At 49.2% G+C, this 551,100-nt stretch overlaps 1 protein-coding gene and 1 long non-coding RNA gene across 13 annotated transcripts; one reads left to right on the top strand and one right to left on the bottom strand.

The window, feature by feature from the left end:
• Positions 1 to 77,905: 77,905 nt before the first annotated feature.
• Pnpla4 (patatin like phospholipase domain containing 4) lies at positions 77,906 to 112,247 on the bottom strand. 6 transcript variants are annotated; one of them, XM_047535579.1, is made up of 9 exons: positions 111,335 to 112,060; positions 110,888 to 111,072; positions 107,887 to 108,272; positions 106,853 to 106,947; positions 106,563 to 106,698; positions 93,287 to 93,352; positions 84,022 to 84,174; positions 83,104 to 83,271; positions 77,906 to 82,641 (listed from the first exon to the last, which is right to left on the bottom strand). In XM_047535579.1, the coding sequence occupies exons 4-8, from the start codon at positions 106,864 to 106,866 to the stop codon at positions 83,140 to 83,142; spliced, it is 501 nt and encodes a 166-aa protein (XP_047391535.1). In that variant the 5' UTR covers positions 106,867 to 106,947; positions 107,887 to 108,272; positions 110,888 to 111,072; positions 111,335 to 112,060; the 3' UTR covers positions 77,906 to 82,641; positions 83,104 to 83,139. The 6 variants fall into 6 exon arrangements, with proteins under 6 accessions (XP_047391535.1, XP_047391532.1, XP_047391529.1 ...); XM_047535576.1 differs by lacking the exons at positions 107,887 to 108,272; positions 111,335 to 112,060 and adding an exon at positions 112,103 to 112,247; XM_047535573.1 differs by lacking the exon at positions 107,887 to 108,272 and having other exon boundaries at positions 111,335 to 112,062.
• A 58-nt stretch (positions 112,248 to 112,305) lies between these two features.
• On the top strand, positions 112,306 to 404,004 carry LOC124971791 (uncharacterized). Of its 7 annotated transcripts, XR_007106365.1 has the most exons (7): positions 112,306 to 112,537; positions 114,293 to 114,461; positions 171,785 to 171,910; positions 318,838 to 318,893; positions 386,541 to 386,642; positions 398,352 to 398,504; positions 402,749 to 404,004. It is a non-coding gene; the product is annotated as an uncharacterized LOC124971791 (long non-coding RNA). The 7 variants fall into 7 exon arrangements; XR_007106367.1 differs by lacking the exon at positions 386,541 to 386,642; XR_007106364.1 differs by lacking the exon at positions 171,785 to 171,910.
• The last annotated feature ends 147,096 nt before the right edge of the window (positions 404,005 to 551,100 follow it).

The raw sequence follows: 551,100 nt of genomic DNA on the forward strand, positions 1-551,100 counted from the left end.
AACAGAGGTTCCTAGAGCTGGAGGAGCTGCCGGGTCATAAGGTGCAACAGGAAAGGCTCGGGGACGCGTTCAAAATCAAACAGAAACCCAGGAAGGTGTCTTCTCCACCCGAGCGACGGAACATCGGAACGGAACCGGGTTCTGCGGACCTCGGGCTCGGACTTCAGGGAGGAGGCAAAGCCTGGGAGTCAGGAAGCTTGAGGAAAGAAATGCACCGGGCTGGGTGGCGGTCACCGCAGGGAAAGTAGGTCACACCTTTGCTCACGGGGGAAGCAAGGCACCCGGGGGACTGGGGCTCACAGACACCAAACAGCAAGGTGTCTTTGGCTCGATGTCAGTCGGTTGAAGTTAGGATCAGACACAGGCACCAGGGCCCTGTGGACATTTTCTTTATTTCCCATTTGTGTGGAGCTCTTTGTGCAGGTGGGAACACACCTGGTCCTGGTAGAACTTCTTTTGCACCAGAGCCTGGACACGCACATTCACGAGGCCACAGCCACGGGAGGCTGGAGAGGCTGGGTATGAAGGTACTGAAGGATCTGAGAACTTTGATCTTGGAGAAGCAGCAGCCTGCGGGAGTTGGTCTTCCTTAGCCAAAGAGCCACCCTGCGTAAGCGCCTGGGACAGCCTGGTGAGCCGCAAGCCATATTCTCCATTGGGCTTTGAGATAACGGGGCAGCCTCCTGGAAGACAGGGCCTCTGTGCTCTTGGTTTTCTCTGCGATCTGATTTAGCTGGTGGAAACATTGGGATGTGCACGGGAAGGAACCGGGGGGCTTCCGTGTGACGGGAGGGAGCACTTGGGAGCTGGTGAGAAGCGACGTTTGAACAGCAGGAGCCTAGATTCAGAGGGCAACCACTGTGCATTCACCTGGGGGGGACTTTGAAGAAAATGATGGGCGTCTTTTGGGGGTGTATCTGGAAACCACTCTTGAGGAAGTCGCCGGAGATTCCAAGCAAGTCGCAGGCTGGGGTCTCTCCTTCATGGCACGAGGAAAGATAAAGATGCTCCTCAGATGGGATTTGGATCATCGGACAGCAAAGAGGAGATGCTAGAAACTTCCGTTTGTTCTTTCTATTGGTTCTCTTGTACCGGGATGAAGCGGAGACGTCTCGGTCCTCAGTCTCTTGGATTTGTTTTACGGAGAGAGGACTGAACGGTGATCAGAGAGAGAATCGAAGCTGCAGCCTTCTGGTCACAGGAGGAAGCAGACCCAGAGCCAGGTACGCCCCCCGTGGAAAATTCCAGTCAACTCCCAGGGTCAAAGCCACCTGCCGCTCACACGTGCAAAGGAACACTTTTCCACTGAACCCTGAAGTGGAATCCGCCTAGAATGTCAGTCGCAGCCCTTTGGTGGCATCGAAAAAGAAGGGAGAGTTTGATGGGGATCCGGGTGGCAGTCTCAGGAATTCAGCCACTGCCCCTTATCTCCCACGCAATTATTTTTATCCCCCACACAATTATTTTGGCCACTGTACCCTTCTGCTTTCCTGCAGACAGGAGCAAATTAGCTTCTTCCAAAACATTCAGCCCGGCAGGAAAATGACTCCGAGGTCAATCATCCGTCATCCTATCGACTGAAGGAACAGTGGACTTGCTCAAAGGGTGGATGCTGGTTTCCTACCCTTGACATGTTTATTAATAATTGAGGATATGGCGGGGGCAGGGGTGGGGAACGGGAAGCTTCTAGAACTGATGTTGGCCGTGGAGTGTCACATAGCACAGAGAAAAGAGGGATCAGAGGCCGGGGAGCAAGCTGGCGGGCTGGGACTCAGGCCGGCTCAGCCCTGGGGTGCGCAGGGATGCTGCTGGGGATTTTAAAGTGGCTTCCGTTTAGGGTTGTTTTACTGTGGTTTATGTTCTAATGACCTAAGGAGATGATGTCAGACCTCCCTTCTCTGAATGAACAGCAGCGTGCTGATTGTTTCTGAAAAGCAAGATCCGGTTTTGCACCCACGCTTGGCCCGGGAAGAAGAGAGCTCACCGCGTCTCCCTCCTCTGCCTCTGCCGGTGCCTCCTGTTCCCGGGGAGGGGGTGCTCGGCCTCTCACTCCGCAAGAGTGTCCTCTGTCCACACCCGGTCCTGCCCGATTGACACGGAGTCTGTCAATCTCCAGGTGGACCCTGCTGCAAGAAGCGGGTTTCTCCTGCCTCGCCTCCTCGGGATCCTTCATGGGCGAGGGAGTCGGATGCAGCCTTGGTTCCAGCCTCACCTAAACACTGCAGTCTGTAGGCGCTCTGCGCCATGATAGGAAGATCCCCTTAGAAATGAAATGTATGTGAGAGGCGGAAATAGGGTCTATGAGAGAAGCTCGGGGGCCAAGTCGGGTAGGTTATGTGGCCAAACGCTAGTCTAGGACTTGCTAGGAGGATACTTTGTAGGTGCGATTAACATCACCATCCCTGGACATTAGGAGAGGGTCCTTGATCAAATGAGTGGGCTTCATCCAATCCCCTGAACACCTTCGCAGCAAAAACCGAGGCTTCCTGGAGAGAGAGAAGCGCGCTCTCAAGACTGAAGCATTCAGATCCTACCTGAGTTTGCAGCCAGTCAACCGTCAACGGCTGATTTCAGACTCGTCAGTCTAATCATGGTGTAAGCCGGCTCCTTGCAAGTCCACGTAAATGCGTCTCACCCACCCCGGCTACCCGTCATCTCTCTATATATCATCTGTTATCTACCTACCTCTAAGACTTATCTACCTATCCATCTATCTCTATCAATGCATGTATCATCTACCTTTCAATTGCTTGTCAATCATATCTATTATCTACCTACATGTACAATTTTATCTATTTACTATCTTTCTATCTTCTTTCTCTATCAATGCATGTATATTATCTTTCAATCAACTGTCGATCATATCAATTATCTACCTACATCTACAACTTTATCTGTTTAACGTCTATCTTTCTCTATCAATGCATGTATATTATCTTTCAATCAACTGTCAATCATATCTATTATCTACCTATATCTGCAACTCATCTATCTTCTATTTATCTATCTATCTATCTATCTATACTGGTCTGCTGTCACCCTTAATATTGAATGGGTACGTCCATGTGCTTTCAATCACTGCATCAGGCGTGTCCAAATTTATACTCCCTCAAAGTTTCTCCTTCGACAGAGACACCACTGGCTCAGAAATACAACACTCCTACAAGAATCGCTTCCTTATGTCAATTAAGAAGCAATGTTTCCTGTGATCCAAAAGGTGAACAGGTTTTTGCTACGTGGGAAAACCATGCTCAGGATAGTGAAGCTAATTAATTCTGCTATTCATATCTGAATGTATGTGTCTGTCCAAGGGTCTCCCACTTACCTCTTGACCGTCTAGCGACATGAGAGCCACCGAGATCGCCTTATTTACCATAGGTATACCCCATGGTTGTGTTCTTCTAAATTTTCATTTGTACTTTCAGATGCCAACCCATTTGCTAACTTGGATTGTTTTTTACAAAAGCAGCATAGCTCTATTATTTTATCAAATGTTATTCAATAAAATTTGATAGAGATCTGGTACCAGAAAAGAAAATGTTTACACAAAGATCGCTCCTGCAACTTACAACTCAGAGCGATATTTGATTATTCATAATTGCACACAATAAACTGTTTCAGTGTCTACAAATGTCTTAGATGATTTCTAAGCAATGTTCCCCAGCTAAGAAAATCCTTTTCTTTTTCACTCTTTTCCTATCCTGTTAGTGCATCTACTTTAAGTATTAAATGGAAGAATTAGATTCCTAGGAGACAAGTAACACAGAGAAAAAGACATATGAATATTTAATCATCAAAGTAGGAAATATATCAAAAATAACGTGGGAAATTTTATTGCCTCCAAGAGTGTTCTTCTTTTTAAACCTCTTTTTTTTTTTTATAAATTATTTTTCTTGGTTCCTTGTGCTGCTTAAATTTTCTCTGATGCCTTTGCAATGATATTCCTCTGCAGACACCTGAGTTATGTCATATCTCCAGATCATATGAGTACGTAGCCATAGCAACGGGTAGTGCAGGTAATGGCCCTGATATTATATAGATTCATGAGCCCTTAAAGTTAGACCTTCCCATCTTAAACATCTCCACCCTTAAGAATTAGTTACACTGGATATTTTACATGTGACATTCACAGATTCTAAGTGATTTCCTTGAAATACGTATGAGGATACGTATCCAGACATCCCGGATAAAAACATAGATTCTATTTTGACACGGCAGGAGTGCAAACTGTAAGTTGAAAGAGAAACATCCATAAACCTCACCACTTGACATTGGTGGAAACTGAAGCCTGAATTAAATTGCAATTTGCAGGTTTGTGTGCATTTATTACCTTAGGAATTCGCAGGGTACAGAAAGAGCGAGCTTGGTTTTGCAGAGGTGATATCTTGCTGGGTGATGCGTAAGTCCTCGTGAATCCTCAATTAGTGAGATCAGCAATAAAGAAGCATTATTGTGGGCAGGAAATATCTAAAGGAGAGTGTCTTCATCTGCTATTTGCAGAAGGGACTTGTCATCAGGGGTAAATAGCGGTCTTTCATCTGTCCACACCGTACTTCCAACCATGCACCATATAATTCATGAAAATGATAAGCATCTCCTGCACCTCCTGGGGCTATAGAATATGATGCACGGTTTGCAAGGTAAGAATGAACACAAAAAGTTAACAGCAATAATCTCTATTCTTGTGGAGGTCACCTCATTTTCCTAAATAAATTTGATTAACCCCTCTCTTTGGGCATGCATTCATTTTGAGAATCAGTGTTCGATTCTCCCTGCTTACTGCTTGTGCTAGATATATGTTTTAGTCCATTTTTTTATCACTGCTGTGACCAAAAGACTGGACAAGACCAACACAGACGAGGAAAAGTTCACTTGGGGGCTCACAATTTCAGAGGTCTCAGTCCATAGACAGCCAGCTCTGTTCCTTGGAGCTGGAGGTGAGGCAGAACATCATGGCGGAAGGGTGTGGTGGAGGGAAGCAGGTCAAGACATCACGCTAGGAAGCAGAGAGAGACTAAGCTCAGCTCACAAAATATAACCCCCTAAAACAGCTCCCAGTCACCCCCTACCTGTCTAAAGTTATCATCCAGTTAATCCATTCAAGTGGATTAATCCCCTGATTAGGCTAAAGCTCTCCTAACTCAGTCATTTCACCTCTAAACCTTCTTGCACGGTCTCGCTTACATATGAGATTTGGGGGGACACCTAATTGCAAACCTTAACAATAGAGTATAAGGACAGCTCCCAATTCCTGTACCCCTATGTCTTCTCAAAGCAAATTGGAAAAGAAGCTCCATCAAACCTCTTTGCACAAAAAGAATCCTTGCTTCTTTCCTTTTGGCTTCTGTAGCTGTTACTGACGCCCCGACACCTGCTTAAGAGGAACTCACTGCAGCTCTGTTGTGGGAAGATCCAAGGTCTGTGTGTGTTTCTCCCTGATACATCCCTTTCTGTAAACTCCGTTCTGCGTTCCCATCTAATCTGACCTCTGGAAAGTGGTTAGACAGATCGCGTGTGTGTGTTGGGAATGTTCTGTGGCCCAGCCATTTGATCAGGTTCTTTGAGAGTGAGTTTCATCTGTTATAAACATAGTCAGGACAGTATTTCTCTTCCCACCTCCATTTTTTTTTTTTAAAGACCTGATGCAGCTGATGTTTCTTTGACTTACGTGACTAGAAATCCTCCCAGAGTAGATGAACCAGAGCCTTATTCTAGATAATGTCTTCAGAGTCTGGTGGTCACTACCCAAATTCTGCCCTGGAAATCAAGCAAAATGAATACCCACTAAAGAGTTGATGAAGAGTTTTTCTTGGTTGTAGAAAAGTCTGTGTTCTCAATGGACCTTCCGGACTGAGGAATCAAGTGAGTTTCCATGAAAGACATGAGAATCTTTGAAAATGTTGCCAGATTCTGTGATTTCTTCCCCACAAGGGTGCAAAGGGGTGGAAGTACCACCATTAAAGATAATGAACCTTAGATCATTACAATATTATGTGCTTGCGTGAATGGATCACAATGCATTCCACTTTTATGCAAAACTATATTGCACCAGTTAAATAAAAAATTTATAAATGAAAGACCTGTGGAGCAGGGGAAGAGTCTCAGGGTGGAAGTGGAGAGGGATAGAGGAAGTCCTGGGGATTGAAATGGAGCTAATGATGATGTTTTAGTCAGCTTTTTGGCTGCTGTGACTTAAAGACCCAGCCAGAACAATCGTAGAGGAGGAAGAGCTTATTTGAGGGCTCAGAGTTTGGGAGGTCTCAGTCGATAGAAGGCTGTCTCCACTCCTTGGGGCTCAAGGTGAGGCTGAACATCATGGTGGAAGGGTGTGGTCAGGAAGCAGAGAGAGTCCACTGGCCAGATACAAATCTACACCCCAAAGCCACACCCCAGTGCCCACCTCCTCCAGCCACACCCCACCTGCCTCCAGTTACCACCCAGTTAATCCCATCAGGGATTCACTCACTGATGAAGACTCTTGTAACCCAATCATTTCTCCTCCAAACCTTCTTGCGTTGTCTCACACATGAACTTTGGGGGGACACCGCACATCCGAACCCTAACAGATGTCGTACGTGCACATTTAAGAATACGTCAAAAAGATCCCCACTTTTATGGGTAACTGGAACGCGCTAATAAAAACGTTTAAAAGTAGGCATTTCCCCGTGGAAAGGCATGTCATTTTCATGAGAGGTTAACTGGGATACATTGAATAAAAGGGAAATTTGCTATCTATCAAACACACGTGAGACCAGGATTAATAAAACTTGGCAGGACTTTAGTTTTCTGTCGTTGATTGTGTGTGTGAGAGTGTGTGTCTGTGTGTGTGTATGTGTGTGTGTGCGTGTGTGTGTGAGCATGTGTGTCTGTGTGTGTGTGTGTGTGTGTGTGTCTGTGTGTGTGTGTGTGTGTGAGCATGTGTGTCTGTGTGTGTGTGTGTGTGTGTGTGTGTGTGTGTGTCTGTGTGTGTGTGTGTGTGTCTGTGTATTTGGGGTGACTCAATTCTGCTCTGGGAAGGGGACATAATATAAATAACATCCCTTAATTTATTGAGCTGTGGAATCTTGCTTTTCTCAACACAGCTGATACCTAGGGATAAATCTCAAAAGAATGTTCCTCCAAAGAACAGCTCTGTGAAGGCATTGCTTTGGGCCTTTTCCAAAGGCCCTGATTAAAGTGTAAGGACCCCACAAATGGCCACTGGAACAAACCGGGGCCACCTCGGAGCTCAGGGTTCCCTGCCTGCACCCTGGTATCGCTGCAGGGCAAGCTGTTGACATTCACCGAGGCCAGATTCTGGCTTACTTGGCACAGGGAGGCCGCGGAACTCTTGAAAGCTGCCCAGGTCCTTCTAACGGACAGTCAAGGTGGGCAGCGCCTGGCAGAGTCCTAGGCATGAAGGGGTTTCCTGGATGCTTCCCAGTAACGCTCCCAACTGCGGGCAGATCCCTGGAAGTTGAGCCGGGACCTTCTAAGGGGGTGGCGGAGGTTGTGTCCAGAGTCTGGAAACTCAGTCATCCAGGAGAACTTACAACCCGACTTGGCCTCTGGGGACACAGATGCGATTGAGGGTGGAAGCAGCCGTTTTGTAACAGAAAGACTTAAAAAAAAAAAAAGTCAGGAAAACGTGTTTCCTTCCTGCATTTGACAGCGTGGCTTTGGGCCGGTCCTGGCTTTGGGGCAGGTAGGAAGGTGTACATTCACCTTCAAGGAGCCCGACATGGTTCAGACCGTGCCTATCGCGTGGGTAGCAATCCCCACTCATCAAACACGCACCCAGTCCCCGGGTTTAAATTCTGCATGGACACTCGACACGAGAGGGCTTCATTAGGAATCAGCAGCCTGCTGGTGGCGGGAATTCTGAGGCCAGTTCCCAGGTACGGATTTGACGCTTATGGAACGGCATCTCCCAGGCCCGAGCGCCAGCCAGGGCTCCCTGGCTCTCCGATGGCCCCCGGGTGCTGTTTCCTTCATTAAAATGCATCCAATTCTCCTCTGGTTTGTAAACAGAAGCCAGCAGTCAATAAGGGTCCCTGGAACCCATCTATTCACTTGTGTCTGTGGCCGGTAGGCGATGTCACCTCTCGGCAGGAAACGGATGCTTCTTGCCCAGTCTTGAATAATTAAAAGCCTATTCGAAAGTGAGCATCCGTCTTGCTTTCTACTGTTTCATTTCCATTCTCTATTTCTTCCTAAGAAAATAAGGTCACAAGTTCAAATACATGGCAAAAAAAAATATATATATATATATATATATTATTATCATATATATAAAAATATATAAAAATATATATTTATATATAAATATATATATATAAAATATTATTATATATAAATATATATGAAATATTATAAATATATATATATATATATAGGGTAAGATTTATTTTTACATAAATACCTTGTCTACTTCCAGAGAAGCAGCTTCGGATCGTAGACTTGAGTGAGGGACAAACTGCAAAAATTGTTTTGTTTTGTTTTGTTTTCAAAATTTTGTCTTTGATCCCATCAAAAAGCCATTAAGTTCTTATTTTCTTCCTGAAAGTCTTTCTTTTCCAGGACTAAAATGCCCAAGCCTATCCAGGAATTTTAAGCAATAAAGGCTAAAAGGATTTCTGGGTTTCTGCAGCCCTCCCTCCCTTTTAAATACAAAATAATCCTGAGTGGAAAGCACAGCACGTTCACAGCGCGCAGTGTGGCTGTCGCACGTTGCCTGCGGGTTTTGAAAGGGACTCTTGGAAAACGGTGTTTGGCTCTGAGCTCTGCTTTTCCCGGGCTGCGTTTGCCTGGGGTCCCCGCCAGGTAGCGGGTGCCCACCCAGTGCCCACCCAGTGCACAGGGGGCCCCGACTTGAAGCTCCAGGTCACGCCGAGTCTGGGGACCTCCGAGGACTCTGCATCCTGCCCACCCCACACAAGGACCAGGGAAAGCGATGGCCGGAGGCAGGGCCGCCCAGCTCAGAGCAAAGGCAGAGGCGCAGGCCCCAGGAAGACAGGGAGCCAGCCGCTTGCGGGGGTCCGCGGGGCTGGCCCTTCTCCATCTCTTCCCTGCGCTGCCCAGGCTGGCGCCCCGGCTCCGGGCTCCTGGTGTCCCGGGATGGTGCCCGCTGCTCCGGGTGAGCCGCCCTTCCTGAGCAAACACCGCACCCGGCACATGCATTTCACCCCGGAATCTTCTCTCCCTCCTCTGCCACACCTCGCCGGCCTCCCCTGAGGCCGAACAGGGACACATTAAGCTGACTGAAATCACACACGTGAGAAAGCCTAGCTGGTTCCACAGGCCGGAACAGAGCCTTGCAGGGTAAACGCGAGTTTCATTTTTTGCACGTTTTCAGACCATATTCTGCGCTCGGATAGCGATTCCCCTCGGAAGCCCTGGTTCTCAGCAGGGCTGGAAGACGCCAGGGCCCCAAGCGCCCACTTTCTGTGCCCGGAGCCCCAGCCACCTGAAGGGACAACGTGCGCTCACGTTAAGAGAGAAGGCCTGGCCTGGATGTCCAGGCGGATGACCCTGGGGGACCCTGGCTTTTTCTTGCACACGCGGGGAACCGGGCAGGTCAGTCTTGCTCGTAGGAAGCTCCTACTTCCTGGGATGCCGCTGGGACAAGCCCAGAGCAGGCTGGTGCTGGTGAGGTCGCCACCTCCGTGGCCCCACCTAGGAGACTCCCTTCTCGGTGGCCACGTCGAGGAGCAGAGGGTGCTGAGGAATGGATACACGTCACCGCATGTCACTCAGCCACCCTGCCACCAGGGCACACACAATATGCCACGCAGGAGAAGACACTCTTCTTGGCACTGAGCCCCCTCCCCAGCCCTAATTTGCATTTTATTTATTGACAAGGTCTCACTGAGTTGCTTAGGGCCTCGCTTTGGTGGAGGCTGCCTTTGAACTCGCCATCCTCCTGCCTCAGCCTCCAGAGCCGCTGGGAATGACAGGCAGGTGCCACGGTGCCTGACGGCTTCAGCAGCACTTTTCAATAGTGGCTTGTACCCCCTCGGCCTCCGGGTATTTTCTTGGGTCTCTTGGCAACCTAGCCCACTGTCTTGGTACAATCGGGCTGTGGGCAGGACATCTAAGAAAGACACTTGAGTCCACTTTGCAAAATAAATAGACTGGAAAAAAGAAAAGTTGTCCTTCCTTAGTTAAAACGAGGATGTGCGTTCTTTTCAACGATGTGAATGGTTAGATCTTCCTCATTCCCTTGAATGACGGACCCCCTTTTCTATTTTGTGATGATGGTGAACGAAGTCATGTGGCTATTTCTAACTCCTTTTAAGTTTCTACAGAAACCCCGGAAGCTAGGCGAGCAAAGCAATGGATTCACGATGCCTCCGTTCCCAGAACACAGAAAGGTTTTCTGTAGAAGCTTCATTTGCAAAGCTCGATTTTTTTTTTTTTACGCCAAAAAGAGGCATTTCTCTGGAAAATGAGAACCCGATCACTTCTTTTCTCATTCGATGTCTGCAGAGTAAGAGTAAATATTTCTTCGTTTAGAGCAAGGTAAGGCCATTTTTCAAGCGAATCCACCAAATTTATCCACGGGAGGAGGTGCTGATCCTTTTAGGCCACGTCTGCCCTAAAGATGGGACCTGTACCGTCCACGCCCAGGCAAAAGTAGCTTCGGATTTAAATAGGTGATATTGTCTCGCGTACAGAAGGTAAGCCTTCCCATGAGACAGAAGCAGCTGCTGTTTTAATACTCAAGCGAGAGCCCGCGGCCTTATTTTTTCATACCTGTCCTCTATTTGGGACGTAATTAACAGCGAGGTTCAGCTTCGTCCTTCAAAAGATTTTTGCCTTTTCTAGTGGGATTGAGTCACTGGATCGCAATGAACTGGTGTTATATTTTTAGCCACTTATTCGTCTATTTAGTATCTCACGCATGTACTTACTGTCAGTCTTCTTCCGGAAGCTTCTAAGGTCTTCGCACTCATTAAGCAATGTTATGCTTGTGACATCAAACTCCGAATTTGCAGGCATCTGGACTCTGGCATGTGAAGCCGGAATGCTCTGGATGATTCCAGATGAGAAGGTTGATTCTGGTAGTGGATTCGACAAAATATCCAGTATTCGAAGTGGCTCAACTAAATCGACAAGTAATTATTATACAAGTAAATACACACACTAACCCTGGGTTTCCAGCCTAAATTGACTCACTCAGTTTACCGCACTCCCCCACCTGTGTGGTAAGACTATCGTGTCCCTATTGTCCCTTGCTGCCGGTGAAATTTTAAGCTCACACTTTCTAGAAATAAGAAAGAGTTGGAAGACTTCTGTTGACCACAGCAAGGAGCTGAGATTTCTATTAAGCTGGGATTCTAGGGAGGAAGAAAAAAAATCAAAGACAACTTTGGAATCAAGAACTGAATTAAGCACTCTGCAAATTCAATAAGCAGACTCATATCTCTCTGTCACATCTCTGGACAGAAGCTCTAGCCTGTGAATGTGTCGCAGTCCGATTTTTCTCTTGGCTATAACAAAACACCTGAGGTCAGGTTCTTTATAAAGCAAAAAAAGGCTTATCATTACTCATAGTTCTGGAGGCCCCAGGGCATGGTGACAATTTCTGCTTGGCTTTGACCTCCAGGCAGATGGCATGATAATGGTCAGAGCACGTGCAGAAAAGATCACATGTTGAGACAGGAAACCAGAGGTGGATTTAAAGGTTAGTCTTGCTCCTTGACAACAACACATTCTTGACGAACCATCCCAGTCCTGGAGACAAGCATTAATATCTTGTGAGAGCAATGGCCCCTGTGGTCTAGTTACCTTGTACTGAACGCTACTCTTAACGTTTCCAATCCTCAGAGCTATCACTCTGATGACAAACATCTCAGCACACGGACCTTTAGGGGACACACTCAAACCTTATCCACACCACAACAAACTTCAGTACAGAGTCTCTAACGTCTCAGGAGACTGCAAGGGAGAAGCAGAGAAATGCCTGGAAAGAAGGAAGAACAACCATAAAAGAACAGAAGTCATGAAACAGGAACAGGCAGAAACCACATAAGAACAGGTGGTTTAAAAAGTTGCAAAATTCAAACTATAAAAAGGGAAAAAGATAAAATAAAGTATAAACTCTTTACAACAAACAGAGCACTGGATAATAAAGAGTTCTAGGGAAGGACAGATAAATTAAGAAATAAAACACAAAGTTAAGTGATATATTTACCAACATAGGTTTTGAAAGGGAGATGAAAGGGAAGACCAAAGAAATCACTGGAAATGTTCTTAAAGAAAGAGTATGAGCTCTCAGATGGAAAGAACACACTTGTGGATCAAGCAGTTACCAAACATTCACATAAAACTAAAGAATATTAAGAATGGAGATAAAGCGAAGTACCTATACAAGAAAAATGGCTGATTATGAAAGAAAGATGACAAGATGTCTTGCAATAGATTCACATAAACATCAAGACCTGCAAGAAAGGTACTAGAGAAGTAGCTCATGAGTGCCGAGAAAAAATAACCATCAATCGAAAATCCAATACCCAGCAAGCCTTGACCAAGATGACGGACATAGAAACACGTTTCCAGATGTAGAAAGACTGGAATTTCAAGACCCACATATTCTCAATGAACAACTTGATGGGGAAATTCCATTATGACCTCATGTGCATGTGTGACTGCATGACCCATGTGATCCCACAACATGGACAATCAGAAACATGAGAGATGGCACTCCATTTATGTCTGATCTATCAAAATACATCCATGCCTTCTACTGTCATGTGCAACTCATTAGAGCGAACTTAAAACTTTTTTTAAAAAGTGGAGGGTGGTTTTCAAATAGTGTAATCATGCTCCTTTTTAAATAAGTAAACAGACTCTCCAGTCATGAACTTGTACCCACTCAACCCTTGGATCTCAACACTTGGAACTACCAGTTTCCTCTTCCCAAAAGGCGTTGGTCCTTTGGCTCTGTCCATCAACGTGGAGTCCGTAGGTGGAAATTCAGAACAAGCACCCAGATTCTCTCCTGTTTATAAAGACTGGCTTCTTCTAACGTCTAGGGTGGTGCTACCTCAGCTTAACGTGGACGTAAGTTCCCCAGGGACCCTGTTCCATGCAGACTCTGGTTCCATGAGTCTGCAGCAGGGCCTGAGCTTCTACAGTTCCAACCGGCCCCCAGGATATGCTGAGGCTAGAGGAGGAGAGGGCCCACCGTGAACGGTGATTGAGCTTCAGAAAACATACTAAGTACAACAAAAGCTATCATGAGAAGCCAGATGTCCTTCTGTCACACGTTTCCACATTCCCCCCTGACTGATATCTGACTACCTCTGACTTTGAAACAAAAGAAAATTCAGTCCCAGGAAGATTAAGCCAGCTACCCAAGCTCATAATCAGGATTAAAGGGTGATTTTTTTTTTTAAATAACAATACAATCTGCCCTTGCTAGGTCCGGTGGTGCACGCCTGTAATCCTGAGACTTGGGAGGCTGAGGTAGGAGGATGGAGAGTTCAAAGCCAGCCTCAGCCAAAGTGAGGCTCTAAGCAACTCAGAGAGACCCTGTTTCTAAATAGGGCTGGGAGGTGGCTCAGGGGTCGAGTGCCCCTCAGTTCAATCCCCAGTCCCTCCTCTGCCCCCCCAAAATCTGCCTTTGCTGGAAATCTCTCAGGTCTTTGCAACTCTGACTGCTGCTTTCAGGTGAGGAGATTCTGGTTCCCAGCTCTCCTGGATAATACAGGCAAGACTCTGAGAAGGCGCGGGAAACCCTTCTTGTTAGAATGGATTTAAAAAGCCTTCGCCAATAGAGAGATTGTGTTTTGTCATCCATGCTTCCCTGTCTGCAGCGATTTCTCTACGTGACCCCCTGTTCCGGGGACAGGCACCGTTATCTGTTTCCCGGCTGCGGTTCATGAACTGTCAGTCGGCACTGCTGATAAGGGACAGCAGTTCAGGTCATTTCATATTCTTTTTGCTGTGGCTCTCACCCAGATGCATCTTCTTCTTTTGGGTTTCTTTGTCCAGTTGCTCTGGAAGCAAGTATGCTGACCTTATGCTAAAATATTTAACTAGGGACTCTCAGAGCTGTTCAATGCTTAGAAATATATTATTCTAATTTTTCACAGAAGAATGCCACATCACGCAAGCAGCTCATGAATAAAACAACTGCACCACAGAAAAGTCAGCCAGGAAAGGCTTTTCTGCCTGAGAAAGGACAAGGAAATGCTCATTCTCCAAGGTGGAACTTAAAACCAGACATCGTGCTGGGCACAGTGACTCACACCTGTAATCCCAGAGACCCTGGAGGCTGAAGCAGGAGGATTGCAAGTTCGAGGCTGGCCTCAGCAACGTAGGGAGATCCTGTCTCAAAAAGAAAAATAAAAAGGACCTGGGAGGTGGCTCAGTGTTAGACCACCTCTGCTACCATAAAGAAAAAAGAAAAAGGGAGAAAAAGAGTTACAAGAATAAACTGCATTTATGACTGCATGACCCATGTGATCCTACAATGTGTACAATCAGGAAAATGGGAGATGACACTCCATTTATGCATGATCTACCAAAATGCATCAATGCCTTCTACTGTCATGTGCAACTCATTAAAACAAATTAAAAATTTAATAAAACAAAAAATAAAATAAATAAAAAGCACAGAGAGAGAAAATTTCCATCTCACTCTGCATTTTGAAAGCTGCTTCTACCTGTTAGTCAAGCCAAATAATATGCAAATTTTTACTTTTTTGATACTCGAGAGGAAAAATAAGCAGAATGATATTAGGAAGCAGGAATCTTGCCTTCCAGATATGCAAATCCACCTGTGTTCTTTTATCAGTCAGTCAGAACAACTTTGAATGGGAGACACCTGGACGGTTTCCTGCCAGGGGAGCTGTGATCTTGCAAGAGAGAGAGAGAGAGAGAGAGAGACTCTTCTGTCACAAAGGCACAGAGCTGGGAGTCAGCTTCCAAGCCAACGTGGAGAGGTCCATTCCCTGGCCATCTCTTGACTGTACCTTTCAGCCCACGCTCGCTTGAACGTGGAGTTGAAGAAATGCTCCTAAATCACAGTCTGACTCCGGGCTTCTGTGCAGACTGTGCATACAATGACTGATCTAGTGAACTCCTCTGGTCCTTCCAGGAAATGTAGTTACCTATGTCCCTTCCTTTGAAGCACCACACACAGAGGAAGTCAGCATAAAAGAACAAACGTCTCGGCCGGCAGTTTGCTGATTTGCACGTGCAGATGCACACTGCTCAAAATGTCATTCTACTACTGATCTGGGATCAGTGGAATGCTCACGTCTAGGAGCCAAGGGTGCTGGTGATGGCTCCAACGTTTGTCTGCTCCGCGTCTCCGGTTCTGGTTTTATTGCCACTGGGTTACAGTATTCACAGGGGGGAGCCCAAGGGAGGTGGATTTACCTTTTGCTATAGTTTGGATCTGAAATGTCCCCTAAGGGCTCCTGCATTGAAGTCTTAGGCACCAAACTGTGGCATTATTGGGAGGTGGTGGAGCCTTTAAGAGGCGGGGCCTAATGAAGGAAGTTAGGTCTTTGGGGGTGTGGCCTAAAGGGGTAATTGGACCCGGTCCTTCTCTTTGCTTCCTGGCTGTGAAGTGAGCAGTCTCCACCATGTGCTCCTGCTGTGAAATATTATGCTGCCACAGGCCCAAAGAAATGGCAAAGTGGCCATGGAATGTAACCACGAAACCAAGAGCAACCATAGACCTTTCTCTCTCTCTCTCTCCCTCCCTCTTTCTCTCTCTCTCTCTTAGAACTGGGAATTGAATCTAGAGATATTTTACCACCCAGTCTTTTTCATTTGTTTGTTGTGAGACAGAATCTCTCTAAGTTGCAGAGGGTCTGCTAAGTTGCTGAGGCTGGCCTCCAACTTCTGATCCTTCCCCCTCAACCTCCTGAGTCACTGAGATCACAGGCCTGCACCACCACACCTAACTAACAACCTTTCCTCCCTTCAAGTTGATTCTCTCAGGTATTTTGTCACAGTGACAGAAAACTGACGAACCCACTCTCTCGGGCTTGGATTTCTCCTTTGTGAAATGGGTGTATTGACACCTCATAGATCAGATGAAGACTTAGCAGAGGATGCTTGTAAAATGCTAAGGAGACTGTCTAGTCTTTAAAGGGTCTATATTTAGTCAGAAGTGCTCCTTCTCTTTGTATTTCCCCTTAGAGCACAGCCACCATGGCTCAGTGCCCAATACACAGGGACAGGATAAGTCAGCCTCCCCGGTCCCGAGACAGTCTGAATCAGCACTGCGTTGGCAAAGCAGAGATCAGCGGTGCTTGGTTCTGCATTTTATTGCACAGAGGAACCGGTAGATTTAACTTGTTTAAACCAGGAGGAGATATCTTTTCTATTGACAATAGTCCAAACCCACCTGAACAAATTCAATTTCATGAATTGCCAGGTAGGCCGATGATTACCGGTCTCTCCCCTCCTTCACCCCTGCAGCTTTCCTTGAAAGGAAAATCCTCCTGCAAAGGACTTGTACCTCCGGAGGAAAGAAATAAGAGCGGTGGCGTAAACCTGAATAAATATTAGAAGCGGCGGTGGCTCCTTGCTTCGCTAAGCCTGCGTGGGCCTGGGGATCTTCAGCGTCTTCCATTTTCATTACATGCTTATTCTTGGTTCAAAGTCCTACGGCTCCTGCAAGAGAAATCAGAGGTGGTATAAGCTTTTCAAACACCTGCTTATGGGAGGGTGCTTGACAAGAAAGTGGGGCTTCCAATTATCTCCTGTTCTGCCGGGAGGTGACTTCATTCTCGCCCGACGGCCTCATTGACATTTGCGGCCCCACGTGGTACCTGACGTGTGACCAGCATAAGCCGGCTGCTTTTTCCTAAAGAGAGCGACATGAGGCTGCTTTCCTTGGGAGAGGCGGGAAACAGGTCCGGGTCACGGTTCCCGGGAAAGCTGCTGCTTTCCAAACTTGAACCCCCTGGGGAGGTCTGTGGGGGTGCGGGCTGGGGACGCTGCTCAGCTGACTCGTCACGGGCTCTCCCGTCTCCTCTCCAACGACTAAAGCAAGAGTCCCGTGCCTGGGCAGCTGGAGGACATCAAATAAATAAGCCAACATAAATAAACAGCCTCAACCAGGCCAAGTGGCCCTGGCTGGGCTTTGAAAGGGAAGTGGGTTGCTCCTGGAAGGTCATCCGGGAACACGATTTAGATCTTCCTGGAACACAACCAGCCTTCCGAGGAACTGGGGTTATTTTGAAAGGACCCTACTGGGGTCGATTTCGTTCTTCTTTGTAAATACAAAGGAAGGCCAGAGAAGAGAACAGGACAAGATGAGCGTAGGCCCGACTCCACAAACCCAAGAAAGACATGGAAAACCGCGTGACGGGATTTAAATTTGCCTGGGAGTCCATCAAGATCGGGTCCCCCCAAAACAATCGATTCTCCAGCCTGCGGAAACATGGGACGTGTTCCCAGCCGGCAGGAAAACAGGACAAAGAGATGAAAATGGAAAGAGATTAAATCACAAAATGACAAAGAGGAGCCTCAACTGATAATTAATGCTCTCAAAGATGATTTGAAAGCCCAGGGAGCGGAAATAATAGCCAAGGATGTGAGAAAAGGAGACTTTTCTTTAAAGTGAGAAAACAACCCGATGGTGGAAGAGGTTTGCTTGGGTTTCCAGAAGTGTCCCTAAAAAAAATGGAAGGGAAGGGAGACGGGTGGTGCCATTGTTATTTAGATAAAAGGGAAGGAACACCTCTAAGTACCCCAACAAAGGATGCAGGTGACAGGATGGAAACGTGCCTGGCTGGATTCCTGCTCCTTTGTAATGCCAGACAATAAAAAATCAAGCAAAAATCCACACATGATTGACAGGTTGGTATTCAGGACCCCAGAGAGATTTTTCTCCAGTGTAAATTCCGTGCAGAGATCTTCTTTGTATGATGCAGAGTAGGCACCATACAAATAGCTTTTTCTGGAACTAAATAAAAAAAAAAAGAGTGGATGTATATTCCGGTTTAGCAAGATAGAGATTGAAATAAGGAACAGAAAATTCATCCTGATGACAGGCCCAGGGTTGATTTGTTTGGCTCTCAAAACTGATCCTGAAAATGTGATTGGGATTGAAAGATGAACTCAGCGGAATTGTTGGAAAGGGTTCAAGGGTAAAAACGGAATATTATTGTGGTTACCGCTGTCTTCCGAGCACCCACCCGGTGCCACTCACTGTATCCCAGAGTTGGCCTAAGTCTTCTCTTGCAAGTTACACGGTGAGCAGATAAGTAACGTATTATAGCCCAAATGCATTGAGGAATACAGATGGAACAACGTACCCAAGATGAGATGACATTTTCTAAGAAGTGGATTCAGGATTTCAAAGGGGATCCCTAATTATTGAGGCTACGTTAGCCTGTTAAGGTAGCAAAAATCCAGACCAGTCCTTTCAAGGATGTCTCCACGCTGGAATCACGAAGGAACTGTAAAAAACTAACAATGCCTATTTTTCTCAACACCCTGGATTCTGCTTTGATTTTTCTTGATGCTATCTGGTACTTGGAGATTTTATTTTTTCTTAATTGACCTGGAAAAGTTGCACAGGTTGATGGGGTACAGGGTGAAAATTGGATAAGGTATGCAATGCCTCATGACCAAATCAAGGTAATCGGCCTGGCCAGCTCCTTACACATTTAGTATTTTTATGTGTCGGGAGACTTCAGACTCTTCTAGTTATTTCAAAAGGCATCACAAGGTGTTGTAGACTTAGTCTCCCAACAGTGCTATGGAATACCAGCATTGATTCCTCCTGCAAAACTGTATTTTGGTACGCGTTTATCTGGCCTCTCTCTGACCCTTGCTTCTTCCTACTGATCGTGGGCTCTACGGACAACTAGTGTACTGTCTAATATGAGAGCGACATTTTCAACTTCCACCGACAACTGACAATAGGCGGTATCTGACGTTACGCACATGGCTTCTTTTGCATCCCTCCGTACAGTCCTTGACATAGCAAATGGGCTGTGTACGGGTGCCAGACTTTCTTCATCCATTCAGCTGCTAATGGGCTTCCTGGTTGATTCCAGGGCTTGGCCGTTGGGAAGAGTGTTGCAGTCACCTTGAGTGGGCGGGATCTCTTTGGCAAGCTGGCTTCATTTCCCTTGGATGTCCACTAAGAGCAAGGACCTGTGGATCATCTGGTGGGTCCATGCTCAGCTTTGTGAAGGGAACCCCATTCCATTTTCCGTAGTGGCTGTCCTAATTCACATTCCCACCAAAGCGTAGGAGAGCTTTCAAAAAATCCTCTGATGATTCTAACATGCAAAGTCGGGAACCACTAATTTTAAAAATTGTACCCAATTTCTTCACTAATTTTGAAACTTGTACCAGATTTCTTCTACAACACCTGAAAATTGTGTGTGAGGAACAGGAAATTTTCATCTGTCACTGTTTATGTGAGATCATCAGCAGTTACAGGTTGTTTTTTGTTTTGATAATTAGTTAAAGATTGGTTGATAAGCATTTCAGACATTTTGAGGATGTGCTGGTAGGAAATCCACTCAAGGGGATTGTTCCCAGTAAATGCAGCTGACCTAGACCAGTGGATCTCAGTGCCCCCAGGAGACACTTGGCAACATTTGGAGGTATTTATAGTTGTCATGAATAATGGGCTGGGGGGCTGTTGGCATCTAACGGGAGGAGGCCTGACCCATTGATAAGAATTTGGGGGAATGGCAAAGGTTTAATCATAGGGAGCATTTAATAAGCTCAATGATATAAGCTCAAAACATTTACTGGTGCTCTTTGCCTCATAAAAATCATCTATGGGTGCAATTGTGTGCATATATACATATATGTGCACATGTATAACCATTTTTCTAAATTAATTTTTTAATTTGTTTTAATTAGTTGCCCCTGACAGCAGAAGGCATGGATGCATTTTGACAGATCATCCATAAATGGAGGGTCACCTCTCATCTTTCTGATTGCACGTGTTGCAGGATCACATGGTCATGCAGTCACACATGCACATGAGTCATCACGTCTGTTCACTCTACTGTCCTTCCTGCCCCACACCCTTCCCTCCCTTCACTCCCCTCTACGTAATCTAAAATAATTCTATTCTTCCCTAGCCCCCGCTTATTGTGAATTAGCATCTGCATATCAGAGAAATGGTTTCTTTTTGGTTTCTCTTACCATGATAGTCTCCAGCTCCAACCATTTATCAGCAAATTCCATCATTTCAAGCTTCTTTAAGGCTGAGTAATATTCCATTGTGTATATATACCACATTTCTTTATCCATTCGTCTGTTGAAGGGCACCTAGGTGGGTTCCATAGTTCAGCTACTGTGAGTTGAGCTGCTATAAACATTGATGTGATTATTCTTTATTTGATTTTATGCCTTCAAGCTGGACTGGAAGACTCCACAACCAATAAGATGCTATCTTCCAAGAGAATCTGTTTCCCATTTCTTGATGATTGTTTGAACTTAGATCACATACCCATGCCGTTTGTTCAGCTCTAAAATTTGGGGTCATGTCTCACTTATATTCAGAGCTGTACTTTGAAAACATGCAGTCACATTTCCTCCCGTTTCCCAGAACTTTGCTGGACCTTGCGCTCTTTCAGCAGACACACACACGCGCACACACACACACACACACACACACACACGTGTCCTACCCGATGGGACATCTTGCTTGTGCTCACACTCGCCAACATTATTTCTGTATTCTCTTGGTTGTGGATCAGTCTTCCCAGACACATAGTCAGAGAAGAGACTCAAATGCCGGCAGGAGACGGGCAGCCGTCACATAGCCACACAGGTATGATTCGGGCGGAGTGTGAACAGCAGGAACAGGGTGTCTCCCTGGGAGAATGCATGGCCACTGGAAGAGGAAGGAGACAGAGAGGGGAGAGAGGAGGAGAGAGGAGGGAGCAGGAGGAACCGAAGGAGGAGAAGTACAAAGAGGAGACCAAGAACAAAGAGCAGGAGGAGGAGGAGGAGGGAGAAGATGAGGGAAGGAAGAAGACCAAGAAGAAGGAAGGACAGAAAGAGGAGAAGAGAGAGCACGCACCAACCCCGGGCGGGCACATGAAGCCCTTCTGCAGGTTCACGTGGTCTTTTTCTCTAACCCTTTGGTCCTGCTTTGAGGAGGAGAGGTTGGAATCACAGTCTTTCAAATTCCAAAAAGAGATTTAGACCTATCATTCTTTTTTGGTATGTATTTCTATAGGAAACAAGTATTACTGTATTGGTCAATTTTCAGAGCACGTACTGGATATGAGACAGGATCCTTTCCTTCTTATGCTAAAGACCACGCCCAGGAAATGCTAATGGGTGGAAATGTGGAGGGAGGCAAAAATTCATCGTGCCCCACCTGGAAGACCAGCCCACCCACGTGGACTACTGCTTGTCTTAAAGAAATAGCATCCTTACAACTCTCTTCAAAGAATCTTCCTGCAAATACATGATTTCACTCACAAGTAACTGAAGCCAAAAAGCCTACTCAAAATAATTGGACAAATGGGAAATCATTGGCTCATACAACTCCATTGCTGACCAGTAGCTGGAGACAGTAATGCCTTTTCTTGGAACGCTATTCTCTACCAAGAATTGTAAATAACATTCAACCGTGTCCGGCGGCCACCATGCAAGTTTCCATGTTGGAAATTGTAAGATCATTTATTCCAATGAAAGAAATCCGTAGGCATCATCTTTAGCATTGCCAGATCAACAGCTTGGCGGAATTCTTTCTTGAGACTCTTTTCCAAAACAATTAGTTGTTTTATACACTCCAGTAATGGATCTAAAAGAAAATAGTATCAGAGATCTTTCAGAGAATGTTTCCAAAGAAAAAATACGTTAAGAATACTCATTGGTTTTTCGAAAGAAATTTTCAGAATAAAACCTGAACCAGAGAGTGTGTTTAAATAGCAAAATTTTAGAAGCCCAGCCTTTGGGTTTGTATGATGTCATCCAGGTTCATCCAGATCACCACAGATATCAGGGTCTCCTTCTATTTTAAAGCCAAGTAATATTCCATTGTGTGTAGAGACCATGCCGTTTTAATCCGTCCCTCTGTTGATGGACACTTAGGTTGATTCCATATTTTAATTACAGTGAACTTGACAGTATGTGAGATCCTGATTTTATATCTTTTGGGGATATACTTGAGTGGAATTGCTAAGTTTTCTGGTAATTTCATTGCTAATTTCTTGAGGAACCTCCAACCATGAAGAAGGGCTTCTGTTTTCTCACCAACGCTAGCTATCTCCATTTACTTCATAATAACCATCTTAACAGGTGTGAAGTCATGTCACATTGTAGTTTTGATTTGCATTCCCATGGTGACTAATAACGAGCAACTTTTCATGTCCCTACTGGCCATTTGTCTCTGTTCTTTGGGGAAATGTTGATTCATTTGGAAAAAGTCAGGCATAGAAGGACAGATACTGCATGATTCCTCTTAGAGGCTACATCGACCAGTGTCAAAATCATGGAAACAGAGAAGCGAACAGAGATTGGCAGGAGCGGGTGGGGAGGTTGGAGTGGGGAGTTCGTCAATGGGCATGAAGTTTCAATATTATGGTCAATGAATAAATTCCGCAGATCTGTTATACAACAGCATGCTCAGATTTAACTCTGTGTATTTTGCACTTCAAAATTCAAGTGTGTCTTCTCTGGTTAAGTGTTCTTCCCACAAAATAAGTGAATGAATAAATAAAGGAACACAGAAAGCTTTTGGAAGTGTTGGATATGTCTATTATCTTTTTTCTTTTCTCTTCTTTGCATGCTGGGGATCAAACCTTGAGTCTCACACATGCTGAGCACACGTAACCCCGAGCCCTATGTCTATCATTGCAATTTCAGAGATGGTTGTGAAGCTGTTTGCCCATCAAGTTGTACTTATTGGATATGTACAGCTCTGTGTTTATCAATTATACTTCAATACAGCTGAGTAAAATATAAAAGCTAAAGTAAATAATACCATCCTCTGAAAAAAATTATAATATCAATGGTAGAATTAGGAAAAACATGATATCAAGTTCAAGGCAAAGAAGCTACCAATTTATTTGAAAATTGATAGTAGGGTTCATTTTTTTTTTTATTTCTGACATGGTATATCAAATATATACATATGTATATATGTATGTGTATATATTTGAGATTATTCATGGTATTCCAAGCTATAACATGGTCCATCAAGGGCAAACCAAGAAAAGTTCTTGAAAAAAACAAAGCATGTATATTTAAAAAGTCACAAGTAGATAATGGGAAAATTTTCCACTTAAAAATTGTTAATCTGTGTTAAAGGAGGCATGCCAAAAAGAACTGGGAATCTTTCATGAATTTATAGGCACTGTTTGCCAACCTGATCCAATTTTTCTCTTGTTGAAACTGCTTCATTAATTTAATGTGCAAGAAATAAATATTTGATGTGCAATTAGTTGGAGATTATTATGGCCATAATGGAACCTTTCCAAATAAACAGCTGTTCCAGCACTTTAAATGCATGAAAAGCAAGGAACGAAATGGAAAATATAATGAAACACCAGCTCTACAGAGGAAAAGTGTTAAAATATTCAATTAGTCAGTAGAATGGCTGCTCATTTAGAAGTTGTGTGGTGGTTTATCAAAGCATAACAGCACAAAAGCTGCTGCTCAACTTTAGCCAAATATCCATCTACCTGAATTTCCATGGAAACATTTACACAGACGTGCAATACGACCCTGCCCGAGAAGAACGTATTATGAAAATAGACATTCATCAACACTACTAATTCTTCCAGAATGTTCGTTGTATATATACAGATGTGCATCGACGTGTATTGGTAGCACATGGATTTAGGGACACACTCTGAGACTCTCTTCAGACAGCCACCTGCGAATCGCGATGATGTCACATAGGGAGTGGTGCCTGACTTTGAAGTTCCATGCCGGCCAGGTTCTTCCAAGTGTCGGTGCGTCCCTGGGATTTCAAAACACACGCACACGTGCCGTGAAGCTACTCATGCGTGAAAGCACAGAAACACCCAGTGAGCTCCGTGAAACCTCTCCTTCCCTTGGAGACGGGTCCTGAGACTTGGAGATGGTTCTCCTGCCTCACCGACGGCTCGGGCAACCTCTGGAGGTAGACGCGTGCCTGAGATCTTGGTATCTTCAGCGCCTGCCATGCTCCCTGATGTGGAAGGGTTCCATGTGTATTCCTGGCAAGGATGCCTGGGGCTATTTGCCACAGGGACAGGGTCAGCCTCTCAGGGTGAGCTTTCCGGGCTGCGCAGAGAATCATCTCCTCGAGACCAGGATGGGAGCAACGGGAAACATTTCTTTTACCATTGTCCTCCATTTGAGGCTCAATAGTCAAGGTGCAAAGGAGTTCTAGAATTGGTAAAAAAATAAATATACATATATGTATTTATATATATGGCTTGTAATTATCATTCACATCCAAACATCCAACTTGTTAGTGGAAAGTGCCAACAACAACCAGCAGTCTGGTGAGCACTTCTAGAAGGCAGATTTGAGGCAAATGCATTGCTTACTGGGGTTCTGACCCATATGGGCATTGGATTCTGCAATGGATGACAATCTATCTTTCCTCTCTGTTCTAAAAAAACCATTGTTCCAAGGAAGTTCAGATTTTGTATTTTTTCCGTGTTCCCTTCTCCTTGTGTAACAAGACCCCCCATATACACACACACAGTGAAGAAACCAGAGTAGAAGCAATTAGGTCAGCACCTTCTTGTCCCATTGAAGGACTCAGACAAATGTACCTGATGGAGAGGGCTGTTTTTCATACACCGAGGTGACTCGCTTGGGTGGTCCTCCCCTGAGCAGCCAGGGTCAACGTCCCTCTCCTGCGTTCTGGGCCCACTTGAGATCTGAGAAACCGGAACCAATGCTCCATGTCTCCCCACACGAGGTCCTAAGCTCAACACAGGTTCTTCTGAGTGCTGGGACCTTCTTGCCTTGGGATGTAAGGCCCTGAGCTTTGAGTTTGCCAAGGAGCCACCCAGAGAGGTCACACAACAGCACTCCAGATGACAGCCCCAGCTGAGGTCCCAGGCAAGAGGTCCCAGAAGTGGGAGTGACTTGGATTTCCCATGATTCATTCCCAGCTGGTCCTGCAGCCAGCCGGCTGTCACAAGGAATAGGGACCAGCTGTGCCCACCAAGACCTGCCCACGTTGCAGATCTGGGGCAGGGGGAGAGCCAATCGCTGTTGATTGCATCCCTTAAGAATCGGCGTGATTAGTTACGAAGCACGACATAACTGAAATACAGATGTATTTTTAGCTCACAACGCACAAAAGCTATTCAAACGTGGCATTGTGGCTCCTCGGGTCCTGCTAACCGCACGGGACGCTGTGAGGAAAGGAGGGTTAGTTAAAAATGTCCTCCTGTGAAACCAGAGCCTAAGTCATTTCTCCTGCCCAGGAGCTGACATTATGATGGAAGAAAGCAGAGAGAAAAATATAAATTAGCACCGGGTGTGCTTTGCAAGCTATGCTGCACATATAGAACGAACACTTCCCATATTTTTCCCGCCCTGGGATGTTGGAAACCGCTTTTCTTTACCCAGCCATTCCCAAACCATCCATCCTTGTTGTGGAAGGTCCTATAGAAGCCTGTCACCTGATCCAGGGCTCTGAGCTGTTTTCCCGTAGGTTTCTTCAGCATGCATTCATAGATGTGCTGGGCTCTTGTCAATCTGTCTTTTCTTACAGAGGTGCGTCCCCACGAAGAACTCATGGAGGTGAAGGAAAAAATTATATGTTCTCCCTGCCAACAGAATATCAGGGAATCCTCCGGAATCCAAAGGATTAAATTAACTGATACCAAATCCACCATTTAATGCTTAAATCTGGAATTTCATGGCTAAATTGAGGTGTTTCCAAAAACAAAACTGTCTTCACCATAGTTCATTTGAAAGCTTGCCATTTACATCAGTAAAGGCCAGCACGTCGTGGTCAAAGAATTTGAGAGTTTTCTGTTCTCTTAAAATTTAATTCACTTATTACACAGCAAACATCCTCTAGGGAAAGTATAATACTCCTTCGGTGAAATGTACAATGTTTAAAATCCAATAAGACTTAATAAGATAATATTTCGCCAACAAGAGAATTAATTTCTTCTAACTGTTTGTCTATTTGTGTAGTCCGCAGCTCATCATAAATCAAATAAAATCGTGATACCTCGGAGCAGAGGAGGACAAATAATATACCGGTCTTAACATGATTTTTATTACTTGCTTTTCCCTGTGGAGAAAGAGAGGGAGTGCCCTAATGAAATTGGCTTTTATTACTGATTCATTGCATTTAAAATGAAGAAGCAACTTTGGAAGTTCAAGAACTCACGTGGAAAGTAGACTAGGAATTCCCAGGTCAGTCTGTAAAGACAGAAGCGGGTGGAGACGGAGCTGAGGGTGGCTTGGGGCTCGGCAGGGACCATCAGGAGGCCAAGTACCTGAATCTAAGACACCTGGTGGGGAGGGCTGGTGGGTTACTAAGCATAAAACATCCAGTCTGATGAGTTTAGTATAAAGTCCAGGTGACTGCGGGAAAACCAAGCTGACTGAAAAATTGAAGGCTACTATAGACCCCAGGCTTGAGCTCCCGAGGGTGTCCAGCACATTGAGATATCCATTCAGACCCTGCTAGGGCGGCCACAGGGGTGGCAGCAAGATGGCGGCCTGTCAAATGGTTTTAGGTGAAAGTTATTTGTGGATATAATGTTTTTCTCTCTTGCCACCCAGTAAGCACTGGGAAAGCAGCATTGGGATGGCTTTTGCTCGTAGCATATCTGTCATTAAAAAGGTAATTGATTAATAATTGATTAATATTTGTTGAATAAATTAATGCAAGTGAATGAATCTATAAGATGGATACATGGATGGATGGGTGGGTGGATGGGAGGATCAATGGATGGAGAGACTGATGGATGAACCAATGGATGAATGGATGGTTGGAAGGATGAATAGACAGACAGATGGATGGATAGGTGGATGGGTGGGTCGATGAGTTGATGGTGTGTAAAGGAAAGAAGGTGAGAACAAATTTATTACATTATTTGAAGTTACTTTAAAAGCCAAATAAAATAGGGTATTCCCTTTAAAGAAAGATTGGATTGGACACAGTCTCTGGTAGCAGATCTGATTCTCCACGAACACTTGAATTCTGTGCTAGACAAGAATTTTCTACTTGAAACACAGAACATCACGCTTTAAGTGACTTAGCATCAATGTGATTGGAAGCTACCAAAATCCTTCCAGCCTAGTGCTTAGATCTTTCTCTCCCTTTCTCTCTTTCTCTCAATCTTCTCTCGTTTGAAATTTATCCATATCTTTCAATGTAGGCAACAATACTTAGTTCAAGTACAAATGTTACAAAACCTTGGCTTATGTGGGTTTTCTTTTTACTCCAAGACAGGAGGGGCATCTAGGACTGCTGAGAATCGATAATGGAATTCAACCAGAAAATCCTAAATGTTCATAGGGGGAAGGTCCTGGGATATTTGGATCTTTGTAAGATCATCAGAGAAACAGATCATTGGGTGGCAATTAAAAAGAAAAAAAGGACTGTAAGAGGTGATGGGGATTCTATAAAGTTTCCGCCTGTGTCCTTCTGCCTAAGATTTTCTGCAGAGATTGCATATCATAAAAGTTAATTAAATCTTTAACAAGAGGCACACGTACCGATGGCTAAGTGTGCTCCCCAGGTCCAAGTCTTCAAGGAGCTCTTTAGTTACTGAGATCAGAAAAAGAGCCATCAATGGAAGTGAAGGAGTGTGTCGAGAGATAAAAGAAGACTGTGAAGTGGGTGTCCAGCCAGGGGAAATCTCAAATGAAAGGGAGCCGGCATCGGTGGATGGACTGACAGGAAGCCAAGAACTTGAGGAGGCTGAGGATGGACGGAGGAGCTTCAAAGGCAGCTCAGGAGAGTTTTTCTGGAGCAGCTGAGATGGATATTTTCTAAGTGTCTGCTAAGATAGGCAGAGGAGGTCGACAGAGGATGTTATTTTGATGGGAGTGGGAATAAATGTTTCCACGCCATGCAGTCCCGTGAAGGTATCTTTGGCAACAATGATCAGAGGATTCTGGAACCACCTGCCATAAAAGGGTAGGGTCATTTCCTAACCTCAGATGCACATTAGGTGGCTTCTTGGTGGAACTCATTTCAAGCGGGCTGAAGTGGAGGGGCCCCGTAACGGTCACACCCACTGACAAGGCGGTTCCGGTGCATTCAATGGAAGCACCGTAAGACAGTCGTGCACTGACGTAGGACGTCAAGAGGCTCGTGTGAACGGAGTGCTGACAGCCAAGGTGCACACTGACTCCTTCATTTCCCCCAACATTCTGCTAGGCAGGTGCTAGCCTCATTCCAAACAAGAAAGTCAAGCACAGTAGGGCAGCAAGTACTTGGTTGAGAGCCGGGTAAGGAACATGCGAATCAATCACCACTCCCACGTGCAGAGGGAGGTGGGGCGTGCACGTTGGGATTAGCCCAAGAGAGCTGGTGGGAACCGAGCTGGGGCCAGGCTGCAGGACCAGGAGACTGGGCTGCGGAACACCCAGGCCACCTCCCGACGGCCTTTGACCTCACAGAGGAGGCCATGTCAGGAAGGCGTAGGTCACCCAGGAGAAACTTCTGGACATCAACTCCAAGGTCAAAGTCTGTGGGCCTTTCTTCTTCCCTGCTTCCTGAAGATACCAAGGAATGGATTCAAACATTGTTGTGGTTGGAATGTGGACTGTCCCCTAAGGACTCAGGAGTCCAAGGCTTGGTCCCCAGTGCAGCAGTGTTCAGAGGTGGGGTCTTGGGCAGTAGTTGGAGCGGGAAGGCTGTGACCTTGTGAGTGGCTTCGTCCATTGATGGATTCACGGCTGAATGGAGGTGGCGGTAACTGTCAGAGGTGGAACCTAGTTGGACGGAGTCCATCCTTGGGGACTAAACCTTGTCCCCAGAGGTCCCTCCTCTCTCTACTTCTGTGCTGCCAAGAGGTGAGCAGCTTCATTCTGCCACAAGCTCGGAACGGTGAGCCAAAACAAATCTTTGCTCCTCTGAGTTGATTTTCTCAGGTATTTTGTGCCAGTAATGAAAAGCTGACTAACACATTAACTCAATGAATACTTAAGCATACCGACTGCTAAGCGGCGTCAGGTGCTGGAAAGAGAAAAAATGGCCAAAAGTCACAAGGATCATTGTCTTCCAGAACTGACACAGGAGTAGGCACCAGACAGATAATGCTTAAAACCCAAACCAAATAATACTGGTTGAAATTAGGGACAATGAAAGGGAAGAGGGTTAGTGAATTGAGGGGAACAACGGAGGAGACCAGCAGCTGTGAAGAACGTGGAGGAGGAAAGGCAGGTGTGGCTGCTCTTCTTCGCGTGAACTGGGACTGAATGGGAAGAAGGAAGTGAGCTGAAAAAGAAACACACAGACCCTCCCTCTTGCAGGAGGGTCAAGAGGGGCCGAGGTACTGCGGTAAAGCGTTTATGGGGTCCCAGAAAGGTCCTCTGTGTTCAGGACACGTTGAACAGGAAGGCAACGTTGTAGAGCAATCAACTCAGACAGGCAGCGAGGGCCGCTTCGTGTGGGAAGTACCCTGGGTTTTATTGCGTTGGGGAGGAGAGTCACTGACCTGTTAGTAGCAGTCCAATAAAGCCACCTGATTTCTTGTCTATGGGACGGTTCTGGCTGTTGAGTGGGAAGTGGGTTGCAGCCGTGTGGGGGCGGCCTTGGAGGAGAGCAGAGGACATAACGGGTCAGTCACAATCACTGAAGGTGCTCGAGGTGCACGTGGCTGGGGCCTGCGTATCCATAATGCATCTGCAAGCTACCAGGGAGCACTTGATGTGGACCGGGAAACGGGGTGGAGGATGGGAGCAGATCATCTAGGGAATGCTCATGGAAAAAGTATTAAAGAAAAAAAAAAAACTAAGCGTTTCATAACACCCAATCCTAAATAATAGCGATTCCCACTGGAAGATCCTCCTCCCTCTCCCTGAGATCCATGCTATCTGAACTATGGCCACTGAACAGGATAAAGCCCGGGGCCCTCGCTCAAAAGAAGGACTCGTCCTGGCCCTGCTTTGCTAAAACTGCATCTCCATTTAAAATTTTTGAGACGACATTCCTAGAATTGAATGAAACCGGGCATCGTGACATTTGCTCGTGGCTGCTCTTGATTTTTATATTGCCAAGATTATCTTCTCTACTCCACTTCAGAAGAATGACTTCCCACGAGTGTACATCGCAAACCCTAGTCTTTTCTGCCTCTGCCCTTTCATTTTCAGCAACCTCTTACAGCCGTTTATCATCTCATTTCCTGTGGGGGGGTCTCAAGCCTGCGTTTTTTTTTCCAATTTGTGATTCGCAGCTCCAAACGTTATGGTATTGTACTCTGCACATTCACTTATTGTCAAATGATTTCCTACGGTCTAGTTTGGGGACATAGATTTGCAGCAATTTCGCCGTTTTCCCTTTTAAAAGTCCGTTCTTCTCAGAAGGCAGTTTTGCTGACATTTATGGAGTTTGGAGTGTAACGGACAGCAAGGCGACGTGCTCCGCATAAGGACGTTCCTATGGTTCTTGAAGTTAATGCTACAGAGGCTCCAGAGGTCTGGCCAAAATGGAGTGTGAGCTATGCATCATTTCCCCTTTAACGTTCTCAGTGTGTCAGGAAAGGACAGAATGTAGCACGGTGCTGCAGAGCATCAGGAAACCCCTTTTCTGATGATGGTGATGATGGTGATGGTGATGGTGATGGTGATGGTGGTAATGATGGTGGTGATGGTGGTGGTGGTGGTGTTGGTGGTGGTGGTGATGGTGATGGTGATGATGGTGATGGTGATGATGGTGATGGTGGTGATGGTGATGGTAATGATGGTGGTGATGGTGGTGGTGATGATGGTGATGGTGATGGTGATGATGGTGATGGTGGTGATGGTGATGGTGGTGATGGTGATGGTAATGATGGTGGTGATGGTGGTGGTGATGGTAATGATGGTGGTGATGGTGGTGATGGTGATGGTAATGGTCGTGGTGGTGATGGTGGTGGTGATGATGGTGATGATGATGGTGGTGATGGTGGTGATGGTGATGGTGATGGTGATGGTGGTAATGATGGTGGTGATGGTGGTGGTGATGGTAATGGTGGTGTTGGTGTTGGTGGTGGTGATGATGGTGATGGTGGTGGTGATGATGGTGATGGTAATGGTGGTGGTGATGGTGATGGTGATGGTAATGGTGGTGGTGATCGTGATGGTGATGGTGGTGGTGGTGATGGTGATGGTGATGGTGATGGTGGTGATGGTAGTGGTGATGGTGATGATGGTGGTGGTGATGGTGATGGTGGTGATGGTGATGGTGATGGTGGTGATGGTGATGGTGATGGTGATGGTGGTGGTGATGGTGGTGGTGATGGTGATGGTGGTGGTGATGGTGGTGACGATGACAGTGATGTCCTAGCTGTGTTCTGCTTTCAGAGAGAAGGGAAATTCCAGGTGCACATGATTAATGCTCCCTCACTAGCAGAGAACATCCAGGATGAGCCACGACGGCCTCCCAGGGAGAAGCCCTCCTGCCGTCACAGGCGGGTCGGGAGTGAGGGAGCTCTTCCTGTGCAGCCTCGCAGTAGGGGCAAGAAAACGGGGACAGACCTCACAGCCTACTCGCCATTCCCTTCCTCCCTCGCAAGCCGCCTCCTGAAGTGCCAGATGGACCAGCTCTGACAGCTGGCAGTGAGACCAAGCCCGACCGTGGCAGAGAGAGGTTGTTCTCCACTAGAGAAATGTCCAGACACCGGGAAAAAGGGACAGCGCTTCCCCCGTTTGTTGATGCTTGAGAGTCAACTGTGTGCGATTCGTTTGAGTCAACAAAGTTTCTCAGGACGTTACAGATAAATCCTTCCTGGACCTCGGAGGACGTGCTAATTGAGAGGCAGTTTGATCTGCCACTCCGTTTTCTCTAGAGAGTGAGGGGGAGATGCCTTTGTAATTTTGCAAATGAATTATTGAGCGTAGCCGATCCTGTCATTCACAAAAGCCCACACAATGAAGCCTCCCTTGAATTTTTAGTGGAGGACTAGGAGCAGCACAGAGGGAGAGAGCCATCCCTGCAAGAAATGCACGTGCTTTCTCTTACGACCAGAGCAAAGGACTGGACCAGCCAACTCTCCCTGGCTGGCTAGCAACACACGTGCCTGTCATTCCCGCCCTACGCTCCACGCTACTCTGTGTGTGCACCCGGGTGCGTCAGGGTTTTCTAGTGGACTCTGGGGTCTAGATGTTCTTTGATGTGTACTTGGTCTTCCTTTGAAAGGCGCCATACTGGTGCTCGGTTGTCATCAGATGCGAACCTTGTGTGAACGAATCTCACTGATATTAGTCAGAGCTGTTTATGTCTCACGTTTCTTGGGGCGTCCACACGTCCCGAGGTGGTCACCTTAAGGATGATTCCGACACCTAAGGTGGTCCAGCTGTCAAACTCATCTGTGGGCATCCTCCAAAGATCGTACTTTCATTCTAAATGATGCAGAAAATGGGGAACACCATCTATCTGCTGGAGCATCTTATGGATCAATGACACGTTGTATCTGCAAGGAAAGAGGTCACGGGAATAAAGACCATGAATGAATGCAAAAACGACACTCGCACCCCTCGGGTGGGCGAGTGATGATAATTAAAGGAGGAATAGCCAAAGGATCACCCGTGAGACAGAGGACTGGGAACGTGATTGAAAACAGCAGAGCAACAGGTTCCCCAACTAAATTTCCCATCTCCCAACTTGTGAACACGCCTCCGGATTTCTTCAGTCACCAAATCTTCTCCATGGACGAATCTCATCCTGATTGCCACCGGGCATAGAGTGAAGTAGGTTGATACGATGAGAGCTCCAGAAAGTTATTTTTCCAGAGTAAATATTGTGTTAAAACAATCATGGAAAGCCAGGCAGAGTTGTGCACACATGGAATCCCAGCAATTCGGGAGGCTGAGGCAGGAGGATCACAAGTCTGAGGCCAGCCTCCGCAACTTAGCAAGATCTTGTCTCAAAATTAAAGCTAAAAATGACTGGGGAGATAGCTCAGTGGTAGAGTACCCTGTGTTCAATCCACATCCCACAATAATGATCATGCAGACCTGTTAAAAACACATACTCGGAATGAAGTTAGTCAGCATAACCCACGTGACTTAGGCACCAGTCTTATTATTCACCCCTAGCCATGATAACAACAGTGATATTAATATTTCGTAGCTTTCTAGATATCTTCTTCCATGTGGACAGCTGGAGGTTAGTAGATTTATTCATTTTTCTTAATCATTGGTATTATGTGAACTATTGGTATTGCTATATTGGAGCCAATAACTTTTCTTTCAAAATCCCACGAGGGACGGGCAAACAGGGATGCAGGTTCACAGGCAGCCCAGAGAAGCATCTTCACTACGGTGTTGCTGTAATTTTGGAAAATAAAAATGAACAAAGTACCGTAGGTAGAAAAAGAGGTGCGTAGGCCGTCGGTCCTACATACAATGTAGGGCACACAGCAGTTAAGAGTCTTGCTTTCAGCTCATTTGAGCTCATGGGTCAAGACTCAAATGTGTAATATCAGAGAACATGCACAGGTATAACACCATCTATCTGGCATTACACTTATAAGGTGTGTGTGTGTGTTCATCTAGAGAGAGCTATAGATAGATAGATAGATAGATAGATAGATAGATAGATAGACAGAGTAACTAGGTAGATAGATGATAGATAGATTGATAGACAGATAACCTAGGAAGATAGATGATAGATAGATAGATAAACAGATAAGATGGATGGATGGATGGATAGATAGACAGGATAGATAGATGGATAGACAGAGTAACTAGGTAGATAGATGATAGATAGATAGGATATATTAGATAGATAGATAGATAGAGTAACTAGGTAGATAGATGATAGATAGATAAGCTAGGAAGATAGATGATAGATAGGATATATTAGATAGATAGGATGGATGGATGGATAGATAGAGTAACTAGGTAGATGATAGATAGATAGATAGGATGGATGGATGGATAGACAGGATAGATAGATGGGATAGATAGATAGATGGATAGATAGAGCAACTAGGTAGACAGATGATAGATAGATAGATAGATAGATAGATAGATAGAATGGATGGATAGATAGAATCGATGGATAGATAGACAGGATGTATAGATAGATAGACAGGATGGATGGATAGATAGATAGACAGGATGGATAAACAGGATGGATGAATGGATAGATAGATAGGATAGATGGATGGATAGATAGATAGATAGATAGATAGATAGATAGAGTAACTAGGTAGATAGATGATAGATAGAAAAGCTAGGAAGATAGATGATAGATAGGATATATTAGATAGATAGGATGGATGGATGGATAGATAGAGTAACTAGGTAGATGATAGATAGATAGATAGGATGGATGGATGGATAGACAGGATAGATAGATGGGATAGATAGATAGATGGATAGATAGAGCAACTAGGTAGACAGATGATAGATAGATAGATAGATAGATAGATAGATAGATAGATAGATAGAATGGATGGATAGATAGAATCGATGAATAGATAGACAGGATGGATAGATAGATAGACAGGATGGATGGATAGATAGATAGACAGAATGGATAAACAGGATGGATGAATGGATAGATAGGATAGATGGATGGATAGATAGATAGATAGATAGATAGAGTAGGTAGATAGATGATAGATAAGCTAGGAAGATAGATGATAGATAGGATATATTAGATAGGATGGATGCATGGATAGACAGGATAGATAGATAGGATAGATAGATGGACAGATAGAGTAACTAGGTAGATGATAGATAGATAGGTAGATAGGATGGATGGATAGATAGACAAGATGGATAGACAGGATGGATGGATGGATAGATAGGATAGATAGATGGGTAGATAGAAAGATAGATAAAATAGGTAGAGAGAGGGAGAGAGAAAGAAACATAGAAAGATAGATGATATATAGATATAGTTGCTGAGGCTGGCCTTGAACATGTGATCCTCCTGCCTCAGCCTCCTATATATATATATATATATATATATGCATATATATATCCCTATTTATATCGCTATATGTACACTTCCCACCATGCATATTAGAGTCATAAAAAGAGAAGAGGAAAGAATGAGAAAAAGGAGGAAGAAGAGAAGAAGGAGCCGAGGAGAGGAGAGGAGGAGGAGGAGGAGGAGAGGAAGGAGAAACAGAGGAGCAGAAAGAGCAGGAGGAGGAGGACAGGGGTAGAGAAGGAGGACTCAGAATCTTAAACCGAGGTTAACCAACGACCAGGAGGAAAGAGGAGGCAGCGGGCAGAGGAGGCAGAGGGCAGAGGCTCAGGGAGGCCGTGCCGGGCGTGTTCTGACCGATGTCCCCTGGACTGTGGATCAGGCTTGAGGCTCTGCCCTTGCTCCCACAGGAACAGAGGACAAGCAAATAGAAGCCTTCATTTCCGGCCACTCCCTGGGCCCTGCATGGCCTCTGCCTCCCCAGCAAGTTCACTTCTATCGTCTCCAGGAATCCGGGCATCCGGTTGCCAGGCAGCTCTAGCGAGGCATCCCTCTGAATCAGGTTGGAGCAGGACATCTTGTGTCCTCAAAGCTGGTGCCCAGCATCCGGAAGGTGACGTCCTGTGGACAGAGGCCACCGCGTTTGGCCACCTTTCCCCCAGGATTACCCTTGCTCTCTGGATTGGTGGGGAGAAGGGCAGTGTTGACTGAGTAAGCAAAATGCAAACCGCACCTGCGGCCACCCCAAGAAAGCCGCTTCCGCCCCCAACAGCTCCAGTAAGAAAAGCAGCTTCTAGAAGAACAGAGTGTCCTTGTCCCCAGGTGGCGTCTCCGCGGGAGACCCCGGGGGGATCTTGACGGCACCCGGGCCAAGGCCTCCGGCCTCTCTGTGTGCCGACAGCTGGCTGGGTGGCCACCCGGCATTCCGTTGAGACGGTCACCGGGGAGACCTGAATGGAGGCCAGGTGTCAGCGGGTCAGGTGACCAGGGAGCATCATTTATCAGGTGTCTGCCCCAGAGAAAGGTGAGTCCGAGAGACTCCTGCCCTGGGCCCAGTTCTGTCCACTCGAAGTAACAGGGAAACACATTTCGAACATGGACCAAGTATCAGGAGGGAAATGAGACTCGGTAGGCAGCACGGTCAGGATTGTTTTCATAAGCAGGTGGGACAACGGGGATTGCTCTCTCGGGCACCCTCTCACACACACACACGCACACGTGCACAAAGGCGAGGCTCAACTGCCCACAGAGGGAGTTAAACCTGGATGTTTTGTATTTGATTTGATTTGATTTTGATTCGTCGTACACAAAGGGGGTGCAACTTCCGTTTCTCTGGTGGTACGTGAAGTAGGCATTTAAGCACAGCAGCTGTTGTCCGTACTTTGAATACGCTTTCTGCAGTCAACGATTTCCCTTGCAAGTGCATTTTCTTATCCTCAGTGGGAGCGCACGCCGGGCTGGTATTCCTCATCTTCTTAGCTGTTTCCGCCTCCTGTCCGGCCTCCTAAGGTTGGACTCCCCTCCAGGCCTCCAGTCCTGACCCCCAATTTTCCGCTGGATGATGGTTTTCTACTCCTGGGATCCTGTGTCTTCTTCATAGCAGGCTCCAAACCTCTGACCTCCACCTCTGGCCTCCCTCCTCAAGCCCAGCTGCCCAAGCTGACGTGAATGGGAGGCCTTCAAGCGGGGTTGGTATTGACGCAGCCCGGTTCCTGCTCCCGTGCATGGCCCAGGCACGCTCCTCCTGACTTCCCCAGGTTCTCCGTCCCATGAACCCACTGCACGCTGACCTTTCCCATCACGGACGGACCCTCCTGGGCTCCGCTTCAGATGACATCCCACATCTGCCCGCCCGACTTTGATTTCCACCCGGGACCACTTGTTCTATGCTGAGTCTCATCTTTAGCCATCCCGAACCTCAAATCCTCACGTGTTGGTGATACAGTGTCACCTGCCTGATCAGAGCCCTCTGGCGTGTCCAAGAACAACCTTTTTAAAAAAATATATTTTAGAATTTGTTTTAGTTCTACGTGACGGTCGGACGCACTTTGACACTTCCTATATGATGGAGGGTAATTTCTCATTCTTCTGGTTATATACATGCTGTAGAGTCCCGCCGGCCCGATAGGCACATAGATCAATCGACGAAAATAGGAAAACGTGTTCAACATCTCTACCAAGTGGAGGAACGCAAATCGAAACGACTCTGAGATTCCAGCTCACTCCAGTCAGCATGGCAATGATCAAGAAAACCAGCAACAATAAGTGTTGGCGAGGACGTGGGGAAAAAGGTCCACTCACACGTGGCTGGTGGGAATGCAGATTGGTGCAGCCACTCTGGAAAGCAGGGTGGAGATTCTTCAGGAAACTTGGAATGGACCCACCATGCCACCTTTTTTTTTTTTTAATTTGGTGATGGACAAAGAATAACTGTACATGATTGTGGGACACACTGTGATCTGTTGCACCTTGTGGTGACCAAATCAACATTATCAGCACATCCATCACCTAAGCTAGTACCATTTCTTCACGGTGAGCCCACTGAACATCCTTTCTCCTGGCTTCTGTAAATGCACGCTACATGATAGATAGGGACTGTCCTCGTACTGTGCGACAGCTCACCAGAATTCTTACTTCTGTCTGACTAGAACACATGCCTAATGGCCTACTTTCTCCCTTCCTGTCCCCTCCGCTACTCTCCCCAGCTCTGGTGACCACTGGTCCCTTCTCGCCTTCTATGATATCGACTCTACTATGCAGTCATTCTGTGTCTGGGTTATCTCACCTAACAGTGCCCTCTGTGTCTATCCAGACAGAAGTTCATTCTTTTCAGAGCTGAATAGTACTCCATTCTGCACAGGGACCACATTTGAGTGGCCCACTCAGCGATCTCATTGCCAACCCCTCTCAAAGTGGAAGTGAAACGCACCTAAGCTTTTAAGAATTTCTTATTTCTTCTCCTTAGTCATACATGACAGTAGAATGCATTTTGACATATTATGGATACATGGAGTAAGACTTCCTATTCCTGTGGTTGTACAGGAAGTGGAATCACAGAGGTCGTGTATTCACAAATGAACATAGGAAAGCAAAGTCACATTCATTCTACTGCCTTTCCTATTCCCATCCCCGTCCCTTCCAATCACTCCCCTCTGTCTAATCCAAAGTACTTCTATTCTTTCCTACCCCATCCCCCTTATTGTAATTTAGCATCCACGTCAGAGAAAACATTTGACTTTTGATTTTTGGGGATTGCCTTACTTCACTTAGCATGATAGTCTCCAGATTCATCCATTTACCAGCAAATGTCATACTTTCCTTCTTCTTTAAGGCTGAGTAATATTCCATTCTGTATATAATTCACCTCTTCTTTATCCATTCATCTGTTGAAGGGCACCTAGGTTGTTTCCATACTTTAGCTATTGTGAATTGAGCTGCTATAAACATTGATGTGGCTGCGTCACTGTAGTGTGCTGATTTTAAGTCCTTTGGGTATAAACCAGAAGTGGGATAGCTGGGTCAGATGGTGGTTCCATTCCAAGTGTCCTGAGGAATCTCCACACTGCTTTCCAGAGTGGCTGCACCAATCTGCACTCCCACCAGTAATGTGTGAGTGGACCTTTTCCCCACGTCCTCACCAACACTTATTGTTGCTTGTGTTCCTGATCATTGCCCTTCTGACTGGGGTGAGATGGAATCCTATTTTGATCTGCATTTCTCTGATTGCTAGAGATGCTGAACGTGTTTTTCATACATTTGTTGATTGATTGCAGATCTTCTGAGAAGGGTCTGCTCAGTTCCTCAGCCCATTCGTTGGCGGGGTTATTCGTTTTTTCGGCGTGAGGTTTTTGGAGGTGGGTGCTCTCTGTGAGTAGCGTGTGCTGACCATCTGCTCCCATTCCGTGGGCTCTCTCTTCTCGCCTTTGCTTCCTGCGCTGTGAAGGAGCTTTTTCTCATTTGATTCCAGCCCATTTGCTTTACTCCTTGCGCTTTAGGAGTCTCGTGAAGGAAGTCGGTTCCTCAGCGGACATGACAGATTCGGGCCTCCTTGCTCTTCTGTTAGGCGCAGGGTCTCTGGCCGGACGCCTAAGTCCTTGATCCGCCCTGAGTTGAGTTTGGCGCGGGTCAGAGACAGGGGTTCCGTTTCATTTTGCTCCGGTTTTCCAGCCGCATTGTTGAAGAGGCTGAGATTTGTCTGTCATGAGACAACTGCAGGTATGGAGACTCACCCAACCTTGAGCCCCTTCCTTCCAGGGCTGGCCCTGGGGTACCTCTCCAAGCTCCTCCCGCTCTGTCTGCCCCAGTCACCTCCGCAGTGACGGCCACACTGCTCCACACCCGAGGCCAATCGCTGCCTCCGGCCCTGCTCAGGAGCTTCCTCTCCGGCCTGGAAAGCCCTCCCCAGCATCCTCATGTGTCTGAGCCTCTCCTGATGTTCGGCCTTCAGTTTCCACACTCACTCCTAAAAGTCCCGCCCTGCCACCTGCGGTATGGACCAGGCTGTCTCTCACGTCCCCCACGCATTCATTGCCAGCCCTCCCTCCTGATGTGACTTTGCACAAGCCGTCTTCTCATGCCTCCTATTCTTGGCTTTTTAAAAGAGCCCAGTAACATTTCGTAAAGGTGTTTTCGAGACGAAAGGTCTTGAGACGTGTCCAGGCCTGAGAGCAGTATTGCCACAAGCCATCAAGAAACTGGCTTTTGCACACGGCCCTCCATAGGTGCTGGCTGAGTCCTATCAACTATCATAAAATTGAGGATATGAGCTGATTTGTTTTCAATCACAAGTAATAAGTCATAATTTTGCCAAGGCCAGATCACCGCTGCTTTGCCACGCAAGAGGCAGAAGTGTCCGAGTCTTAATTCCTTTTTTCGTAGTCCAGAGCTTAAAACACCACACAGTGGCACTACCGCAGGCTCGCACACACCTTCAGCAAACACAGATACACGCTCAATATCAGTGTTTCCCAGGAGTGGAGATGCTGGGTCGGAAAGCACACACGTACGCAGCTTGCAGGTTTTGCCAAATCGTATTCCGGAGTTCTTTTTCCAAAACGCACGCTTCTCCTGTATTTCAGGTCTAGCGAAGCCGTTTTTAAATTAGCTATCATGAAAAATGATTCTCCCAGAATATAATCCATGTGACAAAACATATTAGCTCAAAGGATCATTACAATTAGAAAGAGATGTATCCGCAGACAGAGGATACAGGAATTACAAATTACAGATCAGTCCTCATTGGCAAAGCATGGATCGCTATTTGGAATATCTCATTATTTTCATCGCAATCAATTACTCCCGTTGGAATAGACGTCGCAGAGCCGTATTAGATATTTGGGGAATAAATCACACATATCATCCAAGGGCCCATCCCGACCGCCTACTTCTGCATTCACTGAAGAATGGAAGATTGCACTAATGCTCGTAGGAATTTTGATGGCACGTAGGTCGATCATTAGGCTGAAGAGGAGCCTCCTGCAAGTAGGTTTCCCGGCAGGTTGGAGAGTTGAAACCTTGCTCACATGCGTTTCTACTTTGACTTTATCAAAGGTGCTTCTGATGCTGTGGGATTATCGACCTATTGCACATCCGTACAGTTCCCAGGTAACTAACGTGAAGCCAGCGTTCTCTAATGGATGTGCCAGGTTTTCACCATGTGGGGATCCAGCAAGGGCTCTCTCTCGCTTTGGGTGGATTCCCTTGGTAAACGCTTTATTTTCCAGTTTCTTAAGGTGGACAGAGTATGTTTCGTCAAGAAGAGAAATGACTCTTCGGAAAACAATTCTGACAGATGATGGGGTGTTTGAGGACAGCATTTCAAACATGATGTTATCAAAATTGAATCTAATACACTGCTTTTCTTTGGGATTTTTCTGCTCCCTACCAAAATAAATGGGCTTGCAGTTCACGCTCTGGTTGGGAGCCAATATTATTATAAACTTTGTTACTTTTATTGCATTCCTCTGGCTTTTTTCCAACCTAACAGCGCAACACATTTAATCTGAATTATCGGGGACGTGTTCGGAAGTTAATTCTTTGCTCCAGTTCACGTAGAGGTGTGTTAATTATATTTAATTTGGCATTTCACCAGATTCTAACTACATAAATTGCCAACTTTAAGCTAAATTCCTTCTTTGTTTTCCAAATGTTTTCCCATCAGTCTCCTTCTTTCTTTGTATCATTTCTTGGGTATCCTACAAATTGCTTACACTAATTTATGTAGATTAGGAAATTAATCCTAGGAAAGTAAAAACAGAGTATAGGCTTCATGTTGGGGGGAACTAATCAATTCAGCTTCATTTTCTGGAATCCGTGCTTTTCTTGTTCAACGCAAAGTTAAATGTGGAGAGAAAAATTAACACGTTGTGGGGTTGCAGTAAGCCTCCTGTTGGTCTAAAATGTCTTCACACGCTACTTGCAATCTAAATTCAGCAAAAGCACAAACATATATTTTAACAACATAAAACAAAATTATGCAGGAATCAAAACACCAGGGATAAATGCATTTTCTCATAACAACATCATTTCTTGGATGGAGAAAACAATGTTAGTATTGAACGGCTCCGCCTATCAGAGATGAGAGGTCGAACGTCTAGACCTTGCCTGACAACATGGTCTCAGATCAGTGTCAACCAAACACAAACACTGTGCCATTATATAATTTGTATTTGTATCTTGGCTTTTTGGGGAGCAAGTTACAAAGGAAAGAACCTGGGCTTTCAAACCAAGCAAATATAAGTGGAAAAGCAAACTCTGATCTGTGGCTTTAAGTGGCTCCTATCTCTCTGTTATTCCATCTTCTGCAGAATGGAGATGATGATGCCTTTGAAAAATTAGCCGAAGGTACTCAGTAGAGTATAAGTTAATTGTTCTTGAAATGTGCTTTAGCACTTGACCACCTCCCAGCACCACGGGAGAATTCCATCAGGTTCTCTAGTTCATTGCCCGTATCCAATCGGCTAGCAACCTTTTCTCTATTTGACCTGGAATAGTTAAGAAATGGCTGTATGACGGCAGCAGAGGAAGCCCAGGTGGAAAGAGGTAGATGTATGGGTGTAGCAGTCAGTGTGGGCTGCTGTAACAAACACCCCTGCCCAGGGCTGATGGACCCCAGACCCGACCTCTCTCAGCTCCGCAGGCTGCAGCCCAGGTCCAGGCGGGGCAGACTCGGGGCTGCTGAGGCTGCTTCCTGCTCACAGATGGCGCTGCTCCTGGTCCTCACAGGGTGGACGGGCAGGGGGCTCTCTGGTCTCTGTAGAAGGACCCTGGTCCCCTTCCTGGGCTGCACCCATGAGCTCAGCCCCTCCCAGAGCCCCACCTCCCACACCAGCTCCTGGTGAGGACTCAGCACAGGAACCTGGGGACACACACTCAGGTCCCTGCCCTGCTCAGAGGGTTGGTGCATCACTGTGTGAGTCTCCTGGTCTGCTGTGACCAAACCCCCCAGCCCGGGGCTGATGGACCCCAGATCTGACCGCTCTCAGCTCTGCAGGCTGCAGCCCAGGTCCATGTGGGGCAGACTCGGGGCTGCTGAGGCTGCTTCCTGCTCACAGATGGCGCTGCTCCTGGTCCTCACAGGGTGGACGGGCAGGGGGCTCTCTGGTCTCTGTAGAAGGACCCTGGTCCCCTTCCTGGGCTGCACCTCCTGAGCTCAGCCCCTCCCAGAGCCCCACCTCCAAACCAGCACCTTGGGGTGAGGATTCACTATAGGCATGACCGGGGTATTAATGTTAAGCCTTTGCAGTGGCTCATGGGGAATGAGGCTGCAGGTCTGGCAGGATCCAGTTGGCCTTCACCCCAACAGGCAAAGGCCTTGGAGCCTGTTCTCCTCTTGGCCCGGTGGTCTTTTGCCCCATCTTTACCCACTTGCCCCTATTCTGCTCTGGTGCAGAGCCGACTGATGTTTCCATCCTGGTGTCAGATCATGTCCTCCAGCGTGGAACCTCCTCTTTCCATCCGCTGCACCTCCTCTGCCCCGGTTCAAGCCCCTGGCTCCTGGTGGATGCTGTGCGCTCCGGGAAGCTGGGCTTGTGTTGGACCTGGTTCTGTGTCAACACGCACAGACTGGAGTGTCCAAGTGTCGATTGCATGACAGTGTGACGGCTTTTGCACCTGTGTTTGTTTCCCCCCGTGAGGATAGGGTGGCTCTCTCCTGGACTCCGCCACGCCCCCAGCTCCCCCGTCCTCTCTCAATGACGTCTCCTCCTCTCCCACCTCCAGAACCCCTCCCACCAGCCGAGCGCTTTCCCTAGACGAGTCCCCTCTCCCTTCCGGGGACTCAAGGGTCATTCCCGACGGGAGCAAACCCAAGCAGACTGACCGAATGACACAAGAAAGAAAGGTATCGAGGATGCAGAGGGGAGTTGTGGCCCGGGTAGGAGCTGAGCTCCCGGCAGCCTCTGCAGCTTACAGGTCGCGTCCTTTTGCTTCCATTTCCTTCTGTGTGAGTTTTGCAGTTTCCTCCAAAGACTTCTTTAATCATAGACGACGAAGCACTTAATTAATTTCTATTGAGTATGGCCTGCAAATATCTAACACTTAAATGCAGGGTCCGCTGCTTCCCGTCAATGAATTCCCTCGCAGATATTGAGCTATTTACCCGCAGAGCAGGAAAGAGCCGCGGCCTCATTAATCTCCACTCCGCGCGCCCGAGCCCCCTCCCCACCTCCGCCACGTGGAGCAGACGGAGCAGCCGGGCCCATCTATTATTTAGAGAGTGCCATTGATTTATACAACTTTTCTTGGTCAGAAGTCCATGATTCATTGGCTGAGTACTTGGTTTGACGGCTCCAAGAGTTATGTTTGGGGACGACGGTCCAGGCCAGCGCCTGCTGCTGTGGGGTAGGCTTCCGCTGGTTTATCTAAACATGGATCTCTGCAGACGGGGCCACCCTAGACATTTTTGGGAATGCGTGTTCTAAGTATAGGGTCATTCACAAAAAAAGATATGGCCGATCACTCAACCACAAAGCTTACTGGGGTAAGAAGTTATCCTATGGCTCTGCATCTGTGCGGAGAGCTGCTGGAGATAGGGATCATAGTCCAGAAATCACATTCCAGATGTTGGGATAATAGTGATAGAGGAAGACATGGGATGTATCCTGTGTTAGTTTTGTGATTAAAAGATCCACAAGAATGATTTTAGGAGGAAGAGTTTATTTGGGGGGGGGTCACAGTTTCAGCGTCTCAGTTCCTAAAGAGGCAGCTCCATTCCTGTGGGTCAAGCTGAAGGCAGCAGAGCGTGGAGGAGGATACGGGGACCAGGGAGCAGAGAGCTCAGCTCCGCTCAGCAAACGCATACCCTACAGGCACACCCCAGGGACGCTCCTCCTTCGGACCCCACCTGCCTGCAGAGGATTCATGCACTGATTAAGTTCAACCTCTTGTGACCCACAATTGTCACCTGCAGACTTTCTCCCATCGTCAGCTTTTGAGGGACACCGCACATCGAAACCATAATACACCCGGAACCAAATCCCATTTTTTTAATGATTTCTGCATTATTCATTTCTTCCTCAGCGGCAGTCCCTGGGAAACTTCTCTTATTACTTTTTGTGCGTGTCTTAAAATAGTGACATTAGTTCGCCTAACTTCTAATTTTTTAAAAAGCCTGTGATTGACACATGATAATCCTAACTAGTTACGGGGTAGAATGTGATGTTTCAATGTAGGCATACATTGTCTAATGATCAAATCGTGGTAATTAGCATATCTATCACCTTAAAGTGCAGGTAGATAGGAAGGATAAGTTCTAGGGTTCTACAGCACAGTTGGAGAGTGATTAATCATAAGTTTGATAAAGAAGTAGAAGGAAGGAGTTCAAAGTTCCCAGCGTAAAGTAATGGCAAAGAAAGTGGAAGTGCTAATTATCCTGATTTGGTCTTTATACACTGTTTACCCACATCAAATTATCACATTGGTACCCCATACATATGTGTAGTTAAAAATTAAATTAAGCCAGGTGCAGTGGCTCACACCTATAATCCCAATGGCTTGGGAGGCTGAGGCAGGAGGATTGCAAGTTCAAAGTCAGCCTCAGCAAAAGCGAGGCCCTGAGCAACTCAGCGAGACCCTAAATAAAATACAGAATAGGGCTGGGGAGGTGGCTCAGTGGTCAACTGCCCCTGAGTTCAATCCCTGGTACCAAATTAGAAAAAAATAAAATAAAATAAACAACTAGATTTATAAGACAATAAAAAATAACTACTTTGCCTTGACAAAATTTCTTTGTGGCGAAAACAGTTAAATCCTCTCTTCTAGGAATTTTGAAATATATGATACTTTATTTTTAACTTCTTTACCTACTTTTTATCCATATTTTTATTAATATATGATAGTTGTGCATAATGGTGGAATTCCTCTCGCGAGGAATTTTGAAATGTATGCTACTTTATTTTTAACTACACCAACCAGAACTTACCCATTGTATCTAACTGCAGATCACTAACTTCTTTTTTCCCCCATCTTCTTAATCGGTACACGGTCATTGCGTGTGACCGTGGATTTGCCGTTACAGGTTTGTACAGGCACCCAGTGCGACAATGTACTTCGGCCACTCTCCTTCAATATTCCCTCTCTACTTTTTCAAATTATCTGCACATTTGAAATCTGTGCTCATGCTCTTTATCTTTTGACCTTCGAAAACCAATTAAATAGTGTAGAAAAGAAGTCGAATGCTGAAATCTTAATACCCTTGGGACAGAAGGGGTTAACCACCGTCCGGGAAGGTCTCTTGTTGACTTTCTTTTCATAGATGTTCCCCACGTGTATCCACGCACACCGTCTCCCCGTTCAGTACCTCTTAGTGATGTGCACTTAGTTCTGCTGTATCCGACTGCGACGAAGAAAGTCTCAAAATCAATGCACAAAGACTTCCACTTCATAGGGGAAAAAAGAGTACAGCAAAGAGAGTTTTCTTGAAGGATGTCGCCCTTTTTCTGAGTTTTTTATTTTTTTAATATATATAAATGTCCTTTTTGTTTTCCTTGGTCTATTGATCACGTTAAAAGGCGTGCCGTTTGGTCTTCCCGAGTCCCATTCTATTTCTGGGTGTGGGGAGGGGTGCTCTATCATGGGGCTGCACCCCAGCCCTTTTATTTTTATTTTGAGACAGGATCTCACTAAGTAGCCAAGACTGGCCTCCAATGTGCTGTCCTCCTGCCTCAGCCTCCCAGGCCTCTGGGACTACAGGCGTGAGTCACCGTGCCTAGCTCCATTTTAGTTTGAGAGTGACAGGATGAGATGCCAAGCAACTCTAGCTTCACCGAAAGACAGAATCGATAATTATGTCAACGTGGATTCGGTGAGAGAAATGCCTGAGCCCAGAAGCCAATAGAGCGGAGCTTCCTAAAATCCACCTGAGGTCCAACGCCAAATTCCCAGTGGAATGAACGTGACGTACACATCTTTCCAGATAGGGGAGGTACATCCGGTGCCTACAGGTGTATGAGGGGTTTTGTGTTTGCCTGCAAGTTGACGCACAGGTATGAACGGTAACTTTCTGCCTGGGCTCGCTCTCTCTCATTCGGATGGCTGGGAACTCAGAACAGAGGGAAAGATTTATCTTTAGACACTCTGCATGCGGAACACGACTTGCGTGCTGAGTTGCACTCCTGATTCTTGATTTCGTAATGAATGGATGTTCCAAGGAGTAATGTAACCTCTGCAGGTGAAGGAAATGGACGTACGCCCGCCGGGTTCAGCCGTGTAGACTGCACGCTGGGCCCCTCGAAAACTCATGATACTGAAGCCTTACACCCCAGTGGCGTGGTGTGAGGAGACAGAGGACTCGGGGGTGAGCCGGTCATGAGGGTGGGGTCCTCCTCATGGGATTAGTGCCCTGATAAGAAGAGACCTGACAGAGCTCGCTTCTGCTCTTTCTTCTCTCCAACACGTGAAGATGCACAGAGGAGACTGACGGCTTACAACCAGGAAGGGAGCATTCACCAAACGCCACCTCTGTGAACACCCTGGACTTGGGCTTCCCGGCCTCCGGAACTTGAGAATGATGCTTGTTGTTGAAATCCCCGAGTCTCTGGTAATTTGTTACAGCAGCCTGAGCTGACTAAGACAAATCCGTCAGTGATAAATTATGGATAGCGAGAACAGAGGGTGATTTATTTTTCTCTGGGTTCCTTTCCAGCATTTCTTCACATTACTAAAGGTCTAAAGAAATAAAAAAGTTCTCTAAGGACCCTGGACTGAAATCGTGGTTCACAGACTAGCTGCATCATCAGCACCATGTGGAAGCCTGTGAGAAATGCAAACCCTCTGTCCCTCGTCCAGGCCTGCCCAGTCTGTATGTTGGTCAGTTGGTCAGATCCCCAGGCATTCGATACACAGCTAAGTTTGAGAAGCACTAAGTTAAAAGATGGTGGCTTTAGTCAGTGTTTTCACTGCCGTGACCTCAAGAGCCAACAAGAATGATTGTAGGAGGAAAAGTTTATCTGGGGCTCATGGTGTCAGAGGCTCAGTCCATGGTGGGCCGACTCCATGGCTCTGGCCCAAGGTGAGGCAGAACAAAATGGCGGAAGGGCCTGGAGGAGGAGAGCAGCTCAGGATGTGGCACCAGGAAGCAGAGAGAGCTCTGCTCACCAGGGACAAGATATAAACCCCATGGAGCCAGGGACAGGACATAGTCCCCAAGGAGCCAGGGATAGGATATAGTCCCCAAGGAGCCAGGGACAGGATATAGTCCCCAAGGAGCCAGGGACAGGATATAGTCCCCAAGGAGCCAGGGACAGGATATAGTCCCCAAGGAGCCAGGGACAGGATATAGTCCCCAAGGAGCCAGAGACAGGATATAGTCCCCAAGGAGCCAGGGTCAGGATATAGTCCCCAAGGAGCCAGGGACAGGATATAGTCCCCAAGGAGCCAGGGACAGGATATAGTCCCCAAGGAGCCAGGGTCAGGATATAGTCCCCAAGGAGCCAGAGACAGGATATAGTCCCCAAGGAGCCAGGGACAGGATATAGTCCCCAAGGAGCCAGGGACAGGATATAGTCCCCAAGGAGCCAGGGTCAGGATATAGTCCCCAAGGAGCCAGGGACAGGATATAGTCTCCAAGGGATGTCCCCAGTGACCCAGCTCCTCCAGCCACACCCCACCTGCCTTGAGTTACCACCTGGTTTATGTTGACTCATTGTTTCAGAGGTTCAGTCCACGGTGGGTCAACTCCATGGCTCTGGCCCAAGGTGATGCAGAACAAAATGGCAGAAGGGGCTGCAGGAGGAGAGCAGCTCAGGACGTGGCACCAGGAAGCAGAGAGAGCTCTGCTTACCAGGGACAGGATATAAACCCCAAAGGCAGGTGCCCAGTGACCCAGCTCCTGTAGCCACACCCACCTGCCTACAGTCACCACCCAGTTGGTCCATACAAGTGGATTAATCCACTGATGAGGTTGAGACTCTCATAGCCTAGTCATTTCTCCTCTGAACCATCTCACATGGTCTCACACATGAGCTTTTGGGGGACACCTCCTATCCAAACCGTACAATGATGTCTTCACATCGTCTTCACATCTAGCAAAATGTAGATACTAAAAATATGTCAAGTATTAATAATCTGCTTGGTATTTCAGTAACATTTTTAGTTTTCTTAATATAAATACAAAAAAATATCAAGAACTCTTTGGTACAAAAGATTACTGCCTCCTGGGCTGTAATGGAGTTGGTCACATTTCAGAAAACCCTGACGGTGGAGGGACAAAGCAAGCCGCGTGGCTTTCAGCAGAGGGACGTGCTGGCGAGAAGAAACGAGCCCAGCCTGTGCCTTGGAGAGGCCCTCGGAACGTTCTCGGGTCAGCAAGGGGCTGACTGTGGTCGCAGGGGTGGGCAGAGAGCGGAGCGAGAGGAAGCTCTGGAAAGGTCCTGCAGGGCCCTGAGGTGTCTGCCAGGACGTCGACGGAGACGGGCGGGGAGTGGAACTGCTGCCGGCCTGGAGCAGGCTCACTGTCGTGCTGCGTGAGATGCACGCACGAGACCAGCGTCCAGGCGGCAGGCAGAAAACAAGCCCCAAGGGTCTCTGTCCGCCTCCTCTGTTCACCGGGGCGCACGGGAGGGGAACTGTGGGTCCCGAAACGCTGGTCGAAGGTGGCCGTGCTGCCCGCCTTCTCTCTCCCTGCCTCCATAACCTTTTGCAACCAGAGCGGCTCTCTCCGCACCCACTCCACACGTTAGCTTTCCGCAGAAGAGTCAGGAAGTTTCAGAGAGGTGCTCTGCCTCCCCTCCACCCCGCATTCACCAGAGTCTCCCCTCCGAGAGGCGCAAGGCTCTGACTCTACAAGAGGGAGTCGGCTTTCATCACTGTGACAAAATACCTGGGACCGTCGACTTACCAAGAGGGAAAGGTTCCTGGCGACTCACTGTTTGGGATGCTTCAGGCTATGTCAGTTGGACCCGCTGCTTTTGGGCTGGTGGTGAGGCTGCACATCAGGCAGGAAGCCATAGCAGAGCAAAGCTGCTCACCTCAAGGGCAGGAAGTCAGAGAGAGTGGGGAGGGGCTGTGTCTCACTCTCCCCTCCAAGGACACACCCCCCAGCAACCCGGAGACCCTTATTAGGCCCCCTCCCTGAAAGCCTCCACCTGCTTCAGAAGCACCACTTGGGGGGAGATGACTTTAACAGGCCTTTAGGACCTTTAGGATCCAAACTATCCTCAGGAAACCTGGAATGGAATCACCATGTGACCCAGTTATCCCACTCCTCGGCTTATACCCAAAGGACTTAAAATCAGCACACTACAGTGACGCAGCCACATCAATGTTTATAGCAGCTCAACTCACAATAGCTAAACTATGGGACCAACCTAGATTCCCTTCAATTGACAAATGGGTAAAGAAACTGTGGTATATATACACAATGGAATATTACTCAGCCATAAAGAAGAATAATATGGCATTTGCAGGAAAATGGATGGAACTGGAGAATGTCAAGCTAAGTGAAATAAGCCAATCCCAAAAAACCGAAGGCTGAACGTGTTCCCTGATAAGTGGATGATGATATATAATGGGGGTCAGGTGGTGGGGGTGAGAGAAGCATGGAGGAACTTTAGATTGTGTAGAGGGAAATGAGAGGGAGGGTATATAAAAGATGGTGGAATGAGACAGACTTCATCACCCTATGGACATGTATGATTACACAAATGGTGTGAATCTATATCGTGCACAACCATAGAAATGAAAAGATGTGTCCCATTTGTGTACAGTGAATCAAAATGCAGTCTATAGAAAAAAAATCCAAACTCTGTCAAACTATGTCCCGTTGGGTGTGTGTGCCATGGGGCTGACTCATTACTGCTATGGTCATTATTATTTGTGGTGGAGGGACTCATACCCAGGGAAGAGTACAAAATGGTATACTTTGGAAGACAGTTTGATCATTTTTAATTTTTTTTTTTTTTTTACAAAACTTTATATGCCTTTCCCATAAAATTCAGAAATCACCCACCTTGGAATTTACATGAATGACTGCAACTCTTACATCCACATACACAGAATAAAATGCATTCAACTATCACGTATAATTAATTAGAACAATTAAAAAAAAAAACCTGCACACAGACATTTATAGGAGCTTTGTTCAGAATATCCAAAGCGTGGGCAAAGCCAAGGTGTCCTTCACGGGTGAATGGACAGATCAGATTCCACACTAAAAGAAATGAGCTAGACTGGGCATTGCGGCCCACGCTGTAACACAGGGCTCAGGAGGCTGGGGCAGGAGGGTAGTGAGTTCAAAGCCAGCCTCAGCAACTCAGCGAGACTTGAGCAACTCAGCGAGACCTTGTGTCTAAATAAAATACAAAATAGGGCCGGAGAGGTGGTTCAGTGGTCAAGTGTCCCTGGGTTCAATCCCTGGTTAAAAAAGAAAGAAAAGAAAAAAAAAAAAAAAAAAGGAAATGAGCTCTCTGGCCATGAAAAGATACCTAGGAATTGTAAATGGATATTAAGGGGAAAAGCCGCACTCGTAAGTCAGTCCTGCAAAGGGTCCAGAGAGTGTGTCCTAACCCCAGCCCCTCCGCAAAGCCCCCAGGTGCAGAGGTGGCGGAAGGCTCCGCGGTTCCCGGAGGGGAGTGGGGAGTCAGGTTTGAGTGGGCAGAGCACAGAACATTTGGGGGCAGAGACCCTAGTATGGGGGACTCTCTGCCATTTCATGTATCAAAATCCTAGCCTGGAGGACACCAGAGTCACCCTAATATCGAGTTGGATGGGGTGGCAATCATGAGTCAAAGCCGGGAAGCTCTGTGGTTGTTTCAGGGCAGGAGAAATACGGAAGCGGTCTGATGTTTCTTGTTTTCTGTTCAGCTTTGGGGTGAACCTCTTAAAAAGCCAAATTTATTAAAGAAAAAAAAAAATACACAGAGAAGGGGTTTGAAGGAAATGCCTGAGTGTATACGTCAGGAAGTGAGTCTAAGGGGCCGCTTTTGACAGGGTACAGGAAACAAATTTGTTGATAATTTGCAACATACATATCTGTGTGCATTTGGCATTGATTATTAGCATTTTTTGAGGTACATGGCAATAGAAGGCATGGATGCATTTTGACAGATCAGACATAAGTGGAGGGTCATCTCTCATTTTTCTGATGGTCCATGTTGCAGGATCACGTGGTCATGCAGTCACACATGCACATGAGTCATCACGTCTGTTCACTCTACTGTCCTTCCTGCCCCACACCCTTCCCTCCCTTCACTCCCTCTACCTAATCTAAAGCACCTCTATTCTTCCCTATCCTCTCCGTTATTGGGAATTAGCTTCCACATATCAGAGAAAACATTCGGCCTTTGGTTTTCTACGTTATTTCTCTTAGCATAACACTCTCTAAAATGTTTTCATCACCAACTGTGAACCAAGTGAAAAATTCCGCAGAATGAAACTATTTCCAGCATAAATTGTTGAAAACACTGCATACAATCCTCAGGCGCCAGGTCTAAGGTGTATACCAAGATGGAGTGAATTTTACATGTAGACTGGGGTCCGAACCCCAAGGTAGCTCACTGATATATAGGCAAATATTCCAAAATCTGGGCAAACATCCAATATCCGAAGCAATCGTGCCCCAGGGTATTTTGGATCATTTGGACAGAGTGCTAGCAAAAACCAAAGGCTCTCTTCTGCCTTCCTGTCTCAATTTAACCTGCATCTATTAGCCAAGACACTGGGAGGGCGTCAAGTGCCTCCAACCACTGAGCAGCTTTGCATTTCCAAATGTATTTTGCTAAGTACATTTCGGATACATTTGAAAGCTTTGTCTTTAAACTCATACATATGCATAACTCTAATACCTTCATTGACATTTTATCTTAATTGAAGGAGTGCTTTCCAACTTTGTCCTTGACATAATTGAGTTTCAAATATTTGCTCGAGTCAAACTGTGTTCCATCTTGGAAGAATTTGGGGGGGTCTTATTTTTATCTTCTCTTATTACAGATGAATTGGGTGAAGACTTGAGTCAGGCATTCCTTAAAGTGGATTTTTAAAGATAAAACTCAAATGACTTAAAAATCAATTTCAGATTATTAAAAAAATTTTTTTTTAAAAAAGACATCTCATTAACCTTTCCTACAGTGATGAAAACAATTCAAAATCAACCAAAATATGAATTGCAGTTCTCATTCCATGAATATTAATTCTGAGAGGAAGCCATTAAGATGGTATAGCCCAAAGTGTAAAACAGAGAGGACTAAAGAAACGGAAGACGTGTTGGCACGCACGCTTCTCGGTGAAAGGAAGCCTCTTGTTTGGTGTTGAGAACGCCTTCAGAGTCCGTTCCAGCCACGGCTGCCAATCCACCACAGGAAGCAGCCACAGGAATCTCCACACCACGGTGTACCTAGTCACTTACATATTCTTAGCCAAAGTTGTTGACGTCGATATCCTGAGAGGCTTAAAAATAAGTGCATGAGACCTTAAAGCCTTAACATTTAGCTCATTTATGCAAAAGGCACATAGGTTCCATTTAACCACCATCTCCTTGTGCACACAAATTATCGTCACAATGGGAATACATATGAACATCACCAGAGGTGCTATTCAACGAGGAGGTCATCTGCCATCTACCCATGAGCACATCCCAAGCTGAAAATACCCTAAGTCAAAGATGCGTTGAATACCTCTGACCTACAGCACCTAGCTTAGCAGCACAGCATCCTGTCAGGTGTGGGTAGCGATTGCAGGGCTGATGGGGATCGGGGGCACACCGTGCTGGCCCAGGAAAAGATGAAAATCCAGCTTCAAACGAGAGCTTCTACTGAGGACGTAGTGATACCATGATAAAAGTTGGAAAACTGTAAGTTGCACCGTTGCAAGTCAGGGATCATACGTGTACGTATGGGCATATGTATAATGAATGTACGTGGGTACATACGTGTATCTTTAGAAGCACAGTTGCATCTATACACAAAACAGAAGGCAAGAGCATGGTTTGAGAACACTCAGGATTATGCCGTTTCAGGAATAAATTCCAAATTGTATCACTTAAACATCAGTTCTGGAAACTCAGTGTACTTTGGTTGCAGGTTTAAGAAATGAAAGGATTCAAGGATGATTAGTCCAGGAAAATGTTTCCTCCCGAAGATGTCCATGTCCTGATTCCTGGAACCAGAGGCTGTGGTACCTTAGGTGACAAACAGGAATTAAAATTCCAAATGGGATTAAGGATGATAATCAGCACAGCTTAAAAATAAGGAGATAGTACTGGATTTTTCCAGGTGAGAGAATGAGATGGCGAGCGTCGTTCGGTGTGGAAGAGGAAGTGAGGAGCCGGCTCTGGAGGTCACGTGAGGGGCTTGCTCACGCAGCCATTCCTGGCTTTGAAGGCGAACGGGCCAGCATCTAGGGAGGCCAACTACCTCTACGTGGAACACAAGGTGCGGAAACAGCCTGCGGAGTTCCTAGCTCACCCAACACCTGGTTTATTGGCCTGCAGAAACTCATTGTGGATTTCTGAACCCCACAACTCTGAGATCATCTGTAAACTTCTACTGGAAGATTCCATCTCACCCCAGTCAGAATGGCAATGATCAAGAACACAAGCAACAGTAAGTGTTGGCGAGGACGTGGGGAAAAGGTCCACTCACACGTGGCTGGTGGGAATGCAAAATGGTGCAGCCACTCTGGAAAGCAGTGTGGAGATTCCTCAAAAAACTTGGAATGGAACCTCCATTTGACCCAGTTAACCTGCTCCTTGATTTATACCCAAAGGACTTAAAATGAGCACACTAAAGTGACGAAGCCACATCATGTTTACAGCAGCTCAATTCACAATAGCTAAACTATGGAACCAACCTAGGTGCCCTTCAACAGATGAATGCATAAAGAAAATATGGTATATATACACAGTGGAATATTACTCAGCTTTGAAGAAGAATGAAATGATGGCATTTGTTGGTAAAGGGACAGAGTTAGAGAATATCATGCTTAGTGAAATAAGCCAAACCCCAAAAAACAAAAGCTGAATGTTTTCTCTGATATGCAGATGCTAAATCACAATAAGGGGGGGGCAACTAGGGAAGAATAGAGGTACTTTGGATTAGGTAGAGGAGAGTGAAGGGAGGACAGTAGAGTGAGCAGACATTATGACCTCATGCACATGTATGACCTTATGACCTATGTGATCCTGCAACATGTACAATCAGAAAATTGAGAGATGACACTCCATTTATGTATGATCTATCAAAATGCATCCATGCCTTCTACTGTTATGAATGACTCATTAGAACAAATAAAACTTTTTTTAAAAAACTTATATTGTGGGCTGGGGAGATAGCTTAGTCGGTAGAGTGCTTGCGTTGCAAGCACTAGTCCCTGGGTTCGATCCCCAGCACCGCAAAAAAAAAAAACAAAAAAACAACTTATATTGTTTAATTTGCCTATCAAACCGTGCTTGGTGGACTCACTTCAATCCAAACACTTGCACCAAAAGTCAGAAGACTTCCTGTTGCCAAAAGCCAACAGAGATCTGGCTACCTAGAAAAAGTTTAGAAAAAACCCAAAACAAAACAAACAAGATCCATCTAGGGAAGGTCAGTATTTGTACAATGTGACTTCCTGGGAACTTCTTTGAAATGCACCAGGCGCGGGTCAGAATCCATTTTTTTTTTTTTTAAAGTAAGTGCTTGTTCCGGTTTGCAAGCTCCAGTCTACAGAGGAATTGGAAATGGTTCCTCTTGTGCTCATTGCTGCTTTCAATCCACGCCACCCTGAGACTGAAGTAAAAGAGTGAGAACTTAATTCTGTTGCTGTTTATCTCATTATGCTGGTTGAGTTAGCAGTCGTGGAACGGAGCCCACGTCTGAAGTGAGCAGTCTCCTCGATAATGGCTCCCTCGAGGCATCATTGGATTTCCTCACTTAGTCAATAATTTCATTATTTGACGTGGTACTTGGTGATGCTTTCCCCTCTGGTGTGTTTGCACCCAGCTTGCAGGTTGGGAGTTCGAAAACATTTCTTCCTGTCCAGTGATTTAGATTATCTTAAAATATCATTTTTTATAAAAACGCCTGCCAGTTTGCTATCTCCATTATACTATGGAATATTGTTACCGGCATTTTCCACTGGAAATTTTACGGAAGCACAGATCCACATTTTAGGATCCCGGCAGCCAGGTCTGCCCTGCTTGGCGCATCTGGTTTGGAGAAGAGCCGGCGTGCGTTAATTTTCCAGGAGAGGAGATGGACATTTCTTTGCCAGCAACCATTCCCGCCACGTGCAATTCTCCTACCAACTTTGAAGTACGTCTTGCATTCACTGGACTGACAAAAACGCCGGGTTCAGGAGGTTAGAGGCTTGTAAGGGTAGAGAGAGAATTAGAATTTGGTTTTGTCTGTCTGCAAAGCCTGGTGTTTTCAAGTGCTCTCTCCCTTGGAGATTAAAAACTGCTCACCAAAGTCGGGAGCCTGTGATCCCAGCAGCTTGGGAGGCTGAGGCAGGAGGATCGCAAGATGGAGGCCAGGCTCAGCAAAAGTGAGGCCTTAAGCAACTCAGTGAGACCCTGTCTCTAAATAAAATACAAATTAGGGCAGGGGAGGTGACTCAGGGGTCGAGTGCCCCTGAGTTCAATCTCTGGTACCAAAACCACCCAAAACTACTAAGCAGGCAACTCCTCTCGCTGGCCTGTGTGTGGGAATCTGCAAACCATTAAGCGCCTCTCTTTCTCCAAGACAGCTAGAGAGGAAGGAGTTAAAGAGATTAAAAATAGCATCGTGGTTTTAGAAATCTAGATGTAAAAGAGGAATCGACGCAGGGGCAGAGATGAGGTTTGATTATGATATGTAATGGGTTCCTGAAACGCTTAAATGTAATTAAAGATATAAAAAGGAGAGGATGGAGGGTGGGAAAGTTATGAATATACAGCCCCATAATTAGCTGCTTTTTTGAGACATAGCACTAGTTGCAGACTCTTTTTGTCCACAAAAAAAGAAAGAGAGAAGGGAAAAGAGAGAAGACTGTAGGGGAAGAAGAAAAACGAGCTATCTATGGGTCTGTCCAGAGAGGGCCCAGGAAGGAGGAAGGAGGAGGAAGGAGAACGGAGGAGTAACAGCTGAGAGAGGGACCTAGGTCCATTCCATGTGGCCAGAAAACCCTCCCGAATGTACACTTTTTTTGAGGGGGAAAAAAGTGGTGATTTTGCAATCTTAACAACACTGGATTTAAATTTACTCTGGAACATATTAAATTATAAATTCTAAAATGTGTTTTCCTTTAACCTTGCCTATTAAACTTACAAATATCATTCTTATGCAGAAACCTGAAAGATCAAACAAAACAAGAGGAATTCTTTTCAAAGGATCCTTTGGATCGTCTGGGGTCAATTAAACGGTGTGCTTTCCAAATCAGAGAATATGCACCGTGGGTGTTGGTGGGAGGAAGTACCTTTAAAAAGCGATGGGCATGTACCCTGGTTCCCGCTTGAAAGCGAGGTTGTGCAACCTCAGCACCTCTGACTTCCTCTCTGCAGAATTCCTGGGGCAGGGCTGCCCTGTGCTTTGTAGGACATTCAGCAGCTTCTTCCTGGTCTCCACCTACTGGAAGCCAGGAGAAGGTCCCTGGCAGAACGAGAACAATAAACGACTCTAGACAGGACCAAATGTCCGTCCCAGTCGAAAACCACTGTTAGAAATGTTTCTTATACAGCAGCCCCCTCTATTCTTGGGGATCATGTTCCAAGGCCCCTCACCCCAAGTGTGCAACCCTAGAGAGTACTGGAACCTATAAATGCACGCCTATGAGAAAGCTTAGTTCATAAGGTAGGTACCTTGCACGCCTTCCTATGACAAAGCTTAGTTAGTAAGTTAGGCACCTTGCATGCATTCCTATGAGAAAGCTTAGTTAGTAAGTTAGGCACCTTGTACGCATTCCTATGAGAAAGCTCAGTTAATAAGTTAGGCATCTTGCATGCATTCCTATGAGAAAGCTCAGTTAATAAGTTAGGCACCTTGCATGCATTCCTATGAGAAAGTTCAGTTAATAAGTTAGGCACCTTGCACAAATTCCTATGAGAAAGCTTAGTTTATAAGTTAGGCACCTTGCATGCATTCCTATGAGAAAGTTTAGACAGTAAGTTAGGCACCTTGTACGCATTCCTATGAGAAAGCTCAGTTAATAAGTTAGGCATCTTGCATGCATTCCTATGAGAAAGCTCAGTTAATAAGTTAGGCACCTTGCATGCATTCCTATGAGAAAGTTCAGTTAATAAGTTAGGCACCTTGCACAAATTCCTATGAGAAAGCTTAGTTTATAAGTTAGGCACCTTGCATGCATTCCTATGAGAAAGTTTAGACAGTAAGTTAGGCACCTTGCATGCATTCCTATGAGAAAGCTTAGTTAATAAGTTAGGTACCTTGCATGCATTCCTATGAGAAAGCTTAGTTTATAAGTTAGGCACCTTGCACACATTCCTATGTGAAAGCTTAGTTTATAAGTTAGGCACCTTGCACGCACTCCTATGAGAAAGCTCAGTTAATAAGTTAGGTACCTTGCATGCATTCCTATGAGAAAGCTTAGTTAATAAGTTAGGCACCTTGCACACATTCCTATGTGAAAACTTAGTTTATAAGTTAGGCACCTTGCACGCACTCCTATGAGAAAGCTTAGTTAATACGTTAGATACCTTGCACGCATTCCTATGAGAAAGCTCAGTTAATAAGTTAGGCACAGCAAGAAATTAAAATGATAATAATAACAACAAAATAGAACAATTGCAACAATATGCCATAATAAAGTTACGGGACTGTGGTCTTCCTCTCAGAACCTCATTGTACCGTCCTTATCTGCACAATGAGGACTTGGGTAGGCAACCCGAACCTGCAGATAACAGAACTGCAGATAACAGGGGACTGTTGTATTTCTGTGGTGACAGATATTTTTTTCCTTTCCTTCTATTTTTTTGGCATCCTCATCTCCCAGAACCACTAAGCTCCGCAAGAAGCCTCCTCATCTTATTTACCTTCCTCAGACGCTCACAAAGCTAACGAGCACTTCTCAAATAGGTGAAGAGAAATACAATCAAAATGGATCTGCCCGTGCTGTATCTGAGAGAATTAAAGATGTGATTCCATTAATACTGCATCTACATTTCCACGAGTTCTCCGACAGTATATTAAATGGAATTTTATTGACTTTGGATAAGTGGATTTGACAAAACATACCCATCGTTCACTCTTGTCTCCTTACGGGGTTAGAAAGTCAACTAATGACCATTGTAGGCCAGGTTGTGAAGAAGTGAGACACGTGTTAGATATTGTGGTTGCCTTGTAGCTTATGAGCTGGGAAAGAACTCAATAGAATGATAAGATGTCCGTCAATCCTAAAAGCAAAAGCAATCCAGGTAGTTAAACTGGCTACGTGGCTTGGATAACTTCACTGGGATGTTCCAAAGTGGCTACTTGGCTTGGATGACTTCAATGGCATGTTCCAAAGTGGCTACTTGGCTTGGATGACTTCAATGGCATGTTCCAAAGTGGCTACGTGGCTTGGTGACTTCAATGGCATGTTCCAAAGTGGCTACTGGGCTTGGATGACTTCAATGGCATGTTCCAAAGTGGCTACGTGGCTTGGTGACTTCAATGGCATGTTCCAAAGTGGCTACTTGGCTTGGATGACTTCACTGGCATGTTCCAAAGTGGCTACTGGGCTTGGATGACTTCAATGGGATGTTCCAAAGTGGCTACTGGGCTTGGATAACTTCAGTGGCATGTTCCAAAGTGGCTACTGGGCTTGGATGACTTCAATGGCATGTTCCAAAGTGGCTACTTGGCTTGGATGACTTCAGTGGCATGTTCCAAAGTGGCTACTGGGCTTGGATGACTTCAATGGCATGTTCCAAAGTGGCTACTGGGCTTGGATGACTTCAGTGGCATGTTCCAAAGTGGCTACGTGGCTTGGTGACTTCAGTGGCATGTTCCAAAGTGGCTACTGGGCTTGGATGACTTCAATGGCATGTTCCAAAGTGGCTACTGGGCTTGGATGACTTCAGTGGCATGTTCCAAAGTGGCTACTTGGCTTGGATGACTTCAATGGCATGTTCCAAAGTGGCTACTGGGCTTGGATGACTTCAATGGCATGTTCCAAAGTGGCTACTTGGCTTGGATGACTTCAGTGGCATGTTCCAAAGTGGCTACGTGGCTTGGTGACTTCAATGGCATGTTCCAAAGTGGCTACTGGGCTTGGATGACTTCAGTGGCATGTTCCAAAGTGGCTACGTGGCTTGGTGACTTCAATGGCATGTTCCAAAGTGGCTACTTAGCTTGGATGACTTCACTGGCATGTTCCAAAGTGGCTACTGGGCTTGGATGACTTCAATGGCATGTTCCAAAGTGGCTACTGGGCTTGGATGACTTCAGTGGCATGTTCCAAAGTGGCTACGTGGCTTGGTGACTTCAATGGCATGTTCCAAAGTGGCTACTTGGCTTGGATGACTTCACTGGCATGTTCCAAAGTGGCTACTGGGCTTGGATGACTTCAATGGCATGTTCCAAAGTTGCTACTTGGCTTGGATGACTTCAGTGGCATGTTCCAAAGTGGCTACGTGGCTTGGTGACTTCAATGGCATGTTCCAAAGTGGCTACTGGGCTTGGATGACTTCAGTGGCATGTTCCAAAGTGGCTACGTGGCTTGGTGACTTCAATGGCATGTTCCAAAGTGGCTACTGGGCTTGGATGACTTCAATGGCATGTTCCAAAGTGGCTACTTGGCTTGGATGACTTCACTGGCATGTTCCAAAGTGGCTACTGGGCTTGGATGACTTCAATGGCATGTTCCAAAGTGGCTACTTGGCTTGGATGACTTCAATGGCATGTTCCAAAGTGGCTACTGGGCTTGGATGACTTCAATGGCATGTTCCAAAGTGGCTACTGGGCTTGGATGACTTCAATGGCATGTTCCAAAGTGGCTACTGGGCTTGGATGACTTCAGTGGCATGTTCCAAAGTGGCTTCTTGGCTTGGATGACTTCAATGGCATGTTCCAAAGTGGCTACTGGGCTTGGATGACTTCAATGGCATGTTCCAAAGTGGCTACTGGGCTTGGATGACTTCAATGGGATGTTCCAAAGTGGCTACTGGGCTTGGATGACTTCAGTGGCATGTTCCAAAGTGGCTACTTGGCTTGGATGACTTCACTGGCATGTTCCAAAGTGGCTACTGGGCTTGGATGACTTCAGTGGCATGTTCCAAAGTGGCTACTGGGCTTGGATGACTTCAATGGCATGTTCCAAAGTGGCTACTTGGCTTGGATGACTTCAATGGCATGTTCCAAAGTGGCTACTTGGCTTGGATGACTTCAGTGGCATGTTCCAAAGTGGCTACTGGGCTTGGATGACTTCAATGGGATGTTCCAAAGTGGCTACTGGGCTTGGATGACTTCAATGGCATGTTCCAAAGTGGCTACTGGGCTTGGATGACTTCAATGGCATGTTCCAAAGTGGCTACTGGGCTTGGATGACTTCAGTAGCATGTTCCAAAGTGGCTACTGGGCTTGGATGACTTCAGTGGCATGTTCCAAAGTGGCTACTGGGCTTGGATGACTTCAATGGCATGTTCCAAAGTGGCTACTTGGCTTGGATGACTTCAATGGCATGTTCCAAAGTGGCTACTGGGCTTGGATGACTTCAATGGCATGTTCCAAAGTGGCTACTGGGCTTGGATGACTTCAGTGGCATGTTCCAAAGTGGCTACTGGGCTTGGATGACTTCACTGGGATGTTCCAAAGTGGCTACTGGGCTTGGATGACTTCAGTGGCATGTTCCAAAGTGGCTACTGGGCTTGGATGACTTCAATGGCATGTTCCAAAGTGGCTACTTGGCTTGGATGACTTCAATGGCATGTTCCAAAGTGGCTACTGGGCTTGGATGACTTCAGTGGCATGTTCCAAAGTGGCTACTTGGCTTGGATGACTTCAATGGCATGTTCCAAAGTGGCTACTTGGCTTGGATGACTTCAATGGCATGTTCCAAAGTGGCTACTGGGCTTGGATGACTTCAGTGGCATGTTCCAAAGTGGCTACTGGGCTTGGATGACTTCAATGGCATGTTCCAAAGTGGCTACTGGGCTTGGATGACTTCAGTGGCATGTTCCAAAGTGGCTACTGGGCTTGGATGACTTCAATGGCATGTTCCAAAGTGGCTACTGGGCTTGGATGACTTCAATGGGATGTTCCAAAGTGGCTACTGGGCTTGGATGACTTCAGTGGCATGTTCCAAAGTGGCTACTGGGCTTGGATGACTTCACTGGCATGTTCCAAAGTGGCTACTGGGCTTGGATGACTTCAGTGGCATGTTCCAAAGTGGCTACTAGGCTTGGATGACTTCAATGGCATGTTCCAAAGTGGCTACTTGGCTTGGATGACTTCAATGGCATGTTCCAAAGTGGCTACTTGGCTTGGATGACTTCAATGGCATGTTCCAAAGTGGCTACTGGGCTTGGATGACTTCAGTGGCATGTTCCAAAGTGGCTACTGGGCTTGGATGACTTCAATGGCATGTTCCAAAGTGGCTACTGGGCTTGGATGACTTCAATGGCATGTTCCAAAGTGGCTACTGGGCTTGGATGACTTCAATGGGATGTTCCAAAGTGGCTACTGGGCTTGGATGACTTCAGTGGCATGTTCCAAAGTGGCTACTGGGCTTGGATGACTTCACTGGCATGTTCCAAAGTGGCTACTGGGCTTGGATGACTTCAATGGCATGTTCCAAAGTGGCTACTGGGCTTGGATGACTTCAATGGCATGTTCCAAAGTGGCTACTTGGCTTGGTGACTTCACTGGCATGTTCCAAAGTGGCTACTGGGCTTGGATAACTTCACTGGCATGTTCCAAAGTGGCTACTTGGCTTGGATGACTTCACTGGCATGTTCCAAAGTGGCTACTGGGCTTGGATGACTTCACTGGGATGTTCCAAAGTGGCTACTGGGCTTGGATGACTCACTGGCATGTTCCGAAGACGTGTCCATCTCCTGGGAAGAAATCGAAGGTGGACGAGTTTTCGAAGAACGCAAGGGAGATTCGTGATGGTACAAGAACGTGAACAGGTCAGGACAGGTTCTGCAAGGCAGACGTGGAAGCGTAAGAGGGATGCTTCATCTTGTCATCTAGCATGCACGAGGGTGTGAGGGTGGGGTCAGCAAGGCCACCCGGAAGCCAGGCGTGCGCACGGCCCAAGTCCAGAGCTAAAAACATCAACAGTACCTGCCATGCAAGGTGCTGTTCAAGAACGTCTGGTGAAGGGCCTGGCCGAGATGAAGACTCCAGAACACGGCCCAAACCAGAGGGTGGTGGGGAGGGAACAGCGAGGAACAGGGACCCACCCGCCATACTGGAGGCAGACGGGGGCAGGAAGCAAGCCTGCTCAGACGTCAGCGTGAGCTCCGATGCCCAGAGGCAGGCGCCCAGGGTCCAGATGATGCGGAAGGTGTCAGGCGCTGCTGCCGACGTCCGCCAAGTCCCTCGGGTGTCTACTTCACGCTCACTTCTTCTGAAGGCTTCACCCACTGCCGCGCTCTGCAGGAGACCTCCGGCCCCTGCAGCCTGGCCATCCGCCTTCCCTCTCGCTGTGGGTCAGGGAAGGCATTCTGTACGACAGGCTCAAGGGAAAGGCCCATAAGACTTACACGGCTGAAAACCCAAGGTGTGCGCCTAAGTCGCTTCCGGCGATTCTTGGGGATGCCTGACCTTCTGAAAGTGAAGAGCCCTTCCCTGTACTTGGACTTTCCTGGCGCAGGGAGCATGCTCCCCCGCCAGCTGCAGCCCGTCCTGAGTTCGGAGCACGGAGGAAACGTGGCAAGCCACACCACCGGTGGAAGGCCGGCTATTAACGATTATTTCCAGCCTGCCCGGGGTTAAGCCAGGAAAGCCATATGTTGGCATCCAAGTTATTTTCGGTCTTGCGTGATGGCGAACGTGTCCAGGTGTCTACTGGAAAGGACCATTCTTTGCAAAATATCTCCCCAAGACAGAACTCTGGGCCGCCATATTTCATGGCAAACAGGCTGGCTTTGTCCACTTTAGTCACTAGTAAGAGAGGGGGTAAGATCTGAGGAAAGGATGCGTACTGCGGCTCCTGGTTCTGGCCATGTCTGGTGACGGGCCTCTTGCCCGCAGAGCCTGGACAGGGTGGCGGGGGTCGCCACGTGGTGAGAGATGGAGCCTGAGGTTGGCAGTATGCCTCTGGTCTGTCTTCCTCTTCTTAGAGCCACCGGGATTCAGTCATGGGGGCTCCACCGTGATGCCCTTATCAAAGGTCCCTTCTCCAAATGCCATACTTGAGTCCCCTTCCTACCCTCTCAACACCTCCCAGGGTGAATTTCGGAGGGCCCACCATCGCCCGGCTGGGAGCTTTCCTTACAGTATCTCCTCTTCCTCCTTCACTCTTCTCCTTCTAAAACTCTCTTCATCTCCTGTTCCTGAACCTGCTCTCTCTGAGGTCACTGAAGATGTTCTGCTTGTCCATCCTCCTCGGAGGATTTACCACTCTGTTACTTCTGCCCTGGGACTTTCCTGCTACCTCCCTTATTTTGCAGTGGATGCCATTGATCTCACTGGCTCTCAGACCCCAGGCTCTTTTCCTGAGCCTCAGCTGCCACCGGGTTCCCCTAGAGAGGCCACTCACCCAGCAATTGCTTATCTCCCTCCTTCTCCGCTTCCCTCCGGCCCCTGAGAGTTTTTCATGAGCCTGTTTTCTTAACGCATTGCTTGCACTTGAATCCTTCGTGGGGAGTTAGCTCTGCAAGGATCCCAGACACTGCCTGCATAAATCCTGTCTTTCCACTCGTTCTCGCACCTTTCCGTCTGTTCCTTTCCTCCTGGACATTTGGTCCACTCACTCTCAGCTGTCACCGCCTGGATAGCAGCCCTCAGTGCTGACTTTCGATACCTACGATTCTCACATTTGTGCAAAACCAGATCCATCCTGTCTAGACCGCATTCTCTCAAGGACTTGGATGGGTGTCTTTTGTGGTCGGATATGAAGTGTCCCCTCAAAATTATGAGCTGCAGGCTTGGTCCCCAATGCGGCATGTTCAACAGTGGTGCTCTGCGGGGAGTGAGTGGATTGTGAGGACTCGGACCTCATCAGTGGATTCGTCCACTGGGGGATTCACAATTTAAATGGACTGTTGGGAGGCGGTGGAAACGGCAGCAAGTGGGACGTAGTGGAAGAGAGAGGGTCCTTGGGGACCCTCTCTGGTCCCTGTTCCTTTCCTCTCTTCTTCTCTCTCAGCTTCCCAGCTACAAGAGCTCACCAGTTTTGCTGGGCTCATGCTCTTCCGCCATGATGTTCTGCCTTGGAGTCAGCCGACTATGGACTGACACCTGTGTAACCAGGAGCCAGGACCAATCTCTCCTCCTCTTGGCTGTTGTGTCAGGTATGTTGGTCCCAGCCGTGAAGGGCAGACTGACGCAGCGCTGTCCATCATTTCCCTCCCCTTCTCTTCTGCTTGGGGCCAGGCAGCTTTCTCTGCGGTACTGAGATTGGGAATGAGGGGGTGGGATAGAGCTGGCTTCGTTCTGATTTTTATTTATGCGATGACCCTGGTTTAAGTTGGGAGTGTCTCTTGCAAGACCGGTGAGGCTGATTTGGGGGCTACCCAAATCTAAATCCATCCTTGAGATGTGAGCCAATTCCCTCTGAGCCAAAGGAGCTTGGAAGTTCCAATATTTACCTAACTTCTATTGGATTAGGTTTTCCTCCAAAACTACCAGGCTGGAAAGTCTCCAGAGTGTTTGAAACTCTTAAATCTTTTAAAGATATCTTTAAAAGATATCTTCTCCACATTTTCTTCTCGTTTGAATCTTTTAAGCTGGAGGGGGAATCTGTTTGAATGTCTGAGCTATAGCATTCCGGGAAAAGAAAATTCAATGATTTCTCTGCCATGACTTCAATTCGGAGTTCTCTAAGCCCTTCACAGAATGATAATCATCTCTAAAACTGGCTCCTTAAGTCTCTCCTGGTTCCCACTCAGTGATTTCAGATTTATCTTCCTGAAACACAGCTATGACACCTTCCCCCTTCCATGCTTGGAATCGATGGCGGCTCTTGTCTTTCCAGGGCCGCCCAACGGCACGTTCCTTCTGGAGGCCCGTGCTAGCCGGTGTCCAGGACGTACCCTGGTCTTCTCTCCCACTCTTCGCCACTGTGAGTTCAGCAGATGATTCAAATGATTTCATTCTAGCACAGAGCCTGCTTCCAAACATCTTCCTTCTGTCTTCAGTCCAGGGTGACCTTCTCTGTCTACTTCTTCCCAAGCCACGGTATTCCACAGAGCATATTTCTCTTCTCCCACGCAGGAACACTCTCTTCTCGTCTTGTCCCCAGATCCCTTTGTCTTCCATGATTCCTCTGCCTGTCACTCGGCATTCTGGGTTGTTTCTGGTGGAGAGCAACATCTTCAGTCCTGGAGCATCAGTATTTAATTAAGTAGTCTGCTCACTTCTCACACAGCCACACAGAGTACAGTGCCTATTACACTTACAGTGGTCCGTCTTTAACCTGAAACTTCTTTTACTTCTTTTAATCTTTTGCATTGCTGCAGAACGAACCCAGGGCTTTGCAAATGCTAAGCATGCTCCCTACCTCTGACTCACACCCCCAGTCTCTTCCACCTTTTGAATACACATATGCCTTTTTAGCAATGAGAATATCAATGCTTTGGGTACCATATTTATCAGAGCAAACTGGAAAGAGATGCCACCCAACAGGTGCTTGAGTATCATAAGGAAATGGAAAAGGGGTGAAAGAAAAACTCAAACACAAATGACCTTTGAGAGTCAACTTGGGAAGAACTAACAGATGCTAGCGGAAAGAAAATCCAGGTGAAAGCGGTCTTCCTGAAACTGCTAGAAGGGAGACAGCTCAGGTTCAAATTAGAGGGACTCAGTATCCGTGTTCAGTGCAAAATTAGCAGAGCTCATTGGGATTGTAGGCCCCGGAGGTTAAGCAGAGTTTGTGCTAGGCTGCTTGTCCATTTTGAGAATCTGCAAAACTCTGTGCTTCTGAGATGGTACTGGGAAATCTCCGACAGCCTTTAACAACTGGAAACAAAGTCAGAAGCACAGGGAAAATGGAAAAAAAAAGAAAAGTTATTCCTCACAATGAGCATCTTTCACCATAAAGGACACCAGCTTCCAACCATCAATTGAAAGCCCTTCAGAAGGAAAATCCTTAGATCTAGTGGGTGAGAGACGGCAATAGTAATCAACCAGAGAATATTCCTTAATTTCTAATTTAACATCATTAATGGAGTCTGAAGAAATCTTTTTTTTAATTTTTTAGTTGTTAATAGGCATTTATTAATTTATATGCGGTGCCGAGAATCTAACCCAGTGCCTCTCACGTGCTAGGCAAGCGCTCTACCACTGAGCCGCAACCCCGGTCCCCTCTGAAGAAACCTTTACATGAAAAGATAGTGTGTCATTATCAGAGATTTCATGGATAAACTAGTTTCTGTTGTCTCTCTGATTCCGTTTTCCTATCTGATCTTGAAATTTGGACCCAAAAATATTCCGCATGATTATTAACGATGGCGTCACTTGATTGACGTCTTCAGCCTACATGAACGAATGCAGGAAGGAATGACTGATGTTTGGAATGTTAGAAGAACACTTGTCTGATTTTCTCCGCCTTCAGATGCTAACTGCTCTTCATTCTAAGATTTAAATGAGCAGAGAAGATGGATTCATTGTCTTCTGGGATACAGCTTTGCTTTTCAATTCCGTTCATAATTTCCCTGTGTGAGTTGTTAAATGTAGAAGAACCCTAAACAAATATCATATCAGGAGTCTGATCATATATAATGTTGATTAATATCTAAGCACATATTGATAAGGTGTGCTTTGTGTGTAAATCTGGCAGACGGACATCGACTCCCTCTTGAATTAGGCTGTGGTATGAGGCAGAACGTTCAGCACACTTTCTGTGAGATCTGCCGGTTCCGTGAGAAACGTCTTTTATGTGGAGATTTCACACTCTCATCAAGGGCTTACCTCCAGATTTTATTAAAATTTAGGAAATGTTAGCAAATTTTCTTTTCTTTGTCATATAAAAAATCATCTGTGGTCTCCACTTAACAGAGCTCAAAATGGAAATGTGATACCCTGTGCCTAGTCACAGTGTGGAAGATATTCTCGGAAAGTGCTAACAGAGTGCACTGGGTACAACTTCTCAGAGGGCAGTTACCCTCTTATGCAGAATTTTAATCGCATATTCCACTTGTACCACCAGTGCTCTTCTAGAAAGGTACACCCTGTGGGAATATCTGCAATGTGCAGAGATAGATGCCCAAGCGTCCAGAGGAATCTAGGTGACCACATCTATAGGAAACGATCATGAGAGTTTTAATGCACCCGGAGAACTAATAAAAACAATAAATCAAAGAAAACGATGTCTGTGTAAGCTACTGAGTTGCGGGGAGAGGAAGAAAGATGCAGAACACTAGGTACCCCATAGGAAGTAGGAACCGATCTGTCTTTGCACTTAACAAAGATATACCTTTGCGTCTATATATCCACACACAGGAAGAAAGGAAGGAAGGAAGGAAGGAAGGAAGGAAGGAAGGAAGGAAGGAAGGAAGAAAGAAGAAAGAAAGGAAGGAAGGAAGGAAGGAAGAAGAAAGAAAGGAAGAAAGAAGAAAGATGAAAGAAAGAAGAAAGAAAGAAGGTAAGAAAGAAAGAAAGAAATTAATTCAAAATTACAAATTGCCTCTGCATCTTTGGTTTTCACCTCCATGAATTCAACAAACCATGCATTGAAAAGGTTTTTAAAATAGTGCATTTGTCCTGAACACGTACAGACTTTTATTCTTACCATTATTCCCTAACAATACAGCATAACAACTGTATATATGATGTTTATGTAGTATCGGGTATTATAAGTCATCTGGAGATGATTTAAAGTATCTGGGACCATGCGAATAGGTTCTGTGCCAACCCTGTGACATTTTATGTAAGGGGCTTGGGTACCCCTGGATTTTGGTATCTGTGGGGGTCCTGGAACCTCCCACAAAAGGATGCCTGTCCATTTCAAACAGAGAACAATGCAGACTGCTAACACAAATACTCCTGACACCTGATTATGCATGGATCTGAAGATGCGGTTTTTGAGAACATATATTTGCTTTTTGACAATAGGCATTGTTACCAGTTTGCACTGAAACACTGAACTGGGGCTATAGCTCAGTGGTAAGGTACTTGCCCAGCATGTGTGAGCAGACAGTGGGTTTGATCCCAGCATCACAAACCAACCAACAAATGAAAGAAAAAAAAAATACTCAAAATGTTTAAAATAACATTTGCTACCAGATGCAGATTTTCTAAAAACACTCAGTGTCCACATAGTAGAAGATAACTGGACATTTGACTATTGAAGATGTAAAGTCACAATGTGTGACTCAGTGTATATATATATGTATATACATATACACACACAGACATATATGTATATTCTAAACACAGATATTCAATATATACAGATATTCTATATATACAGACATTCCATATAGATGGAATATCATATACATTCTCTTTCCATATGTGTGTGTGTATAGATATGTATATACTCTGACTTGCTTAGAGGGTGCAAACCTCCCTAACAGTAACCTGTCAGATGGTATCAGGCTCAGGAACTCCTTCATCCTAAAATAACCCCCAGGCGAATCCACTTGCTTTCAAATCACAGTTTGGAAAATGCTTTGCATGTAAAAAGCTATGATAAAATTGACTTTACCCTCTATAAAATTCCAGGAATATAATATCTCTCTGAATGTGGTTGCAGTTTATCTAGTGTCGTGAAGAGAACAAGGCTCCTCATCCCAAAACAAAAACAAAAACACAGAATGCAAACCAACCGGGCTTTAAATTCCTCCTCGGGGGATGCGGATGTCATTCATACAAATGTTGTCATGATCGAAGACCATTAACGAGTCCAAAAACTAATTGTGATAGGAACCGTTAGTGGCTAGGTAGGGTAATTCGGCAGAGTGCCTTTGGTGGGCTTTGTGTTCCTCGATGCGCAACGTTTCACGATGAACCATAAATGAGAGGTTTCTCTTTTTCACTCCTTTGTGCCTGCTCTCCCATAAATAACCTTCTATACATAGTGGCAGATTATTCAGGAAGAAGCAGATAATGGGAACTGACTTCGGAGGATTTTTCTTTATTCTAAACATTCCATCTGTCTAGCTATATTTATGGTGGGTAAAACACCTGTTTTTATTTCCCAGGGACCAATCTGGTCCTAAACTCACAGCTGGTGACAGTCTTCGAGGGTGTTCACAAACTATTTCTCAAGCGAGGCAGATGGCTATCGAAAGTAACTTTGTTAATTTTATTTTTTATCATCATCAAAAAAAAAATGTGGACAAACTCACAGGGACAGAACTGACAGTATTTCAATATGAACCACTCGGGAGGTGAGCTCAGGGCTGTAGGTGGGACGCATAATTAAAATTATCTACTGGTGGATCAAACACTGGAGGTCAAAATCTCCCAGGAATAGTGACGGTCAAATCAATATTTAAAACCAGACAGTGGGTGGGCAATAACGGCAGATATGTCCACGAGCCAGACGGACCTGAATTGTTAGATGTCATTGGGTTTGACCAGGTCTCCTTTAGAGTAAGCGATGGAAGAGAAGGCTCCCTCCTTCAGTCTGTAGACCAGTGGTGGACTTGGTCTTCCCCGGGGCCATGTCTTAGTCAGCTCTTTCGCTGCTGTGACTACATTTATGACCAGCACAATTATAGAGGAGGAAAGGTTTATTAGAGGGCTCACGGTTTCAGAGGTCTTACTCCATAGAAGGCTGGCTCCATTCCTTGGGGCTCAAAGTGAGGCTGAACATCATGGCGGAGGAGCGTGGCAGAGGGAACCAGCTCACGTCATCAGGAAGCAGAGAGAGAGAGAGAGGGAGAGAGATGCTACTCTTCAGATACAAAATATATACCCTATAATAGCTACACCCCAATTCCCACCTCCTCCAGCCACACCCTACCACTTCAGTGAATCCCATCAGGGATTAATTCACTGATTAAGACTCTTACCACCCAGTCACTTCTCCGCTGAACCTTCCTGCTTTGTCTCACACGTGAGCTTTTGGGGGACACCTCACATCCAAACCATAACAGGCCATATGCTGGAGAAGGTTAGGCCAGACCCAGAACTTGAGAGTCATCAACTTATGGACTAGAGTTCAGTTTAGAATAAACCTTCCTACAACGAAGGGTCCAGAGAAAGAAACATTTGGTGGTAAAAGCTAAGGTTACCAAGAAATAGGATCGGCAAGCTCTTGGAGGCACTGATCTGGAAAATTCCCAGGGTAAAGGACAGAAGTTGACCATGAATGTGGAATCCCTGTTCTTGTATAACCAGCTCAAGGAAGATCAGTCTTCAAGGTGTAGGAAACTGTCACAAGGCATTCCAGGAATAAGCTGCTGGAGAGACGAGAGTCGTCAGCCTTGGGCATTTTGGATACTCTCTTTGTGTCTTTAGGCTCTGTGAGATTATTGAAATACATGTGTGCAATTGGTAAAATTGATGAAATACAAGAAAGGCGACAGTTAAAGTGAATTAGAGAGACAAACAATACAGGTAATGAAGACACACCAGGAAGGTTAAGGAATTAGCACTCTGGACCCGATTCATCTCAGTGAACCAATTCGATGTTTGACACTGGCAATACGGTTTCAGCTCTGTACGATGCTTAGAGCAACGGAGACAACAGACATAGGAGACTGTGCTTTTAATCAAATGATTAGAAGAATGTGACTAGGTGTGTGACCAATATTTACATGTCTATGGAAATCTAATTTGTTCAATTAATAAGCTTTTGCTTTATTGGCTACATAAATAAGATGTGGATATTCAGGAGAATGCTATGTAAATACAAATGGATTGCACATGGAAGTAAAAACGGTGGTGTTCTTCACGTGCATAAACCCTGGGGGATATTAAGAAATTTATCAACATTAAAGGAGGAAGATGCAGACATAAATTTCAAGTTGCCTGCAGCTAGTAGAAATTAAACCGTGGAATTACCTGTTGGTAGAGGAGAGATGAAACTGAAGCTCTAATACCCTCTGCAATGTGGCAAACAAGATCCTGTAAATGTAGAGGATAGAATCGCTAATTGAAAACATCTGCCTGAAGATACTTAAGAGGAAGCAGAGGAGATCGCTTCAAAAAAGTGCACGTTGGCCATCAGCAGATTTAATTCTTTGTTCAGATTTTGCCAGTGAAAGCGGAACATGCAACATAATCCGGCAGGTAAAATAATAAGAGGAGGGAATTAAAAGGAAACCGAAGGGTGCAACATAAAATGGACGGTTGCCTCCGCTTAATCCTACATCTAGATGGGACAGGCGAACATCGGAGAAAGAAGAAAGTAACCGAAGGGTTAGGAGGATGGAGGGGTGGTATCGGGAGGCTGGTTGAAGATACCTGAAGGGTCCTCTGGACAGCACTGGGTGCCCCATTAACCCACTCAGGGCAGTGAATGGGAAAGCAGAGGGCTCCTGAGGTGACCCGGGGGGTCCGACGTGCAGAGATGGTGCTGAAACAATCGATTGAAACCGCCCACTGAAGACATCAGAAACAACCAGGGACCTTGGAAGGGGAAGGTGAGCTTTGGTGGAGCTCGTCAAACACTGTCAGAACATCAAGTAAGAGAAGGACTGAAAGGTCCCCTGACCGGAGAGAACCCTTGCACACTGTTGGTGGCAATGTCCATTAGTATGGCCACTACGGAAGACAGAATGGAGGTTCCTCAAATGGAGCTACCAAGGAAACCCAAGGAAATGGAGTCAGTGTCCAACAGAACTATGGGCTTCTTGTGCCACAGATCATAATTAGCCAAGTTATCGATCCCAATGGGTGCCCATCAACAGACGAATGGATTAAAAAAAAGGTATGTATAGATAATGGGGTACTATTCAGCTATAAAGAGGAATGAAATCAAGTCATTTACAAGAAAATTAACGAACTGGAGGAGATCATGTTAAGAAAAATGAGCCAGACACAGAAAGACAAGTATCACATGTTGTCTCCTAGGTAGAAACCAACAAAAGAAGATTACCTGAAAATAGAAGAGGGACTTTTAGGAAGGGGAAGAGGACTGTAGGGCAACAGGGAGAGAGGGAAAGGCGAGTAAGGAGAGTAGGGAGGACGGATGTGATCAACACACAGAATGTGCATGTAGGGAACTGTCACAGTCAGACCTGTGAATTTGTACAAGGATTTGGATTTGTCTACTTATACCTCCTGGGATCTGATGTGGTTTGGATCTGGAATGTTCTTCCAGAAGCTCACGTGCTTCTGAAAGCATGGTCCCCAGTGTAGTAAGGTTCAGAGGGGGAGTTTTTAGGCACCAACTGGGTCATGAGGGCACTGACCCTTTGATTGATTAATCTAATCCAGTGATAAGTGAATGGCCTCCTGGAAGGTAGGACCTTGTTGGAGGAAATAGGTCCCTGGGGATGTGCCCTAAAGGGTTCATTATTACCTCAGCTTCTTCCCTCTCTCTCTCTCTCTCTCTCTCTCTCTCTCAGCTAAGCAGCTTTCCTCCACAGTTCCCTTCTGCCATGAAGTCTCTGCTTTGGAGTCCACCAACCACTAGACTGATCTTTCAAAACCATGAGTCCAAATAAATTTTTCCTCCTGTTTTATTCAGTTTTCTTTTTTTTCCCATCACTATGACCAAAAGACTTGACAACAATTAGAGGGGGAAAAGTTTATTTGGGGCTTATGGTTTCCATAGTCGGCCAACTCTATTCTTTGAGGCCCAAGGTGAGGCAGAACAAGATGGCGGAAGGGTGTGGAGGAGGAGAGCAGCTCAGGACATGGCGCCAGGAAGCAGAGAGAGCTCTGCTCACCAAGGACACTATATAAACCCCAAAGGCAGGTGCCCAGTGACCCAGCTCCTCCAGCCACACCCCACCTGCCCAGAGTCACCACCCAAGTAATGGCTACCATGAAGAGACGCAGATGCAGGCTGAGAGAGAGAAAGACACGTTCTCTCCATTTTAACAAGACAGCAAGGAATTACAGGAGAGGATGAAGGCACATCGCGGGATCCAATGTGTTTCCTCTGTGGCATGGAAAACCAGATCAGAGGCTGATTCTAAAGAGAAGTGGGGTAGCAGGGGACTTTAACAGGACAGGGATTTATCTCAAAATTCATCTCAGTGGGGAAAGCAGATGAGAGAATTTACCAGTGAACGTTGGCTACTGGCTCTTTTTAAATATTAAAATCCATTGAATACAATTTGAAAACGAAGGTCTTTGAAAGCTTTGGGTCTGAAAAAGAATACAGCAGACACACCGTGTCCTAGAACCTTCAATTATTAAGAAGGCTCCTCAAGTGATCCTGCTCCTCGAGGCGGAAAGACAGATACCGTCCTTCGCAATCACCCGCTTCGTTCCTGCTGAACGGCCTATCATTTATTAATAGCATTTTTTACCTCCATGGTTATGGGACCGGGACATTCATTTTCTATTAATGGCAAAAGTAAAGCAACTTTCTAAACTGACGCCTCGATGAAGCCGGCTCACCGGCAGGCTATTGAATAGCGGGAGAAAGTCACAGATACAATGATCAGGTTCACGAATGGTCCAAAGGAGTGACCGCGGCTTCTCACGAAATGCAGATTTTTTTTTTTTTTTTTTAAATAAAGCTGCTACAATTTAGATGTTTTGCCTTTTAGAATGGCTCCCTTATTTTGAAACCACAGATACTGGTTGTGAGAGCCAGCTTCTCTCTCCTCCTCAACTCAGGCTTCTCCAGTTTTCCACCCGAGCCTTTGATTTGACCTGGACCAGAAACTCCTGACCTGGTCTCCCTTTGGGGTTTTTTCCTTCTTCCATTCACTGGTTGTTTCTCATTTACCATCAGATATACCATCTCTTCTTTCCCACCTGCCTGCGGTTCCCAACCCCCAACCACATCTATCACGCATCCAGCTTTCAAGTCTATCATCCTCTCTCCGTCCCTTTAATATCAAACATCTAGGTGAAAGTCTGCCTATGAAATACGGCAATACTGTCTGTATCGTCTGTCACTTATTACCCTCCTGGAAACGTGTGTTCCCATCACTATAGCAACCAGAGTCTGGGCTGTGTTTCTCTAAACAGGATGTGCCTCTCGATCACCGGGGAACAGAATGAACTGCGGATGGTGTTCACTTGGTTAGGATGGAGCCCGAGATCCCATGTTCCCCACCAGCTCTCAAGGGATGCCCCGGGATGGGTCCACGGACCACGATTTTGAAATGAGAGAATCTAAGGCATCATTATTCAAAGTCTCAGTAGTTTTTTTTTTTTTTTTTTTCCCTTGAGCACATGGTCACTGGAAAACCAAAGGCTAACGTCCGTCTTCACATTTTCTTTCTTCGACTCATTGTTCCGAGCACATCACTCCAAAGCCTTGCTATCTCTACCGGTCACCTCTGCTTACATCCTACTCAGCTGGCTATTCCTATGGAGAAACTGGGACAACTCTGGATTCTGTGCGACCCAGACTCTCCTGACAGCATGACAGGATAACATCAAGGTTCTGCTTTAGAAAAAGCCAAGTCACCAAGAAATGGTTTCAGCAGCTCACTTTTTCCATGTTGTCTGAAGACATGAGAAAATGTAGCCTGGAGAAGCCAAGGTATGATCCAACTCCAGACTTCAGGAGGCTGAGGTAGGAGGATCGGGGCCAGCCTCAGCAAAAACAAGGTGCTAAGTAACTCCGTGACAACCTGCTTCTAAATCAGATGCAAAATAGGGCTGAGGAGGTGGCTCAGTGGTCGGGTGCCCCTGAGTTCATTCCCAGGCTCCAAAAAATAAATAAATAAAATGAAACCCCCAAACACCCACCATGCATTGTGCCTACTGACATGGAAGAGTGTGCATTTTGCTCAGAGAGCAGCTACCTGAATACCTGAGGATGACCTTTCCTAAAGAGAAGCCAAGATGAATTAATTCCCGCCGCACGTCCTGGTGTGCTGGGTACAGTCCTGCACGGCACCAGCACGGAGCCTAGTGATTCTGTCCTCTTTCCTTGACCTCTCTGGGTTTCATTCATATGCACAAAAATCTTTGGACAAGGAACTCTCCTATAAATGATCTCTTTACAGATTTTTTTTTTTTTTTAATGAGAAAGACTAGCTGAGAAAATGACCTGAGTCTGCAATTCAGATAGGAAGAAAAAAAAACTGAATATGGGTAATTTTAACAATTGTTTTGAGCTTTATAAATAACCAATTTGGGAAAATGATGAATTGGCCCCATTTTTTGATACCCACTATGTTCGCGAGCACTTGGCCTATATATAAGAGCTGATGTGTGGGAAAAAGTGAACCCTGCGCTGCTCTTTCTCAAAACATTTAAAGTGGTTTAAGAAACCCAACACAAAGAATGCTAAATGTTTAAGGACGTGGAAATGCAAAGTAACCTGATTTTATAGCTGCATATTATAGAGCTATATCAAATTATCAACACCGTACCCGTATATATATCCGATTAATAAATCCCAGTTTGGGGAGGGGAGTGTACCAGGGATTGAAATTAGGGGCACTCGACCACCAAGCCACCTCCCCAGCCCTATTTCATATATTATTTAGAGACAGGGTCTCACTGAGTTGCTTAGGGCCTCGCTTTTGCTGAGGCTGACTTTGAACTCTTGATCCTCCTGCCTCAGCCTCCTGAGTCGCTGGGATTACAGGCATGCACCACTGTGCTCAGTCATAAATCTCAATTTTTAAAATGTAAAGAGAGAAGAAGAAACATCTCTTTACCAAGCTTCCCTGAAGAAGGAAGTCCTGAACACCTCCACAGAAAAATAGACAAAAGCCCTGAGAGAAGAAACTCACTGTTAAAATTAAGGTTAAGAAATTATTTTGCCTTTCTTGTCTCTTATCGAGCATTTATTTTGTCAGATGAACTTTTACCTGCATTTGTTACATTTTCCAAAAATGGAAGTCTCAGCACAGGGCATGTGCAAAAATGGAGCTAAATCACCACGTAGCATTTAATCTTTCCACACAGGAGAAATCTACAGCTAATAAGAAGGTAGGCGTGGACGGCTTTTGTACGTCTTCCACAATTCCTAGGTGTTGTGCGTCTTTCTTGATACTGTGAATGAATTTCATCCCTGTCTGAATTTCCCCTGATATAAACACGCAGTTCATGTTCCTATGTGCTTGTAGACATCTGAACGAAAACTTCCTCAATATGTTGCTTCAGTTCACCGAATTGTTGTTCATTTATTTCTCAACTACTGAGTACCTGGGCAGAGTGCTAGAGAACATTTACAGGTGATAATGATTTAGCTATTTTCTCCATTTTCCGCCTTTATTAAATTGCCATATTTTCCAGCACTTTCGGAACAATTAGTGTAATGGTAGAGATGTCAAACACACAGCTTTATCCTTGAGAGAATGAAAGTACCTTCCGTGCTGTGTTATGAGGAATAAGATTTGCCATTGGACTGTGAATAATTTTTGAACGATAATTCATTGACACTTCTTTTACGTCTTAATCGAGTGCAGCTGTTTTATTAATCTAGCATGCATATTGAAATTCGTCAAATCACTGTTATCTGGTGAGAATTTTTTTACTTTCCTTTAGGCAATTCACACAGTGACCCAAATTTTGAATTTTTCTGTTGAACTATCAAAATCCAAATATTAAGAGGTGAACAGACCAACAGACATCAGAACCAAGGAGATAATTATTGATAGACGGAAAATTTTATGGAAATATTATATATAGTCTATGTATTCATATTACATGGAAAAATTATATATATGTAGCTTACATGTTACATATACATTCAGTTTATGTTTGTGCATATACATATATATGCTATAGATATACACACATGCATACATGTGTGTGTGTGTATATATATATATATATATATATATATGTATGATAAACACATACTCATTATTGTCTAAAACTCCAATGTAAGGAACTGAAAAAGTATTATGAAAAGTGAAAAAATTCATTAAAATATCTCTAGGCACATATGAAGTTTATATCAGGATACATTTTTATCGGAAAAAATTTTAAAACTGACAAAATTCATTCATAAAAGCAACAAAGAAGTACAATACCTAGAAATTGGGGTAGACATACAAAAATTAAACATTTACCTTCTCGTGTGGCATCAGATGGAGAACGATCCTGAATGGGAAGATTAATTTCTACATATACATAACGTATGCTTTAGTCAGTTTTTTCATTGCTGTGACCAAAAGACTGAACAAGAACAACTTAGAGAGGGAAAAGCTTATTTTGTCTCATGGTTTTGGAGATTTAGTTCATAAACAGCTCATTCCATAGCTCTGGGTCAGAGGTGAGGCAGAACATCATGGCGGAAGGGCCTGGAGGAGGAAAGCAGCTCAGGATGTGGCACCAGGAAGCAGGGAGAGCTCTGATCACCAGGGACCAGATATCAACCCCAAAGGCAGGTGCCCAGTGACCCAGCTCCTCCAGCCACACCCTACCTGCCTACAGTCACCACCCAGTTAGTCCATATCAGTGAATTAATTCACTATTAAGTTAAATTCTTAGAGCCTAATCATTTCACCTCTGAACATTCTTGCACTGTCTCACATTTGAGTCGTGCGGGGAATACCTCCTATCTAAACTATAACAAAACATATATGGAATATACATATGGATGCTATACATTGTAAATAATACACATTATATATGTACATATACAATATTTCTATGTGATCCATTGCATTTACAGAATAATGTATACATGCACAAATATGTATACAATGCAAATAATAATGCATAAAATGCAGATAATGCTGCATAAAATGCAAGGTGTATCTTTCATTCATTTTAAACCCATCACATGACCATTGAAACAACACATCATGTACAATCACAAGAATGGGATCCTAATTAGAATCAGTTCTATGCCATGTGTGTATAAGATGTCCAAATACATTCTACTGTCACGCATATCTAAAAAGAACAAGTTTAAAAAAAAATAAAAGATCCTGGAGAAACAATACTTCTAAATAAACTGGGAAAAGGATAAGCCTGTTAACTTGATAAAAGTTATTTAGCTGAAAGTAAACCTTTATTTTAAGTAAGAAACTTCCTTAATGCAAGAGCTTCCTTTAAAACAGAAACAAGACAATAATGATTGAACTGCTGCATCCGTATGACCCTGAAAGACAGGGTGGAGGGAAGCACTAATTAATTGTTGCAAACAAGCAAACAGAGCTCTTGCAATCACAGTCCTTATGATAGCCTAGACGGACTGCCCGGGAGAATCTGTTAATTACGACTGGAGACAGAATTGAGCAGTGTGAGCAGTACACAACTACCAGCAGCATTTCTATGCACCAAAAAATGTATTTTAGGAAAAAAGAACTTAGTTCAAAAGAAGTATGTGAATGAAGCAACCCAAGAATAAGTGTGATACAGATATGATGCAGGATGGAGGAAATATTGAGAAATGTCTGCAAGTGTAGAGGAATCACAGTCCAATTGAAAACCCAACCAAAGATGTAAAAATTAATTATTAGGAGGACACAGAAAAGACAAGTAAGCTTTCAAAGAATACCCACTGAGGAAAGCAATCCAGCCTGGGCAGTCCAAGTGCAGCTGAGAGATCACGGGGCCCCCAGGGGAGGGCTTGGTGGTAGAGATGGTGTCAGGGGACATGAGGGGCGAGGGGCACTGGTTGAAGAATAAATGTATTAAACATAACCAAAGACAGAATTCTTAGTGCCAGAGGAAGGAGTTCTAAGAACAGAAAAGGACAAAACTAGAATGAGCCATGGAACTGGACATGTCTGCTGGAACTCACGGGTTTTCATAGAAGGTGGATGGATGGATGGATGGATGCAAGAATGGATGGATTGATGGAAAGATAGATGAATGAAAGGATAGATGGATGGAGGGGAGGATGGATGGACTGATGGATAAATGGACTGATGGAAAGATAGATAAATGAAAGGATAGATGGATGGAGGGGAGGATGGATGGACTGATGGATAAATGGACTGATGGAAGGATGGATGGATGAATGGATGGAAGGATACATAGATAATGCCAAGTAACAATAGGTAGATAAAAGATAATGATTCTTAGATGATAGGTAGATATGTAGATAATGGTTGGTACTTGCAAGCTTCCACACATACATGCATATAAATCTTCTAGCTCTGTCCACCAAGATGGCCTGGTAGCAGCAACGCACCATTAACACGGTTATTTGTCTAATAAATTTAGATACCATAAATATAAAACCATTTCCACTGGAGAGAAGCAGCGCTGTTTGGAGAAAAGGCTGATTTCAAGGATGGGGTAAGGAAGAACAAGAGGAGCCTGGGATATTTTGTTGCTGAAAGTAAGAAAGAGCTTAACATTGGGGACCTGCCAACAAGAGTCAGCAGAATAGGTTCCCAACGATTAGCATCGGGACGATGTGAGTATCACTATAAGTGGGGATAGATTATAACAGACTATAACCCATCAAATGAACTGGGAACCATGGGGCCACAGAAATAAACACCATCTTTGTGAGGGCTTGATGAGGAGCAAGATTTTTATATGATCTGAAAATCTCTCTCCATGAGATGCTTGTTACAAAGGAAAGGAGTGTGGCAGGCATCCCTAAGCATGGGTAATCCTCTGCCAGAGATGCTTGGTCTGAATCAAATCCAGAGAAAACTTCAGATACACCCAAACTGGGAAACACTCTCATGTCACCGTGGTGATTTAAAGAGTGCCCCTGTGCCCTAGTTGAACATTTCGGAGTGGGGCGTCCTTTGGAAATAGGCCTTTGCAGATGGAATAAGGATCTCAAGAGGAGACCCTTCTAGATTTAGGGTCAGCCCTACATTGCATGACTGGTGTCCGTCTAAGAGCAAGACAGAACACAGATATACACACAGAAAACATGCTTTTGTGAAAATGGACACAGAGGTTGGATGGAGGCTACTTGGAGCTACGGGATGCTATGGATCGTAGGCGACCACCATCATTTGGGAGAGAGACCAAGGTGAGATCTTCCTTCAGAGTCTCCTGAAGGTACGAGCCCTGCTGAGGTCTTGACTTTTTGGACTTCTGGCTCCCAAACATCCAGAATAATTTTCTGCTGTTTTAAGACACTTGCTTTTCAAGATGGCGGCCCAAAGAGATGAACGGATTTTTAATCTCCAAATTTCCTGCACTATGAAGACGAGAAGAGTGACAACATGGTCCAGGCTGAACAGACAAGAGACAAAAGATACTCATGTGCAACATGTCACATTGGCCGGCATGCTTTTGTCAGAAAAGACATGATTGGAACAGATGGCCAAACTTGAATGAGGTCTGAGCTGAGGCAAAGTTGAGAACAGAGCTGACCGGTTACATGTTTCATTCATCCCAAGACAACTGTCAGCCCCCAAATAATCATCACCGTGGGGACGACAGACGGCCATGGTTCCTGAACCCCTGTCCTTGCTTCTCCTCCTACCTTGAGTTAGGCAGATCATTACTTCTGCTCTGAGTTTTGTTTTGCTATCCTGCAGCTACAGCTCAAGCAAGAAAATCCTCGACACACTGAACTTCTGGTAATTACTAGTTCCCCAGCTGTAGGAGTAACAGATGGAATCCAAAGAACTTTCTAGGATCAGTCCTGATAAACATAAAGGGGGAGTTTTTCTATAATGGAATTCATTTGTTTTGATCATTAGGAAAAAGAAATCAGCAGAGCAAATGAAATCTGTAAGTTTTGAGGGCTCGTGCTTGTTTGGAAGGATACTTCGATGCCAAGAGCTGCGAGTTTCTTTGCAAGCTGCCTGGGACTTTGCATCACTGACCTGATCTGGGAAACGGGAACCAACAGACGCTTGGCTTGCTTTGTTTAGTACACTGCTTGCTCCTCCAGAGCATCACTGGACTTCAAGACCAAATGCATTTTCCCTAATTGTCGATGGAGGCCGTGGGTTCCCATAGTTACAAAGAGCGTTCTTGAAAAGAAGAAAAGGAAGAACAATTAAATTTAAATGACAGGTCCAAAGATATTAGGAAATTGCCTTGATAGGAAACAGAGGACTCACCAAGCAGCCTGTCCCAGTAATTACCCTGCAAACATGTCTGTATTTGGGTTAGAAAAATCTCTTCTGAGTTTCTATCTACCAGTTCGAGCATGCTGCAAAATTTTGATCCCAACCGGCGGATCCTGTGGGAGATGGCTGTTTTCTCTTAGTCTAGATGCAAGGGGACACACTCCAGTGAAGGCTGACGGAGCGTGCTCTGTGGCTTGCCTCCCCTGAGGACTTGGTGCATCACCTTTAAGGAATGTCCGGGTGCACAGATCCTGCGCTCCACTACTTTGCAGGATGCTGCCTGAGAGAGTCGCTGCAGATTCATCTGTCAATGATCTTACAAGATTGTTTATTTTAAGGAAAGGACCATCCACCCACATGGTCAAGGACACAGCAGTGCTTACAATGAAATCTTCAAGAACAATCCAAGCGAGCAAGAGTTATTTTTGCATCAAGAAAGGAGTTGTGGAAAGATTGTACCCATAGAATATTTGCATGTAATTTGCATGTAAGGTGAAAAATCTTGGGCCAAGCTGAAAATCTACCTGGTGAATCAAGGGGTGCAAGAATGAACTGAGAATCCATTCTTCCTGTCACTTAATAAAGCGACTTGTTGAGATTTAACCGCGTTTGCTGGCATAGATAAAACACATGCCCTGAGGACCACCATTACTCTAGACCGGGTCTCTGCAGAACTCCTAAGAAAAGAGGCAATAATTGGTGTTTACGTGTAAAAATTGTGTATTTGGGGCTTTTGAGAACCATAAAATTGATTTAAAGAATGGTTTCATGGGGTAAAAAGAGGACAATTAAATCCATGCAATTAAATTGGTTTGTTTCTAACTGCCTCTTAGTAATTAAGAGTTCATGCTTGGCGAAACCCCGTAAAAACAGATTGAAGATTGAAGAAGGCGTAAGCAAATTGGCCCTCAAAGTGACAGGACGGCGGGACGCGAGCACCCACGGGCCGTGATTTAGAAATGGCACCGTGCGGGGTTACCTGGGATTTTCATTCTGGCCAGTCTCCCGGGCTTGCTCGGTCCTGGGTGCTCGGTAGCACTGCGTCCACTGAAGCTCCGGTGTAGTTCGATCCCGTGGAGGGGGCGGTCACGGGTCCCTGTGGGAAGCAGGCCTCTGTCGCTCGAGTTCCTGTGCACGGCCTTAAGGCGTGCTGCCTACCCTTGAAACGCTTCCCCTCCCGCCTGCCCTGTGGCTCAGACCAGCAGGGGAGCCGAGCGCCCTCAGTCCCCGGGATGCAGGACGAGGCCGAGTCGTGGAAACACCCATGATTCAGGTCCCAGTCTCGACACCCCTTTTCCCAAAGCACCTGCAGAGGGCCCTCCCTCCGTTTGGACCACGTCCACCCAGAGGGTCCGCCCTCCCCACTTTTCTTTCTGTGAACGTGCTTCCTCGTCACGCGAGCGCACTTTCTTCATGACGTTGCCCTTCTCCCTGCGCCCGGGAATAACTGAAGTATTGAAGATAAATACGTTGCAAAGGGCAGTAATCAAATTAACAGCGTCCAGACAGATTTTTTTTTTAAATAAGGGTTTAATTAGAAGGCTCCATCGAGAACCACCTGAAACCTGTTCTGCCTCGTCGCGTGGACGGCACTTCACTGGAACCAGCCTTCTTTGAGTAGGAACTTCACGGCGTCATCAAAACCACTCCGATACAGGGATTCCATTTTCCTTCTGTTTGGCGGGAAGAGGGCTTGGCTGAGTCTCACGAGGTTGGCCGGGGACAGCTAGGATAGAAAGATCAAAACTGAAGCTCTAGGTACAGAGGTGCTACTTTAGTCATCTCACAATTCAGGTCACGGATGCTACAACCCAGGGGTGGGAAGCAAATTCAAGCAGCTAACTCCACACTAGACAGAGGTTCTCGGTCTCAGCGTAACTGACATGTGTGGCCAGCTACCTCCTGGTTAGCAGGCTGTCCTGTGACCGGCATGACGTTGAAGGGCATCCTCCTCCTTCACCCACGAGACGCCAGTAGCGACCCTGAGAGGTGACAACCCAAACCGTCTCCAGACAGTGCCAAACCTTCCCTGGGTACCATAAGGCCCCAGGCCCAGACTTCGGGTTACATTAATGCCGTCCATGTTTTTAGGTCAGTTGCTCATTTGGGTCCCTAAGTTTCTCCCCAATATTCTGAAATATTGCATTACTTCCATCTTTGTAAATGAATAAAATGACGTGATCTAAAACGGCCCTGATGGGCTCTTAAAATAAATAAGACAACCCAGTTTATTGATGTGGAAAGGAACCGAAGAGAGAGGAAAGGCTACACCAAGGGACAGCTAGGCAGCAGCAGAGGGCTGCACCCAGCTCCCTGGGCCTCTGACGGGCTGCGGCGTCAGGAACTCACGCCGAGGATCCCAGCTGCAGCGTGAGGTGATCAGCCCGTGGCCAAGGCGGGACCGCAGGCTGGATCCCTTCTGTGGGGATCTCGGGCGGATGGGACACTTTGCATGTCACCGAAGGCAAGTACTCACCATGACGTCCTGATTGGTGACCTTGATGTACAGACTGAGTTGCCCTTTGTCTCGCGGGGAGATGTCCTGCCGTCCGCAGAACGGGGAGAGGGTCACTGTCCGTCCCCCAGGCAGGATGGGGAGGCTGTTGGTCAGGCCTCCGTCCACCCAGCTCTGTGGAAAGGAAGGCCCCGGTCAGCGCGCTCCAGGGGCCCGCCTCCCACGCAGAGGAAAGGGGTGTGGCCTTCTCCACTGGGACTGGCCTTCCCGGTCATACGGTCCAGCACGGGCGGCCTCCTAAGTTAGTGTCTGGGGCGCTCACCTGATTTTTTTAATTTTTTAAAATTTTTTTTGCGGTACTGGGGATGGAACTCAGTGCCTTGGGCTTGCAAGGCAAGCACTCTACCAGCTGAGCTATCTCCCCAGCCCTCACCTGATTGAGGATCTATTTGTCCATGTTGTACTGACAGAGCTCCTGAGAGCTCTGGACAGAATCGGAAGGTCTCTCCATAACTTTAAAAGCTGGCTTATTTTACTTAAGCTGTGCCTCGAATCGAACGGATTACTGTGCACGTCTGAGACTCCGTGGGCTGGTTACTAGGCTGGGGTTCATCACGTGCTCCAAGTGGAGAGTCAGGTTTGCTGCTGACACCCACGGTGGGAGGAGGCCCCCGTTTTTACTGTAAGAATTGGAAATGGGCATTTTCTGCAGCAAACCTAAAAATAAATGGGACAACCAGAAACCCTCTGTTTGCAAAGTGGTTCCTGTGTACAGGAAGCCAGGGGTAAGTTCTCAAGCTACGGAGAGCGGAGAGTGCTGGGTGAGTGTCACTCAAGGGCATCTGGAAGGAAAGGAAGCAGGAGCAGGGAGAGCTCAGCTGAGCGTGGCCTTGGTCCCTCCCTCTACGAAACTGGATTCTGGGAGAAACACAAGCCCTGCAGCCCTGACGCCAGCTATTCCAAGGCCGAGGCATCTCGGTGCCTCCAGGAACGTGCACGTTTATATAACCAGCTGCAGCAACGAATGCACACACCGAAATAAAGCCCAAGCTCTGCAAGTTGTACGTGTCGTTAGTTAGTTATCCTTCAGGTAATGAGCCAAAGGAAGAAGGCTGGAGACGGCTGAGAATCCCTGGCACAGAATGCTTAGTTGGGAGCACAATGCAGGTCAAGGAAGCTTGCTATTCAGCTCCCACACGGAGCCAGGGGGAAGAAAGAGGTCGCTGTAAAATGTCCTGAGCTCTGCTAACAGGATCGATTCATCTCCTCGAAGCTTTCCCTCTTTGATTCCTTCTTATTTGTTCTTATTTATAAAGCTGGTGAAGAAATGATTGACATTACGTAAGTGAGGCCTTGGCCAGAGCCCGACTCCTCTAAAGGGAAGAAAAGTCAATTAAAAAATAAAAACGGGTTCAGAATTTATGTTGAAGGAGGTGAATGTTGAGAGAAGAGAAAGCCTCGGTAATTTGATTAAAATGAGACTGACCTGAAGCGATTTGAGTATTGTCATTATTTGGAAAAGAACATAATGCACATGATTATATAATTACTCTCTATCAGGATATGAGTATGTGTATATACAGGAAAGTAGGTTATTTATATATAAATGTGTATAAATATGATTGCAGCATCTCTGTGTTATACACAGCAGGCGATCTAAATGAAATCTACAGAAGTGGGTTTGTAAAACCTAAGGCCCCAAGTATCTGACTGCACCCCAGAGCTCACTCCCCCCAAACACCAAGTTCCGGAAGAGAATAATACCGAAGAGAAAAAACACCTTGCAAAATGCTCTCATTTCACATTCTCAACAGAACCTGTCACCAGCGATGTCAAAATCCTTCAAGGAAAATTAAGGAAATGTCACAGAACCCGAAGAGCCAGCTCATCGGACTCGTTCAGCATAATGAAAGGAGGGTCAATCTGGCTCATTAAACTGAAGAGTGTTGTGATTGACGAGGGGTTAATGACTGCTGTTTCAGGCCATCGGAAATCCTTCTCCCGAATTCCGTCCGCTCCTTAGCTTGTTCTGATTGGATAGATGGCTAGGCAAGACGGAGAGTCCTCAGATGTCTTAATGAACAAATTTGCAGTGACTCCAGCTGCCCTGTCCCCCCCCCAAGGCTGCCACCCCACCAGCTCGGGTGCTCTCCACGGGGCACGCCTCACTCGGAACACGCGCACATGGGGATTGCATGCACGGCTCTGGAGACCGTCACCAGAGCAGCCAGTGACTCCTCGATTGATCTCCAAACTAGGAGTGGGAGCGTTTCCCATGCTGTGCTCCGCAGGGAGGGGAATCTTGCCCCTGAGTATTTCTGCCCGGGGATTCTCTTCCTGCTGGCCACGGATTCCTGCATGTCATTCCACATTCTTGCCCCGCAGGTAGCGGATGGTTCTGCCCCCAGCCGCTATCATTCCAGAATCCTCCTTAAGAAAAGTAACTGCTGTAATACGAGATGACTGTATTTGTACCGTGTCTCTGGGTCTGCTATTCTGCACCATTGGTCTGCGTGTCTGTTTTGGTGCCAATACCATGCTGTTTTTATTACTGTAGCTCTGTAGTATCATCTCAGGTCTGGTATTGTGCTGCCTCCTGCTTTGCTTTTCTCACTGAGGATTGCTTTGACTACTCAGGGCCTCTTATTTGTCAAAATGAATTTCATGAGTGCTTTTTTCTATTTCTATGAACAAGGCCACGGGAATTCTGATTAAATCTGTATTGTGCCTTTGGTAGTGTGGCCTTTTTGACAATATTAATTCTGCCTATCCAAGAACATGAGAGGGCTTTCCATCTTCTAAGGGTTTCTTCAATTTCTTTCTTTAGGGTTCTGTAGAGGCCTTTCACCTCTTTTGTTGGATTGATGCTCAAATATTTTATTTTCTTTTTTTGAGGGCAGGACTGCAAACTAGTGCAGCCACTCTGGAAAGCAGTGTGGAGATTCCTCAGAAAACCTGGAATGGACCCACCATGTGACCCAGCTATCCCACTCCTCAGTTTATACCCAAAGGACTTAGAATCAGCTCCCTACAGTGACACAGCCACATCCATGTTTATAGCAGCTCAACTCACAATAGCTAAACTATGGGACTAACCTAGATGCCCTTCAACAGATGAATGGATAAAGAAAATGTGGTGTATATACATAATGGAATATCAGTCAGTCATAAAGAAAACTGAAATTATGACTTTTGCAGATAAATGGATGGAACTGGAGAATATCATGCTAAGTGAAATAAGCCAATCCCCAAAAAACCAAAGGATGAGAATGTTCTCTCTGATATGTGGATGCTAACTCACAATAAGGGGCAGGGGGAAGGAAGAATAGAAGTTCCTTGGATTAGACAAAGGAAATGAAGGGAAGGGAGGGGGATGGGAATAGGAAACATGTGGAATGAACCGGACATCACTCTCCTATTTCACATATGAATACATGACAGGGAAACTCCACATCATGAACAACCACAAGAAGGGGATCCCAATTAGGAAAATATGTATAATATGTCATGCATGTATAATATGTCAGAACACGCTCTACTATCATGTATGTCTAAAAAGGAGAAGTAGAAAATTAAAATATTAATAGAAGAGAGAACTGCTGACCTTCCCTGTGCAGAGCTTTGCTGTGTTTTCCTGGTCATCACCATACACCATGCCACTGTCCTCAAAGGCAAGGGCAGGCTGAATACAGAGAACCTCCCTGGGGCAAGACGGGTTTCAAAATCAAGCTGGCTGCGGGGCCTTGAGTTCTGCACGCATTACCACTGCTCATCCAACCACCCCCTCTCCAATCTCTGGCCATATTCTAAGCACATTTCACAGTGAAGTCAACTGCCTGGGTCCACAGCGACGTAGCTGCCATGGGAGATATGTTCCAAGACCCCTGTGGATACCTAAATCTGCAGACAGCAGCAACCCCTATAAACAGTAGGTGCTTTCCTCTATGCCTCATGTCTCTACTGTATATTCAGTTCCCTCATTTTACAAGGGGAAATTGAATCGTGCGGACTGACTTGCTCTAGATCGGGGGCTGGTAAGCTTCGGCCCACCATTTGCTTCTTTAAATAAAGTTTTATTGGCACACAGCCATGTCCTTTGGTTTACAGATTGCCTGGGGTGGAATTCCCACTTTGAGAATATAGTTGGGTAGGTGTGCGGACAGAGATTATGGAGTACGTACTCTCTGACACTTTACAGAAAAATCGCAGGAAGAAATATCCACTGCTGTGCAGCCTACATGCAGAAAGGACTAGAGTTGGTCATTCTTCCTCACACACTATAAAACACAGTGATGCTCCATGAGGGCCGCAATGCTCTGTTCTGAGGGATGAGGGACAAAAAATGTGTGCAGTTTGAAAAAATTTACCTTCTATTTGGAAACCTATCGTTTTGCTTTCATAATAGCAGCTCCAAATAGTTAGGCCAAGCAGAACACTCCTGATTAATAATTCTCAAAAAAGAGGAGAAAGGGGGAGTGGGGTGGGTGTGGGGGAGGGGGACAGAGAGAAGATAGGGGAAGGAAGTGTTGTGGTTTAGATATGAGGTATCCCCCAGAGCTCATGTGTGAGATATGCAAGAATGTCCGGAGGTGAAATGATTAGATTATGAGAGGTGCAACCTAATCAGTAGATTGATCCACTGATACCGATTAGCTGGTAACCACAGGCAGGCAGGGTACGGCTGGAGGAGAGAGGTCGCTGGGGGCATGCCTTAGGGGTTTATATACATTGGTACCTCTCTATGTATCTATCCTGCCTAGCTTTTGGTTGCCATGTCCTGAGCTGCTTTCCTCCTCCAGGCCCTTCCGCCATTTTATTCTGCCTCACCTTGGGCCACAGCCATGGAGTCGGCCCACCATGGACTGAACCTCTGAAACCATGACTCGACATAAAGCATGTGGCAACTCAAGGCAGGTGGGATGTGGCTGGAGGAGGTGGGTCACTGGGGACATGCCTTGGGGACTATATCCTGTCCCTGGCTCCTTGGGGACTATATCCTGTCCCTGGCTCCATGGGGACTATATCCTGTCCCTGGCTCCCTGGGGACGATATCCTGTCCCTGGCTCCATGGGGACTATATCCTGTCCCTGGCTCCATGGGGTTTATATCTGGTCCCTGGTGAGCAGAGCTCTCTCTGCTTCCTGGTGCCACGTCCTGAGCTGCTCTCCTCCTCCAGGCCCTTCCGCCATTTTGTTCTGCCTCACCTTGGGCCAGAGCCATGGAGTCGGCCCACCATGGACTGAACCTCTGAAACCATGAGCCAGAATAAACTTTTCCTCCTCTAAGTTGTTTTTTTTTCAGGTACTTTGGTCACAGTGATGAAAAGCTAATTAAAACAGGGAGGGATCCATAAAGAGACCCACCTCTGAGGACACAGATGAGAATCTGCCATTTGGAGTGAAGAAAGAGTGCAGAGAAGAGGTAGGTAAGATTTTTGAATCAAAGAGAGACAAGTTAAAATAATATTACTAAAAAGGGGCGGGGAAACTGTTGTACTAACTTCTACTAAACACTGCTGACTTTGAGAATTTCCTAAAGTTGTTTAAAAATGGTGACTCCAAAAATCAAGTTCGCTTAGCAGTTGGCAGTGTATAATCATTAATAATAATATTCCCTGGAAGACAAACATGCTGTTTCAAAAATCCAATAGACCATGCAAATAAGTCTACAACATCACGGAAAAATACGGGTTTCCATTTCAGAGTAACTGAACATTGATCCTGAGATTTCCATCCAGCCAAATCCCGCCGGCCGAGAGGCCAGCCAGGGCCGTTTGCCCAGAGGGTGATTGAAGGACGCTGTTGCGAGGAATGCCTGAGTCAGGAGGAAACGGGGCCTCGGGACCACGGTGCTGATTTTATACACTGCACAGGAACAGAGAGCATTTCACAGGTCTCTTTCCCACGGATGTGTCCATGATGAAGGGATCCATCACCCACAACGCGGAGCCTCAGAGGAGGGATCCTCAGGTGACAAATTTTCAACACGTAGCACGGGGTCAAAATATTACTCGAAGTCTAACTCAGACCCAAGGGGGAAGGAAAACCCAGGGAATCCCGCAGTCTCTCCTCTCAGTGTAGAGAGATTCCTACTGTTATTTGCTGTGGTTTAAAACGATCCTTAGTCTTATTAATCTAAGAAACCCCAAAGTGATTGGGAAAAGAACTTTGGGCAGAAATGGTGTAGCCACAGCTTTGCCTTCATAAAATGCAGTGTTCAATACCTACTAATGGCAGACTGGGACTGAGCCGGGGGTGCCTTTAATGACCGGCCCGGCCCCCCGCTCTGCCTTCATGACTCTGGGCCACACGTACAAGTCACATCGCGTCTCTCTCAAACACTCCCTGCCCCCAAGCCTCCCGGCTGCAGGAACCCCCAAGCCAGCACACACACCACAGCCCGGCTGTAGGAACACGTTGAGATCCAGAAAGCGAGAGGTATTTTCAGCACGGATGAGATTATTATGTGATTTGGGTCGTATAAAAAGCTGACTCCCACAAACACAGTGTTCGCGATTCCCCGAAGACGGGAAGGAAAGGGGTAGAGAGTGGTTTGGCCGAGAAACGCTGTTAATGGCGGGGAGACGATCGGGCTCACAGCACGTCAGTAACAGGCCAGGAGGACTCCTGGTCACGGACCTTTTCCAGCAGGAACCATGCGCAGACTCTGCAGTGCTGTCTGCAACAGAGGACAGCCAAGAGCCAAGGCTCCCACGGGACGCAGGGCTCGGTCCAGCGGGTAATCGTAGAGGAGGAAACGCTAAAGATTGTTCTGGGGAAATTTCCCCCTTCTAGCGTAGTGACTTCAGTAGATTAGAACCTCTACATCTCCACTTCCTATAGCAGGTACTACGGGGTTCTGGTGCATGCAAAGAAAACAGCAGAAGCTTTACTTCTTCTCTGCTAACAAGAATACAGAGGACAGACTGGTAAAATAGCTCCTCCACTACCTGCTCCCCCCGTACCCACCCCCCCAAAAAAGATTCAGGAACCCAGCTCACTATTTGACATCTCCAGGGTGTGATTTTTGACCTCATGTTGCACAATGAATGCTGAAGCTGCGGTCATCACATCTAAGTTCCAGAAACAGGAAAAGAAGACAAGAACAACGGAAAAGGTGTATAATCTCCCTTCCTGAGTGTCTCACGGTAATTCGGCTTGCATCTCGTTGGCCTGTATACAACGTGCCTTGCTGTAAGTCTGATAGTAGTTCACTAGTTTACATCTCCTTGGCCCAGGTGGGCCCACTCTGTCTGGGACTTTTCGTCTCCAAAATGTGAGCTTAAAAACCTTTTTTGTGTATAAAGTACCAACCTTAGGTATTTTGTTATAGCAACAGAAAATGAACTAACATAACAATTTTGACAGTAATACAAAATCGCATGAAATGCCTTAGGATTTTTTTAACCATGTTCCCATTTTCATCACGAGTAGAGAATATTATAAAATGATACCTTCAAGTGAAAGCTATTTTAGATTTCAGATCATTGCGAAAGTAATATTCATAATATAAAGCTGATTTTTGATAGCAACTTTACCTCTATTTGAAATTTATATGTAGAAATAAATGCTGACTTTTGCTTATATGTCAAGAGGGAAGATAATACTTTATGCAGTTGGAGTGCAATATATCGCAAATAACTTTTTAAGTGACAAAATAGGTTATACTTTCCTTGCAGACAGAATATGATTTAGCTAGGACAGATAGTATCAAAAACAGGAAAAATAGGACAGCTTATCTAGTTTCTGTAAGTTGATATTTAAATTTTTTAAGCACCACCCTCCAAAAAAAAATCAATGGATACAGTGTTTCTAATGAGGATTCTGGATCGCTAAACATAGGTGCCTCCCTACACATAATGACTCGTAAGTACAGCTGAGACCTAATTTAGGGTTGCTCTGAGGTTCTCAGTCTTTCTATCTGTGAGGTCTTTCTGCAGCTCTTTAACCTCTCATTCCTTAGCCTTCTCTTGAGCCGTGGTCAGGGGATGCCTGCTGTAGGCCAAGAATCTGCTGGAATACCAAGGAGATGAGGCAGAACACCAGGAAAGCCCCAGGAATGGACAGGTCAGAGCGCGGACACCACCTCCAGCATGTGAGCCAGGAGACTTGTGGAACTCAGCTCCTGCCTTTGCTGCAAGATCACCATTCCTCACAGTGCTGGGCCCTCAAAGTAAGAGGAAGAGATGGACAGATGAGTGGCCAGGACTGCCCAGGCACCGGGGTGTGAAATAATGAACTCACGCACCTATAAAATAAACGGCTTTATTCATCTGGAAGGCGGTCTGATCTCTACTGTGCGCTGGACACTGTATTTGATTCTAAATGTCATATCTGGGGTCTATGCTAAAGAGAAAACGTACTGGATTATAAGCTCCATGTATCCCGTGTATGTTAAACACGAACCATGTTAGATTATGACACAGACATCGCAGGTATGTGTGCGCAGATGCTGCATTTGATGACAGAATGCACATTTCATATAAAGATACTGTATTTGATGACAGAATGCACATTTCATATAAAGATACTGCATTTGATGACAGAATGCATACTTCATATAGATACTGTATTGACGATAGATATATATTCCACAAGAAGAGACAGTGTATTTGGTGATAGAATGCGTATTTCATATGAAGAGGAACTGTATTTGATGACAGAATGCACACTGCATATGAAGAGACACTGTATTTGGTGACGTACTGTTTATCTTGTACGTGTTAAATAGATACCCTGATGATAAAGCACGTATCTCTGGTAGGGGTTAAATAGAAATGGTGTTTGGTTATAAAATGCCTACGTCTGCTGTGCGTTGAATGAAACGGTCCTGGATTATAACACGCAGGTGTTGAACCTGCGTCCCCGAGGTGGACGGGCGTGCAGAGTGAACAGGGCGTGGGGTGCAGAGGAGCTAACTGGGACATGGCCTGGTCGCCCTGAGTGTAGGCTTTACATGGAAGCTTTTCCCCCCAGGACCACCTGGCATTTATGGGAGGGGCTGTGACTAGGACTTAATTATGAAAAACAGAACTCTTTCACTTCTTGAAAAAAGTCTTTTTAAATTGGCAAAAATAAGAGCATCCCTGTCGATCATTCCTATACACAGATTTTGATAAGGTACCAAAGTCTCTCTTCCTCAGTTCTTTGTCTTCTTAGAAAAAAATGCTCTTTATACATATAATGCATACAATCGGATTTGGACCAGAATACATAAAAGTGCACTTGTCAAAGGACATGGATTTATGTGGCAATGACCGTTAACTCCCCAGTTAATGCGACATTACCTGCCCTTGGTATTCCACTGGCCTCAGTCCTGCATAGATGGGCACGAAACTGCTGGCTAAGAGAACCTAGGTGGACGAAAGAAAGAAACAGCCCATCAGGAGAGGCGTAACAGCCACGCAGAGAGCTCGCTACATCGTTCAGCACAAAACTCTCGCTAAGCGAACACATTCCACCTATTTCAGGCACACAATTGCTCATCCTTAAATAATCAAAAATAACACTTTTTTTTTAACATCTGAAAAGACCCCTAAAAAGACAGGTGCCAATCCAGGCTCTCCAAATGAGTGAAGTACACCTAAGTCAAAAGCAGTGGTTTAACTCTAGACCACCAAGCCTTTCTGAAATGGATGTCTCAATTCCTGAAACCATACAGGCTGCCGTCGCTAATGGATTATTCACAATGTTCTACCTTTGCTAGAAAAATGGCTGTAAAGTCGCACTGCTATTTTCTGAGGGAACAGTCTCTCTGATTATTACCGGGGAGATGATCCCCGTGGATCAGGATGCCCCAGGTTATGTCCCCGGGATGTGGCCAAGGGGACGGTGCGCTTGTGAGACACTCTACGTTCTAGCAAAGGAACTGGGGCAGGTAGGGATGGCAACGATACTCTATCTTCCATTTAAAAAGCGGGAAAAGATTGTCCTTTAGGATATTATCAGTTCTTCCAGGAGAAGCCACCGGGCTTTGATGGCTTTCCCTGAAATCTAAAAGTCCTATCTGGCGGGGTAGTTTTCAAATCACAGCCGGGTGTTCAGTTTGGAAACATTCAGTTTTAGACATTGAATATTTAAGCTGTAATCTTTCAACTGATAAGGGGAAGACTCTGTGGCTGTTTATTGTCAAAGATTTCAGGAGGCTTTTATTTTTTCAACAGATATTATTCAGAAATGAATTATAGCCCAAACACTGGTTTGCAAATCATCTGTTTAGAATTATTTAGAACTCGGAAGGCATTTTCCCCCAAAGAAATCATATTATGGGTATGATTTTTAGGTCAGCTCTCAAAAGCCTATTTATGCTGAACTGCCACTAAATTACAGATACAGTCGACAATGTAACGGGGTTTCTGTAAGGAAACTCCCCTGGGTGCAGCCGACGCAGCGGGAACCCTGCCTGCCCTGGGGATTTCTGCTCCGCACCCGCACCCGGGGCTTGGCCTGTGCCTTCTCACCAGACGGCTCTTCCTTGAACCTGTCTCATGACCCAAAGAAACCAAAGAAGAAAGGGTCTCCTGCCTCCTCCAAGGACACTTGGGCCTTCGCGAGGCTGACAGTGAATAGGTGCCTCTTGCCTCTGCTTTCCAGGACGTTAAACAGCAAGACCGACAAAGAGGGCCCAGGCTGCTGGTGGCCCTTTGGGGTCAAGGGCAGATAGAGGTCACGGCGATAACAGCTCCCACAGTAACAGGCTCCTGACGGGCAGCTCAGGAAGCTTCCGGGGCCCGCCGAGGTCTGACATCATATTAACAGTACGACACGGGACTCCAGCGGGAGAGGACATGGCAACAGCCCCAGGCCACACGGCCCTGTGACGTCAGGGTAGCTGTCTGTGCAGGAACCGGTCCTACAATTTGTCAGCCCCATGCAAAAAGCAAACACGGAGTCCCTCGTTCAGAAGGTGGGACCCCCCCACTCCCTCTCCAAGAGGTCGACAGCTGGGCGTTAGGTCAAGAGTGGTTAGGACTTTCCGGGAAGCAGGGCCCCGCGCCAAGGCACGCCACGCACACCGGGTAGCAGACCCCGCCACGCCGCCCCCACCCAGCGCCTCTTGACCGCTCTCGGAATTGCTTCTCAAAGAGACACAGGGCCCGCCCCAGGGTGCCTGAGCTGATGAGTGCTGCAGCCTGCACCGGGTTTGGGTTTCCTTCAACACAAACCCCGCCTTCCCTCCGATGCCTTCCAGGGCCGGGACGCACGTCAGGTCTTCGTCCTGTTTGTTTCTTGGCCGGTTTTGTGCATCTCCGTCTTCATCACTCGCTAGTGGAAATACCAAGTGCACACTCATTTGTAGTGCTGCTGCACAGAGGGAAGTACCCCTTTCATTCAGTTTGTATGTATTCGTTGATTTATTTATGGCAAGGCAGAATAACAGCCTCGCAGGAGATCTGTCCACAGTGCAGAGCTGCCTGTTCCAACTCGCTCAGCCCAGGCCTCGGTCTCCCTGGGCGGCACGACAGGACCCAGTGACATTACCGCCAACACCCCCCCCTCCTCCAGGAGGTAACGCAGGAGAGAGGATCGCCTTAGGGGCTTTGCTGCAGATCATTTAAGAAATCGGCAGGGAGACAGTATCTTCCCTTCCAACCCCCTCTGCCTCCCCGTGGCCGTGATAAAATCGGTCGTTGGCATTTACGGTTAAGATAATTGCATTCACCCCAACTACATTTGGCCTTATCATTAATTGGCTGCTCCTTTAAAAAGAAAAAAAAAAAAGTTATCAGAGTCCCTGGGTATGTTTCCAGGCACAATCCACCAAGGTAATAAGGTGAGCTGGCAAATCCAACATGGCGTTGAGGCAGGTACTGGACAATCTGTGCACAGTGACCAGGAGGCACGATTATTACAGTATTTGAAGGGCTCTCGAGGACCCAAGGTCAATCTCCTTGTGCTGCACAGACACGTGGGCCCTGCAAAAAGAACTCGCTACCCTCAGAACCAGGACGGCACCCTCCTCCACCAGCTCGGAGTAGAAGTGAGGATTTCACACCTGGCGCTGTCTGGAGGTGTGTGGATGGAAGAAGGGATCCGATCACCTCCCCGCAGATAATAACGGCGAGACGACTCCTGGACGATACGGCAGAGCGCGTGCCCCTCCCCCAGACCAACACCTTTCTCCTTGACGCTCTTTGCTCTCTGTTCACGGGGACTGGCGATCTGGGTATGGAGCCAACCTGAGTGAGGAAATGAGCTCTGGACAGTTAAGGGGGAAGCGGTCTTTCCTATTCGGAACCAGCTTCCTGCCATTCGATTGCAGGCAGACAGGATTTTGGAGGGAGGGAGGTAAAGATGGACATCCTAAGGTCACTTAATAGAACACTGGCCCCAACGTGGGCTTCTGGCCTGGGCGACCCCACTACTCCTGCTGACCCTGACCTCAGCTACGAAGGGCAAGACATCCAGAGCAGTGGTTCTCGACGGCTGGGTGTCTCTGCCTCTCCCCGTTGTGTGGCACCGTGTTTATCACAGTGGCGGGACGGGAGCGTGGGTGACGGGCATCCGCGGGGTGGAGACCAGGGGCAGCGCTGAACACCTGGGAAAGCTCAGGAGAGCCCCCGACAAGGGTTTCCAGGCTGAAGCCAGGGGAGAACCAAATGGACCCTCCACTCCTCACCGATTTTAGAGGTGACCTAGCTAAGTAAGGGACTCCCACTAACTTGGCTGTAGAAAACACCGCGGATGTGGGGGAAACGAGAGGAACAGATGCCTGAGTCGCTTTCAGGAAAATGGAGGCTGCTCTTGTCTGTCTCAAACTGGCTGAATCCAGCCACGCTGCTCTGGGGTCTGTGCAAGTGTCCTGTGGTAGCCTTTTGACATCAGAGGGTCAAAACTCCTCCGACAGAGCATGCTATCAGCCATTATGGAATGTGCCTCCCGTAACAGGCCATTAAGATGGGCTAATTATTTCACCGTTCATCACCTTTCCCAAAGCCTTAAGTCCCCCTGATTCTTTATCCCATAAACATCCTGCACCCCAGCCTCCAGGAGGCAGATTTGAGACTTGAACCTCCTACCTCCTGCTTGGCTGCCTTATGCATAAACCCTCTTTTGCAAAACTCATTGTTTCAGTGATTGGCAGACTATGCGGCAAGCAGGCAAAGCAGACCCGGGTCCGTAACAGGTCCCCAAATATCAAGAGCTCAGTGGTCGCCACACTGATGAAGAAAGGAAAGACTTACCTTTGGGCCCATCTCTTGGTATGGCGCTTTAAACAGCATATGCAACGTGAAACCACTGATTTTCGTTTTATTCTTTCTTAAATATACCAGGATAAAAATCAAAGCGAGTGACTTCCCAAAGCGGCAGCCTGGAACATTGCTGAGTGCGTATGCAGCGCACGTTCAGACTGGCTCTTCTCATTTTGCATTTTATAGAAAAGGGGTGTTTAGAAAATTATGTGGCTTAACTTCCTTAGAGTATAAATTCTCAACAAGTTTCATTTATGCCTGAAGTTTACGGTGAAGTGTAATGAGAATCTGGCTGTTTATACAGAGCCTACTGGTGTCGTTGAAATTCAAAGACAGATTCAAATTTATCTTCCTCCAGTCTTGCCAAGATAATGGCCAATCTGAAATTCAGTCCTGGTCTCACCTTTGCGAAGCTAAATGTGAGAAGATTTTGCTATAAAGGCACTCTCACCGTGTGCTAGGAAGTTCAGGAAGGGCAGCAATGGAGACAGCGTGCCTCCCTCCCAAGAGAGCCAGGGACAGTGTGACAGATGACACTCCTCCTGGTCACCCGAATGGCGGCGTATGCACATGTGTCAGAAGACCGTCTCAGGACGCGCGTGCGGGCCGGCTCTGCACACGAAGAGGCTGAGGATGGGCACCGTCCCAGGGAGCAGGAGGAGGCTGGGCTCATTTCAGATTCACTTCTCCTCTGTCCTGCAGCTGGCCGGGGACTTATCTCCCTCATTATGCTTTGCTGAAGGCCCATCTCACGATGTGCTTGGATTTTCTGGTTGTAAGTTTGCTTCTGAAGGAAAACCGACCAGAGGAGAATCTGGAACTGAAGAGGAATGAGTTCACAGGCAGGATGGATACAGGCGGTCACTCGGGAATCACCGAGGGGTCCCGCTGAAGAACGGAGGGTGGGAACAGAGGGCCCTGGAGGGTGGCCACAGCCACCGGTCCATGCTCGGAGGAGGAGGAAGCGTGTCCATACATCGGGTTTTAGGTGACCTGCACAGCAGTGTGGGGAGCAGGTGGGACTCTGGACGTCCCATTTCACAGACGGGCAAATATACCCTAGGCCTGTCGATGCTGGGGTTGCCAAGGACACCGGAGCCCACCCAGAGCAGTCAGGTGGTGCAGTGCACGAGCTGTTGTTCTCTCCATCCCCAAACTGTCATCAGCCTTTCCGGGACCGACGTCGACTTGGTATCCACCTAGGTGGTAAGAGACCCACAGACATAAAGAGCTGGGGGAACCTGTTCCTCAAGCAGCTGGAAGACACCTCTTGGGTCAGTGGAAATAAAGGTGAGCGACGGCTGGGGCTGTGGCCGAGCTGCACGCACCAGAGGAGGGCCCCCCAGGTCGACTCCAAGGAGTCAGCAGCAGTCAGTGACTGCGTCTCCCCGTCTTCACCTGCTCACCACGGGGAGCGGGGAGAGGCCGGCAAGCCAGTTCCATCACCATGGGGAGGGGGGACGGCCGGCAAGCCAGTTCCAGAGAGTGCCCGGAGGCCACGCCTGTGTCCTCTCATGCCTTATAAAGTAGAAAGAACCGAGTAAGCGAATCGCCGTGGAAGTAAGATTCAGCACACCGTGACGACCTCCGTGTTGGTCAGCTTGTCTTCACGGTGACCAGAACACCCGCCAAGATCAACAGAGGGGCAAGGCTTATTTGGCTGGTGGGTGCTGAGGTCTTAGTCTCCGGCTGGCTGGCTCCCTTGCTTTGGGTCCGAGGTGAGTCAGAACACCATGGCGGAGGAGGGCGGTAGAGGAGAGGTGCTCATCTCCTGACACCCGAGAAGGAGAGACGGAGAGAGAGGAAGAGAGTGACAGAGGCCAGGGCAAAACACAGAGCCCCAGTCGCAGCGCCAGCGACCCACCTCCGCCAGCCGGGCCCAGCTCCTGCTTCCCGCCTTCGCCCCGTAGGCCACTCCCTGGTAGGATCAGAGCCCCCACGACCCCGGCCTCCCTCAGCCCCGCTCCGGACGGTTCTGCAGCGGGAAGCAACCCTTCAGCGCTGCAGCTTTAGAGGGATGTTCGAGACCCAAACCACAGCAACCCCCTATAAAATGAATCTTTGGCCCCACGAACGGCAAGGTCGATGCGGGTTACTGGAAAACAATCGAAGCACCACGCCTGTCAAACGAAAGAAAGTTTCTCGTGTCGCTAAACGCAAGCTTCATACCACGTACGTAAGACTCGCCCCACGAAACCAATCTCAAGGGGCCCGTAAGATCCAAGGTGACAAACACCGAGTTACAACCCACTTCCTGAGGAGCGTGCGGACGCAGCTCACACACCATTCAGGAAGAGTGGCGAAGGGGAGGGCCCGGGAATGAAACAGATGGGAGGTGAGTCCCGCTCGGGAAGCGGGACGGTCACGTCACTTTAAAATTCCCCGAGAGACGCACGTGGAGCCAAGAACCAGCAGCGCGCTTGCCTTCTTACCTTAGGGGTCCCTTACTGACTAAGTACTGGCTTTTATCAATATGCAAATAGCTCGCATGCAGGAGGCCCTGGGTTCAAGTCCCGGTACCACCAATGAAGCAATCGACAAACAAAAACAAACATACACACACACACACACTTTTAAATGCTTGATCTTATTTATATACTCCCTACAGGAAGTAAAATAGAGAATAGTGTTATCGGGCTAGTTATTGACAGAAGAATCATTATTTTGCAATGAGCCAGGGAGCATGATCCCAGAGGGCATTCAAAGAGGCCTAGACCTCTGCACAAACACACACACACACACACACACACACACACACAGAGGTTTTAAGCTCCAGGTTTATAGCTGTATTTCAGGCACACAGTCACCCTGTCTGTAATAAAGAGTAGCAGTCAGCTGGCGCAGAGAGAAGCGCCAGGCATTTTTAAGGAATTCATCTCGTAAGGAGCAGAATAAATGAGCTCATGGTGACGGTGGCTATAAATTGCCACCTGCAGCACCACTATTTACTCCTCCTCCTTGTTCCTTCCCTCTAACTTGAGTTTGCATCAATCTCTCAATCTCTCCCTCTACTTCTGTCTCTCCCTGTCTCTGTCTGTCTCTCCCCTACACAATTTGCAGGTATTGCAAAGTAGTCCCAAGGCAGGGTGGTCAGAGTCAGGGACGCAAAGCTTCTGGGAGACCTGGAGTGGCACCTGACCAGGCTGCGTCCACCTGCTGCTGTCCTTGGAGACTGAGGACTTGCGGTCCCCAGGAGAAGAAGAATTTCCTTCTGGGGCCTGCCGCTCACCAGGCCCACACAAACGCTGACCGTCGGGGCAAGAAAAGGCACCCTGGTGTGGCACCTCTGAAACTGATCCCTTGCTTGTCGGGACACACCTACTACTGGGCATTTACTAAAACAAGAGCTTACAGCGACCTTTGGTAGTGCATGAGAAAAGCGACTTAAAGGAGCCCATGTTACTTTGGGCTCATGGTTTCTGAGGACCCAGGCTGCGGTCAGCCGGCTCCGGGTTGCTGGGCCAGGGGAGGCGAGCAGAACGGCAGAAGGCTGCGGCAGGGCAGATCCGCTCAGCTGACGGCAGCCAGGAAGCAGAGACGGGGAGGATGGGACCAGGGACCAGGGGCCCTTCCAGGCCCGTGTCCAGGGACTCCTTCGAACTAGGTTGCCCTTCCGACGTTCCCACCAATACCTAGTAACGCCCAAATTTTGAATCCACCCGTGGATGAGGCGAGAGTCCTCATGATCCGCTTGACTCCTCAAATTCCCACTCGGAACTCTTTTGCGTTGGAGACCAATCCATCAACAGGTGGACGTGTGGGGGAAACCCTAAAAGCAGCACTGCTGGAGGGCCCGAGAGCCATCAAGGGAAGACCCCGGCCTGCAAGACTCCGTGGGAGGACAAATCCTGACCCACACAAGCAGCCGACCGGTGTCACTTAGACAAAGCAACCCCGTTGCGTGCTTTTACTTCCCTGAGTCCCGTGGTCAATCTCCTTCACTTGCTTTCTGCTGGCTTTAAGAATCGCTGAGGCTGGAGGCCATGCAGCTGAGGTACCACCTTCCTTTAGCTTTGCTGCAGGTGACATCTCTGACGTACGGGCTAGGGTGACAGCGGTTGCCTGGGTTACATTTCAGGCACTCAGAGATCATTCTGTCCAAACCACAGAACCACGCTTGGACCCGTGCAGGTGTCGGGGAGGTGACCTCTGGGGATTAGGAAGCCAAACACCCACCCTCTGAGCATGCTGCCTCCAACAGAGAGCCATGAAACTGGGCGCCCAAGCACGGCCCACCCACTACCTCAAGTCCAATTGTCTTCTCCACCCCTTGAATCACCTGCTTCTTTATCTCATTAAAATCCCCAAACTCCGTCCTCCAGGAGGGCGATTTGATCCTCAGACCTTCCCTCCCCACACCTGGCTGCCTCTTGAACAGGATCATTGCACCAACTGGCTTCTGGTCCCTGGGCCCCACGGGCCTGCTCGGGTGACATATCTCAGTCGACCTTGTCCCACTATCTCAGTCGACCTTGTCCCCGGCCCTCCTTTCGTCAGAACTTTTAAAGGTGATACAGTGACTGCTGGCGAGTGGTTGGTTTCATTTCCCTCCACCCTGGTACCACCAGTATCGAGCTTCCAACAGGACACACCGCTGCTCATGGTGACGGAAGGTCCCAAACGTGCTACGGGCTGCACCAGGGCGACATGAAGTGGCAGGCCGGGCTCTGTGCCTCTCTGGAGGCTCCAGAGAAGAACATTTCCTTGCTAATCGGCGTATGGGCTGAAGTCAGTTGTACAGGGTTGCAAGGTGGAGGTTCCCCGTCAGCAGGGAGCTGCTCCCAGCAGCTGGACCTGATGTGGCTCTTACATCTCAGGATCGGCAATGGCACGTCGAGTCTAGGAAAGGGCTCCATTTTTCAAGACTCCTATGCTTAGTTTTGGGTCCGCTGGGATGATCCAGGCTTGTCCTCCCTTCTGAAGATGTTTGTCATGTCACGTTCCCGCAAATCTTTGGTACCACAAGTGTCCATGCCGCAGGCTCTGGGATTCAGGTATGCATGTCTTTGGGTGCTGGTATTCTGCCGACCAAACCCTCGTTCCCCAAAGGGACTGAGAGATGACCATTTTTATCGCGCTTGAGGTGTGACCAGAGCAGGTTGCCAGAGCATGCGCTGTGCAGCCAGCTGGGCCGCTAACTGGCTGCTTAATTTTGCACAGGTCATTGAGCCTGCGGTACCCGGCTTCCTTCCTTTAAAGTAGGCCACCGTGGCAGGCACCAGCTTAGCTTGTTGATTTATTCATTTATATTCATTCATTTCTCATGTGTGGCTGGAGCCCCTGCATCCTGGCAGGCAGCGACCCGGGCGATGGGGCCGCTCTGGGAAAAACAGCAATCCCTGCCCCCCTGGCGTGAGCACCACTGGAGGAAGACAGGCCGCGAAAGCTAGATGAGCCCCGCAGTGAGGTGTGTGGACGCAAGCCAGCAGGACACAGGAAGGCCAGGGGCCAGAGTTCAGCACTGCAGGTGCAGCAGCCGGACGCAGGCTCAAAGAGACGGAGAAAACCACGTGATCCAGCGACCCCTCTGCGGGGGATGGGCCCAGAGGAAAGGTCGCCAGGGCGTCAAAGAGGTGTGTGCACTCACTCTCCGGATCCCAGGATCACTGAGGTGCCACTCACAATGGCCAAGAAGGGGAATGAACAAAGAATGCAGAAAGAAGATGTGCCATGCGTGCACACACACACACACACACACAGAGACACACACAGACACACACAGACACACACACACACAGACACACACAGACACACACACACACAGACACACACAGACACACACAGACACAGACACACACACACAGACACACACAGACACACACACACACAGACACACACAGACACACACAGACACACACACAGAGAGACACACACACACACAGACACACACACACAGACACACACACAGACACACACACAGACACACATGCACACACAGACACACACACACAGAGACACACACAGAGACACACACAGACACACACAGACACACACACACAGACACACACACACACATGCACACAGACACACACACACGCACAGAGACACACACACACAGACACACGCACACAGACACACACACAGACACACACACAGACACAGACACACAGACACAGACACACGCACACAGACACACACACAGACACACACACAGACACAGACACACACACATGCACACACAGACACACACACACGCACAGAGACACACACACACAGACACACAGACACAGACATACGCACACAGACACACACACAGACACACACACATGCACACACACACACACACAGACACAGACACACGCACACAGACACACACACACAGAGACACACACACACACACAGACACACACACACAGATGCACACACAGACACACACAGAGAGAGACACACACGCACACACACACAGAGACACACACACAGACACACGCACACAGACACACACACAGAGACACACACACACACAGACACACACAGACACAGACACACACACATGCACACACAGACACACACGCACAGAGACACACACACACAGAGACACACACACAGACACACAGACACACACACACACATGCACACACATACACGCACACAGACACACACAGAGACACACACACAGAAACACACAGACACACACACACACAGACACACAGACACAGACACAGACATACACACACACACATGCACAGACACACACACACACAGACACACCCACAGAGACACACACCCGCACACAGACACACAAATACACACACACACACGCACACAGACACACAAATACACGAACACACACACAGACACACACATACACATGCACACACAGACACACACACAGAGACACACATGCACACAGACACACAAATAGACACACACACAGAGACACAGCACACACACAGACACACACAGACACACCCACACAGACACACAGACACAGACACACACAGGGAAACAGACACACAGACACACACACATGCACACACACACAGAGACACACACACGGACACACACGCACACACACACAGACACACACATGCACACACAGACACACACAGACACACACAGACACACACACACATGCACACACACACACACATGCACAGAGACACACACACACAGACACACAGACACAGACACACGCACACAGACACACACACAGACACACACACAGACACAGACACACATGCACACACAGACACAGACACACGCACACAGACACACACAAAGACACACACACACAGAGACACACAGACACACACACATGCACACACAGAGACACACACAGACACACACACACAGACACACAGAGACACACGCACACACACACAGACACACACAGAGACACACACAGAGACACACACACAGACACACACACACACAGACACACACAGACACACACACACAGACACACACACAGACACACATGCACACACACACACACAGACACACACACACATGCACACACAGAGACACACACAGAGACACACACACAGACACACACAGAGACACACGCACACACACACAGACACACACAGAGACACATGCACGCAGACACACAAATACACAGACACACACACAGAGACACACACACGCACACACACACACGCACACACAGACACACACAGACACATGCACACATACGCACACACAAATGCACACACAGACACACGCACACACACAGACACACAGACACACACACACACGATGGGATACTATTCAGACATGCAAAGATGAAATACTGCCACGCATGCCAACCCAGCGACGGGGTTTGTTCTGTGGAGTGAAATAGCCCAGGCACAGGGAGACGATCGCAGGACAGGCATAAACTCTCTCATTTATGGAGGCTTAGAAAGCTGAGTGTGTAGAAGGACAGAGGAGAGCCGTGGTCACCCCAGGCTGGGGAGAAGGTGGGGTAGACAGAAAGAGACAGAGTATATTCATACTGGTTATGAAAACACAGCTAGGCAAGAGGAGTAAGTCCTACTGTTCCGCTGCAGCGGCAAAAGTTCACCAAGATTTATTCTGTATTTCCGCACACCTCGAAGAACGGCTTCTTAATATTCCAAAGGAATGGTAACTGTTGGAAGTGGTGGGTCTGCTAATGGCCCTGATTTGATCATTTCGCCATTGTACACAAGTATCAAAAATCACATCGTACCACGTAGGTAGGTACCGCGGTCATATTTCAAGGAAAAAAATAATTTAAAGGAAGAAAAGACGACAGCTGAGGGACGTTTTCCCTTCTCCTTTTATGTTACAACAGCCCACACCTCTTCCTAGGCGAACCAGGAGAGAACTGCCAATCAACCGCAAGCCTTCTATGTCTGTAGTGGACATGGACGGCCCGTGACAACTCAGGCCCAGGCTGACCAGCTCTTCTCTTGATACTAAGTCTGCCGAATATTGATATAATAAGATTTGTGATAAGATTATAGAAAAAGAATTCTCTTTCTAAGATTCAAAGGCTTATAACTCATCGAGTGGTCTAATAGGAACACTGAGTAATGCTGCCTGTCAATTCAACATTTCATCAAGGATTCCAGACTGCAGCATCAAGATATTAAAAATCACCTGTTATCTAATTCAGCTGGAACCTGGGTCACTCGCTCTCAACCCGTTACCTTCTGCTGTATCAAAACATCATTTTCTGCATTACCCGGAGTGGCCATGATTCACACCAAAGGACAAAGAAAAATCTGCCCTGCTTTCCTAAGAATGTGCACCATTCCCAATACACTCGATGCATTGCTTTAGCAAGTGCATTGTTATTTGGAAATCAAGCATCTCCCAGAGATGATGAATTCTCCAGCAAGATGCATTCACACAGAAAGACATCAAAATGAGACGGAAGAAACAAACCCGAAGGTTAGATTGAAAAGTCGAGGCCCAGAAACCAGCGTCACGCAGGATAATCTTGGTATGTATACACATCACCCAAAATCTTTTCCAGGACTTCCTCAGTGTTGAGTCATAAAAGGGCCGTCCTAACACCTGTGTACCTGAGTCACAGGACTCTGGAATGAAGGAAGAAGAGAGAACATGTAAAAACTCCCCCACAAACTACCAAGTATTAGCCACCTAAATTTAAGGGTGTACCACTGCTACTAACCAGCACTGGCAACCTGCTTCCCGTAATAAGCGCTGAAGCCTGAAAACGAGGAGACAAATGCCCGCAAGCAGAGCAGGCGCCGGCATCGCGGCCTGGGGAGGGAGACGGGTGGATCCACTCATCAGACACATAATTGACTGCGCACCGATCATCCAGCAGCCCAGTGTGAGCCACGGGATCTCAGAGCCCGGCCACGCTCGTTATTTCCATGAAGCATCTGCATCAGCATTTGATTTTTGCAAATGGGAAATGCGGCGTCTGAGCTACCTGAATGAGGTCTTCCCTGGAGGGAAACCGTGAGACCAAGTAATTCTGTCTGCTCTTGGTGTTGGTGACAGACACATGCAGCCGACGGTGGGCCAGCTCGTGGGCGTCGGGAGGGAGAATGGACTCCATGCCGCTTCTAAAGAAGAAAAAGCAAGCTGCGTTACTCACCTTTAATCACCGAGCAACTGTAAATATTATAGAAGCGAGCGTGGCAGAGCTTGTCGGGAGAACGTTCGCCACTCTGTCTTCGTAGGAAGCTTTGGGGGGACAGGCACTAGACCAACACGTACCTCAGTCGGGCCATAAAGTCGTAACCTGGCGTCACTGCCCCGAAAGACTGGTTTCTCGTTTCTTCAGCCAGCTGATAGGTAAACTGGTTACACTCCTGAAAAAGAAAACCAACGCCTGACCTTCTGCACTGTGCAAATGAATCCATCCCAGTTCCAAAATTCTGTGCCCATCCCGCGGGATCCCACAGGCCCAGCCCGACACAGGATGCCATGCCTGCAAAGGTCGGCTTACGGATCTCCACCTGGCCCTCTCCCTATCCCCTCTAATTAGTCCCCAGGCAAATTACACGTTCAACAATGCGCTCTCTCTCTCTCTCTCTCTTTTAGTTTCTTTCTTTTTAAACCAACTCAAAGGGCCCCACTCCACAATTGAAAAGCCATGAGGACTCGATTGAAATTCTAATTGAGAACATTCCTCTACAGATTGCCACGCACAATTAACCTCCTCTCCCACCCCAATTCTGTGGCCTCGGAAGCATTTCAACTGCGGCCCCACAAGGGCCCCGATGACTAATGACAAGTAAGGAGAAAGCACACTGGTGACCACTGTGGCGTGCTCCGTACTGGGAGCACGGTCTCTGGGGATGCATCCCGAGCACCCAGGGCTGGGATCCGCGGAGGTCGCCTGTCAGTTCATGTTCACGTCACCCTGCCAGCTGGGTTTAACCCCCTGGGTTGGCGGGTAAGAAAACGGAGGCTTGAAGTCAGAGCCAGGATTTGAACCCAGGTCTGTAATCTGTGCAAGTGTCGTTCTCTGAAGGAGCCACACACACATTAAAGATCCTTTAGAGGCTTGACCCTGCCTTGTAGGACACTGTGATCACAGAGAAACGGAATGTTGGGGGCCCAGCGCCAAGATTATCTGAGCCCTTTAACGGCCGCCTATGTCAACTTTGGTGTCTGACCGAACACGCTCCTGACTAGGTCAGCTCAGAACACATGGCTAAGCTTAGACCTCTAGCGTCCACCAACCCTAAAGCCAAGAAGGCGATCACATTATATCTGAAACCTGTAGGAAATACTCCCCTGCCTACCTAAAGCCCCCACCAAGGGATTCAGTCAATGAAGTGATGGATGCGCATCTTTGTTCTGCTGCTCTGCAGGTTCATGCAGGTTCCCGGTGGGGGAACATGTCACTCACGCAGGATTACTTGAGTCTCTGTCCTGGGACAAGATCCTCACATCCGGCTCAGAAGGAGCTCTTCTCTTATTTCCTACATGTGGCCTTGTTATTGGATGTCCACACTTGGTTTATGATTTCCACCACAGGCCCCCACCATTGCCCTCTGACATTCCAATCAGAGCACCAAAGCCATGGTTCCGTCTGTGCTGGGACTGGACCCTCCAACGTCAGAGCCAAACAAACATTTTTCTCTTCCCAAGTTAACTCCTTCAGGCATTTTGTCATAGTAACTTGAAGCTGATGAACACATAAGAGAAAAGGGGAGGCAGAAGGGTCAGAGTTGAAAGGTTTGAAGAGGCTCTGCTTATGGCTCGAAAGATGGAAGAAGGGGTCAGGGGTCAAGGAATGTCAGCAACCACTGGAAACCAGAACAGGCAAGGAGAGACCCGCGGCGGGGGGGGGGGGGGAGCAAGCACTGTGCTGCTGACGCCTGGAGCCTAGTGAATCCGTGTCAGACTCAGAACTATAAGGTAATAAACTCCAGTATCCAAGGCACCACATTGGTGCCACTTGTTACAGCAGCACAGGAAGCCAATACAATGGGTATCAGCCTCCAACATCAGGGTGGGACACGCTTCTTTTCCATCTGACATCTGGGTTAGGACTTTATGAATGGGAGTTGGGCAGAGGACAGAGAGATAGGAGGAGGATAATAAAGAGAACAGGAAAAACAATCAAAGACAGGCACAGAGCGGATATAGGTCATCCTAAGAAGCCATGACAAGGGTCATGTGACATGGGACCTTGTGAGGTAGGCTGAGAAACCTGGACCAAACCCTAAATCCATGGGGAGCTCCAGGGGCAAAGAGATCATCAGATTTGCATTGGGGTAGAATCACTGTAAATGGTGAGAAGCAGGGGGATTGTAGACCCCTGCTGGGAAGCAGCTGGAGTTACCCAGGTGAGCAATGGTACAGACCCTTCCAGATGCCAACTCTTCTTGCTAAGCTACACTGCCCACCTGACCTCTTTCCTTGTAAGCATTTCAGTGACCCCGATGTCATCTCTGAGTTCCCTGGTGACTAATTCTATGCCTTCTTTGCCAATCCTGAGGGTTGGGGAAAGCTTTGCAGCCCTAGGCTCTTACCTATCAATGTCTAAATTTGCCTACCACCTAAAAGGCATCCAGCATCAGGTGTTCCTCTTAATTAGATATGCATAAGCTCAGAATAAGATTAATTACATATTTGTCACAAGAGTGAAAAGCTCCAGGAATTTACACCGCCAGCAAGAACTGAGCTAACCTGTAATTGGAGAAAACTGAAAAGAGTTTGCCAAAAAAAAAAAAAAAAAAAAAAAACCGCAAAGCTATTTTATCAACAAATTATTTCAAATTGCTAAAAGAGAAAAGAAATAACCTTACATCAAAAGGTTATTTTGGCAGAGGGCCTGGGATGTGGCTCAGTGGTAGAGCAGTTGCCTAAGTATGTATGAGCACCTGGGTTCTGCAAAACCAAACAAAAAGAAAAAAACCTATTTTGGCAGAAAAATTATTCTTCAAAGGAGGAAATGAGGATGTTCTGGGTCAACAAAGAGAATAATTTTCCACTTTCCCATATGAACACCCAAAAGACCTAGCCTTCAGTCGCAGCAACACAATTAGTCAATGCAACCCAGTTTCCAACTTAAGAAATAAACACAGGTAATCTGATCTGAAGACAAGCCAGGCAAATCTTAACATCACAGAATTCCAGCTGCATCAATGGCGACATTATTGTCTCATTTCCAAATCATGTAAAAAGTTCATCGCACCTCATTCATTTCTTAGTTCGCTGAGGACGAGAAATCAAATCTACTGAACTCCAAAGCTCAGGATTTGTGCCCCTTAAAGAAAAGACTGAATTAAGGAGGAGGGGAAGTACCCCTCCCCCTACTCTCCAAGTCACAGCTTGCTGCATCAAAAGGGAAACAGCTTTGGGAGCAGCTAGCTTGCAATTCAAAGCGCAGGATTTTGCAAGCTTGGGGGGTTTTCACGCCTTGTTTGTACTTTCCCTGACTCGAGGTTTTCATCCTGGGTAATCACTATGGTTTTTAGTTACTCTTCTAGTTCCCTGAACATCAACCATCTGAAAAACTTCCCCGAAATCCGGTTTCCCTTCCCTATAGGCAGCTCACAAACATCTGAGAACATTATTTGGCTGTTTAAAATTCTGTAGTCTTGGAACTCATTCTTGAGCATGAATGTGTTAAATCGTTATCTTCTTATTGTTCAAAGCCACTAGCCTGTGTAAGTAATTAACGAATATTTTCTCCACCCACAGAAACCAGCTCTCCCTTCGGTGAATGTTTGATCACAGTCCAGATAGCAGAAAACCGAATTTAAAAACATAGATTACATTAAAGAAAATACCTAATGATGGCTATTTTTATTACTTCTGGCTAAACTGCTTGGAATTCAGAGCTCCTACTTACCGTTAGAATTAAAAACAAATTAAATTCCCATATCATTCCACTTAATTGAAATTGTATGCCCAGTTTCATTGATGTGCCTGTTAGAAAATAGCCATGAGCAGAGAGGTACAGGCCACATGTCCAGTGCTTTGAAAATAGGCTCTGTGTTCTTGTCATGATCAGAGAAAGAAGAAAAATCCGTTGCCAAAAGAAACAGAGCTGGAATCTTAAGGCTAAATAAAAACTCAAGAGCATTTTATATCCTTGTCTTACTGTCACCCCAAATAATCTTCTTTTTCAAACCCAGGGCACAGATCCCTAAAGAGTCAATTTTAAAAGGAAAGTCTAAGCCTTTTGTTTCCCCGGCAAAGCATGATTTCTCTGTAAAGAGACGGCACTCATTTTCACCATTCCCTTTTAATTCCTTAATGAGGAACACAACCTAGTTACTACTTAATTACCTCTATTTTTTCTGGCGCTGTTAGCAAGACAGAAGCAACCAAGGATCCGGCGGAAGCCCCAGCAAAGGCCTTGACATCCTTCAGCAGCTTCTTGCCATGTCTGCAAAAGGCAGATGCTGCCCCCAAGTGGTAAATACCCAGAAACCCACAGGCTGCAAATGACAAGTTGATGTGCTTCATTCTAGCTGCAGAGTTGTCAAAGAAAAAAAATAAATAAATAAAATAAGAAGTTATACATTAGCATAGTTTAGTCCACGCACTGTGTAATTTTATGTCTGTTTTCGTGCTAGGGTTTTCTTTTAACGTATAATTCTCTGTGCATTTGTTTCAAAGAATTCTAATGAATCCCAAGTCTCAGATGGAACCATTTCTTTTGTGTTTACATTGATTCGATAGTCTCGTTAACCATAAAAACAAACAAAAAAAAAAACCAATAAAACTCCCAACCTTCCATATTTGCTCTATTTAATGTATAAATTCCAAATGGCAAGTCCTTTGAGCTTTTATCTCGAACTTGTGAAACTTCCTGCAGGGGGAGGGAAGGTTGCTTTTTGCCAAACGGGAAAATTATTAGAGACCGCATCAAGTGCCAAGCAAACAACAGATGTGCTCTTTGGAAGGGCATCAGTATATTTCAAAGATAGGATCTCAATCCCCTCCATTTCCATTTCCAGTAGCTCCCGACGAAGTGAGGTCATGGCTGACAAAAGCTACCGAAGTCTTCATAAAACGAATTCCCGGCACAATACACTTGCGAAACACCCAAATAGAAATGTACTGCACGTGCTTTCAAAGCCCCAGGGGGACCATATATCGACGTGAATGAAGCCTGTCCACACTCGCCTGCCCACCCTGGTTTCCTAGGGCGCCCAAGGGTCCTTATTCGGGGACACTGGCTGGACCAGAAATTGAGGGACAGCTTGTTATTGATGCCCCCGGAGGGGCCCTGTACAGGAAGGAGGCTCAGCCTCTGCAGGCTGCACAGAGAATCCAGGCCAGCGCTGCAGGCCCCGGACCGGGTTTTGAGTCCATTTCTGCAGGCGGGGGGTGGAGCGGGGAGCTGGGTGGTCTTTTTCCAGGTGGCCAGGTCCAGTAGGAGGGGACCCGGAGCCCTCCCGCGGCCTGGGGTTGGTGGGACGACTGCCACATTCCCCACCCTGGCAGCAGCCCACCCCGACCCTCCGCGCCTCCTTCGGCCCCTGCGCTCCGACCTACCAATGCAAGCCTGAGGCACTTCCGTGTCGATGGGGGAACCCGAAGGGGGCAACGGGACGTCACTCAGTGGGGCTCCACCTATCAGAACCGAGTTCCGCTCGTCGCGAACCCGCCCATGAAGGTCTGGCGTTAGAAGAGGCGGTACCTTCCCGGCTCACGTGTGTGACGTCATCACGTCGACGCCGAGGCCCGCCTGCTCTATTTAAACCGCGGCGCTCAACATGGCGGCGCCCGCGTGACCGCTCGACCGGGTGTTCTCTCGTGCGGACCAGGACAGGTCGTTTTCGTGTAGCGTCACGCTGCCTTCGATATCTAGAGATGCATTTAACCCCTGGGAGCCTTTTAGCGCGAGCCGGGAGTTGGCCGTGGCCTGCGAACCCGCTGACCTCTAATGACCCTCATCTGCCGTGCTCCGGAAGCGCTTCCGCCTCTCTGGTCTGTCCCCCGGAAACGGTTCTTCTCTTGCCCGCCCCCGCGCCCTCCAGGAAGGAAGGTCCCGCCTTTCCGCAGGACCGAGTCAGGGGCGGGGTGGGGGCCGTGCCCACCGCGGCTTTTCAAGGCCTTCTTGGTGTTTTTGAATTCCTAAGCACATTCTGGAAAGGCTGGACCGTGACTTGGGGGCAGCTTTTTTTTTTTTTTTTTTCCCATCCTCGGTTGCCTTTGGGCTGTGTGACCTTGGACAGGATGCGCGATCTCTCTGAGCTTTCTGGGTGTCTCCTCTGCAACAGGGGAGGAGACGAGTGGGAGTTAAAAGCTAACTTTTAAAGCTCGTGCTCACAGAGGCCCTTCAGGAGCTGGGGCCAGTGTCGCTACTGGCTGTGGGTCAGACTGAAGAAGCTGCTCTGGTGCCTGACGCCCCGACCCAGATTTGAAGGGCTCGGGCAGTTCCCAAGTCGTGCCTCCTCCTCATAATCCGGGCTGCAGGCTCCCCAGACTTTGCAGCTGCAGGTCCTGCGGTTCTCCTGCTTTAATGACTGGAGATTTTCTCTGACCAAATTACGCAGGAGAGTCTAGGAGCTGCTACAGTGCCTCTCAAGCCAACCAGAGAGCAAGCCTAGACCTTACCAGATGGCCTCTGCCTTGGTGCTTTGTTCTGCTTTCCCTTTCTCCCCCTTTTGGGCTGCCACCTGAGGTCCGGAACGCCTCCTGTCAACAGTGTTCCTGGAATTCAGGGATTTGGGGTTTCCTTGTGGAAGTCTGCTAAGGCCATTGAGCCTGAAAATTGATGCTTGGGCCTAGTATAACTGGATGACCCAAAATTCTTAAAAAAAAAAAGAAGATTTAAATTTGTTCTAATTACTTGTACACGACAGTAGAATGCATGTATGCATTCTGAGAAGTCGTGCAAAAAATGGAGTTGATTTCTCATTTTTCTGATTGTACATGTACAGTTTTTGAACAACTGGGCACAGTGGTCCATGCCCGTAATCCCAGAGGCTCAGGAGGCTGAGGCCGCAGATCACAAGTTCAAAGCCAGCCTCAGAAAAAAGGGAGGCATTAAGCAACTCAGTGAGACCCTGTTTCTAAATAAAATACAACATAGGACTGGGGAGGTGGCTCAGGGGTCAAGTCCATCTCTGGTTACCCACCCCCCACCCCCCGCGAAAAAAAAATCACTTTGAGAACGTAGTAAAGGGAAGGCAAAGAAAATACCAAGAAATAAGAGGACAAATCTCCGTCCTTCAGTGTTCTGCTGTGCTCTGATTGTGATCCTCCTGAGAATAGCATTCTCCAGAAAGCTGATAGGAAGAGAAGAGTCCTGCACCTCCAAAACAGTCTCCATTTTAACTATATCCTGGGTATTTATTCAGGTTGAAGTTGCTGCAGCCTGGGTGTTTCAATGCTTCCCCAAATCACTGTGTTTAAATCTTCACACTCAGTGTGATGGTGTTCGGAGGTGGGTCCTTGGGCTGGAGCCTTCCTGAGTGGGATCAGTGGTCCTAGAAAAGGGACTCCTCCAAAGCCCTCTTTCTACCACCTACAGGTACAGCTACACAGAAAGGCGGGGGTCCCCCGCCCCGGGAGCAGACCCCACCCCAGACTTGGCCTTCTGAGCTGTGGGAACTCACGTCGGCGTTGAACCACAGAGTCTCTGGTCCTCTTGGAGAGCAACCCGAGTGGACTAAGATCGTGGTCTAGGTTAAAGTGGTCTGGGGCCCGGAAAGACTGAGGGCAGCCTATCTTTTGCAGAAACAGAAGCTGGGTCGGTGTTGGCAGAGTGGCGGGCACTGATGGATTCAGAAAGCCGGCGAACACATCCGCTCTGCGCAGCCGGGATGGACAGCCCGGCCCGGGCACCCTTCACCTCAGGGGAACCGCTTCCTGCCACACCTGCTGGCCAGGTGTGACCCCACCAAGTGTAAGTCCCACTGGAGCTCCGCGATCTGACTCTTCACATGTTAGGCATGTTTCTTTTGCTGTCTGCTCCGTCCCCACTCCCGTTTCCACGTGGTGAGTTAAAAGGTCCAGCTCCCTCACGTTCGGAAGAGTTCCGTTCTCCTTTCCGTACCGCGCGTGGTGCCTGGTTTGGGATCAGTCAATACCTGTTTGAATGTTGGATTTAAAATGTGGTCTGAGAAGGTCGGGACGTCCTTGCCCTCTAAGACCCTTTCTTAAGTCGTGTGTTGGCTTAGTTTTGCTTTTCTGTTTCCCCCTAGTAATTTCATCTTGAACTGCTGTGTGTAGCCACTTAGCGTCTAATTACTGAGCGTCTGCCGTGTGGGAAGTTGGTGCTTGCACAGGGCGGACAGCTGACGGGAGTTCACCTTTATCTTCAAGGACGCAGGGCCAGGGGCCGGCAGCCTCTCTTGCGTCCTTGGAGCGGCCGATCTTGTGCTGCTGCACAGCCAGGCCTGGGTGCCCAGCGGGTACCACACTGAGCTAGACGGCAGGAGACCCTGGGCTCTGGGAGGCTCTGTCACCGTGCCCAGCACGTAAACAAAGCGCTCCAGACCCTCTCAGGAGACCGCATCCCGTGCGGCAGATGCCCCCCATCCTCACGCTGGCTCTCCACACCGCAGCTGCTCTCAGACACTGTCAGAAACTATTAAGCGGAAAACCCCAAAAGGAAATGCGTGGTGAGTTCCAAGTTGCTTCTCGTGCAGCGTCTCGTGCCCCTGCTCAGCAGGGGACTGGGCCCTCGGTCCAGGGTGTCCGCTCGGGGTCCCCTCCCTTCCCTTGAGCTGCCTGGTTGCCCTCTGGGGTCTCAATTCCGCTGCTGCTGTGCCGTGGCCGAGTTTGTCCTCAGCTCACAGCTCTTCCGCTTGGTAAGGGCCCCAGAGCAGAAGAGTAGCCATGCCAAGGAGGCACTGGGGGGAGGGTAGCCCGGGGAGCGGCCGGTTCGCCCCGACTGTGTGGCCGTGTGCAGGACACAGAGGAAGAGCGGTGCTGTACCCCGGGTCCAGTCCTGTCTGTGGCCTCAAGTATCCACCGAGGTCCTTGGGACACGCCACTGTGGAAAAGGGGGCTCCTGTGCTTCCGTCAGGGGTCAGGGAGGCAGAATTCCTGGGGCCAGTCTGCCCTTCCCGTCTGCTTTCCTCCCGGTGTTGCTCCATTTTTACGTCTGCAGACGCGTCAGTGCCTCTGTCAGGCGTGGGGTCGTCGCCTCTGTGCCCGCCCTCCTGGCTTCTGCTTGCTGACCCTTGGCCCCCGTCATCGCCTCTTAAAATCGGGCGCGCTGATGCCAACGCAGCGTCCAGACGGTCAGTTGCTGCTTTCATTCGGGGGCACGCTCCTGGCTCCTGGCGCGCACAGCCTGGGCGTGCGCAGTCTCTGTGCCTGGGGGAGGTAGGGTCCAGCATCGGCCCCGGGGGTTCTGAGAAAGGGACTTCGCCACAGGGTAGGGGTGGGATTCCCCCTCTGGAGCCACAGGGAGAGAGGCCGAAGCCCTTCCCACACGTCACCGTTTCCGAGGACGGAGGGTCACGTGGCGGAAGGAAGCAGGCTTCACGCTGCAGGGCTGAGGGAATTGGAGCGGAGAGGGCCCAGGCGAGGAGCAGGCTTGGGCTTGTGAACCTGTGAGCACACCCGCCATACCTGGATCTGAAGAGCGGACGGGCAAAGGCCACCCCCGCCCTTGTGTGGTATTGAAATCTCCTCCTCCTTTATCCAAACAAATTGAAATCAACATACCTAGCGACGCATGCATTTCAGTATCTATAGGGCCACAATTCTCTGTGGCTCAGTCGTGGGAGCAGCCTGGATGTCCATCAGCAGACGGTGGGTAGGGAAGAGGTGGGCCGTATGCACGGGGAGCTTCACTCAGCCATAAGGAAGAGTGACCTGATGACGTTCGCTGTACGTGGGGACCTGGATGGCGTCGTGCTAAGTGGAAGCAACCCGGCTCCGAAAGTCAAGTCTTCTGTTCTCTCTCTCATGCAGAAGCTCAGGAGAAAAAGGGAGTCAAAGATAAGAGGTTCTCATGGAAGTAGATGAGGGGTCAGGGAAGTGGAGGCCGAGGATGAGCGGAGAGAGGAGAGGCAGGAAAGGGGAAGAACTGGGGAGCAGACGGACACAGAGGTGCCAGGCGCCCGAGCGAGCGCGTCCTGAGGAACCCCCCCACGTAGCTCATAATATACCAGTGAAGAGTCCATCCGGAAGGTTCTCTGATCTGCAGATGCTAATTCACAATAAGGGGGCCTAGGGAGGAATAGAGGTACTTTAGGTAGAGGGAGTGAAGGGAGGGAAGGGTGTGGGGTAGGAAGGACAGTAGAGTGAGCAGATATGATGACTAATGTGCATGTGTGACTGCATGACCATGTGATCCTGCAACATGGACAGTCAGAAGAATGAGAGGTGACCCTCCATTTATGTGTGAACTATCAAAATGCAGAAATGCATTCTACTCTCATGGACAACTCATTAGAACAGATAAAAAAATAAAATTAAATAAAAAATAATAAAATAAAAAATTAAAAAAAATATATATCTGTGTGTAAATCAGCAGAAGGAAGACCAGAAAAGTAGAGGAAAGAGAATGGGGGAGGGGTGTGGAGGGAAAGGGGGGTGCTTGGCAATGAGAGCACGTTGTGCATCTATCAATAATGTCACGGTGAACCCCACTATTAGGTGAAATTACAATGCACTTTAAAAAATTCCTTAATTATAGTGCTTACAATGGATGCTTTAAGTAAGTAGAAAACAGAACAGTGTTTTAGTCAGCTTTTTTGGCACTCTGACCGAAAGACCTGACAAAAACAGTTTTAGAAGAGGGAATAGTTTATTTAGCATTCACGGTTTCAGTGCGCTGGATCCACAGATGGCTGACTCCAGAGCTCTGACCCAAGATGAGGCAGAACATCATGGCGGAAGGGCCCAGAGGAGGAGAGCAGCTCAGGACGTGGCACCAGGAAGCAAAGAGAGCTCTGCTCACCAGGACAAGATATAAACCCCAAAGACAGGTGCCCAGTGACCCAGCTCCTCCAATCACATATGGAAGAGGAAAAGTTTATCTGGGGCTCATGGTTTCAGAGGTTCAGTCCATGGTGGGCCGACTCCATGGCTCTGGCCCAAGGTGAGGTGGAACATCATGGCGGAAGGGCCTGGAGGAGGAGAGCAGCTCAGGACGTGGCACCAGGAAACAGGGAGAGCTCTGCTCACCAGGGACCAGATATAAACCCAAAGACAGGTGCCCAGTGACCCAGCTCCTCCAGCCACACCCCACCTGCCCACAGTCACCACCCAGTTAATCTATAGGAGGGATCACTACACTGATGAGGTTAAAGTTGTCAAAACACAATTGTTTCATCTCTGAACTTTCTTGCTTTGTCTTATACACGCACTTTTGGGTCATACCATGTAACCAAACTATAACAAGCAGGTAAACTTTCAAAGGTGCGTACCTCAAACAATATGTTACATAGACAGAGGGTTCAGATCCCTGGTGGCCAGGTGGTGAGGTGAAGTCCAAAAGGTTATTTCTTAAAATCTCAGAGAGAGCATCTGTATTCCACGCCTGTAGATGTTGTTGCACATGGTGTTTCTCTGGCCCTGACTGCTCTCGTCCACATACGCCCACACGCGTAGTCCCTGCTAGCCTTCAAAGACTTTTTTTTTTTCACAGTGGAGATCGTTGGAGAAATGATATCAGCCTCAAGTGATGTTGTGAGGTGAGGAACAGATGAACTGCTTTAGTGCCGGATGCTTCGTTAAATTTGCCCACATAGATTCATTCCGTGTACTGGATCCAATCATTACCTGAGCTCTTATCAAAAGAAACATCCGAAATGCCAAAACGTTCAGTGATTCAACTACCTCATTTCAAAGAGAGAAAGTAAGGCTCTGGGTGGACGGTTGTTCCTTGGTGTCCCCTGGAGATTGGTTCCAGGACGCTCTCAGTCGCCATAGTCCAATGCCTGGTTGAGTCATTGCGGTCGACCCTGATTATCTGTGGGTTCCACACACACAGATCAACCAGCCGCAGACAGAAAATATGTTGTAAAAATTTGACTCAGGTTAAGCGTGTACACCCTTCCTTTCTTGTCTTTGTTTCCTGCCGATGCAGTAGAATGGCGATTCGCACAGCATTTCTGTTGTATCGTGATGTAAGTCCAGCGCTCATTGACGTTCGTAGGCAGTGTCCATGTGGAAATGTCTTGCCTTTTTATATACGGGACTTGAGCTTCCACTCATTTTGGTAGCCTTGGGTGTTCCCAAGGTCTGGGTCCTAGATCCTAAGATGACAGCATGTTGTTTTGCAAAAGGCCTGGCTTTCCCGAATGTCCATCCCTGTTGATTGGAATCCTACCGTTGATGATCGCTGTATTTATTGCCTCCCTCCCGCACGCCAGCCCTTGATGCATTTTCTCAGGTAACTTATAACAGTGATGAGAGACCACAGACGCACAGCAGGCCTTCCCCGTTCCAAAGTCTGCACAGGGGCCTGCTTTCCTTACATCCTCCCCAGAGGGAGCGAGTGAAGCCGGGGCTCTTCCTGCGTGTCGCGCAGCGCCACTGGCTACCCCGCATCTCACGCTGCCTTCAATTCTCTCTCTGTCTCTATACTGGGTGTTCATATTTGCATATTTATAATTTTACTCAATAGTGGTAAGAGTTCTTAAGAGATGTGTGAACTTGTGTATATGTAGCTTGTAGAGAATTTGTCTAGGTCTTGGAAAAATTAAATAAAAGCAGGCCTACCAGTTAATGAAAGCTAGCTTTCCCCACGGATCAATGACAACACCAACTCTTTCTGATACCCTTGTCCCGGAAGCTGGGTCATAAAGCAGGTTATGGGACACAATTTGTACTAGCACAGTGTTATAAGAGGCGATGTGGTAATTGACCAAGGTCCTGAGTTGAAATGAATCACGAGGACGTGATTCCTACTTCTTGGTTCAGAGTCCATTTAGAGCAGGGTCAGTGTCTCTTGGTTCTTTGTCAGCATCTTAAAGTGAGCAAGAAACATTAGTAAGTGTGTCTTACGGTCAGGATTCTTCAACCTGCATGTTTCAGATGTCTAACTCGCATAGCAGAAGAAAAGATGTGGGTTCCGTTCAGTGAGAAGTTGGGAAGTTAGGGCTACCTATGGATGCGGCGGATCCAGGCCCTCAGCGAGTGCTGTCAGCTTTGGTCACATCTCTGTTTTTCTCCTCTTGCTTTTATTCTGAAGGCGGGACATCCCCGAGAGGCTGCGAGCCTTCCTGCATCTTCTCAGCTCATTAGTGGAAAAGTCCTCTTGTCACTGTTTCCCTCCAAAAGGTAGAAAAGACTCTGGCTAGCTTTGTGTTGCTGTAACAAAATACCCGAGGTGATCAGTTGGATAGAGACATTTATTCTGGCTCCCAGAGTTAGAGGTCAGTTCTCACTTGGCTGGTGAACATCCTGGAGGAGGGTGTGTGGTAGGGCAGCCTGCTCACCTCAGGTGCTCAGGAAGCGGAGAGGGGACGAGTAGGGGCTGCAGCTCCCACATCTCCTCCCACATCTCCTCCAGGGCCTGCCCACGTGGTGGGCCGGCTCCCAGCCTGGCCCTGCCTCTCAGAGGCTGCACCACCTCCACAGCACTGGGGCTGTGTACCTGGACCAGCTCACAGGCCTCCGGGCACTCACGTGAAGCACCGTCCTCTGCTGGTGTTAGCAGGTGACGCCCTTGGACCCTCAGTGTGAGCAGCCGGTCCACCCTGGGGTGATGGAGCCCGGGTGGGAAGCCCGCAGGCCTTGCAGACAGCGGGGGATCGCGCACGTTGGGTGGGTTCTGGTGGTCAGTCCGTGCTCCTTGGCATGAACGTTGCCCCGCGTGGAATCGGCGTTTGCGGGTGGGGCTTTGTGGCGTCTTCACGGGCCGTGCTGGATGAGAGGAGGTGCGAGGCGCGCTCACCCGGTCTGCGTGCGGAGGCACGTGGTCCCGGTGCGGTTCCCTGCGGGAAGCCGCGGCGCTTAGAATCCTCAGGGGGATCTCATCCTGCAGATAGAGCCTAGGAAGTAGCTACCTGGGGGGTGCGCGTGCTCGACGGCAGGACGGGAGACACCAGAAAGCACGTCCTGAGGAGGCGAGGCCCCAGATCCTCTCCTCCTCTCTTTCCTAGAGCCTCCACCCGAAGGGGTTTGCAGAAAGCACGTGGTCAGCGTTTGATGGACGTCCACGCAGGTTTTCTCGGGGATTTTTTTTTTTTTTTTAACCAACAGTGAATATATTGCTAACAGAAACTTCCAGTAGCACTCCTTGATCTTCGTCTTAACTGACAGCACAAACACACCGTCCTAGCCTGAGCTTGTAGACACGTTGCCTGTTGGACAAACCTCAGGAAGAACAGGCGGTCGGGACATCTGAAGTGGAAGTCATGGTGGAATTCCAGAGGGACCTAGGCTGGTGTGCACGGGAGGCTGTAACCTCCCGAAGACTCGGAAGCCTCCGTCAGCGCGGGGACCCTCAGGGAAGGTTTGTGCTCTGGGACAGTAGTTGCTGAACTGTACGGAAGGGTTCGGATTTTTTTTTTTTTCCTGGGGTTAAACTATTTCCCCAGTTCTGGTCCAGTGTAAAATAATGAAAACGTAGACTTCGCCCTCCGGCCCTCCGCGGATGAAGGTCGGCAGGGTCAAAGTTGCTGCAGCAGCATTCATTACGGGAGGCGCCCGTCTCCACGTAGTCCTGCCTCCTGTCCGCTCTGCATGTCTGGGTTCCCACACCGGAGCCAGCCAGAGCCACTGAGGTGGTTATTTTAAGCACCAACCTTTCCTTCCAGTATTTTTTTTTTTTTTTCTCTCTTCTCACCTTGACAGTGTGTGCTCGCTCGCGTTCTTGGCCTGCTTTACAAGTGCCCTGTTAAGAAGCAAACTTAGAGGAGCCACATAGAAAACTCACTTCCCACTTAGCAACTCCAGAAGCCAAAGGCACCCAGTGTACTGGAAGTTCAAGGTTCTTCAAAAAGCTTTTTGCAGGTAAATGAATGGAGCTGGAGACTTATCATGCTGAGTGAAATAAGCCAAACCCCCAAAAACTAAAGGCCGAATGTTTTCTCTGAAATGCAAATGCTAATTCACAATGGAGGCGGGCTAGGGAAGAATAGGGTTCCTTTAGATTAGGTAGAGGGAGTGAAGGGAGGGAAGGGTGTGGGGCAGGAAGGAGAGTAGAGTGAACAGACATGATGACTCATGTGCATGTGTGACTGCATGACCATGTGATCCTGCAACATGGACCATCAGAAAAATGAGAGATGACCCTCCATTTATGTGTGATCTGTCAAAATGCATCCATACCTTCTGCTGTCATGTGCAACTCATTAGAACAAATAAAAAAATTTAAAGAAAACGAAACTTCTGTGTTCACACGTATACACTCCAGATAGTTTTATCATAGAAAAAAGTCAGATTCTGTACAGTATGAGCTTGTTCACAGGAGAACTCTTGAACGGGAACCCGACTTGGTTTCACCATCCTTTGAACACAGGCAGGCAGACGTTCATGTTACTAATGTTAGAAAAGAAGCTAAAGTAGCATTTTTCTTAATTGTTGAGAGCAATACTTTCCAACGTCAGAGAGGAGCACAAAGGCTCAGTGGCCCCGGTTTTTAACAGGCAGACCAGCTGTATTTTCCTCAGCTGTTGCCTTGATCATGGCCATCACCGGTCATTTCTGTAGCCTGCACCCTTGCCCAGCGTTTGGCTCATGTCTGGTTTTTTTTTCTTTGCATTCTGTTCTAGAATGACAAATCATCGCGGTGTGCAGTGTCAACGCTCTCTGTATGTAGTTTGATTTGCTTCATATCTTATGCCGTTGAAAGAAGTGAAGCGTCACCTTTGTGTTGGTTTGGATGTTACACGTGCCTGGCGTTGACCGTGCGCTGCTCTTAACCACCTGTTTTCGTCAGCCTTTCCCCTGCTGTGGCTAAAAGATCGGACCAGAACAATTCTAGGGGGAAAAGTGCATCTGAGGGCTCGTGCTTTCAGAGGTCCAGTCCACAGACAGCTGGCTCCATTCCTCGGGACGCAAGGTGAGGCTGAGCCTCATGGCGGAAGAGCGTGGTGGAGGGCAGCAGGTCCCATGGTGGTCAGGAAGGAGGGAGGGACTCCACTGGCCCGATGCAGATGGAGACCCCTGACATCCACCTCCTGCAGCCACCACTCAGTCGGGTGAGTTCACCAGCTGGGTCACAACCCAGTCACCTCCCCTCTGAACCTTCTTGCATTGTCGTCTCACACGTGAGCTTTTGGGGGACACCTCACATCCACACCATGTCACCCCCTTACAGACGGGGTGCACTTAATCTTCCTGAGGACCCACGAGGGAACTGCCTGTCCGGCCGCCCTCCGTCAAGGGTGGCTACCGGAGCCGCACAGAGACCAGGCGGGTCCTCGTGGCCACAGAGCAGTTCTCCCCAGGACCCCGCCCCTGTCTCCCAGCCCCCGTGCATGTGCGAAGGTCTGGAATGTGCCAAGACAGGGAACCCGGCAGCGGGGAGCAGCGTCCAGAGCTTCTCCTTTCCTCTGGGGTCTGCCTCCCTCCACCTGCATAGATATTTGCATTGCCCTTTAGTTTCTCCCTAAGGGAAGAAAAACTGAGATCGTAAATGATTGGCATTTTCCCGTTTACGTGGCCTTGACGCTGGTTTAAAGACACGTCTCAGAGCGTGGAACTAGGACGTGGGATCCCTGCCGTGCAGCCCAACACGGAAGGGCATTTCCTTCTCACCGGACAGCGTGCGTGCAGAGGGAGCTGGCGGGCTTCAGTCACCTCTTGATCCAGCACCCTGAACCTGCCGCGTGAGGAAGGATGGAGAGGAAAAGGAGCTAGAGGGTTTCCTGGGGACCCCCACGTGTGAGTCGGAAAGGGTAGACGAGGCTTTCTTGGTCGCGTTGTTTCCTTGGAGTTCGGGGTGATGTGTTTCAGAATTGCTTGGAACCAGAGTGGTTCAGATTTCAGATCTGAAAAGTTTTGGGAACGTTTGCCCCTTCCTAATGAGGTACGGAATCATTAGATAGAGGTAGGTGCCTTGGTCTGTTGCACACTTTTCTTCTGGTACATTTTGAAGCTCGATTGACACACACGGTGAGCACCACAGCAGTGCTCTCCGCAGGTTGTCTGGGCAGCAGGGGTGCAGAGCCCAGAAGGATTTGCCGGCTCCAGGCAGAGCTCAGAGCCTGTCCTCTGATCTACTGCAGTAGCGAGAAGTGAACAGCCTGCTCCCATGACGTGCTCTGTGGGGAAACTTACCTGTGCCTTCCCTCTCGTTACCCACTGACTGTTCTCAAAGAGTTGAGAAAATCTCTGCTCCCTGAGTTTTTCCCCCAAGCAACTGGGTTATGAGAGTAGCAGGGAAGGGCAGCGGGGGCTCAGAAGTGTTTGCCCTTGTTAATGAGTGACATGGAGAAGAGTGGTAATGTGTCCTTCAAGGTGACGTGCATGACCCCACCAAAACTGACCCACAGGTGTCTGACCTGTGTGCGAAAATCGGTTGCCCGGGTCTTCAAGATGTTTGTTGAGCTCAGTGACGGTTTCCACTGGCAGGTCACCCACGGGGAGCTGGGATCCCCAGGCTGGGAAGAGCCCAGGAGTCTCAGGGTCAGGTGGGCCTACTCCTTCCAGAAAGCAGGACCCCCGGGCTTTCCCACCCGCCGGGTCGTCTCCTCGGAGAAGGCGGGGGATGGGGGGGGCTTCCAGATCATTTTACACGTGTTTCATCGGGTGCTTTGTGTCTGTGGTTCCTGATCAAAATGAAGCGTGGAGGCGTCAGACCAAAGCACATGGGCTCAGCACTGGTCTTCTTCTCCCTTTTCCCTCACGTCTGTTACCTTGACCCTGCGGAGTACTTACTGATTTCTAGGGTAGAAGCATTTGGTTCTGCGTAGGTAGCTACTTAGACCATTTTTAATGTTAACTTTTATTGACTGTGTTCACTGAATTACCTGATGGTAGTTACTCCATTCAGTCCACTTTGTGGACCCATCTTCTTAAAATGTTTTTTAGGTGAAGAAAATCAAATTAAAAATGAGAATGAACGTCATTAATGCTCACTGACGGGCGTCAGAGTCGCACAGTAACGAGCCTCAGTACCTGGGAGTTAGCTCTCCAGGTTAGAGTTCTTGCAGCTGGAATCTGCAGGTCAAGAACATAGGTGCTTGTATGTGTCGTAGGTCAGAATACACTCCACTGTCGTGTGTCTAAAAAGAACGAATAAGAAATAAAATGTAGATGAATCCTTATGAAAAAAGAATTTTTAAAAGAACATAGGTACTCCAACTCTACCTGTGCACACGCATATATACTCAAAGGGGGGCATTTACTTTATGAAAACAAGTGTAAGTTCTTTGTGTTCCTGTTGGAGGTTAAGCAGGGGGTTGGTTTGTTTTTTAAAGAAGCAAAATATTTCCCCTCAATTCCAAAGAAACATGTTCATCAGAGAAAATTTAAAAGACATAAATACAATGTTGATAACCCATGAAAACTGCACACGTATCTCCATGCATATGGGTAAGCATATTTTTAAATTCACTTTGTAGAAATTTCTTGCCCTAGAAACCTGAAGCAGTCCATAAGAAGTTGCCAATATAAGATGTAATCTAACCAGAGAAACACCAATAATTTGAGTGATTGTATGTTCAGTGATGTCCTAGTATTAATTCTGTGCAGCCCACTTTGCTTTTAGGCACCTTATCTATAACCCAGATTTACGGGTGTCATCCTGGGCGATGGTCGTGAATGAGAAGGGCCCGGTGGTTACGTTAGATGTTCTCGTTTGAGAATTTTCAATGTTGTCTCACCACCCAAAGGATTTCTTACCTCCGGCTAACAACCAGCGATGCCGGAATTGGTGTCTCCGTGAGTTACAGCTTCCCAGGAACCTTCGTGCTAGAAATGTTAGTTGTCTGAATGACAAGGCGGTCTGGAAAGGACTGTGTTTTCCAGCACGCCTGTCAGAACTTGCAGCAAGCGGGTTTGCAGCAGAGCCGGGCTGAGAGCTAAGAATTCTCTCCGTGATCCGTGAAGGCGTGTGTTCCATTGTGTTTACTGGGCACTGGTCGAAAGCGCTGGGCACGCTGGCATTTCCCTACACTGGGTATGGGTGGTGCTGAGTGTGTCCCAGAGAAGCGTATGTGATGAATGACCCCGGGGGGCCGCCGTCCATGGCGGGGGATAAGTGACAACGGCCCTGCAGTCCAGGCCTGTGAGTCTCAGGTGGGAGGCAGAACAGGACCGCGTGAGGTCCCACCCAGCCCAGGCCCTGGGGTCAGGTCCCACGTGGACACTGTGTGATTCTTTGGCCGAACCCTGGTCGGGGGAATTCCAGTGTGGAGGTGGGGGAAGAACTGAGCAGGTCCCTTAGCTGGGACTCTGTCACAGTCCCAGAAAAAGTGGAGGCTCTTTGGGAATTGCCTCCGTGGGTTTAGAGGTATTTTGTGGACTGTCCTACAGAGAGGAGAGTGGTGGACATTCGATGTCATGCGGGTCTTTCTCTCTAGACGAGGGTGAACCGGGCAAGGTCAGCCACCTGTTCCTTTCCCCAGGGTTTTGCCTAGAGGCAGGCATGCAGTAGATGCTCAATAAGTGCTTATGGTTGTCTGTCTGTAGGATCTCTGACAGAACCATGCATGCGTCACTGGGGATTTGTGGTTCTGCCCCAAATCCAGGTAGTTCTGGGTGCCCGGAGCAGGTTCTCCATGCAGCTTGCGAATTGGTCATGTCAGCCCCAGACCCTCTGCAGCCAGAGGCCCATCTGAGTCAGAGGGCTGATTGTGGCTGCATGTGCAAAGGCACTGCTCGGGCAAAAGCCATCCACAGTTAGACCTCAGAACTCAGATACGATTCTTGAAATCAGTTTGCTGTGCGTGTGTGTATGTGTGTGTGTGTGTGTGTGTGTGTGTGTGCCTTTTTAGTTCATTTTAAAATACTCAATTACCACGCCTATTGATAGTTGTCCATGTGTACACACACCTGGACCACAGGTTTCATTGACCTGTCTTAAGATAGGTCAGCCTCTGTTTTCCCTCGCTCATGCAGACTGCTGGTTTAAATTCAGGCCCTCCCTCCTTTGGCTGTGTGCCTTAGGAAATTTACCTAACCTCTCTGTGCCTCAGTGTCTTAATCTATATGTCATGGGTAATGATTCCGGTCAGATCATAGAAAGTTCATAAGGCTGAACAAGTTAACATATCTAACAAGCTTGGGATGCTATTCGTTTTAATTAATGCGTTATTATCCTAAACCATAGCAAGATGTTTATTAATATTCTATTATAATATTAATATTAATACAATATTAATTAATATTCAATATAATATAATAAAAACAGAGCAGGCTCATATCTTGTTTACTATTTAGCACGAAGCTCTTTGATTATCTTTAGTATATTAGACATATTGACAAATATCAACTACTAAAGGGAGAGTGAAATGAAAGGGCTGAGGTGGCAAGTTTGTAACTGAGCAGTGCTTTCCTTTCCTTGAGAGCGAGGTCCTCAAGAACTCCAGTTCCTCGGAACCGAATGCATTTTAGAATTGCAGTTCCCTTTTCCTGCAGTTTATGGATCTGGCCTTATTAAAATACTCGTATATTGGAGCTAATGTGGCATAACAGATTTCATTTGCACAACCAGGATGACACAGAGCGTGTGCTCTCTTCTCACTTTCTCTTGTCACACACCTGTGTCCGGCACCCTGATGGAGGGATGGACGAGCCAGGCAGGTCTCATGACTCCATAGAAGTTTGCAAATAAATAAACTCTTGGGAAATGAGGAAGTGATGCAGTTTGGGGACAGAGTGTTTCCTGAGAATTGATTTTTCTTAGCGTTTCCTAGAGTTGGACCCCTGCCCTCGGTGGGCATGTCTGAAGTGGGTGGCTGGTTTTGGACCTGGTGGCTTTGCCCGGGGTGCAGCCTGGTACCTGTGAGGGGGCACTGAGCGGAGGCAGAGGGGGTGGGAAAGCTCATCCTCTCCCTGGAGTCTGGTCCTGGGCCAGCCTGCCGGGGACTACCCGAGATGACCCCTCTGGGCGGTGTCTACCTCGTGCACTGCCTTATTTGAACTCTGTTCCCGTTTGGTTGATTCGAGAGGGAGCAAGGTAAAGATTAGTTCAAAGGGATTCCTGATAATTCAGCTTGTGTATTATCCTGCACAGAAAGTGTCTTAGTGCATTTGGGCTGTTATCAGAAAATGCTGTGACCTGGGTAGTTTGTAGACAGTAGAAATGTCTCACAGTACTGGAGGCTGGAAGTTCAAGGTCCAGGCAGGGCAGACTCGGGGCTGCTGAGGCTGCTTCCTGCTCACAGATGGCGCTGCTCCTGGTCCTCACAGGGTGGACGGGCAGGGGGCTCTCTGGTCTCTGTAGAAGGATCCTGGTCCCCTTCCTGGGCTGCACCCATGAGCTCAGCCCCTCCCAAAGCCCCACCTCCAACACCAGCTCCTGGTGAGGACTCAGCACAGGAACCTGGGGACACACACTCAGGTCCCTGCCCTGCTCAGAGGGCTGGTGCATCCCTGTGTGAGTCTCCAGCCCGGGACTGACCAGACCCCCCAGCCCGGGACTGATGGACCCCAGACCTGACCGCTCTCAGCTCCGCAGGCTGCAGCCCAGGTCCAGGCGGGGCAGACTCGGGGCTGCTGAGGCTGCTTCCTGCTCACAGATGGCGCTGCTCCTGGTCCTCACCCTGTGGGGGCCAGCACTTGAACATACGTGTTTTGGGGAGACCTTGGGGCTTATCGTTGTGGCCGTGGTAGTACTAGAGGGAGTATTGACGATGGTAGGAAGGGAGAGCAGGTGGAGGAGGAGCAGGGCAGTACTAAGAGGTGGTGGTAATGGTGCTTGTTGGGCACGTCTCGGAGCCCGTCCACGTAGATTTCTGGAAATCCAGTGAGGCGAGTATTAATATCATTCCCATCTTGGATTGGATGTTCTGAGAGTTTCCGTTACTTGTCCGTTGAGTCAGTGAGTGCTGGAGGTCACGTTCAACCCACGCAGCAGGAGGGCCCGACCTGCTCTTACCTGCCGCCCTTTAGGCTCAGGACGAGAGCGATGACTCTGTCGTCCTTGGTCTGACTTCACAGGATGCGGGGAGTCTTCCTAAGCAAGTTTCCCCGTGTCTAAAACACTGATCGTAACAGCCGACTCAGCTTCATCATTGGGTTGATGTGAGAATAATAAAGACCAAGGGCGATACTGTTGATAAAATACCGTGAACAAGTGACGGTCGTTATTGGTATTCAGTGTCTTGTGCTCCATGCGATAGTGGCGCTGGTCAGGTTTCTGGGTGATCAGCTGATAAGGCAGAAAGGTCACTGGCTCACGGTTGTAGAGGTTTCAGTCCTGGGTCTCTCTGTCCGTTGCTCTGGGTCTGAGGCAGCAGCTGGTGGGACAGACCTCCTCAGTTCACGGTGGCCGGGAAGCAAGGGCAGAGTGTAGGGGCTGGGGTCCCACCGTCTCGTTCAGGGGCACCCCCGGGGCCGAGGCCCTCCCGCTAAGCCCGCCTGTCGACAGCACCATGCCGAGGACCTTTAACAGGTGGACCCCTGGGGTCACTTCCCACCCAGAGTGTAGCAGCTGCAGCGGGCAGGCACAGAAATCCACCCTGGCCGGTGCCCCGAGTCCAGCCTCCGGAACCAGCTGGACAGGGTGGTTGCTCCCGACCCCGCTGTGTGTGGGTGTCTCTTGTGGGGAGCGTGCCAGAGATCCCCCCGTTCAGAGATCTCGTTCCCGTGATCTGGGGTCGCACCGGGACACACGCACGTGTACGTGGTGCATTTACGCGTGTGCGTGCGTGTCTGCAGGTGATGCGTGCGTGTGCTTTGCGTGTGGATGCCCGCCTTCTGACCGCATGATTTCAGCGTGTTGCCGGGGGTGACGGTGCTGGAATTGGACGGGCAACTGTTTTCTGATCCCGAGGGTGGCCGCAGTTTGGCTGGGCCCGTTCCAGCGGACGTCTGTCGTCAGCGTCCCGTCTGATAAGGGCACCCTGCCCCTTTCCTGTGGTGTCACAGTGCAGGTGATCAGTTGTGTGGTCCCCTCGCTGGTGAAGAGAATCTGGTTCCCGTCTGAAACGGAATCCAGTACAGCGTCTGACCTGGGCTTTCAGGGACTCGGCTTGGACCCCTGTCCAGCCCCCTACGGCCAGGCGGATGCTGTTAGAGACACTTCAGAGGACAGCTTTTGCACAGTAACGAGAACCTTCAGAACAGAAGGCTCTGTGTCCCCGTCTCGGCCGACTCAGCATTGCCACGTGGAGGTCCTGCGTCCGTCCTGCCGACGCACTCAGACGGGGAGCTTGTTGGGGATGAGCCAGTCAGAAAAGAAGGTCTCAGGAAGCCAGCCTTGCCTTCTGGGACTACGCAGTTCAGCCTGCAAACCAAGACGTCGCAGTTCAGCTCTGCAAACCAAGACGTCACAGTTCAGCTCTGCAAACCAAGACGTTGCAGTTCAGCTCTGCAAACCAAGACGTTGCAGTTCAGCTCTGCAAACCAAGACGTTGCAGTTCAGCTCTGCAAACCAAGACGTTGCAGTTCAGCTCTGCAAACCAAGACGTTGCAGTACAGCTCTGCAAACCAAGACGTTGCAGTTCAGCTCTGCAAACCAAGACGTTGCAGTTCAGCTCTGCAAACCAAGCGCCCACAAGGGGCCTTGCCTGTTGGGGGCTGTGCCAGCCAGAACGGCGCCTGATCACATCGGCAGTGAGGAGGTTAACTGACATACGCACACTCAGGTGATTTATCACTGGCCGTATTCAGTTAAGTCCATGTGCACAACGCGTGCACAGGTGTTCCCGAGCACGCCTGCTCGGGCCTGCTCGTTTTAACCTTTGCCGTGATGGGTCAGCTGGCTCCTCGTCTGATTGCAACTGGCGTGGCCCCGCCCTCCGCCTCCTGGAGGGAATATAAGCGGGCAGTGGGCGGGGGCACGAGAGTGAGTAAGTAAGGCACGAGAGTAAGGAGCGGCAGTAAGCAGAGAAGCCATTAGCAGAAAGGAAGAAGAAGAGGCAGCAAGCAGATAGAAGCAGCGAGTAGGGGCAGCGGCAGAAGGCAGATCGCAGAGCAGAGAACTGAGAACACATCTTTAGGTTGCAGATCACAGACCGCAGTACGCGGGACGCATCACTAAAGCACCTAGATAGAGGCACCCTTAGTTCACAGGATGCAGGACGCACCTTGAAGCAGAAGCAGCAGAACTAAGAAGACGTGGATTTCTGAAAGTGTAGTCTCTCTCCAATAAGCAAAGCCTCTTTCTCTCTCCTCTCAAAGCAAGTAAACCCTTGTTTCCTCTGTCCTCTATACCCGCGCAAATCGTTGCTGCAGGCGGTGACAAATACCCGCGGATTTGGCACCGCAAAGAGCCAGTGACACGTGCCTGCTTGTGGAGTCCAGGGTCCGCCTGGTCACCAGAAACCCCGTTCCCAGCCTTGCAGGAGACGGGAGCGTTGGCCGGTCTTGCTCGGGACTGTCCTGGGTGGACCTCACAGATGGACTCTGATGTGCTGGAGGGTGGACTGTGAAGTCGCACGAGAGCCTTCGCGAACCCTGCGGAGACTTTGCCCGTTCTCAGCACATTAGGGCTGTTGGGGGGACTCTCCTGGGCCTCCGGTGGCCCCTCCAAAACAGGGGAAGCTTGTTATTTGCAAAAAGACAGCTATGTTCTTATAATTTGCTGCTTGAAAAGAGGAAGGTCCATACGTTTCCCAGGACACTGAGGAAACAGGGCCGCTGAAAGAGACATGGAAGGCCGTTCCCCCTGTCCCCGATCCTGCGGGTCCTGCCGCATGCCCCTCTGCCTGCTCCCCGCAGCACACCGGTTCCTCGGTCACATCCGGGCCACGCTGTGCTGTTACGATTTGTTTGCAGTCCGTCTGTTACTAGACTGGAGAGCAGAAACCGGGTCAGACTTCTGTTTGCATTTTCTTCACTTAGCAAAGAAATGAACACACCTGGAGGTACCAGAGCCTTGGTTCAGTTAATGACTGTCGACAAGACAGGACGCTGCTCGCTGTCCAGTGCAGATCCGGGGCCCCAGGCCTGCTCGGTGGCCTTGGTCTTGGCCGACGGCAGAACGCTTGCGGCTGCTCCCTGTGAGGAAGACACGCAGGCGTTCAGCGGCTGGAGAGGATCAGCCCCTCTCGTGCCTCCCAGAAGGAGCGGCAGGGCTTACAGGATCTCCCTCAGGGCCATCAGCATGAGTTAATGACCCCGAGGACACCGAAGCCATCTGAGTTCAGGGACTTCCAGTGGGATGCCTTTGAACAGAAGTAAACGGAAGCCCACGGGCGCCCACCTTGGAGCAATGTGATCCTGAGGTCAACCCAGGATGACCTGCCAGGGAGATTTGAAGAAGTCCTGGAAAATGGTGACTCACGGAACCCGGAAAGGATTTCCCTGCGTCACACACGCAGTTGTCACCCGCCCCCCCACCCGGGTGAAAGCGCACCTCCCTGCGGTCAGCTGGCGGAGGGGAGCCCAGAGCCTGCCCGTCTGCCGGGCCTTCCGCACGTCTTGCTTCCCGGGATCCATTCCTGAGCCCGGGCTTCCCCTCCGTGGTAAAGGGAGGTGGGCATCGCAGCGCCGGACGCCGGAACAGAAAGGTGCTCCTGTTGAACTTTCCAGCAGCCGCCCCTCTCCAAGCGCGCATTGCAGGGAGCCTGAGCCTCCTGGCTGGGTTGGGTTGTGCCTGTCCATGAACTGCCAGATGGCCCTGGACGCCAGGGTGGCGCGTTGGTCCCGAGGGCTGTGGCCTGTGCACCCACACCCTGCTCCTGGTCACCGCAGGAGCAGGGAAGCTTTAGGACCACGCCGGCTTCTACGCCTTCGCAATTTGTAATGTTTACAGACGGCTTTGGGGATTTTTCTCCAAGGATAAATCAATCCCTTTAATCTCGTTACCATCTATACATCACGGAGCTGCTCGGCGCTGGCTTTTTGCCGGTTTACAAGATGACGGGAACTCTTCCTTTTGGAGGCCAAGCCGACACGTGATAGAGGAATCTGCCCGGAGCCTCGGGTTCCAGGAGCGTATCAGACACGCCACGCACGCTGCAGCCACAGCCCCAGCCCCAGCCCCACCCACCGTGTTGTTATTATTATTATTATTTTTAACATGAATAGGGCTTTGGGACTGTGTTGCTCTCCAGGAACAGGATTTTGGAGGGGTATTTGTTACAGCCACAGAGAGCTCACTGACACGGGTGTCTGGTTCCAGAAACACCCAATTAGAAAAGCAGATCTCAAAAAATGAAGGGTGAGCTTCGCCCTGGGAAGAGCCGGCAGAACAGCCCGATCCAGTCCCTATTCTCGGTCTGCCCTTTCTTTTTCACCTCTGCTTCAGGAAGGGCAGTGGATATTCAAAGCCCTCCGTCATCCCTTTTGGAGAAAATCCTGTGAACGTACATAGGTTACAACTTAGGGAGAAGTAATGCTACTTCCTGTGCCTTGGATAAAGGTGAGCGGGCTTGTGGTTTTCTAAGAAACAGGAGCGATGTTAACTCGTAATGATCTTGGACAGCAGCATTCGTTGTAACGGGAAGATATTCCATATAAGTGGCAGTGAAAGAATAATTACCTAATGCATCCATCCTGTTATTTCCAGTTCTTCTCAGCCATATTTTTAAATGTTAAAAAAAAAAGAAAAAAAACTCAGCCATATTTTAAAAGGAGGTGGTTCTGTCCTTGTTCTGTTTTCATTTTCAGGACAGATATTTCTGAGATGACAAAAAAAAAAGCAGCCTACATTCTGGCTTTTGCACAAGCATTTGAGTTACATGTGGCAGGCGTACACTGTTTTCTTCAGTCAAGTCTGCTCTGTGTGGCCACAATGGGATCCAGTCCAGGTTCGAGAACGACGAGGGAATCAGCTGTTGGGTTAGTTTCTCAAGGTGAGCCCGGTGGACCTTCCTGCCCTTCCTGCAGCCGGGAAGTCAGAGTCCGTTTTTAAAATGGCTTGACACGGAGTCCCAAGTCAGTGTCCCACTCGGAAATCCACATGTATTTCCAGCCCTTTGCTTTTTGGCAGAGACGTAACTTCCTGTCCCTAGGAAGCTAGTTGTAAGTGACCCAGCGTCCTCTGTCTGCTTTGTGCCTGATCCCACAACCATCGCCAGTACCCTTCCTGCCCTCTGCACGGGTGGTAGGTGGTGCAGTGGCTCACAGACTGAAGAAATCCCAGGTGAAGATGGAGTTGGCACGGCTCAGCTGCTGAACACCCCAACTGAGCAGCCTAGCGCACTGTGTCTCCCTTGGTGACATCTCGCTTGGTGACCTGGGAGGTGGAGGATGGAGCTACCTGTCACTCCACTCGCCTGGGAGGAGATCCAGATTCAAAACTACAGAGGTGGGGCCTCCGCTGAACGCGATGGCTTTTGCACTGTCATTGGGTCCAAACCCTGTAACTTGGATCCCCGTCTGTGTTCCGTAGACCTGTTTGCTCTGCTTAGTGGGAGATTCAAAGCTCGATCAAACGCACTGCAGAGCTTGGTGACTTGCTGGGGCTCCTGGTTTGTCTGTGCGGTAATTGGACAGGAATCGACATCCCTGCCTCTTCAGATCAGAGCCTGTGCCCACCCTCCATACACGGGGTGGCAGCTGCTGTCTGGGCTGGAGTCGACTCTTGCCTCCCTAGTGTGGGCACGAAACCCACCTGCTGTCAAATCTCGTTAAGCCCAGAGTCCTAAGCAGAGAAACATGTAACTGTGAACACAGGCCCTTTTCTCTCCCATGTGATATTTACGTTTAGCTGCACAGAATCTCCACCAACTGAAACTGGTAATCGCATTTTGATGAAACACAATGGATGATTTTATTTCTTTTATTTTTATTTTTATAGTTTACCAGGCATCGAATGCAGGGTGTTTGACCAATGGGCCACTTCCCCAACCCTTTTTTTGTATTTTATTTAGAGACAGGGTCTCGCTATGTTGCTTATGGCCTTGCTAAGTTGCTGAGGCTGGCCTCCAACTTGCGATCCTCCTGCCTCAGCCTCCCGTGCCACTAGGATTACAGACTTGTGCCACCGTGCCCAGCCAATGACCGAGGACCCTGCGTTCACTACCTTGACTTATCGATGGGTTCCCTTGCAGAAATTCTAGAGCCACGCCCTTCCCCCTTCCCGTGAGCTGACTTTGTGCAGCCACCAGTGTGTCCTAACTCCAGATCCCTCTGTGTCCTGCCAGGAGAGGGCGTGAGAGGCCCCCCCCACCTGGCCAGGTGCTCCTCAGTCGGCTGATATTCCAGGATGCAGGGGACCCGTCTTTCCCTCCTGTGTTTTCCCAGAACATTCCGTTTTGAGCGTCAGGACTGGCTTCTAAGGGTGCGCGGTGAGGCCGGTGGTCCACACAAGCCCAGACTGCACTTTATCCTTTCCTCTGCCCGGCAGCCTGGCTGAGAGCTGGGCAGACCCTTGTCCCCATCTTGAGGCCACGGAAATGCGGATGACTGACGTTAAATGGTGCTCCCACCGTCCCCCTAAGCCAGGCTGTGGCGCTGTGTGGCCGTCAGCCCAACCCTGGGCGTCCGCCATCCGGGCGGCTGGGAACCGGCGACCTCGCTGCCCTCGGCCAGGCCTGGGGGTCTCACCGCCTTGGCTCCTGGCCGCGTGCTCGGGGGGCAGCGCCCTCTGCCCAGCAGGCCAGCTCCCGTTCAGCTGGGGAACCGGCCGCAGGCGTGACCGCCCCCCTGTGGACGTTCCCGCCCCCCTGCGGACGTTCCCGCCCCCCTGCGGACGTTCCCGGACCCCTGCGGACGTTCCCCGACCCCTGCGGACGTTCCCCGCCCCCTGCGGACGTTCCCGCCCCCCTGCGGACGTTCCCGGACCCCTGCGGACGTTCCCCGACCCCTGTGGACGTTCCCGCCACCCTGTGGACGTTCCCCGACCCCTGCGGACGTTCCCGCCCCCCTGCGGACGTTCCCGGATCCCTGCGGACGTTCCCGCCCCCCTGTGGACGTTCCTGGACCCCTGTGGACGTTCCCGCCCCTCTGTGCGGACGTTCCCGAACCCCTGCGGACGTTCCCCGACCCCTGTGGACGTTCCCGCCCCCCTGTAGATGTTCCAGAACCCCTGCGGACGTTCCCCACCCCCCTGCGGACGTTCCCGCCCCCCTGTGGACGTTCCCCAACCCCTGTGGACGTTCCCGCGCCCCTGTGGACGTTCCCGCGCCCTGTGGACGTTCCCGCCACCCTGTGGACGTTCCCCACCCCCCTGCGGACGTTCCCGCCCCCCTGTGGACGTTCCCCAACCCCTGTGGACATTCCCCAACCCCTGTGGACGTTCCCGCGCCCCTGTGGACGTTCCCGCGCCCTGTGGACGTTCCCGCCCCCCTGTGGACGTTCCCCAACCCCTGTGGACATTCCCCAACCCCTGTGGACGTTCCCCACCCCCTGTGGACGTTCCCGCCCCCCTGTGGACGTTCCCTCCCCCCTGTGGACGTTCCGGCCGCCTCCCTCTGAGCTCTGCTGTCACCGCTGCAGTGGGCCCTCCTGGCTTTGGGGGTGCATCTCTGTCCTCCCCGGGATTCTTGAAGTCGGGGTCGTGTTCCATTCCACCTCCCCAGGACCTCTGGCCCTGCTCAGACTCGAGGCTGGCCGAGGTCACGGGCAGCCCAAGGCCTTCGAATCGCCTCTGCTGCCACGGGGCTCCCGCAGCCCGTCTGGGGCACTCAGGTCACAGTGTGGAAGAGTGTCTCGTGCTCCGTCCTCCGCATCTCCGCAGCTGGAGCCATCTGCAGCTGGCCAGGTCCGGGGTGGGTCGTGGGCGCCGGTGGTCAGTGTGTCCCCAGAGCCTCTGCCCAGCTGGGTTCCTCGTTAGAAACCTGGGCCTCCCAGCGCCGCCTCCATCAGGGTCCACCTGGCCCCCTCCTCCCTGTGTCCCCTGACACTGACCCTGGCCTCGCACACCCCAGGGTGGTCATCGGGGACCATCGTGACCCTGTGCTGTTGTTGACTCACACTGCCAGGCCTTTCTGTGCGTGGCCTCCTGAGATCAGAGGGCCGAGGAGCTTGGGAGCAGAAGTCCATCCCTCTGTCTGCCTGCCTCTCCTCCCTCCTCCTTCTGGAACTTCTCTCCCTCCTCCTCTGGAACTTCTCTCCCTCCTCCTCTGGAACTTCTCTCCCTCCTCCCCTGGAACTTCTCTCCCTCCTCCCCTGGAACTTCTCTCCCTCCTCCTGGAACTTCTCTTCCTCCCCTGGAACTTCTCTCCCTCCTCCCCTGGAACTTCTCTCCCTCCTCCTCTGGAACTTCTCTCCCTCCTCCCCTGGAACTTGTCTCCCTCCTCCCCTGGAACTTCTCTCCCTCCTCCCCTGGAACTTCTCTCCCTCCTCCTGGAACTTCTCTCCCTCCTCCCCTGGAACTTCTCTCCCTCCTCCTTCTGGAACTTCTCTCCCTCCTCCCCTGGAACTTCTCTCCCTCCTCCTCTGGAACTTCTCTCCCTCCTCCTGGAACTTCTCTCCCTCCTCCCCTGGAACTTCTCTCCCTCCTCCCCTGGAACTTCTCTCCCTCCTCCCCTGGAACTTCTCTCCCTCCTCCTGGAACTTCTCTTCCTCCCCTGGAACTTCTCTCCCTCCTTCCCTGGAACTTCTCTCCCTCCTCCTCTGGAACTTCTCTCCCTCCTCCCCTGGAACTTCTCTCCCTCCTCCCCTGGAACTTCTCTCCCTCCTCCTGGAACTTCTCTCCCTCCTCCCCTGGAACTTCTCTCCCTCCTCCCCTGGAACTTCTCTCCCTCCTCCTGGAACTTCTCTCCCTCCTCCCCTGGAACTTCTCTCCCTCCTCCTCTGGAACTTCTCTCCCTCCTCCCCTGGAACTTCTCTCCCTCCTCCTCTGGAACTTCTCTCCCTCCTCCCCTGGAACTTCTCTCCCTCCTCCCCTGGAACTTCTCTCCCTCCTCCCCTGGAACTTCTCTCCCTCCTCCTGGAACTTCTCTTCCTCCTCCTGGAACTTCTCTCCCTCCTCCCCTGGAACTTCTCTCCCTCCTCCCCTGGAACTTCTCTCCCTCCTCCCCTGGAACTTCTCTCCCTCCTCCCCTGGAACTTCTCTCCCTCCTCCTGGAACTTCTCTCCCTCCTCCCCTGGAACTTCTCTCCCTCCTCCTGGAACTTCTCTCCCTCCTCCCCTGGAACTTCTCTCCCTCCTCCTCTGGAACTTCTCTCTCTCCTCTTCCCCGCAACCTCTGCTCCTCTTTCTGCTCCTTCCGCTCTGCCTTTTCTCTATTTTTAAATGTCGATCCTAGATCTTCAACTGAGGAGACACGTGATGACGGTAATGAGGAGGAGCAGAAAGAGGAGGAGGGAACTGGGGCAGGGAAGGGGACTGGGGAGGCCCCGCTAGGCACCTGCGGGCAGAGCTGCGTAGCCAAGGCCCTCCCTGCGCGAGCGTCCTCCCGCCTCCCTCGCTGCTGCCCGCCCGGGTCAGCCTGAGTCCTCGCCTGGCAGCGCTGTCTTGTGCCTCTGCCTTCATGAGCCCCTGGAGCAAGCCCTCCTCTCTTCTGAATTTCCCTGCTAGTCCTCTGCACCAGTGTAGGGCTCCTTTCCTGGGGTGCACGTCTCAAAATACGCCCTTGGTGGGCGGGGGAGAAATGGCTGTTTTCTCCTCCTGTCTTTTGGGCAGAGTTGGTGGTGGGTTCATCCCTGGTGTTTACCTAAGCAGGATGCGGATGCAAATCCAGCCTCTGGACCCACCAAGACTGAAAGTCGTCTTGTTCTTCACGTCCTGGTACCGTTCAGCGTCCCCTGTACGGAGGACGCTTCCAGCAGCCCACCGACTGAGGACTTGACCACGAATCAGCCCTGGGCTCGCTTTTGATTGAAAGGAGGTGACTTTCCTTAGGAGCAATAAGCTCAGAGAGCTGCATCCATCATTTTTTATTTCAAGTATCGGATTACTTATTTTTAAAAGAAGCCCTTCCACTTTTATGAGCTTTTGAAATCTCATAAATGAGTTGGTGGCTCTCACCCAAGTTTAATGGGAGATCTGGCGGTATTCCTTAGGCGTTCTCCGGTAGCCCTGCCTTAGGAAGGCGATGGTCTATTAAAAGTGTCATCCTGTACAGCGCTGTGCAGAATCTGGCCTGAGCAGTGACAGAGCGCTGGGACCCAGTGGACAGGCCAGGCTGGCCCTTGGCCGCTGCAGCTGGTGTCCTGGCTTCGTCTTCAGTCGGAGCTGTGACTTGGTCCTGTCTCCTAAACGTGCCTTCCTTCATTTGTAAAACTTGATCCCATTCACAGTCTTACGAGATCACTGGACGCTGCTCTGTGAATAGAAAGTAGTGTAAAACATAAGGCTGCCCGGGGCAGCGGCCACGCCTGTGATCCCAGCGGCCGGGGCGGCTGAGGCCAGAGGATCTCAAGTTCAAAGCCAGCCGCAGCAACTTAGCAAGGCCCCCAGCACCTTGGCCAGGCCTTAAGCTCTAAATAAAAAATTCCAAGAGAAGGGCTAGGGATGTGACTGAGGGGTTAAGCAACCCGGGTTCCGTGCCTGGTACCAATAAAAAACAAACCACAAAAAGATGTAAAATGTTTAGCCATCTAAATATGTTTCCCTGCGTTGCACACATACATATAGATACACACACATATTACACGCGTGTTTTAGTACGTGTATATAGGTATATTTGTGCTGCTGATTATTGTCACTTCAACTTTCTTTTCATTTTCCTGTTCTTCCTTCCACCTTCCTCCTCCTTCCTTTCTTCTTTCTTCCTCCTCCTCCTCCTCTTCCTTCCCCTCCTCCTTTCCCCTCTTCCCCCTTCTTCAACTCCTCCTCCTGTTCCTTCTAGTTTTCCTTCCTCGTCCTCTTCCTCCTCCTCCTCTTCCTTCTCTCCCCCTCCCCGTCTGCCCCTCCCTCTCTCCCTCTCTCCCTCCGCCCTCTTTCTGTCATTTCATACAATGGAGCCTCCTCTTCTTTCTCTCTCCCTCCCCCGCCCCTTCTTTCTCCCTCCCCCTCCCCTTCCTTCTTTCTCCCTCCCTCTCCCCCTTTCCTTCTCTGCTCCTCCCCCTCTCCCTCTCTCTCCTACCTCCCTCTTCCTATCATTTCATACAGTGGAGCTTCCTCTTCCTTCTCTCCCCCTCCCCTTTCCTTCTCTCCCCCTCCCCCTTCCTTCTCTCCCCCCTCTCCCTCTCCCTCTCTCCCCCTCCCCCCTCTTCCTGTTATTTCATACAGTGGAGCTTCCTCGTCCTTCTCTCCCCCTCCCCCTTCCTTCTCTCCCCCTCCCCTTCCCTTCTCTCCCCCTCCCCCTCCCCACTCTTCCTGTCATTTCATACAGTGGAGCTTCCTCTTCCTTCTCTCCCCCTCCCCCTTCCTTCTCTCCCCCTCCCCTTCCCTTCTCTCCCCCTCCCCCCTCCACTCTTCCTGTTATTTCATACAGTGGAGCTTCCTCGTCCTTCTCTCCCCCTCCCCCTTCCTTCTCTCCCCCTCCCCTTCCCTTCTCTCCCCCTCCCCCTCCCCACTCTTCCTGTCATTTCATACATTGGAGCTTCCTCTTCCTTCTCTCCCCCTCCCCCTTCCTTCTCTCCCCCTCCCCTTCCCTTCTCTCCCCCTCCCCCCTCCACTCTTCCTGTTATTTCATACAGTGGAGCTTCCTCGTCCTTCTCTCCCCCTCCCCCTTCCTTCTCTCCCCCTCCCCTTCCCTTCTCTCCCCCTCCCCCCTCCACTCTTCCTGTTATTTCATACATTGGAGCTTCCTCTTCCTTCTCTCCCCCTCCCCCTTCCTTCTCTCCCCCTCCCCTTCCCTTCTCTCCCCCTCCCCCTCCCCACTCTTCCTGTCATTTCATACGGTGGGTGGAGCCATCTGAAGGGCTGTGCTCACCTGAGCTGGAGGTGTTTCTCCCACGTCTCATCAAGAGGCCTCAACAGCAGACAGCGTTGGGAGCATCTGCCTGAATATATATATAACATGTCCTAAAGGTGGACCGTGGAAGGCCCAGGACGCTGAGGGGCAGTCCGGGCCCCGGGCCTTTCTGCAGCTTCTCCCGCTCCGCTGCCTGGGTGCTCTGTTGGCCGCTAAGGGAGGCGAGCCAGCTGCCTCCTGCCTGCAGACGCCCCAGGCCTGTGCGAGGCCCAACGTGCTGATCCGCTGACCGCAGGGCCCTGTCCCCGAGGGAGCAGGCGGGGTCCTGGTGGAGAGGAGGGGACAAAACTCTCCCTGAATCTGCACTCACAGCTGGTGGCCGTGTGTCACCTGCTGCTCAGCAGAGCCGGCCGGCCGGGACTCTGGGTCCTGGTGGTGTGTCCTGGCGGCTGAGTCGTCGCCCTGGGCAGCGGAGGACCTCATGGTAGGTCAGCCGCAGAGCCGCTGCAGAGAGGGCTCCTGCTGGGTGCGCCAGTGCACGCTCTTCCCCTTCGCTCTTCGTCCTTGTTTTCTTTCGACATCGAGGATGTGAAATTTCCCCCGTCTCTGCGAGTACCTCTATCTGATTTCCTCACGGCAACAAATCAAGGCCCGGGTTTCTTTATAAGAAAGCAGTTTTCTCCGGGACCATTTCTGTTCTTTTACCGGCCGCTTTCCATTGTTCTCTGTGGTCGCTGCCCGGCCCTGTTCTGGCTTTCTTCTTCCTGCGGGTTTTTCTGTTTCTCCCCGTCGCCCGACTTCCCTGGGACAGGCGTGTCCTGCGTTCTTCCACACGTACCGCGTTGTTTTTCCATGACACTTCATAAACCACGGTGCCCGTCGCACTGAGCAGAATCCTGAGAGGACCTTTCTCGGTCTGCATCTGGGGTGCGTCCACCTGGACTTCTGCGGACTGTCCACACTGACTGGGTTGTTGGTTTTCACTTTTTTCTGAGTATTTCCAAGACTTCCAAAAAAAAAAAAAAAAAGTCACATGTGACCTGATTCATTTTTATTTATCTCCTTAAAAAAAAGAGTTCCTCTCGCCTGTTTGATAAAACCTGCTTTCTCTTACAAGTTTCCTGTAGTTTGGTCTTTCATAAGGCTTGTTTTGCAGACAAAATCTGTAGACTTTTAAAGACATGCGGTTGGAAAATAAAGCCTGTCATATAGCCGAAAGCACGTGAAAATGTGAGCCCTTACTGCTCTTGCTGGGCTCCGGCTGCAGAGAGCAGCCATTCCGGCTCCATGGGTCACCGATGACACGTTTTTCTCTGATGAGGCATTTGTGTGCTCAGCTGATCCTTGAGTGAGGGCAGTTGAGAAAAGACACAACTTTGAAGAATCACTTGCATCCTAACCGGGAGGTGGGAGATACACAGACACCAACACATGCCTGCAAACGTGCACACACAGAGTCATAGTCACGTAGACCTGCACATTCACATTTATACACACACGTACATGCAGATGCACATCTGCACACACGATGAACATACCCGATCACGTGTGTGCATTTACACACAGCATAGTTATGTTTATATGCTTATGTTTGTACATAGACATACGCCTGTACACACATGCACGTATTTTACACACATTCACGCCTGTGCGTGTGGAAGTGAACACAAACACACTCACACACCTGTACACACACACATGCATGTGTATCTGTGTAAACACGTATGCATACAGGTGCATTCATTCACGAGCATCCACCTGTACCTGTGTGCACACGAACACACATGCACGAGTGTGCAGACCCACATACTTGTTAAGGAAGTCTGGTCCTAAGCCGCCACGATGAAGATTTGGGCCTACTTTGTCTTCTGTTTTGTGCAGGGTCTCTGATCTAATTCCCAAGTCCTTGATCCATTCTGAGTTGAGTTTTGTGCAGGGGGAGAGAGAGAGGTTTATTTCCATTTTGCTGCATATGGATTTCCAGCTCTCCCAGCACCATTTGTTGCAGAGGCTATCTTTTCTCCATTGCATGTTTCGGGCACCTTGGTCTAGAATGAGATAACTGTATTCCTGTGGGTTCATCTCTGTGTCTTCTATTGTGCGCCATTGGTCTGCCTGTCTGTCTTGGTGCCAACACCGTGCCGTTTTTGTTACGGTTGCTCCGTAGTGTAGTCTGAGGTCTGGTGTTGTGTTGCCTCCTGCTTGGCTCTTCCTGCTCAGAACTGCTTTGGCGCTTCTGTGTCTCTCATCCTCCCAGATGAAGTTCAGGATTGAGAGAAACGTCATCACCCTACATCTACACGTACGATCACACAAACGGTGTGACTCCACATCGCGTACAACCAGAGAACGAAAAGTCGTACCCCGCTTGTGCACAAGGAGTCAAAAAAAATTTTGGAAAAATAAAATGTGTTTTCAAGGCCATGACTATTCTACAAGGAAAAAGCCCATTTTAAACCATGATAATGAAAACAAGCAACACTCAGGCGATCACCAGACTCGGGCTTCCGTTCGGCTTTGGTTGGAAGGTGGCAGCCTGTCCCCACGTCATCCTGGGTGCAGCCGTCCCTGCGTCAGGGTTGGTGCCCGGCAGAAGAGCTCCTGGCGCCTGGGCCGGGATGGAAGGAGACCCACCCGCGGGGCCAGCAGAACAGCCGGCAGAGCCTTGGGCCTGCGCTTGGGAGCAGCGGGGAGCCGTGTTCCTGGGTCGAGGAGGACGCAGACCTGGAGTGTGACTCAGTGGAGGGGTCGGAGTCTGCGTGAGCGGAACGGGCAGTGAGTGACCAGCCGGAGAGCGGACAGTTTGGGCCTGGACCGTGAAGAGCAGCTCAGCGGCAGAGGTGGGGGCAGAGACGGGAAGTATGTGGGAGTCCGCGGGCAGAGTGGCCGTGACGTGGCCTTGGAGGAGAGAGGGGAGAAGGCCAGGCACGGAGGGAGCCCGCGTTCCCGTGTGCCCGCGGCCAGGCAGGGGGAAGCCCAGAGGATCCTGGGGTGTGGCCGAGGACAGCCCTCGTGGACCTGGGTGCGTGGCATTCAGGACGCGGGAAGGGAGTGGCAGGGAGCAGCGCCCGGCTCAGGACGGCCCTTGGTCTTGGAAGTGGTTTCGGGGGGCACCACACCCTGGGTTCCCCGTGTCCACACCGCACTCTTCTTCCCTCAGGGCCTCCGTGATCAGAGCAGATGGGGGCTCTGTCCAGTGCGCAGGAGTCTCCTCGTGCGAGTTCCGTTACATCACGACGGACGGTGATGCCCAGCCAGCACCCAGCGCCTCCGTCCCGTCCTTGGCCCCAGGCCCTGCTCCCGTAGAGACGGGATCTCGGAGGAGCGCTTAACGTGCCCGGCGTGTAGCGCGGGATCGGAGGGCGGAGGAGCACGGGGGTGGCCGGTCCCGCGTGGCGTGTGTGGGTGTCGGGGTCTTAAGCCCCCTTGCCCTTCTTGACCAGCGACAAGGGAAGGGGACACTCCCCAACAAGGTAGACCGGGGTAGGTAGGGCCAACTGACCGCCCGCTCCCAGCCCTCCGAGCGGAGGACAGTCAGAGGCGTCAGGGAGACGAGTCACAGCAGGAATTCGTTCGTTGAGGAAGTCACACAGCTTTTATGGAGGGTGGGGCTGGGCGGGAACCAATCAGCCTAAAGGTCAGCAAGGCACGGGGTTCACGCAGGCCAGAGTCCCATAGGACTATATGGCGAGTATAAGCTGATCACGTTCCTGGAACTGTTGTTAACCAATCCCTGACGGTGGTCCGGTTTATCGTCATGAACCTTTGAAACCACCTTTGGGGCCCTGATCTTGCTCCCTCGCCAGGGAGTAAGGAGTCAGCCTGAGCTAGTTAACCTGTCATTAGTCCCAACACGTGGGTGCCCAGGTGCCCACAGGCTGTCCACGGTCGCCGCCGTGAGGGGAACAGGCAGCATCCGCCCGGATTCCTCAAGTCCTGGCGGACGGTAAGGATGCAGAACCGGCCACTGGTTATAGCGTAGATTGCTCCTGAAATCAAGGACGGAATTCTTCCACCAGCACATTTTGCCATGAGAATATAAGTGGACCGGCCTTCACTGTTTATCCTGCCCATAAGCCTTTCGTGAGCTTAAAGGCGATCCCGCAGCGTCGATGACAGAATCGGGTCTCACGGATTTTCTGCAAGAGAATGTCCTTGTGAATTAGTTCCACGACGCGTGTGAAGGGAGTGAGATTTGGAGGTCAGGTTCCTGCTTGCGGCCGGCACGTCCGTGTCCAGGCAGGGCCTTCAGCTGCAGAGCCGGAGCCCCGAGACGCCGTCCCGCAGGCTGCCGCAGGAGCTTCTGGGGCGCCGGGCCGTGTGGAAGGACGGTGAGCCGCGGAGCTCCAGGCAGATCTGCCGTTGCCATAAAAGTCTCTGGTCGTACATTAAATAGCAGGGTATGTACATTTTTCTTTTAAGACTTTATTCATAAGAAATCAAGTACTCCTTGAATAGTAATTCAGATTCCGCAAACAGTAAAACTAAATGTAATTTCTTTTCCTGTAATACTGCCATTTAGTAGCAAGACAATCATGTTTAAGGCCTTCATAGGTTTAATGGATAATGGAGATTAGAACTCCTTTTATGAAGGATCGTATTGTCCTTGAATGAAAAGACATGGCAGCCACCTCACTATTCCATTTGCTGGTCTTATCTGAACTTTCTGAGCTCTTTTCCCGAGGAGTCCTTGGGTATTGGCTCCCTCTTTGGAAATTCATGAAGTGATATTGAGGGAAGAAATCCGTTCTAGAGAGTTAGATGGTAGCAACAAGGGAACGTTCCTGCTGTGTCCGGAACGTGCAGAAGATGCCCCGGGAATTCCTGTGGGGCTTTGCCCTCCCCATCAGCGGACAGGGACTTACTTAGCAGCCCTGGGGACAGGGCAGGACGCATGAGCAGTTGCAGGACAGACTCAGGGGCAGCAGCGGGGAGAGAGGAGGCCGAGGAGGTTGGGATAATTTACAGGCCAGATCCCAGAAGTGGGAGGTCGTGACCTGGAGGGCACACGCTCCCTGGAGGGAGGAAGCAGTCACCGCATGGGACGTGCTGCAAGGAAGCAGTTCCCAGTGTCCCCCCCCCCCCCCGGTGACACAGGTGTGCGGGGAAGACCTGCCAGGAGACAGTGGTCCCTCTCCCTGGGGGATAGCCACTCTGCTGTCTGTGACCTGTGAACTGTGGTGGCCTGCCTGAGCCGCCAGGCAGAGGGGCGTCCCTGGGCGGCCGCCGTTCCTGGGGCCTCAGCCGGGCACTTTCCAGGGTGTGGAGTGATCAGCCTCCTAGAATGGAGCTTCCTGCTCGGTGCAGAACAGGCTGAAGGAGGAAGGTCTCCTGGGGAAGGAAGGAAGCAGGAGACCTAGGGAGGGCAGGAGGATCAGGTCACATGTCTCGGGTGCCTGCCACACCCTTCACCTCGGAGCCGGAGAGGAGGGCCGGGGAAGGAGGGAGGCTGCTCCTGGCCTCCTCTTGCTCAGCCCTGCCTCCTGCCTGCTGCTGGCTTGCCTGTTCCCAAGGCCAGAGGACTGGTACCGAGGAGAGTTGGCCCTGTCACAAGCCTTCGATCACGTGGGTGCGCAGAGAGCAGCCGCCGCGTGCCGTGAAACCCTGGGTCCCCAGCAGCCGTTAATGGGGTGTTAGGTGTGCTGCTTCCACCAGAGCGGTGGTCTGAATGGAAACGCGCTTCCTGACCGTCCAGTGATTTCAAAGATCCTGTCCAAGGGGTGGTAAACCCATTAACCACCCAAATTTCAATCCTGCAAATACCTCCATGCAATCAGCCCAGGTGTACTGAAATGGGCTGGAAATCACAGCCTTTATCAGAGCAGTGAAAACGGCTTGTCCTACCAAGAGGACACTGGAGCAGAACTCTGTCTTTTGCATACACAAAAGGGGACAGATGTGGTGTCCCATGGCTGGTACGTGGTCAGAGACGTGGCAGGAGATCTGGGAATCCCAGGAGAGGGCTGGATCACGCCTACATGACGCTAACCCTGCCTGCCAGCGCTTGATGCCCGTCCTATTAAAAATAAAGACTTTGCCTCAAACACACTGAAAACCGTGCCAGGCCTCCTGGGCCGTCTTAGAATGTCCACGTCCTGGAAAGTATTCCCTCGGGTCTCCATCCGACGCCAGGGACCTCTGGCCCTGGCACCTCTCGAGCTGAAACCCGGGGCGTTGGAGTGGAGCGCAGGGCTGTCACGTCGGCCTTCCAGGAAGTGCCTGGCACAGAGCCACTCTGGTTTGCTCTCAGAGTCGTCACTCGGCTAAGCTCTCAAAGTGTCCGTCAGGCAGAGAACGGGAACCCTAGGAAGGAACCACAACTGGAGCCCAGCGATCGAACCAAACTGAGCGGCCATTTCAAAAGACAGAGCAAGTTTGGCTCCGTCGTCTCAGGTACTCATGCAGAATCTGTGGGTTTTATCTTCTGTAACTCTTGGGTGTTAAACGGTAAGTGTGAGCTGAGGTAAGACAGCATGTGCTGGGCACACGGGAGTCACATGAAATAGCATCCACTCCTTCCTCCTCTCCTCTCCCTTTGCACGTACAGAAATAACTTGTGAGACATGGTTAATTAATATAAGCTGAGAAATTTATCAGCGCCAAATAGCACCCTTGTTTGTGAATAATAAAAGGAGAGTAAAATTAGAAGAGTGTAATAGACGATTCTCCAAAGATCAAAAGACAAATGTCTCACGGTCCATTTTCAAGGCGCCCTTGGCTGAGCGCTGCAAGATAATAATAGCGTTCTCGTTACGAGACGTACCATTTCATTAATTGCAGTGTGAATTACGCACACACTGGGGCCGTCTCATCCTCTCATAACTCATCTCTGATTTAAATATAGTTTAAGGATTAGCTTAGCATCCAAAGTGCATGGAGGATAAATGCGGAAACCAACTCGAGCCCCTCTGCGCTCCGCAGATCGCTGAGAACTTCTGGATTTGGGGTTGAGTGGCTGCCCCAATGCTTTGATCTTCCTCTCACCAGAGAGAATATCCGTCTTGTTGGGGATGTAGAGGGTGCCCTCGTGTCCGTGTGGAAGAAGAAATAGACACGTAAACAGCGTCCCCGACGTAGCCGATGGAGTCTGAGTGTGGAGCGCCGTGTAACTGTGGCCACGCTGGCGTTGACTCACCAGCTGGCAGTTTGGTCTGTCCGTCCGGCACAGCTTCAGGAGAATGTAACGGGCTTCGGCCTGTGTGCTCTGGGCTCTCCGTGGGACTTTGCTGGATCCAGAATTCTGTGATGGTTTTTCATAGCACAGTGAGACCGAGCTCTGTCCTTTGGCATGTGACAGAGTTGGAAGGAGCAGAGACAGTGTTCAAAGGGACACGCTGAGTTTCCCAAAGGTGTTGGAAGCTTGAAGACCTGTCCAGCTGCCGGCTGATGCACACCGCTTCTTCTTGGGCGAGTTGGATTCTGAGAGCACAGGAATGGGAGGTTTGCCTGGTGACCGCCAGCCCTGCTCATAGAAGGGTCTCCTCACCTGTGCATCAGCCAGACCAGTTAGCGCTGTGCAGCCGCAGTGGTCTTGGGGTGTCCTAGCTTCACAGCGCAGTCAGGGGACACGGACCGCAAACGTTAGAGGGGGGTTTTCAGGATGTAACTGAAGAGGCACATTCGTGAGATATTCCTGATTGTTTCAATGTAAAACTTATGGAAACAAAAGTATTGGAAGTCCATTTCTTACTGCTGGTTTGTGCCTGGTTTTGCCTGACCCACCCATTAAAATGCAGATCACGGAAGGTATTCTAAACTGGAAAGCTAGCCTCCTGAGAGAGGCTGGAGAGAGGACCGGATTCACCTTAAATCCCATGCAGATCTGGGGACAGGGAAACTGCAACAGCACTTTCTTACCACAGGGATACAGATTGTCGGGCGGGTGTGGCGAGGCTGGGACTGGTCTCTCCATTCCTGGTGCTCGCTTTTCCCGGAATCCCGCCGACGTTCCTTGGCACGATGTCGCGCACATATGGGAGAGACCCACACGTTGGAAAACCATTTAAGAATCAGATGAGGGAAGCATTTCTCAGACTCTGGAACTAGAAGGCCCCCCGGGTATCCTCCTCCCTCTGCAGAGGCCTTTCTCCAAAGACGAAGCACCGACACCCAGGCAGACGGGGCCAGCGCTCGGCTCCGGGCAGAACATTCCGCCAGGTGCGCCTCTTAGGTCCTGGGCCTCGCTTTGAATATCATCCGTTTTCATTAAGAAGATTCAGAGTGTTGCACTTAACTATTTAATAAGAAAAAAGGAACGTTTTCTTACGCTTCAATTTTGTTTGTTCGAATATATGAGAACCCACATGTGTTTTTCCAGGAGAGTCTGTAAAGACATTTCCTGCGAGTGACTTAAAATCCTACTTAGCTCTCAGCAGCACGGGAAGATACAGTGTTTATTATAAACTAAGTCAAACTGTATTTCACGGTTGTTCTTTTTCCCCGGCATATGACAGTCAGTTCTGCGCGTGGGCCGGTCGCTCTCCTCCTCCTGAGATGTCTTCTCGGGCATCGGGCGTGTTGGCGTGTTGGCGTGTTGGCGTGTTGGCTTCCGTGATGTCTAGTGAATGCCGCTTGCTGAGCAGTGGTGTTTGGCAGTACTGAGGTGAGCAAGGCTGTTAGGGGGACGCCCAGCGTCTGACTCGGCAGGAAGGCGCTCCCCTTTCCCGAGCTGTGAGCTCGCTGTCCTCCCGTGCACCTGTCTCCGGGCTTACCTGGGACGGGATGCAACTGTTTGCGCCCCTCTCTTTGGTTTTGCTCTCGTTTCGAGTCTGACCCCGGAAATGGAATCTGAGCATGCGGGTCGCCCTGTGCCGCCGAAGCCCTTCAGTAGTCACACGTTTGTGGATTCACTGCAACACTGGTTCTTCTGCTTCGAAGCAGGTGCACGCCACAGGGCCCAGAGGCCTGCGCAGAACTGGGGCGGCACGGGGAGCCCCGCTTCAAGCCCCGGTTCTGGCAGTCGGGCAAGAGAGATCCAGGCTTGGCGCTTCGAGGAGCAGGCAGGAGCTTATTGAAGGGACGGAGAGGGGAAGGGGCCACCCTCAAGGGAGGGAGGGGTCCTCTCAGAGAGGAGGGGACAGCAGGCCTCTCCTGCACTCCGGGGATCTCAGAGAAGGTTCCAGAGGGTCCCTCCCAGGTCCTCCTCCTGACCTGATGGTCAGCAGAGTGACAGCAGACTTCGCAGTCCCCAGGCCTTGGCCGCTCTGGGTCACCTTGGCCCAGGCTGACCGGTTCTCACTGGAAGCTTCTTGCAGGTTTTATGGTGGAGGAGTGACCCTCCTCTCCTTGAGTTCCTGGAGCCGGTCTGTGTCAGGGGCACAAAAGTCCCTCTCCGGGGACACTCGGGTTCCCGTTCCGGGTGATATCCAGGGCCTGCAGGTAGCAGGTGCTGTGCTGAGTGGCTGAGGAATGGAAGGCGTCCGGTCCCCTGAAGCCGGGCGGGGCTGCAGGTCCCCACTGCGCGTGGGGTCGCGGTGGGCCGGTTATAGAAGTGTGGCCCTCCCCTGGTTCCTGCCGTCCGTGCCTGTCCATCCCCTGTGGTGAAACGTCATGGCTTCTCTGTGGCGGGAGACTGCTCGCCTGGGACGTCAAGGAGAACTGCCCTGCTTGTCTCGTGGGTTTCCCGGCTCCGTTTGCCGGCGCCTCTGCTTCTGCCCTGGGCAGCTGCCAGCTCGCTCACCCCTGGCTCCCTGGCTCTCGTCCCCCACGCCCTGGGTCCTGCTGGCCTCTCCTCCCCGTCCTGACCTGCCGCCTCTCTGCAGGTGCGGCCACGCCTGCTTGCAGGATGGTGTGCTCCCTCCCGACCTGTGGCCTCTCCTTGTCCTTGGGCACAGCTCAGCCCTCTCCCCAGGTGAAGCGGAGTCATCCCGGACCCTCATGCAGCAAGCGTGGCCAAACCGGGGCCGGGAGAGGGAAGAGGCCATTTCGGGCTGTTCCCAGAGCAGAGCCTGCTGTTCACGAGCACCTCGGGGAAGCAGCGCCTCCTCAGCCTCAGGTTTTCCTGGAGAAGAGTCAGTTTTATTGGCAGAGGAGGATGGAAGGGCGGCTTTGCACACCCAAAGGCAAGCTGGGCACAGTCCCAGAACGGAGGGCGGGCTCAGGCCAGGAGGCAGACCTTGGCCCAGAGAAGAACCTTCCGGGCTTTGCCACAGGGCTCAGCTCAGCCTCCTCCTGGGAAAACAGGCCCAGAGGGCCGAGGGCTGCATTCCAGTTAGAGACGGCCGTTTCACATCCGGACACTGGAATTTCAGCGTTTCCCTGTCGTGAAATCTTTGGATTATTTGCTCAACCATTGAAAAAGGTTAAAAAAAAAAAAAAAAGTAAAAGCCACTCAAAGAGGGAAGAGAAGAAGCTGGTGGAGTTGATTTACAGGATGCAGTTTATGGTGTCTTCATTTAGAGGAAGAAGAAAACGTGGAAGAGGAGGAGGATGCGGAGGGAGGAGAGGAGGGGGAGGGGCGGAGAGGAAGGAGAGGAGGCTGAAGAGGAGGAGGGGAGGAGGAGGGAGGGGAAGAAGGAGAGGAGGAGGAGGAGGGGAGGCAGGAGGAGGGAGGGGAAGGAGAAGAGGAGGAGGAGGAGGGAGGGGGAGGAGGAGGAGGGAGGGGAAGGAGGAGAGGAGGAGGAGGAGGGAAGGGAAGGAGGATGAGGGGAGGAGGGGAGGAGGATGAGGGGAGGAGGGGAGGAGGAGAGGAGGAGGAGGGGAGGAGGGGGAGGAGGAGGAGGGAAGGGAAGGAGGAGAGGAGGAGGAGGAGGGAGGGGAAGGAGGAGAGGAGGAGGAGGGGAGGAGGAGGGAGGGGAAGAAGGAGAGGAGGAGGAGGAGGAGGGAGGGGAAGGAGGAGAGGAGGAGGAGGAGGGGAGGAGGAGAGGAGGATGAGGGGAGGAGGGGAGGAGGATGAGGGGAGGAGGAGAGGAGGATGAGGGGAGGAGGGGAGGAGGAGGAGGGGAGGAGGGGAGGAGGAGGAGGGGAGGAGGAGAGGAGGATGAGGGGAGGAGGGGAGGAGGAGGAGGGGAGGAGGAGAGGAGGATGAGGGGAGGAGGGGAGGAGGATGAGGGGAGGAGGGGAGGAGGAGGAGGGGAGGAGGGGAGGAAGGAAGAGAGGAGGAGGGGAGGAGGATGAGGGGAGGAGGGGAGGAGGAGGAGGGGAGGGAAGGAGGAGAGGAGGAGGAGGAGGGAGGGGAAGAAGGAGAGGAGGAGGAGGGGAGGAGGGGAGGAAGGAGGAGAGGAGGAGGAGGGAGGGGGAAGAGGAGGAGGGAGGGGAAGGAGGGGAGGAGGAGGGAGGGGAAGGAGGGGAGGAGGAGGGAGGGGAAGGAGGAGAAGAGGAGGAGAGGAGGAGGGAGGGGAAGGAGGAGAGGAGAAGGAGGAGGGAGGAGGGGAGGAGGATGAGGGGAGGAGGGGAGGAGGATGAGGGGAGGAGGGGAGGAAGGAAGAGAGGAGGAGGAGGGAGGGAGAGGGAGGGGAAGGAGGAGAGGAGGAGGAGGGGAGGTGGTCTTGGTTCCCATGATTCTGGGTTCAGAGGAAGAGCAGGAGGAGGAGGAGGGGAGGAGGAGAGGAGGAGGAGGGGAGGAGGGGAGGAGGAGGGGAGGAAGGAAGAGGGGAGGAGGAGGGGAGGAGGACGAGGAGGGAGGGGAAGGAGGAGAGGAGGAGGAGGGAGGTGGTCTTGGTTCCCATGATTCTGGGTTCAGAGGAAGAGCAGGAGGAGGAGGAGGAGGAGGAGGAGGAGGAGGAGGGAAGGAGGAGAGGAGGAGGAGGGGAGGTGATCTTGGTTTTCTCATGTAGTTAACAGGTCCTTGATTTGTAAGGAGATTCTCTCCCTAAAAACCTTCCCCTAGGTACCAGGGAGGGGCCAGAAAAGAGGTCTGCCTTTAATGGCGCTTTGGCAGCTGGGCTGCTCCCCCGCCCCCGCCAGGTGGACACTGAGGCCGTGGGTCTCCAGCCAGCTGCTGTGTGGACAGCACCACTTCCAGCCGGAGCCCAGGGACCCTGCTGGGACAGCACCTGCCCCTGAAAGGCAGCACACCTGGGATTCAGTTTTCCAGAGCATCGTGTTCAGGACAGGGCTGCCTGTTCCTGAGGTCGGGGCACTTTGGCAAGTGTGGATATTTGATGATCTTTCCGGAACTCCAGTGAAAACCTGCGGTGAACTGAAGGATTAGAAGCAACCTTCCCGGCCCCAGGGTGCCTTTAGTGAGATGCACGAAAGCATGTTAAGACCGTTTTCCACACTGATCTACTGGGTTGATGTCTTCCATTTTACTTCATGAAGAATAAACTGACCAACCTTGTATATAATGGCTGTACCATTTCTTGAAATATGCACATACACACACACCTCTTTCAGCCAGGAGATTGATTCAGGATGAATTGTATAAAAATCAGTGTGTGGAAATCCCAGTTCCCAGGACCCCAGAGTGTGACCGTATTTGTAGGTAGCATCTTTGAAGACACGGGTCTGTCATAATGAGGTGCTCAGGTTGTGCACTGACCCAGTAGGACTCGTGTCTTCGTGAGAAGGAGTTTGGACAGGCATATCCAGTGTCTGGCCTCTCTGTTCTGTGGTCCCCTGTTCCTGCAGTGCTAGCAAACTCTTGCAAAGGTCTCCTGAGATTTCCGGGTCCCAGCGTGTTGGCCTTGATGGTCTTCTGCTCTCCTTCCTCTCACTGAGTGACTTTTGGCTCATGCCTTTTTGAAACTAAAATCAGCAGAGAACTGGTTGCAGGCCAGGGGTCTAGAAGAGCAGGCTGAGCTGGGCTTGTCTGCACCATATTTGATGTCCAGATGTCCCTGGGGATGGCCAGCTGGCTGACCCCCAGAGCCCTCAGAGGTCACCCCGGACTTGGTGACCTCTGCAAGCCCAGGTCTCATCCTGCCTGTGCAGGTTTGGGAACTGGGTTGGTCAGCACCCAGTGGATGGCTTGACTTTAGTCTCGGCAGGTCCCTGTGGCTCACGTGGCTCCCTTGAGCATGTTCGTGTAAGCACCGCGTGTTGGTTGTGCGCACGGGCAGCACGGGCAGTGGGGTTCCAGAGCCCATGGGCTCGGGCCGCCCTGCCTGTGCTGACTGGCTACCTCAAAGAGTGTCAGTTTCCGTCACTGTTACTGGATGCCATTCATGGGGTTGTTATGGGGACAGACGGTCCCACTCACCCAAGTGCCTCTGAAGGGCCACTCTGACGGGTCCCCTTCCCAGTCTGCACACATCCCTGTAAACCCTAGTGCGTGTGGGTGGAGGAAGGAGCTGAGCTGCGTTCCTTTGACTTGAGAGCACCGCTGTTCTACTACGTGGTGAAGGAACTGTGTTCGGGTTTGACCGTCCTTCACCCGCACAGAATCACCAGTGCACGCTCCAGCCGGCCCCTGGAGCCAGGTGGTACCTGAGTCTTTTGTGCTGTTGTGGTCCCGGTCTTCAGTGTCCTGCCAACGCTGTGTGCTGAAGAATGGTCCCCTGCCTGTGGTGCTGTGGGGAGTGGTGCCGCCTTTAAGAGGCGGGGCCTGGGGGAGGAAGTTAGGCAGTGGTGCTGCCTTTAGGAGGCGGGGCCTGGGGGAGGAAGCTAGGCAGTGGTGCCACCTTTAGGAGGCGGGGCCTGCAGGAGGATGTTAGGCAGTGGTGCTGCCTTTAGGAGGCGGAGTCTGGGGAGAGGAAGTTAGGCAGTGGTGCCACCTTTAGGAGGCGGGACCTGGGGGAGGAAGTTAGGCAGTGGTGCCGCCTTTAGGAGGCGGGGCCTGGGGGAGGAAGCTAGGCAGTGGTGCCACCTTTAGGAGGCGGGGCCTAGGGGAGGAAGTTAGGCAGTGGTGCCACCTTTAGGAGGCGGGGCCTGGGGGAGGAAGCTAGGCAGTGGTGCCACCTTTAGGAGGCGGGGCCTGGGGGAGGAAGTTAGGCAGTGGTGCTGCCTTTAGGAGGCGGGGCCTGGGGGAGGAAGCTAGGCAGTGGTGCCACCTTTAGGAGGCGGGGCCTGCAGGAGGATGTTAGGCAGTGGTGCCACCTTTAGGAGGCGGGACCTGGGGGAGGAAGTTAGGCAGTGGTGCCGCCTTTAGGAGGTGGGGCCTGGGGGGAGGAAGCTAGGCAGTGGTGCCACCTTCAGGAGGCAGGGCCTGGGGAGAGGAAGTTAGGCAGTGGTGCCACCTTTAGGAGGCGGAGTCTGGGGAGAGGAAGTTAGGCAGTGGTGCCACCTTTAGGAGGCGGGACCTGGGGGAGGAAGTTAGGCAGTGGTGCCACCTTTAGGAGGTGGGGCCTGGGGGAGGAAGCTAGGCAGTGGTGCCACCTTTAGGAGGCGGGGCCTGGGGGAGGAAGTTAGGCAGTGGTGCCGCCTTTAGGAGGCGGGGCCTGGGGGAGGAAGCTAGGCAGTGGTGCCACCTTTAGGAGGCGGGGCCTGCAGGAGGATGTTAGGCAGTGGTGCCACCTTTAGGAGGCGGGACCTGGGGGAGGAAGTTAGGCAGTGGTGCCGCCTTTAGGAGGTGGGGCCTGGGGGGAGGAAGCTAGGCAGTGGTGCCACCTTCAGGAGGCAGGGCCTGGGGAGAGGAAGTTAGGCAGTGGTGCCACCTTTAGGAGGCGGAGTCTGGGGAGAGGAAGTTAGGCAGTGGTGCCACCTTTAGGAGGCGGGACCTGGGGAAGGAAGTTAGGCAGTGGTGCCACCTTTAGGAGGCGGGACCTGGGGGAGGAAGTTAGGCAGTGGTGCCACCTTTAGGAGGCGGGACCTGGGGGAGGAAGTTAGGCAGTGGTGCCGCCTTTGGGAGGCGGGACCTGGGGGAGGAAGTTAGGCAGTGGTGCCGCCTTTGGGAGGCGGAGTCTGGGGGAGGATGTTAGGCCATTGGGAGCTAGGACAGGGGGCAGCTTGAGATATTGGGCCCCAGTCCCTTTCTCTCTCGCCCTGCTTCCTGGCTGTCATGAGGTGACAGCTCTCTCTACCCTGTGTTCCCCACCATGATGTTCTGCCTTGCCCTAGGCACAAAGTGACCATGGATAGAAACCATGAAGCAAAATTAACCTTTCCTCCTCGTAGGTTGGTTACCTCAGGCCTTTTGTCACGGCAACAGAAAGAAGATTGACACAGCCGTGGAGAGGGGCTGGCGGGCATCCCATCCATGGGCTTATCACGCGTGGCCATTCAGAGCTCCTGAGAGTCGGGGAGAACCGCTAGGCTACTCAGAGGACTTCTCACCATTGCAACTTGACATGTGCACTCTGACCTGGAGCAGAGGGCGTGGCCACCGTTTTGTCACCGTTCCTGGGGTGCCCACCCGTCCCTGCACCCGTAACTCACAGGGTGCCAGCCCTTCTTCCTCCCTGGTGACCTTCCGTCATCTCTTCACCCTCCTGACCCAAAGGTCCCCGTGGCAGTTTTGCCAGTCAGAAGCAGACGCCCCCTAAGTCAGCTGTGTCAGGAGGACGAAGCACTCTCTGCACGCACCGTATCGAGGTCACGGAACTTAACGGGGACCTGGGAACGCTGTGGTTCTCTTACTCCGGGCCCTTCTCCTCAGCTCCTGATGGGCACTGTGGAGGACAGGAGTGGAAACAGGAAGGAGAGGATCTCTTGGCTGGGCTCAGAGAGGGTGGCGAAGAACAGGGAGCTGGCCCAGGGGCGGGCAGGTGCTGTGGCCTGCGTGTGGTTTGCTGTGCTCCCCAGAGGCCCATGGTTTAGAAGCTGGTCCCCAGGGTAAGGCTGTGGGAGCTCCCGGGTCCTCCCAGAGGTGAGGCCTACAGGGGAGTTCGTTTGTCATTTGGGGACAGGCCCTCAGAAGGGATCGCGGGACCCCATTCCCTCTCTGGCTTCCCGTTTGGCCCTGTGAGCTCCTTCTCCCCCACGCTCTCCCCCGTCATCCACTGGGGGTAACGCTGCCAAGCTCGTCCTCTCCAGAGCCTGCACCACGTTATTTGAACTTTCCAGCTTCCGAACGGTGAGCTAAACACACCTCTTTTCTTTTTCAAGTTAACCTGCCTCAGGTGTTTCATTATAGTAACAAAAAATGAGCTAATATAGGAAGGGAATAAAATGACTCACCAATTCAAGGTATTCACACACACCTATAGCAAAGGGATTCCTAAACCCCAGATTGATTGTGTCAAGAACACATCCTCCAATGGCAGAGCAAGCACAAGGGACTATGGATAGCTTCACGTGAATTAAGATATCCTCTGGGAATCGGGACAAGATCAGTGTTTCATATCAGGCAAATCTAAGGAGAAGGATCCTCAAGGGCGCGCAGTAGCTTCAACATGAAATGCTGGGCGAGGAGAATGGCAGTCGATTCTCTTCCGGTTTCAAGGGAAGCATGGTCGTTACCTTGATGAGAGGGGTGGACCCTGCTCACGGCAAGTCGTGACTCTGAGGCACACTGGAGGCGTGGGAATGAGGGGGAGGAAGGAGAGGACTCCCCTCCACAGACACCTCACACTGTCCCCACCCGTGAGTAGTGGGGAGGAGTGCACGGTGCCCAGGCTGCGTTCCCAAGGAGGGAGCCGAGGGACGGGGGAGAAAGCGTCCCGTTACGGGGAGAGATGCCTGTCACACCCAGGTGCCGCGGAAGGTCACCGTGGCTCAGCGGAGCTTTTCCGGGTTCCTCGGCCGTCTCTGGGAACCTAGGAGGGGGCGCAAGGCCGTTGACTCGGGAAGAACACCAGCGGGAACCGTGTCCCCACTCTCCCGACTTGTAGCCACCCCCCGCTGCGTTGAGCAAAGGTGCCCTCCGGAATCCCGTGTTGAGCTTAAACCCAACGTGACTGTATTCCCAGTGAGGCCCTTGGCAGGTCACGAAGCCTCTGCCCTCTTGGAGGGGTTAGTGACGTGATAGAAGGGCTCCAGGGAACTAGCTGGTCACTTTTGTCCTCCGACCCCATGAGGGAAGAGCCCCAAGGTGTCCCTGGGAAGCTGAATCTGCCACTGCCTTGGTCTTGGGTTTTCCAGCCCCTGGGACCCTGAGAAATACATTTCTTTCTTTACAAGTTATCCAACCTCAGGTTTTTTGTGATAGCAACCGCACACGAAGACGCCCCTGTCTACCGCTAGGCGTTCGCTCCCGAGTCTCTGGGATTACAGATGTGTATCCACTGTGCCCCACTGAGATTTTATTAATAAAATTTCTGTGAACACAAATTCCTACCGGTGAACACTTCGCTCCTTTGCGGAGGAGTGGAAACCGCTTTGAAGGTCGATTGTCTTGGTGGGTAGGTACAGAAGAGAGGGGAGAAATGCTTGTAGAAAATCACGTGCATAAGTGGAAGCCGAAACCAAGAGTTTTAGTCTACCTTGAAAAAAATAAGCGAGCCCATAGCTTTGGCCAGTGTCCCTCTTTGCTGTCACCACTGACGCCCGTCAAAGCTCTGTGAAAGGCAGCCACCCTGCCTGAGGAATTCCAGGACCCCCAGGATCTTCCAGGGTGTGTGGCTGGGCTCAGGGGGTCATAAGCTCCCAAGAAGTTCACGTGCCTGTTCACGGTTACATTTTCCTCTGGGAAAACACCTTGATATTTCAAGGTTCTTAAAAGTTTTCATGACCTTTATAAACCATCAGAGAGAAAATCCCGAGGAAGTGGAAATCGTGAAGGCCGTTAGCATTGTTTGTTTCGGAAAGGTACTGACGGCTCCCACAGGATGGACCTTCCGGAAAGCTCTTGTCCTCTCACACTCTGCCTATCAGTTTTTTATGATGGTAAGAGAGACGTGGGTGGTTAAAGGCGGTCGCGTTTCTTCAGTTGTGCGCAGATACGGTCTGTGAGTCGGGAGCACCGGTAACCCAGCTTCCCGGGTGAGAAATCTCCGCTCCTGTCTGACTCCCTGTGCAGACACCAGCTTCTCTGTGTGCAGAGGCATCCGCCGCCCTGGGACGGACCTGCAGGTCTCGTGGGCAGGATGGCCTCCTGGCGCTGTGACTAGCAAGGATGTCCCCTCCTCCTGCGGGGACTGCTCTGGAGAGCAGTCCTGTGCCACGTGCGCCCCCTGGTGGGCAGAGCCGGGAACTGCACCAGGGCCTGCCCCGCCTCCAACTCTGCAAAAAAATGGGAAGCATTTGTCCAGGCAGAGCTGGGGCGGGTCCTCCGACCGCAGGTCAGACAGACACTGGGCAGCAGGCAGCTGTCAGAGCACAGGGAACGAGGGAGGGACGCGTCAGGGAGTCCTGCAGAGGCCTGTGCAGATGGCCGGCTGTCCTTGGGCTACGTGGCCCAAACATCCAGGCCCAGGTTGAATGTGACCTTAGGACTCCGAGGAATCCCAGTGCCAAGGGCAGTAAGGTCCCCGCTCACTCCCGCCACCCACAGGGAGGGCTCCTGCCTCCTGCCCTTGACTCTGTAGGATCAGAGGCGCTGAGCTGGCCAGGAGGGTTGGGGGAAGCCCACTGGTGTAGAAGCCTCGCTGCTGCCTGAGCTCTTCAGGATTTTAGCCGGCAGTGCGCAACATGCACAGGCGTCACTGTCTGACCTTCCTGACAAGGAGAAATAGAGGAGCTGATGTGCACCAGGGCTTGCCCCGGTGCAGGGCTGGCAGGGACAGGCGTAGGTTCACTGTGACAAGATGGCTCGAGCCTCATTTCAGAGAGCATACCAACTGGGCGGAGACCCCACCGGGAGGAGGATTTGTCGCTTTAGTAAACCAAGACCGGTTGAGATGGCAGCCCCGTGGGGGACCCGGGAGGTTCACAGAGCCGGAAGGTGACTGCACTGTGGTCCCGGGTGAGGTTCACCCCTGGGGATTTCTGCACTGAGCTTCCCCAGGAGGAGAAGCCCCCGGGGATCTGGAATTGAGACCATCCCTGTTTGGTCACTGCTGTGACCAAAAGACCTGACAAGAACAATTGTAAGGATGGAATGTTGATCTGGGGCTCATGGTGTCAGAGGTTGAGTCCATGGTGGGCCGACTCCATGGCTCTGGCCCAAGGTGAGGCAGAACAAAATGGCGGAAGGGCCTGGAGGAGGAGAGCAGCTCAGGACATGGCGCCAGGAAGCAGAGAGAACTCTGCTCACCAGGGACCAGATGTAAACCCCAAAGGCAGGTGCCCAGTGACCCAGCTCCTCCAGCCACACCCACCTGCCTGCAGTCACCGCCCATGGGTGACCCTCAGGGATTAACACACGGATCGGGTCAAGTCCCTCATACCCAGTCATTTGTCTTCTAAGGCGCCTTGCGTTGTCTCACACATGAGCTTTTGGGGGACACCTGGTGTGTACATGGCACCTTAACAATCTCCAAGCAGGGAAGGATGCAGGGCGGTGGGTGGTGGGCACTGATATGCTACCCGCTGCCCTTCGAGGGCAGGGTCACTGCCCAGACTGGCCTGGTAAGAGGCAGCTGCTCTGGGGCTGCCACGGCAGCAGACTGGCCCTTTCCCCGAAGGCCCGTCTTCCCCAGGCTGACCGCAACCCGGTTGTCCCGCTCCAACACGGGGAACTCTAAGGGGCCTGTCCCCCCTGATGTCTAGCTCAGGGCCACCTCACCTTCAGCTCCTCCCTCTGTATTCTGTCCCCGCCCCGCCTCCTCTTCACGCATGCGAATTCAGAACAAATGCCTTCCCCCAGCAGCTTCCTCCTGGCTGTCCGCTTCCAGAGACCCCAATCTGCAGCTCCTAAGGTCTCCAGAAAATCTAGGGAGGAATAGCTCCGGTGAGTCTCTAACTTTCAGTTAGGTCAGCTTTTTTCTGAACACCCCTGCTTTCAGAAGTTCACTGCATGAGAACAGACTAGACTTGTTTAGACTACAAAGCATTGATGAATTTGTAGGGTTATTTTATCTACAGTACTTAAAAATACGGATATTTAATTGGTGACTTCTAAATCGAAGTGTTATTTTAAAGCAAAAAAAAAAAATACACTCTGATACATTTTACTCAGTTCTCTGAAGGTGAGATTCATTTGGCCTTTGTACTATGTGGAGAAATGTCAATCCTGCTTACTTCATTTTTTACTGCTTTAAAGGTTATTTTTTATTTTTATTTAGTTTCAGTGCTAGTCATTTGTTATTTATCGTTGGCCAACAGTGAGACCTTCAGTAGAAATATTGGTTTAGATTTTTTCTTAAGAAAGTCAAGATTTATTCTATTTTGCACAGTGACTGTCACGTGGATGTGTGGCACAGACGTAATATGGTTTAGCTGTGAAATCGCCTGGGAGACGTCTCACCTGTGCATTATCTTACTCATTAACCAGGTGGACTATGAGAAAATCAGAACCGTCGCTCTGAGGTGCAGAGCCGAGTGCTTCCTGCAGGGGTCAGTGTCCTACAGTATAAAAGGCAGGTCCCGTCCTGGCCTGGTTACCGCTCATCCCTGGGCTTCTTGATCTAGTGTTTAAACGATGCTGTTCCACAGTAGGATGATGAATTTGTTTGTTGGTGGCCATTTTTACTAGCCAACAGTATTATTGCATGATTTTTTAAAAAAATGTTCGCTATGAAGCCTTATGTTTACTCCTGTGTTTTTAAAGGACACTGAAATAGTACAAAAACGCCTCAGATTTGTGGAGTTTTTGATGGTATTAATAATGATAATAATTACTATTACAAAATGAAGAAGACAAAGCATGGCTTCATTCTCCTCCTGTGGGTGGAGACCCTGTGATTGACACCTGCCTATCCATGGACCACGCTGTGGGTCTGACCGAAGCAGGCCAACCCTCTTTTGACGGGTGTGGGTCCTTTCTTGGGTCAGGTCAGACAGGAAATGCCTTGGCGCTCGGTTTATTCTGCAGCACCTCACAGCGTTTAGGGGTTTGACTCTGTGCCTGACACCTTGGAGTCTGTCCCCATGGAAGTCCAAGGTCGTGGACTGTTGTACACTTTAAGCAAATTTCCACTTTAAGCAAAAACTACTGCTGGCCACTTTCTGTCTCCTTGTTTGAGACTGTCACTCAGACACGCTGATTAGAACCCAGAGACGCCCGGAGCTCGGCGGGAACCTCCATTCCATCTCTTCTCCGTCCAATTCCGTTTCCTCCCTCCGTGCAAAGATGTTTCATGCGCAGACTCGACAGAAACCAGCCCGAGGACCCAGCGACAGGTCCCGGGTGCTGCCTGCCTTGGTCCTGGACGTGTCTGTCCATTGCCAACCTTCCGCTAAGCCGCTGCACCTGAGCCGTGGAGGTGGCCACGTGCCCTTCCTGGACGGGGACAGTGCAGGGTACGTCACCCGCGTAGTAGGTGCGTGCCCGGGGGCTTCCTGCTCCACCCAGCCCCTGGACACTTCTGCGGTTCCTCTGAGGGTACCAGCTCAGCCCATCTAGAGCCTGCCACCCGAGCCCTGGGAAGACCTGCCTCTTCCGAGCACTGGACCCTGCTTCCGTGGCCAGGGAGGCAGGTCCACGGGTGACAGTCGAGAGAGGGTTTCCTTCTAAGGCACAGAGGTATGCCTGCACCCAGGCACTGCTGGACGGTGGGGCTGCGTCCCATGGGCCGTCTCACCAGGCCTTCCGTCGCCCTGTGAACAGTGGACGGCAGCTGTGGCAGGGACGCGAAGTGTCCCCAGGGCTCACGAGCTGAAGGCTCGATCCCCAGTCCAGTCGCATCCAGGGGTGGGCTTGTGGGACCACCAGGGCTGTGACCTCGGGAATGGATCCGTCCACTGAGGGACGGTTGGGAGGAGGGGCACCCTGCTTGCAGGGAGTGAGTCCTCAGGTGTGTGCCCTCGGGAACTGGCTCTTGTCCCTGGCCCTTCCTCCCGGTGTCTGCTTCCTGGCTGCCGTGACCTTCTGCCTTGGAAAAGGCCCAGAATCCAAGGAAGCTGCTGACCATCGACAGAGACCTCCGAGACGGTGACCCAAATAAGCGTAAGGTGTCTTCTCAGGTGTGTTTTCACGGCGGTGGAGGGTTGGTTAACACAAGAGGACTTACACCAACTAGGAGACCGTGGGCAGGACTCACACGCGTCTGTGCGTGACTGCATCACTGGTGTGGGGCACACGACGGTGCCAGAGTGTCCGAGCCCACACTCGGAGTAAGCTCCAGCTTGGTAGATGAACATCCAGACGTTCGAGCATATCGTACACACACACACACACACACACACACACACACGTCATATATGTGATGGATTCTATAACATCGTCACATACATGGTGTATATGTAAACACACACACACGCACGTACGATGAATTCCGTAAGATGGCTGGTGTTTAGTGTGAGGTCCGCGTTTTGCCCACCGTCGAGGGGGGCGGGTGCCGTGGAAGCCGCGCGGTGCTTTGTGCCCGGACGCCTGGCTGTTGGCTTGAGCTACTCGTGGAGCTCTTCTTCATGCTGCCTCGAGCCGTCTTCGGAAGTGCCTGTGAAACTCCTCCGGAAAGGACCTGTCTGACCCCTTGCTGTGCGTCCATGTGCACGTAGCATCCCGTGAGTCACGAAGGTGACGTGCAGCGTGTCCCCTGCAAACGCAGGTGTTGGAACCTGATCATCCCTGAGACGGTCGGTGTCAGCAGGTGGGGCCTGTGGCCGGCGATGAGGTCATCACCGTTGAACCCTCACGGATAGGCTTAGCGCCCTAGGGACCCAGAGAGCCGCTCGCCCTTTCCACCGCGCGAGAAGCCGCCGTCTATGAGCCAGCAAGCAGCCTCGCCAGACGCGGAGTGTGCTGGGCCTTGGTCGTTGACTTCCCAGTCTCCGGAACTCTGAGCAGGAAATGCCTGTTCCTCCGAAGCCCCCAGACCCTCACGGCTGTCTGTCATGGCAGCCCCAGCCGGCTCGCCAGGGGTGTACGCACTTGTCTTCTTCCGGGACAGGAGATAGGAGCGAGCCCCACGTCACTGGGAATCGCACCAGGGCAGAGACCGCCTGACCCCCCAGGAGGACCCCTCTCCCTGCCTGGCTTGCAGATCCCTGAGGCGCCTTGAGCTCCGTGGTGAACGCGGCCCTGACTTCTGTGCAGGTTCACGGACACCAAGCCCACGGGGGCCAGGGGACTTCTCCCTGTCCCAGTCGGGGCTGCGTGGAGGCTCAGCCCCGGAATCAGGGGGCGCTCTAAGTAGTTGACCACCTTCCCGTTGCTGTCCCTGAGACAGGGGCTGGTGAAGAGAGGAGGTTCGCTTTGGCTCACAGACTTGGAGAGGCCGGTCCGAGCTTGGTGGGGCCCGGGAGCTCTTGGGCCCGAGGCAGGGCTGCACGTCACGACAGCACGTCGTGCTCGATGGGCGGCCCAGGAGCAGAAGAGAAGGAAAAAGGAGACTGTGGTCCCAGTGTCCCTGTCGAGGGCGTTGCTTGAAGGGGCCCCACCCTTTAAAACGTGGTCCACCCTAGAGTTTGTGTCCCACCACGGTGGCCTCTGCCTTCCCCTGCAGGACGGCGAGCGGACGGGAGAGCTGGGTCTCCTCTCTCCCCTTGCTCGGTGAGATCTGCCCTGTGACTGTGGGATTTCTCACCAGCCACCCACGTGTCCCAGAGACGGACCACGAAGTCACCCAGGGTGCCCCGGTACCTCCCTGAGGTCCTGAGAGTGGAAGTCTCTCCGGGGCTCCAGCGCGAGCTGTGGCATCAGCGGGGATCCCGCGTAAGAAGGCAGGTGGTTTCTGCAGGAACCCGCCATCCGGGCCCGACCCCTCCAGCTGCCCACCCCGTCTGACGGCCCCCAGGGCTGACTGCCCGTCCCGCCCGCCCGCGGAGTCCCCGCCTCCGTTGACCTGGGGTGGAGACGCATAAGGTGCGTTTCTGCCAAACTTGGGGTTCGTGTTTTCTGTTGGGACCTGGGGACTGGATTTAGAGGCTACTAGTTTACGTCTTGGACCCGAAAAGAAAGGTGAGGCTGGCCTCTGTTCCTGGGATCTCTCATGTCCACCTCCCAAAGCACGGGTGTTGAAGACCCGGCCCCGGTCACGGCTCTGTTGGGAGGTGGTGGAACCTTCTGGAGGCCGGGCCTCGTGCGAGGGAGTGGGTTCGCTGGGGTCTGCCCTGGCGGGGGACGGTGGGACCCTGTCCCTCCCCTTTCTTTTTTCCCTTTTTGCTTCCCAGTGACCGCGGGGTGTCTCCTGCCACAGTGATGTGCGGCCTTACCACAGGTCCAAAGGCCCCGGGGTCCACCAGCCACGGAGGGGAACCGCGGACACCGAGAGCCGGAACAGACCTTTCCTCCTCTCAAGCCGGTGCCTCTCGGGGACGTGGAACAGCAGCAGAAAGCTGGCCAGCCCGCCGGCGTCCTCACGGAGCTAAACGAAACTTCCCTGAGGTCCGCGTTCCCGAGAGAAGCAGCAGCAAGTGCCGAAGGCGCTGCTTCCTTTATCCGTGGATCTGGAAAGTGGAAGGAAAGAGACACAGAAGGGAGTGTGCAGAAAGCACCCCGGCGACGGCGGCTTTTTGGAGACCGACCGTCACGGCCACGTGGTCTTGTGGCCCACCTGGGGCTTTGCAGGGCGACACTGAGCAGGTGCCCAGTGTTTCAGATTCTGCCAACGCACACCTGCCGAGGGGCTGCAGGATGGAGGCAGAGGTCGTGTAGGAGAGACTCAGGTCTCTGTCCGCAGCGGACCGAGAGCTGAGGCCGGGTGGCCTGGAGCCCGGCTGGCCCGGGCCACACCCGTGAACCTGGGGCGCGTGCGGAGCTGCGGGAGAGATGGACCCTGGCGGGGTGGCTACCTGGTAGCCGTCTGCCCGGTCCTTCCCCCTGGAGTGTGGGTGCGGCCACCCTCAGGACAGGTGCTTGTCCAGAAGAGCAGCAGGTGAGTGCCAGACGGACGTCGTGCACAGAGCCCGAGGCACCAGGGGAGGGAACGCCGGCCTCCGGACGCCTTCCGCTCCAGCACCGTGCGGGTCCCGCGTTAGAGGCGTTCGCTTATTTACACGTTGGTGTTTTGGAAGATGAATGCAAACTCTGCTGCACACAGTTCTGAAACTCTTTGGCCACCTGAAAAAATAAAATCTCCTTCCTTTCGTTATTTCCTCTGGTCTCAGCCGCCCTCAGCCCTGCCCAGCTGCCCCTGCTGCTGTTGAATCCCCCGTCCCAGACATTCCGTATGCACGGGATTGCGGGACCCGTGGTCTTTCGCTTCGTGGTCTGTTGTTGTTGTGGCGGCCGGGGACGCACCCAGGGCCTCGAGCACGCTGGACAAGCGCTCACCACTGAGCTGGACGCTCAGCCCAGGGACAGTCCTGAAGGGAACTTGCCCACCGGACGCCTCACGCAGCCTTCAAGAGGTGGTCTGCATTTGCTCTGAAGAAGGTTCTGGTACCCAGACACGGCTGTGTCGCTGCTGGCCGGTGGGCACACCCCGTTCACTTTCACCAGCTGGCCTAGTAACGTCCTTCGTAAAAGCAAAAGGAACCAGTTTGAATTCTGCACCCTCGGGGCCTTTCCTGTCCCTTACATAGGCTCCTTTGGTGGAGTGAATTTCCATGTGTCTTCAGTCTTTTCTTTCTTTCCTTCTTTCTTTCTTTCTTTCCTTCTTTCTTTCTTTCTTTCTTTCTTTCCTTCTTTCTTTCTTTCTTTCTTTCTTTCTTTTCTTTCTTTCTTTCTTTCCTTCTTTCTTTCCTTCCTTCCTTTCTTCCTTCCTTCCTTCCCTCCTTCCTTCCCTTTCTTTCTTTCTTTCTCTCTTTCTCTCTCTCTCTTCTTTCTTTCTTTCTCTCTTTCTCTCTTTCTTGAAATCTCTGCAAACTGAAATGCCTTTGTAAGAACGTTGTTAACAGGACCACTCCTCGGTTTATACTCAAAGGGCTTAAAATCAGCACACTACAGTGACGCAGCCACATCCATGTTTATAGCAGCTCAATTCACCATAGCTAAACTGTGGAACCAACCTAAGTGCCCTCCAACAGATGAATGGATAAAGAAAATGTGAGATAGATATATACACAATGGAATATTACTCAGCCATGAAGAAGAATGAAATGATGGCACTTGCTGGCAAATGGATGGAGCTGGAGAATATTATGTTCAGTAAAATAAACCAGTCCCCCAAAACCAAAGGTCAAATGTTTCCTCTGATGTGAGGATGCTAATTCACAATGGGGGATGGATAGGGAAGAATAGAGTTAGTTTAGATTAGGTAGAGGGGAGTGAAGGGAGGGGAGGGTGTGGGGTAGGAAGGACAGTAGAGTGAACAGACATGGTGACTCATGTGCATGTGTGACTGCATGACCATGTGATCCTGCAACATGGACAGTCAGAAAAATGACAGATGACCCTCCATTTATGTCTGATCCATCAAAATGCATCCATGCCTTCTGCTGTCATGGACGACTCATGAGAACAAAGAAAATGAAAAAATAAGCAAAAACAAAACCAAAAGTATCTTAAGGAAAATAGGAAGATACATTGCTCCAAGGACTATAAAGGATTTTACTTTCTAGAAGAGAGAATGCGTATGTTTATCTTCACATTCACAAACCCAACCAGGTTCAAAGCTGACTTAGTTTTCTGGCTGTTCCTAAGCCATATTTAGTTTGTTCATATTTATGTGGAACTTTTCAGAACCAGTGCTATATATTTTAAAGAATATATTTTGTGGGCTGGGGATGTGGCTCAGTTGGTAAGAGTGCCTGCCTTACAAGCCCAAGATCCTGGGATCAATCCCCAGCACTGCAAAAGAAAAAAATAAAAAATATATATAACATGGTGTTCCAGATTTGCTTTATCCAGGGATGAAGCCGCAGTAAATCGTGGCTTTTGACCCCAGCATCGTTGACGTGAGGAACTGGGTCCTTCTCTGCTGCTGGGGCTTTGCTCTGCATTGTAAGATATCTAGCACCCTCTCTGATCTCTGACCACTCAGGCAGTAGCTTCCTCGATCCTGTCAGCCTCAAAGGTCTCCAGTCATTGTCCGGTGTCCCTTCTTGAGGGCAGGGGGCGGGGTGTGTGTGTGCAGAATTGCCCCTGGCCAAGAACTGCTGCAGAGTACGGAAGTGACGTGATTTTAAAGGCTTTCCGCGTAGAGACTGTGAACGTGAGCCTAGATTACGACTGGGATCTCTCCGAGAGTAAAGTTCCAGCATCTGCGTGATTAGATGTCAGGCATCGAGAGGCAAGAAGCCCAGATACGGTGAAATTCTGAGTATTTGCAGGAGTATATTTTATCAATTCTACGTACATAGGTCTGTGTTTCCGTGCACACACGCACACACATGCACACACGTGCACACACAGAATACAGGCGTATTAGCGCTCAATTCACTCGTAGTTTGGACAAAACAATCTTGTCACGTCAGTCATTCACGTCACCTGTGGATGCACGTAATCAGATGAGCTTGGTATGACTGGCCAACCCCATTCCTGATAAGAACCCAGCTGGGAACGTTTTTCCCTGACGGTTTGCAATCAAACCAAGACCTACAGCTACTTTTCTTTGATGCCAAGTTCATATTTTCCTCAACCCCCTGCTCTCGGGCTTTCCCGGTGTGTATGAGATCGCACGCAGCTACAGATCATTGGAAACGGGTGCGTCCTAAACGCCAGTATCGGCAAACACCGTCTTCTCAGTGAATTTTCCATGGGTAGGAGGGCAGGTTGAGAAACAGAACCATTTCACCCGAGATCTGCTGGCTGCTTGGATAGGTAGAGAGTGTGGCCGGAACCGTTCGAGGGCGCAGCAAGAACTGCAAGCCACTTCCAAAGCCTTGTTTCTGCCTTGGGTGTTTCTGGTTTTAGAGGTGATTTTGAAATACCTTTAGAAATATTTTCTGGCAGAATCAATATTTATTTTGGAAACGTTTACTTGGCTTACGACGTTGCTTTTGATCAGTTGCTGACCTACCACAGGAAAAAATGTCTGGGACTCCAAGTCATGTGAGGGTCCTTTTATTTCCCTGTAAGAATGAACCTGTGGGGTTCTCAGGAGGTTTGGAGTCAAAGAATGGCCTGAGGGAGTCAGAATCCGCCACACCAATGGGGACCTCGCGATAACAGCTTCTGACAGGAGGGTCAGAACTGAGGAACGAGAAAGGGAGGAAAGAAAAGAAGGGGGTCAAAAAAAAAGAAAGAAGAGGCTGAGGCAGGAGGATTGCAAGTTCAAGCAATTCCAGCCTCCGCAACTTAGCGAGGCCCGGTCTCAAAATTAAAAAAATGAAAAGGGCCAGGGATGTGGCTGAGTGGCTCAGTGGTTAAGGGCCCCTGGGTTCAATCCCTAGTACCAAAAAAAAAAAAAAAAAGTCCTCTGTGTGTGTTCCTACTATTTTCTCTGCTCTTTACCCCTTTCTGGTTCTTGAGGTGCCTCTGATCCCAAGTTCATCCCTGTTTTCTTCCCGTCAAGCCGGCTGCCCTGCTTCCAGTTCCAGCTTTGCGGCCCTCTTATCTTTTTTCCGTGCTTGTAGTATTCCATGATCTGGGTCCACTTGCTCCCAGGATCCTTTTCTCTTCGTACCCGCCCCGTTGCCATTCTTCCCGATCCCCTTTCCTTTCCCCCACAGAACACCTGAGATGCCCAGCTGCGCACAGGGAGCCGTGCGGGAGGAAGAGGCATGAGAAGCCCTGTTCTGGTCCCCGGGGGAGGAGGATCCTTGCTGGGGTTCCCAGGTCAGGACGTGGAAGACTGGTGGTCCTTCACGTCGAGTGCTGGGGTTCACAGGCTGGGGTTCTTGGTGCCCGTGGCACCTCTGGCCCACGGCTTTGGTTGCTCCGTGGACTGGCACAGTTGGCACTCCGTGTGGCAAGACTTTAAGCCGATGCGAGTAATTCACGGTGCTTTTCTAGAAACACGAGGAGTCGCCTCCTGACACCCTCCTCTTCCTTTAGGCCCTCGATTCGGCAGCCTCCTCTGCAGCACGTGGAATTCTTCATTCTCTTATTTTTTCCCTTCCCCCACCCCTCCCACCCCTCTTTTCCTTCCTCCATTCTTGCCCCCCTCCCTAACCCTAACTCTAACCCTAACACTAACCCCTCCCACGCCCCATTATGTATCATCATCTGCTTATCAGCGAGATCATTTGTCCTTTGGTTTTTTGAGATTGGCTTATCTCACTTAGCATGATATTCTCCAATTTCATCCATTTGCCTGCAAATGTCATAATTTTATCATTCTTCATGGCTGAGTAATATTCCATTGTATATATATGCCATAGTTTCTTTATCCATTCATCAACTGAAGGGCATCTAGGTTGGTTCCACAATCTGGCTATTGTGAATTAAGCAGCTATGAACATTGATTTGGCTGTATCTCTGTAGTATGCTGATTTTAAGTCCTTCGGGTATAGGCCAAGGAGTGGGATAACTGGGTCTAATGGTGGTTCCATTCCAGGTTTTCTGAGGAATCTCCACACTGCCTTCCAGAGTGGCTGCACTAATTTGCAACCCCACCAGCAATGTATGAGTGTACCTTTCTCCCCACATCCTCGGCAACACCAGTTGTTGCTTGTATTCTTGATAATCGCCATTCTAATTGGGGTGAGATGGAATCTTAGAGTGGTTTTGATTTGCATTTCTCTTATTACTAGAGATGTTGAACATTTTTCCATATGTTTGTTGATTGCTTGTATATCTTCTTCTGTGAAGTGTCTATTCATTTCCTTAGCCCATTTGTCGAATGGATTATTTGCATTGTTGGTGTAGAGTTTTTTGAGTTCTTTATAGATTCTGGAGATTAGTGCTCTATCTGAAGTATGATTGGCAAAGATTTTCTCCCACTCTGTAGGCTCTTTCTTCGCATTGCTGATAGTTTCCTTTGCTGAGAGAAAGCTTTTTAGTTTGAATCTATCCCAGTTATTAATTCTTGCTTTTATTTCTTGTACTATGGGAGTCCTGTTGAGGAATTCTGGTCCTAAGCCAACATGTTGAAGCTCTGGACCTACTTTTTCTTCTATAAGATGCAAGGTCTCTGGTCTGATTCCGAGGTCCTTAATCCATTTTGAGTTTAGTTTCGTGCATGGTGAGAGATATGGGTTTAGTTTCATTCTGTTGCATATGGATTTCCAGTTCTCCCAGCACGTGCAATTCTTCTGCTTGCCGTCTATGTCAGTGTCTCGCTCTGTCAGGGACGTCCTTACGTGCCTGGGAGAAGACGCCAGTCAAGCGTGGACCCTGGTCGTTAGCAGAGAGTGGTGTCCTGTGGTTTGCCTGGTGTAACCCGGCAGAGGTAACAGGGGGAAGTCCTCTGCTTCCTTTCTGCCTGAGTGAAAGTACTTTTGTGGTGAGTGACCAAGGTGGCGTCTCATGATTAGCAACGTGCACAGCCATTTATGTACTTCCAGAGCCTGTGTGTGAGGTTTGCACGCGGATGGTGCTGGAAGAACACCGACTGAGTCGGACTGAGTCGGACGTGGAGACCACGGGCAACGTGGTCTCTGGGACACAGCCCAGAATTGGGGTTTGAGAGAATGGGTGGTGCCTGTCGTCACGCAGATAAGAATTTCTAATAAAGCCGGAACTCCTGAGGCATCCGTCTTCGTCCCCGCCTCCTGTTACGGCTCACCCGTGGGCTGGGCGAAGTCGACAGCTCAGGAGCGAGAACAGAGGAGGCTTCTTTCCACCCTGAAATGCTATCCGTGGGCACAACCATAATAAGGGGGTGGAGCTGCCTGGGAGCCTTTGAAACCCAGGCTGAGGAAGGAGCTGTGCCCGGCAGCACGGATACAATCAGCGTTTTAGTGCGGAATTTCCATCCTGGCAATTTCACCACCTCCAGCAAGAAGAGCAGCAGCAAACGATTTCTTGGATGAATGAGAACGAGTCCATTCATACGGATATCTCAGTGCTTTATGTCGGGGGGACCCAGCAACTGAGGCTGTGAATTAAGTTTAACTTTCGTGTTACGAGGACGGACTATCCTGGCCACTCTGATTTCTAGAATTATTAGATGACGCATTAGAACATTGACGACTCTTTCAGACTGTACTTGCTCTTCTACCATCTTTGCAATATACGGACACATAAAATACCTGCGCTGCTGGTATTTCTGTAATCGTATCTCTCGGCTGCATCTCTCTCATTCCTACTGCTGGGATCCCTCCACCTAAGCTTATTGTCACTTGGCTAAGAAGAACATCGCTGCTGTTTCTCGCGTAACAAAGTCTAGCGGCGTGCACGTTGCTGAATGGAGAGCTGATTTGCAGGTATCGATTCTTACGAAGCTCAGCACGAGCGTAGGTGGAGGGCGGGTGTGGGAGGGGACGAAGCTAGGAATCTGAGCAAGTCGGTTTCCCAGCGGCACCGGGAAGTGAGAAGATCAAAGAGATGGTGGCTGATCAGAGGCTGTGGTAGACACTGTGCCACTGCTTCCCGTGGGGGCCTTTGCAGAAGTGGGGAGGGAACGGGGCCTGGGTGCCACAGTCATCGGGATCGCAGGGCATTGCATGCACGGGGTGCGCCCCATGTCCCGTGCACCCCAGCCAATGGTCGCGTGGGAGTCTGCAGCTCTGAGTTCGTCACTGCCTGAGAAAGTCACACCCCGTGAGGAGCTGCCCTGCTCTCTGGGTGGTGGTCAGTCCTCGGGTGTCAGGCTGCCCATCAGGTTCGTGGACGGGTGGTAGATTGACAGCTGTACACAGTGCACGTGTGTCTGTCCTCAACATGCCAGGTTCTTAGAAAGCCCCACCGTGAGTCTTCCGCCGGGCGGAGGGTCGTCCCTGATAAGTAGGCGCCAGCACGTGCGGTAGGCCGGCCTCACCCCCGGGTGTGCTTTCCGTTCCAGCTACGCGGAGTCAACAGCTTGGGTTTCCTGGAAAATTCCAGAAATGAGTGATTGACAAGTCTCGAGTCGCGCACGGTTCTGAGCAGCATGGCGAAGCTCCGAGGCCCTGCTTTCTGCTGCTGGGAGGTAAGCGAACCCTCTCTGTGCAGCGTGACCACCTCCACACGCCACGACCACCTGAAGCAGCCGGCCCACCTCCAGGTGCCTCCAGGAGGTCAGAGCAGCCTCGGGTGACGGCCCAGTGCTGCCGTCACTCACCCGAGTTCATCCCGTCTCATGGGCCCGCGTCGCCGCCCGTGGCCGCCGGCGGGTGAGTGGCGTGCAGGGGGCTTGCGGGGACAGGAGACTGAGCGCCCTGCTTCGGTCGCAGCCTGCTCTCGGGCTTGTTCTGCTTTATTCCTCGTCGTGACCCCTCACCCTGCCTGACGGACATGCTCAGTTTTCTCATGGGCACGTTTATGTTGGACAAAGCAGGCTCTGCAGGCCGCAGGGTCCCCTGGGGCTTCCGGAATCCGGTCCGCGACTGGCGGTCTGACGGCCCAGTTCCCATCTGAGCGTCCGTCTGTCTGTCCGTCCGGGCATTTACATGTGCAAACCCCGATCAGACGGTCAGCCGGCCGCCGGCCTACGTTGGCACGGGAGATGGGGGTTTCCACAGCTGCCCGGATCGCCCACCGGCTCAGCCACGGCTCCCGTGTCTCCTGGCCAGGGTGGGCCCAGAGGGCCGCGAGGCGGGGTCGAGAAGAAGCGCGTGGGCATCGACGTGAGGAAAGATGGTCGGGTTGGAAGTTTAAGCGTGAGATTCAAATAAAAAAGCATAGGATGCGATTCAGGGGTCAGCGCGCAGCCTAGTGAGAGAGCTTGCCCGGCAGGCGGAGGCCCCAGCCCCGCAGAAAGGAGAGGAAAGGGACGGTTTCAGGGTCACCCTTCCTCTGTTAACGGTGTCGCTGCGTCTGTTCAGCAGTGTCGCGGTGGTTTTAACTGACAAACGCGAGTTACTGACGCTTGCGCGTAGCGTGGACAGCCTGTGGCGGGGCTCAGAGCTCACGAGCATGTGGTCGCCGACACACTCGGGTCCCGTCTGATGGAATCTCGGCCGCCGTCCTCGGGCTCTCTCAAGAGCACGCCGCCCCGTTACCCAGCGTCGCCACGCGATGGACCCGGCCCTCTGAACCCGCCTCCTCTCCCTGCCCCGAGCCTGCTCTCTGCCTCTGTGACGTCCACCAGGGCAGTGTCCACAGCTGAGCGGATCCCGCTGCAGGGGCCGCTCCGAGCCTGGCGTGTGTCACCCACGATGTCCTCCGGTTAGTTCCCGTTGGTCCAGAGGACAGGCATCTCTTCTTCTTGAGATGGGCTCGTGTTCCCTGGGGAGGTAGGCCGCGTGGACGCTCTGCATGTGTCCCTGGTGGACGCCACGTCTCGGGTATCATGCCTGGTGTCACAGTGAGCAGCAGGCGGAGGCGTGTGACAAGTGCCACGTCCTCTCTTGGCATCCACCCTCGGGGGGGATCGCTCCCTCCAAGTGTAGACTCGCAAGGATCAAAATAACCTTCCTGTGTTTCCACACCTCTCGTGTGAGCTGGTTCAGAACCTCAGGGAGACGTGGTTCCGTTAACTTCTCTAAACCCTGCGAGGTTAGAATTAGCGTTAAACTCTCCGTCCATCATGTCACCCGAGTTGGTAGCCCGCCGTCCCGGTGTTTGGACTAAGGCAGTTCTGCTATCAGCCCCACCTCTGATTGAGTTACGTCTGATAGGGATGAGCCGATTCCGTTCAGAACTCCGTGACTCGGAATCTCACGAGAGGTCTAACACAGCACCCGAGGAGGGTTTTTTCCACCGTCTCTCATATAGTTTAGTTTTTTCCTGTCTTCTGAATGCTTGCTGAGTTTGGTAGATGAGAACTATCTCGTTAGTTAATTAAGAATGTTGAGATTGAGTTATTGCAAACTAACATCGGCATCATTTTTGGAGTGCAGATTTTTAGAATATTCTGATGACTTTGGAGTATTTAAGACTTTTCCACATAGACTGCAGTCATTTCCACAAACATTCAATAAGCCATTTTCTGTTTTCCAGGTTTTTGCTAAAATGCAGAAAAAAGTCAGCATTCGAAGTTTTGTTTCTTTTCTGCTTTTGCACGGATGTTTGGAAGAGTCATTGTGTTTGGCAATACCAGACACATGCTTCACACAAAAGTGCTTGATTTCTTCAAATGGCATTTGTTCTTTACAGGAGCTAAAAATATGATTTTCCTGAGCAATTTTAATGAATAGTATAGTCTTACTTTAGTAACTAAAATGAAAGGCTTGAAACCCGATTCTCCAGGTGGGATTATTTGCCTATTGATACTCTTGATAACGTTGATATTGAAACCGTTCTCATGAATTGGTTGAACTAGATCCATGATCATCATCGTGGCATCTTTATCCTGCCCTTCCTGTATACCAATCCATGTTCCTTGCTGTTCTGTTTTTGTTTGTTGCGGGGATTGAACGCAGCAGGGCTCAACCACCGAGCCACATCCCCAACCGTTGTTATCCTTCATTTTGAGGCAGGTGCTTGGTAAGTGGCTCCGGGCCTCCCCAGGTTGCGGAGGCTGGCTTTGAACTCCAGCCTCCGGAGTCGCTGGGATCACAGACCCCTGTGTGACCGCACCGGCTCGGATTCACAGTTCTCCTTAACAATTCCATCACTATTTTCAGACATGTATCTTTCCATTTTTTTTTTTTTTGATTTCTAGTTCTTCCTAAATCATAGTCTTGATCTCTTTTTTTGGTGTGTTGTTCTTCTTCTGCTCTGTATTTCCTTGTGACGCGTTTTACCTTTTCCTGCCTGTGCGGTGGGACCCGTCCATATCTGAGGATGTGTTTTCAAGCCCCCGTCTTACCTGTGGCTTTGCAGGGGGTGTTTTGGAGCCGCCCGATGGCCGCGCCCCCAGAGTGTCCGACTTCTGGTTGGCTCACCTTAGTTCCTCGCCACGCGGAGGCCCGACTTCGCCCCGGGTCCCTGTACACACGGGGCCGCTGCACTTCCCTCCACAGCTCTGTGGCTGCGGGCGTGTTACTTTCTGAGGCCGGCCTCCTCGTGTGGAGCGAGGCCTGGCGGCCTCTGCCTCTGCAGTCCCGGCCCCGGTCAGGGGTCGGTGCGCGGCAGATGCGGTCAGCCTGCGGCGGAGCAGGGACCCACCCAGCAGGCACGCTCAGGGATGCCGAGAAGGGTGCAGCGGCCCAGCTCCTCTGCAGGAACGCCCCGTGCCTGGCACCAGTAGGGACTGAAGGTCGATGCGTGGGTGACGGGCGAGACGGAGCCTCCGCGGCCCCAGCGCCGTGTCCTCCTCCTGCCAGCGGTGAATTTCAGATGCTCCGTCTCTCTGAAAGCCGATCACCTGGCTCCTTCTTTCCCCCCACCGATTATTTTCCGCTCACCTTTCTCCACCAGGGATCTTGAGCCTCTGGCCAGAGTTCCCTGCCGTCAGCCTCCCGGGGGCCTTTGGGTCTGAAACCCTCGCATTGTTAGAGTCTGAATTCCAACCTCGGTTTCCCCTGAAGGCCTGGCTGGGCGGCACCCTGCTGGTCCTGCCTGACACGAAGCACAGCACACGCCTCGGCTGGAGTCTCCACATCCAGCTGTTTCAGGGCAACAGTGTTTCCAAGTCAGAGACCTTGGATTTCGGCATCTATGCTGTGATTTAATGCAGGATTTCTAATATTTCAAGAAATGAATTTGAAAGGTCAGACTGTGTGTCGACAACCTATGACTTCCCGTGTTTAAGATTGAAATAAATGCAGCCTAACGCATCATTTCAGATGGATGAAAACAGTCGGCATGGCCCGAGAATGAACACGTAATCTTTGCTCTTTACCAACGAAACAAAACAAATGCTAGTTTTGCTTACAAATTGCATTACCCGCAAATTAGACTGTGCATCCTGTGTCCTTCCTTCAAGTGGTCAGAACAGACCGCCTGCGTTCCCTGCACCTTCACGCAGTCACTGTGTGCTCAGGAATCTTACCTGGGCTGGGGCAGGAGCGTGACCAGGTCTCTTGCCCTCACGGGGTGCTGCCGGCGTTCGGGCCCCGTGCCTGGTGGGGAACCTCTCCCCGAGCTCACACGGGTGCCGTTTCTCTTGCTCGGTGGAGAAGTCCTGCAGGAGCTGCTCTGGGTACCGCCTCGGCTGTTGGCGCCCTGCCCCAAGCAGTGAAGGACTCGAAACTAAGGTGCCCAGGACTTGACGACCAGACCGGCTGAGCCAGGACCAGGAGCTGCGAGTGTCCAGCTGCAGGACTGCGTTCCGCACACAGCACACCCTTCTTCTAAAATTGGCCGAAGCGGACCAACAGGCTTGCTCTCCGTTTTCAATTCTTCTTCCTGTGCTGCAAATGGAACAGAGGGCCTCGCGCATGCTAAGTGCTCTACGCTGAGCGACCTCTGACTCGACACATAGCTGTGTGTCCTTGGCTTTTTAAAAAGCCATGTAAAAAATTAATGGCATTTTTCCTCCCCTCTAAGATAATCCTCCTTCATTCACTCTTCTTAGCAAAGCCAGACTCTGCGTAGCATCTTCATTTGACATAAGGCTCAGTTATTCCCCAGTTGTAATTGACAACGTGTGTTTTCGTGAATGTATTAGCAAAACATTTCCAACTACTCCAAGTAGTTGGAGGCCTTTAAAATTCTTTTAAAATTAATTTAAAAGAAAATGAACCTATTTTGTTTTTTTTTATTTTAAGATAAACTTGTTCAGTAGGTACAAAAAATCCTATGCCCTTCTGGCTTTGCTCGGCCGTTTGAAGGCAGCTGGAGGCAGGGTACACGAGCGCTTCGTTCTCTGGACCCAGGGAGACCGTCGACGTCAGGGACTCGGCCTCCGCAGAGACCGCAGTTCAGATTCTGACTTCCCTCCAACATCCCAGGCTGCAGGGTCAGTACTGAGTCCTGTGTGGCATGTGGTTTCGCGACTCCTCGGTCGCTTTGCATCTGCGCTAGTCCCTCGGATGGGGGGCGCCCGTTCTGCTCCCAGCCCCCCACTCTGCTCTGTGCCCGTGGCCACCGTATAGGAAGTCCACCCGCCATGCTACCTGCCTTCTGCCCTCGCCGTGGGGGCCTGGGGAACATCCGCAGAATATCTGCCACCTCAGGTCCACATGCTACCCGGACAGGTGCCCGCCCGGCTGCTGGGCAGGAGACAGCACTGAAGCCCGTGTTCCCCGGCTGGCTGGCCGCCGTCTGACCTCACCCGCCACCCCGGGAGATGGAGCGCACGCAGGTCTGCTCCTGTCCTCAGAGGCGCGGGGTCCCTCACCTGGTTGCTTCCCGCGAGTCAGAGGGTCCCGCGGCGCCTCCCGTGGATCCCGCCCAGCCGCTGCCAGAACTAAAGAGCATCCCTCATGTGCTGACTTCCCTGTCCCGGCGTGAATTCAAGCCCGTCACCCGACGTGTGTGAGTACGCCGCACGGAGAGGGCACCGGGTAGGCTCCTGCTGACTGGCAGCTACTTTGATTGAAGAAACGTTGGCCTAAAACATTCTTCTCTGGGGCAAAGCACGGCCTGTACAAGTGTCATCGAGAAGGAGCGAAAGTCCCCGACCGTACCAGCAGCTCAGTGCAAACTGGATTCCGCGGCACGTGGCCCTGGCCCCGAGTGTCGCAGCCATAGGCTAGCAGCCCATCCCTGCCCCAGGCCCGGCTCAGAAGGGCCAGGGAGCAGGACGTGCTCACGGGAGGGAAAGAGGGAGAGCGCGTTTGTGGAGTTTGCGGGAGGCCATCTTTGTAATGCCACTGTCCTCCACCCAGTGGCCCGTGAGGCACGCCTGGGTCAGGGCTGCAGTACCAGGTTCCACCCGCTGGCCCCTGAGTCCATCGGGTCCAGGGCACCTTATCTGAGCCTTGGAGTCCAGCCGTCGTGAAACGGAGCCCGAGGGAGGAGCAGAGCTGCTCGGGTGAACCTGGGCCCCACGTCTGTGGAAGGCACGCTGGCGGTCAGCAGGGGACGGGGCGCTACCAGGAGACTGGCGTGGCAGGGGCCTGGACCCGACCTCAGAGCCTGGGCGGCCTGCTGAGACCTGCAGAGCCGGCCTGCCCTTCCCCTCTGGACCCCTCGGCCGGGTGTCCTCCAGACCGCTGCACCTGCGGACGCCAGCTTCACACAGAGAGGGTGGGCCTGCTGCCGGGCACGGGCACCATGGTCTCCCGCTTCCTCTGCCGCCCTCCCGCTCCCTCCCCTGCTGGACGCACGTCCACCCCACTCTCTCCCCATCCCGCACCCTGCAGGACAAGCTGGGAGGGCTTCGGGGAGGCGTAGGGGCCAGCGTCCCTCATCAGAGGAGCAGCTGGCTAGCAATGTCGGCCAGAGCGGAAGCGCGTGCAGGCGCGTGTGCGCCGCGCCAGCCCCGGGCAGGGTGGCTCTGCGTGGGGACGAGGGAGTCCCCTTGCCGCTGCAGGGCTTCCGATGGGAGGTCGAACCGGGTGGGGCGCTGTCCTCCGCGGGCACTGAGCGGTGTGTGGAGACGGTTCTGTCCGTCTGTCACGGCTCCGAGGACGGGGTGCTCACCGCACGTGACGGGTGGCGTCCGGGACTGCAGCTCAGCCCAGCTGGACACGCGGATGCCAGAAGCCCCGCGGCACTGCTGTCTGGGGGCTTCCCGTCTCCCAGTCCTTTCTGTGTCTCCCGCGGCCTCTCAGAAGGGGGTCTTCCGGATTCGTGGCTCACCAAGCTTGCCTCTCCGACTTTCTCTGTGGCCTCTTTTTTTTCCTCTTCTCTGACTCTCGCCATTTATCTCCACCTAAGGGGACTGCGGTGCCGCAGAGCTCAGCACCCACCGTGGGTCACGGACCGCCCAGATAAAGGCTGCCGGGCCTGATCCTTGTCAGCCTGGGCTGCGAAACAACTCTGGAATGGACCCCGGCCGTGTTTACTGTGTTTAATTATCCTGGGATGCGTCCATATCATGCCGCTGATTTTCCCTCGCTTGTTGAAATGACTACTACGAGTCGGGATTTCAGCTTTCAGAGTGCCCCCCTCTTGGGTCAGCCGAGCCTCATAACGAATTCTGAAGAGCGACTGTCCTCCAAAGAAAAGGACGCGCTGAAATCGTGATTTTGTTTTTCAAGCTAGATAAGAAAGAGCATTTTAGGGTAGAATATTTTCCTGTTGCTCACTGTATTTTACAAGTCTTATCAGTGCATTGTGAAGAGAGATTCATCGTACCCTGGGTGCATTTTATGACTTCTTTTCTTATCCCAAGGAGATACCATCGTTCGACTCATTTCTGTTCGGTTGTGAACACAGTCGATATTTTAGGGCAGTGATTTAGCAGTAATGTGGGCAGCTCGGCTTCCAGAATATTCATTTGATACTTGCCAACGATAGGATCTCAGGAACCTTTGAAAATAAATACCGACGTGCGAATTTGAGAAAGAAGGGCCAATTGGAGGTCAAGCCACATTTAGGACTTTGCTAACAGGTCAGAACCTACTAATTTGATTTGTATAAGCACTCCGTTCAAGAATGGCAGTTCCTGTTTCCTGGCTTCTCACAGTGCACCAGTATAATAATCTGTAAGTTATCTGTAGGCAGCACAGATCTGTACTGATATGATGAGCTTCAGGAGCTTTTTCTCATGGTCTTGTTTAAACAGATGCCATGTATTATGGTTTAGATGAGGTGTTCCCCAAAACTCATGTGTGAGATAATGCAAGAATGTTCAGAAGCGAAATAAGGAGAGAAATAACCTAATCGGTGGATTAACCCACGGGTATGAATTAACTGGGTGGTAATTCTAAGTAGGTAGGGTGTAGCTGGAGGAGGTGGGTCCCTGGGTCCCTGCCTTTGGGGTATATATGTTGTTCCTGGTGAGCAGAGCTCTCTCTGCTTCCTGGTGCTGTGTCCTGAGCTGCTTTCCTCTTTCATGTCCTTCCGCCATGTTGTTCTGCCTCACTTTGGGCCAGAGCCATGGAGTCAGCCCACCACGGACTGAGCCTCTGGAACCATAAGCCTACATAAACCAGTTGATAACTCAAGGCAGGTGGGGTGTGGCTGGAGGAGGTAGGTCCCTGGGGACATCCCTTGGGGACTATATCCTGTTCCTGGCTCCTGGGGATGATATCCTGTCCCTGGCTCATGGGGTTTATATCTGGTCCCTGGTGAGCAGAGCTCTCTCTGCTTCCTGGTGCCATGTCCTGAGCTGCTTTCCTCCTCCAGGCCCTTCCGCCATGATGTTCTGCCTCACCTTGGGGCACAGCCATGGAGTTGGCCCACCATGGACTGAACCTCTGAAACCATGAGCCACATTAAACCAAGTGGTAACTCAAGGCAGGTGGGGTGTGGCTGAAGGAGCTGGGTCACTGGGGACCTGCCTTTGGGACTATATCCTGTTCCTGGCTCATGGGGTTTATATCTTATCCCTGGTGTGCAGAGCTCTCTCTGCTTCCTGGCGCCATGTCCTGAGCTGCTCTCCTCCTCCAGGCCCTTCTGCCATTTTGTTCTGCCTCACCTTGGGCCAGAGCCATGGAGCTTGCCAACCATGGACTGAACCTCTGAAACCATGAGCCTCAAATAAACTTTCCCCCATCTCCATTTGTTTTTGTCAGGTCTTTTGGTCACAGTGATGCAGAACTGACTAGAACACAATGATCAGGTCTTGATGATGTAAGCCTTCCGAAGGTCTGTCCTGCAGACATTGAGAACAAAAATCACGGTCAGACGTTTGTCGGCACCCTTGACCTTGCCAGTTTTGAACATCTCAGCCATTCTCGTGGGAAGCTCCTGGCTGAGTGAAGGTTTGAGATTCCAGTGAAAGCGTGTGACTGGAGTGACCGGAAAAGAGGAGGAGAAGCTTGGCCTGTGGAAGAAGTTGATAGTTCCAGTTTAATACCTCTGTCGGGTTTGGCAGAACATTTCTTTAGCTCCGTCTAGTGGGTGGTTGAGCTGGGCGTGGAGACTTTCAGACCTTTAACGTAAACTTTCGATGGAGTTGTGGCGAGTCCAGGAAGCCTGGATGAGAAACCAGCAGGCACTGAGGACAGCACGTCTGGGTGGGCACAACTGGAAGAACACACAGGCATGTCAGCTTCTTATTTGCTGTTTTCTTGGCCTGTGAGTAAAGAGAACCCGGAAGCTGTCAGGAACAATCTTGAGAGAGGTAACAAGCACTTCCTGGTTTCCAGCTGAGTGAATACCAACGTAGATTAGAGAGGGAGGAGGCTGGAACGTAGAAAAGGGTGTGGTGGACCAGAGGACATCCAATCCAGATGTCCTGCTCGGATATTTTAGTTCTACAGCTGGCCCCCCCGTCACCAAGTGTCACTGCGTCCATGTCTCTGTCGTCCAAGTTAGTGTCTTGACTTCCCGAGAGAGCCAGGACTTGCCTTTGGCCCCCTGAGTGTGCCAAGGATGCAATAAAGTCTGTTCCGCAATGTCATAAAGTCAGGCTCTGCTCAGCTCACAGGTGGCCATCGGTTGGATCACCTGTCAACATCAGATGTCACCCACGATGTTGCCTGGCTTCCTAGGGGTTCCTTCCAATACGGGTGTGGATTTACAGCTTGTATTGCACTCGTCTTCTTTCAGCCCTGGATCTCCTTAGGTGGCTTTGTTCTGCTACCATAACTCTTTTCTCACTTTACACCCACAGCTCTGAGTGTTCTGCTCCCATGATCTGCATTGTCTATTTAGCTTCTTAGAGTTTGCTGTGCATGACCTTATCATCTCAGGCCAGGGACATAGATACGAACACCCACTTGTATTCATTCACTCAGCCAGCCTGGAAGCCGAGCAGTTGACTTTCAGTAAAGAAGATGACCCTCCATCCTGTGGGCTGACCTCTCTTGTGCTGTGCTCTTCTGCTGCCCTGTCCCTTCCCAGGGTACTTATGGAACTTTCCATTACCTTTTGCTTTGAGAGACTATACTTGAGATTTATTCCATTCAGCAAATACTTGTCATCCATCCATCCATCCAATCATCCATCCATCCATCCAATCATCCATCCATCCACCCATCCAATCATCCATCCATCCACCTGTCCTATTCATCCAGCCATCCAGCCATCCACTCATCCATCCACTCAGCCAGCTACCCAGCCACCCACCTCTCCTCCTATCTTCTCATCCATCCACCCACCCATCCATCCACCTGTCCAGCCACCCACCCATCCATCCACCCATCCATCCACCCATCCATCCACCCATCCAGCCACCCACCCGTCCATCCAAGCACCCACCTATCCTCCTATCTCTCATCCATCCATTCATTCATCTACCCACCCACCCACCCATCCATTTATCCACCCACCCTTCCATTCACCCACCCATCCATCCACTACCAATCCATCCATCCATCTACCTACCCATCCACCCATCCATTATCCATCCATCCATCCACCCATCCACCCATCCATTATCCATCCATCCACCCACTCATCCATTCATTTAGCCATCCAACCAGCCAGCCAGCTACCCAACCACTCACCTATCCTCCTATCTTCTCATCCATCCACACATTCACCCATTCATCCATCCACCCATCCACCCATCCACCCACACATCCATCCATCCACCCACACATCCATCCATCCATCCATCCATCCAACCATTCACCCACCCATTAATCCACCCACCCATTCATCCACCCACCCATCCATCTAGCCGTCCATCCATCCACCCACCTGTCGTCCCTTCCGTACTCACCCTTCCTTCCATCCATCCATCCTTTCATTCACTCACTGAGTCTCTCGCTCCAGAGTGCATATTGATTACAGCACATAGTGACTTCCGGAGTTGTGTCGGGTTCTAGGAACAGAAAGGAAAGACGTTTTCAGATGAGCTGTTCTGAAGTGGCCCTCGGTTCCTACACACAGCATAGAGGGTTCCTCAGTGCACTCTTTGGGACTCGCCTGTAATTCCACAGAGAGGCATTTCCTAAACCTTCCTACAGTGTGGGGACTGCGAGGGTTAGCCCACTCCCTCACTTACGGGTGCAGCTGAGCGGATGGTAACTGGGAAAGGGATGAAAGCAGGCTTTTCACGTCCGACCCTAAGGACTTTCACTCCCAGGCAGAGCTCCTGAGAGGCACCTGCCCGGGGAAGCTGGGGTCCCCTCAGACACAGCTGGACTGATGTGTGAACAGCCCACATGAAAGACCCGCTCCCGAACCAGACACGGGGTAGGAGTGATGAGGTGTTCGACTTTGAAAGGGAGCACACAGCTGCTCAGGCCCGGGCGGGAGGAGCGGATTCCTCTGCTCAGGGGCTTCTCCGCGGAGGAAGGACTTGCCCGCCCGCGGAGCAGCAGGTGGGACAGGGCCCGCACGGGGTGGTGCAGAAGGAGGAGGGCGCACTGAGGGGACAGGGCCTGCCTGGAGCAGAGGCGAGTCAGCGGTCACGGGAGTCGCAGCGGTCGGAAAACCAGTGGGTCCGTCAGGCCCGCAGGTGTCAGCCAGGTACAGCAGGTGTGCTGCCCAGCACGCGCCTGCGCTCCGAGGTCGCACCTGTTCCTTGTAGAGCCTTCAGCAGGCGCTCTGGGCCCGTCTTCCACGCCGAGCTGCAGGCCCACCCGACAGGGTCGGGGACATTAGTGCTGGGGAGGTCGGGCCTTCAGTGACCTTTCCTGGGCTTGTGCGCAAGCCTTGCTGAGCAGCGGGGTTCCCCACGGGGCGGGAGCAGCCCCCGGGTGGGTCCCTGGAAGGGTTTGCAGACTCGCTGAGCAGCGGGGTTCCCCACAGGGCGGCAGCAGCCCCCGGGTGGGTCCCTGGAAGGGTTTGCAGGCTCGCTGAACAGCGGGGTTCCCCACGGGGCAGGAGCAGCCCCCGGGTGGGTCCTGGAAGCGTTTGCAGGCTCGCTGAGCAGCGGGGTTCCCCACGGGGCGGGAGCAGCCCCCGGGTGGGTCCCTGGAAGGGTTTGCAGACTCGCTGAGCAGCGGGGTTCCCCACAGGGCGGCAGCAGCCCCCGGGTGGGTCCCTGGAAGGGTTTGCAGGCTCGCTGAACAGCGGGGTTCCCCACGGGGCAGGAGCAGCCCCCGGGTGGGTCCTGGAAGCGTTTGCAGGCTCGCTGAGCAGCGGGGTTCCCCACGGGGCAGGAGCAGCCCCCGGGTGGGTCCCTGGAAGGGTTTGCAGGCTCGCTGAGCAGCGGGGTTCCCCACGGGGCAGGAGCAGCCCCCGGGTGGGTCCCGGAAGCGTTTGCAGACTCGCTGAGCAGCGGGGTTCCCCACGGGGCGGGATCAGCCCCCGGGTGGGTCCCGGGAAGGGTTTGCAGGCTCGCTGAGCAGCGGGGTTCCCCACGGGGCGGGATCAGCCCCCGGGTGGGTCCCGGGAAGGGTTTGCAGGCTCGCTGAGCAGCGGGGTTCCCCACAAGGCGGGATCAGCCCCCCGGTGGGTCCCAGGAAGGATTTGCAGGCTCGCTGAGCAGCGGGGTTCCCCACAAGGCGGGATCAGCCCCCTGGTGGGTCCCGGAAGCGTTTGCAGGCTCGCTGAGCAGCGGGGTTCCCCACGGGGCGGGAGCAGCCCCCGGGTGGGTCCCGGGAAGCGTTTGCAGGCTCGCTGAGCAGCGGGGTTCCCCACGGGGCGGGATCAGCCCCCCGGTGGGTCCCGGGAAGGGTTTGCAGGCTCGCTGAGCAGCGGGGTTCCCCACGGGGTAGGATCAGCCCCCAGTCCCTGGACCCTTTGCCGGCTGGCTGGGTGGGTCTGTCAGCTCCCCTGGCTCAGGCTGGGGATGGCCCCCGTGCTTGCTCCCCAAGGTTACCGCAAAGGAGCATTTTTATACTGAAAATGGAATCACCTGGTCAGTTCGCCGCAGCTGCCACCTTTTCTCCGCCAGGATGACCTGGGGCTGCCCGATAGAGACAGACGCTTCGTGGCAGGTAAAAGGACCTCCGCTGAGCGTGGGTGTGAAACAGAATGCGGCGGGGTCGTGAGGACGCTGGGAAGGAGGAGGTGCCGGGATGGTGGAGGGGCCTCGGCATTCCCGGGACGGGAACCTGGAGGCCGGCCTGCTGGGCGGGTGCGTCTGCTGAGTGGCCTCTGCTGCCCACAGGCGCCCGCCTCCCACCCTGGGCACCGCCTGAGTGCCCGGACTTGGCGCCAGGCTTTGGGCGTGAGCGACAGCTTTGCAGGGGCCTCGACCCTGCCGCCCACTCACCTCCAGTACGTTCTCCCCGGGTTTCTAGAAGAGCTCCGGTTGGCTGCCCGCCGTCCTGGGGCGATGACCCCGAGGGAGGTGATCCCGTGCTGTGCTTGAAGGAAGAGGATCGAAACGCGTCCTCAGGCTGGAGAGGGTCCCTCTGAGTGCTGAGGGACCCTGGCCGTGTTCTGGCCTCGCCGTGCTGACGGGCTCTACCCCACACGGCTCGGTGACCGCGATGGGGCCTTTAGCAGGTTCCCTTGGCTGCCGTGTTGAGCCCTGCGCTTGGTAGCAGGGCAGTGGGACTTTGTAGTCCTCCTTCCCGGAGGGCGTTTCCGGGGACGGTTCCCTGGTGTCGGTCGCCTCTTGCTCACAGTGTGGCTTCAGACTGCTGCGCTCGCTCGCTCGCTGGTCTTTAACGGGGAACCAGCTGCCAGTAGCTTCAGACTCGCTCTGTGTTCTGACAGTTCTTGGCTTCGGAGGTCCCAGCAGTGCCCAGCGGTGCAGAAAAGAAAGGCTTCGGTGAACGTCAGGCTGCGGCTGAGCCCAACGGTTCCCCTTCCTCGGGCTGGGGAGGGGTCTTGGGTTCTGGCAGAATTTAAGCGGAGTCCCAACGTCCGTTGATCGGTCTCTTTGTCCTCCCTCTGTGTCCAGAAAGGGGGGTGGTTCTGAAAGCGGAGGCCCTGGCTGGCTCTGCCCCTCGGAGGCCGGTGATAACCAGTTCTGGACCCACGAGGAGGAGCGTGGGCCTGTGACTCGGCCCCTTTTGTGGTAAAGGAAAGAAAACACCTGAGTCACCCACCTGAAGATGGAAGGTGTGCCGCCCCGGCCTCCGAGCTGCTGGCCCGCTGGCCCCGTGGCCTTGGGCCTGAGGCGGGCAGCTCACCAGAGGCCTGGCCGCTGGGGAAGCAGAGACAGAAAGAGGACGGCCAGGTCCCCAGACCGCCTTCAAGGTCACGGCCCCAAGGTCATGACTTCCCTCTGGGCCGCGCGTCCGAAGGGCCCCCACCCGGGGCTGCACCACACCAGCCGGGGTCGAGCTTCAGCACGCCGTCTTTGGGGACCACGGAGGACCCGGGCTCCAGTACCCGGCTTCCCGTGGCGCATTTGGCCATGGCCCTGGTTGCGCCGCTGGAGCGGAAGGGGTGAGAGGGGGGGAGAAGTAGCCCCGTCAGACCTCAGCTCTGGCCTTGGGAAGGGCGGCTTCGCAGACCAAGGAGGAGGCAGGCGCCTCTGGAGGACGGGGGCCCACGAGGGCGGGCACCACGCAGTGCTCCTGACGCTGGGGGCTCCAAGGAGGAGCCGCAGGGCAGACCCAGGCCTCGCAGTGCTTGGTCAACCTGGGGACGGCTCCTGTGCCGGGAAGAAGACCCCGAGAGAGGCACAGAGGGGTCGTCTCTGGACGAACTGTAACACAGCCCGACTTGGCAATTGAGGATTCGCGCTCTGCGATCCAAGGTTCAGAACCTTTGGCTTCACGGAAACAAAGGCCTGGACCTTTTTAAGACGGAATCTCATGGAGGTTTTAAAGAGCATCTTGGAGCCTCCTCTGGGCGCTTAACCACTGAGCCCCCTCCCAGCCCTTCTTTGTATTGTTTTTTAGAGACGGGTCTCACGGAGTTGCTGAGGCTGGCTTTGAACTCGCCATCACCCTGCCTCAGCCTCCTGAGCCGCCAGGATGACAGGCACGCACCACCGGGCCCGGCTCACTTCAACTTGAATGCCTTATTTCCCAGCCGCAATCCTGCATACATATAAAAGAAAACGTGATACTTTTCTTTCTGAGTTTGGCTTATTTTGCTAAACACAGTGCTCTTCATTCTTCTCTGTTCTGCAAATGATATGACTTTGTGCTTCTTCATGACTGTGTAATACTCCATTGTGTACGTACACCATATTTCTTTATCCGTCTGCCGATGGGCATGTAGGATGGTTCTGTAACTTAGCTGTTCACAATTATGCCAGATAAGCATGGGTGTGCTTGCGTTGCTGACCTCAGTTCGTTTGGGTATACACCGAGGATGGTGTACCTTCAGCATGTGGAAGTTCTACCTCTAGTCTGTTCAGGAACCTCCATGCTGGCTGCCATAGTGGCTGTACTTATTTAGAGTCCCACCATGAGTGTACAAGAGTTCCCTTTTCCCCACATCCTGGGCAGTCTTTACTGCTTTTTGTATTTCTGTCGATGAGCCTTCTGCTGGGTGTAAGATGGACTCTCTGCCTGGTTGGGTTTGCGTTTCCCTGATGGATGAAGGTGCTTGACGTTTTTCATCCGTTTATCGGCCGTTTGCATTTCTTCTTCTGAGGAGTGTCTGCTCAGTTCATTTGCCCGTTGAGTGGTGGTGGTATCTGTGTTTTTGGGGTTGTTTTTGAGTTGTCCTTCTGTTCTGGATAGGAATCAGCTATCAGAGAAGTAGCTGGCAGAGACATTTTTTTTAATAGGTACCAGGGATGGAACCCGGGGGTGCTTGGCCACTGAGCCCCTCCCCAGCCCTGTTTTGTGTTTTATTTAGAGACAGGGTCTCCCTGAGTTGCCCAGGGCCTCACCTCGCTGAGGCTGGCTTTGCACTTGGACTCCTCCTGCCTCAGCCTCCCGAGCTGCTGGGAGGACGGGCGCGTGCCTCTGTGCCCGGCCGCTGGCAGAGATTCTCCCCGCTTCTCGAGGACACACACCTCTTGCCTCTGTTCATTCCTTCCCTCGCTGTGCGGAGCCTTTTAACCTGATGCAGTTCCCTTTGTGGATCTTTGCTCTCCTCGCTGCCTTACTGGAGTCCCGCCCGGGAGGTTGTCTCCTGTGTCCGCGTCTTGACGTGTCCTCCTGTGCACTCTTACCGTGCTCCCTCCGTTTTGCAGGAGAGATGCCTGCTGTCCCCTGGACCCACAGGAGGCCGTGGAAGCCTTCCCGGGTGTGTTAGCTGACGGTCGAGGCTGACCACAGACCCGCGGTCCTCTTTCAGCCTCTGACGCCGAGGTCATTTTCGGGGGGATGTGGCCACAGCGGGCCTCACGGTAGGAGGCCACCTGGGCCTTACTTACTGAGGGGCCAGCTTCCTTTGGATCTCCTGCTTCACCTTCAGTCCAGCGCCGACGGGAGCTGCCAGCCCGGACACAGAGCTTCCCGCCGCTGCTCACCTGCTGCCCGGTTCAGGGGGCCGTCCTGCAGGGTTTCTGCGACCTTCACACCTTCTGTCTGAGAATCGTAGGAGGAAGGACTTTTCTTCTCCTGAGATCCCAAGGGAGACCGCAGGCAGCACAGGGCGCTGGAGGGTTCCTGAGAGTCCTGGCCTCGCACAGAAGCCAGGAGCGACTCCTCCGTTCCAGACGTGGTCCTGAGGACAGGGCTCTCTGAATATCCTTGGGGTGGGCCAGGTCCACTCCCAAAGCTGCTGTGCATGTTATCCCTGCGCTACCGAAAGATGAGCGTAGCGGCGTCCCGAAAAAGCTCCACAGACCGGAACTTCTGATGGTCCCCTCCCTCGTCCTGGGTTAGCTTCCACATATCAGAGAACATCTGGCCTTTGGTTTTTTGTGACTGGCTTATTCTCACCAGCATGATGTTCTCCAGTTCCACACATTTACTGGCAAGTGCCATCATTTCATTCTTCTTTATGGCTGTATGATATTCCATTGTGTTTATATACCACATTTTCTTTATCCATTCATCTGTTGAGGGCACCTCGGTTGGTTCCATAGCTTAGCTATGGTGAATTGAGCTGCTGTAAGCATTGATGTGGCTGCGTCACTGTAGGGTGCTGATTTTAAGTCCTTCAGGGGTAAACCAAGGAGTGGGGTAGCTGGGTCACATGGTGGCTCCATTCCAGGTTTTCTGAGACATCTCCGTACGGATTTCCAGTCTGCCGCCCCACCAGCCACGTGTGAGTGGACCTTTTTGCTCACATCCTCGTCAACACTTACTGTTGCTTGTATTCTTGCTCATTGCCATGATGTCAAAATACCCTCCACTACCATGCGTCAAGAGAAAGAACAATTGTTTAAAGAAAGACAAAGCTTCGCAGCGTGTGCAGGCCCCTGAGGGTTGGTGTGGTGGTTTCATAAAGTCACAAAGGAGCAGGCTTCTCCAGCTCTTGGCTCCACCGTGCCTCATGCACTAAAATGACTGCGGAGCTCCAGCCTGCACGTGCGCGTCTCAGAAAGTAAGAGGAGAAGGGACAAAAGGAAGGAGGAATGCTGTCCCTCCTAGTCCTCTAGAGCTGCTACCTAGAAGCACCACTTGGCTCCTACTCACCACCCAGAACCTAATCAGATGCTCCTGCAAACACACAGCTGCCTAGTTAGATGATGCCAATGAAGCTGGTCCACTCCTCCGCCCTCCTGACCGGGCGAGTCCAGACGTAGCTCTGCAGTGGAACCTCAGCTCTCCCCGCACGTCCAGGCCCAGGGGCTCAGTCAACAGTGAAGAGAAGAGCAGTCTCTCAGCTCCCTGTGTACATGCATCTCGGTTAAGGCGAGGGTCTCCGTCCTCAGACCCTGGACGCCCGGGGACTCTTCCCGGAAGTCCCTGCTCCTCCTGAAGTCTCCCAGGCGAAGGGCCGTCCGAGGAACGCGTGCTTTGACAGAATATGGGGTTTTACTATTTTAACATCTGTTCCTTGCAGAGGAAAACCTAAGATGTGTAAGGGATCGGTTGTCAAGGGTTGAAACCTGAACCTGATTTTTGTCCGGCACATGGATGGCTCAGGAACAAGTGAGATATCCTAAAGGAAGCATTTGGGAAAGGAAGACTCGGTTGAGGAGACTTTGACCCCTGGGAATCACACAGACTGTTTTGAAAGACTTGATGAAGGAAGAGGGAATCTTACTGAATTACGTTGACCGTAGACAACGGGAATCTCGAGCAAATGCCCCGGGGGTGCGTTCTGGGATTCGCCTAGTCCCTCGACGGATTCAGTCCGGGGCCGTCAGCGGGGAGGGCGAGACACGGCCCTCCGTCCCGGCTGCCCATCTCCCTCCTCCTCCTCCTCCTCCTCCTCCTCCCGGGACTGTAGGATTCTCAGCGGCCGAAACACTTGGGAAGTTTGTGGGTTCGCTTCTGAGGTTGAGATTCCATTTCGTTTACTCTGAAGAGGCCTCTGCCGTCCACGGGCCAAGGAGCACGGGGTGACTTGCGTCCAGCCTGCAGGCTTCCCCGTCTCCCCGTCAGCCAGGGGTCAGCCTTCTGTCGCTGTGACCGAAGACTTGAGTTGAACAGCTCCAGGAAGCACGGCCAGGTCTCGGGCTTCGGTCCTTGGCCCGTTCCTGGGGCCGGGGATGCGGCACCGCGAACGCACGGACTTGGCAACAGGACACGACTGTTTCGCGGCCGCCGTGCACCGTTGTCCTGCAGCGCCAACCATGGGCCCTGTGGGAGCAGCAGGCAGCAGACGCGGGGAGCCGCGCGTGAGGAGGAGGAGGAAGACCTTCCTCTCCCTGAGGGAGCTGGGGCGGGGCAGACTGCTTCGCAAAACCCAGGCCGTGACTTGGGGTCCGAGAGGGTCCCCGCTCTGCCCGTGGGAAGTCCTGTAGTGGCTGCTGCCAGGCTCAGGCGGGCAGGAAGGGCCCCCAGGCTGCGCCTCCTTCTCAGAACCCCCAGCGGCGGGGACGTTGGATGGTGGCCGTCTTCACCGGGCACGCTGCCGTCCTTGACCTCGACCTCGGGGTTCTCATGGTGACGGAGAAGGGCAGCTGGGTGCCGGGCAGGCCGCAGTGGGATGGGGTGACCCTGCCGTGTCCCAGCAGGGGTGACGGGACCGTCACACAGCCAGAGGAGGCGCCCACGTGAAGGAAGAGCTGCAAGGGCCCCAGGACAGGCAGACGGGGCAGGTGAGATGGCGGCAAGCGCGTCAGACAGGACGTCACCTTGTACCAAAGGCAGGGGCGACCCCACCCCCGGGGATGTCATGATAAGGAGCAGGCTGCACCCAGAGGGAGGGACTTGAAGGGACACGGGATCAGTAAAGGCCCGGGTGACAGGCCGGGGTCAGTCTGTGTTGGGACACGGGATCAGTAAAGGCCCGGGTGACAGGCAGGGGTCAGTCTGTGTTGGGACACGGGATCAGTAAAGGCCCGGGTGACAGGCCGGGGTCAGTCTGTGTTGGGACACGGGATCAGTGAAGGCCCGGGTGGACAGGCCGGGGTCAGTCTGTGTTGGGACACGGGATCAGTAAAGGCCCGGGTGGACAGGCCGGGGTCAGTCTGTGTTGGGACATGGGATCAGTAAAGGCCCGGGTGACAGGCCGGGGTCAGTCTGTGTTGGGACACGGGATCAGTAAAGGCCCGGGTGACAGGCCGGGGTCAGTCTGTGTTGGGACACGGGATCAGTAAAGGCCCGGGTGACAGGCCAGGGTCAGTCTGTGTTGGGACACGGGATCAGTAAAGGCCCGGGTGACAGGCCAGGGTCAGTCTGTGTTGGGACACGGGATCAGTAAAGGCCCGGGTGACAGGCAGGGGTCAGTCTGTGTTGGGACATGGGATCAGTAAAGGCCCGGGTGACAGGCCGGGGTCAGTCTGTGTTGGGACACGGGATCAGTAAAGGCCCGGGTGGACAGGCAAGGGTCAGTCTGTGTTGGGACACGGGATCAGTAAAGGCCCGGGTGACAGGCAGGGGTCAGTCTGTGTTGGGACACGGGATCAGTGAAGGCCCAGGTGACAGGCCGGGGTCAGTCTGTGTTGGGACACGGGATCAGTAAAGGCCCGGGTGGACAGGCCGGGGTCAGTCTGTTCTGTTGCTGTAACAAAACACCTGGGTGCGTCCTGCACAGCACACAGAGGCTCATTTTGGCTCCCAGTTTTGGAGGCTGAAAAGGCCGGCTCTGGGCAGCCACATCTGGCGAGGGCTTTGTGCAGAGGCACAGGACCACGGGGGTCGTCACGGGCCTGGGAAGTGCCAGTGGAAGCTTTCCGCGGCTGCGTTGGACAAGGCGACAGCCGTCCGATCAAGGGAGACGGACAGAATCCATCCCAGGGGTGTTGGAGCGCCTTCCTTGGGGCCTTGACAGGTGCACAGCAGATTCGTGCTGCGTGCGGGGATGACCAGGAACTGCCAGAGACAGCCGGGCGTTCCCAGCTCTAGCGGGAAGTGCCAGAGACAGCCGGGCGTTCCCAGCTCTAGTGGCCCAGCAGAGGCGGGAGAGACCGACCAGGGAGCTGAGAATCAGGCTGGAAAAGCAGCGGTCACGCAGGCTGCGTGCAGAGTGTCCGGGACGGGACAGCAGCCGTGGGGGCTGCAGGTATTCCTGGGCTTCTATGTCTTGGAGGCTCCGAGGGGGAACACGGGGTTTGGGTGCTAAAGAGGTGGAGAGAATGGTAGAGGAAATGAAATCAGAGGCTTGGAATAGTGTCAGGCAGAGGGTGGAGAAGACCCAGGGAGGAGGAGAGGGACCCATCAGGCAGAGGGTGGAGAAGACCCGGGGAGGAGGAGAGGGACCCATCAGGCAGAGGGTGGAGAAGACCCGGGGAGGAGGAGAGGGACCCATCAGGCAGAGGGTGCAGAAGACCCGGGGAGGAGGAGAGGGACCCATCAGGCAGAGGGTGCAGAAGACCCGGGGAGGAGGAGAGACACCCGTCAGGCAGAGGGTGCAGAAGACCAGGGAGGAGGAGAGGGACCCATCAGGCAGAGGGTGCAGAAGACCAGGGAGGAGGAGAGGGACCCGTCAGGCAGAGGGTGCAGAAGACCAGGGAGGAGGAGAGGGACCCATCAGGCAGAGGGTGCAGAAGACCCGGGGAGGAGGAGAGGGACCCATCAGGCAGAGGGTGGAGAAGACCCGGGGAGGAGGAGAGGGACCCATCAGGCAGAGGGTGCAGAAGACCCGGGGAGGAGGAGAGGGACCCATCAGGCAGAGGGTGCAGAAGACCCGGGGAGGAGGAGAGGGACCCATCAGGCAGAGGGTGGAGAAGACCAGGGAGGAGGAGAGGGACCCATCAGGCAGAGGGTGCAGAAGACCAGGGAGGAGGAGAGGGACCCGTCAGGCAGAGGGTGGAGAAGACCCGGGGAGGAGGAGAGGGACCCATCAGGCAGAGGGTGGAGAAGACCCAGGGAGGAGGAGAGGGACGGGTCAGGCAGAGGGTGGAGAAGACCAGGGAGGAGGAGAGGGACCCATCAGGCAGAGGGTGCAGAAGACCAGGGAGGAGGAGAGGGACCCATCAGGCAGAGGGTGCAGAAGACCAGGGAGGAGGAGAGGGACCCATCAGGCAGAGGGTGCAGAAGACCAGGGAGGAGGAGAGGGACCCATCAGGCAGAGGGTGCAGAAGACCCGGGGAGGAGGAGAGACACCCGTCAGGCAGAGGGTGCAGAAGACCAGGGAGGAGGAGAGGGACCCATCAGGCAGAGGGTGCAGAAGACCAGGGAGGAGGAGAGGGACCCGTCAGGCAGAGGGTGCAGAAGACCAGGGAGGAGGAGAGGGACCCATCAGGCAGAGGGTGCAGAAGACCCGGGGAGGAGGAGAGGGACCCATCAGGCAGAGGGTGGAGAAGACCCGGGGAGGAGGAGAGGGACCCATCAGGCAGAGGGTGCAGAAGACCCGGGGAGGAGGAGAGGGACCCATCAGGCAGAGGGTGCAGAAGACCCGGGGAGGAGGAGAGGGACCCATCAGGCAGAGGGTGGAGAAGACCAGGGAGGAGGAGAGGGACCCATCAGGCAGAGGGTGCAGAAGACCAGGGAGGAGGAGAGGGACCCGTCAGGCAGAGGGTGGAGAAGACCCGGGGAGGAGGAGAGGGACCCATCAGGCAGAGGGTGGAGAAGACCCAGGGAGGAGGAGAGGGACGGGTCAGGCAGAGGGTGGAGAAGACCAGGGAGGAGGAGAGGGACCCATCAGGCAGAGGGTGCAGAAGACCAGGGAGGAGGAGAGGGACCCATCAGGCAGAGGGTGCAGAAGACCAGGGAGGAGGAGAGGGACGGGTCAGGCAGAGGGTGCAGAAGACCAGGGAGGAGGAGAGGGACCCATCAGGCAGAGGGTGCAGAAGACCCAGGGAGGAGGAGAGGGACCCATCAGGCAGAGGGTGCAGAAGACCCGGGGAGGAGGAGAGGGACCCATCAGGCAGAGGGTGCAGAAGACCCGGGGAGGAGGAGAGGGACCCATCAGGCAGAGGGTGCAGAAGACCCAGGGAGGAGGAGAGGGACCGGTCAGGCAGAGGGTGCAGAAGACCCAGGGAGGAGGAGAGGGACCCATCAGGCAGAGGGGTTCAGAAGACCCAGGGAGGAGGAGAGGGACGGGTCAGGCAGAGGGGTTCAGAAGACCAGGGAGGAGGAGAGGGACCCATCAGGCAGAGGGTGCAGAAGACCAGGGAGGAGGAGAGGGACCCATCAGGCAGAGGGTGCAGAAGACCAGGGAGGAGGAGAGGGACCCATCAGGCAGAGGGGTTCAGAAGACCCAGGGAGGAGGAGAGGGACGGGTCAGGCAGAGGGGTTCAGAAGACCCAGGGAGGAGGAGAGGGACGGGTCAGGCAGTGGGTGCAGAAGACCTAAGGAGGAGCAGAGGTACCGATGCCCAGCAGTGGGGTCGCCAGCATCGTGGACGCAGGGCAGAGCAGCCGTGCAGGCCGGTAAGGCGGGAGGTCTGCAGAAGGAGCTGGGCCGGCCACTGCGTCCTAGCAGGGGCAGGCGATCTCGCTGGGAGATTGGCCCAGGGGACGAGAGGTAGGAAGCCGACTCAGGAGCCTGACTGGGAGGTGCGGGAGGAGCCCAGGCTTCCGGGCAGCACAGCTGGACGAGGTGGAGACGCGGCTCTTCTGTTTGCCCTTCCCTTCGGGTGGGGGTGCTCTGGGCTCCCTGAGATGGACAGCGAGGCCCGGGGAGCAGCAGCAGGCTCAGCGGGAGTTTCTCCGTGAGCTCCAACCGCTGTCACAGGGCCGCACACAGGTGGACTAGGGCACCAGCACTGGCTCCAGTGTTTTAGACGATGAAGATGATTTTTCCTCTGAAAGCTGTGCTTTCTGTTCAGAACTAGGTTCTGCTCCTCGGCAGTGTGGTCTGCACGCGGAGCGGACAGTCGTTCCTGCAGGAACCTGATAGGGTGTCATTTAAGCCGGGTGGGGTTCACGCTGAGCTCCTGAAGTAGCAGACGTCACGGCAAGCGCGGGAGCCCCCGCCGTTCCCCGGTGTGCGCGGCTGGTCACAGGCAGCTCGTCCCCCAGAGGGTGAAGGCAGGCAGGGAGATGCTGCCCGGTGCCGAGCGTGGGTCCCGCAGGGGTGGACTTGGGGGTCTTCAGCATGGGCACGTCCAGCTGGCAAGTTTCCGCAGACTCTTCGTTGCTGTGGAACAGAAGGCGGGTGCCTGGGTATTTTCAGAAGTTTCCTGAAGGCCAGGAAAATGCACACAGACGTTCCTGCTTTTCGCTGCTAATCACGCGTTCTGTGGTTCAGCGTCCTAGTTAGGTGGACAAGAGTACCTGAATCACTTAGGCCTCGTGACTTTTGTTTTTTTTTTGGTACTTGGGGTTGAACCCAGGGGTGCTTAACCACTGATCCACCTCGCCAGCCCCTTTTATGTTTTATTGGGACACAGGGTCTCCCTGAGTTGCTTAGGGCCTCGCTAAGTTGCTGAGGCTGGCCTTCAACTTGCGATCCTCCTGCCTCGGCCTCCCGAGCTGCTGGGATGACAGGCGTGCGCCACCACACCTGGCTACGCTTGGTAACTCTTGGGGCGAGCCGCACCTTGGGCCGATTCTTGTTGCCGAACCCTCCGAGACGTTGGCTTTGCAAGCCGCATATTTCTATCACAGAACGACATGGAGAAACTTTGTGGTGAATGTGGTGCAAGCGCAGGGGAGGATGCGGGACGGGCACAGGCCCACACTAAAACCCGGCGTGCGTTTAATCACAACGGAAGTGAGCAAGAGCTGGGGAGGGCCCACGGTCCCGCAGAACGAGGGTCAGGCAGCTGAAGCACGGGCCTGGGTTTCCAGCTCCTCCCCCAAGGAGCCCTGGACGTACAGTTCCACTCGCCGGCCGGAGTCCTCCGTTTAGTCCTCTGCAAACCGTTACGTGAGAGGGTCGTGCATACACCTCTCGCCTCCGCTGCAAGGTGCAGGGAGAGCGGGCCAGCCAGCTCTCTGCCCCTGTGCCCCTGTGACGCATCCCCCAGGCCGTCGACTTATCAAGACAGAAGGTTTGTTTGGGCTCCTGGTTTCGAAGCTTTCCGTCCATAATCGATTGAGCCTGTTCCCTTGGGGCTGCGGACAGGCAGCGTTTCCTGGTGGAGCAGACGCGCCCACTTGGTGGCTGGAGACCCACAGGGAGAGGAAGGAGCGAGGCTGGGCTCCTGTTCTGCCCTTGGGGGGCGTGTCCCCCGTCTCCAAGACCTCGCTTGAGACCCGGCTCTGAACGGCTGCCGCATCCCCGGTAGCGCCATGCACTCTGTCACGTGGACCTCTGGGGACATTCCTGATCCTCGGTGCAGCGGGGGGGTCGGGATCCAGGGCATGGGACTCCGCGGCACCCTGCCCCTTTGGTTGGAAGAGAGCGCCGTGTCCATTTCGACTGCAGCCGTTGACCCATTCGCACACCCAAGGGGCAGGGTGCCGCGGAGTCCCCTTGAAGGCGGCCACGGGGCCCAGAAAGGCGCTGGCTTGGGAAAACCTCAGAACCAGCCCCTGGTCCACATCCTGGCGAGTGGACGAGGCAGGGCCAGGCGCGAGGGCCCATGCCGACAGACAGACGCTGGGCAACGTCTCGCGGCTTCGCGTTTGGAAGGTCGGTGTGGTGCTGGTGCGCAGACTCTTAATTCCTGGCTCGTCCTGCACCGGGAGGAGCCTCAGACACTGACTTCTGGCGGCCGGGATCAAAGTCTTTGCAAAAACAAACGCGTCTCCGCGCGTCTAGGCGGACACACGCCAGGTGGTGTGATCTCGTCTTGTCTTCTCCACTTTCTTCCTCTGGACGTGAAGGCGTCCAGGCTGGGCAGTGTCTGGTAACCGCCCTTTCACCTTCCATCTCTGCCCGCCTCTCATCCGTGCCTGTCAGTCATCTCCACCAATCACCTGGATCTACGCGAGCATGTGGCATTTGGGAACGTGCCCCGGTTGTCAAGGCAAAGCCTCCGTCGTAGAGACGAGGACGTGTTTTAACGTCAGCTGGAACTTATCTATGGACCCGGCAATTGGCAAGGATCGACCTTTAGCTCACGGCGGAGGCTGCCAGGCGTTACCCCGGGTGATCACGTGATTCTAAGGTGCGTTTCCTGCAGCCGTGCCTCCAGAGAGCAAGCGGGCTCTGTCCTCGGTTCCCTCTGGCTCTCTCGACAGACCCACCTGCTTTGTTCACAAGCCGCCGGAGAAACTGAGCAGAGCTGGGGGAGCGGCCGGGGCGGAGGAGGCAGAGGACACTCTGAACCCGGCCCCAGACCCGAGGGTCAGCGAAGCGGCCGAGAGTGCGTTTTCTCGGTGGCCGTGTCTGCGATCCGTGTCGCGCCGGCCGAGCACTGTGCCCTGGCTCTCCTCCCGTGGCCTGTCCTCCCGCTGTCTGCGGAGGTGCCGAGAGCAGAACAGAGCCTTCAGCGCTTCTCTGCCAGATCAGTCCCTCCAAGGCCGCCCGGGAAGGCGCAGGGCCCTTTTAATCTCACTCCCGGAACTCGGCCAAGGACTTCTTTGTAACCATCAAGAGGGAGCGTAGCTTTCATTCCACCTCGGGGTCAAGACCGCGGGGCCAGAGACCCCAGGAGCCTTGCTTGTAGCGGCGGGAGGCGGGGGTCTCTGAGAGGCAGGGTCAAGGCGAGGGCCGTTTCCCGGCAGGGGCTCTCATGCCAGCGTCTAATCAACACCAGCGTCTAATCAGCGCGGCCGGGCGGGGAGGCAGCCCGTTCAGGTTGGAGCACCGCGTGGAAGAGTCACCACGTTCCCCAGGTGGCTCATAATTCAAGCCGGCTTCCTCCTCCAGAGCCTCGCGGGCTCTTTGATGGAGTTCCGAGAGGCCCCCCGCGGCGGGACGGGCCGTCAGCTTCGGAGCCGGCCTGCCTCACGCTCGGAGCTGGGCTGCCTCCGCTCCTGGGACTGCAACAGGGAAAACCAAGAATGATCAGCAGTACGTTAGCCTTCGCCAAAGGGGTCACGTTCTGGAAAGTACCGGGAGATAAAACCCGAATAAAAGCGGACTCCGTCGCAGCGCAGGGATTTTTCCTTTAGCAGAAAAGCGTCCTGAGGGGACATGAAAGCGTTTGCCCTCATTGCCACCCTACCCGTGCACCTGGACTGGTGCTGCTGGCCTGCTGTCCACACCTGCGAATAAAGTTTTATTGGAACATGGCCTGGGCCGTGCCTCCAGCCACACCTGTCGCCCTGAAACCGCGGAGTGGAAAGTGCAGCAGGTGCAGATCCCACACGTCCGTCACAGAAAAGTTGGCCGACTTCGGCAGAGCCCTCCGCTGGCCCCAGCCCTCCTGTTAAGCTGCCTCTCTGTGGGCTCCTTCCCAGGGACCTCACCCGGCTGTCCTGACCAAGCTGCCTCCCACCAGCCACGTGCGGCCAAAGAGTCCTCGAAGCCGGCGGCTGCTCGCCAAGACCCAAGACCCGAGGTTTGCCTTTGATTCAGTCTCCGTTAATTCAAACGGCCGCTTGCGACGCGTGTCTCCATGGGCGGTTCACGGATGTGTGCTGTGGTTGCTTTAGAAATCAAGAACGTAGAGGTCTGCAGCGTCAGGTGGGGTCCCGCCACCTCTACACCTCTCCTCCGTGTTTCCCTGTGACCGGGCACACGGTCCACGTGCTACGGTGCGCAGGAACATACTCATGCCTTTCCATTCGGGGTATGTGAGGGGATTTGGGATTCCATTGCTGTTTGAGTCTTTCTTTAATGGTTTTTAAGGAACAGGAGAAATCCCTCTCCGTGGCGAGTCCCGTAGCGTAATGACCTTGGGTGATTCTTGTCCTCCGTGTATGTGTTCAGGCTCAGCATTTCCATCCCTTCGTCTTTAGGCTCGGTTAACGTCTGTGTTCCCCGTGAGGCTGGTGGCTCTTCCCGGTTCCCAGGTCTCCTGTTTCGTCCACCTCCATGTTGTTCCTTTTACATCGCCACCTTCGCCGTCTCATTTTGCACATCTCCTTGTGTCTCCTTGATTCCTTTTGGACTTGGTCGTCCACATGGTCACCTGTCAGACCTCCCACGTCCCTGCAGCTCCCCGCCCTGGGGCCCGCGCTCCTGCTTCTGCATCTCTGCGTTATAAGTGGCGAGTCTGAGTCTGCCCGCGCGCCCTGCCCGGCTGTCCCCTCCGCGGCCTTTTCCTGGTGGTGGTCAGTTTGGAAGGTTCACGCGGGTACTCTCAGCAGTCTACCTGGTCTCTTCGCAGCCTAGCGCCTCACGCGTGTTTCAGATTCTCACTCGTTGAGACGTTTAATCATACTAAATTTATATTCTGTACGAATGTACCGTACATGAGGAAAGACCTGGGAATCACGATCTAAAGTCATAAAGTTCAAGTTGTAGACCAGTGTCTGTCTACTAGTTATGTACAGTGAAAAACGTGCAGTGTGGCAATTTTTAAAGAATTTATTTGTTCTAATGATTTGCACATCACAGCAGAAGGCATGGATGCATTTTGACAGATCAGACATAAATGGAGGGTCACCTCTCATTTTTCTGATTGCACACGTTGCAGGATCACATGGTCATGCAGTCACACATGCACATGAGTCATCACGTCTGTTCACTCTACTGTCCTTCCTGCCCCACACCCTTCCCTCCCTTCACTCCCTCTACCTAATCTAAGTACCTCTATTCTTCCCTAGCTGCCTTCTTATTGTGAATTAGCATCCGCAGATCAGAGAGAACATTCCCCCTTTGGTTTTTTGGTTTTGGCTTATTTTGCTTAGAATGATATTCTCCAGCCCCATCCATTTACTGGAGGAGTGGGATAACTGGGTTAAATGGTGGCCAGTGTGGAATTTGTGTTAGCTTTTTCACTGCTGTGAGCAAAAGACCCAACAGGAACAATTTTAGAGGAGGAAAAGTTGATTTATTTCATGGTTTCAGAGTTTTAGTCCATGCTAGTCTGACTCCATGGCTCTGGCCCAAGGTGAGGCAGAACATGATGGGGGAAGGGCCTGGAGGAGGAGAGCAGCTCAGGATGTGGCACCAGGAAGCAGAGAGAGCTCGGCTCACCAGGGACCAGATATAAACCCCATGGAGCCAGGGACAGGATATAGTCCCCAAGGAGCCAGGGACAGGATATAGTCCCCAAGGAGCCAGGGACAGGATACAGTCCCCAAGGAGCCAGGGACAGGATATAGTCCCCAAGGAGCCAGGGACAGGATATAGTCCCCAAGGAGCCAGGGACAGGATATAGTCCTCAAGGGATGTCCCCAGTGACCCAGCTCCTCCAGCCACACCCCACCTGCCTACAGTTACCACCTGGTTTATTGTGGCTCATGGTTTCAGAGGTTCAGTCCATGGCAGGCCAACTCCATGGATCTGGCCCAAGGTGAGGCAGAACAAAATGGCGGAAGGGCCTGGAGGAGGAAAGCAGCTCAGGATGTGGCACCAGGAAGCAGAGAGAGCTCTGCTCACCAGGGACCAGATATAAACCCCAAAGGCAGGTGCCCAGTGACCCACCTCCTCCAGCCACACCCCACCTGCCTGCATAGTCACCACTCAGTTAGTCCATTCAAGTGGATTAATCCACTTTTGGTTAAGGTCTTCATAACCCGATCATTTCACCTCTGAACTGTTTCCATCTCTCACACTGGAGCTTTTGAGGGACACCTCACATGAAAACCGTGACAATATTGTTCATGGTGATTATTGAGAGAACGTTACTTAAAAGCTCTCATTGGGCATGCCTTACATTTTTGAGAGTCCTGACAGCCAGAGAAAGTAATGAGCAGCAAGAAGTTATCACCCCTGAATTTGTTTGTAGAACGTTTCCTGCTATTTTTGTGTGCAAGAAAAAAGTGACCGTGCTGTTGTTAATTTCACGTGGCTTCACACAGCCCTGTGGCTGGCCGTGCTTAGACCGTGTGCTTCCTTTTATTGGGAATCTTACATCAAGCCTGCAGTAAACCGCATCCTTCCCAGAGCCTGGTGTCCCTTGGAGAACGGCGGCGTCATAATGAGAGGAAATGCTTTTCGTGTGCTCAGACACTTAGGCTTTGTTTTCTAGGTGACCTACAGGAGGTTAGTATCTGGTTATCGCGGGGAGATGCTCTCAGCTAATGACGTGGCGTAGGTGAGTTTCTTTCCTTACAGGCGTTGAACCTTCTGAAACCTCACAGCACGTCCCCCACAGCATGCGACACGGATGCTCTTTCTTGACTCCGGCAGCCCCCAGAGCTGCAGAGAGCCGCGGGCGTCTGCGTGGTGTGCTCCCTTCATTACGGCGCGCATTACGGTGACGACGAGGGCGCAGTCAGGAGAGAGCGGAGCCCCTGGGGGCGCAGCTAGCCCGCCCCCATTAACATCCCCTCAGGACTTCCACCAGGCAGAGGACAGCCTATTCCAAAGCAGAACGTCTCTTTCTCTAAATCATTCTGAGCAACAGGCCTCGAGGGTTAAGGAAGAAGGACTGACGTTCTGGAAACCTGTATAATGGAAATTTTAAACAGACAAAAAGCTGTTCACCGTCAAGTTTGTTGGGAGACGCAGTGGGCTTCCGTATGACTGGATCCCACGTCCGCAGATCCGTCCAGCCGCAGACGCAAATGTTGGAAAGGAGATCGCTTCTGGCAGAATACGTGCAGCGTGTCTTCCTTGTGGTCGCCTAAGCAATCCGGCGCCACACTGACTTACCTGTGATCCGCGTGGTGTCAGGTTCCATGTACAGAACACACACAGGCCATGTACACGCGCTGGACACCATTGTGTACAGGAGACGAGAGCAACGAGGGCTTCAGTATCCACGGGAGTCCTGCAACCCTCCTGCGCACGGAGGGACAGGTGGGTCACACGTTCTCTCACGATGGCCTCCTCATGCCCAGGACAGCTCCTTGTTTCTAGAGACCTCTTTTTATTAAGGAGTGATCCTCGTCCGAGCGCGGAGTCCAAGGTCGCTCCGCAGCTCGCACACGATGCCACTGCAGTCGGCGCCAACCCTGGGGCCACTTCATCTCCTGGGCGGCTGCTCCCGCACCTCCCGTCTGCCTAGAGAGACTCAGCCGACGATGTCCATTGGCTCACGGGTCACCTCCCTCTGCAGAGGCCCTTGCTGCACGGCACCCCAGTCACGGGGACCCCGCTCACTCCTACCACTGACTGCGGGAAGACCGAACTCGACACAGTGACCAGCCCTGGCAGGTGACCACCGTGCAGGGGAGGAGTGGGTAGCAGCGTGACGTTCAGTGTCCAGACGGGCAGCGGGTTCAAGTGGGGGGCCTCAGGACACAGAGGCACGGGTGACTTTGAGGATGGAAGCTGCAGACGCCGGTGTAAGGGATGGATTCACGTTTTCAAGATCACATTAGAGTGATGAAAATTTCAAACAGGAACAAATGTGAAAAAGTAGCCTGATAAACTGTCTGTTGCCTGGATTCAATAAAACACCCACCTGTGCTCGACTCAGTCCTGTCTGCTCCTCATGTGCCTCCCTGCCGTGGCCCACTGTGGTTTCCTTTCTGAATTCACATAACGAAACTTCACCAGCAAAGTCAGGTGGGGCCCTGGGAGGGGCTGAGCTCAGGAGGTGCAGCCCAGGAAGGGGACCAGGGTCCTTCTACAGAGACCAGAGAGCCCCCTGCCCGTCCACCCTGTGAGGACCAGGAGCAGCGCCATCTGTGAGCAGGAAGCAGCCTCAGCAGCCCCGAGTCTGCCCCGCCTGGACCTGGGCTGCAGCCTGCAGAGCTGAGAGCGGTCAGGTCTGGGGTCCATCAGCCCCGGGCTGGGGGTTTTGTCATAGCTTTCTGAATGGATTGAAATACCTTCCTCCCCTTTTTATAAGTTTAATGCCAACTGCAATTCACATTCTTTTCTCCATAGACATTTTGGGCTTCGGAATGTAGAAGTGCTTTGTTAAGAGCCATGTGAATGTATGACTAGGGACTCTGGAGCCTGATTTGGTGAAGGACAGAGCTCGGCGTGGTCAACAGACAATGCCCAGGGCCCTCGAAGACCAAGCGTGGCTCGAATGGGAAGATGGATCAGGGGAGAAAGTTCGTTAGTCAATCATGGAACATATCGCTTATTCCTCATTTCCATGGAAGCCTCTTTCTCTTCAGGAAATACGCTTCTTAGGAGCTCCAATTTTAGCTTATGGTCATAGCCTTTGTATTGAAATACTAATTTCCATGCACCACATCAAAATTATGCAAACCTCATTTTGTCATCTTCAAATCTCTAAAACCATGAGCACAAACAACCTTTTTTTCTTTTTAAGTGGATTATCTCAGTTTTTTGTTACAGCAACAGAAAACTGACAAACGCACCCAGGATATGAACTCTTGAGAAAGTGATAGATGGCGTGGTAAATGTGTGTGTCGGCTGACCAACGTCTAGAAGTTCAGGATCTCATTAGATGCCCGGATCGCCTTTCATTCTTTTGAGAAGCATTCAGTGTGCGGAGAGAAAATGTTTAATTTTACATTAATTATTAAAACTGCTTTATTCCCCAGGTTTTAATATGTGTTTGTTTCCTAATTAGCTGTTTTCACAAACAAGTTTTGTGGATATCGTGCATGAGGTGGAGAACTTGGCCTTGTGTGGCGTCCCAGTTATTCCGACGTCTCAATTACTGAAAGGTCTCTTTTCATACTGTAGGTTTAAAAAGTGTGAATGAAATGAGCAACTGGATCCAAGTGAAAAATCACTGTGGTTTCTTCTTCGACTCTTCAGTGAGTTTTTAAAACTGGTGCTCTGAGGCGTAGTGTGCGTTCAGTGAGCTTCGTGGGGAAACTTTCACCCCCAGTCCAGGTGACCTGCTTCCCAGTTGAAGTCAGTTCCTCTCTACCTCCTCCTGGCCCCAGGCCTGTTGATCGACTTTCATTACCCATAGTTCTGCCTCTTCTGAAGTTTCCTCTAAATGGGTCACAGACTTGGTCCTCTTTCCTCTCCTCCTCTTCCAGGTGGCTTGAGGCCCTAGAGATTCACCTCTCATTATGCACAGGAGGGGTTCTTTCATTTCCGGTCCTTAGTAATATTCCCCCGGCGTGACTTGGCCGTGTTTGTTGACCTTGAAGCCGTGGAAGAAGTGAACTTGGGTTAGGCCGTGTCTTAGTCAGCTGTTTCACTACTGTGAGTAAATGTTCTGACCAGCACAATTATAGAGAGGAAAGGTTTATTTGGGGATCACAGTTTCAGAAGTCTCAGTCCATAGAAGGCTGGCTCCATTCCTCGGGGCTCCAGGTGAGGCTGATATCATGGCAGAAGAAGCTGGCAGAGGGAGGCAGCTCACATCATCAGGAAGCAGAGAGACAGAGAGAGACTCCATCCTCCAGATACAAAATATGTACCCCAGGTCCACGCTCCAGTTCCCACCTCCTCCAGCCACACACTACCACTCCAATTAATCCCAGCAGGGATTAACGCGCTGGTTGGGTGAAGGACCCTCTGAACCTTCCTGCATTGCCTCACACGTGAACTTTTGGGGGACGCCCCACATCCAAACCATGACAGCAAAGTAGTTAGAGACGCCGCTGCCTCCCCTCACCACCCCATCCTGTTGTCCCAGGACTCGCCGTGCTTGGCGTGAGGTCACCGCATCCTGACCCCGCGCAGTGTTCCACACGCGTGTTCAGGTGGAAGCAGCGTCTGCAGCAGGTCTCCTCCGGCCTCTGCTGGGTTCTCTGTCCCCCTCTCTCTCCAGGGAGCGGGTCCACTTAGACGTTGTGTCTGGAGGCCCTAAGACATCCACCCGCCCCCCTGGTCTTACCTTCTCGGCCTTGTGCATCTGGCAGAAGGGATCCTGCGGCTGCTGTTCAGGACTCTTCCCCTTTGAACCTAAAGCAGGGACTCGATCGGGGTGGCCCTGCTCCAGCCAGAGGATCCGTCGCGGGACCGAGCGCAGAAGCGGAAGTCAGAAGATCCCAAAGGCGCAGCTGGAGCCAGAGAGACGGGATGTGCAGCGGGTCCTCTCTCGCTGACGGAGGTGCAGGGACCTGAGGGCAGCCTCCCGGAGCCCAGGGCGGCCCCAGTCAGTGACCTGCAAGACTGGGGGCCGCGGTCCCGCAGAGAACGGGCTCCTGCCCGCCATCTGAAGGCGCTGCACTGCCGTGGTCTCCAAGAGCCACCCCTCCGCACCTTCACTGGCGCTCTGGGAGGCTCCGAGCGAGGGACGCTGCGTCGCCCGTGGTCCCCTGTTACGGAGCACGGGGCAGGAGGACGCTCTATCCGAGGCTGCACCAGAGGAGGTACAGAAGTCGGGACGCAAAGCAGCCAATGGCCGCATCGCGGCTCCGGGGCTCCGTGAACAGAGGTTTCAAACCGGAAAAGCTCACGGAAGTCACACGAGAATCCAGGGGTCAGCCACGCTCCTGTCCCCACGGGACGGCCTCCCTTGTGAGTTCAGACGACGTATTTGTAGTTGCTGGTCCACCCAAAGGCGTGATGGGTGGGGGGAAGCCATGCTTGATCCTGGCGTGGGTGGTCCCAGGTGACAGTGGAAACCTACTCTCTGAACTGTCCTTGGCTTCGTCTGAAAGCATGGTTGGCTCTGAGCGGGTAGAATCCCCACAGGGGACGTCACGGTGTGGATGTGGGGTCTCCTCAAAACCTCACGTGTGAGACGACGAGAGGAGGTTGAGAGGGGAAGGGACTGGGTTGCGAGAGTCTTAACCCATCAGGCGAATCCCCTGGTGGGGAGCAGCTGAGTGCTCCCTGGAGGCAGGTGGGGGGTGGTGGAGGAGGCGAGGCCCGGGATGTGGCTTCGGGGTGTATACTTGCCTCTGGGGAGTGGCGACTCTCTCTGCAGCCCGATCGCCACATTGTGAGCTCCCTCGCCCCCCACGCTCTCCCGCCATGACTCTCAGCCTCACCTCCAGCCCCGAGGAACGGAGGCGGCCTTCGTGGACTGACCTCTGAGACCCCGAGCCTCTAATAAACCTTTCCCTCCTAAAATTGTTCTGGCAGATCTTTTAGTCACAGCAGAGAGACCTTGTGACGTTGACCTGCAGCGTTTCACCTCTGCCTCGGGTTGGGCACGTCCCCTCTGCCGTTGGACTGGACGAGTGGACTCGTTTTGGGCACGTCCCCTCTGCCGCTGGACTGGATGAGTGGACTCGGGTTGGGCACGTCCCCTCTGCCGCTGGACTGGACGAGTGGACTCGTTTTGGGCACGTTCGCTCTGCCGCTGGACTGGACGAGTGGACTCGTTTTGGGCACGTCCCCTCTGCCGCTGGACTGGACGAGTGGACTCGTTTTGGGCACGTTCGCTCTGCCACTGGACTGGACGAGTGGACTCGTTTTGGGCACGTCCCCTCTGCCGCTGGACTGGATGAGTGGACTCGTTTTGGGCACGTTCGCTCTGCCGCTGGACTGGACGAGTGGACTCGGGTCGGGCACGTCCCCTCTGCCGCTGGACTGGTCGAGTGGACTCGGGTCGGGCACGTCCCCTCTGCCGCTGGACTGGTCGAGTGGACTCGGGTTGGGCACGTCCCCTCTGCCGTTGGACTGGTCGAGTGGACTCGTGTTGGGCACGTCCCCTCTGCTGCTGGACTGGACGAGTGGACTCGGGTTGGGCACGTCCCCTCTGCTGCTGGACTGGACGAGTGGACTCAGGTTGGGCACGTCCCCTCTGCCGCTGGACTGGACGAGTGGACTCGGGTCGGGCACGTCCCCTCTGCCGCTGGACTGGTCGAGTGGACTCGGGTTGGGCACATTCCCTCTGCCGCTGGACTGGACGAGTGGACTCGGGTCGGGCACGTCCCCTCTGCCGCTGGACTGGTCGAGTGGACTCGGGTTGGGCACGTCCCCTCTGCTGCTGGACTGGTCGAGTGGACTCGGGTTGGGCACATTCCCTCTGCTATTGGACTGGACGAGTGGACTTGCTGCTCGGGGCTCCGCCAGATCCAAACCAGGTCCGCCGGGGGCTGGAAAGATGCGCCTCTTCCCTGCTTCTTCCTTTTGGGGTGGCTGGTGTCTCTTCCAGTCCTGCCCCTTGTCAACCCCCTCCTCTGGCTCCGTGCACCTGGGAAGGCCAGGGACGGCCAGCGGCTCTCTGCTTGGCCTGCTCCTCCTTTTCAAGTCTGAACGGACTCCTTCGCCGTTTGTCTTCGTCTCAGAAACCTCAGAAATATCTCAGCTCTCCTCTGCTTCCTCCTCTGTGCCTTCCAGTGGCAAAATTCTGCCCCTTGTCACTCTTAGATGTCACAGTGCACGCCCCTGCCTGTCCCTGTCCCGGCCGCTCTTCTGGTCTGTCTCTAGAAGGGTCACCTTTGCTCTCCAGCTGTTGTCTCCACCTCCAGTCTTCACCCCTGGGATCCACCTTGAATAAAACCCGGGGTTCCCTGTGGAGAGCTCCGCCCTTTCCTTCCTCACGCTCTACAGAGTGAGATTCCCAAATTCAGCTTCTCTCCCAGCCCACTCAGGCTGCCACCCTCCCGGAAACCTGTCCACCCTCCGGAGGCGCCAAGCAGATTCCCACTTACCAACCGTCTTCCAGCTGCGCGGCACATCTGAAAGGCCCTACTCAGCCCCCATTTCTATTTTAAATCCGATTTATTTTTAACGGATACAGAGAAGCATAAAAGTCACGCCGAGTAGATTACCCGTCCTCCCGGGCTGCTGCATTTTGATGCGAGTGTGAATTACATGAGGTTGAAATCAGGAGAACCCTAACCGTCCCTCAAACGTGTGACCCCTCCTTGTGGTGGAGACACGGTGACGTCCTTCCTTGCAGGTGGTTGGGGCACCCAGTGGTCCGTGGTCCCCTGCTGGGCACCAGGAGAGTCGGTGCCAAATCTCTGCTCTGCCTCATCGTTCGCTCCTGGCTGAACCGCGGCAGCCTCAGAGTCCACGCTGCGCTCTCCGGCACTGGGCACGTCTGTCCACCTGACCTGCTGCTGTGAGTCGTCACTGTCATCTGCGAGGCCCTTGGCAAGATGCCTGGTCGTGGGAGCTGCTCAGTTCAATATGGATGCCGTTTTCTCCTGAGTCAGAGACCAAGGCTTGTCCCAGAAAGCAAAGCTCCGTGTCTGATCCTCTCCTGCTTAAAAACGTCCCCCTGCCCAGTGTTCCCTTGGCCTTAACTAGTGACCAGTTCATTGTGGCATCAACTGGTGACCAGTCTAATTGGGGAAGAGTAGCTACTTGGAGAAATCAACTTATTTTTAATTCCATCTGATAATAAATTCATATGTTCTCTCCCAGATGGGTGAATTCTGTCTTCGTTTGACTCTTTACTGAATAAATTCCAACCGTTGCCAGTGAAACTGTCAACGCTGAGCCTGGGTGACGACTAGAAATTCTGGGTCTGGGGTACCTTGAGAAACCCCTGCGCCATATCCCGAGGGTGGTTTCCAGGTGCCCGGAGAGACTTCAGGGACGAGTCAGTCCAGTTTTCGTTGCTGTGACCAGAGGAACCTGCCAGAAACAACTTCGCGGAGGAAAGATTTGTTTTGGCTTGGTGGTTTGAGAGGATGCAGTCCATGGTGGGCTGGCTTATCATGGCGGAAGGGGGTGGCAAAGAGAAGGTTCTCGGCTGGTGGCAGCTGGAAGGCAGAGGGAGGGAGGCTGGGGAGAAGATTAAGCCCTCCAGAGCACGGCCCCCGGTGGCCGACCTAGTTCCCTCCCACGAGGTCTCGCCTCCCATGAGTCCATCTGGCTCTCAGAGGACGAACCCATTAAACAGATTATTCACTCAGCCGACAATGGATGAATCTACTACTGAGGCCAGAGCCCTCAAGACCCAGTCCTTGCCTCAAAGTCCCCCTCGAACCTTGCTCCCTGGAGACTGTGCCTGGCAGGAACCCACCCTACCATTTCTTTGAAATCGTGACAAATACCAAAAGCTCACAGTGCAATTAGACTTCCGTGATTGTGTCCACAGGGACATGGTGAGAGCCGTGTTCACCCCTGAGCAGAGGGACGTGCCGTGCTGACCCGCACTTCTCTGTGTCTCTGGGGACTTGTCCATCACTGTCCGTTATGCCAAGGGGCTTATTAATTCCAGCCTGAGGCTCGTCGGTGCCCCAGGGAGAGGCGGACAGTCGCCTCTGAGCCATTCATTCCAGTTGCCGCGCTGTTGAAGTTCGGGCCGTACTGCTGACCAGGCCTATGCTACCCTTCCAATTCTCCTCCAGGGACGAGCATCCTCTGCTTGGTGCGTCCGGCGTCCAGCTGGGGACAGACTGTTACGGACAGGGCCTGTCGTACGCATGTGCACCAGGTAGAAGCAGAGAAAGGAAGGGTTACGCAAAACGGCTTCAGATCTGAGAGTGGAAAGAAATCCTGCAGTGCATGGTGGTCCCGTCCGAGGGAAGTACCTTCTTTCCACGTACCCGGCTCTTCCTGGCCCCTGACTGTGTCTATGGAAGACGGGAAATAGATAACTGAAAAAATAGCTTGAAAAGATTGATATTGGTCGAACAGCACCCTACGTACACAGTGAGTGTGTGTATGAGAGAGTAAAATAACGAGCTTACGTCTGCTCTGACGAACACCATGGCAGTAAGTCAGCCATCCAAGAGCATTTCATTAGTGATTGTCTTTTAGGTTGAAGAAGTTGAACCGCAGAAAGTCAGCGTAATCAATTGGTGACTATAGTGAGATCTTGGTCCATGGATTTAACTCTCAAGTGCGGATTTGGGATGGCGGGTGGGGTAGCAGGCTGCTGTGACCGGCTGCAATCCGAGTCACGCCGGAGGCTGAGGCAGGAGGATTGGAAGTTTGAGGACAGCTTCAGTCATTTAGTGAGACACTGTCTCAAAGTAAAAAATAAAAAAGGACTGGGGATCAAGCTTAGAAAGCTGCTCCCGGGATTGATCCCCAGTTCTAGAGAAAGGAAGAAAAAAGAAAAAAAAATGTAGACTTGGGGACAGTCATTTAAACTCCACACAACTTCCCATCTGCAAACTTAGACTTCTCCCCTAGGAAAAAAAGAACTTGTGTTATGAAACCTTCTATTCATACAAATTAGAGCGAACTAGTTGATCATTAAATATCTTTGCCAAAACTGATTCTTTTCCCTTCATTAAAAAAAAAAAAGATGCTTTAATTCTAGAAATACCTTTTATTAGCTTTCCTGCGCCGTGGGACAAATCGTCACAAACTTATTGTTCAAAACAGAATACAGCTGGTGTCTCCGTGTCTGTGATTCTAGAACCTGGACCCAGCCCAGGGGGTCCTCTGCTCAGAGACCCCGTTAGGTGCAGTCGGTAGCACCTGGACCGTCCGCTCTCTCTCCATCTCCTTGTCTCTGTCTCTCTGCACACTCCAGGTCTCTCTTTCTGCCTTTGTCTCGTTTTCTCTTTCTGTCTCTTGGCTGTACTTTGGCCTCTGACTACCTGTGTGTGTGTGTGTGTGTGTGTGTGTATTTGTCTATGTATGTGCAATCCTTTCTAAAAACTGGTTTAAAAACTTGGGCGCGGCTTCCGGATTTTTTAGCGCACTGAACGTATTTCTCTCCACACATCTCTCGATGCCATATCCAACTCCAGTCTTTTTCCTCTTTGATTTCCACCCCGCCTTCTATTATTCCTGCTTCATTTTTGTTCGTTTCCTTTTTGGAGTGTGTGTGTGTGTGTGTGTGTGTGAACTGCATGTTAAAAAGAAAATTTTCGAATCGCCCGAAGGGTGATAGCAATGAATGCATGTAACAAAACAAAAATGACCCCCTCCTCCCCCCAAAGAATTGGTGACTCGAGTGAAAACTCAGGTTTCCTCGACAAGATGAAAGTTTCTGTAAGTCTTTGCATCCAGACTTTGCGCAGGAGCGAGCCGTACTGACCTGTGAAGCGGGAGGGGCGCTTCTGTGTTTGGAAGGTGGCTGCACCCAGCCATAACACACCGCGGAAAGCCCCGGCTCCTGTCTGCTGCTCTCTGTCTGATGCTCCGTTTATGGCCGGGGATTTTCCATGGGGCTCAGCGGCGGGGGGAGACGTGAGGGGAAGTCCGCATGTTCGCTCTGGAGGAGAGCATGTCTTGCAGTGCACACACACACGTGAGGGGAAGTCCGCGTGTTTGCAGTGCACACACACAAGGAGATAGCAACGGCCGCGTTCTTAGCTGGGACTCGCACCTCGGACACGTCGCCTCTGGGGTCTCCGAGCATCATCTTCAACACACAAGGAGTGTCTCAGCCTGAAGGAGGACCCACGGCTGGGGCCCTGCACCGCAGCCTACTGCTCTTTCTTTCTCCTGCCTCTTCCTTCCCCCCAAATGCTCTCTCTCTCTCTCTCTTTGCAGACTCCTCTTCCCCTCCACCCTAAACCTTCGGCTGCAAACCCCAGGCCTGATCCCCTCCTCCAGGGAACTCGCGGCTCGCTTTGGGACCTGCTGTGGGGTTTAAAATGCAGTGCCCGACCCCGCACAGACACAGCGAGCTCTGGCAGGCAGAGAGGGCCGTCCCCCCGGTCATTCCCGGAATCTGCGACTCTGCCCCTTTCCCTGCAGAGAGGAATGAAGGTCGCCAGCGTAGTTAAGACGCCCGTCCCCGCCAACCGCAGGAAAGGGAGCTCATTCCGATGAGTCTGGGGGGCCCAGCGGACGCGATAGATAGGAGACACAGTCACGTGGCATAGCTGACTTGGAAGGTGGAGGTCGGGGTCACGGGCCAAGGCACCTGGGCAGCCTGCAGGAGCCAGGAGATGCCAGGGGGTGGGCATCGCGGGGAGTCTCCAGAGGAGCTGGACCTGCCGACGCTCTGATGGTAGCCCCGGGGCCACCGTTCCCTCGCCCGTCCATCGCAAGGGCCTGTGTGGCCCACGGCCACAGCCAGTCATAGGTGGACAAGGGAAAGCAGAGCCAGGCTGTTGAACAAGGGTTTCACGACACCGGAGCCTCAGAAATGAGGACTCGGGATCCAGGGGAAACGCAGTGACTTCGTTGGGTTTTGTTGGGGGTTCGGATTTGGCGGAGTAGGGACAGCGGCGTAGAGATGAGATTGGGCCCAGGGGGCGGGATCTAAGGGTGAGTGGGCCACGTCAGAGAGAAGGCCCTGCTGTTTCCTGCAGCCCCAGGGTCCTCCTCCGGGGTATCTCGTCCTGAGCTCCCAACTTCTGCTGCGGAAGGTGCCGGGCCTCAAGGCTGCAGCTTGGCTCCCTGTGAAGCAGGGCCTCGGAGCTGAGTGGGGAATGCCCCAGGCCCCTTAGAAGTTAATTGTCTCAGGCGCTTCGTTACAGCAACGAAAAGCTACCTAGCACAGAGCCCAGGTTGATAGATCTGAGAAGAATCAAATCCTCAACGTGAAACAAATAGAAGCCAGATATTGGGGCACATAAGCAACTTTTTAGAAATTAAGTAGTCTGGGTTCATAGTTTGCTGTTGACCTTGTGCTTTTGTAGCTGTAAGTGTAGACAGTAGCCGCGTTGATGCTAGAGGACCCATAAGTGTGTTGAGGTGTGAATTCACTACGGTTCTACCTTCTCTCTCTGTGTGTGTGATCTGTAAGTGGAGGTGTCTTTCCACAGAGTTTCTGTGGATGCTAAATTAGTCTCTCATTTCTGCATATGAGCTTCCGTTTGGAAACACTCCCTGCAGGTCCCAACAGCCTCGTTTCTCATGGTTACTAACATTGCCGTGACTCCTGCATATTTTACTTTAGGCGACGTGAAGAATCAAATTTGCACATATATATTTCATGCAGCCAAATTAGCTCTCAACCCTAGACTCTCAGACTTTGGATTCAGAGGAAGAAAATTCAGTGCAGGAGAAAGAGGGGAGCAGAGAGAAGCCCTTTTAAGTTCCAGGCTGGGACCAGGTCCCGGCGTGCACCCTTCAGGGATCGCTGACCTCGGCTGCGAGTGGCTTCCTCCTGCTCCTCCGGATCAAATCGTCCACCGTGTCAGAAGCGTGAGCGGGCGGCGCTGCCCGCCCTTGCGTAGGGCGCCTCTGCTCCCCAGGTTCCCGGGGGCTGCTCGCCTCTTCTCAGGGTCTCCCGGCTCCCCTGAAAGCTTCCCCACGCCATCCCTGGGCTGGACTCGCCACCGCCAGCGTCTGCTCGGAGGCCCATGTCTTTGCTTTCAGGCTCTGTGCCTCGCTGCACGTGGAAAGGATTCTTCCTTGTGCAGGTCAAAGTCCCCGGCGTGACCCGCAGGTAGGAGGGACTTCTCAGATCCGAGCGTTTGCAGGTGGGCGCTGGCCCCCAGGCTCCGAGCGTGGCTGCTGGAAACAGCCCAGGGATTTCCAGAGCGGCCTCAGGGGTGCACACGCCCTCCATTCCTGCGGAAAGGATCCTTTCCCTGCCTCTGAGCCCTTCCGCCTGTGCCACGGGGGCTTTGGTTTCCATTTTAAGTTTTTCTTTAAGAGCTTCAGTGCCCACCACACACCAGGGTTGCTTGCTGTCTACCCTCCAAGGGACCTTTGGAGTGGAAAGGGTGGGAGGCCGAAGCTGCTACCCACGGTGGCCTTACCTAGGGCCTTCCTGTCCTTGCCAATAAAGGGCAGGATGGAGGCTGCCGCTCCCCTCGGGCTGTCCTCTGAGGCTTCCTGGGTGGGGGGACTGCTGCTCCTGAGGACCCCGGGCACAGCCGTGTCCATTGCTGCTCGCTGGGAAGAACAGGAGTCAAAGAAGGACCCCTGTTCAGCGTCCAGGCCAAGCTGGGTTGAGTGTGCATAACCCGTGGGACAAGGGACCCAGGCGGCCTCGTGAACACTGATCTGTGCAAAGGCGAGCGGTTCCTGTGTGACTCTGGTATGTCGAAGAATCGACCTAACAGAACGGAGAGCGTCCTTATGGATCCCGGCTGGTGGAACTCGGGTCTCCTTTGGAAGAAGAGGAGACGATTACTGATCACTGACTTTCAGAGCCAGCATTTGGACGTGAGCACGCTTTTGTGTGCTGCCGAAGTCTTGGAAAAGCTCCTGTGATGTGATCCCAGAGCAAGTGACTGCGAGACGGGACCTGTGCCGCTTTTCTCTCCCACATCCCAGATATTCCCAGTGAGCTCACCTTCCCCACTGGGGACCAAGAGTTTAACGATGCCCACAGGTGACTCGACACAGGGCGTCGGTGCAAAGGGGACTTGAAACGAAGCACAAAAGGGGAAACCGGGGATCCCCAAAAGACACACGGCCAGGGAGGCCCCAGGGTGGAGGAGGCCTCGGGTCCCTGCGCTTGCAGAGGCTATTTTTGTAAGAGCAGCCCGCCAGGCTCAGCAGGAATCCTACCCCTGAAAAATAATTACCAGCTTGTGAAAAATGATGGAACTCATTGAAATGATAAAATAGCATCTGTGAAGATAACTCTTGGCAAGGTTCCCAGCTTTTCGTTGCTTAAGAGAAATAACAATGCGTGAGTCACCGTGCAGAAAGAAAACTCGGAGCAGAGGTGGGTGACGAAGCCGGGACAGAGCCTTGTACGCGTCGGGGAAAATCCAGTGACAAATGTCTCTGGCCTCTATCAGCTATCTCTCAAACTTCTGAGGCACAATTTTGAACTGAAAAAACAAAATATATTTTTTTGTAAGTAGGTGGTTCACTGTCAGCCAGTTGTTCCCCTTGATGATGGGCTCCTCATCATGTCGGGTCACCACCCAGAGAGGGCAGTCAGCGGTCAGCATACAACCCAGCAGAGCCGTATGCTTCACAGCGTCCTGTGCACAGGGACACGGTGAAGGGGGAATCCGGGGACGGAGAAGGGGTAGCTTAGGTTCCCAGAAGGTCCCCCACGTGGGAATCTGCGGACGTCAACCCAAGACAGCGCGAGTTTTCATTCTCATGCGCCAACTGCCTGTAACTCTTGACCGTTTTCTTCTGGGGTCTCGAGAACTGCCAGGTACCATGCTGGGCGCCCAGTTAAACCTGAAGTCAGATAAGCAAGTTTCTTATTTAAGCTTCAGACACACGTCTGGTAAACAATGACTCATTGCTCAGCAACATTTCACATGAGTGTGACCTCCCGTGGTTTTATTTGGAAAGTCTGGTGTGTTTGTCGGCTTTGCGGCTCTGTGACCAGTAACTGAGAGAAACACCTACCTGCAAAGATACAGGTTTATTTTGGAGTCACTTGCAAGGTTTCGGTCCGTGGTTGGCTGTCTCCGTGGCTCTGGGCCTGAGATGAGGCAGAACTTCATGGTGACGGCGTGTGGCAATGGAATCAGGACGTGGCAGCCAGAAAGGGGAGAGAGAGAGAGAGCGGGGGAGAGAAGAAAGTCCAGTGATACCTCCTCCCACCTCCTCCCAGGCTGTGCCGCAGGGGCCTACAGATTCCACCACCCCGAGAGGCCCACCTAGCCATCCGTGGATTCATCCCCTGATGAGGTCCGGGCCCTCCTGGTCCAGGCCCTCCCCAAGTGGGAACCTCTGGACTCTGCTGTGTTTGGGGACTGTCTTTAACACTCGAGCCTTTGGGAGACGTTCGGATGGAGACCAGGACACCTGGAAACCCTAGAGAGAGTCCCTCTCTCACATCTACGCACTGACTTAGTGAAAGCAAAGGAAGTTGATTTGCCTCACAGCTTAGCAAGGGCCCAACATGCTGGGAAATGTAGAAGGTGATGTTTTGTAGGGAAACGTTCATACGCATCTGGGAAACAGTATATTCTGCTCTGGAATTCAGGTTTTGGGGGACTGGGGTGTGACTCAGTGGTCAAGCACGTGTTTAGTATGTGCAAGGCCCTGGGTTCACAAAACCAGGACCACAAAACCAAAACAAAGAAGCAAAATCCACCTCCGTGTATTCAAGTTTCTAAGAATTCTTTTTTTAAAAAATTTGTTCTAATGAGTTGTACGTGGCATTAGAATGCATTTATGCACTTGGATAAATCATACATAAATAATTTCTCAGTTTTCTGATTGTCCATGATGCAGGATGACATGGGTCATGCAGTCACACATGCACATGAGTCATCACGTCTGTTCACTCTACTGTCCTTCCTACCCCACACCCTTCCCTCCCTTCACTCCCCTCTACCTAAAGTAACTCTGTTCTTCCCTAGCCCCACCTTATTATGAATTAGCATCCACTTATCAGAGAAAACATTCAGCCTTTGATTTTCGGGGATTGACTTATTTCACTTAGCATAATATTCTCCTACTCCATCCATTTACCAGCAAATGCCGTAATTTCATTCTTCTTTAAGGCTGAGTAATATTCCATTGAGTATACATACCACATTTTCTTTATCCATTCATCTGTTGAAGGACACCTAGGTTGGTTCCATAGCTTAGCTATTGTGAATTGAGCTGCTATAAACATTGATGTGGCTACATCACTGTAATATGTTGATTTTAAGTCCTTTGGGTATAAACCGAGGAGTGGGATAGCTGGGTCAAATGGTGGTTCCATTGCAAGTTTTCTGAGGGATCTCCATACTGCTTTCCATAATGTAAGAATTCTTAAATGAGGAAAACTTTTAAAAATCATTTTCATCCCAGAATTGCATGTTGTTATTTTACCAGAGGATAGGGTTCCTTTGGGCATGTGATGCTTCGCTGGTTTGTGTGTTTGCATGAGATATCTCTGCAGAGAAATGAATAGGAGTGAACATGAGTTCTAAGGTTGTCATTTCCCCACACTTTATTCTAACACAGCATTGGAAAGTGGGGGCTGCTCGATTTCTACGTAAGCGGGTGACTCCTGAGACCTTGGCGTTAATTGTTGGCCAAAGCGGGTGGGACTTATTCATCTGCAGTTTCAGTTTACTGGAGATCTCGTCTAATAAGATGAACTTATTGTAAAGTCCTGTTCTGGTAAATACTGAGCCTGTAGAAGAGAAAAAGCACAAAGTCTAAAGTTAAAAAAAGTCACCATTGACAAAGTAGATTTCTAGATGTTCAGATTTGAAAGTGCTTCAAAGTAACAACCAGGTGTCAGCTTAAAGAGAAAGCAGTTCTTAGACTGGTAGCACCCTGAGATGTGTCCCTAAGCAGTCCACGTGCACACTGGCCGCAAGTGGTGTTCCAGCAATTTCTTGACAAAGAGTAGAATCTTCTAATTACACGGGTCCCTCCGGACCTAACCCGTGGGAAATTAAATTCCACCGTGACTTCCGCTGTACCTTGTGTGCCTTGTGCCATCGATCAGAATGCAGCCTTGAGAGAGTCGCAGGATCCAGAGGTCCTGTGGCTGCGTCTAAGGTGGGGTGTCCTCCAACAGAGAGAATCAGAGAAGACCTGAGAATGTTCTCGTTCTGTTCCACTCACAGCAGGAGCTGAATTCTCCCGAAGCAACCAGAGGGGGTGATGCACATTTAAGCAGGAATTGAGATGCAGTGAGACCGTGTGTGGATAAAGTAGCTTGCAGACTGTGTGACCACAAGATGTGGACCGTGTCCACTCCGCCTCTCACCACACGAGGATTAAAACGTGCGCTGGGAGAACGCTAGCTCTGTCTACTCCAGGCCTCGCGTGGAGCACCTGCTGGCTGAGGAGATTCCGCAGCTCGCTGAGGGAGGTGAGTGAATCGTCTGAGCAAGTCAATTCCTCTTAGGGTAGGTGTCCCTTACCCATAATAGCTGGATATCAAGTACTTACACGAGGATTTCTAAGCATCCATGGTACCCAGACTCAGTTTGTGTCCATTTCCCACTCAGAGAAATGTTCTAACACTGTGGTGCATAATGAAAAATTCACCAGGTCATCTCCGTAACTCCTGTGTCTGAGTCACAACTGGGCAGTGGATTGGGGATGGAAGATACAAAGAGTGCTTTACCACGTTCACAAAACCCATTGGAAAACCTGAGGTTTTGTACGTCTGTGAGCTCAGCGCACTGGATTTATGGCCCTCATTAAGACTCCCGGGGCCTCTTCCTTCCTTAGGATATCTGAGTGATCTCAAGATCACCACTGGTTGAGAGATGCTGGGGTTGCTCTGGGTGCTTCTGTGTGCAGGCCGCTGACCCCTGTGACCTCAGATGCGCATCAGCAGCCCATGCCGACCCTCCTCTTGTCTTCGGGGTTATCCAGGTCACCATCTTCACCGCCTAAAGCCAGGCCAGGAGAGGCCTTCTTGCTTGATTCTTTCTTCCTCTGTAGCCATGCCTGTCCCCGGTGCACAACCATCAATTACCCTTCATTGTCCAGCAGTAGCTTCTCGGGGATCTGCTCCCTGCTCCCTGCCCTTTCTAGACCTCGGAGAGCGTTACGGTCCGATAGCCAAGCTGGGACGCCAGGCGTGTCCCCCTTCCAACCCACTGGACAAGCAGAGGTAGGCGGTGTGGTCTGAAGGAAGACCGGGCAGGTCGGAGAGCCCTCCGGGCTTCCCAGGAGGAGTTCAGAGAAGCCCGGGCCTCCTGACGCCAACCCGGCCCTGCGGGCGTTGGGATTGGGGGCAGCGACATTTGCTGTCTTTCTCCTTTCTGCACCTGGCGTGCCGTTTGGATTGACTGCACTTTCTGCAGTGCCTGACACATGGAGTTGTGCTCAGCAAGCTTTGGACAAATTATCTAACTGATGGATAGTCGGTTAGCTTTTTAAATCACCCCAGTATCTGGGGACATTTGTGACTCTGTCAACTGGGAAGTGTAGCTAGCATTCTCTCTGCTGCCCGCAGTGCGCATGGCAGATCAACTCGGGATGAGTTCTTGCAGAGTGCTGATGCGGCTGGTGTCGAGAAACCCTTACGTAGACTAATTCTAGGACCAAAACTTACGTTGCATCTACTTGATCATGTTCCACTGGTATCCCCAATCAAATGGTTCCCTTTAGTCCCAGGTTAATGGAACTCTCTCCATATTTCATAAATAATTGGCCCGTCGAATTTTCAGTATATAAAGCATTTTTTATGCCCAGTGGTGAATGCAGAGAATTAATGTAAGTATGGTATCCACGTTCCAATCAGCTCCCGTTTCAACACGGAAAGGGTTGTGTTCTGTATTTCCAGGCTTCCAACCAAAATCCATCCGGGTTCTTTTTCATTTGAGAATGATGTTCAGAGTAAGGCTGTGCAGAAATATTGATCATCCTAAGAGATTTCCTCTTCGGGAAACTTACCGTATGCATTTGAGGCTTGTGACTTGGCTTATAAAGGTGGAGGTGCGTTCAGCAATGTGAAATAGCACCCTAAAACAAGTTTAAAGAAACGGTTGCCCTCACTTGGAATTTAGGACTGAGTGCGAGACCCCAAACCGGCCTGCTGGGTCCAGACCCCTGGTCTGCTCGCAGGAGTGGACTCAGTTGTGTCGACCCTCCTAGCTGGTGTGAGCCGTGGAGAAGGAGCACGTTGGAAGCAGACATGGGAGCGGATGGGAAATCGTGGCTGTCACCCAAGTGTGGATTGTATGTCACCCATTAATCCAAGTCGTGGGTCTTTGCGAACCAGGGACACCCGATAATCACGCGGTTGTGTTAGAAATCGGGGCATGTGTCCCAGGGGTCCTCCATTCAGACAGATGCTTTGGAACTCACTTCCTCCGAGAGCTAAACCGAACACAAGCACAGTATGGGGCGCAGATTCCAAGAAGTGCTTTCCGTCGTGGCCCCCAGTTCTCCAGGAAAATGGCAGTGTCCTGAGAACCACGGTGACCCCTCCCGCCAGCAGAGCGCGTACCTCCCGCCTGCTCTACTTAGGCCTCCCCACAAGTGAAAGGTGGAATCCTTTCCATCCCTTGAGCCGGGGCGAGGAGTGGACAGCTAGCTAGCTCCACAGAACCCTCTCCGGCTGCGTCCTGAGTTCTGCAGTGCGCGCCCCGGTCGGTAGGCAGACCAGCATATGTAGAAGGGACGGCCCTGCATTTCCTTCTCTTGCTGCCCTACGCTGAATGGGGGTTTTCCCCTGCACGTGGCGACAGAGTCCGGGGAGGCCTATTGACAGGGACGCGTTCCGAGAAATCCATCATTAGGTGCTTTGGTCACTGTGAGAACATGGGAGGACGTGCTTGCACAGGTCTGGGTGACACAGACTGGTCACTCTTGTGGCCTCTCAGTGGAGACGGCAGGCATGGGAGATTGCAGGCGTGTGGGACGGGTGCCCACCTACTACGCATACCGTCTTGTGATCTTTTAAAGCAGAAGTGTAGTGCATCCAGCAATAAAAACCACGGTGCACACGCACACATGTCTGGAAAGAGTGCTTCCTCCGTCTGCCCACAGAACAAAGCCCTTCCTGCTCCTGTCCTGGTCACTTACTCCGGTCACCGTTTGGAATATGCTTTGATAAGAGAAGTCTAGACAGAGCGCTGTTCCTCGCGTGCATCCCTGCAAGGGTAAAAGATGGTGTGCACCGGACGATGTGGATCACCGTGGGGTGACTGCGGGTGGTGGCTAATTAAAACTCTCCAGCGCTGCCCTGTTTGGGAAGTCATTAGACAAAACAGTATGTGGAGGAGATCTTGTCATCCCTAATTGCTACGCAGCTTTGATTTATTGGAGGAAACTCCGGCCCAACTTTATGAAAACAGGCAGAAAGAATTAAACTCTGGCCGGCAGTCCCCTGATCTAATTTATCTCCACATCTTTTAAATTGATACACACCCCGCTGCTTCCCAGATGGAGCAAGGACCCAAACAGGCAAACCTGAAAACACGGCTGCAGATTGTCCGACAAGACCTGGGTCCACATGAGTTCTTTGATGTCATCGTGCATTTTTAATTTTTTTTTTTTTTTTTTTTTGTGGAAGCATAAGTAAGTTTTGGGAGAAAAGTAACTACTGGCAGGTTTCAAAGACTGGATCCAGAGTAGAGACTCCATCCACTCTCCACTAAACTTGCACGGATCCGTGTGAAGTGAGAGTACTGCAAATAAAGGCAAGATCAAAGAGGACATTCACGTAGACAGACGGTGGAGATTCGGTGGCAGGAACTCAGTAACCGTTTACACAGTCGGACATTCCGTTAGCAATTGGAATGCCAAGACTTCCGAAGCTCGGCGGCCTCACGTTCTGGTTCGGATGTGAGGTGTCCCCCATGAGCTCACGTGTGAGAATGCAAGAAGGCTTAGAGGTGGAATGATTGGGATGCGAAGCCTTAACCCAAGCGGTGAGTCAGTCCCCTGACGGGCATTGGGCTACGTATTTGTATATGGTGAACGGAGTCTCTCTCTCTGCTGCCTGATGGCCATGTGAGCCGCTTCCCTCTAACACACTCTTCCGCCGTGATGTTCTGCCTCTCCTCGGGCCCTGAGGCGTGGAGCCTGCTGTCTGTGCCCCGAGACCTCTGAAACCGTGAACCCCAAAATAAACTTTCGCTCCTCTGCAGTTGCTCTTGCCAAGTCTTTTAGTCAGGGTGGTGAAAGACCCGGCTGGAACACCTTACTCTCTCTACGCAGTGAAGGAGGATGCGTCTGAGTGTCTTCCCCGGCAAAGCCCACATGTGTGACTCCTCTCTTTCTGACTTCTTTTTGTGGGATCTTTATGCCATGTTCATATGTGCACATAACATAATTCAGTTCTTCTCATTCTCCACTAGCTCCGCTCTCCTCCCGTCCTCCCTCCGCCTGGTCTGCTTTCTCTCCTCTACTGATTCCCATTCTGTCATCATCATCAACATCACCACCATCACCATCATCACCACCATCACCATCACCACCATCATTATCATCACCACCACTATCACCACCATCACCACCATCATCACCATCAGCATCATCATCATCACCATCATCATCATCATCACCATCACCATCTTCACCACCATCATCACCATCACCACCATCACCACTGTTATCACCATCATCACCACCATCATCACCACCATCACCATCATCATCACCATCACCATCATCATAATCATCACCACCATCACCATCACCATCACCATCACCACCATCATCACCATCATCACCACCATCATCACCATCACCACCATCACCACTGTTATCACCACCATCATCACTACCATCATCACCATCACCACCATCATTATCATCATCACCATCATTATCATCACCACCACTATCACCACCATCACCACCATCATCACCATCATCACCACCATCACCACCATCACCATCATCACCACCATCATCACAATCACCATCACCATCACCACCACCATCACCATCACCAACATCATCACCACCACCATCATCACCATCATCATCACCACCACCATCATCACCATCACCATCACCATCACCATCATCACCATCATCACCATCACCACCACCATCATCATCACCACCATCACCATCATCACCATCACCATCACCAACATCATCACTATCAGCATCATCATCATCACCACCACCACCATCACCAACATCATCACTATCAGCATCATCATCATCACCACCACCACCATCACCAACATCATCATCACCACCATCACCATCACCACCATCATCACCATCATCATCACCATTATCACCATCATCACCATCATCATCACCATTACCACCACCATCATCACCACCATCACCACCATCATCACCACCATCACCATAATCACTATCACCTTCATCACCATTACCATCACCATCATCATCACCATCACCATCATCATCACCATCACCATCATCACCACCATCATCACCATCATCACCACCATCATCACCACCATCACCATCATCACCATCACCAACATCATCACCACCATCATCACCACCATCACCACCATCATCACCACCATCACCACCACCACCATCACCAACATTATCATCACCATCACCACCACCACCACCACCACCATCACCACCACCACCATCACCAACATTATCATCACCATCACCATCACCACCACCATCACCACCATCATCGCCACCACCACCACCATCACCATCACCACCATCACCATCACTGCCATTGCCATGACCATAATCACTCCCACCATCACCACCACCACCACCACCCTTATCATCGTCACGATCACATCGTCAACACCGTTATCATCTTCACTTTATTCAGTGTGTTGTACATATGCACGTGTAGCTGAGACTTTGTGGAAGATCGCGTACATGGATGTAGCATAGTTTGGTAGATTCCGTTGCCCAGTTTGGAGTTTCTGTGTAAAGCCACTGATTTCCCTGCCAAGATCTTGGTTCACAAGCCACCTCTCTGTTCCTCTTGTGCTTCTCCACCTCTTATGGGTGTTCGCCTGTGGAGATGTTGTTAAGACTCAGAGGTCTGCTACATATATTCTGTATTTTAAGCAGATTTCCAAAGGTGCTGGTGGTGCTGACTTGTGACCACACTGCAGACAGGGGCCCTGTCCACCCTGCCCCCGGGCTCATATTTCAACCCCAAACCCTGTATCAAAGTGTCTATCATCGGCCCATGATTTCTGCTGCCTCACAATCATGTGCTAAATTTCTGTATGTGTATGAATTTATTTCTCCATGTTCAATTCTGATTCACAACTTCTGCTGTGTTTTCTTGCATTCCTAACGCGCTGCGTTTGTGGTAGATGCTTTGTTACGTGTCTGAAATCCGAAACAGCTTGACCCCTACCTGGGTCACCTGAACTTTGAGGTTTCCAGGTCTTCCCAAGATTTCTGATACCGTGCAAGTGTCCAGGGTTCCTGAAGTTATGCTTAAAGAGTCACAGAACTTACTCAAACTGGTTACAACCATGGTTTATGTAGTAAAGATGCAAATTGGGACCAGCCGAAGGATGAGACCCACTTGCAGAGTCTGGGTGTGGGGACCGTGGTTTCCCTGTTGGACCACCTGCGGCGTTCACGCCTCTGACCTCAGTGTGCTCCCACCCAGAACACTGCCTTCCAGGGTCTCCCACTCCAGCTTTGGTGGCCGGAGCTTTGACTAGGGCCGATTAATGAATGAGCCACGAGTGAGCTCAGTTTCCGCTTACCCCTCCTTGGAGGTCTGCCTGCTCACACACACAGCCCAGGGTCCGCCATGATGAACAGCGACCCTCCTATCTCTTGGGAAATCCCAAGGGCTTAGGAGGAGATCCCCAGGCACCAGGCCCACCCTTGGGGGAGGTCTTACAACACCCTAGCTGCCCACACCTCACCCCCTATGGTTTTCTATTGCTGTTTTTGCTTGTTGGTTATGTCGTGAGGAATCTCAGCAAGTGGTTTTGGGAATTTCTGTTGTGAACTAAAATGGTTAGAAGCCACGTCTCTGGGCTGCTGAGTCCTCTTGTTTAGGAACAGGGATGCTTTGTCATCTTGTTTCTTCTGGGGACAGCCTGAACTTCGACCTCGTCCAAATGCTGCACATTTCCTTTTGATTCCTAAGCATGCTGACCTCCTTTGGTGTTGTGGAAAGTAGAGTTTTCTCTAACATGATATGCTCAGAGTTGCTGCTGTAAGGTCGTATCCAGGCTGTGGATCTCTGTGTTTTGCTGAAATACTTCGTCACCTGAATTCACTGTCTCGTTCTCTAAGGTTGTATGCTTCTGTAACGTTCTCCAGGTTTCACCTGCAAAGTAACATGAGATATCTATGATTTACATGAATTATAAATGTGTATGAATTATAAATTCATGTAAATCATATGTGTATAAATTATGCATTTATATAAGTTATGTAATTTATATGCATTATAAATCATAAATGTGTTTTTTATCTACGATTGGCAAATGTTCGCTTTATCATTTCTTATTGTTTCTAGTTCACTTTGACAGTAATACGAAATCCTCGTGGAGAGATGATTCACTTTACACAAGACCCACCACTCGGCTCCCCGCCTTGGGCTGTGTTCAGCCTCCGTGGTCAGCAGGCAGTTCCTTTGGCTCGGGTAATGAAGAAGGGCAGAGACGGGTGGTACCCTGAGGTGCGCCCCTGGCATTACGAGCCAGAGGGCCTAGAAGCCAGGAAGAGTCAGAACAGCTCTAGGAACAGGACAACCTCTGGACCTGGTGTCTTCCTGTCCCTTCCTGTCCCTGCCGGCAAGAGGAGGGCGCTCAGCAGCTCCTGTGGGTGGGGTGGGCACGAGCTTACCGATGGCACGGAGTCTCCACAGAGAGTCCTCCCTGGGCACATGCAAGTCCTGGGACTTGCCTCTGCCACCTGGTAGCCCACCCGCTCCCCTTGTTCAGCCCCAGAGTGTCCACCAGCCGGGTTCTGGGTGTCCCTGGAGCGGCTCCTCAGACTGCCCAAGGCGTCTCTGTGAGGAAGATGGCCCTCCTCCCCTTCCCGGGCGGGTACCCAGCATGCCGCCTTCCTCCCAGTGGACTGAGTCAGAGTGGCCGCCGCACGGCCCGGCTGACCTTCCTCACCTGGGCAGTGCGGACACCTGAGCACAGGCCTGGTCGCAGGTCGAGGGCCCACTCAGCAGTCTGCTCCGACCTGCTGGCCGGGTCCACGTCCCGGGCTCGGCAGACCCGCTGCCCGGCATTGACCGGGATCTGGATCCCCGTGTCTTCAGCTGCCAAATGCGGTTGGGCGGTACCATCCTGCACAGCCGCACAGCAGCGAGCCGATGACCAGAGCAGGTTTGCTCATCTCCACGCAGCGTGAGACGCTGACCAGCCGCGTGCCGGAGTCCAGGAGAGCGCCACCTTTCCGGGTGTTTCTTCACTTGGAACAAAATGTGGGAACGGAGACGTAGCACAGGAGGTGCCCTTTCCGCCAGTGTTGGGGGAAGAGTTTGGTGGCACCCGGGACTTTTGTAAGGTAGCCATGAGCACCGGCCACCTCCAGAACGTGGTCCTCTTGTGACTCTGCAGTCAGGAAGCTCTGAACGGTGGGCTCCCCGACCCTCTGCTCCTGGGAGCGGCTGGCCTGCCTTCTGCTGTGCGGGCCTGCCTGCTGCAGGTGCCGGGGCTGCGGAGCCACAGGCTCTGACCTCGTGGGATGGCCTGATCCACTCTCCCTCTGCCTGTCCAGCGTGCAGTCCCGACGGAGGGAGTCTGTGAATCCCTGGTCCCCGGCCCTCCTTTATTACCTTTTGTTGGACGTTCCCGAGAAGGTGTGGCCAGAGGTCCTGAGCCCGGCCATCTGTGGGGACGGGCCAGGGAGTCCGCCATGATTCTGTCTAAGGTAGCAGTGGAGGTGGGTCAGCTTTCCTGTCCTCTGGTTGGTGGCTCAGGCCTTTTGGGGAGCCTGGCACCTGCACCCCGCTGCAGGCAGACTGTCCGCACCAGCTGCCAAGATGGGCGCTCCCTTGTGTGCTGGGCTCCTTAGCGACCCAGGGTGACGCTCTGCCAGGCCAGCGTGCTGACGGCCGGAGCCACCGGGGTCTGGCCTCCCGCTCCACCGACCTGTGTCACCAGTGCTGCTAACGGGGACCGATTGGCAGGAGCGGGTGACGTTCCCGGGAAGAGAAGGTGGGCGCCGGTCTCTCTCCCACCACGGACACCCGCCTTCCTCCTCTTAGGCTGCTGTCCCGGCAGGCGAGTCTGGGGCGCCTGTTGTATGCGAGGTAGGCCTGCCTTCCTGGCCCCGGCCCGTCTCTCCTCTCCTCTCGTCGCCTGGGGACATCACGGGGAAGTCCTGGTGCCCAGGCAGCCGTGAACACCCGGAGGGCCAGGTGCCAGGGGCTCCCCTTGGGTCTCGCCCACCGGTTGCTCCTCACCGAGCCTTAATTAAGATGGGAGAAGGAAGGCCACCCTGTGGGACGTTCTCCTCCTCCGATTTCCTTCCGCGAGCTCTCAGTCGCCCTTTACGTCCCAATTGTGTGGGTACACGCGTTTCAGCTGCTTTGACCTTTACCCCTTGACCTTTCGCCGGTGGTTCTTCACCGAGTCCTAGTGGGTCCTCCTGCTCAGGCCTCTCCGGCCTTGCATGTTGAATATCCCGTGTTTACATGGGGTTTAGGAGGTGCGCCCCATCGCCAGGAAAGAGAGACCCCAAAATATGGCTCTCCAACAAGATGGAGTGGACTTCCGATCTCCTCCTGCCGTCCACGCGCAGGCCGGGCTCCGCCATGCCCTGCTGAGAGCCCTCTGGGGCCGGGTGTCCTCTGCCACCAGCAGGTTCCTTGGTGCAAAGCGGGTGTTTTGTCCCTCATCAGCCCCCGTCACTGGTTGGTGTCCGTCCCTACCCAGGCCGCCTTCCATCTCCAGCTGGACATAACCTGCCCCCGCTGTCCAGGAGGAACCGCTGCCTCAGCCCTTGGCGGGGCCTCTGTTTGGAAGCTGGCCTCTGCTGACTTGGCCGAGACCGTCCCACCCGGCTTCCCGTCCCCTCTGACCTTCACCGCATCCGACGGCCTCTCCTGATGCTCTGTGTTCCCAGGGGGCCAGGTGCCTTCAGATGCCTCTCGGCCCCGATCGCTCAGGGGTGACCAGGGACTGCCCTGGCGGGCGGCGAGCACGGGGCGAGCACAGGCGTGGGTTCCTTCTCTGACATGCAGGTCACCTGGACCCTCCTGGGCATCCACCCGCACCTGGACCCTCCTGGGCGTCCACCCGCACCTGGACCCTCCTGGGCGTCCACCCACAACACCTCCACCTTCCTGAGTGTCCACCCGCACCTCGGCCCTCCTGGGCGTCCACCCGCACCTGGACCCTCCTGGGCGTCCACCCGCACCTGGACCCTCCTGGGCGTCCACCCGCACCTGGACCCTCCTGGGCGTGCACCCACACCTGGACCTCGGCCCTCCTGGGTGTCCACCTGCACCTGGACCCTCCTGGGCGTGCACCCACACCTGGACCTCGGCCCTCCTGGGTGTCCACCTGCACCTGGACCCTCCTGGGCGTCCACCCACAACACCTCCACCTTCCTGAGTGTCCACCCGCACCTCGGCCCTCCTGGGCGTCCACCCGCACCTGGACCCTCCTGGGCGTCCACCCACACCTGGACCCTCCTGGGCGTCCACCCACAACACCTCCACCTTCCTGAGTGTCCACCCGCACCTCGGCCCTCCTGGGTGTCCACCTGCACCTGGACCCTCCTGGGCGTCCACCTGCACCTGGACCCTCCTGGGCGTCCACCTGCACCTGGACCCTCCTGGACGTCCACCCGCACCTCGGCCCTCCTGGGCGTCCAGCTTGCAGATCTCCGACTTCTCAGCATCTGTAGCCGAATGAGCTGGGGCGGGAAGGGGCTTGATGGCCTGTCCAGGGAGTGTCCCGATTGACCTTTAAACCCCGCCGCCAGCGTTTTCCCACCCAGCGGTTGAGCCCACTTTAAATCCCGTGGCTGATGGAGTCCAGTTCCCCGGCGAGCGCCATGAGGAGATGAGGGAGGGCATCCGCCCCTAGTCAACGGCAGAGGCTGCAAGCCGGCGGATTCCGGGTGACCGTCTCCACCTCACGCTGACCTGCGGAGAGGGGGCCCGCGCGGCAGGGAACGGTGAACCCAGTGCGCACCTCCGACAGCCTTGGGTGTGCGTGTTGCACACCCAGCGCTGCTTCTCCTGAGCCCCTGTTGAGTCAGACCAGACGGTGAACCGAGGTCAGTGTTCTTGAGGCCGTGCCCGCCCTACGTCTCCTGCCAGAGGCAGCTTACGCTCTCCAGTGACTTCTTCACCCGTGAAACAAAGGGACTGAAAGACGCCTGTCACGGGAGGTCTTCCCGCAAGAGCGATGGATGAGCCGGGCGCAGCGGCCCACGCCTGTCATCCCAGCGGCTCAGGAGGTCGGGGCTGGAGGATCATGAGTTCAAAGCTGGACTTACCAACTCAGCGAGTCCTAAGCAACTCAGCAAGACCCTGACAGGTCTCTAAATAAAATACAAAAAGGGTGGGGGTGTGGCTTGGTGGTTAAGCGCCCCTGGTTTCAATCCCTGATCCCGTCCCCCCCCCCAAAAAGTGCTGGATGCCTGTTCTGGTGCCGGTTCCAGCCGCTCTGGTACCATAGCCCTGAGGTGTAAACTGAGGTCTGACATTGTGCTGCCTCCTGCTTCGCTGTTCGCACTAAGCATTGCTTTTGGCTATTCTAGGCCTCTAATTTGTCGACATGAATTTCACGATTGCTTTTTCTGTTTCTGTGGAGAACAGCACTGGAATTTGGGTGGGAATTGCATTGAATCTGTATGGCACTTTTGGTAGTACGGCCATTTTGGCATTAATTCTGCCTACCGAGAACGTGGGAGGGCTTTCCATCTCCTGAGGGTTTCTTCAGTGTCCTTCTGTACTTTTCACTGTGGAGGTCTTTTACCTTATAGCAGCACGATTCACAGTAGCTAAGCTGTGGAGCCAAACTTGGTGCCCTTTAACAGATGAATGGATAAAGAAAATGTGCTATATAGATACGATGGAGTATTACTCAGCCACGAAGAATGACTTTATGGCATTTGCTACATGGATGGAACTGGAGCCTATCTTGCTAAGTGAAACAAGCCAAGCCCCAAATGTCTGAGGTCAGATAGTTTCTCCGATATCCAAAAGCTAATCCAAAACAAGAACGGGAGAATAAGGAAAAAATAAAATAAAGTCCTTGCCTTCTCCCCAACTGCGACTTCCTCTTTTGTGCCTTGGTAAAAACAGGCAGGTAGATATAGCATCTAACCTTACAGGCTTATATTCAGGGTGATTAGGACTCAGAGTTCTAAAACAAAAACAAAAAGAAAAAAATCATTTTCCCGGAATAGGAATGGCAGGGCGTTTGCTGAGATTCATTTTCTCCTCTCTTCTTTAACAGAGAGAACCTCGCTTCTCATTTCTTGACTGCCCATTTCTCTGACTTCCCAGCTTACTTCTCCCATATAACGTACCATATCTCTTAAAATTGCCACTGTAATGTCAACACCCCACTAGGGGAGATGCTCAGAGGCCAAAGCCACAAGCCTCGCCCTGACGGCTGTCCTCGAACTCGGAGCGTTTCCCTGCTGAATCTGCCGCAGTCTGTTTCTGTGGGCTGAGGCCTGCCTCTCTTGCACGGTGCCGCTGTGGCCTTGGACTTGGGTTTTCAGTCTGCCACGTATGGACACGTGGAGAGTGGAGAAGTCGAGATAACTACCACAGGCGTAGGCAGAGAGCCCTTTCCTATTTGTGGTGACATGTCCGAGTGGCATTATCGATCGGCGAATGATTCCCAGTGGCTGCCAGATCTCGCAGGCAGGTTTGGTAACCTCGGGAAGCTTCTCTGGGCACTGAGTTTGCACGAAGGACGGCTCTGTGATCGACAGGAGCTTCGGGGCACAGGAAATCAGGAGGAATTTGGACCAGTACAAAGTGCCGCATCTATTTCCTACCACTCCCACTCTTGATGAGGTTCTGTGGAGTGGAGGATCCAACGCTTGACGGGGTTCTGTGGAGTAGAGGATCCAACGCTTGACGGGGTTCTGTGGAGTAGAGGATCCAACGCTTGATGAGGTTCTGTGGAGTAGAGGATCCAACGCTTGACGGGGTTCTGTGGAGTAGAGGATCCAACGCTTGATGAGGTTCTGTGGAGTGGAGGATCCAACACTTGACGGGGTTCTGTGGAGTAGAGGATCCAACGCTTGATGAGGTTCTGTGGAGTAGAGGATCCAACGCTTGACGGAGTTCTGTGGAGTGGAGGATCCAGCACTTGATGAGGTTCTGTGGAGTAGAGGATCCGACGCTTGATGCGGTTCTGTGGAGTGGAGGATCCAACGCTTGACGGGGTTCTGTGGAGTGGAGGATCCAACGCTTGACGGGGTTCTGTGGAGTAGAGGATCCAACGCTTGACGGGGTTCTGTGGAGTAGAGGATCCAATGCTTGACACGATTCTGTGGAGTAGAGGATCCAACGCTTGATGAGGTTCTGTGGAGTAGAGGATCCGACGCTTGACACGATTCTGTGGAGTAGAGGATCCAATGCTTGACACGATTCTGTGGAGTAGAGGATCCGACGCTTGACGCGGTTCTGTTGAAAGATCCTCCTCCTCTTGGGGGCCCTGGGGGTGGCATGTCTCCACGTGCAGTTACTTTTAATACTAAATATCAATAATCTTAGATTCAGGTTATAGAGACTACTGGGGAGACTTCATGATGCTGGGACACAAAATAACGTACAATAAAGTTTAACGTTAATACTTAGATGAAATCATACATAAGCAATTATGATTTGCTCAAATTTGTAAGGAGCCTGTGATTTCTTTAGTCTACAAATTCTCCAAAAGTCACGTATGGGTATATGAGAGTGAATTCCTCTGAGCTTTGATGTGGTGTTCGGTCTTCATTGCTTTCTTAGCGTTTATGATTAAGTTTAAGGATATTTTTCCCACTTAATAAAAAATAAATGGGTTAATCATAAGTACAATTGGTATTCTTCCTATGTCTAGTTAGAGTTTTATCTGCCATTGAGGACATGAAATTGAATAAATGTTAACTATAAGCTGATTCCTCTGTTCTCTGTTAGTAATAACAAAAACCTTCCACCGTTAAGAACTAACATTAGAGTTCTTGGAAGGGGTGACTTCTATAGAAACTTAATGACACATTCTTTCAGGGAAATTAAAACTAAAGGGAGCATGGTGCCCTCTACCTTGCTGGGTACTGGGTTTTTTTATTTAAGCTATCATACAGTAAACATCTTCTTGAATCAGATCATGAATTATACTCTTGAAGATTTTCTCCCTGACGTTTCCTTGTATCAACCATGAAATGATGTCATCAATACCAAAGAAAAAACATACAGAAAGACTCCGCAAACAGTAAAGACTCAGCCTCAGAATGCTTGGTGTCTCTGTGTGCTGTTTCTCCACCGTGCCGACGCCTCCCATCCACCCTGGATGGCCGTGCGTAGGGCCAGCATCATGCCTTTGTAATGTGGTCAGGGTCTGGAATGTCCACCACCCAAAGCTCACGTGTTGGAAGCATGGTCCTCAGGGCAGCAAGGTTCAGAGGCGGGGCATGCAGGCAGTGGATGCCCCACTGGATTAATCCATTTGCTGGATTTATAATTCGAATGGACCAGTGGGTAATAACTGTAAGCAGGCGGAAAGTGGTTGGAGGACATTTATCACTGGGGTTGTGCCTTTGGGGACTCTGTCACTGGTCCGATTCTCCTCCTCTGTACTTCCTGGCTGCCAGGAGCTCAGAAGTTGTGCTCCGGCTTTCCCTTCCGCCATGATGTTTTTGCCTTGGAGGCAACCAAGCCTAGCCTGACCCTTTGAAACCTGAAGCCAAAATGCGTTTTTCCTCCTCTGAGTTGTTCTTGTTCAGGTCTTTTGGTCCCTGTAAATGAAAAATTAACCAGTACACTCTGCAGTGGAATATTTTTAGTATGTCATACCATGAAGGTGACCCTTGTTTAATTCTTGAAATGAGGCTCCTTCTTGGTTTTGCCAGCTTCTCATAGAGTTATATCATAAATGCTCAATAAACACAGATACAGCTAAACACTTTTTAATAAAGTTCTCCTAAAATGCCAAATTGTTTCTTGGGGAACAGAAATAGGAAAGTTTTTGATCCCAGTAATTCTGGGACCTTTATCAAATAACTGGATCAGTGTATATTTGAAATAATATCCTGTCAATGTCGCTGAAAGTCTGTTGGAAAAATTCCGTACTTTGGGGAAAAGCGTCAGAGGACACACTAGGACGGCAGAAATGGAATCGGCAGCGGCGGAGTTCGTTCCAAATGGCCAGCAGCTGTGCCGTTATAATTGGAACGGCTATAAAATGGTGGCCAGGATGTCACGCTCTTCCTCTGAGGAACGGTTTAGTTGAGGAATAAATAAAATAAATGGTTTAATCGAAGCACAGGCACAGTTCATTTGGATTTGGGGACCATGGTGATAAAATTTCTGTATGCACATCATCTGTTCCCCCTGAAGCTCCTGAGATGACTTTGGTTTCCTTTCCATGGAAGGCCGTGGAGGGACGGCCTCTTCCTGGATAGGTCTGAGCCTCCGAAAGTCTCGTGGTGGAGACGCTGCAGATCACTCAGCTCTGGGTGGCGAAGTCGAAAGGAGTCAGAGAGACATGGGAGTCCCAATGCGCAGCTCAAGTCGTTTTAGAGATGAGTCATAAAAGCTGTTTTTTGGGTCATCGTATTACTCTGTGGTCAGCGGTGCTATCCAAGAACAGGCCGACATTTTCTAAATGAGTAATGCGTCTCTGCAGTTTTGCCAATGGGGATCATTTATTTATAAATAGGCAAAGATCTTACTTTTCTTCTTTTTAAGTCTTGCCGTTGGCCTGATTTCTTCTTCTTCCTCTTCCACATCCAGACCTCCTCTGAGTTGATGATAAGGTGCATTTCAAAGGCCCTTACGCTGGCCCTCCAGCCAGTTTGGCCGGTCTTCCTTCTTGTATGTCCCTGGTTGACTCTAGCATGTGAATTTACGGGTTATTTAGTTTGTTTGGGGCCTGCTTTTATAACAGCGGAGACTCCAGGTTATTTTTAACCGTGCTTTTTGATTCCGGAAATATCCCCTCCCCTCTTGACATTTTCTGATGGACTTTAATGACTTGCATATGTGAACAGCAGAAAACCTAACCCACCGACCAGCAGGCAATCCCGGACTCTGCGGGAGAATGGCGTCCCCTCTGCCCGGTCCTTGCTGTCTTTGCCCGTCCACGAGGAGAGGCATCGGTCAGCTCTCTTCCGATCCTCTGTGGTCACACTCTGGGGCCGGGGCACGTCGTCACATCCATGGGTCCTGGGGTTGTTTGGTGGCCCCTGTCCTCGCTGGGTGGGACGTGAAGTCCCTCCCTAGAAGTCCACCTTAGCCGTCCGTTAGTGGACATCACGCACCGTCTCCCGTGCAGGTTCACCCCCTCTCTGCCCCAGGCCTGGCAGAAACAGATGGGATCTGACCGGAGAAGGCCACCATGCCAACTTCCGGCACTTTGTGAATGTGAGGAACAGACACAGATCGGAATTTGGGGACCATCCAACAAGGAGGGACTGGGACACGGAGAAGGGTCCAGACTCTTGACTGCGGGTCTTCAGCGGCTTCGCCGCCGTCAGCAGTTTCTCTCTGGCGAGTTGCTCCGGTTTGGGACGTATCGACGATGCGCCAGGAAGTGTGTGCAGAGTGACAGGTCACCTTGGCGAGGGGAGACAGCCTGAGGAGGGACACCAGCCTGAGCAAGCCTGGGTGGGATCTAGCAATGACAGGGACCCTGGGGGAAGGTCCAGGAGGCCACACCTTGAGTCACACAGGTCCCGGACACGCAGACGTCACCTTGCTACTGGTGGCCGCAAGACCTCCAAGGCGGTAGGCAGGACAGAGGCCTCGTCTCCAGGAAAGCATGTCACGTTTGTACTCAGGATCTGCGGATACCACGGGGCTAGAAGTGGCAATCATTTTGCCGTTATTAACTGTCTTTAAATTGGGTATTTTATAGCCAGGATTTCCCGCCGGAACTTTAAATGGCAGCTGACTTCAACAGTTGGGCTTCACGTGTACGAAGGCGCCTATGTATGTGAGCCTCAGGTGTAAAGGAGCGTCAGCACCAGGGACGTCGGCCGAACAAAAAGTGGTTCCGGCCAGCCCTGTCACCCTGGAGGGCGAGGGGGGACGGCGATGTCTTTGGCACCTCGTGGGCTGGTGGGCCTTAGGTCTGGGTGGCAGAACCTCACTGAAGCTTCTCCTGTGGACAAAGGGGAGGAAAGAAGCGTTGATTCGGAAGAAACGATGATCGGGGAGGATAAATTAAATGTGCGTAAAATGAGCACCAAGGTCAGGAAGGTCACCATCACCAGGTGAAGTAGAAATGGGACCGAAAGAAACGAGGTCTGAAACCGGATGGCCGTACCTGTCCAGAAGCCCGGGGGCACCTCGTTCGGCCGCACTTAGGAATCAAACACTGGACCCACGTGCCAGGTGCTTAGAGCCATCTGGACGGCACTCGGAGGACAGAGCAGCCTGGACGGCCGCGGGCAGGGTTCTTCCGCACACCGGGTGGTCGAGCCTCGCGGGGCACGGAGCTGCGGGTGTTGCCTGAGTCCTAGGGAAACAGACTAAGAGAGGATCCGTTCAGGACTCCAAGGGAGGACTTGGCAGCCAGGACATCACATTACTGTGATGCAAATGATGGTCACAGGCGGACCCCAGAGATGGCAGGTTTTGCTCCACACCCCTGGAATAAAGAGAAGAGCCCAACAGAGACTCTCACAGACTTCGTTCATCTTCCGATGCACATAAAAGTTGCATTTAAGGGCCGAGGATGGAGCTCCGTCGGTAGAGTGTTTGCCTCGCAAGCACAAGGCCCTGGGTTCAAATCCCCAGCACCACATTTAGAGTGTGGTCCAGCAGTCTGTCCGTTAAGAGCGCCATAGCGTTGTGCATTGAAAACACCGTCCATACCTTCGTTTAAATAGACTTTATTGGCAAAAAATGATAACATCTGAGATGTTGGAAGAAGTGATGCCAATAGACACGCGTCGCGTACGGGACTGCCGCCAACGTTCAGTCTGTAAGAAATGCAGCATCTGTGAAATGCAATCAAACACAGCAGTGTAATTAGGCCTGCCTGTGCGAAACCTTATCAGTACGTCATACATTTACCGTAGGCATCATGAAGCACCAGTGATGGGCAGAGGCGGCCCAGGGCCGAGGTAGTCGACCCGGGGTTGGGCGGTGCATTCCAAGTGGGATCATCCAATGGAAGACAGCAAAGGGAAGCAAGAGCGGGATGAGCAGTGAGTAATTTTGGCAGCCTGACGTTGTGACTATCATAACTCGAAATCTCTCAAACTCAGAAACAAAATCGAGGACAACTGAGAAAAGTAAAGTCTCATTGATTCAGGAAGCAAAGGCACATGCCCATATTCATCTTCTTCTAAAAGCAACCCTGCCTTTCATGCTAGTGGAATTGACATGCATGAAGCTGGTTTTCCCGAGAGGTGTAAGAAGAGCAGAGGAAAATACAACGTCAGACACTCATCCTAATCATGGAGCAAAAGACCTGCTGCTCACTGTTTGGAACATTCAGAAGCCAAACGCAGAGAGTGAGTTAGGCGTGGCCCAAGACAGAGGATTTAACAGATGCCCAGAAACCATTAGCAGCGCAGCTCCAAATTCATGGTCGGTGGTTTCCAACTGGAATTCTGCTGAGGGTAAATATACGGCGTAAAAGACTCGAATCCAGGCCTGGGTGATCTAGACTCGTAAGATGTCGCCTGCAATAAGATATATTATAAACACAAACATACACAACAAGCTAAGAAAAATGCAACTGTTTAGATTGCGGAAAAGAAGCACAATGAAATGCCAGAGTTTAAAACCTGACAAATACCAGCAGTATCCACAACTCTGTAAAAAGGGGCCTGATAAGTTTTCTTTATTTTCTTCCTCTCTTTCTTTTCTTTCTTTCTTTTTTTTTTTATTTAAACTTGTGTTTTGTGCTAGGGATTGAACTCAGTACCTCATGCATTTTGTGCAAACACTCTGTCACTAAGATAAATTCCCAGCCCCTGATTTCTTAGGCAATGCCAACTATCCCTCCTTAAAATGTTTTTACCTACATCTCGTGACTTCTTTCCATGACACAATGCCATTTCCTAATGTCATTACCTATCTTGAGAATGGAACAAAAATTTAATTTTCTAGAATGGTTAGTTACATTTAAAAAATAATTGGCAGCCTTGAATAGTTTCTTTTATCTTCAAAAGCGATTAAGAGCAAAGTAATTTAAATTTCAGGGATCGTCAAATTTAGGAAAAGATCTAGTGGATTCCTTTCGTAGATATGATTTTGTTGGTGTGGTTGGGAGAAATTTCCACACACTAGCTTCTGCCTCTGCCCTCTTTCCAATCTTGTTTCTTTTGCACACCACACACAGTTGTTGGGAACCACAGGACATTTGCATATGGAGACACCTTCATGCCATGTCTTCAGCTGAGTCACCAAAGTGGTGATGAAAGCCGTTCACACACTAGGGTGTCGTCACGGGCAGAACAGAGTCTCCCAGCCAAGTACGTCCACGCGGCCTAGTCCTCCGAACCCGTGGATATGTTAAGCTCCACGGCAAAATAGGTTCTGCGGATGTGCCGATGAATCCTGAGGTGGAGAAATGGTCCTGGACTGTCCAGGGAGGCCCCGTGTCCTCACAAGGGTCCTCACACTGGGTCAGAGTCAGAGATGGAGACATAAGGATGGAAACAGAGCTTGGGACAATGTCAGACCTCAGGCCAGAGGACGTGGACAGCCTGCGGGAGCTGGATATACGGATCCTGCCCCAGGGCCCCAGAAAGGAGGTGGACCAGATGCCCGAGTTTGGACTCGGGGCTTCCAGCACAGCAAGAGAACAGGCGTGTTGTTCCCTGCATCGTTCTGGTGTCACAGGAGTGATGGGAGGACGCTAATAAATACAGCTGACACGCGTTTCTGAAGTGTAGAAAAAAAAAAATCACTGAGATCCAGGGTGGATGTTTCAGTAAGTGTCCCGTGAGCTCCTCTTCCACTATCGTGACCTCCAAAACGTGCTTGGGTTGTCCTGCCCTGCCTGATCAGGAGAGTAATAGGACGGCCAGGGGCAGGTTGGCAGCAAAGACACGTGGGGATCATAAATGATCGCAGAACAAGCGCCTTACTGTTGCCCATATCACGGCTGCAAATGGCTCGGTGAATCGCCCAAATCACCAGGGCCCGCGGGCAGGATTAGTGGAAGGTGTGTGTGATTCACTCAAGCCAGGCTGCATCCTGTCGGCGTGAACATTGTGGTATTTTGACCATTGCAAGCTTTTTTCCTTTGCATTTTTTTTTTTTTTTGTCATAAGGCCACCACTGTTATTACTTATATCTATAACACTTTTCTTTTTTTTTTAAAGTTTATTTATTTTTTTTTATATTTTATTGTAAACGAATGGGATACATGTTGTTTCTCTGTCTGTACATGGCGTAAAGGCATACCATTTGTGTAATCATAAATTTACATAGGGTAATGCTGTTTGATTCATTCTGTTATTTTTTTCCCTTCCCCCCCCACCCCCCCACCCCTCTTTTCCCTCTTACACAGTCCTTCCTTCCTCCATTCTTGCCCCCTTCCCTAACCCTAACTCTAACCCTAACACTAACCCCTCCCACCCCCCATTATGTGTCATCATCCACTGATCAGCGAGATCATTCTTCCTTTGGTTTTTTGAGATTGGCTTCTCTCACTTAGCATGATATTCTCCGATTTCATCCATTTGCTTGCAAATGCCATCATTTTATCATTCTTTATGGCTGAGTAATATTCCACTGTATATATAGACCACAGTTTCTTTATCCATTCATCAATTGAAGGACATCTAGGTTGGTTCCACAATCTGGCTATTGTGAACGGAGCAGCTATGAACATTGATGTGGCTGTATCTCTGTAATATGCTGATTTGAAGTCCTTTGGGTATAGACCAAGGAGTGGGATAGCTGGGTCAAATGGTGGTTCCATTCCAAGTTTTCTAAGGAGTCTCCACACTGCTTTCCAGAGTGGCTGCACTAATTTGCAGCCCCACCAGCAATGTATGAGTGTACCTTTTCCCCCACATCCTCACCAACACCTGTTGTTGCTTATATTCTTGATAATCGCCATTCTAATTGGGGTGAGATGGAATCTTAGGGTGGTTTTGATTTGCATTTCCGTTATTACTAGGGATGTTGAACATTTTTCCATATGTTTGTTGATTGCTTGTAGATCTTCTTCTGTGTGCATTTTAAATAATGCTTTAACATGTTCTTTAGGCAAATGAGTTACCTTTGAAGCACCCCCTTCAATTTTGAAGCGAGTAGTCATTTGCTTCAACCGTGGGTGTAAAGCCAGGGGTCCAGATTTCTCAACTTCACCCTAGATCTGCTTCCGTACCACTTACGTGACCGTGGGGATAAATCCCTTTGTAATAGGCAGCCTCTTATCCTCAGTGGAGGGACAGACTGCGAGCAGCTGGGGTGGACGCAAGACTCAAGAGATCAGCTTATTCCTTAGCCCTTCCTTTCTCCTCTCTAAATGCTCTGGCTAGAGTCTCCAGCACCATGTTGAATAGAAGTGTTCGTGAAGGACGGCCTCCCTGTCTCGTTCCAGGGTTTAGAGGGAACGTTTTCGATTTTTCTCCATTTAGAAGGATGTTGGCCATGGTTGTAGCACAGATAGCCTTTACAATGTGGAGGTCTGTTCCTACCATCCCTAGTTTTTCTAGTGTTCTGAGCATGAAGGGCGCTGTATCTTTTCAAATGCTTTTTCCGCATCTATTGAGTTGATCCCATGATTCTTGTTTGTAAGTCTGCTGATGTCATGAATCACACTTACTGATTTCTGGATGTTGAACCGGCTTTGCGTCCATGGGATGAACCCCACTGGATCACGGCGCACTGTCTTTTTAATATGTTTCTGTACGTGATTTGCCAGTGTTTTTCTTAAGAATGGTTGCATCTGTGTTCATCGAGGACATAGGCCTGAGGTTTTCTCTCCTTGACGTGTGTCTTTGTCTGGTATGAGTGTCAGGGTGGGACTAGTCGTAGAGTGAGTGTGGAAGGGTTCCCTCCTTTTCAATCTCATGGAATAATTTGAGGAATATTGCTGTTAGTTCTTCTTTGAAGGTCTGGTAGAACTCGGCTGAGATCGTCTATCTGGTCCTGGGCTTCTCTCGGTTGGTAGGCTTCTGGTGTTGTCTTCGGTTTCATTGCTCAAAATCGATGTGCTTAAATTCTCTAATGTCCTCCTGATTCAATGTGGGTAGGTCATCTGTCTCTAGAACTTTGTCAACATCTTCATGATTTCCAATTTTATTGGAATACAGATTTTCAAAGTCGTTCTGATTATCATCTGTATTTCAGGGATGTCTGTGGGGGTATTTCCTTTTTCGTCTTGGATTTTAGTGATCTGAGATTGCTCTCTTTCTCTTCATAAGCATTGCTCAGGGTTTGTCAATCTTAATTATTTGTTCAAAGAACCAACTTTTTGTTACATTGATTCTTGAGTTGTCTTTCTTTTGTTGTGGTTTGAATATCATTACTGTCAGCTCTGATTTTATTTCCTGTCTTCTGCTGCTTTGGGTGTTGATTTGGGAATCAGTCTAACAAAAGAGATGAAAGACCTTTACAGTGAAAATTACAGAACACTAAAGAAAAATATCGAAGAAGACCTTAGAAGGTGGAAAGATCTCCCATGTGCTTGGATAGGCAGAATTAATATTGCCAAAATGGCCCTTCTACCAAAAGCGCCATACAGATTTAATGCAATTCCTATGAGAATTCTAGTCACTTTCTTCATAGAAATAGAAAAAGTGGCCATGAAATTCATTTGGAAAAATAAGAGGCCCAGGGTAGTTAAAGCAATCCTCAGTGAGAAAAGGGAAGCCGGAGGCATCACAACACCAGGCTCAGATTATACTACAGAGCTACAGTTAGCAAAACAGTATGGTATGGGAACAAGTGCAGGCGTGAAGCCAATGGAACAGAGTGAAGACACAGAGTCATAGCAACATAAGTAGAGTTATTTTATACTAGACAAAGGCACCAAAAACCTACATGGGAAAAGAGAGCCTCTTCAATAAATGGTGCTGAGAAAACTGGAAATCTATTTGTAGTAGAATGAAATTGAGCCCCTCTCTCTCCCTCTACACAAAACTCCACTCTCAGTGGATCAAGAACCTAGGCATTCGACCAGAGACCCTGCGCCTATTGGAAGAAAAAGAAGGCCCAGCTCTCTACCATGTTGGTTTAGGAACCAACTTCCTGGATAATACTCCTAAAGCACAAGAAGTAGAATCAAGAATCAATTATGAGAAGTTGTACTCCATTTGTGTACAGTGAATCAAAATGAATGCATTCTCTCATGTGCGACTAAATAGAACAAACGATTAAAAAAATTGAAAAAAAATAAATAGGACTGTATCAAACTAAAAAGCTTCTTCTCAGCAAAGAAAACAACCAAGAAAGTGAACAGAGCCTACAGGATGGGAGAAAATCTTTACCATCAGCATCCCAGAGCCTTAATCTCCAGGCTACGCAAAGAACTCCGAAAACTTAACACACATGCACACGCACACACACAACCCACAGATAACCCAATCAATAAATGTGCAAAGGAACTGAACAGGCAGTTCACAGAAGAAGAATACAGTCAAAAAATATATGAAAAAATGTTCAACATCTCTAGCAATTAGAGAAATGCAACTCAAACTGATCTAAGATTTTATCTCACTCCAGTCAGAATGGCAGTTATTAAAAATGCAAGCAGCAATAAATGTTGGCAAGGATGTAGGGAGAAAGGTTCACTCCTACACTGCTGGAAAGCAGTATGGACATTCCTCCAAAAACTTGGAATGGAACCACCATCTGACCCAGCTATCCCACTCCTAGGTTTGTACCCAAAGGACTTAAAATCAGCACACTACAGTGACACAGCCACATCCATGTTTATAGCAGCTCAATTCACAATAGCTAAACTATGGAACCAACCTAGCTGCCCTTCAACAGATGAATGGATAAAGAAAATGTGGTATATATACACAAAGGAATATTACTCAGTCATAAAGAAGAATAAAGTGATGCCATTTGCCAGTAAATGGATGGAGCTGGAGACTATCACGCTAAGGGAAATAAGCCAGTCCCAAAACCAAAGGTCAAATATTTTCTCTGCTATGTGGATGGTAACTCACATTAAGGGAGGGAAAGGATAGAAGTTCCCTGGACTAGACAAAGGGGAATGAGAGAAGGGCGGGGGGGATGGATCTGACATCACTTGCCTCTGCTTACGTGTGACCGCGTGACCGTGTAACTCCCCACCACAGCTCTGGGATCCTAAGTGGAACGAGTTACCCTTAACCTGTGTGTGTATGAGATGCAACATACCCTCCGCTGCCGTGTGTATCTAGAAGGAAGAACCCAGGGGAAGTGACTCACCGTGAAGCGCAGCAGGGCCGCCCCTGTCCACAGCCCTCGGGGAGGGCAGCCTGTGCTCACATTGCAACAGGGACGTCCAGCCGGGGAACGCTGTGCAGGACAGGGCCGGCATGCTGGCCCCTGACGTCGCCGTAGGTCGGCAGACTTCACGGGTCGGAGACCTCCGGTCCGCGCCCTGGAGGAAGCAAGCACAGCATGGAGACCTCGTGGGGAGAGCGTTCTGCTGCGTAAATGAACAGCCTCGCTGCTACGGGTGACTGGCTTTTGTGCCTTCAGGTGGTTTAAGAAAATACGAGTCATTTACCCTCAACTCCTAAGGGGAGACTCGTAGGTAGCACTACCATCCGTAAGTTCATTTCACCTTCAAATTTGGTTGACCTTGTATTTTGGTAAATGGGATTAAACCCTCTCTACATCCTGTTTCTATTTTCTAAATGTTTTCAGTCATAGATGGACACATCGCCTGACTTGCTGTTTTTGACGTGGTGCTGAGGATCGAACCCAGCGCCTCACGCTTGCTAGGCGCGCTCTGCCCTTAAGCCGCAACCCCAGCCCCGTTTCTCTTTTTAACAAACGTGACTGTTTCGAGGCATTCGCGGATAATCCCCGTGGGCCTGGGCGCGGGTCGGGAGCGGGGAGAATTCAGTGTGCGTCTGTGCACGTGTGGCTGTAACGAAGGACTTTAGCCACGTGCTTTGTGGAGTTTGGAATTTGATGTCTTTTAAATTCACGGCAAAAAAAAAAAAAAAAATGAGTTTGACGTAGAAAGAGAACAGAAAGCGTTCTCCAAACCATCGGTTTTCAGGCACATCCTTCATCGCAGCACAGTCTCAGCACCAACGGTGGTTCAGGGGACCGGGCTCAGTGGACGGGTTTGGGTTTAGATTCCACCCGCCCGGTTTCCCAGCCTCGGTGCGCTCAGCTGGCCAGGCAGGCTGTGTGCCGAGGGGTCGGCGTATCAGACACTTTGCAACCAGAAATCTTCCGCATTGTCTGGTTCAATAGCCATCTCTAGTCCACGCAGCCGGGTTCAAAGTCCGTGGCTAACACTTGAACCCAGGACCCGAGTGCTCTTCATGAGTGCGTTTGTTTCCTATCCTGAAGGTTCTCTTCCAAGGCGGCCCTTGCTGCTCCGGCTCAGGATCCTTCCCCCAACCCTTGGCAAGGACCTGAGCGAACATCCTCTTGTGGTTCCCAGCTCCTCATCCTTGAGGGCTTTCGAGTCCCCAAGGAAAAGCCCTCCTCCTCTTCGGAGAACACTCAGAAGCTTTGAACAGGCTGCCCACCCTCTCGTAGCACCACAGTCCATTTTGAAAGCACAGACAAGCCTCAAACACTATCATCAGATTCTCGTGTGTGTTGACCGATGGATAAAGAGAAAAGATTGACACCGGATTCCTTGCCCTTCGGTGGGAATAAAAATGGAGTCACTGACGCCACCCCTGTCCAAACGAGAACTCAGTACCCCTGGTTGCTCTGCAGACGGGTTCCCCTGCATGATCGCCCGACACACTTGTTGGCACGGAAGACTCTTCCGGAAGCACAGGCTAACACAGAGGCTGCCCCAGCTCCTCGAGGAACCTTCCACAGGGACCGCTGCCCGGCCACTGTCCTTCAGCCTTGGACCGATACCACCCCTGCTGTTAGGCACTGTGACCAGGGATTGTGGTTTCCACATTTCTGATGTCACCTTCTCTGGGCCTCGACCTGGTCGAGTCAGCCCGGCGAGCGTGGTAGGCGGGTTCTCCCCGCCATGCTGCGCCGCTGCCGGGCCGCGTTAGTCCTGGGTGAGCCTCGGTGTTCCTCGAAGCGTCTGTCGGTCTTTAGATTTAGGCCGGCACAGTACACGTGCCCCGCATGCGCCCTGTTGTGGGACAGAGTTCCTGCCCCGTCCCCACCCGCCACGCTTCTCTGTGCCGTTCAGAACGGCTCCTCCACGGCCTTTGTCGGCTGGGGGATTCCACACCTTCCGGGAAACAGGCTAAAAATGGATGCATGTCCCCACACGATGATTAGGGTCAACAGCTGAAGACCGTGGAGAGCCACAGGGGGCTGCCGACCGTGGTAATGGAGTCCGTAGGGTGAACAGGAGAGCATCCAGCTCCTGCACCTGTGGGGTCTCTTCCTCTGGGCCTGGCCCTACTCTGTCGTGAAGGGGGCTTTCCTGAGCTCGTCCTGTGGCTTCTGTGCGTCTCTCAGAACTTCTGCCTCGGTCCTGGCTTTTCCTCAGCCGGTCAGGAAGCACATGGCGCACAGGACGTTAGAACCCTAACGTTCTCCGGCCGGAGCGAGGATTCGCTGCTGCCTCCGGATCGTCCTTCTACTGCTGGGGAAATGGAGGCAAGCAGAGCCTCTTCTCAGCGTGCGCAGCCCCTCCTGGGCCGGGGTCAGAGTTCGCCCCTGCAGAGCTGCCTCAGGAGGCGGGAGGCGGGCGCCGAGTGGGCTCTCTTATTTTCTGGCGCTCTGGGCAGCCCCGGGGGCCACCTTGCAGCTCTCCGAGTCCCCAGGTAGTGGGTTCCCTTAGACGCACGAGGCCCTAGCCTCTCCAGGGACTCCTGCTTCTGGCCGCCACACAGCCGCCCGCACCTGTTCCCAGAGCTCCGGCGCGTGAACATAGTGTCCTCCTGGGATGGAGTCTCCGCCCAGGACGTGGTGCGGCCGGAGAGGTCTGCACTGACCAGGTTTAGCACGGTGGGTGGCTTCTTGAAAAGTTAGGAGCATGTCCCGGAGGTGCCGTGGAAGGTGCCACACGACCGGCTGTTCCCTGTGTGTGTGAAACCTGGATTTACCGGGTGGTGAGCCCTCTCACTTGCTGAACCCGGCGGCCCTGCCGGGGTCGGAGTGCCAGGCGGCTCTTCTTGCTTCCAGGGTCCTTCCCCTCCGAGCGGCCGGTCTCTGTGGCAGGGACTGTGATCCTGCAGGCGCGTCTCCGGGGAGCGTGGGGTTCGGCGAGGGAGCATCAGTGGGCGGAACGTGGGGGCGCTCTGAGGGTGGCAGTGGACTCGTCCGGCTCTGCAGCAGGAATAATAGGCAGGAACTCGGGGCCCCGTCAGCTGGTGCCGGAGCCTCCTCCAGGGCCAGGGAGGTGCTCTGGGGGTGGCCACAGCAGCAGCAGCCCGAGGCTCACAGCAGGCGTGGACCTCTACCCGGCAGTGACAGTGAGGGACCCGGGCAGCTCAGCGTCCCGGGGTCCTGAGGCACCAGCCAGGCCTGCGCTCCTGGATTCCTGCACGGCGGTGCCAGACAGACGCTCCGGAGCCTCAGTGCTGGGAGATCTGGGGCTCCTGGTGAACCCCGTCCTCCCAGCCACCTTCAGCCACGGAGGGGGAGACTCTGCAGCTGCTCATGTCTGGGTGCCCCCTTCTCCTTCAGCTGCACCTGGGCCCCTGCCCCCTTCCCCTTCAGCTGCACCTGGGCCCCTGCCCCCTTCTCCTTCAGCTGCACCTGGGCCCCCCGCCCCCTTCTCCTTCAGCTGCACCTGGGCCCCTGCCCCCTTCTCCTTCAGCTGCACCTGGGCCCCCTGCCCCCTTCTCCTTTCAGCTGTACCTGGGCCCCCTGCCCCCTTCTCCTTTCAGCTGCACCTGGGCCCCCTGCCCCCTTCTCCTTTCAGCTGCACCTGGGCCCCCTGCCCCCTTCTCCTTTCAGCTGCACCTGGGCCCCTGCCCCCTTCTCCTTTCAGCTGCACCTGGGCCCCCTGCCCCCTTCTCCTTTCAGCTGCACCTGGGTCCCACCCCCTTCTCCTTTCAGCTGCACCTGGGTTCCACCCCCTTCTCCTTTCAGCTGCACCTGGGTCCCACCCCCTTCTCCTTTCAGCTGCACCTGGGCCCCCTGACCCCTATCCTTTCAGCTGCACCTGGGCCCCTGCCCCCTTCTCCTTCAGCTGCACCTGGGCCCCCACCCCTTCTCCTTTCAGCTGCACCTGGGCCCCCTGCCCCCTTCTCCTTTCAGCTGCACCTGGGCCCCCTACCCCCTTCTCCTTTCAGCTGCACCTGGGCCCCCTGCCCCTTCTCCTTTCAGCTGCACCTGGGCCCCCTGCCCCCTTCTTCTTTCAGCTGCACCTGGGCCCCCTGCCCCATATCCTTTCAGCTGCACCTGGGCCCCCTGCCCCCTTCTCCTTTCAGCTGCACCTGGGCCCCCTGCCCCCTTCTCCTTTTAGCTGCACCTGGGCCCCCTGCCCCCTTCTCCTTTCAGCTGCACCTGGGCCCCTGCCCCCTTCACCTTTCAGCTGCACTTGGGCCCCTGCCCCCTTCTCCTTTCAGCTGCACCTGGGCCCCCTGCCCCCTTCTCCTTTCAGTTGCACCTGGGATCCCTGCCCCCTTCTCCTTTCAGCTGCACCTGGGCCCCCTGCCCCCTTCTCCTTTCAGCTGCACCTGGGTCCCACCCCTTCTCCTTTCAGCTGCACCTGGGCCCCCTGCCCCCTTCTCCTTTCAGTTGCACCTGGGATCCCTGCCCCCTTCTCCTTTCAGCTGCACCTGGGCCCCCACCCCCTTCTCCTTTCAGCTGCACCTGGGTCCCACCCCCTTCTCCTTTCAGCTGCACCTGGGTCCCACCCCCTTCTCCTTTCAGCTGCACCTGGGCCCCCACCCCCTTCTCCTTTCAGCTGCCCCTGGGCCCCCTGCCCCCTTCTCCTTTCAGCTGCACCTGGGTCCCACCCCTTCTCCTTTCAGCTGCACCTGGGCCCCCTGCCCCCTTCTCCTTTCAGCTGCACCTGGGCCCCCTGCCCCCTTCTCCTTTCAGCAGCACCTGGGTTCCGCCCCCTTCTCCTTTCAGCTGCACCTGGGCCCCTGCCCCCTTCTCCTTTCAGCTGCACCTGGGCCCCCTGCTCCCTTCTCCTTTCAGCTGCACCTGGGCCCCCACCCCTTCTCCTTTCAGCTGCACCTGGGCCCCCTGACCCCTATCCTTTCAGCTGCACCTGGGCCCCTGCCCCCTTCTCCTTCAGCTGCACCTGGGCCCCCACCCCTTCTCCTTTCAGCTGCACCTGGGCCCCCTGCCCCCTTCTCCTTTCAGCTGCACCTGGGCCCCCTACCCCCTTCTCCTTTCAGCTACACCTGGGCCCCCTGCCCCTTCTCCTTTCAGCTGCACCTGGGCCCCCTGCCCCCTTCTCCTTTCAGCTGCACCTGGGCCCCCTGCCCCATATCCTTTCAGCTGCACCTGGGCCCCCTGCCCCCTTCTCCTTTCAGCTGCACCTGGGCCCCCTGCCCCCTTTTCCTTTTAGCTGCACCTGGGCCCCCTGCCCCCTTCTCCTTTCAGCTGCACCTGGGCCCCTGCCCCCTTCACCTTTCAGCTGCACTTGGGCCCCTGCCCCCTTCTCCTTTCAGCTGCACCTGGGCCCCCTGCCCCCTTCTCCTTTCAGTTGCACCTGGGATCCCTGCCCCCTTCTCCTTTCAGCTGCACCTGGGCCCCCTGCCCCCTTCTCCTTTCAGCTGCACCTGGGTCCCACCCCCTTCTCCTTTCAGCTGCACCTGGGTCCCACCCCCTTCTCCTTTCAGCTGCACCTGGGCCCCCTACACCCTTCTCCTTTCAGCTGCACCTGGGCCCCCACCCCCTTCTCCTTTCAGCTGCACCTGGGTCCCACCCCCTTCTCCTTTCAGCTGCACCTGGGTCCCACCCCCTTCTCCTTTCAGCTGCACCTGGGCCCCCACCCCCTTCTCCTTTCAGCTGCACCTGGGCCCCCTGCCCCCTTCTCCTTTCAGCTGCACCTGGGTCCCACCCCTTCTCCTTTCAGCTGCACCTGGGCCCCCTGCCCCCTTCTCCTTTCAGCTGCACCTGGACCCCCTGCCCCCTTATCCTTTCAGCTGCACCTGGGCCCCCTGCCCCCTTCTCCTTTCAGCTGCACCTGGGATCCCTGCCCCCTTCTCCTTTCAGCTGCACCTGGGCCCCTGCCCCCTTCTCCTTTCAGCTGTACCTGGGCCCCTGCCCCCTTCTCCTTTCAGCTGCACCTGGGCCCCCTGCCCCCTTCTCCTTTCAGCTGCACCTGGGTCCCACCCCCTTCTCCTTTCAGCTGCACCTGGGCCCCTGCCCCCTTCTCCTTTCAGCTGTACCTGGGCCCCTGCCCCCTTCTCCTTTCAGCTGCACCTGGGCCCCCTGCCCCCTTCTCCTTTCAGCTGCACCTGGGTCCCACCCCCTTCTCCTTTCAGCTGCACCTGGGTTCCGCCCCCTTCTCCTTTCAGCTGCACCTGGGCCCCTGCCCCCTTCTCCTTTCAGCTGCACCTGGGCCCCCTGCTCCCTTCTCCTTTCAGCTGCACCTGGGCCCCCACCCCTTCTCCTTTCAGCTGCACCTGGGCCCCCTGCCCCCTTCTCCTTTCAGCTGCACCTGGGCCCCCTGCCCCCTTCTCCTTTCAGCTGCACCTGGGTCCCACCCCTTCTCCTTTCAGCTGCACCTGGGCCCCCTGCCCCCTTCTCCTTTCAGTTGCACCTGGGATCCCTGCCCCCTTCTCCTTTCAGCTGCACCTGGGCCCCCCCCCCCCTTCTCCTTTCAGCTGCACCTGGGTCCCACCCCCTTCTCCTTTCAGCTGCACCTGGGTCCCACCCCCTTCTCCTTTCAGCTGCACCTGGGCCCCCACCCCCTTCTCCTTTCAGCTGCACCTGGGCCCCCTGCCCCCTTCTCCTTTCAGCTGCACCTGGGTCCCACCCCTTCTCCTTTCAGCTGCACCTGGGCCCCCTGCCCCCTTCTCCTTTCAGCTGCACCTGGGCCCCCTGCCCCCTTCTCCTTTCAGCAGCACCTGGGTTCCGCCCCCTTCTCCTTTCAGCTGCACCTGGGCCCCTGCCCCCTTCTCCTTTCAGCTGCACCTGGGCCCCCTGCTCCCTTCTCCTTTCAGCTGCACCTGGGCCCCCACCCCTTCTCCTTTCAGCTGCACCTGGGCCCCCTGACCCCTATCCTTTCAGCTGCACCTGGGCCCCTGCCCCCTTCTCCTTCAGCTGCACCTGGGCCCCCACCCCTTCTCCTTTCAGCTGCACCTGGGCCCCCTGCCCCCTTCTCCTTTCAGCTGCACCTGGGCCCCCTACCCCCTTCTCCTTTCAGCTACACCTGGGCCCCCTGCCCCTTCTCCTTTCAGCTGCACCTGGGCCCCCTGCCCCCTTCTCCTTTCAGCTGCACCTGGGCCCCCTGCCCCATATCCTTTCAGCTGCACCTGGGCCCCCTGCCCCCTTCTCCTTTCAGCTGCACCTGGGCCCCCTGCCCCCTTTTCCTTTTAGCTGCACCTGGGCCCCCTGCCCCCTTCTCCTTTCAGCTGCACCTGGGCCCCTGCCCCCTTCACCTTTCAGCTGCACTTGGGCCCCTGCCCCCTTCTCCTTTCAGCTGCACCTGGGCCCCCTGCCCCCTTCTCCTTTCAGTTGCACCTGGGATCCCTGCCCCCTTCTCCTTTCAGCTGCACCTGGGCCCCCTGCCCCCTTCTCCTTTCAGCTGCACCTGGGTCCCACCCCTTCTCCTTTCAGCTGCACCTGGGCCCCCTGCCCCCTTCTCCTTTCAGCTGCACCTGGGTCCCACCCCTTCTCCTTTCAGCTGCACCTGGGCCCCCTGCCCCCTTCTCCTTTCAGTTGCACCTGGGATCCCTGCCCCCTTCTCCTTTCAGCTGCACCTGGGCCCCCACCCCCTTCTCCTTTCAGCTGCACCTGGGTCCCACCCCCTTCTCCTTTCAGCTGCACCTGGGTCCCACCCCCTTCTCCTTTCAGCTGCACCTGGGCCCCCCCCCCCTTCTCCTTTCAGCTGCACCTGGGCCCCCTGCCCCCTTCTCCTTTCAGCTGCACCTGGGTCCCACCCCTTCTCCTTTCAGCTGCACCTGGGCCCCCTGCCCCCTTCTCCTTTCAGCTGCACCTGGGCCCCCTGCCCCCTTCTCCTTTCAGCTGCACCTGGGCCCCCTGCCCCCTTCTCCTTTCAGCTGCACCTGGGATCCCTGCCCCCTTCTCCTTTCAGCTGCACCTGGGCCCCTGCCCCCTTCTCCTTTCAGCTGTACCTGGGCCCCTGCCCCCTTCTCCTTTCAGCTGCACCTGGGCCCCCTGCCCCCTTCTCCTTTCAGCTGCACCTGGGCCCCCTGCCCCCTTCTCCTTTCAGTTGCACCTGGGTCCCACCCCCTTCTCCTTTCAGCTGCACCTGGGCCCCTGCCCCCTTCTCCTTTCAGCTGTACCTGGGCCCCTGCCCCCTTCTCCTTTCAGCTGCACCTGGGCCCCCTGCCCCCTTCTCCTTTCAGCTGCACCTGGGTCCCACCCCCTTCTCCTTTCAGCTGCACCTGGGTTCCGCCCCCTTCTCCTTTCAGCTGCACCTGGGCCCCTGCCCCCTTCTCCTTTCAGCTGCACCTGGGCCCCCTGCTCCCTTCTCCTTTCAGCTGCACCTGGGCCCCCACCCCTTCTCCTTTCAGCTGCACCTGGGCCCCCTGACCCCTATCCTTTCAGCTGCACCTGGGCCCCTGCCCCCTTCTCCTTCAGCTGCACCTGGGCCCCCACCCCTTCTCCTTTCAGCTGCACCTGGGCCCCCTGCCCCCTTCTCCTTTCAGCTGCACCTGGGCCCCCTACCCCCTTCTCCTTTCAGCTGCACCTGGGCCCCCTGCCCCTTCTCCTTTCAGCTGCACCTGGGCCCCCTGCCCCCTTCTCCTTTCAGCTGCACCTGGGCCCCCTGCCCCATATCCTTTCAGCTGCACCTGGGCCCCCTGCCCCCTTCTCCTTTCAGCTGCACCTGGGCCCCCTGCCCCCTTCTCCTTTTAGCTGCACCTGGGCCCCCTGCCCCCTTCACCTTTCAGCTGCACTTGGGCCCCTGCCCCCTTCTCCTTTCAGCTGCACCTGGGCCCCCTGCCCCCTTCTCCTTTCAGTTGCACCTGGGATCCCTGCCCCCTTCTCCTTTCAGCTGCACCTGGGCCCCCTGCCCCCTTCTCCTTTCAGCTGCACCTGGGTCCCACCCCCTTCTCCTTTCAGCTGCACCTGGGTCCCACCCCCTTCTCCTTTCAGCTGCACCTGGGCCCCCTACCCCCTTCTCCTTTCAGCTGCACCTGGGCCCCCTGCCCCCTTCTCCTTTCAGCTGCACCTGGGTCCCACCCCTTCTCCTTTCAGCTGCACCTGGGCCCCCTGCCCCCTTCTCCTTTCAGCTGCACCTGGGCCCCCTGCCCCCTTCTCCTTTCAGCTGCACCTGGGCCCCCTGCCCCCTTCTCCTTTCAGCTGCACCTGGGATCCCTGCCCCCTTCTCCTTTCAGCTGCACCTGGGCCCCTGCCCCCTTCTCCTTTCAGCTGTACCTGGGCCCCTGCCCCCTTCTCCTTTCAGCTGCACCTGGGCCCCCTGCCCCCTTCTCCTTTCAGCTGCACCTGGGTCCCACCCCCTTCTCCTTTCAGCTGCACCTGGGCCCCCTGCCCCCTTCTCCTTTCAGTTGCACCTGGGATCCCTGCCCCCTTCTCCTTTCAGCTGCACCTGGGCCCCCTGCCCCCTTCTCCTTTCAGCTGCACCTGGGTCCCACCCCTTCTCCTTTCAGCTGCACCTGGGCCCCCTGCCCCCTTCTCCTTTCAGTTGCACCTGGGATCCCTGCCCCCTTCTCCTTTCAGCTGCACCTGGGCCCCCACCCCCTTCTCCTTTCAGCTGCACCTGGGTCCCACCCCCTTCTCCTTTCAGCTGCACCTGGGTCCCACCCCCTTCTCCTTTCAGCTGCACCTGGGCCCCCACCCCCTTCTCCTTTCAGCTGCACCTGGGCCCCCTGCCCCCTTCTCCTTTCAGCTGCACCTGGGTCCCACCCCTTCTCCTTTCAGCTGCACCTGGGCCCCCTGCCCCCTTCTCCTTTCAGCTGCACCTGGACCCCCTGCCCCCTTATCCTTTCAGCTGCACCTGGGCCCCCTGCCCCCTTCTCCTTTCAGCTGCACCTGGGATCCCTGCCCCCTTCTCCTTTCAGCTGCACCTGGGCCCCTGCCCCCTTCTCCTTTCAGCTGTACCTGGGCCCCTGCCCCCTTCTCCTTTCAGCTGCACCTGGGCCCCCTGCCCCCTTCTCCTTTCAGCTGCACCTGGGTCCCACCCCCTTCTCCTTTCAGCTGCACCTGGGCCCCTGCCCCCTTCTCCTTTCAGCTGTACCTGGGCCCCTGCCCCCTTCTCCTTTCAGCTGCACCTGGGCCCCCTGCCCCCTTCTCCTTTCAGCTGCACCTGGGTCCCACCCCCTTCTCCTTTCAGCTGCACCTGGGTTCCGCCCCCTTCTCCTTTCAGCTGCACCTGGGCCCCTGCCCCCTTCTCCTTTCAGCTGCACCTGGGCCCCCTGCTCCCTTCTCCTTTCAGCTGCACCTGGGTCCCACCCCTTCTCCTTTCAGCTGCACCTGGGCCCCCTGCCCCCTTCTCCTTTCAACTGCACCTGGGATCCCTGCCCCCTATCCTTTCAGCTGCACCTGGGCCCCCACCCTCTTCTCCTTTCAGCTGCACCTGGGCCCCACCCCTTCTCCTTTCAGCTGCACCTGGGCCCCCTGCCCCCTTCTCCTTTCAGCTGCACCTGGGCCCCCTGCCCCCTTCTCCTTTCAGCTGCACCTGGGCCCCCTGCCCCCTTCTCCTTTCAGCTGCACCTGGGCCCCCTGCCCCCTTCTCCTTTCAGCTGCACCTGGGCCCCCTGCCCCCTTCTCCTTTCAGCTGCACCTGGGCCCCCACCCCCTTCTCCTTTCAGCTGCACCTGGACCCCTGCCCCCTTCTCCTTTCAGCTGCACCTGGGCCCCCTGCCCCCTTCTCCTTTCAGCTGCACCTGGGTCCCACCCCCTTCTCCTTTCAGCTGCACCTGGGTCCCACCCCCTTCTCCTTTCAGCTGCACCTGGGCCCCCTGCCCCCTTCTCCTTTCAGCTGCACCTGGGATCCCCCCCCTTCTCCTTTCAGCTGCACCTGGCTGTCCCTTGAGAGCTCTTCTGCTCCAGTCCATCCCTCTTGGCATGCAGGGGATGGAGCAAGGGGTGGTCCCTCGTCCCAGCAGACCAGCAGGTGTGGGAGGGTGCAGCCCAGTCATCTTGTCACCTGCAGTCCACAGGAGGCCCTCTCTCCTCCCTTCTGTTCCTTCTGTCACCTCCCCCTAAGGCAGCCACTAGGAGCCCACCTGGGAACCCAAGTTCTCAGGAAACCTTGTTTCCTGTGGTTTTAGGACCCATTTCTAGGACGTGAAGAAATCCTGCGCTCATCTTCTTCTTAGAAGTTCCCTAATCCAAACAGGAGGACGAGTAGAATCAGGTCTGTTTTAGTGACAGGCGTGTCCCTGGAATTTCTCACACTAAGGCGTTTGTTCTTAAGACTTTTTGGGTGCTAGCTGCTCCTTCCAACACCTCCGTGGACCGTGTCTATGCAGGAGATGCCCGGAACCCTCCAGGCTGTCTCGGGAAGAGACATCCCTGTGGAATGGGAGTGGCTGGCGGGATTGAGGAAGGCGGGAATGACGTTCAGCCTGGATCGCAGTTCGGGGTGTTTCTCCAGGACACCAGGCAACGTGAGCGCTAGTGGGGTGGGTGCGATGGTGGGATTTGACTTATGTCTTAAAACTCCAGTTCCTCTCCAAACAGCAGAGTCGCTCCGCAGCTGCGCACCTGGAGGTGACGGAGTGGTCAGTAAGCAACAGGAGTCACTCCCGGATCCGCGTCGAGCTCCTGGCCTTCCGTGCCGCAGTCAGCCTTGTGCTTCTGAGCTGCGGCCGGCGCTCAGGAGACCCACGGAGGAGTCCCGTCCCGCAGACGGCCGCACGCTGGCACAGCCCGTGTGGAAGTGCGTGTGGAGTCCTGGTGAGGGAGAGTGTGGAGGAGCAAAACCAAGGGGAGACGTCTCTAAAGCGTTTCTTCAGCCACGTGGGGCGTGACGTGGGCTTCGTAGAACCGTATTCAGCGTCAACCCCAACTGGCCAAAAAAGAGGGTGAAACATTGGGTCACGGGCGCTTTGGGAGAGAGCAGCTTCGGCGCCGTGCGCGCTGCCCGTCCGTTCCACGTCGTTTTCCAGCTCACACGTCATCCGGAAGGCGGAGCAGCGAATTCAGCTCCCGGTACCCGTGCAGAACGTGCCGAGGGCAGCGAGCTGCTCAGCTTGAGGGTCGCGTTTGAGTTAAGCCTGGAAGGAGAGGGGGGTGTGCAGGCCACTGGCTCAGCGCTCAGAGGAGGGTCCGTGACAAGAAGAGGCTGAGCTAGGAGGCTGAGGCAGAGACCCCCGTCCACCGTGGGCCAGCCCTGGGTGCGGCAGAGGCTGGACTCAAAGCTGCACCCCGCAACCTGCCTCCCGTCAAGCACTCCGCACTCTGCAGCCTCGGTGGGCCTCTGAATCAGCACTCTGCTCCCGTGCGGGCGGTAGAGGCTCATGCACTTGCGGCCCTGGTGGAAGCCTGCGCCCTCAGCTCCCTTTGACCTCTCGGGGCGGACAGAGTTGGAGAGACCCTTGTGAAGACCAGGGCCTGTGACATGCCCGCCGGGGTTCGTGTCTGACCCTCACAGCGCGGGGCAGCAGGGTGCATTTTCCACTGAGAAACTGACTGTTCAGAAGTCTGCTTTTGGTTTTCGGGGGGTACTGGGGATTGAACTCAGGGGCACTCGACCCCTGAGCCCCCTCCCCAGCCCTGTTTTGTATTTTATTTAGAGACAGGGTCTCCCTGAGTTGCTTAGGGCCTCACCATGGCTGAGGCTGGCTTTGAACTCGCGATCCTCCTGCCTCAGCCTCCCGAGCTGCTGGGATTGCTGGTGCGTGCCACTGTGCCCGGCCAGAAGTTTGTTTTGAGCAGATGTATCGGCTAACAGCATGGGGCTCGGTTCTGAGTACGTGATACACATATCTAGAAATGTGCGTTTAGCAAATACTCACCTTAGTGCTTAGATAGCTCCCCGTGACACACTCCATTCGAACATCCACGTCCGACCACGCTGACGACCAAACACAGTCACCAACTTCCAGACTCCTCTTGGAGCAAGACCGCTCTGAGTCAAGTTCCGTTTCCCCCAGTTACATTGCTTGATTCAAAATAAACCTTCCATCACTCAAGTGTCGTCACTGATTTTGATTAAAAAAAAAATTCTAAAATGGTTCACGAAAATCACAGCTTAATAAAACAATGCAAAACGTCTTCTGTCGACTTCCAAGGTTCCAAACTGAATCCTGTGGGTGTTTTTCTTGCTCGTCTGTTGGGCAGAGAGCTTGGATGTTGACGAGGGGAAGACAGAGGAAGTCCCAAGACAGAGAGCTGGGTAAACCTGTCCCCCTGCCTTAAGGAAGCCATTCGAGTGCTCCCCGGGCCTCGTGCATCCTACCGTCAGAGACCGACCTACCTGAGTGTGCACGCGGGGCCGGCTCCAGGGCCGTGTCCCGGCCACCTGTCCTCCCAGGGCCTCGGCCGGCCGTGCGCCCTTAAGAACGCGTCAGAGCCGCCATCGCCCGCTGCCTCCGAGGGATGAAGAGTCTCGTGCTGCTGTGTATGTTGTCCAGAGCCGTGTCCTGACCAAACTCGTCCATTCTCTCCTCCGGGCCCCACCCGACTCCCGCGCCTCCCAGTGACGAGACTGAGGCTCAAGAGCAGACCACGCACATCACAGTGTCCTGTTAGGTCACAATGGGGCCGACCTGTTCCTGCCACCGAGTGACCTCACAGTCATCAGGACGGGGCCACTCAGCACAGTACCCAGGCGCTCGCGGTGCTGCGAAGCAGCGTAGCACACGTAACGTGCGTGGCACAGAATCCGCGGCCGGGATGGTACGTGACTCTGTGACAGGCTCACGTCTTGGCTGGGGTGTGCAGCCAGCCACTTGAGAGATTTGACCTGCCGCTGAGGGATGCGTCCAGGCCCAGGAGGAACTCTTATTATGTTAGAGTGGATTTCTTTTTCGTTGTCAAAAATGCCTTTACGGTAAGCCGGGCGCGGTGGCTTGGAATCCCAGCAGCTCGGGAGGCTGAGGCAGGAGGATCGTGAGTTCAAAGCCAGCCTCAACCGAAGGGAGGCCCTAAGCAACTCAGGGAGACCCTGTCTCTAAATAAAGTACAAAATAGGGCTGGGGAGGTGGCTCAGGGGTCGAGTGCCCCTGAGGTCAATCCCTGGTACCTGTCCCCCTAAAAAATACCTTCAGTGTAAACCAGGGTGCTGCATTATGGCCTCATACATCTCGAGTTGACTCCGTCAGGCGTCCTCGTGGGCCAGTAGCCTGTACCACGTAGGTCTCGGCGAGTCCACCGCGTGCCAGCCGCACAAGGACAGACCTGGCCAAAGACGCAGCTCTCGGAGCTCATGCCCGTCCCTAAGCAGCACATGACGGTCTGTTAAAGGGATCATTGAAATCTGCGGCCGTCTGTGCCAACTCCCAAATTTCCTTCCTTCCCTTAAATCGATAAATACGGAAGCGACTAAACACAGGTAAAGCCCTTGTAATCAGGGCAGCGCCGCAGAAGTGAAGGTCAGGTTAGAAGGTCCATCTTCCGGGGCTGGGGCCCTGGCTCAGTGGCAGAGCGTTTGCCTGGCATGACTGAGGCCCTGGGTTCTGTCCTCGGTACCGCGTGGAAATAAATAAATAGATACATGAGGAAGATAAAGGTCCATTGTCAACTAAAAAAAAATGAAAGAAAACGCAGTCTTCCTAGGGAGGCTTTCCACGGCGAGGAAGAGCGAGTCCCCTTTGGTGCTCTGACCCTTGCTGATCTGCAGCTGGTGACGGTGGGCTGCTGTGGAGTCGATGATCCCCCGAGGTGCACAGCACGCTGTGCTTCTCTGAACGTGCGCAGCTGGGGAGAAAGTGAACTCTAACGAGTTCTGCTGAGGAAGACACCGGGGAACTCCAGCCTGAGAGCTTCCGTAAGGAGGCTTCTCTCTTCTGAGCGCGAGCTGCGGGAAGCCTCAGGGACTTTGCACAGGCCGTCGGAGACCACCGGCAGGCTCTGGGGAAGCCACGGCGTCTGTCACTGACCAGCAGCCAGGGGGCCTGAAAGGTGGGAAGGCCCAGCAGTTATGACTTGCGTCGCTCAGCCAGGGAAGCCCGTGCCGATTCAGATCACGCAGCCGGAGCTCATCGCCCTTGTGTTTTGCAGGCTGCGTTTTGATCCACTGTACACAAGTGGGGTCCGTCATTTCGTTTCTGGGTTGTGCACCACGTAGATTCACGCTGTTTGTGTAATCATGCATAGGCTCACGACGTCTGTCTCAGTCCACCATCTTCCATACCCCCTCCCTCTCATTTCCCTCTACGCAATCTAAAGTTCCTCCATTCTTCTCTGACTCCCCACCCCCCCAACCCCCATTGTAGATCATCATCCACTTATCAGGGTACACATTCGGCCATTGGTTTTTGGGGATTGGCTCCTCTCACTTAGCACGATATTCTCCAGCTCCATCCATTTTTCTGCGAATGCCATCATATTATTCTTCTTTATGGCTGAGTAATATTCCACTGTGTGTATGCACCACAGTTTCTTTATCCATTCATCTGTTGAAGAGCATCCAGGTTGGTTCATCTCCACTCTTGATAGAATTCCTCTGTTCAGATGCTGAGACATTCTGTGGACGTCACAAGTCTGTAACGGGCTCTGTGATGTCCCACCTGGGTGGCTCTGGCTGCGTTTGCTTCACTTTGGCTCCGAGAAGCACTTTAGTTATCTGCATTAGCTCCACCTGACCCCTTTTCCCTAAAGACCCCGAGGCTCCATCTGGAGCCCCCCCCCCCTTTGCTCTGACATGGACGCGTGGCCACCGCTGTCTCCTCTCTGCCTCAGCCTTCAGGACTTCCAGCCTGCGGTCTCCGCGCTGCCTCCTGAGCTTCCTTGCCTCTGGGCGCCTCTTCACCTCGGCCTCTTGTGTTCTTGCTCTTTTCTTTCCTTCTGTCTGCAGAGTCTTCCTCTCAGTGTCCTCTTTACCCGTCTGTCCACTTCCTCTCTCTCCATTTCCACCCTACGTGGAAAAGTTTTCCGTCCCCCGGGAAGTGTCTCTTTTCCCATTGCGCTTTCTGCTTTTCCCGGGCTCCGGGCCCGTTCTGTCCTCCTGAGCTCACCCTCCTCGCTGTAGAATTCTTTATGAAAGTGGCAGGTCTCTTTCCCAGGTGCTGCAGTTACAGGGCACCCTCTCTGCACGGGGAGTTGAGGTTTCTGTCACTGGCGTCTCTCAGGTGCCGACGAAGGACTGACGTCTCCCTCTCGTTCCCAAGATCCTGATTTCCAGTGGGAAACCAGGGACACAGAGGACTGAATTGTGCCCCCGTCCCCAGCTCCTGTGGGAGCCCTAACCCTCCACCTGGTGGTGTTTGGAGATGAGGGAAGTATTTGGATAGATACTTGCAAAGGTGTGGGTTCTCTCTCCCTCTCTCTCTCTATCTCCATCTCTATCTCTATCTCCATCTCTCTCTCTATCTCCATCTCTATCTCTATCTCCATCTCTATCTCCATCTCTATCTCTATCTCCATCTCTATCTCTATCTCCATCTCTCTCTCTCTCTCCATCTCTCTCTCTCTCTCTCTCTCTCTCTCTCTCTCTCTATCTATCTATCTCTCTCTCTCCAGGGAAAAGAAGGTACTGCAAGCCAGGAAGTGAGCCCTTACTGGGAATGAATTTAACCAACGCCTTGATACTGGACTTACGGCCTCCTGAACTGTTAGAAATAAATGCATGTTGCTTATGGCACCAGGTCCATGGTACTCTGCAGTAAGAACCCAGCACCACATCCGTGGTACTAGGCTAAAAACTCCAGCACCAGGTCCATGGTACTCTGCTATAAGAACCCAGCACCACATCCATGGCACTGTGCTAAAAACCCCAGCACCAGGTCCATGGTACTCTAAGAACCCCAGCACCAGGTCCATGGTACTCTGTTATAAGGACCCCAGCACCAGGTCCATGGTACTGTGCTATAAGGACCCCAGCACCAGGTCCATGGTACTGTGCTATAAGGACCCCAGCACCAGGTCCATGGTACTCTAAGAACCCCAGCACCATGTCCTTGGTACTGTTATAAGAACCCCAGCACCATGTCCTCGATACTGTGCTATAAGAACCCCAGCATTAGGTCCATGGTACTCTGTTATAAGAACCCCAGCACCACATCCATGGTACTGTGTTATAAGAACTCTAGCACCAGGTCCATGGTACTCTGTTATAAGAACCCCAGCACCACATCTGTGGTACTGTGCTTTAAGAACCCCAGCACCATGTCCATGATACTCTGTTACAAGAACCCTAGCACCATGTCCATGGTACTCTGTTATAAGAACCCCAGCACCAGGTCCATGGTACTGTGCTATAAGGACCCCAGCACCAGGTCCATGGTACTATACTATAAGGACCCCAGCACCAGGTCCATGGTACTCTGTTATAAGAACCCCAGCACCACATCTGTGGTACTGTGCTATAAGAACCCCAGCACCGTGTCCTTGGTACTCTGCTATAAGAACCCAGCACCATGCCCTTGGTACTCTGCTATAAGAACCCAGGACCATGTCCTTGGTATTATAAGAACCCAGCACCACATCCATGGTACTGTGCTATAAGAACCCAGGACCGTGTCCTTGGTACTCTGCTATAAGAACCCAGCACCAGGTCCATGGTACTGTGCTATAGGAACCCAGCACCAGGTCCATGGTACTCTGTTATAAGAACCCAGCACCAGGTCCATGGTACTGTGCTATAAGAACCCCAGCACCACATCCTTGGTACTCTGCTATAAGAACCCCAGCACCACGTCCTTGGTACTCTGCTGTAAGAACCCAGCACCATGTCCTTGGTACTCTGCTATAAGAACCCAGCACCATGTCCTTGGTACTCTGTTATAAGAACCCAGCACCTGGTCCATGGTACTGTGCTATAAGAACCCAGAACCATGTCCTTGGTACTCTGTTATAAGAACCCAGCACCACGTCCTTGGTACTGTGCTATAAGAACCCCAGCACCACGTCCTTGGTACTCTGTTATAAGAACCCAGCACCAGGTCCATGGTACTCTGTTATAAGAACCCAGCACCAGGTCCATGGTACTGTGCTATAAGAACCCCAGCACCACGTCCTTGGTACTCTGTTATAAGAACCCAGCACCAGGTCCATGGTACTCTGCTCTAAGAACCCAGCACCAGGTCCATGGTACTCTGTTATAAGAACCCAGCACCAGGTCCATGGTACTGTGCTATAAGAACCCCAGCACCACGTCCTTGGTACTCTGCTATAAGAACCCAGCACCATGTCCTTGGTACTCTGCTATAAGAACCCAGCACCATGTCCTTGGTACTCTGTTATAAGAACCCAGCACCTGGTCCATGGTACTGTGCTATAAGAACCCAGAACCATGTCCTTGGTACTTTGCTATAAAAACCCCAGCACCACGTCCTTGGTACTCTGCTATAAGAACCCAGCACCATGTCCTTGGTACTCTGTTGTAAGAACCCAGCACCTGGCCCATGGTACTGTGCTATAAGAACCCCAGCACCACGTCCTTGGTACTCTGCTATAAGAACCCAGCACCATGTCCTTGGTACTGTGCTGTAAGAACCCAGCATCATGTCCTTGGTACTCTGTTATAAGAACCCAGGACCATGTCCTTGGTACTCTGTTATAAGAACCCCAGCACCAGGTCCATGGTACTGTGGTATAAGAACCCAGCACCATGTCCTTGGTACTGTGCTATAAGAACCCAGCACCAGGTCCTTGGTACTCTGCTATAAGAACCCAGCACCAGGTCCTTGGTACTCTGTTATAAGAACCCAGCACCATGTCCTTGGTACTCTGTTATAAGAACCCAGCACCATGTCCTTGGTACTCTGCTATAAGAACCCAGCACCACGTCCTTGGTACTCTGCCATAAGAACCCCAGCACCAGGTCTATGGTACTGTGCTATAAGAACCCAGCAGACTAATGTTGAACTAGCACAAGGTCACTTTGTAAAACTTGGTGGTGGTGGTGGGGCTCACACGTCAGCCGAGCGTATCCTGGTGTCCTGGGCCAGAGCCCTCCCTCTCCCTCTCCGCTACGCCCCCAGCCCCCAGACAGACCCACACGGGTGCCTCGAGGCCCGACCCTGGACTCTGGCAGGGACACACAGCCTTCCGTGACGCAGTGTTCCGGGACTCGTCTCCGGTCCCCCGAGCCTGTGTTATGGACCCTCTGGGCCTTGCTGCGTTTCAGAATCTCCTACAGCCCCGCGCAGGTGTTCCCGGGTGATTTCTGGTCAAGGGGCAGGAAGAGGAGATGGTTTCTGTGGTGAGGCTTGACAGAGCTGCTCTCAAGGTGGCGGAGCGCCTGGCGTTTGCGAGGCTCCGGGGTTTCTGGGGATTTTGTGAAATTCAAAAGCCAATCAGACGTAAGAACTAGCGTGCCATCCTTAGTCAATCAAATCCCCTAGGCGATCGCAAAGTGATTCATGGTAGAACAGTGTTCCCCCGTCTTCCTGGTGTCTTAAAAGTGGCATACGCATATAGGATTTTATAAATAGCTTTCCCCCCGTAATGTCTACAGAGCAGAAATTTATTTCTGTAATTAGCTGTGTAGTTACATGATTAAGCAAAGCAGGCTTTAGGGCGGGTTCTACGGGGAAGCAGTAGAACTTGTTTGAGAAACTAAAATTTGCTTTTCATTAAACACACACACACACACACACACAGATAGCATTTCATGGTTTGGTTTTCTGGTTGATTGAAAGATCCTAAAAGGGGATTGTGGGGTCATTGCCTGGAATTTGCTTTAAATTAATTTTAATACTAGTTGCAAGTGTGATCAAAGAAAATGCGGCTTTTCTTCAAGCAGAACGGCTCTTTATCCTAATCCGTTTCAATCCACTCCAGCCAATTAAGCCTGGCGGAGGGACCAGGCCCGGGGGCATCCACCGGGGAGGGAGCCAGGAGCTGCCTCTGTGGCAGGCTCCGCGTTACAGTTGCCTCTGTGGCCCAAACTCAGAAGCTCAGAGGACATTCTGCCGTTTCACATGGTCGTCTTTGACGGTCGGGGACAGGGTCTTAAACCTCAGTCAAAATCCCAAGGCATCCTTCTTATTGCATTTAGAACAGCAAAACTGAACCTCAAAGTCCATGCCGGGTGTCAGTAATGATGGCCGTCTCTAAAAATCTAGAACTCTTGGCTTTTACTTCCTAAATCTGAGTGAAATGTACTTATGGCCAATTTTTTTTTATTTTAAGAGTTTGGCTCCGTTGGGGATAGACCCAGAAAATAATTATTTCTTGAAGTTGACAGAAGATGGACTGAGGCCACTTTGTTAAAACTTTGGCAAAAACTCTCAGACCTGAACAAGAACAGCCGCACAAACCTTCCTTGTGAACAGGAAATGAGAAAGATTCCAGAAAAGTCTTTCGGGTGCCGTGACTCATGCCGCGTGAATGCGGAGGGTGTCTAGGCGGATGGAAGGGAGGTCGGGGTGGTGTTTGAAGCCCGACCTGGTCAGCACCACACACGAAAGGGAACCTGCCAGCCGAGCCGGCCCTGGGTTCACAGCCAACGCCCAGGATAGCCGGGCAGGTCTTTCCAAAGCTGAGAAGCGCTCCTCGCTGCGGAGGATGCAGTTCCTGGTTGCAAATCGCCCTCGCCCACCATCGTTAAGGCTCTTGGTCCTTTCCAAACACCAGAATGGGGAGGAGAACAAAAATACAAGTTTCAGACAGTATTCGGGGCCCGTGAATGCTGTTCCGGGCAGCAGACTCGGGGCTGACTTCCTCCGGACGCTCTTCCGCTCTGGGCCGTGTGGCTCAGTGGTCAGAGTACACTGTCACCAGGGTCCTCGGTTCCCTCGGGTGTGACGGCACTGTCCTGGGAACTGCGGTCTCCCCGTGAGACGCTGGGAGGATGAGGGACAGAGGCCGCAAGGCAGGAGAGGCAGGAAGAGATGGGAAGCAGGGGTAGGTGGGCCGTGGCCCCATGGCCACCAGGGTTTTGGCAGACGCACAGCCCCCGGCCCAAGGTGAGTGGCCGAAGGTGGCAGAGACGTGGTCGTCCTCAGAGCACCCGCCTTCCAGGGAGGCGGGACCCCCGTAGAGAGACCGGGGGAACGGAGAGTCACAGCCCCAGGGCCGCAGGCTCTGTGTTCGGAGTCCGAATCCCAAGACTCCGGAGGCAGCCGGCTCCTGCTTGGCAGGATCGGGGCTCACGTGCTGATATTTGCTGAAACGAACCACAGGCCAGAATAAACCCTAGTTCCTCATGATTCGTTTAGCTCAGGTGCTTCGTCACAGTAACAGGAAGCTGCCTAGTAGCACCCTCTCCACGTTGCAGACTGTCAGATGAGTGATGGACGGTGCGGTAAGTCCAGACTCTCCTCTCTCCCGGGTCCTTTCTTCCTGCTACAGCAAACCAAGAAAATTGACCTTGTAACTTACACGTTTATCATCCTGTTAAGTCACGAAGGCGTCTGCGTTTGATGGCCGCCTTAACAGAGCACCACGCACTCCGTGACCTAATGAAGGCAGATGTGTCGTCCCACGCGGAGCCGGTTCCTTCCGAGGGCTCTGAGGGCGACTAGGCCTTGTGACTCTCTCCTCGCCTGGGGTGGCTTCTTGCCATCTTTGACATTCCTTGACAGGTAGGTACCTCTGGATGCCTCAGCCTGACCTCTGCCTTTATCCTCATGCGGTCTTCTCCTGTGTCCCTTCACGTCCCTTTGCACTGTCTCCAAATTCCCCCTTCTTATAAGGACACCACTCTTACGGGATTGGTGTGCACCCCTGAGACCTCTTTTCATCTGGATTATCTGTATAATGACCCCGTCTCCAAATAAGCTCCACCTTCCGAGGTAATGGGTGACAGGGCTCCAGCACATGAGATGTTGATATTGAAAATTCAGCTCCTAACGGTAGCCAAGAAACTCTATCTAGTGAAATAATTTTACAGAATGGGAAAACAGGAGGAGGGAAGTATTGTAATGTAAATATATTTCATGTGGGCTAAGAGCAGATCAATATATGCAGCTAATCATAGAAAATTCCAGTAGCAATGTCTCATTTAGTTGATGGAGTTAGCTTTTTCCATTGCTTTTGAGCAAAAGAACAGATAAGAACAATTTTAGAGGGGGGAAGTTTTTTGGGTACTCACCGTTGCATAGAGAGCTGGCCCCATTGCCAAGTTCAAGGTGAGGCAGAACATCATGGCGGATGGGTGTGGTGGAGGAAAACCATTGAGGACATGGCCCCAGGAAGCAGAGGGAGACTTCCCCTCTCACCGAGGACAACATGTAAACCCCAAAGGCTCACATGCCCCCCAGGACCTGCCTGCTCCAGCCACACCCTGCTCACCTGCAGTCAGCACCCAGCTAATCCCTATCAGGGGATCAATGCACTGATTAGGTTGGGGCTCCCATGAGCCCATCATTTCACCTCTGAACCTTCTTGCACGGTCTCACACGTGAGCTTTTGGGGAACTCCTCAGATCCAGACCATAAGAGTGACGTAGAGGCAGTGACTCAAAGAAATAAAACATTTAAAGTGGCAATGAGTTTTGGGACTTGAGAACTGTATTTAAAAACTGTTGGATCTGATTCTAAAATGTGGGTCTAGTGTTTATATTGAAAGAACTCGTAGTTCCTCTCAAACTCTACCTACCACCTCCTTCAGTGAGATTTAATTTTCAGCAAGAACTGAAGTCGATTCTTAATGAAATCAACCAGTGCATGCATAAGGACGGCCAGGAGCTTGCTATGAGAAGGAACACGTTGAACTCTCTCACTGTGCAAGGCCCAGCGTATTAGTTTCTTGTTGCTGCTGTAACAAGCATTGTAAAATGTATGGCTTAAAGCAGCAGCAGTATCTTACAGTGCTGGAGGTCAGGATTCCAATTGGGCCAGAACCTCCGTTCTGTTTTCTCTGGAGGCTGAAATGCCTTCCCTTGCCTGTTGCGTTGTCCAGGGGCTGCCCGCTGGCCGTGGCTTGTGGCCCCTTCCTTCTTGTTCAGCAGAATTTCTCTCTGGCTTTCACCCTATCCTGTATCCCTCTTTCATCTCTGTGGACACCCTGACATCGGCCGAATGGGATAATCCAGGAAAATGTCACATCTCAGGATCCTTAGCGTGATCACAGCCACCAAGTTTCTTTTGCTGTGTAAGGTCACACATTCACAGGACCTAGGATGGGGCGTCCTTGGGGGTCATTATTTTGCCCACCATACTCAGAAAAAGACAAAGCTCTCAAGCTGGGTATAGGGAGGACCCAATGGAGGACAGTAAACACCTTGGTTGAGAGGAATCAGTGGCCATAGCCGCCATCATTGTTAGCAATGTATTGAAGTCCTCTTCTGGGGTGTACCAGTCCTCAGGTCCCTTAGTAAAGTGAGTAGATGTGGTGACGCTGAACTTGAGAGCTGTCTGGCTTTGGAAACCCGCAGTGTTTCACCCAGGTGCATTACTTCAAGGTGGGTGCAGAATATTTACTCCCGGCTGAGAGATTGAATTACAATGGGTAAAATCCAAACAGACTGGGAGCTCGGGTAGTCTATCACCTTGCAAATCTTTACAAGGAAAATCTTTCAGCTTCAGCTCACAACCCTCCGAAAGTAGAACGATTTCACACGCAGACCTTGACAGAAAAATTAAAATGAGGGACGAAAAAAGAAAGAGAAATGTTAAAATCAAAATATAATAAAGTGATATAAAATTTATCTCAGAATTGGAGTAAAAGGAAGGAAGGAAATATTCGCGATGAGCTATCAAATGAGGAGACGCTAACGGGGCCCAGCGTGTTGGATACGGAAGGCTGAGATTAGATGCCGGTGCACCTGCCCTGCTGCTGGAGGGGGTGTTTATTTAGATGGAACGAAGACAGCAGTGAATTTTCTGCTACTTCCAATGCTGTCTTCAGGCTATAGATTCAACTCTGTGATAAGTTCAATTTAAAAGGAAACCTCTAGCACCTTCTAAAGTCAATTGTCTTTGTGTAGAGAGTCCTGCAAAGACATTTACAGGGACAATTACATGCAGTTCGATGTCAAAGCTTCGAAGTTGAAAGAGGCCTGTGGATCTTCATGTTTCTGAAGCCAGGTAGCAGGGCGTTTTTCCGTACTTGAGACTTAGATGGGAAAATCGTCTGTTGACTCACTGCTTTCGTGTTTATTTCTGCAGGCAGCGGAAACCTTAAGAGTCGTAATTAAAACCGTTATGGAGTTTTATGTCGGCAGTCGCCACCGAGGTCAGTTGCCCTATATTAACCAAAATGAGATCCGTGGGAAAAGTTCCGGCGCTTTCTGCGCTGATCACAACAGTGTAGGAAGAAGATTTCTTAACTTCCCCTGCAGGCCAGTGTTTTAGATGACAAGCCTTTAATCGTAAAAGGAAAGGGTGCTCTCTGGGGAGGGCTGATTGAACTTGGGAGCGGAGACTTTGGACACCTGGTTTCAGGGGAGGGGCTCCAAATCTGATCAAAGGCAAAGGAGCCCCTGATGGACAAGACAGGGAGAGGTGCCGGGAGACCCAGGAACCCGAGATCTCCTGAGCGGAGTCCGTCTCTCCACTGTGTAAATGAGCTGACAAGTCCAGACATTATGCCCTTGTTGTTTACACGGTGTGGAGACTTTATTCCTGAGCGCTCTGCCTCATATTTACGCCCTTGAGAGATGATCAACACCTCCAGACTAACTACCTCCCCGTTCCTCATGGTTTTAGTGCCTCATTACCCAGAATTATTGGGTGCAATCCGTCAACCTCGGAATGTTCAGGTGGCATCCACTTGGCGAGCTGTTTTGTTGGAACTTCATGATTAGAAAGAATCGTAAAGAAATGAAGACTTTAGAGAGGACATGCGCCAGTCTGTAGCAGCGGGATGCTTAGCGTTCTGTCCGTGCTGGGCAGCTCCGGAAACCAAATTGAAGCTGTCCACCTGGATCCTCGGCAGGGACAGCTGCCGTGGCACTTCCCTGGGTGCATAAGGAAGTCTGACCCGGATGTTTGTTTAATTAGAGTTCATTTTTCCTGTGCGATGGAACGAAGGCCTTCCCATTCTTTTCACAGCCGAGTTTTTCATTTATAACTGGACTCAAAATAAGGGGAACTTTTCAAGAGACTGTTTTAATATGTGCAGCCAATTCTCAGGATCCAGGGATTTACTCCTGGTCTCTCCTCAAAGGCTGGCGGTTCTTTGCCTGGATGTCTGACACCTACCAAAGCAATGAGCTGCAGCTCAGGTTCCACCCTCTGGGTCCAGAAGGCAGGTGAGCTCCACCCATCAGCGCAGATTCTGGGAGTCACATCAGCGTGGAATTTGGGGAGCTGTCGACTGAGCAGAGTAGAAAATCTACCCTGTCCTTGTTTTTCCAAGACCTGAGGGCACAGTTGGAATCGGAATCACCCCCTCGACAACATTACCGTCTCCCCCTTAGGTTCCTTGACCCAGGGAGGGACTTTTTACAGTGGTAAGAATTAAGTGGAATGACTGCCCTAATAAAAACAAATTTAATATTGCACTCCGGAGAGGGTAACAGAGACTACTGGTACCGTGCGTGCGTGGAAGCTTCCGGAGTCTTGTTTTCGGTCACAGACGTGCTCGACTGATGACTTTACCATGTGTCGTTGATGGTAGGATGGTTGGGTTAGGAAACAGCTGATTCTACCTGTAGTTCTTTACACCAGATGCTGTCTCACTATTTGAATAGATCACATACAGCTCCACATCAGTCGTTCAAAGACCCGGCCAGTGTTGACCAGTATTTATTCTCTCTCTCAGTGTCTCCTCTCTTGAGAGCAGGACACTCAGGTCCTAACTGGACTGTTGTATTTCAGGGGCTTTTTGTTATAGCAGCTCAATCTGCTTCGTAACAACTACAGATGTGACTGTCTCATTGCATCCCCTGTTCCAGACTGAACCTGTGATCCATCTTCAATCCCAAATCCTCTCTGTCGGTGGCCACCTCAAGTCTCACACATCTAAACCGCGACATTTTCCCACATTTACCTCTGTCATCTCCGCAGATACTCCTATCCCCAGTCTAATCATAAGAAAGACGTTGGGAAAACCCAAAGGGAAGAGTTTTCTAGCCACCCACTCTTTGATACTCTAAGTATCAAAAACAAGTCTAAATGCCACTAGAAAAACTTAAGCATTTGTCATGGGTGGGACTGTGGGGTAGTGAGCCAATGTTAGGAAGAAGTCAGTCCAAATGAGGTATGGATGTAGTTAACAGCGATGTGTCCTTACCAACTCATGATTCGTGATCCATGTGAACTGTTAAGATGAGGCTCGGTGTGCAGAACTCTAATGTTCTTGCAGATTTCCTGCAAATATTAAACGATTCTCTAGTAGCAGGGTAATTGAAGTATCTAAAAAGGCCCTTCAGCATTGGACGCCTCTCCTCTCACCCGGGTGAGGAAGTGGAGAAAGTGGACTTTGAGAACCCCAGGTGGAAGGAGGCTAAGCGTGAGGAGGAGCCGATCGCCATTTTTAAAGCAAGCGTGTCTCCGTGTAGCGGGATGGGAAGGCTGGCAGGGGAGGACAGAGATCTGGAAGGAGAGCAGAGAGCAGATCGAGAGGACGTCCTGCCTAGTCAGGCTCCGGGGGACCCAGAACCCAGCAGGGAGGCTTTGGGGAGTTTTGAGATTGCAGTAGCAGTTAAGGAAGAAAAGTTGGCCCTCCTTGAGGTGGACGCATAGGCTTCTTCCAAAGAAGTTCCGCTCAGAGTTCTTGTGTTCTCTCTCTCTCTTCAGTAAAGTGCGTAAGTTGACTGAGGAAGAGGGGAAGAGCCATGGGAATGGAAGGTTTAAGCATGAAAGAAAAAAAAAAATGGCAGCTGTCCAGACTCAAAAGCATATAGGAAATGCAAGATATGGAAGGTCTCCAAAAAGGAGTCCAACACCAGAGACTTGCTCCATCCTTGTTTTGTATTTTCTCTCTGGTTGCTGGTTAGATTTGATATATTGGCCATCGCACTGGCCAGCAGGGACCCTGGGCTCAACAGTGACCAGAGGAGGGGACTTGGCTCTCTCTGGACGTGCAGTGGGAGGGATGGGTTTCCTGTAAGGCGTGGGGCCAGACTCCTGGTTGGAGGCCTCCACGTGGCCGCAGGCAGGTAATAGTTCTCAGAGGTTCCGTTTTCCCACCTGTGATACGGAGATGGAAGACAGTCCCGAGAGCTGGGGTAACTACACGGTCTCTCAGATGTATGGCTTGCAGACATTGAGTGCCACGTGAATGCACCCACCTGGGTTCTGGGTGGCGGACACGGTCCTCGGACACATCTGGACACCTGAAGAAGGGGAGACGGGACTTGGAGGATATGAGGGGACATAAAGAGATGTCTGAAGATGTCACTTGAGGGCAGAAACCAGAGGGAATGGGGGCAGCAGCCAGAGACGCAAAGACCTGACAAAAGATGGCAGGGGCCAGCCAAGGAGGGGTCTGCCGCTGTCCCTGTGGGGGCCCCCGTGGGCAGAGGCCAGAACAGTGAGTCCCGGGTCTTGGTTCTGTGAAGCTCGTCAGGAGGCAGGAACCTGGAAAAAAAAGCCAGAGAGCAAGGACCACGGGTGGATGGGCAGATGGGAGGCGGGAAAGGGGCAGAGGAGAGCCGCTCTCACCGCGAAAGAGAAGAAACCCCAGGGCCCCCCCCGAGCAGAGCAATCCACGCGGCATGACCACAGTTCCAGGGCTGTGGAACTGCCTGACGGATGAAGTGACCGTCGCTTCACGCAGCTCCGTGATCCGAGAACGTAACTTCTTCTCGCCGGGTGTGGTTCCAGATGGTCAGGAAGCTGAGGCGCAGATGGACCTAGGATGCTAAGGCTCTCGTGGGACCTTGCATGTGGTTCTGGCTTGGCTTTGACTGAGAAGGAGTTGATGTGAACGGCGATTGCGGATCTGGAAGAACAGGCGCGTTGCGTGGGGAGGTAGCGTCCGAGAACAGGAGCGTTGCTTGGAGCGCGGTCGGATCGGGCTCCCTGCGCCCTGGGAGCTTGGTTTGGCCCTGCACCCCCGCGATTCAGGGTGACTCTTTCGTCCACACCCATTTCCTCGTCTCGGAGGATGTCAGCCATCAGAATAAGAGCGTGCTCCGGAGACAGGGCGTGGTTGCTGAATGAAAATCGTGATCATCGAATTCTGGTTCTTTGTCTTGTAACTTGAGTTGTGCCGTTCTGCGTTTAAAACGTGCTGCAATCTGAATGCTCTGTTAGGCAGTGACCACAGCAATCACACGTCACATGGCATTCTGTACCTCTCGGTATTTTCTCACTTCTTTCTTTTAGCTGTGACCCTAACCTCAAGCTTCCATATTTTCTCCCCTTTTTCTTCTGTTTATAGAGAACAACCAAATACGCTTCTCTTGTAAAGGAGAGATACGTGACTATTTTGAAGGATGCCAGCATAATTAACTTGCATGGCTCTGGAACTCAGTGAGCCTGCATTTTGGGGACTGGATGTGACATTCAAGGGAAGAAGGTCTCTGTATGGTCCCCATTTGCAAAGCTATTACACGTAGACTTGATTCACGATCACGTCTTTGAAAACGTACCTCCTTCCAGCTAGTGCGTTGATCTCAATAACCCTGGCTTCAACGAGAATAGAGTCATAGAAAACAGCCACTACCTGACTGCTAGAAGGTTCACTAGCATTTTAAGGTCATTTTACCCTTGTTGGGTTTTCTTGAAATTGTGAACAAACAGCACCTAGGTTTTGCTGAGAGCGCCAACTTTGCATCGGAATCGTCAGTCTCTTCGGAAGCCAGAGGATGGGACAGAGGAACCTAGCGTCGTTGGAAATATGTAGGTCTGCCAGGTGCTCAGGGGCCAGGCAACTCTTCAGAGGCTTCTGGTTATTTTTCTGTCACGGAGTTGAAGAATTCTGGAGAGACATCCCGTGAGCTGGAGATGCCTGTTGTCATGGAAGAAGCCCGGGCTGTCCGCTGTCCGCTGCTACTGCATCTATTTCAGGGCAAGTCCTTTGGCCTGGGATGAGACATACACCCCTCCCTGGTAAAGCCAAGGAGGTGGGGAAAGGGGACCAGCAGAGCCGAGGTTAAGAATAACGGGGATGGACAGGCACCGTGGAAGTCACTATGCAGCGAGGTGCGGGCCATTTGTGTGATTGTTACTTTGACAGAAGGAAATGACAGGGTGAGGGTGAATATTGTTTCTACCTTTACCAAACCTGTCATGACCTTACCTGGGGTCCTCAGAGTGCAGTCCTTGGACAGATGCTGACAGCATCCTTTGCAAATCCTTAGCCCCCACCCAGGGGCTACTGAGCCTACTGCTGGGGTCCAGGGGACTGGTGTCAAAGAACCGCCAGGTGGTAAACATCATGGGCTGTGCAGGCAGTGTGGCTTCCACCTCAACTGCTCAGCGGCACCGTGTCAGCCGGAACGTGGCCCCAGACAACCCACAAACAAGTGGCTCGGTGTGGCTGTTTTCCAGCCAAACTTTAATTTACCAAAAAAAAAATAATAATAATTAAAAAAATAAAATAAAATAAAATAAAACAGCTGGATTTGGTCATTGAAAAGGCTTTCTGACCCCTACTCTAAAAACCTGCTTCCTCATTGGAGACCAAGGGAGCTTTCTAAGTTTATCTGAAAGGGTTGATTTGATGGGCATATATATGAAGTTTCTCTTTATTTAAAATCATGTGTATTTTCTGGTACAAATTGGAAGTCTGAATTTTCATGATTTGAAGGTGTCAGGCTGTTATTTGTAAATAGAAAAAGAGAGGTTCTGGGCTGGGGTTGTGGCTCAGTGGTAAAGCGTGTGTGAGGCACTGGGTTTGAATCTCAGCCCCACATATAAATAAATAGATATGTATTGACAACTGAAAAATGTTTAAAAAGAAAGAGAGACTCATGATAAAATTAATTTAGGGAAGCTGCTTTCTCACTTTAACACAATCTTACTGTTCTTTTCAGATTCCATACCTAATGCATAAGGAGCAAACCTTGTCCTCGGGTTGTATTGCATGTTTTAGAACCGCGATTCCATGCTGTAATGCTGGTGTAATGTTTTAGAACCGCGATTTCATGCTGTAATGCTGGTGTAATGTTTTACAACCGCAATTCCATTGAATTTCGACGTCTCTCACAAGCGCAGGGGACTGTTGTATATATTATTGTCCTGGCCATACTGCTAATCCGTAAATGCAGTCCACCATTTGAGAAGTCGGGCATTTGGAACCGCTGGCCCTGATCAGATCAATACCCGCGTGGCATCTGGCGATCTGAACTCGGAACAGGTTGGTGGTTGCGATCCTTCCCTGTTGCACCCCGTGTTTAAACACGTCACTTCCCGTGGGCTGTGGGGTGTTTCTCAGACGATTATCCTCTCAGCTGTCGCTTGGAGCAGAGTCGTGACTTGGTGGCTCAGTCACCCTCTTCTCTGTCCATCTCACACACACAAGCTTATATCTAAGCCTCTTCTGCTGCCCTGAAGGACCAGAGAGCAGAATCTAAGTGACTCAGAGTGGCCTCTGGTCATTTCTTTTTTTTTTTTTTGCGGTGTTGGGATTTGAACCCAGGGCCTTGTGCTTGCAAGGCAAGCACTCTAGCAACTGAGCTATAACCCCAGCCCCTCGGGTCATTTCTTGATAGGCTCTGGAGTGATGTTGGATACCTTCTCCTGGCTTTTCCCGCCAGGCAATCAATAGCCAGGTTGAGTGGAACTGCCCTTCTCTCCAGCAGAGAAGCGCTCATGCAGGCAGCTAAAGGTTGTTGTTCAAGGAAGTTTCTTAAAAGGGATCATTTCCTTTTTTTAAATCCATAAACACGATTTAAGAACGTACCAAGTGTAAACTTTAATAGCATAGTCTAAATATTTGCATGTCATATATGGTAAATATGATCTGTTTTCTATTCTCCTCCATATCTTACAATTAAAGTGAATGAGAAACATTTTAAGGCAATATGATTTATTCATAAAGGTAAACGATTTCCTAATCCTCTCAACTGACAGAGCCCAAGGTTTTTATGAGATAAATTTTGAATATCTGATAACACTCTTATAATCCTTTACTAAGAATAAAGTCACTCTACATATTGGATGAGATATGGAGTGAATGAATGGATTAATGAATGAATTTATCATGGAAACAATGTCTCAGTTTAGGAGAAACTCTTACTTTAAGGAGCATAGGTTGAAATGCCCTTTTACAGAAAAGCTCAATGTAATTCCTTCAAAATGTGGATGATTAATTTTGCTATTGATGTATCTGAAAAAAGTTTATATATATATACATGGATATGAATATAGTTTCCTTGGTTGATAGATCCACTTTATAAATTTTTTCTGCAAAAATTCCTATAGAAGCATATTTGATTTTAGAAAAACTTTCTATAGGCGCTAAACTCCCCAAAGGAAATTACCTGCATTCCTATTTCCCCCATAATTAGAAAATGGTCATTCTTGGATCCTCCTGAATGACGTTCCTGTCATAGTCCCTGAATTTGGCTATCTTGTGCTTTTTTGTAAGAATGCATGCTTTTCCTCTCTTGCTTTCAATATAGTTTGCACTTGAAAATTGCATGGAAATGGTGTAATCCATAGAGAACTAGGCCAGCTTTCAGCCGTGCAGGTAACAAAGAGTCTGATAGCCTCCTGAAGGTCAAACGGGCAGGACTTGTATACAGGAGCTATAATATAATGATGGGGAATATTTTCTAAGAAGCAGTGGTGAGAGATGCATCATATATTATGCGAATTAGAGGGAACAGAAACCTTCATTTTTACTTGTAAAATGTAAAGGCAAATTTAAAGCGTGTAAATAACTTGGCAAAAGTGCTTGTCTCTGTGAGTGGTGTTGGTATTCGGGATTGGGTACTGGATTCTGGGTGAAGAATGCCGAGGGGACAGTGGGACAGTCAACTCAGGGGACTGACTCAGCCTCGAAGCTCCTCCATACACATCAGGTCATGGCCAGGTTTGGTTCACCACCACGTCTAACCACTTGCCTACTCCACACTAGACACACACCACCCCCCACACACATACACACACCCACACACACAACACACACACATCTTTCTTGCCCTGGCCTAGGACCCAGTCAGAATCTGTGCATAACAATTAGGGGTATCAATTTCCTTAAAACGTCCATTTAAACAAGTAAGATTTTAATACCTAAGTCTTCCAGACACCATTATATTTTCATTATGATTTTTCTTTTGATGCCCGAGGAGCTAAGAAGTGTGTATCTTTTTGAATGTTGAAATATAAGAGACCAGTTAAAGTTTTCTTTTGATGTTTGCTTCTTAATTTTTGCATGAGTTAGGAAAATTTCAGCTCCTTTGAAATTTGATGAGATGGATTTCTGCCAAATGTGTGACCAAACTTTAGAAGTTTTTCTGGAATGCTTGAAACGAAAGCATGCACTCTAATTATCTGATGAAGTGGTTATTAGGTTCATTACGTGAACCTTATTGACGAGCCTAATGAAATATTTTTGTTGCTATTTCCTTGTGGACTCTGTGCCGATCATAGAGCATCCTGTCAATCTGGAAGACGTGTACTCCGGTCTCCAGCACGCTGGTGAATTTGCTCATTTCTGCTTTTGCTCTGTCCAGTCTTCATCTGTTTGTAGATAACACTGAATTCAACGCACGTTGATTTCAAACTGTTGTAGCTCCTGAGAACTTCACATATTTTGCAGAGTGGATGAGCTTATCCTAAGAACGGCATGCATGCTAATATTTATCTGGCTTAGATTCGGTCTTGCCTCTTTGGGTTAATAAATAGTGGTATTTTGCTTTCTCTCTTTTTCCCTTACAAGTATTTTTTTTATAATAAGATACTAGCTTTATTATTGTGACAGACATTCTTTGAGCAACCCAGCATCCACATATACCCTTCTGCACATATTTGAACTCCTCTAGAGCAACAGTAACAGCTCTCTGCTTTTCCTGATGTCCTTCCTATAAATGAAGATACTCTCCTGAAAGAGGTGCCCATAGTCTTGGCGGTCACTGTATCCATCTGTGGGGTGTTAATTCTTCCTGGAATTCACTCATAGACTCGTGAACATTTTGTAACTAAAGAGCAAATGACAAAAGTATACACCACTGAAAAAGGTTTATATGCTAGATTTCACGTGATTTAACCAGTAATCAGTAATTTCCATCTAAAGCAATTATGATTAGTTTGGGGCAACAATTTGTGCCTGAGTAAACTTTGAACACTGGTTCTCCCCACAGCCTAAGTGCACTGAGGAATTGGAGATTCTTCACCTTAGTCCATCCTACGACTAACTGGGCTCAAATAAGAGCTAGGCTTGACGTCAAAGTTACAAAGTTCAACAGTGGAGTTGAAAATGTAACCTTTCCTAACCAAATGTTTCCAAACAAATGGATTTTTCCTTTTCTGTTTCTTTTCCTTGCAAGTGTTTTGAGTGGATCTGCTCTCGGTGGAGATTCGTCTGTTCGTATTGACAGGTTTCAGGCTCTTGGTGCAGCTGTGTCTGTATCAGTCGCCCCCGTGGGGTATGCATTGTCCCTCCAGCTCCTCTTGTTTTCTTTTGACTTGATTGACTGTTGCCATTCTGTTTTCTCCTCCCTTATTGGGTTAGAAGTTACCAACCTCAGTTTTATTCTTTTTTTGAATGTCCTAGAAATACCAACAGGAGTTTTTTTCCTGAACTGCGTAGAGATTTAAAGTGAAGGAATAACCCAGCTCTTCTCCAGAGCGCCATCCAGATGCACAGTGTAGACAGATGTCGAGGGGCTGACGTTATGATGGACGAGGTGATTGACGCGACTTGTCAACGGACCCCCTGAAGCCGTGGCCTCTGCAGCGGGGATACCTCTTGGTGAAGGTCGCCGTGCCCATGTTTATAGCAGCACAGCTCCCAAGAGCCGAGCTGCAGAACCAGGCTACGTGCTGAACGTCTAGATCCAGCCTTAAAGCTTCTGGTCAGTGTGGCGTGGAGGGATCAGTCCCCCGGAAGCAGGACTGCACAGGCATGCTCAGGGCGGGCTGCGGGCAGAGGATGCTTGAAGCAGCAGCATTGGGGCCGTGTGTGCGACAGCCAGGAAGGAACTGTGAAATGTCCACGGTCTAGCAGCTGAGAGAATGCACGTCGAGAGCCCAAGAAATCTCTGCATGAATACAGGATGGAGAGAGGTGGCGGAGATTGCTGTGGAGCCCCAAAGGAGTGTACACCCCCAAACGCAGGGCGGTGAGGGGGCAGACTTCTGAGGAGACCAGGCTGGTCCAGATTCCATTAGCCACACCCATATAAAAGTCTCACGAACTCGGTTTTTTAAAATGATTTTCTTAGTGCATTACAGTTACACGTAATAGCAGCATGTGGCATATTCATTGTGCACCTAACATTTATGCTCCAATTCCATTAATTCATTAGGTTTTTTTTGTTTTGTTTTTTTGATATCGGGGATTGAACTCAGGGGCACTCGACCCCTGAGCCACCTCCCCAGCCCTATTTTGTATTTACTTAGAGACAGAGTCTCACCGAGCTGCTCAGGGCCTCGCTTTGGCAGAGGCTGGCTTTGAACTCGCGATCCTCCAGCCTCAGCCTCCTGAGCCAATGGGAGAATTCCATTAATTCTTCAGTGAGGCGAGGTCGAAATTAAAATTGCTGCTCACTCAGTCACCGCTCAAGGCCAGTCTCTTGGCAAAGTTTATGTTATTCGATGAGTAGTCAAAGTTCAGTCGTTCTCAAATAACATATCATGTTCGCTTTTATAACTTATGAAGAAAAAAAGAGGCAGTTTTAAATATGAAAGATTGGGACCGAAAAGGTGAAGTCAATATTTCTGCAAGAGTTTGGCACCGAGCTTGGACTGACCAGATGCAGCTCTTTGCTCCTGGAAGTGGTTCTCAAGCATTAGTGTAGAGAACATTCTGGAAGGACTTTCTTGGCCTTTCTATGAAAGTTTCTGGCTCCCTAAACCACAGAGGAATGCAGTTGTCCCCACAGCATCGGGCGCCTGGAAGGCAGGCCTGGGTGTACCCGGTTGACCGTCGTTAGAGTACCCAAGCTGGCACAGACCGGGTAGGCTACTGAGAAGTCACAGCAGAGGACAGAGGTGACGTTGAAAACAACACCAAACTCAGTGACAACTAGCACGAGGAAAGCGTGTCTCTCGGATTCAGAAGTCATTTAAAAAATCTAAAATATAAACTTTATGCATCCTGACATATAATGTATCCTTCACGACATTTTTTTTTCATTTATTACAAAGGTACAGATACTCTTTATTAGGAAAAAAAAAAAAACCCTGCTGAAATGTTTATTGGGATGGAAATTTCAAATGCATCATAAAAATTAATTAGGGCCACCAGCCAGCTGTTCATCCATTTATAAGCCTACCTGTGAATAATGATGGTGTTATTTACAGTCTCTTCTTGATTGATTCTGCCCTTGCTTATTTAATGAACTGCTCTCACAGTGCACCCCGACTCCCCAAATACCTGAGGCTGGTTTCTGCCAAGTGGATTTTGGAGGTGCCTGGCACATGAAACGGCCGTCGACGTTCTGGAACCCGGGGTGACCACCTGGTACTATTTTAATTAGGCACCAGGCAAAGAGCTGAAGTCGGAGCGTGGAAGTCCCTTCCCTTTCTTGGGAAGCCTTCCTGAGCTCTGCGCGTGCTGCAGGAGACCCTTTGGGTTGAGAAGAAAGAGCAGGTGATGCAGCGAGAGAGTCGACCTCTTCCCAAGGGACCTTCCCTCCCCCTTCTCCCAGCACCCCCAGAAGGGCCGGGGGCCACTGCCCTGCCTGGGGCGCTTTGGCTTCACTCTGTACTTCCCAGGGCCCTTCAAGCCGGAGCAGAGCTCTGCTGCTTGGAAACTCTGGAGTATCTACGTTGCAGATGCCACACAGGTCTTGTGCTACCGGACAGGGGAGCTGCCGTGCTCATTCATGTCCCCAAAAGAAACCAAAGGATGAATGTAGCTCAAAACAATGTTCTAGAGGAACGCGGCATTTGCTTGATTCCCTCCTGGGCAGGAGACCTCCAAAGAGGCATTCACAAGGTCAGGAGTGAGTTTCAGGCCAGAGAGAGCACCAGACATCTTTCCAGGAGTCCTTGGTCAAGGTCGGCGTGAACGTGCGTGACAGCTAAAGACGAGGCATTGAACACTTTGGAATAGCCTTTCTGAAGGTGCCAAGAGAACCTCGGCCCTTCCAGCTTCATCTCCCTTGGAACACAATACGGAAATCTCAAGGGAAGAGATCAGTGCAAAAGACCGTAGAGACGATTCCTTCACCGTTCCCCTAATTTCAGTCCAAAGGTAGAGGCTGCACATACCTCTGGAAAAAGGTGACTTTTAATAATTAAAGTAGCCATAAATATTGAATAAAAGCAACCCCGTGCTAGCTGCTTTATGGACACATCAGCGTATGGCTACTTATTGGGTGTCCCTCGCAGCCAAGGGGCGGGTAGGGAAGAAGCAGTTTCTCCATATTGCTAGCAAAAAATAGAGCGTGATTCCATATTCCAAATACAGACAGTTGAATTCCAGGGGCTTAAGGAACTTTCTCAAAGTTACCAAGCAGTTAACGGACAAGTCGGACTCAATCTGCTTTGGACCTCTGCGATCCCTTCATGGGTTTATGAAAGTGTTCACATTCCAGGCGGGAGATGCTAAGAAGCGAACTTGGCCAACGGAAAGGAGCAGAGAGCGTGAGTGGACTTAGCCTCACAGGGTCTCCTCTTCCGCCATGTGATTTCCCGGCCTGGTATATCAACAAGGCCCACCTCGTCGGAGAAGTCTACTAGTCTGTAAGGAGATGGGGGCTCATTTTCGAGACCATTTTCATTCCACTGCTCATGCATGTAAGTGAAAAGACTCATTCACTTGCTTTTGGTGAATTTTTTTCAAATTAAAAAAAGTGATCGGGCCAGACGTAGAGTGAGGTTCTCGGCAAGGAGTTCTGTGTATTTAAGAGATGCGTGCACCTGGTGAGGTTGAAGCAAGGGCCCTATTGTGACACACAAAGTTCAGCAGGAACAACTGCCGTTTTCAGGTTCCAAGGATGATTTTCGTGGAGCACGTGAAATGATGGAAACGTGGTGAACACTTGGCCTTTCTCAATCCCAGGCATCCCAGTAGATGGCTGAATGAATTGATGGTGGCGATCAAGAACGGAGGGCACGCGGGAATTCACGGAGCATTGGAAGTCTTTGGCCACTGGGTGTCATGGTTTTCCCCTGTACTGACGAACCCTTCGACAACAGGGAACAGAACTACTCACTGTTACGTGGATTAGCACTGTGATGGAATTTTAAAAATATAGGCCACGATTCATTTACAGATTATTATGCTACCTTAAAAACCCTTCGTGGGTCTTGTTTTCTACCTGAAATTGGTAAACAGGTGTCGAAATTCAAATATTTAAATATCAAGGAAATCTATAATTGTATTGTCATTCTTAGGTTGGGTATGTGGTGTCCCCCAAAAGCTTGTGTGAAAAAGGCAAGAACATTCAGAGGTGGAATGAGTAGATTATGAGTTGTGACCGAGTCAATGGATTAATCCACTTGAATGGACTGACTGGGTGGTGACTGTAGGCAGGTGGGGTGTGGCTAAAGGAGGTGGGGCACTGGGATGTGCCTTTGGTCCCTGGTGAGCAGAGCTCTCTCTGCTTCCTGGTGCCACATCCTGAGCTGCTCTCCTCCTTTACGCCCTCCCACCATTTTGTTCTGCCTCACCTTGGGCCAGAGCCATGGAGTTAGCCAACTCCAGATTGAGACCTCTGAAACTCTGAGCACAAATAAACTTTTCCTCCTCTAGATGTTCTTGTCAGATCGTTTGGTCACAATGACCAAAAAAAAAAAAAAAAAAAAAAAACTGACTGAAACATAGATTTTGTTGCATCCAAGTGAGATTTGAAGAATTTGTAGTCTACATTTGTGCATGCTTTGTGGTGACATTCTTGAGGAACTCTGTTGTACAGATTCCCATAGTCCAGAAGTCAGCCTTAGGTGTAATTATTGCATCCTAATACAATCACTTTCACCCACGCCGTTTGTGCACACATGCAATGTCAGACCTATTACAAAACTGCATTTATTGGAACCAGACAACTCTGCTCCTGTTGCGCAAATGTGGTCCACTCTGCCAAGTTTGGTGGAAGTGGGTTTTTGTGACAATTAAGAACAGTTGTGCTTCTTGTGCAATCAAAGTGCTACTGAACTTGGAGAAGAGACCTATAAAGCTAGACGGAGAGGACTTAGCCGGGCCTCCAAGAACCACACTGAAAAATCCCTCGCTCTTTCTCTTCTTTATATTCGTGTTGAAGACTTGTTAATGCCTGAGCTGTAAAGATGAGTCTGATGAAGTGGCTGCCCAGTTTACAGCTGGCAGATAAACTCTGCCTGCATAGGTTGGAGGCAGGAGTTGGAAAAGATGAAATTGCATCACGAGCTTATTTTATTTTATTTTTATTTTGGTGATTTTTGTTTGAAACCAAGTCTGGAGCATATCCACGTTATGTTGTAGTGCCTAGCACTAGTCAATCTGTGTATCTTTAAGTGCCTATTTTTGCTAGTAAAAATTGTGGTGGGCATTTAATAAATTGCTTTCACTAGCCACGTGAACATCTTTTGCTTTTTAAATAAAGGGATTGACGGTGGCATCTTGATCTTCACTTGAGAACTACTGGGAAAGGGGCAGAAGAAGGAGTTAGCCAAAATGTAGAGTCAGAGAAAGCCTGCGTGCGTTCGAATGAGCAGATTTTTCATATGACCTGCAAAATCAGAGGAAACGTCTAATTATTTCAAATCCATGAGCAATTCACTTGTGAGGGATATAATGGAAGAAGAATCAGAGCAATATCAGAATCCAGAGACGCCATTTGTGGTTATGGTTGCTTTAATGAGATAAAAGCACAAAGAGAAAAAGCTCCTTCGAGGAACCTTTGTAGAGTCTATACGTCAGACCTGCCCTCAGGCTCCTGCAAGCCAGGGTGTAGGGGGGAAATTCAGAAGTGAGTCAGTTCGTGACAAAAGTCTGTTGTTATAAATGTGGCCCAGTCTGTGGGAAGACCCGCTCTCAGTCTTGGTGTTCAGAAAGCTCCCCACCTTGGTGTTTGGCAGCGAGGCCAGCGGACGTGGGGCTTGGGCGAGGACCGTGTGCGCTGTCCCTGTGGCGCTTCTGAGTTGAAGGCGTGAGGAGTGTTTGAGGGACTGAGAGAATGACTGGGCTAGAATTTAGAGGACGATAGTGAGGGTCCAGGTGGTGCCAGGCAGGTAGCACAAGGTAAATCTGGAGAGGAAAGGAGGGAGGGGTGTCTTGCATTTTTTATGGCACCCTGAGAATCTTGGTGAGTACACGCATATATAGGCACACATACATGTACATTCCCTAGAGAAACAACTAATTAGAATATTAGAATGTGTATATACTTATGTGTACATATGCATATTAACATATGCACATAGTAATATGTGTACATTAGAATATGCATGTACACACATGCTAATATATACATGTATGCCTATATGCATGATTATATGCACATATTGATATATGCATATATGTCCATGTAAACGTACACATGCATGCACGTAGATTCTGATGTTCTTATTGGTTCCATTTCTCTAGGGAACCCTGAGTAATACTAATGATGATCAAAGTATTGATGTCGTAGACAGAACTGAGCTCTTAGATAAAGAGTACGAAATGAGGGGACTGAAGACCGAGGTCAAGGACGGACCCTTGAGGAATTCCGCCACTTAAAGGCGCCTCAACCAAAGATCTGCTATTGTGCTTTCTCAGAGCTCAGCTCCGAGCCCTGCAGTGTAGACTTTCCGGTGCACACAGTCCTTCTTGGGAGTGGATTCACCCCTGTGGTTCTCTGGAGTCCTCTGCAGGCTCCTGGCCTGCACGGTTCATTCGCGGTGGATTGGCGCAGAGGTTCACCGTAACCCTCGTAGGCAATCTCCTGCAAGTTTCCCGTGGTGGCCGGGAGAGGGCTTTTGCTTCTGTCCCCGTCCCTAGCCTTGAAGGTGTGCGGGATGGGACCTTGAAGGTCGAGGCATCAGTGCGACAGGCTCTCCGGCTGCGTCTGTGCTCCCGAGAGAACAAGTCCAACATGGGGGGGAGCAGGCTCCGGCTCAGGAGGTGGGGATGGGGCAAGAGTGCAGCAGGGGACAGCACGCTGACCCCTGGCCACCCCTTCTCCTGCCCTGCCCAGCCCTCGTTCCCACCGTCCCCGCCTGGGCTTCACCTGCCCCTTTCTGCATGTGCTTCAGCTCGTGGCAGCTGGGCCTCGGTAAATAGAAAGCAGGAGAAGCTGGCTCGTAAGGCTGGGCGTAGACTGCCCGGCCTCCCGGAAAACCAGAGGGGACGTGCAGGTTCAGGGAAGCACAGCAGGATGGCTGGAGACCCTCATGTCAGGACGCTCAGACGGTGGATGCTGCGGGTAGATCGGAAAGGAAGGCCCGTGAATTCTTCAGGAGGGAGGCCATTGGGCGCCATTAGTTGGAATTGCCAGTCGGAAGACAAATTGGGGTGATCTGAGGAGCAAACTGGAATGAGCAAACAAAAAGGGAATTATCCCAGGAACTGATAGAGTGGTAGCTGGAGGAGGTCCGAGTCAAGATTTTCTTTCCTTATTTTTCTCTTTTGTGATTTCTTCTCTCTTCCCTTGGTTTCCTCCTCCTTCCCTCTGTCTTTCTTCCTTTCCTTTCCCTCCTTCCCTCCCTCTGTCTTTCCCCATCATCTCCACCTCCACCATCATTACCTCCATCATCTCCTCCTCCTCCTCCCCCTCCTCCATCTCCTCCTGCTTCTCTTCCTTCTTCTCCTTCTCCTCCTCCATCTCCTCCTGCTTTTCTTCCTTCTTCTCCTCCTCCATCTCCTCCTGCTTCTCCTCCTCCTCCTCCTTTTCCTCCTCTCCATCTCCTCCTCCTCCTCCTCCTCCTCCTCCTCTTCCTCCTCCTCTTCTTTCTGCTTTTCCTCCTTCTTCTCCTCCATCTCCTCCTCCTCCTACTTCTCCTTCTCCTCCTACTTCTCCTCCTCCTCCATCTCCTCCTGCTCCTCCCCCTGCTTGTCCTTCTCCTACTTCTCCTCCTCCATCTCCTCCTGCTTCTCCTCCTCCTCCTCCATCTCTTCCTGCTTCTCCTCCTTCTCCTTCTCCTCCTCCTCCTCCTGCTTCTCCATCTCCTCCTGCTTCTCCTCCTCCTCCATCTCCTCCTGCTCCTCCCCCTGCTTCTCCTCCTCCTCTTTTTCTTCTTCTTCTTTTCTCTCTCTTTCTCTCTCTCTCTCTCTCTCTCCCTCTCTCTCTCTCTCTCAGACTTGAAGGTGAAGTCTTGAAGGTAATTTGTTCCATGAACATTCTGGCAGGAAAGAAATGATTAAAGATTTAAAAGGTGTAGTAAAGGCCGTGATGTTCCAGACAAGGAGAATTATCCAGAAAACAACAGAACTGAACGAGGAGGGAAGGAACAGCAGTTTGGTGGCCATTGGGCCAGAGGCAGCGGGTTCCTCCTTCCATGACTTCTCTGTGATGGAGGAATCGTGTCTTCTTTTGAGACTAAGGAGCAAGGCAGTAGTGCATTGGAAAGGAGTGAAGTTTTGAAAGAGTAGATGTGAGAATTAGATAATGAGTTGAACCAAAAAATGCATTAGGGTTTTCTGGGTAATTTAAGGGACCTAAATGATTATAGTGATCAATAGTGCACAGGTACCCATCGTCATTTGGGTATGGCTTTCCCCGAACTGGACGAGAGAAACACCAACGGAGAAATGTGAGGCATGGAGGTCACGTTTGTTGAGAGTGATAAAATACAGGGCCAGAGTGTTGAGTTTATCGGCAAGAAAGCTTAGAGAGAAGGAGCCTTTCCCCTGACCCAAGTGCAGGTGCAAGCTAGGAGATATGAGGAGGGCGACGGATGACGACAGGTCACGTGGGATTGAACGCTGTTTCTCTAGTGGAAATCGTCAGTGCAGCACTCGGAGAGGCGGGTAGAAGACGCTGGTCTGAGGATGAGACCCTTTAGTTTGCTGCGATACATGTAGATAGGTAGGTAACCAAAAATAAAATTAAAAAATTGGTGAGCTTGGTTGAAGTCCAGGTGTGAACAGCGGCCTGGGGGAGGCAGGTCTGAAACGGAGCCTTGGCCATGGATGTGCGCTGGGTTACCTGGAGGCACTGCTTCTGAGCTGCGGTGTGGTGTGGCACCTGTGGCCATCTCTCAGCGTCAGGGACTTTCCTCCCATCGCCTTTGAGATTGACACGTTTTGGGGGGCAGGGAGCATGTGACCTTGATCTAAATTAATTGGAAACGAACTGAAAGAGCCACCGGAAGACAATGCAGACATCCACCATGGTGGAACTCGCCCAATCAGTCTTACTTGCCTAGGATTAAATTCCATGTGTGTCGAAGCTGCTTAGTTTGCCCCCCTCAAGGGTTCGTGCCTTGACCGGGCAGAACACTCATTGTGAAATCCCCACCTGATTCAGAAGCGTACGTTGGCAGACCTTTTGTTTCCTATTATCTATTTAGGCAGAACAGGGAGAAAACATGAAATACAACCGGACACTAATGGCATCTTGAATAATTAAGAGGTCCTCTGCACTGTTTGGGTTCACCAAGGGCATTGAAATGATTATCTGTCAAGTGCAGGGAAGACTTTGGCTAAATATAGACTCTGCACAAATCTAGAAAGGCATGCAGTGCCCTAGTGTTTGAAAGATAGGTGCGTTAGCTTTTCATCTCGGTGCTCAAGATACCTGGCAAGAATAACTTAGAGGAGGAAAGATGTATTTGGGCTCATGGTTTCAGAGGTCAGTCCATGGTGGGCCGACTCCATGACTCTGGGCCCAAGGTGAGGCAGAACAAAATGGCGGAAGGGCCTGGAGGAGGAGAGTAGCTCAGGATGTGGTACCAGAAAGCAGAGAGAGCTCTGCTCACCAGGGACCAGATATAAACCCCATGGAGCTAGGGACAGGGTATAGTCCCCAAGGAGCCAGGGATAGGATATAGTCCCCAAGGGATGTCCCCAGTGACCACCTCCTCCAGCCACACCCACCTACCTACAGTCACCACCCAGCTAGTCCATTCAAGTGGATTAATCCACTGGTTATGTGATACTTCTCAAAACTCAATCATTTCACCTCTAAACTTAGAGGAGGGGCAGTTCATTTGGGGCTCATGGTTTCAGAGGTTCAGTCCATGGTGGGTCGACTCCATGGCTCTGGCCCAAGTTGAGGCAGAACAAAATGGCGGAAGGGTCTGGAGGAGGAGAACAGCTCAGGATGTGGCACCAGGAAGCAGAGAGAGCTCTGCTCACCAGGGACCAAATACGAATCCCAAAGGCAGGTAGGTGCCCAGTGACCCAGCTCCTCCAGCCTCACCCTACCTGCCTACAGTCACCACCCAGTTAATCCATTCAAACTATTAATCCATGCAATGGATTAATTCACTGCTTAGGCCACACCTGTCTGTGTATTCATTTTGTTGCAGAATGTTCCTGCATTAGCAGGAGCCTTTGTGGGACACCTCATGTCCACAGCACAGCAGCAGATCACCGTGATGGTTGCCGGGTTCACGTCTCAGGAACATTTTCCCGCTCCCACCTGTAGGGTGAGTGCGTGTGTCCAGGCCAAGACCCACTTAGAAAGAAATCATCTTGATTGACCCTGTTTTTCTGCCTGTGTCTTTCCTCTCCCAACATAATCATAGCCCTACTGAGCAATTTGCCATGTAAAACTTACATGCTGAACACGTGACCTTCAAATCTTGTGCATGTGTGCTGCAAACCCTCAGACACACCTGCTGGTTCTTTGATTTTTAGGTGTGGTGCAGTTTTTAAGTTTCCGACATGATTTTATGGAGGGCGTGCATCTGCCTCGGGGTCTGGAAAGCAGTGACGTCCATTGTCCTCTTCTTTCGGAAGTCCATCTGCCCAGCTGCAATGGGCATGGGCACAGAAGGGTGAAGGGGTTTCGTTGCCCTGAGTCATAATAAATGGGTCTGCTCCCCCAGCCGGGAAGGCACCTCCTCAGACGGTCTCTCCAGGTGCCCAGCCTACATTTTCTCAATGCTGCACAATGTACCACAAGTAAAGACCCCCGAACCGCTGGCCCTTCCTTCCTAGGCCCCTCCACAGGGGCAGCTGAACTCTCTGCACAAGGCAGACCCTGCCCGTGTCCATTCCCGGGGCTGTGTCTCTGGTAGAAAGGCTAAGGTGTTTCACAGCCCAAAAATAAATTCTGATGACAGAGGGATTCGCGTCTTCCTTTGCACGCGTGTCTTGGTGACTTGAGACAAGCACCCTTTGACACAGTAGCGAGCGTGCTCTTTATCGGTGAGGGTCAGCTTGTGACTGACGCTCGCCTCTGCTGCACATCACTCTGAAAACCGGAGGTGGAAAGCGGTCTGCGTGACCCCTCCGTCAGTTCTGCTGCGTGCATCAGCAGCAGGAACCCCAAGGTGGCAGGTGACTCATGCTGTCCGTGTGCCGTTACAAATGTGTAAGTTGCAGGAGCGTCAGCTTTAGTTTTACATCATCACCAAAGGTTGTCGAGAGCTACGTGGATGTTATTTAACTGCACGGAATAATGATCAAGGCCCACCAGAAATTCCGAGCCTTCGCACTGACCCTGAGGTTTGGAAGAGCCATAAGAGACGGCCGTACTGACTGCCTACTGTCCTGGTCCCCGAATTTATCAGTTTTCTGTCCCAAGCTTCCTGGAGTTTAATCCTGGTGCACTCTGGCTGCTCCTGAATTCCTGGCCAGAGGCACCTTCTCTTCTCTCCCCATGTCCATCAAAATCCAACTCTGGACCTGAGCTGGGAAGAGCCAGTCTTCTAGCTCAGGTGCAGCCTACAGAGGCACCTTGGGAGCTCCAGCCATCCCTGAATGTCCAGAAGAAACAGCGCCCACAGGGCCCTGATGTGACTTTGCATTACAGTCAGGGAGGAGGGAGGGAGGCAGGCGCTCGCTCAGAAAATGCACAAAGATGTAAAAGAGGATTAAAGGAGAAAGGATGAAACTAGGGAGAGAAAGGGTAAAACAGAGCACAGCTTGAGAAGAAAACGGGGCTGAATAAAAGGACTTTGTGAGGAGAGAAGAACTGTAAAAGAAGAACAAAACAAAACAGAAATCAAGGATGCATAAGAGAGATAAGAAAGAATAAAGAAGAGGCCTAAGAGAAAATGAGCATGTGTGTGTGTGTGTGTATGTGTGTGTGTGTGTACGCAGATAGGGGAACAGAGATTTAAAGAAAAATTTATATATTATTTCAATTTTCCAGCCTTATTCCAAAACAGTCTTGACCCTTGCAATCACAGCGTTATTGGAAGATATTACCAAGTGGAACGTTCTATCCATTGTATGGGACCAGAACGGCATTCCGCTTTAGCATCTTAATCGTCGCTGTGTCTCACAATTCTCTCTCTAGCCTCATCCTGTGGAAGTTAAGGGTATGTAAAATGAATAGCTGTCTCGTTATTTACTTATTTTATCAGATGGTTCACAGTTTCGATCCATAAAATTCAGCCCTCATTTTTTCAATTCTCATGCTAACTGTGCAGACAGACCAAGTGATTTCAAAGAGTTATCTTGGTGCTTAAATTAAATCCTAATTCCAAATGCATCGGTTGAATGCTTAAAATGTGTCGGGCACGGAGAGAGGCTCAAGCCCGAGACTGGTGGGCAGCTATGAACTGTAATTGGACCTGTAAGGCCTGTCCACCAGTCTTTGAAGTGCCCAGCCACATTCCTGGAATGAATGCTTCCAGCGACTCAGGGCTTCAGTCCTGGGGACGGGGACATTAAGACCTCACTGCCTATATGCCGGACCCAGCTGCTCTCAAGACGGATAAATACTCTGCAAACAGAGGAGACAGCTAAAGTACCCAGGGAAGGAAGAATAGATTTTTTTTGTCCTGTTAGTAGCAGGATTGAAAACCAGGGAAACTCAAGTCATGTCTGGAAAATTTCGTGTGGCTGCCAAGGTGGACGGCGAGGGAAGGCAGATCCTGGAGGTGGGGCTTGGGAGCATCTAGGGAGGACTCCAAGTCAGAGTCGGGGGATGTTCAGGTCTTGGGTCATCAGGGGACCCCTGGATGCTTGAGGGCCAAAGAAGAATGCCGTGCCCGTGGTAGGAGAGTGGAAGTCGTGAGTCCTCGTCACAACACTTATCACTGACCATCAAGGCTCGTGCCGGACAGCAGAAGCTAAGCCCGCGGACGTATCCTCAGCATGCTGTGTACGAGTGCCGTGCAGCAGAGTGTTCCTGGGTCATGGAGTGCACATCCACACATCCAATATGGTAGCCGCAGGTGGATATTGACCACGTTGGACATGTGGCCCAGGGCACCGAGAGGTTAATTTTAGTTTTCCTTCATTTTGGCTCATTTGAGTGTTTGCATAATAGCCATCGCTAGCCACTGGCTACCCTACTAGACAACGCAGCTATTTTGGGGTACAAGATGAACGAAAATAAATAAATCAAACTTCTGAAGCAGAATTCTAAGACTTTGGCCCCTGGAGGTCCAGAACTTTCTCCCGTTCCCGTTTCCAGCCCCCTATCAGGTACGTCATCGCCAGGCTTCTGCCTCCGGAGGAGACCTGGTGTTGAGAACATTGTCAAGGACACCCTGGAGAGCGCAGTGGACTGGCGGTCTCAGGGCTGGCCTCATTCAGCAAATCCTCGGTTCCTGTTTTTCTATCAGTTACGGTCACTTGACCAATTTTAATTGAGCGTCTGGAGGCTGAGAGAAGGGCAGATCCAGAAACTCATTTCATGCTGACAGATTCGTGCTGCTGTGATTGACCCAGGCGTCGGGCAGAGCCAGCGAGGACAAGGAGGCACCTGTGCCCAGGACGGTCACCTCGGCCAGGGAGAAGGAAAGCGAGAAAACACGGGCAGAGGATGCTTCTTGGGAAAACCCAGCCAACCAGGGGATCCCAGGCAAAACTGGGCCCCCAGTAGTGATGGAAATGTGTTGACAAGCCCTGATTGAGAGGGAGGTCAGCGGCCCGTGCATCTGGAGGCACAGGCAGGACTCTCCACGGCCCCGGCCCCTACTCCACGTTGGCCTTGAGGTACCTCGAAGAACCCAGAGTCCAGAGAGAACAGAGCTGAAGAATCCACAGTGCCTTAAACAGGACGGAACAGCCTGTCCGTGCTGTGTGGGGACAAAGCAGCGACCCTCTTCTCCTCAGTTTCCCCGACAGAGCAGAGGCGGACCGGGACCGTTCAAAGACGTGGGGCAAACGGAAGAGCAGCAGCTGGCTCTCCGGTGGCAGCCCCAGAGAGTCTAACGGCAGTGTGAGCTCCTGAGGTTGTGGGTTGGCATTTGATAGATGAGAAAGTAGTTACTTCTGTGCGTGTGCCGCTTTTCCAGCCGAAGAACATCAGAGGACGAGCCGTTGAAGCGGGACTGTCTATCACAGTCACCTTGAGGTGTCGGCAAAAATATACACGCGTCCGTAACAAAGAATCACGAAGCAGAGAAGCGTGTGCCCCGTTTCCCGTTCTAATTCAGACCTGCAGGGATCACGGTGGGGACCCTGCGTTCGGTGTTCACTTGCACCTGGGGTGTGCGTTTAAGCTAATGAAAGAGACTCGATGGGTAAAAATTATGAACTTATTTATCTTTTTCTTTTTTCTTTCTTTTTTGTGGTGCTGGGGTTGAACCCAGGGCCTTGTGGGCGTAAGGCAAGCGTTCCACCACCTGAGCTGTAACCCCAGCCTGAACTCATTTATCTCAGGGCTTCCATCGGTGGCAACGCCTCCGCCTCTTCTCCCAGAAGCCTCTTAGGAAAGAAAGGAACACTCTAGAATGTTTGGGTATACTTGAAAGGAAGATTGCCTTTTATGATTTCCCCCCATTTGGTCTGGCTGTTGCGTGGTCGCCGGAGAAACATCTTTTGTGGGAAATGTTTGGAAAATGTGGACTTTTGTGGATGAGATTCTGAGAGCACCCTCCATGTGTGGAATATCCGGTGGAGAGATGGTGAGAAGGGCTTTCAGGGCTAAAGGCAGACACAGAGTTGGCAGAGGGGTCTCTCCTGCCTCCTGGTCCTGCCGAGGGAGGTAAGGAAGGCTTCTTAGAACACTTCATGTTCTCTCTGGTGGCCTGAGCCAGTTCTGCGGCACCTGAATGGTAACTGGAGGCAGGTGGGGTGTGGCTGGAGGAGGTGAAACTCAGTGGAGGTGAAATACATATATATATGGAGGATAGATATTTTGTGTCTGTTGAGTGGAGTCTCTCTCTCTGCTTCCTGATCACCGTGATGTGAGCTGCTTCCCTCCACCACCCTCTCCCGCCATGATGTTCAGCCTCACCTCGAGCCCTGAGGAATGGAGCCGGCTGTCTATGGACTAAGACCTCTGCAACCCCGAGCCCTCAAATAAACTTGCCCTCCTCTCTAAGTGTGCTGGTCCCATCATTTAGTCACAGCAGCAAAACTAGCAGACTCAGACAGGCAGTGTCTGCACATGGTCCCAACTCCCAGCCAACCAGCTCAATCATCTGGCGACCAGTTGATTTGTGGCCCATACGGGTCCTCATTCAAATTGCACACGTGGCGGAGCCGGAGAATTCGATGCTGGAGCAAGGGTTGATGAAGCTGAACAAGGAGGAAGACATGAAGTCAAGGTGTGTAGCTGTAGGTAGACTGTAGGTAGACTCAAGTGCCCCCGGAATTACTTCCCTTGGGGACACGTCCACCTGATTCCTTATTCCCCCACAAACACTCAGAATGCCATCTTTTCCTCACACAAAATCTAATGATGGTAACATAAACCCTTTTCAATATGATCTGCTCTAGGACTTATTAAAATTCAGAGGGCCATGAACAACCTGATTTTGCACACGCATTTCACGTCCTAAGAGAGCGCGAAGAGTTTGGAGACTGCTGCTTCACCGAAACGCGTTATTGCCATTCTGTGTAAGTGCCTGATGACCACAGGGCCTTGGAATCAAGGACGTTTCTTTTTAACTTCTTGAGGGAGCCTCAGACTTATCTTTGCCTGAAATCTTAAGGAATGCTCTGTAGTTTACAGAAGACACCACACCTCTGTAGTCCTCAGTGTTTCCTTAAGCCACTTGGGATAACAACAGGATGCTTCTACCTGGATACTGAATCACATCCGTGCACGTTATAAACAGACCCTTCTCTGGAAGTTTAAAAGCGCGGTCATGAACTTCAGTCCCCGACTCTGCTCACCAGAGACCAAAACTGCCTTCCTTCTTGAAATTCAGTAAAAATGCCCGTTCATGTGCTCAGAGAGTTATTTGTTCTAGATTTAATCTTAACAGCTACTTACCGAGAAAAAAGAAACTTTGAACTCAAAGGTAAAATGTCACTGACTGTATATTCTAGTCATTCCCAAAGCATGACTAATCTGTTTATGTTTAGTTATCTTGTGAACAAAGTTTTAATGCTAACCTCATGTTCCAGGAAATTCCCTGTGTATATTTTCAGAAATGAGTAACCTGAGAGACGAGGACTGTCCGTAATCTAGCTCGAAGGTTAGGAATAGCTGAAATCGAGGCAGACGCTCGGTCCCTTGGATATCTATTTACAACAGATGCATTACTAAAGGTAGTCCATCCAGACTGTATGTCACAATATTTGTCTCTGGCATGACCAAGAAAAGCCACAAAGAGGAAAAGCAGGCACACAGAATAACCAGTTGCACAAACACAACTAGCCTCATTTAGAGCCAAGAATGTAGCTAGAAGAAAAGAGGTACCAGATCCTTGGGGTACGAGCAGAGGAGACCAGGTGTTCATCCGTGAGGGTTTTGAGGGAGTTTGAAGGTACGATCTTCTCACCAACCTCTAAAGATGTATTTTGTAGTAGCCAACATGTACTGATTTTCCTGTTGAGTCGAATTGGATCCGTTCCTGTGCAGGAGTGATAAGATGGGCTGAAGCACAGTCTCTGCTCGTAAGGAGAGTGCAGGTGGAGAAGGGGGAAAGATATCCACATGGAACAGAAGAGGCGGGCGCTACTCAGCGTTGTGTTGCTAGTCACCAACACACTTGATGTAAACACCTTGAGGGAGGTAGACTTTATTTTAGCTCATGGTTTTCGAGGGTTCCGTCCAAGCTTGACTGACTCCATTGGCTTGAGCCTGAGATAAGGCAGAACATCATGGCGGCAGGGTATGGCAGAGGAGAGCTGCTCAGCTCACGCAGCTGGGAAGCAAGGGGAGAGAGAGAGGGAGAAGGGTCCAGAGTCACGCGACATCCTTCCAGGGTCGGCCCGCAGGGACCTGCAGTTTCTACCAAGGAAAGGTCCCTTCAGCCGTCACGGGGTTGATCCCCTGATGAGGTCAGAGCCCTTATGATCCGGTCCCTTTCCCAAAGCCCCATCTCTGGACTTTGCTGCCTTGGAGACCAGTCCTGCCACACTGGAGCTTTTGGGGGAACACACAGAATTCAGAACAAGGAGCCACAAGTGGAAGCTCCCCTTGAAAGGGGAGGTTGAGACCTGAAAAGGGCCAAAGAAAAATCAAGAAATAAGTGGCCCAAGTTCTGGGGGGGGGGGGGAGAGAAATTCAGGGTATTTGTTTTCAAAATCAATTGGAGGGTGCCGCAGTCTCAGCACCGCCTGACGGGGTGGGTGACATGTCACCCACTGAGCCCTCGGGAGACTGGTTCCCGGGGCGACCCGACTCCTGCTGATGAAAATGGCAAGAAGGGAGGGTCTGAGCGCCCAGGGGGTCAGGTCAGAGCAGCCGCGGAACGCGACCTTCGTCTCCACCGTGTGCTAATGGGATGTGCAGAGTTGGGTGCACGGCGGGGCAAACGCTCCGGTGGCTTTAAGGTTCCCCCGTCTGTTATCAGGTGTTCATCTCTGGTGGCAGGTCAGATGCTGAGGCCTGACTGGAGATAATGGGTTGGAGATAATGCTGGAGTTCACTCGGGAGGACAGGGAAGCAGCCCCGGGTTGCGGCTGCCCAGGGTTCCCCACCCCCCGGGGGGAGGGAAGGCATCTCCCAGCCCTTTGTTTACACAGTTAGTTCCCAAATATCAACTGAGTGTGACCCGATCAGCCCCAGACCATTTGAACGGGCACCTAAATGGGAACATATGGTAAAAACACAGAGACGAACCTGGGGCGCCCTCCCGCTTCCCTGCCTGAGTGAGTGGAGACCGGGGACGTGGCCACTACTGCAGGGAGGGCGTCCGGGAATCCGGAGCTCGGTCGGAAGCGCGACGACGTGGAGAGTGTACCTGAGACGTGGGATATCAGCCGTCACCTCCAGGTGAGGGACGTGCTGCTGCGGACGGCGTCAGGCAGCGGCCCTGTCTGCCCGGGTGCTGCTGGCCCTCAGGGGTGATCGCGTGTGGTGAGCAGAGGCCTGGGGGCTTTTTTTGGTTTGTTTTAATCTCTCCTAGACGTCCAGGTTCCCTGGGGCACTGGAGTGTAAGAGGCCCTCCTGGGAAAGCCGGAGGGACGTGAGTCACAGCGAGAACAGGCTGGTCGAGATGCAATAGAGACGCCCGTCCACGTGGCACAGTTTTCTAGAGGGCCCCGGAGGGCCTGAGAGTCTACCTGGAAACCCGCAGGTTACCTGGGAAGCAGCCATGCGGCCCTGCCCGGCACAGACCTCAGGACCAGCTGGGCTCTCAGCTCCCGAGACCCAAGCCATGGCCTCTGGGAAGCTTTAGGGCCGCCCTGGGTGTGGGCCACTTGTCAGAGAAGTGCGGGAGTCCACAGGGCAAGGGATGCCCACTTCAGAACAGGTGGGGGCTCCTTTATCCAGCACCGGGGACCAGAAGTGTGACCTGTGTGTTTTGTTTTCAAGATTTTTCTACACAAAATAATCTGTCTTGGGGAGGGGACACAAATTCAACCGTGGAACTCGTTTCTTGTGTTAAACACACCTCATAGGCAGAGCCTATGGTCATTTTATAATATTTGCCATGCCAACGCATTTTGGTTGGAACCGATCACCTGAAGTCAGGTGTGGAATTTTCTGCCTGTTCGCAGTTCAGATTTTCAGATTCGGCATGTTCACCCTCTGTAGGGACCATTCATTCCTTTGCAAAAAAACACACGCGTTGTTTTTTGGTTTTTTGTTTGTTTGTGTGTGTGTGTTGTTTTATCTTATTTTTCCAGCCAAGTTTAAGTTTCCAGATTTCTAAAAAAAAAAAAAAGGAAGTTCAACAAATTCTTACCTTTATATGCTGTTTCTGTTAAATGAACAGTGGTTTTTCTTGATATCTGCCTTAACATGCAGGGATAGTAAGATGATTCAGATCATCTGTACTCGGGAATCTAGTGCTTACAGAGAAATAGTCTCCTGATTACATTTCCTATCTCGTAGTTGGAAGGTTTCTGCAAAAACTTGACGAAGCCGTGCTTGAGATGATACTTGAAACTTTTTCTGTTTTTTCCAAGTTGTCTTTGAAAAGAATTATAATAGAAGCCAAAATCGGGGGTGTCAATGTAATTTTAAATGTTCTAGCAGCCTCATTGAGCAAGGGTTATTGAAATGATTTAATAGTATGTTGAATGTAACCCGACAGATCTGATTTATCAGCCAAAATCGTGAGTGACGCTTTACATCCCGCTTTTACTATTGAGACGGTTGTATACCCTGCCCTGGAATATGTCCCAGTTTGGAAATGACACATTCAAATGTCACACGGCTGTACGTGGCCGAGGGCGCTTGGTCTGCCTGGCTTTGATCGTGGTTGGTGTGGGGAAGCCCTGCGGGGAGCTGGACTTTCCCGGGCCTCACGTGCCCCAGGACCCCCACGGGGAGGGCTGTGTCCACACCCAAGGCCCTCAGATTCATCCCGCTGACCCTGTGCTGCAGGTGCCTCCCTGGAACATCCTGGACTTCCAGCTACGAGATCTGCACCCCGAGTTCCTCCCGTCGCCGGGCCTGCGTCTCAGAACTCTCTTGGGTGTCCAGGTTTTCAAGACGGATTGTGCACACCGGGGGCATTTAACCTGGGAGGTGAATGCTGTTGCTTGGGACGAGGTGACTGGAACCAGTCCACTCGGCCTGCATTAAGTGTGCAAAACCTCAAGTCCTCTGAGGACAAACTGCAATGTGGCTATTAAAGCGACTTCTGCGTCCATCTCATGGAAGTTGTGCGCACAGGGACCTGGTCTGGTTTTTCAAGAAGTCATCCTCTTGTAATAAATGAAGAAACCAAAACATGGGATAGTGGTCAAGTCAGGGTTTTGAAAACTATCCTTAGATTTTAAAAGATCAGCCCATCATTAGGAATATTCCTCATGAGATGAAGCAGAACGCTTGAGTGAATACGGCGCCATGTTTTATCCCGTCTTCCAAGGTCTCCTCAGGCATGCTTGTGGTATTACAGGCAGTTGTCAGAACGTTTCCTGTTGTGACTATAAACAGAGCGGTCGTCTCTTAGGACAGGGCCATGCCGGAGGTACTGATGCTGTGTTACCAACTCCAGAATCCCTCTGGGATCAGTCTGTCCCTCGAGAATCGCCAAATACCCTGAAATCGAGCAGAGTGAATGCCCTCCATTCTTCTCCATCGGTGTTTCAGTCAGCTTTTGCTTCACTGTGACCCCCAAAAATCCCATGAGAACTTCAAAAAGGAGGAAGAGATTCTGGCTCATGGCTTCAGAGGTTGAGTCCACCATTGGCTGACTCCATGGCTCTGGGCCTGAGATGATGCAGAACATCATGGCGGAAGGCGTGGGGGAGAGAAGCCACTCAGGACGTGGCGTCAGGGAGCCAAAAGAGAGTTCCAGGGACATTTGTAAACTCCACAGACAGATCCCCAAGGACCTCCTCCAGCTACACCCTGCCTGCCTACGGTTATCACCCAGCTAATCCATCAGTGGATTAATCCACCTACTCATAGTAATAATAATAGCTAATAATAATAATCCACTAATTTCACCTCCAAGTCTTCCTGAGTTCTCATGCACGAGCTTTCAGGGGACACCTGGTGTCTAAATCATAACACCTGGTCCGATTTTCCTTTCCGGAGGGAACAGCATCACCTGTTTGGCATATAACCTATGATTTTTTTTCGCCTATAAATACACACACACGCATATACACAACTTCTTTTTAAAAATTTTTGAATTTTCTTTGTTCTAATTGGCTGTCCATGACAGCAGAATGCATTTGCACATAAATGGAGTGTCTGCTCTCATTTTTCTGATTGTACATGTTGTAGGATCACATGGGTCATGGAGACACAACCTCTTATTGCAAATAAACTTGTTAGCAACATTTTAAGTTTTGCTGGACAATTGCGAATAGAATTCCCTCCTGTCTATGTATCCCTCACCCCCTTTCCACTCTTTAAAATATCTTACACTAACATAATACCTTTCTCATGCTGATAAACCAGTATTCCTGCATTCTGGAAATCCAGATCCAGATTCCCTTGCTGTTCACCCCATTCCCTCTTCCCTCCTAAACTAGCAGATTATTCTTAGGCACCAGGTCCTCCTAGCTCCCCTGGACTGTGCTGCTTCTCAGACTTTCTTTATATGGGTTCATCTTTGTAGTTTTGAGAGGCGGCGCTCAGGGGTTTTGTAAAATCCCCTTCTGTTTGTTGATGTTCTCCTGCCTGGGTGGGGTCGTGAGCTTAAGAGCCCTTCTTCCTCTGTGACTCTTTCCAAAACAGTGGAGCAGAAATTCAGAAATTGCCCTCCTCTAGAAAACTGACATCAACTCCAAGTGAAAACAAAGTTGTTTTTTGTTATTTTTTTCTTTCTGGCTGTAATTCTATTCAAATGTTTTCAATTGCAAAACTGGAAAGATCTTCTCAAAGAACGGGAGTTAATAAGTTGTCCCCCTCTTCTTACTGCTTCTGGGAATTTCTGAAACATTATCTTTCCACACGTCAGCCGTGCCCGTCGCCCCAGCGATGTCCAGGGAGCCTTTATTATGTGTTAAGCATGAATCAATATCAAGCTGTTTCTAGAAAATGAACGTGTCACCCCCGGCAGAATGGCGTTTGCACTTGGCTTTGAGTCTGCTTTCTGATTGACAGCTCAGCGGAGGACCGTGCTGCCAGCCGGTGCGGGTACAGACACCACGGAACCCACCAGAGCTCACACAATCCCGAGTCTCCTCTCCTCAGCTGCTCAGCACACACAGTCTGAGTTTGTGAACTGGGAAAAGAGACGTAGCAAAGGCTGGGAGACCTTTGGGGTAATGAACTTCAGAACAGAAGTCTGAGAATCAAAGGTAAATAGGTGATCGATCAGCTGCCTCACCTGGTGCTGTCTCCTGAAGGGAGGTAGCACCCAGTTCCATCCAATGGCACGTACCCAGAGCGGTGACCTTGGGGGAAGGCAGACCAGCCTAAGGTGTACACCAGGGTGGGAGAGCTGCTCTGCAAAAACCCACAGAGGAAGTCTTCTCCTCTGTGTGACCCATGTGGTCTCTTCTGCAGCCACCCGTCTCTGCCACTGTGCTGAGAAAACCACCAGAGGTGATATGCAAATGAAGGGGCATGGATGTGTTCTAATAAAACTTTATTTACACCGACAAGCAGCCAGCTGAATCTGGCCCACGAAGTTCCGCCCGGGACAAGCCTGCTAGACGAGAAAAGTTTTTCTGGTTCAAACAGGGAGAGGAGCAAAAGTTTAGCAACGGAATTGAAAGAGAAAAAGAACAAATGTTTCCTGAATCTCATTTTTTAAAATGTGTACAGCATTCGTTTTCTATTGCTATATAACGAATCACCTACAGAAATAGTTGCTTAAATGATAGTCAAGTGAACAGACAGGATGACCTCATGCACATGTGTGACTGCATGATCCATGTGATCCTGCAACACGGACAGTCAGAAAAATGAGAGAGGACACTCCATTTATGTACGATCTATCATTCTACGGTCATGCATAACTAATTAGAACATATAAAATTAAAAAATTAAAAAGCATAGTTGCTTGACTACATCACTTAAATCGGTCACACAGATCGATAGGTCAGAAGTCAGGCGGGCACCCTGGGCTGCTTGGGACAAGGTTTCCCAGGGGAGATAAGGTGTGGTTGGCTGGCCTCTTACGCAGAGTCTCCTGGAGGGTCCACTTCTGAGCTCACATGGGTGGTTGGTAGACCCCGTGGCCTTGTGGATTAGGACCCAGCTCTCCATTTCCTTCTGCCTGCCATGCCGGGCCTTCGCTCAATCCCTCCAGGATCTGGCATGGCCCGTTTTTTAATATTTTTTAGATGTTGATGGACGTTTGCTTTATTCATTTATTTATATGTGGTGCTGAGACTCGAACCCAGTGCCTCACCCATGCTAGGCAAGCGCTCTGCCGCTGAGCCACGACCCCAGCCCCCCTCCCTCTGCTTCTTAAAGCTACATAAACAGTCAAATCCTGCTCGTGGTAAAAGAGCTGCCGACCACATCTACCACACACGTGTGTTGTCTGGGTTAAATGAGCAGATATTACGTCCTCTCCACCATCTGCGAGGCAGAAAGGTCCCCGGAGGCAGCACGCCAAGTGTGTCTGTGGCTTTGCAGCATTTAGAATTTCCTTCTGTTGCTCTCTCCTCTCCTTTTATCTGATTCCTGCTCCTGCAGAATTCTGTGCATTTCACAGGAAGTAGTTACTGGGAACAGAGGAATCACCCCAAAGCATCGACCGCTCTTGGTTTCATTTTTATCATTAGTAACGAAATTAGAAAATCATACCCAGGCGGAAGTGATCGCGCCATCCCTCTGTGAAGGGCTTAAGGCTCCCTGTGCGCATTGCACAGGGACCTTCGCCGGAGTCTCCCTCGCGGCTTGTTGACATCCACACGTCCTCCTTTCTCTCCGATCCCATCTTGGACCAGTTTTAGAGAGCGTGGGGCGTCTGTCAGTCACACCACGCCATCCCAGGCGGGTGGCCCGAGCTCCACCCCGTCACTCATGCGTCTGAGGACTGCGACCCCGCTCTGCCGGCCTTCCAGTCAACAGAACTCCTTTTGCGAGCGGGACACCCAAGCTCTTCCTTGGATGAACTTGTCCTGGAAGGCACAATAGGATTGAAATGGCAGCCGATCGGGTTGATAAAGACAGCGTCCAGCGTGGAGGTCGTTTGGTGCCGTGAGCTCCGGAGTCCGTCTGGGGAACTCTGGAGGGAGGCTGAGGGTCTCCATCCATTCAGAGGAGAGGATCCAGCACCAGAGGGACCCTGGAGTGTGTCTCTCCCAGCGGACGTCAGGTCCCGTGGGTGACCATCATCTGGGCTCTGGGTGACTCGCTGGCAGAATTCATCGGCCTGCATGAATCTGGGGCTTCCGGATTCGCACCGGGTCCCCGAGCAGGGACTGTGTAAGCTGAACACAGCAAACTGAGATGGGAATCTTCCCTCCAGTTTCCTGGGCCGAGCAACTTACCACCCAGAAGTTAAGGCGCTCGGCCGACCAAAACAATACCCAGCGTTTTTTTAGACTTGGAACTTATGAACTTGCAGCCTGGTGTTGGCTCCGTGGGCCCGTGGGTGAGCGTCCCTGCCGGGCTGCACGGCGGTGTGAGGCGTTCCGTGTTGCCAGCTCTGTGAATCCCGCTGCCCTGCCCCACCGTCCCGCCTCTAGCCCCCGAGACGCCTGCCTCGCTAAGAGACCCAGGGAAGCTTCCCGGGTAGAGAAGTTTGAACCAGACTGTGGACGGGGACGGAGCTGGGACATACCCTGGTCACCAGAAAGGAAACTCCATTGGAAAAACAGATAAGTGAGAACAATTAGGAATGAAAATGGCGATTCCTGCCAAGAGAATAGCAGAGGAAGTGAGAATCCATCAGCAAAGACACGGGGAGGTGAGGATCCGAAAATGAAGACATGGGGATCCTACTGCACAGTAACGGCAATGGGATGGCAAGGGAGCCCGACACCACATGAAAGTGAAGATTAATTCGTCAGTTTAAAAATTCTTGATTTTTTTTCTTCTGATGAGTTAACAGTGGAATGCACTCTGACACATCACATGTAATGGAGTGTAACTTCTCATTCTTCTGATTGTGCCTGATGTGGGATCATTCAGTAGTGTAGTCGGGTATGCACATAGGGTAATAATGTCCAGTTCATTCTACTATCCTTCCTACCCCCTTTCTGTCCAATCCAAAGTACCTCTATTCTTCCCTAGCCCCACGCCCCCTTATTGTGAATTAGCATCTGCAGATCAGAGAAAACATTCAGCCTTTGGTTTTGGGGATTTACTTATTTCACTTAGCATGATAGTCTCCAACTCCATCCATTTACCAGCAAATGCCATCATTTTATTCTTCTTTAGGGCTGAGTAATATTCCATTGTGTATATATGCCACATTTTCTTTATCCATAGCAAAATCCTGGGTAAACTCAGTCGCTCCAGATGAAATCGATTCCTTTCCTCCTCCCCCTCTTCCCTGAGATGGCAGTTGAAATGCTGGGTCACGTGTGGCCATCGCATGGGGCAGAGCTTCACCTCACCTGTGGTCACTGACTCGTCCCTCTTCTTCAGTTCCCAGTCCTTAGGTCCCTGCTGTAATGCAGAAGGTGTTCCGTCCCATCTGAAGCTGGGACGGTGTCTGCCTGCCGGTGGCCTGCAGCTCTGCTGGGCTGACGTCTACACATTTGGTTTCATCACTGTGGACTGATTCCAGGGACGCTTTACCCCTAAGATACGCCTCCAGTCCTTATTTTTTATTTTGAGACAGGATCTTGCTCAGTTGCACAGCTTGGCCTTGAACTTGCAATCCTCCTGCCTCAGCCTCCTCGGTAGCTGGGATTACAGGTGCGCCCCACCATAATCAGACTGCATGACTGCTCCTGGCCTCTCGGAGGCCACAGGAAACTTCACGCATGTTCTGTGCTGATTTTTGCCTCACAGATTAAAGATCCCAAATCTGAAAATTCAAAATTCAGTGTGCACCCAAATGTCAGACTTCTGGAGTTCCAAGGTGACACAGGTGGACTAGTGCACAGCCAACCGTGATGTGATGGGTTCCGGCCCAAATGCATTTTATAAGTGAAAACCTTTGTGAATTTACCTTCATCAGGTCTGAAGGAAGCTTACGTGAAATTCGTGTTTGAACTTGGGTCCTGGCTCTGTGATTTTCTCCTTGCCTACATGGAAATATTCCAGAATCCCGATCAGAAGCACAGCTGTTGTCTCTCTCTCCACCCGAGACCCTCTCCTCACCGAGAGCAAGGTGACCATTTTGGTTATCGCCTTATCCCCAGGCTACTCCGGGTGTTTAGTGAATGAGTAAATCGCGCCGCCTGAGTTGATTTTGCCTATCCTGGCGTTTTTTATTAATTGGTAACTCACGACAGATATTCAGATAAGCAGCCGGCGTTGGGCGATGCGTGGTGTGGGTACAGCGATCGCGACCCTGGGACTCCCGTGGATGCTTTCCCGTCGGCCTCTGTTAAGAATTCCACACCAACACAAGTAGCCCCGTCAGTAAAGGGGTGAGGGGACCAGACTGAAGAAGAAACCCAGTCCACCACAGAGGTTTCCAGGGCCCCGCTGCAGTCTCCGCTCGGGAGCCCCGTTCCCGCGAGGTACTGGATGGACTGACCGACTCCTAGAAGGAAACCCGCAGGGAGGAGGAGACCAAGTGCCCTGGAGGAGACGGTGGCTGTTACCGTGGAGACGGAGGCAACTCCAACAGCAGGCGGAGCCCGAGGCCAGGGCCTCCCAGTGCCGGGGTGCGTGGGGGGCCGTCGAAGTCAAGAGGGAGGGATGCGGAGGGGCCCTTGAAGGATTTCCATGAAGCGTGGGGCCGGGAGCTGTATCCGAGGGCCTGGAAGCCATCGCCGGATGGGATGCGAGCGTGGGGAAGGATGTGGAGCCCCTGGATTCCCAGTTCAGAATGAGGACACTTCAGAACGGTGACGGCGTCAGACAGCAACGCGCAGCACCGCGGTCGGGGCGGTGACCTCGGCGACACGTGGTGGCCGGATGGACGTCTGCCTGCTGGGGTGTTAGTGAGGCCCGGGGGACCAGCGCGGGCAGCAGCAGAGGTCCTCGGAAAGGGGAAGGCCAGCTCGGGAGGGGACCCAGCTGGGGCAGGAACGGGCTGCTGGTGTCACCACACGTTTCTGGGATTCTCGTCCTGAAGGGAGCCGCTGACCGTTTCCAAGAGTCGAGTGAGTGAGAATCCAGGAGGAGGCTGGCCGTGTCCTGGAAGAGGCTTGGCTCAGGTCTGGGGGCGGCTCAGCGGGAGATGCCTGCCCGGCCTGCCCTGGGTCCAGTCCCCAGGAGGAGAACAGCAGGACGCGAGAAGTGTCCCTCTGTACTGGACACAGGTGCAGCGACGGGGGGCAGGGCACGTGGACTCACGGGGATCCGACCTTTGGCACGTGTGCGTGTGCGTCTGGACGGGTGGGTGGCCTGACTTCATTCGGAAGAGAGGAGTCTCTTCACAGTCTGGGGAGAAGTTTCTAGAAGTGAGAAGAAAGGGACGGTGTGCGAGACCGAGAGAGAGAAAAGCAGAGGTCAGCCTTGATCCAGAGAGCAGCCCGGGGCTCGCAGACAGTGCACAGAACCAGGTCTGCACACAGGTCCTCTTGAGGACTCAGGAGGTGCCGGCTTGCAGGAGCTGAGGTCCGTGGCGTCCCGCTTTCCAGCTGACCTTGGACGTGGGGCGTGGAGTTGAGAGCAGGTGGGGATGCTCGGGGCTGACTCGGGAGCCTGACGGACGGCCCCCCGGCCCTGAGCTGTCCTCAGCCTGAGGTGGGGAGAGGGGGACGCGCCTCCGTAAGCACAGCTCCGAGCTCCCCTGCAAAGTGCACGGATTCACCAGCAGAGTGAAGCCGGGATTGTCCTGCGCTGCCCCCAAACCCGGGTGGCGCTGGCTGGATGTCCCCCCTTGCCACAGAACCAGGGACTCCCACAAATCTGTGAAGTCGGAGCTCTTTGCAATTCATGTGCTCTTGCAAATCGGGAACAGATCGGGAGGAGGACGGCAGCTTTGCACATGGTCTTGGGGTCCTGGAAGACCGCGTAGCGCGGGCGCTTCTGCTTGTGAACTCAAGATGGTACTTCACACCCCCTGGGAAGGACTGTGGTTGATTCGGAGTTTCTCAGGGGTGGACCAACGGCGGCAGAAAGTCCATTTTTCTGTCACCGAAGACATTTCAGGTTAAGAATTCCGCTGATTGAAGATTTTCAATGAATAGACGTCTTAGGGTAGCCTTAGTTTCCAGATGGACTGAGCGGAAAGTAGGGGTTTTGTATCCTGCCAACCCTTCTCCCACCGTGTGCCCTGTCCTTAGCATCCTGCAGGGTCTGTGCGTTGGTCACGATTAATGAGCCACTGCCCAAGCTCTATGATCAACCAGAGGTCATGACGCTGTTTCCATGACGATCCGCTTTCTGGTGTGGTTGAATTCCTTTTTGGGTGGGGAGCGGGGATGTACCGGAGCTTGAAACCAGAGATAGAAACTTAACCACTGAGCCACCTCCCCAGTCCTTTTTTTAGATTATATCTTAAGACAGGGTCTCACCAAGTTGCTGAGGCCCTTGCTAAGTTGCTGAGGCTGGCCTTGACCCTAGGATCCTCCTGCCTCAGCCTCCCCAGCCTCTGGGCTTACAGGCGTGCGCCACCGGGCCCAACTCTGTGTTGGAAAGTTCTAGAGTTTGTCCAAATGCACAGGACCATGTGTCCATTGTTCTAATACCATGTACAATAGTTTCCCTGCCCTAAATATCCCCAGTGATTCACAGATTCACTCCCTGCCACCTTCCAGTTCCTGGAAGCTGCTGATGTGTCACTATCTGTATCGTGTCTAAAAATTTTAAATCCTACATTTATTTGCCACCAAATACCTTCTTACATCAAAGCGATTTCTCTTCCTCAAATCAACCGATGCCAAGAGATTGTGACCACAGCTTTAGATTCAAATCTTATATTTGGTTTTCCCGTGTAACAAAATCATATGAAAAGTCCACTTTCATCAAATATTAATGCCGCCCTTTGTTGGCTAATAACAAAAACCATTAGCTATACCTAGAAAAGCTGGGGAAAATTCTCGAGTAGTCTAGAAGTAAAATAGATGTCCTCAGGTCATTTGTGACTTAATCGCGGAGAACTATATTCAGAAGCACCTGGACAACAGTTTAAAATTTTTCCGCGCATGGGATCTTGTACAGGTGCCGTCAGGTTTAGCAAAAGGCACGGTTCTAATCCACCCAATACGGGATCAGAGGCCGATTTTTAAGGACATGTTTGCATACCCTGGCCTTGGCGGAGGCCACCGGTGGCCGATGGAGGAGGTGGACGGAGGCTCGGTGGGCCTGCGGGGAGCGAGGTCAGCCTCTCTCCATCTTGACCTCTCCTCCACGACCACACTGGACCTGGTCAGGCAGTGATGGACGGTCCCTGTGCTCCTCCTGGCCCCTGTCCTCCTCCCCGGCGTGTGCTCTTGGCAGGACAGGCATGTGGCAGGGGTGGAAGGCGGCTAACCCCCAGGAAGGGAACCCATATTACGCAGCCCTTGGAGAGACACTGCTGCCCGGCAGGGCCCACGTGGCTGCGGAGGAGCCGACTGATGTCCACCAGGCTCCCCGGGGCCTTCTTGGGCTCCCACCTCCCTGGGGAGCCTTGACTTGGACGGGCGCCCCAGACGCCCCTGGACGTAGGGTGGGATCGTTTGCTGTAAACCCATGGCGAGCTGAAGACAGGCGAGGGGAGGGTGCCCTTGGCACGCCTTGCCCACCAGGCGTCCCCTGGCACCGAGCGGTGCCAGGCGTTCTCCTAGCAGAGTGTCCTGCTCGCCAAGCGCTGCCCGGCCACGTGCCCTGTGTCCAGGAACAGTCTTTCCTTAGGCGCCTGGTGTTTCAGAGTCCGGAAGAGCATCTGCGTTGGGCAGTCTCCTTTCTTGGACCTCTGTGCTGACCCCACCCTGCCGGGGACAAGCTGTGCCCTCGAAGAGGACCCTGCGCCCGGTCCACCCTGCTGCTTCCATCCCGGAGCGTCCGTCGGACCTGTGCAGCTGGGCTCCAGCCCGCGGCCGAGTCTGAGCGATGGAGCGGCCGGGGCAGGGCCGCCCCGGAAGGGCATCCCGCGGAGCGCTCTGGATCTCCCTGCCCGTCTCCAGGGCCCTTCTGGACCCCGCGGGGTCCTCCTGGGCTGCGAGTGGGTCAGCCAGCTTCCCGTCACCGTGACAGAATGCTGGGGTCGCCCACCCACGGGGGACGCGGTCTGCTGACTCACGGTTTTGACGGTTCCACTCAAAGACAGCGAGGCTCACGGGTCCCGACTCCGGTGGCCGTGGCAGGTGGCGGAGGCCGGGAGGTGGTGCAGGAGGTGGCTCACTTCCAACCCAGGGAGCCAACCAGTGGAGAAGGGCCTGGGGCCTGGGGCACACCCCCGGGGACCCCCAGAAACCCCTCCCGAAGCAGAACCTCTGCCTGACCGTGGGGTCAGCAAGGGCTAGTCTACCTCGTGCCCGGCCACTGTGTGCCGACCCATCTTGGGATTTCACCTGGGAGGGTTTTCCTTGGGGACGTGGGTTTTCTGCAGAGCTGGCCAGGAAACCTGGTGCCGTCCAGGCCAGCAGGCTGCCCCTGTCCTGTTTCCCGTCCCTTCTCCCCTCTAAGTAGCTCCAAGATGGGATCTCGTGCTCGAGCAACTGGTGGGATGCTGGCTGCTTTTCCTGTGGGCAGGTCTCGGCCATCGTTAGAAACTCAACCTACCGAGGGACCAGCGGGGATCCAAGACCCAATACGCAGATGCTGGATCAGCTCGTACGCGCCATACGAGCGTCTCACAACGCAGGGGACCGGTACAAAGTGGTGTTATTTTACCGCGTAACAGCAGGTTTGATGCCGATTTTTTTTTTCTTTTGCAAAAAAGTCAGGCACAACTGTTACGTGAAAATGTTTTTTAAAAGAAGTTGTGCCTGTGTTGCTTTAAAATCCTTTATTATCAAATTGTCCTTGGTGCAAGATAAAGGTGCACAGGATATTCACGAGTACTCAAGAATATGCGTTCACAGGTGGCTACAGTGATGTGATGGGATAGTTCGTTTTTTGCATGCACGTGTGTGCGTGTGTGTGTATGTGTGTGTATGTGTGTGTGCGTGTGTGTGCACGTGTGTGCGTGTGTGTATGTGTGTGTGTATGTGTGTGCGTGTGTGCATGTGTGTGTGTGCACGTGTGTGCGTGTGCATGTGTGTGTGTATGTGTGCGTGTGTGTATGCATGTGTGTATGTGTGCGGTATTTGCTTATTCATTTATTTGCTTTTCCCTCTGAGCTTTTCAATTATTTATTTCTGGTTCATTAAGGCTCAGAGGGAATTTGACCAAATTTTAGATTAAGTTCCTGTCTTTACACAAACCATTTTAAGGGCAGTGGATTTTTACCAAAGTAACGAGAAGCAAATTGAAAACCGATCACCTTGGGCGTGGCAGTGTGGCCCGCGGCCTTGACGTTCACTTCGACCCAGATGAGATTTCGGACGGCGGCGAAAGGACGCTCCAAAGCAGGCTGTCCGTCGTGGGGTGGGATCACAGGAGGTTTGATCTTCGGAGGACGTTTACACTTTCGCATCACCTCTGTGAGGAGACGCTTGCTCTGCAGCATTGAAGTGACCACTCATTGTCCTTCCTGGGGACAGTGCAGGAGGGAGGTTCTGTGGGTGGACAGAAAGCCCAGCCCCGCTGAAGAACAGTCCACCATGACAGGGCTGGTCTCCTGTGTGAGGGGCATCAATGTTTGTAACTTGGCAAGGAGGAGAATGAGTGGTGGGATTGGACCTACCCCACATGACAACTGGCAGGGAGACAAAGGGATCAGACTTGTGACTGTGTGAATGGCAGCCGCCCATCAACTGCTGGGTGAAGAAGACTGGGGCACGTTGTCCAGGAAGCAGAGTCGAGGCAGGGTCCCAGTGCAGCCTCACTGTGCGCGTTCCGCATCGTGAACCAAGTCCAAACCAGGAAGACGAATGAGGACGTGCGCGGTGACAAATCTGAACATCCAAAATGGCCCCGTGGAATCTAAGGACCTTAGGACCTTAGTCGAGAGGACTCCCTAGAGAATCTAAAGGCAGTGATAAATCGTCTGCCAGACAGACGCACAGCAAGTCGATCCCGGGAGTATTCATGAAAACTAATGCAAAATATATTGGGGGGGTGCAGGAATTGATATGAAAATGACAGAAAAATAGAGATTGAAGCCAAGAGAGAAATTACAGATGTGTTTCCTCATCATGAGGAAAACCATCAGAACTACGGAGAAAGGGACCTTGGCTCGCCGCTTACGCCTCAGAGATCACGCAAAGTTAGGAACCTTTGAAGGAGGAGGGAATGACGTCATTACCAGAATTTAGCATGTCTGTCTGCTTACTTATTATATGTGAATGCATGGCCCAAAGCTAGACAGGACATGACTTCTTTTCCAGAGTCCACAGACCTTTTGAAAGTTTTGTCTTTCAAGTCAGTAATAAGGAAAACTAACAGTGAATAAAAAGAGCGCCGCAGTAGATGCCGCCTTCTAGTGAGGTAACAGGAAGGTTATAACTTAATAAGAAATGTAATAAAATCCTAAATGGGTGCTATTTTAGTGGGTTTTCTGTCATTGTGACCAAAAGACCTGACAAGAACAACATTGAGGAGGAAAAGTTTATCTGGGGCTCATGGTTTCAGAGATTCATTCCATGGTGGGCCGACTCCACGGCTCTGGCCCAAGGTGAGGCAGAACAAAATGGCGGAAGGGCCTGGAGGAGGAGAGCAGCTCAGGATGTGGTGCCAGGAAGCAGAGAGAGCTCTGCTCACCAGGGACCAGATATAAACCCCATGGAACCAGGGACAGGATATAGTCCCCAAGGAGCCAGGGATAGAATACAGTCCCCAAGGAGCCAGGGACAGGATATAGTCCCCAAGGAGCCAGAGACAGGATATAGTCCCCAAGGAGCCAGAGACAAGATATAGTCCCCAAGGAGCCAGGGACAGGATATAGTCCCCAAGGGATGGCCCCAGTGACCACCTCCTCCAGCCACACCCATCTACCTATAGTCACCACCCAGCTAGTCCATTCAAGTGGATTAATCCCCTGGTTATGTGATACTTCTTAAAACTCAATCATTTCACCTCTAAACTTAGAGGAGGGGCAGTTCATTTGGGGCTCATGGTTTCCATGCTGGGCCAACTCCATGGCTCTGGCCCAAGGTGAGGCCAAACAACATGGCAGAAGGGCCTGGAGGAGGAGAGCAGCTCAGGACGTGGCACCAGGAAGCAGAGAGAGCTCTGCTCACCAGGGACCAAAGACACATCCCAGTGACCCAGCTCCTCCAGTCACACCCCACCTGCTCACAGTCACCACCCTGTTAGTCCATTCAAGTGGATTAATCCACTGATTAAGTCACAGCTGTCATAATCTGATCATTGCACCTTTGATCGTTCTTGCATTGCCCCACACCTGAGTTTTGGGGGGACACTTCATAGCCACATGGACCTGAATCCTTCCCTGCCATTCTTAGTTCCAGGAGTGGGTACCCTGTTGATCCAGGGGCTCTGCAACAAACCTAGAGTCTCCCCACCCGAAGCCTCATTTCTACCATGGGTTTGTTGATCAGTATCCACAAACTTTCAAAGTAGATTGAGTGATAGTTTCACATTTTTCCTAGTATATTTCTTGGTGCAATTCACGATAAGCCCAAGATGAATAGGCAGTTACGGACGAGGACAAGAACCATATTTGCTGTCCTGAGAACTGGCCTTGCAGTTTAGAAACAAACATGGAATTTACTCCAGGACCCCGATTTCCTAAGTCAAGGGACTCCCCCCAAACTTGAAGAGAAAACTCCTACGTCACACTAACCTACGAGAGGAAAGAGAGGGGAAAGGGAGGGAATGGAAGATTGGCGTGCACAGGAAGAAACAGCTAATGAAGAGGAGGTGCAGCTCTTTCTTGGTGAAATTTTTAAACACCAATAGTCATAGGAGGAAAAAAAAAAAAAACTTCATGACTCCTTCCACCTCTCTACCCACCCTCAAGGTGACGGAAGAGGGTTATTTCATAGGCATTTTCCCATTATAGACGGAAATTGAAATTTCTGTGCTATTGAACTTTAAAGGAACGATTATCCCTATGGTATTAAGCTGACCAGGGCCTTATAAAAAGAAGGAATGCTTAATATCAAGTGTTATAAAGGTAGATTAACTCTGATATTAAAACCCGACAAGATCAGGAAGTAAGAAAATTACAGGCATTCAGATGTGCCGTCTCCTATATAAATATTAATGCAAACTCTTCCCTTAAGTGAACATTTAAACCCCACGGTAGATTAAGAATTTATATCCACTGATGAAATAATATCTATTTCAGAAAGACCAGAATGATCCAATATTAGGAAATGTATTAACGTAATTCAGAACATTATGATGTTAAATGAAAAGAAAATAACCTCACTATTTTAATAAGCACCGTGAAAGAGTTTTGTGAAATCCAACCATCACTTCTGAGTGAAATAGAAATGCAAGTAGCACTACTAAACTTCAACAAGTGGTCAACCGTGTGTTCATGGCGATGTACTGTGCACATCCCGACGCTGTCAATAAGGGGTGTCTGCCGTTACTCTGTTCCCGACACCAATGTGGACGTGCTACCTGAAGCAATCATTTAAAATTTTGGAAATGACTCAAAATTTTAAAGGCAAAATTCACATCACTTTAAAATGGGAAGCCACACGAATTCGTGATAATAGTAAACGGGTAGACCGCACATCCGTGTTCAAGAGGCCAGACAGGACAAGGTGAGCATGCACAAGTAAATAACTGCCCAGTAGCCACACCAGAGGGAACTCACAGCAGAATCTGTGATTCCGTTTAGAACAGCACCAGCTCTCTCTCTGCAACACTCAAGAGCTCAAGGAGCTTTATTCCCATCAGACTTCCCTGAGTTACGTGCTGTTGAACTATCTTTGGACAAAGCAGATTCCCAAAGACGTTGACCAGGAGTAGAGTCGGCCATTACATACGGAGTGACTTGTAAAGCTCAGGCGCTGAGTGGGTTAAAGGGAGAGGGAGGGAGTGCACTTGCCACGTCATCTGACACTGTGACACGTGCTGATTAAGATGTCGGAGGTGACAATATTAGATGCAAAGATTTCATGTGCACAAAAACACTCTTAGGCAATGACCATGTGTCTTAGTCCTACGGTGCTGGTGGTACTGCGTTCTTAATGAGCAGTAATATGCCTGAGTGAGCACGGGATACTTTACTTCTCTCATCCCCGTGTCCTTGACAAGGGACCTGATAGTGAAGAGGTTAAGTTGACATGGCACTCCATGCATTGGAACATTCGTACCGACTCTCAACTTTGATAGGCACTTGTCAATCAGATTGAGGGTTCTTGGAAAGCATGCAGCAGAGATGGCATCCCCAGTCCTGGGACCTTGATCTTGGTGTGTCTATTCTATTTCTAGAAGCCAAGTTTTCTTGAGGATCATTCCTGGTCAGGAGCAGGGTTTGTGTAACATGAGACTCTAATTCATCTGGGCCAATCAGAGCAAGAAAAATATCAGTGATTTCTAAAGTTGAGTCTAAAAGGACTCAGTATGTACGGAGTGATATCACTTTTCCCAAAGGACTTAAAATCAGCATACTATAGTGACACGGCCACATCAATGTTTATAGTAGCTCAGCTCATAATAGCCAAGTCATGGAACCAACCTAGATGCCCTTCAGCAGATGAATGGATAAAGAAAATGTGCTATATATACACAATGGAATATTACTCACCCATAAAGAAGAATGAGATTTTGGCATTTGCCAGTAAATGAATGGAACTGGAGACTCTCATGCTAAGTGAAATAAACTAGATCCAAAAAAACCAAAGGCCAGATGTTCTCTCTGATGTGTGGATGCTAATCACAATTAAGTGTGTTTGTGGGGGAGGGGGGTAGAAGTTCAGTGGATTAGACAAAGGGGGATGAAGGGATAGGAGAGGGAACAGGAGGAGGAGAGACAGAAGGATGAATCAGACATCGCTTTTCTATGTTCACATATGAAACACCACAACACATACAACCACGAGAATGGAATTCTGATTGGAATAAGTCATACTCCATGTATGTATGAAATGTCCAAATACACCCTACAGTCATGAATATCTAAAAAGAACAGATTTTTAAAAACAAAGAAAAAAAAAAGGACTCAGTAGCCAACTTGAAGATGTTCCCTTTGGTCAAAGCTAGAACAATGTACGCTTCAGCGTGGATGAGATCTGAAAAGGCGAAATCAACGTTACTCGAATGTCTAAATCCGTCAACTTATAAAATAATAGATCATAAAGTTATGAAATTATCGAGAACACTCAAACTAACTGGTAACATTGAAAAGATGACAGGCCATCTCTTTGTCGCCTTGAGAACCTAGCAGGTAGCTTCACTTTTCTATAAGGAAAACAGCAGTGGGTGAGAGGTGTACAGTTGTGCGTGCTGTGTAAATGAGCACGAGAGACCATCCACTTACAACACCTCCAGTCCGTAGCCCCCAGTGGATTAACGGATACAGGCACTCAGAGTCGGGATGGTAACCCAGACCTGGGTTATGAATCCAAACCGCGTTGGATGATTGGCAGCTGCCCTCCCTTGCAGGGTGCTGTTAGATAGACAGAGGACAAAGCCCAGCCTGGAGTTGGGGGATTTCCCAAACCAAGGAGCCCCTTTCTCAATACCATGTGCGGTCAGCTCACGAACGCAGCAGCAGAGCCCACAGGAAGAGGGGGAGATACACAGTTATATTCCTTTCCTTTTCCTTTCCTGCCTAAGTGTCAGGAGTTTGGAGAAAAGGAAGACTAAAGAGAAATCGAATCGTTCAGGAGCTCCCAGTGAGCGGGGCCACCCCCAGTGAGTCCCTCGCTGAGTGTTCTCCGCTCTTGGAATTGCAAAGCCGGAGCTAGGTACCAGTTCTCAGGTGCTGTCGGCTGCCTGGAAATGACCCGGGTCCACCAGCCGAACTTGTCCCACGGAGGACCGAAACTCACTCTGTGCTGGAGAGACGGTCAGATGCCTGCAAGAGCATCGCTACGGGGAGAAAGCGCCCCGGCCAGAGAAGCAGAGGTGCAGAGTTCTGCCCGGAAGGAGCAGCATGGGCCCGAGGAGCCTCCTTACATCTCCCAAGGGCTCGGCGGACCTTGGGACTGAATCTTCATTCCTTGGAAAACACAGGGGACAGGTGTCAGGAAAAGCTTTCGGGGCCCCGTCAGATGCAAGCCACTTCTCTGAACAGAGCCGCTGGGCAGCGTGCTCTAGATGGAGTGGTCACGGACCATGCACGTTAGGTGGCCGTCACGTAGTGTTGGCATGGAGCCGCCCTCTTTCCTGAAGACTTTTCAGCCATGTGCACTGTGGTGGTGTTGGGCGAGGAGCTTGGGACGTGTGACTCTTGTTCTGCGCACAGTGGATTTGCTCTTGGCGGGACCCGTCCATGCCTGTGACCGAGCACCCCCATCCGTGGGGGGAGAGGTGGCGGCGTCCATCAGCGTTCCCTGCGCCCTCTCTCGGGCCGTGCGTACTGCCCTCTCCTTCCCTCCGTCTCCACCGTCCCCTCTGCCTTTCCTCTGAGCACCCCTTACCTGGGCGTCTGCTTGGGGAAGTGGGCGTGGACGTTCCCATCGCCAAATGCCTCTCTGTTCCCAACCCCGCTTGAGACTCTGTGTGCAGGGCGGCTGCTCTGAGCTCCCTGCTCAGCCCAGCACGGGTGGGTGGTTCCATAAAGCTCAGGATGGGGGCTAGAGTGGCCCCCGCCCCTGTGTGGCTTCATTATCCTTACTGACTATTGATGGCAGCCCATGACATCCCTCCACGTCAATCAGCTTCGTCCTCTGGTCCCGGATGGGGACACTCGGCACTTTGCTCCAATGCTGGCTTGTCTAGCTTTGCGGACGCCATGCTCTTTCCCACTGATCTGCATGGAAAATGCTAGAAATCACTAGCGTGGCGAAGCCTCACCTGACCCCTCTGCAGAGCAATGGCTTCCTTGTGAGTCTTCACAAACTTCACGGTAGGCATGCAGCTAGAGAGACGGAGGACGGTAGACAGGCAGGTGGATGGATGGATGGATGGGCGAGAGAGAAGAGATGGAGCAGAGATGGGATGGTAGATGGATAATAGAGAACAGAGATAGAAGGATAGGGAGATGACAGATCATAGAGATGGACAGATGACAGATGATAGAAAAGATGGAGCAGAGGTTTGAGATGGATGGACAGATAAGTAGATGAGAAATGATATTAGGTGCAACGAAGACATAGCTGAGAGACGCACGCGTAGATGACAGTCAACGATTCAGAAACGACAGAGAGACAGAAATAAAGAAGAGCTACGTGCAGGTGGAGGTGGACAGGTGACTGACTGGTCTTCCTTGCAGACGGCAGAGAACTGTTATCAGCCTGCCCATTCATTTTGACGTCTGTCTCCACCGCTTGACACCTGCGAGGTGCTCAGCAGACTTTGTTGACTGAATGAATAAGCTCTCGCATTATTTCCAGAGGTGTTCAGGACCTTGCTGAGGAATTTTGTGAACAAGAAACATGGCGCCCGTATTTCCGAGACACTTGCCATGGACACAGGTTGTGCACCCCGGGTGGGTTCCAGGTGCCTGAGGAGCCCAGCGTGGAGGGCGGGCTCGGTGAGGAACTTGACTTCCAGTCCATCACCCGCTTTTATAACTGTACTTAGTTGTCAGGTGTGTTTTTTACCATCCCTTTTAGTTATTTTTGGAAGAACACACATGAGATTTTTTTTTTTCTGGGTACTAGGGATTGACCTCAGGGGCCCTCGACCACTGAGCCCCCTCCCCAGCCCTATTTTGCATTTCATTTAGAGACAGGGTCTCACTGAGTTGCTTAGGGCCTCACTTTGACTGAGGCTGGCTTTGAACTCAAGATCCTCCTGCCTCAGCCTCCCCAGCCGCTGGGATTACAAAGTGTGCACCACCATGTCTGGAAAACACAATGAGATTTTAAATTAAATTATTATAACAGCACAGAAGATGTGCATGTCCATGCATGCTGGTTCAGCCGTGATGTCAATAAATGTCACGATGACTCCAGTCCCCTCCCATCAAACGTGAGTGATAACGCAGTGTGACTTGGAAGGACACTTCCCTTTGTCTTTGTCTCTTCGTCTCTGTCTTTGCCTCTCACCTTCTTCCCTCTGTGTCTCACATCCTGTTTCTCTGTGACTCTGTCCTTCTGTCTCTCTGTCTTTGTCCCCTCTGCCTCTTCCATCATGACAATCAGGGAGGGAGAAACAGGAAGGCTTATTACCAAGTACCTGTTTCAAACACTTTGCTAAGGGTTCCAGCATCCTAGGTCCAAACCGTGATCCATTTGGAAGATACTACCTGTTGCTTTATTTAGAAATTCCTGTGCATTTTTGACCATTGGAACACATCTCTTTCTCCAGAGTCCTTTGGATTTTCTGAAATGTGGGAGACCACCAGTTCTCTGGGTTTATATCCTCGGAAGACTGACCGCAGACTTGTCTCGTTCTGTAGCCTGGCTCCCTAGATTTTATTGCACGAGAAATTTCAATAAGCTATTCTTAAGAAATTCAGGAGAAATATTCATGAGAAATAAATTTATTCTTTTGATGTTATATAAGAAATAATGAAATTATTTTAACAAAGAATGCCAGTTGTTTCTTACATAACGTGATGTGTTTCCATAAAAAAAAAATTAAGCAATAACTAAAAAGAGTGCTGAACATGATGTGCTTGCCCTCTGGTATCTGGAATAGAGAGTAAACAGAATTCTTACCTTTTCTACATAAGCAAGGCCATCACTAAAAAGAAACATAAACAACTAAGAAAACTATTGATCCTTTAAATAAGTCTGTTTGTGTAGGTGGACACTGATTATCCAGATTGAGTTCCATCCCAACCAAACTCCATCGGTCTGTGGGGTCAGTCTCCAGTGCTGATTCCATCCCTAAAGATAAAGCATTTCCCTCGCATTCTCCAGGGAAAACTCAAAATATAAACCACGTAAGAACACTGATCTTTAGAGTCACACAACCTTAGAATATGTCAGCCCTTGAAGGAAGTTGAAACCGTTGTAGACTAAATTCAAGCCCTCATTCGAAAGTTCCCCGTGACATCTTTGTGGCCCTGCTTTGTTCTGAATTGGTCTCGGAACTAGAATCTTCAAAGTCCTGCAGAATTATTTCTAAAGAGCTAAAGAATAAAGCTGCGTTTCAACACACGAGTAACTGGCATTTGAAAAAGAGTGCGCGGCTTTGTATTTTAGGCATGAACGTCAGAGAATAAATTACACGAGCTTCGTATCATTTCGAGTAAATTATTTTTTAAAATAGCTTATTTGATATCATGATGGCTACGAGGTCGGAATTAATCCAACACCAGTAGTAACGTATCTAAAAGTTCAAGAACACTCAGGCTGAAGTGATGGAGTGATGGATAATTTGGACTTTCAATCCTCTGTCAACAAGTCGGTTGAAAACCCCAGGAAGGATGGAGACTCTCAAGAGGCAAAGAAGGGAAGCCGTGGTTCTCAGAGAGAAGGTCACGCCTCCCTGAGTTAGGAAGAGATTGAGAAGTAGAGTTAAATCCCTGCGGAAGTGCGTTCAGTTAGTGGCTGCGGATGGTCTTGAGGCGCGACGCACACATCAGACAGGTGTCTACCTCGCTCTCTGAGAAGCTGAGAATCAATTCAATCTTTATGACCATCTTCACTCTCCCACCATGAAGTTCCGCCACATCTCGGGCACAGAGCAATGAATCTCTCCCGGGGACTGAATCTCTGAAACCATGAGCCCCAAGTAAACTCTCCCTCCTCCAAAATGGTGCTCGTCAGGTCTTTTGGTCACGGTGGGGAAAGGGCTCAGGCAACACCACACGCTCCAGGCGTATCTGTGGCCAGAGTGAACGATCGTGGGAATCCTCGTGGCCAACTGCAGCAAATGCCGTAAATATCTGAGTGGCCGGGGTGTAGCTCCCTGGCAGAGGGGTTGCCTCGCGTGAGCACAGAAGGTTCTAGGTTCGATTTCCACCGCCACGAAAATAGGAGTGAATAATTGAACTGACTTGAATATGCTAACCACCGTCGTCTGCAGTCTTCGAAGCAGGGGTCTTTGCTGGAAGAGGCTGCTTGTGACATACTCAGCGTCCCTAAGGAAGCACACAGAGCTGGGCGTGGCCCCAGGGGTAAAGTACCTGCCTGTCATGCGGGACGCCCTGGGTTCGAGGTCTCCGCTGGCTGCTCCTCAAATAGGGTGTTCAGATACCATTGAAGCTATTTCAAAATCACACTCTGCCCTTGCAACTGTCGATGTGAAACATAAATGTTATGTGAGTTCCCCCGTTGAGAACGTACTCCTCGGTCTCTGAGTTATTTCCTGTTATTTTTGGTCTTCAGACAAGCTGAAATCCAATCACTCAGAAAGACATTGACGGCCGGGCCATGACACAAACCCAAGATTCCGAGGCGACTTTTCAGAAGGTTGAGAATACTTTCCTTGGCGTCTGTGGGGGGAAATAAATGTGTCCACATGATTCTCTCAGGGAAGCCCAGCAGTGGGTACCATCAGGTAGCTGGGTTACTCTTCCTTGCCACCTCCTGGTATGAGCCTGCGCGGTTGGCCGCACGTGGGCTCCCAGGGGCTGCAGAAGCTGGAGCAGGGCCGCAGGAGCAGGAGAACCTGAGCAAGGCCCGGGCTGCCCGCAGCCTCTGGGGTGAGACCGGGCAGCTGTGCCTTCAGTGCATGCGATCACGCAGACACCTTCTGAGCACCTCTGTAGCTCGTGGCTGGAACCCAAGGCAGGAGACGCACAGGCGGCGGAGGAGAACGGTCCGGCACGCGGGCCAGCCCATCCCGCCAGGGGCCACAGCATGGACTTGGCTCGCAGACCTAGCTTATGAGCAACCTGAACACCGGCTCACAGGTCGTGCAATGGTCTCGTTCGTTTTTTTTTTAATCTCTCTGTAAGATTTAAATTTGATTTCTGATAAGAATAAATATCTGCTGATGAACTTAAAATCAGAGAAAAATAAAGATCATCTTTCAACATCCAGAAAACTTTTGTATTACCTAAAGACTGGCATATAAAGTCACACTTTCCTCTTCTTGTAATCTTTTAAAAAATTTTTTTATTTGTTCTAATGAGTTGTTCATGACAGTAGCATGCATTTAGACATTTTGATCAATCACACATAAATGGAGGGTCACCTCTCATTTTTCTGATGGTCCATGTTGCAGGATCACATGGTCATGCAGTCACACATGCATATGAGTCATCATGTCTGTTCACTCTACTGTCCTTCCTGCCCCACACCCTTCCCTCCCTTCACTCCCTCTACCTAATCTAAAGTACCTCTGTTCTTCCCTATCCCCCACCTTACTATGAATTAGCATCTGCATATGACAGAAAACATTTAGCCTTTAGTTTTGGGGGATTGGCTTATTTCACTAAGCATAATATTCTCTAACTCCATCCGTTTGCCAGCAAATGCCATCATTTCATTCTTCTTTAAGGCTGAGTAATATTCCATCACATATATATCACATTTTCTTTATCCATTCATCTGTTGAAGGGCATCTAGGTTGGTTCTGTAGTTTAGCTCTGGTGAATTGAGCTGCTATAAACAGCCTTTGAAAATGTAGCTCCTGACTGCAACATTGTCCTGTCTCTGGCAGTGGGTAATTACAGAGCAACAGAAAGAAGAGAACCGCTCAGAGGCACCCAGGATACGGATGCATTTTACCAGCCTGATCATGAGCCCAGGAGGAGGGCCGCAAACTAAGGGGTACAGGGTGATCCTGTTTACAATCCCTTCTACCTTTAAACACGGTCGAAGTTAAACATTGCCCACCCAGGAACCGTGTTGCTTATCCCACGCCCAGAGAAGCAAGCTGTCAAACACGCAGGACGCTATCGCCGTAGAAGTCAGGCAAGACCCCAGGATTACGATGAGGAGAGAGGAAGCGAGGACATCACGTGTGTGCATGTGTCCTCGGGTGTCCCACTTATTAAACCTGCAGGGATGATGTGACTGCAGATAGAAATCAGAAAACGGCAATCCATTTAACATATTCAATGTGCAAGGGAAGCTTCAAACGCTCGGGTCATTGCTAAGTAATGACATTTGTTAATTCCAGTGTAATTGAAAATATTCTTTGAAGGTAATTGACGTATTAACTGGCGTTCTACTTAAAATCCTTTTTATGAACCAAATTAAATGTCTAAGTTCACCGAAGGCAAATTGGGGTTTTTGGAACTTCTAACCATGATAAATTGAATGTTGATATTTGAACCCAAAGCTATGTTGAATAATGTGTGTACTCAACACTGGGCCACCAGAGGCTGCTTCTCCCTGTCCCTCTCGGTGCCTGAACCGAGGTTGCACAGGGCAGCGGATCCTGTGTCCTAGTTAAAGTCTCAAGGGAATGAATCGATGGCGACTCACTGATTCCGTGAGGTGACATTTCTATGGAGAAACCTCCACGTTCGTGAGAATTCATGAAGCTTAGGGGGATCTGTCCGCTGGAGTATAAAATGAATCTGGCAGTGGTACTTGTACGTGCAGAGCGAGGTCATTCTCTTGCCGTTGAGGTTTTACCGCGGGGTTACCGTATCCGGGGCAGGATTGTGAGAGAACGTGCCCTTTAACTTTCACGGAGCTGATCGCAAGCAGTTGGCGTGGTTCTTCATGAGGAATGAAGTGCTGCTGCTTTTCAGTTTCCCGACAAAGAAAATGACATTAAGCTCTTGCTCGTTTCCTGAGCAGAAAAATAAACTTGGAATCTAGAAATGCCTGCTGTCCCTTGGGGGTGTGGCCCCCTTCGGTCGCCGGAGCAGAGGCCTCTGGGTGGGGAGGATCTTCTCCCCATTTCACCTGGCCGCTCGGCAGGCAGGGAGCTGCTTGTCAGTGGACCCCGCCAGGAGCCAGGGTCGCCAAACCAGTGCTCAGACGGGCGGGAGCGTGGGGCCCGGGGTCAGAGTGGACCGCTCTCCAGGTCGGCTCTGCTGCAGGCTGAGCTGGGGCTCCGTCTCAGGACCCTGCTGTGCCCGAGCTTGGCGCTCTGTGACTCCAAAGCAGATTTCACACCGAGGCTCTGGGTCCACCTCCTTCCTGGTGTCCCCCTCCTGTCCGTGGACTCCAGGGAGGCTTGAGTCTCCACCGTGGGGCCTCCAGCAGCCCTTCCAGGGAAGAGGGTGGTGGGTTTCCTGGGTGGTGTGCACCTCGCCCATCCTGCTGTCTCATTTCAGCCGGGCTGCGACTTCAGGGACGTGATGCTGTCCCCCCACTTAGGGCTTCACTGGCCCTTCCTGCCCCTAGTCGCCTGCAGCAGGGGCTTCTTTAACTTCCCTTCTGCGTCCGTTCTCCCTCCAGCATCCAGTGACCAGCTCTCCAGTGCCCTGCGCACAGCGCGTGGCCCTCTCTTCCGCTCTCCTCGCAGCCCTGTCCCCACAGATTCATCGATGTCACTGCCTGCAGCTGGCCATGGGCATGAGCCTCGGGGAGCCCCAAGGCCGTCTGCAGCAGGACCCCTTACTGCCCCCAGGGGGTCCCCTCGAAAGTGAGCTCAGCATCACTCGGAGCTGAGGGCATTATCCTGATCCCTGATTTAACCTGCTGTATACCCTGAAGAGGGGCCGCGTGGCGGGCCCACCCCACCCTGAACCTATGTGGAGACTTGATTCCTGCTCAGCCCAGCCGTTCCCACTTCAATATGTTGGGTGATCCCGATTCTCGTTCCCAAACTGTCCTGGTGTGGTCGCGCCTGGTGCTCTGGCAACGAGCCTGATGTTTGCTTTCTTCCTAGGACTTCGAAGTCGACGGACAGGGACCACGGAAGGCGAGCTACAAGGCCATTCCCAGGTAAGGAGGCTGGGCTCCGAGAAGGAGCAGCCGGCGTCTGAAGCACCGAGGCGGTCGCTTCTCCCGGCTCCGCCAGGTGGAGCAAGGCACAGGATGACCTTGACCTTTCTGTTTTCCTGTTGTGAGACGGCAGACGGGACGGTCCTCCGTGTTTTCCGTCACGTGCGGATCGGATGCATCAAAGATTCTCATTAAGTTCAAATTGGACACAATTCACAGCAGGATTTCCAATGTCCAATTTGAAAACATCCTAGAATCACTTTTTTAATTGATTTTTAAACATTACCGCGGAGTTGGGCTTCACTTACAGAATTAAATTCTCCGTGAAATGTCACATATATATGTGTATTGTGTTCGCATACACGGACGTGTGAGCATTAACCACAAAAACCATAAATTCCAAGTCGGCTGTCTGTCCACCTACCCTGACCGGATCTGCTAATCCATTTTGTGGGACCTTCATGACGTTTACTGGCATAAATATGTCTATGCACACAGCTTTTGATTTGCTAAGGAAACGTCGTCTTAATAAAAGCTTAAGAAGTACCTTCTAGCAATTACTGTTTCACAGACACGGACAGAACTTGAACAGGAGAGAAAAGCCCACTTAAGCCGCTGGTGTGTGGTGACTTCACTGTGTCTCTGTCTCCCTGCCCCCGCGAATGACTTTGTAAGCTTTCAGGTGTCCATTTCTTTGTCATTAAAGTGGACACACACACACACACACACACACCTGTCTATCAAGAATGGTGTTAGCACAGGTCAGCAATAAAGTATCCTGTCCAGGGGTGAAATACGGCGGGTTTTCCGTGAGTGACGTTCACAGCTTCCTTTTTGGTTCTTGCAAAGAAAACTGCGTTCCAAGACTGAGCATAGCTTCCTTCTCCACTGTCTGCCTGGGTGCATCTCTTTTAAAAATGCTCAGCTCCTTGCTTGGATCTAAAACGACACCTTTACCTTGCTTTGCTTTTGAGTCCTCGAATGTCCCTTCTAAATGCATCTAGCCACTCTCCCGTCCGTCCCGGGTCGTAGTTTAAATGTCCAAAACTCCTCCCTGTGTCCTGTTGGGAACTGGAGCCTGGTCATTGGGCTTGGTGAGCTCTGGAGGCTGCTCCAGGTGGATTAGTGGCTTCCTGCGTGGTATTTCCTCCTGTCTCCTGTCTCCTAAGCTCCCAGAGGTGTTAACAGGTGAGCTCACCTTCTCCTGTGTGGTCCCAGTCATTTTCTAATCCCCAAAACAGCCGAAGAATGGCTTTCTCATAAACCACCCTTCAGTCCAATAATGTGTTTGCATTGAAAGTACAGTGGCAAGCAGTGCGATCGATTTTCTTTTTTGTTGTTATTATTACTTTATGTGTATTTATAGATATTTTCTATATTTTACACAGATTTTATATTTCTATATCTTGATATATATTTATATTTGGGGGTGCTGGAGCTGGAACACAGGTCCTTGTGCGGGTGAGTCAAGAGCTATAGCACTGAACTACGCGGCCCAGCCCGAGCTTTAGATTTTAATAGATTTTTTGCACGATGCCCTCTTAACGCAGAGGCTCGGTTTGTTTTAGAAAGACCCCCCAGAGTTCAGTGCTTCGTAATGAGCTAAAGTTTAAGAAGCAAGGCAGCAATCACACGAATCTGTACGTGGACTTTCCCTTGTCTTGAAATGTGCAGAAGTACCCAGAGATTACAAGTTCAGAGTCAGACCCTAAGCAACTCAGTGAGACCCTAAGCAACTCAGTGAGACCCTGTCTCAAAATAAAATATGGAGATCATACTCCATCTGTGTATGATCTATCAAAATGTATAGATGCATTTGACTGTCACCGACAACTAATTGGAACCCAAAAAAGTAAAAATTTCAAAGTAAAAAAAATATATATATATATAGGAAGGGTTGGGGATGTGACTCAGTGTTAAGTGCCCCTGGATTCAATGGTTGATATCAAAAAAGAAAAAGGAAAAGGGCCTGTTGATTTGGAAAATGAGTTTTAAAAGAGATGCAGAGAGTTTCACACGTTCTTTAAGTGAACAAAGTATTTTTAAACCCCTGTAACACAATTACATTTTAAGAACATTAATTCCTGTGCCAGGTTTTAGCCTGACTGTATTCTTAGGGAAGCTCAGTCTCGCCTTCTGTAAATCGGCTCAGAGATGCCCATTACGTCGGAATCAATTTCAAGGGTCTATTGTGGAGTAGGATTCAGCGGCGTCTGTGATAATGTTTATGAAGCGTGGGTCAGGTTAAAGGTCACACATGGAACATCAGGGACGGTCCTCAGCAGAAAGGGCTGAGCCAGAGGTGAGTGTGGCCAGATAATCCAGCACTTGCGGGGTAATACCTCACAGGTGTAGGATCGCAGTAGCTTCACTGGCTGCAATCACTTTTTCTTCCCTGGTTTGACATGAGAATGGTTCTTGGAAATGCGGTTGGTGGTCTTCCTGCTCAGAGAAGCTGGTGCTTCTCTACAGGCAGGGGTTGGGGGGTGGTTGGAGCAGATTTCTCTTTGCTTGAAGTCTCTCCATGGGGTTCGGGATACACCCTGCACTGAACCTGCTACCTGGGGTCATGTTCTGTGTATGTGTGTGTGCGCGCGCACGTGCATTATGTCTGTTTCCATGGGACTAGCAAGACCCAGTTTAAGCCCAGAGGTAGAGACAGGCAAGTCCTTTCCGATGCATTTAGGGAACTTCTTTGAGTACTGAGGTTTAATATCGTGGCACACACAGCACATTCTCCAGAGCCTTTTCCCTGGAAAGTGACCCACCATCCTGGCCTTAAAATGTTTCAGGCACCTCCTTTAAATGAATACAAGGTGGCCCATGAAACCCACCGCAGAAGAACCGGTATTGGCTCCGCACAGAGGATGTCGACTGGATAGTTCTCATTTCCCATAAAGGGGCCGGTGTGTGGTTTGGAAGTGGGGTTCAGGGAAATTCTGTTAATATTAAGGCAGCGTTCTCCAGCTCTGTAACGGGCCAGGAATGTGCGCGTGCTGAAGAGCCAAACAGAGTTTAATAAAATGTCAAAACAGAAATGCCAAAGCAGCTGCTTCTCCTGGTTGCCTTCAGCCACTTTTATTAAACACATGAACGTGCAGAAGAAGAGGGTTAGACACCAGGGGCCAGCTGAATACCAGTGAGGCCTGGAGAAGCAGGGGACTTGCGGAACACCCCTTCACAGTGGCCCTGGTGAGAGAGGACGCCGGCCTGTCTGCAGACGCCCTTGCAGTTAGGTCTGCGAATGCGCTCACCTTTCCATTCATGAATCCATGCGGACGGTCGCGTTAATTTCCTGCTGCTGCTGTAACACATAATCGCACACACAGGGCCCCATAAATAAAGCACCGCTGTCTCTGTGCTCTGCTTGTTTACCTCAATTTTTCTACCTTTGAGCCCACCCCTCACCACCTGCCTCTCACAAGGACTCCTGTGATTACAAGATTGTCTCCCATCGCGTCTCAAGATCCTTAAGCTGTGAAGTCCTAATTTCCATGCCAGGGATTGGAACATGGAGATACTGCATAATGGCAGGGCTGGGATTCTTCTCTCCCTATTTTCTGATAGACATTTCCCAAGCTCTTATGAGCTGCCAAGTAGAGTTGTTTCCATTGCCTTATTTTTATTTTTTTCCTAAGAACTTGGCAACATCATTATTTTCTACAACCCTGGTTACCCCTGAAACGTCTGAAACAAATCTCAGTCTCACTCATTCGGAGATAATCTATAATGACTTTTTGCGTCCACCATTTTGGTGGTTAATTTCATTCTTGATCGTTCTGAAATTTTGCACAGACGTGAAATCTTTTCCATTCCTCTTGACTTTGACCGAAAGTCACATATTTCTACGTTGACTTTTTTTTAAATTCAAGATCAGAAACTGCCGAATTCAAGACCACAGCATTCTATGATAATTTTGCTTTAAGCAAAAGAAAAGAAAGTTCCTCTCAGCCAGGATTCTTACAGTTCAGAGTTTGCATTCGCTTTACTTTCATCAGAGTTGTTTTTATTTGACCCCTACTGTTTGCCTAAATTAGATTGGAAATGAAAGAGCACACTCTGCCTTGTGGCAGTGAACACATTTTAGGGAACCTCAGAAAAAACAGCAGAGGACACATCAGTGGGTCATTTTGACCTAGGGCTCATTAAATCATCCTGCAGGTTGCTAATGCAAGTGGGTTGAGCATGTGAAACAATAAATCGACAATCTGCAAACTGTATGCCTTATACAAAAAAGACATCTTGTATTTCACATAATCCCACAAACAGGAAGTGTTCACTTGTAGCATTTGACATTTTTACACCACTTGAATCCAATCTTCCTGTATTTATTTTTTCTTTTCTTCTAAAAATGAATGAACGAATAAGCAGATAATGAGCATTAACAACTCGAATGCAAACCATCTCGGGGATGCTGTTTTGTCATATACGTTTTCTTCTCCTTGCATATTGTGTCTGCATTTTGCAGAGACCCCTATATTACTGAATATTCTTTGCTACTCGTACACATTGCTCCTTTGGAGGAATCTTTGTGAAACAAAAACAATGATCCTTGTGCCTTCAGGAATACAGTGAGGAACGTCATATGGATGTAACCCTGGAGGAGCTAATGGGGTCTATGAGGAGCGTATAAAGAGCTCAGTCCTGAGGCAAAGACATCCGAGTGTCATGGTCTTGGACCACATGGAAATTATAGGCAGAAAAAGGCCCCCATACCATGGGGAGGGTCTCACGTAGCTGCAACCGTCTGAACTAAGCTGTAGAGAGAGGGATCCCTGGGCGAACCTCTGCGAGGCCAGAGGTGTGGGTAGGACGTGCTGCAGAGAGCGCAAAGCCATCTATTGGAATGTGCTTCTGTCTTGACGCGCGTGATGTCAAGAGGTCAGCGGGGAGACAGGTGGACTGGGGAGCTGTTGGAGGACTGAGTTTGGTAGCCCATGAAGTCGAGAACGCTCATTGGCTCCTAATGTCTGGACACATGTGTGTCTGATTTTGATTGACGTGGTAACGTGCCTGTTAATGGTGTGTCATATGAGAATCCGATAGTACAGGCTGGTTGCAGCCGCGTTTCTGGAAGACAAAACTTGCAGCTGAAAGGACGGGTAAGAGGGTGGAGGAGAGATTGGAGGCAGAACAGGCCTGCAAAGTCTCCTGGGAAAGTTCAAATAAAGCCACTAAGCTGACAGGCTCCCGGGAAGGTTTAGGTGTAGATGACTTGCTGTCCTAAGAAGACAGAAAAGTCATTCCCAAATGGACAGGAAGAACCCGGATGGCGTGAAAAGAGCAGAGCCCAGCTCCTAAGAGAAGGCTTCCTTGATACTAGTTTTCTATTTATTGCTCTGAAGCAAATGACCAGAAACCTGAGGACTTAAGACAACCTGTGCATCTGAGCTCGCACTTCAGGACGTGTCTGACCTCTCTGCTTCGGGCCTCCCGGGCCAGAGGCAAGGCCCATTCCGTCTGCTGTCCCTTGGAGCCCTGGGGAGGGGTCTGTGCGCTAACTCGTGGAGGACTCCAGCTCTTTGCTGATGTGCAGTGGAGGTCCTGGGTAGTGGCCACTCGGCTGCTGGACGTCTTCCTCTAGTTCTCTAGAAGCCAGGAGTGGCCCTCTGGCTTCATCTCCCGCTTAGAACATTCTGAACATCTCCTTCCGCTAACAGCCATGAAACACTCGCCTCTTAAAGGACTTATTTGAAGGGATCAGAGTGGCCAGGATCATCTCCCTTGTAATCGACTCAAAATCAAGTCCTTAGCAAGGTCATTCACACCCTTGAAAACGCCCTTTGGCCTCATAAGGTAATAGGACCAAGACGTGGGATCTTGTATTCACAGTCTGGGGTCCGGGCAGGGCGGGAGAGGTTGGGACATTCTGGAATTCCTCCTCCAACCACAGCTCTTTAGGGCAGTGCATTAAGTCGGGGGCCCTGCAGCATTTCTGAGCTCCCTCCTGTCACTCCCTCTCTTTTACATTTAATTCCACAAACAAAGGCAGAGGAGACGCACAGTGAGGCGGGGAAGGGTTTCCAAGAAGCAAAGAGAACATCTCCAAAGAGTCCCCTTTGCAGAGTGTGGGGTGGGCGCATGGGCCCTGAGCGGGTGCCGGAGGAGCCTGTCCAGGCTGGGGCGATGGCGGAGACGCGGAAATCTGTCACCACTTGGCTCAGGCCAACACAAACTTCAGACCCCATCAGCGATGCGCGTGTGTGAGTGTGGAGGCAGTGACGCGGTGAAAATAGAGACTTACGAAGGAAGCAGGAGATTCCAAAACTGGCTCAGCCTGCCACCCGAGAATCAACGTGTCTGTGTGGTGGCTCCCAGACCAAAAGGACAGTCATCTGAAATTTGTAGCAGCAGCACATGCAGACTTATTATTTTTCTTTCCATTTGCTGCAGTAGATTTCTCTCTTCAGGAGATAAAACAGAGCCAGAGGCTGTCTAGCTCCGTCTGCCTGTGTCTGGGTTCGTTGTGCTTCAGATTCATTCTCTTCTATCCACTGGGTCCTCATTTTGTCGCTCTTACTGTTATGGTTTAGTGATTAGGTGTCCCCCAGAGCTCATTGTGTGTGACACAATGCAGGAACATTCAGAGGTGAAGCAATTCAGTTATGAGAGTTGTAATATAACCAGTGGATTAATCCACTTGAAGGGACTAACTGGGTGGTGACTGTAGGCAGGTGGGGTATGACTGGAGGAGGTGGGTCACTGGGCACCTGCCTTTGGGGTTTAGATCTGGTCCCTGGTGAGATGAGTTCTCTCTGCTTCCTGGTGCCACATCCTGAGCTGCTCTCCTCCTCCAAGCCCTTCCGCCATTTTGTTCTGCCTCACCTTGGGCCAAAGCCATGGAGTCGGCCCACCACGGACTGAACCTCTGAAACCAGGAACCCCAAATAAACTTCTCTTCCTCTAACTTGTTTTTGTCAGGTGTTTTGTGCACAGCCTCAAAAAAGTTGACTAAAACACTCACTTTCTTGACACTCACATTAGAAGAAATCGCTGAGCTGAATTCTATGATGGGAATCAACTGGGCTCCCCATTTAGAAAAGAAAAGGGATTGGGGAGTTGAAATGGAGTTTGTCTCGAGTGGGAAAAAGAATTGCGCATGGGATGTGTTCCCTGGGATTTTGTCCCTTCGCCGTTCCTTGGTGAGGTAAGACCAAGGTGCAGTTGTGAGGAGAAGGATCAGGATCGGAGACCATGGGGTCAGCACGGCTGTCTGGCAGGCCACCTGCAGGCCAGGCCAGGGCCCAGACCTTGCAGGGAAGTCAGGCACGTGCACTTAGCTTCTGCTCTGTCATTGGCTGTGTGTTGGGCTATTGTTGGTTTCCCTCTATCTTCTGATCCTTTAGATTTTCTTGCAATTTAAATAAAAATCTCTTGGAAATTTCAGCTTCTCTTTGTCAGAGAATCTCCCAGAAATTTCTTTGACCAACACAACTTTACTTTCACTCAGCCTGTTCCTCCTGGGCCTGGAGTCTCATGGCCAGCTACGCCTTTCAGGATGACAGGTTGCCAAACTTCCAACGATGTTGGGTCTCGACTCCTGCCGAGCCTCGAAGCAGCCCAAGTGTTCTCAAATCCCAGGCATGACTTTGAGAACAGATGATAATATCATATTATTGACAGATGTGATAGGTAGCATGAAAAGATTAATAGATGCAAGACGGTTTTGTATTCATTTCAGCTTGGTTTGCTGGAAACTAGGTGCAAAGACTGACACAGTAAAGCAATCAAGGTAACAACATCAAAGGGGCTGGAACTTTTCCTTGTGATTAAAAAAAACTTCACAGAACTTCACAACAGAGTCAGGTATTTTTAAGAGAAAATATAACCTTATGGTTCCGTCTCTTTCCTGAGAGAGTGTGGCACCGTTAGCAGAGTTATAGCACTTAGTGAATTTAAATCACATTTTTGTGTCCAGGAATATTTTTGGCATTAAATAGGCTATCAAATGAATAAGGAAGCGATGTTTTAAACTAGGGATACATTTCCTTTGACAGTTAGTGAACTTGGGGGACTCGGTGGAATGAATTCCATGTGACTCACCCAGGAAAGCATACCAGTGACATCCGTAGATATTTTAAATGTCTGCTGTATGGCCTTGGTCATGAGTTTGCATGTGGAAGAAAATCCCAACAAGAGTTGAAATCCCACAGTTTGCTGGCAGCCCGAGGGAGACATCCCATGGCGTGCGGCAGTGATTTTCCTTGTGGGAAGGAAGGATCCATAGAGGGCTGTTCGCCCACGTTTTCCCAAAGTAAACATCCAAACCGCCAAGGCCGCCTTCCGCTAAGGGCCAAGTCAGTTTTCTAGAACTGAATCGCCGATAAAGAAGGGTTTCTCCAGGCCCAGAAGGGAGCCGGCTGGAAGGCCGGGAGGGCCCTGGAATCCACCCGCAGATGCCTGTGGTTGGGAACAGGGAAAATTCCAGCCGGTGGAACAACCAGCACAGGAACAGTCAGCACTGTGTTTTGAGAAATGATCTGACCACACAGGAAAATGAACCTCCTCTGTCTCCACGCTCCACAGAGCGGCAGAGCCCTGGGTGCTCTCCTCCAGTTCCTGAGGCCGTCTTTTCTCCTAAAAAAAACAGCAAACAACAATGTCTTTGAACAGCTGCGACCTCGATTATCTTTCTTGCTACAGTGAGAGTAGCCTACGGGTAGCCTCCTGGCAAGCGGGCAAGCGGCCCTTGGAAACCAGAGAGGTGTGGGAGAAAGAAGGTCCTGGCACCAAAATCAGCACCACAGCCGGCTGGACAGAGCCCAGGATCTGCGGGCGGGTGTCCCCTGGAGGGGCGGCCCCCCCAGCCGTGAAGGAGGGATTCAGACGCCACACAACCAGCCAGGTCTGCTCTGCCACCGGAAACCGTGAGCTCGGATCCTCGGGCTTCCTCCAGCGACAGGCAGGATCAGCCACAGGCAGGGAGGCCCCGCGACACACAGGGGTTTGAAGTCGCATCTCCGTGATTGTGGATGGCAGGAACACGCCCCGCGATTGGTCAGTGTGGTTCTGAACATTTCAAAGAACCTCCCCCTTCAAGAGTGACAGGTGGGCAAGTGCCCCATAGTTAAGTTCCTGGGAATTATTAGCATGCATTGTAAGAATATTGTAAGTATATTTATTTATACACACACACATATGCATACACACATAAGTATATAAATGCAGGTATATATTTCTCTCAACTCCAGGGATCAAACCCAGACCCTCATGCATGCTAGGCAAACACTCTACCTTTGAGCTACAACCCGAGCCCTCTGTGTGATCACATTAAACAAAACTTTTGAAATGTACTTTACAATCAGAATATTTAGTAGTATACCCCTCATTATTTATCAGCTTCAATATATGCAAAATTAAGTAGCGAGTACTTTGGGAATATTTTGTACATTTCCTCAGTTCTTGAATCTGCACCTGGGCTGATAAATCCTCTGGTCGGCTTGGATATAAACAGAACATACTTTGTGTATTTTTTTTTTTTTTTACATTTCATATCTGTATGTATCAGATTCAGGGTTGTCTTTATCTTATATGAATATGTCAAGATGGCTAATCTATTGGTGACCTCTCTTACTGGTTTTTTGAAAGCTGCTCTATTGTTTCTTTGAAAATAACTGTTCCCCAAAATATGAATAACTCAAGTAAAATGTATGCAAGTGAATTAAACAGACATTTCTCAAAGTAGGAAATATCAATGGCCGTCAAATAGGAAAAAATGTTAAGCGTCACTAGCTGTTAGGGAAATGCAAATAAAAAGTACACTGAGTTTCATCTCTCACCTCACGGAAGGTTCAATACTGTTAATAAGGACAGTAGCCAAACCTGGTGGCACATGCCTGTAAATCCCAGCGGCTCGGGAGGCTGAGGCAGGAGGATTGCAAGTTCAAGGCCAGCCTAGCAACTGAGTGAGGCCCTAAGCAACTCAGTGAGACCCTGTCTCAAAATAAAAAATAAAAAACATCTGGCAATGTGGCTCAGTGGCTGAGTGTCTCTGGGTTCAATCCCTGGAACCAAAAAAGAAAATAAGAATTCAAATGACAATAAATGCTGGAGAGTATGTGGAGAAAAAGAAAAAAAAATTAGCATCATTGGTGGGATTGCAAAAACAACCACTATGGAAATGAGAATGCAGGTTCCTCACATGACTAGGCGTGGAACCACCATGTGACCCTAGTAGACCACTCGGTGTTTATGGTGAAGAATTGAAGGTGTCTTACTGCAGCGATCCGTGCACGTCCATGTTTATAGCAGCACGATCCACAACAGCCAAACTGTGGAACCAGCCTAGGTGGCCGTCGGCAGATGGATGGGTAAAGAAACTGTGGTCTGTGTACACCGTGGGGTTTATTCAGCCATAAGAAGAGTGAAATGATGGCATTTGCAGGAAAATGGAGGGAACGAGAGACCGGTATGTTAAGTGAATGAGCCAGACTCAGAAGGTCAAGGGTCAAGCACGTTTCCTCTCCTCGGTGGACGCTGGAGAGGAAAAAGGAAGAGAAAGGCGGGGGTGAGGATCTCATGAAGATTAAAGGGAGGTCAGTGGGCTGGAGGGAAGGGACCAGAGACTCGGGGAAGGGGTCGCGACGGGGAAGCGCTGCAGAACGACGTGGGGCACATTATAAGGTGTGCGTGGACGGGTAACAGAACAAGCCCCACCAGCACGCACCACCGTGGGCACCCACAGAAAATGCGGGAACAGGACCCTTCGGTGAGTTTTTACTGCCGTGACGTGGGCAGAAGGGTCCCTGGCACCCGTCCGTGAGGCTCCTTGTGGCTCAGTGGGCGGCTGTGGTCTCCTCAGGGAGACCTTCACCGTGCGAAAGCCGGACACTTGACCACACGGCCCACTTAGGACCGCCGTTTCCCGTGGGTCAGGAGCCGGGGCCCCTTGGTGTCAGGGTTCGCCGTGGGCGTCGGTCAAGGTGCTGGTCAGGACTCCCGGGCACAGGTGGGCACCGACAGAGCAGCCTCCCCAGGGCTTGGGATCCGAGCTCCGTTGGGTGCGCGATCTGATGGCCGATGCTCAGTGCCCAGTGCTGAAGGAGGCCCGCCCTCCGGGAACGCAGCTTACGGTGCCTGCCAGCAAGACGGAGGTTACCTGGTCCTGGGACCTGACCACGGAAGCCACGGGCCCTGCCCTGGCCACAGGCTGTTCCTCGGGATCCAGTCACTAGGTCAGACCCGCACTTCGGGGATCCCCCACCAAGGCCTGGGTGCCTGCAGGGAGACTCCTGGAGACCCACCCTTCCCACCGGACTTCCAGGCTTACGTCACGTCAGCCGCGCGGCTGCTGAGAAGCGGGTTTCCCACGTGTCCTAACAGCTCTAAGGAAATAAGGGCAGTGCCCAGTTTCCTTTGAAAAACGTTATTTTTCAAAGCCTAGTATTTGGCCACACTGAAGAGTGGGGAATGCCTTATAATCCAGATAGGGTTTTACCTACTTGTCTTTTTTTTTTTTTTTAAACAATTGTTAAACTTCATTGCTTTGGAAATAATGGTAAAGAAAAAATATGTACGTGTTCAGTACAGACCCAATTTTCTTTTAATATGCTCAATCCGTGGATGATCGAAGCCACCTCTCTACCTGTGGGTTCTGGTTCGTGCAGAACCCATGACGGAGGATGGCCAAAGATCTACACTACTGATTTTCTTTCCTTGGAGAACCTCACGTATTACATTCCTCTTTCCCTTAGGAAGCTTTTTTTTTCCACCCAGAATCTACTGCAGAGTCCATGGAAACAGCTTGGAACTGGTCCACACAGCTAGTTTGCCATACATACCAGATATGACCGTAGACATTCTCTGCTCAGAGTGAAATCCCTTAAACACAAAATACATACAGAAACTCTCAAAAGATTGTTCTTGACAGAATACACATCGTAATACCCAAAAAGTCCTTCTTGATAAACAGCGATTTCAGGTAAGCATTTCCTGAAACCTTTGGTGGGCCACCTATTCGGTAAAGATTGCAAAACCTCCAGGGATCCCACCAACCACGTCGAAGAGACAGATCTTCGTTTCCTGTTGTTTACCCAGTAAGTACAGAAAACCCGTCAAGTTGAATGCATTCTTATGGGACCCATGTTGTAAGAATCGTCAAGTTCAACTTGAACTTGTTCCAAGATACTGGAAAAAAAGAAAAAACAAAACAAAACTCAGGGTGAAGAAGAGTTGGCATAGTTTATATCAGGAAATTTGTTACAGATAAGCACATTCAATTAGAAAAGCAACCCTTAGGACACCTGCTGTATACACTGCATGAAGATTCCAAATAAAGAACATCTATGAGGACGGTGTGTCAGAGTGGGAGAGGGACGTGACTCAGATCGTTGCTCAGGTCTGCTGACAGCCACACGTCTGATATACGGAGGACCAGCTGTGCCCGGAACTGGGCCCGACCTACTGGGGAGAGAGGCCCTGACCTGGGACGTGAAGGACAGACAGGCACAGGTGTAGTAGGGAGGGGGACGTGGGCCCGAGGGAAGCCTTGTTGTCATTACTGGCTTTTTGGACTGGAACCAAACTGGCTGAGAGGGATCCATCACAGAGGAGAAGAAACAGGAGACAGAAATGGCCTCCCGGGTACTGGAGAAGGTTGGGGCCGCACTCCCCGGAAGCAATCGAGGAAGAGAAGAATGAGGAAGGTGTGATCTCAGATTTAGAGATGGAGAGATCGGGCAGACGTGTAACTCCACAGCGAAAGGATGGATGTGCCAAATGGGCCATATGCCAGAGGACAGGGACAGAGAGAAACAGGAGAGCAAATACTTCCGGGCTTTGGTGATCCACTGCAAACTTAGCAATCAAAAGGAAAGTTGGGCCGGGTACAGTGGTGCACATCTGTAATCCCAGCGACGGGGGAGGCCGAGGCAAGAAGATCCGAGTTCAAAGCCAGCCTCGGCCTTTTAGCCAGGCCCTAAGCAACTCAGCGAGACCCTGTCTCTAATAAAATACAAAATAGGGCTGGGGAGGTGGCTCAGTGGTTGAGTGTCCCTGGGTTCAATCCCCAAACCAAAAAATAATAATAATAAATATAAATAACATAATATAATATAAATATAAATAACAAAAAGGAAAGTTGAGCCTGTGAAATCCAAAGAAATACTGGGACCCACCAGAATCTTTTTTAAAAATTTTTACAAATGCTTTCCTTTGACTTTTGATTGGCAAACAAGATCTTTTTTTTTTTTTTTCCAGGTTACTGTCTTTAATAGATAATGAATTCAGGCAAACGTATCCGATCCCAGTAGGGAGAGCAAAGGACATTAACAACCCACAAGAGAGGAGATAGAGTTGCGTGTCGTGTAAAGATGTTCAGCTGAGCTGGAAATCAAAGAAACACAAACTAAATCACAATGCCGTTTTTTTTTTTTTTTTTATTATTATCAAATTAGCAAATATTAAGCCTGGTGACTCAATCTTGTTTCCTGTTGTTTGACTGTTGATTGCAAGCGTGCTTTGTCTTGAAAGGGGGCTGCCGATCTCCTCTTCCTAAGAGCCTGTAGGATTGCTAACCCTACCACGTGATGCAGCATCTTGTTTAAGTCCATGTCGATATCATGGGTCAATATTTGAGTATATTTCTACCTGTTCTATGTACTTTGCAATTTAAGTGAATTAATGTCAGGCAAATGAAGATGACAACTTTCCTGGTCCCATTGACCCTTTGTGAACATAGTGGAGATTCCTTTTTCGGAAACGGGATAAAAGCTGTACTCCATATACATCTGAAATTATTCCCGACTAACAGACAGGCACAAGATCCTCATTTAAGGTAATGTTCTGAAACACAAAACAGCCCGGAGAACCGGAATCGACCTCTAGAACTCCTTCCTCTTGAGGGACTTCCATCAACGGTCAGCTTAATTTTGATACATCTCCACTGGATTGTCACTACTCTGATTTTAAATTGCATTTCAGCTCTCTTGTATTTTAATTTTCTTTCTTTTCTGGTTTGAGCATTTGGTTTTAATTTGGAAAGGAAAATAAGAGGTGAGATCCAGAAAACCGTCTGTCCGGGGTGAGAGTCTTCAGGAAGCGATAGTCAGATGGGGAGAGTTGGGTGACCCCCAGCTGCATGGATAAGGGAGGCTTCTTCTGCACACTGGGTTCATCATGTGCACGTGCCTTGGGCTCCGTAATTCAGTGAGAACAAGCTGGCCTCGGAGTCTTTGTCACGGTTAGCCAGCACTCGTTACTGCATGAATCTGGGCATCTCTCTGTGCATGGAGGCTGTCGGCTATTTCTTGGTGTGCCAAATTCCCGGGCAGACAGCAGCCTCCCTGCAAACCCTTGTCAATCAAACGTGGTTACACAGAGACAAAGCTTAGCTCCAATTCACTGGAGACTCCTTGGAAACCTGGAAGAAAACCTCAAGATTCTAGCCCAACTCCAGGCGAGAACACAGATCCAGGATGATCCTGCCCCAGATGGTCCAAACTTTCAGGGAAGTCTCAGATATTTTTAATTGGCGGAACACCCTGTGGTAAATATGTGAGCATTCATTGATCTTTAGCTGAGATGATATTTCTTGCTCTCCTCTTGACTGACTCAGTTGGCCCCACAGAACACAGGAAAGAGCCAAGTTAAATAGGACCAAAGTTTGACTTGCAAACTTTTTAAATGAAAGAAACCACATTCACATCAGTGTTTCATATTAAATTAGGCCATGATTGCAAATATTACTTCAAATGGAAATTGTTTATTTATTTTTAGGTCTTTATCCTTTTAGGGCTTTTTTCTTTCTTTCTTTCAACGCCTTGGATGGAAATGTTGCTCTTTTACTGATTAAAAGGAGATGTTCTACCTTCTCCGATCTCTCCTGGGAAGAGAAAAAAGCTATTAAATTTTAAAATGTTCTCATGAATTGCTCGGTCATACATACTAGGTGGAATACATGTCTTTATTTGTCAAAGAGAAAATGAGCAAAATTATGCGTCTCCCATTATCCAAGTATGTCTTGAGAAAAGTTTTGCATTATAACATGAATGAGGTATGGTCGGAATAGATGGATGATTTTTAAGTCATGCAGGAGAAACTGAAGCAAAGAACAGAAACACCACCCACCCCACAGTACACCAAGGGCCTTATTCTGATTCTGACGCAGAGGAATCCCTGTGTTGAAACAGAAGCCCGCCTGCCTCCTCGTGGGGCAAAGGTAGGTGCTATTGGTGTGGTTTTGCAGTTCTCCAGGTACAGATAAAGAAACCATGTCAGACTCCATGCCTGCTTCAAGGTCACTTACATGGTTACCAAGCACCACACCAAGTTTAAGGCTCCGACTGTTTCCAGTCCTTGCAGCAAGATTCAATGAGCAAACACGACCAGCCATTCTGTGCACGACATTCTATGAATTGCTCTAAAGAATACGGAAACAATAAGGCTGCCTTCTGTTCTTACAACTCCACGGGGTAGCGAATGGGGCGGGCAGTTATGCAAAAGCTTGCGGTGAAAGTTATGATTAAGAAGATGTGAAGTTAAGACAAACCGTTCTGGGAGGGAGAGGAAGCAGAAAGTTTTCACAGGGGTGGAATCATGTCAATCTTTCTGAGAAGATGCATGAAGCTGAGTCTTAAAGCAGAAATTCAGGTGCCAACAGGACTAGGGAGGGACTAGGGAGAAGCTCGTTCATTTAGAGATGAAATTGGGAATTCTGGGAAATTGGAAGCAGCCTGGTCCATGCAGAGCTAAACAATATCCACCTTTACTTGGAATTATCACTGATGGCCACAACACTGGTGGTCTTCTCCAAGGTACAGAAGAGAGAACCGTGGGTGGAAAAGTCTCGGCAGACTCTGCTAGGAGACTGAAGCACAGCCCTGGGGAGGGAAGAGAGGGCAGAACCCGTGGAAATGGGTGAGGTTGGGTTGAAGACAGGACTTGGTGACTCTGGATTCATGAGGTGAGGGAAAGATGAAATACAAACCAAAACCCCCTTTCCATTTCCTTGGGTGGATATGTGTAAATCTAGGAAAAATCAGAAAGAACCCCAAGACTGATCATTTAAATATCCCTCATAAACATAGCTGAAGAGAGGCGATGGCTGCATCTCTTCACACCACCAGTTCCTTCCTGTTCGAATCCACCAAATGATCCAAACCAACCGGTCATAAATTTTCTAAGCACAGAAGCAGTATTTGTAAAGTGATGGGTGTGGTGTTGGTTTAAAATGTCACGAATCTGGGTAAACATCCAGGTAAATGTGGTAGAGCATGAGTTACGTGGATTACTTTGGACTAGAGGGAGGGTGTAAGAATCTGCTCTTCTTTTTAGGACCCTTGGGTAAGCTTAAGAAGCTTTGGATTTGTGCCTGGGCTGCCTATAGATATGAAGAGTACAGAACTGGAAAATTTTTTGGTACAAAAACGACCAAACCATTAGAAAAGGTCACACAGATGAATGGCATACACAGACAATGAGATGTCGGAATGGAGACTTGCCAGTGTCTCTTCTTTTAAAGGTCAGAACGGGGCTGTCCAAGATGGTAGCCACTACCACATGTGACTGACTGGGAATTTTCGAATGACTTTGGGTCTGATGATATTTAATAATCAGTTCCAAGTTGGACTAAACACACTTCAAAATGTGATGGCATCTTGGAAATTCCAATTATAGATGGCAGTAGACAATTCCCTTGGACGGCTCCTGGAAGGAGTCCAACCCATGTAGCCAGGGAGTTTGGAACTGATAGTCATAGAGCAATTACTTTTCCCTTTAACTCAATTTCCTCAACCTCGTGGTTCCTTTAAGGTCAGTTTCCTCTTTTTCTTTCTTCTGTTCTTTTATAAAAAGTTTTTTGATGAATCATTGGCCTGAGTTCTGTAAACTCTTATCCCTGTGGCAAGGAGACCCCATGTAACCCACCTGGAATCCACCATACCCTTGTTGTTGCAGGGGAAATAAGCTAAATATGTATAAGGCAGAAATCTTTTTCTTCAAAAAAGTTCTTCAATGTGCAATTGTGAAGTGAATTATTAATTGTGAATTTTGTCTAAAACATTTGCTAACATGCTAGGCCTCATTCAGAAATGTGAAAAGTACGATAATATCCACGAAAAGTATTTTTACAAAAAAATAACAAAAAAATTCGGGAGTTAGATAAGAAGCACATTTTATGTTACCAATTTCTACTTCATAAATCACACTATGTGCTGTGTGATAATGCACCTACCACTGATCATATTTTCATTCGCAGTGGGTCAACAGTGACTACAGTGGCTACCATATAATTATTATGGGAGCCTTTGGTCTCTTTGATAGCTTCATCAAAAATTATATAATATTCTTCAACCAATTATTTTTTGTTTTTCAAACAATGCTGTAGAGAAATTTCTACAGTCATGGAAAGGTGCACTAATTGGACTTAAGGTGCCATCACAAAAGATTTTGGGGTGTCAGAGAGGTAAAGGGGATTGAACTCAGGGATCCACAACCACTGAGCCACTCCCCAGCCCTATTTTGCATTTTATTTAGAGACAGGGTCTCACTGAGTTGCGTAGGGCCTCACTTTTGCTGAGGCTGGCTTTGAACTCGCGATCCTCCTGCCTCAGCCTCCCGAGCGGCTGGGATGACACAGGTGTGGGCCACCCCACCTAGCGGGTCTTCTATTTCATTGTTTGAAATTGATCTGTTTAAATTGATCCTGATTCCATTTGGGTAGGTCATATGTCTCTAGAAATTTGTCAACATCTTCAAGATTTTCTATTGTTTTGGAGCATAAATTTTCAAAATAGTGTCTGATTTTCTTCTGTATTTCAGTTGTGATATTTCCTTTGCCATCAAGAATTGTAGTAATTTGAGTTTTCTCTCCTTTCTCTTTGCCAGCATGGCTCAGGGTTTATCGATTTTATTTCTCTTTTCAAAGAACCAGCTTTTTGTTTTGTCCATTTCTGGAATTGTTTCTTTTGTTTTAATCTCATTGACGTCAGCTCTGAGTTTAATTACTTCCTGTCTCCCGTTGCTTTGGGGTGGGTTTGTTCTTCTTTTTCTAGGGCTCTGAGATGTTAGGTGGTCCATGCCTTGACTTCCTGTACTTTTTAAGGAAAGAGCTCAATGCAGTGAACTTCCATGCCAAGGGAAACATCCGTTATGAACTGCGCTGAGTGACACTAATGGTAGCAGAGTGAATACCAGTGCTGAGGGTGGACTCATCTGCCTCCCAACATTCAGGTCATGTTGATGCCCCATGAAAGCCAGGGAGGGTGGAAACACATGAGAATAGCCACACTCTGCTTTGGCCAGCTGCTTCCCTCTCCACTTCAGCATGCACGGGGGTTTCTTCCCAGGGTTTACCTACAACACCTTTTATGAATCAGGGTTCCCACTTTTCTCCTGTCACTTCAGGGCGGGGAAGAAGGACAGGAAAGGACGTGTATGGGGCTCCCCAAAGTCCCAGCGGGTGCAGTGACTTTTCCTCATGAGTTCAATTAGGCGTCGTGGGCTCACTTAATTCTCAATTACTGATGTGAATGTGAATTGTTGACTTGATTGAATTAAGAGATGCAGATGATTAAGAGGCTCTGGGTGTGCCCATGAGGGCGTGTCTAGGAATGATTGGCATGTGGGAGAGCCAACTGAAGTGGAGTCCCTCCCTATGGGGGTGGGGCAGCACCACCCAATAGGATGGAATAGAAGCTGGAAGAACAGGAAGCAGATGCAGATGCAGCTCGGCTCTTCCTGAACGGGTTCTTGGTCGCTGTTTCCATCCTCTGAGGACATTGGACTCTGGTTTCTTCACTCTTCCAAAGTGGACTCTGCCGGGGATTCTCCAGGGAGTTTCCAGAAGCCTTGGTCTGGGACTAGGTAGCACTGCTGATCCCTGTTGTTCTAGGGCTTCTGCCTCTTGGACTGAGCAGCTGCTGGTTCCTCCAGCTCTCCAGCTGCAGACGGCCATGTGGACTCTCCAGCTTCTGGTCGTGTGAGCCCATCTAATAAATCCCCTTTTACAGTCATACTTCCTGTGGACTCTTGCTCTAGGGAACCCTGACTCATACAAGTGGTAACTCATGGAAGCATCCACGATAATCTAGAGAAAGTAGATTGAGGGGAAGTGAGGTTGGGTTAATGAGCCCAGGAGTGGCTTGGAAGCCTCACTGCAAATCCCTTTTCTGCAAGTTGGAGCCCAGGATGGCTCTCATAGCCCGGGGTCGTGTGCTGGTCTCTCCGTAAAACCTACTTGAACGTTGACGTCCACAGCCTCACTTCAGTGAGAAAATTCCAGTCGCCAGGGGGGAGCATTGGCGCATTTTACTTTAATTCCTCAGTGACGTCATGTTGGTTAACGGAATTCTCATCTTCACCACCCAACTAACTGGACACTGAGGCCCAAGCTGCGCCACAGTTAGAGAACTTAGGGACGGAGTTGAGGCAACGTGAGTCTCCAAACAGGTGCCTCTCCCACCCTCAGCAGCCCACCAGAGTCCCTCCTGCCAGATCATCTTCGTAGGGTGACATGGGAGGGACCGTCATTTGTCACCAAATGATAGAACTTATTTCCCAGTTAGTAGAATCAACACTGTAGGTGAACTTGCCACTTCCTCCTTACATACGTAGGTAAATAATCATAGTTTTCCCTCTCTTCAGTACTCTGGTGCCCGAGAGCTGTGTTCAGAAACAGCGGGATTTCAAGGTGTACCCTGTAGCTATGGTGTCAACCACCCTCTTGGGGACCGAATCCAGCACCCTGACCTCGTCCACGCAGTGTCCTGGGTGACCTCCGTCAGCAGCCGCGGGCAGGAGAAGCCATGTGGTCCCGTCATTTGAGCCTGGACGGAACGTCTCTGCGCGCTTGCAAGCTGGACGGTGCCGCTTCTCTTTCTCACAGAGCGAGGACTTTGATCATACAGGTCCAAGTTTATTTTTCCTGCTAACCAGATCATTGCCTCCTTCTGTTAGGGGTCGGCTCTCGAGTGTAGATGCCGGACTCTAATCACAGACGGGCCTCGGACATGGAGCTGGGTGTCCAGGGGTCAGCAGGAGGCCACTGGGCTTAATTAAAGACAGGAACTCTGTTACTCCCTTTGCAGAATCTGAGGTGACAACTGGGGTCCATGAACTTACATCCAATATGGCTTTTTCACTCCCTGCAAATGTTCTAGCTTAAATTACAGGATCACGTGACTTAGAATTTAGAGACTTTTAACATCCCCGTACATGTCAGTTAGTTAAACTCGAGATTTCCTCTTAAGGCAGAGGAGCATTGAAGGGGCACAGAAGGCAGGCGTCATTGCTGCTCTGAGGCGTTGCTTTAAAGGGCATCCGAGAGGAAGTCTGGCTCGGAAGAACCCACAGCGAGCCTGGAGTTATCAAGGGTCATTTCAAGGGGTCAAGGATGTGAGCGGTGAGCCATGCACATCTTTCAAGCCGTAGCGATTGTGTCCTCGGGATGCCGAGGCCGGGACAAGCGTACCCTCTTTGCAGAGCCGCTGGGCATATCTTGATATTACAAAGCGCACGTAGCCTCTGACTAAGCAGAAAACAAATGAGTCAATAAAATCAAAATAAAATCATAGTGCCATACGGTGGTGTCTGTTTCCTCGTTGGCAGAAATAGGTATTTTGAAGATGGATTTTTTTTTTCTTTTTTAGTTTGGGGCTTCATTTCTTTATCGTATGAAGCAGAGCTTGTTAACCACTTGGGATCCTAAAATCATGTCATTTAGGGAGATTTACTTTCGCGACACCAGATGGAATCGGGAGCTTTGAAGACAGTTAGGAAGCCCCACAATTGAAGAATCGCAAAGGGGTCACTTGTGTTTTCCTAACCTGTCAGGTCCGGTGTGCCGGACTGATCTCGGTGCGTTTCGTCTGTTTAAATGACACAGTTTATTCTGCAGGCGAACGCAGGCTGGTGGGTGTCTGGAGACCATTTCCGCGGAGGCTGTCTTCTCTGAGCACCCAAGTCGCTCCCGTCATCTGAACTGAAGTAATTTCCACTTCTGTGCAGAAATGTGCGTCTGCTTTGCCACTTTTTGCTTCGTGACTCTGAGCGAATCGTAGGAGAGACTCTCAAGATCCCTTGACCCTTGCAGTTCCTGTGACCCTAAGTGGTGGTTGGAATTCCATTTTTGGCACCATTCCATGGCCGCTCAGACGCCGAAACTGGCAACAATGCCCCCAAATGAATCCCCTTGCTAAGTGCGAAGCGCTGCCCTACCTACTGCACAGCTTCCAGGGACCACCGGCCAATCCCCGCAGGCTGCCGGGGAGACCCGGCTCCCAGCCACGTGGGCCCCCCGTGGCGTTCTGGAAGAGGCGGGAAGCACGGGACCCGCGATGGGAAGTGTCGGGTGTCGGGTTCAGGGCTCTGGACCTCAGACCCTCCCCGTGAGTTCGGTAGCACCGTCTCCTGACCCGCGCGCTGGAATAGCAGGCAAAGCCCGGAGCTGCCGGGGAGGACGCACTGGAGCCACTTCCCTGACGCGGGGCTGAGACTGGTGGGAAAGCTTGGGATGGGTTTTTGTCATTATGGGGGACAAAGGATAGTGGCTGAGCCCTGAGGTGGAGCGTCTGTCCTGAAAGCTTCCAAAGCCACATGCGCGGCAGTGATTGACGCCTCCTACATCCCTCAGCTCCTCAGCACCCGGCCCTTGTAACACGTTTCCAGGGGCCACAGCAAGAGCCTCTTGAAGGAAGGTGCTGAATTGGGAGACATTTTCCCCTCCGGTCCTCACCTCCCTCCACACGTCTTTCTCTCCCCACTCAAACGCACCACCTTGCACGTAAGAGGAGAAGCCCAGGTCTTCCCTGCACCTCTGTCTTACTTTTACACTTCATAAGTGGACATTTAAGAGAGCCGACAGCTCACCTTGCCTAGGGTGCACAGGGACCCGGGTTCGAATCCCCAGCATCTCAGGAAAAAGTTTAAAAAAAAAAAAAAGGTGGACATGTAATGAGATACCAAGTCCTAAAGACTCAACCTGCTTACTCACCCACAAAGTCACCTCTTCATTCCACCTGCTTCTGATTTTTTTTAAAAAAAATGTTATTAGGACAAACTCCAAATTATGTCTCCCTCTGGCCTTAAACTTCCTCCACACCAAATGTGATGACCAACCACTTTCTGAGCGTGGAAATCGGGGCTATAAACCCACGTGCTAAATCCTTCCCGTGACGTCTGATGAACGTCGCATGAAATCCAGAGTCTATAGCTCCGTGGACAAGGCCTTTCTCAGCCTGGGGTCTCCCGGCCTCCAGTCCTCGCCGCTCCGCATTCCGACCTGTCCCGGCAAAGCTGCAGTCTCCCCTCTGGTCACTGTCCGTCACGGCCGCCGCTGAAGCTCAGTCCCTAAGCCGCTTCTTAGGGCTGGTGGAACAGCAGGGTGCCTGCCTGGTACGGGGCAGCCTCAGGTCAGCGGCAGGAGCTGAAGGCCTGTGGGAGAACAAGAAAGACTCTTCCTGCACCCTGCTGTCCTTGCCGTGGAGCAAGAGGACTGGGTGAGAAATCGGAGGGAAAGAAGGGGAACCTGGTGTTTCCTTTGTGGTTCAGCATCTCTTCACATTTTGGGTTGGTTAGCAAAGTGGGCCTGGAAACCGAGGAAGAGGGCGGGCGTCAGTCTCTAGACCCAGTGAAACTGGAGGATCCTGAGGGGAAGAATAATTTCATTCTTCTTTATAGCTGAATAATATTCCACTGTGTATATGAACCACATTTCCTTTATCCATTCATCTGTTGAAGGGCACCTAGGTTGGTTCCATAGTTTAGCTATTGTGAGTTGAGCTGCTATAACACTGATGTGACTGTGTCACTGTAGTGTGCTGATTTTAAGTTCTTTGGGTATAAACTGAGGAGTGGGATAGCTGGTCAGATGGTGGGTCCATTCCAAGTTTTCTGAGGAATCTCCACAGTGCTTTAAAAATCCAAAGGCCGAATGTTTTTCCTGATAAGTGGATGATGATATATAATGGGTTTGGGGATAGAATGGTGAGAGAAGAATGGAGAATGTAGAGGGAAATGAGAGGGAGGGAGGAATGAAAAATGGTGGAATGAGACCGACATGGTTACCTATGTACAGGTATGATCACATGAATGGTGTGAGTCTACGTCGTGCACAACCATCGCAACGAAATGATGTGCGCCGTTTGTGTGCAATGAATCAAAGTGCAGTCTATAAAAATAAATATATATATATGATTTTTTTTAAATAAGGAAGTTGGGGGGCGCCTACCTGCCTAGCCTAGGCGAGACCTGGGTTCAGTCCCTTCCTCCGTCAGTCAGTGGCTAACGCCATCTTCTTATTCACTTTTGCTGATTTGCAAAACTAACCCTGCACCACGACAGTGAGACTGACTGCTGTATCATAAAGGAAATCCGTAGCCTCCTATTCCATGTGGAAACCTAAGGTGGGAAAAGAAGTAACCGCACAGCCAGGCACAGGGTCAGGGAGGACAGGAGTGCGTGTTCCGGCTCTCCTGGGAGGAACAGCAATCAGGCTTCACAGCAGAGAGTTTACCATTGAAAATCAGAACTTCAGGCAGGCGCAGGGGTTTGTGCCTGTAATCGCAGCAGCTTGGAGGCTGAGGCAGGAGGATTGCAAGTTGGAGGCCGGCCTCCGCAACATAGTGAGGCCCCAAGCAACTTAGTGAGACCCTGTCTTAAAATAAAAAGGACTGAGGATGTAGCCCAGCTGGAACCCAGTTCAATCCCTGGTACCAAAAAAAAAAGAAAAAAGGCACCGTTCGTTTCACTTCACACCACAGTGACCTGCCACCAGTAACACGTTTACGAATTTCCACAAGAAATCCCAGGACAGTAAGTATGGGCCTTCTTGCTTGTACACAGGAAGCTACCAATTTCTCCACCCTGAAATTAAATGGACAAAAATTCTGAAACACGTGGAATAACGTTACTCATCTAAAATATTTTCTTCATAGTGACTGCGTTTCTGGAACTATTTTGGCGTGACATTCATTGCAAAATAAAACGTCAAACAGGTGTGCGCCTTCATTCGCAAGTGAAGAATTGTATTGTTTCCTTTTCCGAATCATCGACTCGAACTGGAGACTCCAAAAGAAATCTGGAAACCCGGATTCTGTTCAATTACATTAGAATTTAATATCCACATTTTAGAGATGAAGAAGCCGAGGCTCAGGCTGGGGGTGTAGCTCGGTGGGAGAGCACTGGCCTCGCAGGTGTGAGGGTCCCGGGTTCAGGTCCCGGGACTGCAAAAATAATAATAATAAAATAATATTGTATGAAAACGAAGTGCAGAAATGCATCCAGTGAAGATAAAAGACTTGAAAAGTCGTAATTCCCCAACCAAGCAGGGGTGGATTTCTTCCAGGGATCACGTCCTAGACAGAAGGACCCGAGCTACCTGGTGCACGACCCTGGACACCATGCTGAGCTTGGGACATCTGCCCCTTCCTTGATTCACAGGGACCTTGGGGTGTCTCCCTGCTCTGCGTGTGGCATTAGGTTCTCATGATCTCTAGCTGACAGGCCGGCAGGAAGGCGTCTTGGTATTGAGCGTCCCAAACTGGGGGCCCGTGACTCACTCCCTTAGGAACTCCACCTGCCTCGACTCTGGCAGGAAGAGAAAAGTCGCCGACGTTTATTGAGCACCTACAGTGTGCCTTGAAATCCCGTTCTAAATTACGCAATCAAGTATTGCTTTGGCTGGGAACCGGAATGTTCCCCCAAAGCCCACGTGGTGAACGCTTGATCCTCAGCTTGACGCCGCCAGAGGTGGTACAAACCTCGGAGAAGCGGGGCCCGCCCGAGCTCTAGGTTACTGAGACGTGCCCTGGAAGGGGATTTGGCAATGCCCATCTCTTTCATTCCCCTTCTGCCCACCGTGACGTGAGCCCTTTGCTCTCCCTCACCCACCCTGCCTGATGTTCTGCTTCACCAAAGACCCCAAACCAACAGGGCCAACTGTCCTTGGACGGGAACTTCTGAAATTTGGAGCCCCAATGAATCTTTCCTCTTTTTAAGTCGATTGTCCTCAGGTACTTTGTTCCAGTAATGTAAAGCCGATTACTCAGTATCACTCCCCAGTTTTACACCTCAAAAGATCAAGGTTGAAAGAAGGTACGTTATTTGCCAAAGTCTCTGCCAAGGAAAGATGCAGCTGGGAATGAAATAAGGACTGTCCGTTTTCACAGCCAATCTTCTGTCTACTACACTCTTCAGGTTATTTTAACTGTATGGAAGGACGAGAGCCTATGATATTAGAACAATCCAGATCAAGGAGGAGGAAGATGGTGTTTAACTCCAGGCCTCAATGAGATAGGCATGCAAGTTAAGTCCTGTTAAATAATCTCTGAATGCTGGGCATGGTGGCACGTACCTGTCATCCCAGTCACCTGGGAGGCTGAAGCAGGAGGATCACAAGTTCAAGGCCAGCCTCAGCAATTTGGCCGGTTCCTGAACAACTTAGCCAGACCCTGTCTCTAAATAAAAATGATAAAAATGACATAGCTCGGTGGTAAAGCACCCTGGGTTCACTTCCCAGTACTAAGATAAGTAAATCAATCACCACTGAAGTAGAATAAATACACTATAATTAAGTATCAGAAAAATCAAGACAAAGGAGAGTCAAGGATAACTCACCAATAATCGCATGATTTTAAGCCTATCGATAATATTGATCATTGATATGAATTATCAAAATGGATGCTTCTACACAGAGGAATGAAAACTCCGTAATGAAAACTCTGTAAACTGAACGAGCCACAAGCTCAGAGGAAATATCGGCCATTCCCATTGCCAGTGAGCACATGATTCTCCAAAAGCAAAGTCTGCACATCACTAAGGGAGACTCAGGCCAACCCAGTGAGGACACCAGAAAGTCCAGGAGAAAGAGTCACATAGAAAAAAAGCCAGCAAATATATGAAAAGAGACCCATTCTCATTAATAAGAAGAAAAATACAAGTGACATCATTAATGAGACCCCGGTTTGCATGCGTCTATTGGCAGAAAGTCTAGACATTAACTGAGTGTAGAGAGAGAGGACGCGGATGATAAGACTCCACTGTCGGGGGCAAACATTATTAACAGTGTCTTGCAAACAAAGGAAAAAGTTTGCATTATCTACTAAATTTGAACAGCGCATCCTGTCCCTCAAAATTTATTCTAACTACTTAACCGCTCTGCATGCACCAGAGACCTCTGAGCTCATTTAAACGTTATTTGTAATAGACAGAAATAAAGACCACGGATACCCAGGGGCAGAAAGAGCGTTCGGACGGTGGTCTCCCCATGCAAGTGGATGTTCTCCAGCCACGCGGATCAACACGGAGGGACCCCAGGACCATGACGTGCAAGGAAACAGCAAGTCAGGAGTGTGTTTTAATGGGTTCCACTGGTCTCAGTTCCCAAAACTTGCAGAACTGAATATTTTAGCCATCTGTGCATCCACCGTGAAATAAAAACAAATAGGTCGTGGAGACTGTGGGCAGAAAGCTTTTCAAGTCAGTTTAACGATGGCTCCTAAGGAGCAGGGAGAAGAAATGGGTGTTTTGTAGCCTGATAATTCTAACATTTGCTTCTGTGGAATGGATTCCTGCATGTGTGCGTGTGGGCACGCGCATGTGTGTAGTTATTCATATGCCAAAGTTAGGGACTTGACAGATGGGTCCAGTTTATGTTAGTTTGATAAATGTGTTTTTTTTTTCTTTGAAAGTATGCATTTAATGTAGAGCAACGGAGAGAACTCTCCTTTATTTAGAGGGCGGTTCTCCCTATGTTTACCCATAGCGATCACCTTGTTCCGTATTATGGACAATGTTACCTTAATTCAGTACATTCTTCCGTCGTTCCCTTTTCTCTCACTACGTCTTACGTCCTATGAGGACTCCCGTGTTTCTGGCTCCGATAACGTCCCTTTTCCCTACGCAAAAAGAAAAACAAATTTCATTGCCTGTAAAACAAATCCAGACCCCTTAACCAAACCGTGGCCCTATCGGGCTTTTCGGTCCGCACCTCCAAAGATGGATTTGGGATACTCTGGGTGGAACACCAGCCAAGGTGTTGCCTCAGACATACTTTTCAGATGTTTTTAAGTCAGGAGAGTTCGAGGACAGCGGATCCTTCTCCGTCACGTGGGTATGGGAAGGTCTTACAGGAAAACGCGGAGGTCTCCCAAGCGACAAGGAATTCCGCTGGCCGAGGGCCTTTGGAGACCAGACGAGGACATTGATTCTTCCGGGGTCTACAGCCTTGCTCGTTTTGCACACACACACATTGCTAGTTTTGCACACTCCTGACTTAGCACGCACACACACACACACACACACACACTCACACACACACACACACACACACACACACTTCCTACTGGCTCTCTGGTGAACCTGGGCTAAAGGAGAAGCCAAAGTCACTTTTCCCGCTGCTTCATTTGATTCACTCTTCCTCCCCCCACAGTGAACCCCTTGTCTTAAGTCCCAGGCTCCTTCCAGCTCTGGAGTCAGTGCCATTTGCTCCGGGGATGCTTCCCAGACCACGATTCCCAGACGATTCCGTTGTCTGCAGAGCATCTTGGACCTGCCCTGCACAGGGGCTGCATCGTGGTGATGATTCCGTCTGTGTAGGGTGGTTTTCAGGGAGCCCCCACCTCCTCTGTGTGGTGGGAGCCATGAGGCCACAGTCCGTCTCTGATTTGAGGACAGCCCGGGCCGCGTGGCCTCTGGAAGCTATGTTGGCATAGCAGAGGCTGCCTTATTGGCAGTTATATTTTATTCAATTATTTTTATTTGTTCTTTTGAGATATACCTGACTGGTAGAGTGTATGTTGGCATATGATGCATACATGCAGTGTAACTTACTCTAAGTAGGATCCTGTTCCTCTGGTTGTACGTGATGTGCAGTTACACTGGTCGTGTGTTCAAGGCTAGGAAACTTACATCCGATTAATTCCACTGCTCTCCCTCTTCCCCTTCTCTTTCCCTTCCTTTCTTTTCCCTTTCTCTAATCCAATGAACTTCTGTTCTTCCCTTCCCACCCTCCCTTGTTGTGGGTTACCATCACATGTCAGAGAAAACATTCAGCCTTTGGTTTTGGGGAACTGATTTATTTCACTTAGCATGTTCCATCCATTTACCAGCAAATGCCATCATTTTATTTCTCTTTATGGCTGAGTAATATTCCACTGTGTATATATACCATATTTTCTTTATCCATTCATCTGTTGAAGGGCACCTAGGTTGGTTCCATAGTTTAGCTATTGTGAGTTGGGCTGCTATAAACATGGATATGGGTGCGTCACTGTAGTGTGCTGACTTTAAGTCCTTTGGGTATAAACCGAGGAGTGGGATAGCTGGGTCACATGGTGGTTCCATTCCAAGTTTTCTAAGGAATCTCCACACTGCTTTCCAGAGTGGCTGCACCAATTTGCATTCCCACCAGCCACGTGTGAGTGGACCTTTCCCCGCATCCTTGCCAACACTTACTGTTACCTGTCTTCTTGATTATTGCCATTCTGACTGGAGTGAGGTGAGATGGAATCTTAGAGTGATTTCCATTTGCATTTCTCTAATTGCTAGAGATGTTGAATGTTTTTTCCATATGTTAGTTGATCAGTTGTATTTCTTCTTCTGTGAAGTGTCTATTCGGTTCATTAGCCCATTGGTTGATTGGGTTATTTATTTATGTATTTATTTGGTGTTAAGTTTTTCAAGTTCTTTATGTATCGTGGAGATTAATGCTCTATCTCAGGTGCAGGATGTGAAAAGTTTTCTCCATTTTCTCAGCTCTCCACGTTCTTGATCACTTCCTTGGCTGAGAAGAAGCTTTCTAGTTTGTTACCATCCCATTTACTGATTCTCGATTCTACTTCTTGAGCTTTAGGAGTCTTGTTGAGGAAGTCTGGTCCTAAGCCAACACGTTCGCGTTCATATTTTGTTGCCCTCATAAGACAACATGGCTTATGAGTTCAGTGTTCATCCCTTTTTGGTCTTGAGTTAATTTTTAACTGGTACGTGAAAGCACCGAAGTCGTACATACTACTGGGGTGCCATGTGTCATTTTGATACGTGAATATATTTCATAGTAGTTAAGTCAGTTTAACCACATCTATTGCCCCAAACATTTCTCATTTCTTCACGGTGCAGACTCTCAAGGTCCTTCCGTCCAGCTTTGGGTGCAGTGATACCTGCCGCCACAGTCACTGCTGGGCAGGAGCACACCACAGCTTCCGGCTCTGACCTGTGGTCACTTAGTGCCATTCATTAACCTTTCCACTCCCCTGCCCTGGGATGACACCACCCCACTCATGGCCACCAGTATGTGACCAATGCTCCCAGATGCTCATGTGGCGCTCCCACACGGTCCTGGTCTTTCTATGCCTGGCTTAGTTCACTCCGGTTCCTTCCCGTCTCACACCTGATTGATCCCTTGATCCCTGGTCACAAGGTGTCTTTCAACCCAGGAGGTTCTCTAACTAAGAAGGGTTGGCGTGATGGTTAATGTGAACTGTCAGCTTGATTGGATTAAGAGATGCAGATGAAGAGGCTCTGGGTGTGTCCATGAGGGCGTGTCTAGGAATGATTGGCATGTGGGAGAGCCAACTGAAGTGGAGCCCCTCCCTCAGCCTGGGAAGCTCCGCCCAATAGGATGGAATAGAAGCTGGAAGAACAGGAAGCAGGTGCAGATGCAGCTCGGCTCTTCCTGAACGGGTTCTTGATGGCTGCTTCCATCCTCTGAGGACATTGGACTCTGGCTTCTTCACTCTTCCAGAGTGGACTCTGCCAGGGATTCTCCAGGGAGTTTCCAGAAGCCTTGGTCTGGGACTAGGTAGCACTGCTGATCCCTCTTGTTCTGGGGCTTCTGCCTCTTGGACTGAGCAGCTGCTGGTTCCTCCAGCTCTCCAGCTGCAGACGGCCATGTGGACTCTCCAGCTTCTGGTCGTGTGAGCGAATCTAATAAATCCCCTTTTATAATCACACTTTCTGTGGACTGTTCCTCTGGAGAACCTGCCTCATACAGGTGGTAAAGTCACATGGTCATTACAAAGTGCCTGCTAGGTACCATGTACTGGGCTGGCTCTCGGGCTCTGACTTAACTTGGGGTCTGAAGCTGAGGGCAAGGTCGTGTGACCTGTGATGCTCATGGTGGATCCAGTACCGAGAATCAAAATGTGAGGAGCGCCTTTGGATCACTCAACAGTGAGAAGTTCGAGGGCAGTGCGTGCAGACAGCTGCTCCTGCTATGTCCCAGTTATCCATGAGGAGGAACAGAGTCTTCAGGAAGTTTGCCAAGGTGATGGATAGACAACTCAGGAAATGCACAGGAGGAGAACTGGAGACGCCCGAGACTCCAAGATGCTCACGAGCTCCGGGAGGCCCACCTCAGCCCACACCAGGTCCAGGCTCAGACTCAGCAGGCGCTGGCCGGAGACGTGTGCAGTCCTTCAAGTCACGACAGGGCGAAGGAGCAGAGCCTGTGTCAGTCAGAAGGAAAGGAAGCGGAGCGTGTGCTTCTGCGGGTGCTGTGGTTTCAGGTGGGAGAGCCTCAGAGGGCTGCTTGTCCCTGTGCCTTTGGGCGTGCGGAGGGCAGGCTCTGGCTGGGCACCCCCTTGTGATCCTGGGATAGCGAGATCAGCAGCTGGGAACGTGTGGCAGGAGCTGGGTGGAGGTCCAGCCGGGCAGGCGGTGACCTCACAGGAAGTCACCATTAGCCGCTTGCACAAAGAAGAAGAGACATTTTGAGAAACTGGGTGAATTCCTTGAGGTGTTGCTGCTTTGGTTTTTGCTCGCAATGCCCAGGTTGCAAGATAGAGCTGGTTTCTCGGTGACGGACACCAATATTTATTTAGCCTCAAAATGTTTGCAGAACATGTACCAAAATGTTTACGATGATCATAAGTGAGCAGTTCCCAGATAGCCAGGGGGTCAGCAGAAGCCGCAGGAACGCTACACTGGTCACTCTCACCCCGAAGCTGAACCCCGGACATCTCACGGTTGGCCACCCGAGCTAATGGGGTTGAATTCAAAAGGCAGAAATCTCAGCTGATGGGAGACTGTATTCTCACTTCGTGTCATTATTTGAATTTGTGTCTAAGATCGAGAGGTTTTAGTTTTGCTTCCAAGTATATAACAAATCATGCCACCCTGCAGCATGTCCAGTCAGAAAAATGCGAGATGACCCTCCATGTATGTATGACCTATCAAAATGTAGAAATGCATGCTACTGTCATGTGCAACTCATTAGAACAAATGAAAACATTTTAAAAATAGCATCTTCCTGTGCTTGCATGATACCGAGACTAAAGCTAGCCCGAGTGTACGGAACCTCAATGCAGAGGATGGACTCTGCTACCAATGGACTGCGTGAGGGAAAGCCAGTTACGGCCCAGGGGACGGTCCATCAAGCTGGAAGAGCGCCACTTTTGGGGGTTTTCAGTCTAAACCATTTGAAGAGTTGAGAGTCAGCCAGCTGAAAACCTGACAAAAACCAAGGAAGGAACAGCTATTTATCTTCTCTGATTCGTTCCAATCCCTTAGGATTAGTTATGTTCATTTGGATTTATTTTGAATCACGAGTGGTGCTTTAAAATCTTGAGCACTCACTTTGCAGAAATTCTGTTTACTCAAAAGGTTTACTAAATGGAAAGACTTTATGAGATCTTGAGCTTAGTCCAGTATAGTACTTGCATTCCAATTTAGAATCCAATTTTCCCCGACACTATGTATATTTTGCAATATGGGTTATGTGAAATAAGTGATTTTTTAGTAAATACTTTGTTTCCTTTCCAATCTGATGTTGTTTAAAAAAAAAAAAAAGGCTAAAAATAATCAGTGGTTTGTTTTTATCTGTGACTGAAAATTGATTGAAAAAAAAAAATAGAAAGCCAAGCAAACTTCTTTGTCTTAAACAGAAGGGTTTGGGGGATGATTACTCTTAAAGTGTTTATTCTGATTTACTTCTTCCTAACCATGGGGGAAGATGAGGTAGTTCACCTTCTGAAGTTATTTATATATTTGCATCATAACGGGGCATATGAAGTAACCAAATAGAATAACTTATACTCAAAACATGGGCTGGGGTTGTGGCTCAGTGGTAGAGTGCTTGCCTAGCACGCATGAGGCACTGGGTTCGAGTCTCGGCACCGCATGTAAAGAGATGAATACAATAAAAGTCCATCAACAACTAGTATATATTTAAAAAGCATTAGCCAGGCTGACTCGGCCAACTCCTGGGATCACCCCAGGTCCCTGCCCTGTGCCGCACACAGACGTGTTCTCTGCCTGGTTGTTCCGTCTAGGTGCTGTTAGGCAGGGACTTGGCAGATAGTGTCCAGGTCCCAAATCAGCCAACGTCACAATGGGGAAATCATGTGAAAACTTCATTTAATTACACAAAAGAGCCCGGACTGGACTCACTTCCTTTCATACCTTCAAACTCTCTCTGTTTGTTTTTTTTTTTAGCAGCAAACTTATTTTAAGCCACGAATACACTTTTTACCTTTACTTTGTTAGTTTATTTATTTAATGTGGTGCTGAGGATCGAACCCAGTGCCTCACACGTGCCAGGCAAACACTCTACCACTGAGCTATAATCACAGCCCCTATTTTAAAATTTTTGTGTTTGTTGTTTTTGGATATACATGGCAGTAGAGAATTTTGACATATCATTCATACATGGAGGATGACTTATTCTAATTAGGATCCCAGTCTTGCCCATGATGTGGAGTTTCACTGGTTGTGTATTCACATATGAGCATAGGAAAGTGATGTCCAGTGCATTCCTCTGTCTTTCCTATTCCCATCACCCCTTGCTTCCTTCACTCCCCTTTATCTAATCCAATAGAACTTCTGTTCTTCCCTCCCCACCCCTACCTCCCCTTGTGTTTTAGTATCCAGTTATCAGAGAGAACATTTGGCTTTTTGTTTTGGAGGATTGGCTCATTAGATCTAGTATGATAGTCTCTCCAAATCCTTCCATTTACCAGCAAATGCCATCATTTCATTCTTCTTTAAGGCTGAGTAATATTCCATTGTGTATATATGCTACAGTTTCTTTATCCATTCATCTGTTGAAGGGAACCTCGGTTGGTTCCATAGCTTGGTTCTTGTGAATTGAGCTGCTGTAAACATTGATGTGGCTACATGACTATGGTATACTGATTTTAAGTCCTTTGGGTATAAACCGAGGAGTGGGATAGCTGAGTCAATAGTGGGTCCATTCCAAACTTTCTGAGGACTCTCCACACTGCTTTCCAGAGTGGCTGCACCATTTTGCATTTCCACCAGCAGTGTATGAGTGGACCTTTTCCCCACATCCTCTCCAACACTTATTGTTGCTTGTATTCTTACTTTTTTTTTTTTTTTTTTTTTTTTTTGTGGTACTGGGGATCGAACTCAGGGCCTTGTGCTTACGAGGTAAGCACTCTACCTGCTGAGCTATCTCCCCAGCCCTATGTTGCTTGTATTCGTGATCATTGCTATTCTGATTGGAGTGAGATGAAATCTTAGTTTTGATTTGCATTTTGATAAATGCTAGAGAGGTTGAATGTTTTTTCATACCTCTGTTGATCATTTCTATTTCCTCTTCTGTGAGGTGCCTGTTCAGTTCCTTTGCCCACTTATTGATTGGGTTATTCATTTCCTTTGCTGTGAAGAAACTTTTTAGTCTGATACCATCCCGTTTATTGATTCTTGACTTTACTTCCTGCGCTTTAGGAGTCTTGCTGAGGAAGTCAGCTCCTAAGCGCCATGATGCAGAGTTGGGTCTACATTTTCAAACTGCAGTCCTCTTACCAAGAGCGGGAACAAGCTGTCTTCAGTGTAGGACTCTTGGCACAGACTTCCCAACAGAGCGAGAAGAGACCGGAGACCCCTCAAGGAGGCATAGAGACTAATATGATGACCTCTATCAAATGTGTTGCTTTATTTTCACGGAGATGATCCCAGGTGCCAGCAAGGTACACTAGATCTAGAGTTGGGGTCTCTGTGTGCTGACACAACTGCATTTATGGCTGGAATGGTCAGCACTTAAGCCGAGTCTCCGCATGAGTCACCGAGGTTAGAATGTGTTGGGATGAACAAAGGACCAAATAGTCTCAAATGAATTGAAATCAGTATGTAGTTTGGCCAATCACACCCAAATGACTCTTTCCTCTTGGAGAGGACGTTTGAGACCTCCAACTCGATCTCAGTCTGACAGGTCTGCTACTGGGGCGATCCCAGGAAATCTAGAAAACGTAACATACAGAGCCTCAGGGGAAAGATTCTAACTCCTGGCTCGATAAGAAAATTCCCAGGACCTGAAAGATGCTGCTTTTCTTGACGAGGACCCAAAATGACACGCTGTGGGTTCTTGGGAAGTCAGAGCCTAATGTGACCCGGGGTGATGGGTTAGCAGATGCTATTAGTGGACCTAGAGTTCTCTTCTGCAGCTGTCCTGGCAAGTAAGATGGTTTATAAGTGAACTTGATAATAAAATGTTGGGTGCTCCCCAAAGGCTCACGCTGAGATGATGCAGCAGTGGTCAGGGGTGAAATGATTGGGTTTTGAGACATTTAACCTAATCAATGGATTAATCCACTTGAATGGACTAGCTGGGTGGTGGCTGTAGGCAGGCGGGGTGTGGCTGGAGGAGGGTCACTGGGCACCTGCCTTTGGGGTTTATATCTGGTCCCTGGTGAGCAGAGCTCTCTCTGCTTCCTGGTGCCACATCCTGAGCTGCTCTCCTCCTCCAGGTCCTTCCGCCATTTTGTTCTGCCTCACCTTGGGCCACAGCCATGGAGTCAGCCAATCACGGACTGGACCTCAGAAACCATGAGCCCCAAATAAATGTTTCCTCCTCTAAATTGTCCTTGTCAGGACTTTGGGTTACAGTGATGTAAACATGCAAACGTAACATGTTCCTGAAGTAGTCCTGGAAGACCTGGGGAAACTGGTCTTGACCAGGGTCAGCAGTGCATGGTGCCGGGATCCTGCTGAGGCGTGTGCATGTACAAGTGCGTCACAAGCAAACCATTTGCTTATGATTAATGTGCACTAATAAAAATGCAAACACAACCACCTCCCAGGTTTGGAGGTCCCAAACCAACCCCCACTCAGGAATCAAAAGAACACCCTGAACCCTTGTTTGGAGATCCAACACCAGTAGACAAAGCTGGGGAAGCAAGCTTTCTAGGTTCCTGGGGTAGGTCCACTCTGAGCTTGAGGTGTCCCCTCAGGTCCTTGACCTGTGTCCACTTCTGTAGCCACCACTGCCCAGCAAATCCCCTTCACCTGAGAGTTTGGAGCCACTACTGTTAAATTTGTAGGGGAAGTTCAAGGGTCTGGATTTAAAAAATGCTCAGCAAAGCACATGTGAATTTGAGTTGAGTCCTCTTGGATATTCTTCCTTTGATCTGGGTGGTTTCCTGGAATCTGCTCAGTGGTCAGTGAAAGGTCTCTTAGCACTGGACACAGCATTTATTTGTTTGACGCAGAAATCAAATGGAGGCAGGGAGTCACGATGGGATTTCACATCGTGGGGAAGCAGCGGAATGGATCAGACCTTGTGGGAATGTGGATTGGAGCTTCTCAGAAGGAACTCTTGCTAAGGTCCTGACTTCCCACTTCCAGGAACCGGGACTGGCTTAATACTAAAATCAGCTTGGCTGTGCTGTGCTGTGAGGAGCCATCTCTTTAATCCTAAGGTAATAAATCATGTTTTTATGGTATGAAAATGATACCAACCTTGTCGTCCGATAATAGCAGCAGCCCCGTAACACAATCCCAGTTCTGCCTGGGGTCCTGGCTCTGCGTGGATTTTAATCTGTGGCTACCGAGGGTTCTTCCAACATTTCACAAAAGACATTTCAGACTCTTTTCTAAATTATGATTCCTTTAATCTTGGAGACCTTGCAGGGCTGGTTTGGACCGGCTTACACAGATCCTGTGTGACTGAGTCGGACTTTATGAATTCCTGATTTGCTGCCATGGGAGTTGGGGTTCCTTCACCCTGCGTCCGAGGGGATTGGGCTTCGGGTACATGCAGGGCGGAGGACCAGGGAGAGATTTGGGCATGTGGTAGAGGGGTTGGGGGGTGTGAGTCCTGTAGGTCTCACCCCAGGGCCGTGCCCCCAGCTCGCTTTGCCCTGGTGCCTTGGCTGTGAACCTGCATTAACAAGCTGGCCCTTCCACCCGTCCATTCGACAGTCTTTGGGCAACTTCGTTACCCCAGCTCCTGGTCAGTCCTGCTCAGTGGGAGGGAGAATCAAATCAGAGACACAGACGTTGATGTCAAATTACGCAGGAAACACGGGTGTCTTGCTGTCTTACCCCCCCGAATGTCACAAGATGTCCTTTAACCCCCCCAAAAATGCATGCTTTTCAAGACATAATTCATAGATTCAAACACCTTGCAGACTCCCAAAAGAATGAGAAAAGAAAATGAGAGAAGAAGTAGTAAAATTCTTTCTAGGTAATCAGGATTCTTTATTGGGTTCTCCTCTGGGAAAGTGCGTTTTATTTTAAAGTTGTTTTTGAAGATGCGTTGATTCATGTCTGTGATGTGAAGAACTGGAAAAGATTGCTTCCGATTTCCAACTTCTATCAGATTGCATGGAGAATTTATCAGTAGTAACTGAATATGGAAATACGGTCAGGTTTGCTTTTTTCCCCTAAAATATCTACTCTTACTTTCCTATTATCTTTCCCAAGTGTGCTGCCTTCTGAAGCAGTTTCAATACCAGCAAATACCAACCGATCCTTCCCATGGTTCCCAAAATAGTCAAATTCAGAGTCTCATTTGTGTTGACAGAATGAATAAGGAGGTAATGAATAACCCGAAGAAAAAGAGGTTTCCACTGACTTCAAAAGACACCATCTGGACTTAGTCAATCTAATTTCATATTAGTTTCCTCCCTTAAATTCTAAATTGGCCCTGCCTTTGAAACAAGGCTATTTTACGTTCCGTGTTAAGTTATCCATACTTCGTTCCAGAGAGTTTTTATATGAAGTTGAATCCATAACCGTCTGTTTTCTCCTTCACGCTTGATGGTGTCTCATGGGGGCTATTTGTGAACGGCATGAAAAAAGTGTGAATATTCAAACTTAAATTGTTCTTGGATCAATAGATGTGAGAACATAGTGTCCCCTTTTAAAATTTCCCTTGATGTCAAATTACGCAGGAAACATGGGTGTCTTGCTGTCGTAACCCCCCAAATATCACAAAATGTCCTTTAACCCCCCCAAAAAATGCATGCTTTTCAAGACATATTTCATAGATTAAAACACCTTGCAAACTCCCAAAAGAAGGAGAAAAAAAATTTTGTAAGAGGATGTGGTTTTCGACCCTATTCGTGAAGGAGGGTTTCTTCTCATCTGCTGAGGAAGGTACAACGGAGCCTAGGGGTCCTGACTCTGAAGGACAGCATGCTGGTGTTCCTAAGGGAAAATCTGTCGTTTTCTCGTGAGAACGTTGGTGCCCTCCTCAGTGACTCTAAGGCTCCTAGCCTCACGTTAAAACCACCTGTTGTTTCAGAAAGATCCTCAACTCGGGTTTTCTGCCTGGTGATCTCCTTTAATACATGACCACAATCCACATACCCGTCCTGCAAAAGCAGAACACTCTTCATCTATTGTGCGTCCATTTACTTTGCAAAGACAGTGAGAAGATAGACGTGGTAGCCTCCCGGTGTCCCTAGTGGGATGTGGGACATGACGTGTTGGTGTGGAACAAGGTCCTGTGGCAGGACCGAGCTGTGCGGATCTTTTCTGATTGGTATTTTTGGGGTGTGTGTGTGCATGTGTTGCTAAGGGTCTTGGATAGCTTTTCTGTTGCTCTAACTAAAAGACCAGACAAGAACGATTTTAGGGGAGGAGAAGTTCATTGGAGGGCTCAGGTTTCAGGGGTCTCCGTCCACAGACAGCAGACTGCGTGCCGCGGGGCTGAGCATCGTGGTGGAAGAGGGTGGTGGAGGGAAGCAGCTCACTGACCGTCAGGAGTCAGGGAGAGACTCCACTTGACACGTACAGAATAGACACCCCAAAGGCGCGTCCCCAACGACCCACCTCCTCCAGCCACACCGATAACCCCACCAGGGATTAGCTTACTGATGGGTGAAGCCTCTCGCAACCCAGTCACTTCTCCTCTGAACCTTCTTGAGCTTTTGGGGGACACCTCGCATCTACACTAAGGTTGTGACTGTAGCAAGTGCCCTCAAAACTCTTCAAAAACAACCGAATTAGGATATTTCTTGGTTTCATGATTTATGAATCTGTTTTTATATATACAAAATGTATACTTTTTTATTTTTACAGACTGCATTTTGATTCATTGTACACAAATGGGGTGCATCTTTTCATTTCTATGGTTGTGCACCATGTAGAATCATATAAATATATAGACTTAGAAACCTTATGTGTCTATATATACATATACTTTTTTGTGCAAAAAAAAAAATAGAGGTCATTCTCTCCATGCCAGTTAACATATTTAAATATAGGTATATCTACTAGCACAGTAGAGACATATTCATTTCAGTAATAGAGACAAATTGAGATTTCTGTGTGTTATGGCAACAAAACAGTAATTTCTTAAATTAGAAGAAAATCTTAGGATTTTGTGCCTGTTTTAAAAACCTCTTCGCCTGGATATTTTGCTTATTGGTCTTAAGAAACATATTGGCTTTGAAAATGCTGTTCGCCCTTTCTTTTGACAGACGTCTCTGTGACACTGAGCTGCAGAATCAGCTGGCGACCCCAGTTCAGAAAAAAAATAAGAAAAAATCCCAGGAGCGTTTCAGTTTTGATAAGTCCGTGAGGATCACGGTTCCTTTCCCGCAGCGAGGAGGCAGCGAGGCACGCATTTTGAGCATGACAGCCACTGGGACGCAGGGGGTTGGTTATTTTTTTTTTTTTCCCCTTCTTCCAAAAGTGAGGAAGCTGATGGCAACCGGCACTTTGTAGATGCTCCCTGGAGACACCGGCTGGAGCAGAGAAACCTGGGGACTCGGCACCGATGGGGGCACCCTGGTCCCGCCGAGGCAGCCACCGGGCTGTTGCAAGGGCTCCTGACTCAGTAGGAAGTTGCACAAGGTGCAGGTGGAAGGAAGCCCTTGGTGCACAGGGACTGACCCTGAGCTGGCTCTGAATCCTCTGCAGTGGTGATCGTTCACGCCTGCATCCACCAGGGGGCACCGCGGAGCCGGCCCCAGCCCACCTCCACCTTCCGTGACGTCTGCAGGGACCCTGGGACCCTGGCTACCTTCAGGCACGCTGTTCTGACCGGAGGCACGGGTCACCGAGCAGCCACGTGGCTGCTGTGTGTTCCCCGTGGGGCGGGACGAGTCCGTCGGGGCTGTGATTCACTAGGAAGTGCACACAGAGCGTGGGCAGAGGCGTCTAATGGTTGCACACTTTCTTCCTGGCCGCGTAATAGCTCACTTAGGACAGGCATTCTCAAGGGAGACCAAAGTGTCCCCAGGACACTGCAACGTGGTTCTTAGGTGGAAAGAAAGTCTGCATTCCTCTTACGTGTCAATCAGCAGATATTCAGAGTACAGAAGGTCCGAGGGACCAAACTTCACGAGGAGTGACAGTCACAGAGAGTGATGCCCTACGTACGAGAACACCTCCTTCGAGGAGTGATAATGGAAAAACGAAAGGTCTGAGAGATTCATTCTGCCCCAAACTTAACAGCCTTGCTTCAGAGAAAGGCCCAGTGGGGAGGTATCCACATGGGCACGAAGCAGAGGTGTCCAGGCAGTGGACGTGCGTCTTCAAGAGGAGGAGGGCTCCTTCTTCCAAGCCCACCTCCCGCCACACTCTCCATTTAATGTTCAGCGTGCTCCAAGTAAACAGTTGCTCATTTATTCATCATCTCCTTTTCCAGGAGCAAAGAGTGTCCTCCGTCAAGTCTGCACTTTCTCGATTTCCCGTTTTCCACTTTCTATCCTCACAGCGCGCTGGGTGAATGGTAGTTGAACGGGCTGCGTGTGACCGACTGGTTAGTGTCATCGCCCTCTGAGCCCCTCAGAGTCAGATCATTTAGTTCCCGGTAACCTATTCCGCCTTGAAGTCCAGTCTATCCTGAGATGGGTCTTAACGGCAGACCTTGAGGAATAGGGCATCTTCGGCATCTGCCATCATGGAAATCCGGCTGGCCTGGGCGCGGGCCCCAGAGGTGGGCTCTCTCACCTGCTGGGACTGGTGTGGATCAGCCGTGGTATAAGTCCTGATTGCTGCCCACTCCTGACCACTGTGAATGTCACAGAGCTCGAGTTGGTTCAGTCGACTTACCTGAGATTCAAGGAACCGGAGCCATATCATTTCCAAACTCTGTACATTGGGGAGATTTTTTTTTCCCATTTGCAAATATACACCTAATATCCTTCCAAGAAGCAAAGAGGTAATTGGGTTTCACTCTTCATTTTCACCGACAAGGGAAGTGAGACTCAGCAAGGTTTTAGAGTAGAATTTGGATTGCATTCAAATAAAATATGGAGTAGGCAGGACACAGTAGATCTTTAGGCCACATCCAATGTTTGTAGCAGCTCAATTCACAATAGCTAGATTGTGGAACCAACTTAGATGCCCTTCAGCTCAATTCACAATAGCTAGATTGTAGAACCAACTAACATGCCCTTCAACAGATGAATGGATAAAGAAACTGTGGTATATATACACAGTGGAATATTACTCAGCCATAAAGAAGAATAAAATTATGGCATTTGCAGGTAAATGGATGGAGTTGGAGAATATCATACTAAGTGAGATAAGCCAATCCCCAAAAACCAAAGGCTGAATGTTCTCTCTAATAAGTGGATGATGATACATATCAGGGATGGGGAGGGGGTGAGGGAAGAATGGAGGAACTTTGGATTGTGTAGAGGGAAATGGGCGGGGGAAGGATGGTGGAATGAGACACGGTGGATCTTTACGGCAGCAAAACTCTCTCAAGTGATGCTTTAGTGGTTCAGTCATGTTAGTACACATTTTCGTAACTCACGGAAGGTGCACTACTGAGAGAGAGTCCAAAAGCCAACCATGGACTGTAGGTGGCCGCGTGTCAAGGTGGGTACGTAGACTGCATTGTGTACTGCTCCAGTGTGGGACCAGGTTGTGGGAGAGGTCATGAGCACTGGGGAGCAAGGAGCTTGGGGAGCAGTCTGTATATTTTGCCATATTAGTGAGTCTAGTGTCACTTTTGCATTATTAGTGGACCTAAACGTACTCTGTTTAGAAATAGAAAATTCCCATTAGGATTTGCAGTCCTTGACGGTCATCAGCCCCCGTTAAGATGTAATCAGCTCGGGGTCTTGGGGTCCTCCCCAGTGCAGCGGGCAGAGCTGGGTGGTGATGAACTTGGTGAGTCTCTTAACGTCTGTGGGTCACGATCCCGTCTAGGTATGGGAAGCAGCTTGCAGGCCGGAGACATGAACGGTGACTGGTACACACAGGTCGTTTTAGAAATCCAGGGAAGGGGTTTCTGTAAAGCACTAGTTTCAGTTATTGCTCTTGGGGATGAAGCGCTTATTCTAAAACACCCATCACTAACTCTCCTATTGTTATTACAATCCGTAATTATAATCAGAAAGCCCTTCATGTCTAAAATCCTCCTCGGATGCCCACCCTTATTTTAAAATGGTACTCTTGGGTACCTGCGATGGCAGCCGCAGACCGTGCTGTGCTTAATGTTTTGCTGGCACGACTAGTCCTATCCCACAATGTAGAGTTTCACATTCCGCCCGAGTCCCACGGCTTGGCCGCGAGGTTTTAGGTGCGTGTGATGGGGTCAGCCTCGAGCCGTGGAGTCAGGCATCTCTTCGGCGCTGATGCGCGATCACACACTTCTCACTGTGGGCGGGTGGAGTACTTAGATGACAAGGCGACCGCGGGGTCCGCTCCCTCCTCCCGCGGGGGACGGTCGGGATCCCCGCGTGAATCAGCTGCACACGACGGGCTGTCCGAACCCGGCCAGTCCCACCCTTCTTGCCTCTCAGCCGAGGACCCCGCAGCCCCTGGGCCCAGGATGGACGGGTGGGAGGGGCATAGTCACCTGGTGGATGCTCAGGGGCTTCTGGTCACGCACACGAACCTGAGTCAGAGGCCCCCGTTCCCTTGGTCCCTGTCACCCAAGGGCAGAGGAGAGGGAAAAGGGAGAAGAACAGAGGAGAGGGAGGAAAGGCGGAAAGCTCTATAGAGAAGCCACGGGTGCTTCCCTGTCGCTCAGAACGTGGCCCGAGAATGGAACTGCAGGATTCCGAGGATGGAATTGGGTCCTGGACCTCATCTGAAGTCCCTTCCTGACGTCCCTGCAGTACAGCAGAGCTCACGGAGGTTGACCGCGAGTCTCCAACGGTCTTGCAATAACTATCCTCATGCTGCGGAATAGGCCCCCTTCAATGCCAGACTCTAAAAGTGACCGTATTCTCTGGAATATATACACACAGAAATGGTCCAAGCAGTTGTGGGAGGAAGAGCGGTCACGGGAGTTGATGGTGGGACCCTGCCCCGTTCCTGTTCCTCCCTCACTTTCCGGCCACGAGGGGAGTAGTTTGGCTCTGCCGTGGTGTGATACCACCACAATGCACCGTCTCAACTCAAGCAGTGGAGCCCTTCGATCCTGGACTGAAACTTCTGAAACGGTGAACCAGTAGCAACCTTTCTGCTCTTCCAAGTAGATCATCTGAGCTGTTTATCATAGTGCCAGAGCGCGGACTAACGCAGTCCTAATCCTGCACGTTCTCATTCTGCTGTTGTGGGGTGTTCTGGTTCAGCCTATCAGACAGTTCCATCCTACCCACTCCAGACCTTTTGCTTTCCTCGCTTAGACATCCTGCAGTTTGTTTGAATCATGTCAAGGTTAGAGAGAGAACGTGGTAAAGAGCAGAGTGGCTGACGCACATTCGAAGTTCTTTACGGCTCGTATCATAGTGTTAGCAAGAGGGACTCCACGTTTCTGCTTCAGGATCTGAGCAGGCGCTCAAAACCCTGCTGACGGTTAAATTAGTTACTATAGTGATGAAAAACTATGACCAACTATTTTATTAGTAGTAAACATCTCTATTAATTCCAAAAATATTTTTGAGTGTTAGCTAAATGAGCCCCGATACCTATTCACTTAAGCATGTATCATATCAGATGAGAAGATGGAAATATGGCAAAAAATGCTCTCGTTTCCAGAGAATGGAGTACCCTCAACCCGGATAGTAGGAAAAGACTGGACAGAAGGAGGAGCCGTGGTCTTGAACCATTTTTTTTTCCAGGGGACAAGCAAAGAATTAGGTTGGTCTCTTCCCCTTCTTCACCTAGCACGGACCTGCCATCCGCAAATGCTATATAAACGCCATTGAGAATTTTAATGTCTGAAAGACGGAAGCTGGTGGAAGTATCGCTCCCAGTTCCTGAACCTGCTCACACCTGAGTCTCCTCACCTGAGGATCTTCTCAGCTGTCGGAAGCAGGTCACGTCGGGCCCCCGGCACTGCTGGAGAGTAGTCCCTGTCCAGACCCTAATCTGGTGGGATCCCTCAGTTAAAGAGGGCTGTGGAGTCCGCAGCTGGGGAAAGACAATTTGGAGGTGTCGTCCTCAAGTCTTGTTCAGGTCCCTGGAGGGACAGAGCTCGGGTGGCCCAGGGCCGTTTCCTACTCCTCAGCACCTCGACTCCGACCTCTTCTCTCTCGCTGTCTCTCCTGCCATCTCTGCAGATCACCTCCCGAATGAACGGCTTGCTTCCCGTCTGCATTTCCAGGTCTGCCTTGAACCCAGCTGAGAACCTCGCTACCCGTGCTTCTTTCCCGTCCTTGGGGAATTGACACGTAGCCTTAGGATTGGGAGGTCACAGGGAGGCTGGATGGTCACAGGATGGAGCCTTGGGGTGCGTCTCTGAAACCCGAGGACGTGTCCCGTCCTACCTTTGGGTGGCTGCCGCTCTTTCTCAGACGCTTTCTCAATGAGTGGACGGACGGACGGAGAGACGGAGAGAGTCGGATCTTAGCTTTCGATGCTTCAGGGCCCTTGAGTGCGGACGAATCTGGAACCACTACAAAGCCAACAAACACACCAGCAGATGGTGCATGGGAAGCACCAGACGGGGTTGCAGAGGCAGGTACGTGCAGGTAACAGGCGACCCGTGCCTGAGGCAACCCGGTCGTGCACACATCTCAAAACTCAAGCATGGGGCCGGCCCGCCCTTTTCAGTAAATATCAAACTAAATGCCAAACCCCACTGACTGATCCAACGTGTATAGAGACCACGCTTATGGCCCACTTGTTATCAGGCTTACGACCCACTTGTTACAAATAGGAAAACAAATTCTGTCGCTATGTGGAATTCCAAAAAGACAAGATGGAACCTCAAAAGTCTTTTTTTTCATGTTTCTTTGCTACGACAGAAAACCGTTTTGTAAGATAAATAAATATCCCTCCAATTCTTGAAGGTGTATCGTCAACGAGCTTCCGGAGCAATCGCGTCATCTTGATTTTTTTGAACTTCAGGGAACATATGCTCACATTTTATGATAAATGTAGATAAGTATTATTTTTTATCAATTCAGTCTTTGAAAATGCAAGCAAAATAGCAGCACCCTTCCGTTCCTTATGAATTCTATCACCACGGCACGTTTTTCATGATCTGTGGCCGAATGCATAGAACCTGGCGTCCGGTGGGGGACAGAAAATACCTGGTAATCATCGCGGACCTTCAGGAAAGTGTAGCCGGTCTTCCCGTTTTCAGTGGGCACTGGAAACTCTGTGCATCTCCTGGTTGCTGGTGAGGCTGGAGTAAGCACCACTGTTTCTGTTCTCGTTTGAGGACAGGATGTGATCAGACCCCGGTGGTTTTTAGGATTCTTTTCCAAGCCATCAACGTGGCCTCATAGAGATGTCACCAGGAGAGAGAAGCACGCTCCTGATGCGGCCCACACGTCTACAGAGTCTGACGGCTGCACCCGGGTACTTTCTTCCTTGTCTTCGTTGGTGCGGTGGACGTGGCTAAGCTGTGGCCGTCCAACGACCTTTGCAAATTGCCCTGGTCTTCAGTGGACGATGGCGTCCAGGAATGGCTTCCTGGGGATGCCGATTCTGAAGTGATTGACTGTCAGCAAGGAGTCTTCGCGCTGAAATCACTGACGGAAAGAGAAGAACACCCTTCAGGATCCAAGAAATGTCATTCCCGACCCTCTGGGGAGGACCCTTCCTTGGGCCGGCCGCTGGCCCGCCCAGGGCCCTGCCCGGGCTCTCCCTGTCAGCCTCGGCCTCCGGGGCACGTTGCTCCTCCTTCCCATTCTCCCCTGGGCCTTCTTTGGCTCTGTCCTCGGACCCCATTGGGGGGACCTCTGAGCGTGGTTTCCGTCCAGCCCTGGACAACCCCAGTCCACGGAGTACGCGTGCTGTTGGGGAAGTCCTGCCTTCTGTCGTGAGAACCCCGCGTCTTCTAGTCCTTCCAAAGCAGATGCAAAACCACCGACCCTTCCCCGGACTCTCCCTTCTCTACCACGAGGGCTCCAACCTCCACCTTGCTAAAGCACAGCCTCCGGGGAGGCCGGGCGACTAACTGACCTCCTTCCTTGCTCCCTCCCCCGCCTCTCTTTCCCATATCACCAGGTCTATCGTCCACAAAAAATGAGAGAGAAATCCAGGGGCTTTTGAAGATCCACTTTAAGGGGAGGTTTGTTTTGAAAGGCAAGGTATTGTACTCTGATTTTTTTGCTGCTGTGACTGAAAGACCCGTCCAGAATGACTATAGAGGAGGAAAAGGTTATTTGGGGGCTCTTGGTTTCAGAGGTCTCAGTCCATAGACAGCCGGCTCCATTCCTCAGGGCGCCAGGGGAGGCTGAGCATCCCGGTGGAGGAAGGGAAGCCGCTCACGAGGTGATCAGGAAGCAGAGAGAGACTGACCCCCAGATACAGGCGGAGACCCCAACGGCATGAGCTCAGGGACCCACCTCCTCCGGCCACACGCCACCCGCCCACAGTCCCCACTCGGTCCCTACCAGGGGATTCTTTCACGGACCGGGTGAAGGTTCTCACAACCCAGTCGTTTCTCCTCTAAACCGTCCTGCATTGTCTCAAACCTGAGACAAGGTGGACATTATGTCCACCTCACATCCAAGCCACAGCACAAGGTCATCAGGATCCGAGCAGGGAAGGATCGCTCATCACTAGTTTTAGGGAGAACCAAGTTCACCTGTACTGTGAAAGAGATGGTGCTCGTGTGTATAAAACCAAATACGTATAAAAGACCAACTTTCGCTGTGCTTGGGGAAAGATGAGGTGTTTTTTATAGCTGGAAAATCTCCGTGCGACCAGGGTCAGAAAGCCTCTTAAAAACGTAAGTTGGATTGCGTGTGTGTGTGTGTGTGTGTGTGTGTGCGTGTGTGCGTGTGCACCTGTTTTTGAAAGAAAGCACCCAGATAAAGCCAGGTTGTACAAAACACGCTCTCTGCCCTATCTCATTCTGGAAAAGTCTACCCTGATTAGCACTAGCGAGCTGTATGAATGCTTTTGTAGACTTCCTATCGCCTGCTAGATTTTCCCTCTTAAAAACACAGTCGTTATTTTATAAAAATAGTGCTCGGACTCGTTGCCTGTTATTTCATGATCGCGCACGAGATATCTTCTCTTTATTTGACTTTCCTTCCCGTAACGAGCTGCCTGTGACCTGGACTATAAACATGAAACGTAAGTCCAGCTCAAATGAGATCATCCTTGGCATTTCCCGTGGTCAATGTTATGTCTATACATTCACCAAAGAATAGCATCCAGTCCGTTCTCGGAACAGCCGTTGCTGGCCTGCTGGTCGGTTGGAGGTCTGCCACTTCCATTTAACCGTGATTGGCAGGTGGCTCCAGGCCATGAAGTCCCTTGCCTTAAGCCCACCTCCCAACGCAGGCCAATCAATCACCCCTGGGGTAGGTGAGGCACGAGAAGACCTTCGGTTTGGAACCGTAAACTATTTCATCCAAGCATTTAATTACCTATGTTGTCTTTGAAACAGCCTCACTGGCTTAGCTATGAGGAGGCTCAGGAGAAACTCTGGGCAAGGTCTTAGAAATCTCCCTGCCAATCAGTGTGGACAGACACTGAGGGGAAGGAACGCCACCCGAGGCTGTCAGTTCAGATATAAATGAGTTTATGTAGGACATTTACTTGATAATGTCGCCAGTCACCCATCGGGATGGTTTCCCAGATTGTGAGTTTTAACTTTTCCCATATGTGTGAACACAGTATAAACTCAGTTGCTGAAGTGCAACTGCTGTGAATCTTCCCATAAAACAGTCGTTCTTTAAAGTAAGTTATCAGCACGGGCCTGGTGGTGCCCACCTCTAACTCGAGAGGCTGAAGCAGGAGGATCGCAAGGTGGAGGCCAGCCTTGGCAACTTAATGAGAGTCTGAGCACCTTGGAGAGACCGGGTCTCAAAATAAAAAATACCCATGTGATCCTGCAACGTGTGCCATCAGAAAAACGAGAGATGACACTCTGTTTATGTATGATCTCTCAAAATGCATAAATGCATACTACGGTCTTGTACAATTAGAACAAGTAAAATTTAAAAATTTTAAAAAAGAGAGAGATATAAAGCAGAGGAGGGTTCCTGTCCCAAAGACTTCCTCTTGTCTTTGGGGAAAAAAAAAGAAAAAGGTCAGGGATTTAGCTCAGAGTTAGTTAAGCACCCCTGGCTCAATACCCAGTCCTAAAAAATAAAACAGTAAAGTTATCACTCTCTATATAGACTTTGTTTTTGTTCTGTCTTCTTGAGGAAGACGCGGTTAGAAAATCAATTTGATCTTCATAAGCCATAAATCATTTTAGTCTTCTTGGCAAAACTGTAGTTTCCACGTTGCTAGATATCTCAAAGAAACAAAAACCTCTACTTCTGCAAAAAGAGCATTTTTTTTTTTTTTTTTTTTGGTACCGGGGATTGAACTCAGGGGTACTCAAGCCCTGAGCCCCCTCCCCAGCCCTTTTTTGCCTCTGCCCGTCCTGAGTGGGCGCGGCCGGGATGGCACACGCTGGGTACTGGAGTCAGAAGAGGACTGGCCTCTTCCAGCCGCCACAAACCCACGTGCAGCCAAGCCCTGTCTGTCTCGCCCATCAAAACAGAACGGCTCACGTCTCTTGTATTCACGTGGCTTCAAGCTGGAGATGGAAAGCTCTGAACCCGCCCGACCCGCGATGCCCAGGTTACTTGATCTTTTTCAAATTTTTCAGTTCTGCCGTCTTGGAATCTTTGCCGGCCTGAGCCTGAAGCTGCGCTCCTGTGGACTTCATCCAGCGGTCTTCTGATGCTTCGCTCTTTTCTTGGGATTAAAACCCTGCAGGTTAATCAATAATGGATTGAGTCCAATCTCTCGCCCAGGACGTGGCTCAGTAAATCAAAGAGGCGTGAGTTCCGTGGCTCCTCAGGTACCAGGAAGACACACAGATGTCCTCTCTCCGTCTTCCCTTGTCTTGCCTTCTCTCTGTTCCCCCCTGATTTATACTTCAGTCCGTGTCCAGGGGTCTATGCTGAAACAATTCTGAAAACCAAGCCTATGCCAACCGTCGCAAAATGTTTTTATGACCCGTCAAACGTGATTGTGTAATTCTCCTTTGGAACTCTCCAGTGACTCACTTCCGTGGCGGGAACTTCTGTGTGATTCTGATCCCGGGACACAGGACAAGCCAGACCTACCCTCCGTCCACCACGGGACGTGACCACTGTACCAGGTACACATTCCGTGTTTTGGGGGACCCCTGACTTGCCAGGTGTAATGAAGAGCAGAGGCCTCTGCCCTACTAGAAATATCGGAGGCCGGGCCACCACGCAGAGACTCTCAAACAGCTCGGCACGTTGAGCCGCCCGGAAAGCAGGAGGTCTGGGTGGTTTCTCTCCACCAGCCGACCCTTACCTGTCTCTTTGGTGGCTGTGTCTACGTCAGCGTTGCCCGAAGGATCCAGGAGTCGGATGTAGACACCAGCCACTCCAAGGCTCCTGGGACATTTTAATCAAGTGTATTCCCGTATCTGGAATCTTATTCCATTCGCCACTGGGCAAGAAACCTGCAAAACCCAGCTCGAAAGCCACCTGACCCTGAGCCCCCTCCCCAGCCCTATTTTGTATTTTATTCGGAGACGGGGTCTCACTGAGCTGCTCAGGGCCTCGCCGTTGCTGAGGCTGGCTTTGAACTCTCCATCCTCCTGCCTCAGCCTCCTGAGCCACTGAAAAAAGCTATACTGAGCCGGTCAGGAGGCCTGTAAGCAGGGTGGGCCATGATCTGCCAGCGCTTCACACACTCACGAGGACATAGATCTCTCTCCATCTCACACCCCAACACGCACAGCAGGAAAAGCACTTCCGCCGGACTTGCCCGCCTGCCGTGTGGACGCTTCTCTTGGCTTCGTATCGAGGGAACTCAATAGTGGAATTGACGGGCTCGTCAGGCTGCACACCGTCCCCGTGGAAGGGTGGTAAACCTTAATACGATAGTCACCTCCGGTAGGAAACGTTTCTCACGGTGGAAGGAGGCCCGGGAACGTCGGTCTGACCTTGACAGGGCCGTGGGGTTGTGATTTCAACGAGCCATGAGTAAAACCTAAAGAGATCAAGAAACCGATGCGCTCGACTGCATTTTTGTTCCTAAAAATTGCAAAGCTATCAACAGACAGGGCAGGTGGGGCCTTTCTGGGGAAGAGCGAGGTGGGATTTCACCAGCGACCTGCCGGACACACGGGATGACCCCAGACAACACAGTCTCTCCATCTGCTGGGATCCCACCAACCTCTCGCCTTGCTCTTAAAATTCCAAGACACGTTACAGTTGCCTTAACCACGAAGTCAGTATCTGAACATGGACATGGGGAGGCATCCACGCAGAGCCTCCATGCCGACACTCAAAAGCCACCGGGAAGATGAGTCTAAAGTGTCCCCTGACGGGATCTGTAGAGAATCCAGGGTGGGTTAATAATCCCCAACCTAATTAGTCGACCGTAGCTGGGTGGACGGACTACGGGGTACCTGCAGGTATGCGGGCGTGTCTGGAGGGTGAGCCCTAGACCTGTGGTCCATCTCCAGCCGCCTCTGCTCCTCACCCCACCGCGAGCTGAGCGGCCCTCCTCCACTGGGTCCTTCCGCCATGATGTGCTGCCCCACCTGGGCCCAGGGCCGTGGAGTTGGCCGTCTATGAACTGAGACCTCCGAAACCATGAGCCCCCCAATAATTCTTTCCTCCTTCCACTTGTTCTCCTTGGGTGTTTTGGTCACAGCAACACAAAAGCTAATACGGAAGTATTTTCCCCACCCTGAGAGCCATCTCAGCCACCTCTCATGGCTTTTCAGATCTTCCCCATTACGGGGGAAAGTCTCTCTTTTGTAATTGTCGTTTTCCAGTATCAAAAAGTCCCTTCCGAAGTTCAGTTTGCATTAGCGTCCAGCGCAGACCGTCCCTTGCTTGCATGAGGCCCCCTTACCCACTCACGTGTCCGTCAGCCAGCTGCCCCGAATTCCGGTCTTCTCGTTGCTATGGGCCAGTTTGGGAGCGTGTCCCCAGGCCAGGGTCCTCCCTCTTCGTGCGGAGTGACAGCAGGGTGTGCCCACGGCGGCTTCTCCTGGGTGCAGAGAAGGTGGGCTCTGCCGTCTCCCTTCCCAGAACAGAAACCCTCACGTGTCGCCGAGAACCGGTTTTCAGCTCACGGTTTGGATAAAGATATTTAATTGCCTCACACCAAATATTAGCTTGGAGAGCAAATGCCATTTCCATTTATTTTTAAAATCCGCTTCTCTTTCATATAATTAATGAGACCGAATTACTTCACTCCATGAGGGTTTTCCAAACCTTCATTGCGCCACCTGGAACCGTTGAAGCCTGCGGGGTCGATGCTCCTCGATGCGCTAACATCGTGAAAGGGCCCAACTGCTCTGCAGCTCGGGAGACGTCTCTCTAACACGGTTGGATGTGGGATTCCTTCCGAATGAAAGCAAAATGTGTGTTTTTGTCATGCAGAGCAGATCACGGCTTCCCCCAGGGAGGGCAGGAAGAAGACTGCGAGGTGTGGCCTCTCTCACCCCAAATTCTAACTCCAAGTCCCGTCCCCTGGTGGTCAGCCTGTCCCCAAAGCAACTCCCAGCTGCTGGGTGGCTTCCGTTCAAGTCAGTTGCCCTCAGCAATCCCCAGTCCTAAGTCCCAGTACCTCCAACCACACGTTCCCAGGTAGGATCCGTGATCCAGGAGAATATCTTCTTTCGTGTGCAAAACGGCTTTCAGTTTGGGCATTCATTGCGCAATTGTTTCCAGAAGCTGCCGTGTTCCTGGCCCAACACGACTTCACCCGGGGCTCAGTCTCAGCGCAGGGACGCTGAGCATGACATCGCAGACATAAGATGGGACAGATATTTGGGGAGGCTCTTCTTCCAGGGACCCTGAAATTTCAGCCAAGCCCGAATCCCGGAGTGCGTCTGGGTACAGCACCCCTGGGATACACCTATCGCCCCGCCCATTTCGGGATCCCCGAGGTGGGATTCTGTTGGGCTTCTGGACCTGACTCTAATTATTGAGTTTATTGATGATACAGCAGGGGACGGTTTTCTCACCTGCCAAGGATGACTTGTTTATTTTGGAAAGAAAGAGGCTTCTGCTTTTCAGTAGCTCAGACAACTCTAGAGAAAATCATGGGCTGAGTTTGCTCCATCTCTCAGACTCCCCAGTGCAGAACCAAGGACAGGTGACCTTAGGGATGCAGCTGAGTAAAGATTTGACAATTGGGCTAAGGAAATAACAGACACTTCACAGAAAAAGATCTACAAGCAATCAACAGATACATGGAAAAATGTTCAACATCCCTAGTAATAAGAGAAATGCAAATCAAAACCACCCTAAGATTCCATCTCACCCCAATTAGAATGGCGATTATCAAGAATACAAGCAACAACAGGTGTTGGCGAGGATGTGGGGAGAAAGGTACACTCTTACAATGCTGGTGGGGCTGCAAATTAGTGCAGCCACTCTGGAAAGCAGTGTGGAGATTCCTCAGAAAGCTTGGAATGGAACCACCATTTGACCCAGCTATCCCACTCCTTGGCCTATACCCAAAGGACTTAAAATCAGCATACTACAGAGATACAGCCACATCAATGTTCATTGCTGCTCAATTCACCATAGCCAGATTGTGGAACCAACCTAGATGTCCTTCAATTGATGAATGGATAAAGAAACTGTGATATATATATACAATGGAATATTACTCAGCCATAAAGAATGATAAAATTATGGCATTTGCAGTCAAATGGATGAAATTGGAGAATATCATGCTAAGTGAGATAAGCCAATCTCAAAAAACCAAAGGACGAATGATCTTGCTGATAAGTGGATGATGACATGTAATGGGGGGTGGGAGGTGTTAGCGTTAGGGTTAGGGTTAGGGTTAGGGTTAGGGTTACTGAGGGGGGCAAGAATGGAGGAAGGAAGTACTGTATAGAGGGAAAAGAGGGGTGGGTGGGGTGGGGGGAAAAGGGGGAAAAATGGCAGAATAAAAAAGAAAAAAGAAAAAAAAAGATTTGACAGCTTGCTGCAGGGCTTTGCCATGAATGGAGTCCTCTGCCGGGAAACTGGTTCTTTTCGACGTGTGTTCTTTTTCTCATCTGTGAACACGGCAAGTGGCCCCGGATCCAGGAAGCACAGCGTTCTCTCGTTCTGATTTCGGACCTGGGGGGTTTGCATTATTATCATTAGACACCAGTGGAGTTTTTGACTGACAGTCATTCCGTGATGGACTCCGCCCTCAAGGTGAAGGATGGGTGTCTGACTTTTGCTTCTTGACCTCTGTGCTGCGACACGGGACGTAAGCACTCCGAAACGTCCCGTGAGCTTTCTTTCCGGTTGGGTCCTACCACCAGACTCCGTTCTGGGGGATCACTTCCTGAACCCGCAGGATTTTTTTCTTAATATTGGTGCAAAACAACGAAGCCCCGCGGTTGGTTTTATGGTGGCATAATTGTGCATGCACATAGCACGGTTTGACCGACTCCAGGTCCCAGCAGGGTTGTTCCGGAAGCTAGAAGGGTGCACGTCTCCTAACGGAACCCTGCACGGAGGGAACCTGGGCACCCTGTTTGAGAAGGTCTGCAAAGTGAGATCAACCCCCAGAAAAGGATCGGCCCCTGTTCCTGCTCTTTGCCAAGCAGTCATTTCACAATAAACTCTCTGTGTTGTTATTCCATTTGTACCAGAGAGGAAAGGTCACCAAAAGAGTCTCATTTAAGGAGATTTAAATGAGTCGTTGTAGAGCAGCCCAAGGAAAACAGGCTTTTTCTCAAGAGGAAGAAATATTCCATTTTCAAGTAAAAAAGCATAAAAAGCAGTCTTCCTTTTGGCAGAAAAAAAGCAGCAAGCAAATGAAATGTAGGCAAAGATCCAAACTGGTGCCAGCCACCTCCTGCTGGGAGACGGCTTCGCGGGGATGTGGACCAGGACACCCCGCGGCAGCAAGGTCGGCAGACGCCGCCCGGGGGACAGGACGGGGGACCCTGAACACAGGTTCTCAGAGTAGGAGTCCGCGTCACCCGCTCTCACGAGCAACCCGCCAGCTGCCTCCGTTGACAGCACACGGGGGACAGAAGTTCCCCGGTGGCCGGTGCGCGCACCTCCGCTCGGGAAGTCTTCTTCAGAGAAGTGCATGTCCGTGGGAGGAAAGGCTTTTCCACTGATCCAACTGCCGACTTAAAAATCTGAGAAAGTAAAATAGAACTAAATCTTTTTTTTGTCATTTTCCTGTTTTCCAGCTTGTCTGACATCCACAGAGATCTCTCTCTTCTTTTTTTTTCTCTTTTTCCTCCCTAACTCTGGGTAGCTCCACTCCTCACCCGACCAGGACCTTTTCTGTCCCCGTCCTGAGTGCGGATCCTGGCACACAAACCGCTCAGCCTGCTCATTCCCGGGGGAGTTTCGCCCAGGATGCTTGGCTGCGTCCCGGGCTCGCGCACTGGGTCTCTTAGGGTCCAACACGGGCAGACATGGCTGGGTCACAGCTCGTTCCCGATCCACACCTCTGCTCCTCGGCTGCAAATCCATCACCCAAAGGGGCTTTTCAGAGAATGACATTTGTGTCCCAACCGGAGGGCTTCGCGTGGTCCCGAGAAGGCGTCCCCCACGCGGATGGTCTTGTTCTCTGCCCCTTTGTGTGGCAAGGCTGCCGCTGAGCTTCGCAGCCCTGTAGATGGACCCCCGCCGCCCAGCAACAGCGGCAGACTAGCCTCTCTCCGGCTGCAGAGGAAACCGCAGAGCGCTACCCTGTGCCCAGCCAAATATTTTCAATGGCCTCCACGTCCCCCATGCTGGCCGGCAGTACTTCCCAGCGATCCTGGAGGGGTTCTCTGGCGCTCCTAGGGAAAGCCCCTCTCGTTGGCCACAGCGAGGGGACATTTCCCGTGGTGTGCAGGTGGGACCTCCAAGGTGACAGAGAAGAGCGGAACAAGGGCGGCCGGAGGAAAGAGCTGGCTGCAGCCCTGAGTCCAGAGGTGGCTTTGTGGGCTGCTCGGGACGTGGGGCGATTTCAGGGCAAGTCTCAGTTCCCTGTCGTGCTCAGTCCCAGGACAACAGAAGTAATCACACAGGCCCGTGGTGAGCACTCCTGCGCGGACTGACTGTGCGCTGTGTTAATTTTTTATTTATTCTTTTTAGTTACATAACAGTAGAGTGTATTTTCACGGATCTTACGTGCATGGAGTATGACTTCGCACTCTTGAGGTTGTTCATGGTGCGGAGTTTCCCTGGTCGTGTGTTCACACATGATCATAGGAAAGCGACGTCCACTTCATTCCACTGTCTTTCCCATTCCCCTCCCCCTTCCCTTCTCCCCACTCCCCTGTTCAATCCAGTGAACCTCCACTCCTCCCCTTGCCTATTTTGAGTTAGCATCCTCATATCAGAGAGAACATTCAGCCTTGGGTTTTTGGGGATTGGCTTATTTCACTTATCATGATATTCTCCAGCTTCATCCATTTACCAGCAAAGCCATCATTTCATTCTTCTTCAGGGCTGAGTAATATTCCATTGTCTACACACACCACATTTTCTTTATCCATTCATCTGTTGAAGGGCTCCTAGGTTGGTTCCATAGTTTAGCTGTTGTGAGTTGAGCTGCTATAAACACTGATGTGGCTGTGTCACTGTAGTGTGCGGATTTTAAGTCCTTTGGGTATAAACCGAGGAGTGGGATAGCTGGGTCACATGGTGGGTCCATTTTAAGTTTTCTGACAAGTCTCCACGCTGCTCCTAGCTGGTTTTCAGTAAGCCTGTTTTTATAAGAACTGAGGCTTGCCCCAGTTTCTGTTGCCCACGTAGTCAGAAATGCCACAGTTCACACATACTCACTGGGTTCGTTCTTTTTCTTCTTTTTCCCTTTTTCTTGCTTTCCGCTTTATTTCATTGTAATTCATTCATTTTCACACCCCAATGTTTCTTTGTTCTGAGAGATTCCCCCGGCCTTCCTTCCACGTAGATTGTACTTCACCAAGCAGCTTCGAAGATAAAATTCAGAGGATCTTCTGACCGTGGCATTATTCACCTGAAGATGTAAAGACTAGGTCTCGCCAGTTGATTTTTCTGTTCTATTTGGGATCCAATTTGAAACATCCTTCTCCAAAAATGATCACAAAATTTACGGTGCATTTCTCCTGATGGGATGAGATGGGAAACAAGATTGTAGTTGGGAAATACCCAGCGGAAGCTTTGTTTGGCGAATGTCACGTAAAGAACACGTAGTCAGAAACGCACTGACTAATAATAACCGTGGCCGTTTACTTTTCTCAGAAATAACATGAAGCCTAAGGAAGCGATGGCCATTTGGTGAAGAACTGTAGTGCTACAGGCTGTGTCTACGTCTTACTTGCCTTTAATCGACAGAGGTGAGAAGGAACGGTCTCGATTCCCAGCTGAAATCTGCACTTTGCCTGATTCCCAGTCGGTACGGCCTGCCCGCTCTGGAGGGGTCAGAAGGCTTTTCCCGTAGAGGACCAGACACTAAGTGTGTTAGGCTTTGTGCGCTGTACGGTTTGGGCTTCAGCTACTCAACTTTGAGCAACCTCTTTGGAAGAGAGAGGCCAGAGGTGTGCAATATGCAAACCCACAGGTGCAGCTGTGTTTCAGTGCAACTTCATCTTCAAGGGCAGGATTTGGGTCCTGTTTGGCCAAAGGGCCACAGATTTCCGTTCCCTGAATCGTACCCTCATTCTCTTGAAAACAGCGAACATTTCCCCTTCTCGCACGGACACATTTTCCACCATTAGGTTGTGGCTTTTTATGGCCAGTGTTCCTCATAAACGTCAAAGCAGAAAACCACCTCCCATCACACCTCATGGCAGGGCGAGCCGGCCGCCGCGGCAAGTTGTGGTCCATCTCACCGCCGCCCGTTAAACAGGCTGCATTGCGCTTTCTTTGGGGAGGAAGGCCTTCAAGGCCCGAGCCTGAAGCGATCAGAGAACTTGGGAACCCCAGAAAACGTCATCGCAAATACAGGGTGAGCTTTTCATACCCCAGAGTCAGAGTAGCGACACCGGCTACTGCTGACGGGAAGTTTCTGAAGATAAAGAGAAAAAGTTTTGGGGACTCCAGGAGCCGAGAAAAAGACTGCCCCTCCTTCTTGTCCCCAGTTGCTGCGGAGAACTGGGGTACCCGTGTGGCTCCCCGCGATGTGCACGGACAGTCTTGTGAACTCACATACTTAAGGGTGGACTTCCAATGGGTCAGGGTTAGGGTTAGGGTTAGGGTTAGAGTTAGGGTTAGGGTTTTTGCCACAAGACAGATGTTCTCTATCCGAATGACGTCAAGGGACAAGGTGGCACTTGAACTCTTGTCTACTTGTCACCATCCCTTCTCCGAGGGGAGGGAAGCATCTGCTAGCTGCAGGGATGCCGCGGAGACCTTGCGTTAATCATGAGGAGACTCGCTGTTCCTAAGAGCTGCAGGGCTGGGCGGGGCTCAGCGGTAGGGTGCTGGCCTAGCACCGGGTTCCGTCCTCAGCGCCATTAAAAGAAACAAAGTCGTGACACAAAATTGTGATCAGTAAGTCAGACGGAAATAAAAATAGTCCTCCTTTGGGTCCAAACATGGAAGAGCTTGATAGTTTCTTCTCCTTGTCCTTCGAATGGTTGTTCTGATCGATATCAGATCCTGGTATTCTTTCTTTTAACTCATTCCTGTTCATATTTTCACCTGTCTACAAAGAACCTAGCGCTCTCTGTAGCGCACTAATTCCCTTCTGTCGAAAATAAGGAGGCAGTGATAAGTCTAAGAGTCACTCTTGGGTGGGTACCCAAGTGCTGGATGTTAATCTGCGGGCGTGCGTGAGTCATCTCGTTTATAACCCTGTCTTGACGACCACGGGCTTGGTCGTGCGATCATCCTCATCTGCCCAGGGGGACACGGTGGGGCCCAACTTCTCAAAAATGCTGACTGGGGTGGAGGATCTGAATGGCCACAGCGTAAGCTCCTCAACACAAGAGCTATCAAACTGCATGGCCGAGTCAAGGAGGTCTGTGACTCTGGGGCGCGGAACCTGATTGTCCCAATCCGTTTCTGTGACCGTAGTTAGTTGAAGACCGCAGACGAGGAGCCTCAGGAAGAACCGAGGTTCATGCAGCTCTTGGTTCTGGAGGCCGAGCGTCCAAGAGCATGGTGCGGCCATCGGCTGAGAGCCCTCTCGCTGCCTCGGGAGGTGACAGAGGACGGCGGGTGGCAAGATAGAGAAAGTGTAGCGGGGAGAGCTCGTTTCTGTAACACAAAGCCCTTCCTTTGGTAATCCATTAACGTTCTTAAACTTCTTTCGAGTTGCCAGCGGACAACTTTATTTATTAATTTATTTTTATATATGGCACATGAGAACCGAACCCAGTGCCTCACACGTGCCAGGCAAGCGCTCTACCTCTGAGCCACAAACCCCAGACCCAATCCATTCTTTTTTAATTTGTGCAAATTAGTTATGCATGACAGTAGAATGCACTTAGATACATCATATATAGATGGAACAGGATTTCTCATTCTTCTACTTCTGTGTGATGTAGAATCCCACCGACCGTATCGTTATATACGCACGCAGGGTAATAACGTCTGATCTGTTCTACTTTCCTTCCTGCCCCCACACCCGCTCCCCTCCCTAAACTCCCCTCTGTCTAATCTAACCCTTATTGCAAATCAGCATCTGCATATCAGAGAGAACATTAGGCCTTTGGTTTGTGGGTTTGGCTTATTTCACTTAGCATGACAGTCTCCAGCTCCATCCATTTACCTGCAAAGGCTATAATTTCATTCTTCTTTAAGGCTGAATAATATTCCATTGTGTGTGTGTGTGTGTGTGTGTGTGTGTGTGTGTGTGTGTGTTTTAAAGGGCACCTAGGTTGCTTCCATAGTTTAGCCATAATGGAAAGCATAATGGAGATTCCTCAGAAAACTTGGAATGGAACCCATTTGACCCAGTGATCCCACTCCTCAGTTTACACCCAAAGGACTTAAAATCAGCATACTATAGCAACGCAGCCACCGAATCCATTACATTTTGAGTGAATTAATTTTTTTCATGAGGATATGCAAATCACCTCCTGAAGATCACGTCTAAAAATACCTTTGACACGAATTCAGGGCTTCAGTTTCCAACACATAATTTAGGGGGAAACACCATGGTGGCCATTGGGACAGGAAGGAGAGGTGGGATGGAGAACAGGGACAGAAGGGGACACTCAAAAAGGAGAGAGGATCTTTATGTGGATCAGCAGTAATGGTACACTGTAACGTAAGACGTCTGAGGTCTCATTAACTCAACCCTCTGTAACAAAGATTCTAAATGGTGGCAAGGCCTGAGCACATTTTAAAGTATTAATCAATGCATTTCCCCCAAAGTTGATTAAGATAAAAGTAAACAGAAATAATAATTGTCCCGTCCAATAGCTTAATCTGCTTTGGTAGTATTTTAGTTAATTTTGCTTTTCTGTGACCAAAAAACCTGACAAGAACATTAGAAGAGGAACAGTTTATTTGGGCTCATGGTTTCAGAGGTTCAGTCCATGGTGGGCCGACTCCATGGCTCTGGCCCAAGGTGAGGCAGAACAAAATGGCGGAAGGGCCTGCAGGAGGACAACAGGTCAGGACGTGGCACCAGGAAGCAGAGAGAGCTCTGCTCACCAGGGACCAGATGTAAACCCCAAAGGCATACCCTCAAGGACCCACCTTCTCCAGCCACAACTTTTCTGCCTGTGGCTACTACCCAGTTAATCCCCAGGAGCAGATTCACTGATTACGTTAAACCTCTCATAATCTAATCTTCTCAGTTCTGAAAATTCTTGCCTTGTCTCACACCTGAGCTTTTGAGGGACACCACATATCTAAACCAAACCAGGTAGATTGATTTTTTATGTTTAAAAGTGTTGTTGTGTGGAATTTTGGCAGAAGCCAGAGACTTTCATTTAAAAAAAATACTGATTCACCTTCAATAGCTCAGTTCTTCTCACAGTTGGATGATTTCTGATAAACTGAGAGCTACGAGAAATGAGTGTGTATCAGCCAGGGAAAAAAGAACTCCTTGTCAGAACTTCCAAACCTGGACATTAAATTCTTTATCCCGGTTTAATGACCCTTGACTATTAAGTCCCTGCCACCAGGTTTACCAAGTCTCTGCTTCGGCAACTGTGTTGGGGGAAGCCAGTTGAATTAAAAGCAAAGTCTTTCCAGAGTCCACATTTGGTGAGAAGCACATTCTTCAAGCAGACTCACAGGCTTCTCACTTTCTCTGTTCAGTAGATTCTTAGAATCCATGAGTCTTGGTTTCCTGATAAGCAGGGCCTCCTCCCCCACCTCTGACCTGTGACCTAACGAAATCTGAGAAAATGAGTGAAAATCGCATGCTTGTTTCTCTTTTCAAGCAGAAGCTCAGACATAATGGATGCACTTGAACCTTCCAAGCTCCTGAATCTCATCATAAATGTTTTGGAGACCCACGTGTGTTTGAACTCTGGGTGTCCAAGTGTCATAGTTCAGACGTGACACACTGACTCATGTCTGACACAATGCAAGAATGTGTAGAGGTGAAATGATTGAGTTCAGACAGCCTTAACCTAATCAGTGCATTCATCCACTGACGTGGATTAACTGGGTGGTGGCTGTAGGCAGGTGGGGTGTAGCCGAAGGAGCTGGGTCACTGGGCACCGACCTTTGGGGTTGATATCTTGTCCCTGGTGAGCAGAGCTCTCTCTGCTTCCTCGCGCCATGTCCTGAGCTGCTCTCCTCCTCCAGGCCCTTCCGCCATGATGTTCTGCTTCACCTTGGGCCAGAACAATGGAGTTGGCCCACCATGGACTGAACCTCTGAAACCATGAGCCAAAATAAACTATTCTTCCTCTAAGATTTTCAGGTCTTTTGGTCACAGCAACACAAAAATATGACCAAAACACCAGAATTGTTTACCACAGTGACTCATTTACTAAGTTAAGATGCAGGGTAAACTGAGGTTTGCCCAATATAATTTTTGGAAACTGGAGGCCATCAGATGCTAAGTGAAATCTTCCAAAAAACTTGTTTATTTTGCTTTTATGTTTTGATCTGAAGTAAAAGAAAAAGTTTCAGTCAAAGGTAGTAGCTTTAATCAACACAAGAGTTTTCACTGATTAAAGATTACTGATTACTTTTATTACCAGAAAGACAACCTGTCCTGTTGGATTTTCAGGTCTTATTTAGTTCAATGTAACATGCTGTTCAATATCCCCTTTTGGACCCCTGAGAAAATCATAGGCATTGTGCTTAACATGCAAAAATTATAAAGTAAAACAAGAAAAAAAATGGAAGTTCTTTTTCTGATATAATACAACCCCATAGAACATGGCACATATAAAAATAGAAAAAATGCAAAATGACAATTACTTAGTACAGGTATCTTTAAGGTGAAGAGAAAGCAGATGTATGCACATAATCTCAGAGAGTTTTATATAAGAGACAACTTTAAATATAAAAGATTTAAATATAAGTCCATAAGTTTGAAAATATAAGTCTATATGTAAATATCCAAGATTTAAATATAAATCTATATTTAAATTTTATTTACATATAAATGATTTAAATAAGTCTATATAAATCTATATTTAATTTTATTTAAATATAAAAGATTTAAATATAGACTTACATTTATACATATAAATGATTTAAATAAGTCTATATAAATCTTTATTTAATTTTATTTAAATATAAAAGATTTAAATATAGACTTACATTTAAATCGTACTTAAATATAAAAAATCTTAGTTATAAAAGATTTTTTAAAAATATGAAATTTAAATATAAAGCCAAGATTTTTAAATATAAAACATTGGCCAAGGAAATGGGTTTAGCAAACTTGGGAGTGTCTCCGTACAACCCTGGGAGCCTGTGGAATGCTGGAGACTTGGCTAAGGACGTTCACAGCCCCCACACACGTACAGGTAAGTGCATAGCACACCAGAGAAGCACTCGAATAGACCAGTCATGACAGATACACTATGAAACTAGCATGAAGGTGATCTTCAGACAACAGGCCAGGATTTTAAATGGGACAGTAGCATAGAGTACCCCACACAGACCTCTCTGCATGGGAAATGCTCCAAGACCCTTCAATGGCTGTCTGAAACTACAAGTAGCACTGAACCCTATAATGCTGGTTTTCCCTCTGCACATGCATACCTGGGCTTAAGTTTAGTTTATTAATTAGAAAGAGGTTAATGGGGATAATATTACAATAGAGAGCAATGTTAGCAATATGTGCTAATGCAGCTGTCGGCTTCTGTATCAGTCAGGGTTCTCTGGAGGAACAGAATCCTCAGGAAGTGTGATGATCAAAGGGGATTTATTGGATTCGCTCACACGACCAGAAGCTGGAGAGTCCACATGCCCATCTGCAGCTGGAGAGCTGGAGGAACCAGCAGCTGCGCAATCCAAGAGGCAGAAGCCCTAGAACAACAGGGATCAGCAGTGCTACCCTAGTCCCAGACCAAGGCTTCTGGAAACTCCCTGGAGAATCCCTGGCAGAGTCCACTCTGGAAGAGTGAAGAAGCGAGAGTCCGATGTCCTCAGAGGATGGAAGCAGCCATCAAGAACCCGTTCAGGAAGAGAGGAGCTGCATCTGCATCTGCTTCCTGTTCTTCCAGCTTCTATTCCATCCTATTGGGCGGTGCTGCCCCACCCCCATAGGGAGGGGCTCCACTTCAGTTGGCTCTCCCACATGCCAATCATTCCTAGACACGCCCTCATGGACACACCCAGAAGCCTGTTAATCATAGGCATCTCCTAATTCATTCAGGTTGACAATTCACATTAAGCACTACAGCTTCATTCCTTTATGCTTTGGGACCATTTTTGGTGGAGTAAGAGTTCCATGAGCACAACCCTGAGATACTGGGACGGTCAAACTCCTTACCCAGGACAGCTGCTAAGTCTTGGGTGGGCAGATACTGTGCGTGGCTTGGCCATCCTGGACAAAAGATGGATCAACTCCTGGAAGAACAGAGAAGGACAAGACAAGATTTCATTGCACTACTTAGCTTTGAATGCAGTTTTAAAAATTTGAGATGTTAATTTCTGGAATTGTCTATGCAATATTTGCAGGTGGAAATTGACTGCAGATAACCAAAGCTGGGAAAGCCACACTGCAGATAGGGAAAGTCTGCTCTGGTCAAGTTTGCTTCCTAGACGGTTATTCTACTAACAGAATGGAGATTGAAGTAGCAAAAGAGGAAAGGACCAGTGTTTGCCTGGGGAAGCAGATAACCTATAGAGTGCTCTGTGCCTGGGAGTTGGGGGAAAATGATACATTGAACACAAAATTTGGGAGGAAACCATATATATGCACATCTAGAAGGTCAAATTAACAGTAGCTGATTGTATTTGGAGTGTAATGACTTGCAAATCCATTGAGAACCAGTTATTAGAAGATTAAAGGACCACCTAGTTTCTTGGCATGGATCAAGAAAGGATCACAAGAGGAATAGCATCTTTGATGAAGGGGCTGGAGTTGAAGGAATGAGTTAGGTGTGGGATGTAGTGAATTTGAGAGGTCAGGAACTGCCCTGGCTGGCTGCTGACTGAGTTGCCGGCCTGAGATGCATATTCCTGTGACTGGTGAGCATGTGGACCAAGCAGGGAAGAGATGGGGACGTTCACAATGCCTGCACAGACCCGTGCTGTCCGTCTGCTTGTTTATCCCCATGCTGGGCCAGAAAGAGGGGGCTCATGTTTGCACCGAGACCAGTAACGACTCTGGACATGCTGGTGTCGGAACTGGGATCCAGTATGCCCGAGTACTGGAAGGTCCAGGCTGCTGCCTCCATTGGAATCTGCTTATTTTTCTTCTTCACATATGGGTGATGCTCATATTTGGAATTTGAGCCAATGTAAGCCAGGCCTATTGGGGTCCCATGAGAAAAAAATATGCTGTGTTGCTCACATGGTTTAGGTTTATCTTTCTTTTTGTAAAACATAATGATTAAAATAATGTAAAATGAGTATTGAAACATCACATAGACTACTTTATTTTTATTTTTACAAACTGCATTTCCATTCTTTGCACACAAATGGGGTACACCTTTTTGTTTCTGTGGTTGTGCACCATGTAGATTCATACCATTCGTGTAATCATACATGTACATAGGGTAATGATGTCTGTCTCATTCCGCCATCTTTCGTACCCTCCCCCTTCCCCTCTCATTTCCTTCTACATAATCTATAGTTCCTCCATTCTTCTCTCACTCCCCATCCCCCGAACCCTCATTACATATCATCATCCACTAATCAGGGAAAACATTTGGCCTTTGGTTTTTTGGGATTGACTCACTTATGATATTCTCCAATTCCATCCATTTATCTGCAAATGCCATAATATTATTCTTCTTTATGGCTGAATAATATTCCATTGTGTATATATACCACAGTTTCTTTATCCATTCATCTATTGAAGGGCATCTAGGTTGGTTCCACAATCTACCTATTGTGAATTGCACTGCTATAAACACTAATGTGGCTGTGTCACTGTAGTGTGCTGATTTTAAGTCCTTTGAGTATAAACTGAGGAGTGGGATAGCTGGGTCAAAATGTGGGTCCATTCCAAGTTTTCTGAGAATTTTCCACACTGTTTTCCAGAGTGGCTGCTCCAATTTGCAACTCCACCAGCAATGTACAAGGGTGCCTTTCCACCCACATTCACACCAACATCTGTTATTGTTTGTGTTCTTGATAAGAGCCATTCTAACTGGAGTAAGATGAAATCTTAGTTGTTTTAATTTGCATTTCTGTAATTACTAGAGATGTTGAACTCTTTTTCATATATTTATTAATCACCTGCATATCTTCTTCTGTAAAGTTTTTGTCCAGTTCCTTGGCCCATTTATTGATTGGGTTCTTTGTATTTTTGGTGTATAGTTTTGTAAGTTCTTTATAAATTTTGGAGATTAGTGCTCTATCTGAAGTGTGTGTGGAAAAGATTTTCTCCCACTCTGTAGGGTCTCTCTTCACATTATCGATTATTTCCTTTGCTGAGAAAAAGCTTTTTAGTTTGAGTCCATCCCATTTATTGATTCTTGCTTTGATTTCTTGTGCTTTGGGAGTCTTGTTAAGGAAGTCTGGTCCTAAGCTGACATGATGAAGATTTGGGCCTTCTTTGCCTTCTATTTGGTGCAGGGTCTCTGGTCTAATTCCTAAGTCCTTGATCCATTTTGAGTTGAGTTTTGTGCAGGGTGAGAGATAGAGGTTCAATTTCATTTTACTACGTATGAATTTTCAGTTTTTCCTATGTTTAATCAGTCTCATAACCTGTTACAAAATTCAAAGCAAAACAAATATCTGGGTAGGCTCTAACCTGACCAGAGGTAAACTCAGAATACAGACGTTCACTGAAAGCTCTCTACATAGATATGACACATCAGTTAACCTGGGTGAAAGACCGCTCACTGTCTGCACCCTGCAGACTCCCAGCCCAGCTCCGAGACTCCAGGGTCCGCTTTCCTTCCTCCTTCCTCTCTAAAGTCTCTCTTCCCTTCCTGCTGGAAGGACGGGCCACCACATCTGTCAGGAGAGGGTCATTTCCAGCACACTGGCACTTGGACATTCTTCCCCTGGTGATTCACGCTGCCCCCAGCGAGGACGTACCCCAAACATGGAAGCCATGCAGGTGATGGTTCATCTCATCTTCCTTCAAGGACAGCCCAGCATCCAACATCACTGTTTCCATGGGCCATAATCCACATTTTATGATTGACACAGACTCTTGCAGTTTGCAGCAATGGAGTTGATTTAACTTTTACGCTTTAGACCCATCAGGGACTTCAGAAATCGTTGCCTGAAAGTCCTACTTTCTCATAAGAAATGATGATGGAAAGTCCTGCTCATAGGACTTGTAAATTATAAGGTGATTATACAGAAGTCAAGGCACATACCATCATTATAATAGTGACAGTAATTATAGCAATTAGTAATGATTAGTTATTAGCATATTATTAATTAATGACAAGTAGTCATTAGAAGTGGAGCCGGATGACTTATGTATTGCTGTTTTTATAACGTGCCCCCTCTCTCGTAATGAGCATTTTAAAACACACATTCAGTGTCAAGGACCATATGATGTATTTTAAAGCAGCAAATAAAACAGCATTCTGAATTGTTAATATTCCTTTAGTTGTTCAGTTGAAATACATTTTAAAAATCTGCTCTAAGAATAGAAGACCCACCAGGTGTGGTGGGGCATGTCTGTACTCCCAGAGGCTCGGAGGCTGAGACAGGAGGATCACAAGTTCAAAACCAGCCGGAGCAAAAGCAAGGCACTAAGCAACTCAGTGAGACCCTGTCTCTAAATAAAATACAAAATAGGGCTGGGGAGGTGGCTCAGTGGTGGAGTGTCCCTGAGCTCAATCCCCAGTACCCACCCCCTGCAAAAAGAGAATAGAAGACCCCTTTAAAAATTATATGAGCACTCAGTGGTGATTCTCTATAGAAGCATGATCATTTAAGTTCCTTTTCTCTCTCTGTTCCTCTTTTACCTTCCTCAGAAGAAAACAAATTTAATGCATTTGATGAAGCATGATATTAAGCTAAATTAATTTTATGTTTAGGGAATTTTAGTCCCAATGAGAATTGAAGCAGAGTCATTGGATGGTAGCCCTAATAAGGTAAGAGCAGTTGATGAGCCTTCCCTGAGAAAAGATACAATCCGAGGCCCCTCAGGGACTGTGATCTTGCATACAGAATTTCTGGCATAGCACATTTCAAATTGTCTCAGGAAAGAAGCTCAGAATCTTCCCTTGAAAAAAATACGTTATGCTCATCTTGGCATAGGGGTGAACAAAAAATTTTAAAAGGCTTAAAATAGAGAAATTTTTTCTCCCTCTACTAAACATGAAGTTGATTATCTTCCAAGTTATGTTGGAGACACTAAAGAGGATCATTTAGAAAAACAGAATATCAAGCACCAAAGTTGCTTGCCCCACCGTTTGGAAGCCATGGGGAGGAAGAATATCTTGGTGGGATGTGGGTAGTGAAGCAACACTGTCACCTTACAGTGGCCAGAAAGCAGAGAGAAAGGAGCCAGAGTCCCAATGTCATCTTTAAGGGCACACTCCCAATGACCTAGCCTCCTTCCACCAGGGTCCACCCCCAATGACCTAGCCTCCTTCCTCTAGGCCCCGCCCCCAGTGACCTAACCTCCTTCCACCAGGCCCTGCCCCCAGTGGCCTAGCCTCCTTCCACCAGGCCCCGCCCCCAATGACCTAGCCTCCTTCCTCCAGGCCCCACCCCCAATAACCTAACCCCCTTCCACCAGGCCCCGCCCCCAATGTCCCACCACTTCCCAGTAGCACCACAGCCTGGCCACCAAGCCTTCAACATCTCAGCTTTCAGGGACACTTCCACAAACCACAGTACAAGCCCAGATGGAAAAGCAAACACAGTGAATTAAAAATAAGAAAACTTTACGGATACTTCACTCCACCTCCTGTCTCCTCGGTGCTCCATCAACCTCATCTGCTCCCCTATACACAAGTACTTTTATTAGTCTCTTGCAAATATAAACAGACACTACTCTCCTTCCACATCCCCATGTGAAGATCAGACGCTTGCCGTGCAGATGCATGCTATTAACAGCGTGGCTTCCCGCAGTTGATGCAGCTGTCCCTGCTAAGAGATACTGGACTTGTTTCCAATTATTGACAAACTTAGTTTTACCCCAGTCACGCTGTTGTCACTGGAGGAGGGTCCAAGGCATTCCCCAAGAGGGGGACTGCGACTCACTGAGGTTCTTGACAAATATCAAGGAAAGAAACTTAAAGGTGCCTCAGGTAGAGGCACAAACAGAGACTTATTTAGGAAAGTAAGGATCACACACTTGAAAGAAAATTGGAAGTTGAGGCTGTCTGCAGAGTGCAGTGCAACCCTTTGCTATGGAGTGTTCACGTTTATACAGGGTCAGTAGCCAGGGGTTGGGCTACAAGTGGAGTCAGGTGGGCTTGTGCACATGCCCTTGCACAGATCCTTGCATCTAGCTCCTCTCTGCAGGCAAGAACACAAGCCAAAGGACCTGGGCTGGATCTCTTGCTTTGCAGTCCAATGATTAATGGCATTTCCTATATTGCCTGGGTATTTCCTGCATTTCAACAGTTTATGGGCATTTCCTACATTCCAGGGGTCCATGGGTGCTTCTCTCTTGAGACTCAATTTCTTTCTTTCTTTCTCTCTCTCTCTCTCTTTTTCTCTCTTTCTTTCTTTCTCTCCAAATTGCTTCCTCACTGTCAACTACAAGAAATCAAACGTGGACGACAGCTGGTCAGAAAGGTTTCCCTGTGTCTCTAGAACATAAGAGATCGCCTGCCTTGCCTGCGGTAGCTTCATGCTTTGGACACAGGTAAGAACCTTTATGCAATGGGTGAATATCATTGCTGAACCTGCTACAGTATTTCAGCATGAGTCAATTCTCCCCCAGCCACAGAAATGGTTGGAAAAGGAAAATACAAACAAAGCCCAGCTAATCCATCAAGTTTGACTGTGAGCTTGTGATTAATAAATGCCTTTGATGGTTTTTAAGTCCAGGCCAGCTGTTTAGAAATGGTGGAGACCTGAAGCAGGGAAGTCTGCATTGGTTCCCACCAACGTGCCTTATGGGCAATGTGTACGTCTCTCTCCCTCTTATTTTTAGACGTGCATGTGTCGAACAAGTTGACGCGTGTCCATCCAGCTCAGCCCAATTTGGAAACAGGAAGCGTCTACACTCCACAACTGGTGTTCAGGTCTTGAGTCACTCATTTGAACTCCATGGCCAGTTGTGAGATCTGAGATGAGAGGAAGAGTCCTGCTGCGGTTCAGTCCCAGGACAGTCCTGCCCGGACACCCCAGGACGGGTGTACACATTGTGCACAGCGAATACTGTTCCTGTCTGATCTCTGCGTGCCCCGCACTCTTGGTCATGCAGCCTCTGAAGTCACCATTGCTTGGAAGAACACGCCATTGTGTATGTTTTCATCTAAGCTCCCTGAACCAGACCCGGCACTTCCTCTGAGTCCAAGATCAGTCAGGATTTGGCCGAATAAGCCTCCTGAGACTAAGAAGTCGGAACCGTGAACTCTGCACCGGGGCAGCTGGTCTGAATTTTACCCAGATCAGGAAAGAGGATCATGATCCTCCATCCAGTCTGACTTGGTAGCTCCCATGAAACTGAGTTCTGAGATTAAAAACCTATCCATAGCACCGCGAGGTCCAGACTGAGACATACCTGGATTGCAGAAGGTATTGAGACAGACTCTCGGTTTGCAAAAGGAAGACTCCCAGCATGAGCTTTGTCCAAAATGAAAGGCTAGGAGACTCGGGCCGCGTACAGCCCTGGGAAGAGCCGGGGTCGCCCAGACACAAGCAAAGAGCAGCAGAAATGCAGGCTCACTCTATCGCCATTCATCTGCTTTCCAAAATATATAGTGCCAGATAAAAACGACTGGATATTCCAAGTCTTTTCTCTTTGCTTCTGGTTGTTCACCTCCGATGCCTACAGAGGTCAGACGGCAAAAGTCTTTACACGGTGCTAGATTGGGTCACAGGCTGTCATGAAATTACGAATGAGCCCCTGGGAACCTTTTCAGAGCAGATGGAATCCCGGCCTGGGTTTACTCGCTCATCCTCCGTTATCTCTGTGATTCTAAGAAAAGTTCGTCTCCACTGAAATCGGGGTTCCTCAAAGGCTGGCCGAGAACATACCAGGATTTTTAAGGCACCTTCTAAGAATGGCCAGCATCTGCCCATGAGCCCAATGCGTCTCCTCCTTCGGATCCTGACCACGTCTAGTACTGGGCACAAGCTGGGTCCCTTCCCGGGAATCTTCCTTTCCATCACAGAGCAACTGTGTTGATTTCCGAGCTTCCCGGAGTGGACACTGCTGAGCTCCACTGGGAGACGGATCAGTGGCCTCTGAATTTTATAGTTTCCGTCTGTTCTCAAACCCCGGCACTTTGGCGGGCCGTGACGAGCTGTCTCCCATACCTGGGAACCTATCACCAATGCACTAGTGACTCACTCATGAGAGCCCGAGGCTGTGTCAAGGGGCCCACGATGTGACTGAGACTTCACTGAATTCCGCATACGCTTCTGAAATATAACCTGGGTACAAAAATATGGATTTTCATATTTGAACGACCAAGGCCTTGACCAAGCGTCAGGTGATTTGATGATATGTGTGCACAACATCGTAACATGTATAAAGCAACATTTATGTGAATAACATTCACATACGTGCTTCTATATTTTGTAGACTACATCATCTACTGTAATTTCTCGTGAGCAACAGTTTTCTCTGGTGAACAAACAGAACCCCTCAGTAATGTGGCCTGATCCCTCCACGGAGGAGACAGAACCTTTGTTTTTAATTTTCCTCCAGATCGAGTACCCAGTGAGCAACAAACTCAGCCAGACCTGGGCAAAGAGAAACACCTGGCAGCACCTTACGCAGACGTGGCACTTCGAGCCGCAGGAGGTGTTCAGGAGCACGTTCTGTGAGTCCACCTGGGTCCAGGTTGTTACAAACCACAGGAAGTCACGGCACAGGGCCAGAGGCTGAGCACGTGCGTGCGTCAAATGGACCACAGCACAAAGCACGTGGCCGAGGGCCAGGAGGGGTCCTGGGGACCAGGAGGTGGTGGGCTGGAACTGGATAGAGCTTCACCAAGCCAGAGCTGCTCTCTGCAGGGACTCTTGGTGCCTACTAGATGAAAAAGTAGGTCCAAATCATCACCATGTTGGCTCAGGAACCGACTTCCTCAACGAGACTCCCAAAGCACGAGAATTAAACTCAAGAATCAATAAATGGGATAGACTCAAACTAAAGAGCTGCTTCTCAGCAAAGGAAGCCATCGACAACGTGAAGAGAGAGCCCACAGAGTGGGAGCAGATCTTTACCACAGGCACCTCAGATAGAGCTCTAATCTCCAGGATATATAAAGAACTCAAAAAACTTAACAGCAGAAAAACAAACAACCCAGTCAATAAATGGGCAAAGGAAGTGAACAAACACTTCACAGAAGAAACACAATCTATCAACAAATATATTTTAAAAAACTCAACATCTCTAGCAATTAGAGAAATGCAAATCAAAACTAGTCTAAGATTTCATCTCTCTCAAGTCAGAATGGCGACTATCAAGAATACAAAATACAATAAGTGTTGGCAAGGACGTGGGGAAAAGGTCCACTCATACATTGCTGGTGGGAATGCAAAATGGTGCAGCCACTCTGGAAAGCAGGGTGGAGAGTCCTCAGGAAACTTGGAATGGACCCACCATGTGACCCAGCTATCCCACTCCTCAGTTTATACCCAAAGGACTTAAAATCAGCACACTACAGTGACGCAGCCACATCAGTGTTTATAGCAGCTCAACTCACAATAGCTAAGCTGTGGAACCAACCTAGGTGCACTTCAACAGAGGAATGGATAAAGAAAATGTATATATACACAGTGGAATATTACTCAGCTTTAAAGAAGAATGAAATGATGGCATTTGCTGGTAAATGGATGGAATTGGAGAATATCATGCTAAGCGAAGTAAGCCAAAGCCAAAAACCAAAGGCTGAATGTTTTCTGTAATATACGGAAGCTAATTCACAATAAAGAGGAGGTTAGGGAAGAATAATAGGAGCACTTTGGATTAGAAAAGGGGAATGAAGGGAAAGGAGGGGGAATGGAAATAGGAAAGAGTGGAGTGAATCGAACATTACTGTCCTGTGACCATATGTGACTACATGACCAATGTAATTCTACGTCCTGTAAACCCGAGGAAGAAATCAGGCTCCATGTACATACAGTCTGTCAAAATGCATTCTACTGTCATGTGTGACTAATTAGAACAAATAAAAAGTAGAAAGAAGAAAGAAAGAAAGAACCTCTCCAAAAGAAGTTAGGATAAAGGAGAGTCTGCTGGGGTGTCTCCGAGGGGTGGGACCTCCAGCTGCTCCCCCGGGTTGGGGGACTCTTCCCGCGTAGGAGATGGGCTGAGTGTTACTGTGAGCAGATAGGAGAGCAGGAGAGGTGACTGCCGGCAGGTCAGCCTGACCTCTGAGATTGGTCAGGAGGCCCGAGGACCCGGAGGCCCGTGGGCTCCGGTTCAGGAACAGCTGCAGCGGGCAGTTCTCAGTGGACACACAGAGCCTGTGTGTCTGTGGACTGTAGGGTGGTCATCGGACAGCGACGGTGGAATCAGGTGCTCTCGCTTCCTCGTCCTGGATCACTGGTCACGCCAGCGGCTCGGCTTCCTCATTCCCAGGTGTCTGGCCAAATGCGTGAAGTCCATTGTCACCACCAGTGGGACACATTGGCTGGAGTCCAGAAAGGATGTCAACTGCCAAAGTCAAGCTTGCCCTGGAAGCACAAGGAGACGGGCAGATCCGGCAGAGGACCTGTGAGCCGACGGGCGAAGGTGTTCCCAGCAGGCACGAGCCATGGGTCAGGAGAGGGCGTGGGATCAGGAGTGGAAAGACGGGAAACAGGGAGGAGAGGAGGCAGAGGGAAGGGGGGACAGAGGCCCCAGCCGCCGCTCTCTGCTGCAGGGTGCGGCTAATGGTCCTGCTGGATCCTCAGAGCTGGGGGTCTCTTGCTGTGCCCAGGTGGTAAGGCAGGGCTCATAGACGCACCTGCGTGCAGCAGAAACCGTCACAGAGGTGCGGCCAGCCAGCCAGGCTGCCAGGGGCCGGGATGGGGCGCAGTGGTGGAGCGCTTGCCCCGCACCAGTGAGGCACCGGCTTCCGCCCTCAGCTCCGCGAAAACGAGTGAGCAAAACAAAGGTGTTGAGTCCATCCACAACTAAAGATCAAAAAGAATGTTCTAGGCGAACAAGGACAAGGGGCGGGCTACCACACGCCCTTCTCTCCTTACTAGCTACCTGCCTGCCGGTCTTCTTCTCCTTCCTCCTCCTCCTCCTCCTCCTCCTTTTCTTCCTCCTCCTCCCTCTCACCCTCCTCCTCCCTCTTCCTCCTCTTCCTCCTTCTCCTTCTCCTTCTCCTCCTCCTCCTACCTCTCACCCTCCTCCTCTCCTTTTCCTCCTTTTCTCCTCTTGCTCCTCCTCCTCCTCCCTCTCACCCTCTTCCTCCTCCTCCTCTCCCTCCTCTCCTCCTCTCCCTCCTCCTTCTCCCTCTACACTCCTCCTCCTCTTCTCCCTCACCCTCCTCCTCCTCCTCTTCCTCCTCCTCCTGCTCCTCCTTCTCACCCTTCTCCTCCTCCCCCCACCCTCCTCCTCTTCCTCTTGCCTCTCCTCCTCCTCCTCCCCTCCTCCTCTTCCTCCCTCTCTCTCTCCTCCTCCTGCTCCTCCCCCTCCTCCCCCCACGCCCTCCTCTTCCCTCTTCCTTTTCCTCCTCCTCCTCCTTTTCCCCCTCTTTTTCTCCTCTTGCTCCTCCTCCTCCCTCTTGCCCTCCTCCTCCTCCTTCTCCTCCTCCCCCTCTCCCCCTCCTTCTCCTCCTCCTCCTTCTCCCTCTCACACTCCTCCTCCTCTCCCTCCTCCTCCTTCCTCTCCTCCTCCTCTTCCTCCTCCTCCTGCTCCTCCTTCTCACCCTTCTCCTCCTTCCCCACCCTCCTCCTCTTCCTCTTGCTCCTCACCCTCCTCCCCCCTCTCACTCTCCTCCTCCTTCTCTTCTCTTTTTCTCTTCTCACCCTCCTCCTCCCTCTTCCTTTTCCTCCTCCTCCTCCTTCTCCTTCTCCTCCTCCTCCTACCTCTCGCCCACCTCCTCTCCTTTTCTCCTCCTTTTCTCCTCTTGCTCCTCCTCCTTCTCCCTCTCACACTCCTCCTCCTCCTCCCCCTCACCCTCCTCCTCCTCCCTCTCCTCCTCCTCTTCCTCCTCCTCTTGCTGCTTCTCACCCTCCTCCTCCTCCCCCCACCCTCCTCCTCTTCCTCTTGCTCCTCCCCCTCCTCCCCTCTCACCCTCCTCCTCCTCCTCTTTCCCTCCTCCTTTTCTCCTGCAGCATCCGACACTCGCTGGCATGCAGAAGGCCGTGTGCGTATCTGGGGAGCAGGACCTGCTCCCGCTGCGCCTCCTCCGCACAGCCGCTGGAGAGAGGGCAGCGCATCTTTCTTCCCTCCCGCAGGCAGAGTCGGGCCACCATCCGCGTGGGAAGTCCCGATGCCGGCTTGCGGGTGGGACCCCGCGCCCTGGCCAGGAGCCAGCCTGCTCTCTGAGGGGCGCACTCCCGGGGCCGATGGCCTGGACTGCTGTCCCCGCTCCTCCTCCTCCGCGCCCGGGTCCCCCTTGCGCATCTCCTGGGTGGCCGGCCGCAGGCACTGCCTCCACCCGGTGCCTGCCTCGCCCTCTGCTCCTGCGGAGGCCGGGTTGGAAGGCTCGTTCCTTCGGGTCCTCCGCCGGCTCCCTGCCCGCAGGGGCGAAGTGGGGGTCTCCTCTCTCCTTAACCCTCTGCAGCAGCGTGGACTTCCCACGCGTCCTGTGGCACCTTGGATTTGTCCCCGGAGCAGATCACCCTATTCTCCCGGCGCTTTCCGAGGCTGGACCGGACTCCCTGGGCCAGGCCCTCGGCTCCTCAAAGGCACGTGTTGCTCCTGGCCGTGGAAATAGCCCAGCGTCTGGGGCGCACGCCCGTGCTGGGCCTGGGATTGGGTTCGGTGTCCTGTCCCTGTGGGTTCCAGCCAGAGCTCCGGGTCTCCAGCAGCAAGAGCAGGCACTTGTCCTGAGGTCCCTGCCTCAGAGACCACATCCCATCCAGAGATCACACAGGCACCAGGGGGGACAGAACAGATAAGGTGGCTCTTTCCACTGGAAGGCGGGAAGGCGGGAAGCGATTCTCCCCTTTGTGCACTGGGGGTGTAGCCAAGGTGGTGTGCTAGCTGTTTGGGGTTCCTTGAAAGGATCTGTGCTCTCCTTGGGCCTCCAGCTTATGGGGAGTCAAAGGGGAATTATTTAAACAAATCATAAGTACAGAGTGGGATGCAGCCGACAGTTCAAGGATAAGAAGGCAGGAGCCGTAATCGGAGACCCAGGGAGAGCATTTCTGGGACAGATGAACCGCTGCGCAGGGGACATTCCTAGGTCCCACGGCAAGAGAGTCCTGGGATTCACTTGGTTTCAAGCAAGGGGAAAAATCTTGTGGTTGGGTCAGTGGAGGGTGAGTGAGAGAAGAGGAATCAGCTTAAATGCCATAAAATACATACTCCCCGAGACTCATTCAGTCCCCATTCATGATATTCAATTTTGCTTTATTTATGTTGGCACAACCCTAAAGTCTTTGGTCACAAAAAACGCATCTGCTCTTAAGTTTTTTCTCGTGTCTGTCTTTGCTTTTTCAGTGAGAGTGGAACAACTGATTTTGAATATGCCTTTCCCCCATAAGGTGATGTGACCCCATGCAAAGACCCTGTGCAAAGAGCCCAGGAAAGGAGTGCACAGCTACTGATTCTCTAAATCCGCTGGGTGTCAGGCAATGAAGCCAGGGGGAGGGTTCATTTTAAATCAGGAAAACTCAGCTGCACTTGCTTAAAACAGAAGGAATTTGCTTTGAGTTAGTTCCATGAGAGGTACATAGAGATGATAGTTAGAAAATAGAAAAGAGGTAGACAGATGATGGATGCAGGTAGAGTAGATTGATAGGCAGACATCTAAGACAGATAGATAGATAATTTGTGGGTATTTATAGATGGAGATTGACATTTAAAATTCTTAAAAAGTCAGAACGTTTACTCGTAGGCTTTTCTTTCCCTGTGCGTGAGTAAGCCTTTGAGTTGGCACGTCCCTGTTCTCTGTACTACCAACATCGTGTGACATGCACATTCTCCGCAACTAAGGTCCCCAGGAACCAGACCACTCATGGGCTCTCATTCTTTTCCCCACTATCTCAAAGTCACCCAGTCCCTTCTCCTTGAAGGTTAGACATTGTTGGTTCTGATATCAAACTCTGCTACATGCCTGAGGTTATGTTGGTGAATTTAAAAGTTCATTCTTAAAAAAGTTCCCAGCCTTTAAACAACTAAGACGTTGAAAACCGTCATTCTTTACGCCTCCACATATAATCCGTCAAGTACTTCAGACAAAGTTCATGGCGTGCAGCAGATACCAGCACTACCTGCCCCTCGGCTGAACTCTCTCTGCCTGTGAGTTATCCGCTCACCCCTCCGAGTGGGTAGGCATAAAGGAACCTCCCAGCTTCCCAAGGGGGCATCCGGCTACGTAGATGGGGCACAAAATGTGTGGGCTTCCCGTCCAGCGTCCGTCACGGTAAGACTGCTTCCTGCACAGACATGTCGGGCCTCGAGCTCACGTGCACAAGCTCAGACAGGGTTGTTAAATCACAGCTTATTTTTCTGGGAATTAAAAATCACACCTGGGACCTCCAGGGTGCAGTCTGTGGCTCTGTCCCTTGGACATCGAAGCCTCCAACTTTGAAGAAATAGGAAAGAGGCCAGCGTATCCCAAGGCGTGAAATCAGCTACATTTAAAAGAGGAAAGAAGCTCTGGAAATAGAAGGGTCTTGGATGGTGGCCAGTATCCTCGTGCTAACACTGCGTGCGTCAGGGGAATGCCAACCCAAGCGTGAAAGTGGACCAGATCCTGCGGATTGGTGGGGACGTACCTCCTGGGAAGCTTGGATTCGGGCGAGACTCCAGCCAAAGAAGCTCAGCTCTGACTTCCGACATCACCCCCTGAGGGAGAGTGAAGGCCCTGGGTTAGCAAGCAGGAAATCGGGATTCCAGTAGAGGCTGTGTCCTCAAGACAATCACGGGACCTACTGGAAGTCAGGTGGACCATCGGTGGAAGGAGTCCTACCTGAGATGTTGACCTACAGCACTGACACCTGTTCTACAGTGTTGAGCTGCCTGTGCCAGACCTCACGACGCTGACCATCCCCAGTCGGCCCTTGATCTCCTCCATGTGACATCTTTCGTATCCAGAGATGGCTGCATGCGTGACAGGCACCCCTCCGTGCCCGATGCCCATGGACGCCTAAAAGGTGCTGAATGGAAGAATCCTAGCTGAGCGTGTGCTTGCCCTGATATACAGCGACAGCAGACTCGGGCCCTAATGCAGGGCAGGGGCTTCGCGGTCACCCCGGAGCCCCCGCCCTTTGGGGACCTGACATCACCACAAGAACGAGCCAGATCTGGCAGATTTGGGAACTGACCTCTGCAGCCCTGCTCTTGGTGTGTAAGGATGGTGCTCAGTGAGTGAGCAGAATCCAGGACCAGAGCAGACCCGGACTTCCAGGCCCTTAACAGCAGGTCTGTCTGAACCAGCACTCGGTTGCTTCCCGTGAGCAGAGGCCTCGACTTTCCGCTCCACCATCTGCAGCTCCGGGTCTTTATGGGTGCAGAAGGACCCTGCAGAGACATGGAGAAGCATCTCCAGGTCAGGGCCTTGTGCTCCACGCGTGGTCTCAGGCCAGCTGCACGGACGGCCCCCGGGATCTTGTTAGAAGTGCCGAGCCGCAGATCCACCCAGACCCATCGAGTCAGCGCTGAGGTGGCGACACCATCCCGTGGGTGTTGGTTCCTGTTAGGTGTCCACTTGACTGGGCCACGGGCTGCCCACATGTTTGCTTAAACGTGATTCTTGGTGTGTCAGTTCACTCTTATTCAATATGATTCCTGAAACTCTAGCCAGAGCCATCAGGCAAGAGAAGGGAATTAAAGGGATACAAGAGGGAAAGAAAAATGTCAAACCGTCTCTGCTTGCTGGTGACATGGTAAAAGATACCTAGAAAATCCCCAAAAGCCCCACCAGACTTCTAGATAACAGATTCACAGGGTAGCAGGATACAAGAGCAACGCAAGAAATTCAACAGAATTCCTCTCTTCCAGTCGTGATTTGGTTGAGAAATAAGTCAGGAAAATAATTCCATCACAATAGCCTCAAAAATAATGCTCGGGCTGGGGAAGGTGGTGCCCACCTATAATCCCAGTGGCTGGAGGAGGATGTCAAGTTCAAAGCCAGCCTCGGGAACTTGGTGACACCCTAAGCAACTTAGCAAGAACCTGTCTCAAAATAGAAAAGGACTAGGGATGTGGCTCAGTAGTTAAGCCTCTGAGTTCAAAAAAAGAAAAAGAAAACTCTTGGAAATCAATCTAACCAAGGAGGGAAGAGACCTTTACAATGAAAATTATAACAGTGAAGAAAGAAATTGAAGACTTTAGAAGGTGGAAAGACCTCCCATGTTCTTGGATAGGCAGAATTAATATTGTCAAAATGGCTAAACTGCCAAAAGTGACCTACAGGTTCAATGTGATCCCCATGAAAATACCAACAGCATTCTTCACAGAACTGGGAAAACAAAGTCCTAAAATTCATATGGAAGAATAAAAGACCCAGAATAACCAAAGCAGTTCTCAGCAATAAGAGTGATCCTGAAAGAATCAAAATACATGACCTCAAATTATTCCGTTATGTAATAAGTTTCAACAATATTAAAACCCTATTTAGTAGGTGGGTTAAAAAAGATCTTCTAACATATACATTTAAATGCTGGCCATCTCATCTCTAAATTAAATATCAAATATAATTATTTGTATCTCATTTTGGTTGCAGTTAGTCTATGTGATGCATAAAATTAATGGCCAATCCTGTTTGATTTGAGTCCTAACTAAGCGTAGATTATAAGCCCGCGTGTTATGAAGATAGAGTATTATAATTAGTAATTATCAAGCACACTTACCAGAGCAAAGAGATGGCACGTTGATATAACACATTGCCTTACTTAGCACTTGAATTTATTCTTCTGACTGACTTTATTCTGTCTGAATTTATCACCAGTCTTGAGGGGAATAAAAAAACCCTTACTCAAGTTGTGAAAATAATAACTCCATGCTTGCAAGCAGGAGTTACTTCTTTCCCTCATATTTCCAGGTCTTTTCTTGAGTGCTGGGATTGAGCCCAGGGCCTCTCACCTGCTCTCAGCTGCCACTGAGCTCCTGCCCCAGCCCCCAGGAACCGGCTCTTGAACAGGTCTTCCCTTCTTCCTGGTTCACCTGTGTATCATCAGGACCACCCACCCTTTAGTTGAACCAAATCAGGCTTCAAGACCCACCTACATCCTTTAAAAGACTGCTTATATTTACAAGCAATCAACAGATACATGGAAAAATGTTCAACATCTCTATTAATAAGAGAAATGCAAATTAAACTACCCTAAGATTTCATCTCACCCCAATTAGAATGTCTGTTATCAAGAATACAAGCAACAACAGGTATTGGAGAGGATGTGGGGAAAAAGGTCCACTCATTCATGGCTGGTGGGACTGCAAATTGGTGCAGCCACTGTGGAAAGCAGTGTGGAGATTCCTCAGAAAACTGGGAATGGAACTACCATTTGACCCAGCTATCCCACTCCTCAGTTTATACCCAAAGGACTTAAAATCAGCACACTACACTGACACAGTCACATCAGTGTTTATAGTAGGTCAACTCACAATAGCTAAACTGTGGAACCAACCTAGATGCCCTTCAATAGATGAATGGATAAAGAAACTGTGGTATATATACACAATGGAATATTATTCAGCCATAAAGAAGAATAAAATTATGGAATCTGCAGGTAATGAATGGAGTTGGAGAATATCATGCTAAGTGAAATGAGCCAATCCCTAAAAACCAAAGGCCGAATGTTTTCCCTGATAAGTGGATGATGATACATAATGGGTAGTGAGGGGATAAGGGAAGAATGGAGGAAGGATGGATTGTGTAGAGGGAAATGAGGAGTGGGGAGGGGGCGAGGGGAAAGAAAGATGGTAGAAGGAGACAAACATCATTATCCTATGCACACGTATGATTACACAAACGGTGTGACTCTATTCATGTACAATCAGAGAAATGAAAGTCGTACCCCATTTGTGTATAATGAATCAAAAAATAATTTAGAAAACAGGCTTCTTATCTCTGGTCTGTTATTTAACTTCTCTTAAATTCCACGTCCTCATCTGTGAAATGGCCCTGAAGTGACCTGTCCCAGTCAATCTAGAGCTTAAGTGTGCACAGAGGGCTGGAGGACAGACTGCTGGGTCACACGTGGGCTTGCACGGGGCTCAAAGAGTTTGCATTTCCGTTGAGTACCCAGCCGGTCTGAAGACCACAAACCTCCTCACCCTCTCTTCCAGGCGGACTGGGAAATCGGAAGATACAACCTTTCCGTACTTCTGAGGCCTGAATGAGAAGCTTTAAACTGTACCTTGACCCAGGAGATTCTGGGCACACCGACCTGGGGTTGGGCCCAGGTTCGTCATTCTTCAGAGTTGGACACCGTCAATTACGTAAGTCGTTAGCTCAGCCTGTGCTGGTTTGGGTGGCTCAGTCTTATTAGTTCTATTTCTTGGAAAATAAATTTGTCATCACCCTCTTTTTTCATAACTGGCTCCTCCAAGTCTCTGAATGAACCCAAACTGGTGAACAGGCAGCTTAATGAGTACATACATCTAAGTCCTCATTAACTGAATTTCAATTTAGAACCATCTTCCTGCAGAGTTCACTCTAATTGATTAGACTGATAACTGTCTGTTTTCCCCCCACGCTTATTATCTGTGTGGGCCCATTTTTATGAGTCTTCTCGTGCTAGAGTTAAGTGAAAATATTCTATGGAGGAAAGCCACTCTTAAAAAGCCTTTTATTTTAATTTTGGTTGGGGTTTTGGATAATTGGTCTCTACTTAAATTTTCTCTTTGTAAGTATCTCACATTTATAATAAATCCGAGATTAACAAGTCTGATGATCATTTGCATAAGCATGAAAGTGCACTCAAACACTTACGCAAATAAAGAACCAGAAAGACTTTGAAAGAGGAGAGAAACGGGCTTCCCAGGTCATTACCTGCAGGTTCCCTTTCCACAGTTTCAGTTAACCTACGATCAATGGCCGCCCAAAAATATTAAATGGAAAATTCTGGGAAGAAGTAATTCATAACTTAAAATTTATGCATTTTGAATAGCATGATAAAATTTTGTGCATCCTCTCCCTCTGAACATGGTGGGCGGTGACGGATCCCTTGGTCAGGGGTATCTATGTGGTATGTGCTACCTCCCCGTTAGTCATTTAATAGCCTTCTCAGCTATGAAGCTGGTGGCTGTGTCTATCTTGAAGCAACCTTATTTGGCTTAATGATGGCCCCAAAGCAAAGAGTAGTGATCACGGCCATTTCAATATCCCAAAGGGAAGCTAGAAAGTACTTCCTTTAAGGAGGGAAGTACAAGTTCTCAGCCTAATAAAGAGGAAGAAGGAAAGAATATACCGAGACTCCTAAGACCTTCAGTAAGAGCAAATCTACCCCCGAAATCATACAGAAGGAAAAAGAAATTTGTGCTGGTTTTGCTTCCTCACCTCAAATTGCAAGTTATGCCCACAGTGCATAAAAATGTGCTTAGAGATGTTACGTCTCCGGTAAAAATGGCCTGTTTGGAGTTGAGTGTTAGCCGCCATTTCAGGCATCCACAGCGACTTCTTGGATTGGAGGAAGAGTTGCGTCCACTTTTGAAAGTGCCGACGATTCTCCTCAGGCTGAGTCTTTTATTTTCTTAAAATGTAAAGAAATCTCCAGGTAAATGATACTTTAGGATATAGGAATGTATGCATCGTTTGGTATTTAAAAATTAGAGGAAACTCTTTCTTGTAATTGATAATTAGGGGGAATGAATAACTGAATAGTCTCAAATTGTTATTGAAGATATTCATAGTGGTGCCTAAATATTAATTCAGGGTCCTTTAATACATGTTTAATGTATGCTAATTTACCATGCGCTCTGTGAGATTTGAGTTACGAAGAGAAAATGAAACACTGATTATGGAGTCCAAAATGTGAAAAATTTGACTCGGTAACTGTCATTTGGTTTGGAATCACCAGTAGGCTACTGAAAAAGTGTGACCTGAATAGAGCAATAACCAGAGTATGAACTGAAAAATTTTGCAAGGATCTAGACACTGAGAGAGTAAGAAACCTCAAAAATCACTCAGAAACCAACTTTTCTGCAGAGAAGAGGATGGTAGAATTGATGCGTTCCCATTTGTGCCGAGCGGCTATATTCCAATAGTTGAAAGATTGGCCTGTGGACAAAGATTGGAACCTACCTAGTAAAGCTTCTGCGGTCATCTTCAGCCACGGTGGGAGAGGTTGAGTTTGCAGTGGGACTTCAAAGCGCCATGAGAACCTGGGAAGGAAATCCAGTCTGCTCGCCCGTGGCGGTGTGGGTTAGAGTGTGCACAGGGGATCAGGGTAGATGATCAACTGGAGGTTACTTGTGGGGGTTAGAGTGTGCACAGGGGATCCAGGTAGGTGATCACCTGGAGGTTACTTGTGAGCACAGGGGATCAGGGTAGGTGATACCTGGAGATTACTTGTGGGGGTTAGAGTGTGCACAGGGGATCCGGGTAGGTGATCACCTGGAGGTTACTTGTGAGCACAGGGGATCAGGGTAGGTGATACCTGGAGGTTACTTGTGTGTACAGGGGATCAGGGTAGGTGATGCCTGGAGGTTACTTGTGTGGGTTAGAGTGTGCACAGGGGATCCGGGTAGGTGATACCTGGAGGTTACTTGTGTGCACAGGGGATCAGGGTAGGTGATCACCTGGAGGTTACTTTGTGGGTTAGAGTGTGCACAGGGGATCCGGGTAGGTGATCACCTGGAGGTTACTTGTGTGGGTTAGAGTGTGCACAGGGGATCCGGGTAGGTGATCACCTGAAGGATACTTGTGTGGGTTAGAGTGTGCACAGGGGATCCGGGTAGGTGATCACCTGGAGGATACTTGTGTGGGTTAGAGTGTGCACAGGGGATCCGGGTAGGTGATACCTGGAGGTTACTTGTGTGCACAGGGGATCAGGGTAGGTGATCACCTGGAGGTTACTTGTGTGGGTTAGAGTGTGCACAGGGGATCCGGGTAGGTGATCACCTGGAGGATACTTGTGTGGGTTAGAGTGTGCACAGGGGATCCGGGTAGGTGATACCTGGAGGTTACTTGTGTGCACAGGGGATCAGGGTAGGTGATCACCTGGAGGTTACTTGTGTGGGTTAGAGTGTGCACAGGGGATCCGGGTAGGTGATACCTGGAGGTTACTTGTGTGCACAGGGGATCAGGGTAGGTGATCACCTGGAGGTTACTTGTGTGGGTTAGAGTGTGCACAGGGGATCCGGGTAGGTGATCACCTGGAGGTTACTTGTGTGGGTTAGAGTGTGCACAGGGGATCCGGGTAGGTGATCACCTGAAGGATACTTGTGTGGGTTAGAGTGTGCACAGGGGATCCGGGTAGGTGATCACCTGGAGGTTACTTGTGGGGGTTAGAGTGTGCACAGGGGATCCGGGTAGGTGATACCTGGAGGTTACTTGTGTGCACAGGGGATCAGGGTAGGTGATACCTGGACGTTACCGCCTGGAAGAACAGGGCGTGGTGAGAGCAAGGAGAGGTGATAAAGAGAAGACAAGAAGGAAGTTAGCACCCACAAAACCTTTCAGTGGGCTGTGGGGTCCCTCTTCCCGTGATGGGATCTTAGCTCAGTTCTCCAGACTCTGGATGGTGACTGAGAGAACAGGTTGATTATGGGGGGAGGGCTGTGGTGTCAGGTGGCTGCCGGTCACTGGATGGAGACCTGAGCGTTGAAGCGGGGTCTGAGGCCCAGGGTCACCACCAGCACACCTGGATCTGCAGATAGACCTCAGCCGCAGGAGAGAAGTAGAGGCAGAGAACCAGGCGGCACCCCGTGGATTTTCTTCATTGTATGTGTCTCTGTGAAGAAGGTGGAAGACCCAGGTGTCGAAACTGCAGACACCGGTTTTAACTGCATGCAAGCAAACATTTTCTTATAGACTGAGTCTTAAAATACCTAATGACCCCACTGACTATCAAAGTCTTAATAATTTCCTGTGATTTCTGTGTAAGATTTCACAGCATGAATGCACCATCTCTGTGGCTCAGGAACCCCTGTAATGGATCTGCATATTTCAGCAGGAACCAAGGACCCAAGGATAAATGGCTCTGCCCTTAAATTTAGAAAAGTCCACAAATGAATGAGTCTAATGAGAGAGCACATATTTAAACGTAGATTGAGCCACCCCTGGAAGCATTCGTTAATGGCGTGGGCTTCTGAGCTTTGGAAAGGGAATTGGGCTAATTTGTCTCTAATAGGCCTTTTCAGCCTGAAAGGATCCGTCAGTGGTTCAAGTCCTAAGAAGAATTACAAAGAGGCATCAGGCTCTTAAGAACTTACATGGGCGTTACTCTTTTGCTTCCATCCACCCTTGAGTCTTAAGAGCGCATACTCAAATGTGTTACGAGCGACCACATCTACAGGATATCGAAGGTATCGGTGGGGAAGGGGGAAGCTGTCAAGAAAAAATAAGGACATGTCGGGAGAGGGACTCCAGGGTGAGGATTGGGTTTTTTTAAAAATAAAAATATGTTATGGAATGATTCTTACCTGATAGAAACTGAGAGTAATAGTTGTCTATTAATGTCCAACACATTATCCTAACAGCTATCCAAAGCAGTAAACATGCATCTTCTCATCATTTCCAGGAGTCTAGAGTTTGCAAATGACTTAGCTGGGCCATTGAGGCTCCAGTCTTTGAGGAAGTGGAAATCAAGTGTCCATCGCATCAGTCTCTGGAGGACCTATGGTGCTGAGGATGGTGGGCGATGGCAAGATGACTCACTAGCATCCCTGCTGGCCTGAGATTGACATTCTTCAGCACATGCGTCTCCTGCAGGGCTGCTTGAGCATCCTCCCAATATGGCAGCTGCTTCCTCTCGAGTGAGTTACTCTAGAGCATGCAAGAGGAAGACCAAAATGACTTTTGTGATATTGGAAGTCATATGCCTTCATTTCCTAGCTATCTGTTTGCTCCTCCAAGTCAGTCCTATTTGGAATATGTATAATAAATGATTATAAAACGGGAATTTATTAGATTGGCTTACACACGCAGAAGCTGGACAGAGACCCACAGTGACTGTCTGCAACCTGGAGAGCTGGAGGAACCAGTTCAAGCAGCTGGAGCCACAGAACAAGAGGGTCCAATGGTGCAGTCCCAGTCCAGAACTGAAAGCGTAGAAACCAGTAAGAGAGTCACTGGTGAGAGTCCCCTTTGGAAGAGTAAAGGAGCTGGAGTCTGAGGTCTGCAGACGATTGCAACAGCTGAGAACCTTCTTCAGAAGAATCGAGCGTGGAGCTTGCATCTGCTGCTGCTTCCTTGTTCTGACAACTTTTGTTCCATCCAAGCCTCCAACCTGTTGGACTATACTGCCAACACTTAGGGTTGGCCTCCCCCAGTTGGCCACTCCACATGCCAGTCATTCCTAGAAACACCCTCACTGACCCACCTGGAAGCCTCTTGATCTGAGCCATCTCTTGATCCAATCAAGTTGACAATTCGGATCAGCCATCACAGCTGGATACCATACTGATCTTAAATCAGAGAGGAACTTCAGCTCTTGATCCGAGCCATCTCTTGATCCAATCAAGTTGACAATTCGGATCAGCCATCACAGCTGGATACCATATTGATCTTAAATCAGAGAAGAATTTCAGCTCATGTTTTCTCTCATATGTGGAAGTGAGGCAGAATAAAAGGAAACTAAAGGGAGCTCATGAAAATAGAAGAGAGATTATGCATGTGCATGTGTGAGTTTCTCACGAGGAATCCAACCATCCTGTATAATTATAATCCACCAATAAAAATTCATAAATGTTTAAAAAAGAATGGAAACAGACCAAGTTATGCTATGTGCATGTATGAATTTATCACAAAAAAATCCCACTGTTATGTGTAAATGTAATCAACCAATAAAAATGTAAAACAACAATTCTTGAATAAATTTTTAAAAGAATTTCAGCTGACTTCTAAGCTATTGGCTGTAGTATTCTGGGAATAAGAAGTACATAATGTAATTATACTTTTGAAAGGTAAGAATGCCCCTGTCCTGCCTAAAACCTCAGAAGAAAAGTGCATAGGAAAAAGAAGTTTGGAGATGGTCAGGGCAGTATTAACTTGACTTTGGACCTAGGATGTTTACTCCATTCACATCACCTCTGACTTAGAAGCACCTTTTTCAAACATGAAAGTCCAACTTGGTATTAACCAACTTAAGTTTTAGAAATATGTTATAGCATAAGTTTAAAAACTTCCATATTACCTTCAAAAAAATTCAAAATGGGTTAAACCAGTGTTGTCCAGCAGAAATAGACTGAGGGTTATAATTGATAGCTACTTGCATGCTTTTACATTTCCTAGAAGAAATCAGTGAAAGAAATCTTAATAGTACATGTTATTCGCACAGCGCTATGATGTTAATGTGTGCCCTCCAAAATCCAGGCACTGAAACTCAATGGCCAATGTAGCAGAGAAAAGGTGGAGTCCTTATGAAGTGATTAGGTCATAAAGGCTCCTGACTCGTGAATAGCATTCAGGCCCTGAGGCTAGGAAGTCTTAAGACTGGTGTCTGCGTCTGTTTGACTTCTAGCACGTGCCTCATGCTGCTTCTTGATATGGTGGAAAATGGGAAGGGCCAGTGGGTATATGTAGAAGAAAGAAAAGGGGAACAGACTTCTGTGATAACTAATCCGCTCCCATGGAAAGGCATCGATGTATGCCTGAGGGTTCTGCCTGTATGTCAGCTTTCTGTTGCTGTGACAAAATACCAGAGGTAATAAGCTTAAAAGGAAGACATATTTATTTTGGCTCATATTTTCAGACCATGGCTATTGGCCTTTTCGCTTTCTTTGGGCCTTCAGAAACACAGTGTCATGGCAGGAATACAGGGCAAAAGAAAGCCTATTCACCTCATAACAGCCCAGAAACAGAGAGAGAAAGAGAGAGACAGAGAAAGGAACCAGTATACCCTTCGAGGCCACACCCCAATGACCTAACTTTCTCTCCTTAGGCCCCACCTCCTGGAGCTTCTATCTCCTCTTAGCGCACAACCCTGGGGACCAAACTGGAACACATGAGACTTTAGGGGACCCTCAAGATCCAACCCACAGCAGCCCCTATGACTGAGCTCCTTCTACTACGGCCCCCCCTCTCCATGCTGTCATATTGAGGAATCCAAGTTCCAACACATGGTCTTTTGGAGGACATGCTCAAACCCTAGCAAAGCTCGAACAGACTGAGATACCCAGTGTGCCTAACGTATCATGATGTCAACATGCAACTCATATAAAAATGTGTTGGACTAAGTCTGAAATCCAGGGGCTATTTCCACTTTCAGCACGTCTGGATCGAATGAACCAGATTGCATGTGTTCAGGAGGCACGTGAGATTAGTAGCCAAGGAGTTGGAAAATAAAAATCATTTACTGGACTTACAGAAAAAAAGGTAAATCCCAAGAATACACCTCTCATCCCACCAGACCTGATCCAGGAAGTTGGTCAAACCAGGCCACTGGGGATCCATCACTGTCTCAGTGTAGTGTCTTCTCCGGTGCAGGCATAGACCGCAGACTCAACCTGCGGCTCCTCGGGCCACCAGGCTGCACACGTTTGGTTCTCTGGTTCACCCAGTAACTTAAACCTTCCAGGCTGGATCATTGTGATAGGCATTATGAGATCTCCTGGTTGCAGAAGGTACTTCAAACCTATTCCTAGAATTCAGAAGTGGGCTCAAGAGTCCCTGCCAACCTTGTGAAGCACCCCACAGGGACAGTTGTTCAAAGAAAATCGGAGCATTTCTAACAAGACCCCAGGTAGGCAGCAGATGGAAGCAGGGCGGAACGGAACACATGTTCCAACCCCCCCGGCTCATGAGAAAGTGCATGGGCAGGTGCCTCGAATTCCATGCGTGATGTGCTAACCAGGAAAGAGAGGCCAGTGGAAGGTCCGCACGAGCCCTGGGTCATCAACTGGCACCACCTGACTCATGGGGCTGGTCCCTGGTCGGTCGCTTGGAAAATCTGTGACCTACTTCTTATTCAGTGATGTTGTGCCAGTGGCCAAGCCGAATTTCTCAGATGGTCACAGCACCCTGAATGGACACCGTGATGGAAAACAGAAAATGTACTCGAAAATGTGCACACTCCTGTGTGACAAGGAAGTGACCTCAAGTGGGTTTTTAATTTACGCTCCCTCACTCAGGCGTCATGTGAGCTTTTGGATTGGCACCGAAAAGCTTGTTCTAACCTTCAAACTGTTTCTGTTTTTTTAAAGGAGAATAAAAATTTCTCCTCTGATGTTTGAGTTAAATAATCTTTCTGGAGGGTATTAAATGAATGTTATTGGCCGGGCACAGTGGTACACACCTATGATCCCAGTAACACCAGGCTCAGCAACTTAGCAAGTCCCTAGCTCAAAATTTAAGAATAAAAGAGTGCTGGAGATGTAGCTCAGAGGTAAAGTTCCTCTGGATTCAATCCCCAGTACCAAAAGCAAAGAAACAAACCAAAAAAGCAATATGATCAGATTTGGTGGAGCTAATAAATTTATTTGAGTAAAATTTCCATGTCTGAAAGAGGCCAAGAGAAGTAACATGAATCTTTACCAAAAACAGATGGGTTTGTACTACATGGTGTACTATAAGAGAACCATTTCTTAAAATTCTTCATCCATATGGTAAAAAGACAAGATGGGATTTTTTTTTTTTTTAACGAAGCGACGTGCTAATTTTGAGAAATCGTTGGTGGTGTTTTTCTCTTCAGAAACCTTACGCTGATGTTATAACAACATTCCTGCAAGTTTTTAAAGAAAATGTATTTCTAGAGTCGATGACTGACTAGATATTTTAGCACCTTCCGCAGAGCACTTGAGGGTGAAGAGGAAGGCGGTTACACCGAGGCCAAGAGAGGAAAGGCCACTTTTTCTTTACCCTATGACCTTGTAACATGAATCCCACCCCCCAGGGCTGACTCAGGGTAAATTCATCCAAAGATGTAGGTAGTGAGTACGTTCGTCAGTTTTCTGTTACTGTGACGAATTACCTACGGCGATCAACTTGTGAGAAGAACGGGTTTCGTTTGGCTCACAGGTTTGGAGGTTTTGGTCTGTAGTCTTGGCTGATGCTTTGGGGGCTGTAGGGAGGTAGTGCTTCATGGCCGGAGCCTGTAACTCAGGCCTGCAACTCGGGAAGGGACTAGTATATCTTCAAGAGCATGCTCCCATGGGGTCCCAGATGTTCACAATGGTGCCACATGCAGGCAACCCATGCCTCTAACATACGAACCTTTGGGACAGGGGACACTTGGCCAGTGCAGAGTAGCATCAAGATATGCAGTGTGGGAAGACTCGGCTTCTTCCCACCCGAAGCAAACAGGACACCTTGTTTGTTTGAGGCCCAAATGGAGAGTCAGGGGCATGAATGACAGACTTCATCTCTTCAGTAAATTCCAGCCTCCCAACTTCTTCTTCCTGGAGGAATATTTCTCTAAGAGTGACTTTTTTTTTTAAAAAAAAATCATCTTTCAATTCATTTTTTTAAAAACTCATCTTTCAATCCTTCCAGCAACAGGCCTGATCCTCCTCTGGCTTGCCACGCCATGGTCAGTTGGCCTGAATTTATGAATGGTAGAACAAGTACTCGAAACGTTCCCAGGCAGAACCCAAATAGCTCCCAGAGCATTTTGAAAGACGAGAATCAAGGCCAGATGGGCCAGACTCAGAGAGTTACATGTGGCGCTGTTCCTACGGTCAGCCAAAGTGACATCTTTGCATTCGTTCGATTCTATTTAAAAGTTAGCTGTTTTAAAGAAGCCATCTGCTTCCAAGTAACTTTCCCACCGCCGTGCAAGCACATGAATTTCCCACCCTGAGTCACGCAACTGGGTAAAGGAATTTAAGTTTCAGAAGGCCCTTAAGGGTTAAGCAATAAGCATGTCTACGCAGTCGATGTCACAGAAACTGAAAGTGCTTTCTGGGACATCCCCTTGGAGTCTTTAGTGAACCCATAAGAGTTACTGAAACAATGGTGCTGGGTCTTTCGGATGGGCCTGGGAGAAAGAGGGTACTGACTTCTTATGAGTACTGACTTCTCATGGGTACTGACTTCTCATGAGTACTGACTTCTCATGGGTACTGACTTCTTGTGGATACTGACTTCTCATGAGTACTGTCTTCTCATGGGTACTGCCTTCTCATGAGTACTGTCTTCTCATGTGTACTGACTTCTCATGAGTACTGCCTTCTCATAAGTACTGACTTCTCATGTGTACTGACTTCTTGTGGATACTGACTTCTCATGAGTACTGTCTTCTCATGTGTACTGACTTCTCATGGGTACTGCCTTCTCATGAGTACTGTCTTCTCATGTGTACTGACTTCTCATAAGTACTGACTTCTCATGTGTACTGACTTCTCATAAGTACTGATTTCTCATGGGTACTGACTTCTTGTGGATACTGACTTCTCATGAGTACTGTCTTCTCATGGGTACTGCCTTCTCATGAGTACTGACTTCTCATGAGTACTGACTTCTCATGAGTACTGACTTCTCATGGGTACTGACTTCTTTTGGGTACTGACTTCTCATGGGTACTGACTTCTCATGGGTACTGACTTCTTGTGGATACTGACTTCTCATGAGTACTGACTTCTCATGTGTACTGACTTCTCATGGGTAGTGTCTTCTCATGAGTACTGTCTTCTCATGGGTACTAACTTCTCATGAGTGCTGACTTCTCATGGGTACTGTCTTCTCATGAGTACTGACTTCTCATGGGTAGTGTCTTCTCATGAGTACTGACTTCTGATGGGTACCAACTTCTCATGAGTACTGACTTCTCATGGGTACTGTCTTCTTATGAGTACTGACTTCTCATGGGTAGTGTCTTCTCGTGGATACTGTCTTCTCATGGGTACTGACTTCTTGTGGTATTAATTTGTCATGGGTACTGTCTTCTCACGAGTACTGACTTCTCCTAGGCTGTGAGGACACCCCGTTAGACCATGGTGTGGACCGATACCCACACCGCAAGAGGACAGGGACAGACGGACTGGACCTCACACCTGCTGTGGTGGGTGCATTCCTGGGGGTAAGTAGCCCTATCAAAGGTTGGTTCTGCTGTGCAGGATGGACTGGGGCACTTCCCAGTTTTTATTAGTTACAGGGAAGCTTCCTCCTGCCGTTCCGGGTGGGCCCTCCCACGGGTCAGCCAGCATGAAGGCTTTCTTCAGGAGATTTGTGGCTCCCGATGTGGAGACTCTGCTCAGCAGTCAGCGTAAGGGCTGGACAGAAGGCGGGAGGTCCCCCCTCCACCCGTGCCTCCCGAACACTCTCGAATCCAGTAGAGGCTTCAGACTCCCATCTCCAGCCTGTATCATTAATGTACGGAGGAAAAAAATAAGAGAAATGGAGATGATTCAGCAGAAATCAATATGGTGCATCCAAAGATTTGTACGGTGTAAACATCTACCAATTTAAAAAGTAGTAAATGCCAAAAAAAAAAAAAAAAAAAAAGATCAGGAGTAAAATTGGAATTTAGTCACATTGCAAGCATATAAAGAAATTCAAAGTCATCAAGATTTTTTGAACCGTTCTAATTCTCCAGAACGAGGTCCCACGGGATTCCAAACACGAACTCCGTATTTTTTTCCCATGATGCCGCTAATCCCTTCTTTGGGGGTAAGAGCAACACAACACCATTAGCTCAAACAAAAGTGCATCTCGTGGACTCTCTCTTTGATGGCGGGGTGGACCTTCTTTAACGACTTTACCGAGGCGTGAGGCACCTGCCGTGACATTCGGACCTTTGAGTGGACACGCGGGTGGTTTTTAGCGCGTGCAGCGAGTGGAGCCCCCCTCACCGTGGTCTAACGGGGTGTCCTCACCAGCCTAGGAAAAGACCCCCGCGCCCTTCCTCATCCGCTGCCCCCAGCCAGGCCTGGGCAAGCTCTCTTAGCCCCTCTGCATGGGTCTCTTCTGAGCCTTTCATGCAGCTGGGACTGTAGCCCAGGTGGTTTGGCTGTGTGGCTTCTTTCCCTCAGCACAGGGCTTCTGTTCCGGTGCCGTGGGAGGCCCCGTCCCTCTTGCACGGGGGCCACCTTAGCCTATCCCTGTACCCGAGCGCCATGTTGGACAGTCACAGTGGAGAAGCGGGAGGGGCAATGGGAGAGGAAGAAGCTCTGCCATTTCTGGTGCAGGTAGAGGAGGTCGGAAGGGCAGAGGCTTGATGAGCAGCACTGGGGTCAGCGGGGGTCTTCAGGCTGCCTCCGTTTCCCAGGAGGCCCAGCTGCAGAAGCAGTGCTTCCTCTGGGGGCCCAAGTGTCCCTGAAGGCTCGTGTGTCCCCAGTGTGGGGCCTCGGGAGGTGGCGAAGGCTTTGGGAGGTGCCAGGGAGCAGGCCCTGCAGGGAGTGTGGGGACCCAGCCGCCTCCTCTTCCTCTCTTCCCTGCATCTGTCACCGTGAGCAGTTCTCCGCCCTGGCCGCGGCCATATGCTTCCTCCCCACCGGCCACCGGCCACCCCGGTGCAGACGGAAGCTGCGGAACTGTGAGCCACAGGGACCTCGTGAAGCTGAGGACCACCAGGTTGGCTGGGTAGCCGCAGCGGGTGGCCCCTCCGCAGAGCTGACCCGCAGGGAGCCTGCGGGCACCGCCTTACCCACAGCTTTACAGAAGCAGCCCAGGAAGGAGGCCTCTGTTCATGCCCCGAGTCGCCCACCACCGTCATTTCAGCGGCTCTACGAGGAAGCCCACCAGGGGACAACAGCACAAGGTGCATCGCTGCCGCCTTCCGAAGGATCTGAGGCTGGTGCACCAGGGAGCAGGCCTGGGACCTAAGCACCGCAGGCCTCTACGTAAACACGATGACCCGACACGCAGGCCGGACAGAGCGCCCGACCCGTCAGGCCCCGCCGACAGCATCGCAGGAACCGGTTCGTGTTCCTATAGAACAGTTCAGAACACTCGGGGGCGGGGACCTTGGACGTGTTGCCACGGCTTACCTGACGGTCACCTCGACACAGTGGGCGTGAATGTTTCTAAAACGCCGATCCCGGCCTCTGACACAGCTAGCCGATATACAGCAGGGGGAGAGATTCTCAGGGCAATAGATCTTCTGAAGAACCATGTGGTCCAGGTAAAAATTAGCGAGTGCATTTTCGTTAAATTTAGCTACAGAAAAGAAGACGGAAGAGTCTGGGTGTGGTGGTGAAATCCCAGCAGTGTGGGAGGCTGAGGTGGGAGGATTACGAGGGCAAAGGCAGCCTCAGCAACTCAGCGAGGCCCCAAGCAACTCAGTGAGACCCTGGCTCTAAATAAACAATAAAAAGGGCTGGAGATGTGGCTCAAGGGAAAAGAAGAAAAAGAAGAAGGAGAAGGAGAAGAAGAAGAAGAGGAGGAGGAAGAAGAACAAAGAGGAGGAGGAGGAGGAGATTGAAGTGATACCAAAAGGTATCACTGAACTTCAAATGTACAGAAATACAATGAAATATGAATCTTTAAAAGTACGAGTCAGCTGCATAAATAATGTAGTTCAAATTCATTTTATACATGTATGATTTTAAATATGGTATTTGGTGAAATTTAAAAGAAAAAAAAACAAAACAAACCTCCAACGAACACTCACTTGTAAACTGCAGTCTCTTCCCAGAGTAAAATGGAAACTTCATGGCTGCGGGTGTAACTCGGTGTTAGAGCACTTAGCTTGAGGTTCAGGGTTTAGTACCCAGCACTGAGAATGAGGGGGTGGGGAGGAAGGAAGAAAGAGAGAGAGAAGGAGGAGCGGAAGGGAGAGAGAGAGAAAGAGAGAAAGAAAAAAGAAAAGGAAGGAAGGGAGAGAAAGAAAGAAACAGAGAGAAAGAGGAAAGAAAGAAAGAAAAAGAGAGAGAGAGAGAGAAAGAAAGAAAGAAAGAAAGAAAGAAAGAAAGAAAGAGAAAGAAAAAGAAAGAAAGAAAGAAAGAGAAAGAAAGACAGAAAGAAAGAAAGAAAGAAAGAAAGAGAAAGAAAAAGAAAAGAAAGAAGAAAGAAAGAAAGAAAGAAAGAAAGAAAGAAAGAAAGAAAGAAAGAGAAAGAAAGAAAGAAGAAAGAGAGAGAAAGAAAGAGGAGAGGAGAGGAAGGAAGGAAGAAAGAGAGAGGCCGGAAGGGCGGGAGGCAGTGAGGGAGGCTGACTGACTGGGGAAGGTCCTTGTCCTTCCATTTAAACCCTGTCCCTTTCCATACTCTGCCCTCAATTCATCCCAGCCTCTCCTGTCCCCTCTCAACTAACCTTGTCCTCCCTTCACTCCCCAAAACTGGCTGAGCAGAGGGGAAGTCGGAGCCCCCTCAGGCCTCCCGGGCTGGAGGACTCTGGTGACAGACTCTAAGGCTGATCTTCCCAGTTAGAGAAAAAGAAATACAAGCCGTGGCGAGTGAGTGTCCCCAAGCCAAGAGGGGCTGTTCCCATGGCAAGGAGATGAACCGGGCAGGGCTGTTGCTAAGGGGGCAGTTAGAGTACTAGAACATCCCCAGAGACTGACAGGTGACGTGCGCCACTCACGGTAGCCTGGAGATCAAGCGGTAACCAGGAAGTAATCCTGATGACCGGTTCGTGTCCATTCGTGTTCATTGCTTGATCGATATTCGTTCACAACTCATAATTCATTATGAAAATATCCAGTGGAGAAAACCCCTATTTTTTTTAAAAAAAGTGGTACCTTGCAATAAAATTTTCCGACCCATTTCTCTTATATTCCTGATTCCTTGGGAAGAATAGAAAACCAGAAGACAAAGCAGAGACCCTCTTCCAAGAGTAACCCTCACTGAAAATTCCCCAAGTATTTGGAATGTAACTCTATAAATTTAAAGTGAACACAGGTAATTTTCCTTCCACGTATCCATCTGTAAATAATAAAACTAAAGAAGAGAACGCAAAGCCAAGATTGTGGGGGTTTGAAATAAAATTTACGACTTTGTTACAGTAAGAAGTTGGACTGCCAACCCCTCTCTGAAAATAATGTTTTAAGCATATTTTATGCAGTGAAATACTCAAGGTTATTGCCATCGCTAAATGTCACTTTTGTCACAGGGGGCCTAAGGCAGTGGCCATACAAGTAACATTATGCTTCCTTCTCTTTATCTCCATACAAACTGTTGTGAAGCAAACTTCATGGAGGCTTAGAAACACATTAATGGCCAAAGGATAAACCTTCCTCCATACTTGGATGTTCAACATTACTGTCTAAGGACATAGGTCAAAAATATTTCCACTGACTTCACTGCTTGACACAGCCCTGGTCTAGCCAGATATTATCATTCCAAAGATTCTCTATTTTTTTCTGCAAATTAGGAGAAGAGACAGACAATGTGTGGGTTAATGTAAAAACAAAAGGTAGAAGCTAATGTTGGAGAAGCATGGAGTGGTGAGAAATGATTTTGATCCTCAACCTCCTATAGACAGAACCCTCAACTCAATATCAAGACAATGTGATCCCATTTGCTGGGCTTGGTCTCAATGATGGCAATGTTCTGTGGTCCTGTACTGCCCACTGTGGTGGTCCTGGACAGCACATGGCTGAATTCAATATGGTAGCCTTCAACTATGCATGGCTGACTTCAATAATGGTAGCCTTCAACTATGCATGACTGAATTCAATATGGTAGCCTTCAACTATGCATGGCTGACTTCAATATGGTAGCCTTCAACAATGCATGACTGAATTCAATATGGTAGCCTTCAACAACGCATGGCTGACTTCAATATGGTAGCCCTGAGCAACACATGGCAATTTAGTGCTTGAAATGTGACCATGTGACAGAGAAACCGATCTTCTCACTGCCTTCAATTCTGATTTGAATTAGCCATATGTGGCTAGTGGCTGCAGTGTTGGAAAGGAAAAATCCAATAAGTGTGAGTACGATTCTTGTCCATCGTGAAGGCAGGATCTACCTATTCAGTCTTCTTCATCTTGAAGCAGGTACTTGTTAGAAAGCAACAGGTGAACACTCAGACACAGGGACACAATGCATGAATGTGCCCACACGCTCCAGGGCTCAGGGCCAGTTCTCAAAGTTAACGTGGTCTAAGTCCACGGTCAGGAAGGGAGACTGCCTTCTAACGGGAGTAACCCTCTCACACTGAGGAAGCCTCGCAGGTTTCCTTGCGCTGCTTCATTTCTGTGCCAAGCCCCTACCTCAGCCAACACGGAGAAGCCAGCTCACTCCTTTCAGACTGACCCGCCCTTTGGTCAGACAGACATTGGGCATGCTGGAACTTTGCATTCATTCACCCTCTTTACTTTATGCCAGACTGCATTCTTCAACGAAGCCTTAGCTGCCGTGACGGATTACTGCTGGTCAGAGCAGAATTCCAGCAAGCTCAGGTATTTATTTGTTTCCATTACAATGATTCCTTCAGAGGAAAATATTTAGCTCAGATGAGGACCAAGCCCTTGCCAAGCTTCATGGCACTGCAAACATTTTAAAGTCCGGTAAGCAGAAGCAAAAGTCCTCACGTATCAAAAGAAGAAAATAAAAAGCAAGGTATTTTTCTTCTCTGTGCAAGGTCCCAATTTCTCATTTCTTAGTAATTACATTCTGTCAAAAAATAAGAAAACGTCTTTGAGAGGGCACATACCCTCTGCGTACAGAAATTGAAGGCCATGAGTAAATATATGTTAAACTTAAAAAATACTCAAGATAGATTTTTTAAATTCTTTTTTAGTTGTAGATAGACACAATACCTTTATTTTATTTATTTATTTTTATGTGGTGCTGAGGATTCAACCCAGTGCTTCTCACATGCTAGGCAAGTGCTCTACCTCTGAGCCACAACTCCAGCCCTCAAAATAGATTTTTTATATCATAGACTAGATGAGGGGTCTATCATATAAGAGAGCGTTTTCTCCTATCACAGAACAGAAAGCAAATGTTGGAGGTTTTGCACACCATATGGTCTCTATCACAACCACTCCACTCTGCCTGAGAACACAAAAGCACCCACAGACATTATGTAAGCAAATGAACATGGCTGTCTTCCAATAAAACTTTATTTACAAACACCAACCTGTGGGCCAGGATTCGACCTCTGGGCCGTGGTTGCCGGCTGATGGAGAAGATGGGGGATGTGAACTTATGCTGTTGGCAATGTTGCAGATCTCCTCAAAGAATAAACATATACATCATCTTGTTGAACAAATGGAAAGTTACCGTCAGGAATGGGAACGGTGAAAGATGTCAAAGGAGCTAGGAGACCCTTTCTGAGCTCTGGTGTGGGTAGGAAATGGTGACCTGCTCTTCAAATCTGGGCTGAAGAACTAAGAAAGACTAATGGCAGACTCCCGTACTTTGGAGGGCGCTCCACACCACGACAGGACTGGACCACACCTGGCTTGGGAACATGGCGCCTGGGATTTTGTTTCACTGTATCCAGAATCTTCCCTTAGTCTTGACGGTCCACAGTGTGTCATGTGTAGCTATCTCTCTTACAAACCATGGGTGTGGACTCCATCTCCTTAAAGGTCACCTTTTAAGACACTGCTTTTACAGGAATTCTGAATACTAGGCAAAATCATGCCATGCGTCCCTCCCTGAGTCCCCAGACCATTGACTCAGGGTCTTGTGACATCACTTCATCTGCACATATTTCAGTTGAGGTCACTGTAGGATAAGAATCGAAAGCACACCTGCTTATCCAGGGTTATCCCGGTATGTCCAAGCACTGAACCAAAATCTCTCTTTTTATCCTGCGACGTCACATCATTAGAACGGATTTCTGCAGGGAGAAGTCCAGGCACAAAGGACAGGTGGATTTCTTTGGAGGAAAGCTTTGGTCATGATTGCACATGTTGCAGGATCACATGGTCATGCAGTCACACATGCACATGAGTCAGCATGTCTGTTCACTCTACTGTGCTTCCTGCCCCACACCCTTCCCTCCCTTCACTCCCTCCACCTAATCTAAGTACCTCTATTCTTCCCCATCCCCACCCCCCCCTTATTATGGATCAGCATCTGCATATCAGGGAAAACCCCTGACCTTTGGTTTTTGGGTTTGGCTTATTTCACTTAGCATGATGTTCTCCAGCTCCATCCATTGACCAGCACAGGCCATCATTTAAACATAATCTTACTTCCCAGTTTAAACATCAGCTACAGCGAGTAACATGCTGACCAGTGTTTCAGGTTCTGCATTTGAAAGAGTCGAACGCCCTGGTAAGCGTCGCCCGTTGCTGGTTCAGCATTATTGCGTTTCCAGAATGACCTCGTTCTCGCTCTCAGGCGGTGCTGGAGACCGTGGGTAAGAGTGCTTAGGAGGTCTGCTGTCATCCTAGGGCCACATTCACAGCCACCGTGCCTGGACAAGAATTCAGGGACAGAGGTTGGCCTAGAAATATCGTCCCCATGTGGGCAGATGGTCCTCAGTCCCTGGTGCTGGGCTCCAGCTGCGGCTCCCTGGTCTTACCCCAGAGAACAGAGAGGGGGTGCTGTTGTAATTTGGATCACAATATCCTTGAGGTGCAGTTAGAGCTTAGCGGTTGACCTCTTGCCAGCATGTGCAAGACCCTGGTTCTGTCCCCACCACAGCAGAAACAAGCACACAAACGTCAACAGAAAACCCTATATCTCCTTGAATCTCAGCAAGTACAAGAAAACATCTTTTTTGCAAAACGGCTTCAGAGAAAGCAAACAGTAAATGTCACCCTTACCCCTCAAAACAGGAGCGTGGTTATCCTACTGAACAAAGCCTCTGCACAAGGGAAGGTAGGGGCTTTCTCATTCTGGAACATCAGCCCCCGAGTCTCTAGGTCCTGTGCCCTTTGGTAAATCGTCCGTCACTCTGAAGTCCGGTCGTCCTCTGCTTCAGACCCAGGGAATGCAAGGCTCATACTGCAGGCTGGATGCCCGTGGGTCTGCCTGGCCCGCACTTAACACTTCTCACGGACCCTCAGGTGGTGGGGATGCTCCTGGCCACGGTGATCGTGAACCCAGAGCGAGATACCTGCCGTCTCCGCCTGTCATTATGTGCAGCTGTTAAACACCTACATCCAGTCTCACAAAGGACGTGGTGGTTCCGCACGAACCCTCGCTATTTTTGATTGATTCTGCGGTCGGCATTTCATAAAGGATTCATGGAAAAAGTGAGCGAATGGCGCACCTGCCGTCCAGCCAACCCGCCCTGACCGCAGCGGGCCTCCGTCTCCAATGGGACACGCATTTTGACAGCAAGTCACCGTGAGGTCGGAAGAGGAGGCCCAAACTCTAGGTCCTGAGCTTGCTCTTGCAGAGGAAGCCTGTGCTCGGGGCTGGGGTTCCTCCCCCTGCAAACCTGCTGGAAACAGTGATGTCGCCAGCTCTGCTTCCTTCGGGACGAAGCGGAGGGTCTGGCACGTGCCATCCCAGTCGCTTGTGAAGTAAGATTGTTCCCCGTTCGACAGAGGCTTTGCTCTGCCCGGAGGGGCCGGCGAGCCCAGCACCTTTGGAGCACACGCGTGCCACGTGAGAGCCTGCGTTTCTGGAGGCCCTTCCTGGGCCAGATTGCCGTGGAGGCTTGACGGAGACGAAGGAAACGCTGCTCGTGTGCTGTCCGTCCAGGAGCTGGAAGGTCGGCCGGGAAGGCGCACATCCCACAGGGGACATTTGTATTGTCAGAGTGGACGCCCACAACCAGGCTCCAGTGTGAACACTTGTTAGGGAGCCCTTTCGGTTTATTTTATTTTCTTATTGATTGGTACCAGGGATGGAACCCAGGGACATTTAACCCCTGAGCCACATCCCCAGCCCTTCTTTATTTTTTATTTTGAGGCAGGGCCTTGCTAAGTTACCCAGGCTGGCCTCCAACTTGCCATCCTCCTGCCTCAGCCTCCCGAGCTGCTGGGATTACAGACGTGCACCACCCCACCCAGCTTGACCCCTTTTAATTTAAACTAATTACTTTATTTGATTGGCACTGTTTTCCAGTACCTACTGTTTATTGAAGTGGTCCCTGAAGGAACCGCTGTAATTAGACTCTGCACCCTAGATCTTTCTGTTTGAAAGCGTTCCTGAGGAATCTGTCTGTGGTCCCCTTGCTGGTATTAGAGACGAGCTGGCTTCTGCTTGTGTTCTTGGACTCCTTGCCTCCTTTGCTCAGAGCCGAGTCCCCGTGAGCGAGCAGGTAGGTGTCTGTCGGTGATTTGTTTCAAAGGGGGTATGTGGGTGGAATTCAAGTGGTACAATCAGGGTTTATTGATAAACTCTGTTAGCCAATTTTAATCCTAGAAGGAACTTAGGCTCCCTATTTCTGAAAGATTTGTGGAACACAAGCTAAGATAGTTTCACGGTGGGCTGGGTCATGGCTCAGTGGTAGAGTGCTTGCCTAGCATGTGTGAGGCACTGGTTTCGATCCTCAGCACCACATTTAAACAAAGAAAATAAAAGTCCATCAACAACTTAACTTTTTTCAAAAGATAGTTGCATGGGCTCATACCATTTCACAGTTATGCCCCACTGTATACGATCCTGGCATGATGTTCAGCTGTTAGAACTCACAGGGGAAACGGCAGGATGTACTCAAAAGGGAGATTCTCCAAAATGAACTCGAAGCGGAACAGCGTAGTCCGAGTGCTGAACACATTTAATCTCTGGTTGCTGAATTTTGATTACGCATTGCAGGAAGAGGGAAAGCCTGTTCCAATACTCAAGGATTCCTAGATCTCGTCACGCCATCTTAGGACACTCGTGGGAACTGGGTGAAGCACTAATGTCCGTCATCTCTGCGACGCAGTCTGGAAATCCTACCGTCTGCTCTTCTCTGGACAGGTGACTCCCATCGGGCGGTCTGCGTGTGCACGCGAGTGAGGACCCCCACTGAGCCTCAGCCTGGCTCATGGGCATCCGGGGGAAGTCACCTAACACTTCAGGAAGTCACATAACACTTCAGATATTGTCATTTAAAATCATACCACTCATCAGTCACGACGGTACATTGAAAAATGATTATAAAATGATTGGCGTTGGTTTAGAAAACCTGGCCGGGCCCTGAGTGTCCCCAGGGCGGCAGCCCCAGCAGCCCCAGGCTCACTGCAGTGCATGGACAGGGACGCCTTGGTGACCCTGCTTCCTGGTGGAGTCTGCCCAAGACTCAGGTGACTGATGGAGAGTGAATGACTGAAGCCCAGGTCTGCTCAGTGTCCCCGGGGCTGCTGGAACAGGTCTCCCGGCTTAGTTTGTCCCCACCTACCTGTCAAGGTGAATAGGTTTAGTAGGTGTCAATCAAAACCTTGTTCTGGTGCATCGCATCAGCAAGTCGTGATGGTAGGAAGCGGGCAGCTTCCACGTCCCCGCTACTGCAGGAGGCCATCCAAGACAGACAGTGGCCTAAGTCTGTGGGGGGGCAGTGTGATTGGAAAGTTCTAGAATCTAGATGCACACCCTTGATGGGTGCCTAGGCTGTTATATTTGGTAAAAAGGAATGTTGGCTGGATTTGGCTACTTTTTGTAGCAGGATAAAGAAATAGCCAAGCAGTGAAAGTCCTTTTCAGATGGATTCAGCCCTAGCTGAGTGTTTGTGGCCACTCTGTGCTTTCTTCTAGAACATCCAATTGCAGGGGAATATTTTTTTTTTCGAAATGTGGGCCAAGAGTCTCCTTCAAAGTCAACCATATCGGCTATTTAAAATGCACACAAACATTTAAAACATGGAAGTATAGTGTGATGAGCTGAATGTTTGTATCCCTTTGTTCTCCAAATTCATTGATCGAAACCTAATCACCAGGTGCTGGTGTGGGAGGTGGGGCTCTGGGAGGGACTGAGCTCAGGAGGTACAGCCCAGGAAGGGGACCAGGGTCCTTCTACAGAGACCAGAGAGGCCCCTGCCCTTCCACCCTGTGAGGACCAGGAGCAGCGCTATCTGTGAGCAGGAAGCAGCCTCAGCAGCCCCGAGTCTGCCCCGCCTGGACCTGGGCTGCAGCCTGCGGAGCTGAGAGCGGTCAGGTCTGGGGTTCATCAGCCCCTGGGCTGGGGGTCTGGTCACAGCAGCCCAGGAGACTCACACAGGGATGCACCAGCCCTCTGAGCAGGGCAGGGACCTGAGTGTGTGTCCCCAGGTTCCTGTGCTGAGTCCTCACCAGGAGCTGGTTTGGAGGTGGGGCTCTGGGAGGGGCTGAGCTCATGGGTGCAGCCCAGGAAGGGGACCAGGGTCCTTCTACAGAGACCAGAGAGGCCCCTGCCCTTCCACCCTGTGAGGACCAGGAGCAGCGCCATCTGTGAGCAGGAAGCAGCCTCAGCAGCCCCGCATCTGCCCGGCCTGGACCTGGGCTTCCAGTCTGTACAAGTCACAAAGGTGGAGGTGGCTCCAGTGGACTCAGAGGCGCCCGACACCTAACTGGAGGCAGTGAGTGGCCTGGAGCTGCCGACCTTCTCCGTGTCCCGAACCTGGTTGTACAGCCTGGATGTTTAGCATTCATGTCGTGCGGTGCCTGTTGGAAGCTCCGGGAACACATGGGATACTGTGCGTGATTGTGTAAGTCTTCCTGTGACTTCAGGCAGGAGAGTTGGTCCTAGGGTCACTTACATGACATCCAGTTCTGTGACTTTGGAAAACCCCTTCAACCCCGTGTTCCTGTCCATTAGTACTGACGATGCCAAATAAGGCTGTTTTCCACTCTCTCTTGCCACAGCACAATTTTCATCACCCGAGCAGAAGTACCGCCGATCTACGGCGGGCTGGGTGGCATTTGCTGTGAACATCGGAACCATGTTGCTGGAATTCATATCCTCCCGATTCTAAATGAATATTTTAAAACATTAAGTATTGCGATGCACATTAGCATACACGGAATTTACACTTACTGATGTAGGAATAAAATCTAGAAGAAATGTCACAGCCAGCCTTGTTGTGAAAGAGGTAAATGATGAATAATTGTAATTTTACCTAAAACAAACCATCCCTCCCTTCCCACAAAGAAACTCATTTCAATATTGCTTTCGTCCCCTGCTTTGAAAGGACGTTGAAAATAAGATAAAGACAAACTACTTTACATTTTTCCAGAGTAAGGAAAAAGGAGTTCGTCAGAATAATTGAGAATAATGAGAAGCTTTTCTCCAACAAGCAAAGGAAATGTGAAGATTTTTGTGCTCAGGCTGATCTAGCAACCCGTTCTTCACCAAGCCACGGGCTTCTGAGGGAAGACCACCGAGATTTCCCCCCGCCAAGTTGGCAGCTGGTTACCGGGTTCACACGAATGACCCTCTACGCGGACAGCACCGTGCAGTAGTCATTAAAGCAACTCGTCCTTCCATCTTAGAAGCAGAGCAGGGCCTCCCAAGGATGCTCCCCAGAGGTACGTATCTTAACAAGTCTGCTCCAAGGGTAGCAGGTTCTTCCTAGTTGCTGGTTCAGAATCTAAGACTATGGAGAAGGTTGACCGATGGACCCGGATGGGCAGGTTTATTTTCCACCTGTTTCTTGGAAGTTCATAAGTGATCCGAGAGGCGTGTTAAGGAGCGGGAGAGGTGGGGGTCCTTCTCTTCTGGAATTGCAGACACACGGCCGAGATCTTCGGAGCGGCGGCTCCCGTGATGGAGAACAGGATGCTTTTACTTGGCTCGGCCCGGGCTTCTCTCCTGACCTTCCATCCCGACCCAGCAAGGATCTGTGAGTGCGGAGATATTTGAGGCGTGCGTCGAGAGGGGTCTGTGTGCATCTGGCAGGCACAGATCTGGGAAGCTGCTAAACACCTGCAGGGCCCGTCTCTGGAATCTCCCCGCCCCAGAGTGAGCAGTGCAGAGGACCAGAAGCCCTGGGCTGGGTTTGCACCCTGGGAGGCTTGGAATGTCCCTTGGCAGAGACACACTGCAGCTGGACTTGAGGATTCGGGATTCCGGGAAGGCGTCCTGGACCCACACCTCCCTGCCGGTCAGCTTCTCCTGGCGGCACAAGCCTGGGCACAGACCCCGCGGTGACTTGTGTGCGATGTCCTGCCAGCTCTGCCCCATCCGTCTGGGCGGGAGCTCGGATCTGCACACGCTGCTGGCCAGACAGCGGGTGGCACAGCTGGGTGTTCTCTCCGTTTTCTTTGCCGACGTGGGCCATTTGCAACGTGGGAGGCACTCGGGTGCACAGAGATGAACTTGGATAGCTTTCCTGGCAGACTAGAGTTGAGCTGGTTTTTTTTTAACATACTGAATGTTGGCAATTGTGCTCCTGTTGAGAGACACTGTTTATCTCCGGGTCAGAGGGAGAGAGGCTCTCGCTACGGAATTGCTACACAACCGAGACGCAGCTAAACATTTGGAACTGCACAGGAATTACCCGGAACTCCCCGGGCCAGAAGATATCTGTAGTGAGACTTTAAAACTCTTTAAATTCAAATTTTATGTTCTACCAGCATTCCTTTTTTCCTTTAAATTTAATTATTCGTTTATTTTTTTAATTTTTGACCGACCACATGTTGATTCTCTGCACACAAACGGGGCACATCATTTCCTTTCTCTGGTTGTGTGCGATGTAGATTCACACCATTGGTGCAAACATACGTGTCCGTGGGCTCAGGTTGTCTCTGTCCACCATCTTTCCTACCCTCTCCCTCTCATTTCCTTCTACATAATCTAAAGTTCGGCATTCCTTTTTGAAGATGGGCTGGACTTTCTCAACCCAGAAGGAGGACAGGGGTTCCCTGGACCGAGTAGCTGGTTCTCTCCACCTGTTCCCAGTTCCTCCGTGAGGTTGCTCCTGATGGCCGCCATATGCAATCTCCTCCTGGCGGCTTCTTCCCTCTGGGCAGCAGATGCAGGCTGTCTGACTAGACCAGCTGACCCTGGCACCCTGAATAGACTGTGCAGATATGCAGAGTGACATAGTGACCCCCTCTCTCATAGTGCCAGTCAGGCCTGCTTGCTTCAAACCCAGTTAAAATGCTGGACCCACCTGAGCAGATACCTCCTGCTGAATTTCGTGCCCAACCACATGAGGGACAGCCAGCGAGTACTGGTTCCCCGAAGGCTTATCTCAATTTTTTTTTTTTTAAATTGTATTTGACTCTATGTCAAGGAATGTTTTTTTTCTTGGCCTAAAGTACAATCCGGAATTTACTGTGAACCCCAGGAGCTGATCCCTGTGTATCCCAGGAGAGAACTGTGCCCTGAAGTTGTCTCTTCCAATCACACATGATTTCTGTTGCTCCTGCTGCGGTAGGAGTCCAGGGAACGTTTAAAGAAGTGTATTTTAACACATCAGCACAGAACATTGCTGCTTCTAAAACACATTCCGCGGAGTTATTTCCTGGTATGCTCAGGAAGAAAAAGAAAATAAAGAGATGAGCTGGCTCCCAGCTAAACCACATGCACGTAGATACGCGGGCTGGACAGGGGATACGCTGGGTGTCTTCCCCCGCCATTAGCTCAGCTTGCAGCCTGTAGCATTCTTGGCGTGGCCTGTTGCAGCAGAATAATTAGCTCTTATGTGAAAGTGTCCCTGGGAAGCCTTCGGAGCTGGACGATTTCCTGGCCCAGCCCTGCACAGACACACAGACGCTGGCCAGGGCCGGAAAGCGAGCGGGACTCCCGTGTGCCGCCGGTAGGGACGGATCAGAAGCACTGCAGAGGCTTTGCAAAAACACAGATCAGGACTAGAACTGCCACCTGGTCCAGCGAGTCCACAGCCGAGCGTCTGTCCAGAGGACAGGAACCTGGAGACGCACCTGCAGCCCCGGTTCAGAGCAGAACTGGTCACAACAGCCAGGGAAGAGATCCAGTGAAGCAGGCAGCCCTGCGCGAGCCCCAGACGTCCGCACAGCTGCTAGGTACCCGTTAGGAATAAGAACACGTTTTCAAAAGCAAGATGAATGGTGAAATTCAGAGTCTGGTATGGAGATTCCTCAGAAAACGGGGAATGGACCCACCATCTGACCCAGCTATGCACTCCTCAGATTATACCCAAAGGACTTAAAATCAGCACCCGACAGTGACCCAGTCACGCGAGTGTTTATATCAGCTCAACTCACAGTAGCTAGATTGTGCAAACAACCTAGGTGAATAGGATGAATGGATAAAGAAAATGTGGCACTTGTACACGATGGAATATTACTCAGCCTTAAAGAAGAATGAAATGACGGCATTTGCTGGTAAATGGTGGAACAGGAAGGAGTCTTATCGTGCTAAGTGAAATAAGTCAATCACAAAAAACCAGAGACTGAATGTTTTCTCTGATGTGTGGATGCTAATTCACAATAAAGGGGGTGGATAGGGAAGAATAGAGACACTTAGATTAGGTAGAGGGAGTGAAGGGAAGGAAGGGTGTGGGGCAGGAAGGACAGTAGAGTGAACAGACATGATAACTCATGTGCATGTGTGACTGCATGACCATGTGATCCTGCAACATGTGCAATCAGAAGAATGAGAGATGACCCTCCATTTATGTCTGATCTGTCAAAATGCATCCATGCCTTCTGCTGTCAGGTGCAACTCATTAGAAGAGATAAAATCAAAAAATTTTTAAATTAAATTAATACATAAAAATTGTAAACAAATAAAAATTTTAAAAAAATTAAAAACCACTTTCCCTGAATAGAAAAAGCCAGGACAAATGGCCTTTTATTTTAAATTTGCCTCAGGCAATTTAGTCAGGAGACTTTCTATTTCCTGAGAAGCAAAGACTTTCGAGTCATGAATTGTACATCGCGATGCATAGTTAGAGTCTGTCTGTGGCGCTGGAGAGACAGCAGGTCCACAGGAGAAGGGGGTCGGGATCTCGGAGCCTCTGTGGTTGATGTTTATAGGGTGAAAAACCCGAAGGTGTCTTCACACACTCTGCTTGGAGTTCTTTGTCTGTTCTTGACTCTTTCTAATCAAAAGAGCTTCTTTGCTTGGAAAGTTCGATGCCTTCCTTAAGACCAGCTACTGGTCTTAACAGACTCTGTCATTCACAGTTATAAGGCATTTGCGGATGATGTTCTTTAGCTAGAAAAACAGATGCGGGTATAGATCAAACGTAGACATGGACGATGACACAGTTACACACAAGTCATTCACATTTGACTGTCTGACGTTAAAGAAGAACATGTGTCATTTACCTTACTGATCCCTCCAAATCCCTTACCTGTGTGAGCCCCCAGGCAACTCTGCTAGATTAGAGGAGGAGAAATAGGAGGCATCAGATAACCGCACAGACTCTGGGACAAGGTGGTATCCATGTCTTGTTTGCTGTGCTACTCCCATAATTTCTTAACCTCTCTGTTCATCAGTTTTTGTTTTTTTCCCCACTTGTAAAATGGGAACGGAAACTGTTTCCCTTTCGTCTGAGATGAGAAAGTTACACGCACCATGAAATGTCCGTGGAACAATTTGTGACCCTACATGTGATAGAAGAACGGTTGTTACTCTTATCACCGATACTAAGCCGATCTCCTAAAATGTTAATTGCTGTTCCCAAGGACACAACAGCGTGTTTTTCGTTTAGATGGCACGTGCAATTCCATGACTCTTCCTTGCGGACAGCTTTGCCCACGGGTGTTTGGATCTGGTTTCCTGAATTCTTTTCTTGACTTTCCGTGAAGTAGGACGTATTCCTCTTTGGTCTCAGTTTCCTTATTTGTGACTCTGACCACAGGGACCTTTCCTCAGGATGAGTCCTGTGCTCCTCAAAGGTAGGATAAGTGTCCAGTAATTTTAAAGCATGTAAAAATCATGGCGAGTTGAAAGGTTTGGGGGTATGTGATTTCCCATAACATCAAGCCAACACCATATCTTCTAAGTCGATGGATAATATTAACTAAACCAGGAACACTGGGCATGTAATATTTGATGTATTCCTGGCAAACATGATCCTCTACCCTAAGAAAGAAGATGTGGCGGGCTGCAGTGGCGGACACATGTAATCCCAGCAGCTAAGGAGGCTGAGGCGGGAGGATGGTAAAATTGAGGCCGCCTTCAGCAACATGGCCAGGCCCTAAGGAACTTAGCAAGACCCTGCCTCAAAATAAAAAATAAAAGGTGCTGAGGATGTGGCTCAAGGTTAAGCCTCCCTGCATTCAATCCCCGGTACTGAAAAAAGAAAAAAAGAAGATGTGAACAGCGTTTGAACACTAAGCAGCTTATAAAGGAGACTATTTGGTGGTGGAGTAAAGGAGTGACCAATAGCTGTAGGGTTTAAACTTCCTGAAAGTTCCCTAGAAATTAAAGTAAAAGGAATTTTGACTTTGGCACTGTACACCCTAGAGTTGGTTGGAACTATTTATATTTCAACTTGAAAAGGAACCAGCATTTGACCCAGCTATCCCACTCCTCAGTTTATACCCAAAGGACTTAAAATCAGCACACTACAGTGACACAGCCACATCAGTGTTTATAGCAGCTCAACTCACCATAGCCAAACTATGGAACCAAACTAGATGCCTTTCAATAGATGAATGAATCAAGACACTGTGGCATATACACAATGGAATATTACTCAGCCTTAAAAAAGAATGAAATTATGGCATTTGCTGGTAAGTTGAGCTGGAGAATATCACCCTAAGTGAAATAAGCCAATCCCAAAACATCAAAGACCAAATATTTTCTCCCATATGTGGATGCTGATCCACAACGGGGAGGGGGGAATGAATGGAGGAACTTTGGATTGGGCAGAGGGGAGTGAGGGGAGGGAAGGGGGCAGGGGCAAGAAAGAAGGTGGAATGAGATTGACATCATTATCCTAGGTACTTGTGTGATCGCACAGCTGGTGTGACTTATATCATCTACAACCAGAGAAATGAATAGTTGTGCTCCATTTGTGTACAATGAATCAAAATGCATTCTGCTCTCATGCATAACTAATTAGAACAAATAAAAATTTTAATAAGTAGGTAACTCACAAGGTAAAAAATTATAAATTTATTTATATATATATTTGAATGATGATTTGAGCTCTCATTAGAGAGAGATATATAATATATGTATATATATAAAACCTTCCACAAGCCTTAAAGTCATGTCTTATTTTATCCAGAATTTTCTATCTTTGCATCAGAAAAGAAGATAAACACATGGACATTCGTGAGAGTAAATGTGAAGGTGAACCATGGAATATATTTATATACAATGTCTATTTATATACAATGGAATACTATTTAGCCATTAAAAGGGTCTTATTGTCTCATTATTATAAGTGCATTGTCTTTTCACATGAATTTTATAATCATCTTTTATGTGTGTGCGATCTCGGGCGATCTTATCTTTGGGTAGCCTTGGCACGTGGATTTTTTTTTAAATATTTTTTTAGGTGTTGATAGACCTTTATTTTTTTTATTTATTTATACATGGTGCTGAGACTCGAACCCAGTGCCTCACCCGTACTAGGTGAGCCAGCGAGCGCTCTACCTCTGAGCCACGACCCCAGCCCCAGCACATGGATTTTTTTTTTATTGTTTATGGTTCCATTTTTCATTTTAATTTCATTTTATCTGTTCTAAGGAGCTGCCCGCGGCAGTAGCAGGCCCTGATTTGCTTTGACAGAGCCTCCAAACGTGGAGGGCCACCTCTCGTCTTCCTGGCTGTGCGTGTGGCAGGATCACAGGGGTCATGCAGCCGTACAGGTGCATGAGGACATCATGTCGGGATCCTTCACGTTTAAAAATGTCAGGCCACCTCTATCTTTTGCTTTCCGTTTAACCAAAATTAGAAAATAGTGCCTTTCCAGGTGGAACAGCGTCCCTGCGGCTCTCCTGTTTGTCAAGCTTGATGAGATGCAAGAGACCAACGCTGGGAAACCAGTTTCGCCAAGACGAAGGTCAAGGCAGACCCCCGCGCCTGGCCTGCCCTCCATGGGCCCCAGCTGGACGCGACTTGGCAGGGACGGAGCCGCACTGCTTGCGTGCACACCCACCTGCCCCGCTAGCTGGACCCTGGGCTCTGCGGAGCGGCGTTTGGCAGCCAGCGGTGACCGGTCGCATCTTCCCTGCAAGACGGTCCTCTGTCCTTTGTCTGCCCGACTTCAAACAGCCCTGGGTCCCTCCGGACCTTTGAAGTCGGGCTGATCTTTGACACCGTGTGCAAGAAGCCGCTGGGAAACAGAGCCAGGGCCCCGACACCCGTGTGGGTGTCCTGGAAAGCCGGCCGGCCTCTGCTGCCCGAGCCCCACAACTGGGCATCTCTGGGTTCACGTGCGGAGCGGGCCCCTCTGCCCTGGCCCGCCTGCCGGCTTGCGAGCCCCGGCTGTTATCCGTAGCTCCTCCTTGATGCTGTTCCTGAGGAACCCCAGACGGCCCTGGCTCCACCTGCCAATCCTCAGTGGAAGACTACGCACCCCGGCACCCGTGCACACAGCCCGGACGCAGGTCCACGCGCTGTCTCAGGTCAGCCTTGAGACTCTCTCCGCCTAAATGCTGGTACGGTTTAGGACAGGAAGAAACCATCTGCCTCCACGTGCTGCCGGGTTCCCAGCACTAATAACGTCCTCCCCGGAGGCCAAGGAAGCTCAGCTTTCCGTATTCAGCAGGTCTGGGGTCTTCATCCAACTCACGACTGCATCCACCAGGGTAAAAGTGCATATGAGGTCACCCAACTCAGACGTAGTAACGTCATCCTTCCCTGAAGGAACGGTGGATTCCTCCTGCCTCGGCCTCCCAAGTCACGGGCATTACTGTGCACCTCCACTTCCAGCCGGAGGAACATTTTTAAAGGCTGATACTTTGGTCTTTTTTTTTCCATCTTCAGAGATACAAATGCACATTTTGCATACGTGTTGATTCTCATTAATCGGGCTCTCTTTTCACATCATTGGAAACCCTCTTCTGTTGCCTCCTTGACATCTGTCCGTTCACACGGACGTGGAATATTCACACACACGTGGAATATTGTGCTGGTTGACAACAGAAAGAAGATATGGTAGCATCTACTTCAGCCATCACGATGGGACAGATCAGGCTGAGGGGGTTCGGGCCCTCGCTCTGAGGCTGTTGCTATGACCTCAAAGACAATTTCAGTCTGTTCATGTCCATTAAATCAGAAAAGCATGGATATTTATGCCTTTTCATGGAGAAAGCACTGTGCATGGTAACTGTACTGTACTCACAGATCTGCTTAGAGGAGCAGAGCCCACAAGAAACCCAGTGTCTTTTTTTAGGGATTTAACCCAGGGGTGCTCAACCACTGAGCCACATCCCCAGCCTCGATTTTTTATTTTTTATTTTGAGACAGAGTCTCTCTAAGTTGCTGGGACACCCCCGCCCCCCCGCCGCCACTAAGTTACTGAGGCTGGCCTCCAACTTTTGATCCTCCTGCCTCAGCCTCCCAAACCACTGGGCTCACAGGCATGCACCACCACACCTGATGCAATCCAGTTTCTTGGTCAACTTAATGTTATTTTTCAACTGCTTCTGTTTTTCTGTTTCCACTTTTGGGCCAATGCCCCATTTCTTCCTTGACTGACCAAATTCTGCACACTTTTTATTTTTTGAAATAAATGCTAACATGTGCATTTAGAGTATGCAACATGATGTAGTAGAAGATGTACAGGCAGTGAAATGTTACTCCGGTGACGCACATTAGGGCAGGTCACATCTCTGCTATCTATGTGACGTCAACTGCAGTTTTTGTAGCCAGAGCAACTTCTGTGGATGCAGTTACCATCAACCACAGAAAGAGTGCAGACCTGTTAACTAGTGGCTCGTCAGGATCTGCACATTTCTTTCTTCTACTTCAGAAGGTATGGGTCCGCTAGCGATGCTAGTCTGGGGGGCTCGCCTTCTCCTGAACTGTTCCTTCCGGGTTCAATTTCCTTCGTCCACGTTTTTCAGATGTCAGTTTCATGGAGGAGTTTAAAAGGTCTGTCGACTTTCAGTTTGTGGCCAGGTTGACCTTAGACAATTGATATTAGCCAGTATCAGCGGATAGACTAGAGAGATAGATCAATAAATAGATCAATAGATCGACTAGATAGATACCTTCATACATATGTGAATAGATGGATAGATAGATAGATAGATAGACAGATAGATAGAGATAATAGGTAGATGGATAGACAGATAGATAGATAGATAGAAGATAGATAAAATTCATGGATGGAAGGATAGATGGATAGATAGATAGATAGATAGATAGATAGATAGATAGATAGATATAATAGGTAGATGTATAGATAAGTAGATACAGAGATAATAGGTGGATGGATGGATGGATTGATGGAATGGATAGATACATAGATAGAGATAATAGGTAGATGGATAGATAAATAGGTGATAGGTTGATAGAGATAATAGGTGGATGGATGGATTGATGGGATGGATAGAGAGATACACAGATAGAGATAATAGGTAGATGGATAGATAAATAGATGATAGATTGATAGAGATAATAGGTGGATGGATGGATTGATGGGATGGATAGAGAGATACACAGGTAGAAATAATAGGTAGATGGATAGATAAATAGATGATAGATTGATAGAGATAATAGGTGGATGGATGGATGGATGGATTGGTGGGATGATAGATACATAGATAGAAATAATAGGTAGATGGATAGATAAATAGGTGATAGATTGATAGACATAATAGGTGGATGGATGGATGGATGGATGGATGGGATGGATAGAGAGATACATAGAGATAATAGGTAGATGGATAGATAAATAGATGATAGATTGATAGAGATAATAGGTAGATGGATGGATGGATGGATTGGTGGGATGATAGATACATAGATAGAAATAATAGGTAGATGGATAGATAAATAGGTGATAGATTGATAGAGATAATAGGTGGGTGGATGGATGGATGGATTGGTGGGATGATAGATACATAGATAGAAATAATAGGTAGATGGATAGATAAATAGGTGATAGATTGATAGAGATAATAGGTGGATGGATGGATGGATGGATGGATGGGATGGATAGAGAGATACATAGAGATAATAGGTAGATGGATAGATAAATAGATGATAGATTGATAGAGATAATAGGTGGATGGATGGATGGATGAATTGGTGGGATGATAGATACATAGATAGAAATAATAGGTAGATGGATAGATAAATAGGTGATAGATTGATAGAGATAATAGATGGGTGGATGGATGGATGGATTGGTGGGATGATAGATACATAGATAGAAATAATAGGTAGATGGATAGATAAATAGGTGATAGATTGATAGAGATAATAGGTGGATGGATGGATGGATGGATTGGTGGGATGATAGATACATAGATAGAAATAATAGGTAGATGGATAGATAAATAGGTGATAGATTGATAGAGATAATAGGTGGATGGATGGATGGATGGATGGATGGGATGGATAGAGAGATACATAGAGATAATAGGTAGATGGATAGATAAATAGATGATAGATTGATAGAGATAATAGGTGGATGGATGGATGGATGAATTGGTGGGATGATAGATACATAGATAGAAATAATAAAAGCCCTGGGTGGGTGGTGTCCTCTGCAGAACCCGCTTTCTAAAGAACTGGCCTCCTCCGCACCAAGCCGGAGTCTGCACCACAGGAGCACAGTGGCAGTGACGTGGCACACAAGGGTCGCACTTTAACTTTTCTTTTCCATCCTCCGTGTGGCCGAACCAGCAAGGCCAGGGCAGACTGGTTACACCAAGACACACACACGCCGTTTGCCTGCCAGAGAGAATAATTGGGACCATGGCGTGAGGGAGTTGTGTTGGGATTCGCGGCGGGAATTCCGGATAGGAGTGCGCCACAGCTCCAGGGTCTCTGAGAACTCTTGCTCTCCTCGTTAAAATGAAGAGGTGGCGGCGATCTCTCCGTTAAGAAGCTGGCCAACAGAAAGGGCTATTTGCAATTTTTCCTTGATTGGCATATTAGTTATATTGTTCTCATTCTACAATGCCGCATTACTTTTATAATTCAAAAGCAAGTATGAGAATCCATTTAACATTTTTTTAACTTGGGAAGTTGTGGTTGATTTTAAAAGATTTAAAAAAAAAAAAGAGGAGTCTCTATCTTGCTATTTTTTTTTTTTAAATTGAGCTTACTATAGTTATAAAATATGTTAGCTTTCGGTTCCTAAAACAAATAGTACCTTTGCTCTGTTACTGTAACAAATAGCAGAGACAATCACCTTATAAAGAGAAAAGGTTCATTTTGCCTCACACTTTTCTAAATTTTTAAAAAATATTAATAGTTGTAGACGAACACATCTTTATTTTATGTGTTGATTTTTACGTGGTGCTGACGATCAGACCCCGTGCCTCACCCGTGCTAGGCAATTACTGCACCCCTGAGCTACATTGCAGTCCACGCCTCAAAGTTTTAGAGGTTTCCATCCCTGATCATTTGGCCCCACTTCTGGTGGGTCTGAATATTTCTGGTGGGTCTGTAGTTCTTAGCTCATGCTGGCCACCTGAATATCTGCTCCCAGAACACGAGGACCGGGGCGGAAGTAGCCATGTGACAGTGGACCTTCACTGAGCGCTCACTGTGGTGAGAGTCTCACATCACTCACAGACAGACAGAGCGATGGATAAAATAGAATCAAGAAGGAGACTCGCATGGTCAAGTCAGTGGGTCTTGGACGAGGTCAACTCGTTGGGAAGTCCCTGTCCTCAGGGGCTGTAGTACACGGTCCCCAGCGGATGCCGGAAACGGAGGATAGCACCAGACTCAATAGAGACCGTGTTCTTTCCTACATAAACATATTGCAGTGAGCGTCCATCTTTTCACTTAAAGAAAGCACTTTACAGTTTCTCTGTGGCATATTCCAATTGCCAGCATGTATGCGATTTTTAAGTGTGAGCTGCCTCAACATTTTTTATGATTTTTTATCTGTTCTCGTGAGTTGCACATGACAGTAGAAGGCATTGATGCATTTGGATAGATCAGACATAAGTGGAGGGTCATCTTTCATTTTTCTGATGGTCCATGTTGCAGGATCACATGGTCATGCAGTCACACATGCACATGAGTCAGCATGTCTGTTTACTCTACTGTCCTTCCTACCCCACACCCTTCCCTCCCTTCACTCTCTTTACCTAATCTAAAGCACCTCTATCCTTCCCTATCCACCCCTTATTGCGAATTAGCATCTGCATATCAGAGAAAATATTTGGCCTTTGGTTGTTTGGGTTTGACTTATTTCATTTAGCATGGTATTCTCTAACTTCATTCATTCACCAGCAAATGCCAGAATTCCATTCTTCTTTATGGCTGAGTAATATTCCACTGTGTATATATACCACATTTTCTTTATCCATTCATCTGTTGAAGGGCACCTAGGTTGGTTCCATAGTTTAGCTAATGTGAGTTGAGCTGCTATAAACATGGATGTGACTGCGTCACTGTGGTATGCTGATTTTAAGTCCCTTGGGTATAAACCGAGGAGTGGGATAGCTGGGTCAGATGGTGGTCCCATTCCAAGTTTTCCGAGGACTCTCCACACTGCTGTCCAGAGTGGCTGCACCAATCTGCATTCCCATCAGCCATGTAGGAGGGAATTTCCCCCTACGTCCTCGCCAACCCTTATCATTACTTGTGTTCTTGATCATCACCATTCTGACTAGAGTGAGATGGAGTCTTCGTTTTGATCTGCATTTCTCTGATTGCTACATGCAGATGTCCAACATTTTTTCAGGTATGTGTTGATCCCTTGTATTTCTTCCTCTGTGAAGTGTCTGTTCAGTTCCTTAGCCCGTTTGTTGACTGGGTCATTTGTATTTTTGGTGTTGAGACTTTTGAGTTGTTTACATAGCCTGGAGATGAATGCTTTATCTGAGGTGCATGTGGTAAAGATTTGCTCCCAATCGGTAGCAATTTTTATGTATAGTCAGTCTCAATTTTTTTTTTTAATAAATCAACAGATCATTTCCGATCGTCATGAGACTGGGTGATTCCACAGAGCTTGGAACATCCTCCCCGCAGGGAGTGGAGGTTTTGGGCAGAAAGGGGAGCCTTCTGCACAGATCTTAAACGCTGACCCTTCCTGGAACGTGTGGAAAGCTGAGGAGCGTTGGTCCTGCTCACATCCAGGGTCCCCAATTCTCCGGGGCGCCTTTCGCCTCCTTTGCTCTTGACAGTCCCCTCGGGCTGGGCCGCGTGTTCTTTGCCACACTTGAGTCCGACATTAGCCGTGGGCGAGTCAGAAACCCAAGCACGACAGTCGGTTCGCTTCCTCGGATTTGCAAAACCCCGGTCCTGCCCTCTCTTCCCTGTGCTTTGGAGAGTTCCGGGTGGAGTTGGCTCAGCCGCCTTCGCAAGGAGCTTGGCACGTGGCCGGAGGAGGCGGGGCCCCTTCAGGTGGCAATCGCTCTGCAGAGTCTGGGCCCAGCCCCGGCGTCCCTGTGGGTGCTGAGTGTTCTCGCAGCTTGGTTTAGATCCAAAGGAGACCTGGGACCCCGGGGGAAATGAAGGTCCTTCTTCATAAAATGCAACGTGCTCGCTTCTTAAAAATTCTTACATGTCATCCAAAGAATTTGGACATCGTTCACAAGCCGAGGCCAGAGAGCCATGGACTCGGTACCGGGGAGCTGAGTGTTCTGGTTTCACGGGGACATCGGAGGAGATGAATGACGTAACAGACCAATAAATGACCCCTGGCCGTCACGGAGGCCCACGTCAGGCTCCTAGAACCGCGTGGAATTCCCGGTGGCAGCCCTGGGTGGCGGGCGGGCGGGGATGGGAGGTAACCACAGGATGTGGACTCCAGGGGACGCTTCCTTTTCTTGTGACCATTTGACTCTTTATATAAACCACTCTCCTTTTTTTTTTTTTTTTTTTTTTGATGATACATTCTTAATTGTGCATGCCTTTACTTTTCTTTTTATTTTCTTTTTAAAAAAATTTTAAAGTTTTACAGACTGCATTTTGATTCACTGTACACAAATGGGGCTCATCTTTTCGTTTCTAGGGTTGTGCACGATGTAGATTCACACCGTTCATGTAATCATACATGTACATAGGGTGATACTGTCTGTTTCATGTACCCAGGGTGATGATGTCTGTCTGTCCACCATCTTTCCTACCCTCCATGGCCCTCTACATAATCTAAAGTTCCTCCATTCTGCTCTCACCCCTACCCTCCCACCCCCATTATGTATCATCATCCACTTATCAAGGAAAACATTCAGCCTTTGGTTTTTTGGGATTGGCTTATTTCACTTAGCATGATAGTCTCCAGCTCCATCCATTTATCTGCAAAGGCCATAATATTATTCTTCTTTATGACTGAATAATATTCCATTGTGCAGCCACTCTGGAAAGCAGTATGGAGATTTCTCAGAAAACTTGGAATGGACCCACCATTTGACCCAGCTATCCCACTCCTCAGTTTATACCCAAAGGACTTAAAATCAGCACACTACAGTGACGCAGCCACATCAGTGTTTATAGCAGCTCAATGCACAATAGCTAGATTATGGAACCAACCTAGGTGCCCTTCAACAGATGAATGGATAAAGAAACTGCAGTACATGTACTCGATGGAAAACCACTCTCTTAACCCAAGAAAGTTATTATTTTTTTAAATACGTATTTTGTGTAACTAGATGGGGTTCTTCTCTAGGCAGAGTTGAGGGTTTAATATTCTGCTCCTGTTGAGCAGAGCATCACGTCTCTGTAGAGAAAGTTCTGGTTGTTTCCGAGTGGAGCCAACCTCTGACCCCTCACGTTCCTTCAGAGAAGAAGCTGGAAGGAAACCCCAAGTGGGTGGACTTACCGACACACAGGGGCTCTTGCCTCTGCCCTAGGATTAATGTAAAGTTAATCTCCAGAAGGAAACAGGACGGGACGTCTGCTGACGCTTTCTGATTTTTAGCTGTCAAATCTGTGTCCCTGTTCTCACCAACCCAAGAGAGACATGGCCACTGTCTGCGTAGAGCCACCTCTGGAGAATTTTCTAGATGTGTGAATCAGAAAGATAAGGAAAATCACATGGGAGGTGTTTTAAAGCCACATCTGCTGGAACTCAGGGTATCTTTCTAGTCTGTGTCCTTCTGTCCACCCCGAGAGCCAACTACGGTGGCCCCTAAGCCTTTTCCCCGCACCCCAGCCTCCGCTCATCTGTCCAGGCTGTGAGTCCGATTATATGACCCCCCTCACTGGGAGGAGCTTGTTGACTCCCGCTGAAAACTTTCTAGGATGGTCTCAAAGTCGTGGCCCCGACCCTGGACTGGTAGGAATAAAAATGAAGAATCTCTCATTACGTCCAAAAAAACCAGAGATGCCAAGGAGAAGCAGCCAGGTATTAAAAAGCATCTCCACTACATGATTCCATTGGTATTAAATTGCACAAAGCCAAGACCAAAGCAGTGTCACAGTGGGTCACTGGCCGTGGCTGGTTTGCTTTCCAGAAAATGGACTTGCGTGTGCATTGTGTGGTGAGTGGACCCTTCCCTTCCGTCAGGCGTCTCGGAGACGCGTTGGTGGAGTTCGCTTTGGCTCAGGCTGGACACTTCCCTGGGTCAGGTGGTCAGATTTGGTGGGCAGAAGAGTTGGCCCCTGTTCACGGCTCGTCACATCCTCTGCTCACGCCTGAGATCAGCCCGACGGGACGTGAGCTTCTAAAACAGGGGCCAGTACCCAGCTGTCCACAGCGTCTCCACCTGTTTTATAAATAAAGTTTTATTGGAAACCAGCCACACTCAGTTCTTTGCCTGTTGTCTCTGTCTGGTGCAGGCCAGAGGGGCCGGGGGATGGCCACAGCGGAGACCCGTGGCTTGGGGATCCTAAACCATTTAATATCTAGAACGTCACAGAAAATGTTCCCCAAGCCACGCACCAGGGGTGAACCAAGCTCTTAAGCGAAAGATCTGAGCCAAACAAACACAGGCCGAGACACCGTTCAGGACTCAGCTGAGAAAAATAAAGGGAAATTGCATGTGTCACAACCCCCCAAGCGGAGGGATCGGAAGCACCCACGCAGATTCCTTTAGCCTGGACGGTCCAGCTGTCGCCGGCTTTGAGAGGGTAACTTTCAATGGCCGGGCAGCCTCGACCTCAGGGGAAGCACATGGTGGTTTGGCCCGTCAGCCCAGGGCTGCCCGAGGCTGGGAGGGAGGCAAAGGACCCCGAATCGAACCCCGTTAGTCCTGAGATTGGCGTCCCGGAAAAGCTCGTGAGCCAGGATTGCGGGGGGAACAGGCGTTGCTGGTCCCGGGTGGCCCTGGTCCAAGCGCTGGACTCACTTGCAAAACACTGACCTGCCCAGGACCCGCCCTCCTTCGCTCTAACCTCACGCAGGCAACCCGTGTTTACACCAGGGCCTGCGTCCCAGCAGGGGACGATCCACCTGTGTCAAGGCCGAAGAGGGACTTAGTTCAGCTCAGCAAACAGACTTCTCTTCTTTCCTTGAACCTTTTAAAGCCACGTCACCAGAGCTATCCTTCCAAGATCCCTGCCCCTTGGTTTTTCTTGCAAAACCACCTCCTCCCCACCTGCACCCTGGCTTTGGCCCTAAGAGAGGCGCTGGCTAAGCGGGTGGGTACTTGGCATTTTGCCAGAATAAAATCCCAGGTGAAGCCGAAACACCCACTCTGCGTTTCTAGAGAGATCAGAGATCCACAGCCCAGTCTCTCTTGAGAAGGGTTTTAAGAGCCACATCCTTGCATTCAGAAGGCTCTTTCCTGGACGTGACCTAAATTAGGGGGCAGCCCCGGAAGCCAGCATTATTCTGGGGACTCAGACACGCAGTCGGCCCTGGCTCTTGAGTGCAAGCGCCCTGCTCTGGCTCAGGCAGTCACCGGCTGCAAAAATGTGGATCTTGATTCAACCCGGAGATGGGAGTTGGTCAAACGGGATCTGCAAGGTCCCAGAAGCGTGTGCGTTGAGGCAGCTGGTGGTGTGGACCGAGCTGAAAGGGAGTCCGGATGAAGAGGCAAAGCTGATCCAGGTTCCATGCCCAGAGGACACCGGAGGACGTGGCCGAGTTCCTCAGGCCTCCTGATAACGCGGGTCGGGGCTGGCGGGGCCGGGCCGGAAACCCAGAAGCTTATCAGAGACACAGAGGCGTGTTGGCCGGCTGCCACCTTGGATCCCAAACCCAGAGAGGCTGGCGGCTGTGCACAGTCTCCACTTACAGCCCCCGTGTGTTTTGATCAGCCGCTGCCGCAAGCCGCGCACCAAGGCAACGTGAGAACTTCTTTTCCACCGGACGAGCCTTCCAGGGTGCCTGCCCCTGACCTGAGACTCGGGGTGACGTCTCGGCCTTCCTGCCCCGACCTGAGACTGGCAGTTCACCTGGGAGTGAGGTCGGGTTTTCATCTCCGTCTGCAGCCGGGAGGCAGCAGCCTCGGAAGCCAGAGCCTCCGCCCCACTTCAGGACGAAGAACCCGGGCCCTTTATCTGGTAGGCAGTTTTCTCCTTCGACTGCAGGAAGAGAGGAAATCTAGAATAATCTTCTTTCCCGGGCTTAAGGCTGAGACTCAGGACATCTGAGCTGTGAGTTCTGGACAGGCCCCGGGCCTTTTTAAACTTTTTAAACTTTTTTTCCATTAAATTTTTTATTTTTACAGACTGCATGTTGATTCCTTGTACATAATTGGGGTACAACTTTCCATTTCTATGGTTCTGCACAATGTAGATTCACACCATTTCTTGTAATCATAGATATACATAGGGTGATGATGTCTGTCTCAGTCCACTATCTTTCCTTCCCCCACCCTTCCCACCCCATTTTCCTCTACACCATCCAATGTTTCTTCATTCTTCTCTAACCCCCCACCCCGTCATCCCCCCTCATTATATATTATCATCCACTTATCAGAGAAAGCATTCAGCCTTTGGTTTTTTGGGCTTGGCCAATTTCACTTAGCATGATATTTTCCAACTTCATCCATTTACCAGCAAATGCCGTAATTTTATCCTTCTTTATGGCTGAGTAATATTCCATTGTGTATATATACCAGAGTTTCCATATCCATTCATCAATTGAAGGGCATCTAAGTTGGTTCCACAATCTAGCTATTGTGAATTGAGCTGTTATGAACATTGATGTGGCTTTATCACTGTAGTGTGCTGATTTTAAGTCCTTTGGGTATAGGCCAAGGAGTGAGAGAGCTGGGTCAAATGGTGGTTCCATTCCAAGTTTTCTGAGGAATCTCCACACTGCTTTCCAGAGTGGCTGCACCAATCTGCATTCCCACCAGCAGAGTGTGAGTGAACCTTTCTCCCCACATCCATGCCAACACCTATTATTGCTGGTCTGTGAACCAAAATAGACATTTGGTCTTTATAAGTTACTTATCTCAGGCCGTTCGTTAGAGTAACGGGAAGCTGCCTGATTTTGAACTTGGAAATAAAATAAGTCACCTAGTTGAGGCCTCTCCTCCCCTGCATTCTGAATAACGTCTGCCCACAGATAGCCACAGATTTGTCTACCTTTGCCTTGGGTTTTTTTTCTTTTGTACTTTTGAACTCCAAAGTTGGAGTATGACATCACTTGACAGCCAGGAGCTGAGGATCGCAATCAGAAATGCTGGGACTGGTAGGTGGGAGACTCATCGTGCAGAGTCCTGAGTCCACATCCCAAGGAGGCTGACCCTTCTCAGCATTCTCCACAAGGTGGGATGGCTGGTTCTCTGAAAGAATGCCCGAGTCTAAAAGTACCCCTCCCCTCTTCAAAGGACTCCACGCCAGGTGCCAATGGTAATCACGCTCCCTGAGAGTTTGGGCAAACTTTGCCACATGGAAATCTTAGAGACTTACATCAAAATGGCGAGTTTGGGAAACTGAAGTTGAAAATGGTGAATTTTGAGAGACGTGCATCAAAGTGAACTCCAATCAAAATTGTAGGGAGGAAGGATTGTGTGTGCAATAAGATCCCACTGAAATAGACACAAGTTTATAGACAAACACACAGAGAGGGCCTTCTGTAACTGGGGGACTATAAGGCTGGGTGGCATCAGTGTCCTGGTTGTGACCGTTCCGTCCGAATGTCAGTCTTGCGGGAAACCGGGTGAGGATACGGGGGCTCTCTCTGCATTATTTCTTACATTTGCATATGGAATTGTAGTTACCTGAAAAAAATATGTCAGTACACATGTATATATTTATTAGTAAATAAATATCTATTATATGTATAATATGCAAATATATGTATGTGCATACATATATATTTATTTCTTAAGGAATTATGTGAAGGAAAGCAGAAAGATGAGAGGGAGCTTCATAGCGCAGAAAGCATTCGTTAATTTCCACAGTGGTCTGCAGAGAAGGGGGGTGTCCTCTTTGAGGTCAGAGGAATATATTGTGTATTGTTGTATAAGGTTGAAAGAAGGTTGGCAAATTCTATGCATTACTTTAGAGAGAGATCAATAAACAAGCACATGGTTATGGCTATGAAGGTCACGTCTGCAGGATTTTCCACCCTTGATATAAACACTGGCAAACACACAGACCTGGTGCCCATGGCCGGCGGATGGAGCGGAAGCCCACAACAGCTGTCCTGGCCATTAGGGCCGCCATTGAAGTGAAGTTGAAAGTCTCCCATATAGTTTTCTTTTGATCTGTGACACGGACATCTAGCTTCTGAACTTATCAAAACTAGATTGTGTTTTGTTACCTCTTTGAAGAAAATAAAGCAACTCTAGGGTCCAAATGCTAATCAGGCCTTATGTGAAATCATGAAGAACAGGGAGAAATGAAAAAGGAACAGTCGCCCTAGCCAGGCTGACTAATTTGTGTGCCATGAAATTTCACGGGCTGGGGTCCCTGTCTCATCAGCCTCATCTCCTCCTGAAGGGATCTCCATCTTCTTCTCAGTGGGATGCTTCAGAGGGGCAGCTGTTGTTGCTCATCTGCGCCTGGCAGGCTGGTTGCCAGTATTCACCTACTCCATTCTAGGAGCTTGCCACATCCGAGTCTTTCCCCTTTCTCCTCTGAATTGATGTTGACATTGCAGTTCGACTCCTAGGTGTACACTAAGGAGAAATGAGTGCATGTGAGCAGAGAAGGACGTGTGCAAAAATGTAATAAAGTAACTCCGAGGACACAAGAGGGTAGGGAGGATGGTGGGAAGCAATCTCGGGCAAGAGCGAGAGAGAGATTGCTGCAGGATGAGGTAGAAATTTGGAGCCTGGGTCCAAGAGGCGGTGTCCATGCTGGAAAGCATTCTATCTCCTGCAGACTTGACTCAAGTGCTGTGTTTTTACTGTCCCCTCATTACTTTGCGCTGCTAAGATGACATATTATACACTCCCAGTCTTGGGAGAATTGTGTTTTGCCGATGCAGGTGGGCTGGGAAGGAAGAAAACAGGCTGGCTCCGGGTGCCTCTTAGCTAGATTATAGCTCAGTTTAAATGCCTGAGCCTCAGATTTCACCCCCTGACCTCACTTTCCACAGCACGGATACGCAGACAGCAAATAGTTGATAAAGTCCTGGAAGAACTGCCTCAGAGTAGAAATGTTGGAACAGATCTCACAACACCTAGATTATTTTTACTGTGCTCTGTTAATAGTCGCTGAATCAGCCCAAAGATGTCTTTAGGCCTTAGAGGCACAGTACTTCTGACCATGAAATATTAGTCTTTGCTTATAAGGTTTGAAGTTTCTCAGCTCCAACACCTGCACATTATTCAAAGTCTTCATGATTCATAAGTGAGTGGTTTGACATCTCCTTTAACTTCTTTATTTTTTTCTGGTGTCTCTTGAAGACCATCCTCAGGACCAGTTGATCTTCCTTTTGAGGATCACACACTTGGCACAGTACCCAAACAGTGGACCCGCTTTGTAAGAAAAGGTCCTGGGAAGACAGCCACATTCTCTTTCTGTGAATCAAAGCCAAAAGGAAATGGCAAAAGGTGGGACTTTGTAAGGTGTGACCAGCTGCAGTCACATCCAGAGAGGGATTTCAACAAGGCATCCATGCAAATGATTCGCTGGGCATTTGGGTAGGCAGGACGGGGGCAGAGGAGAGCCCCGTTGATAGAGGTGGAGGTGGAGAAAGAGATGGAGAGGCCGACGGAGCTGCGGGTGAGTGCGGGCCTTGCTGTACCATGCTGTTCTTACAATTGTGAAACTGTACGATGGTTCCGAGTAGTCCTCATCCAGGAGAAACCGTGCGTGGAATGTTTCATGTGGATCTTTTACCAGGCTGGTGTGCACTCACGGACAGTGCTAGGCATCAACTGGGAACTGTTGGCTACCTGGTCACCATGGGAATTGACAGGTACTCTACAGATGCTCAGCTGGGATGTCCAGTAGGTTGGGGGTACTCACTGCCCTTCCTACTTATGACATTGTCAATTCATGGTGGGTTTATGGTTTAGATATGAGGTGATCCCCGGAAGCTCATGTGTGAGACAATGCAGGAAGGTTCAGAGGAGAAATGATCAGATTATGAGAGTGTTAAGCTAATCAGTGGATTAATCCACCCATATGGATTAACTGGTGGTGACTATAGGCAGGTGGGGTGTGGCTGGAGGAGCTGGATCACTGGGGACATCCCTTGGGGACTATATCCTGTCCCTGGCTCCATGGGGTTTAGATCTTGTCCCTGGTGAGCAAAGCTCTCTCTGCTTCCTGGTGCCATGTCCTGAGCTGCTCTCCTCCTCCAGGCCCTTCCGCCATTTTTTTCTGCCTCACCTTGGGCCAGAGCCATGGATTTGCCCCACCATGGACTGAACCTCTGAAACCACGAGCCCCAAATAAAATAAAATGTTCCTCCCCTATCTTGTACATATGTATGTGTATCACATGTATAAAGTATAAGTATGTTGAATCCAGAGAGAGAGAGAGAGAGAGAGAGAGAGAGAGAGAGAGATCTAGCTACCTATCCATTTATCTTTCATCTATGTATGTATGTGTCCTTCCTTCCTTCCTTCCTTCCTTCCATCTTTCTTTCTTCCTTCCTTCCTTCCTTCCTTCCTTCCTTCCTTCCTTCCTTCCTTTCTTTCTTTCTTTCTTTCTTTCTTTCTTTCTTTCTTTCTTTCTTTCTTTCTCTTTCTCTTCCTTCCTTCCTTTCTTTCCTTTCATCTTTATTTTTCTATCTAGAGCTATAGAAAAGTCTGAATTATCTATCTGTTCTCTATCATCTATTTATCACCTATTATCTACACATCTATCATTTATGTATCTATCGTCTATCTACCTATCATTCATCATCCACCCATCTATATCTATTAACTATCTTTCTATTTCATCCGTGTGTCCATCTGCCTACCTACCTGTCTTTCCATGAGCTAGGTATCTGTGTATCCTTTACCTACCTATCGTCTGTGTCTGGTATCTGTCTCCTACCTTTCCGTCTCATCCATGTATCTACCTACCATCTATGATCTATGCAGTCTTGGACCTATCACCTACCTATTACCTAGCCATCCTCCATCTCTCTCTCTCTGTCAGCAATCTTTCCGTTTGTCTGTATGTACGTCTGTCCATCTGTCTAAGAGAGAGGGGTGGAGAGGTTACCCTGAAATTCACAGGGCGACCCCAGGAAGGGCAGGCAGGAGCTCACCACCCAGGCGGAAGCTCCTTTCCTGAGGCAGCGTTTCTTCTCCTCCTCGCCCTTTCCAAGTCTCAGCTCTGCTTTGAACGCCTTTCAACCGGATCGGGCACGCTCAGCTCACCTAGGACAGCTTCCCCGACTGAGAGTCCACTGACGGTGGCCTCCAGTCTCACACCTTCATTACGGGGCCCTGGCTACCCTCTGAATAGCTGGATGCTGCAGCCAACCAAGCTGGCTCCTCAGAAAGATCAGCAGAGAACCAAAACGCGGGCGGGGGAGAAGAAGGGGGTCAGAAATACCAGCGCTGTCTTGTGTGCCCAGAGGGGTGCTGGGCACCACTGACCAACTGTGCCCCTCAGTCCCGTGTGCACGTCCGTACAGGCCAAGCGTGCCCAGGAATGGGCATGTGTGCAGCGTGCGGAGCCTGCACCCAGTGGAGGTGCCCAGCGCGTGGCCTGGGGATTCCATGGGGCCATGTGCAGAGGGTACCTTTTCCTCTGCCAATCAGCCCGTCCTTCAGAGAACAGGCCCTCCTGCCCTTTCAAACCTGCATGCACGAGAATCTCCCGGGGATGCTGCCGGACGTGCAGATTCCGACGTCCTTTCCTTATCAGTTCTGTTTCAGTCGGTCTGTTTTAGGAGGAACCCATTGCTTACGTCTTTAACTAGCAAAAAAGCCAACGATGGAAGGTTCTCTCTGATCTGCGGATGCTCATTCACAATAAGTGGGGGGCTAGGGAAGAATAGAGGGACTTTAGATTAGACAGAGGGAGTGAAGGGAGGGAAGGGTGTGGGGCAGGAAGGACAGTAGATGAAACAGACGTGATGACTCATGTGCATGTGTGACTGCATGACCATGAGATCCTGCAACACGTGCAATCAGAAGAATGAGAGGTGACTCTCCATTTATGTCTGATCTGTCAAAATCCATGCCATCTACTGTCATGGGCAACTCATTAGAACAAATGAAAATTTTTTTAAAAATGATAACACTGAGAAGTCTCAGTAAAAGAAGACTTCAAACCAATTGAAAATACTTATGTTTATAAATAAACATAGTTATAACAAAATATGGGACATTTTTAGGATTACAATGAAAAATATCTGTGTTCTAAAAATACCAACTTGCTTCTATTGCATTTTTAAAATGAATAAGGTGCACTTTCAAGTAAGTAGTTTCTAAATATTTTGAAATGCATTTATAAAGTTTGGTAAAGGAAGCATGAGTTTTTGACGCCCTCATGGGGTACGGAACAGTCTAAGTGATAAAGCAGTGTGCCTCCTTGAGAAATAAGTGACTCAGAAAAACCAAATGTCATCGATTAATATCACTAATAAGCCAGGCGCTATGGCCCAGGCCTATAATCCTAGCAGCTCGGGAGGCTGAGGCAGGAGGCTCACAAGTTCAAAACCAGCCTCAGCAACTTAGACCCTAAGGACAGGGAATGTAGCTCAGTGGTTAAGCACCCCTGGGTCCCCTCCCTGGGTACCAAAAGATAAATGTCATTATAAATGACAGAATGTCATTAATAAACACCACTAGTGGTATCTCAAGCATTTGAAACTGAAAGCACTTGAAATTGAAGCATCCAATTGCTGGCACACCACAGACACAATGAGACTCAGCAGAGGTTTTGAACATCGACACAGAAGCACCCGACGGGTCTTTGGTCCTTGAGAAATAAACAGTTGCACAGAGGTGGCTTCTGGCTCCACACCCGGAGACGCAATCAGGGCTCTCCAGGGAACTTCTCCTTCAGAAAACCCGTCTGTCGAGTCCTGAACTTGAACTCAGAAACCCTGGCATGTCTCTCTCCAGAGGCTTCTGGGTAGGTAGAATGGAGAGTCCCCAGCCGGCTCACATTCCGTATGGCTGACCCCTGGTGAGGCCAGAGCCACCCCTGGCCCCTGCCCCTTGCTGCACTGGATACCAAACCTCCCCTGCTGAGCTTTGGGGGCACTTTCCAGAGGGAAAGCAGGAGGGCTGGGCTCCCTTTCAGAAGCGTGCATTAGTCGGTTTCCTACTGTTTCCTTTTTACTATCACACGCCGAGTTGCTTAAACCCATGCAAACTGGTTATTTTTCTTGTTGGCATTTGTTTTATTCTTTATTTGTTCTTTTTAGTTATACTGACTGCGTGACCCTTGTGATCCTGCAACATGTACCATCAGAAAATGAGAGATGACCTCCATTTATGTAGGATCTGTCAAAATGCATCAATGTATGCTACTATCATGAACAACTCGTTAGAGTAAATTAAAAACGAAATGTAAATGACAGAAGAATGTGTCTTGACATACTATACTTGTGAGCCTCCTGCCTCAGCCTCCTGAGCTGCTAGGATTATAGGCCTGGGCCATAGCGCCTGGCTTATTAGTGATATGAATCGATGACGTTTGGTTTTTCTAGAAGAGTCACTTATTTCTCAAGGAGGCACACTGCTTGATGTGGAGTTTCACTGGTTGTATTTTCATACATGAACAGAGGCAGGTGAAGTCTGAGTCTTTCCTCTGTGTTTCCCATTCCTTTTCATCCCCTTCTTGTCTAATCCGGTGACCTGCTGTTCTTCTCTCCCCTGTCCCCTAATTGCGTGTTAGCATCCACATTGTCAGAGAGAACACTCAGTCTTTGGTTTCGGGGGTTTGGCTTATTTCTCTTAGCATGATATTATTCAACTCCATCCCTTTACCTGCAAATGCCACAATTTCACTCTTCGTTAAGGCTGAGTAATATTCCATCATATGCATACATCGCATTTTCTTTATCCATTCATCTGTTGAAGGGCACCTAGGTTGGTTCCACATTGTGAATTGAGCTGCTATAAACATTGATGTGGCTGTATCTCTGTAGTATGCTAATTTTAAGTCCTTTGGGTATAGGCCAAGGAGTGGGATAGCTGGGTCAAATGGTGGGTCCATTCCAAGTTTTCTGAGGAATCTCCACACTGCTTTCCAGAATGGCTGCACCAATTTGCAGTCCCATCAGTGAGCAAATCTGCTGTTTTATGCTTCCCTGGAAGTGAGAATGAGTGCCACTGAGCTAACACAGGTACCTTGGTGAGATTGGGTTCCCGGGGGGGAGGGGGTCATTCTCCTGGTTCTGACGCTTGACCTGTGGCCTCTTCCTCCACCTCTGTCGCTCTGCCTCCTTCTCTGACCCTGAGCCCCCTGCATCTCTGTTGGTGATTCTGTCCGTCGTTCCTGGATGATCCAGTCTGACCTTCCCCTCTCCAGGCCTTCAACCTAATCACAGCTGCAGTCCCTCGACCACGGAGGCGCCAGGAGCAAGGCTTTGCTGACCTGGACACTTTCAGGTGCTGTGGTTTGGGCAGGCATCCCCCCAGGTCCAGGTGTTGAGGCTGGTCTCCAGCCCCTGGTGCTGTTGGCAGGGAGTGGAGCTTTCCGGAGCTGGGACTGGTGGGCGTCTGCGGCTCGTGGGGTGTGCCTTGAAGGGACCCTGTTGGTCGCTTCCCCCTCCTTCCTTCACTCCCTGGGAACCAGTTCCCTCCTGCTGGCCTTTCTGCCGTGATGGGCAGCCTCTACAAGCCCCCAGACAACTCGGCAAACCGGTCATGGAGTGGAACTTCCAAGGAACTGAGCAAAATGAACCTTTCCTCCCTTCAGCTGAATTACCTCAGTTACTCCCTTACAGTCCCGGAAGGTGGACCATCACAAGGGGTCATTATTCACCCACCACAACTGATAACACGGACAAGTGTGTATACACATGAAGTTCTGGTCTTCATAGAGGAGAAAGAAAATGGATCGACAACGTGGAAACTGTACTATTGTGTTGGTGTTGGTCTGACGAGGCTGTCGTAGCAAAACGCCGCACACTGATTGTCAACAGAAATCCCTGTGCTCACTGTTCTAGGGACAGGAGCCGTTAAAATGGAGGTGGGACGGGGTTCTCTTTCCAAGGAGGACTCTCTACCTGGCCTGCAGGTGGCCACCTACTCACAGGATCCTCAGAAGGTGGGGAGACAGACCCAGCGGCTCTTCCTCTCTTACAGGGACACCAGGTCCCTCAGATTAGGTCGGCCCTGCGCTTGGACTTCATTTCACCCTAGGACTTCCTCAGGGGTTCCGTCTCCAATCGCAGTCTCAGGGGACCAGGGCTTCACATTACCAATCTTCAGGGGAAACATTTCAGTCCATAACATCATTTGTGTCTGCCGAGGTTGTTGGGTGCAGGAGTAATCCAACCAGAGCTCAAGGACGATAGATCTGCAAACTGCAAAGCTTTATAATCACACAAATTTAACATTACAGTAGGTTGTTTTGAAGCTGGGCACGGTGGTGCATGCCTGTAATCCCAGAGGCTGGGGAGGTTGAGGCCGGAAGATTGCACATTGGAGGCCAGCCGCGGCAATTTAGGAAATCTCTAAGTAACTTAGTGAGACCCTGTCTCTAAATAAAACGTAAAAAGGGTTGGGGGTGTGGCTCAGCGGTTAACCACCCCTGGGTTCAATCCCTGGTACCAAAAAAAAATAAGAAATAAATAAGTAGTTTTAGGCAAATAGTCAAATTAGAGGTCCGAAGACCCAAGTGATTCATAACAAGGTAGGTTTATGGGTTAAATATCTACCTGTCCTTAGGTGCATCAGTATGTCTCTGTGTCCTCACTTTGCTCACGTCCATCTGCAAATTTTATACTGCCGTTTTAACCAAAAGTAACTTTGGACCATCCCTGGTGCTCACGTCCAGGAAGAGTACGGATTGAAACAGCGACAGGGGTGATTGACAGGTTCTGGACTTCCATTCCCTGCGGGGCAGCTTTGGAATTCTAAGCCCATCGAGTGTGAGTCAATGTCACAGTTGGACCTGTGCCTCTGCTCCCACCGCCCTGTGAGTGGATGTGTCTGTTCATCTGTTTTTTTTTTTTTTTTCATCCTCCAAAAAATATTTTGATTCTTTTTTTCCTCCAAAATTGTCTATAGAAAATTCTTCCAAGAGAATCAGGTTTTTTCTTTTTTTGGCCAGGCGAGGGAGGGGGACCATGTCTACGTTGAACCTTGATTCCCTGTGTTTTCTGCAAGATCTCTCTTATTCTCATTGCTGGAAACAATCTAGCCCAGTGCCGGCCGTGCCGAAGAGTTAGATAAAAGCAGGCTTTACTGATTTGAGCGCCGTGCCGGCTACCAAGCTACCATGACTCATTTTACCATAAGAAAGAGGAAATCATGAAAGTCGGTCAACCATTCAGGAAACGTCATGGAAGGCACTCGTTATTCCAGTAAAACTTAGCACTCTATAAAGTAGCCGGGATGAGGTCAGGGTCTTATGTTTTAAGGGGAAAAACACATTCCAGCCTCCGATAATGCAACCGGATCCCTCAAATCTGTTCCAGGCAACGGAGCAGTTTACGGCTTGGTCACGCAGGTGTTGTCTTGCACGTCGGGAGTAAATTTTACCCTTGGATGGATATAAACGAGGCTGTGAAAATCCCAAGCTTTCCGAATTGCATGCCGCAACCAAGGAATTTCTTTGTGCACATTGGGAAGCAGAGGTGTGGAGGGAGGGGTCCTGGAATATCCAGTTGTCTGGTTGGAACAAGGAAATCTGTAACCATGATAGAAAATACAGTGTCTCCGTTAGAGGCTCAGCTTTCCCCCACAGATTCTAGAATTTCGGGGAGTTCCTCCGCGCCTCCTCCTTTCACACTTGGAATTGTCCAACGAGCACCCGCTGGGTTGGCGTCTCCTCTGTGGTCTGAAGTCACAGGGAGGCATGTCCATCGGCTGCACCAAGGAGAGATGCCGTTAGCACCCCCTGTTCCAGACCGTCTCCAATCCCCCGGAGACTCAGGAATTCCCTGCTTCAGAAAGGCACCCTGGCTCCGGCCCTGGATACCGCCCCAGCCGTCTCGTCTTCCCTCGCTTGGTCACTGAATGTGCTCCCTGTGTGGTCCCGCGTGCTGTCCCACCCCCGTCTGTTCTGTGCACTGCGTCTTAGTCCCTTCCTGCTGCTGTAACAAAATGCCTTAGACGGGGAGATCATAAGGAGCAGAATGCATTCCTCACGGTTACGGGGCCCCAGCAGAAGGGACCTGTGGCGGGATCTGCTTCCACGATGCCACCGTCCTGCTGCGGAAGAGACGGGCAGGCTTCTGAGTCTGTCACAGAGGTGCTAATCCACTCCCGAGGCAGAGCCTGGTGCCTCCCCTCTTCCCCAAAACCATACACGGGGATTTCATCCCAGGGGCTTGGGGAACACCAACATTCAGATCATGTCGTGCAACACTGGGAAAGGCTGATTGGAGACGGAAGTCCGAGAGTGCCCTTCCCGTTCAAAGCCGGCCTCAAAGCCAAAGTCAAGCCTTTGCAAAGCCAATATGGCGCCAGGAGCTTGGTCCACATCCCATCACCCCCCTGCCTTTGTGGACCTGCACCCTCCCACTTACTGTCCCTTAGATTAGCCATTTGAATGTATGACTCCGCCATCGGGTTAATGCACAGCCTGCCGAGGCCAGGGTACCTGGGAGTCTGAATAAACCGAGGAGTCCAATGGCGATTCAGGTGGAATGAATCCACGGTGGGTGAGGTGGAGCGTCCAACCAAGCACCCCCAGAACCCCAGGAGTTCTGCGCAGCTCTCCAACTTCACATAGGGCACGCTAATAGAAAAGTTTTACACAGAGATCTTAACCTCTATTTCAGATCTCCCCAGGGGTTCAAGGAATTAATGGATGTAACATTTAAGGACATTCTGTGAATGGAAGCGCTGCTGGAATTCATGAAAGATTTAAAGCATGGCAGCCTGAAATAACCTGTATTGATTGTTTTGAGAAATAGAAACACACACACACACACACACACACACACACACACACACATCTAGTTCCATTGGATTATTGTCTCTGGCTTCCATTTTCTTGGTCTGTTATTATGAATAAATCAAAATGTTGTTTGGATTCTAAGGGAGTTTTTTTTTTTCTTCAAAATGACCAGTAACTGAAAAAAAATTTTTTTTTAGTCCAATTATTTCCCCAGGTACTATTTATGGAGAGCGCATCCAAGATATACCAGGGTAAATTGAACAAAGTCCCTCTCCTGATGGAACCTACTTACTAGGAAGGAAAGAAAAGAGCCAGCTGCACACTCCTTAATACCAGCTACTTGGGAGGCTGAGGCAGGAGGATTGCAAGTTTGAGGTCAGCTTGGGCCACAAAGTCAGACTCTGTCTTAAATATAAATACATGAATGCATGAATGAGTGGATGGATGGACAGATGGATGGATGGATGGACAGATGAATGGATGAATGGATGGATGAATGGATGGATGGATGGATGGATGGACAGATGAATGGATGGGTGGATGGATGAATGGATGGATGGATGGATGGATGGATGGATGGATGGATGGATGGATAGGTGGATGGACAGATGAATGGTTGGATGAATGGATGGATGGATGAATGGATGGATGGGTGAATGGATGGATGGATGGATGGATGAATGGATAGATGGGTGAATGAATGGATGGATGGATGGATGGATGAGTGGATGGATGGATGGATGGATGGACAGATGAATGGATGGGTGGATGGATGAATGGATGGATGGATGGATGGATGGATGGATGGATGGATGGATAGGTGGATGGACAGATGAATGGTTGGATGAATGGATGGATGGATGAATGGATGGATGGGTGAATGGATGGATGGATGGATGGATGAATGGATAGATGGGTGAATGAATGGATGGATGGATGGATGGATGAGTGGATGGATGGGTGGATGGACGCATGGATAGATGGACAAGTATTGGCCTCCTTCAGTGGTGAAGAGTGCCACAGTAAAGCAGAGTGGGAGGGTGGGTTGTAACAGGTGGTGAGGGGCTATCTTGGATAGAGTGGCCTGCAGGTAAGGACTTTGAACAGGTAAGGACTGAGTGGAATCATTCTGCACGACCAGGAGAACAGTCAGAGGCAAAGAAACAAGCATCACTTCTGTGACCCCAAGTCAGCTTCGGGCAGAACCTCTCCACTCCTCTGTCGCCATGATGGAAATAGACCCTTCTAACCCTGAGCATGCATTTCTCTAAAGCAGTGATTCTTTCTCAGGGAACCTAGGCCCCCGCTGACCACAGGACCTTTGTCAATGCAGGAAGACATTTCTGGTTGTCCCAGTGGGGATACTATTGGCAACTAGCAGGGATGCTGCCTGAGATGCACAGACGAGCTTATGAGGGAGAATGATCAAACTGCAAAGACCAGTGGTGACCCGGCTTAGCCTGGAGGAGAAGCAAAGGAGACGGTGAGCAGATAAGGCCTGTGCGCACAGCAGCAGGAAGCCAGGAGCCCTGCTCGTCTGGCCCAGGATCCACTGGAGCCCATGGCTCTGCATACTTTGCCTAGTCGGTCCCTGTCTCTCAGCAGGGTCTGCCAAGAAAACGCAGGTGTGCAAAATACCAACCGAGGGAAGAAATGCAAGAGTGGGTGTGGGCATGAGTCAAGGAGGGACTTCATTTTAGGGTTTTTAAATAATGAATTCAATAAATTTGCACAGACACCATCTGAGCATCAAAAGTTCATCTGGGAGAACCGTGAGGGATAAATCTCTGTGGCTGACCAATGACCGAGTTGTTATAGCAGCAGGAGTTGACAGAGACTTTCAGGGGTGCCATCTTGAACCACAGACCTGTCACCTGTCTGCCATCCGATTCCCAGGGTAACCCAGGGAGGTCAGCGTTATCATGGGCCTTTTTATATGAGGAACCAGGTCCGGGTCCATTCAGGGTGCACCGACAGTGAGTGGCAGACCCAGAAAACAAACCATTTTCCTGCAATTCCACAGCCACGGATCTAGACCCCTAGACTGTGCAGACATTATTTGAGGGCCAGGGATAAAGGTCATGGGTTTTGTACCCAGAGCGACGCATGATCAAATCTTGGTTCTGCTCCTCATGCGAATTTTGATGCAAATCCACCTCGTCTGAAGTGCGTGCCCCAGGAAGGACCCCATTACCATGCATTTCCTTAAATGTCAAGTCATGTTAGCTTAGCTATTCCAAGATGGTGCTTCCGTGCCACCAGACCCTGGTGGACTCTGCTTATTCCAAATGATGTTGTGCCCCAAACGACGGACCCCAGAAATTTTGTAGCGATGTGATTTCTTCTCACAAGGTGCTTCTCTGCTTCAAAGAGTCGAACTTCAATTACTGTAGCACGTGAGCATTGAGCTGGGCCAGCAAAGCTTTTCATACGTGTCATTAGACCCCAGGATGGAGAAAGGTGCAGATATTAAAGTGAGTATCTGCCTCTCTGCTCAGAAGTTATTACTGTTATTACGAATTTATTCCCATCAAAATTACCCATCTTTGCAAATTCAGTGAACGATTTGGTGCATAGGACTAAAGGACCATTTTCACTCGAGGGGTAACTGGAAGATATATTTAAGAAGAAATGAGAGCTGCAAAAGCTCAGGTATGAGATAATTCTATCGGACACCATTTCTTCTGAAACACCCATATGTAATATGAGCAAGGCAATCATTTTTATAAATGAAGATGGTTTCATTTTTATGTTTCCAATCTTTGCTATGCATCTTAAAGGCTTCAGATTTTTTTCTCCACCTTACTAAAGTGAAGAAAACGTATTTCTTCTCCACTGTGTGGCTGCAATGCATTGTGAAAATGTACATGGGAATGAGATTCTGCAAAAGAAAAGAAATATATACCTGAATCCAAATTAGATTTTTTTTTCTCCTTTCTTTTTGTTTGTGTCAAAATGGAACATTGTTTTCTAGGCAAGGGGTAAAGTTAAGGGTGTATTTGAATAAACAGGTTTATCTTCCTGTTTAAGGCATAGCATACATGACCCCTGCAAATCTTTGTAAAGGTCAATGAAATTTTGCATATATATCTACAGTTACCCTTTGATATCCGTGGGGGATTGTTTCTGGGATCCCCCCCCATGGATGTCCAGATCCGGGAACTCACAAGTCCTTTATGTGAAATGCACTTTAAATAATCTCTACGTGACTTATTATAACTCACTATGTCAATAGTTGTTACTCTGTATTCTTTAGGGAAGAATAACAGGTATAAAATATTTGTCCGTGTTTAGTGGGGGAGAAAAATAGCTTTTTCAAGTATTTTTTTACAGACTGCATTTTGATTCATTACACAAAAATGGGGTAATTTTGTTTCTATGGTTGTACACGATGTAGATTCCTACCATTCGTGTAATCATACACGTACATAGGGTCATGATGTCTGTCTCATTCCACTGTTTTTCATACCCCCTCCCTTTCAACTCCCTCTACGGAAGTTCCTCCATTCTTCTCTCACTCTCCAGGCCCCACCCCATTGTATATTGTCATCCACTTATCAGGGAAAACATTTGGCCTTTGGTTTTTTGGAATTGGCTTATTTTGCTTAGCATGACATTCTCCAATTCCATCCATTTATCTGCAAATGCCATAATATTATTCTTCTTTATGGCTGAGTAATATTCCATTGTGTATATATATCACAGTTTCTTTATCCATTCATCTATTGAAGGGCACCTAGGTTGGTCCCTTAATTTAGCTATTGTGAGTTGAGCTGCTATAAACATGGTTGTGACTGTGTCACTGTAGTGTGCTGATTTTAAGTCCTTTGGGTATAGACCAAGGAGTGGGATAGCTGGGTCAAATGGTGGTTCCAATCCAAGTTTTCTGAGGACTCTCCACACTGCTTTCCAGAGTGACTGCACCAATTTGCAACTCCACCAGCAATTTAAAGTGGCCTTTTTCCCCACGTCCACGCCAACATCTATTATTGCTTGTGTCCTTGATAATAGTCATTCTAATTGGAGTGAGAGGAAATCTTAGAGTGGTTTTAATTTGCGTTGCTCTGACTACTGGAGATGTTGAGCACTGTTTCATGTGTGTATGAGTCGCCTGTGTGTCCTCTTCTGTGACTTTTTGACCCTCAGGTGTTGGAGCCCTCGAGGGCAGGGGGCCAGCTGGGTGTCGGACTCTTCCCCAGGAGACCGGAGTTGGGAGTGCAAGCGTGTTCCACCCACAGTCTCTGCCCGTGCCCGGGACCACAGCACACCAACGTAAACCGTGTGCGGGATGCAGACGGCTGGGCTGACCGCGGGCGAGCTTAGCTCTCCTTGAAGTGGGATGCGTGCCGTCCCGCTCTGGATGGCCTCTCTGTGTCTGCCTTGGTTGGCGCTGGCGGCCCCTGTGAGATTCAGCCCAGCCGTTGACGGAGGTGGCCGAATGTTCTGTTTCACGATTTTGTGGAAGTTTCTGTCAACGGGTGCTCTTTAATCCGTGCACGGCGGGTGCGTGCTGCAGCCGTTCCTGGGCCGCGGTGAACACCTCCACCATGAGCTCTGGGCCGCACGGGCTACTCAGCCTCGGGTGCGCCCTCGGGAAGGGCCACTGTGCGTGGTTGTGTGGGCCTTGGCTTCCCCGGGAGCGGCCTCAGGCTTCTGCACAGTGACTGTGCAAATTCACCCCATCAGCGGCGTCCCTTAGGATTTCCTTGGCTCCACAGACATGCAGATTCTCGGTCCTGTCAATCTTCTTGCACTTTCATTCATCCCGGGGCTGCGGGGCTGGGGGAGGGGCGGTGGGCCACTCCGGCTTTAATTGGGATTTTCCTGAGCAGCGATGGCGGGAGTGACTTTTCATATGCTGATTGGCCATTGAGAAACCCTCACTGGGACAGTGTCCATTCAAGTGTTTGGAAAGTGTCTCGAGTTGTATTTTCTGGTTTTGATTTGGAGGATTTCTTTATGTGCTGTGGATTCCAGTCCTTTTGAGACTATGATCACTATTCCTTTAACTGGTTCGCTTTTGTCCCGCTTCTGCTGAGGAATGAACCCAGGGCCGCCTGCCTGCTCCACCCCTTTGGTTCCCTTCATGCTGTCCGCTGCAGGACAGAAATGTTTCATTTGAACGAAAACCAATTTATGCACTGTTTTTCTTTCATGGCTAAGGAGTTTTAGGTCGTGCTTAAAAAATATTGTACAACCCAAATTTATACAGAGTCTCTAATTTTTTTTCTGTGAATTTTGCCACCTACATTTTACAGATGAGCCAGGACCCATTTCATATTAGTTGCTTTGAGGTAGAAGTAAAGATTTATTTTTAAGACACTGACATCCGCCTGAGCGACCACCACCTGTTTTATTGACCATCTGTCCTCTGTCCACCAGTGAATGGCTCGGACACCTTTGCTCAAATAGAGTCAGAGCTGCGTATCCCTGCGTTTCACAGCTAGGGAGCCAACCAACGTGTCTCAGGGTATTTGGGGAAGAAGATAGTGTCCACACTGCACACGCGCAGAGTTTTTCTTATCCTTATTCCCTAAATAACGCACTTTGAAGATGATTTGCATAGCGGCATTTCCAATGTGTTACAATGTAATACTTTGTATTTGGTGATTATTGCAATGCAGTACATTGTGTTGCGTATTTATTATAAAGCAATACATTGTAGTAGGTGCTTACAGCATTTGGAGATGATTTAAAACATGCAAGAGGATGCGTGCAGCTTGTGTGCCTGCATATATTTTATTTTACCATTTACTATGTTATTATAGAAGGGGCCTGAGCACCAGAGGATACGGGTATATCTGGGGGTCCGGTGGATATCCAATCCACTGTGCATATTGCCAGGTCCAGAGAGAGAGAGCGAGAGAGACCTATAGGTTGAGTTTATCATGGGGCCGTTTCTAGATTCTAGATTCTGTTTTCCACAGCTTGCTTCTGTGCTGCTCTCTCGATGACGGCAGCGTCATTTAAAGTCTTGCCCAATGTGATCGACTAAATCCTCGACCATGGGTCTTCTTCCAAACTGCCTTGATTATCTAGGCCCTTGGACCCTCCAGCTACACTTTCCAAGTCAACTTTTCCCGTTCCCGCAAAGATCCTGATGAAATATTGATAGGGATCGCATTGAACCCATTAATCACAGTGGGGAGAATGGGAAACTTAAAAATGCCGAGTCCTCCAAACCGTAAACATGATCTATTCTCCTTCTGGGTCTTTAATTTCTATCAGCAGTTTGTGTTATTTCCTGGGTAAAAGTTTTCCGATCATTGGATTTATTTATGTGGATGTGGAGGTATTCATTTATTTATTTGGTGTCTTACCTTGAAGCTTCTAATTCATCATTATTGGTAACAGTTCTGCGTTTTCATGAATTATGAAAGAGCTATTGGATCCTCAACCTTGGTCCAGCCAATAATAATGGAAGTCAGGTTTAAAACTCGTTCCTGACTTCACACGACTTGATCGAGATACCTAGTCAACAGGCCACATCCATCTTTCCCATTTTCCTTGGTTTTCCGATGGGGTCTCAGCTGGGTTTCCCTGCAGCCCATCCCACCCCCCTCCCACCACACACCATTTTAGGATAAGCCTTTGTTCGATGTGGCTCTCACCACATTTTCTTACCGTGACTTCATGGCTTCAATTAAGTGCTCAGTCTGCAGTCTGTCCCACCCCGTCGCTTTCTCTGGTGGTGTGCATTCCGGATACCAAATCAAGCCAGCCACCTTCACACACCTTAAACATTGCCTTTGCTCCTGCTGTTGGACTCTCATGGACTTCCCTTTCCTCTCTGATGCTGATCTCTTCTAATCTCCATCTGTTCTGGTTGGTCTGAGGTGTCCCCGAAAAGCTCATGTGAGAGACAAGAATGAGCAGAAGTGAAATGATTGGGTTATGAGAGTTCTAACCTAATAGTGGATTAATCCACTTGAATGGATTTACTGAATGGTAACTGTAGACAGGTAGGGAGTGGCTGGAGGAGGTGGGTCACTGGGCACCTGCCTTTGGGGTTTAGATCCTGTCCCTGGTGAGCAGAGCTCTCTCTGCTTCCTGGTGCCACATCCTGAGCTGCTCTCCTCCTCCAGGCCCTTCCGCCATGATGTTCTGCCTCACCTTTAGCTTATGCAGTTGGCCAACCATGAACTGAGACCTCTGAAACCATGTACAAAAATAACCTTTTTCCCTTTAAGCTGTTCTTGTCAGGTCTTTTGGTCACCAAAATGCTTCTTTGAAACCATGTACTTTGGGTACCCTGTAGACTACTAATCTGTGGAGAGTTTCCCTCTCCTCCTTCCGGGGACAGTGGTTAGTTCATCTTTGTACACCACAGAGTATTCAACAGAGTCTTTGTTTCATGGTTGAGACTTAAAAACTACATGTTGACTGAAATCTAATTTTAATCCATGCAAACAGAAAGCCATCATGCACAGCGCTATCTTTTCTATTTAGACTTTGTCAGCCATGGGATCCGAAGAAAACCTTTGAAGTGTTAAAACGAGAAATAGGCAAAACTCCACTCTGCTCTGCCAGAGCTCCATTGAAGAATTCTGAACTTTCCGTTTTTTGAGCATATAATTTATGTACATTACAAAGCAACCCTTTGTTTTCCCAAGTCAACATTCTTAATGCAATCTGTCAAAGTGCCTTCTCGGTAAATTACTTTGATGAACCTGCCAGTTCCGTCAGTTTCTTTTAAGATGAAGAAAAGAGAGAAAGAAAGGAAGGGAAGAAAAAAGTAAGAAAACTTTTGCAGTAACAAAAATAAAGTAAATAGAACAAGTCTAGACTTTTCTGCATATTTTTATACCCACGCTTGCAAATAATTTGACTTCACACTCCTATGATTCAGAACCCTGCACCAAAATTTGCAATTCAAAACTCCTGTTTTTGTTTTATAACAGACATGGGATGCCAATTTCAGATTCTACCTACATGATCACCCATGAGCATGCACAGGCTTGATAGAACCTTTAATGCACGGCTGGGAAAGCAATCCCTTGGCTTAATATACCCGAGGCCAACACTTCAAGGTAAAGACCAATCTCTCTTCCCTAGAGACCATCTCCTGCAAGGTCTTCCCTTCAAGGATTGGGTCTTGGTTAGTTTTGAAATGCCTTTCTTCTACGTAGGAGTGGTGTGACTAGTAGAACTTCATAAAATGTTCTAGACATGTTTTTCTTGAAAATTTAAATTAAATCAAATTTATTCATCTCCCCCCACTGACCCCTTTCCAGAGGTATTAGTGTTATTTTACAAAAATGTTGGAAAACAGAGTGGTAGAGAGGTCCGTTTGCTGTCTGAACAAGAGCTTTTGATGACTGGAGACTTAAAATTGTCGATTCAAACGACAAGTAGTCAAATTATGTGCCCTAATAAACATATATGCGCACTAAGATCCACTCTTACATACATGCATGCCCATTTAGAGAAAACCGCATGCACCTCACTTGGAAATTACCCTATCACCAGAAGGCGGGCGGTCACCTTGGTCAGTGAGCACCAATCTCTGCCCAACGATTGATCAGATGTACAGGAGATGTTTTTTTAACACTTTGGATATCTCCGTCCTTCTATTGAGTCATACCTCGGCTTCCATAGGCAGAACGGTGGAAGTAGTTTATTAAAGAACACTATGAAATTCTTCCTCCACTCGGTATCGAATAACCCATACAGGAAGGTAACCCGGGAACACGGGCTTTGTTGCGGAGGGTGGGCGATCTGTCTCTGTGGTTTTTTCCCACGGTGTGGCTGAATATCAATGTCAATCAGATAATCTTCTCGTTTCCCCTCCAAGTTTTACCAGGATAAAGAAAAAGACAAAACACCCTTCTAGAAAATTGTCAGAGTGTCCTTGGGACGAAAGACATTGCTCGGGACTTCCTTCAAAAGCGTAGGACATGGCGTCAATGGCGGTCTCTGATCGGCGCCTGTCAGCAGGTCTCAGGGCAGGGAAAGAGTAATGGGTTCTAATACGGGGCTGGCAAGAGACTCGGAGGCGAGTCTGTAAAGTCACCTGGGGAACCCCAGAGGGGACACGCCCTGCAGGTGGCTTCTCCCCAAGCAGGGTGAGACTTCATGACTTCTTTTGTTTGCTGTTTTATTTTTTTAATGAATCTTGCTTTTCTTGGACAAATCATACATTTATGGGGACAATATCATGTTTTGCTCCACGTCTTAAAAACACCAAATGTTGAAATCAGGTGTGTCAATGTGTCCATCGCCTCGCTGACCCACCCTTTTCTTGAAATAGCTCAGAAAGTGTCCTCTCGTCTCTGTGAAGCTCGGAACCCTTGGACCTGTAACTTCACGATGGCTCCCTCGCCTGACCCCTGGTCACTTTATCTCTACATCTGTGCTGGCTTCTGAATGTTCTTGAATGTCTCCCCCAAGGAAATCCCAATGTCTCAGGTTGAAATCCATGGCCTTTCAGAACATGGAGGGCGAGAGGAGTGGTGGATAAACTTTCACCACGTATTTCACACCGTCGGAGCAGATGCATCCAGACCCACATTCCGTGTCCCTGCCACGCGGGTGGTTCTCCCAACAGCCCCGCTGACCCATCCGCACACCTCCACGGGCTCCCTCTTTGAGTCCCAGGTCAATCCATAGACCCTGCCTTCATTGGAGGCCATAAGAGCATTTCCTACTCTGTCCTCCACAGAAATTCCTTCCCTTTCTGGGAAGAATAGTCCAAGAATACCCCTGGACGAACCCGCGGTCCTTGAGGAGAAGTCTGAGGAGCTAGGACTGGATGGTGGGGTCCCTCCCAGGAATCCCTGAGAGGCAGATGTTCTAGGAGATGGTGCGTTCCTCAGTGTGAACATGAAATGCCTAGAGATTCAGAGATGGTGCGTTCCTCAGTGTGAACATGAAATGCCTAGAGATTCAGAGATGGTACGTTCCTCAGTGTGAACATGAAATGCCTAGAGATTCAGAGATGGTGCGTTCCTCAGTGTGAACATGAAATGCTAGAGATTCAGAGATGGTGCGTTCCTCAGTGTGAACATGAAATGCTAGAGATTCAGAGATGGTGCGTTCCTCAGTGTGAACATGAAATGCTAGAGATTCAGAGATGGTACGTTCCTCAGTGTGAACATGAAATGCTAGAGATTCAGAGATGGTACGTTCCTCAGTGTGAACATGAAATGCTAGAGATTCAGAGATGGTGCGTTCCTCAGTGTGAACATGAAATGCTAGAGATTCAGAGATGGTGCGTTCCTCAGCGTGAACATGAAATGCCTAGAGATTCAGAGATGGTGCGTTCCTCAGTGTGATCATGAAAGGCTAGAGATTCAGAGATGGTGCGTTCCTCAGTGTGAACATGAAAGGCTAGAGATTCAGAGGTGGTGCGTTCCTCAGTGTGAACATGAAATGCCTAGAGATTCAGAGATGGTGGGTTCCTCAGTGTGAACATGAAATGCCTAGATATTCAGAGATGGTGCGTTCCTCAGTGTGAACATGAAATGCTAGAGATTCAGAGATGGTGCGTTCCTCAGTGTGAACATGAAATGCTAGAGATTCAGAGATGGTGCGTTCCTCAGTGTGAACATGAAATGCTAGAGACTCAGAGATGGTGCGTTCCTCAGTGTGAACATGAAATGCCTAGAGATTCAGAGATGGTGCGTTCCTCAGTGTGAACATGAAATGCTAGAGATTCAGAGATGGTGCGTTCCTCAGTGTGAACATGAAATGCTAGAGATTCAGAGATGGTGCGTTCCTCAGCGTGAACATGAAATGCTAGAGATTCAGAGATGGTGCGTTCCTCAGTGTGAACATGAAATGCTAGAGATTCAGAGATGGTGCGTTCCTCAGTGTGAACATGAAATGCTAGAGATTCAGAGATGGTGCGTTCCTCAGTGTGAACATGAAATGCCTAGAGATTCAGAGATGGTGCGTTCCTCAGTGTGAACATGAAATGCTAGAGATTCAGAGATGGTGCGTTCCTCAGTGTGAACATGAAATGCCTAGAGATTCAGAGATGGTGCGTTCCTCAGTGTGAACATGAAATGCTAGCGATTCAGAGATGGTACGTTCCTCAGTGTGAACATGAAATGCTAGAGATTCAGAGATGGTGCGTTCCTCAGCGTGAACATGAAATGCTAGAGATTCAGAGATGGTGCGTTCCTCAGTGTGAACATGAAATGCTAGAGATTCAGAGATGGTGGGTTCCTCAGTGTGAACATGAAATGCCTAGAGATTCAGAGATGGTACGTTCCTCAGTGTGAACATGAAGTGCTAGAGATTCAGAGATGGTGCGTTCCTCAGTGTGAACATGAAATGCTAGAGATCCAGAGGTGGTGCGTTCCTCAGTGTGAACATGAAATGCTAGAGATTCAGAGATGGTGCGTTCCTCAGTGTGAACATGAAATGCTAGAGATCCAGAGATGGTGCGTTCCTCAGTGTGAACATGAAATGCTAGAGATCCAGAGATGGTGCGTTCCTCAGTGTGAACATGAAATGCTAGAGATCCAGAGATGGTGCGTTCCTCAGTGTGAACATGAAATGCTAGAGATTCAGAGATGGTGCGTTCCTCAGTGTGAACATGAAATGCTAGAGATCCAGAGATGGTGGGTTCCTCAGTGTGAACATGAAATGCCTAGAGATTCAGAGATGGTGCGTTCCTCAGTGTGAACATGAAAGGCTAGAGATTCAGAGATGGTGCATTCCTCAGTGTGAACATGAAATGCTAGAGATTCAGAGATGGTGCGTTCCTCAGTGTGAACATGAAATGCCTAGAGATTCAGAGATGGTGCGTTCCTCAGTGTGAACATGAAAGGCTAGAGATTCAGAGATGGTGCGTTCCTCAGTGTGAACATGAAATGCTAGAGATTCAGAGATGGTGCGTTCCTCAGTGTGAACATGAAATGCTAGAGATTCAGAGATGGTGCGTTCCTCAGTGTGAACATGAAATGCTAGAGATTCAGAGATGGTGCGTTCCTCAGTGTGAACATGAAATGCCTAGAGATTCAGAGATGGTGCGTTCCTCAGTGTGAACATGAAAGGCTAGAGATTCAGAGATGGTGCGTTCCTCAGTGTGAACATGAAATGCTAGAGATTCAGAGATGGTGCGTTCCTCAGTGTGAACATGAAATGCTAGAGATTCAGAGATGGTGCGTTCCTCAGTGTGAACATGAAATGCTAGAGATTCAGAGATGGTGCGTTCCTCAGTGTGAACATGAAATGCCTAGAGATTCAGAGATGGTGCGTTCCTCAGTGTGAACATGAAATGCCTAGAGATTCAGAGATGGTGCGTTCCTCAGTGTGAACATGAAATGCCTAGAGATTCAGAGATGGTGCGTTCCTCAGTGAGAACATGAAATGCTAGAGATTCAGAGATGGTGCTTTCCTCAGTGTGAACATGAAATGCCTAGAGATTCAGAGATGGTGCGTTCCTCAGTGTGAACATGAAATGCTAGAGATTCAGAGATGGTGCGTTCCTCAGTGTGAACATGAAATGCTAGAGATTCAGAGATGGTGCGTTCCTCAGTGTGAACATGAAATGCTAGAGATTCAGAGATGGTGGGTTCCTCAGTGTGAACATGAAATGCTAGAGATTCAGAGATGGTAGGTTCCTCAGTGTGAACATGAAATGCTAGAGATTCAGAGATGGTGCGTTCCTCAGTGTGAACATGAAATGCCTAGAGATTCAGAGATGCTGCGTTCCTCAGTGTGAACATGAAATGCCTAGAGACTCAGAGATGGTGCGTTCCTCAGTGTGATCATGAAAGGCTAGAGATTCAGAGATGGTGCGTTCCTCAGTGTGAACATGAAATGCTAGAGATTCAGAGATGGTGCGTTCCTCAGTGTGAACATGAAATGCTAGAGATTCAGAGATGGTGCGTTCCTCAGTGTGAACATGAAATGCTAGAGATTCAGAGATGGTGGGTTCCTCAGTGTGAACATGAAATGCTAGAGATTCAGAGATGGTGCGTTCCTCAGTGTGAACATGAAATGCCTAGAGATTCAGAGATGGTACGTTCCTCAGTGTGAACATGAAATGCTAGAGATTCAGAGATGGTGCGTTCCTCAGTGTGAACATGAAATGCCTAGAGATTCAGAGATGCTGCGTTCCTCAGTGTGAACATGAAATGCCTAGAGACTCAGAGATGGTGCGTTCCTCAGTGTGATCATGAAGGGCTAGAGATTCAGAGATGGTGCGTTCCTCAGTGTGAACATGAAATGCCTAGAGATTCAGAGATGGTGCGTTCCTCAGTGTGAACATGAAATGCTAGAGATTCAGAGATGGTGCGTTCCTCAGTGTGATCATGAAGGGCTAGAGATTCAGAGATGGTGCTTTCCTCAGTGTGAACATGAAATGCCTAGAGATTCAGAGATGGTGCGTTCCTCAGTGTGAACATGAAATGCTAGAGATTCAGAGATGGTGCGTTCCTCAGTGTGAACATGAAATGCTAGAGATTCAGAGATGGTGCGTTCCTCAGTGTGAACATGAAATGCCTAGAGATTCAGAGATGCTGCGTTCCTCAGTGTGAACATGAAATGCCTAGAGACTCAGAGATGGTGCGTTCCTCAGTGTGATCATGAAAGGCTAGAGATTCAGAGATGGTGCGTTCCTCAGTGTGAACATGAAATGCTAGAGATTCAGAGATGGTGCGTTCCTCAGTGTGAACATGAAATGCTAGAGATTCAGAGATGGTGCGTTCCTCAGTGTGAACATGAAATGCCTAGAGATTCAGAGATGGCACGTTCCTCAGTGTGAACATGAAATGCCTAGAGATTCAGAGATGGTGCGTTCCTCAGTGTGAACATGAAATGCCTAGAGATTCAGAGATGGTGCGTTCCTCAGTGAGAACATGAAATGCTAGAGATTCAGAGATGGTGCTTTCCTCAGTGTGAACATGAAATGCCTAGAGATTCAGAGATGGTGCGTTCCTCAGTGTGAACATGAAATGCTAGAGATTCAGAGATGGTGCGTTCCTCAGTGTGAACATGAAATGCTAGAGATTCAGAGATGGTGCGTTCCTCAGTGTGAACATGAAATGCTAGAGATTCAGAGATGGTGGGTTCCTCAGTGTGAACATGAAATGCTAGAGATTCAGAGATGGTGGGTTCCTCAGTGTGAACATGAAATGCTAGAGATTCAGAGATGGTGCGTTCCTCAGTGTGAACATGAAATGCCTAGAGATTCAGAGATGCTGCGTTCCTCAGTGTGAACATGAAATGCCTAGAGACTCAGAGATGGTGCGTTCCTCAGTGTGATCATGAAAGGCTAGAGATTCAGAGATGGTGCGTTCCTCAGTGTGAACATGAAATGCTAGAGATTCAGAGATGGTGCGTTCCTCAGTGTGAACATGAAATGCTAGAGATTCAGAGATGGTGCGTTCCTCAGTGTGAACATGAAATGCTAGAGATTCAGAGATGGTGGGTTCCTCAGTGTGAACATGAAATGCTAGAGATTCAGAGATGGTGCGTTCCTCAGTGTGAACATGAAATGCCTAGAGATTCAGAGATGGTACGTTCCTCAGTGTGAACATGAAATGCTAGAGATTCAGAGATGGTGCGTTCCTCAGTGTGAACATGAAATGCCTAGAGATTCAGAGATGCTGCGTTCCTCAGTGTGAACATGAAATGCCTAGAGACTCAGAGATGGTGCGTTCCTCAGTGTGATCATGAAGGGCTAGAGATTCAGAGATGGTGCGTTCCTCAGTGTGAACATGAAATGCTAGAGATTCAGAGATGGTGCGTTCCTCAGTGTGAACATGAAATGCTAGAGATTCAGAGATGGTGCGTTCCTCAGTGTGAACATGAAATGCTAGAGATTCAGAGATGGTGGGTTCCTCAGTGTGAACATGAAATGCTAGAGATTCAGAGATGGTGGGTTCCTCAGTGTGAACATGAAATGCTAGAGATTCAGAGATGGTGGGTTCCTCAGTGTGAACATGAAATGCTAGAGACTCAGAGATGGTGCTTTCCTCAGTGTGAACATGAAATGCCTAGAGATTCAGAGATGGTGCGTTCCTCAGTGTGAACATGAAATGCTAGAGATTCAGAGATGGTGCGTTCCTCAGTGTGAACATGAAATGCTAGAGATTCAGAGATGGTGCGTTCCTCAGTGTGAACATGAAATGCCTAGAGATTCAGAGATGCTGCGTTCCTCAGTGTGAACATGAAATGCCTAGAGACTCAGAGATGGTGCGTTCCTCAGTGTGATCATGAAAGGCTAGAGATTCAGAGATGGTGCGTTCCTCAGTGTGAACATGAAATGCTAGAGATTCAGAGATGGTGCGTTCCTCAGTGTGAACATGAAATGCTAGATATTCAGAGATGGTGCGTTCCTCAGTGTGAACATGAAATGCCTAGAGATTCAGAGATGGTGCGTTCCTCAGTGTGAACATGAAATGCCTAGAGATTCAGAGATGGTGCGTTCCTCAGTGTGAACATGAAATGCTAGAGATTCAGAGATGGTGCGTTCCTCAGTGTGAACATGAAATGCCTAGAGATTCAGAGATGGTGCGTTCCTCAGTGTGAACATGAAATGCTAGAGATTCAGAGATGGTGCGTTCCTCAGTGTGAACAGGAAATGCTAGAGATTCAGAGATGGTGCGTTCCTCAGTGTGAACATGAAATGCTAGAGATTCAGAGATGGTACGTTCCTCAGTGTGAACATGAAATGCCTAGAGATTCAGAGATGGTACGTTCCTCAGTGTGAACATGAAGTGCTAGAGATTCAGAGATGGTGCGTTCCTCAGTGTGAACATGAAATGCTAGAGATCCAGAGGTGGTGCGTTCCTCAGTGTGAACATGAAATGCTAGAGATTCAGAGATGGTGCGTTCCTCAGTGTGAACATGAAGTGCCTAGAGATTCAGAGATGGTGCGTTCCTCAGTGTGAACATGAAATGCTAGAGATTCAGAGATGGTGCGTTCCTCAGTGTGAACATGAAATGCCTAGAGATTCAGAGATGGTGCGTTCCTCAGTGTGAACATGAAATGCTAGAGATTCAGAGATGGTGCGTTCCTCAGTGTGAACATGAAATGCTAGAGATCCAGAGATGGTGCGTTCCTCAGTGTGAACATGAAATGCCTGGTAATTCAGAGATTGTACGTTCCTCAGTGTGAACATGAAATGCTAGAGATTCAGAGATGGTGCGTTCCTCAGTGTGAACATGAAATGCTAGAGATTCAGAGGTGGTGCGTTCCTCAGTGTGAACATGAAATGCTAGAGATTCAGAGATGGTGCGTTCCTCAGTGTGAACATGAAATGCTAGAGATTCAGAGATGGTGCGTTCCTCAGCGTGAACATGAAATGCTAGAGATTCAGAGATGGTGCGTTCCTCAGTGTGAACATGAAATGCCTAGAGATTCAGAGATGGTGCGTTCCTCAGTGTGAACATGAAATGCTAGAGATTCAGAGATGGTGCGTTCCTCAGTGTGAACATGAAAGGCTAGAGATCCAGAGATGGTGGGTTCCTCAGTGTGAACATGAAATGCTAGAGATTCAGAGATGGTGCGTTCCTCAGTGTGAACATGAAATGCTAGAGATTCAGAGATGGTGCGTTCCTCAGTGTGAACATGAAATGCCTAGAGACTCAGAGATGGTGCGTTCCTCAGTGTGAACATGAAATGCTAGAGATTCAGAGGTGGTGCGTTCCTCAGTGTGAACATGAAGTGCTAGAGATTCAGAGATGGTGCGTTCTTCAGTGTGAACATGAAATGCCTAGAGATTCAGAGATGGTGCGTTCCTCAGTGTGAACATGAAATGCTAGAGATTCAGAGATGCTGCGTTCCTCAGTGTGAACATGAAATGCTAGAGATTCAGAGATGGTGCGTTCCTCAGTGTGATCATGAAATGCTAGAGATTCAGAGATGGTGCGTTCCTCAGTGTGAACATGAAAGGCTAGAGATTCAGAGGTGGTGCGTTCCTCAGTGTGAACATGAAATGCTAGAGATTCAGAGATGGTGCGTTCCTCAGTGTGAACATGAAATGCCTAGAGATTCAGAGATGGTGCGTTCCTCAGTGTGAACATGAAATGCCTAGAGATTCAGAGATGGTGCGTTCCTCAGTGTGAACATGAAATGCCTAGAGATCCAGAGATGGTGCGTTCCTCAGTGTGAACATGAAATGCTAGAGATTCAGAGATGGTGCGTTCCTCAGTGTGAACATGAAATGCTAGAGATTCAGAGATGGTGCGTTCCTCAGTGTGAACATGAAATGCTAGAGATTCAGAGATGGTGCGTTCCTCAGCGTGATCATGAAATGCCTAGAGATTCAGAGATGGTGCGTTCCTCAGTGTGAACATGAAATGCTAGAGATTCAGAGATGGTGCGTTCCTCAGCGTGATCATGAAATGCCTAGAGATTCAGAGGTGGTGCGTTCCTCAGTGTGAACATGAAATGCTAGAGATTCAGAGATGGTGCGTTCCTCAGTGTGAACATGAAATGCTAGAGATTCAGAGATGGTACGTTCCTCAGTGTGAACATGAAATGCTAGAGATTCAGAGGTGTGACTGTTTGTCTGTGTCCCAGGGCGAGCGGGCATTTCCAGAGGTACAGAACTGGAGAGGAGGGGTGAGACCAGAAAGTCTGAGCCCAGAACGAACACAGTCATCGAAGACCCAACAGTCCACGTCTTTACACCTTGGCAGGCCTCGTTAGCCGTCCTAAATCTCTAGAGACTGGCTCAGCACAGTGTCTACGGAATCCATCCTGGAATGGCTCTTTGATTCGACTATTTGGTAAGTACCAAAATAAGGCAATTTAGGGATGAGCAAAGTAGGGTTTGTGAGAAGACTCGTTTGGAGGGAGCAGAAGCAAAGAGGACCGGCTGTTGTGACCGGTGGTTGTGTAACCCAACACGCTGGGTTCTCCCCTTGGCGTTTACAGAGCCAGCGGGCGTAAGGAGATGAAGAGGGAAGAGAGGTTTGTTACTGTCAGCAAGTCTCCCCCGAGGAAGGAAACAAGGGATTTTACCAGGGAAGCCCACACGTGGTCCTGCTAGGAGGGCTTGTCAATCACACGCAGAGGCGGGTACGCTCCTGAGCATGCTCAGTTTGAGATCATGCTGCCTCAAATACTGCGTGGTCAAAAATGGCAGGTGGAGGTGGTCCATCGCTCTCTGGAGATTTAGCCTTATAAAGAGATTATAATGTGCCAAGTTCACTCTAGGTTCGTCCGTTCTTTGCATCATTTTCTGGTATGCTACTTGAAGTCTATTTGGTCAATAAGGGACCCATTCCTCTTCTTGAGACCCCGAAAGCCAAGGATCAGGGTCTCTCCTTTACCATATCTACTACAGGTTGGCTTTACCCTCAAATATTTTCATATATCCTATTCTTTTCTCTTTGTTTAGGTTTTGTAGTTTGCTTCTGCTGGGTCTCCAATTCAGGGACATTAAGAAAGCGTGACTCTACCTCTTTATTTTTAAATTTTTTTTTTAGTTTTACAGACTGCATTTTGATTCATTGCACACAAATGGGGTACAACATTTTGTTTCTGTGGTTGTGCACGATGTAGAGTCACACCATTTGTGTGATCATACATGTACATAGGGTACTGATGTTCGTCTCATTCCACCATCTTTCCTACCCAAGTCCTCCCGCCTCATTTCCCTCTACACAATCCAAAATTCCTTCATTCTTTTCTTACTGCCTGCCCCCCATTACGTATCATCATCCACTTATCAGACAAAACATTCAGCCTTTGGTTTTTTAGGATTGGCTTATCTCACTTAGCATAATATTCTCCAATTCCATCCATTTACCTGCAAATGCCATGATTTTATTCTTCTTTATGGCTGAATAATATTCCATTGTGCATATATACCACAGTTTCTTTATCCATTCATCAATTGAAGGGCACTTAGGTTGGTTCCACAATCTGGCTATTGTGAATTGAGCAGCTATAAACATTGATGTGGCTGCATCACTGTAGTGTGCTGATTTTAAGTCCTTTGGGGATAAACTGAGGAGTGGGATAACTGGATCAAAAGGTGGGTCCATTTCCAATTTTCTGAGGAATCTCCACACTGCTTTCCAGAGTGGCTGCACCAATTAGCCATTCCACCAGCAGTCTTCCTCTTTATTAATCGAACAAATATGCCAGCTTGCAAATATTATGGCTCCTGGCTACTCATTTCTGAAGATGTAAATGGTTCCCGGGCAGAATGTCCCTTAGACTCGACCTATAATCTTAGCAGCTATGTGACATCTCAATTCTAAGTAATATTTTATGGTCGTCCAGCGCTGTGTACGAAACTCAGATGGGACTTTGCCGTCCTTCCTTTCACAAGGCCTGGGGAAATGCGGAGATCGCCTGGTTCTAGACCATGAGGACATCTAGGAGGGCCCCTCTGGTACCTGGGACCCCCCAGGAATATCAGCAGGGGCTGCAGGTGCACACCGTACTGAATGTCACCATCAAGATAATATTATCTTCCTCGAGTTTCTCTCATGCTTCACACGCCCGCGTATCATCAGCACACGCGACAGGCCTCACGTTCCTGAGATTCCCGTGCAAACCAGACGCGTGCAGAAGGACGGTTTGAACCCAGGAGAGGCAGGCAAATCTGCAGCCCCGAACGCTTCCAGAGCACAGCTCAGAAGAACACCTAGCTAACGGGGATCCCAAAGCTTCTGAGCCCACTCTCTGCATCTCTCCACTGGGCATTAGGTTTGGGCAACACGATCCCAAAAACAGAAAAAGAAAAGAAAAGAAAAAAAAGGAAAAATAAATTCCAAAGGGTCTCATGTCCTCAGAATTAGACGAATGGAAAGAGATTAGCTTCAGTATTTCTCTACGTTTATGGGCTCATGATTTATCTGTGAACACTGAAGAATCCTAACCCTCATCTGCGGGAAATAGAAAGCATTCACGGTTATCAGATGATGCAATACAAGCCCCAATCGGAGCACTCTGGTGTCAGAAAATAAGTCGCTTTTTCTCCTGTCTCAGAATATTTGAAAAGTACGTCTAACCTGAGCAAATCCATACCAGCCGACTTTAGACTCTTCTGTAACACTGGAATCTAAAGAGAGATGGTGTTTAGTTTTTTCTAAAAGTGCTATTTTCTCAGGCACTTAGATGTCAGCAGCATTATTATGTAAATACACGCTTTCACGGACATTTGAGTTATCTTGGAATTTCTTGGATTTCGTAAGATGTCTCAGGCTAGATTAACCAGGTGCTTAGTCGAATGTTCCTATTAAACACAATGTATTGTTCTGAAGATTGGTATCGAGTGCCCTGAATCATCTGAGTTATGAATAAAATAAACACTGAACTCTTACATTCTTCTACCATGAGAAAACGAGTCTCCCCTCTCGAGTCTGGCAAGTAAATTACTGGGAAGTTTCACATCATTTCAGGGAACTGTATACACCGTGATTTCATTTCAATGTGTTTTTTTTTGTTTCTCTGAATTAGAACAATCTAGAGCCAAGTATACTAAGAAACCCAAAATTGGACCCTCTTGGTATTTCTTGCAAGAATAGTGTCATACATCACAAGATAGATATGTATCACACACACACACACACACACACAATTTTATTTTATTTCTGGTGTCTAACAAAACCAGACAAGGGAAAGCTCAGTCATCCTTATGCGTGAACTATGCGTCATGTCTGAATCTTGCTGAAGGATCTTAAGCCCACTATGGTTCTTGACATGGAATACCTAAAAAGCTTGAATTTTTTTTTTTTTTTTTTTACTATTTTGGATTTCTTGCAACAGACTTGACTTATAAAGTTTTAGGTCAAATTCTGTGCATTTAATACAATGAAAAAATGTTTTACATTGTATGTGGTTTGGTCTGTACTTTAATTTGGGTCTTAATGTCCCCCAGAGACCTGTGCGTTAAAGGATTGTTCCCCTGAGTGGGCCTCTTAGGAAGTGGTAGAACCTTTAAGAGGTGCAGTCTTCAGGTTGTTGGGGGACTCTGGCCTTGCAGCAGATGGTGGGACACTGGCCCCCAAGCCAAGAGTCAAACGGACTATGAACTGGAAGTTTCAGAATAGTGAGTCACCAAAACCTTTTCTTTCAGTAAGTGGGCTATCTCAGGTATTTTGTAACAGTGATGGAAAACTGACACACACAGTCTATCATAGCCTCTCATTTGTGAGATGAGTTCAAATGGAAGAAAAAAGTGAAGAAACATTAATAGAAAGTCCTATAGACTCCAACCAATGTCAGGACTTTCTATAAAGCTAGAGATAGAAGCCTTGTCCTAGTGATAGCTGAAATTGAACTTCCATAATAAGAACATCTAGAAAAAAAGGAGATGAAGTCTTTCAAGGTTTAAATCCATTCAAAATGACCACTAACCATTGAGGGTTGATTATCCCATATCTTTTAAACCTGGAGCTCTGTTGCTATTTGAAAATTCTTTTTGCATTATTTTTAAAAATTTTTTTTCTCCTTTTTTAAATTAATTTTTAAGTTTGTTCTAATTAGTTATACCTGACAATAGAATCCATTTATGCATTTTGGTAAATCATACAGAAATGGAGTATAATTTTAATTATTGTTCAGAACGGTAGTTAAAAGGGTTGGCTAATGGTTTGGTTTGGGTTTTATTTTTTAATCGGAACTGTAGTTTTAAATGGGTTGCTGCCAGGGATAAGAACTATTGTAGATCAAATAAAGGTGGACTAATGATCGCATAAGAGTAAATCTTCTCCTACCCATGTTTTTGTTTTGTCCTAAGCCCCATAGTTTCTACATTTTAGGACTGATTTTGTATAATGTAGTTTGCATCCATATCCAGGGTCTTCTCTGGATGTGACAGGTTATGCTTAAAAAGAGTCCCATAGATTTTCATATCACCTGCAAAATGGACAGCAGAAAATGTATGCAAACGTCCTCAGTTTGGAAAATGAGACAGAACACTACGTTAACCACTCAACCCGCTACAGTCTGGAAATGACTCAAGGCGAGAACAAAACTATCAGTCTGAACATAAGAGGCTTGCTCCCTCTGTCTGGCACGTTATATTAAAAGTATCACAACAGCAAAGTGTTCATGACAAGACCCACGTGATCCTGCAACATGTACAATCAGAAAAATGAGAGATGACCCTCCATTTATGTCTGATCTGCCAAAATGCATCCATGCCTTCTGCTGTCACGTGCAACTCATTAGAACAAAGTTGGAACAATGGTGAATCTACATTGGGTACCACCATAGAAACGAAATTATGTACCCCATTTGTGTACGATGAATCCAAATGCAGTCTGTAAAAAATTAAAAGCTAAATAAAAAAATAAATAAATAAATGATAATAATAATAAAGAAATCTATGAAAACTCCCAACTTAAGGAGCTAAATTTAAGGATGATTTGTCCCTGAGAATAACAACAACAAAAATAACTCCATGTTTCCTGCCTCATTAAATGTACAATCTCTTTTTAAAAAATTTTTAAATTTATTTTAATTAGTTATACATGATAGTAGAATGCACTTTGATACATCATATATAATGGAGAATAACTTCTCATTCTTCTGCTGTACATGATGTAGAACTCCACGTCATAGAGTTATCTATGTACATGAGGTAATTATGTGTTTCACTCTACTATCCTCCTACCCCCATACTCCCTCCCCTCCTTTCACTCCCCTACACCTAATCTAAAGCACCTCTATTCTTCCCTATCTCCCCACTTATTGTGAATTAGCTTCCGCATATCAGAGAAAACATTCAGCCTTTGGTATTTTAGGTTTGGCTTATTTCACTTAGCATGATATTCTCCAGCTCCATCCATTGACCAGCAAATGCCATCATTTCATTCTTCTTTATGGCTGAGTAATATTCCATTGTGTATGTATGCCACATTTTCTTTAGCAATTCATCTGTTGAAGGGACACCTAGGTTGGTTCCATAGTTTAGCTATTGTGAGTTGAGCTGCTGTAAACATGGATGTGGCTGCGTCACTTTAGGGTGCTGATCTTAAGTCCTTTGGGTATAAACCGAGGAGTGGGATAGCTGGGTCAGATGGTGGGTCCATTCCTACAATTTCTTGATAAAGACAAATGGGACATGACTCAAAAAATAAATGCTACTTTCTTACTATCTGAAATGAAAAATCAGTCACGTGACAAATGTAGGAGTCAAAAAGTCCATTTTTATGGGAGTAACACTTGATCAACCTCTGAAAGTCAGTAAAGGTTCCTATGTGCACACAAAGTGATTCCGGTCAATTCCTTGACCTCACAAGATGAAGAAACTGAAGGTCCAGGGTGGCTGAGCCAGCTGATGTCAACCTCAGAACTAAGCCTGAGTCTCCAGTCCAGCCAAGTTGCTCCCAATCACATCAAATTTTCTCTTCCAACCTACTTAAGAAAAAAAATTAGAAATTTTATATTAAGCTGCAACTTTTTTTTTACTGAAACCTTGGGAATTGTCATTTAGTTTCGTTCTATGTAGACGTATATGTATTTATCATTATTTAATCAGTTTAACTTACTAAATCCTTTAAATTACTTTCTGCAAAAACATTGCTTAAATTATTCTGTGAAAATACCCAGGAAAACTTGCCTCGTCCAAGACAGAAAAATCACAGGTCGGAAAGAACTTGATCTCTGGAAACACATTTTAACATGCTTAAACACGTGTGATTGCTATTGTTTTTACAAGAACAAAGAGAGATTTATCCCAAAATTTAATAGCACAACATGGCTTTTGTGTGTGTGTATGTCAAACTTAGCATGAGTTTAAACTTTGAGGCTTACAAAGAAAGAAAGAAGGAAGGAGAGAAGAAAATGGAAAGAAGAAAGTAATCTTCCTAGTTAACCTCTCATTAACAAAAAGTACATTTAAGAAATAGCATACTACACTAAAGACTGAGGCATTTATTTAAATAATGAATGATTTAAGTTCTTCAATTCAACTATGTTTAGTTCTACTTTTATAAAATGGAAACAAATTTGAATGGTTACAATGGAAGTTCTTAAAATCCAAAGTTATGATTCTGCTTTTGATTCCTATGGCTGTATCTGTAGTAAGCTTATTTAATTTAGAAAAGTAAAAAAAACACAAATGTTTATTTTGTGTGCAGAATTCAGTCACAGTGACTTCAGACTGCAAAGAAAGCAAGATCTCAGATTTTCTGTTTCTGGATGGACATTTTAGTGCCTGTAATGACTTTTTTTTTTTTTTTTGGCTTTCCTAGAATTATCCCCCAAACTGTTGATGAAATAGTCTTACACACAGAGTAGGAAAAATTAGGCAAGAAAACATCTCATCAGTATCTATACTTGGCAGAAATATGGTTTGGAGTAGTAGCTCAGGGGTAGAGGGCTTGCCTAGTACATGGGAGGCTCTGGGTTCTGGGTTCGATCCTCAGCACCACATAAAAATAAAATAAATAAAGGTATTGTGCCCACCTACAATTAAAAATATATTTTTTAAAAAAGAATGTGATTTTGTACCAATGTACTATAGTGATTTCTAAAATATAATAGCCTTAGGTTAGTGGGTGTTAGAATCCTTTTAGATCAATCAGGGTTTATTTTGAGTTCATTTCGAGGCAAACTTTCCAGAATATCCTGGAAAGGTAATGTATGTCTACCAAAGAGAAATTAAGAAAAAACAGCCCTGGGGATTTATCCGTGAAAGGATGAAGCAGGGATGAGGATTTATCCGTGAAAGGATGAAGCAGGGACCTCCTGTGTCCTTTGAGCTTTTCCTCCTCTCATGCACTACAGCTCAGTCCTCGGAGGGAAGTCCCCCTCATCTGGAACTCGAGATTATGTCTGCTGGTATTTAGGATACCAATGCTGCTGGAAACTGGGGTTCGGAACTGGTCTTGCTAAAGACATCTAGCACGTGTGCAGAAATTCATCCAGCCGGCCCTTCCCTCCATTCTTAGATCCTACCAGGCTCTCTGCTCCACACGGGGACTCAGGTCTTCAGTCAGCAGTAGTGTGTTGGGGCACCACCCGCCTCTCCCCATGCACTGGATCATCCACCCTCCCTTCCTTCACTCTCAACTGGTCCTCTAGATCCACATCACTAAGGCCCACTGGCTTCTGGAGTTTCCCAGGACAGTCCAGGAGCTAAGCTCCCTGGCTCTGATAACTCACCCCATGGACCAGGGGTGCCCACCCATGTAATTCTCATGTCCTTGTGCACTTCAGTGGGGATTTCTTCCAACCTCGGGGAGACACCTCGTTTAGTCTTGTGGAGTTGTGTTTTCAAGCCATGGCTTACGATGCTTTTGTTGAAGTGACTTGGGTTATGACCACAAGAAACTCCAGAGGCTGGAATCGCTGACCAAGGGGACCCAGAAGCCAAGAATGGCGAACTCATTGGTAGAGTTGGAAAAACAGATCATAACAGTGGTCTGCGTGGACTGAAGCCAAGTGTAGAAGGACGATCCAGTAGTGGGGTCAGGAAGCAGATGTAGGTCAGATGGAAGAAGAAAGAGGAAGGAGCTTTGCCACCTGTGACCAGAGACTCTGAAATGAGACTTCTATGAACCAACTGATTTTAGCAGTACACACTCAACAAGGCCTATTAAATGCTTTAAAGATCACATATTTATCACATATATTTCTATGATTATATATTTATACATAAATATACATACATAGCTATATATTTATCATTTATTTAAACATCATTGTAATATTGGCTATGTCATATCCAAGGTTAGGTCATAAAAGGACTGTGACTTCTATCTTTGTTGTCTCTCTCTCTCTCTCTCTCTCTCTCTCTCTCTCTTTCTCCCCGCTTTCTCTCTCCCTCTCCCCATTCCTGTCTTACTGTCTCTGAAGGAAGCCAGCCAGCTGAGAAGAGGGAATGCCATTTCCAAGATTAGGTCATAAAAAGACTGTGGCTTCTGTCTTTGTTTCCCTGTCTGTCTGCCCTTCTCTCTCTCATTACTCACTCTGAGGGAAACCAGTCACCAGGGGAGTAGAGAGACTTAGACCACAGGTAGGGAAGTGCATGTATCAAGGAACTCAAGAAAAGGTTCCTGACAAAGTCACGGAGTGAGGGCAGAAGCAGGGTCTCCATTCCCTTCAGAAGAGTGATTCCTCCAAGCCCATGAGAAGCAAGATCCAGACCCATCCAACCCAGCAGATCCAAGATCCCCAACTCCCAGGATTCATATGAGATGAGGAATGTTTGTTGTTTTCTCCTGTTTTGTTCTAGGGCAATTTGTTACATAGGAAAAATTAATACATCCATCTTATAGCAAGAATAACAAAACTTGGTGTCATGAATTAGTCTAGAGAGAGAGCATTTACCACTCCTCACTCCATTATTTCTCACTCCAACTTTGTAAACCAGCAATAGTACAGAAATTCAGCTGAATAACAGAAATAAATAATTCATTCTAGGATGTGAGCAAGAGGTTATACTGAAAAGCCCAAGAGCCAAGTTCTCCCGACTCCAAATTCCATGCTTCTCTCTATTTCTGAGTTTAATGGAAAGATTGGTTAGGACTCGGACACTAATCAGAAAAGTGGGCACAAGATACTGGTCCAGTCCACAATGAGAGTTTCAGTGGTCAGGACGTTGCCAAGTTACTGTACGGAGGCCAAGTTACCTCCATAGCCTCCCAACCAAGAATGAGCCTGTTCTCAGACCACTCACAGAGTTCGTGTTGAGTGCAGAGGATGAAACGATGTTCTTATGAGATGTTGTGTTACATATGTACGTTATAAACACAGGTAAGAGCTACTGAGACCCCTGGCACCTAAGGCATTTATTGCTTTGCAGAATGACATGCATGGCAGATGGTGAGCAGCTTCCTCAGAGAGACACAAATCATTTCTGTCTGAATGATGGTCCAAGGTAACGATCCTTCAGAGGATTCTCCAGTTGGAAATCTGTTCCTTCTAACATACATGTCCATCCGGAGTATGGAAGCCCAAGAAGGGTGGGATGCTTCAGATGACGTCAGATATAAGACAGGAGACCCTTCTGGTACCTTGACATTTATAATAACTGTGAGGCAACACCCAAAGCTTATGCAGACTGCTTCCTTTGATGAGTTTACAGAAAAGAGGATGAAAGAACTTGATGGACATCTCCCCTTGGGGCCACTCTGTTTATGTCATTGTCCCTCCTAGCATTTTGGATTTGTGGGAGGGGACATGAGTCCTCAGGCAGTTCTCGAGGTCTCTGGGTCCATGGGAATCCAGAGGGAATCCACAAGAAAGCCAGAGCTGGCAGACATCTGTGAACTCTTGGCGACATCACCCTGATTCTCTGCCAGAACCAAGGACCAAGTCTGCCAAAAACTTCATTTCGTTGGTGTTGACACAGATTAAGGTCTAATTTTGCTTCATTTTACACGATCCAACCTCCAGGATGTAAAAGCACAGTCCTCCTAGAACTCCATAGCGGGGTGAGTGATGGGATAAAAATGTGTTGAAAATGCCCCCAAAGACCTCCCTCATGGATGATTAGGTTAGTGGCAGGGTTTGCTGCGGGTCCCTTTAAATCATGCATCTGAACTGACCTGGGGCTTTGCTCCTCCATACCATGGTTTCCCGTATAGCAGAGATTAATTACATCCAGCGGTCTGTTCCCCAAAACGATTCCCAGTGGGAGAGCGGGCATCTGAAATAGCGGCTGGACAATTTACAATCTGTGATGAAATCGTTGTTTTAGTGCCGGCTGTTAGAGATCAGGCGTGTTCACACTGCAAAACCATCTCAGGAGGGACCTGGAATGAGGGCTGATGTGTGATCTTCTCTGTTGTTTTGTTCTCTAAGAGCACCTGTGGAAGGGGATCGAGACGGTTTTAAGGGAGAAACGTGGACGCAACTCAAGTTCAAGAATCTGAAAGCTATGACTCCTAGATTCCACTGCCTCGTTGGAAGAGTATCTTGTGCAATTAAGAAAAAACATCAAAGAGAAAATCCACTTTACCAGGCTTATATAATGTATTTGGATTTCAGACTTAAACAAAAAGACCTCTACCAAAAAAATTAAAAAATAAGGTATTCTATAGGTAAACCCACGTTAGGCATTGTGTTGTTTCCATGGGTTATAAGGCAGAAAGTAGGTATGGTCCACCCTCACTGTTTGTTGACAGTGTGTATGCAGGGCTGCCTTCTGTTATGTGGTGTCCCCAAAAACTCATGTGTGAGACAATACAAGAACGTTCAGAGGTGATATGATTAGTTTATGAGAGGTGTAGCCTAATCTCTGGATTAGTCCACTGATCTGGATTCATCAGGCAGTAACTGTGGGCAGGTAGGGTATGGCTGAAGTAGGTAGGTCACTGAGGGCATGAATTTGGTGTTTATATGGTGAGCAGAACTCTCTCTGCTTCCTGGTGCCATGTCCTGAGCTGCTCTCCTCCTCCAGGCCCTTCCGCCATTTTGTTCTGCCTCAACTTGGGCCAGAGTCATGGAGTCGGCCCACCATGGACTGAACCTCCAAAACTATGAGCCCCAATAAACTTTTCCTCCTCTAAGATGTCCTTATTGGGTCTTTGGTCACAGCAGTAACCAAGTCGACTGAAGCAGAAACATATCCAGCCATGGTACAACTGGACCATGTGGTAATTCCCTTGTTAATATATTGTTGGGAGCACATTCTTGGGGACTATATCCTGTCCCTGACTCCTCGGAGACTATATCCTGTAACTGGCTCCTTGGGGTTTCTATCTGGTCCCTGGTGAGCAGAGCTCTCTCTGCTTCCTGGTGCCACGTCCTGAGCTGCTCTTCTCCTCCATGCCCTTCCGCCATTTTGTTCTGCCTCACCTTGGGCCAGAGCCATGGAGTCGGCCCACCATGGACTGAACCTCTGAAACTATGAGCCCCAATAAACTTTTGCTCCTCTAAGTTGTTCTCATCAGATATTTTGGTCACAATGGCAAGAAAATAACAAAAACAGAAATGCCTTCTTGCTAAAATTTATTCATGGCTCCATGAATATTCATAGCATTTTCATAGTCATCCAGAGACTTGGGCAGAGTTGTGAAAATTTTCAGTAGACCGCAACCCATGTTACTTGCATAACTGTGGTTTCTTTTGGTGATTTTGCTGTTTCAAAATGGCACCCAAACATAATGCTTATGTGTTGTCTGATCTTCCTAAGCATGAAAAGTCTGAGATATAACTTACAAGGAAAATAGGTAGGTCAGGTGAACTTTGTTGAGGTATGAATTATGGTGATGTTGGCTATGTATTCGATTGAGCAATTCCATGATATATAATAATAAGGCATCTTTGAGCAAAAATACATAAATCACAGTCGTGTATTAATTGGTTGATGGCAATGTGGGCAGATGCTTGTAGGCAACTAATCCTCTGCTTTCTTCAGGGGCAATAGTTTAGAATTTAGTAATTCAGGGTTCATGGTGACTTCCTCAAACACAACCACCACAAGTAATGGAAATCAACTGTGCTTGTATATATTTACGTGTGTGTGCGTGTGTGTGTGTGTGTGTTTGCATGTATAAATGTGTGTATGTGTATAACACTCTGCTGGGGGAGATAGGCTCAAGTGTCAAGGAAAATCACCACACCCTGGAAAGAAGGGCAACATGAAATATCAACATGACTCTACCGTGTGCTCCTAAGAACACAGATGTAAAATACCAACTTCTTTCTTTGCCGACCTTGGGGAACCTCGAGCTGGCTCTTCTACCTTCTCAGCAGTTGTATGGCTACTAACTATTCATTGATTAGTTTCAGTCCATTGAGAGCTAATTGATGGAAAAGAGATGGAAGGGTTTTCTTGGATACTCTGATGCCAAAGATTCTTTGTGGATGTAGGCTTGTTGTTCTGGTTTAAATATGGAGTGTCACCCAAAAGCTCATGCATGAGACAATGCAAGAAGGCTTAGAGGTGCAATTATTGGAGTATAGGAGCCTTAACTCAATCTGCGGATTAATTCACTTGAATGAATTAGTTGGGTGGCAACTGTAAGCAGATAGGGTATGGTCGAAGGAGTTGTTTTCCTGGGGACATGCTTTTGGGGTATATATTTTGTCCCTGGTGAGTAGAGTCTTTCTCTCTCACTCTGCTTCCTGGTGTGATGTCTCGAGCCACTTTCCTCTACCACACCCTTCCGCCATGATGTTCTGCCTCACCTTGAGCCCAGAGCTAAGGGGTCAGCCAGATATGGACTGAACTTCTGGAACTGTGAGCTCCCAAATAAACTTCTCCTTTAAAATTGTTCTTGCCAAGTCTTTTAGTTACAGCAGCAAAGAAGCTGACTAAAATACTCGTCTTGGAGGAAAGGTTTAAAACTTCCACTTTCAAAAGAGTTGGTAGGTGTCCAGGTGAACAAATAGTAGCTTCATTGTTTGAATGTTAATTCAAGGAGCCGATAAAATCTTGTTTAATAGAAATGTCTTTTCTTCTTCCATGTTCATTCTGCATGATAAATTACCTGGTCAAGATTGAGGAGGATTTTTTTTTTTAAATATAAATTGGCGGGGGGGATGGAGGAGTAGTAGAACACAAAGAGTTTTCAGGGCAATGAAACTCCACTGCAAGGTGCCAATGTGACAGGTGCCAGTCACTACACATGTGTCCAAACCCACAGAACCTGCAGCACTAAGTGAGAGCCCTGACATGAACTGTGGACTCTGGGTGATGAAGCTTCAATGTGGGTTCATGGATTATAGCAAATACATCTTTCTCCTGGGGGATGTTGGTAGCGTGGGTGTCTGTGCACATGTGGAAACGGGCATATAAGAATTTTTGCTTGATTTTTCCTATACAATGAAAACTCCTGTAAAAAAATAAAGGTTACTTAGGTCTGGGTGTGAGGCTCAGTGATAGAATCCTTGTCTAGCATGTGTGTGGTCCTGAGTTCAATCCCCAGCATCAAATAACAACAACAATGACAATAATAATAATACTAACACACACACACACACACACACATACTCACAGAGAGAAAACTAAAGGACATCAACTATGAACGTTTGTGAATAAACATCAAACTGAACCTGGCTCTTCTTTGAAAGGGAAGCAGACCATGACAATGTGCACTGTAGGAACGGAATCCAAGCGTGGGTCCACGGAGCATTGGTCCATCTGGTGATGACACTGGTCATGAGTAGCAATGAGATTCTCTTGCTACTACCTAAAATATGTCTGGAAGGAGAAGCATTGGTGTAAGCAAAATTCCTTGGTAAAATCAGAAGGGATCGGTACTTTATCAGAAAGAAAATACAAGACAAATTCCATCTTTTCCACTGTGCAGTGAAAGCAGAAACATTTTGAAGTACAACCATAATAAATAGAAATGTTTGGCTCTCATCCAAAATGTTTAAACAATCTCATGAAATCTCTAGTCACTCAAAATCCTTACAGAAGACTTTTAAGGAATTCAAATAGCACAAGAACTCAAAAAGATTTATATAAAATGGTTCCTATACCCAAGTAATACTCAGAAAACATGCAAATAAATTGCATTTGCAATAGCAAACAAAAATAATTTTATTCCCTGGAGTAAACTTAACAAGTGTATGAATGGCATGTGGGAAGAAAACCATAAAGCTAAAGAAAATTAAAGTGCTTCAGAAAACGAAGGCATAATTGTTACTAACTGAGATGACACAATATTGTGGAAATGTTGATCCTGCCCGAACTAATTTACAAAAATCCAAAACATCCTAAGCCAAATTTCCCTTTGTTGACTTGTAAAATTCATTTGGAATGAACGAACAGCCAGAAAAATAATAAAATGAGGACTTACAGGGGTAAGGGAAATTGCACTGGAACATAGAATGCTGTAAACTTGAAGCTAAAGAGAAGAGACAGAATTGGGGACAGACAGACCACGCTCATGACAGGATGGTACCAGAGAGGTGGATGCAGAATCCCGTGAAGTGAGCCTACGAAGACAGGCGTGGGAACTGGATCCCTACCTCACCCCACACAACAAATGGCATTCCAGGTACAAGAAAAGGTGCATGTAGAAAACAAAACTATAACTATCAAAAAAAAAAAAAAATGAACTTTTTTGAAATATCCTGTCATTTGGGTATATGTCAGTAAAAAATGAAAATGTGAAGACAAATTCTGACATTTCCTTTGTTCTCATTGGACATGCACACTGTGTGAGTCAGTGAGGCTATTAATCTAGAAACAGAGGGTCCTAGGTCAGTAAGCGCATTTATTTCTGCTACAGTCTACCTCTGGAGTTAGGGTTAGTCCCCAAAGGCCTGTGTGTTCAGGGCTTGATCCCCAGGTGGCGCTACTGGGAGGGGGGTGGAGCCTTGGAAAGGCGGAGCCTGTTGGGAGGTCTTTAGGTTATTGGGCCTGTGTTCTTGAAGATGATTGGGGAACCACACTCTCTTCTCTCTCTTTTCCGCTTCCTGGTCAGGAGGTGAACAGTTTTGCTCTGCCATGAACTCACAACACAGACCCAAAACAACAGTGGCAAGCAATCATGGACTGGAACCTTCAAAACTGTGAGCTGAAATTAACCTTTTCTCTTTATAAGTTTACAAGATCATCTCAGGCGTTTTGTTATAATGACAGAACACTGACTAACCCAGTTATCTAACCCCCCAAATAGTCTTTGCAATCAACCAAACAATAATGGATAAAGGCATGAATATGCAATTCTAGCAGAGAGTAAAATAACCAGTAAACATATAAAAATACTTCAACCTCATGACTGTCCCTTCTACACAGACACACACACACTCGCACACACATGCACACACAACACTCAGCGGCTTCACTCTTTTCCCCTAGTATTTTGACTTATACTTGACAATGTGATAATTCATGTTGGTTTAAAGGGGCTAAACTGAACCCTTATATACAATCTTAGTGGTAGCATTCATTTTCACATTTATAAAAACTTTCACAATATACATACTTGATAAGCTCGATTCAAAATCATATACACCTTTCTGCTAATGTAATTTACTTTCAGTGAACTAGCCTGAGGAAATGTTTGCAAAATTAGTTATTTAGAATACAAATAGGTAGAACCAAAAATCCAGGTGTCCATTTTCCATATAGCGGGGGGAAAGCACACATGTTCATGAGAAAATAATTATGTAACTTATCTTAAAATCACCCATTGGAAGAGCATCCTGCTCTTTGAAATACGACCTTGGAAATGAAGCCTGTTATGGAGAGATGAGGATGATATCTTGGCAGGTGAAGGTCTTAAGAGAGCCAGGGTTTCCAGATGTCTATCTCCGAGGACTGGAACCTTCTCTACCTGGCTCTACCTGGGAGGTAAAATGGAAAGGAACTTTCAAGTGGGTGTTCAGCTTAGCATGTGTGAAACTTATCTCTTTGTACAAATCTATTACTTGGAGAGCAAAAAAAAAAAAAAAGAGAGAGAGAGAGAAGAATTATGCACAGTTCCAGCCAAACTCAGCATTGAGAAAGTCGTTTATTCTAGAAGCATGATCGGGAAGGCAAGAGACACTCTGAGCCAAATGGACAACTAATATCTAAAAGAATTACTCTGAGTTCAAATTTCAGCTATTTCTCATGAGTTCTGTAGTTGAGACAGAAATGTCTCCTTCACGGAGGGAGAATGAAGCTCCATTTGCTGGACTCTTCCAACTTTATTTCAGCAAAGATCTTAAGATGAGGCCCGTGCACCTAGAGAATGCAGAATAAATACATCCAGAGCTTCTCCTCTGTTCAGACCAGGAGGAGGGGTGATTCGCTCTCGTGGAGGCTCCATTAGCTCCCTTATGGAACAAGGAGGTCAATGGATCTTTCTGGATAAATGCTATTTGATACTCACATTAGTGCCATCTGAACAGGAAGCTGTTGTCCGGGCAAAGTCTTTAAGAACTCTCATGAATTTTTGCATCATGTTGAACGCCAAGTCTCTAAGTCTTTGCACCTAATTTGTAGGCTGGACGCCAGGGTAAGACTGAACAAGTTCTGCGTGGGGGCTGTGTCTACACCGTGACTCAGTGGAAGCTGCCGATCCAGAAGGAAAATGGGTGGGAATGACGGAGACCGAGGAGAGAGGAGAGAACCTTCCCGAGGCACCCACGTCTCCCAAGTCCTGGTTGCTCAGCGTTTCCTAGATTCCCTTGAGATGTCGTGATACCTGTAAGTACTCTGTGTGTGCATCTGACTGGGGTGGTCTCCATCACTAGCAACTCCAAGAGCATTTCCCGTTCATTTTGCATACATTTCCAGCAAGGCGGAGACCAGGACCACTCTAGGACACACGGGTAATGAAGGTCGTAAATGGTCGCGGCCAAAACCAAGCCATCCCCGAGGCCCTGGGCGGACCCTATGGTCCACCGTGTGTTCTGGGCAGACCGATGATTGCAGATTTTGTTATGTGTAGATATATCACACATTCCATCCAGCTTGTGATTTTTAAAGATGGAGAATATTTTCAAGAATATCTGCTCCCACCTAAAAATGTTTATTCAGAGAAATTCTGCAATACCTTTGGAGCAGACTCGGTGATTCAAAGCCAGTCTCCATACCCCCAGGTCGGCTTGGGTTATTATTTGCGGCCTGATAGCTTATCACAGAGCTGGGAGTCAGCGTGATGTATGCGTTCGCCTTTCCAAATTTGCTTGGAGTCTTGGCGTGTTCTGTGGCTCGACTAAAGAAAATTGGAGGAGTGGAAAAGCTTTTTCTTTTTGTGTGTGTGTGTTTAACTCATTTCAATTTGGATCCGGCAGACCTGGCCCTGAATCTGTGGTCTCTAACTTCTGCAGGTGGCTGGAAGCCTCTCTATTTTCTGTTCAAGCCGATTGTGGAAGTGGGAAGCTAACATTAACGCCGGAGAAATAACAGGCAGAGTTACAAGCCGTGACTTCTGTAATCAAAAAAAAAAAAGACATCTTTTCCTATTCTGTGAAAAAGGTACTTACGAGTTATTTACCAGTGGCAAATAAAGGAAGGAGCCCAGAAATGACAGATGGCCTCAGAACATTCTGTGTTAGAAAAACAGTTTCGCTTGACCAAAAGCAAAAGAAGGACAGGAAGTCACAGCCGTGGGCACGTCGGGCAAGCTGAAGTATGAAAACATTTTGCAAATGAGTCATGCCAACCTTGGGCATTAGTGTATGTCCTAGTCAGCTCTTTCACTGCTGGGACTAAATGATTTGACCCGCACAGTTATAGAGAGGAAAGGTTTACTTGAAGGCTCATCCATAGAAGGCCAGCTCCATTCCTTGGGAGGCTGAACATCATGGCGGAAGAGTGTGGCAGAGCAAAGCAGCTCACACGGTGATCAGGGAGCAGAGAGAAAGAGACTCCACTCTCCAGATACAAAATAGATACCCCGAAGTCTGGCCCCAATTCCCACCTCCTCCAGCCACACCCTGTGACTTCCATCGATCCCGTCAGGGATAATCCACTGATTGGTCAAGACTCTGACAACCCAGTCATTTCTCCTCTGAACCTTCCTGCCTTGTCTCACTCGTGAGCTTTTGGGGGACGCCTCACATCCAAACCATAACAGCCTAACTCGGGGCCAAGAAGAGTAGGTTCTTTGTCTCGCAAATTCCAAGAATGGAATCCACGGGCTCAAGGGCGGGAGCACAGCAGCAGGATTTAGTAGCTTCGAGAAAGAGGGAGGAGTCCCCAGAGGGGAAGCCGAAGGGTGTCTGTTGTCTAGGGGTTCTAAAGGCACACCTGCTGGTCCCCCCAGGTGATTGGCAGGCGAGTGACGCTTACACAGACCAGCGAAGGTCTTAATCTCCGAGCTTAGCAAGCCCATCAGAAGTGCATCATCTCAATCTCCGAGGTCATAATTAAGAGGACAGGTCCAACCTTGTAAGAGGACACACTTCAGGGAGGGGTCTACTTGTGGTCAGCTGTGGCTAAGGGCAGGGAGAGGGGGTAGCTAAGGAAGAGAGAGTCCTTGTGTCCGAATCCATCAGGGTCCATGACAGGATGTCCCCAGTCCCCATGTGTCCTTCGGGAATGGCAGTGTCTCCTCCCTCTTTCCCTTCTCTGAGGCCCTTCTCCTGTCTGCCCGAGGGAGGTCAGCCTCCCTGCCTCCTTCTCCAAGCCGCCAGGCAAGCACGCTTTTGAGACAAAGTATTAATGCTGTTAGCAAGTAACCTGATCTCGTTTGGAGGCTGAAATTTTCTGACTCATTCTATAAATTCGAATTATGGTATTTCAAGTGTGGCACAAATATGTAAGATTCAACACTTTCCCTCGGCCCTTGCAGTGACGTGGGTAGATGACAACCCCAAATGTAAAATTGAGAACTTTACTCTGACCTGCACGGGGATGCACAGGATTCCAAAAGTCCATAGGAGGAAGTCAAAAGGAGCAGAAGAAAGAAACGAGGGAACACAACAGACAATTCTCAGAATTACAAACGGCATGGAATGCTCATGCAAGAAATGCTTATACTGGCATAAATAGAGTAAAATCCAAACCGTGAAATTCAGCAGAGTAAAGGACACCATTGTAACGCTTCACACTGAAAAAAAAAAAGAACTTAGCAAAGAAATATATAAAATTTGAGACAGAGGGAAGCAACCTATTTCTATACTCTATTGTTGGGTGCGAAATGCAATTCAAGAGGATATTCCTTGAAAATTGGAATCACCAGAACCAAAAACAAATTCTGCTGCTATTTTTTCGGAAGTGTGTATCACAACCACCCAGAAGGAAGGCGCAAGACAGTTCTTGGCCGCGTGGTTTGTAAAGGCGGACCCTGCGAACGCCTGAGGTCGCAGAGAGGGTAGACCCGGTTAAAGCCATCACGCATCAGCATAGAGAAGCCTGTTAAGAATAGAGGCGAGTCTCCATTGCCCCGGAAAATGGTGTATCGGGTGTTTAAATGGAAATTGTCACCAGGTCCGAAAGTTTATATATTTAGTGCAATATTTTTAACATCTTTACCCCAAATAAGGTGTATTAGGTTGAACACATTCGTTGTTATTGAGACGGTAAAGTGATGAGGCAGCAGGAATATAAGAGGTGTTTTTCTTTTAATTTCTAGAATTCTTATTCATTAAATTTGTTGTGGATTCAGAAAAAAATCAGTACTAATTTGGTCGTCAATGTTTTTATGAAGGACACGAAATTACGAAAATCATTTAATCAACTCTTTAACTCTCCTCTCCCATCTCTGAAAATGCCGTGAATACAGCCCAGGGTCTAAGTTCCCCTTTGGGAAATTCAGATGGTGTGATCTGGTGAATTTTTGTAAGATGTAATGCAAATGTTGCTTTTTTATTTTAATTATTGATCTCTGTTTCTACTCACTGATCAGACAAACTTCCAGAAACGTAATGACATTCAGCTTGAGCTCTGTTATGTTTGGATACGAGGTGTCCCCCAAAACCTCCTGTGTCAATGGCAGGAAGGTCCAGAGGTGAGATGGTTGGATTGTGAAGGTGGTGACCTCATCAGGCCATCCTTGTTTGATGGAGTGACCGGGTGGTGAACGTAGGCAGCCAGGGTGTGGCTGGAGGAGCTGGGTCACTGGGGACATGCCTTGGGGACTATATCCTGTCCCTGGCTCCATGGGGTTTATATCCTGTCCCTGGTGAGCAGAGCTCTCTCTGCTTCCTGGTGCCACGTCCTGAGCTGCTCTCCTCCTCCAGGCCCTTCCGCCATTTTGTTCTGCCTCACCTTGGGCCAGAGCCATGGAGTCAGTCCACCATGGACTAAATGTTTCCTCTTCTAAGTTGTTCTTGTGGGTATTTTGGTCACAGCGGCCAAAATCAGACTAATACCAAATTGTTGTCCCTCTAAGTATTTTAAAGAAATCCTGGGGACCCACAGCTTTGCAAACAAGAACTGAAGTGAACCCTAATGTGAGAGTTTGTCTTAGCGTCTGCTCGGATCTGTTGGGCAAGAGGCAACCATCAGGAACATGAGCTTCGCCCCTGTGTCCCTCGGCTGTGGCCACAGTGAGGGTCCAAGCCCTGTGTCTCACCAATGGTGTCCTGACCATCTGACTTTTAGAGCCCTCCTCCTCTGCCGGATCATAGTCACAGGGTCAGCTTATGATTCCAGAGTCTGTCACTCTTGTGAACGCAGTGACCCCAACCATGGCAGTTCTGCTACCGAGACCAAAGAGAGTAGTCTCTGCTTTCCGCAGCTGGACGCTGGGACACATTTGCATGACTACCCCAACCCCTGGAGGGGATGAGCTGAGTCTTTCTTGCTCGTGGGTGGTTTCACCGGCATGAGATGGACCAAACCACACCAAATCACGTGCGTGTGCGGACAGCATGACGCATCCCACGACAGCGTGTGATCGCAATGCACCAAGAAACAGGTGATCTGCTTGTTCGAGTGCTGATCTCCCGCTGCATGTTCTGGGGTGGCCTTGGTGGTCTGCTGCTGCTGTCGAAGCACACGTCATCTGCCCCCTTTAGAAAGCACGTGAGGGGAACGCAGGCGGCGAAGAGCCAGAGGAGGCTCATGGCTGATGACCACGTTGGCTGGTGTCACGTGGGAGCTCTGGTGGCCACCCCAGGACAGACTCATGGGCACACTGACCCCGTGAGTGACCACAGACGAGACAGGCATGACTTGGTAATGCCTGCTTTTAGACGAAGCAGATTTCATTCTATTAAGTGGTAAGATGAATAAAAAAGACCTGTAGCCAGAATGGAGAAAGAACGCCTGGATCTGCCCGCTCCTGACAGCGCCTCTGGGGCACGTCCTGCCTGGTAGTCCACGCCTGCTGCGCGGGTTCTTTGCACTGGCTCTGTGCTCGTCCAGCTCCGTTCATCCATTTCTCGTCTTGTTATCCCGCCAGGTCCAGCGTTTTAATGCCCATTTTTTTTTTCCCTTGGACATTTTCCAATTGCTGGACATTTTGCTAATTGGGGCTATTTCTTATTTTGACTAAGACTTTGACAAATATCTTTCAATATCAATAAATATTTGATGCTTTGAGATCTTTAAAGGTTTGATATTGCTCACAAAAATGCCCAGATGTGGAATTGCCATGTAAAGAGGAGACGCATAGTTTGGGCGCTTGGTACTTACAGTCAAAAAGCTTATCCAATTACAACTTACGTCCCCTGCAAGCCCTGGAGGGAAGAAAACAGTCCTCATGCTCAAAATTTCAAATCAGCCCAACAAATTGAAAGCCAGATATTGTCTCCTCCCCCACCCACCAATGTCTGCTTCTTTCATAGTGAGGTTGAATTTTTCCCCATTTTTTTTTAATTTTTTTATTTGTTTCAATTAGTTATAACTGACAGTAAATGCACTTTGAAACATTGCATATAATGCAGTATGATTTCTCATTCTTCTGGTTATACATGATGTAGAATCCCACCAGTCCTATGGTTATATATATCCATGGGGTAATAATGTTTGATCCACTCTACTGTCCTTCCTATCCCATATCCCCTCCCCTCCCTTCACTCCCCTCTATCTAATCTAAAGTAATTCTGTTCTTCCCTATCCCTGCTCCTTATTGTGAATTAGCATCTGCAAATCAGAGAGAACATTCAACCTTTGGTTTTTGGGTCTGGTGTATTTCACTGAGCATGATATTCTCCAGCTCCATCCATTTACCAGCTAACGCCATCATTTCATTCTTCTTTATGGCTGAGTAATATTCCATCATGTATATATACCACATTTTCTTTATCCATTCATCTGTTGAAGAGCATCTAGGTTGGTTCCATAGTTTAGCTGTTGTGAGTTGAGCTGCTATAAACATTGATGTGGCTGTGTCACTGTAGTGTGCTGACTTTAAGTCCTTTGGGTATAAACCGAGGAGTGGGATAGCTGGGTCAGATGGTGGGTCCATTCCAGGTTTTCTGAGGAATTCGTATCTAGTTCCTAGTTTATATCACAGATTTATTTTAACAAACAGAAGCATTTATTTTGTTTGTAGTTGGTCTCCTAGAAGATAAAAAGTAGTATTTGTTACTTTATGGTAGACATTGTGCTAAACACTGTCACTTAAAAATAAGAAAATGTATCTCGACCAGACTCCGCTACTTGTTCTCCTCCGCGTTGAGCTCGAGTGCTAAGTTAATAAGATACACCGCAGAGTTCCTTGCAGATGCCGAGAAACGGCAGTTGTTCCTAGGAGACGAGCGCAGAGTGTCTGGGTTAAGTTGTGTGATTATTTCCGTCTCGCTCAGGTGACTCAAAGCGTCTTTGGAATTAAGACGCTTCTTTGAAAAAACTTCTTTAAGACAATTTCGTAGAGGTGTTTGGAAGCTTGAGAGCTGCTGCCAGGTATCTGGAGTCAGTTCCACGAAGGGGGAAGAGAGGGAAGGATCATTCGGACAGCACCAGTTTTCAAGAGCAGGAAATGGTGGGGCTGCGGCTCAGGCTACGCTGCTTGCCCAGCGTGTGCGCGGCCCTGGGTTTGCTCCCCAGCATTGCAAACACAAACAAACAAACAAACAAACAAGGCTGCCTTTCCCACGGCACCACGAGTGGCCAGTGACCTCAGGGGAACACTGACCGCCTGGCCCGGCCGGCGCAGCTGAGCTCGAAGGATCGCACTGGCGTGTCCGAGGCCACCTGGAATCACGCGGTAAGACAGGTGCCCGGCTCGTTCAAGTTTGCCAACACTGTTGTTGCAAAACAGTTCTGCGGGGTTGCAAAGGGGCCACGGCCTCTCAGGGCGAGTCCCGTCCACGTTATTCTCCGGTGGAAACAGAAACTGCGGAGGTGGGTGTCAGAGACGCGCTGGGACTGAGTCTCAGTCCCAGCTAAGTCTCCACGTGTGAGCGCGGACCGGTCGGTGAAAGCCGCTGCCATTGGACCCGGCAGAGCTTCCGCTGAGAGAATCTCCTTTGAATAAATGAAGGGCCGTCTCTGGATGTGTCCACGGCCCGACCTGAACCATTCAGGCGCTTTGGCCCATCCGTGGAGATGAAGCGCAGCCCCCGGCTCAGGTGCAACTTCTTTGTTCCCAGAGGATCTCGTGACCCACAGCTTGGGACACCAGCGGCGTGGACATCTGGTGTGGGTCCTCCTGGCAGTTTTGATGCCCTCAGATGATTTGGGGGTACGTGTCAGACACAGCCCAGGACTCCCTAGGCTGCCTGCACGGTTCGCTTGCAGGACAGGAGGGCTGAACGGTGTGTGCCTGGAAAGAGCTTTCCTGTGTTCTCAGTAACGGAAACCAGACGCGGGGGTCCTCGGCTTATGCAGCCCATAAATTTCCTAAAGAATGCCTTCCTCTCCTTCTCCCCACGAAGGGCGGCTGAGGTTGGCCAGGCATGCAGGTTGCTGTGGAGGCACGGCCCCTGACCCTGGGCAACCCGCAGCACAACCCAAGCCCGCCTGCTGAAGCCGCCCAAAGGTCCCGCCCTGAATAAAGTCCCCCTGCGCTTCATTTGCACCCCCGGGGCCTCCTGGCTCAAGTGGAATCAGGATGCTCTTGGGTCCACTCCGATCCATCCATGCAGACGTTGCCAGTGACTATTTATGTGTAGGTGAGAATGCTTTATGGATCTATCAATTAGCTCCCGTCCAAAATGAATAAAAGCGTCTGGTCGGAGAAATGTCTTAAGTTTAATTGCTGCTCAATGCGATTTTCACTGATGAAATGTCTATTCGGAGGAGGGATATTAGATATGACTTAAAGGTGTACGTGATTTGTTTCAAATATTTTCCAAGTTAAAACATTTAAAAATTAGATCTGTGATTGAAAATCCTGCGGCATTGCCACTATGTTACTGTGGCCGAAAATAAGCCACCCTTCTGGAATATTCACATATTAAATCGCAGATTCGAATTTTTGTTTGAAGAAATCCACCCTCCACGTTCAGTATGGAGCGTATTTTACACAGTCATCCTTAGTATGAAGGAAAGAGCAAGACCTTGTACCATGTCCTAAATCCTAACCAGGCTCCCTATGAGTCACCATCTTTTCAGTGATAAGAAAAGGGTTTTTTCTACAAAAATACTTTGCCACAAGTTGATCACTTTGAAATTCACTCGCCTACACTGAAGAAAGATGCCTAAATTTTGCGTCATGCAGATGAGAAGAGGTCACCTCCAAAGTGCTTACTGAGGGATTCCAGAGTCCTACACGCAGCCCAGGAGCACAGAGCACAGAGCCTGCTCTGTGGGGTCGTGAGATGAGCCGCGTCACTCTTCACTGGGATGCTCGCCAGGAGGCTGAAGCTCGAAGGGAGGACAGAGTCAGACACACAGGGAACGTAGTGTGGAGGGGAGATGCAGGGTGACTGACGAGGTCTAACCTGAGTAAGAGGAGTCCTGGGTGTGATTGCTAACCAGTGTGGTCACAGGACCGTCTCAGCATCCACTCGTCCATCCATCCATCCATCCATCCATCCGTCCATCCATCCGTCCATCCATCCGTCCATCCATCCACCCGTCCATCCATCCACCCGTCCATCCATCCATTTGTTGTGCTTTGGTGTGGACAGTGTTCTAAATAACCTTTCACTCACCCATGCACTCATTCATTTATCCATCCATCCATCTATTCATCTATCTATACATTCATTCATTCATCAACCCACTCGGTCACACATCCATCCATTCATTCCCCCATCCAGCATTCATTCATACTTCCATTCATTCACCCATCCAGCATTCATTCATACTTCCATTCATTCATCCATCCATGCATAGTGCACTGGTATAGCTCTAAACATTCATTCATTCATTCACTTATTCATCTAGCCATCCATCCATCCATTCATCTATGCATTCATTCATCCATTCATTTATTCATCCATTATTCCCCCAACATTCATTCATATATCCATCCATCCATCCATTCATTCATCCATGCATTCATTCATATATCTAGCCATTCATCCACACATCCATTCAGTCACTTAGCCATTCATTGACTCAGCCATTCATTGACTCAACCATCATTCATTTATCCATCCATCCATTCATTCATGGTGCTATGGTATGGGTCTAAACATTCATTCATTCATGCATTCATTGATTCATGTAGCCTTCCATTCATTTATTTTTTTATGCTGCTATGGTGTGGATGCTGTTTGTCCCTACAAAAGTTCAAGTGTTGGAAGATTAGACCCCAGAGTGACGTTATTGGGAGCTGGTGTGAACCTTTAAGAGGAGGGACCAAGAGAGTTATCAGGTGCTGCCTTTGAAAGGGATTCAAGTATTCTCATGGGATCCTGGTTACTTCTCAGGAGAGCATTATTATAAAAGTGTGAATCTGGGATCTATGTTCCTATTTCAATGCAATCTTTGGAGCTGGGGAGTTGAGCTCAGTAGCAGAACTCATGTGTAGCATGTACAAAGCCCCTATCACCAGGGAAATAAAGGTGTAATACTTCAGCCCACATCTTCTCCCCAACTGCCATCTGCCATCAGGTGATGCAGCCAAGAGAGGAACCCTGGCTAGAGCTCATGCCAGTCCATTTGTATTTGCAGCCTCCAGAACAATGAGATATATGAACCTCTTTTCATTATACAGTTAACTGATATTGGGCATTTTGTTGTAGTACCAAAACCTGACTAATATACCCACTATACACCCAACAAATGACAAGATGCTTTCCATCCACAGGTAACTAAAATATGAGCTACAGCTCAGTTGCTCACATAAGCTTAGTTATAGTCATCTTTCCATCAAAGCAGACCCCAAGTCTTCCTGTGTTTGTCCCTTTCCTCCTCATGTCTTAGACAATTATACCCATTTGCCCCTTTCACCTAACCCTGCATGCATCCCCAAACAGTTTTTTTTTTTTGGAGGAAGAGGAAGGAGTTAGTTAAAAATAATAACAGTTACATTGTTTTAACTGCATTTGGCTTTTGGTTTTTATCCCTCCTACACTCTTACTGACCCCATGTGATTCCCATCAGCAATCCCATTCCCATGCCTTCCTTGGGGACCAAGGGAGGGTCCCGCTCACCAAATCCCACACATTTCACTTTTGTGACCTCACCTTGTATTCTGATTTGGATATGAAATGTCCCATGAAGGTCCCTAATACAGTAATATTCAGAGTGGAACTTTGGAGAGGTGATGGGATCATAGGACTACCAGTGGATCATCTGTCCAGGGATTCATAATTCGATGGGATTCCTGGAGGGTGGTGGAAACCATAGAAGGTGGGGCCTAGTTGGAAGAAGTGAGTCTTCTAGAATGTGGTGCCCTAGAAGGTTCATCTTGTCCCTGGCGCCTTCCTGACTCTCTCTCTCTCTGCTTTCCAACTCCCGTAAGGTAAGCTGCTTCCTTCCACCATGCCCTTCCGCCATGATGTTTCTGCCTTGGAGCCAGCCACGGACTGAATGGTCTGAAACCATGAGCCAGAGCAGATCTTTCCCTCTCTGAATTGGTCTTCTCAAGTATTAGACACAGCAGTGAGAAGCTAGTGTGCTTTGTATGTGGGTTTTATACTCCGCCTGTGCAAAAACGCTGAAATTATATTCCATCTTGCTGTATAAGTTGAAGCACTGTATTATACCGTGGAAAGTCTGTACTAGTAATTAACAAAGGATTGTAGAAAAATGAAAATGGATGCATACCCATCAACCAGAATACCTTTTCAGAAGAGTCACCTGGAAATATCGATTTCATCCTTCTTCGCAAATCATTTAATTGCGTTTATGAATTGATTCTCTGCATTTTTCCTGTTCTTGCTCCGTCTGTCTAAAAATTAGCTCCTGAAGTCTGAGCGTATGTCCTGGAAGAGAACCCTCCTAGACGTTTGAAACTGAGAATGCTATTCAATATTGCAGTGGCTCTCGATGAGGCAATTTGGCCTATTAACTTCAAAATTAATGGATTCATTTTGCAGATGCTGCCCTTGGTTTCGATTCTGAACCCATTCATCTGCCATTGACTTGTAGAGTACAGAAGGCCTGACTCCTAATTTGGTCTTTAAAATAATGATATTAGCACTTACAGCTTATTTACTGCCAAGCCAGTTCACTTTGGGGAGTTTCTGACCCAGGTCACAGGAGCCAGCTGAGATCAGGAGGGTGATAAGGTCAAACCCTGTTTTCATTAACCCGAAATCATTTGAACATCACTCCTGATTTTCAGTAATTGCTGTCCTCCGAACAAGACTCGTGGACTGTGCTGCTTCTCAAAGTTTCCGTATCCCAGGTCATTGTTATTTCTCAACATCCATTTCTTCTTTTAACCGGAAATACTCTTTTTAGATCTGCATGTTTGCATGTGTCTACACCACCCACATTCACAAATCGATGACTTATCTGAAAAGCGTGGTCCCATTAGTGAGGCAGAAGTATTCACGTTGTTCGTGGTGGTCTAAAAAGGCAGAGTATGTGGAAACCCCTCATAAACTAACAGAGATATGTGAACATGTGTTATTAGGATAGAGTCTTGATTGCTTTTTTTTCACCAGGAATGTATTTGGAGATTTTTGCAGATTTTGTGCAACTCTGCACAGGTCCTATTAACTGTGCCCTGAAGAACCGTATGAAGGTCACTATACACTGGTATTCATGGATGTAGCAAGACCTCGGGGGAATTAAAGGAACACACCTCCCTGTTTTCGACACAACTATTTCAGCTCTCCCAAGTTGGAAATGAGGACCAAAATGCAAAATCTTCCATCTGAAAAATGTGGTGTATTTTTCCATCAATTTTCTTCCAATGTGACAGAGAAATGTTACGAATTCCCAAGCTCCAATCAACTGTCAAAATTGGGAAGATCCACAAGTTCATGTCTTGATGTCCCTCTTAACTTTAAAATTCATTCGATTTTGACATAGATAATGAAAACTCGGAATCACTTCTCAGATTCATACCTGTGAGGGAGCGTCAGCATCATTTGGTACAACGTATAATAACCACCATCCTGCAAAATCACCCTCAATAAATGTCTTCGTCTGCCTACATTATTCGTTACTGCAAATATGTGAAGCATGTATCCTAAATTGAAAAAAAAATTTTTTGAACACCAAAGGAAACAAACTCCTCATTTTCTTATAGATTGTGATTCTGTGCAGTTTTTCAAATATTAGATTCCACCCAATTTTAATATGGAACTTTATTTGAAAGATCGTGTGTCGGTGGTTTGGAAAATTGGCAATACGCTTAAATTAATAAGATACGGGCTATTTCTGAAATGAATCCATTTCTGAAAATTCTGTCCTTGGGTCTGATCATTTAAATTACCTCGAGGATTCTGTGCACCTGTGTGTTTGAATTAGACAATAAATCGCTGCCCTCTGATTCTTATCAGGATTTACGAAGGTAGTTCTTTTGCTATCTTTACACCAAGTCTCGGTTTCACTGTATTTAAAGACTTAAACCATGTGAAATATGTGAAAAAGGTTGCATTTGAATAGTCAAAATTACCCCTTCTGTCTCTGCCCATTGCAGAGACTAAAATCACTTTTTAAAACTCTGAGATTTTCATTTTAAAAACTGGGGTGGGAGGGGGGAAACTAGGACACCATTAGGATTCTTGGAAATTGTGTGAGTAATTGTTGCAATTCTCCACTTGGTTCTTCAAGGACAACAGAATGTAAGGAGATTACAGATTTCACCAGTGGCGACAATCAGGGTCCTTTGTGGCTAGAAGTGTCCTCCTGTGAGGAGGTTTGCACACATGTGCCACCCCGCAGGCTGAGATTAGGGTGGCAAATAGCTCAAGAGTGGACAGGTGCCCCTGGCAGGGCATGGTGTGGCAACTACAGGATCAGCGGCCCTTGGTCTGAGTACAGCCCTCTCCAGAAGCAAACCGTGCCAATTGGCTGCTCTGACCGTGGACCTGTCCACAGTATTCAAAGCACCACTTGCCAATTGAGGTTTAGAGTACGTGCAACCAGGGAAAGCATTAGGGGAAAAAAGTGGGAGTCGCTCGAGAGAGACTCAGCTTTCCAGGGCTGGCGTCTTTTAGGGGACAGAATCCCTTATTCCGTCAGGATGCATGAATGATCCCGTTTGGAACAAAAATGCTCTTGGCTTCGGCCTCCAGAGAGCGCAATGTCCAGTTGGGGCAGGAAGCAGGCGAACTTGGAAGGTGCCTAGATGCTGTCGATGTGTTCTCTCTGCTTGATTTTGAGAATCAGAATTGGGAATGATTCTAGTGGTTTGATCGGGAATGGAGCTACTGCAGGAAATGCATCCCTGGGAAGCTGGAGGGAGAGAAGGGCTCACAGGATGTGGCTTCCTGGCATTAAACGTTGCTATTTCCTCTGGAAAGTCCCAGGACTGCAGGAGGAGACCCGTGGGGCTGGCGTTTGCCGGGGAGCACCCTGGGAACACAAAGTCCCTGGGGAAACCGAGTCACCGGATGGCAATTACGTCTTCAGGGACAGACGCCGAGTTAAGATCGCGTCCCAAACTGATTTTAAAGAAGTTCTGTTTTACACACAGGATAACATGCCTTAGCGAGAGGAACGTTATTAGAAGCTCTTAACGGGTTTTATTTTTTAAAGTAACTTAAGCAAAGGATCAATGGGCGTTCTTCGGGTGTCCTTTGCTGCAGCAGGAACAGCTATAGAGATTTTTCCTTAAGATTCAAGAGTAGTGCCTTGTGTGGACACGTGCTCAGTGAAGACTTGTGACCTTGAGAATTCACAGAAAGTGCACATGATGTCATCTTTTCTGACGTCCTTCACGCCCATGGACCTTGCATTTGAATAGTCAAAATTACCCCGTCTCTGCCCATTGAAGAGACTAAAGTCACTTTTTAATGATGGACCTTGTGATACATGGTGAGGAAAGCTATTTACAGGTAGCAAGCAAAAACAGTCACCATGCACGTGCTAGATATGCCAACCTGCGTGTCCTTGAGCAACCAGAACTGTGAACTAAATAAACCTCTTTTCTTGATAAATCACTCAGCCTCAGGCATTCCGTTATGGTTATGGGAAACCCAGTACTAGAGTTCCCAACCGGAATGGTGTGGAAATTCTTTCTGGAAGATTCTTAGCTGTACCTGGCTCTGCAGATTTGGATTTCTGAGTTTGTTCCATCTCTAGCGTTTGCTAAATTCAGTGTGTACTTGTGAACAACTCTTCACTGATCGCCTCGTGAAGGTATTTATTTTCCTGGAATGAATTTTTAGAAAGGAACCCATAGCCCTGTGTGTACTGTGCCAAGTGTTCACAGCTGTGGTGCATCTGGGAATCCTTGCCCGCTTCCAGGTTTGTGCCCAGAAGCCCTTCAGGATGGTCTTGACTAAGCCCACCATCGCCTTGCTTCAGTGCAGTGAGTATCCTGTGAGTCAGGCTATCAACAGAAGCTGTCAATAAATACTCAGTCGTTGCCTTAGCCAGTCTCTTTCGAGTGTGTCTGACGGATGCAGCATTATACTAGGCAGAACCTTGACTACAGAAAACCAAGCAATCCAGGGGCTGATGAGGAATGATCAGAGTGACGGAAAATTCCTATGTAAAAATGCAAGGCAAAGAAATAATAATACCCTATGCTAGGGTAAGAGGCAAGCAAAGATTTTTAAAATATTCTGACTCCAAGTGTGATTTAGTGTCTGGGTGTTTGAAAAATGACAAGAGAAGTCTACCCAAGGAAAAGTCAACAGATGTCCCACTGATGAAGCAGATTTCCAGCCTTGCAGGTAGGATTTTAGGGAAGGGCCCAGGTGCTGTAGGTATAGTGGGAAAAAAAGAAAAAAGAATTGGAAGCATTTCAAAATCACTAGAAGTAAATTTTAAATGTTCTTACCACAAAAAAGCCTTAAGTATTTGACGTGCTGTGTCTTAATTAGCTTGATGTCATTATTCCTTGTAGGACTTGTAGATCGTAGCTTCACGTTATATCCCATACACATATACGACTCTAATGTGTCAAATAATCATTAAAAGCAATTTTTAGAAGAACTGGAACCAAGCTTGACAAACTGGCAAGAATCCCTCCCCTCCCGCACCTCTGAGTATAGATTGGCTTCCAAAAAAACAGCATCTGGAAAGAGGGAAACGGTAAGTCTGGCAGCGAAGTCTGGCAAATACCACCCTAGACAATGATTTCCCAAAGCTCTGATTTGGCTCTGTGAGACAGGCACCTTTCTCTGAGGTATTTTTCTACAAAACCTGTCATCCCAGTCTGATCGTGATAACGAAGCGCCTGAAAGACTGTGCGCATCTCTGGCTACGCTTGGCACTTCTTTGAAACCCGAAAGTGTTGCAGAAGAAAAGTCGCTCTTGTTTCACTGAAGTCGATGCTGTGGAGGAGAGGAAGAGGGAGACGGCGGAAGGTGGAGCGGACGTGGCCACAGCTGGGAGTGTCTGCCTCGAGGAGGCGGTGATGGAGACTGAGGTCCGGGCCGCATGGTGCAAGGATCAAAGACCAGAGGAGCACAAACATGGCGGCCAAAGGTGGAAAGCTCAAAGAAGAGAGCACTGTGGGGGCGGTTTTGGAAAAAGAATTGGTACCTTTGGTCACTGGGTATGGGTGAAGGGTTTGATGGGGAATAACGGAAAGAAGCAGCCAGGAGCGATGGCGTTTTGAGGTGGAATGCCGGGAAGGTTGCCTGTCATTTCTAGAAATGGAGTCCTACAAGAGAAGATGGGGACAGGAGAAAGAACTCATCGTGGGCTTCTTGACTTAGAGAAAGGCATCCGAGCAGAGGTGGATCTAAGGACGGAACAGGTCGCATTGAAGGGCTGTCTGCTGCAGTCACACCAAAGAATCAAACCCATGGAGAGAGGCGTGTGAAGAGGCAGCGGTCTGAACTCCCTCTGCAGTCAGGCTGGGAGAAGACCTGGAGGAGGAACAAGAAGGGGGTTGGGAGGAATCAGCTAGGGTGACCTCAGGCCAGGTGATGGAGTCGAAAGGCACGTGGGGAACTCTGCAGAGTGGCGAGCCACACCCGTCGAGGTTTCTGGCTCCCAGCCTGGTGGCACTGGGTGACAACGCTCAGTGGTGGGGGCTGTCTCGTGCACTGCAGGGGGCGGAACAGCGTCCTTTCTCCATCCACTGGAGGCCAACAGTCCCTCCGCCCGCCATGGTGACGGCACCAGACCCTGCTGATGTCCGCCTTGGAGTGCAGAACCGCGTAGACTTCATATTGTAAGGGGTAGAAGAGAAGATCGGGGAAGAGGGAGGGAGAAAGAAGAGGAAAGGCCACGCTGGCAATGATTTCTGCTTTGTGCAAATCTCAAAATCCAGCCACCAACACCAACACGCTCAAAACCGCCCCCTCGTGCTGTCTGCAGGGTGGATTTTGTAGCTGGGAAAAAGGTGCATTGTGTGTCCTTTCAATGAAGCTAGTTTCACGAGGACCCTTCCCATCCTCCCTCCAAGTGGAGAGAATCATGCTGTTTTTGCAGGCTCCAATCCCAGCCTGAGCTGCCTTCTGGACCACACACGGAGCCAGAAATGGCCAGGAAAATGTATTCATTATGTGCATGAGGTGGCACTGTTGGCAGAGGGTGCAGCTGTTTAGAACAGATGTTGGGAAAGCAGCACCACACTGGGCGCCAACAGAGCAAGGGAGCACTTCCAAAGGTGGGATCACCCACCGACTCCTTCGTGTTTGCTTTTTGCCCAGTAGCGCCATTCTTATGCGTTCCTGCTGGGCCCAAGTGTGTCTCTGGAAGGGTAGGGTACCCAGATGACATCTGGAAGCGTATGGGATCCAGATGCAGGCAGCAAGAAAGGCATGAGTGACGGGAAGCAAAGGAATTCTGAAAAAGAGCTGGTGGTGTTGGAGGAGTGTGAGGAGCAGCTGGAAAGGGGGGAAGCATGCATCATGGAGTGTGAGGAGCAGCTGGAAAGAGGGGAGAAGCATGCATCATGGAGTGTGAGGAGCAGCTGGAAAGAGGGGAGAAGTGTGCATCATGGAGTGTGAGGAGCAGCTGGAAAGGGGGGAGAAGTTTGCATCATGGAGTGTGAGGAGCAGCTGGAAAGGGGGGAGAAGTTTGCATCATGGAGTGTGAGGAGCAGCTGGAAAGGGGAGAAGCATGCATCATGGAGTGTGAGGAGCAGCTGGAAAAGGGGACAAGCATGCATCATGGAGTGTGAGGAGCAACTGGAAAGAGGGGAGAAGCATGCATCATGGAGTGTGAGGAGCAACTGGAAAGAGGGGAGAAGCATGCATCATGGAGTGTGAGGAGCAACTGGAAAGAGGGGAGAAGCATGCATCATGGAGTGTGAGGAGCAACTGGAAAGAGGGGAGAACCGTGCATCATGGAGTGTGAGGAGCAACTGGAAAGAGGGGAGAAGCGTGCATCATGGAGTGTGAGAAGCAACTGGAAAGAGGGGAGAAGTTTGCATCATGGAGTGTGAGGAGCAGCTGGAAAGGGGAGAAGCATGCATCATGGAGTGTGAGGAGCAGCTGGAAAGGGGAGAAGCATGCATCATGGAGTGTGAGGAGCAACTGGAAAGAGGGGAGAAGCATGCATCATGGAGTGTGAGGAGCAGCTGGAAAGAAGGGAGAAGCGTGCATCATGGAGTGTGAGGAGCTGCTGGAAAGGGGAGAACCATGCATCATGGAGTGTGAGGAGCAGCTGGAAAAGGGGACAAGCATGCATCATGGAGTGTGAGGAGCAGCTGGAGAGAGGGGAGAAGCGTGCATCATGGAGTGTGAGGAGCAACTGGAAAGAGGGGAGAAGTGTGCATCATGGAGTGTGAGGAGCAACTGGAAAGAGGGGAGAAGTGTGCATCATGGAGTGTGAGGAGCAGTTGGAAAGAGGGGAGAAGCGTGCATCATGGAATGCGAGGAGCAGCTGGAAAGAGGGGAGAAGTGTGCATCATGGAGTGTGAGGAGCAGCTGGAAAGAGGGCAGAAGTGTGCATCATGGAGTGTGAGAAGCAGCTGGAAAGAGGGGAGAAGCGTGCATCATGGAGTGTGAGGAGCTGCTGGAAAGGGGAGAACCGTGCATCATGGAGTGTGAGGAGCAGCTGGAAAAGGGGACAAGCATGCATCATGGAGTGTGAGGAGCAGCTGGAGAGAGGGGAGAAGCGTGCATCATGGAGTGTGAGGAGCAACTGGAAAGAGGGGAGAAGTGTGCATCATGGAGTGTGAGGAGCAGTTGGAAAGAGGGGAGAAGCGTGCATCATGGAATGCGAGGAGCAGCTGGAAAGAGGGGAGAAGTGTGCATCATGGAGTGTGAGGAGCAGCTGGAAAGAGGGCAGAAGTGTGCATCATGGAGTGTGAGAAGCAGCTGGAAAGAGGGGAGAAGCGTGCATCATGGAGTGTGAGGAGCAGCTGGAAAGAGGGAAGAAGTGTGCATCATGGAGTGTGAGGAGCAGCTGGAAAGAGGGGAGAAGTATGCCCTGTGCAATATAAGGAAACAGGTGGAAGGAAAATCAACCTCCCGATTTCACGTTCCTCCCACGTGCAGAAGGGCCAACGATGCCCATCTCATACCACTTGAGAACGCACTAAAATAATCTAAGTAAGTTGGCACGTATTATGCATTTAAATGTAAGTTTCCCTTTCATGAATTCCCCTGATGCACGGGGCATGTTTGCTTCCTTGAATCTTCTCCCATCAGATTGTAAAGTGCACAGAAGGAATGTGGCTCTGTAGACCGTGACCCCTGTTCTTGCAAAAGAAGCAGGCGGCGAGTCGTGCCTGCTCTTATAATTCCACCGCAGTTGCTATTGCTGGGCGTCCCTCCAGAGGGACAGGGCTGATGTCAATCTGCCTTATGGAGCCCAGGGTCAACGCTGCCCCTAACATGACATTCCAGGCTAAGAGGGAGGAGCCTGCATCATGCAGTGTGAGGAGCAGCTGGAAACAGGGGAGAAGCATGCATCATGGAGTGTGAGGAGCAGCTGGAAAGAGGGGAGAAGCATGCATCATGGAGTGTGAGGAGCAGCTGGAAAGAGTGGAGAAGCACTCATGTTTTTCAGGGTTCAAAAATGCCAGCTGCTTTGAAATACATTTTCAGTTCCACAACCCCTTCTTCACCTCCCTGGATTTCTCATCATTGTGAGGAGGAGTCTGACAGGCACAGAACCACATTTCCAAACCAGAAAAGAAAGCAAGGCAAGGTTTTTATAAATTATTTAAATCGTGGGTTGAGCTCAAGGAAAAAAAACACATTCCATTTTAAGGTGAAGACTGATGTTTTCTGAACCTCGTGGTAAGCTGAGAATCTGCACCGTGAGAGCTACGTCGGAAATACCCAATGACCGCAGCAGTTAAACACGCTACAAGGTATCCTCGTTCACACTTCATCATGCTGGGTGTGAAGGTCTGGAAGCAATGAGGACTCGGATTCCAGGACTAAGCTGAGAAGTTCTGTTTTTGCAGTGAAATTAGATCCTCTCATATACAGTTTTCTCTAAAGATGAGCAAACCATATGGAGCACGCAGTGCCTTGGTTCCTTCGTGGTTTCGTTAAGCTTACTGTATTGACAACAAATCAGAAAAGCTGGGAAAGCAAGGAATTGTAGGAATTAAAACAGACAAAGACATTGTTGAGAAAAATATTATCATCCCTATACAGAGTTGTTGTGTGAGTCAGCTGTTCTTTACTGTAACAAAATACCTGAGGTAATTTAGTTATAAAGAAAAAGGGTCGATTTGGGGTTATGAGGATTCAGGCTGGCAAAGGTAGGAGTGTGTAATGGAATAAAGTAAAAAGGAACAGGGAAGGGTCTGTGTTCCCATAATCCCCCTCCAAGAGCACTCCCCAGTGACCTAGCCTCCTCCCACCAGGCCACCTCCGGGTAGCACCACAAGATGGCAGTCAGATCTTCAACCCGTGTGACTTGGGGGACAGTCAAGCTCCAAACTACAGCAGTAATAGTGTGCCTGGAGACAGAAGTCAAGGCTAAGGGCTTTGGCATTGAGCCCCTTGCTTCATTGACTTTGGATATATTTTTTTAAAATCACGTGCAGAATTATTGACCATAAACATGGCCACACATCCTCGTTCCCTTTGCGCACGTAACTGCCAGTGCTCACTTGGTTTTTATTATCCTCCTAAGAACGTTTATACTTTTATTATACATGCACATCTGTAAATAATATTTAGAACCCTCAGCATGAATAAGTTATGCAGACAGTACTGTATTCTTTGTCTTGCTTTTTTCACACAAAATAGTGTGTTTGAGTTAGTCACGGTGATGGGTGAGGGTGTAATGCATTGATTTAAGTACAGGAAACATTTCGTTGTATGTCTATCCTATAATACATGAATGCATTCTGCCTCAATAAACATCTAAGTCATTTCCAGTTTTGGGCCATTAGCCACAAGGTTGTAATTTGTTTACACAATACTTGGGGCTCACATCCAGGGGTTTTCGATTGCCAAAACTGGGAAAGAATTGGATGAATCAAAATAGACAAAGATGTTGTTGAAAAATATTACAGTCCTTATATGTATATTTGTGTTAGTCAGCTGTCCATCACTATAACAAAATAACTGAGGTAATTTACTTATAAAGAGAAAGGGTGCCAAAATATTCAAGAGTTTTCCAAGAGAGTATAATGAGTCACACAGGTGTCTCATTCAGACCTGCACCAGCCAAATTGAATGGACATTTTTGTGGTGATGTTCAGGTGTTGCTGTGTTCTAGGAAACACCTGAGCTTTGACTTTGCCCCCTGATACTGACAGCCCATGAAAGGAACGGTTTTAATTATAAATGTTCCTATAAACATATAGTATCCTGAGTCTCTGGGAATGGAAGTTCATTCCTCTGTGTTGTTTTGCAGTTTCTTGACTTGCAGGGAGATTGAGCTCCTTCCTGGCTATTGGTCATTTGTGTTTTGTTTTCAATGAATTTCATTGTAATTTGCCCACTTTTAAATGACTTGAGGTTATTTTTAAAATACTGATTCGGGGGGATTTTAAATATCAGGGTTAGTGACGTTTCCATTACTGTAAAAAAGTACCTGAATCAGTCACCTTATGAAGAGAGAAGAGTTTATTTTGGCTCACAGTGGTGGAGGGTTCAGCCTGTGAGTCATTGGCTCTCTTATACTGGGGCCTTTTTCAGGCAGTATATCATAGTGGGAGCACGTGGTGGAGGCAGCCCACTCACTTCTTGGTCCTTGCAAGAGAGAGAAAGATGCCAGAATCCCACATTCCCTTTAAGGACACACCCCCCCAATGACCTAAGTTCCTCTCACTAGGCCCCGCCTCTTAAAGGTACCATCACTCCAAGGTACCAATAGCACTCAGCTGGCAATAATGTCCTTAAGGCATGGGCCTTTGGGGAACATTCCAGAGCTAAATTATAGTGTGCATAACTCTGTGTGTGTGTGTGTGTGTGTGTGTGTGTGTGCATGCATGTATGTGTATTGATTCATATATATATTCAGCCTTCCATGTCTGTGAGTTCCACATGCATGTATTCAACCAACCATGGATAAAAACTTGTCCAAAAACTTGCATTTGTGCTGCACATTGATGTAGTCCTTTCCAGTCACCATTTCCTGAACAACACACTATTCACATAGATTTTGCACAGGGTGGGCATTGTGAGTGATCCAGAGATGATTTAAATGCACACAAAAGGAAGTCCATAGGTTTTTGCAAATGCTCTGGCATTTTGTACAAGTGACTCGAGCATCCCTGGATTTGGATATCTGCTCTCTGTGTCTTGATTTTTACTTCATTTATGGTCTTTCACTGAGCAAGATTAAAAGGAATGTCAAGTTGTCCATGCTTCTATGAGTTTTTAAGATTATTTGCATGGTGTTACAGTTTGAGGACTTCCTGTAAAGGCACACACCTGTGCTAAACATGCTGGAATGATAACACGGAATATTGCAGCCCCTTGGAAATTTCAACCTGCACCTGCCTAGTCAGTCTTCTCCTCCCCTCCCCACAAGAGGCAACTGGTGGGTTCAGCTCTTCTGCCATAGATTAGTTTTGCCTTTCCTGCATCTCATGCAAACGTGGTTTTGCAATTGGTTCCCTCCTGTGCTTGGCTCCTTCTACTCCACTGTAATGTTCCTGAGACTCATTCATACTATGGTGTGTATCAATATTTATTTCCTTCCTACTTCTGAGCAGCAGTTGCTGCATAAATAGACCTCCATCTGTTTACCCTTCCTCCAACAAATGAATGGACTTTAGATTGTGTTATGGTTTGGATGTGAGCGGTCCCCCAAAAGCTCAAGTGTGAGACAACACAAGAAGGTTCAGAGGAGAAATGATTGGGTTGTGAGAGTCTTAATTCATTCAGTGATTTAATCCCCTGATAGAGATTGACTGAGTGGTAACTGAAGTGGTAGGTGTTGCTGGAGGAGGTGGGCATTGGGGTGTATCTGGTGAGTGAAGTCTCTCTGCTTCCTGATGATACAAGCTGCTTCCCTCTGCCACACTCTTCTGCCATGATGTTCTGCCTCACCTGGAGTCCCAAGGCATGGAGCCAGCTATCCATGGACTAAAATCTCTGAAACCGTGAACCCTCAAATAAATCTTTCCTCCTCTATAATTGTGCTAGTTACATCATTTAGTCACAGCAACAAATAGCTGACTAAAACAGATTGTTTCCAGAGGTTGGTATGCGTGAACAAGTCTTTGTGTGGACATACATCTTCATTTCTCCTGGGTCAATATTCAGGAAAGGAACGGCTGGGTTGCAGCAGGAGAAGACGTTAAACTCTGGAAGACACTTTCAGGATGTTTTGCCAAGTAGCACACCCTGTAGCCGCGGGCACATGTGTGAGAGCTGCCGAGATTGTTCTACGACTTTGCCAACCTTCAATGGTCTCAGTCCCTTTAATTTCAGTCCCTGCAAAGGGTGTTGGGCCGGCTTCTCTCTGGGACTTGAATTCACACTTCTCTAGTGATTAATGACAGCAAGCACTTTGGATTGCTTTTTCTGCAACGTGTCTGAGCTCGCACCTGACACGCCCTTCTCCTTGAGGTATGGCCATATTTACATGCTATGTCAAGGGCAAGACCCGAGTCAGAGGCACAGAGTGCATAAGTTTCTCCTATTTTATGTCTTCATTTTTCATTTGCTTCGTGATATTTTTCAATGAGAAATTTTTTGAGAAGCCTAATTTATTAACTTTTTTTCTCCTCTATAATTAACACATTGTGTGCCCGGTCCAGAATCTCTTTTTGGCAACCTTGGGATCATACAGTGAATGTTCTGTTTAATTCTAGGTGTTTTATGGCTTTGGATTTTCCATTCCTGTCTCTGGTGTTTTTCTCTACGGACATCCAGTGGTTCCATACCCATTCATTTTGAATTTTTTTAAATTGACATAGACTGGGCCAGGTTCAGACCCTGCATTCTGTGGGGCCGATCAGCTCTTACGCCTGGGCTGGGCTGGGCTGGCTGGGGCCCGTGTCACGTGGAGCTGAGTCTTGAGATCAGGGACGGGTAGCTCCATGGTTCTGGGCTCGGGGCTTTTCCCTGGCTTATTGGAGCTGTTCCAAGAACACCCAGCTCCGGAGCCGGGCTGGGATTTAAGCTGATCTGCCGACTGCTCTTCTGCAGCTCTGTGTCTGGAACTAGCCTCGACAGGGTCACCAGATAAAATGCAGGATCCCAGTGTAACTGTTCAGTAAATAAGCACATCTGTGTTCCAATGATTGCATCGAGCGTAGTTATATTAATAATTTAAGGGCTGGGGTCTAGCTCGATGGCAGACTGTGTGTTTAACATTCACGATGCCTTGGGTTCAATGCCCAACACCAAAAGAGAAAAAGAAAGAAAAAAAAAAAGAATCATCATTTATCTGAAATTCTATTTTTTTTTTTTTTTCAGAATCCTGTATTTTTACTGGGCAACCTTCCAGCCCTACCCCTTATTTTGTGTCTCTCAAGTGCCCGTTTCCCTGCCTCCTCTTCTCAGCCGTGACGGCGTAGCCTCCCTCCCTTTCTCTCTCTCAGTTTCTGTGCTGGGCCACCTTTGGGGTGAAGCAGCAAGAGATAAAAGACAACAGGGACCCTCCCTCACCAGCTGGCCCAGGAACGGATGGGATGGGTCTTGCCTTGGGATTTTCGGTGACCAGCTGCTCCGCTGACTCAGGACGGAAGAGAGGAAACCACAGCAAAAGACCAGAAGCGTGGTTCCCTCCACGCTCTCTGTGGGAAGGAGGTCCCTTTCTCTATGTCTCTGTCTGAAGACAGGTGTCCCCAGGAGCCACGTTGTCAGGATGGCCGTTTGGTTCCAAGCCTCAGGCTGCCCTCTCTGCAGTGCGGGTAGACCAAGAAGGAAAATGGGGAACTCAGTCTTGGGACAGGCGCTTAGTCAAATGTTGACCTCCGATAGTGATGGCTATTGTCCTCTCTGCCTGGCCCCATTGTCATTTTGGGACAGTCTTGGCCATATAAAATCACCTGGCACTGTTGCAGGCCCGTAGGTGGGTGCGTGTGTGTGTTCAGAGGGTGTTCTCCCGCTGAGGCTCAAAGAAGGGTTCACCAGGGTGCAGCTCTGGCCTCCTGAGTCCCTTCAGCCGGAAGGGACTCCCCGCCTCCGAGATCTCGTGCCACGCTCTCCTCGAAAGCACACCGAGAGCCTTGCTGGGATTGTCCCGTCCTCCACCCAAACTTGTGTTGTCAAGAATCCCCCCTCCAGGACCTGCAGCATCGGGGGAAGGTCGGCTCCTTTCACAGAAGAGGAGACCCAGGTGGACCTGGACACAAGACCTCACGTTCTTGGACCCAAGCCGTCCACCCTCCCCTGGTGACTAAGACCCCCTTCCCTCTCCCCTGTGGAGAGGCTAGGTAAGCCCCTCCATAGTACCGGCATCCGGGTACCATTTCCTTCTTTTCTGTGGCTGCCATCGGTTTGCACACTGGTCTCCTGCTCATCGATCTGCTCTCAGTCAACGACAGAGAATCAAGGATCCGACCTTCAAGGCAGAGGGTGCGTTTTTGTCTCGCCGCAGTTCGTGGTGGTCCACGCCTCCTTCCTCTGACCCCATGCAGCCCCGGTTCAGCCCCCATGACTGAAGATTTCATAACTCCCAAAAACAAGCCAGTGAGCCCTGGTCCTTCATTACCAGACTGTTTGCAGGATTGCAGGTCCTCGGCAAAGCCACTCGTATTTTTGGAAAGGTCGCTGAGCAAGGATTGCTGACATGGTACCAGAATTGACCTCTGTCTATAGATGATCCACGGAGAATGGAGGTTTATCCACGGCGTATCTTCTGATCTGTGAGCGTGGTGTGTCTTTTCACTTACCTTTGTCCACTTTCATTTATTGCAGGAATGTTTTACAGTTTCAGAGTAGAGGTTTTGCTCAACCTCTGTAAAATTTATCCAGAATAATCTATGTCACAATGTTATTATAGAGGGTATTTTGGTATTAAGACTCCATTTGCTTATTACTAGCATTTTGAGATAGAATTAATGTCTCTATCTGACCTTGCATCCTGTACTCAAGATACATTCAGAAATTAGGACTGGGGCTGGGGAGATAGCTCAGTTGGTAAAGTGCTTGCCTTGCAAGCACAAGGCCCTGGGTTCGATCCCCAGCACCACAAAAAAAAAAAAAAAAAAAAAAAAAAAAAAGAAATTAGGACTAAGACCTACTTATATGCCTAAGCATTTTCTATATAGAAAATCATGTTATCTGCAAACATAGTCCTATTTTTCTACCTTTTTAACATTTTTAACTTTAACTTACATAAAGCCTTATATTCTTTTATCACACTAACTGTGATCTTCAGTGAAATAGTGGATACAAATAAGGGACTAGTCTCTCTTTCTTCTCTTTAAATTAGCTGAAAATATTCAGACTTCCACCATCAGACTCAATGATCTTAACTGGGTCTTGAATTATGTCAAAAGTCTGCTCAAACTCTACTAAAATCCCTCTTTTTGTCTTTTTTATTATTTATACAATGTCATACATTTTTGAAACTTCAGGCTAATTAACCACTTCTATATGCCCCAGAGTTCCCAGTCAGAGGTACATGCAGAACTGACTTTAGGTAGTCTGTACCCAATGAGATTGTGTTATGGTTTAGGTATGAGGTGCACCCTAAATCTCATGTGTGAGACAATGTAAGAAAGTTTAGAGGTGAAATGATTGGGTTGCAATATCCTTAACTTAATCAGTACATTAATGCCCTGATAGGGATTAACTCAGTGGAAACTGTAGGCAGGTGGGGTGTGGCTGGAGGAACTTGGTCACTGGGCTGTCCCTTTGGGGTTTATATAGTGTCCGTGGTGAGCAGCGCTCTCTCTGCTTCCTGGTGCCATGAGCTGCTCTCCTCCTCCAGGCCCTTCCGCCATTTTGTTCTGCCTCATCTTGGGCTAGAGCCATGGAATCGGCCCACCGTGGACTGAGCCTCTGAAACCATGAGCCCCAGATAAACTTTTCCTCCTCTAAAATTATTCTTGCCAGATCTTTTGGTTACAGTAATGAAAGAGCTGACTAAACCAGATCTGAAATGTAACTGCCCCTCTTAGCACTAAGCTGGAGATGGTTATTCTAATTCCTGGTTATGAGTCTGACATTGGTGCCCAAACCTACACCCTTAAGTATAAGCAAACTCATGAACACATGGATGTCTCCTGATTTTCATTTTGTTGTTATTTTATTTTATTATTTTAATCCAATAAAAGGACTTTAATGAATCCTCACCAAAGTCACAAAGGAGTGCCAGCCCTTGGAGGCTGTGCCTTTGCTCTTGGCCTCAGAGTCCTTGGCAAAGTCACGGTGTGCATGTTCTCTGTAGGAGAAGCTGTCTTGTTTACATTCCTCTTTCATTCCTAAGCCTCGTCCAGTCCGCCTCCCCCACGGACAAACCAAACAGCCACATCCACAGCAGCAGGAAGTGCAGATGGATTTTCTAGTCCAGTTCAGGGCAGGGAGGAGGAGCTAAGCTCTAAGGCCCCTCCAGCTGGAGGGTCTCTGATGCAATTGACGAATAGTCTCTGCTCTGTCTCATTCTTACAGCAACCAACTCAGAAGCCCTGAGAGCCACATCAATCCCTTCCACGGGCAGAACCCCCATGGTTTCCCGCTAGGCTCCATTTCTTAAAAGCTCCAGTACCTCTCAGCATGACCACCCTGGGCACCAAGTTTCCAGTACAAGAGCCCTTGTGGGACACACTCAAGCCCTATCACCCAACACCACACAAGAAATCACAGGTAGCCTGAGACTTTAGAAATGCCAGCTCACTGTGTTCAATTATATTCCAAATAAGAATAACTGTTTCCACCTCGCTAGTTAATTCAGAGGAACAAATGAGACTTGTAAAGTCCCTACTCCACGGCGCCTGCTCAAAACTATTAGTTTATCTGCAACCGGGAAGCCAGATCTAAAAGTGCTAAATCATTAAGAGATCTGTCTTCTCCCTATCTCTTGCTTCTAACCCATCATAGTCCTTGGCACGGCTTGATATATGCTGTTTTTATCTTCTCCTTCATTCATTTGTGGAAAACTGGGAATTGGCTGACTCGAAGGTTCAGCTTAAGACCTTGAACTCTCCAGAGGGAATGTTTCCTTTCAAAACCGAGGCCAAGATTTACATCCAACGCTACAGCGATGGTGCACGCCAGTCTGAGACGAAGTTATGGCTGGTGTAAATGTACCCTCTCAACAATGGGGATCAGCGTGTGTCTTCTTGTCTCAGCGAGAGCAGGATGGAGGGACGGTGTGGGGAGAGGGGAGCAGTGGGTTGTCATCTTGTAGGATACACACGGGGATTAACAGAGGCCAGTGAAACAAAGTAGGTGAGCACATTGTGCGGAGAGTCCTGATGGGCCTCAAGTGCCTTTCCAAAATAAAACCGATTTCTTACTTTAAGAGAAAATGATCCCAAAATATTATCTGGGTTTGAGCATCATCTTGTCTTTGAACTTAATTCAGAAAAATCCCATGAAAATAGTCCGAAGTCGTGTAAACAGATGAAAGGAGAATCCAATTTCCTCTGTCGTGACCTGTGAATCCTCTCCTTCATTTTCTTCCATTATCTTTTCCCCATAATTAAATCTCTCTCTTTTTTTTTTTAGAAAGATTATTATGGACTTTCTCTGCTCTGGACTTGCAAAGTTCACCAGAACAGTTCTCCAAAGAGGTCTCCTGACAGCTGCCAGAACAGGATCCATCAGTGAGCCCAGTTAAGGGGGATGGTGATTATAACCATTGGTTTGACCAACCCTCTTGGAAAGACTTAATAGCAAATAAGCTAAGGAAACAAGACAGGTGTATTCCCACCTGCTCACCTGTCTTCTCCTCTTAACTCCACTCACCAAGGCTGCTTAGCACCTCCACTTCTGTTGTAGTTTGTTTTTTATCTCTGTGACCAAAAGATCTGACAAGAATGATATAGTCAAGGAAGTTGATCTGGGGCTCATGGTTTCAGAGGTTCAGTCCATGGTGGGCCGACTCCACGACTCTGGTCCAAGGTGAGGCAGAACAAAATGGCGGAAGGGCCTAGAGGAGGAGAGCAGCTCAGGACATGGTGCCAGGAAGCAGGAAGAGCTCTGCTCACCAGGGACCAAATATGAATCCCAAACACTTGCCCCCATTGACCCACCTCCTCCAGCCGCACCCCCCTGCCTACAGTTACCACCCAGTTAGTCCATATCAGTGGATTAATCCACTGATTAATTTACACCCTCATAATCTGATAATTCTGCCTGCGAATATTCTTGCATTGTCTCACCCATAAAGTTTCGGAGAACACCTCATAGCCAAACCATAACAAACTGCAACTCTATCCAGGTTCCAAATTTCATCTACTTCTTTACTAATTGGAATAAATTCCCCCATTATGAAGTGGTCACCCCCCCACACACACACACGCACACACCGAATTTGTTATCTTCTTGCTGTTACCATTCTGCCACCTGATTGAACCATGCGCATGTATGGAATGTCCCCTCTCTAGACAGACAATTATGTCCTTAAAGGCATGAACCAGAGTGGGCGTCTTAGCATCTACCACTGCGCTTTACTTAGGGTAGATGGTCAATAAATTATTTTTATTGCCAAAATTTGCACTTTGCTACTAGCAATTGTTTTAGTTTTTTTTTTTTTTTTCACTGTTGGTGATCCAAACACCTGACAAGAAAATTTTAAAGGGGGAAGTTTATTTGGCGCTCTCTGTTTCAGAGTCTCAGTTCATAGAAGGCCAACTCCATTGCTCTGTGCCTGAGTAATGGCGGAAAACTCAAGGCAGAAGCGTGTAGTGAAAGACAGCACACAGGGCCATGGTACCAGGAAGCAGAGAGTAAGCGCCGTTCACCGAGAAGAAAATGTATACCCCCAAGGCAACAAGGCCAGTCCCCAGTGATCCACGTCCTGCATGGTAACCACTCAGTCACTTAATCCCTATCAGGGGACTAATGCCCTGACTCTGTGTTGGGTTTCTCATAACCCAATCGTTTCACCTCTAAACTCTCTTGCGTGGTCTCGCACAGGAGCTTTTGGGGGACACCTCACACCTGAACCGTAACAGCAATGAATAGTTTTGTGTTCGAAGCTCTGCTCACTTCGTAACATACTTAATTTAAGACTACCCCCATTTGAAATCCCAAAAGAATACGAGAGGTCCACTGGTCCCTCTTTATCTGCGATTTCACATTCCACAGTTTCAGTTACCCAAAGACAGCTGAAGTCAGAAAATATTACATAGAACATTCCAGAAATAAAGAATTCATAATTTTAAAATAACTTTTATTATAGTGCTATCATGATTTTAAATAGGAAAGACCCCCAAAATCTCATATGCTCAGAATTTTGGGGGGGAGACTTTGGGGAAATGATTAGATCATGAGGACCCTGACTTTATTAGTGAACCAATCCACCTGTAGATGAATGGACCCTGGGAGGTGGGACCTGTTGGTGGGAGTAGCTTACTAGGGAGTAGCTTACCCTGGAATGGTTTATCTTCTCCCTGGCCCTTTTGTCTCCTCTTTCTCTCTGCTTCATGGCTACCAAGAGCTGAGCAGCTCTCCTCTAACACTCTCTTCTGCCATGATACTCTGTCTCACCTCAAGCCCAAATCCAAAATGGCGGACCATGGACCAAAACCTCTGAAACCATGAACCCAAATCATTTTTTTTCCTTTAAGTTGTTTTTCTCAGATGTTTTATCACAGCCACGAAAAGCTGATACACACAGCCTAAATACACACTTTTAAGACAGTGTTAAAAAGATGTGATTTATGTTGCTTATATTTGTAATGAAGAATTCCACATCACAACGACAATTTTAACTTCCAGAAATCACGTTGCTCAGGGACAATGAGAAGCAGGCATTAAAGTCTTCATTTTTTGCTTCCATTAAAGCTGTGTAGAATTGGGGTGTGTTGACTCTAAGTTCTGCACCAGCTTGGTCCCTTTCCATGGATTCAATGGTCCTGCCACTTTTTACATATTACAAAGAGCACTGAACTGAGAGTTCCCATGGAGAGTAGGTGAAATATATTTAAGCCCGCACAAATAAACTCCAGATTCAACAGAAATTTATTGTCTTGGCTTCTCTTGTGTTATCCTGGCATGTTCGGAGCTCCCCAAATATCCCAGGGGGGTAGATAAAATTTTAAAACTGAAAAGAAAAAGCATGGGATATAAACAACAGAGAAAAGCTCTTAAAAAGTGCGGCAGTTTGATGAGGAAGCAATGACATGGTCTTAGATAACAGAAATGCTATATTCCTTCCAAGAACAGGATACAAGCTTGCAAAACAAGAAATACGTTGCTCTGAATTCCGAAGAGAGGGTGCTTTTCTCCAAATGGACTCTGCAAGGAATTTGACGGGCAGGTGAGAAGGGAACTGCTGGTTTGGAGCTAGTGCTCTATGTCCTGGGGTTCAGCTTGCAACCAACAGCAACCTCTCTGCCAAGGGGATGCCAGAGGTTGCTGAATGGTACTGCCACATCCACCCGTGATCTTCTTTAACTGAATGTAACAGACCACGTATAGAAATGAGAAAAAGCAAACCATCACAAACCCAGTTTATGGGGCCTGTTCCTGGACATTACCAAAAACATCACAAGGAAACAAAAGCAGGTCTTCACCTGTTCATTATTGGTTTCATAATGTTGAGTGTCCATCACATGCCAGGCATGGATAAATAAAGATATGAAGGAGAGGGAACCAGATGTACATAGGCATTACCACCAGTCCAAGGTGATCCTTATTACGTGTGTTTGTCAGCTGTCTGCTACTGTAACAAACAACACAGGTAATCCACTTATAAAGAGAAAAGGTTGATTGTGGCATACAGTTTAGGAGGGTTTGGTCCATCGTCAGTTGCCCCTGCTGTGTCTGATCCTGTGGGGATGTAGCATACTGGGGCAGGAAGCATGTGTGAGCAAATTTTCAAGCAAAAGAGAAAGGAAGAGGAAACCATTAGGGTCCCAATATCCGCTTTAAGGGTATGCTCACCCAATAACCTAACTTCCTCCCACTAGGTCCCACCTCTTAAGGCTCCACTCACTCCCAATGGAATCATGCTGGGAAAGAAAGGGATATTATCCAAAGGATAGGAATGTGTTTTCTAAGCATCATTTTCTAAGAATATTCACAGATGATGGATTAGAATAATTGTCACAATTATTACATTCTTATTACAATAAGAATTATATTACAATGATAATTCTTACTACAATAAGAATTATAACTTTATCTTATCTATTGAGAACTACAGAATAAGTGGTTGTTTCGATGAGATAAAACTACTTTCTACCTTACATGCTGGAATCATTTATTTGAAAATAGTTTTAATTACCCTAAAACGAAAATCATGCCTCTAGTTGTGCCAGGAAGGTCATTCAAACGATAGTGTCCTGGCTCCGTAACAAAGACCCAATAATACTTAAGCATGCGTGAAGAGAGACGCAACAGAGGTATCTTATTCTCAGAGTAGTGGTCTTTATTGTACCAATTTCTGAAAGCTATATCATAATTGCAAGCAAAGTTGTAGTTCATGATGCGTAAACGTACTTTTCAACAATATTCACACCTCTCTTCATGAGTTTTATTCATTTGTTCTCTCTAAAAATGGCTCAACTACGCAAGTGTACATTATTATGTGAGTGATGTATTTATATTCAATGGCATTAAAATAAACACTACTAGATGACACTATTCAACGTCATTTCTCTTTGCCTGGTGAAGCGCAAATGGTAGAATTTTAGCTGGGAAGTTGGTCCAGGCCCGCACTTCTCGAGGTTTGAAGTCTTCCTAAAGCTCCCAGAGATCATGGTAAAGTGGAGAGGCTCATTCCCAACGCCTCCGCATTTCTCAGTGTTCCCCGGGAAGGCTGAATCTGCTGGTCCAGGGATCACAGCGGAGAATGCTGAGTACTACCCCATCCCATTTCATTTCAACCATCTGGGCCATCGATCTGGCCATGTCGCTAAACTAGTCGATTAGAGAGCTTCCTTGACCCGTTCAAGACCGTCAGCTATCATCCCTGTGGGTGGCTCCCTAGACTCCAACCCGCTTCCATCCCAGATCCGGTTCCTTTGAGCAGGTTTTTCTTGTGGACTTTGACACCTAGGTGTGACTTCCTTCCTGTTTTGCCGTGAGGAAACTAACTTTCTCGGCAGGTTACTGCGTCCCTTCTTACCACTTCCAGCAAGCTCAGAGTGGACCCTGTCCCGGGCGGTACCCGCTGTAGCTGGGCACTCGGGCTTCCTTTGACAGTGGATACTTCGTTTGGGCCACCAAAGGAGCAAAGGGCACCTTCCTAGGGTTGAAAGTCACAGTGCAAATCTCCATTTGGAGACAATGATCATCCCCCCCCCCATTCACGATGTAATCAACAAATTATTTTTTCTTTTACGTTTGTAGCTGTACAGGTGAAATGAAGAAACTGACCTCACCGGAAATTCTTTGCTCTTTTTTGTTTGTTTGTTTATTTACTTTGTTTTCATGATTTTATTTATTTGAAGTCAAAAAGAGAAGGGCACAATTTCACTGTGGTTTTTCTGTTTTGTTTTAAAGTCAAGAACGAGTCTCTTGAAATGCGTCTCTTGGTCGTGTTACTGTGCCCGATCCAAATTTGCTTCGGGTCTGTCTGGTTTGGGTTTTTCATTCTGTGTTATTGAGAACATTTTCTTATCTGAATACAACCTCCCATATTTAAGATGAATCTTTTTTTTTTTTTTAATCCCAGTCCTTGTGAAATCCTTCAGAAATGTCAGTTTAAAAAAAAAAAAAAAAAACTGTAGGGTTTTCTAGATGTGTTCTTGATTCTGAGCTAGAGAAATCATAACAACAGATTAAAAGCATAAGCATGAATTTTATCATGTATTTCTCCCCCGTCCTCCGCAAAAAAGCATGTGACTTGGTTCAGGTTTTACCAAATGTACGAATGGCAGCAAAGAGAGACCTTTTTGCTGAAAGGGTAAATTACCTGCATGCTTGAATCCGCCTGGAGGTTTTGCAGGATGTCTAACAAGAGGCCAGCGGCCGGCAGCGATCAGGCTATGTCACTGGGTTTCGGGACAGAAGAGCAGGGTCGTGTGGCTCCTAAGACCCCTGGAGAACTCTGGGCTCTTGCGGACAGATGTCTGAGGCAGCTCACAGACCTGGCCAAGCCGCGCTGGTGCAATCTTCACACTGGCCTTTAACAGGCCCCAGATGCACGCTCGCGAATCCAGAGGCGGGAATAGGGAATCGGTGACTCCAGTGACCTAAGCAATACCGCGCGAAGGATCAGCCTCTGCCGCGTGCGTGCAGCCCGGGAGGGCGGTGGGCTTGCAGGCGTGGAGGGCTGATCCTTGCGTTCTGCAGACCAGGGAAAATCGCGGGGCGCTCTCCATTCCGCCCTGTCTCCAGGGACGCTTGCAACCAACGCCTGAGAGGAAGCCGGACAGCTAATAAAAGCTGCAGGCTCGGCCTCCACAGCGCCTCTTGGACTTTCTCCAGCCTTTATACCCCAGGACATTTATACTGTCGGTGGAGTAAGCGTATGCGTGATCCCCGTCTCTTTATGGATCATTTGTTACCTTAAAAATTCAAATGCCCTCCACCCTCCTATTTTTACCAGAATCCATCTGACAAAGTCATGACTTGAATCTTCTGTTTTCCATTCTCCATCTTATTGGAGAAATTTCAGGAATTTAGTAACAGGGTGCCGATAACCTCGTGGCTGGTAGCTGAAATCGTCCTTGAGCGTGATAGGAAGAGCCCAGCAGCTTCGCTGTGGATGCCGCGGGGAAAGATGAGCCCAGCTTACTGCAGACGTGATGGAAGTGCGTGGCTATGTTCACCGCGATGCTCACATCTGTTCCAGACACATTAGAGATCTGGGATGATGCGTGTAGTTGGAGAGTAGGTATCTGAATGAGACAAGGTCTCCATGGGCAATTTAGGTTCAACGGTAGAAAAGGTGTTGCATGAGGTGGGATTTTTGAAATGTGGGTCCAGCGTATGGAATGGAGCAGAGGTAGTGAGGGCGAGCTGGAGAGCTGTCTTGTCTTGAAGGTGTTTTGCATTAAAATCGGTACCCAGGCAGCTGTCAATCTCAAGGACCTGATGGAGCAAGCCACAGCGAATGGCATCCCGCGGGAACAGCGAACCTCCTCCTCTTCATCCGGGCAACACGTGCTTTAGAGAGCAGCGCCTGTTTTATTTCTCAGGATCAAAGCTTTAGCTCTGACCTGGTACTGTTTGGATTCAAGAGCCCACCAGGAGCTTGCCAGTTGGAATAGCTGGTATCGCCTGCCTACGGAGGTTTTGAAAGGCATGCAATAGGCACCTACCTGGCTGTGTTCGGAGGCTCCTCTTCTTGGGAGATCCGCCATCAAGGACAGCTATACCGTTATGTCATCTCCAGTCTTGGAGGGCAGCACCCGAGACCCGCTTTCAAAAGCTTATGAAGAGCAAGACCAGTAGGTATTTTTTCTTTAATTATTTTCTTATTTTTACCGACTGCATTTTGACTCATTGTACACAAATGGGGTACATCTTTTTGTTTCTATGATTGTGCACGATGTAGATTCACACCATTTGTGTAATCATGCATGCACACAGGGTCATGATGTCTGTCTCATTCCACCATTTTTTATACCCCCTCCTCCCTCCTATTTCCCTCTACGTAATCTAAAGTTCCTCCATTCTTCTCTCACCTCCACCCCCACCCCCATTATATATCATCATCTACTTATCAGGGAAAACATTCAGCCTTTGGTTTTGGGGGATTGGCATGATATTCTCCATCTCCATCCATTTAACTGCAAATGCCATAATATTATTATTCTTTATGGCTGAGTAATATTCCATTGTGTATATATACCACAGTTTCTTTATCCATTCATCTGTCAAAGGGCATCTAGGTTGGTTCCACAATCTACCTGTTGTGAATTGAGCTGCTGTAAACATTGGTGTGGCTGCATTACTGTAGTATGCCAATTTTAAGTCCTTTGGGTATAAACGGAGGAGTGGGATAACTGGATCCAAAGGTGGGTTTTGCTTGAATCCTCTGGCAAATACTTTCTCCTTACTTAACATCTTAGTCCTTGGTCATATGACTTGGGGCTGTGTGTAGACAGGACCCTGACTTCTTACTAGGACAGAAGGAGAGGGGGTCATTGGAGACCAAGTCGCAATATTATGTGCATTTACCATTCAATATCTTGACACCCATTCTTTTTATCATGTAGATAAACAACTTGTAATATCCTTACGACGTGCTTATCCCCACCCGTGTTTCTCTACGGTCATTCCCCTGCCTCTGTGGTTTTCCCCTCAGACATGACTGCAAAAAAGGATGCATTTTTTCCATATAGACATAAATTGATTGGCACCAAGGACTTCTGGCCCAGATTCCTCAAAACATAAGCTGTGCCAGTCCTATTTTGAGAAATCAATGATGACCTTGAAATCTATGGATCTCTGAAGCAGTGTGTGTACCTGTGATTATACTTGGATTCTGCTGCTGGTCCAGACTGAATTATTTTTTTTTCCCATGCTGCATTTATGGGATAATGCCACGACTGTGAACAATTCATGTGAAATTTGGAATGACTGTGGAATGAGACTGAGACCACATCGTATTTCAGTTCACCGTAGGTAAATAAGCACATTGTAAAGATGCGTATTATTAAAGTTTGCATGGAGAGCGCGATCATTTCCAGCTTTTACATTTTGGCACTGGGCTCTGCAGATACGGTTTGCAATTACGGTTAAAAGAGTCCAGGCATCCTAGACATTGAGCAGACATCGACAGCCTAATCCCCAGCAGCTTGAGAAACCTAAATATCGTCAGGCGCGTGCGGCTCTGGGCGAGAGAAGTCTCCACACGCTCCAGGCCGCAGGCTGCTCTGCCGAGTCCTTGTGCACTGTTCAGCCCAGGTTCCTGGACCCCGGGGCTGCTTTCCCAGGGCCCGAGTTTGGTGGATCAGATAAACGAACAGAAGAGTGCAAATCTCCTGTCAGAAAACAATATCCATTGCTAAAGACCTGTCAGCACAAACATGTAGACGGAATGGGCTCGAAAGCAAGCCGTTGGTCACCCAGAGATGCCTCACTGTTTGGGTGGTTAATGTATCTGAATTTTTATCCCCATTTCTCTTTTTGTTCTCATCACTTTTTTATATCTTGCCAAGCATACAGAAGAGGCCCGAGCACAGAACAAAATCCACCTAGATTCAGGATGTGTTAGAGCTTGGCCACATTTTGCTTCCTTCTATCATTTATTTATCAATATCTACCATCGATCATTTATTTAGCTATCACTTATTGATCAATATCTATCAGCTGTCATTTATTTGTCAATATCTATCAGCTGTCATTTATTTATCAATATCTATCATCTATCTCTATCATCTATTTCCACCTATATTCCATTCCTATCCCATGATGACCCTCTTATTTCCGTCTCTTGTTTGTCTGGTGATCTCACCTCTCCTGTCTCTCCACCCACACACACACACACACACACACACACACACACGTGCATCTCTACGTATAAAACACATGCACACGTTTTTCTGAACAACTTGAGACTGAGTTTCAAGTAACACCTGCACCTTGCCCTGAAGATTTGGGTCGTATAATTCCCAAGAATAACGACTGCAAAAACTGAGTACGATTACCAAAAAATCCAAGAATTGGTCCTCGGCCATGCAGCTGTGGAATCCCAGAGATATTCAGTGTCGTCTGCAAAGTCCTGGCGACGTTCTCCCGGCCCGGGATGCAGCCCGCGGTCAGGACCGGCATTCCCGTTTCATGTGTCTTTAATCCCCTCCGATCTGAAACAGCTCCTCCTTTCCCCGTTTGCTTTCTGTGAACCTGGTGTTCCTGAAGATAGCAGGTCACTTGATTTCTTGGATGTCTTTCAACAGGAGCTTTGTAAATGACCCCCAGCGATTGCATTGATTTGTTTTGGGGGCAGCAATGCCTCAAAAGAGGCACCTTGTCCCTGCTGGGTGGGTCAGAACAACCAGATGCCTCGCTCCCCTCTCGGTGGTGATGTGAACTTTCATCTCTTGGTTAAGCTGGAGTCTCCTGAACTTTCCCAAGGAAGTTTTGAAGTTTCCCTTTCCTATTCATAAGCCTGTAAGCACACCTGTAATCCCAGTGGCTGGGAGGCTGAGGCAGGAGGATCACAACTTGAAAGCCAGCCTCAGCAACTTAGGGAGGCCCTCAGCAACTCAGCAAGATGCTGTCTCTAAATAAAATATGAAAGAGGGCCAGGGATGATCCCCAGAGGTTCAGCACTCCTGGGTTCAATCCCCGGTACCAAAAATAAGTATATACTTTTATCTCTAACTAATTCTTCCAATTGTGGCATCTAAAACAGATGCAGGTGAGTTTGAGAGGTGCATTGTGTCGAGGGCCATTTTTGATTTCGCTCTTAGAGTTGTTAACAAGAAAGATACCCAGAGTCTCCTTAAAGTGTCCAAATTATGACTTTATCTCAAACTCAGTAATCCTGCTATGCCAAAAGGTTTGCATTTAATAAGACACAATCTGGTTAAGACAGTGGCAAAATAATTATTTGCATGAGAATCCCGGAGTGCTTTAATGTCATAATCTAGTCTCTAGAGATTAATGTAGCGATGGGCCTAGTTCTCTGTTACCCAACTCTAGTTTCTTTGTTTTGTTTTGCTTTTTCCATGCTGGGTATCAAACCAAGAGTCTTCTGGTACACTCTAGACAAGCTCTACCACCTAGCTCCATTCCAACCCTGTGAGCCACTTTTTAAACAATTCTAGAGTTTGAGAATACCTCCCATATCTTTAGCATGTTTATTTCTCTAGTTGGAGTTTCCTATTTATTACAAACAAGAATCTTTCCTGGAATTCTTTCCCCCCTTCAATTTCTGAAAGTGTTCCATTGAAAATGCACTCTTCTTTATGACTGAATAATATTCCATTGTGTGTATATATACTATGGAGGAACTTTGGATTATGTAGAGGGAAATGAGAGGGAGGAGGGGCAGGGGTATGAAAGGTGGTGGGAGGAGACAGACATCATCACCCTATGAACCTGTATGATGACAGAATGGCGTGAATCTACATTGTGTACAACCATAGAAACGAAAAGTTGTACCACATTTGTACACAATAAATCGAAATGTAGTCTGTAAGAATTAAAGAATTTTTTTTAATTGAAAAAAATAAAGAAAACTTACTCTTCTATGGACTCTGTTGAATCTGAGTCACTAAAGGAACCCAAGGCCAGTGAATTAGCCTGATGACATGGATGGCCGAGGGTGACAGAAAAATAAAAGGTCCCATTCTAGCTCTTGGAGAAAGATTATGCTAATGCCCACCAGGGTCAGGGGGTCGGGTGGGGTGTTGACAGCCGTCTGTCCTGCCTTGTGTGTAACTGCCCCTACCTGGGCAGCCCCTTCGTTCCACAGGACATGAAACCCCTCATCTGATTGGCCACCTCCAGAATCATTTAGAGCGTGTCACCTCGTGAATTTAGGACGACTTCACGGTCCGCCAGCTTGTGGAGAGTTTTGCGTTTCTTGCCCCGTTTCTGAGACTATTGCTAAGTGGCTTAGAAAATCTCTAGAGTGGACAAATAAAGAAAAAATGTATATATAAGGAGATGACACTCAAGACGTAACCAACTTTCTTGTTGCCTTGCTGAAAAACGCACTTGGTGTTCTTTCTCGGGAAGATGATTTCGAATATTTCCGAACACGATGAAGCCACAGCAGACTTTTCCGGGGGAAAAGTGGGTTTTTCGTGTTTGGTCTTCACTTAGGCTTACTTAGCTGACCAGGTGAATAATCACACTATGCTAACGTTTTTTAGAAAGTTTTGCCATCCTAAGATATGTTCATATGTATTTTTTATTGAAAAGGTGGTTCTCTATCCCATAATGTAAATGAAGACAAATTTGAGAGAGGAAATGGAAGGCATAAGGAAAGAAATGGAAAGATCTTTCAAGGGTTTATTTTGTTGATTTTTACAGGTGTTCAACCGTGTTTTAACTTTTGAAGAGAGTGAAATAATGGCTGTCCGTAGCAAACCATGTGAAGAGAAAGAACAGCAAACTATGAAATCGTCAAGGCTGAAGAAATAAAGCAAGATCATTTCGGTTCCCAGAAATCAAAACCATTTCTTATTTCCACACAGTAAGTCATTCTTACTCCACAAAGAATTCGCTCAACCTCATGGGAAGCGTCCCAAGAACACCATCTTCCCAAGCATGGCTCCTTTCTACTGGGAAATGAATACTCGAGAGAGTCTCACTGTTGGATTTTAAATAAAACTACTGATGGTGGTTTAAAAAAAATACAGCATGCATGTTTCAATATTCTCCTTTATCTACATGTCTCTAGAGGATAGTTGTTGTAGCTTATGTCCATTCTATTTGGTAAATCCACAGAAATGTGACTTTTATCCCAAAAAAGTAGCTGTGGTTCCCTCCCATCTCTATGGAGATGCTAGAATGGATAACTCTTCCTTACCACTCCACACTTTTTCCATAGAGGTCAGCAGACACTGGCTAACCCCTGGCCCAGTGAACCACAGTGGACTGCAACAACATTAAAGATGGCGGACATCTCCATAGGCTATCCACTCCTGCCACAGAGATGGAGGAAGTATGGAGAGCCCCCAAGTATACTTCGTGGCCCCTTATGGTGTGTTCAGCCTGCTGGAAGCCACAGAAGATGCCTGGGAACACCTCGAAGTCACAGCACTTTTTCATTCAGAAGGTTCCAGAAAGAGTCTGAGGCTCAGCTCTTCTCCTGCCCTCTGTGACTGGCACCCAATGGGAGGTTTAGGAGCTGCGGTGGATGCTACTCGGTCCACTGAAGTAGCAGTGTTTGTGGAAGATGTTGTTATTGAGCGGCGGACGACAAAAGAAAATAACACACACACACACACACACACACACACACACTCACACACACACACACACACACACTTATGTGGAGTCGGAAGATGAGGATTTCGAACTACCCAGGGAAGTGTTTCCAAAAACGGTAATCGAACATTAAAACAAAGCCATTTGCAATAAGACATTTTTATGAGCTATTTTTGCCGTATCTAAATTCTCATTTCCTGAGAGACCAAAGACACACTCAATGGACCTGTTTATATCAGGCCGAACCAGCATCTCTGATCGGGGACTCTGTGCTCTGCAATGAAGGGTACTCAGTCAGTCCTGATGGGAAGCGTGGTCTTTAATCTCGTTGTGCAGCCCGGGGTTGAATCACACACCAAACCGGCACAGTTTGCTCCTTCTCAGCTGGAGGAACCCACAAGTAGCTGAGAAGGCTGGCCTTGCCTTCAAAACTCGCTAAGGTGGACTTGCTAAGCGGGAAAAGTCACCAGAGACCCACCCGGGTTCCACTTTCCTTTTCTGAGAAACTACCACCTGAAAATGCTGAGTTTACAGGACAAAGTGATCGTGGCTGGGTCTGTCTTCTCACAACCCAGTGGAATTCACCTGTGTTACACCATGTGCCATATAATGGTCGGCTTGGTTGGGAGTTGAGCCCAGGGGTGCTTAACCACTGAGCCACATCCCCATCCCCAGCCATTTTTATTATTTATTTTGAGATGGGATCTCATTAAGTTGCTTAGAGCCTTGCTAAGTTGCTGAGGCTGGCCTCAAATTTGCAGTCCTCCTGCCTCAGCCTCCCAAGCCGCTGGGATTGCCGGTGTGCCCCACCATGCCTGGCACAGGTGCTACTGGCTTAGGGCTTCTCATGAGTTTGGAGCCAGTTGGGACCTCAGTCACCCGAAGCCCAGGCCACGCCTGTCCAAGGTCACTCAGGTTGCTGTTGGCAGGACAGTTTCTTGGAGGCTGCTGGCCTGACAACCTCAGGTCTTAGGGGCCGTCTACTTGGTTCCCAAACAGGTGAGAAGAACCAGAATCAGAGACCAGGCCGTGAACTGGTCCTTGCAGCCTGATCTCAGAGGTGCCTCCTAACGCTGTGCTCCTGGGAGGTGACTCAGTACTGGGGCGGGTGCACTCTCCGTAGGATGGGGTGACGGAAGACGAGGAAGTGGGAACAGGGGTTACTGAGGGCCATCTCAGAAGACTGCTGACAGCGACGTACAAAAGAGGCCTTTTTGTAGACTGGGACAAACCCAATTCTCCATGCGACCAAGAGCGAAGGGGTTTCCCTGTTCCACTGAGCGGGATATTCTCTAACTCCATCCATTTACCAGCAAATGCCAGAATCCATCCTTCTTTAAAGCTGAGTAATATTTTTTTCAGAAAGTCTAACTCCAAACGGGCAACGCTAGGATTGTAGTTGTCTTTTAAGCAGAATTGCACAGGTGGCTTTAAATATCTCGGAGGAAGCAGACTTTTTCTTCATGTACTGTGACCTCTTCAGAGCCCGGACATTATTCACATTCAGTGAGCGCTGTGTTTGTTTTACTGGTCGGCACTCTGGTCAAAAGTGGGAAAAAGTTGTCACTCTCTACTGACCTTCAGCTCTGAGAACGTTAAAGGTGAGGGGAAAGGAAAGTGTGTCGGTGTGTACAGCCCACAGCGTGGACAGGTCTACTTTCATTGTGTGAACAGCATCGCACAATCGACACCTTAGTTTCCACTCTGTGAAGAAGTCACTTCTCCCGAATGACAAAGAATATTAGATTGCAAAGTTTTCAGTTATCTTCCCTTGAGGTTCCTGGAAGATGGGCCTAGACACCTCCAAATGCTAATGAAGACAGAATCAAGGCCTTTGATCTCCACTTTAGAATATTCTGATTTTCTTCCAGTCATGTTACAGAGACAAGAGGCTCATTTTATGATTTATGCTTCTGAACCACTAAGGTATGCATGACTCGGCTGTGCCTTATTTTAAGTGGAAAATGTTCATATTTTAACTCAATCGTGTAAATGCTCTTAATAGTAATGTTATCTTTCTACTTTCTGAAGGGAAAACTCTTCAAGTTCCATTTGAGTTCCTTCCTCCCTCCCTTCTTCCTTCCCTCCCTCCCTCCCTCCCTCTCTCCCTTCCTTCCTTCCTTCCTTCTCCCATTCCTTCCTTCCTTCCTTCCTTCCTTCCTTCTTTCCTTCCTTCCTATGGGAATTGGACTCAGAGCTTGCACATGGCAGGCAACTCTACCAATCCCAGAGGCTTGGGAGGCTGAAGCAGGAGGACTGCAAATTTGAGGCCAGCCTCAGCAACTTAGCGAGACTCTAAGCTACTTAATGAGACCCTGTCTCAAAATAAATAATAAAAGTGGCTGGGGATGGGGATGTGGCTCAGTGGTTAAACACCCCTGGGTTCAGCATGGTAGGCAGCTCTATTACTGAGCTATAATCCAGTTTTGTTTTGTTTGTTTCTCTGTCTGTTTGCTTTTACTTTGAATCAGAGTCTTGCTAAGTCGCCCAGGCTGGCTTCGGACCTCTGAACCTCCTGCCTCCACCTCCTGTGTGTGTTTTTGTTTTTCTTCCTTTAATTCATAACTAGAAGTTTCAAGCCAGTTATTGGAAACCCGCACACATACCGGGAAGCACTCGCTGGGTCTGCCCTCTACAAATCCATGCCACCCGCTATCTGTGAACTTTATTGCACTGAAACTATGGCTGCCTGTCTGTGTGGCCCGTGGGATCCCCAGGGGAACAGGTTCAGCATCCGTATGCTGAACCCAGATCGCTTGGGGAACCGGGATGATATTTTAAATCCACAGCGTGGACATTTTCTAGTATTGGCATTAATATGGGAAGGGCCACCTGCAACTTGAGGAAGCACATCATTCGGTCCCCTCTTGACTAGTTGGGTGTTCCCAGGTTCAGTGACAGACAAAAATCATTCTATTTACCAGAAACAGTGAGAATATGCATGAATCTAAGAAATCTGTGGGTTCTCCCTCAAGCAAGCACCTTGCTGAAGTGGTATGCAGTAATAGGGACCTCACCAAAAGAACAGGGACCCAAATAGAGTTGGCCTCATGGATCAGGGAATGCCGAGAGGCAGCTGTAGTCAGCCACTATGGTGTCATCCCTAGCCACTAGACCCTAGTGGATGCCATAGCACCAAACCCCACATATACTATGTTTTTTTTCTTCGAATTCAAACCTGTGATAAAATTTAGTTCATAGATTAGTCCCAGTAAGAAAATAACAACAATAACTTGCCATAAATTTCAGCAAACTCAGCATGATGTTTCTTTCCCTATGGAAGATCTTCCACATTTTCAATTAAAGACACACTATACAGAGTCCCTGGGTCAGATCCAGTTGTTATTAGCACTCTCCTTGCACTTCAGGGGCATTATTAAGTAAAACAGGCGTTGCTTGAACACAACTATTGTGAAGCCCTGAAGGTCCATAACTGAGAAGGCCACTAAGTGACAAAAGGGCAGGTAGCATATACAGGGCGGATACGCTGGACAAAACAGAGCCCCATCAGGGTGGGGCAGTGGAACAGCATGAACTTTCATCAAGATGACATGCAACTTAAAACTCATGAGTTATTTCCTTCTGAAAGTCTCCTTTTAATGTGTTTGGCCTGGTGGACGCAGGTGACTGAAATCGTGGAAAGCAAAACCACGATCTGGGTGCGCGTCTACCTCGACCCTTCTGCTGTTTTTCTATTTCCTCTCCCTCTTCTCTTGTCACACTCCGTCTTCTGCCTCCACCCGCAAGCAAGCCTCTTCCCTTTTGCCGAACGCTTGCAGACGTTGATGAGGACCTCACGCATAATACACCACCTGCATCTGCTCTCTCTGTGGGACTCTGGCTGATGGTGCTTTCCTGAAAATAGCATGTGGCTTTCTGCACGCCCTCGGAGCTCAGAAGCGTCACTATTGTGTTTGAACTGCTCTGCTTTCGACCAGATTACTTTGGGGCACGTTGTGGCTCTCCGGATCCACCGCACGATGCATCAGCTGCTGCAATCACGCTGAGCAAAAGACGTCAATCAAACACCTAGCTATTGACAAGGGCAGACGCACGTCGGCTCATGGGCCAGCAGCTGAGCCGGGTCCACCCTGCTTCAAGCTGGGGCAGGTGGCCATTTATGCTCTGCGTGAAGCTCATTCGGTTTTCTCAGGACTCCCTGGGACATGCTCACCTAGTGCCAAGTCCCAGGAATGCCCGGCGTTAGCATTCCGGGCATGCATACATGCATACCCCCCTGTATGGTGGGGTGCATACAGGTCCCTGCCGGGTGCAGGACATTGCACAGCCAATGGAGTGCATGGGATGTAATCCCAGGCTGAGCTGGCGGCACTGGGACTCATTCCGGCTTAACAGGGTTATTCACGACCTTGAGACGTTCTGGGGTACATTTACCACTGCTGTATTCTCTCCAGGTGTATGAAGAGCACAACAAAAAGAGAAAAAGAGTTAAACTTAATCACATTAGGGAAGATACTTACTAGAGGGAAAAGTAATTATAATAGCTCCTTATTCACATATGTCCAGTGTGTGTACTGACAAGCATTTGGTGACAAATAATGTAACCTTATCACAACTACGTAGCATTTAAAGACCAAGAGAGTTGGTTCCGGACTCAGATTTTCTTTTTCTTTTTTTTTGGAATGAGAACAAGGTTTATTCTTTTTTTAAAGAATGCAAAAATATGTAGCAAGAGTGTAGGAATGTTTTTCCTGTCTCCTTTTTTCTTTTTTAAAATGTTTTATTTATTTTGATCTTTACAGACTGCATGTTGATTCACAGTACACAAATGGTGTGCATCTTTTCATTTCTATGGTCGTGCACGATGTAGATTCACAGCGTTTGTGTGATCTGACACCTACGTAGGGTGATGTTGTGGCTCAGGTTTCCTATACCGCCAGTTGCCTCGGGACGCATTCGGCGGAACAGCAAATTGCTTTAGAGAGGTACGCACAGTATCCATGTGCTCTCAGAGAGCAAGGTGAATTATTTTGGCTCATTTCTCCCGGGACCAGGGGAGTTCAAGGAGTAATGCAGCTGCAGTAACCTGCACAGCCATGCTTGATTAAGAACTCCTGAGTGACCTCGGCTGTACCAGGTGACTACATCAGCCTGAGAGAGACGTGGGTGACTTACCACAGACGTGCTCCTGTTATATTTCTGAACACCGTTCGAGAAAGACCAGTGTGTGGGGGCTTCATCTCGACCTGTCTCTGTTTTCTCTCTGAGCATTTAATCTCCTATGGCAACTCAAGCATCGTAGGACTCAGGATCAGGATGAACCAAAGGCGTGCATGGGGCACAGGGATGGTTTACTCATCCTGTGTTACCCCACGCTGGCCTCTGATAGCAGGAGCCATGAGCCCTTACTTAAGACCTTCAGGAAGGGCTGCTCTCCAGGAACCGCCCGATTGCTACCAGTTTGGAAGCTACAAGAGGTTCAACCGTCTCACCTCTGCTTCCCCACCTCAGCCACATCTGGTCCAAAAGGATGGCAGCTCTTATATCCACTTGCAGGGTTTCTGTTGGAATTTCTTTCCCTCAAAGCAGCACATGGTTTCAGGCCAGGCTGAATTATACCATGCATGGAGCATGTCAAACTTTTCACGTCTTTTTCCTTGAAAGTAGAGACAGCTCAGATACCGATTAGCACTGTGCGGACTTGGACTTCTGTGTTATCAAAGAAGGAGATACTGGCCTGCGATAAAATGAGCTCCTCTAAATAGACCCAGCTCAAAGGGGAAGACCCTCGACAGCTGTTGGTAGTTGCTTTGAGGTGTGAAAAACTAAGCCCCAGGGTGGCCCAGTTGCTGCTCTATATTCAACAAAGTGGGCAAGGTCTATTTTTTTTGCTCAAAGCATGACCAAGCTGGATGGCCTGTGACCTTATTCAAGGTAGCAGACCGCAAGTTGAATGAAGAGTTTAAGTTCTGAGCGTGGGCAAGACTCACCAAAGACTGCTAGGAGACCATTCCAGATTTTTCCATGGTGTTCAGTAAATAGCAGAATTACCTGTTCCTGGATATTGGGAGATCAGGAAGGAAAATTGTGTTTTCTTTTCTAATATCTGAGTGTGTGTGTGTGTGTGTGTGTGTGTGTGTGTGTGTTTCTGCTTATATCCACACACATCCATAGTGACTTGGCCAAAAGAGAAGCCTGTGCATAATCTAACATGCCCGGATTTTACAGAACACCTTAATGAATTGAAAGGCGAGAGCAGCGATACAGAAGGATTGGAAAACCCTGTCGTTCATCATTAAAAAAAGGAAAATTAATTTTTTATTGATTTTATATCTTTTCTAATTTGAGGTGCACTACAGTAGAAGGCATGGATGCATTTTGATAGATCATACATAAATGGAGTGTCATCTCTCAGTTTTCTGATTGTCCATGTTGCAGGATCACATGGGTCATACAGTCACACATGCATGGGAGGTCATCATGTCTGTTTCATTGAAAATTAAAAATTAAGTCCTAATTGTAAATTATTTTATTTGCAAATTGGAGAAGAACATGGTATTGAACAAAACCCTGTCAATGGGGGAAATTATCACAGAAATATCAATTATCTAGCAAGTAAGGAAAAGCTAACTTTTTGTGCCAAAACCTTTAAACTTTAACAAAGATATCCATACCCAAACTCGCATAATTAAAAAAAAAAAAATCTTACATGAACTATATATTATCCATATAACCTGAAAAATATAGACTTAAAATAGGAAGAAAGTTTTTAAAAAGAACAAAGATGCAAAGTGGAAATTACTGTACCTATAGTCAGGCGTGCAGAAGGACTAGTGCTATGGTTTGGATCTGGATTGTGCCCCAAAGTCTCAAGCTGAAAGCACTCTCTGTATTGCAGCCAAGTTTAGAGGTGGGGCTTTGGGGCCATTCTATGAGTTTATCGGTGGATCAACCTAATGATGGCTGAATGGACTCCTGGCTGGAGGAAGTAGTCACTGGGGTAACGCCCAGGAGGGATTTACTTCTCAATCCCTTTCTTTCTCAAAGCTTCCCAGCTCCCTTGAGCTGAGCTGCTTTCCTCCTCCACACCCTTCCGCCATTTTGTTCTGCCTCACTTGGGCCAGAGCCATGGAGTCAGCCCACCATGGACTGAACCTCTGAAACTATGAGCCAAAATAAAATTAAAGTTTTTCTTCTCCAAGTTGTTCTTGTCAGATATTTTGGTCACAGCACCACAAAATTAACACAAGTCCTAAAGATGAACACACACATATATAAACACCTTCCACTTACTCATTTGTCTATAGACTACGTCCACATACAAACGTCTATCTACATACGTATATCTCTCTTTATACACACACGTACGCATGAGAGAGAGTGAAATTGCTCTGTATTTACTTGGAAGGACAAAACCACGTTCTCAATAACCAGGAAAATATAAAATGTGCCTGGTTGGGACCATGAAATAGCAATGTCTCTTCCAAATTAATATGCAAACAATACAATTCAAGCAGCATAGTGTTTCAAAAATGCAGAAAGAAAGAACGGAATAGAGGTTAGAGTACGGGGTTCTCTCTGCCGCCAGCCACTCCCATGTAACGTAGCCAGGACATTACAAATTGCTCCTCAGTCTGCAAGTTGAGTGTCCTCCCCTTGCACCTAAGGAACATAGGGACCGTGACAGATAAACACAGGAGTGTGTTGCACCAAGAACATGCAGATTGGCTTCCTCCCCCCAAATCCGCTCACCAGGACGCCAGAATTCCTAGTTAGGATACTTCTGGGAAATCAAGACGTAAGCACGCCAAGTCAAGGAGACCAAGGCAGCTGCTCCTGCCAATCAAGGGCAGCCCGGAAACTTCTACCGGTCTGATTCAGATGTCCTCCCTCACAGCGCTACTTTTATGCACTAGAGTGTATAGCATCATTGACAGGCAGGTGCCTACGTTCCTTTGCCCTTGGCAGAGCGAAGTGGGAAGTCACACCCATGAACCATGGTGGATTCCAGGTGGGAATTCAACAGGCCCCTGGAAGAGGCTTATTTTGAGTTCAGTAGACCGGGACCCTTTATCATAGTCTTTCCTTAATCTTGATAAAGAATTGAGCTTTTTTCTTCTCCTCAGTGAGTGCAGGTTTAGAACTTGTCATTCACAAGTGGCTTGTGCACAATTTTCTTGGTGCAGTTTGTTTTAAGGAAAGCTATATTGTATCTGCTGATCATTTGGCACTGAACACAAGATGAGGTGACTCAGGAAAGCTTGATAATGAATGTTTCACTTGGGAAAGGCAAACTCTGTCCTCTCCACTCTGAGTGGCAGAGTTTCCCTGGATTTTCAGCACTAAGATGCACCCCAGGAGGCAAACACGACTCCACGTTTACTTAAAACACTTTTGCATTAAATCCTTCATTTCAAGACTTCTTTTCCGTGACAAAAGGTGTTTCTTGAGATATTATTTTGGGTTCTGGATACCACCAAAGCCAGAGGGTTCCAGCTCATCATTTCGCACATATAAAAAATACAGACAAGAGCTGGGCTCAGTGGCACACACCTGTAACCCAGTGACTCTGGAGGCTGAGGCAGGAGGATCGCAAGGCAGAGGCCAGCCTGTGCAACTTAGTGAGATCCTGTCTCAAATTTCTAAAAATAAAGAAAAAAAAATTAAAAGGGCTGGGATGTAGCTCAGTGATAGAGTGCCTTCGTGCCTAAATACACACACACACACACACACACACACACACTTAAAGTGCTGGTCAATTATTTTGATAACTTTAACTGAAACTGATATTAAATGAATGCATTTTTAAAGAACACTATTTTTCAATAGCCAAACAATGATGCCTTCTTTTTGAAATATTTCCTAGATACAATGTAACTGTGGGATGTCCAGTTGAGGATATTGCTTTCTATAGCTGCAGGGAGGTTCCCAGATTTTAATTGTTGCTCGTGAAGTTTAGATACATAAGAATAAAATATAAGAATCCTTTGCCAGATGCTTAAATACATGCATGAAGCACTTGCTAAAAATAAATTTTTAAACACAGCGCTTCAAGGATATACAAACAAAGCCCAAAAAGCTGTAGGAAATATTACGCACAAGAACCAGTTCTCTGACAGACTTCAGGTGGCATCTCCTGAAGTGGGGATCAGTTTTATTGCTGAGCACTGTGGGGCACACCTGTGATCCCAGCAACCAGGGAGGCTGAGGCAGGAGGATCGAGAGTTCAAAGCCAGCCTCAGCAACTTAGCGAGGCCCTAAGCAACTCAGTGAGACCCTGTCTCTAAATAAGATATTTAAAAGGGCTGGGGAGGTGGCTCAGTGGATAAGCACCCCTGGGTTCAATTTCTGGTATGCAAAAAAAGATAAATAATTAAAAGAATCGGTTTTATTAATGTCACATGTCTCTTTGGTAAAGGTGACCGCTGGTTAGCAAGGGAGGTGGAGAAATCCTAACTTCATTCTTTCCTATCATTGTTTCTCCAACTGCCAATGAAAATATCTCAGAAATGTTATCTCAACATAATATTTGCTTTCTGTAAAACTCACCCCACGTAATTCCACACGCATTTTTTAACTGTTATCATTCTGCCGTGACATAAATAATGAGCAGAGTTTGAAATGAAAACAAAGAAATGTAAAAGAAAACTCTCAAATAAAGCAAAAGAAAATTAATGTCTTTGTTTTGTAAAAAGAAAAACGTACAATTGATTTCAGATAAACAATCTATGTATTTTCACTGAGAAGCACATTTATAAATGTGTGTCTTAAAAAATGATAATGACCACACTTGGAAGTTCATCTATATGCTACACTCAGAAGATGCAGCGGGAGACGTTCTTCTGACTAATGACTGCCTCGTGTCACTATCTGGGGTGGAAACCACAGGATCTGTGTACAGACGTGTTCTTAGAGTCTGAGAATGCTTCCCTGATAGCAGCCAGGTTCGACTGGCATCTAGCATGTATCCACATCCGCTGGATAAGCAACGGGTTCTTTATAAAGCTGTGTTGCCTCTGAGCTGACACGTGGATAACTTTTAGGCTCTGAAGATGAAAACCACAACCTAAAAATGTAAATCCTCTCAACCTCAGGATTAGAAAGGTCCTGAAGGAAGATGTCTCCCTTTGCCTGTGTGTGGCTGGCACATTCATGTGCTTGATGGATAGGGACTTATGGCTGATCGAGGATTTCAGGACAACGAAACAGGCTGAAGTCATCAAAGGCACGTCATCAAAACCCCGGGGATTTCCATTCCAGAGCATCTGGACAACCCTCCTGATCATTTGGTACTGCATGCACTCCTACCACGCAGATGAAATGAGAGCAGTTGGATCGAGAAAGACTCCTGGATATAAAACCACAGAAATGAAGTCCAAGGCCGGAAGCCCCAGCCATCTCAGAGGACAGCCCTTTGGAGTTTCTGGCCCTTTCCTTGTGATCACTGTGCTAGCTAATGCTGCCACCTGCCAAGCTCTAGAAAAGGTGTTTTCCTACAGCATCTTGCTTGGGAACCCACGCTGGTGGCCGCCATCTTGGAAGTTGGAATGTCCTGCCTGCATTATGTAAGAATCCAGGCCAAAATCGTCTATCTCCTCATGAATCACTCAGTCACTCCACATCTACTTATTCATTGATTCTTGAGATGAACATGTGCAGAGTGCCCATTTCCTTGGAGAAATATCTAGCAGATTGCACAATAAGAATACAGACCACCTGTGGACTCTCCTGTGTGTTTGCTGGAATCTGTCTGCTCTGGAAGTGGAAAGGCGAGGAAGATGTACTTCCGCTCTTGGTAGTGGCAGGCATGTTCTCCTCCCACAAGCCTCCTCTGCCCACAAAGTAAAGTGCACAATGCTCCAGGTGCTTTCTCAGCCCCTGGAGGCATTTCCAGAGGCAGCCCTGCCTGGCTGCCCTCTTCTGATCCTGGCTGGTGGGATGGCCTCTGATGAAGACTGAAGTGCAGAAGATAACGAACTGGACGCATGAGAAACTCCATTTCTATTTCTATCTAGCTTAGTCACTAAGGGAGTGACAGAGACATACTGACTTGTAGCAATTGTATCACGTTGACGCCTCCATTTGAGCTGTGACAGACAGGAGCGGATGTCCTCGGGATTCAGTGGGCTCTGTGGCAGCTTCCACACCACAGAGAAGCCCAGAACTGGGCTCTTACTGACCCTCACCTTTCTGTGCAAAGTGACACTGGCCTAATTACATGGGTGTGTAGATAATTTCCTCTAGGCCTAACTAATCTCGCACCACGTAATGCAGACATAGCCTCGGTTTTCCTGGAAAGGAACGGTGGGTTGGAAATGTATGTCCACACCTCAAGTTCAGACAGCAAGATGCCACCTCAGCTCATTCTTCTATTCAATCTTTTAAAAAATTTTTTGTTTGCTTTAATTTGTTGTGCATGACAGTAGAATGCATTTACATGTTTTGATAGATTGTACATAAATTGAGTGAAATCTCTCATTTTTCTGATTGCACATGTTGCAGGATCACATGGTCATGCAGTCACACATGCACATGAGTCATCACGTCTGTTCACTCTACTGTCCTTCCTACCCCACACCCTTCCCTCCCTTCACTCCCCTCTACCTAATCTAAAGTAACTCTATTCTTCCCTATCCCCCCCACCTTATTGTGAATTAGCATCTGCATATCAGAGAAAACATTTGGCCTTTGGTTTGGGGGGTTTGGGTTATTTTGCTTTGTATGATATTTTCCAATTTCATCCATTTATCAGCAAATGCCATCATTTCATTCTTCTTTAAAGCTGAGTAATATTCCATCATATATATGTATGATACATATATACATATATTATACCCCATATTTTCTTTATCTGTTCTTCTGTTGAAGGGCAGCTAGGTTGGTTCCACAGTTTAGCTATTGTGAGTTGAGTTGCTATAAACATTGATGTGGCTGCGTCACTGTAGTGTGCTGATTTTAAGTCCCTTGGGTATAAACCGAGGAGTGGGATAGCTGGGTCAGATGGTGGGTCCATTCCAAGTTTTCTGAGGAATCTCCACACTGCTTTCCAGAGTGGTTGCACCATTTTTCAGTCCCAGCAGCAATGTATGAGTGGACCTTTTCCCCACATCCTCATTATTATTTATTGTTGCTTGTATTCTTGATAATTGGTCATCTGATTGGAGTGAGATGAAATATTAGAGTAGTTTTGATTTGCATTTCTCTAATTGCTAGAGATGTTGAACCTTTTTTCATATATTTATTGATCGATTGTATATTTTCTTCTGTGAAGAGTCTGCTCATTTTCTTAGCCCATTTATTGATTGGGTTATTTGTTTTTTGGTGCTTTTTGAGTTCCTTCTATATCCTAGAGATTAATGCTTTATCTGAGGTGCACGTGGTAAAGATTTCCTCCCAATCTGTAGACTCTCTCTTCACATTATTGATTGTTTCTTTTGCTGAGAAGAAGCTTTTTAATTTGAGTCCAGCGCTAGATCAGAGACCCTGCAACTACTAGAAGAAAAAGCAGGCCCAAATCTTCACCATGTCGGCCTAGGACCTGACTTCCTTAACAAGACCCCTTGTCAAATCACTTATTAAGCATCAGCAAAAGCAAGACAATCAGAAGTCAACTGCCCTGGGCATAAAGCTAGCAAAGATATTTTTTTTTAATTTGTTTTAATTAGTTATACATGACAGTAGACAGCAAAGATTTTAGTGAGAACAGAAATAGAGATGCAACATATATAAATAAAAGCCCTTTCGATAATATTTTTGCATTATAATTTTATCTTTATTTCTGTTTTTCACATCTGTGTTGGTTTTACCTTGCAGATAATTGGGGAGCTCGATAATGCATGCACATATTTTGTAAGGTTATAAATTTCAACAAGCTGAGGACCGACATTTAAAGCATTTTTCCTCTTAAGAGTAAACAAGCAAAACAGTTTAGGGTCATGGTCTTGCTTGCTGGGAGAGGGAATCTGGGAAAGCAGAGTCCACTTCTGCTGGTGTCCCAGATAGCACTGTGCTCTGCCGGTACCCCTCCGTCAAACTACAATATTGTGCTTCTAGAGAGCTTTTTTTTTGGGGGGGTGGGGGATTGGAAAGTACTGCTGAAGCCAAGAAATTCCCAAAGATAGACCAAAATCATTATTAACATCTTGCACCAGGATTTCCCCAAATCCCCCAAATAATTCCAATGGCGTCATAAGTATTTCAAACCCTAGGAATCTTCAGTTACATTTTCAAACGATCCTTGTAGAAGCGACCACAAAAAAGATGATAATGTTGTAAACACCCTGGTTCTTATGGGAAAGAAAGATTGCTTTTTACAATATTGCACAGCTGGCGTGACCGCTAATACTAGCCTGATACGGACAGAGTGCTTCTTTAAAACAGAGGAGATAATAACTAAAGTGTGACGCTATAGTGCACAAAGCCGGGAATTTGCTTACTTCTGTGCACCTCTTACCTAAACTCATGCAGTTAAAATGGTCTGCACACAACAAGCCTCCCACCATCGTTTTGGCCACTGGAAAGAGTCACCAGGCACACATTTAATGGCGCGAATGGTTTTCCAGGTAACTTTCAGCTAAGTATGCTCCAAAGGTTTTCAAATATTACTTTCCCTTCCCTTTGTACTTGGAGATGAAAATTCTAAATCCCCGAAGCCTTTGAAATGCATGCGAAACCAAACTCCTTCTGTCTGTCTTCTCCCGCTCCCGCATCTCTCTGAACACAAGGCCCGGCTTAGAGGGTCCTGAGCGCCGGCTCCCTGGCAGCTGGATTGCGGTCTGCTGGTGACTGGCCCTGTGGCTCCTGCCCCTGTCGTAACTGGAGACGCAGAGGAAGCAATGCCGTCGGAGGGACCGGGCCCTTCACGCTCCTTGGGTGTGCGATGCGGTGTTTCTTGAAATCGGCAGACAAAACCGACTCCCTTCCTGTGCCGGTTCCCCACGGCTGCTGCATCAGGATCCCGGAACTGGCCGACTTGAAACAGTGAGAACTTGTTTCTGAGCTCCAGAGGCTGGACCTCTGGAAGCAAGGTATCAGCGGCAGGCGTCTCTGAAGTTCTGGGGCGGGATTTGCTCCCACCTCTTCCTTGCTTCCGGGTGATTCTTGGTGTGTGACCGTGTCACTTCAGTCTCCGCCTCCATCTTCACCGTTAAGTAGTAGTTGGTTACTTCTTAAATAAAATAAATCAGAATGGCAATTCTCACAAGCAGCAATAAGTGTTGGCGAGGACTTGAGGAAAAGGTCCACTCACACGTGGCCGGTGGGAATGGAAATTGGTGCAGCCACTCTGGAAAGCAGTGTAGAGATTCCTCAGGAAACTTGGAATGGAGCCACCATCTGACCCAGCTATCCCACTCCTCAGTTTATACCCAAAGGACTTAAAATCAGCACACTACAATGATGCAGCCACATCAATGTTTATAGCAGCTCAACTCACAATAGCTAAACTGTGGAGCCAACCTAGGTGCCCTTCAACAGATGAATGGATGAAGAAAATGTGGTATGTATACACAATGGAATATTACTCAGCCCTCAAGAAGAATGAAATGATGGCATTTGCTGGTAACTGGATGGAGCTGGAGAATATCATGCTGAGTGAAATAAGCCAAACCTAAAATACCAAAGGCCAAATGTTTTCTCTGATGTGCGGATGCTAATTCACAATAAGTGGAGATAGGGAGGAATAGAGGTACTTTAGACTAGGTAGAGGGAGTGAAGGAAGGGAAGGGTGTGGGGCAGGAAGGACAGTAGAGTGAACAGACATGATGACTCATGTGCGTGTGTGACTGCATGACCATGTGATCCTGCAACATGGACAGTCAGAAAAATGAGAGATGACCCTCCATTTATGTCTGATCTGTCAAAATGCATCCATGCCTTCTGCTGTTGTGTGCAAATCATTAGAACAGATTAAAAAAAATAAAAACCAGATAGACCTTAAAATATTGCTCATTGCCAAGTCTGTAGTTGAGACGCTTTAGACACAGAGATGAAACTTTCATCCGGGTAAGGACGTACATTGGCTGACTCATTCCACACGGAATGGTCTCAGCCATGGTGGGTGATCAGAGGAACGCTCACCCAGCTTGCGGGCGTAGAAGGCATCAGGAAACGGGAAGCAGGAGCTCCTCAGGAGCCCCCGTGGGTTCAGGCAGGAGCCCTGTGAAGACATGACGCTTTCCACTTGAAAAGGTTCAAAATGAGTTTGTCCTTTGGGAAGCACCCACTCCTAGGCGGACACAGACTCATGCTTGAGCGTCTTCACGTGGCTTTGGATGAGACGCCATTTCTACCAGGAATGCAGAGCACATTGCGTTGACGGGAAGCCAAGAGTCTGCTGCCAAAGCATGAGGTACGCTAGGCCAGTCCCATGATCAGAGGTGGATCACACAGCGGGCCTGTGAGGGGTCCTCTTGATTCCCGTGCAGTGGGGTCTCTCAGACAGCCGGGGGTTCTCAGTTTTAAAAAGGCTGGAGATGTGAAGCAGGATGCACAGATGGTAGGTCTCCCAGGATCCTTCTGGAAGCAAGATGAGGTACCGCATGCACATGGAAGTACAGGCGCTCACCTGAAACCTCTGAGGTCCACAGAGAACACTGGATGGGACCAAGACAACTTTTTCCATGTGTCAAACACAATTATCGGGAGACATTTTCAAGGGTGTATCAGCTATCCACTGCTGTGTAACAAAACAGTCTCAGCATTAATAGAATAAATAGAATGATCTATTATGATCATGATGATGATGATGATGATGTTTGTCTGAAGGTAGATGAGATTCAGCTGGGTAGTGTTTGGTCAGCCTCCTGGAGGCTAAGAGTAGAGGCTTCCAGAAGACTTCCTTACTCATGGGTAGACCGATGCTGACGGGAGTCAAGACGATAATAGGTGCTTAAATAAAAATTGCTCTCCTCTCCACACTGCGCCTGCTTGATTCCTTGGTATATCTGACTACAGCTCATCTGCATGAACACAATATCAACCTCGTGGTTTAGGCCTTACGTAATTACGCACAACGCAGAAATCTCTGCTGGTCATTTTCACTGTTGCATTAAAAAAAAAAAAAAATAACCAGCTTTGGTGTCCCTATTACAAATTGTTCCTTGACCTGTTCTTTCTTTGTTTTTGCTTGTTTGTGGTTTGTCGAGGGCACATTGGAATGCTCCCCCGTGGTGGCGATAATGATGGGTCACAGAAATATTTGGGTTGGCTGAGAGGCTGTGCCCGTGTTTGAGAAAACAGGACAAGAGGGTTTTCAAAAGGAGACATGGAAAGGTAAGTCCAGGACGATGGGGAGACACCGCTGCTTGTGAGGGGTGTCTGCGAACGGGTGCCTGCCAAGGAACATTCTCTGAGTCCACTGGCTGGCTGCAGGAGGGTGGGCCAGTTCTCAGCCTCCCCGGGCCCCGCTCTCGTCCGTGGAAGGGGAAGGACCTACGCACGGAGCGTTACGGGATTGAAAGATGGTGCATTTAGAGAAAGCACTCCAGACACGCTGAAACCCCACGCAAACACTAACGACCGTTTTGGTTAATGTGATCCAGTTAAGCCCACCACCGCATCCGGATCTCAAGGACATCTCCTCACACTGAGCAGCTCGGGGAATTCCAGATCAACCCGAGGCACGTGGGCACCTGGGTACTCTCTCTGCAGGGGGAGTCAGTGTACGTTAAAAACACAGACAGACAGGCGAACGTGACCCACTAGCCATTACGGAGGATGAAACTGATGTGCAAGGGGAGATTTCTCTTATGAAAAAGATGATGTTGGTATCAGTGAGAGAAAGATGAAATGGATGATGGAGTGAGGCACTCTAAAAAAAAACGAAACACTGTGCCTCTTCACATCTCTGGCCAGATGAATGAAGCAAAGACATTTTAAATTATGTAAGAATTTGCAAATGTTTGAAGGATCTCTTTGCATATTTCTCAAGTGCCATGGCTGTTCCTACGCAAGACAGCAGCCCAGAGATGGCAGGGAACAACACTGAGCCCCTCTGCAGACGCTGCAATCAGGACTACCAGTCAAGCAACAGAAAGAAACAAACTGGGTTTAACTCAGACACACAATTCAGGGCTCAGAATCATAACACTTCTTTTATTACAGCAGCTCGATTCACAGTGTGGAACCAAACTTGGTGCCCTTCAGCAGAGGAATGGATAAAGAAACTGTGGTATATAAATACAATGGAATATTACTCAGCCATAAAGAAGAATGACATTATGGCATTGGCAGATAAATGGGTGAAATTGGAGAATATCTTGCGAAGTGAAATAAGTCAAGCCCAAAAAACCAAAGCCCAAAAGTTTTCTCTGATAGGTGGATGGTGATACATAATGGGGCAGGGGTGTAAGTGAAGAATGGAGGAAAGATGGATTAGGTAGAGGGAAATGAGGGGTGCGGAGGGGGCAGGGGTATGAAAGATGGTGGACTGAGACAGACATCATTTCCCTATGTGCATGTGATTACACGAATAGTGTGAATCTACATCATGTACAACCAGAGAAACGGAAAGTTGTACCCCATTTGCGTACAGTGAATCAGAACACAGCCTGCTACGATGTATGGCTAAATAGAACAAACACTTAAAAAATCAAAAACCAACAAGGGCTGAGGCCGTGGCTCCGTGGTAGGGCACTCACCTAGCACGCACGAGGCCCAGGTTCCATCCTCACCCCCACGTAAAAATAAATGAACAAAATAAAGGTATTGTGTCCATCTACAACTAAACATTAAAAAATTTAAAGAGCACAACAACAAAAAAAAAAACTAAATGATTTTAAAAGAAAATGAAAGTTGGCAGAAGACAGAGCTAAGCAACTAACAGATGGAGTCTGGCCAATGAGCTTCGCCCAGATTGCTGGATCTTTCCAGCAGGACGGGAAGTAAAGATGGAAACAGTCCGAAGGCTTGATTTCTTCACAGATGGCCAAACTTCCCAGAACGTCCAGTGTTGACAGGGAGGTGGGGAGAGAGCCGTCACAGAAAACCGAGCCGACTCCTGAAAACACACCACACGGAGTCTGCGGCTTCAGAGATGGAGCTGAAAATTCCGGCAGAAGTACCTGCAGATCCTATGCATGAGGACACGTGTACGTACCTGCAGAGGGAGGGACAGACACAGGGGGGTAAACACGGACGGATTCGGGAGAAACTCCACGTTATGTCCACACAGGCGTCCGCACAAGATAGTACAAACACGCCCAGAGACAAATTGCCGTAAAATGTCCTCCAACTCCATCTGTGAAATATGGATGTGTAATTTTATGGTGTTCTAATCTGTGAAATTTTAACAAAAAAGAAGAAGGTGGATGTTATAAGATTTGTATGGAAAGATCAACAGGCAGATTATACAGGTAGGAGGCAAATTAATGGCCTTCCAAATATGGCTGCATCCTGAGTTCTTTTTTCTTTTTCTTTTTTTTGTACTGAACCCAGGGATGCTTTACCACTGAGCCACATCCCCAGCCCTTTTTAACATTTTATTTATAGACAGGGTTTCGCTGAGTTGCTCAGGGCCTTGGTGAGTTGCTGAGGCTGGCCTCCAACTTGCAATCCTCCTACCTCAGCCTCTCCAGCTGCTGGCATTACAGGTGAGCGCCGCTGCGCCGGGCTCGGATCCTGATTTCTGGAATGGGTGTGTGTGTTAGCGTACACGGCCTGGAGGAATGAGAGTAGCTAGCTGGCTGGTTTTAAAATAGGAAAACCTGCAGGATCCTTTGGGTGGCCCCCAGGTAACCACAGGGGTCTTTCGAGATGTAAGAAGGAGGTCAAAGAGATCAGGACGATAAAGCAGCATCCTTTTCAAGGACCCAGCTGGGCTGCCGTGGTTCCCTTCGAAGATGCGGGGAGGGGATCTGGAGGCAGGAAGGACGCAGCCATGGGCATCAGAGGAGGGAAGAAAGGACACTCGCCCCTCGAGCCTGCAAAAGCAAGACAACCCTGCCAAGACCTTCATTTCAGCCGATTGTGACCCACGTCCTCACCCTTGGTCGGCTGACTGTAAGTACCCAGTGTTGTGTGGACAGAGACAACACCAGACCCAAACTCAGCTCCTCCCACTGAGCCACAGTGCCAGTGGCTTCTGACGCCAGCTGGACGGTTGGGTGTGCCCCACACGGCAGGCAAGCAGTGGATTCTGCAGCAGCCCCCGCGGTGGGGCCTGTGATCCAATTCAGTTGTGAGTCTGGAGATGGCGTCGGGTCCCACAGGTCCAGGACTGCACCCCCAAGACGGCACCCACTTCAGATGCCCCTCACCAGCCCCGGGTGCCTCTCTCTGCAGCATTTCTTTCTCCGGGAACAGGGGGCAGGAACCCTTCCGAAATGGGGGTCCGCAGTTTGCTACCGGAGACTGTAATAAGATGCCTGAGAAAATTCACTTATGAAGAGAAAAGGTTGGCTTTGGTCACAGTTTGGGAGCTCCAGGCTGCGGGGCATTGATGGGCTGCTTTGCGTCCGTGGAGAGTCACTGGTGGGGAGCGTAGGTGGGGCCTGACTTCTCCTCTCGTGGCCAGGAGGGAGGAGACAGAGACCAGGGTTCACAGGGTCTCCTGGAGGGCCCACCGCCAATGACCCGGGGGCCTCCCACAGGGCCCGCCTCTTCACGATCTCCCCACGCCCCCCTGTAGCGTCGCCCTGGGCCAGCCTTCAACCCCTGAGCCGCAGGGCCACTCCAAGGCCAGCTACACCGTGGGTGAGAGCAGACTTTGGGTCCAATCTGAGGCAGACAGTCGTGGAAGATGAGAACGTATTTCTAGCTTCCCTGAACTTTCTCGAGAAACTTGAGTTTCTACAGCCTTTCTTGAGCAGGAAAAAGAAGAGAAAAAGATGTCAGGGGAAGAGACTTTGCTTTCTGAGGCCTAAAATTCCCCGACATTATTAGTCTTCATTATTCTGCTCACTTAGGAAACAATAAGAACTTAGACAAAAAAAAAAAAAATTTATATATATATACACACACATGAATATATGCACATGTATATCTACAGATATTTGCATGTGCATATGTGAACCTAGATATATACTTATTATATTTCTATACAGACATACATAAAATGTGTACACACATAAATATATACATATGCGTATGCATGGGTATACATATGCATCTATCTAAACACACAATACACGCACACACATAAGATCACAGCATGAGAGCAGCTGCATGTTCTCCTTTTAAAAGTCTCTTTTAGTAGAGTGAAACTGATATTCTGACCTCATATGACTGCATGATCCATGTGATCCTGCAACATGTGCAATCAGAAAAATGAGAGATGGCCCTCCTTTTATGTATGATCTATCAAAATGCATCAATACACACTACGGTCATGGGCAGCTCATTAGAAAAAAACCAAATTAACACAAAACCTCTCGTATGAGCTCTCCTCTGGTACTCTCTAGCTTTCTCTGCCTGCATTTACATTCTGTCTGTGACCCCACGATTTTAGTTTTTCTAAGACCAAATTCTCTGCCATCCACAGCTCTTTCTGGAATTGACTTATTACCCAATTCCAGGCAATTCTATCAGAGCATAAAACAAAGCCAAAGAAAAGTTTCCAATGACCAGCACTGATTTGGCCAAGATGGCCCCAGAGAATCTGCACTGTCTCTCATCAAATCCAGAACCGTCTTGCAGACCTGGATCTGAGTCAGCCTCAGATCCCTCAGGCTTCCTGAGCTGATGGAACCAAGGACATTGGCTGTCGTTGAATAAAGTTCAGAGCACGTCAAACACCAAGTGTTTTACCGCAGCTTAAAAAAAAAAAATACAGAGCAAGAAAAGGAAAAGTAGCCGATTGTTTTTCTACAATGGCATTTGCTGTTTAGAAAAATAAAAACATGGAAGAATGTGAAATTAGCGAGAGCACCAGTTTTTAGGTTAACGGACGGTCCTTGTCAATTAAACGTGTAAAGTCTAGAAATTCTGACAGCTGGGCTTTGACCTTTTCAAAAGAAGCGTCAGTTGGGGAATAACTGAGGAGGGGATTGGATTCCAAGTGGCCTTCCAGGTTCACCCTGGGTGGCCCTGAGAGCAGAACATTTCTGCCAGGTCATTTGTATGCAGGTCACTCCATCCATTCCCGGTGGGCTGGACCTTCAGAATTGAATTCCTCCTCCCCGTCACCCTGTTCCACCTACTCAGCCCACCAATTAATGACTCACCGAGGAGCATGGTGGTCAGCCTGGGTTGGCAAACCCGTCAGGACTGAGGTAAACTCTTTCATGCCAGAATTGACTGGAAGGCGCCCTCCGGCCTCAGAGTCGGCCTTTGTTCCCTGAGGCGACAGTCTCCATGGCTAAGAATCCTGGACAGACATCAAGGAAAGTCCCAGGAGCCCAGTCCTGAATGTCCCGTGGGGGGTGAGAAGACACAGCCCCTGCATAGCAAAGAGCGGCCCCGGGGCAGGATTTCTGAAGGGAGCGAAGTGCGCCCAGCGGACCCTGGAAGCCGTCGCAGAGACGGCTTGGAGCGCTCCTCCGTCTCGGCCCCGCCTTGGGTACCCCGAACTGGGTGTTGGCAGAAGCGGGTGTCTCCTTGCAAAGTGGGGCTACCCTGGCTTGCTTGCAATGCCAAGCTGGCTGGCAAGACTTACCCGTTCCCAGTGACACCCCGAGTTTCTGCTCTGCTCGGGAGGATGATGTTGGAGGGGGCACCAGCTCCCCGGCCTCGCAGTCAGGGCCGGCCATTGGAGGGGAAGAAGGTGTCGCAGGTGACTGAGACAATGGCCTTTCTGCATCCACGTCCTGGAAAGCGGGGTGTCTGTGGCCGGCTGTTACCTTTAGCCCAACTCCTTCTCGGAGTTCATTACTGGAATCGACTGTAGGAAATCCTAAATCATTGGGTGCAGTTCACTTGAAGAAAAAAAAAGCAAAAACATTCAATTATTCTCATTTGGAGAAAAATATTCTGTGTCTCCCATCTCCTCCATCAGCTAACTCTCTTACATTAAGGAAAAAAAGGATTCATTGATGTTTATAGTAAATATTTGTCACAGTTCGGTCAAGAGTCACCGGCATCTGTACAAAGTATTAACAGAAAGTCTTGGCTCATGTTGCCCATGAAACATACCTGCAAGCGTGTCCTCCCTTTGTGGTTTGATCTGACTTGGCAGATATTCGGCACTCAGAAATAATGGGTTAAATCAAATCTACCACTTTAATTTTATCCCACTAGTCATATCAAACCTGCCCAAAGGATTTCTGCTTACTATTTTTTTCCCTTAAAATCTCCATCCTAGACTTCCGTAGTCACCATCCAATGGGCTATTTGACCGGAAGGGATCAGACCCTTGCAGACCCCAGATGCTGAATCATTGCAAACAAAGCCTTATCGACGCAGGAAGTGTCCGGAAGGCCTTGGTAGATCTCAGAAGGATGTCTCCTGAAGCCCCCAGGTTTACCCAGACACTGAAAACGGAAGGGATAGCTCTCCGCACAACAAGAAAACAAGGACATAGTGCAGGCCATATGGCGCACCTCGTAGAGTGCCTGCCTCTCACGCCGGAGGCCCGGGTTCGAGTCCCCAGCACTGTGGGATTGTGGAAATAACAAACAAACGAAGAAAGCAAGGACAATTTCTCCTGCTGGCTGGGTACGGGAGGGAGGAGAAACCTCGGCAAAAGTGTGTTGCGCGTTATCTCAGGGTCCACGCCGGGGGTCGGGCCCACGGCATGCTGAGGGAGGCCAGGCTGGGGCCAAGTTGCCCGTCTTTAATTCTGCACCAAGAGTCTGGAAACCTCAAGGGGCAGCTGCGTGGTCCAACCAGTTGGAACATTAAAGCTTCCGCCATCGAGATTCTGATGGAATCAGTCAGGAGTTGATTGAAAAACAAAAACCAAACAACAACAGCAACAAAACAACCCAGAACAAACAACAAGCTGCTTCCAACATATCAAGTCACGTTGACATTCAACCTCCTGGGCATCGAGGCCTAGATAACATTTTAGTTAGCATCGTATAGCTGTATCGTGGTAGAGACTTAAGTACATAGTATTCTATGCATATACACAGAGTATTCACGTATATATACAAAGTACTTCATATTTATAATATTTAAAGTATACACACAGTTTTCCATGTATGTGTGCATAGTATTTTTTTGTTAGGTACTGGGGTTTGAACTCAGGGGCACTCGACCACTGAGCCACATCCCCAGCCCTATTTTGTATTTTTATTTAGAGACAGGGTCTCACGGAGTTGCTTAGCACCTCACTTTTGCTGAGGCTGGCTTTGAACTCCTGCTCCTCCTGCCTCAGCCTCCGGAGCTGCTGGGATTGCAAGCTTGCAACACAGCTCCTGGCTAGCATTTTGTGCCTGTGTACACAGCATTCCGTACATAGATACAGAGCATTCCCTACTCACATACATACTCACGCAAGTGTATCCACGTGCTCACTTATAACAGGCTCTGTACAAGTTCATCTTCATAAGTTGAGTTTAGGGGAGGGCATGCTGGCGGGAGGAAGACTTTGGCGGTTACTGAAGAACAGTGGAGCCAGGGGGTGTGGCTCATTTTCAGCTCCTGACAATCACTAGCTACCTGACCTTGAGCAGTTGACTTGCCCACGTCTCGCCTCACTGTCCCCAGCTTTAAGATGCTGTTGACCCCATGAGCATGTGGAGGAATGAGCAAAGGAAGATGAAATAACAAGCGTACTGCCTTGAAGGAGCCGGTCCTCAGTAAATGCATCTGGAGGCTGACTCTACCAGTGGCCTCTCCGGTGAGCTCCAGTAAACCTCAAGATGGTCTTTTGCCCCACCCGGTAGCTTGGACCACTCAAGAAAAGCATGCGGACCTTTTGCATTATTCCAAATGAAGTGCACTGCGTTTGATTGGCTGCTGTTTGAGATGAGGAGGGAGACGTTGGGGGTGAAAAGGTCAAGTCACGACCGGCGTTGGATTGCATAGCAGCAGTACAGTGACAGATCTATTCTAATCGACTGACTTTGATTGCCCTTAAATCAAGACCAGCTGCCCTGGGAAGACCAGGAAAAGAGCAGTGATCTCTACTAACATTCTAGAAGTTCCAAAATTATATTTGACTGGTCCTGTATTTTATCAGTATTTCCTGTGATAAAATTCTCTATTGCACCAAAGGCAAGATTGAAAGGTGACATTCTATCTATCCCTGTACCTATGTGGATAAATAAGCTTATATACCCATATCTGCATTTGCACTCAATCCCACAAAAAAGTCGGGGGGAAAGCAACTTCAGTTCACCCCAGTGCAATCAAAACGTGCAGCTCCAACATGACTTTTTGCTTTTTCAGCTCAGCAAGTAGGGATATTTCTAACATTTTTCATTTTCTACCTCCTCAGGATCTGAAGAGTGGTTTGCAGCTGTGGGCACGTATTAGAATCATCGGGGGACATTTTAAAGTGGCATTGATGTTCACAATTCACTCCTGACCTGCAGGTGCGGGAGGACAATGGTCTCCTTAAACTCTCCCTTGGGGATTCTCGTAGGCAGCCTCCGACCCAGGCTGAGGGTCACAGGAATAATCAGAGTTGATTGTTCAGAACTCAACCTTTCAATGTTACATTCATCTGAGACTTGATTCTGTTCCTACTCGAGGCGATGTTTGTTTTCTAAACAATAATGAGTTTCACTGATCTTTGTATTTCTTCAGATCCACTCTAGACCATAAGTATGCAACACAATTTCTCTCAGTGAAATTATTTTTCCAAATCTATAGATTTTACTTACCTATAAATTGAGTTTCATTGGATGCATAGATTTTTTTCTAGACAGACTTGTTAAGCACTCAGCCAATTCTTGAAAGCAATCCATTGATTGAAATGCAAGATAGAATCAGCTACACATTGAGTCGATCGTTTCTATAGTGTTAAAGTTAAAATTCCTATAAAGTGAATTATATCCTGCCTTAGAGGAATGTGATAAAATAGGCAATATTTTCTTAAACGAATTTCTTTAGGTAAGTGCATGTGTTTTAGATGTCCATCTGCTTAAAACACATTGGCTTCCACACACGTGATAAAAGTTGCAAAGGATTAAATACACACAAAACCCCACATGTACTCCCTAGCCTGTGTGTGTATATGTGATGTGTTTCAGTATCAATTTCCTGGTTGTGATATCATACTATAATTTGGGAAGATATCACATTATGGGAAACTAGATGAAGGGTTTGGAGTAATAATCTCAGGATTTAGCCGGACACAGTGGTCTATGTTTGTCATCCCAGCAAATCAGGAGGCTGAGGCGGAGGATCATAAGTTTGAGGCCAGTCTCAGCAGCTTCTTGAGGACCTAAGCAACTTAGTGAGACCTTGTCTCAAAATTTAAAAAAAAAAAAGCAAAAATGGGCTGGGGATTTGGCTTGGTGGTAAATCTCTCCAGTACCAAAAGAAAAACAAAGGAAAAAAATCCAAGGTAGAGAAAGGATGATGGGTACCCACCCTGTGGCCCAATTCCTATTCCTTTTTGAAGTATCTTTTCTGTTATTCCTCAATCTACTTTTCCTTTAACAACAAGGTCCATCTCTCACAAATCAGTGAAAATATTCTCCAACTTAAAATAAAGGCATATTCTGCAGACTCTTGTGTGATTACATCTCCCCCAAAGCAACAATGCTAAAAAATACTCGTCAGGATTTGGGGGGCCCTGCACAGCATTCTGCCAGATCTGATTATCTACCGACCCTGTAGTGTAGCACCAGGAGCAAAAGAATGTGGCAGAATTGGGGTTTTTCTTGTCCCCCTCCAATTGGATCTCTGGGTCCGGAGCCCCAGTCCTTCTGTCCGGTGTCCCAGCCAGCTGGAATTGGTGTTGTGGTGATTCTGGTGGCAATAGCCACCCCAACCATGGGCTGCTAAACAGAAATGTCGTTGATACGGATAGGACGTCCACCCAAGTTTGCATCTGGAAATTAGGTGGTATTACGGACATCACCTTGGAAGGGAGGTTAGGCATCACCTAACGTGGCTTGAACCTTCCCTGAAAAGCACAATTCATGCTCAGTCCATTGACCACGGTTTACCACCACAGCTTCTGTCCTGTTCCAAAATGTTTCCATCAACCTGAAAAGGAAGTTTCATACCCGGGAAGCAGGGCCTTCCCTTCCCTCTCCCGCAACCCGACGGCTCCCGAGGGACTTTGGTGTGTGTGGATGTACCGTCTGCAGCATGTGCCCTTCCGCCCCTCAGTTCCTGGGTGGCGCATCTTAGGATATTTTTAAAGATCAGAGCAATAGCCCCAGAGGCAAGAGCAGCTTCTGTGAGGCAGGGTCACAAAACAGACGTCTAAGTTATTTTTAGCAGGGAAAAAGCCAGATCACGATTCCTAAGGAAAGACTATGAAGCAACACAGACTTGATAGACGGCTCCAGGAAACAGGCAGGAAACCCAGAGTGGACTCGGAGGCAGTTTTGCTTCTGTCTTGGTCCACTCCTGAATAGATCTGGTCGGTTTTGTTTCCAACACATCCTCAGCACCTGCCCACCACTGCCTTTGCACCTACCTGCCACCCAGTCTCTACCTGGATGAAGGCCACGGGCCTCTCCTGATCTCCTGCTCCACCTGTCCTTCCCCTGCCCCTTGTACAGATGTCGTGCAGCCATGTGATCCTGGGCTGTCCATGGCCAGGTCCCCTCTGGCCTCACAGCTCCATCTGACCCTGAGGCTGCTCTTCACTCCTCTGCCTTCTTCCTGTAGCTGAGGCCTGGACTGAATCACCAGCCCCGGGAGGAACTGACTGACCCCCCCACACTGTCCCCCACCTGGGTGGACCCTCAGCAGCCAGGCTGTGTGGGCTTGAACTCCTTACCGTCACCCACCTTTCCGCGTGAATTCTGCTTTCTTCCTGTCTTTTCCTACCAGCATGAAGAACTGCAGAAAGCAGAGACCTGGTCTTTCTGAATCAGTGTCCACCTCTCAAATAGCACTCAGCACACAGCAGGGACTGAGGAGATGTTTGCGAGGTAAACGGAAGCATACACCCACTGGTGGTTTTATGAAGAAAAGGAAAAGAGAGAGAGACAGTTCTACCTGGATAGCATGACTTCATTTCTCTT

The sequence above is a fragment of the Sciurus carolinensis genome, chromosome X (assembly GCF_902686445.1).
Source record: "Sciurus carolinensis chromosome X, mSciCar1.2, whole genome shotgun sequence".
Lineage (NCBI taxonomy): Eukaryota > Metazoa > Chordata > Mammalia > Rodentia > Sciuridae > Sciurus > Sciurus carolinensis.

What these genes read in the sequence shown, in the direction of transcription:
- Pnpla4 (XM_047535573.1), bottom strand. Translation starts at nt 111,512, where the DNA reads ATGCCCTTCCAAAGAGCACATCTGTTGTTTGCTTGGCACTTGATGCGG. An exon ending in AAATAGAGCAAATATGGAAG is followed by an intron (nt 111,073 to 111,334) that starts GTTGGGAGTTTT and finishes ACAACTCTGCAG; the next exon opens with CTAGAATGAAGCACATCAAC. An exon ending in TCACCAATCAGGACGTCATG is followed by an intron (nt 83,272 to 84,021) that starts GTGAGTACTTGC and finishes TTTCTATCCTAG; the next exon opens with CTGTCCCCGGCCAACCTCGT.